General features: G+C 41.5%; 13 protein-coding genes across 26 annotated transcripts; 8 read left to right on the forward strand and 5 right to left on the reverse strand.

The window, feature by feature from the left end:
* The first annotated feature begins 926 nt into the window (after positions 1 to 926).
* On the forward strand, positions 927 to 21,457 carry SPTY2D1 (SPT2 chromatin protein domain containing 1). Its single transcript, XM_065636987.1, has 6 exons — positions 927 to 1,023; positions 10,968 to 11,082; positions 12,566 to 14,227; positions 15,020 to 15,173; positions 15,802 to 15,879; positions 17,928 to 21,457. Exons 1-6 carry the CDS (start codon positions 964 to 966, stop codon positions 18,022 to 18,024), a joined length of 2,166 nt encoding a protein of 721 aa, XP_065493059.1. The 5' UTR covers positions 927 to 963; the 3' UTR covers positions 18,025 to 21,457.
* Positions 21,458 to 34,994: 13,537 nt separating this feature from the next.
* Positions 34,995 to 50,030, forward strand: UEVLD (UEV and lactate/malate dehyrogenase domains). Of its 2 annotated transcripts, none has more exons than XM_065635044.1 (13): positions 34,995 to 35,063; positions 36,972 to 37,056; positions 37,523 to 37,585; positions 38,330 to 38,493; positions 39,225 to 39,360; positions 41,317 to 41,441; positions 42,054 to 42,159; positions 44,025 to 44,195; positions 45,121 to 45,294; positions 45,823 to 45,907; positions 46,552 to 46,675; positions 47,988 to 48,148; positions 48,462 to 50,030. In XM_065635044.1, the coding sequence occupies exons 1-13, from the start codon at positions 35,022 to 35,024 to the stop codon at positions 48,580 to 48,582; spliced, it is 1,557 nt and encodes a 518-aa protein (XP_065491116.1). In that variant the 5' UTR covers positions 34,995 to 35,021; the 3' UTR covers positions 48,583 to 50,030. The 2 variants fall into 2 exon arrangements, with proteins under 2 accessions (XP_065491116.1, XP_065491117.1); XM_065635045.1 differs by having other exon boundaries at positions 48,480 to 50,030.
* Positions 50,031 to 50,338: 308 nt separating this feature from the next.
* On the forward strand, positions 50,339 to 72,049 carry TSG101 (tumor susceptibility 101). Its single transcript, XM_065635046.1, has 10 exons — positions 50,339 to 50,438; positions 54,262 to 54,346; positions 56,223 to 56,288; positions 56,902 to 57,065; positions 58,410 to 58,536; positions 61,133 to 61,199; positions 62,890 to 62,981; positions 68,822 to 69,024; positions 70,475 to 70,714; positions 71,737 to 72,049. Exons 1-10 carry the CDS (start codon positions 50,397 to 50,399, stop codon positions 71,824 to 71,826), a joined length of 1,176 nt encoding a protein of 391 aa, XP_065491118.1. The 5' UTR covers positions 50,339 to 50,396; the 3' UTR covers positions 71,827 to 72,049.
* A 1,631-nt stretch (positions 72,050 to 73,680) lies between these two features.
* On the reverse strand, positions 73,681 to 80,312 carry LOC135988803 (L-lactate dehydrogenase A chain). The gene is made up of 8 exons (XM_065635047.1): positions 80,232 to 80,312; positions 78,587 to 78,721; positions 77,734 to 77,851; positions 76,839 to 77,012; positions 76,192 to 76,365; positions 75,226 to 75,343; positions 74,668 to 74,791; positions 73,681 to 74,499 (listed from the first exon to the last, which is right to left on the reverse strand). Exons 2-8 carry the CDS (start codon positions 78,710 to 78,712, stop codon positions 74,335 to 74,337), a joined length of 999 nt encoding a protein of 332 aa, XP_065491119.1. The 5' UTR covers positions 78,713 to 78,721; positions 80,232 to 80,312; the 3' UTR covers positions 73,681 to 74,334.
* A 24,583-nt stretch (positions 80,313 to 104,895) lies between these two features.
* Positions 104,896 to 127,797, reverse strand: GTF2H1 (general transcription factor IIH subunit 1). Its single transcript, XM_065635837.1, has 15 exons — positions 127,198 to 127,797; positions 123,004 to 123,172; positions 120,965 to 121,157; positions 118,375 to 118,537; positions 116,578 to 116,671; positions 115,711 to 115,860; positions 114,527 to 114,606; positions 113,087 to 113,217; positions 111,822 to 111,909; positions 110,423 to 110,511; positions 109,434 to 109,551; positions 108,476 to 108,566; positions 106,923 to 107,038; positions 105,925 to 106,017; positions 104,896 to 105,311 (listed from the first exon to the last, which is right to left on the reverse strand). The coding sequence occupies exons 2-15, from the start codon at positions 123,155 to 123,157 to the stop codon at positions 105,225 to 105,227; spliced, it is 1,647 nt and encodes a 548-aa protein (XP_065491909.1). The 5' UTR covers positions 123,158 to 123,172; positions 127,198 to 127,797; the 3' UTR covers positions 104,896 to 105,224.
* Positions 127,798 to 127,909: 112 nt separating this feature from the next.
* Positions 127,910 to 155,117, forward strand: HPS5 (HPS5 biogenesis of lysosomal organelles complex 2 subunit 2). Its single transcript, XM_065635843.1, has 23 exons — positions 127,910 to 127,952; positions 129,569 to 129,738; positions 130,149 to 130,259; positions 131,070 to 131,134; positions 131,751 to 131,943; positions 133,583 to 133,720; positions 137,590 to 137,801; positions 138,139 to 138,210; positions 138,441 to 138,529; positions 139,437 to 139,615; positions 139,842 to 140,000; positions 141,358 to 141,517; positions 143,967 to 144,090; positions 145,047 to 145,193; positions 145,935 to 146,009; positions 146,549 to 147,156; positions 148,474 to 148,597; positions 148,799 to 148,954; positions 149,476 to 149,595; positions 149,902 to 150,015; positions 150,353 to 150,459; positions 151,156 to 151,441; positions 151,919 to 155,117. The coding sequence occupies exons 2-23, from the start codon at positions 129,631 to 129,633 to the stop codon at positions 151,977 to 151,979; spliced, it is 3,408 nt and encodes a 1,135-aa protein (XP_065491915.1). The 5' UTR covers positions 127,910 to 127,952; positions 129,569 to 129,630; the 3' UTR covers positions 151,980 to 155,117.
* A 3,025-nt stretch (positions 155,118 to 158,142) lies between these two features.
* Positions 158,143 to 159,833, forward strand: LOC135989364 (serum amyloid A protein-like). The gene is made up of 4 exons (XM_065636145.1): positions 158,143 to 158,194; positions 158,447 to 158,567; positions 159,042 to 159,180; positions 159,614 to 159,833. The coding sequence occupies exons 2-4, from the start codon at positions 158,474 to 158,476 to the stop codon at positions 159,753 to 159,755; spliced, it is 375 nt and encodes a 124-aa protein (XP_065492217.1). The 5' UTR covers positions 158,143 to 158,194; positions 158,447 to 158,473; the 3' UTR covers positions 159,756 to 159,833.
* A 319-nt stretch (positions 159,834 to 160,152) lies between these two features.
* Positions 160,153 to 170,423, forward strand: SAAL1 (serum amyloid A like 1). The gene is made up of 12 exons (XM_065635938.1): positions 160,153 to 160,327; positions 160,556 to 160,669; positions 162,019 to 162,102; positions 163,446 to 163,525; positions 163,905 to 163,964; positions 164,221 to 164,336; positions 165,662 to 165,845; positions 166,105 to 166,187; positions 166,332 to 166,520; positions 167,313 to 167,509; positions 168,030 to 168,122; positions 168,793 to 170,423. The coding sequence occupies exons 1-12, from the start codon at positions 160,214 to 160,216 to the stop codon at positions 168,883 to 168,885; spliced, it is 1,407 nt and encodes a 468-aa protein (XP_065492010.1). The 5' UTR covers positions 160,153 to 160,213; the 3' UTR covers positions 168,886 to 170,423.
* A 15,976-nt stretch (positions 170,424 to 186,399) lies between these two features.
* Positions 186,400 to 199,289, forward strand: TPH1 (tryptophan hydroxylase 1). Of its 2 annotated transcripts, XM_065636080.1 has the most exons (12): positions 186,400 to 186,469; positions 187,184 to 187,288; positions 190,141 to 190,278; positions 191,289 to 191,472; positions 192,752 to 192,852; positions 193,557 to 193,624; positions 195,120 to 195,316; positions 195,799 to 195,934; positions 196,811 to 196,937; positions 198,056 to 198,151; positions 198,668 to 198,801; positions 199,115 to 199,289. In XM_065636080.1, the coding sequence occupies exons 2-12, from the start codon at positions 187,265 to 187,267 to the stop codon at positions 199,287 to 199,289; spliced, it is 1,380 nt and encodes a 459-aa protein (XP_065492152.1). In that variant the 5' UTR covers positions 186,400 to 186,469; positions 187,184 to 187,264. The 2 variants fall into 2 exon arrangements, with proteins under 2 accessions (XP_065492152.1, XP_065492153.1); XM_065636081.1 differs by lacking the exon at positions 187,184 to 187,288 and having other exon boundaries at positions 186,400 to 186,465.
* A 2,771-nt stretch (positions 199,290 to 202,060) lies between these two features.
* On the forward strand, positions 202,061 to 483,147 carry SERGEF (secretion regulating guanine nucleotide exchange factor). Of its 8 annotated transcripts, XR_010606276.1 has the most exons (18): positions 202,061 to 202,124; positions 204,010 to 204,148; positions 204,488 to 204,643; positions 204,974 to 205,068; positions 207,059 to 207,119; positions 208,500 to 208,613; positions 208,916 to 208,978; positions 212,207 to 212,365; positions 238,008 to 238,168; positions 291,555 to 291,591; positions 354,412 to 355,557; positions 373,121 to 373,238; positions 379,587 to 379,713; positions 379,958 to 380,032; positions 391,905 to 392,039; positions 470,807 to 470,888; positions 479,759 to 479,892; positions 482,780 to 483,147. XR_010606276.1 is itself a non-coding variant. In XM_065635838.1 (11 exons), exons 1-11 carry the CDS (start codon positions 202,101 to 202,103, stop codon positions 354,591 to 354,593), a joined length of 1,191 nt encoding a protein of 396 aa, XP_065491910.1. In that variant the 5' UTR covers positions 202,061 to 202,100; the 3' UTR covers positions 354,594 to 356,592. The 8 variants fall into 8 exon arrangements, 3 of the variants coding, with proteins under 3 accessions (XP_065491910.1, XP_065491911.1, XP_065491912.1); XR_010606275.1 differs by lacking the exon at positions 470,807 to 470,888; XR_010606278.1 differs by lacking the exons at positions 391,905 to 392,039; positions 470,807 to 470,888.
* KCNC1 (potassium voltage-gated channel subfamily C member 1) lies at positions 347,933 to 475,514 on the reverse strand. 5 transcript variants are annotated; one of them, XM_065635830.1, is made up of 4 exons: positions 474,514 to 475,514; positions 385,127 to 386,060; positions 369,815 to 370,003; positions 347,933 to 348,114 (listed from the first exon to the last, which is right to left on the reverse strand). In XM_065635830.1, the coding sequence occupies exons 1-4, from the start codon at positions 475,081 to 475,083 to the stop codon at positions 347,933 to 347,935; spliced, it is 1,875 nt and encodes a 624-aa protein (XP_065491902.1). In that variant the 5' UTR covers positions 475,084 to 475,514. The 5 variants fall into 5 exon arrangements, with proteins under 5 accessions (XP_065491902.1, XP_065491903.1, XP_065491906.1 ...); XM_065635831.1 differs by lacking the exon at positions 347,933 to 348,114 and adding an exon at positions 365,722 to 367,825 and having other exon boundaries at positions 474,514 to 475,513; XM_065635834.1 differs by lacking the exon at positions 347,933 to 348,114 and adding an exon at positions 365,722 to 367,007 and having other exon boundaries at positions 474,514 to 475,512.
* Positions 483,148 to 493,350: 10,203 nt separating the features above from the next.
* Positions 493,351 to 497,170, reverse strand: MYOD1 (myogenic differentiation 1). Its single transcript, XM_065635841.1, has 3 exons — positions 496,389 to 497,170; positions 494,836 to 494,914; positions 493,351 to 494,217 (listed from the first exon to the last, which is right to left on the reverse strand). The coding sequence occupies exons 1-3, from the start codon at positions 496,947 to 496,949 to the stop codon at positions 493,961 to 493,963; spliced, it is 897 nt and encodes a 298-aa protein (XP_065491913.1). The 5' UTR covers positions 496,950 to 497,170; the 3' UTR covers positions 493,351 to 493,960.
* A 4,761-nt stretch (positions 497,171 to 501,931) lies between these two features.
* LOC135989186 (ferritin light chain-like) lies at positions 501,932 to 507,677 on the reverse strand. The gene is made up of 3 exons (XM_065635845.1): positions 507,495 to 507,677; positions 504,995 to 505,141; positions 501,932 to 503,715 (listed from the first exon to the last, which is right to left on the reverse strand). The coding sequence occupies exons 1-3, from the start codon at positions 507,675 to 507,677 to the stop codon at positions 503,212 to 503,214; spliced, it is 834 nt and encodes a 277-aa protein (XP_065491917.1). The 3' UTR covers positions 501,932 to 503,211.
* Between the last annotated feature and the right edge of the window lie 47,536 nt (positions 507,678 to 555,213).

The following is a 555,213-nucleotide window of genomic DNA, read 5'->3' on the forward strand; positions in this document are numbered from 1 at the left end:
AAAAAATCACTGTTCTTCTGGCTTTGGCTGACGTTTCTATTATCTCCCCCATTCGGTCATCTTCTTGTCCTTCAGTCCACGATTTATCTGTTCCTGTTCCTGTGTTTCTCTACATCTGGTTTCCTCAAAATAGACTCAGAACATCCTTATCAATAACATGAGCCATCTGCCATCCCATTTAACTAGCAACAGGAATCACTAGGTCGCTCTAACACTTACTACACACTGCTGCTGGAACTGTGAACTCCCTGGAAGCCAAGCAGAGTTTTTCCAGCCTGGTAAGACGAAAGATTATTGCAGAAACTGAATCCAGACTCCTCCGTTGTTACATGATTTCCGTTTGGCCGGCGGGACCCGCGGGAGGGACGGGGGCAGGGGACGGGGGCGCCCCGAAGAGCTTGTCCCCTTCAAACCCCCACACGCCTCACCGCCACCCGAACGGCAAGAGTTGCTATTAAAAAAAAAAAAAAAAAAAAGGCAGTCTAAGTTGATTTATTGACACGTCCCTGCCAAGGCCGGGGCCAGGGAGTTCCGCTGGGTCAAACCGAGGTGCGCAACCGTGCGGCCGGGGGAGCCCGAGGGCCAGACCAGGCATCAGGCATTAGCCCCGCAGCGGCGCCAGCTGCGGGCGGGGCGGGGCGGCCCCGGAGGTCCTTATGAGGCCGCCCCGGCCGCAGCCCCGGGCCCCAGCACCCCCGGGGCTCCGGAGCGGCGCCGCTGCCCCGGCCCGGCCCTCCTCCCCCGGCAGACGCGTTTCCTGCGGCGGGGCGCACGTCACAGCAGAAGTGACGCGCGGGCGGTGTGACGCCGGCGCGAGGCGAGGTGATATAAAGGGTAGGCGGCGGCGGCCGGAAGCGAGCGGAGCCGAGCGGCGGGGCGGGCGGGGACGGGCGGCCGGGGTCGCTCTGCCGGGCGCGGGGGGGGGAGCGGGGCGGCTGCCTCACCGCCGTCCCCGAACCAGCCATGGATTTCCACAATATTCTCATGATGGCCTCGGAGCAGCAGGGGCTGAACTCGGTGCCGGTGAGCTCGGGGGTGGCTGGGGCTGGGGACGGGGAGCGCGAGGCCGGGGCACGGTGGCGGTTACAGCCGTTGGCACGGTGGCGGTTACAGCCGTTGGGGCGGCGCCCCCGCCTGCCCGCACCCTGGGGACCCGCGGGGGTCGGTTCCCGGCGGCTCGGGGCTGGGCCGGGTCGTGCGGGGGTCCCGCGTTCCTCTTGTTGGGCCATCGAGGGTCTAGTTTGGGCCTCGGCCCCCGCCCGGGAACCCGCCCGAGGGCGCCGGTTTGCGGGTCTGGCCGGCACTGCCGGAACCGGCCGGGCCTGTCGCCTCGCCGGCTGGAGGTGCTCGCGTTTGGGGGCCGGAGAGGCGTCTGTGTGCAGGGGGGCCCAGCGGGGCTGCTCCTGTCAACAGGTCTCGGCGTGGAGCTGGGACGCGGTTTGTGCCTTCGGGTCGCTGGAAATGCCGAGATCCCGAGAGCAAAAACGGTGGTGCAGGAGAAGGCAGTGGTTGTGGTTAAAAGTCGGAAAAGTCCTTTTGTTTGCTCTGAAAACAGAAGTCTGCCACGTCTCAAATGCGGGTCGGAGACAAAGAATGACAACTTTTGGACGAATGTACTGTGTTGTCCAAACCTTTGTATCCATCGCCAAGGAATATATATGTTACCCGACTATATGGAGATCGTTGGTGAAATACATTTGGTTTATTATGATTATTCTGATTATTATGATTATTTCAGCAGTTTGTATTTTAACTCGAGCTGTTATCAGTTTTATGTTGTTTCACTGTGAAGTAACCTACTTAGTTGGCTGAATGAAGTCTGGCAGTAGGAAGGGTCTGTGTGGTCTTTTGGTACATTAGAATACTGTGTTTCATTCCTTTGGCAGGACCCAAATTATAAGATGTGTGCTTATTTGGATAAAAAATATTTTCTCTTTGGTAACCATCAGCTAGGGGAACACTTTTCCTGTCCTTTAACTGAGTGCCAGAGTTCTATGTTTAGCTTGCTTAAACCAGTGTAAATGAGAGGGGTAGTTGTTTTTAGCATAAACTATTGGAAAAACAGAAAAAGCGTACTCTTTAGTTCTGACACTGCTAAAATGGAGACATTCAAGGATTGAGAGTATCTCAGTCTCTCTATATTACTAGTAAAACTTTGGTAATGTTCACTGATTTTGTGACCAGATGATAATATGGACCAACCATATGGTAGATACGTGTAATTCATCACATTCTATTGCGTTTTTAAAAAATCTTATAAAATATACTCTTTAATATGTAGCCTGTTTAGTTTGTCTATGACTCTACAGAGAAATATGGTTTGGAAATATGAAAATATCAAATATATAAATACTTAAAGATATTTAAATGCATGTAAATTGTCATTGAGTTGTTGTAGTTCTTACTACTTTTTACCTTGTTAGTTTTGTCAAGCAGCTTTAATGTCATATCCCACTATTTTTTGTCACAAATAGTTATAAACCGTGATGATGATTTGATGAAATATCTGCTGTGTTCTCTGTTGCAGGAGTGATGGTGGAGGGAGGCAATCCAACTCGTTGTGCAGTGCATGAGGGGTTTGTTACTCTTTTTAGAAAAGGCAGGATTAGGATTTGCTTACCTGATTAACTCATGCAGTGAGCGTACGATTCAATCCACAGCTGAAGCAGTTTGGTTTCCTGCTGTTCTAGCATATTAGTAGTGCAGCTTTTAGCTGTAGAGTTGGCCTTCGTCTCTGAGCAAAAGTGGAGCTGCACTTGGCACTGCTTGAGGTTGTCTGCAGCTGTTAGGCTTCAAAAGAGAGCTTGTGGGGGTTTTCTGACCAATGGAACTCCACTAGATTAAAGCTAGTACATGGAATATGTGTTCACATAGAGTATAATTAATCTTAAACGTTTTTATTAAAAATACCATGCAGACTAATTATTAACTTTACTGGTATGTAAAGTTAACAAGTTTCCAGAAAAGTTAGATCCTACATTAATCAGCATATCCCCTGAATTTCCCTTTGAGAAGTTTATTTTAAACTTTGCAGTACACTAAACTAAGTATTCCACACCTATTGTAATGAAAAATAGAGTAATGTGCACAATAGTATATATATCTCAAAAGTAGAAACTATAGAAAAACTCTACTTAAGAAATAATATGGTCTTGTACTGTAAAAGGAGGGACCTGTGTAAAGCGGGTATTGCATCATGTCCCTGTGAAAACAGACATGCTTGTTCATCTCCCTATGGAAATCCAGATTCAAAAGGAACACCACAAAAATCAGCCTTTCAGTGCCCTGTTAGTTGCATCAGGTTTTGTTTCAAAATGAAACAGTACATATATGAGCAAGTGTAGAAGCTATTAATGGTGTGTTGCTAATAATCTTTATAGCACTTGCTGAAAAGAGCCCCAGTTTTTATCTCGTAATGTTCCACAGGGGCTTCACTATTGTGTGTATATATCTTGTTACATGCATTCATATTAACAATTAATTAGATTTCCAGCGTGATCTCGCTTTGATTAGACATGATGCCAGTTATGAGATTTAATGTTTTCATTAAGATTTAAATACTTCTTATGTCACTCTTCTTTTTGGTGAAATTTGTGCACTCTGTTATACCACAAGTTATATGTGACATAATGGATGTGGTGAAACACTTTGAGATGTTTGTATGGAAGATATTCTTAAAAGTATAAAACTGAATTGCAGTTGTTTAAAAAACCAAACAAACAAAACCACTGAGCATAGTTGGAACCAAGTCATTATTTTATTTCACCTTGTTTCTATTGTCATTCATAAATTATTAGAAATGATCTCATATAGCTTCCTACTCCTTTTAACTGAGGTGTAATCTTTGGTGCACAGAAAATCTGATACAGAGTAGCATTTAACCACAGAGAGGTGGCCCAAAACTGAAACAACTTGTCATCCACGTCAGCACTTGCAAGTCTCATTTTAAGTTAGACTGATACAAAGCGAGTATGAATCATTACAAAATAGCCGCCTGTAAAGTTGACATCTACAGGTAGTTACTAGTTATTATTTGAGAAGTGAAACAGTAGCAAAATCCCAGAGTTTGTTCAGAGGACCCTGTGTGTGATGTGATATTGCAGTCTGCAAACTGTTTAGTGTTTACCCGTAGGCAAGAGAAGCTGTGCAAGAAAAACACGGAGAATTGCTGTGAAGGGCAGATAGCCAGTGCAGAATTGGACTCCTGCTTCATCAGTGTGTGTATTATGAGGTTAAAACTAGTCTCAAAACAGGACCTAGAAATGCTTTATATTACATCAGTGTCCACACCGGGAAGAACTGCAAGATACTCGGTGTAAAAAGCTGGCAAGGGGTGAGGAGGGCTTGTACTCTCAACTTGACTGAACTTGATAGTTAAGTTCCAGATGCTTGCAAACACTGACTACAATGTGTAAAACTTAGAGCTTTTCCTATCCCTGGCCTCTTTTGGCATAAGCAAATGAGAATGGGGACCACAATACCACTACATAAAGGAAAGCACGAAGTATGCTTTAATTTTTTTTTTTGTACTGTATGAAGCAACATTTAACAGAAGAAATTTCTTCATTTTTCCAGCTAACGGTTCAGCTTGGATGTTGTGACAGCAGTTGCAAAATCTTAAGAAAATTATTTTTGCATTTTTAGGAGTAAAATGTATGACCCGGTTAAATTGGTTGGGGGAGATGAGAACAGTATGAGCTGATAGTTAAAATGCTCTTATCACTAAAGCCTTTCTCTTGGTAGGGGTTGTTAGAACCTGAAGAGAATCAAATTTAAGCATGCTTGGTGACTACAATTTACCTTCTCCTGACTTGATATGGGTAACAGCAGTTGAGAAAGACTTTCTTAGAATACATACACATCATGCTATTTGCAGAGTGAGCTGCTGGTAACGCCAGCGTGGTGTCCGCATAGAGGGGATAGTGATAAGAATGTAACATAGGCCTTGGCAGTACAAACACGGGATGATAGCAGAGGCCATGGGCATTTTACACAAATGACCACTTAACAATTAGAAAGCTGCCTTTTGTGGAACTATTAGGGTATTGTGAGAGGGGTGGCACAAACAAGGATGTATGTGTGGCTTAACTGAGTGAATGCAGTGTTTGTGATAGTATCAGAAAGTTATACCCTGAAGAATACCCTGAAGAAGGTGGGAAAGAGGGATTTGTCATTGGAGAAGGCTACATGTCTCCATGGAGACATGTTCCTGGAGAACAGGAAAAGTGTTATAACGTTGTACAGTGGTCACAACTTGCTAGTGAAAAACAAGCAAACAAACAAAAAAACCTCTCAACCTGTGAGAACCTCTGCAAGTTGCCCATACCAAATAGTACCAGAGGAATTGTCTTTACACTGCATGTTCAAGTCCATAGCAAAAATTATTAATTGCGTGGGTGCTCTACTTGAGAATCAGGTTTGGCAGAATTGATCACTCACATCTTGCATTGCTACCTGTGTAAATATTGATCATTGTTGAAGGCAATACTACTTCTGTTGCTTGTGTCTCATTCTAGTATTTGGTCTAAACCTTTTGGTGCTTCATTTGGGTGCCACAAAGCTTACAACAATTTTATAAAATCTGTTTTACAGGCTGAGATTTGGCACTTGAATGCTGACATCAAGACAGCTGCGACTATATCAGGATCATGTGCCATGTTTTAAAGTCAATGATTTAAGAGTAAAATCATGGTTGCAGATTACACAGTTAAACTTGTGACCTGGAGCTTGCATGCTGGCCAAGGCTGCTTATAAAACACTGGCACTCTGCATTTAAGGGATGGATGTCTTATTTATATTTATATAAACTATATGTGATATATATCTCGCACGTCAGTATGCATGTGTGTGAATGTATAGGCATATACAGCCTGATGGGCTTTTTATTTACCATATTAATACCAATCTTTTTTAATTCGTCTTTTTGTTTTGAGGCATACTTTTCAGAAAAAAACCTGCTGCTTTGTCAGTCATGTAACTTTGTATGCTAGATAGCCCACTGAAACAGTTTATTCAGGCTGTAAGTGGAAAACAAATAAGTGTTTTGCCCTGTAGCGGACTTTCTACCATACTCTTAAAGTACCATTGCTCAGATTCAGGGAGAGCCACTTATTGGCAAGGTTTGCAGAGATGAAGGTAAAAAATGGGACACCTCAGGAGAAATACCACTCACTGGTAGGAAAAGACTTGTTATTTCTTAATGGTGCACAGTTGAAGCAGTGTACTTCCACAGCCTTTACTTTTTCCTCTGGGTGAAGCAATGCCCACTTTGGATCTCAGCAGTATTCACTTAAAACTGTCACTAGGTTCTGCCCAGAGAGATAATTGGTGTTTACAACTTGAGTAGCTCAGTGTTCTGGGAACAGCTTGACCTGCTGTCTCCTGAAGGCTAAACATTTCTGTTTCTCTGATTTAACCAACTTGGCAATAGCTATTAAAAAAAAAAAAAAAAAAAATAGTGCAGCTACTGCTTGGATGATTTAAGTAGTGACATGGCCCAGATTTTGCCTGGTTTACCTGGAATCTGATGCATGTTCATTTGCAGTGTAAGTAAAACACTTTATCAATGTTTGTGGAACATGTGCATGGTTCAGTGCTTTTAAAAAGACTAAACTTAAGCTGGATATTTTATGCTGTTTCTAAATGAAGGTGAACAAAACTTTTATCAACAATAGAAGTGATTCACAGTATAGAAAACGAGTATTCATTTATGAATAATTTAGCTGTGTTTTCAGTTGTTAGTCAATATCAAGAAATGCTACTGTTAGGAAAACTTTTATGTCTTGAATTCTGCACGATTTGCCATGTTACTGGCAGTGAGAAAACAGCATGTTTGTCAAGCCGTTTTACAAACCTGCTGCCGGATAGGACTGTTGGTTGTACAACAGCAAAACAAAGCCAGAAAACTGCTTCCCCATCACTTTAATTCTTTGATCTATCCTGCTAGGAAGCCTTATAATCTATATTTGTTCCTACTCTAGCAGTTTTGAGAGGTGCTCCTTAGGCCTAAAACTCTCTCAGAATCATTTAGGTTGGAAAAGACCTTAAGATCAAGTCCAACCATATCCTGTTTTGAAAATGCTGTGTGTTGTCTGTTTTTAAAAACTGTGTAGAAGTTGAATAATTAAACCAAGTTTTGCCAAATGAGGTTACCAATCACAAAACATGACATATTTAACTTCGGGAGCAAGATAATTTATGTAGACATTATACTAACCTCAAATTGTTCCTAAGGTACTAATGTGCTTCAACCTTTTTCTGAAAGGATTTTTACTGAATGTGTGGATTGCTTTGCTTCTCCATCTGTTCTGATTTAGATGGAGCATGCTGGATCACTTCGGGCCACTGAAGTTCATGGCCTACCTTTGAGCAAAAATTGAGAGTCAGTACTGCATCATGGTTCAGGTTTCCTGAAATACTTTTGGTGTAAACAACACAAAAGCTGGAGAGAGAAGGACTCAGCTTCCCAGAACAAAGGGGCCCAGCTCCAGCTATCATCTTATCCTTTAAACTGTCTGATCTATGATGGTCAATTCTAATAATTTCCATTGTAATTACCAAAAATTGTTCGGAGTTGGAGCTGCTTTAATTAATAAGGATTTAGAAAATCAGTTCTCAGGTTGTGGTAAACTCTCGGGCAGAGGTGAATCTTGGTAAATCAGCTTGACTGTAGTAGGTCTTTAATGTAATGAGGCAACATGTCAGGTTTTACTACTGCGATGTATGTGGATGGTGTATCCTTATAATTTTGCGTTGGTGATTTCAGAAAATACTAAAGGCAACTACAAATAGCTGGTTTTGTAGCTGCTCTTCTTGGAGCCCATTTTGGCTGCATTTTAGAAATTGGTCTCTGAACTTTGCTGCTTAGTGCATGTATATACAAGATAATTTATGGGTTTGCAGGTTAGTAATTTAAGTAATCCAAGGGTCTGTGCATGTGCTGCTTTTTCAATGAATTATAAATTAGAACAGAGGCTTCCATTGGGTGATATTGAAATCTATAGGGAGTTATGCTACTAGCTTGCCTGATTATTTCTTCTAAAACATTGGGATGTAGATATCTCTACCAGATTTTTTTTTTGTTAAGTTTCATAAGGCTATATGAGGATAGGAAGATATTTATGGGAATAGTGACTCGTGTGGCTTTTTAAGTTAGTGATGTTGTTTTTATGTGGGACTGTATTTCACAGCTCTTTCATTTGGTGAGGATTTGAACTTTCAATGTGGAAGATCTTGGTTTAGGTTATAATCTATTGGCTTACTACTGATATGGAAAAAAACCCCCACCACCAAAAAACAACAAACAAACAAAAAAAACCAAATGTCTCAAACCTCAAATAGAGTTGGTTGTGGGTTTTTGGGGTGTTTGTTTTCATTTTGTTTTTCCTAAATGTATTCTGCTTTCCATCTGCTTCTGGGTTTAACTGACTTCTATTGTATTTATCTTTGCAAATGTTTCTGTCCTTCTCATTGCTTTATCTTCTCTAGTCTGTGTGAGGAAGATCAAAAAAGTCTGTTTCTTTCCATTTTATCATTCAAAAGCCCAATCTGATAACTGGTATGTTTGTGAAAGGTAACGTCTGAACAGTTATAGCATACTAGTGCAAGTGTTTGTTATAGATCCCAGTATGAAAGGCACTTGGACTCTTGACATATTGATTAAAATAATATTTATTGAAGATAACAGGAGAAGGGAAAAAGGTAATCACGCAGATAACTTTACATCTGTTCACCTGCTGGAACCCTGAGTTGTACAGCACTGGACAGACATGTAGGCATGGCAAGCTGCAAATCCTGCCTGTGATGAGGATCTCTGGCATTGTGGTCTTTTATGTTTAGAGCTCTCTAGTAGAGCTTTAAGATGTTATTTGAAGTAAACAGATCTATTTGTCATTTCTACTGCCAAGCAAAAGGCTATTGTATGAAAACATGCTGCTTCACTTAAACATAGTGAGACAGAATGATAGAATAGTTTGGGTTGGGAGGGACCTTCAAAGGTCATCTAGTCTAACTGCCTTGCCATGAGCAGGGACATCTTCAACTGATCAGGTTGCTCAGAGCCCCATCCAGCCTGGCCTTGAATATCTCCAGGGATGGGGAATCTACCACCTCTCTTGGCAACCTCTTCCAGTGTTTCACCACCCTTATTGTAAAACTTTCCTTCCTTATATCTAGTCTGAATCTCCTGTCTTTTAGTTTAAATCCATTACCACTTGTCCTATTGTAACAGGCCCTACTAAAGAGTCTGTCTTCGTCTTATAAGCCCCCTTTGAGTACTGAAAGGTCACAAAGTCTCCCTGGAGCCTTCTCCAGGCAAATTACAGCACATGCAAGTGGTATAATTGCCAGATGCCAAGTAGGGGCTGGATACTCTGTCCCAATTACTGAGTTCATCCAGTTGTCTTGAGCAATAAGTACAGTAGAGTGCAGGCCTGCACCTGTTGAGGTCAACTGCTATGTGGATCACTAACTCCTTGATGTACAATACTCTTCTGTTTCAGATCACTGCAGCAGGAACTAAAATCAGTATCACTGGTTTTAGATCAGCCTACTAATTATGCTGGTGAAGTCAGTTCCAACCTTTGGAGTAATTCCATTTTTTTTGAGTTGATTTATGTTCACTGAATAAGATAACCTGAAACTGAAATGAGTGTCCACAAAAAAGGTGAAAGCCCTGATGGACATGTAAACCTGCAGTCTGGAATTACATGGACTCTGTCAGCTTGAGCTGCAGTCTGCTTTTGTTTCCTGCTTAGTCAAAGATTATGACTGAACTGAAATATTTTTATTTCATTGCGATGCAGCTGTTAAATTCCTTTTCAGTCTAGTGCATTTTACTAATTTCTCTAGATTTCCCTACCTGTCTTCTGGTTTTCTTCCTTTGGAAAGCTGAGTGTGTTCTTGTGGATGACTGGAATGTACCTCACTCAAAACAGTGAAGCAGCAATATATTTTATTGAGAAAATAATAATTTGACAGAGTTCAAGGAGTTTGAAATTTTATGAAGTTTTAACAGTAGTTTGACAAGGTTCAATAAACCTGATGGCAGGGGTCACCTTGTTAATAACTGCATGGAAGAAATGTTAAAAGGAAAATTGAGTTAGAATTGAGCTAGAATGATTCACACAGAGGCTAGAGATGCAAAGAGTAAGGAGGACCCTCCTATTGAGTCACAAGATTCAGAGTGGACCCCCCCTTGCTTTCTAAACTCTTTTTGGAGCCTAGGTGTGGCTGGATCCAAACTTAGTCTTGGACTCTTTCAGTGGTTTGTGTCTAATGGAATTATCCATATGATGTTTGTAATAATATTGAGTAGCTACATGGATTAGTAACTTTTCATAATATTAATTCAGCATGCTATCAGTCACTTACTGAGGATCTGTCACAGGTAAAAGATCTCTCCACGTTGGGTAGGGAAGGATCTTTTAGTCTCCGGTCATGAATCTCTAACCTTGAGAGGTGTCGCTGCTCAAGGGGAGAGTCACCTGGCGTGCAGTCCAGCTGCAATTCAGGGACAGCTCAAACTGGGCCTATACCATTGGTAATATTTATAGGGTGAAGTAGTTGGCTGCTAGTCAATAGTATAGACAAGATAGACGTTTTCCTTTTAGCTCTGGTGTCTTGTTCTGTACTTTGATTATCTTACACTTTTGGGTTCCAAAACTACCTTTCAAAGTATTTTTCAAGGCACCTTCAGTCCTTTGTATGTAAGGCAGGGGCTTTCTAGCTCACAAGTTCACTGCAAGGATGTGAGGCCTGTGGCTTTGTAGTCAGCCTGAACCAAAGTATGGCTAGGAGTCAAGTGTATCTGTCAAAACTCTTGGTGTCAGTAGGAATTCATTTTTTGTTTATTTTCAGCTGTCTCTATGCTTAAAGTCAATCACATAGCTGTTACATAACTTCTCAGTTTTAGAAACTCTAAGATTTTTCATTTCTTGACTTTTCTGACATTTTTTTGTTCTTTGCAGAAAAGGTACAGTTTGGCTGTTGGTCCTCCCAAAAAGGTTCCAAAAGTCAAGGGTGTAGAGTCTGCAGCAGTGCAAGCATTTCTCAGACGGCAAGAAGAAGAAAAAAGAAAAAAAGGTAACCGTTCTAATTATTTCCTGTAGGAGGCTTTCACTGACTTTTTGCGACTTTGTCATCTTATTCAAAGCTCTTGCAAATACAGCTACGCACGTGTTTCAGGAATTTTTGCACATAACTTATGCTGAGGCAAAGCCAGGACCAAGTAAGGACTAGGGATGTTTGCATGCTTTCCCAAGGAGTTAAACATTTATCAGCTGCAGTAGTGTTTACTGTTGGAGATCGAGAAGTAGTTAAGGTGAAGAGAGATTGCATGAAAACATCTGGACTTGTGGTAGCTTGACTTTGAAAAGCTTCATCTGTGTGGAAAAATTGTAAGAGTTTCTGTTGTTGTGTCTTAATCTAGTGTATCGAGTCTGAATTTTAACTTTTCATGGCAGGCTTTGTTTGAGTCACAGTTTTTCCACTGTATTAATATTTCCTCTAAATAATCTATAGAATAAATTAATACTGTGTTGCTTCTGATGTCAGTGTTTTGTTAAAGATAGCGAAGTCTGAAGGTCTGCATGGCCCAGGGTATTCCTCCTCTCCTGTGCCAGTCATGAGCCTGTTCCATATCCTTCCTGCCAGGTCCAGCCTGAAGCAAGACTGAACATGAATTCCACATAAGCATGCATGCATTCACCCTCTCGACAGTCACAGCTCTTGACAATAGAATAACACAAGCAGGGGATGGTACCTTTACAGACACCCACAGCACAAGTAGCACAACCTATTTTCTAGGAATTCATGCATTTCCTGAGTCTTTCTGGTATTTGGCTCCTACTCCTGTGGTATCTCCAGTTTCTGGTATTCAGACCTCTCATCCAATTTGCCAGCTCGTTCAGCCTGAACTTTGTCAACAGATCACACACAGACCCAAGATGGAGAGCATACTTATGCAGAAAATAGCTAAAACCAGTTCAGTAAGAATATAGAACAGAGTGTGGAGATAAGGCACAGGGTTCTACCAGGCAAATGTGGTGACCAGCAACTTGCTTATCTGTGGCTGGTGCTTCTGTCTCTTCCGTACACCCCTCTATGTACACACTCAGCCTGTTTTCCAATTCTTATCCCTGCAGTACTCTTTGATTCCCTCCCTTTCCTCATCTTCTCTTAAATATTTGATAGCAAATTCTGTACAGTCACAAAATTTTCTTGCTCAGCCTCGAAACTCTTTCCTTTACCCAGAGATCCCATAAATCCTGTACCTCCTCACACAGTAATTCTCAGTTTGCTTATCTTTCTGGACAGCTGCTTTGGTTGAATCACCTTAGTGGGTTTTGCAATAGCAGCATCTTACTTAGTTGTTCACATTTGTTGGAGTAGCTGGTTCAGGTGGGTTAGCTTGCCCTGTTGGCAGACCTCTGATCACTTGCTGCTCTAATTTGAATAGCTCTTAGACAGATCCTTAAACTACTGTCCTGAATGGTTTATCAGTTTGGAAGAAACTGAAATAAAAAGTATAGCTTCTGCATAACTGTCTCCTGGTTTTCTTTTGCAGCACTGGAAGAAAGAAGAAAGAAAGAAGAACTCTTGGCTAGACGTATCGAATTGAAACATGACAGAAAGGCAAGAGCTATGGCCTCACGAACAAAAGATAATTTTTATGGCTATAATGGAATTCCTGTTGAAGAGAAGCCTAAAAAGAGGAGGACTTGTGAGAATGTTGTTCAGGCCCCAGAGACTGAATATGCAACAGAAGATGAAACTGAGCAACTTGAATACAGTCAGACTGAATCTGAGCATGAGCAAGAAGAATACGAAGAGAAACCATCCAAAGTTGCAGTGAAACCAAAGGCGCCTCCCAAAAGTGCACCACCACCTCTGAACTTTGCAGAGCTCTTAAAGCTTGCTGCAAAAAAACAGTATGAACCAGTGGAAATAAAAGTAGTGAAAAAGGTAGAAGAGAGACCCAGGACAGCGGAAGAATTGAGAGAAAGGGAGTATTTGGTGCGCAAAAACAAAAGAGGAGACATGCATAAGAGAAGTGAGAAGGAGATTAAGAATACAGGGATATCTGGTTCTTCAAAAAAAGCGAATTCTCAGAAAGAATCTGTAAATGCCAAACTTAACAAAAGCTCAGTAGATAAATATTCCACACTAAAAGGCAGTCTGTCTTCTGTGAGTGGTACTGATAAGAAATCCAAAGCACCAGCATTGACTGAAAAACACTCACGGTCATTATCTTCCTCCAGATTTGATCAAATGGAAAAAAACTCAAAAACTAGCTCCTTAAAAAGTTCTACTGGTAGCAGTCATAATAAATTGCCTGTCAATGGTATTGGAAAGTCTGGCTCAAGCTCTCATGTGCCACCCTCAAAACCAGCAGCCAATGGTGCTCAGAGGTTGCCATCTGCTAAAGAGTCCAGCCTGAAGAAGTCTGCCCATACAAAATCAGGAAATGCTGCAGCCCTTCAGCATGGCATCAGCTCCAATGCAAAACGATCAGGAAGCAGCTTAGGAAAAGGAGGACCAGGGCATCCAGGTGGCGGTTCAAGTGCAGGACCTGGGCAATCAAGCAGCAATTCTGGAGTGGGACCTGGAAGGCCAGGAAGCTGTTTAAGCCCAGGACCTGGACGACTGGGCAGCGGTTCAGCTGCAAGACCTGGAAGACCAGGCAGCAGCTCAAGCCCACGACCTGGGCGACTGGGTGGTGGTGGCTCAGGCATGGGACCTGGAAGGCCAGCTGGTGGCTCAAGCACAGGACCTGGGCGACCAGGTAGCAGTTCAAGCATGGGACTTGGGCGACCAGGCAGCAGCTTGGGCACAGGACCAGGAAGGCCAGGCATCAGCACAAACACGGGACCTGGACGACCAGGGAGCAGCACGGGTACAGGACCAGGAAGGCCGGGAGTCAGTCCAAGCAGTGGACCTGGGCGATCCAGCAGCAGCTTGGGAACAGGACCAGGAAAGCCAGGAGTCAGTCCAAGCACAGGAGCCAAGCGACCAGGCGGCAGCTTGGGAACAGGACCAGGAAGGCCAGGTGTTCGCCCAAGCACAGGACCTGGGCAACCAGGCAATGGCTTGGGTATAGCTGTAAAACCCAAGTGTACTGTTGTATCGGAAACTATTTCTTCTAAAAACCTAGTCACGAGACCTAGCAATGGACAGATAAATGGGATGCGGTCTCTTCAAGGGCATAGACCTGTGCTTCATCCACAAGGTATGAAGTTCTAGAGAAAATATTTTTTTCACTTATTTGGTTTGTACTTTTAATATATGTCTGAGCTGTAGTCACTGAGGGTCTTTGACCATTATAGATGCAATTAGGAAGTCTTGAAAAAAACACTGTGGTGGCCTTTTAAAGAGTGCGTTTAACAGCAGAATTTTTCTTCTGTTTTGCAACTCTATTTTCATATATGCTCGTATTCCTTGAAATACAGGCCTGGGGCGTAAAGTATTACATGAAAGAAAACTAAGCAGCCTGTAATGGATGTTGATATATGAATGCTGTTAGAGGGAAAATAACTGAAGGATTCACTTCCTGCATTGTTTAGTTATGCTTAGTCTTTTAAAGTTTCGTAGTGTCTTAAATAACAGATGCTTAAAGTGGTATACGACAATTAAAACCACACAGCAAATCTGTGACTGATATTTTAGTGTTCTGGCAAATTCACCTTATCGGTAAGCAAGCAGTTCTAAAAAATTATTTCTGATCAGAAACAGACAGCATGGACTCTAGCAAATAAGTGCCTAGAAAAACATGAACATCGACTTCTCTCTGGTAGTTTCCTCAGGATGCGGTTGGTGATAATGATGTGTAATATTCTAAAGCACAAGTTAGAGTATGTATTTCCTTTGAGTTTCTGAGAACTGCTAGTTAACTTGAGGCAGAAGTTTTCCACCCTGAAGCCCAGAACTGTAAAATGTCTATGCCCAAGATTTAGCAGGGAGAAGTACTGTTAAATCAATGTTATATTAAAGTTATTATTTTTTTCACTCGCCCATCCTTTAGGTCTTGGAAGACCACCTATTAGTTACAAGAGACAAATAGAAGATGATGATGATGAATATGACTCTGAAATGGATGACTTCATTGAAGATGAAGGGGAATCCCAAGAAGAAATATCAAAACACATTCGGGAAATATTTGGCTATGACCGGAAAAGGTAAGAAAAATGTCAATTTTAAAATATTGCAGAACAAGCAACAAAAATTAATATAGTTCAACAAATAAGAATGGTTTAGAAATAGAGGAAGCCAGAAAAGGTTTTGCATTGCAGAAATTTAGCAGGCATTAGAGCTGCTTCTGTACAGAAGAGACCTTGAATTTTCACACTGCCTGCTGTGCTCTTCTGGGGAGCTATAAAATTTGATGCAAAGGACATAGTTGGAAAACAACACGGCTTCTTAAATGTATCACTCGTATAATTCACAGCAACTATTTCTTATTATTGGATGTTAAAATGCTTTCTATAGCAGTCTGCAGTATTTTGGAATTCATGAAACGAGGCTGCCTGATTATGAACTGCTAAACGCAATAGTATTAGCTGTTCTGTAACAGGATCTAACTTGGTATGCCTAGAAAATGCTGGACAATGAAGATACTTATTTAAATACTTCCCTTTGACAATAATGTATATAAGAAAGCAAGCATTTTAATGGCTTGTAACTTAAATTCTTTCAAAACATTAAAATCTGTGTATGACAAGGAATAATTTCAAAGAAGGGATGTGAATTCATAACTGTACATGATAATGTTTTTTAGTGTACTAAAAGCTAATATTTCATTTCCAGATACAAAGATGAAAGTGATTATGCCTTACGTTATATGGAGAGCAGCTGGAGAGAGCAACAGAAAGAAGAAGCTAGGAGGTATGAAACTCAAAGTTGGAAGTTTGTTTATTGCCCAAATCATGGGGCCAAGTTAGAGTGGGTATTTGCTGCTTTTTATAGCAGAGGTAAATAAGCGTTACCATTTTTTTTGTAAGAAAGCTTAGGTAATGATAAAACTCAGCCAGGAAGTTGTGGGTACAGTAGATAAATCTTGTATGTTCATTCTTACACATCACAAACTTTGCTGGGGGTAGGGGGAACCAACTTCCAATTTGACCCAAACATTACATTATTCTGCTAGTTAGAGGACTGGAAGGAGATTTTTATTATTCTTTTTATCTATATACATGTGTTTGTATCTATTTCTATGTATGTATATAAAGTATTCTAACAAACTCTTATAATCAGTGATTTCAAATATGAAGATTATATTTTCATATTGGTTTGACCATTGGTTTTGACCTCTAGACCTGCACAGTTCTTATGTTGCTATTATAAAACCAGGTGTTCACAAACTGATTTTCTTGTTTTTTTAATGGCTGGTGGAACAAGCTTTGTGAAACTTAAGAGGTTTTTATAGATAATGGAAAACATTGGAGTGTACGGAGTTACCAGATTTTTTTTTTGTTCTGTTGAAATTTTTATATTGTTATTCAGAAGGTGCCTTGAGCATTGGAAACTTGCATCTTTTTGAAGTTGTAGTCAGTGTCCTTATTCTTCCTTTCTCCTGGGGAATAGCTGCAGCTCATGCAAAGCTATAGTCTGTTAAATGGAGTTAGAAGAAACTACTGGAATTTTACAATTATATTGTTATTGACTGAATTCTCTGAAGACCTAGAGTGAGGTTTTGCAGAGTTGAATACCTGACTAACTTTTAACTATGCATGCTAGCATAAAGGAAGGGGAGATAAGAAGCTTGAATAAAACAGAGTTTAACTATTTTCAATGCTCAGCTACTTTTCACTGAGATTTCAGTTAAAAGCATTGTGACCCTTGAAATGAGGAACTTTTTCTAACCAGGCAAGTCTACTAAAATTATAGTGTTAAGTACTAAGTTGAAGTGAAAAATTGTGCTTCCAGCCAGAGTTCTACTACATAGATCCTTGATGTGTTTGTTTCTATTCTTAATGTGAATGGCTGCAGTTTCCTGCATTCAAGATGACTTTGCTATGCTTGTTTAGTTATAAAGTCCATTTTTAGAACCTGTACTAGAGCAGTTTGGCCCAGAACAGTTGAATCTTCATTGTCACATGGCTGAACCTTTTGCATCAAAGTGCATTCTGCGCTGCCTTGTGAGCTATGGGTGTACCAATCCACTTGGCAGGCCTGCAAATGAGGCAGTAGCTGATCAGAAAATGGTCACTTTGCTACACCCATTCCTAATATCAAACCAGCAAGAGTATCCGGCCCTTACTTATTGAAGAGAAGATCAGTGATTGCAGATACTGTTTTAAGTATCACTTTCAGTATCCTGATTTCTACAAAGCTGCAGAAATCATGCAGGGACATGGCTGGAACATGCTGTTTGAGCAGAGTCTCTTCCAAGAGCCTGTTCACCAGAGCCAGGGCAGGTGGATGGACTGAGGGTGGAGCAGTGTTGTGCTTGTAGCTGCCTGAATGGTGCCTCAAGCCTGGAAGTTGCAATAAGATCTTCTGCTTCACTACTGTTTGACACATACATTCCCTTGCCATTGTAAAAGGTTTAGGTAGTTCTCAGAAATTGAGTCAGTCCTGTTGTGATTTGTAAGATTTACATTGGCAAGAATTGATGGATGTGTTTTAGCAGCTTCTTTTCAGAAAAAAATGAACTTGATATTAAAATTGGGGTGGTTTTCAGTCTTGATTTTTTTTAAACAAAACTTTTAATTATTTTTCCCTCAAAACATTTTATTCTAATAGAATAAAAGCTTGATTTATTTTCTTAAGGCTGTATTCTTGCTATAATTAAAGAAAATTCACAATTGAACTGGTTTAACATTTTTGCTCAAATCAGCTGTAACTTTAGGATTGCTTTTCTTGGGGAAGGGATAGAAATAAAATTTCATGTTTGAGTAGCAGTGTGTAAAGGATTTCATCTTATTTGACAGCTTGAGACTCGGTGTTCAGGAGGACTTAGAAGAAATGAGACGGGAAGAAGAAGAATTAAAACGCAAGAGACAGTCTAAGAAACTGAGGACACGTTAACTGACTTATGGTGTTGACTTTGTTCATGTTTCTGCTACCCTCTGTCTCCATACATCTCTTATTCTACTTCAGTTCCATTTGCTTGTTAGAAGGCAAAAGAATATTTAAAGGGATTAAAGTACTGAAAAGCAAGGCTTTAGTTTGACCTAAATAAGATATTTATTTTTAATACTCACCAGGGTTGGTTTTTTATGAAGAAATTAATGCACTAATGCATATTATTAAGTGGAATAAAATTAATAGAAGTTTCTGTTGATTGAACCAGTTCAAGATGCCAGCAGAAATATTGACTAGCTATGCACTGACTTGGAACTGTGTGGGCCCATATACCAGTAAAACAATTTTGCATCCACTTGAAAGAAAGAGCATTCTTGTTCCCTGATGTTTCTTGAGACTTACAGAAATTACTTTATATCCTACTCTGTCTCCCAACTTGAGCCTCAAAGTATTGAAATGTCATCTCCTCTACAGAAGCAGCTTGGGTATAAATTCAGCCATTGCTACAGATGTTCAAAGCAGTATAGTACTGCATATTTTCTGATTTGAGGACACAAAAATAATTTGGACCTCTTTATTTCTAAACATAAAAGTGCATATTGTGTGCTAATTGTACAGTTATGGGCATGGCCAAAAGATTGTTTAGCTTTTGCTGTGTCTGGAATTCCAATGCCAGTCTAATTCAGTATGATAAATACACACCTTGAAAACAGGAGTTTCTAGTGTTTGTATGTAACTTGTGCTTTTGGGCTCAAGCATATGCTTGGGGATTCTTCTCCTGCCCTGTAAATCTTCACATTTGTTTAACAGCTTCTGCTGCTTCTACAAATCGTGTATGGTGCACATGTTTTTTCTTGCATTAAACATCTGATGGGTTAAATGATTTAAAATGTGAAGTCATTTATCTAATTAGGTTTACTATTTAGAAATCAGATCGGAATTAAGTTTTATTTGAATGTATTTGCAGCTTTTCAATATTAACTTCATGTTAACTAGTTAATAGCTGTGACTAATTTCATCAAACCAAAAATCTAAAATGTTACATATAGCAGGACAGCTAGTTCAGTTACTTACCTTAATGCCCATATTTGCACATTATTTCTAACTATGCACTTAAAGACTGTTTCTTTCAGTAACTGAATTTGTTTGCAACCAGCACAGGGTTAATGTAAGCCTACAGGAGTCTGAAGCTCAAATCTGGTGTTGCATCTACTTTGATTTCCCCAGGTTGCCCTTCAAAGCTTACCAGTCTCCCTCCTCAGCTCTGCCTCAAGCTCCAGCACTCCATTGATAGTACCTCTGGCTTCAGCTGCTGAGACTGTTATATTTTAGTGCTACAAGTACTTGGAAAAGTACTAAAAGGGCTTCGGGTGTTTAGATGGGGGAAAAATGTAAAGGAATAAAAAGGAAAAATTACCTTGCAGAAAAATGACCAAGGAACCTTTCCTATCAGGGGGCTGTTCGTAACTGTGCTGCTTCTAGAAAGCAATTCAGATAGCAACCTGTAGGGAACAATCTTGGAAGCTGCTCAACTTTAAACATCTGACTCTTAATGTAAGAAAAAACAGATTTGCCTTTTTAAGGTGTTTTCTGTCTGTGATGTAGCATTTCACTGCCTCAGTAAAACACTGACATTAGTAAGCTATCAGGATATAAACTAATTCAGTATTAGCTGACAGGGAGCCCAGATGAAGATGCCATTGTTGCTCCTCTGTGTTTTTAACCTTCTATATTAACTAACAAAAACTGTTTCTCAGTGTGTGCACTTGGGACTGTGCAAGATAGTGTAACCTCACTGCTTGTCTAGAAATGTGTTGTATTCACTCTGCCTCATTGGGACCATCTACAATTTTTTGTTGTAGTTCCTAGAACTATCTGTTCAAGACAATGAACAGTGGGACCATGATCAAGTTACTGGTTTGGGTGGGGGGGTTGTTTCTTTTTTTTTAACTTTTGAATTCTTTTTAGCTGGAAAAAGGCTCTAGGTCTGTCAACCTTGACAGCTATATCAGCTGTGAGCAACTTCCCACCTGGTGGTGAAAAGTATCTTTTATGAAGCAAGATAAATATATTCAATATATTCATTTAAAATTGGCTCAGTTTCTAATTAAATCTGCATTTCAGATAAATATAGGTTAGATAAAACCTAATTATTTAACCGTGAAAGATCAGTTAAAGTTCTTAATCTGTAAAGCACATGGTCATTTGTATTTCAGATGGTGACTGGAATGTACTCTGCTAGCCTCCCTAAGATGCTGTGGAACTGTTTCTTCACACAGTGATTGTGACTTAAATTTTGTCTTTCATATGAAAAATTATTCAAGAACACACTTGTAAATTTACAGTCAAGAAGTACTTTCTCATAATTGGCATGGGATGCTGATAGCTTTAAAACCCAAACATACGTACAAAATTTGAATCTGTTTGCTGCATATTTGTAAAGGAAGGAACTGATTTTTTTAAAAAAAATCCTGACCCTGTATCCAAAAACATATTTACTGCTTGCCAGATTAATAGTATTAATCTAATGAGAGTACTTCAGAACTTGTCCAAAGTGCATCTGAATTTGAGGTTAAGACAAACTGGAAGAATGCTTATATTGGTTTATGAGGACCTGATGTTAAGATAATGATTTAACTGTATTTAATGAAATTCTGGTTTGGTTTTTAGATTTTTAATTCACTGTTTGACAATGTGCCTTTTTCACTAAATTGTGTCAAAAAATAATGAATGTAGAAGTATAAAAAGGTTGGTTGGTTTCTGCTTTCTCACATTCTATATCCTTAAACTTGATAGTGTGAAGTTACGTACTTTTCCTGAAACCTTTCCAGGTCTGGCTTTGATTGCACAATTACAGTAGCTACTTCTTTACTGCTAATGCTAAATCAGATGAAGGGCACTTTCTATTGATGACTACTTTTTGAAAACATCTTGTATTTACACTTGAGCTGTATTTCATGTTACAGCAATGTCTTTTGGAGGCCAGGGTTTTGCATATCACAGGAAGCCTTAGTGTGCAACTCTGTGCTGTGCTTTAAAATAAAAGTCTTTCAAGAAGTATATGAGATCTCTATGGAAATCTGGATTTATTTTTGTGTAAAGCCCAAAATATTGTCCAGGAAAACTAATTTTCTAATTTTTTTGCATTTTGTAACATAATCTAGTAGCTGCATATTTCTAGATATAGCATATTTCTGGAGACCAAAACATGTCAAAGAAAATAAATATATGGAGAGCCTGGTGTTTAAATTGTGATGAATGTACTTCTATTTATTTTGGTGAGTGGGTGTGATGCAATATTAAAGTTTTAGTGTGTAAAGAAGAGTGCTTCTAGTTTTAGCTAATGATTTTTTTCTTTGGGGATATCATTTGTGCACAGTGTCTTTTCACACAATGTGGCAAATCAGGTTAAACTCATACATAGCTTAATTGTCTTCTGGTGCTGTCAAGAGTGTGTATACTTTTGCACACACCAAATGCGTATAAGTTTTGCAGAGTATGTATACAATAAATTCCAGGCATTGAACATTTTACTGCTATTTCTTCACTGGTTTACTTTATGGGAGATTTTTTTCAGAATTCCTTTCTGCTGGTTTCGTCTGAGCTGTCACATATAACAGTGTTGGGCCGAATGTTCTGCGACAATTGTTCTCTTGTCAAGCAGCCAGCAAGAATTATGAAACAATTAATGGAGTCACTTAAGCATTCAAAAGAGATCTGAAAATCCTTGGTGTCTCCTGTAGTTTAGGCTTATGGCATAATACATATTCGGAGGTATGTGTATTTTAGAATTATAATATACACAAGTGTGCCGTTGCTTTTAATCACTTCCGTTTGGAGACTGGTTTCATCCTGCAGTTTCAGAAGCAGCATCTTTCTTGGATTCTCTTATTCCTGTGTAAAGAATCTGAATCTCCTCAGTTGCTGCCTCCTATGGAACAGTTTACTGCTTTGACGGGGGGAGGTAAATACCAGTGACTGTTCTGATCAGCTAGTGCTGTGACCTGCTTCCAAACAGATAAATGAATATACATCAAAATGAGCCCACCTGCCTTTCCTTTGAAACAGCAACACTTGCATGCTCTTGTGCTTCAAACAAAAAAGCATATTGCAAATTAGCATTTAATCAGTGTCCTAAAAGTGCCTTGTTTTGAAGGCATGAAATGCTACCTTGTTTGGAACTAATTTCTATGGAATTCCCTTTTTTTTTTTTAATCCATCTTAATAACTGTAGTCAGTCACTATCAGTCACTATTTCAAAGTAAATATGTTATGTTCAGGTGGAGGGTGATTCTATATTATCTTAATCCAGCCAGTAAAGCTATACTTCTCTGGAAGCAATAAATTTTTACTCAGGTTTGGGGGAAAAAAAGACATGTTTGAGGGTGGGTTTTAGTTGTAACTTATTTTAAATAACAGTTCCACAAGACACAACTTCAGTTTAGTCATCCCATAGATAACCTTTTTTTACCACTTGAAATGCATACGGAAACATACATTTAGTTTTCCATGAGCCTTGGGATCGAAAATCCTTTGACATATCATGCTTGACATTGTGGGGTGAATTAAAGGTAGAAGAGGTTCCTGAAGTAATGAAATATGTCACCGGGTCCTAACTTCGCTGTCTACAACTGATGAATGGTTTTGTTTTCCCAAACCACCTGATGCTTAATTTACTTTGGGGATTTTCTCTGTTCAGTTGTTCATGAGAGTTTTGGTTTTCACCTATGTCCCTTTCCCTGCAGTGGCTCTTTTGGGGTTTTTTTGGATGCTGGATGCAACTTGTGCTCAGTTTCTCATCATTCCTCCATTGAGGAAAGGCAAGTATCTGATGCCATCTCCTGTCATACTGTGTGTGAAAGCTGTTAGCACTTGACAATTTAAAGAGAATCAAGAGCTTTTGGTGTTTTGGTGTTCTGTCATCTTTTTAAAGGAACAGGCTTCATTCTGACTTAAAAAGCACCTGAGTGTAGTGTTCCAGGTTTTGTAATGCACTCAGGATAACTATGAGAGCATGCTTATGCACACACTGAGTGTAAAAGGATGTTTTTGAGTGCTTTACATGTATTTCTCAATATTATTTAACCTCTTTTATGGACTACTTCATGAAAGGTAACTAGCTTCCACAAATGATACAACTAAAGATTTGTGATGTTTGTTATGGGTCTGTCCTCAACTCCCTATCACAATAATTCTCCTCTCTGCCAATTTCTTTGTGTTCTGGCCTTACCTGGGTACTTTGTGGTCCCTTGACACATCCAGCATGTCATGAGATCTGTCCAGACAAAGAAGTAGTGTGTATGTTAGAGTGCTACACTTGTCGATTGACCTGTTGCTCTGCAATTGATGAAGGACTCTGCTTATCATTATTTTTGCACAGGAGAGACTGTAACATGAGTCCATCCACTTTTTCTGGTTCCTGATCTCTATCGAATGCGCAGGGTCTGTTTTTTAGACCTCTACAGCAGTGTCAACTGACTGTAAACGTCTAGCCAGGCAGCCCGGTCATGTAAGGTGAATTTTCAGAGTTCACACAGAGTGATGTGCTGTCGTTAACAACCCTCTTCCCCCAGCCAAAATGAGTGAGCCAGCAATCCCTTTATTACCGTGGCTTCTGTTTGCCAGCTGCATGTACAAAGGGAATGTGGCAATGCAGCATACAGGGTGTGATGTGGCCTGGGGCTATGGGAAGCCGTATTTATGGGCGGTGTGAGAGAGGCTGAAACTTGCAGGAAAATGTAACTAGTTTGTGGAAGACTATTTGCTGCCGTATGCAGTTGGCAATGAGTTCTGATGTACCTCGAAACTGCTGGCTTAAATCCAGCCTTGGTTGGATGGTACTTTTAAACTGATAGCTGTTACGTATAAAACAGTCACAGTGTAGCTCACACACACAGGTGACTTGCTGGTTGTTCAGAACAAAGGTGAACACTGAGATAAATAATGCTCTTGCTTGTGATATTTCTAGAGCTTAAGCCAGTTTGGGTTTTGTGAGGAAATCTACTCCTGCCTCTTGTGTTGCAGTTGGTTTTCATTTATTCCCCAAACTTCAGTATGAGGGATGATCACTTGAGCATATTTCAGAAGTGGAAATTTTACCCATAGCATTTAATATTTATAAGTTCAACTTGTAATTTCCATTCCATTACTCTTAATGTGGACAACTCATAGCACTGCATGATTTTCTCCACTGGAGAAAATTCTTGGAAACACTTTCTAAATTGAAGTTTCACGTCATTGAGAACCCTTTCCCTTGGCTTTGCTCTAAGCTGGCATACCTAGAGATACAAGATGTCCACAGGTAAGCAGAAGAATGTGTCACAGTCCATTCGGTGATGGACTCGTGATGGTTCGTTTACCTTGATCTCGAAGCGCAAAATTAAGGCAACCAAAATGCCAAGGGGTTATAATTCAATCAAACAGCATTACTTTATTATTTTGCCCGTAAAGTGGCATGTGATATAGAGAGTAGAGAAAAAGGAAAGAAAAGGGGGGAAAAAAAGGTTGGCTTCCACCACAAGTTCCAAAGGCGTCCCTATGGTCTCAGGTACCGAAAGCAGAATCCTGCCAGTCCTCTGTCGCGATCTGTGATCCTTTGGTGGGGAGATATCAATGATGTCCTGTTGGGAATTGTCTTTGATGCTTCTTCACCCTCCCCCCACCCCCAAGGATTGAGGCCAATTTCTGCCTTTGTTTTGCAATACAGGCTTACCTGCGCAGGCCCGAAGAGTCCCCACTTCGCTTGCCAGAACCTGTCTGCGCCTGCATCGCTTTGGTTCAGGGGTCTCTTACTGGTCTGTTGGGTGACCTCAAGACCTTCGGCAAGCCTCTGCGCATGCTCTTCTTAGTTGGCCTTAGTAGCTGGGAGGAGGTGGGGGCAAGTTTGGCTGAGGCAACAGGTGAAAATCCGTCTTCTGGACAGCAGCTATTGTCCCCAGGTCGGAGAGACCCGTACAACACAATTCCTTTTAGGAGGTGGGGGTGAGTTTGGCTGAGGCAGCAGATGAAATCCATACAGCAGCCATTGTTACCTGTAGCCCCCGGGTCGGAGAGACATGCACAACACAATTATTTTCCTCAGGCCTCTCTCCAAGTCATTGTCCAATTCTTTCTATCAGGCCATCTGTTCTCCAAGTCCCTGATGGCAATGTTCAGGCAAATACTGTTCTTCGGACCAACTCTTACAGAATGAGACTAGTGTTTAGAGTATGAAGGTTTAAGACAGTAAAAATGATGCTGTTTTCCTCACGTGAAGCTGAATAAAATCAAAAGCCACATGCTGTAGAACTAGCTCTGTATTCTACAGGGCTGTGATTTTTATTTTGCCTTCTCTTAGCACCTGCAGCCTATTTTCTGTGTAATTAACCATCTTAACTTTTCTACCAAGTCTCAAAGAAAACATCTCGGTAAGAGGACCCATACTTCTGGCAAAATGCCATCTTTTTGAATACAGAGGATGAGGTTTTATGGAGCAAGGAGTTGTAATAAAATAAGAGTATTGCTCAATAAATGCCAGTTTGGGGAATTTTCTGTAGCTTGTTTGGTAAGTATATATGCAAATTCTGTGGCCTCATTTGAAAGAGCGCAGCATCACCAGTCATACTGGCTTTACCACATTATTTGTGTTGAAAGCTGATATGCATTTGAAAGCTTTCCTAGAGCAGAGATGGTGTTTTATAATACATTACTTGATGCTGAAAACTAAATTTCATATTTTTGCCTCTAGAAATCATGTAAATTTAGAATTCACACCAAATCAGAGAGATGTTAGTCAAAACTCTGACCAACACACAATCAAATAGAATAAAAGAACAACGCTTTTTGTAGCACATTAAAATTTAGTATGTCCAGTAAAGGACAGCTCATTACTGCCTCGCAGCCACCCATGGATGGTGTAAGGCGAGATGTGTTTATCTTCAAGACTGCATTTAACAGAAACCCTTGTTGCTCATGGAGCTATTGGTATCTCTCCATCTGGCCATTTTGAACTTCAGCTCCACCCTGAGTGCTTCTGGCCTGCCTCATACTGCTTTGCTTGATTGAAGTGGGTGTGTAAACACACACAGGTGAATAAATAACTGGCAGAAAATATCTTCAGAAACTATAATTGTACTGCTGGCTTCCTTCTTGCCTAATGCTTGGGAAGTGCTGGGCAAGGGAAGCTGAGAGCCAGCTTCAGAAACCGAAATATAGAGGGGAACATTAGTAATGAAAGGTAGAGATCAAGTGAAGGGGGAGGAGAGGAACTACTAGAGGACCAGTACAGGGTGGTACGTGGGGTATAAAGGCTGTGTTCTGCATGGGCAGAATGTTAGCCTGCTAGTAAGATATTTAATTACCATGAGATTAGTTGGCATTAGTATCTGTTAATTTAATATGGAGTTAGTCATTGCAAATGACACTTAGAACAGATTTTGAGGGCACAGACACAGCTCTGAATTTAAAGGAGAGTTTGAACAGTGAGTACTAAGAAATTTGGATCCGGAGTTTGGGTGCTGGCTTAGTCAAGTGTGACCTGTAAGCCTTGTACCAAAACAGTCTTACCACTCTTATTCTTGAGACAATAGTGGTGTGTCACTACCCAGGGTATGTTGTTACTGTTCTGGTTTCTATGATTATTGTGGTTATGTATGAATGTAGAGATTTTTTTAAAGTGTTTCCAAACACGTAACCTGCTAATAACCATAAATACCTATCAGATGTTCCTAGTTGTGTTTTACATTTTTAATTTTTCCCTATTTCACAGTAAGTGCTTGACATTAAAAACTTAAAAGGAATGCTATACTCTCAAACATTAGTCTGTGCTAGGACCTTAGTGAAACAATTATTTTCAAATTGTCTCTTTAAAGGGTTTAGATAAATGTTCATGCAGGGGATCAATATTGGGCCCAGCACTCTTTAATATCTTGTTGTGGTTTGATTGTGGGGAGACAATCAAAAACCATGGCAGATGTATTTTCCTTAACCCTCTTCCCCTCTCCTGTTTTCCACTCTCCCTCTCCTCCCCCTTTTTCACTAAAGACAGGCGATTTTGAGAGGAAAGGAAAAGAAGGACGGAGAGAAGAGCGCTGGAAAATTTGAAAACATTTTACTAATGCTACTAAATTAACGCAGAGAAAAATAAAGCGGAACAAATATTACAGAACCAGTCTTGCAATTGCCAGCAGCTAGTCTGGCAGGGTCCTGCAGCCAACCGGAACTAGATTCAGTCTGTCACGAGGCCTCAGCTTGTAGGGACAGCAGAAAAGAAGCAGCAAAACCAAGCAGCAGAACACCCAGCAGAAGAGAGAGAGAGTCCTTCTGGTCTCCACCTTTTTTATCCAGGAAGTCGTGAATGGAATGGAATACTCCAGTTGGTCAATTTGTGGTCACCTGACTCAGACCACCTCCTCTCGTTGCTCCCCTCAATGACCCAGGACATATCTCCATAAGTGATCTGGGATCAAGTGTGCCCTTAGGAACTTTGATACCAAATCAAGTGGGGAAGCGAACACTTTGGAATGGAGAACCACCCTGCAGGATGACCTGGACAGGCTGGAAGAGGCCTAAGAAGAACCTTATGAAGTTTCAACAAGCACAAGTGTAAGGTCTTGCACCTGGGTAAACATTCCAGAAGTGCAGCACAGGCTGGGATCTTATCTGGCTGGGGAGCAGCACTGTGGAAAGGAACCTGGGGGTGCTGGTGGACAAGAAGTGCAATATGAGTGAAGAGTGTGCTACTGTGGCACAGAGGATGCTGGGCTGCATCAATGAAGGCACTGCCAACAGAGACAAAGTCATCATGTTCTATGCAGTGCTTGTCAGGCCACACCTAGAATACTGTGTTCAGTTTTGGTCCCTGCTATACAAAAAAATAACTGGACAGGCTAGAGGAGGTTCAGAAATGAGCCATGAAGGTGATCAAAGGACTGGGAAGCTGCCATAGGAGGGAAGGATGAGAGACCTGGGCTTGTTCAGCCTTGAGAAGAAGGCTTAGGGGAGACCTCATCATCATGTTCAAGTATCTAAAGGGTGGCTATGAAGAAGACAGAGACTCCCTGTTTACAGTGAGTCATATGGAACAGATGAAGGGTAATGGGCACAAGTTATTCCTGGGGAGATTCTGACTAGACACAAGAGAAATTTTTCACAATGAGATCAGCCCTTGGAATAATCTCCCCAGAGAAGTGGTGGATTCCCCAACATGGGACACTTCTAAGATTTAGCTGGACAAGGTGCTGGTCCATCTTGTCTAGACCCTGCCTTTGCCAAGAAAGCTTGGACCAGATGCTCCTTGAGGTCCCTTCCAACCTGGTGTTCTGTGGTCATGGTCTTACGTTCATTCTGTAATGGCTTGTCATAGGGTTCTCTATGTTTCCACCCCCTAAAAAAGCACATATCCACAGAGTCTGTAGTAGCCTGGGGTGAAGGCAGATGCCATTGTATGTGTCCCAGACCAGAGCCTTTGGGTGGCCAGTAAAACTTCAATTTCCTGTTCCTCCTACCACAAACCCCAGGTTGCCCAGAATACTTCCCCCTGTTTACAGGTCTCTACCACAGCACCCACCATCCCAGGGAACACAGTGTGCAAGGTTATAACTGGTGACAGTCTCCAAGACAAACTCATTCCATCCATTCTTCATGGCAGAACCTTCTCTGGGCCAGTGGGGTTAGGGACACAGCACCTGGGAGGCTGCTGGCCTTGCTTGTGCAGTGCAGAGTAGGGCTGGGGTCTCGGAGCTGGGTGGCTGCTGCTGTCTCATGCATCCTGCCCTGCAGATACTCCCCTGGAGGTCAGCAGCTTCTTCATAAATGTGGGCCTCAAGGAAGGGTAGGACCAAGCACAGTGAGACCACCAGGAGTCCTCACTGCATCTCCTATTGACAGAGCCAGTCTGTGGTGAGTTTGGTACCCTACTCTAGCTCTCACCCCTTCAAGAGGTCCCTTTACCCTTTCCCCCTTGCCCAGGGATTCATGAAGCCCCAGCTGTCACTTGCTAGGGGCTGAGTGCCACCCTGGCTGTTAACACCCCTCCTACTGCTGGACCACTGCCTATGCCTACTGCCATGGACCACTGACCTCCTGAAGGCCAAGCTATGGTTTCTGCTTCTGGGTGAGCTTTAACAACCCTGGATACAAGACACTGTTGTGAATCCACCTAGCTGGGATTCTCAACTGCAAGAAAGACCAATATGTGATGGTCTTAGCATCATATAGTAGGAAAAGGTCAGTCTCTCTTTAAGCTGAGTTGTCTATTAATGTCTTCTTCCTGAAACTTAGGTGTATTGAATGCGGGCAGCTGGAAACTAAAGTATCCACTCTACGTTATAAATCAGCCTCTGATGTGGAGAAGATCATGTTTTAATAAGCAATATTTTAAAAGATGCTGATTCATTGCGAAAGCTCAAAGGACCAGAAAGCAGATCCTCAGTGTGTGTCACAACCTAGAGCAGGACAACAATAAACTGTGGCAGATGCTCTCTATTAACCCCTGCTCTCCCCACCAAAAAAAAGGGGAAAGGAGAAAGACAACTTACAGGGTTGGAAAATTAAAACAGCTTTACTAGCAGTAAGAGAAATAACACAAAACACACAAACCCAATGTTGAATCTCCTGCTGAAGAAGAATTGCACTCTGTGAGGCAGAGCCTGGCAAGTCCTGGACTGGATCCATAGCAGGCGGGAACTGGATTCAGGAGTGTGCAGATCAGAGACAGGAGGACAACAGGCTGGGTCCTCTTCAGATGCCGGCCATCAAGGAAGAAAGTGACACCCCCAATGCCCCCAGCTTTAAACTGTGTATCATGTGTATGGCACAGAATAACTTGTTGGTCAATTTGCATCACCTGCTCTGTCTGCCCCTCCCTGCAGGCATGATCCTTTTACCACCATTGCTACTGCTAGCTTGGCAAACCTGTAAACATCAAGTGCTATCAGTTCTGGAAGCAGGCACTGTATGAAAAACATGCAGCCAACTTCAGACAAGTGCAGTGACTTAAAAGAAACTTAACTGAAAGGAAAAATTACTGAAAGAGAACTGATCCTGTTTTAGCCAAAACCAGGATATTCCACCTATTTTCCCATACCGTTTACATCATGCTCAAATCATTACTACCTTTTCCCATCTTCATATATATATACATATGTATTACTAGTTAATGATTCATCTTTCTACACAAAAAGTTAGTTGAGTTCATTTAGTTCATGGCTGGGCTGTGTGTCTCCATCTGTCACAGCAGTCTCTCTGGGCAGGAGAGATGGTATGACATTTGGTGCAGTTCCTTCATCAATCTTGAGGATGCTACTTGATGAAGCTAGCTCACGTTCACCACTGCATTAACCTGAAAGGCACTTATCGAACACTGTTAGCATAGTGTAGCAATTAACATCATACAGTTCAAAGCTGAGTATTCTCACCAAGAATTAGAGCTCCTTGAACTTCAGCATCCTTCAGTATAACCTACCAAGTACAACCAGGTCCTTGAGCAAAAACAGTTCCACAAATGGGTTTGCCTTTGCCCAAAGCAGGAATAACCCAGACAGTTTTCCCCAACATATTCCTGTCAAGGACCGTGGGGACTTTATCCCCTTTGACCGTATGTAAAAGGGCTGAGTAGGGCTAGCTAAATCGATAGATTCCCCTAGTGTTAACTAACCAGGTGGCTTATGCCCAATGTTCATCCCAATTTTTTAAGGTTCCATCTCCCATATATTCTCCCTGGTCACACAGGAAAAAACACAGGTCACCTCATCTCATAAGTCTGTGCCATTTCTCTTGAGACAATCCAAGACAATCCTGCAGAAGGGCGTCTTCTAATGGCTGTGACATAGGCCTGTGTAGGTGCAGAGTAGGATGTACGCTTTACCTTGGACAATTAGTTTATTTGAAAAACTGTTTGACAATCTGATTTCACAGTCAGTTTTTCCATAGCCAAGACACAGGCCTGTAGGGAGGAAAGAGACTGTCTTAATACTGCTGCATTTTGTCAGCCACTTCACCCACAGTAGGTGCCTTTTCACTTGCTCTCAAGTCCAACGTTTCCAACAAGTTGGCATATGCTGGTGCACTCCACACAAACTTCTGCAGCATAGGTTGGGTGCATGGCACTTCATCAGGATCTACAATTGTCTGTGGGTCACTGTGAATCATCTCCTGCACAGCCAATTCTCTCAGGTACATAATACCTTTTCCATGGGGGTCCATTTTCTTGGGCTGCAGATGATATCATCTCTAAAGGCATACCTGTTCTTTACCACCACCAAGATTTGCCTCCAGAGGCTTTGAGGGTCTCTGTTTTTCCCAAGTGCCTTATCAATGCCACCTAATCTGGCCAGGGATCCCAACTGCTTGGCTTCTCTACCATCTAAGTCCAAGCTATTGGCCCCACCATCCCAGCATTGAAGTAACCGGGTGATGTGGCTCACTTTCATGATGGCTAAAGTCTTTATTCATGTCTCTCAACTTCTTCAGGGTAAAGGGGTGGACCTCTGATTCTGACTGTTCTGCTCCTGATGATGGGCCTAGATCAGATGAACCCTTTTTTCCCTGCTCGCTGTTCGTCTACTGATGTCAGAAGTAGTGCATCTTCATCATCACTTTCTTTCACTGTGCAAACTGATTTTCTTCTGTACTCCCTTCTGCTTTCAAGGGAAACTGACATTGCTGGAGTCTGAGTACCCACAGTGCATACCATGGAGGTCTGAGTAGCCACAGTGGCTGTTGCTGGGGTTGTCATAGCTGCAGTGCCTATTGTTGGGGTTGTAGTGGCTACAGTGTCTATCGTCACTGAGCAAGTAGCTGCAGTGGCTGCAGTGTCTGTTGTCTGGGTTGCAGTAGGTGCAGCAGGAGCTGGGGTCACATGAGTACATGTTAAGAAAGTTGTGCTGGCTTCACAGACCCAACACCTGCGCCAATGCTTAATCTCACACCACACATAAAAAACCATCACGGCAATCGCTAATAGAAGCATGATAATTTGATAGGCCCAAGAACATCCGAAATTCCCCAAATCTGGCCCAGTCGGGTCAGCATAAGGACTATTGCCCCAATTAAAGGTGTAATCACTAAAGAAGTCCGCCAGGTGGCGCCCGAGGCTCACAGCTGGAGTCTCACCCGCGGGTTCGCGTCCCGCGGCCGCCACTGCCGGGTGACAAGCAGTGACAGGAGCGGTAACGGCCCATTGTGCCAGGGCGCGGGCCAGCGCCACACAGCACAGCCATGCCTTTCACCCAGCGCCCAAAACTCATCAACCAGACACAAACACTGGCAAACAGCACATGCAGCAAGTACAGGAGTATTAAGGCACTCGGCTCTGAACAAATCTCTAAAAAGACATAATACTGAGCATAAAACCAAGAAAATTGGCATGATGAAAGCTGTCTATTTTAATTACCAAACCTCTAGAGCCTGTTAAAGAAAAAGTCCAATATTCTCTCGACTAAGCCCTCCCACGAGAGACAGGATTCGAACTCGCTTCCCTTAGAGCCGAGAGTTCAGTGGTCTCGTGGTTGCAACATGCAGGACACTGTCCAACCAATGTCTCAGAGCCCCTCTGTTACCCGCTCTCCAGACCCAGATCAGGTGCCACTAAATCTGTCACCGTTGAGACCTGGACAACAATAAACTGTGGCAGTTGTTCTCTATTAAACCCTGCCCTCTCCACCAAAAAAAAAAAACAAACACCACACACACCAAAAAAAACCCAAAAACAAACAAAAAAACCCAAACCAAAAAAAAAAAGGAAAAAGGAGGGAGACTTACAGAGCTCAAAAATTAAAACAGCTTTACATATAACACGAGAAACAATGCGAAGTATACGAAACCAATATTGAATCTCCGGCTGATGAGGAATTGCGCTCTATGGGGCAGAGCCTGGCAAGTCCTGGACTGGATCCACAGCAGACGGGAACGGGATTCTGGAGGGCGCAGATAAAATCAGAGACAGGAGAACAACAGGCTGGGTCCTCTTCAGATGCCGGCCATCAAGGAAGAAAGTGTGAATCCCCCCGATGCCTCCAGCTTTAAACTGTGTATCACGTGTATGGCACGGAATAACTCGTTGGTCAATTTGCATCACCTGCTCTGTCTGCCCCTCCCTGCAGGCACGACCCTTTTATCACCCCTCACTGGTGGAACATCACAGATCTGCTGTTGACCTTGGCTGCTACAGAAATAAGTATAAACGTGGAGCTTTTCTGCACACCATTGCTACTGCTAGCTTGGCAAACCTGTAAACATCAAGTGCTATCAGTTCTGGAAGCAGGCACTGTATGAAAAACATGCAGCCAACTTCAGACAAGTGCAGTGACTTAAAAGAAACTTAACTGAAAGGAAAAATTACTGAAAGAGAACTGGTCCTGTTTTAGCCAAAAGCAGGACAGCAAGTTATTTTAAGTCTGCTGAACTACAGCAACTTATTCTGGCAGAGGGCCTGTGCTGCTGCTTTAAAAAAAAGCCTATCTCAGGTTCTGCCTTGTTAGTGGAGCATGCAAAACCAGGTTAAAATCTAAAAATTTTGGTTTAGGAGTTCTGCTAGTGGTATTATGACCTTCTTCTGCATAAAACAGCTAAGACCTTTGCAGGGATGCAGATTTATTTTAAATTGCCTCACAGTACTACTCCTTCAGTATTATTCGCAAAACAAACAACATCCAAAAGTTAGTGACGATTGCACAATTGTTTGCAGAACTTCATCACTGAAGAAGTGCTGTACTTGCTGGGCAGATGATTTGTAGCATGTGCTGGAATCTGCAGTGCCAGTTCTTGATGAACTGATCTTGAGTGGTCTGGTTTTGTGGCTTTCCTTTGAGGCTGTGGTTCTCTCCAAACTGAACACTGAAATTGTAAGGTCACTCATTACATCACAGTTTCAGCACAGAAACAGAATGGCATCAGTAAGCAATGACGGAAAAACTTGGTAAGGGTTGCTGTAAACCTAATTATTTTTTGCTACGGCTTTACCAACAAAAAACTGTGCTCTTGGTTACTGTCTGCCTCAGGCCTCACATCAGCAAGGGAAGAAAAAATTGTAAAAGCTTTCTTAAGGAGATCTTACTCCTCGTAGTAACGTGCTACTATCATGTTTGGTCTGTTCTGATCTGGCAGTTTCCTGGTAGGTTATGGGGATAGCACTGGTATTTGTCTCCATTTACCTAGCTGAACCCACTCTGATTTTCACCAAATTTACCCTCAGACTTGCACAGCCCACTTTTCAAAAGGCAGTTTTCTGATACCTCTACTGTGTGGTAGGGAGGCTTAAAAATTAAGAGGTAGATAAATGTAGGGAGAAAAATTTCATTACGGGTTTTTATTTACATACTCCTAGCTCCGTAAAGTTGCAAATCAGTTGTGATACTGGCAACACAGTGGGAAGAAACCTCCAAATCCCTATAATACCTATGTATGGTCTTATACCTGTTATTGCACGCAGATTCCATTCAAAATTCCTGGTAGCTTAGTGAGAGAAAAAATAGAAAGGAGGACAGCAGGTGAGAGCTATCTGGCACTGCCATGCATTAGAAGTGATGTGCCGGAGGAGCATTTGTTCACCTTCCACAAGGGCTCTAATGTTTTTCTGCAGATTCTGTATTTCCAGCGCAGCTCAGGGCAGCCGAGCTCCAGGCCGTGCTCCTGCCAACGGGGTGCCCCTGCAGCACCGCTGTTCTGTACCTACGAGTGCCACACGTGGCATATCCTTGCCTGTCGTCTTGAAGAACACAACCTAGTAGCTCCCGGGTAGCTGCGAGGGCTTGTTGGTTTGTTTTTTTCCACAGATTTCAGCCTTTCTTAGAGGCTGCGGCCCGGCTGGCGGGATGGTGCACACCACGACGTGTGGAAACGGCACCCAGCCGACAGCATCCACCTGTCACAGTAATGTATTGAAGCGTTTATTTGAGCTCCTGCTCGCACCGTTAGAAGGGAAAATTTAAAAGGACATATTTTCCCCCACGGCTCCCCTGAGGGACGGCGGGGCGCCCCGCGCAGGGGCTGCTGGGAGGCGCCGCCCGGCCCCGCCCGCCGCCATGGCGCTCGCGGAGGAGGCGCTGAGGAAGCAGCTGGGCAAGGTGCGCGCGGGCCCGGCGGCCGTTCAACCGCCGGCGCGGGAGGGGAGGGGGCTGAGGGCCGGCGGGCGGAGGACGAGGAAGAAGAAGAAACGTTGTGGAAAATGCTGAGTTTTTGGGAGGCGTGGAGGGGACGGGGCGTGCGGCGAGGGAGATGCCGTGTCCGGCGGCCCCGGCCGGCGGAAGCTCCCGCGGGTGGGAAGGTGCGGCGTGGGAAGGGCGGCGCTGAGGGGCCGAGCGGCCCAGCCGCCCTCCCGGTGCCCGCAGGCAGCGCGGAGCCGCCTCTGGTGTCCGGGTCATCGCTTGTGGCAGACTTGAGTCCCACTCGGGGCGCAGGACGTACCTTTCCTCACTGCAGCTGCGTTTAGAGTTGCACCAAGTAGAATTTTATTCCTGTGGTCCAGGACACAGTAACTTGGGTGATGTGCTGCGTGCAATTAAAACCTTGCTCTGCCTGAAGAGTTACTCGTTTCCTTGGGGATTTTGTGTGACAGTCCCGTGCTTTAGAAACACTCATTTACTTTAATAGCATCCCTCTGAGGTAAAGGCATTTTAATGTCCGTATGAGAAACTGAGGCATGTGTATTTAAATTTTGGGCTTGCCAAATAACTTTAGGTGCAAAATGAGAAGGTCTGTATCTGACTCACCTCAAAAGCCTTCTGATCTTTAGAAAATAACAAAATATTTAATAGGAATGCTTCATTTTTTATTGTGAATAAGAAGGAGGTCAGCTGGAGAAAGATGGCTTTGACTTCCACAACCAGATGTATCAACACTTCTGAAATGCATTAAATTTGTGTCAACATTCCTAATTTAAGTACCTTTGATTTTTTTTTTTTTTTTTTTCCTTACTGCTTGTCTTTGCAGTATCCTCTAAGATTGAATGTGAAGAAGCTGACTAAACTGTGTTTCTTTTCGGCAGCTTTGTGTTTTCTTGTACAAAGTGGAATATAGTCGTACCATCCACGTAGCTGCTGCTGTTTCTAATGAGTGCCTTACTGAAGAGAGTGTAGATTTTAGCTACTACTTTGTGACAAGTATTCCAGTGCAGTGAGCAGCTCTTTAAGCCGTTGTCAGGCTATAGTTGCATTTGCTTAAGTGAGGCTTCCAGGACAACTCCAGACTTCCTAAAATGAGAAGCAGATGCTCTAATCTAGGAAATGGAAAATATTCTTCGTAATTTTAATATGTGCGAGAGTGCAAGTCTCTTGCAAGTTCAGATATTGGACTGGCTGGGGACAGTCTAAATGAAATAGCAGTGATTCATTCTTGCCGATAATTATTTTCAAATCACATTTCAAGCATCAGTACTTCTGTTAATCTGTGGGCAGATTTTCTGCAGGTAAGAAAGAGGGATGCGTTATTTTGCTTGAATTTTCTCAGCTCCCAAGGACAGCTTAAACATGGAAAAAAAATCTCAAAGGCTAATTACTTATACATTTAATATGTTTGTGGAAATTGACATTTATGAGACTCTTCTAAAATGTGCGCAGGTGGATCTGAGTTTTTAGTAGTAACTGTGTCAGTAATAAGATGACTTATTTCTGAGAGGTTTATATTTTTATATTGTTTTTAATTATGGTGTGCAGATGAGACTAAATTTAATTAAGCTGCTGCTCACACAGCTGTAAAGGAGAGGTAATAGTATATAAGGAGTGATGCTCAGAATTTGAGTTCTAATGTAACAACAGCAGACCTGCAATACCCTTCAAGCTTTTTTTTTTGTGGTATGAAATTTTTTTATAATATATTTCACACCAAAACTGTTTATAATACTACAAGTAATTATTACCTTACCCTTCTTGTGTTTCTGCTTTCTCTTGGTTCCTTTTCCCTGTCTCTGGTAATGAAAGAAGGAGCTTTTGAAATGAAACATTTTTTTCCTTTTTTTTTTTCTTTCCCCTTCCCAGTATAAGTTCAGAGATCTGACTATAGAAGAACTAAAGAATGTTAACAAGACGTACCCAAACTTCACATTCTCCATGAACACATACAGTAAGAAGTGATACAGTTACTTTGAACTAATTGTGATACTTACTTGCTGTAGATTCAGACTGTGTATAGTAGAATCTAAATAGTGTGTCTTTCAGTTGTGTTCCTATCTTTATTTTGACTTACGGTAAAATTTCTCATGCCATGTGACTAATTTTGAAAGCTCTTCCAAGAATGCATACATATGAAAACCTAAGTGACTTATTCACTAAATTTCATTTCATTTTAACTGGTCAGTAATAATAGAGATTGATGTTCCTTCAAATTCTTGACATGTAACGGCATTTTTCATGTATCCCATGCCTGTACTGAAAACATTTTGATGTCTTTATCATATCAAGTGTAACTTCTGGATCCCTCAGCCTGACTGAAAGTTTCTATAAGACCAGAATTAGACCCAGGACTGGGGATTTTCAGGCTAATGCTTTTGAAAGGATTTTTTTTTTTTAAATAACATTTTTAATTTCAGCCTTCAAGGATGGATCCCAGAAGGAACTCCTGAATTTTAGTGGTACTGTTCCAGTGAAATATGGTAAGATAAGTCAAGTATAATTTCCTTACCAGGTATGAATCTAATTGCAAAATGTATTGGGTACTTCCTCTTAACAATATACTGTGCAGCTTCTTTAAAGGTGGCTATAAAGGATTTTATATTAATTGGCAGGAGCTGCTACTGCTGCATAAACAAGTGCCTTCATGCACTCATAGATACTGGAATAAAGTGGTATTAGATAAGTCAATTAACTATTTAAAAAATCATATACTTTGAGACTGTGTAGGCAAACTCTTTGGTTCTAATAGAGGTTTGAATGAACTCTGCAAGGTCTATGCTTGTATAGGCAGTGTCTAAAAATAACTAGTAGGTAATTTTTTATTTTTAACTTAAAGCCTTTGAAGTCTGAGGTAAAGCTCTTATTAGATGCCTCTTTGCATCAGTTGTTGAGTCCTAAAATACATATGAAATGTGTGGCTGTAAGAGATTCTTTGCCTGGAAAAGGGGATACCTTGGCTGATAGAATATCCTGGGAAATAAAAAAACCAACAAAACTATATTAAGACAGACGCAATGGGTAGCACTTCAAGCTGATCCAGGCAAGTCTGCTTTTATTAGCAAGCCTAAGTAACATAAATACTTTCAGGTGTGAATCTGGAAAGTGGTCTGTCAGGCTTTTTTCCTTTGTTATTAAGAAGCGTGAATCATATGCACACACGCCTGGGTTTCAGTACCTCTTCTCCATGCAGAAGTTAGCAATGGCTTTTGTTTTGTGTTGAACAGGTAATTCCTATAACATACCTATTCGTCTGTGGATTCTGGATTCTCATCCCTTTGCTCCCCCCATTTGTTTCTTGAAGCCAACAGCGAACATGGGCATTTCAGTGGGAAAGCATGTTGATGCTCATGGCAGGATTTATTTGCCCTACCTGCAAAACTGGAGCCATGTAAGCGGTGGAGTGACTGATGGGAGGAATGTATTTGAAAAGAAAGCATGTTTGGATAAGAGTGAAAGGGTTTGGGGCTTTTTATTTTCTGCATTTTTTGTTAAATATGTAATGATTTTGTAAAAAGAAGCAGAATGTTATGTCTCTTGAAAGTACAGCTTTCAGACTGAAGCGATTGTAAAGGAAGTTATGAGTAATGGTAAGGAAAATTATTTTAAGCTGAAGAAAAAAGGGACTGACTTCATTATAAAGTAGTATAAGCCTCATGTGGGCACTTTGATGCTTTTCCTTTGTTGCTCTGAATAATGAATAATAATACTAGACCAATTGAGTATCCCTTAAGAAAGTTTAATGGAAATTCCTACCTTTTGGGTGTGTCTCAGCAGAACTCTGAAAAAGTAGCACAGAGATTCAAAAGCCAATGCTTTTGCTAAATGGTTCTCTGCACTGTGTTAAATAACTTACTTAAATATGTCTGCCAGGCGAGTAAAAGTGATTTATTGAATGCTAGCTTTTGGAAATGCTTGGAATGTATTTTTCATTATTGATATAGAAATTCCCAGGCTTTTCTTTACCTTAGGTGTTTGTGTAAGTGTTTAGCGTATCAATATTTATAATTCAATTAAAATTTTTATAGCTATGGTTCTTTATGAAATACTGCAGTTTACAGCTAATACTGCTACATGAAATAGCTATTCAACTCTTTTGTCTTCTGTATTGCTATATTTCAGCCTAAATCAACTGTCGTTGGATTAATCAAGGAAATGATTGCAAAATTTGAGGAAGAGCTCCCTCTGTATTCATTGTCATCTTCTGATGCAGCCAGGCAATCAGAACTTCTCTCCTACATTGCAAAGATTACTGAAGGTATGGATGTTTTCATATATTTGTTTGTGATGTTCCTACACAATATCTGCTTATTTATTTTTATTACTTGATATCACAAAGACGCCTACACAATTTTAATATCTGAATTTTTTGTGTTTGCATGTGTACAGTATTTGGTATTTGTGTAATCAAAAGTGCATCTTTTTGAACTGAGAGCTCAGATTCTCTTTATTTGAATAAGCAGTTCATTTTAGATGTTTGCATTTAAGCCTACTGAAAAATGCTGTAGACTTTGTAATACCCGCTTATTGGAAATTACTGCAGCAAAACTTTGAGATCGTTTGGAAGGGAAATGTGGTTTTATTATAAACAAGTTGATTTTACTCAATCACAGTCATTTGTTCTCTCAGGTCTCATTCACTCACACTCTCACATCCACAGTCACAAGCCCTGAGACCTGTATGAGCACAATCTCTTGTGTGCAACACTGAGGACAAGGAGCACTGGCTGTTGAGCCCATATTGTGTCTCTTGGGTGCTTCTTGTTCAGTGGCGACAAGCTGATTTTGGTCTTGTCTTTCACACCCTTCAGGAGTGGATGCTATTTGACATTTTTGTCTCATTACTTTATCTCAGCCATTCTAAGTTTTGGGCAAAATTCCTGAATTTCACAATTCTCGTGTTCTCCTTATCTCGGTATTTCGTGGCTTCGATTCTGTTGTTCTTCATCCTGACACATTTTTGTCAGTTCAGTCTTTACTACTTATTTCTTTTAGTGAAATCACAGGTCATGATCTGTGGCAACTGGACAAACCTTCCCCTTTTCTGCCGTTTCTTCTGATAATTGTGTACACATACATGCTTGTGAACACACGTGTATATGTGCATACAATACACATTTCTAGTAAATCAATGTTTCTGTTAGGAATCTCTCTGCATTATAGTCAGAATGCAATCTGTTTTATTACCAGTAGCACTGGCTAAACAACCTCACATCATTTTATTTTAATCAAATTCTGTTTTGCATGTCTTTTCAAAGCACCAATTTTATGACCATGGTATATATTCACATTTGTAACAGTAGCAAAGGGAGTATTGTTTGTATGGTCTTAGTGTTTAGCTTCTTGATACTGTTATGCCCAGAAGGCCAATTGTATCTTCGGCTGCATCAAAAGCAGTGTGACCAGCAGGTTGAGGGAGGTGATTCTGCCCCTCTGTTCTGCTCTGGTGAGACCCCACCTGGAGTCCTGTGTCTAGCTCTGGAGCCCTCAATACAGGAAAGACATGGACCTGTTGCAGAGGGGCCAGAGGAGGGACATGAAAATGATCAGAGGGATGGAACGCCTCTCCTGTGAGAACAGGCTGCGAGAGTTGGGGTTGTTCAGCCTGGAGAAGAGAAGAGTCCAGGAAGACCTTATTGCGGCCTTTCAGTACTTAAAAGGGGCCTATAAGAAAGATGGGGACAGACTTTTTAGCAGGGCCTGTTGTGATAGGACAAGGAGTAATGGTTTTAAACTAAATGAAGGGGGTATTTAGAGTAGACATGAGGAAGAATTATTTTAATATTAGGGTGGTAAAACACTGGAAGAGGTTGCCCAGAGACGTGGTAGATGCCCCATCCCTGGAGACATTCAAGGCCAGGCTGGACGGGGCTCTGAGCAACCTGATCTAGTTGAAAATGTCCCTGCTCATTGCAGGGAGATTGGGCTAGATGACCTTTGAAGGTCCCTTCCAACCCAAACTATTCCATGATTCTATGCTCATATTTTCTACCTAGTGAAAAAACATTCCTATCCAGAGAGGAGTATTTGTGTTCTACACCTTGCAAGTTGTGATGAATTTTCTGTGGTCAGGCTTGATAGCTCTTTTGAAGAAGCTGATATAATTTGGTTTAACTCTGGTATAACTGTGATCCTTTATGAAGCAACAATACTTGATTACAGTATTGATACAGTGTGGACCAGCACTTAATTTTGTGGTTTTCTTTTAATTGTAGGAGAAGCTGACATGAAATCAAAGAGTAAAATTGGTGGAGACAAAAATGAAGGATGTTTTAACAAAATTACTGTTGTTGGAGCTGGAGATCTTGGCATTGCATGTGTACTAGCAATTGCAGCAAAGGTAGGTAATTATTATAGATAGCAACAGACCTGATTAATAGAGAAACTTCCAACCTAGTTCTTAGTGTCTGGCACAGAAATAACTCAGCACTTGTAATACCCATGTCACTGCTTATGTCATTAGCCCCTTCAGCTGACTTATGGATACACACAAGTGTTAGTTTCTGCCTTGTTTTCTCAGTCAGCTTTTTAAATACAAAGGGTTGAATATTGAATTCACTTATTTTGAAAATCCTTAGTTAAAGTATTCTTGCCTAAGCGGTGGCTTCTTACAGTTGGGATCTCCTAGTCCCCTGGAAGAGGATGGTCTGTAGATGGTCTGTGCTTCACTGCAGCTGTATTCTCAGAGACAACAGTAACATCAGCATTTATAACTTCCCAGAGATGGTTTTGTGAGTTTGTTTGTTTGTTTTGTAATGAGTCATTTTCCAATTAAATTCAATGAAATATTTTTCTTGTGATTTGGTAGTAATTTTGGTCAGTAATTTAGTTTGTTTTATACTCAGTACAACAAAAAATGGAACTAGAGGAATACTGGTTTTTATTCTTCATCCCCTGAAGAGCAAGTTTTGGTGTGTTTTATCATTGATCTGCATTCTTTTTACACATACAGGGTGCTGCAGACAAGGTGGTTCTTTTGGATCTTTCTGAAGGGGCAGCAAAAGGAGGGACCATGGACTTGGAGATCTTTACTCTGCCAAATGTGGAGATCAGCAAAGGTATTGGATGTTGTTGCTGGAATAGGAGTGAGTACTGTACTGTGTGTGCTTGTGCTTGTTTTAATGAGAGCAGCACAGCTGGGGAAGTACAGAGGCTCTGGCATATGGGCCATCTTTTAAAAAATATGTTATCTTCTCATAGCTTCTTGCTTTTCTTCATTTTCTCAGGGCAAAATTGGGAAAGGAAGGCTCAGCAAAGCTTGTGTTGCTTTTATTTCAGGCTTTTTTCATTCTGTTTATAAAGGTAGAGGTATGTGAGCCTGTACTTCCAGGATAAGAGTCTAATGCTGAAATTGGACTTGCACAGAAATAGAGAGGAGCCAAGCTAGTACTTCAGTGTCATGGGGGAGAGAAGTAAGGCAAGAAAAAATATATTTATGTTAGAGAATTAAAGATGGTTGTGAGAGCAATGTTAAAAAGGCTGATAAATAAAAGTAAGTTTTGAAGTACTACGTTCCAAGATTGATGTTCATTAAAATGCACATGGCCAATAGTTCTTAATCATTGTCACTGCATATTCAAACAATTAGTTCTTAACAATCTTGTCCTCAATTAGCTGTGAGTGTACAACTCAACAGAGTCGATGCCATGTCTCCATAAGTAGTGGTAATGGCTACAGTCTTTGGTCTTAGCTGCAGAGATCGAGGTGATGCAGCTTAAAAGCTCCTCCACAGGGGAAGATGGAACTGAAGTGAGCAGCTTCCCCATTCTTCCTTGCTTGTCTGTGGTGGTTTTCTGTTCCTTGTGCCCTCTGCAAGATTAAATAGGAGACTTTCTTGTGCTTCTCATGTAATTTATCTTATTTTGGGGAAAGGGGCTCGTTCTGGTTCCACCAGGCATCTTATTTCCTTATTCTGCACCTGACATTGCCTGCATCTACATCCTTTGATCTTATCTTGCAGGTTTTACTGCTAGCACATTTTTTCCTGAACCCTGGTTGTGCAACTGTACCACAAATCTCTGTTGCCTTTGTGGTTACCTATTACGTATTTACATTTAGCTGTGGTACAAAAAGCCTGTATGTTGTTGCTGGCTGTGCTATTAGTAGTGTTACAATATTACAAAATGCTTATACACTGTCACCTCTTATTTTAGCATCTTTATATCTAAGTTTTGGGCAAGCTGATATTGATTGTATCCTCCTTAGTATGCTTCTGATTTGCCAGTGCACTAGGTCCCTGCTTTGGCTTCAGCTGGTTCCAGAAGTGATGTGACAGTCAAATTACCTTGTTTCTGTGTCCAAGCTGGTCACAGATGTGATATGGTACCGTACTCAAATATTCAGAGTTACCCACTTAAGGCTGTTCTGACTTTGGAATTTCTGCAGCAAATGTTCTTGGGCTAATAAATACTTGTCTTTTACTTCAGTTAATAAATAGTCTTTTGGAATACTTTTCATGGTTGTCTACATGTCCTTGATTAAGCTATTAGATCAAAAATTATAGAAGCCTCAGATAATGGAGGAAAAGTCCTTCCCCTTCTTTAAAAATCAGAATAAAAATGAAGGAGCCATTTCATGGATGTATTCTTTTTTCTCTGTTGCCAAGAAAACTTGAAAAAGCTTATCTGTCAACACATTCTAGATGTTTTGTGATCTCTGCTCTGTAACCTCAGACAAATTGCAGTCTGCCTTCTGTGTTTGCCAAGTATGAAATGGGAAAAGTAGTTTTGTGGGAGAGCTGTGTTCTACAGGTGTTGTGAAAGTGCCCCAGGTTCCATACTGGGGGATACGAAGGGTGACAGGAGGGGAAGAATCCCTAGCTAAGATGGATGCTGCAGTTAGCCTTTAGGACAGCTCTTTGTTTTGCATCCAAAACTTGATGGAATTATATAAATTTTAAAAATGCTTTTTTTTATATTTTCAGATTTTTCTGCTTCAGCTGATTCAAAAGTTGTGGTACTTACAGTTAATTCTCTGGGTAATGCTCAGACTTATCTCGATGTCGTACAAAGCAATGTGGATTTGTTCAGAGGAGTTATCCCAGCAATATCACACTACAGTCAAAACACTGTTCTCCTTGTTGCTTCTCATCCAGGTATGCTGGTACTTTGCCTAATATTCTGTCCCTCAGCTGGCTTTCTCTTTGGCCTGTTTTAAAAATATGTTACTGCCAAATACACCCACTTAGTCAAAAATTCTTGCTACTCTGAAAAATGTTTTCCTTTTCAGCTTTGAGCAGGACACTGTCTTTGGGCTTTTTTTCTTTACTGTTACCAAGATAAAAGAAAATAGTATACTTTGTTTTGTACAAAAGGTAGGTATTCCTGTATGTTTCTGTACGTAGTTTCGACCTGACTGTATCTACAAGATTAGCATCCGTTGGCTGTTGTCTTGTCAGTTGTGAGTTTTATGGATGTGTTTCTCCTGTGCAGTAAGCATAGATGTGTGTTTGTGTGTTACATCTATACTATCAGGCTCAGTGTATGTAATATAGAGTTGATAGTAAATATTCCAGCTATGTTTTCATGGGAAGTTTAAATCTCTTTGGTCAGTCGTACTGTGAACTAAGACAAAACAAAAACTCTACTGAAAAGGGAAAGAAAGAGGTGTGGACCTCTCTGTCCTGTAAACACGCTGAAGACAGGCCACTCAAGTGCTTCTTAGCTTTTGTATCATGTAGAGCTGTGGAATTGGAGAGAAGAGTGCTTGCCAAATGAAAAGAAATTAAACACTGGCTGACTTAAATTTAGAAGCATGTGAGGGTTTTGATAGGAGGAAGCACAGTGACTCATTCTGAAGTTTCACTTGACTTCTCTTGAGCTTTGAATTTTCTTCATCTCCTCCCCACCTGACTTGCTGGTTTAGATTGAAATAAACTACGGATATGTTCTTACATGCTTATACGTTTTCTAAAGTAAACAATTTTGTCTTGAGTTTTTCATAATAGTGATTCGTAGTTTGCACTTGCGTTGAATTTTGAGTGGTCCTTCATTGTCAACATATTTTTCTTTCACATGTAGTTGAAGTAATGACATATGTGTCATGGAAGCTGAGTGCATTTCCCAAAAGCAGAGTTATTGGAGTAGGTGCCAACACAGATACTGAGAGATTTCAGTTTATACTGACAAACCTTTTGAAAGAAGAGGTGCTGGCAAAAGATGCTTGGATTATTGGTGAACAAGGGGAAGACAAAGGTAAAGTGATACTTTATTATTAGACTACGAGTATATAATATCCTGGCAGTGCTTAAGTAATTGAGTAACAAAAGAATAATTGAGAGAAGTAATAAAGGTAGTCATAAGCAGGGTGGTAGATTTTCATATTAGTGGTTCTAAATAATACAATTTTGGTATGTGCCCAGGACTGTAGACCCGAAGTGGTAGCAAAGTATTTGACATTTGTCATAGTAAAAAAAAAAAGAGTAGAAACTCCAACCTCAAATGCTTTTTCGTTGATATAACAATATAGGTTAGAACTACAGAAAGATGAAGGAATTGTGGTATAATATATGGTAGGATACTGCTAATGTAAGAATTATTACATATTACTTCATTCTTAAGTGTCTCTGGCCAGGTGCTACTATAGAATTTATGGCAGCAGTCTGGGGAACCTTACGTCATCAGCTACATTTGGGTTGTTGTGGGGTAGTTGTTGTACCTTATCTGGTACCTATTTTAGTCACTGGTTAGATGTGTATTTAAATGCTGGTTGTTTCTATTTAGTACCATCATGGACCAGTTGCAATTTAGTTGCAAATCAAACAGAAGCAATGGCTGCTCGTAACTCAAGAGACAAGGTGGCTAACAGGTAATGTAATTATAATCTTAATTTTTTTTTTCTTCATGTTTAGGCACTTGATGTTTGCAGAGTTTTTCCTTTAACTCTTTATGAAGAGGAGGAAGTTTGCTTTAAAATCTTCATACATAGAGTTTATAGGAAATTGTAGGTCTGGGTGTCATTCAGTTTCATATATGTATGGGTATGTGCTTGCTGTTTTTCTGAAGTTCTCAGTAATGTTCTGCCTGTGATGACCTAAAGGCAATACAAGCTTTGTGGAATATACACTAGAATATTAGAGCTGCCAGTTTAATTGTTTGTTTTAAAAAAATAGTAGACAAGCCTTCTGGCACACTTTTCTCAGAGCTTGCGTGGAAGTAATTTACTTCAAAGCGCAGTACATGTTTGGATCAATATACCTGATTTAATTAGCCAGGTATCAGTCACACCTCTTGACAGAAAAGAGGATTGTTGCTAGTGTGGGTAAAATATACATAAGGAAGTTATTTAAAGCAATTCTTAATTTCCTTCTGTTGTTTTCCAAAAGAGAACCATGTTTTTATTGTACACTTCACCTGATACAGTACCTTTAACCTGTCTCTTGGGCTTTACATATAAACCAAAACAGGAAAAATCTAAAAATTGTGTTTCTCTCCTCTTGCTGGTATATATAGAGCTATGGAAGTTCTAAAGGGAAAAGGTCATAGATCTTGGTCTGTTGGGCTCTCAGTTGCTGATTTGACGGACAGTATACTGAAAGATAAAAGAAAGGTTCATTCTGTATCCACTCTGGCAAAGGTAAATGTGTTATTCATGTATTTTGGTTGGCACTGTAATTATATTATTTATACTGGATATGACCATTAATTTTAACAGCACAGACATCTCACTTAAAATTAAAGTAGCTGTTCTGAAGTAACACTACTTCTTTTACTTTCTTCCAAAACCAGCTTTCAATTCTACTCCAAAAATGAGCAAAAATAAACTGTTGTGTTAATCTGAAACCAGTATTAAAAGTGGATTATTTTCCCAAAAATACAAGAGTCCAGAGGGAAAATACATTCAAGGTGGCTGACTGGCTCCCCTGGAATAGCTGGATTTGGCCAATGAAGATGAATGTGTGTGTCGCAGTTTCCAAGTGCTCAGTGTTGAATGTAAATTTTTCCAGGGGCCAAAAGAGTTCAGTATATTTTATGAAAGTATAAAATACGTGTTCTGCCAATATTTTATTTGAGGAACTTTGAAATGTTGTTTTTTTACTCCTTCATACTTTACATTGAGAAGATTGTGAAGCTATATTTAATTTAAAATTGTAGACTGAACTTTACTTAAAGCTCATCCTAAGAGACTTCATAAAAGCATTAAGTCATCTCATGTAAGGAAAAAGAAAACATGTAGAAACATTTACTGGTCACTTGTATTTACAAGTTTCAGAAGGATGATTTGCATGTCCCAGTGCAGTGAAGCTGAGCAGACTGCTTATTGTATCAAGTACAGACACCTAATTTCATCATTATGTTTTCAAGTAAATTTTTTTTTAATCATTTATGAACTAAATTCAGATCTCTTAAACTGCAGGGTAACTACAGAATGTGAAATTTCTCATACAGATCTTAAACAAAATCTACAGTGTAAACCTGAATTATAGGTATATAAGTTTAATAAAGTCTCTCACAGAATGAATATGGGATCAATACTTGAAAAATATTCCCTGTCTAGCTCTCTTTGGCTGCATTTTTAAATTTCTTTTGTTCAGTCCTAAAAGAATTAATGATACTGTACTGTTAAGTGTCTCTTCTTGTTCTACCTGAGAAACTGTTTAAATGGTAGCTTTGTAGTACAAGCTTTGGCTGCATTACAGAGCTCTGATATATCGATCTTGGGAAACTTCCAAGTGTGAAATGGTTCAAGATTTTTTTTTATCTTTAATATTTTGAAGTTTCTGTATGGTAACCCATTTGCACAGGATCTAAAATAACTGGAATTTGAACTATACAAGACATGCCATATAATGGAATATCCTTAATTACAAGAAGTTATTTTGTATAGTTCCATGCTTCATAGCAGAAATAAGTAACTGTGTGACCATGTTCTTTGTGTGTTGTTTCAGGGATGTTGCAATATAAACAGTGAAGTATTCTTAAGTCTACCGTGTATTCTTGGAACCAGTGGAGTGATTGAAATGGTCAAACTAGAAGAAGATCCACTAGTGCGAGAGAAACTGCAAAGCAGTGCAGGATCAATCCATGACCTTCAGCAGCAACTGAAACTGTAAGCGAGCACAAGGGAAGCCACAGACTGCTCACAGTGTCGGAGATTTGCGAGGTGGAAAGGGTTGCTTGGTATATATGGATTTCTGTATAGAACAAGAAGCTTTTTTACTTTTATTCTCAAAAAGTGCTTTCTCAGTTTTGCTTTAGATCCTTTAATACTGCACTGCACAGTAATTTCTTATTTGAAAAGTGCACTTTTGGTAGCCAAAATGAGGAGGGTAACATGCAAGAACATTTTACCTAGATCCAGGGGACTTGTGCCTGTGGGTTTTTGGTTGCTAATTATAGCCTGATTCTTGGGTTATTCTTAGCACTTTGTACCTCATTAGGACAGAGTCTAGGAGACCAGCTTACTCAGCTCTGCGGAAACTCCAGTGTGCAGAGTCAACAAGAACTCCTGGTTTTCAAGTGCCGCATCAGGGGCTTGTCTAGAATACGGTCACGCTCCAGCTCTTCAGGGCACCAGGGGAGACAGCTCGATATTTCATACCTATTACAGATGTTCTTATGTCAATGGACTCCTGCTTATTACGAAGGGGAAAAAAAACCTGCTAATGTCACACTTTTAGCATCCTTCAAAACTCAAGTATTGGATATGAATTGCTGTTTCATGTTTACTGATGTTTGAGACTTTCTGGTCATGACTTGTTCACTCTTATTTTGTAAAGACAGAGCGCTGAAGTATCTGCATTTCTCAGTACGTACATGCAACTTTCCCACCCTGTGCGGCATCAGAACAGGTGCCCTTTCTGAAAGGGAAGAGCACAAAGTGAGCTTCAAATAGAGAATAAAATCTGACAGTTAAGTAATGCAGAAATATCTGTGAGTTCAGGCCTTGATGCAAAGCTGGCTGATGTCAGTAAGCTTTACATCAGCCTGAGGAGAACGCAGCTACGTGGAAGGCAACAGAACCTGTAACCTTTCTCAGGGGAGGCCAGGGATGTGGTGAAAAAGCAGGATGTGAATTTTTAGATAAATCAAAAAGCAGATTTTTTAAGGCAAACATGTTTTGGGGGCTTCTAAACTCTTGGTGCACAGCAATGGTATAAGACTCCATTCATCTCAATTATACCTCAGCATCACGATGCAGGCGGAGGAGACATGGGCTCCACTCCTGCTGTGTGCAGCCTAAGAACGGCATTCCACGTTTACGTTCTGAGGTGTGACTGGTTAAATATCAATGACGCTTTCTGAGGAAATTAGGATATGCATCAGAGTGAAAGATCTGTTCCTTTGTGCCTTCTGGTTATATCTCACGAAGAGCCAGGCTTAAAAGGAATTCTGACTTTATATTGATCTCAGAATTAAGATAAAAACAGAAAGAAAGAAAGAAAGCCTTCGGTAATTCAGTGTTGGTTGGTTTTGGGTTTGTTTTTTTTTTTTTTTCATGGACTACTCAAATTTCCTTCTTTGTGGTTGTCAGTGATAGGACAAAATTGGTGATGGCTGCAGGTGACTAACTTTCGTTACTGTATTAAAAAAATACACCAAACACTGTGGCTGGATTTTGGGGTGGCTTTTTCTTTTATGCTGTTTTTTTCCAAAGTAAGAAATTAATGGTTTTCTGTTGTTTTGCAAGGTGATGTATTTAATCTGTTGAGCATTTATTCTCATGGGAATAGTCTACGTGTTTTGTTTATTTAGGGTTTTTTATTAATAGCTTTAAAAAGCTGCAAAGTCTTCCAGGGATGCCTTTTAGATTGATGCTTATGTTTTAAAATAACTCATCTTGGCTATTTAGAAAAAATGTCGCTGTTTGTGCTGTATTCCTTGAAAAATAACCAAAGGACACCAGCTTGATCAGTGTGGTGGGAAATGGCACTTTACATTCTTATGGGAAATTAATTCCCGAACATACGTGTTAACAATAAACTGCACTACAAAGCATTTTCAGACACTTTGTGGTTTTGATACACACAGTCCTGCTGGGGCGCAGCGTCTGTGCGGGGTGTCTGGAGGCAGGGAAGCGGCTGCCAGCCGCTGTCTGTGGAGCTCCCGGCGGGGCTCAGCCCCGGGCTCCCCGCAGGGCTCAGCCCCGGGCTCCCCGCAGCTCCGGCCCTGCGCGCTGGGCCCCGCTTGCCGCTCTCGCCCCGGCGCCACGTGAGGGAAGTGTCGTCACGGCCGGGCGGAAGCGGGAGTTGCCGCCGGAAGCGGTCGCGGGGGGCTGGTTCCTGTGTTTATCCAGGGGCGGGAGGGGGCCGGGCCGGTGTGCAGCGGGAGCGGCGGTTGGCGGAGGAGGGGCCGCCATGGCGGTCACCGAGAGCCAGCTCAAGAAAATGCTCGCCAAGGTAATGGTGTGGCCGGGGCCACTGAAAGGCCCTTCCCCTACCTGCCGGCGGCCCCCGGGCCGAGGCGGTGCGGCCTCAGCGAGAGGCTGGGCGGCGGGGAGCGGGGTCCTGCCCGCGGCCTGGCGGGCCAGGGGCGGAGCGGGGCCTGTGTGTCCTGCAGCCTGGGAGCTGCCCCGGGAGCGGTCGGTTCCCCCTTCCCATCTCCCTCCTGAGGGGCGGGCACGGGTAGTCACCAGCCCGCGGCTTTGTCCTGGGCCGTAGCCTGCGGGGCTCCGGGGTGGTCGTGTCGGCGGCTGGGCGAAGCAGTGACAGAACGGCTGTGTGCGGCCGGAGGCTGTAGGTTGAGTTAGTTTGTGACGGGAAGAATGGCGCACCAAACCTGAAATATTTCCTTATTTGTAGTCCTGCCAAACTTTCGGTCCGGGTTCGGATATTGCCGGTAAAAACTGAATAGAAACCGGTTGCCCAGCTGAGGCTGCCGTGCATGGAAGTGGATCAGAGCTGCAGTGTGGGCTCTTGGGCTGTACGGCGTCGTTTCCAGTCACTGGTTAACTGAAGGTGGAAGGCAAGTTCCACTTCATTGAGCAGGATAAGGGTGGGATTTTTATCATCGTTGTTTAAGGAAATGAGAAAATCTCTTGGAAGGTAAATCATTAATCACCAGAGTCATGTGCGGTTGTGCCACTCTTCAGGTGAAAACTGGGCTTTGTCCAGCAGCTTGAAATGAAACCCCTAGGGCCGAATACTTTGGGGCAGTTATGGTTCTGTTTGGGTTAATTGTTTTAACAACATTTAATCATCATATTTGCGCAATTTTAAAATGAAATAAAATAGGCGATGATCTGATCAGAACTGAAGAAATCTTATTAAAGGGTCTTTCACCTGCATGGAATCATAACCAAATTTCTTTATTAGCTTGAAAATGAGGGCTGAATGCTAACTCTGTATCAGCAAATGAGATCATATATATTTGTATACTCCTTTCTTCTTTAAATGAGTTATTGCCATGCCACAGAAGAAACAGAGTTTAAGATAGTCCTGTATCCTCTTTCCCCCATGCTTGCCTATTTTGTACCCAAAATGCCATCTGACTTTCTGTAGGTAAGTACTTAATAACTGATGAAAAGTGAGGTTGCTGTTTCATGACTCCGTATTTATTTTTCAAAAATAGTTACACTTTCTGTCCTATAGAGGGAAGCTTAGTGATATTTCCCATATTGGATAGTTAAGTGTGTGAGATGACAAAAGATTTAAGCCATAGTTTGGGTGAACATAAGCACTTAATTTAACTTCGGGTATTTACCTGCTGTCTGATCTTGAAAAGCTTGATCTCTTTGTGGTCTGTTTCCTGATATGTATAATGAGGAGGATACATTTGCCATCTGACAATGGAGGAGGAAAAAAAAAAAGTTTGGAAATTAAAAATTCAAATTAAGACATTTTAGTTACCTTTGTAAAAACCACTAGGATCTTATGTTTTCCAGTAAGATTTTGACATTTCTTGGAAATGCTCAACTACTTACTCTATGAACACAGGAAAAGATTGTCTTGTAATATTCTAATATGACTCAGAATGGAAAAGAGAAATAAGCACAGAAGAGTATACTTTGTGATTTAAGTAATAAACAATATAGAAAAGCCATCATTCTCATAAGGAAAAAAATTTAATATGTAATTTTAATATACAGAAGTTCAGTCTTCAGTAGCTGTCTGGATCTAAGTACTGAAATTAATAGCTCATGTAGCACTTAATTTTTCTTGTGGCAGTAGCTGGAATCTTACAAGCTTACCTCCACTGCGTAAGTATTCATCACTCAGTGTAAAAACTATTTGCAGCCATACTCTTGCTCTTAGTTTTACAAGACATGAAAATATTTTTTTAATTTTCAGGTGTTGGACCTGAAAATAACCTGATACCAAATCTAGGTTTTATCAGCCCTGTCAGCCATTGTGTACCAGACTCCCAGAAGGTCTGCTGAGCAGTCGGGCTTTGGTTTATCTATTCTTTGACTAAACTGACCTGAGACTCTTGTGCCAAAAGCAAAGTTAAATCCCGACCCTGAATCCTTATGCTTGTTAGGAGCTTCTGTTAGTGGAAGCCAATTCTTTTTGTTAATAGTGATGAGGCCACTCTTCTTGAGTCTATATCCTGTACCATAAGGTAGCCTCCTATGAAAACACCCCCTCATGCTTTTTAAGGTAGCTGGGAACATGCTGTCATTCGTGCTGTGGTAACACATTCAGCAATGTGGGTATGTACTGCCAGTCCCTGGCTGGCCTAGCCCAAATTCCACAGACCTCTGTCTCCGTGTTGTACCAGTGCCCATGACCTGTTTCTCGCTTCCATTAGGTGTTGAGGAAGGAGGGAGTAATGTACTCAAATGGTAGCAAAGTTGTCTCTCCTGTGTCCCTCCTACATGCTCCAAATCCTGCACCCACTTCCCAGAGGAGGCCGAGATGCTTTGCTGCAGCCCCCCCATCCAAACAGCATCCAGGGGCTGCCCTGACCCTCAAGCTGACCAGCTTCTCTGCTGGTGCCTCCCAGTACAAGCAGCCATCCCTACTGGAGGGGCTGCTTTGCTTTCCCACAGACCTGTGTTTTGACACCTGACTGCATGGCTGTTTTGCCCATGGTCATTTCAGGAAGTCACAGCATCCCCCAAAGTGCAGGTGCTTTTTGTAGACCAAGGTGGCATTATGGGAAGTGGCATGATGTGTTCATCGCTACTCATTAAATAAGAGTTACCATGTGCAGGAGTAGCACCCTTGTAAATCTCTGTAGACAGTAAGAAGAAGAATTAGTTTCTAAGCTTCACAACTCATGAGTGTTGTTTGGAGCAAAGGTGATGTTTACCTCTGGCACCATGCTTTGCTCTCAGATAATGTCTGAATTAATTTGTTCAGATGTTTCTAACATCTGTGTGCTTTGGGTATCGGCCACATCATTGTGTTGGGCCTTTTTTTCCTCCTACCATGGTTGAATGAAAGGATGCTGTTTCTTTATGTTACTTAAGACATCTGAAGAGTGTAATTTTTTTAAGATTTTGTTACAATGAAAATACGGTCAAGAGACATAGTTAGCTGTATTTTTAATAGTAGTTATCAGGAGGAATGGCTATAAGGTTAAAGAACTGTGCCACACGGTGAGCTGGCTCTCTGTTGCCCAGGAGCATCTCCTTTGTTGTCTGTGGAATATAGTTCTGAGGCTGTTCAATTCAATAGTAGTGTATCTGTGTTTTACAGATTTGTGCTGCAAGTTACTCCCTGCTCCTCCTGATAATACTGGTTTCATCCCCTTCCTTTTCTTACTAATAATGTCATGCCTTGAAATGTCTGCTTTCTAGTTGGTAAAATACATGAAAATGCTGATCAATGATTGATAAATACTGTGATGCTTTGAAAAGTGCCATGAAAGATATCTGTGAGGCTCAGATCCTAGATAGCTGTGTGTCAGGAATGTTCAAAATGTCATTATATTTGTTCGGAGATGCATTTTTAAGATCCACATATATCACTCAGATACTGTTGGTTATAGTGGAATGTGAATTAAAACACAATAGTTTTCCCCAAATCACTTGATGTATGGACCCTTGTTTAAGACTAAAAGCATTTTAACACCTTGTTAAAATTTGGTAAGTTATATAGGCAGTGTTCAGTCAAGTAATATGGAGAGCTAAGTTCTTATTCCAAAATAAGAGTGGAGAAGAATGTCTGTATATCAATGTAAACTCTCATAAATGCAGTCCATTGGGTAAATTAAAGCCAAATTAACTAACACTAAAAATTTTGTCTCTAAAATCATTCTTTCTTTTTTGTTTTCCAGTATAAGTATAGAGACCTAACTGTACAGGAGACGACCAGTGTTATTACTCAGTACAAGGACCTCAAACCTGTCATGGATTCATATGGTTAGTCTGTGCATGAGAAATGGGTTTTTTTACTGAATTGTTGATGGGTTCGATATATTTGGTAGTTTTTGTTGGGAAAAAGGAAATTAAAGCTTGGAAACATAATTTGAGTTTCTCTTGTTGATCTTTGACATCAATACTTCCTTAGAAAAACAGACAGTTATTTTCTAAAATAACCTTTCTATATTACTGAATCTATCTAACCTGCCAAGAAGTGTTGCATTTTTCACAGCTTAACTTTTAGTTAATCACTCAGTGATGTCATTTCAGTTGGTGTCCTGAGATTGCTGATATCTTACAAATTCAGCTTTGCTGTCACATAAAGATATTTTTAGAGTTCTATTTAGAAAGAACTGTAAATCAATGAACAAATACTTCATTAAAAGTAATTTTGACAGTCTTTAAGAGTACGAAGAGACTAGTCAAGTGTAGAGAAAATTGGTATGAGGGGTTTTGTAATGTAAGTTAATTTTGACAATAACTGTTTGTTAGCTATTTTGAAGGCTCTGGAGTGCGTTAAATGAAGATGCTATTGAGTGTCAGCTCCAGAGGCTGAGGGCATGGTTTCATAAGACACAGTGAGCCAGCATAGCTGCTGAAGTCATCCTCTTTCTGATCACCTTTCTTTAACTGTCACCTGTGGGATTCCTCTATGAGCTAATTCATATTGCTAATACATCTTCAGAGACTCTATAGTCTTCTGCTTTCTAAATTCTACATCTGGACTGAGAAGTATTAAGAAGGGACATAGAGAAGTAAAAGATAAATTAGTTTTAGCTTGAATAGCTGCAAGGCAGCAGCTGTAACAGAAATAAATATTCATGCAGTGACTAGAGAACCAAAAACAATAGTGAAAGGACTGTGGTTGGAATAGCAAGTTTGCATAACGATAGTGATCAGAATTCCAGATAGCTCTGAGCTGTAGCAAGAAGCCCATTTGTGTTACTACCTCGGAAAGGCTGAGCACAGAACCACTTGCAGATAATTGATACTATTTGGAGCAGTGAAATAAGCAAGAAGAAAATGGTTACATTGCTGTTGAGATAATGTTCAAGTTTTATTAGTAATGAAATATATACACCCACTGAAGTCCCAATATGTTCCACTTGCCTTTGCAGAACATTTACACCAAAAGAATTGTACACAATAAAGTACATTTGAAGTATGACCAGGAACTTTCAGGTGAAATTAAGAAAATAAAAGCTTTATTACCAGAAGTTGATTTATTCAGCCACAAATAATCTATTGGATTGAAAGGATGGGAAAACTAAATACAGCAAGTCAGTAAATTGAGGTCAGGGTTCCTGTGCAGTTTGTGAACTAAGACATTACAGGGAGTCAAGTGCTACGCATTTCTTCCTCTTCAGTATATTATTTTGTGGTTAAATTACCTTTTACTGATTAGGTAATAAATACAAATGGCCCAGTGATTTTCAGTGTCCCTGCTGACCTTTTTGTTTGGAGAAAGCGTAAAGTATTCTTTGTAATCCTAAAGCAACAGTTGTTTTTTAAATTAAGTTTGAGTTCAGATTATCTTTGCAGCGATTTGTACAATTTGCAGTTTGTTTGGTTCCAGCATGTTTTACTTGGTCTCTGAATGAGAAAACAGTTTTATTTGCAGTGAAGATAGTTTGACAAAATATGATATTCCTAAGAAGTAGTAGTAGTCGTCATAGAAGCCGATTGTAGTCATAAGAAGTTACCTGCTTCTAGTCATTTGCTAGTCCTTAAGTGTGCAACAGCAGAATCTTTCAAGCTGAGTTTATATATGTGTAATATCTGAAAACTTATGCTAATAAATAGATGGGGTATAACCTGAACAGAGATGAACATAGCAAATATGTTTGTTTTAAAAGTACTGTTTGTTCCCTTTCAGTTTTTAACGATGGCACAGCTAGGGAGCTGATGAGCCTCAGTGGAACCATTCCTGTGCCTTACAGAGGTATATGTTTATTATTATTATTATCATCATCATCATCATCACCACCACCACCACCACCACCAGTATTTTCCCAAATTACATGAAAAATTATTAAGCTTTGTCCTAGTTCAGTTTCACTACTTGGATGACCACTATTTTCTTGAAATCCTTTACTTGTCCAAAGTGTAATGTTTTAAAGAAATTGTTCCATATTTCTGCTGTAGAATAAAATTTTAATGTTGAGTGTGGCTTCTTCAGTCTTGTACATCTCTGTAACATCTCTTTTTCCTTCAGTACTGCACATTTTTCAAGCTTCTCAATTGAACGAGGGTTGCAAACTGTTTATTGCTGCAGCTAATGATAATTCAGATTAGGGTCTAGTAGAACATTGTAGAACAAATGAGATAATGTATTAGTGGTAAATGGTAATTGTAAATCAAAGTTAAATTGTTATGAAAAATGTTGAGTTCATAGCCATGTTGTGAGCTCTTTGTTGAATGTTATTAGTCGATTTCAGCTTCAGTTGCTGACTCTGCAGTTGAGTTTACTGGGTTCAGGAGTTTTTTATAAATCTGGGTACAAGAGGACAGAGGGTTGGAGTAACTTTTAAAATCTTTCAACATATCTTTTCTAGGTAACACATACAATATCCCAATTTGTCTGTGGCTGCTGGACACCTACCCTTTCAACCCCCCGATTTGTTTTGTTAAACCCACTAGCTCTATGACAATAAAAACTGGGAAGCATGTTGATGCGAATGGAAAGATATACCTTCCCTATCTGCATGAGTGGAAATATGTAAGTATTGCTCTGTTATGAATTCCTTTAGAAAGTTGTATCGGTTTTTTACAAAAAACATAATCCTCTTTATTTGAGACCTTAAACCATTTTTTAATGAAAACAACTGCTTATTATTTGTAATGTCTTCAAGTTCACGATGTTGTATTCTGTTGCGTGGTTAAATGCATCTTTAATGTACAGTTTGTGTGATTAAACAGTGCAGCATAGGCGTCCTTCCCTGGCAGGACACTAATGTGAAGATCTGTGAGACAAGAATATTTATGGAAAGGAAATTATAAATGTTGTTAAACACCTCTGGGCTGAAATTATTTTCTGTGATTAAAATGGACTTGTATGAGCACTTGGACTTCTTTATGTAGGCATTACTGGAGCTTCGAGTACATGGATATATTTGCTTTACCAATAAATGAAAGCATTTAGCAGTGCAGGCCTCATAGAAGTTTTGACCAAAGCATGGACTTGTAAAGATGATAAACTGTGCTGACAAGGTCAGAAGAATGGTACAAGATACATAGTTCTCTAAAAAGTGATTAACAGGAATACATTTATTAAGCATAGGTGGTAGTTCAGCGCTTGCATGGTGACAGTGGGAGATGACTGCCCAGATCAGGATGCAGGTTTTCCACAGGCAAGAGGTTCATCTAAGATACAGGTGATACAGAATTCATTCCATTTGAGAGGCTGGTAAAAATAAGTAAGTGGATTATAGAGCTAAGAAAATTTGGAAATGGGATATTTAATCTGGTGCTGTATTTATGATGCTTGTCCTTATTTTGGTGAAATGAAATCATGCCTATATTAAATGTACTTATAATCTGAGAAGCCTAGTGTAGCTATATTTGAAGGAGGTTTGTGTCATTCCTTAGTGGGTTAGAAAATTTTTTCTTTCGAGCCGTTCTGAACCTGAGCAAAAGCTGTATGCTGTATGAAATTGAAATGTCTGAAAACTTAGTGATCTGTACTTTTATGTTGGAGAGTGGATTTAGGTTTTTAAAAAAGTGTTATAATCCATCACTGCACAGTCATCTTCAGTCATTTATTGCCATGCAGTTGATATGGATCCTTGTATTACCCAGTTTATTCTGGTTGTAAACACTACTGTAGCTATATTTTGCTGTACCAGTTTGAATACCAGCTGGCTGGTTTTGGAATCTGTAAAGAAATCGATAAAGGGAGTTAAATATGTACATGTATGTAAATATATATATGTATATTAAAAAAAAATACAGGTAAAAGGATGGCTTTTGAGGGCCAATGGTACCATCGGTACCATTTTGTTACTATAGTCAGTTAACTGTCTGATAACGATACCAACAACTTGCGATTTGCTTACCCTCACAGCCCCAGTCAGACTTGCTAGAACTGATCCAGGTCATGATTGTTGTGTTCGGTGAGGAACCTCCAGTCTTTTCTCGGCCTACAGCTTCATCAAGTTACCCACCATACCAGGCAACAGGCCCACCAACTAGTAAGTGGTCATGGCTACTAATGTCTATAAATAATCATAGTAATATTCCAAAGCGTATTGTTGCTCTGCATAGTTTGTGAACAAATGATGTGTTCTACTCTAGAATGGTTTTCTATATGGTTGGCTAATGAATTCACCTGTGCTGTACCTGACCTTTTGAACTATGTTGGAAGAATGTGTGTGTTTCTTTGAATTTTGGAAGGAAGGCAAAAATCAAGTTTGTATTTAGAAAAAGAAAAGGTGAGGGAGGGGGCAAACCCCTCTCCATGTCCCTCAAACCACCACCACCAAACAAACAAACAAAACACCACCCAAGCCCCTCAAAACAACAAGTAACCTGTCACCATTGTCAACATTCAGACTATTATTCAGATAACTGTCTTTGTATCTTGTCTTTTTTTTCATTCTGATAATACAAGTCCATCTGTTAAGTTTCCTGCAACCATTGATTTCATAAGCAAAAGCATACTGCTTGTGCTTTCTATGCCTACACTCCTGTTTTGTTTTTTATTTTTCAATGATTGCTGGATGAATATTAAAAAAAATAACAACTGCCTTGTGGTCTTTCTTTCTTCCTTGTTGATTTAGTACTCTGACATAGTATTCATTCTCATTTTCTTGCAAAAATTCTCAAGACTTTTTATTTAAACTTCTGGAGGTATCTTATTTTAAAGACTGGGGACAGGTGAGTGGGGGAAAAAGGGGAAGTGGGAAACAGAAAATCCCAGAGATTCTTCCAAAAGGAGACTCTGCATTGGGTGGAAAAAAACAAAACAAAACAGTAGAGGAGACCTACTCAAGGCAAGACTGAAGCAGGAGGGGATGGAGAGCAGATTAGCTGAAGGTTGTTTAATGGTATTATGACAATACTACATTAATTTATTGGTAGAGTAGCTGTATTTGGAGTTATATATTTCCTATTGCAATGCACGTAGTGTTACGCCTGAAAAGCTAAAGTACTATTCATTATGATTTCCAACTGAAACCGTTTTTAACAAAGTCTTAGCTTCCTAATGTGTGAGACGAGGGGTAGCAAACATAAATGATACCGTTAGAGATAGCTGGCTAAAGGTGAGTGTTCGGGACTTATCCAGCACCAGCCTACCTATGAGAGCACGAGGTGATTGTACTGTTCTGATTTTCCAAGAACAGCGGGTGTCAGTACAAGTGTAGTTTTAGTAGAGACTATGACCTATATTGTGCTTTAAGAAAGGATCATCAATTGAAACGCACTTGATTACTCAATGCTAGCATAGCTGAAGTAATTTTAGTGGAAACGTTTCAGGATTCTCACATTGTTAATAACTACTTAGTTTTAATAGTGTAGCCAGGTTTTCCTTATTTTACAGACATCTAGGTTTGGGTTTTTTAAGTTCTAGATACAGTGTTTAAGAAGAAATTAAGCCCTTTTTAAAAAATTGAATCATTTGAAAGCATTCAGGGATGAAAATAGCTCTGCTCTTTAAGAAAAGAAAAGCTATTTGATGTAATATTCCTCAAGTTACAAGAAATGTGGAATAAATATATCCAAACCATAATTTTTATAATAGAATTGTGAGATTTCCAAGAAGAAACTTAAAATTCTTAGGATTGTTAAAGCCTTAGACGTTTATATGTGCTGGTAAAAATTCTCAAAGTATAACTTCTAAGTGGCAGGAATTACTGGATAAGAACATGATTGGGTTGTTAAACAGCTAATCAACTGTTGTGAAATCTGGCTACTCTGAAGGTACTTAAATTATACACTCATTATTTAGTGAGTATAGAACAATGGGTTCATTGGAAGGGGTATTTTTTTTTTTAAGCAATTATATAAAAACAGAAACAGATCTTCAGGTGTGTAATTTTTAATAACACTACTGGTTTTTTTAATTTCCCTAGCCGCCCATAGTTTTTCTTATTCACACTTTACTTACTACAACTACTTGTTGTGGATTTTTAAATCTGTATCCATTTTTATCCATGCAGCAGTCAGTTTAATGATTAAGAAAACAAATAAATATGCAATGAAAGGTGTTCTGTCCTGTTGTTCTAAGGAGTGTGTAATTGGCCTCAATTACAATTCTCGTACTCTCCCTCCAAACAAAACACTCTTGAAAATATTTTAACCGAAGTTGATAGGTAGAGGTAGAGTCTTCAGAAATGCAAAATTTGCCTGCATTTTGTGAAAATGTGTTGGGATACAGAAAGGCAATTCTAACTGGTCAGTGCATGGATGGAAGGTCTGCTGCGGTTTAGTCCTTCACATGTTTCAATGGGAAGCAGCTGCCTTGGTCGGTTGGCACAGAGATCACTCCTGGCAAACAGGTGTCCTGCAGGTGTCCCACTTGCCAAGCTGCACGGGAGCGGCTTGGGAAACACCCTGGGGGGTGCTGTGAGAGGTGGTGGTGGAGGGTGCAGGGTACGCAGTGTTGGGGGCTTCGGCCATACAATGACTTATCTTAGTCTTGTTGTTTCATTGTGCTACACTGTAGTCGTTATTCAATAATATTTTGAAAAGCATCTAACTGCAGCATAAGTACAGCTCACTAGTGTGATATTAATATATATTGAACTTCTGAAAAGTAAAAATGTACAAAATCATTATTTTATTTAGCTTCCTATGTGCCGGGCATTCCAGGTGGAATATCTCCCTACCCAGCAGGCAGCACCTCTAACCCGAGGTAAGAACCCCTTTAAACCGTCATTGTTTGCGTAATAGACGGTTTCACTGAACAGTGTCTAGTTTTAGGTGTATTTTCCTAAGGTATACTTGTTGTATAATTTTTGCGTTAGCATTTTTTTTAAGTGAGGACTGAATTCTTGTCGATAGCCAAAAGAAAGTTTGAGAAAGCTTTAGCTCTCTTAGTGTCACTTGTTCAAATACAATATACTTGAGTGATAAATATATTTTGAAAATTATTACCTAACTTCCAGATGTTATCTTGCCTCACTCATGTATCAAATTAGTTTTTATAAGATTTATACCCTACAACTTGGGGGTTTTTGTTAGTGTTGTTAGTATGGTTTGGGGTAATTAGCAACTCAAAACATCGAACAAAACAATTGCTGGATTAATGCAAACCTTGACTCCAACATAAATGTGGATTTAATTCAGAGAACTCATAAGAGAATTTGAAGGGCACAAAATTATTTTTAAAGCTTTTTATTAATCTAAAGACTGTTTTTTAAAGTGTGTTGTATAATAGCTTGGAATAAAGCTTTTCCAGAAGACTTGCAGTTCTGTCTTAGCAAGTAGTAAGATGCTGATTGCTGCCTCCTAGTGTGTACCTACATTTTTTTCACATCACAATTAATTATTTTTATTATTAATATCCTTTTGTCATGATTTTATGTTAGGAGCATCTGAGGATTTCCTGTAGTATATAACATTTTTATTTTTAAAAAGAAAAAAAGTGTAAACCCTGTAAGCATTAGGAAGGTGGAGGGTTATGTTTTAAGAAGTGAAAAATGGGGATTTAGGTAAGTTCTTATGGCAAGTTTTTTGCTCCTAAATAGCTTAAATAAAGTATTCTTAATGTTTGTACAAAAATGAATGATAGAACTATTTTTAAAATAATACCATTTATGAGTGAACAGAAAGATTTTAAGAATTAATTAATTTGCCGTTATCTAAGAGGCACAGAATATGCTTATTTCATATTTTACGTGTTTTTCTTGGGCCATTTTGTTTACTTACAGCCATAGTTAATACTCTGCTATATGCAGGTATTTGTCAGTCTAGTACTGACTAATTTGAGTCCTTGTTTTAATTGAGAGTAAATGTATTTTAGAAAGATATTGTAGACCATTATGTTACATGTCATCTTGCCATTTTTTCCGTGAACACATGAATATTTTTGCTTTCCTTCATTATTCAGAGCAGGGCTGAGAATTTCTGGATGAGTTTCATCTTGCAACCATATTTTGCACAACATTTTTAGGCTTACATAAAGCGGTTCAGCCATCACATTGTTAACTATTCTCATTAAAAATTATTAAATTGAAATTGCTGTTTGTGTGTTTGTAGCTAGAATAATTTCTTTTGGATACTTTGAGGTTTTTGTATGGCACGTTGGAAATTGCACAGCAAGATGAAGAGATTGAAGAGCATTTGGAATGATCCAAATGCTTGACCAGGCAATAACTAGGTAGGGTTTCAGATGAAATGGTATCTTCTTAAATCATACCAGAAATACAAATTGTGAAAGATGTTAATGTGAACTAGAAAAAAGAAAAAGTATAACTTGGCCTGCAATTTAAACATTTCATTATGTAAACAAATGTTTAACATGGTGACATAAAGATAATCTATATAAATGATATTTTACTAATATTTACATAACATTAGTGTATCTTTCTTTGTCTAAGCAGCTTCCCAAACTATCCTTACCCGGGTGGTGTTCCATTTCCAGCAACCACTAGTGTTCAGTTCTACCCTTCTCAGCCTCCTGTGACTACTGTTGGTGAGTAGATTTGAAAGGATTTCTCTGAAAAGTGAAGCTTCCCTCTAGAGCTGATATGTAAGGAAAGAAGATTGAAAAAGCAAAAATGTATTGTTCTTAAGCTGACCTCTACAAAGTATTGATCTTCAATTTTAAAAGGAAATAATAAAATACATTTTATGTCCTTCGCTGTGTATTTTGTGTAGTCAGAAACTTGATAAATTCCTGGGTTTGTGCAATGCATTGTGTGCACTCTGTGAATATTTTTAAGAGCACCATGTGTAACTATCGCAAGTTGTTTGTTTTTTTTTTTTCTCACCCTTTAACTGTATGTGACTTTTGATTGTCTGCATTGCTCTGTTTGTGGTTTATAAAAATGGTTTTCTTCTTATTTAATCATCTATTAGATTCACTTTACTTACTCTTTATTTATAGTTTCTTTACTCCAAAATCATAGCTATCTAAAGCAGAGGTTTCCAATGCATTTGGAATGAGGTTCGTTTTTACTGAGTTTCTTCTCTAGCCCCATCACTGTTTCTTCTTAGTGGTCCCCACCTGATGCTTCTTTCTTCCCTTCAGCAGCAAGATCTAGGATATTAATGTGTATTTTTCCCAGTCTGCTGCTCCGTGGCCCTGTGCTGGCAAAATACATGAGCTCAGTTTTCGCCCTGCACGTCCTGTTTAGGATATGTGTAACAGGTTGGGAACCAGTGATGAAGGTCACCTAGTGCTGTAGGAAGTTGGTGCAGTAACTTTCCAGTGGGACGATAGTCCTTTTGGAGCAGTTAGATGATAAGGATGTAGACGCTTTTGTGACCTCATTAAGAGTATCAATCATTTGTAGTCTCTTGCACAGAACTTTAAAAGTTCATTCAGAGGTTCTTCATGTAATGTGTAAACTCCCAGTTATTTATACATATTCTTCCCTCCAGAACTGAGTGTATTTGGAAATTCTCATTCACACAAGTGGAGACAAGGCAAGTTTACAGCTTGGCAGAAGAAGATAGGTGTTTCTACTTTACTCTTAAAATACTTGAAGAGTTCTTTTGTTACAGTATTCCAAAACAACAATAAATTGTATTCTCCTTGTGCCTGATCCCATCCTTTGCATACGTGTTCTTTCAGTCTTTTGAATTAGAAGAGTCTTTTCTGGAAGTTGTTGGCTGTTTCAGTGGTCATCTCCACCCTGAGGTGACATGTGTCTACCACACATACTGCAAGAAAGCCACTGTCCTGCTTGAGTAGCTCTACCAGTGCTCAGTGTTGGGGGCTGTAGGTGGGTCCTTGAGAACTGATAGTCTCCACCGGCTCTCATGCAGGGAGCTGACTAGAACCTTTCTAGGGAACATCGGCTTTCTGCAGCATCTTTCTCAAACAGATCCATTTTGCTTTTATGTAGTAGAGAGAGAGTTAGTTTAAAATATAGATGTATCCTATTTTATTTCTTTCCTTCACTTTCATCCCCAGTGAGGGTGAACAAAGGTGGAATATCTGCCAAATGTCATAGAAGGCTCTTCAAGTCCTGAGTTAGATCATCTGATACCATGTTGTAAGGCCAAATTTTTCACTGTCGATTTAGCATTAGATGGATTCATTTGATGCAGCTAGGTAAAAGTCATACACCTGTTACACACGGTTTATCTCTTGTGCCAAATGAAATGAAAACATGTCTCATTAATCATCCACTGTATTTACAGTACTGTTTGGTTTTGTACAGTATTGTGTTTCTTTCTTGCAACTGCAAATGTTTATTTCCTGTACAGATTGTTTGGCTGTGGTTTATTGTGATAGTTTATTTGGGAGCGTAGCAGGTGCTACAACTATAGAGTTTTGTGTGGATGGTGGTGGGGTGTTTCCTATGGTGAGCTTAGTTTGGATCAAATGAAAATATTCAGAGTAGCTTAAGTTTTTAATAATAGCTGTTCTTTTTCAAATACTCCTTGAGGGTTTTTCTGTTCAATCACCTGCCATTTATTACCTTTCTGATGCAGTTACTAGTTTGCTGATTCTGTAAGGTCACTTCTGAAACCAGACTCTGCCTGCTAAAGGTTAAGGGTTTCAGTGCTCTGTGGATTTAATGGCTGTGTGCCATAAAATCTTCCCCAAGCTGGGCTAATTATGGAAGTGACAGAAAATGCTAAGGGTTCATGCTCTTTAAGAAGATACATAAAATCTAATTGACCTGTATTGAAATGATCTTTTATATGTTCAAAGACCTCTTACCTATCTGTTGGCACTTCTATGTGAACTTTCATTGTGTTAGATGTATTATGATTTTTTTTTCTCTATTCTACTTCACTGTTGAAGTGAACCTTGTGTAAAATATTCCAGAGTGAGGGATATCAGGGAAAAAAAAATTTAGAGCTGATAACTGGTTCTGACTTTGCATTAGAGAATGATCTGTTATGTAAACAGTAACTGAAATCATGCTAATGCTGTTCTTGAAGTGAAATTGGACTGTTCTGATTTGAAACTTGTATACTTATAATTGTCTGCCTCACACAGGAAGTCCTAAACAGTGAATAAACTCTTTGTCCCAGATAGTTTGAGTGACTTGGTTTAAGTTTTACTTCTCATTGTAGAAAGTACTGTTCTTTTCTCCTCTTCATAACAAGCAGCAATGGTGAATTCCTGGGTTTGTGTGTATGGTGCCATTTGACAGTTTCTGTTGCTAATTCTAATAGGTAGTTAACCAAATACTGAAAATTATCTTGTTAACTGGTAACAGGGTGCATTGCTTAAGCCAGAACTGTAAATCAGATCAAGTGTTGGGACATTTATATTTTCTTTGTACCAGTTGATTAATAATTTAATATCTTTTTTCCAGTAGTAATTGGTTTATTTTTTAAAATTTACACATATTCTGGTGCAATTTGTATGTCCGTAAAGCGCTCACATTAGTAATTATCAAAGTCTGATGTTTTCTTAATTTTAGAAGAATTTGGTGGGTTAGTAAACATGATGTGCACCTTCCGGTAGTTCATCTCATGTCATTTGCATAGCTTTACTTTTCCAGATATCTGGCTTGGTGTAGGTTTTCTGGACAGGAATAGGACAGGAAAAGTCATATGAGTTTATGCAGTCTTATTCTGTTAGCAGCAAAAGTCAAAAAAAATCCTCTGGATTTTTTAAGGATTCTGAAGCATGCAGTCTTGTCACCAACAGTTTGCATTTGTTAGTATAAGAATACCAACAGACACTCCAAATAGATTTTGTTGTTGTTGTTAAAAAAAAAAAGACTCTAACAGAAAATTGTTAATTTTTTAAAGTTTCTTCTTTTCTAAAGGCAGAGTTTAGATTTTTGAACTATATTCTGGATTGTTGCCGATTATCAGGGAGATATGCAGCCTACCCCAAGAATGCAGTAATGCTGAAATTTCAGTCCACCCTTTTTCTGAATAACCGTAGTAAAATTATTGTGATCTTATTTCTGGCTAATAGTAGTTTAGTTATTGAGTACTATCAATAACATATTCAAAAAATACATTTATTACTGTTTGTCTTAGTGTAATTTACTCTGAAAATACCAATCTTTGAACTACTGTGTTTAAATGGGAAAATTAATGTATGGTTTGAGTTGCTTGTTTGCTTTTTCTGAGTCCTGTGGTTATTAAGGAAGGTGAAGACATTGATTGGATTTCAGCTGGCTTGAGACACTTTTCTGAACCTTTGGGAAGGAATAACAGAAGTATGCTAATGGGTTTTTCTTGAGCTCTGTGAGATTCACAGGAGCCTGGATGGATATTTTTTCACTTTGTAATTTTTTGAGATCTGGGGTCCTGGCAAATCTGATGTACGTAACGTTGTAACAACTTCAGGGTTTCGATAATTGTGTCTCTGGATAAAAAGATTACTATGGTAAAAATGCTTTTTGGAAATTTTCTTTCCAGTTACAGAACTTCAAATCTCTACTTTTCATCCACAGAAGTTAGAATGTTTAGGCACAAAACCTGATATAATGCTTGCTTTATTAGTAGTTGTTACAATCCAATTGAAATTTCACTGATCTAGAAGGTGTGAGGCACAAGCGTGGGGAGACCGGGACACTCCAGTTTTTCTCATAGAAGAGTGGTTGAAGTGGTCTGTGATAAATACAGATACAATTCTGCGACCAGTAGCCTCTTGACATTCTCCAGAGCAATCCAAGTGTCCTGGGCTGCAGGTACACACCACTTCTGTAGCAGACATAAAGGATTTACCTTTCTATTTAAAAGCTGTTAGTGACAGATTCTTGAAATTAGGTGATCTCATTGAAAGGCTGATTTGTGAAAGCAATAATGATATTCATGCTTAAATGTGAAAGCCTCTGGTACTTCAGAGGGAGAGGGACTAATGAAATATATTAGATAATTTATTGTTATGTTTTCTAGTATTGCTGCATCAAAATATGATTTAATAAACTGAAATTACAAGTTGTATCTAGCAATCAAAACAATAAAAAAGAGGTAGTAACCTCAGTTGTTTTAACTCAGTCACATAGCAGCCTTGATTGCTGTTTAATTGTAATGTCAATCATTTATAGAGACTAGTGATATCATACTAGAACAGTATTGGTTAGTAGTTTGCTTTGCTACTGCTAAATCCCTACCCTGAGTTTGTGGGCACAATGGACCAAGTGGTGCTGGCAGATTAGTATACCTGCAATCAAATTGTATGTCATCATCTTCGTCTTACGCTTACCTAAAATAGCTATGTTTGCTTTTTTAGAATCAAATTGTATAAATAATTCCACAGAATCTCTGTATGCTTCACTAATACTCTTTATTCAACTAACATTAAAGAAGTATTTTATCCAGAGAGAATTTTTACAGGTTCTTCATGGGTGCCATTAACTAATTTTATAAACCACACTCTCCCCCCCGCCCCGCTCCAATTACAATACCATCCCGCAGAAGTTTAAAAAAAGAAATGGTAGGCCCAGTGTAACACTGAACATGTACCTAAGTCTGCCATCTGATTTTAATCTGCTAGTACATATCTATAAACTGTACGCTAATACAATTGATTAACATTTCTCTGTCTGCCTTACAATCTTTTAATGAATGTTGCTTGTTAAAGTGAGAATAATACAGAACATTCGTATTGAAGTAATGTTGATTGTTTGACTGCCCTCCCATACCTGCCCTAGGATGGCTGAATGATCATAGTTGTGGAACCAATTGGAAAGTCTAGGTCATATTTTAGCTTTTTAATCACTTTATATGCTCCAGTAATTTGTCACTTAACCAGACCCTGCTTTTAGGTCTTCATAAATATAAAAGGCAACAGTTAAGCCATTTTTCATTGAAATTATTTTTGTTAGCTTAGTGTTCGTTTATTTTTATTAATCTGAAACAAACAAACACCCCCCCCCAAAAAAACCCAAAACAAACAAAGAAAAAAACCCAAACACACAACAAAAGAAAACAGTAGTTGGCAAGCCTCAAGATAGAGAGTACCTATAGGCAAATTCACTATCTCAAGCCAGCTGTTGCATTAATTGCAGTTCAATATGTGTATCCATTAATTCCTATAGAGTTTACCAGAAATTCATTCTCGTTTTAAAGACTCAGACAGACAACATTTGTAGACTTCGGGGGAAATGGCCAGCCCATTTTTTAACTAAAGAAAGATTGCAGATATGGGAATAGTAAAGTGAATTAATAGATGTGTACCCCAGTTTACTTATGTACATCTTAATGTGTTTTATCTCACTGTGGTCTCTTCACTGCTTCTGAAAATTATTGCACAAAACAGTTTATTTTACTGTCTTTTTTGCTAAAGTACACACAGCAAATTAGCCACTTTGTTTTCAAACTGGCCTTATCCTGAAGCCAGTGCAGAGCAGCCTTAATGTTGTGGTTGTGAATTCTCTTGTGCAGGACCCAGTAGAGATGGAACTATCAGTGAGGATACCATTCGAGCTTCACTTATTTCGGCAGTCAGTGATAAACTGAGATGGCGGATGAAGGAAGAAATGGATCGTGCACAAGCTGAACTCAATGCCTTGAAACGGACAGAGGAGGACCTGAAGAAAGGACACCAGAAACTGGAAGAGATGGTAACTCGCCTGGATCAAGAAGTGGTAAGCTGAGATGAAACACTGCTCTGTATCCGAGTATTCCTAGCAGTGAACAGAAGCATGCAGTTAATTCATTATTATTTTAAAATATATATTCTCTTTCCAAATTGAGGCACATGTGTTCAGGCTGAAGCAAATCAGAAATAGCAATGACCATAAGATGCCCAGTCCCGTATGTATCTTACAAACGTCATTATTCAGTGGTAGAGGAACAGTGTTATTTTTTCCTCAGCCCCCCTGTGAAAGATACCAGTGGTATGAGATTATTTCGTAATTTTGTCTCAGTTTCTGGCTAATAATGTGTAACAGCAGCACTGGAGAACATTTCAGTGTCTAAGTGCAGGGACACTGATTTTAGTCACAGCCTCCTTACATAGCCTCCAGACTTTTTCTTTCCCAGACAAGAGTCTCTCCTACTCGGTATGGTCAAATTCCTACAATTTTCCGTTAAGTCCTGGCATCTTTTGCTTAGTCCATCTGCTCCTTGCATAACTGCTCGGGAATAATATTTTGGGATTGATGAGCAGTTTCTGAAATGAGCTCAATGCTCAGATATGGTTTCAAATAAATAATTAGGAATTATTAATAAGGACTAGAGAAGAGGGGAGATACCATTATGTCACCCTATGAGTCTATGATGTGCTCACTTTAAATGTAGTGTGTAATTCTAGTCTTTCCTGTCTTGGGAAAAAAAAGGACTTTAATAGAACTGCAGATGTTTGATGCAAAGACAAGAAGGATGATCATGCATATCAGACAGTTTCCATAAACAACATGACGAAGTGAGCTAGGACTTCAGTCTGGAAAAAAGACAGTGGGGACAGAGAGAGTGGAATGTGATAATTGTCTATATGGATTTGAGTGATATGAGGAAAAATATGGTGATGTGCAGCCTCTTCCAGTGTGTTAGCTGTGGGACATCGAAAATATCACGAGGCAAATTCAAAAGTAGCAAAAGGAGGTACTTCTCATAAAGATGCGGTTAAGTTGTGTATAATGTTAATGGGTAAAGTCAGCATATTTTCTTTCCTGCCCATACAGTTTAGTGTTTGTCTGATCCATGCTCAGCAAACTTGTATAGGAACTTACTCCAAAAGACACGTTTCCAAAGAAAATAATTATTTTGGCTTTGCTTTTATTATCTTTAGATAGTTTAAGTGGTTCTTTTTCCTTATGTGGCACCTTCAAAATACTTGAAGACTGTTAGCATGCCTTCTCCACAGTTAAAATTGGTAATGGGTTGACGTTGTCTAAAACAGCCTTTTCTTTTTTAAAATGAAAGAAACCAAAATCTATAGATTGGTAGCTCTTTCCTTTGTAAAAATCATACTAGACATGAGTAGAGAAGAATCAACTGGCATGTCTAAAAACCTTTTATCTTGACAATTGTATCACAAGAAGACATTCAGTTCTTGAGACCTAAGAAATAAATAAACATCTTAATTGTTTTTAGGCTGAAGTTGACAAGAACATTGAACTTCTCAAAAAGAAGGATGAAGAGCTCAGTTCTGCCCTAGAGAAAATGGAAAATCAGTCAGAAAATAATGACATAGATGAAGTTATTATTCCTACAGCACCACTTTACAAGCAGATCCTGAACTTATATGCAGAGGAAAATGCAATTGAAGACACCATCTTCTACCTTGGGGAAGCATTAAGACGTGGAGTGATAGATCTAGATGTCTTTTTAAAGGTAAGTTTCTTGGGATGTTTTTAAGATGTGCGTTTCAAATGTGTTTAAATACTTCAAACTCTTTTGTTCAGATTTTTAATGTGATTTCTTTGCTGAAGAGCATCTTGGAAGTTTTAAAAGACAAATTTCAGAATTAAGATAAAAGACCAATTTTATAAGCATCATAGATACGAAGTCATTTATTGTTAGACAGGTGCAACAGTGTCAACATAGGCTTTCCATTGGATTTGCAGTCTGTGGATGCCTAGAAAAAAAAAACTATCTAGTTTTGCATCTCTAGCAGAGACCTTCTTAGACAATTTGTTCCCTTTCTTTGCTGTCCTTAGTGCTAAAAGTTTTCATAATGTCCGATCTAATAACCTTCCTTTATTTTGAACCTTATGTGCATGGTGATGGCACACCAATTAAAAACAGATCTGTTGTTATTTTGAAAATATGGAATAAAACTACACAAAATATGTATGTCAGAGTAAGTACTGTTGCCACTGGGTCTGGAAGGGTTAGTGTGCAGATGTGTTAATAGTCTGTACTTGGGCCACTGGGTAACAGGAGTTACCAGTCCTTCTTTTTTCTAACAGTTGAGGTTCTCCCCAAATTACCACTTAAGCTTTGCTTTTAACATCCAGTGTACAATGCACTACATAGAGATGTATTATTTCCTCCTTATGTAGCTGGCTAGTTGTGTTTATCTACTGCTAGAAGAGCTGTTCTCTGCCTCATGGGAACTGCATTAGTCTGACTTCATCTTGAAGTATATATTACTACTTTCCTCTTTGATAAGAGTATGTGCAGTTAATAATTAAAATCACAAAAAAATATTAGAGTGATTACATTTGGTAGCCATCTGCAAGTCATTTTAAGCCAAGATGTTATTTAGTAGACTAATGCATTTAGTGTTTCCAAAAACCTAACATCTTGTTTGAATCATGACCTGTGTCTTGCTTTGAAGATGTGTATTGCAATATAATGATTATATCAAAATTTTCCCAATAGCCAGCTGTTCTAATTTTTTCTTTCTGCAGCATGTACGTCTTTTGTCTCGCAAGCAGTTCCAGCTGAGAGCATTAATGCAGAAAGCAAGGAAGACTGCTGGACTCAGTGATCTCTACTAAATTCTAAGACTTGAACTTGGAAGTTAGATTTCCTTATGAAGCAGCCATTCTCTTGGTGTTTCTCTTAATCAGTAGGTGCCCAGAATAAGTTATTACATCATTCAAGTGTAAGATATTTTGAATCAATAATATATTTTCTTTTTGGTAAAGACTAGCTTTTATTAATGCACTTTCTATCTCCTGTAACCTTTGTGCTGGTGGACTTATGCTGAATAAAACTTGTTGCATATTTTCTTCCTCTACAGAACTGTGTACAATGCGCTTTCTTTACAAACAGACCTGGCTTATGCAATGTCAGCTTAACCATACTTTCACTTTACTTCTGAGATTTGGAAGAATTTCAGTTTCCTGAGCTGGAAAAATTAGCATTTCAACAAAACTAACCTTTGTTATGACCAATGAAAGCTGGAAACTCAGAATTTCAAGTCCCTGCTGTTTGAAATCCAAATTATTGTGTATTCTACCATCAGATCATGGTCACAGCAGAGTATACCTCATGGTGCCGTAAGAAGCCTTGACAAATGTTGCATTTTTCCATTAGAAAATACTTGAGGAAAAGCTGCTGCATTTTTGGTTGTGCTCCCTGGCAGGCAGAAAACGCTACACGCCAGAACGGCACAGGAGCTGGGATGGAGCTCATATTGACCAGCCTGGTGGTTAAACACTGCGCTGTCTGCAAAAGAGGCTACAGGGTACAGGGCATCTCCCAGCGGGGAGTGCCGTAGGGATGCAGGGTGTTGCTCTTTTCGCCTCTCAGCAGCATCGTGCTGTCCTCCTCCACTTGCTTCTGTAGGCTGCCTCAGCAGAGCCAGCTTCAAAACCAGTTTGTTGGTCTCAATGCAGTAATCAGTGTGGCACAGAACTGAGTGTTTGGCTTAGGGCTTTTAATGTTACCATTGGATCTGGAGAGATTCAAGTTCATATTTCAAAGCTGGGTGGGAATTCATGTAGTAAAAAGTGGAAGTCCTGTGGATCTTCTGAAGCCTTTTGAAAGGGCTTCATACCATCTTCCTGTCATCTGCAGAAAGCACTATTGCTGTGTGCACTTTCCAGGTGCTGTTTTGGTCACGGGGATATGAGAGAATGTGGCTACAGCTTTCCCTTTGTTGCTGAAGTTGCTTCATGAGCACTTCAGCTTATTCTAAAACACTTTGTTCTGCAAGTGTCACCAGCTGTACTCCATATTAAAAAATCCACACTAGACTTAATCAGGTGATCTATTTCCCTTTTTAAGCTCCATGCTGTGTCCTAACCTTAGAAAAAGCTAAGAATAAAGCCTTTCTCTCTTTATTGTAATGAGGTATATTGTTTTAAAATATTAATGACAGAGAAGATAGTTAATTCTAACTTACTAGGGGCTTTGAGGAGTAACTTTGGTCATTGTTTCTATTCTTGGCTGCTGTTCCAGAGGACATGCTTTTCTGTGCTTGGCAGCAAGTTGACTTTTTATGAATGTTAAGTACTTGAATGTGGAGAGATTTCTTCCAACATATATTTTTGTGTGTACAGGTAAGGAAGACACTTCATTTGTTGCATTGTTTCTCTACTCCTCTTACATTATTTCAATAGAGCCTCTTTCATTGCATGAAGAGGGGAATCAAGTTTAACTTCTGAGTACTGAAATACTTCCATTAATATTTTTTCATTCCTGCTTTGAGACTGTTAGTTCACTATTATAAATATCTGGAGCCTACAACAGAGTAGCTGCACATTACACGGGGGTGGAGCTGTTATTACACAGCTGAGGTTTCAGTTAGCATGACTGAAGAAAGAGAATTGCTTGATTTAGATGAGTGCAAGTGCAGCTGCATTTTGGAGACAAAGCCCTATGAAGAAAAAGCAAGGAGACAGAAATAAGTTTGTGGTTTATTTGGTGTTGGAGCCGGTACTACAGTTGGACAGGCACTGTCTTGTTGCATACAGAAACCTCAACATTTTTTAAACATGCTCAGGATACAAACTTACAACTAGGCTCATATAGTACACAAAAATAAGGTTCTCTAAAAAAAAATTGTACACAAATTCCAAAGCAGTGTTAGGAAAATACATTTGGACCTACCAACAGTGAAATATTTAAGCTATTCAGCTGGCAGAGAAGGTTGGTCAATTTCTTTGACAATCCTTTAACTGCAAGAAGATAGTCTTTGGTTTCACATTGTATAATAATTAGTTACTTATTGTTCTGAACCAACATTAAACAAGATGAGGAAAAGGCAAAGGGTTTTCTAGGCAGTGCTGCTTTGAATGCTGGATTTTTGTCACACCACTTCACTGTACAAGACTGACTAGGTTTTCTAGCTCTGGCTAAGGACATGGGTGTCTGAACAGGGAAAACCCTGGACTAGTTTCCTAATGCTATCTTCAGGAAACTCATTTGTTCGGATTTGAGCTTTTTGTGTGTTTCTAGTTGAGACACGTACATTGAAAGATTTGACCTACCCGGAAAGTGCAACGTAAGACAAACCACTAAACCCATTAAAATGTAAAGAGTGAACTGCTTGGGCAGATTTAAAACTGTAGTTCCTTCTGGATTCCCCAGAGTGTATCTGCACTCTTCCTTAATTTGTCCTCTTCCTCAGGTTTTAGGATCATCTTCACTACATCAGTGATGCCACTACTGCCCAGTACACAAGGAACACTTAGGAAGACATCTTCTTTTATTCCATGCATGCCCTGAAAAGCAGGTAAGGATAGTTAGGCTAGAATTCATTCTGTAGAATGTCCTATCAAGAAAACTCAGAATTTAGTTGAAATTAAACTAGAAAGTTATGACTGTTCTTCAGAATTCCCAAGGTTTTTAGGTCTCAGTAAGACAAAAGTTAGCAAAAACAGGCCGCTCACCTTAACAACTGTAGAGATCGGGTGCACTCTTCTCAAATTCTTCATAATAGTTTCAGCTAGATCTGCCACAGAAAGGCCAATAGCCCATGATGTGTACCCCTTCAGTTTGATGACCTCATAGGCACTGTAGAGACAAAGGTATTCATTAAAAAACAAGTACCATCAACTGAAATATTTAAAGTTTAGAAGAAGGGCTTTTTGAGGTGCCTTAATCAATTTGGAGATATCAGAAACTGATTTGCTGACAGGACTGAAATGAACTCAGTAGTGAAGAATTCTACTTGCATTTTACACGACTCCCTGCAGTCACAGTGGAAGCTTGGAAGTTAAAAGCACTTCCCTAAGCTAAAAGTTCACTAAGCATGAAAAAATTAACTGTACCAAATATACATTACTCCTTAAAATATTAAAGTTCTATTGTGTCTGCATCTTGAGATTTGTTTTGGGCTACTATGGTATTTATGAAACCAGATATGGATCCTGCAGTTCAGAGGTACTATAGCTCTTCATCATTTGTTGTTGTGTTGAAAAAAAATAAAATAAAATATCTGTATTTACCTGTCTACCACCTGCTTATGGACCTCCTTCCAGTGTTCCTTGTCTGCATCAGTTCCCATGTCTGGATGAAGAGCCTTCAGGGAGACGCCAGCAACATTCACTCCGCTCCAGACAGGTACTGAGAGTTGCACATAGATTAATTATCTCACAAGAAAACTTAGTTCTGTCCTCCTCAAATTAACAGTTAACACAAAATCAAGCTCAATTAATCTGCAACACACATGTTGCTATGATTCAGATATGACTTTAAATATCGAATGACCTATGAGGAAGATCTAAATTGTGGGCTGAGAACCTAGGAGCATATAAACATCTTTATACATCATGTCACAACAACTGAATATACCTTTATTAAAGCAAAACACCCCCGCAACATGAACTAAAGTGACAGTAACTCTGTATTTTGCGAAGGTTTCTCAAGAATAGGAATTTATTCCAAGTGAGTCCTCCCGAGTGTCGGGAAGCAAATGAGATTGCTCTGGTGCTGCTAGAGAAAGTACAGGTTATGTAAGGAAAAAGTTGGTCTTTCTCCTGTCCTCTACACTTGTCTCTGCACTTCAATTTCTATATATAGTTCTTGAAGTAATCAAGAAATGCCAGTAAAGACAACTGAGTGACTACCAGTAAGTTTAGTGCAGACTTTGGTAGTCCCTTGCAGAGAACTTTACCCTCTTGCTTCTTCAGTTTGGTTTTTTTTTGGAGAGTTATGGGAACAACTTAGCCTCGAAATTTTTAGCCTCCTCAGGTTACAGTAATGACCTTTTCCAAGCAGAGTAACTCAGGTCAAATATAGATCATCTAGGGTTACTCTGTGCAGCAGAAGACCTAAAGCAGGACTTGCACTCTTAAGGTGCTGCAGTGGAAAGGTTTTTGAGCAATGTTTTGCTGTAGCTTTCGGAGATGTTTCTTGCAAACAAACTATAAGAAAAAGGTTCTATGTAACAGCCAGCCAGGTTTCACCCTTACCACTGGAATCTCCATGCTCTCCAACAATCCATCCGTGGCAGCTCAGAGGATGGATGCCCAGCCTTTCTCCCATGAGGTGGCGGAAACGGGCAGAGTCCAGATTGCAGCCGCTGCCGATAACACGGTGCTTAGGAAAGCCACTGATCTTCCAGGCCACATAAGTCAAAATATCCACTGTAAGTAGAACAAGGAGGATAAGAGGTGCCACTCATTGGCAGTTTGAAAACTAGGATAGTATCTTCTGGTCATCTGCATGGATTTTATCTGCACACTAGTTACGGGGAATAGAGCATAACATAATCCCCAAAGCCAGGCCCTGCGGTGGGCTCATATAATTACTGCTTTAAAGGCAGAATTGAGAGGCTGTTCATACTATGCATGCAATTATCAGTGCTCCTTATGTGTCCTCTGCTAAAGATCACTTAAAAGGCAATTGAAGACCCAAGTTGGAGGCAAGCTGGTTTATTTCTCAGAGTACCAGCTTGCTGAGTGTGGAGAGGGGAGAAGACACTTCTTGCTATGTGGTTATGTGTCATAAGTATTTTCTAAAATCTGTGCTTGGTCATATCAGTATACTAATGCCACCTTCCTGAAACAAACACTATTCTCTCAGCCAAATCCTCTTGTTAAACCAACACAAGACAAACCTGGGTTTGAGACAATAAGCAGCTTGCAGTCAGGACTGTATTTAACAACATTGGGAATGATGAACTTGAAGATATTCACGTTGCGCTGGACCAAGTTAAGGCGGCTCTCTCCTTCCTGCTGACGGGCACCAGCAGTGACAATGACCAGCTTGGAGTGTGCAGTCACACTGTAATCTGCAGACAAAAGGCTGTGTCAGACATGACCTCTTTCTACACATGGTTTAGAACAGTTCTTGGTTCCTTTTAGTATTAATATCTAAAATTCTTGAGTTTGAAGGTGCTGAAGTTCTGGTTATTGTTACCCTAGGCTTTGCTTCTAGATAAAGTTAAATTTTCTTTTAAGATTCTGGTTCATTGCCACAAGTGGCAACCTTAAGGGCATATCAAAATCTTAATGTAGAGTTGGGCAGTGGTTGGTATTACACACTTCTCAGGCACAGATGGGTGTGGGGTAGCTGTGCATCCAGTTCAAGTACTGTGTAGGAAAGGAAGAAGGCTCTGCCCGTGTAACCTGTGGCCACTGGAGGTGTGGGATGGCTAACATTGCCCTAGTCAGGTTGCTACTAAACTTACAGCTGTCAGATATTTGTAGCCAAGAAGTAAGCAGTAACACATTCAGGGGCCAACTGCCTGTGAAATAAAATTCTCAAAGGTGCATGAGTACTTAAGAAATTGATCTTTCTATACTGACTGATGAACTTTGGACCAGAGGATTCCTAGTTGGAGCACCTTAATGAGGTACATGAAACTTAATGTCAGCTGAGCAGAAATGAAGTGAGCTTTCCTCCTGACAATTAGAATGACAGGCTAAGTGCTAGACACGGATGGCCAGTTTGAGATCTGAAGTGGCTGTCTCCATTTCAAAATAACAAGCACATTAGAGCCAACTACTTGCCTTTGCCAGAGACAATCTTTGGTGTTCTAAGGAAGAGGCTGCCATGCTGGAGATCAAGCATCTCTCCTCTGAGCTTGTCCTCCACAACATCAACAAGGGCAAGTTCATCAGCTAAGTCCTACACAGACCAAGATTAAACAGTACATTTATTGTCTCAATTTGTAAACTGTGAAGTTACAATTATTTTAAAAGCAGGGTTCTATTTAAGCAATTTTGCCCATCTTCATCACCTTACTTGTTCCCAAGCAGAGCATTCAAATTAGTCTCCTAGGATATCCACTTTATTGAATTAGTTTTGTACTTTCCATATGCACATTCTGTGTGGAATAGTTGTACAATTTAGCATGAAAATGGTGAGTAATTTAATAGCTGTTCATAAACCACCTATTTTACAGTTAAGAAAAGCAAGCCTGATGTTGAACACAGCATTTTCAATATAATAATGCAATGCAGAGGACAAGCCTTTCAGAGTGTCTGGGCCCACTTTTTCCAGTCCACACTGCAAATAAATATTCCATCACACTCTCTGCTTCAGACAGAATGATGCCTCAGTTCTTAGAAGGGATTCTGGAAGTCGTTCAAAGGTAAATGCAGCTCTTTTAAGTCAAAATTATACATAGAGCATGTTCTGTCTGATACTGGAATAAACTTGGTTTACAAGAACTTATAGCTATTTTCTCTCTGCCAATAGCTTGAAGATTGCTGCAGTTTCAGGCCCAAAGAAAAGAATGACCAACCAAAAGTTCGTCTTGTGTGCTGCCCCAATTAGTCTAATAAGGGAGATTACTTTTTGCCCCTCTTTGAGGCCTCAGGTAGTCAAAACTGTGCTGCTTCATCCCAAGTTAAAACTTACCTTCATCAGGATGCTGATAGCACAGGCCATTCCAACTGCACCCACACCAACCACACTGATCTTATTGTGGGCATGACCGTGCTCCTCTTTGTGGACATTGTGGATGAGCTGATCCTTGAGAGACATGGTGCACTGCTGCAAGGAGAGCAACAGATTATTTCTCCAGGCATTGGAGCTTTTACTGACACCAGAATACTTGTATCAAGCAAGATGGACTTTATTCCAAGATGATAAGAAAACAGATATAAGTCACATGCCTAAAGCATCTGGCAGTGCTGCCTGCATGCAGCAAAATGATAAAAAACTAAATTATTGATGACAAGCTCGCAATAGCTTTCCCTCAAACACAGCCTGAGCACTGTTGATTATATAGCTGGGTGGCACTCCAGCAGCATTAGTAGAATGTTCTAAATGATCATCCATGTTACACTTAGGCAAAGGAAGCCATTTTAGTACTTCTGAGCACAGCATGGTCTGGCAACCTCCGTTCTACCACCCTGAAAAACTGGTATTCTATGCCCTGAAGCCTTTCCAGAGCTGAAGCTGTACAACACTTGGGCAAGCCCTTCTTAAGCACCGCGTGATCCTCAAAGTCAAATTTCTGGATTTGTTTTAAAGTGAAACTGCATAGCTTTGAATTAAGATGTATAGAGTCTGGTGTTACCATCTCTCCTACCCTCAATTTTTTTAGCTACGGCTGCACGGTTCCAATCTGACAGTCACAGCTATACTGAAATGCCATGATAATGATGGAATCCTGCGCTTTCACCCCAGGGTCTCCGCAGAAGCCGACACCATGCTTTACCGGCCTCACCGGGCGAGCCTGAGGCAGGGGCAGCCTTGCAGATGCATGCAAGTACAGATGTAACATGATTCTGAAGTTAGTGCTGAACAGGCAGCAACTTGTTCAGAGCAAGAAAGGCTGGAGAGCACTGGCAGAGCAGGTAGGGACTGCGAGGCTGGGGGGGGGTGGGGGAAGGACAGGAAACCAGTGCCCATATTTAGGAAAAGTTAACCAAGGTACTTCGGTCTTCATTTGCATCAGTCTCCTGAAGCGTGGCCCAGCATCGTGCACACGCCACGTGCCAAGTTCTCCCTTTGCACTGTAAGAACTTTAACGTGCAGGGCACCCGCTCAAGTATTTCTCAGTTACGTTTAATACTTCAAAATTTGGGGGTTTAGAGTGCTATTCCCCTGAAAGAAGCAGATTAGGGGAGAGCCAGTGGCCAAGGTGGTATATTTATGCTCTGTTTTAAACGCAGGGTCACTCCCAGCGCCCTTCCCAACAGGCAGCTCCCTGGGGCCACACGCACTTCCACCGCCGATTAGGGGAAGCGACTTAATTCCCGCAGGCTGAAGCGGGGGAGGGGGGATGGCGGGGGGACGCAATCTCAAGGCGGGGTGGAAATCACGCCGGTCGCGCAAGCCGCGGAGCAGGGCGGGGTGCCTCACCGCACCCAATGCGGCACCGGGCTGAAATCCAGGGCTGTGCCCGCTCCCTCCTCGGCCAGACCTGGGGTCCGCTGCGCGCCGCCTGCTCCACCGAGTCCCCCGCGGTGGGCTGGCGGCCAGCGGCGTCCGCATCCCCCTTCCTCCCTCTCCCCGCAGCAAGCACCCCCTAGCTCGCGAAGACGGTCGCACCTACCGAACGTCCTCACCCAAGCGCGGCGGTGGCGGTGGCAGCGGGGCGGGGAAGCGGCCGCCGCCTTAAGTAGGGGCCGGGCGGGTGACGTGCGGCGGGCGGGCTGCGGCGGTGGAGACGTGCCCGCCGACACGTCGGGGCGGAGGGGAGAGGAGGGGAGGGGGAAGTTGTGCCGGGCCGGCATGGGGAGCGGGGGTGGGGAAGAGGTAAGGTGGACGGTAGCGTTTGGCCCGTTGGTGGAACGTCGAGGGCGTAAAGGTCGCTCTGGAGCCTTCGGCCCGGACGGTCGGCACCGCGAGCGGAGCTGAGGCGGGCGAGCGGGATCTCCGTCCCGGCCCAGGGCGGTCAGACGGGCCCGCCCCCGGCCCGGGATGGAGGAGCTGCCGGGCCGGCCTCGCTGCGGCTCCGCGTCCCGCCGGTGGCCAGCCGGAGTCCTGGAACGGGGAGTCCCGTCGTCGGGGGAGATTTCCCTCTGTCCGTTATTAACCGGGATGGGTGAAGGTGATGTGAAACGTTAGCTCCGGAGGGCACGGAGGATGCCCAGTGCGTGCACAGCCAGTACACGGAGCAGCAAACGGTGCCGGCTCGGAAAGTTACGGGGAGTTCGGGGTGTCCGGGCCCTCCTTTGCCGGCCGCACCGCCAGCAGCCAGCCCTGTGCTCCTCAGCGCCCACACAACCCGACGGGGTTTATGGCCGTAGTTCCGGATGGAGCCTCTTGTCTGGTGGCTAGAAACCTGCTTCTAATTCCCATCTAAGTCTATAGATGTTTGCTTTCTTGTTACAGACATCCTTCTCTGGCGTTTACCTCTTCCCGTGTATTTACTTATCCAATTCCCACTCATTTGTGTGTGGTTTGGTTTTGTTTTTAAAGTTACAGAAGCTAAATCTTTCCTGTGTTGCATGATGCAAGCTGTGCACTGGGCATTGGGACGTCCTTGCTGCGGGTCTCTTTCGGTCTGAGTGCTCTTCTCTTGAGAGCGGCTGCCGTATGGAGCATTTTAGACAAGTCTTCTCAGTGGCGTTTCAGACGGAACACTAATGTTTTCCTGCCGTTACTGGAAATGCCATGACTGGACTCAGGCTTGGTTTTTTTCACAGTCATGCCACCCTGTCAGCTCCCTATCCCATTGTAGTTGGTTAGTAAAGCCAGGTCCTCCACTTCTTGCTAAGATACTAACAAAGAGGAAAAAAAAAATCCTGGATGGGTGAAATTTCAATTTTTTACTGTGCTACAGAGTTGCCCCACAAAACTGGCTTTCAGTACACTCATGATACCTTTTATCCCTTTGCTCAGCTGGCTATGTTCATTTATTACCTTGTATCCATTTTTCTCTTCCGCCCCTCCACTTATACATCCTCTCTGTGATCCTTTTTTCTCCATTTTTTAAAAATTTGTTTTTTATTTCTTGTAGGTGTGGTACCTTTGTGATGTTTGTTTTAGTTTCTCTTTGGGATTCTAACTATCTGATTTTTGGCAATATCTATTTGCAGCTTCTAGGATGTACTTGACTTCATTTTTGAGGTGATTACCTTGCTGCAGCGGAAGGCCTTCCTTACTAGTTAACCCATTTGTCTTCCTCTACCCGTGCTGGCCTTTCCATCTCTCTTTTATCTGGGATGGTTTTTCTCTCTTCTAAAAACCCTTTATGTAGTTTACCTCTTAGTCACCACAGTTAGCCACTTTGCAGATGAGGAGACTGTACCGTTGTCATGGAGGTCCTGATCACTTCATGACCTCATCCCACTCCGGTGCGCACAAGCTTAAAACGTGGCCCTCGGTCATGCTGGACCAGGGCAGGTGGTATGAAGATCACATGTAAGGCTTGTACTTGCCTGCCAAACTCTGCTTTACAACTGAAGGAATTTTCTACTGCTGTTCGAGGCACGCTAACATCCTCTCACAGACCATCCCAGTGACAATTCCCTTCTGCTGTGGTGATCTGATGGGAATAGTAGCCCAAAGCCTCATCATTTCTTTGACTGTCCGTTGGCAAAACAAAATAAACAAAAAATACAGGCGACAAAATATCTAAAAATGCTCAAAACATTAAGAATATAGAGAACTGCCTGAAACGAGCCAGAAAAATACCAAGTTTTGGTTCTTATTATAAAGATCAGCACTTCTGCCAAAGGAGGTTAAATATAGCAATCTATCAGTTGCAAAACTAGATGTGCTTTGTTCTTTGCTGCTGCTTGAGCAGTGAGTGATGCTTGTGAGATGTGTCATGTCAGAGGAGACTGGTAGTTGAGGAGGGAAAGCGCTGGTAGGTGCTGAGTAGGCCTAATGCCGCATGAATGCAGAACAAAGGAGACTGTACAGTGTAGTTATGTCACTCTGCGTTATGCTGGGTTCACTGAGCATCTTTTTCTAGCAGAAGTCTCAAGGACGGATTAGGAAGTTTAGTTCTGCATCCCAGGAATCTGTATTTACAGCGGCTTTGTATGAATGGGACTAAACATCTCATCCAGAGTTTGGGTTCCAGACATCCGGCAGGACGGAAAATGAACATTTGACAGGAATGAAGATCAAGAAGAAATATTTTCTCCATAGGGAGGATTTTTACTTCTGAAGAGTTTAAATGTAAGATAAGAGGCTTCTAACACAAGACTGGCTGGATAGATTAATGGGCATTTTAAAATATGTAACCAGTATAGAGCAAGTGGTATTTCACTACTGTCATGGTGAGACCAAGGCTCCTAAGAGAAGAATTTGAAGTATTTGAAGATTGTTCATACCCTGTGGCTTAGATAAAATAAAATTGGACATGGTTTTCAGAGTATCAGTTCCAATAAAGTCTTCACTTGCTTGTGTTTGTGTTGCTCATTACTGAGAACAGAACCAAGATGAAATCTCTGTTATTTGTAACATAGGGCATCAGGTTGTCCTTAGCTGTTGATGCCTATTCAGATACCAGAGGTCCTACCTTTAGCAGAGTAGGCCAAAGCAAGCTAGCCAGGATGTTTCAAAACCACCCTGGTCCCAATATGTCCTCAGCGATGACAAGCAGATCAGAAACTTGTTTCGTTAAAAAATACTGTCAGCTTTTGATATGCCAGTATTAATTCACCTGGGTGACAAAACTGAGAAGGTGCCTGTGACTGCCAAATTTTTCCTTTTATGTGTCCTTTGTGATCTTAGTGGCAGCAGTAGATGCTGAGGAGGAAAGCAGTCATCTGGCATGATTGACATTGATTTTCTTCCTCAGAGAGCTTCCATCAGACAAGGCTCACAACAACACAAACAGAATGGCGTGAGCAAATTAAGGGCATTTTTCTTGCACTTGGAAGATGGAGGCCAGATCAGTTTTGATTTCTTTTAAGTGATTGACTTGGATGGTAGGGATGGGGCCAACTTTCCTCCCTCGTATACATACGGAGTTTTGTTCTTCCTGTTCTTTTTCTGCTGCTGCCCTCCATCGCAGCAGTGGGAGGTGGTGTTGATAGAGTGGTAACAGAAGGAAACAATGCCACATTCTTATTAAACAATGTGTTTGTCTTTAAACTATGAGATACTGATTAAAATTTATCATAAAGTCCAGAAACAGTTAAACAAGGTGAGTTTAACGTGTGTGTCTTGCTATTTTCAATAAAACACAAAGTTTTAGTAAATTTTTCTCCATTTTGCTAATATGCAAGAGGTTTTACATGGTGATATTTAATTTCTACACTTGCCATTTGCTCAGGTCCTGGCTCATGACAGACTAAATCAAATCTGATAGCGTTGCTGGAGTGAATAATGACACCAAACCCTGACCTGCATGTATTTGCTGTGTGAGCTACAGCTCAGCTGGAAGGTCAGCAGTGACCCAAAGCCACCATAGATACTGTCTGGCCCTGGAAAGGTCAGTGGAATCTCTCCACCTGAGATGTGAGGTCTCATTTGCCCCGAAAAATCATAAGGGTTGCTCCCAGCATGATCAGCTCTGTATTTGTTCTGACATCATCAAGGGCTTTGCTTTCATATGATGTCAGTGTGTGAGGGAAAGACCTGGCACTGGACATAGCTACGTTGTGTTCCAGTCCTGTCATTCGCTTTGCTTTACTTTGAGGCCTGAGCAACTCCCTCCAGCTGTTCCCTTTGTAAAATGGGAAGGGTCTTTATCTACCAACCTGATGTTGGTGATACTGTAGGGATTAGTTCATTATGAAACACTTCAGCTTTGTAAAGCAAAATGAAAACGATGGAGCTTCTTTACCTAAACCAGAGAGGCCTGGACCGCAAAATGGAGTAGTTTGGCATGAAAAGTTTGGTACATTCTGCTAAATTGTCAACATCAGAAAAAATCTCCCAGAGCGAGAATTCTTGCGATTTCAAAATACTTATCAGAGTAAGATACAGGAAGTTGGTTCATATTCCTTAAAAATCCATATTTTTTGTTCTTCAAATTTGAACAGTATAGCTACATCAAACCGTTTGAACAGATCTCCCAAGAAAACTGAAAGCTAAAAGAGGAATTTCACCTCGGCTTGCACTAACGAGTATCTCTGCACTTAACTGATTAGCCACGGTCCATAGACCTCTGGTCCCTCTCCTTGTCTGCTTCCATGCGTGCCCGTTACCGTAAGGATGCTGGTATTATGAAGATCCAGTGGTTTTGCTGCTTCAGCCCCGTTTTTCCTTTGCACTGTCATGGAGGGGGAGGGGCAGCTGATGCAATCCTCATTTCCGGGTATTTATACATCTTTGTTTCTACAACGTATTTTTAAATGTGCACCAGGGTAATGTATATGGAGACCTGTGTAAATAATTGTCAATTTCTGAAGATCCCAGACTTCCATACTGCCCTTTTGTCAGATCTATGTTTTCGATTGCAAACTGTTTTCTAGCTGGCATGTTTCACTACAAAGAACTTCCAAGTTACACCAGTTTTTCTTTTCCCCTTAAAAGGCTTGTTATGTTTGCAAGTACAACAGCAATGGATTATGCATTCACTATAAAGGTAGATAAAACTGTATTTATTGCAATGATTTTCTCAACACAAAGCTAAAGAAAACTGTGTTTCTTGCAACATTTTCCTAAATCGTCACTCCAAGTAGCTGGACTAAGCAGAATGCCTGATTTTCTCTTGCTTCTGTAAGGAACTTAATATACTCATGGAAGCATGAGTCACCGTGCAGGATTCTCCAAGCCAAACCCACTCCCTTGATGTAACTCATTTACTTAGGAACCGCAGGAATGGGATGCCCAGCTGAACCACACGGTTCAGAGAGAGCCTTTCCAAGGCATGCCATGGGCAGGGGCCACCAGTCAGTCCTGGCCTAACAAACCTGCAAAGAGATCTCAGCCAGTTCAGTACCTGCCTCCTGTTCAGCGTCAAGAGGAGCGTAATCATCTGCATCTCTGCTGCTGCCTTCTGAACTGGCAGCAACAGAACTATTACTGTTACCTAACTTGTTCTCGAGTGCCTGGCAGGTTGCAGTAAGTGGACACTTTCTATAAATTACAGTAAGGAGCTGGAGGGATATGAGAGGAGTGCTGCGGGCTGCTGCCACTGCTGCTTGCCAGTTCCAGAGGGCAGGCAGGTTCAGCAGCAAAAGGTCAGAGACACGTCCCTGTACTTCGTCTGCAGCAGAGACCCCCTTGCCCTTATTTTAATATCCATGTTCATTCTGCAGCTGTCAGTTTTGATTTCCCCAAGATCCCTTCTCAGCATATCACATGCCAACAAAGCTAGTTAGCTCAGTAAAGAGCTACAGAGTCCTGCAAAGACAGATTTTTTACTGATTCGGGTGGTTTGGCACACAGTACATTTACTGACACGATATTGCCTCCCCTACAGAGGGAGGCACTTTAGCATTTCAGACCTTTCATATCCAGTTGACTTCCAGTGTATCTGGCAGGTTATGTATTCTCTCCCATCTAAAAATTACTGTGGCCAAACTTTAATTCCTATGAATCAAAATTCCAGGTTACATTGCTAGAAACTTGACATCCCATGGTTGACAAGTAACTGGGCCCTACAGTCACTGTCGAAAGCTGCGAGTACCTCTCACCATTACAGACACACAGAGGAGCCTCCTGCCCCGCCTGCTTTACAGAAACAGTGCACAAGAAAGATACGGATTCATCCTTTCCTCTCTTTGATCACTTTAGGAGACAGGAGCGTTACAGCTGAGACTCTGCAAAAGGAAGCACTCGCTTTAGCAGCATAAGGTTACAGGGTCAAGTCCCAGACATTGAAAATAGTTTGGTCTGTGTTTTCATGGAGGACACCTTTCAGCATGCAGGATACATCTCTGCAAAGCTTCCACCAAAGACATCAGTGCTATAAGGCACAACTTTTACAGCTCCTGACATTTTCTGGATTTTCTAACGTATGGGTTAGTTTCTGTAGCTCTACGGTCCTGGTGAATAAAACCCACTTCTGTGCATCGAGTGGAGTGCGAAAGCCAGAGGTCAAGAGGTAATCACGTTCTGGTTTTGCAGTCTCCTTTTAGAGCCTGGATGCCAAAACAGCCTCATGATCTATCCCATATATTGGTGTTCTCAGATAATACCCAGTGAATATGGAAAATGCGTGTGCTTACAGATAACTGTGTAATAAACGATTATCTGTTGCTTGGAGAGAAAGATGAAGCTTAACTTGCAGTTCAACAGACTTATTATAGCAATAGAATGTCAGTGGACAACCACCTGCTTTCATTTTAGTCCCCACACTCGGCCACACCTGAGGCTCTTTAAAAGAGCTGCAGCTGGGCTGGCTCGGCCCTAAGACACCGGTCCTGAGGGGTGACTTCAGCCTGCGTTACACAGTTGAACTCTTCTGCTATTCTCAGATGGGAAAACTTGACTGTTTCTGCACAAGGTACTCTTTTAGGCCTCTGTTTCTGTGGTGGTGATTGTTGGCAGCTCTGGGGGTGAATGCAGAGCCCTTGAGAGACAAATGACTGAGATGCATGTACTGTTCTGAGACACTACGAGGCAGAGCTTTATATACCATTTTTATCATATGTATTGCCAGCAGAACCTACTGCTGGAGTGGGTGTGGAGCTGTCCCCCAGGGGAAAGCTGTTGCCTTATCTCTGAAAATTCTGCTCCCTGAGCATTTTTAAATTTTGTTTGGTTTAATTTTATTTTATAAGCAGAAAGTAGCCAAGGGAAAGAAAGATATACACCATTTCCTTAATTACCAAGTTCTCCTGGCTTGTACACATCTAGATGTGCTGTATCTGTATGTTATCTGGCCACTGTGGAAATTCAGTGGCCTGCGCTCTCACCAGCTTGCGGGTTGGTGCTGGAGGTCTCATTCTACTCACAGCAAAGCTGGATGTGAGCCCTGAGGCCACATGTAGGTCCAAAGTGTGGCTTGGCAGGAAGATGGGGGTGATTTCTTATCCTTTTCAAGAAATAATTTTTTGTGGTCTTAATTTTCTTCCTTTCCTTTCATTTTAAGTGCCCGTGTTTCTTAATTGAAACATGATACATTGCACCATGACTCAGTACCAAAGGTCTGAACTGTGGCAGTTATTCCAGAGGAAAAGAAAAATCAGTAGAGAGAGGTGCAGCCTGCATTGCTAGCATGGAATACTCTTTTGACTCAGGTTCATTACACAGCCAAAGTGAAATCATTAACATACTTCAAGCAGGTATCAAACTGAACATCTCTGTCGGGAGCACAGCTTCATGGCACGGGCATCGTATGGACACACAGCAGTTTTCCTCAGCAGAGAGCTCATCAACTACCGGGGCAGAACAAAACAGGGAAGTGAAAGTGGAAGCAGCGTAAGGCAGAATTTATTGCCAAATATGGTGCTTGTCTTAGTATGCTGTGTTCTTCAACATTACACAAATACTGACCTTATCTCTATCAATTAATTCAGTTTTCATATTTACACTCAAATCTTAAACGGAAAAATGAAAGGTTGCTGCTTGTCTACAAACTACTAATGAATCATTTTCACAATGCTGTGCAAAGTGTGGAGTTTCTGCCCTGTGGACCCTCTGTTCCTGTATTCAAATGGAATTGCACAAATGTTTAGCAAACATCTGCAGGGCATGGCCTTGCTGTTTTGCAAACTATGGTGAGTCTTGTTTAAGGAGGTGGATGTTACCAAAGGGAACAAGCACCTGACTTTTAGCTCCTATGGGAGGAATCCTGATATTTGCAGAATCCGTTGATTGTCTAGCTTGGGCCTTGTACTAAGAGGAACAGCATGCTGTGTCCTGGGTGGTAAATGCAAGGTGTGCCTTTTTTCACTATCTCCAGCCTTGTGTTGTTTTTCTCATAATTTTATGCAGATTCAGTTGCATCCCTAGACCCTATGAAGTTCTGGCTTTGAGGCAATATCTCAGGGCAGGTACCCTTTTAAAAGATACTGGTAGGAAGAAAGTGTGAGGTGCTAGGAGATAGTGTCACGGATTCTGTGCGTGTGTGTGTGCACATGCACATGTGTGCACAAGAGCTGGATTTCTGGAGGCTGGGTTCCCTGAGCGCTGCACCCCTAATATATTCTCCATACCATTTTTGCTAGTTGTACCTCATTTCTGCTTTATGTATTTTATAGTCTATGCAGGAGTCACTGTATGTTTGTGGAAGATGTTTGATATTTAATGCTGTTATGTCAGAAGGGAGAAGATACTGTCATGCTTCGTCTTTTGCTCACTGTGTGAGGATGAACAGTTTTTGGAGGGGCAACAGGGATGTACAGTCCCCTTGGTCTGCGTTAACTTCTTGCCACATGAGAAGCCTTTGGGGCGGTGGGGCTTGCACATTGCTTCACTCCCAGCCTTTGGAGTCGAGCGTTTGCAGACAGGGCGGTGCCAGTTTGGTGGAAGAATGTCAGCGTTAGAGTTTGTGAGACACACGACAGAGCAGAGCCCGGGTCTGTGACTGCCAGCATGCGATGTGGTGTATTTACGTGTTCAGACAGTAGGAGCTGGGTCTGGTGCTTTCTGTATGGAGTATCATTCTGCGTGTGTGTTTGGCTGCTAACTCAGGGTTCCTTCATTTTCAATCTCATCAGCTGTTTGTGTTCCCAGAGCGGCACAATGAGGAAAAGAAATAATGTTTCACTTAGAAATACTACTTAGCTCCAGAAGTTTCAATCTCCACTTTTGGTCTTGAGAAGTGAAGGCAGTTGAAGGCTGAGGGTACTCAAATTTTGGAAAGTTCTGGATTCAGGATATGTCATTATTATTTTTCCTATTTGTATATGTTTAGCTGTAATGTTGAACATGTGTTCCTTGGGTAATAATATCAGCCTTGCATCCCCTTTTAAAATATGCTTCCTTGCAATGACATCTGGAGATTTGGAGTCAGTAGTGTGTTAGGTTATGGAGAGAATTAAAATAAAAATAATAAATGAATCTCTGTAACACTTCATATCTCTTTAGGCGATGGTTACTGAGGCCTGTAAGTTCAGTGCATGACCTCTGTGAGAGTTCTTAGGCGTATAAGAGCAGCCGAAAATAGCTCCTTGGAAGGTCAGGGAAGGCGTCTTTTCTTCATGTGGATAGTTTTGCCTTTCTGACCTGAAACATCTATAGGTCTACCTATGGTAATCAAGCAAGAATGGACGGAAAGAAAATAGAATAACAAAATGGACTCGGAGAGCAGCCAGAGCCTGTGTAACACGTTCCTTGTTCACAGGAGCCTGTACAAACTGCTGCCAGCCTCAGAGATTTTTGCATACGTGAAACGGAGGAAGCCTGCATTGACTTCTAAACCCTGCTTTGAAGGCAGCCCAGCCAAAAAAGGTTGGATTCAAATTGTCAATAGATGAATAGCAAGAGGGACCCTTATGTTTTGAAATGGAGCACTGGGCTCACATCCAAGTGATTTTAAGCTTCTGACTGATGCAGGAGTCTGAAATAAATTTCAGCTTGTCAGACCGAATGTTCTCTTTCTTCTGATATCTGCATGCTGAGACAGAGTTTACGAGAAGCTTTTATAGCAAATCTCTAAGAGTGACCACAAAACACTTAAATTATTGAATAGGCAAGAGCTAATGTGAGAGGGAAAGGTTCTGTGTTTCTCCACGTATTAATCTTGCCCCCGCCTCTTCCTGCCCAAATCTCCTTGGTTAATCAGGTTATGTTTGCCCTATTTATCTCAGGGAGCGAGCAGGATGCAGCGTTGCTAGAAACGGAGGAAGGGAAGGAGGAGAAGGGCACGGTGAAAGCAAGAGCGGGTTGCGGATGCTCCAGAAATGAAAGCTTGAATCTGGCAGGGTTCCCAAGATCACAGCAGGATGTCTTGGGGCTGCGGGATGTCTCTGTGACCTGTCACACTCGCTGACATGCACGATCTCCCACCCCGGGCCATGTGCCAAAGGACGGTGAAGGGAGCTTGCCTGTCTGCGCTCAAGCTGGAGGGATTGGTGGTCCCTGCAGCCAAAACCTTCCTCCCCAAACACCCTCTCCACAGCTTTTTTTTCAGCTAAGAGCCCCCAGGAGGGAGTCACTGACGTCCTTATGGGAACACACGCTGCCCATCATTTGCCTGAAGTGCAGTGGTTAATTCTGGGGGAGGCAGTGCGCCTGCGCACGCACATACACCCACACGCGTAGAGAGCTGTGCGTGCTGCAGGCTTTTGTGCAGTCGTACAGCCTTTAATTCTTGCTGCACTCATCCTCTTGGCCACCTGGCTGCAAGCCACAGAAAAATAGCACAGACAAACCCACCAAAGTAAAACGCAGCTTTGGGAAGCAGGGAGCCAGCACACGCACAGACAGCACTGCTGACCTGTGTGCTGGTGAATCTGGGTTTCCTTTAAGCCTGGTGATCCTGAAATTTAGCTCTGCATGTGCTGAGATCTGGGGGTTCTTCATGCGGGTGCATGCCTTGGAAATGATCTTCTCTCCAATTACAATGGGCAATACCAGACTGGGAGACTGAGGTCCAAAGCTCTTTGTGGTCGGCGTCTAAACCCGAAGCTTGCAGCTAAAACCATTCCTGATGTGTGAGAAATTGCTTGTTCTGAAGTCTGGCTCTGGGCAGGCTTAGGAGAATAGGGTCAGTATTGATGGGAGAATTAAGTGCAGTGACTTGGATGATTTTTGACAAGTAATTCAGAAGGATGTAGAGCTGCAGGTCTGCATTCTATGTTTTGGGGCTGAATTTATCCAAAAGCTCAAAACCAAACCTTTCTAGACCAGATCATGAAGCTTCAGGGAGTTTATACGTAGCCCTGCTTCTCTAACTCTGAGATCCTGGCTCAGGATCAATTGAATGTCAGCCTACGCTTGCATTTCAGTTTTGCCAGGAAGTGCCAAGCCACACAGGCATTGCCTAATTCTGTCTTGTGTGCCAGCTTCTTTGCTCGGATCAAGGAGCATTGTTCCTTTGAGACGCATGTATTAGGAGAGATTTTTAGCACCCCTCTTTGTTACCAGCATGGTTCAGAAACATTTTTGTAGCTCAAGGCTAGGTGAATGCTAAGACATTGTTTCAAAAGCGTAAGCATCAGCAAACGCAGACCTAAGCCGGGAAATCCTGGAGCCGTGACATGATTTCACACGTTCCCGAGCACAGAGCAGAGCTAACTGGGTGGCCGCAGATCCGTGTTCCCACAAGAATGAAGACAAGCAGGAAATGAACCAGCAGAAGCCGTTCCCTGGCAGGAGAGCGCTGCGGTGGAAGCAAGGTGTAGCGAGCTGCGGGCTGCTGCAGAGTCAGGCCTTGCAGGTGCCTACAAGCCACGGGGGTGTCCTGGATGCCGTGTTCCCCCTGCAGCGTGCCTGCTGGCAAGCACGTGTTGTGATGCATGTCCAGAGCTTGCCGGTGCCCCAGCACAGTGTGCTGCCGTGGCCTCGTTGCTGTAAGACGCCAGCCGGTGGTGTGCGTTACGGCGGCTTTGCCGTGCGTGGGCCTCCTGCGCAAGCCCTCTTTGCAGCGGCAAAGAGCAGGAAGGCTGAGCGCCTGACGAGCTGTGTGACGGGCGGCTTTGGCTCAGCTCTGCATGGGGTGTAGGAGCTTTCCACGGCGCGGGAGGGCTGTCAGAGCAGACGCTTGGCAGCGCGGTTGTGGCGGGGTTGGTCGTTTTGTGGGCAGCTGCCAGTGCCGTGCGGGCGGGGGTCACCCTGCCTGCCTGTGCAGGGGGCGAGCGGTGTGTGATGTGACAGCCCACGGGCCCACCTGAACACAGAGGGGTCTGTCTCGCTTGGAGGGCGAGCAACAGCACGATCCAAAGAGCAGATCTCATAAACTGTTTGCAGATTAAGAGGAAGCTTTTTTTTTTTTTTTCTATACCTGATACTGCCAGGTAAAAAATTGCACGAATATATACATAAATCTCCTCTCCAGCCTCCCCCAACGAGGCTTAGGCTCCTGGAGTTATGTGACAGGCTTAAAAATTCTGAATTTACCATCTGGTGCACTTCTAATTGTCTTTGTGTCTTCCAAACCCCTAATTCCTGTTTTCAAGCATTTTTCTAATAAGCCAGGAACTATGTTGTTTGTTTGTTAATGAAGTCCCAGCACTCCCGAAAGTGGAGCTCTAAGAAAAGTCGCAGCGGTTGTTCAGATCTAGCAGCACCGAACGGACACCGAGAGGCACAAACCGTAGCCACGACGGTGGGCCAGGAGGCAAGGCTGGAACAGCGGCTCCATTGTTGGGCTTCTGTAGCTGCTGGATGTGGCTGCGTGTCCCAGGGAGCTGCGTATTACAAATACATGGCTCATGGTGTGCACAGCAATCAAATCACGAGGTAATTACCGGACCAGTGGGAGAGGTGTGCAAGCAGAACGGGCTGTTAATTAAAAAAAAAAAAAAAAAAACTGGTTTTAGGTGGGAAAGACATAGGAAGTTTGGACATGAAGAATCTTGAGAATTTCTGCCTCAGTTTTAATTCCTGATCGTGATTTTCACAGGGGCGGCGGCTATACTGACTTCTGCTTCCAAACAGTTAATTTTTTTAACCATTTAGGATGTTAGGCATCTAATGTATTGAATATCTGATTCTGCAGAAAGTACTGGTACAAAACACTCATAAGGCACTAAAAAACAAAAATCTTTAGAAACACTGGTATGACAGCATGGGATGAATTTGGCAAAGATCCATAGGGCTGGAAGTCCTTCACTAACAGAAACAGGATAATTCTAGTCTAAAATCTCTCAACTTTTCCCATGCTGTTCTGCTGAAAACATGAATAGAAATTGGAGAATGAGGAATAAAATGTTAGGATTTTAAAATGTAACATATATTAAAATCTCAGTTCTTTTGTGCAGTTTGAGGTATCCTACAGAGACCAGGTTCTTGGAGGCTGGATACTTCATGTTTGGACAGTCAGTACTTTCCCTAAATACAGCCTTTTTAAGCCGTTGCACAGTGTTTCTTTGAAGTTTATTGTCCCTGGATTGACTTAAGCTGTTTGGAAACCTTGAGCAGAGAAACGAGTTGTTTATTTCATATGGAATCTTGAATGCAGGTGTGTGATAAAGTTGGTAGATACTTAATATTGGCTGATCCGTTAAATAGGTTTTTGCATTTCTGGTACTATCACAAGTGGCTTACTTGTGATAAAGCAGCTTTGAGAAATAATTTATGTGCCAACTGGAGCTAAATTGCTTTTCAAATGATTTGTATCCTTCCTTCTAGTTTCTCTGAAATAAGCATAACCACTGGTCTCTCCTTTGATAAAGAAATATGGAAAAGAAAACTTGTTCTACTGAAAGTGTTGATGGCCTGCCCAGGTTGCCTGAAAATGCCTGTAATCTCAGCCTTGCAACTGGACTAGAAAGGTCATTAAAGGCCTGCTGTAAAAATGGTTGCGCAAGGCCTTTAATAGGGAAATGAGTTTGAACTTTGTGCTGTCACCACTTCCTGATTCTCTGTAATTCGCTATTATTACATGCAAAGAAATAAAGGGGAGGAAAAAACAACATACCCCAAAGTAAGGTCAGCCATTGGACTCTGGACTGCTTGATGTAGTGGCTGCAAATCAGTGAAATATATTTCAGGGTTAAAAAAGATTCACCTTTGCAGTTCTATAAACTGTATAAACCTAATGAGTCTGAGGGATATTTTAGGAGATGCTTAGAAAGTTTACCATCCATTTCTCAGTGGCACTTCCACTTGGGCTTCTTCCATAGTCAGCTAAAATAAGTCGTTCCATGGGTTCATCCTATGGAAGGGCTGAAGTTGGTCTCTCCAACCATTTTGGTTTTGGAAATCCTTGGAGATGTGTGTGTGGATCCTTGCACTGCAAGTGGAAGATAACCCTGCCTTTCCTAAGCCTTCTCACACATCTCTGGACCTTCAGGGGTCACAAATATAAAAGCACAGCTGCAGAGGAGCCATCTTCATGAGGGAGAGAAGGAGCTCGGCTTCAACAAGCTGAAGTTGGCCTTTGTCAGTATCCTTCCTCCTCCTCATCTCATCCTCTCCATCTGCTGTTTGCTATACTGAAGTATGATGTTGGAAGACAGCAACAATGTAAAAAAAAAATTTTTTAAAAAGTAGTGAATCCCTCTGGGCCATCTTGCTGAAAAACAAACCACTGTGAGTGCCCTAGGTCCAGTGAAGTTTTGAATTATTTAGATCACATCTTGCAGATATTGCGGAAAACTTGTGTTTGGGAGAATGCTCTCAATTTTAAGTTGGATTAAGTAATCTTCTGTTTTCTTTAGAAAGTTTGATGCTGTCAAGGGACAGCTGAAGGTCTGTCTTTGACCTCTGGTACTGCCCTTTTGATTACATAATTGTTCTTAACACTTAATAGTAATCTTGGGAAATGACACATCTAAAATGTGTGGGGTTCTGGGTTTTTGTTTGGTTGGTTTTCGTTGTTGTTGTTGCTTGGTTGGTTTGTTTGTTTCCTTTATGCTGTTGTTTGGCAGATGCAGACTCCAAAACAGCTGAACAGGTTGAGTGTGCAGCTGGCAAGGTTTGGGCTCTGTGCTACCCAGTTAGGCTCTTGCCAAGGGAAATCAATAAGAGTCGCGGCCCCAGGGTTGGATTTTTAAAGAATTGGTGAGTATTTTAATCCTACTGCATCCAGTGGGAGGTAAATGCGCAAATACTTGACTATAAACCGTAGCAAATAGGTGGGGGAGCTGCCTACAGAGCTTGTGGCTCTGGCTCACAGCGCTGCTGTCTGTACATGCCATATGGCTCTTGCTGCCACCAGTATGTATAGTTCTGCTGCAGAGCATATGCTGCCGCTGCAGCATGGCACTTCCTTGCCCTAGTGCTTTAAAAAGGGTGCAGCTATTGTTGTGTTAGTGAGCTGAAACTGAGTAATGTGAAATATTTGTCCAGGTTATTAATGTGAGTTACTGCAGCTAGTCCAGTGCTTCCTGGTGCTGCTGTAGGAAAAAATTCAGGCAGGAGCTTGCCCTGTTGCTGCAAAGAGAAAGCAGAAATGAGGCTGAGTGGTGAAGCCTTGGAGTTTGGGGCCCGGGTTTTGTTTTGAGCTTGTCCTTGAAATGAATTAGACATTTCTTGGTCTGGTAGTAGTGCTTGGCATTGAGATTTGCACAGGATTGTAACCATCTGAGTCTGTGTTAATAAGCTGTGTGCAATAGATAGGGTCAGATATTGAGCACACAGTTGATGCTAAGGACCTAATATCTGCTTTGTATGTGTGCTGGAGGTTTTACTTTGGGCTAACTCTAGTCTAGTCCTGTGGGATGTCACCCACTAGTGACTGAAGTTCATCTCCGGTTTAGTTTCAGTCCAGGGAAATCCGTTTGCATACTCTGAGACTGCCTTGTCATCTGAACCAGAGCTCAGTAACCAAGAACACTTGAGACATTTGCTTTGAGACTTGCTTTAAGAGCAGATGTGAATAGAATGTTAAGATAGCTTCACCCAGAACCCAGGAGCTCTGAGCTGTGTTGTGTAACACAGTGATGTGTGCTTTAGGGGTATCTAATTATAGCATCAGATTCTGATTTCGGATAGCTCAATATTTATTATTTAAAAGGGAGGTATGTTTGGGGGAGAGTAGTAATGAAATAATCTGACTTCAGCCTGGGCAGTGGCACGAGTGCAGAAGCAGCACAGCCGCCTGCCAGCTGACTGTCCCTGCAGCCCGTGCACTGCCCTGGCAGGTTCTGTGCGGCGCTGAGCGACCGCCGCTGTGCGGGAGGGGGAACGGGGCTGCGCCGCGGGGAGAGACAGCTGGCAGTCAGGGCTGGCGGGGACAGGCGTTCTCGCAGGGCACAGCACTAAATGTCAGCGTTTGAGTGTAGAGTTTCTGGGCATGGCTCTGCTGTGTCCCTTAGGATTAAATAGGAGTCTGACTAGGACAGAAGCAAAACTGCTTGCTGCTTCTGTGCTTTTTTTATGCGAGCTTTTTCCCCCCCATTTCTGTGAGCTTTTCTGTAGTAGAAAAAGTACTGAGTAGTCCTACTTAGCGACATGAAGCGTGATCCTCCGTTCATCCCGCAAGCCACAGTTTTATCATGGATTGAAACAACTTGGCAGGAAATCGGCCCCTGAATTGTAACATGTGGCTTCTCTGTCTGATACTTCCAGTGGAAGATTTCCCGGTGGTGGTCAGGTTTAGTGCTGTTGAGGCTGCCACAGCCGACACTTCTGGTGGCAAAGGTTTCCATGAGCAGCAGGACAATCTGGAGCCCTCACACCTGCTGGCAGGGACCTGGTTCTGGCTGCCTGGGGCCAGCTGCAGTCTGTGTCTTGAGGAGAGCACCAAGCCTCCGAAGCCGCCCTTGCGGAGCCAAATCCAAATGGATAACAGGCTGGAAAAGGCACTGTTAGGTGCAGCGTTGCTCCGTGCCCAGGCAGCCCCCCCAGGGCTGCTCATGTGCGTGCTTGTGTCACAGAGCTGCGGCTGCGCCCGCGCCCGTCAGGTCAGCATCGCTCTCCCTTCCCGCTTGCGTGCCTGCGCCCGAGGAACACGCTGTTTCTGAATGTAGGCCAGTGCTTCATAAGCCTGTGTCATTCTTCGCTCGGGTACAGCAAACAGCTGTGGGGCGGAGGGGCCTGGTTTTGCGCTCGAATGGCGTGATGTGCTGAATTTCTTGAGGAGCGGTTCTGTGCAGTGGGAGGGGTTTTTTCCGTCTGGTCTCAAAGTGCAGTCAAACCCTTACTGACCCCCATGGAGACTGGACCGTGCCTTTAAGTCACTTCTGTTTCCATCCCAGGCAGCAGAGAAACTAGTTGCCTCTTTTGTGTCTCCTTCCAGGCTTTGCACATTGAGACATGGAGACAAAGATGTGGAGTCTGGGGCTGACGGTGCTTTGTCCCAGCTCTCATCCAGTTTGGGCACAACGGGGAGCTCTCAGGGAAGGGTCTTCTACAAAGCTGTGCAGGAAAGTGGCCTCGAGAACGAGGCAGCCTGCGCTTAATGGGGCTGGGGGTCAGGGACAGAGGTTGGGTTCTGCCAGCCATGCTGCCGGGGCACTGGCCTGGCCCCACAGTTCCCCCAGGGCTCGTAGCCCCTGGGCCGTGTTCCCATCCCAGTCCCACAAGAGGCAATGGCTTCTGCAGAAAGGCTGGAGGGGCAGAGAGACAGAGCAGCTATTTCCCTTTGTCTGCCGGTAGAGCAGAGTAAGAAGATGTTGCTACCTAGATGACTGTCACAGCACCTGCCCAAGCAGGGGCTGGGAATCTCCAGCACCAGTGAATTTGGAGCTCGTAAATGAATGAACTGCTTTTTGAGGGGATTGTTCGTTCATTTTGTACCCCCCACATGCTTCGGTGCAAAGGGTGCTTGGCAGCGAGTCAGCCTGTCAGTGGTGTGTCTGGGGAGTGAGGTTTGAACCTGCCGTCAATGGAGACCCTCCTCGTGAGAGAGATCAGCACCAGGGAAACTGCTGGCAATCTCTGCTGGCTTTCCTGCTGGGAAGTGCCTTGGGCTGGCTGTGACCTGGGATCATCCTCCTTTCTACAGCTGAATAGGGATTGTCTGTCTTCAGTGATATCACATCTAGAAATTGTGACTAAGTTTGAATGACATGAAATGCTTGGTGGTGGGGACCATGATGAACAGGAGGGTTTTTCCCTCTATCCACCCCCCCCCAAAAAAAAAGCCACCCCTGGGGAAAAGTGCCCCCCCCTGGGGCAAAATGGATCTTAAATCTCTGGGTAGAGATCCCCATTACTTTAGCTGAACATGGTCCCACTTAAAGACTGGATCACGGCTCTGACAGCTGGTTCTTGTTTTGGTTTATCATGCTAGCGTGTTGGTGTTTACTCAGTCTAAAGTACTGGTTATCACCTGAAAATGGTTATAACAAAATCTAGTAGTAACTCCTCTGTTCATCTTTGGACTATTTTATATGTTTGCTGTTGTTGAGATAAGTTGAGGAGCTGTGCCCAAGGGAGTGGCAAGCCATGAGGAAAGACTGTTCCATTTCTGCAGCACCCATGATCCCCGTCCAAGGCTGAGGTCCCTAAGGACCCCTCCACTGTCTGCTCTGAAACAGCACAAGCCAGTTTGGGAGTTAGCGATAGAATCTGGCACAGGGAAAGTGGCGTTTTAGTGGAGTTAGCCAGAGGGCTGGAGAGGAGAATATCTGAACTCTCCTAAGTTTTCAATGGCTCCCAATGTGCCTTTGATCCATGTAAATTTTAAATTATGTCAGGATGCCTAACTGAAGTGCATTTGGAGTCCAACTGAGCTTTCTTTCCTGTCCCTTTTTGAAGGGACTGCTCTCTTTCCCCATAACTGCCCCCTTGCTCTCCACATCTGTCTCATGGTGAACAGTGCCATACTCAGCCACTCAGCGTGTAAAATATAGAGATCCCCCTTTTCTTATTAACAGAAGACATGCTAATGAGACAAACAAGCCTTGAGAGTCTGAGTGAGCTCAGTTCTTATGGATGGTTTTTATCAGGTACTCTTTTAGTTTGGTAGTTGACCTTTGCTGCCACTCCTTAAACTACTACTGACATCCCTGACATCTTAATCCTATCATTTTCAACCAGTCAGCTGTCTCCTTGTGTTCCAGCTAAAATATGTGGTGTGTTTGGTGCCATGCTCATCTTAACAGCACCGACAAGCACGTTTCTGAAATTCTTGTTGTTTGGAATCATAGCAGGGTTGTGCACAAGCCAGGTTTTACAGAGTGATTTGTTCACCTGAAGGGTTAGGAAGGCAGAAAGCCTTTGAGGGTGGGATTTCCTCAGCTCAGCAGGGCAAAAGCAAGCATTCTGCTCGTGGTGACATAACATCTCCATACAGAGTATGTTGAGGGCACCCAGATGTCCATTCTGCGCTGCTGCTGCAAAGCATTTTTTTCATACCGACGTGCTTTGTGTGGCCTGTCCTTGCACAACAGGATGCTTGGTGCTTACCAGCTGTGATTATTTGCCGTCTGGTTCTGCAATCTTTGCCCCTGCTGAGTGCACACCCAGCAAAAGCAACCAGCCTGATGCCAGAGCCCCTCCTTGTCCCTCGCTGCTGCTGTTTCCCTCGATGATCAGCTCGTGGCTGGATGGGGAGGGCAGCACGGTGCCTACGCAGGCAGCAGGCAGGGAAACCGTGCCTGGGCTCGGGGGTTGTCAGTCAGGAAGCACATGGCTTTACAGCTCGTCACTTACCTCCTTAACATACCACCTGCAGAAGTAGGGCAAAGGTAGAAACAGGGGAGTGCCTACAGGGAAGTAGCTACTGCAGGGCCATTGCATCCGAGTTGTCTAATTCTGATCATGGGACAAGCCATCCGTCAAAGTTATTAACACTCTTTTATCTGGATCAGCCGGCGAGCTGTAGGTAGAGAGGGTGCAGGTGAGGTCAGGGAGAAAGTGAATGTGCTGCTGTGACTCATGTGACAGGCTGGAAGTGCCACCCGAGGCCAATGCTCTTTGTGCAATACCTGGAAAGAGGCAGCTCCTGCCCCACAAAGTCTGGTCATCTCTGGGCAATTCCCAAAGTGTTTGGATCTTGTCTTAACAGAAGCTTAAGCTTGAGTATGCTCAAATCCTTCCCTCTTGCCTCTGCAACTTGCAATTGGCGTCCTGTTGAGCTGATGCAGACTGGGAGTTGTAGGGTAGAGAAGGCAGGAGGTAAGTGTGGCCAAGAGCAGGACAACAGTTTCCCTTGTGGTTTGGGGGATGAAATGCACAGCTGTGGGTGCACGTGGATTGTGTTGGCAGCGGAGTCCCAGGGAAGTTATACAGAAGAGATCTGGGATTCTTGGGCTATGAGGTGCTTGAGTGTGGTGAAAACAGCACTGTGCCAAACTGATGACGGGCAGTCATGTGGGTGAGCCCAAAGGGCAGGAGCTGGCTCAAGGAGGGCAGAGCATAGAAGTGGGGGATGTCACCAACACTCGAGGATGGTTCTGCGGGGCATGGTAATTGTAATAAAGTGATGTTTTTGTCATGCTGCGCCCATGAATGAACTCGAATTGGAAGGGGATGGAGTGGGACTGTGCAGATGGTGACGCTCTAGAGAACAAAACTGTGTCCAGGCTTAGCTGGTGTTTAGAGAAGGGACTGGCTTTCAAAGCTTCAGATTTAATTTGTGGCTTGTGAGGGCGGTGGGCGAGATAATAACAAAGCAATCTCATTAAAGGGGATGTTAGCAGGCAGAGAAGACAGGGTCTGTGTAAGTCCGGGACATTATTTTCCCTGGAGATATGCTGATACATGAACTACTGGAGTAGGTTTGCCTTTACCACGATGAAGGGTGTGTGGACTTCTGTGGAAGGAGGAAGACCGAAGGGCTGTCAGGGTTTTGGAGGGGACAGGGATGTTCATTGTGTGGAAAATGCAGCAGCTGAGGGCACTGAGCTGGGGAAACGCCAGCAAAGAGCCCCAGCCTTGGCTGCATTCCTCAGGTTGTGCGTCATGTCACTGTGGTGGCACTCTGCCACCCAGCTGTGGAGCCTAAAGCTGCCTGGGGACAGAATAAAGGTGAGCGGCACTGTGTAGCCTGGCGGGAAGGAGGGGTGCAGGTGCTGCCTCCCTTGGTGAGGGAGCTGGGGCTGCCCACGGGGTGCACGCTGCCCACAGATCTGCTGCCATGGGGCCAGACACATGGAGGCGTTTGAGCTCTGGTCCATGTTCTCTGGTCCATGTTCTCTGGCCAAACTGCTGCTCCGGTCTGATCAACTGCTCTGGCTGCATCTTGTACCTTGGTGTCCTGTCTCTTCCACTGCAGACAGCACAAGAGTCCTGATACGTTATTTGATATGAATTCCCTTGATCAGCGTTGCAGACAAGGACTTGGATACCTTTTGGGGAGATGATGTATTCCTCAGGTAGCTGAGGGGAAATGCAGCGTCCTGAAAAAGGTCCAGCAGGTTGGGTTACGTAATTTAACGCTTCCCTAAGCTTTAAACTCTGCTGCAGGAGCACATCTGCCATTAGTTATCAGGGTTTATGGAGGATCAATGTTAGACCACCAGTGATGTCCGATCACTATTCAAACTGAAGTTGCTGCGTTCCTTTTGGATCAAGCTCCAGCTCTTGCTGCAAGGTAAGGGAGAGCTTGGAAACAGGTTCAGAACACGATGGCTCACACACTGAAACTGTGTTGCAATACAAAGGCTCCAAAGCCACTTAATACACTGCCTGCAGATAGCGGGAGTGCTTGGGTAGGTTCATAAGAAAGGGAAATGGGATGGATAATGAAAAACTGGATCTTAAGCTTTCTTGTCACCTCCCCTGCTTACACAAGTGACTTTCTTGATAAAAGTGGCTGTGCAATAGCAGTGCTGGCAAAGGATTTCTGGCTAATAACGATACCTCATGATGGAAGTTGCAAGGATGTAGTTACAGTGTAAGGGAAAATAGTTGTAGCTGTAAAAAAGCATCTTAAAGGGGTGGTGGGGAAATTCACCCAGCTGGGAAAGCACAGGGCCTGGTCTGTGCTCTGTCACACGGGATCTGAAGATCACAGTCCAGAGAGCTACGCTGTTGAGGGTGCAAGAAACTACTCGTAGGAAAGGTGGAAAGGTGTCACTTCCTGACACTGACTGGGGTAGAGATCTTGAGAGAGAAATAGCCCAGCCTTTTTCGTGGTGCATTGAAGTATTTTCATCTGCTGAAATTCACAGGCTATGAATAAGTTTAGCCAGACTTGTGTTAATACCTTCTTTAAGTCAGCCTTTCTGCATTGCTAGCAAAGCTTGGATCTGAACAGAGAACCTGTGCAGCTCTCTTGAACCAATAGCTGCTGGATCAATGCATGGAACCAGCAGAGTACTGATCTCTGGAGACCTAAACTGGCTTTTGTATGATCAGGAACAGTAGCACTAGTTAATGGTGTAGATTCCCTGCGTGGCAGAAAAAGTTCTCAACCCCCCAAAATGAAATAATTTGATAGTAACTGTATTGTAACCCTTTTGCTCCTGCTCTGTTCTACCAGCAAGAAGAGACAGCTGAGCTAGCGCTATACACAGCTCTCTCAATTCAGACCTGAATGGAGCCTGTTTGGGATTTAATTGAGCATCAGAAAACACAGCCTAAGCATTAGAGAAGACTTGACTTCAGAATTCAGTAGGGTTTATTCTACAAATCTTAGATCAATGCCAATGATACAAGTTTTATGAATTCTCATTAAAAATACAAGTCAGTATAAAGATTCCAATAGTAATATAATGCATGATGATTCAGTTTCAAAACTTAAGGAATGAATCTGGGTTTTGGACCATGCTACAGAAAAAGGGAACACAATGTAGAAGAAAGAATATTTAGTTTACCTCCCTTACTTGAGGAGGGGCCTGTGCCTTATTGCCACGATACCTGAAAAAGCAATATGAAGTGCATAGCAGCCTTGCCTGTACAGTCTCTAGGCAAAACTGTTGGATTTAGTATCATAGTCCTCTTCCCCCACAGTTCTGTTAATTAAGGTACATTTTGATAGCCTGATATCGCTATAATAACTTAAAGCTATTGCAACACCATCCCCCATAATGACTATAAACAACAGTCCTTGGAACTGTAAATGCTCTTGTGATGCACTGAAACCTCTCCATCATGCTAACCATTTTGCCCAGTCTTTCCAGGAACACCAAACACTGATTCAAATTGAGGGTGAATTAGTTCCATATTCAAAACTTTCCTATGATTTTTTTAAAATGAAGTCTCAGTGCAGTCTAATACTCAAATGTGTTGTTCATAGCTTCAGGCACAGTTAGAATATAAATCAGACGTATTTTCTTGAACCTAGCCCTCTGATATGATGAAAGGTGTTACAGCTTTCACTGAACAGTTGAAATTTGGCTGCAGAACTGCTGGATCAAATGCTTTGGAGTGGGGAAACTACCCTTTCTTTCTGGGAGCTGCCTGCACCTACAAGATTAGGCTTGATAAAGCCATAGCCTAAGCCTAAATTTTAGAGAAACAGCTTGTTTATCACAAGAGGTTAACTCTTGACAAGATGTGCACCTCATCCTGCCAACCATCTATTTATTCCTAGTAATATTTTCACCCTGTCAAAAATAATGGGCGTCTCTCTTGTTGAGCCCAGTCACTTCTTGTAGCAGAACCACATTAACATCACAGAGCAGGTATCATGCATCTCTCTGCAAAAGCAGACAGGGAAACTAGGCTTAACGATACGCATACATTTCCACACAGAATTTTGGTGCAGACAGTGACATGTAACTGAAACTCAGCTTTTACCAAAATATTAGCATAATACAAAAATTGCAAAACACTGGGTAAAAAGAAGCTGCTGACTTCCACGCATCAGTTAAAGATAAACCCCCTCTTGCATAAATGGAGCAGCAGCACAGAAAAAGCAGAGACTTGGCTATACAAATACATCTTTTCTTCTGTAGGAGTTTGCAAGAATTCTCCACCCAACATCATACTAGCATGTTCTAGCATCATACCAGTGGTGGCAAAACCTAGTCTTAAGCCATCATGCAGGCTGACGGGAATTTCTTCTGTCGTACTGAACACTGCTGTGCTTGCTTTGAATACGTATTGTCACTGATTTGTCTTTGTAGTAAATGTATCTTATACTCTAACAGTCACATCTAGTCAGAAGTAAAAAAATTCAGTAGCCCATACTGGGCTGTGGTACAGTCCAGATGACAACAAAATACAAGGATGTCATTAACTGCATATATTATAGAAAACAGGTTTACTTTGCATTTAAGTCACATTTAATACAGGACAAGTTGGTCTGAAACTGTGAACTGATTCTATTTGGAATAAAGTATGGCACAGATTCCCAATACCTATGGACATTGGGTAAATAACACATTTTTCTCTTTGTAATGATTATCAATTCGCCAAAAATAGTGTAACAGTCAAAAGGGAAGAGTGAAGGAAAACAGATTTAGGAGAAGAAATAAAAAATGTCTAAGAATTGAAAATAAATGACTTATTTTGTAAGAAACTTTATTTAACTTCATTTAAAAAAAAATGCATTCTCTCCTCAGAACAAATGCCGTAAAAAAAAAAAAAAAAAAAAAATTGCAGTAGCACACACTTGCACTCAAAGGAAAACATGCAAAACTGATGGCTGAAAAAATTCTGCGTAAAAATCCAAGACTTCAGGCAAAGGTTTGCCCCCATGTGCCTTTAGGGATCCCAGACCATAAACAGCTTTCAGTGCAATGTCTCTTGCTTCCAATTGGTGGGGAAACATATGGCAGAAGCTTGTCTTCTGACAGCTGCACTCTCCCAGATGTTTGAAGCAAAACCAGTCTCAGCTGTATTTTAAAATATCATTGTTAAACTGTTGCAGAAAGCACAAACAGAATTCAACGAAATGTCAGAATCCAGTGAAGAAAAACTTTTGAGTTCTACCCTGTGCCATACACTTCTTAAAAAAAATTAGACAGAAAACCAGATTTAATTAATACACCCTCTTTAAATTTTTTATTTCTGAAAGCAGCTCTTTATGCAACTCAAAAGCAGTTCCTGAGTAACTGCAGTAAACAGTGTCCTTTAAATATTTTTGCACCTCAGCTCTTCTGTTTTGGTTCTTCCTTGTTTTTCTCCCTAGTTTTCAAGTTTTGTCTCAGTTGTTTTTCAAAAATGTGCAAGTTCAGTTAGCATCGTTTCCAGAAGTCCACAGCTCACAGGTCTTCCTGCAACAACTATAAGATCTGCACATATGCTAGGTTGAACTCCTATACCTATTGCAGATTTTGCTCTCAAACCTGTACAGCATGCATTTTCACGTCTTCTTCAGCATACGCCGGGACTGCCACGTATGGAACTTATTGTAGGCCGTCTGCAGCATCTCTTCTATATGACTTACCAACTGAAACATTAAGAGGGAAAAAAAAATGTCCCAGCTACTGGAAAACAGATTCCTTCCCCTCCCTTTGATCAGATACTCAGTTGTATTCTTCCTTTTATTCACTCTAAGTAATCTCACTAAAATCAGAAGCGTGCCAGATAAAGAGAGAAAGGACCTTGAGGCTCTATTGCAAAGTGTCTGTAGAGGGAGCAGCTCAGAGAGCTACTAACCTGAGAGGGTCACAGGGAAATGACACTTGGTTGTGCTGTCTGCTCCAGTATTTAGTCTGTGCCCACTTCAAGTCTGACATGGTGGGAGACAGTTTTGAAGTTGCTGAAGTCCTACTTTATGGTGGAAGTGAAAAACGAAAAAAGACTTCCCCTCTCTGTTATCTCACTTGGGTAATTTCAAATTACAGGTCTTGACAGTTTCTGGTACTACTCAGCAAGTTACACAAGGAGAGATAGGGAGAGAAGACATACTTAACTGTCTGCCCAATTTCCCTCTGCCCATTTCCTAGTTAAAAAAACTTAAAACACCCTAGGATAAGAAGTAACAAAGCTACCATCATCTGATAATTACAATTCAAATTATTAATATGCACCCACATAATTAAAGAATATTTTCCCCTTACATTTGTGCTTAAATACTGTCTCCGAATCTTTTCTTGGAATGGGCAGAGCTTTGTAACCTGAAATCTTTCCAAGTTGCTCCTCATTTTCACAACCTGAGAAAGAGACAGAAACCAACATTGCAATCATTTGCACAAAAGTTTAATTTCCTTTAACAAATAGATCTCCTACAAAACACCTTCTATCTAATTCTGGGGGCTACTTTAAGTATGTATAGTTTGAGAATGATATTTTAATAAGTTTTCTGTCTCTAACAACGCTTGAGTGCATATTTATTTTTGAGGCAAGTGCAATATGGCTGAAAGTGCAGTGTGATGCTGTGATTGTTATTACTTCGTCAGTAAATACTATAGATATCCACAAACCCATGGTTCTTTTGTTCAAAGCAAAGACTGTATTATGGACCTTCAGGCCACATTTTGGAGCAGGATATCCAAAATATCTGAATGTAAACTTTTATCTTTGTGATCCATGTGAGGTCAAAAGAAAGAACAGCAACAAAATATAGTTACAATCACACACCTGGCTGTAGACAGACATCTCTTCTTGAAGGCAACTTTGTTCTACAAAGCAGTGTATATTTTGAAGCTATGACTGAGCCATTTTTGCAATGGATAGAAGAATAAGGAAAACTTTATTGTAACTGTCACTGTGGAGATTACATCTAAGAGTTGGGGATGAGGGGGGGTGCTTTCATTTGTGGGTTTTAAACTGGCAATGAGAAGTCTGCAGCTGGAATAGAGTTGAGCAGTCTGTCTGACGCTAGCTCACAGCAACTGCTTGGGAGGGAGGGTGAGAGACACGCAGCGACAAGGAGGATTTTCACCAACAGCAGAATTATTGAAAAGACTAATGTTTTACACTGCTTTGTGACCTTCAGTTCTAAGGATGAGTAAGTGCTGCATGTGTATTAGTTCTATACTTCGAGTTGATGTCAGTCATTCTAAACCATGATTTGGGCACACCATAACCAGGGCCACACTAGGATGCTCTGCCTTACCTTTTCTTCTAGGAATGGCGTGTTAACAGGAAAGCAGGACCAGAAGTGTCGTAGCAGTTCCCCGACTGCCACATACAAGTGTTTTAGTTCAGACTGAACGTCATTTGGCACCATCTCTGCAACAGGAAAATGATTGTCACATCACTCAAAACTATCATATGAAAAATGAGACTGTAGGGTTCATGAAGGAGTTCAGCAATATGCATTTTTACTGGAATCATGGAAAGGCTGGCTGGGAGGGAACACTGAGGTGCCTAACAACTAATTATGACCATCAGCAGTATTAGATGAGGTCAGCCACTATTTATGGCTATATACTTGGAAGCTTGTATATTACATAGGGAGATCTATACCAGGCAAAGGATGGACACCAAACTTAATCCAGGATTAGAAGCAGTGTATCTGTACTGCTCCAACAGTGTGGCAGTACTGCTTCTGGGACCAGCACCTTGTTCTCTTCATAGCACAGTGCTAAACACTGCGTGGTGGATACTGCAAACTTTTCCCTGTCTTACAGTGGCAATGAAAATATGGCACAGCATGGGGGAGGTGAAAAAGCCTGGCAGGAACAATGAACTGAATCCCAGATACTCTTGAAGAAGAAAGGGTGACAGGGTTCAAGAACAGGGAAGGAACCATGATCATAAAAACCAAAGACAAAAAGTGCAAGCAGTCATTGAGCATGACAGGAGCGTAGGAAACTGAATAGTGAATAACAAACTCTAGGATGCGGCTGGTTTTTGTTTGTTTTTTAAAAAGTGGTGGTCAGGCTCAAAGAAGTGGAGTATAGCACCCAGTACGGCAATGGGGATGGGTAAGAAAGCCTCACTACTGTTTGCTGACTTCTTTTCTTTCAGTACCATAAAGAACTCATATTTACTTTTTTAGCTGTCTGAACTAGTTCAGCTGCTCTTCAGACCAAGTAATGCAAGTTAAACTGGAAAACTCTTATAAACTCTGCCTTATGAGAATAGGGATTCATCCGCTGTGAGACTAAAGAGACGGGAAGTCAAACTGGCAGGAATGTGACAACAGGGAAAGGAGTGACTGAATGGAGATGTGAGGAGGAGGTGGTGTGTGTTTCCCCTTGCAGTCTACAAAAAAGTTGTCCTTTTTCACAGCAAGCTGTGGATCCTAAATGCAGGCTGCAAAAAATCTAGTTCCAGACAGTTATCTAGACCTTATCTCCTTAGAGCATTTCCAGAGTATGCCTTTATTTTCCAAAATCCAGAAAAAATCAGAGAAATGCTGAACAAGCAAAACCCATTATCTGTAAGAGGACTTAGTATCAAATGCATTGTTCATCACCTTGCTCTGCACAATTTTCTCTCATTCACTTGCCTCAGCCCTGGTGTAGCCAGTACCACCCTCACAGTGTGGCTGGGCTGTTGCTTTTCTTTTGTTGCTGTAACCCAGCATTAGTCCAGCTACATGCTTCCATAATTTCTTTTATCACTGTAAAGTGTTCTAAGAGGGAGCTGAAATGGCAAGCCAGGTACTGCCACGTAATGCAGTAAGATATGATTAAAGTATTATACATCCTAAATCCTTACGGTTTATGGCTTGCTGTGTTCCACCCTGCATAAGTGCTCCTCCAGGTGACAGGACTGCAATAGTGCTAGCAGCATCACCACTTGAAAGAACCTAAAAGGAGAGAGAACAAATACTTCATATCACCTTTTCCAGCAAAATATTTATAAAATAAGTTGTATTTGAACTCCAATGGCAAGGATACAGTTGAGCAGATAAAAATGGAAGTTCTGATGAAGAGTATGCTCTTCTCTAGAATGGGATACAGTACCTTTAAGCGCTATAGTGTACGTTTTCAGTTAAAGTTGTCCAATTAATTATAGACAAATACACCTTTACTTAGTACACGAACTGGCTGTGCAGCTACTTTGAAATGAGACAGAATTACTATATAGAAATGTGAAACATTCACAGTTGTGGCTGCTTTACTTGAGGCCCAGTCTAGGTTTACCAACAGAGGAAGTTCAGATGCTGGCTGGGGAGATGGGCTGTGTGGCTATGCTGCCCTCAGTTGCCAGAACAGAGCTTCTGTGCAGCCCATGGTGAGATCTACATCTTACCTAAGTGCATTTAGGAGCAAAAGACCCAGTCAGTTATAAACCTGATTACTATGACCTCTTAAGACCATTACATCCTACATTGCATAGGGTGGGATCAATAATATTTGCCCGTGCTTCATATTGCGTGACTGTCCTGCTTTACTACTTTATACCGTTACCATTTCCTCAAAACATGGTAACAGTAGAATATAACTCTGAATATCAGCAATGTCTCAGTTTCCTTCTGTTTACATTTTAAACATAATTGCTTAAAAGGTATCGCCTAAAATTGTAAAATAAATTTAATAATGTAAAACTATTGGAGATAATGAAGTTTACCATGAAAAATTAAAATTCCAGTAGACATGAGACACGAAACTATACAGAAAGCAAGATGCTAACATCAAGAAGGGATTTTATTTTTTTTACTATTCTTCCATACCTGAGTTAGTTTGGGTACATATGCTTCCATTTCTTGCCTAATACTATGAAAAGAATTAATTATATCCTGACTAGTTGCATATTGCTGTGATTGAACTGGAGTTGGACCATGATAATACCTGTGAGGTGAGAAAAGGAAAGAGAAAAGTGTATTAACAAGAGTGCTGGTAAAGCAGAGGCCAAACTCAGTGGACAGTTCTTCAAATGCTTCCAATTGTAGATGCTTTGCAACTGTTGATACTACTATCTAAATCTTATTTATTGACAAAGTGAAATACATTACCACATGGGAAGAGGTTGGGTTAGGGATACTATGGCAGCAAAATAAGGTAAGAGCTTCTATTGTTGAATCCGTGAGCATCATTTTGCTAATTAAAACTTCTTTGTGCCACCTAGTTCTGGAAATATCATCAGAATGGAGGAATTCCCACCACTTTGGATTGAAACCTAGATGAAGTTAGGTGCATGTGTGGAATTGCTCTCTCTCCTGTGGTATCGCTCCTTTTCTGAAATTGTATCTATAGTTCTCGAACTCCAAAGTCTAGAAAATAAGAGGACTATTACTATAAAAATAGTAGACCTGCGAGCAGTCCAAATGAACCCAACTGCACTTGTTTTGCCTGGGAGTGGATTTTCCTTGGAATCATATGTATTTTCACATGTAACACATACATTTTTCCACTGTAAGCTGCAACAAGGTGCCGGACTGTGAATACAGGTCTGTTAGATTTTTCACAGAAATTACCTGCCAAAGCCCTTCAAGTAGGCTTACGGAGACTTCAATTGCAGAAACTAGAGATGAAATCAAAATACAAATTTAAGTGGGAATTACTTGGCAGTTGGTTTATGTAGTAGTTCATATTAGATTTCTAAACTTAGCCTAAACACACTTGAGGGCACAGTAGAGATCAGTAGATTCTGTGCAGGCTGTAATGAGAGACCTGCCAGATCGATTATGCTGAAATGGCTGTGCATATTTTGTTAACTTACCTATCAGACTTCTTTAAGTTTAGTGCAATTGTTTTAATGCTATTATTCTTTGCTAAATCTTCATACTCAATGGCCTCCTGCAGTTTCACCTAAAATATAACCCAAATAATCACACATGTTACTAATGAGGTCACAATTTGATGCGTCTACTTCTTTTTTCCAGTTCACTGAGTTTGAGCAGAAGGGTTACTAAAACATTAAAGAAATAAAAGTGTGGAATGGTTCATATGTCTATCCTCTCCAGAGGGAGCAGTGTCTAATATTGTTTAAAGTGTAAAATTTGGAAGTCTTGGCACTACTGCTTTTTCTGCAGATTCTGGCTAAAACTTGCAGTCCCTGCCACTTCCAAGAAGTGGTCTGCTATACATAAATAATTCTTTGTTCTCCCTATGTCTATTTCCAGATTAGCAGAAATAGTAATGATTTGATGGCTGGTGTACAAGAGTGTAAGACTAAAACCTTAATAAATACCCAAGCTATTTGGTGACAGTAGAGCTAGAGCATCAGTGGTGAGAGGTAACAGCACAGTGATATCAGGCTTTGTACAACAGGAAAACTACTTTTGAAGTCTCCTACTCTCATGCTACTCTTACACTCTTTTTGTCACATTCATTCTAGTCCTGGTATATCATTTACCCCCCAGTTAAAACTGCAGCTTTTAGGAAAGTCAAAGATGTTGACTACCTCAACATTTAACAGTACATGTATCCTGCAGCCTTTTCTCACAATATATGCAGGTTTTCAGTACCCTTGGCATTTTCTATTTAGGCTGTCAACTCTAGCAAGAGTATTCAACTCAGTTTTGTAGCAATTACAGTACTCTCTTCTACTTGTGAGCTGCTATGGTTAGACCAAAACAGGCTGCTGCCCCGTATTTTATTCACTGCACCAGGTGTCACCACGCTTTCAGTTTAACCTCACTTCAGCTTCTGACCTGAAGATGAAGGCTGCCATGCGCCAGTTTAATCATCCTGTCTACCAACAATACACTTGATAGGTTAATGCTTGAACACCAATATCCGTTTCCGATGGAAGTTCTCTAGAAGTTTTCAAGCATTTTGAAAAAAAATAAAGGGGACACACACAGGGCAAGACCAGAATTGCACTGAATGGAAAGAACCAGATTTCTGGGTCTAATCATAAGTATGTTGGAAGGTTTTTACTTTCACTGGGCACTACCGAGGAGATAAACACAGCTATACTTCAAGATGTAATTTACTTCTGTTTATAAACAGTGGTACAAAGCTTCTAACAGGCCCTCAGGTTCTTATTCTACATACTTCAAAGCTAAATAAGGATCAATTTAGATGTATCATAAACAAGTAAAGAACCTTCAGCAGTCTTTTGAGAGACAGCTTCCAGTTCCATTAAATTAGAAATCCATCGACTAAATTTATACCTTTTTCATTGGTGGCTGAAAGAAATCTGAATCCCTGGAGTTTCCATCCGTACTGCTGGTCTCACTGTAATGGTCATTTTGTGCTTCTCTTAAAATAGAGAAACAGCATTAAGAAGAATTCACTTCACAGGAAATTTAAGATACAAGCTAGAGACAAAGTAAATACATCCGTTTCAAAATTTTATATGCATGTTCACATACTGTCTATCAATTTTTTCCCTCTTATGTCTTTATTCCTAGAAGTTCATCTAGATAGAAGGAACCAACTCCTCAAATAACCCTGTTTGTCAAGGGGGAAATTCAACAGCAGGGAAGAGTTCTCCTCCCTCTCTTCAGAAAGAGTAGCATGCCAACAATGCAAGTGGGACACAGCAAAATCATGACTAAATCAAAAACCCTTTGCATACACACTTAGGCCAACCAGGTATCAGCAGAGCTATGGCAGCCCTGAGATTCCACTGTTTGAGAATGAGAGCTATTGTTTTGTCTCTTTCTGAACTAAGAAACCAAAGCACACATTGCCCAGAAGAGATTGTTTGAGGTCCACTGTTCAATTTGTGCAAGACAGAAGAACATGAGGGAGCACAGCTACACAGAATAAAGTATTTAATTAAGATCTCCCACAGGTGAGGTCTGTAGGATTTGCATAGAGTAGTAATCTTTTGGTGGTTGTCTATAAACCAGTTGTAAAGCAGAATTCACATCAAACCCATTTCATCCCTCTTTTAAGAAGTTTCATTAGTGAAGTTCACTGTAAATACACATAACCAGCTGACAAAAGTTTTTTGGTCAGGGGCAGGGTACTGCCCTGGAGGAATCTTTCATCCAATCCACCCATGCCACACTGTTCTTTTGCTTCCTCACTTCCCTGTGTCCATGCACCCCACCACAGGAAGCCCAGCAGACCTGCTGCTAGAAGGCAGGCGACAGGAGCTCCCTGCACCAGACCTCTCCTCCACACAGCACACGGAATCAATCCTGCTTCTGCAGCCTTCACCAGGGATGGAGGACTACGACTTGAAACATCCTTTCCTTTTTTAGTCTGTTTAGTACGATAACTCAGCTAAACATAGCGTTTGTCATCTCAGACAGTTCTGAAGAACTTTTATAAATTAAAATAGAACCTAAAAGTATTTTCATTTCTAGAGCAAAATACTTCATTCATAAACATTAAAAGGTTGGCTGAGTAACTGAAGATGTATTTTTGTTTTGGAAAGTCCTTAAAATTTGTTACAAAAAAGCTTTTACACAACATTGAAACTTACTGTTTCCTGAGGCCAGCTGCGAGGACCATGGCACTATGATGGTTAAAGCGTTTTATAATGGCAGCATTGCTACTTTCTCTAGCAGATTTTGAGGCATTCGATGTAGAGGCCACGGAAGCAACACCATAGCCCTACAAAGAAAACAACATTAGCTGCCTCCTGCCCCCAAACCAGAAGGACGATTCTCTGTTTTCCAATGAGTCAGGAAGGCTGCATGCCAACTTTACTGAGTGATACTGCATCATTACTGAAGCAGTATTTTCCTACCTTGTCACGCTATAACCTTATGCACTTTGAAAAATCTCCATAGATTATTTTATTCTGCTAACACTTAGCAGTTTAGAGGTATCTGAGAGAAGAAAAAATATTCTTAAACAGATAGTTTCATAAGAATGTGATCTGCTATAAGTAGCTTAAAAAAAATTTAAGGATCACCTGTACAAAACAGGATTGATGGCAAGTAAAAGCTAGCAATTGTTTTACTGACCTCTTTTTAACATCTTGTGGGACACCAGCAGCCCACAGGCTAAATGACACCTGTCAGGAGGATGTGATACCACTAGGAATTCAAAAAAAATGAAGCCTTAATGTTGGCAGTGTTCCTCAGTTACCAGGTGGCTGAACGCAACTCACTCCACCCCATGCTTGGTTTCAGGCTTGCAATGAACCAGCTTCCAAAGCAAACCAGGGCAGTTTGCAGAGCACCACAAATATATCTATCCTCAACTAGGCCAGTTTCAGGCTGTCAGCTTGTACAACTCTTACACTCCCTGTCCCACCCCTCCAAAAAACAACCACCACCAAAACAACAACCACCTTAGAAATGCAGCATCGTTAATTACAACTCAAAAGTTTAAGTTAAATCAACTGCAGAAAAGTGCACCTTTAACTTATTTCACATTATGGTACACCATTTGTAACAACTGTTTTAATTTGTACTTGGAGGCAGGCAATAGTTCGTCATATTTTTAGCAAAACACAGTATTTAAAGCTAAACAAAGAAAATGGTATGAAGTGTCCTTAAAATTAAGCTGTATCAAAGAAACAGCAACATTTAAAGTAAGAACAAATGCAAAGACTTTTTACTGTTTCGTGCTATGCTTCTATACATTGTCACAGCTTCTAAAAGGTAGGAAGAAACCAGAGTCCACTTTAGACAAAAAAAGCCATCCAAGTGAAATAATAATTCTTTAAAAAATGGCAGTCCTGCTTCTATACCCAGCACACTAAGGCAGACATCAGATGCATACAGGTCCATGGGAACAGTCTCCAATTCTTTACACACATACAACTGTATAAATGTTGGCCACCCAACCACCGCAGCAGCCCAGTAAGTGATGTGGTTTAGAATTAGAATTTGTAGTTATTTTAACAGAAGGACCCACTCTCTTCTTAAATGAAACTAATGGGTGTTGTGGGGTTTTTTTCCCAATGACTTACTTCATCTAATGTTTTATCTTCCAAAGCTGTTAAATCTATCAGAGGGTTTTTTACTCCTTGAGACACCATTGCTTTTAACCCTGTATGAAACAAAGAAAAAACCATGAAAAAACTATATCTAAACAAATATGAATAATTGTGGGAATATTTGATTATATTTAACCTTTAAAAGGAGAAGACAAAAGTTCTGCAGATGTCCAAGTATCACTGTGACGAGAACTTTCAACCCTTTTCGAAGTTCCATTTAAAATAAGTGATAAACTTGGAAAACTATTGTAAAACATCATCCTACTAATTAGTGCAGTTTTCATCAGCTCCTATGCATCACTGAATACTGTTTGGTAAAAAAGAAATAATAAATTGGAGAGGCAGTTATATTAGTTGTATTAGTGGGAACTAGGAAGCCTTAATTGTGTGTTTCTTCTCATTTCAGCACTGATTTGCTACCCTGACTTGGGTAGAATGTTAACTTATATCTGGCGATAGCTTTTACTTGTGAAGTTTTGTGGATTCATAACAGAATGCTTTCATTAGTCAGAATACATATTAAGGAATGGTGGTGTGATCTCAACTCTCCACATTTTTGTATCATCACAAACCTACCTCAAAAGTTCAATAAAAACTTAAGTTAGATAATATGTTAAGATTTCACATTTAAAAAGCTGAGAGAGAACAGATATGACAACTCCTCTGGAAAATCTTAAACAGGATCCATATTTGTCTACTACTAAAAAACGATCTATAACAAATGCTATACCTGTTGCAAATTGTGTACGCAACACAAAATGAAGCCTTATGTAAACAAAATTATTCCACAGTAACTGATGGCAGAGCATAATCAATCTAGCATGATAGTATATTATGGAATTTATCACAGATTTACTGTTGCATGAGTTGTAATAAGGAATATTTCTAGTGCTACCACTTTCCAAAGGCTAATTTGTTTCAAGAGATGCAGCTATCAAACGTGCTAAGAATAGCAAAGCAATAGCTAACTTTCAATGACGATCTCCAGCTTTCACTTTACGGTTCAACAAACAGGATGCCCAATAAATGGACATAAGAAAACTCTTGATTTCAGCTTTGCTGGGTTTACTAGATGTACCTCTGGAGTGTTGTGCTCTGTGATATATTATAGCTAAGACTGTAGCAGCCTACTGGAGAAACAAAGTCAAAAATCTTACCTTTTTCATCCAGTTTGGCACATTCCGCAAAGAGGTCTTTTGAGCCCGTATTGAGCCTGTCCCGATGGAAATAATGAGATTGAAAAAATCGTGTCCAGAATTCTCGCTCAGTCATGTTATGTGGAACATTTTCTGCATATTTCATTTTTACTGTGAACAAAAATTGTAATGATTACAAACTGTTCTCCAAATCTTAACAGGCTATTTTATGTTAAAACTTCCTTGCTTTCTGTCTAATGCTGCCTTCATTTAGGCCAACCAAACATAAGGGAATGCAGTAGTTAAGCTTGAGCAAACAGGTACTCTTTGATGCCCTGCAAGACTAGCTAATGCTCTGAAAACAAATGCACTTTACAGTAGTCTGAATACTCTAATTTGAGTTGCACACATGTAAGAAGTCTAATTTGCCAGAGTTCTAGTTATTCTCAGAATAGATCTGGTCTTTTTAACCTAGGGCCAAATGAACCAGTGTCAGTCTTCAACATAGTGCAGGCAAATGATGGAAATCAGATTATTTTCCTCCCAAAGGTGATTTAATGAAAAACAAAAATTAATTGAAATGCTGACTAGGAGACTGTCATGGGAGCCAAATATCTACTCACAATTACAAAAAAAACCAAAACAAACCAAAAATGTCAGTGTAACAAGTTAAAATGTTTTCATTTAACAAAATCCAAGTTTTCATTTCAAAACCATGCTTTAACACACGCTTCTTCCTATCCCTACTCAAATGAAGCAGTGAAAATCATCCAGAAGACTGAAGAGATGGTTCTTTATACTTCCAGGCTCACACTAACATTCTAGTCTTCCCACAATAAGACAGTAAAAACCAAATGAATGTATTTGTATGTAAAGCACTATTCTTACCTGCAGGATATGTTCGAAATATGGATTCGATGATATCTGAAGTCAAATTGTACCTCAGACCATTGCAGCCATCTGTTTGAGGCCGTACATCAGCCTAAGAAAAAGCACACAGGAGGAAAAAGAGTCACACCTGAATGCCTTCTGTAACCGCAGAAGGGAAAAAAAACCTGGTATCTTGCAATCCAGTTCTGCTGCAGATAAAATAATCTTCTTCCTCCAAAAATCCATGGCATATTTGATCATAAATAGGTATTTTTAGAATAAGAAATTAAAGAACATGCATTAATGACTTTATTATACTTGTCATTTAAGACATGATTCAACAAGTAGACCATAAGCTTTAGAAGATGAAAAGCAATGACCACTCCATCAGTCAAAAGAAGTTATGCTTAGTTTAGTATATCCTTGTTTCAAAGTAAAAATAGGCATGTATACTGTAAATGTCTAATATTTTGTTGTTTGTTCAACAATTCAGCTTGTGAATAATCAGTGATGATAATGAAGAGACAAAAGGGATTTATGGCTGTTACACCTTATTTCCTTATGCACTAAGAGCATCTCACTATAACTGATAAATAATATTGAATTTAAACATTGAGGGTAAGCCTTAGTGAGAACTTACAAGTTAGATGTCTGTGATCTCTTTAAGAAGCTCTAGAACAACAAAGTGCTCAGTCCAGTTCTCAATAACAGGAAAAAGTACATGATTGCATATGCTGCTGCCTTTTCTTCCATTTCCTGTCTGCCTAAATCCTACCTTTTGTACCACGCTCTTCCTAGAGAAACACTCATTCTGAGCAGGGCCAAATAGTTATTTTAACTTGAACTAGGACACACAAATATCTGAAGTTTTCTTCTTCACAACTGCAGAGTACACAAACATAACCAGTTATATTAAGAAAGCTTCAGGTTTGAAAGTTTGGGTGCTTGGTGGGTTTTGTTTTGTTTTTTTTATTATTCATGTTAAGGTGTAAGAATAACGGAAGACAGGAAACCAGCGCAATCAAGTTAATTTGGTAACTGATTAAGGTATTTCTAAGGGGAAAAAACACATGTGTTTGTACAGCAGCGACGTCATAAAACAGCTCCCACCTCCTCTTTCCCTCCCAAACCCTTGATGTGTGCAGAGTCATTACAAAAGTAGAAATGGCATTCCAGCTAGAGAGTCATCCTCGGTGTGAATTTGTTGCAGAAGTAGAAACATGTCTCTGTGGGATGAATCTAAAGGTTGTATCCAGATTACTTTCAGGATGCATTGAGATTACTGAAGCATGGTTTCTACAAATGGGTAACATAACTGAAAGTTGGGGAAAGAGAGAGATAAAATGAGCTTTCAGATATACAAGTTGTTCTTCAAGTACCTGAAAGCATGTACTCGTTTAAAAAAATTCGTAAGGGAATAAAACCAAACCTTTTGTGTTTGAAGTCTTTGCAGCTTCGTTTATCCATGTCAGTCCTGCAACAGATCCTCTCTTTAACTTACGAGTTAGTGCACTGCAATCTAGTGGCTGCAAGTTCACCATTATTCCTGTTTTACGGAAGGCACAGCAGCGGTATAAAAAAACATCTGCCTCTTCTCAATCTAAAGTTCAAATTTTGAGGTTGCAGATTTGCACAAAACCTTTTTTTTTTTTTCCTCTTTTATACTTGCAATAGTCTAACTAGCATGTGGAGAGATGTTAATTTGAGGTACCAGGAAAGAACATTAAAGCATATGGGAATAAAGTACACGAGCAGAACTCTCACTTTCTCCAATTTGTTGGCTCTAAAATTCTTTACGTTAGAGGTTCGACGTACCAGAAACGCTGCAGAGATGCCCACATCCTGCTTACTTGGTGCTGCAGAATTATCCCCTGCATTCAGGCTTAAACGGTTGGCCCAGAATTCTTCAGCACTGATTACTTGACTCACAACAAGGTCTTTATAGAGCTGGAACAAAACAGGATCTTCTTGCAGCATTCTGGTAAAAGAATGTATTGAAAAAAATTGAAACGTTGCAGAATAAATCACTAAGATTTCCATAACTATAACATGAGTTCACCAAGGGAACAGAAACCAACTTTTCTTTCCAAATACTGTGCACGTCTTAACAAGATTGTGTAAACAACCAACCTCAATAGCTACATTTGTCTCAAAAGACTTAAAAAAGGACTAAAAAAACATTTAAGGAATAGCATTAAATGCTAGAAAACAGTAATGGCTAGGAAAAAGTTGATGTGAGATTAACATCTTGTCATAAAATGTTCTGTAGTGTTCTTCTGTCTTTGCATGGCCAGGACTACAGTCTCCTGAACCGTAAAAGCACAATAAATTTTCTTGAATTTCCATAACAAAGGTCTTGTGCGGGGAAAAAAGGAGATTTCAGCACTATCCAATTCTTGTTTAGGATCTTAAAATTCAGTAGTTACAGGTCTCTATTCTAGTGCAACAGGACAGATTACAAAATATGTCTGGGATAAGATACCTTAAAACACACACTACCCAGAGTTGTTTGTTCATTTATTTTTCTGTTGGTGACAGCAGGATCTTCATCACTTATCACATGCAGCACAAGCGCTCCAGAAACATTCAGTGTCACTACTTCCACCAGGGAATAATGTTTACAGAAGTTATCATCCAAATATCAGGTATCATCTTTACTATGTAAAATGCAAAGAATGTATGCACCTGAAACTTCAGTTAATTCATGTTTAAGCAGCTTTTCATACAGCTGTATACCTAATCTGAAACCCACTAGGCTATTTTCATGTTTATGCACGTTCACAATAACCTCGACAATCTTTAGTATGAACCTCAGGGTCTTGCATTTGCAAATTTAAAAAAATAGGAATCTTATTAATACATAGTATGTGGTCTAGGGAAGAACATGAAAAAACTGCAACCTGGACTGAATAAAAGTCTGTAGCTTCTCTAGGGATGAAGTAGCATGAGGCAGAAGTCAAAACTTTGTGGTAAGAAATCCCTACTATGTTTTAACGACCAAGGTTTTGTCTTGTTTTTCTTGTTGGTACAAATACGGTTTAGTGGCATTTCTTACAAATCAGTGCACCAGCAGGCACTCTGCTATTTTAATTATTTTGTTAAAATTTAGAATTTTCTATATACCTGACCTCCACATATCAATAAATGGAGGAAGCACCACAGGGATTCTAGAAATTGTATCCTTCCAGAACAGCTTGAAACTTTTTTGCCTGGTCTGTTGCAAATTAAGCCAATGAAGCTCCATCGCTAGACTTGGACTTCTAAACATCAAAAGAATAGGCTACAACTAAGTATGTGCAGAGATTCTGGCTTTTCTGTGACTAGAAAATCTCTTAAAGTTGCGTGGCATAATACTCTAAAACTTCCTTTAAGGATACAAAGATTCAGAGCTAAGACTGCCCATGTACTGAATATTAATATTGTTAGAAATAAAGCACGTAGCACAAAGAAACTAGTATGGTAATGGTGCCAAAGCAGTCTGCACAGCTGTAGACCCCAGTGGTTGCTTCAGTACTGGAACCAGTTAATATGGATGTGTCAGAGCTTCGGCACAAGGGCTTCTGCCTTTCTGCTGGGAAATCTCCTTGTAAAGATCTGATCTGCCCAATGAGGCAATGCTGCTATGTTTTGAAAAATCTAACCTTAACTTACCTGAGTTCAAAGCTAGAACAGTCGTTCGAAATGGAACCTAGTGGATATAAGATTCACAGCAGATGCTAGAATGAAGTGAAACTCATCTGGGGAGATGGCCCCAAAGACTGGTTTAACACAAATGTTTTAAAGGAACAGAAGCGTATCCTAAAAGTCCTTTTGGGAAAAGGACTTAGGTCCTGAACGTCTTCTCAAAACATATTTTTGAATAAACATCCTGTATGCCAAATAACAAACCACTGCATCTCAAGTGAGAGGCATGAAAATACCTAGCAATTTAGTAAAGTATATAAAACATCTGTAAAAAAGATCTGGGGCAGAGAAGGGGTTATGCAGGGAGAAAAAAAAATAATCACATAACAAGGAAGGTGAGAAATTCTGAAAAGAAAAACAATCTTTCAAGCAGCTTTTCTAACTGATATGGATATGCTTCAGAAGACTAAGGAGACAGACTGCCAGTTGAGTGCTTCATCTCATAGCCACGGGTAACAAAGACTGGGTGGTAGCCGGGCTGGCTGCCTTTACACCTCAAGAACGTGTCACTGAGAACACGAGTATAGTCGCCACATGTTACAGTTATGTAAGCCTAAAGGAACTGCCTCTAAATTGAAAGTGAAGAGATTTTTTACTAGGGAAAAAATGCAGCATCACTAACAATGTTGCAATAACAACTGCTAGCAGAAACACGCTATAGTTAGGTAACAATTAAAAACCAAAACAAAACCAAAAAACTTTAAAGTTCCTTTCCCTTTACCTGTTCTTCTCCTCAAGTTCTTTATTAGCTTTCCTTTTGAATTTGGGCAACAGTTGTTGAAGAAGGTCCTTTACTGCATCTCGCTCCTTCACTGCTGTGCTTTCGTTGGAGAAGTGAAAGTTGGTTGTGTCCCCTGCATGCAATACTAGCTGAAGCTGAATTTTAGCTTTACCTTCTGGACTGATTTTCTGGCCTAGATTACACAGAGAATATTAATTAGCAACGGACAGTAAGCTTATACAAGAAACTCTCTTCCCTAGAGTATTTGCTTATAAGCAGTTATCTTCATCAACCAATTAAATACTGTTATCCTGTGTGTGAATTCCAGCCATGGAAGTGGAACATACAGTCTTCCCCTTAAATTAGTTTGAACGCTGCACCTTGCTCTCTCTAAAAGACAAGACACAGACACCAAGCAGTCTATTGCTCAGTAACCTTCAACTACTGCTCAGGAGCCCTGATTCATCTTCACATTCCCCACATCCTCCATTACAAAACTGCTGCAAATTAGATTGTCATCACCTGGACACTTTAACCTGGTACCAACCCAGGCTGATGCTGAAAGGTGACAACCTCATTCCCCCTCTCCACTTCTTCCTGCTGCCTTTCTTGCACTAGTGTTTGCACTTGTGAAGCAAGCTGAATCGAGGAACTGATCCATTGAAAAGTAACCCCCTTTTGTTATTCCAGCTGGATTAGTTCCCACAGAAGAAAAGAGGCAGGAAAACAGATGCAGGGTGGGGTAACAGCATGTCTGTGACAGCAAAGGTATACTGGTTTCAAGTGGTGTGGTAAGCACATTTAGCCACTAGTACTCCCAAAGTCAATCACCAGTGCCTCCAAGGTACTATTATGTCCTCATGACTCTCAAGAAAAACCTGACTTCTACTTCCCTTCTCGTAACCAGAGGGAGCGGAGGTTAGAGCAGCTGCTTTTATGGACTGTTGTGCTATGCTGACTTCAGTGTAGCGCTGCAAATGCCACTAACCTAACTTTGAATCTTACCTCTTTCTCCAGTGCAAGTGGGAGACAGGAACCAGATGTCACTACTGTCATCACCTCTATTACAAATATCCCCTCTCCTTTTTTTTAAGTTTAGATGACAAAAAAAGAACATCCTTCATCTAAGTTAAAAATACTTCGATGTCTATACATGTAAATATTTAAAATATAAGCTGCTTAAGTGTAAGTAAATGGCTAAATAAAACTTTCACAAAGTTAATTATAGGTGAACAGAGCTTTTAAACTCCTTATCACATTTGTATTTAAGAAAACAGCATATTAGTTCTAATTCATCACCCACACTTTTGATCATGTATGTACTTGTATGTGACTTTAAACAGCAATAATCACTAAACCTTTACAAAGTGACACATACAGCATTCATTTTATTTCTTCTTTGGCATTACAGCACATGGAATATGAGCACTAATTGGAGCCAGAAAGGCAGCATGCTATAGATATTTACTGTTCAGTTTTGACTTGCAAGTACTCTGCTATTGCAACAGCAAATGCCTGTTTAGAATACTACCAGTTAGGCCAAACTCCAGAAGCTAGAACTTCTGAAACTGGTCTGTTGGATGATAATAAAACAGCAAGGTTCATTTTATATGAAAACTGAAACAGCTTTAGATGCATAGTTTAACAGATGACATGCCAGATAGTTTCTGTGTTAGACCCTGAAAATCCTATACTCTTCCTCAACCCTCCTCCCACCCTTCCCTCCACAAGCATATGGCGTTGATTATTTTTCTGTTCAATTTATTACAGAAGTTTATCAGAAGTTAACAGTAAATGCACTATAACTTAAACATCTGAACACTACAGAAGTTCTGCAGTAGTATCCTTAACAAACTGGTGATACTTCACCATGGTCCTGATCTCTGCTGCTACACAGAATAACCTTGTCAAAGCTCCAGACCCTTGCAACCTTCCTAACTTACCTACCAGTGTTTTATGGCAAATAAGCTTTGGGTTGTATTTAAATGTTTATTGAAATACTGATTGCTGAAGCTAGAATATGAAAAGTGTTCACTTACATTTTATATCTGCATACATATGGCTGACCGTGAATCGGTCTTTGCCTTCAGGTGCCCATGCTATCCTTTCAGCCATAAGGTAGAGAGCTCCATCCTGCTTCTTCTGACGTACCTTCTTTACAATCAGTAACACTTCTTCAGATGACGTTGCCATTGTGGCTATGAGGAGCTATTAAAAACATACAGTTAGAGCTGATTAGTATAATTATTTTGGTGTAACTCATTCACTATTCCTATCTATATCATAGTATTATGACCCAAATTTACTTGTTAATGCCTAGTTCATTTCTGAAATGTTCCAGATAGACATGATCTCTTCTGTCAGTGCAACCAGCAAATAATTTAAACAAAATACTGCCAGCTACCTAAATAATTCATCTGACTGTATTGCTGATACTGCTTGTGAGCCAATAGACGACCTGCAAATCTTACACTTAAACCAATAACCAAATTTTCCTGTTTTAGTATTAATTTACTGTTTTTTCAAGTTCAGAAGAATACTGAAGCTAAGCAAGAACATAAATTCCAAATCTTCTCTGGCATTTGGCAGCAATTCCCTCCTTCGGCATGAATGGCAGATGTTAAGTCATTTCAGAAAAGGGAAGGATACAAGGTATGTGAAAAATCACGAATTTTCAGTTCTCTGTGCTAAAGAAAGGTAGCCCAGTTACACTTCTGTTCTTATTGTGGTGGGTTTTGCCCAATGTTTGAACAATATTTTGTAGAGTTGATTCCAGGTGGCCAGTTTCCTACCCCTCTCCCCCAAAGGCCAAGGGACTAAGGTTATACCTACTTCAAAACAATGGTGAAATTTTGTCACCAGTTTCACGTCAACAAGCCTTTTGATACTTGTTGCATTCCTCTCCCAAGCAGTCACCATCATTCCTCTCTACAAGTTCACCCTACAGCCTTAAATTTCTCAACAGGTTAAGGACACTGCAAGAATGACTGGATTCTATTAACATACTGTCATGCACCTATCAAAAACTACATCTTTGGTATGTTTGCTGTATGTTTTTAGTCTGTCCAATTGTTGCATTTTGTGCATCATAAACTTTTCTACTGGTATGTAAAATAGTATTTTCAAATACTGATATGCATGTTTCACGTGTTTTAGAGCACTCGTAATACTTGCGGGGGCCTGCATGAAACTTCAAACAGCAACCTGCATCAGCTATCACACTACTAGTAGCTATCACAAAATGATAATTCTAAGCATTTAAATTCATATACCTTTTTTTCCTTTAAAAACCCACCATAGGATATTTTACTCTGACAATCCAGACAGCAGCATGGCATTCTCTTCTGCTAAAGTCTTACAAGCCCATCTCCAAAATGAGTTAAGTGAAATACTAAATGGAAAGACTTAATGGCAAAAGGGCTCTGCACTTAAGCTTTGCTCCTTCATTGTTTCATCCAAAGCTTTACCAAAGCCTTCAGCAATGCTGAGCTGAACGTGGGGCTTCACATGAGCACCCCTGCAGCAGTCACTGGAACACGCTGTGCCACATTCAGAGCAGCCCTGCTGGTACTTCTCTCTCAAAGAAAACTGCATGGCAGGATTTCAGGACCGTTTCCTAGCATAATCCATTACAGTCTCCCCAGCAGCATTATTCCCTTTCAGCACTATTCGCACATTCATTTTATGCAGAGTTTCCTGTTGCAGGTCTATGGTCTCTCATCAGTACCTGATCCTTACCGGAAAAAGGCAGCTGGCCACAGACTCTAACAGCCTAGAAACATCAACATATGCAAGACTAAGGATTTTTGACTTTTTTCTCCCTTTGTTACTTTACAGTCACTTAAGGTCATGATTATCCAATGCAGTAGAGACACAGCCACAGAATGCAAAAGAATTAAACCTGTACTGGACAGAAAGAAAAAAGAAAGCATTTCCATAGTCAGGCTTATTCTAACGCAAGTTGATTTGCTTTTCTACCATGCTATTTCACCCACCTACAACCAGTCTTTCAACAACAGAAGAAAACTACCAGCATCTAGCAACTTCTCCTTTACAAACACAGCATTTCTAGCACGGTACCCTGCAGTGTGCAATCTGTGAATGCACAATTATCACACGAGTGTCTCATTCTATGTTCTGGGAGGGTGAACACACTAGCTCACTGCTGTTCTTATTTATGTCATTGCTGTACTTCCCTTCTCATGCAGTAATTGCAGTGGCAGTAGAATGATATACCTCACAAGCACAGTAAGCATTACCCAAAATGGAGAAAATCCCAAGCTGCCTTTTGAATAGTACATCAGAAAGAATAATAAAAAATATATTAATAATCAGGATGTAGGAAAGTTAGCGTCTTTCACTAATTAAAACAAGATGGCTTCTTGTTACAAGAACTACAGGAAAAATTCTAAAATAGAAATCTCGCCTAGCTGCTAGAAAAGCATGAGGATGGTCTCCTGCTGATCGCAGAGAGAAAGGCTATGTCCTCCCTAAGCACACACAGTACACATTTGCTTTTCTTTTTGGACACTTAAGGCTTACTATGCAGAAGGGCTAGAGCCATCAATGATCTATTCATGCCTGCCCAAATCTCATAACCTCTATATTTAACAACTGAAGTTTCAAGGATGATGACACTGCTACTCAAAGGGGCAAGAACTGCAACATGCATGTGGAGAAATTCTGTTATTTTACAGCTCTAAGTGATAATTTTAATCTGCTGCTGCTAAAAGAAGCAGCATGAGAGCTGTTCAGCTGCAAATTTCGTATGACAGATCTCTCTCTGGTTTAAGTATCTTTCAGAATTGGAAGGTCAGACACAGTTTCTTTTAAATTCTCTAGCAGTAGAGCTTTTGAAGTAGTGATTAATAGTTCTGAAAAGCACTTGGATCAATCGGTAGCCCTAACCCATGGGGTATGACTTGTCATCAAGTCTCAAAGATGTCACTTTCAGCTGTGGTTTACAACTGACAAGGTCTATCAAGAAGCTTCAGCGTTGGCATAAAACAAAACAAAAGCTCCCGTTTGCTTATCCACCTATAACCTCTCCTCTTCTAGCTCTGTAGGAGTGAATGCAGCTTCTGGAAATACCATCAAATTCCAACAGCTATCCTTCCTCTAACACAGTGACACTTCCTAACCACTTATAAAACCAGGTACCTCTCTCTTCCTTTCAACACCTGTTCTGAACGCTCTCCACTACCAGCATTTCACTCCAGTCTCTTTCCATGTGTTTTCATCGAGTTCTGAGCAGAAATAAAAAAAACCTTTACACTTTAATATTCCTGACTTGGTCAGGGTAGGCATGGGCTGGCAGGCAAGCTCTGACAGATTTGATGCAGGCCTTGCTGCTTGGTTTCCACTCCCTGCAGGGGACAGCGGGATATCTACGCCAATGGCCAGGCTGAACCGCAGTGTCAGGGGTACACAGCCGGGCCCCCAGGGTTCGGTCACAGAGCCCAGGGGCCTCTGGGTGGGGCTGGGAGCTGGCAGAGCAGCCCCCGGGAGGCAGCAGCAGAGCTGTCAGACGAATACAGCTCAGCAGAATGGGGAGTGGTGACAAGTGCCATTTGTCCTGGACACCTGCAAGCACAGCAGCAGCTGAAGGAATCCACTGTCTGTGCCCCCAAGCCCACCTGAAGGGTCAGCCCGGCCTCCCGCCGCGATTCCCGTCACCTACGCTTCACGTGGCGCGTCTGCCGGCGGTGAAACGGGCCCGAGGTCACCCCGTGCGGGCAGCGGCGGGGGGTCGGCCCGACTTGCAGCGTCCCCGGCAGGAGGTGTGGGCGGCCCGGGCGGGCGGTGCGAGGGCACCTCTTTGTCTGTCGCCCGCGACCCGGCGCTCGGGTGCAGCCCAGGCCCCCCGCCCGCGATGCCGCCGGGGCAGCGCTGCCATCCTCCCGCTGCCCCCCTCCCGGGGACGCAGACCGGCGCGCCTCCGTCCGTTCCCTCACAGCACCCCGGCACCTCCAGCCACCGCCGCTAACCGGCCGCGAGCGCTGGCAGCGGGCAAAGGGAGCGCGGGAGGCCAAAGGCCGCCGCGGCACCACCGCGCCGCTCCCCGCCGAGGCGCCGGGCCCGCCGCAGCGCTCACGGCAGGCGCTGCCCCGCCGCACCCGGGGAGGGAACCGCCGGGGCCGCGAGGCGGATCGGGCCCCGCTGCCCCTCACGCACACACACGAAGAGTGCCCGGCGCCGCCACCTCCCCGTTCCCCGCGCCGGCGGCTCCTTACCGTGCGGGCGGTGGCGGGGACCTGCTCCGGGCCCGCGTGCTGGCTGCTGCCGGCGGGAGGGGCCCGGGGCGGGAGCGGGCGCTACGGGGGTCAGCCCGCCGCCGCCGGGGCCATGGGGCGGGCAGGGGCCGGGCACGTGACCGGAACGAGCCGCGGGGCGCTGCGAGGGCGGGGGAGGGAGCCCGCCTCACGTGACAGGGGAACGGGCCGCGACGGCGCGTCCCCGCGGTCACGTGGTGCGAGCCAGCTCCCTCTCCCGCCCCCCTCCCCGCTCACGTGACGACCCCTCCCCCGTCGCCATGACAGTAGCGGGCGGAGGGGGGAGTGACGGGGCGATTAGCAGCGCCGCCGTCGCCCCCCCCCTCCCCCTCCCCGCCGCGCCCGGCCGTCTCCGTCCCCCGCCGTCACCCGGCCCCGCGGGAGCGGGCCCCGCTCGTCCCCCACCGTCAGCCCCGGCGACCCGGCTGCTTCGCTCCCAGGTCGGCGGCGCCGCCACCACCGCGCTGCGGGGGAGGGGCCTCCCCTCGGCAACGGCCCGCGGCGGGAGGGGGCGCCGCGCGTCAGCGTCACGTGGCGGGGGGCTGGCGGGCGCGCGTGACGCAGCTTCCTCCCGCGCGGGCGCGCCCGGCGTGACGCAGCGCGGAGCGCCCACACGCGCCCGCCCCCCTCCCCCCGCGGGTCACGTGCCCCGCTGTTTGGGGGCGGAGCCGGCGTTGGTGTGAGGGACCGGGCGGGTGAGCAAGCGGCGGCCGCGGGTGAGGGCCCGGGAGGGAGCGGCGCCTCTGGGCTGCGCGGCTCCCCGGGCGGGGCGGTGCCTTCCCGCTGGCCGTGCTGCAGCCCCCGGCGGGGCTTGGCCGAGACCGGTGCCTGCCGGCGGTGGGTGCCTGCGGGCGGGGAGCCCGGGTCGGCCCCGGGCAGTCGCTGCCGTCCCCGCGAGTTCCCGGTTCCGGGCCGGCGGCCCGTCCAGCGGCAGTTTTGCTCTTGCAGTCGCCGCTGTCGGAGCGCTGGGGCGGGTGTTGCCTCACGCCGCGTGGGGAGCGTTCGCTCCCCAGCGCCGGCCCCGCTGGCTGTCCCGGCGGCGACCCCCGGAGACTTGGTCGGTCTGCGGGGCGTGGCCGGGCGGGCAGCGTCCCCTGCCCGCCTGCGCTCTGCGCGGAGCCGGGGCTTCCCCAGAGCTTTCGGGACACTTGGCTCCGTGTATCTCAGAATAAATGGCTCTGTCGTTTTGTTGTCAAGCTGGAAGCTGGCAGACGGCAGGCTGTGTTTAGGGGTAGGACGGGATTTAAAACCTCAGGCTGGCTTTGTTTGATCGAGATTACCTGCAGCCTTCCTTATGACAGAGTTTGTGAAACAGGCGTTAGGGTGTCTTTCTGGACGGAATACTCGAATTCAGAAGAAAACAGTCCTTTTTTAGTCATCAGAGATGTTCTGGTCTCTGATGCTGGGGTGGAGTCATTCTCAAATCCCATAATTTAAGATTTTTAAGACTTTTTTGAGAATTTTGAACAAATAACTATCAGTTTCTCTGCCTAGATGTATACCCTCCCTTTTCCTAGTGCCTGGTGAGAGTAAGTGTTCCCTTTTCTTGTGAGGAAATGAAGAGTTTCACATGATGGTGTTTCTGGGAGGATGTTATTTAATTTGTGGGATTGCATGCTAAATGTTATTTAGAAATTCAAAGGCTTGAGTATGAAGTGTAACAAGTGAGAGGTTTTTAAGCAACATATAGGTCGAAACTTTAAAAATTTCTCAACAAAAGATTCTTTTAAAGGATATGTTGTTCAGGAAAAATATATGAGGTTGCAGCTTTGATAATTATTTGATTCTTGCTTTTCACTCTGCGTTATCTATCTTGTATGCTGGAAAGGAGGTGCTGTGGAAAGCATAGTTTATACACAGTTTTGTGTAGTTACATTAAAAATTTTCAAAAGTTCTAAATTTGGTATCAGTTGAGGATAATACTTCTTAAATTTAGTTGTGGGGGAGAAGATGATACAGGTGGAAAGTGTAAATGCTAAAAGATTCACTTGAGAATGCTAGTTTAAGATCAAGGGTGTATGTTGAGGGGCGAGTGCATTTTACCATGGAACGAGGCTTTTTCCATGGATAGATGGAACTCGTTTCACAAGTCGATGTAAATATATCTTATAGCTACAACTTAAATATTTCTATGCTTGGTATCTGATTGGTTACGTTTTCTGAAATGAACTCAACAAAAACTTGCGATAAATGAAGCAGGGGTCTAATATTGCAGCCCTTGGGCCTTTTTTGCAAACTGAAACCTGATGCTGTTTGAACTGAAACTTGATGCTATTATGTTAGATGTAATACTAAAAAGTGAACTAGTCAAGAACTAAATTTATTTTGGCAGGTACAGCTAAAAGCTGAAGCTCTAACGCACCCATGAGCGAGTAGTGTTAGTTGTGCACATCAATGGCCTCTGTGGCAACGATTCCAGACTCTTACAACCATGTGTTGGCAGAGTTTGAATGTTTGGATCCGTTGCTTTCTGCACTCAGGCTGGATTCTAGTCGTCTGAAGGTGAGGTTGTGTTGTGTGTGGGGGGGTTTCTTTGTTTTGTTTTCTATATTATAATAATGACTTTATTTTATTTGGTTTGTTATCTGAGTAACCCACAGGATTCATGTCGTTCTTTTTGGATGTGTTCATGCTCACTTTGGGAAGAAGAAGATCATATTACTCTGTGTGGCTTTTTTAATGCAACCATGGGGTAAATAAAATAATACAGCCTTACACAGATTCTGTGTTCTACTGTTTGCTCCAGTTGCAGACAGAGCTATTCTAATGTCTTTGACAACTGTGCTGCCAGTGTTACACAAAGCTGGCAAACAATGAAGCCTTTTAAAAATAACATAATAATGCAAGAAAAGGATACTGTTGTTAGTACTTACTGGTAACCATATCGTGCATTGTGATTTTTGTTCTTTCAGTGCACATGTATAGCTGTGTCGAAGAGATGGCTAGCTCTAGGCAGTTCAGGAGGAGGGCTGAATCTTATACAGAAGGATGGTTGGAAGCAAAGACTCTTTCTTGCTCATAAGGTAAGGGTAAAGAATTATGTACAAAAATTTCCAGGGAAAATGGGACAGGGAAAGAGACATTGTTTCAAGTTAATCTTTATTGAAAGTCAACAGTCATTTTCAGATTGCTGAATTGTCCAAACAAGGTGAAGGTTGTAGTACTGGAGTGTATCCCCAGAGTGTGTGGTATAATGGATTTCATGAGGTGTGAAAGAAATTACTTGAGAGAGTCAGACCTTTGTTTTTCAAATTCTTACTTTTAACAGCAGCAACAAAATCACCTGAGTATTTAAGAATTAGAGGAAAACCTTGAATATGAAACCAGAGCAACTCACATGTAGATAACTGCTGATGATTTGATGTCCAAACTATGAACTACCCACATAAACCAAGAAAAGTTAGGTTGGCTTGCTTTTGCTGAAAGAGGTCATGGCACAGGGGTTGCTGTTTCTACAGCCAGATGCTATTTCCTGGGAGCCACTGCTGCTTCCACCATAGCTTGAATGCAGCCATTTTTTCTTAAGGTTTGGACTGTCTTGGGTAGTTCTGGCAAAACAACTTCCATAGGTGTGAGGACAGGAGGCTGGTTTCTGTGTTTTCCAAATCAGAGAATGAACTGCAGTCATTTCTCATGATGTTGTCATCTGTATGGCTTTAGAGTAAGTTCAGTGTTTGCAAACAAAACTGAAACAAACAAAAACCCCACATCACAGCGAAGTGGTAGGAGCTGTTGATATGAATCTGGTTATGTCTTAGAGATACAAGTTGCACAGTGGTAAAGGCAGTACAAGAACAGCTTTTACCTGCACTTACTCCCATACTTGCTTTCAGGAAGGTGCCATTTCCCGGGTTGCCTGTTGTTTACATGATGACGACCATGTTGCAGTTGCCACCAGGTGAGTGATTTACTTGCAAAACTGAATTCCAGATAAATATTTTTAAGTCGCTTCTAAGTTTCACACTTGGACAACTGCTGAGGGGGGCAAGGACTTAACTGGTAGTGGCCTCTAGAGAATAATTCTCTGCACAGAGTTTGCTTAATGTTTTTCTGTAATAATTATTCCAGAATAAGTATTATTTCTGTAACAGAGCATATATGGGAGAGCTAATGCTGGCGAAGTTATGATGATGAAGGTCTCCCTGAGGACTTTCAGCATCAAAAGAAATATCTTCATTAACCTGTCAGAGTGAAATTGATAGCTAACACAGTGTTTAAAATCCATTTAAATGCTTATTTTTCTGCATCCTCACTGACAATTCCAGTAAATGTGAGAGTAGCCTTCCAAACAAAGCTGCTGATGCATCATAGTGCAAGGAAGCACACTTATTCTTCTTCAGAATTAAGAATGTGACACTTCTTGAAAGCATGCAACCTGAAACACAACCAGTTCTGAGATATACTATAATACTTTGCTTAGCTTTGCTGTTTCTTTGGAATAACGGCATCCCTATCACTGATAAAACATTAGAAGACTTATTGTCAAATTGTATTTTATTTTTTAATTGTTATAGCCAAGGTCTTGTAGTAGTTTGGGAGCTGAATCAGGAACGTCGTGGGAAGCCAGAACGGATTTATGTTTCCTCTGAGCATAAAGGCAGAAAAGTCACAGCTCTGTGTTGGGATACAGCTGCCCTTCGTGTTTTCGTAGGAGATCATGTGGGAAAAGTATCAGCTATCAAGATTAACACATCGAAACAAGGGAAGGTAAAATGTCACATATTTTGAGATGAAGAGGTTCCCAGGGGTTGATGTGTGGAATCTTGTTTATTTTAGTAAAGTAGAACAGAGGAAGATTTGCCAGCTGCTGAAGTTCTGGTTGCTGTGACTGTTGGGATGAAGAACGAGTCTTTTGAGACAGCAATAGAAATCCTAACCTGCAAACTCCCCCCGCCGCACGCTCTTTTTACCTGTTTAAGTGATGTGACATAAAAACACTTTCAAATGTACGGAGTTAAAAATTGGTTGAGCTTCTTCCTTTTGAAATTTACAAGTATCCAAGCCCAGGATCTTGGTGTTTCTGAGTATGTTGGATTCCTCAGACTCCAGCTACAGGTTCAGCTGTGTGTTTTAGTCCTCAGCTCAGCTGTCAGTCTGAGAAAGGGCAATCCAGACTCTGATTTTGCTTGGTTCTGTCTGGATACTCTCATTCTTAAAGATGTAGATTAGTTTAAAAAAATGGTAGGTGGATGTTAAGCTTACATCCATTACATTTGGTGGATGGCATTAGGTTAAGTACAGGAAGTGAGAAGCGAGACAGTTTTTTAGCATGATCCTTGGAAAATTCTTATGCAAAAAGATGGATCTGATAATATGAACTAGGAGAATATACCACTTCTTTATTCTTACATCCATTACATTTTATGCAAATGGCACCGGATTGATTATACTAGCCTCATTTTTTAGCCCTTGAGTGTTACTCTAAGTTTTACCGTTACTAGGTCCTTCTGCTTTTAATCTGTGAGAAGGAGCATGACCTGGAATAGGTGTGGTTGTGTAGGTCCTTTCTAACTCTCATGAAAGAATTTGATAGAAAAATTGGTTTAGAAGTAGCAAGACTATTACATTTAAAGAAAGAGCAAAAAAATTCAACTGTGGAAAGAGGGAAAAGGAGAAAACCTGTGGAATATGTGTCTGCTCGTGCCTGTCAAAGGAATTGGACTGTTGAATCTCTCATGTAATGCACTGTTTTGAGTAGGGAATTGACAAAGAAAACAGCTCTAAGCTGTGAAAAATGGTGACTGTGCTGCAAAATGTGAGTGCAGTTCCTAGCAGTTTCTTATTCATAAGAAGTCTGTCTATGACTTTGTTCTGCTACCAATGCAAACTGAGACACTTGTATAATAAATAGTATTTAAGTAACTTGCTGCACGGTAATAGAGAGAGTTTATGTAAACCTAAATCCAATGTAAGTTTTTTTTGTGTCAAGTAATCCCTTAGGTTTGTCTCCATACAACTGTTTTCTGGCTGAAAGTACCTGTGGGAGAGAATTGTGAGAATTGCCAAAAGCACAAAGCCTACAAAAGCAAGAATAAAAACCTCTCTTAATGTTACAGATAACACAATCTTTATTAAGAAATGTCAGGGTGCTACAGGAATATAGCTTTTTTTCTTAAACGTTCAATAATGGGTTTGGGAAAAGGAGGATTCAGACTTATGCCTCTAAGCATTGATACGTGGCTTTGTAAAGGAGATAGAAGAAAGGAACTGTTCTGTCTTATGCTGTATATTTGTAGCATGCATGAGCCTTTTCTGAATTTTGCAATTGTAACATAATAGTCTTTATTTTGAACTGAGGCCCAGTATGTTTTCTTTTTTCTTTTTTTTTTTTTCTTTCTAACTGTAGGCTGCTGCTACTTTTGTGATGTTTCCTGTTCAGATTATAACCACTGTAGATTCTCGAGTTGTTCAGCTTGATTATTTGGATGGAAGACTGCTCATTTCCTCACTGACACGCACTTACTTGTGTGATACTGAGAGGCAAGTTATATTTTACTTGTAAAATGTTGGACTTCGTAGAGTTTCTGTAGTGACCTCTGGAGATCATCTGGTCAAATTTTCCTGCTCAAAGCAGAGTTGGGGAGAGTAGATTCTGCAGGTCTCTGTCCATTTAGGCTTTAAGCATTTCCAGTGATGGAGACTCAAAAAGCTCTCTGGGCAACCATGACCAGTGGTTTGCCACCCTCACAAGAACAGAGCTTTTCTTACGTAGAAATGTGATTTCCCGTATTTCCATTTCTGCCTGTTAGCTCTTGTCCTTTCACTGTACACCACTGAGTAGTTTGACTCTGTCTTCCTTACTCCCTCCTCAGTTACTTATACATGTGAGTGAGATCACAGAATCACAGAATGTTAGGGATTGGAAGGGACCTCAAAAGATCATCTAGTCCAATCCCCCTGCCACAGCAGGAACACCTAGGTGAGGTTACACAGGAAGGCGTCCAGGCGGGTTTTGAATGTCTCCAGAGAAGGAGAATCCACAACCTCCCTGGGCAGCCTGTTCCAGTGTTCTGTCACCCTCACTGAGAAGAAGTTTCTTCTCAAATTTAAGTGGAACCTCTTGTGTTCCAGCTTGAACCCATTACCCCTTGTCTTACTGTTGGTTGTCACCGAGAAGAGCCTGGCTCCATCCTTGTGACACCCACCCTTTATATATTTATAAACATTGATGAGGTTACCCCTCAGTCTCCTCTTCTCCAAGCTAAAGAGACCCAGCTCCCTCAGCCTTTCCTCATAAGGGAGATGCTCCACTCCCTTCATCATCTTTGTGGCCCTGCGCTGGACTCTCTCCAGCAGTTCCCTGTCCTTCTTGAACTGAGGGGCCCAGAACTGGACACAATATTCCAGATGAGGTCTCACCAGGGCAGAGTAGAGGGGAAGGAGAACCTCTCTCGACCTACTAACCACCCCCCTTCTAATACACCCCAGGATGCCATTGGCCTTCTTGGCCACAAGGGCACAGTGCTGGCTCATGGTCATCCTGCTGTCCACCAGGACCCCCAGGTCCCTTTCCCCTACACTGCTCTCTAATAGGTCATTCCCCAACCTGTACTGGAACCTGGGGTTGTTCCTGCCCAGATGCAAGACTCTACATTTTCCCTCGTTATATTTCATTAAATTTTTCCCCGCCCAACTCTCTAGCCTGTCCAGATCTCGCTGGATGGCAGCACAGCCCTCTGGCGTGTCAGCCACTCCTCCCAGCTTGGTGTCATCAGCAAACTTGCTGATAGTACACTCAATTCCCTCATCCAAGTCATTGATGAATATATTGAATAGTACTGGTCCCAGAACTGACCCTTGAGGCACTCCACTAGATACAGGCCTCCAACCAGACTCTGCCCCATTGATCACGACTCTCTGGCTTCTCTCCTTCAGCCAGTTTGCAGTCCACCTCACTACCCGATCATCCAGTCCACACTTCCTCAGTTTTGCCGTGAGGATGCTGTGGGAGACGGTGTCAAATGCTTTGCTGAAGTCAAGGTAGACCACATCCACCGCTCTGCCATCGTCAATCCACCTTGTTACGTCTTCATAAAAGGTTATGAGGTTGGTCAAACACGACTTCCCCTTGGTGAAGCCATGCTGACTGTCCCTGATGACCCTCTTATCCTTGATATGTCTTAAGATGGCACCAAGGATAAGGTGTTCCATCACTTTCCCAGGGATGGAGGTGAGGCTGACCGGTCTATAGTTGCCCGGGTCCTCCTTCTTGCCCTTTTTGAAGACCGGAGTGACATTTGCTTTCCTCCAGTCCTCAGGCACCTCTCCCGTTTCCCAAGACTTGGCAAAGATGATGGAGAGCGGTCCAGCAATGACTTCAGCCAGCTCCCTCAGCACCCGCGGGTGCATCCCATCTGGACCCATGGATTTATGGATGTCCAGATTGCTTAACTGGTCCCTAACCCAGTCCTCATCAACTGAGGCAAACTCCTCCATTGCCCTGCCTTCCTCTGGGGCCTCAAGGGTACGGGGCTCCTCAGGACAGCCTCCGGCAGAGTAGACAGAGACAAAGAAGGCATTCAGTAATTCTGCCTTCTCTGTATCTTCTGTCACCAGGGCACCCACCCCATTCATCAGTGGGCCTACATTGCCTCTGTTGTTAGTTTTATCTGCCATGTATTTGAAGAAGCTCTTCCTGTTGTCCTTGACCCCTCTCGCCAGGTTTAACTCTAAGGAGGCCTTAGCTTTCCTAGTTGCCTCCCTACATCCTCTGACAACAGCCTTATATTCTTCCCAAGTGGCCAGCCCCTCCTTCCATGATTTGTAAACCCTCCTCTTCCACTTGAGTTTGCCCAGCAGTTCCCTGTTTAACCACGCAGGTCTCCTGGCTCCCCTCCTTGACTTCCTGCGCGTCGGGATGCACTGATCTTGAGCTTGGTAGAAACAGTCCCTGAATGCTAACCAACTATCTTGGACCCCTTTACCTTCAAGCAGCCTTGCCCACAGAATTCCCTCCAGCAATTGTTTGAACAGGCCAAAGTCGGCCCTGCTGAAGTCCAGGGTTGCAATTCTGCTCGGTATTCTGCTCCCACCACAGGAGATTCTGAACTCCACCATCTCATGGTCACTGCAACCAAGGCAGCCCCCCACCTTTACTGCTTCAACCAGACCCTCCTTGTTAGCGAGGACAAGATCCAGCAGCGCACCTCTCCTAGTCGGCTCCTCCACCATTTGCATCAGAAAGTTATCGTCAATGCACTGGAGGAACCTCCTAGACTGAGGCTGGCTGGCTGAGTAGTCCTTCCAGCAAACATCAGGGTAGTTAAAATCCCCCATAACAACCAGAGCCTGTGACTGTGAGGCCACGCTCAGCTGCCCGTAGAAGGCCTCATCAACATCCTCACTCTGATCTGGTGGCCTGTAATAGACTCCCACAACAGTGTCACCCCTGCCAGCCTGCCCCTTAATTCTCACCCAAAGATCTGATTAGATCCCCCTGAGCCTTCTCTGTTCCCAACTGACCAGCCTAGTTCTCTCATCTCTTCTTACAAGACAGGTGCTGCAATCCCATAATCATCCTTGTGGCCCATTGCTGGACTTGCCCCAGTATGTCTCTATCTCTCTTGTACTGGGGAGCCCGGAACCAGGCCCAGCACTCCAGATGTGTCTCACCAGTGCCAAGAAGAGGAGAAGGATCACCTCCCTTGACCTGCTGGCAACACTTTCTAATGCCCAGGAGGCTTTTTGCCTTATTTCCCAAAAGGGCACGTTGCTGGCTCATGGTGAGCTTGTTCTTCACCAGGACCCTCAGGCTCTTCTCTACAAAGCTGCTTTCCAGCCCATTGGCCTGTACTGGTGCCCAGGGTTATTCCTCCCCCAGGGCAGGGCTTTGTCTTTCTCCATGTCTGTTTATCTAGCCCACACTTCCTCAGTTTGTCTGTGAAGATGTTAGGAGAGGCAGTGTCAAAAGCCTTACTGAAGTCAAGATAAACAACATCCACTGCTCTCCTTTCATCTATCTAACCAGTCATTCTGTCGTAGGGGGCTGTTAATGCGATTTCCCCTTCATAAATCCATGCTGACTATGCATAATCACCTTATCTTTTGTGTGATTGGAAGTGGTTTCTGGGATAATTTGCACGATCGTATTCCTCCCATCACCAGGTTGACTGACTGGTTCTGCAGAAGAAAAAAAGCTTCATAGTCTGTGGATTCGTTTCAACTAATATTTCTGCAGCCTGTCTTTTATAAACTTTGTATAGGCTTTATAATATTTATTACAGATTTTTTTTTAAAGCACCAAAACCCATTCAGCAATTAGGATTTAATAATTTGATTTTTCGAGAACGACATAAACCTAATTAGGGCCTTTATTAATGCTGCCTTAACAACTATGTTTTTTCCATTAGAGAGAAGTTCTGGAAAATTGGTAACAAAGAGAGAGATGGAGAATTTGGAGCATGTTTCTTCCCTGTTGGAAAAAACAGTGGGAATCAGCAGCCATTAATATATTGTGCTCGACCTGGCTCAAGGATGTGGGAGGTGGACTTTGATGGGGAAGTGCAGAGCACACATCAGTTCAAGCAGCTACTCTCATCACCGCCTCTCCCTGTTGTTACTCTCAGGTAGAAGCATGAGTGTCATCGGTGATAAACTTGCTTGGGGCTTCTAGACTAGCTGAAAAGAACTGCATTAGTGCTGAGAAGATTAAATAAACTCCCACTGCAGTCTAACGTTAATCCTAGGCGTTATCTTAATATGTTCTCCTGTAATAATGTTGAGTTATCAAAAATGCCAGAACCTCGATTATGCAGGTATGTCTGTGTGACTACCACAATGAATTTTGCTGTCATAAAACTATGTTTATTTAAGCCAGCCTTGTATTTACAGAGTTAAGAATATTATATTAAGAAAGTGATATTATTGTAGTTATGCTTGTAACAGGTAACCTTTACTTTACAGGCAGGATCCTCATTATACTACTTCCAGCTGCTCTCCACAATCTTTGTCTTTCCCCAAGCTACTGTATTTGATGTGAGTATTCGTCAGCATAGTTTCTTGTGACAAAGTAGAAGTAAAATAAGTTATGTATTTTCCTCGTTTATATTGTGAGTTTCATCTTTTTGCATAATAATTTTCCATGGATCATGCTAAACAACTATCTCACTTCTCACTTGCTGTACTTAAGCTAATGCCATCCCTGTGTATTTTACAGTGACTACCACAATTAACTGTTGCACCATTAATGTCTGCTTTGCTTGCAGTGAGCATTGTGTGATGACCTGGACAGAAAGAGGCATTTATATTTTTCTTCCCCAAAGTGTTCAAGTCTTGCTCTGGAGTGAAGTAAAAGGTAAACTTTAAGAATCTTAGCTTTGTAACATTACATTTGTCACTTCTGAAGTCCGTGCCTAACATGGAGCTTTTCAAGCTCAATTTCTGCAGCTGGATTGCAAAACATTATCAGAAAACTTTTTCCTTGTCATCTGTCAAGTATATGCTTGAATATTAACCCTCTCCCCACCTCGTCCAGCCAACCCCTGCAGCATCAGTGCGGTAAATCCTGTAGTATCCTTTGTTTGTTTATTCAGGTTTATTGTTAGGTGTCCCGTGAAGGGTAATCGGCCTGCTGAAAGCTTAAAACCTGTCTTTCCTAACACCTATCTAAATTGGAGCCAGGAAATGTACTTATTTGGCAGATGAGTGAACCCTCATAAATGGTTTTGTGTGTACGGTTATAGCCATAGTCCTAGAGCAGTTAGTCATTGCCAGTCAGTCTTCTCCCTTCTCCCGCTTTCGGTGTTAGGTTTCCAATGCCTTTGTCATGGAGTGTTTGCATGTAGCATAACTATTTCATTTGAAACTGTTGAAAGGTCAAAGTGTTTTTCTACTAGCAAATGTTTTTCCTTCTGTTTCAAAGCTAACAATGATGTATTTCTCATCTTTATCAGTCTTTAGTTTTTCATCTCCCTTCAGAGGAAAAGGATACTTTTCAGTAATTTAGTGTACTTTTTGAGTGCTTTCTAGAAATGCAACTCTGGAAAAGTTTGACACTTTAACTGTGCCTTCTAGTTGTTAGGGGATAGCTTAGCACTCTTCAGTGCTGGTTTTCCACGTGCTACTTGTGCTACAGTGTATTAGGCTTTTGCATGCATTTGCAGTCAGATGGGAAATATATTTTCACCTTCTTTCAGGAACAGTGAGGAATGTTGTTTAACGACTTCCGTCTTTTAGATGTTTCTGTGCATCTGGTTTTGCAGATATTCAGGATATTGCCGTTTACAAAAACGAGTTGTTTTGTCTGCATACAAATGGAAAAGTTGTGCACCTGTCCCTTCTCCTGGTAGACCGCTGTATAGAACGTCTGATAAGAAGAGGGTTCTGGACCCTTGCTGCCAGGGTCTCTTGTCTCTTCCAAAATTCAGTTATTTCTTGCAGAGTAAGTAAATATGTCTTTGTAAATGTGCAATGCAACTTCACTCTGTTTCCCGTCCCCCTCTTCCATTAAGTTCCATAGGTTTCTGAGATTCATATTCCTGGAGTTTTTAAAAAGCCTAAAAAGCATAATAATTTTAGGATGAAAATTAGACTGCATATATGGTACCTTTTACTTTTCACATGTGCATTAGAAATAGTAATGGTTCTGTTTCACTCTGTACTTTTAGGCAAGAAAAAATTTGCCCCTTGACAAGCTGGAACACTTGAAGTCTCAGCTGGATGCCTCAACCCAACAAGATCTCATCACGCAACTGGAAGAACTCATTTCAAAGTTAGAACCTTTAGATTCTGCATGCAGCAGTAGAAGGAGCAGTATTTCATCTCATGTAAGTGTATCGGTCGTGCCAAAAAAGTTACCAGCAGGTTTTATCTTTATGGCTTAAAATCACCTAGTTGCTTGCTTTGAAAATGAGGCTTTAATTTTCACTATGTCTACGACAGCTGATAATGCTACTTTCTAAAGTTAGGTGGGGTAGAATCATAGAATGATTTAGGTTGGAAAAGACTGAGTCCAACCGTAGACCTGACACTGCCAAGTCCACCACTAAACTGTATCCCTAAGCACCATGTCTACAGATCTTTTGAATACCTTCAGGGATAATGATTCAACCACTTCCCTGGGCAGCCTGTTCCAATGCCTGACAACCCTTTCCATGAAGAAATTTTTCCTAATATCCAATCTAAACATCCCCCAGCGCAATTTGAGGCCATTTGCCCTTGTTCTATCACTTGTTACTTGGAAGAGAGAGGTATGAAATACTACTATTGCATTCTTTAAGCTTTCAGACCTCTGCCTTTTTTCCGTATCATTTTATGGCAAATGGTTGAGATGTGAACAAAGATTGATAGGAAGAAGGTTTTTCTCCACGGCTGAGTTTAGTGTCTTAACATGCTTCAGTAAAGGTCATCCCGATTGTAACTGCAGTTTTTTGTGGTGAAAACTAAATCTCTGAATGCTCAAAACTATCCTAGCCCTATTTAAAAAAATTGTCTCACTCTATGAAGCTTAAGCTGAAAGCTGTAAGGAAAAAAATCAAAGCATATTTCTAATGTTCTTTTACACATACAGCTGCTTAGTATTTTCTTGACTTCCCAGGAGCTTTTCAAGAAGGGGGAATATTTCGTAGCTAATACAGTATCAGTTTTTGTTTTCACTCTAACAATATTTAAAGAGTAAAATTTAAAAAAACAAAGTAATATTAATTCCATCTTGATGTGGTAGACAAGTTTTTTTTTCGTTAGCAGATAAGAAAGTAAACTACAAAAACTGACCAAGAGCAAAAAGAATCAAATGGTTTTACAGGGTCTGTAAGTGTGCTAGCTGGGTATGGTTAACAAGCAAAAAGAATACGGACTCTTGGGCACACAGGTACAAAGGAGTGAAGTGACAGTGGATGCAGGACTGAAGCAGAGGTAGCTTTTTGTCTCCTGGTCTTGTACTAAGTACACCAACTGTAGCATATACATCTTTATAAAGTCACTGGACTACATACTTATTGGCATGTGTGTACTTTTCCATTCTCAGTATGTCAAAAATATGCTGTTATATAGGACTTTTCCAGGTGGTGATTTGTTAAGTGTCACAAGGCTATTTCTGTGGATATGGTTGGTTGAGATCATCGCAGGAAGTTTAACACGAAGTACAACTTGCACAACATCTAACTCCTCTCCCTTGTCGGACAGGAAAGCTTCAGTGTATTAGACTCTGGAATATATCGTGTTATCAGTCGAAGAGGCAGTCAGTCAGATGAAGATTCATGTTCTCTGCACAGTCAAACGTTTTCAGAAGATGAGAGACTTAAAGAATTTCCTGCACACCAGGAAGATGAGCAAGTAGAACTTGGTAATATTTCTTAATGAAAACATGTTTTTCAGATGCAATTTTTATTTCTTCCACAATGATTTGATTGGATTGATCCTGTGCTCTTATTTTCCACTGTCAAGTTATCCATGTCAGGTTGATCAATGGGAACACAGTTACCCACCTTCCATTCGAACTCCTCTCGAAACACTGAGGTGAAATGCTGACTTCACAGAAATCCAAGCTTAAAACCAAACACAACACAGAGAAACAAAAAAAAAGGTCCAGAGGGCTTTTGCCAAGCTAGGACTTCACTCAGTTTCTCCCCCTCTCCACTTAATGTGCAATTTAGCATTAATGCTAAGATTCTCTCAGCTGACTATGCTGGTGTTAATTGAGCTTCAAATTAGATTTGTTTGCTGCCACTAACCTTCCAGTAATATTAGTTCCAGGAAAGAGTTTCTTAATCTTGGCTCTGGCTTTGTTTCTTCAGGGAGAACAGCAGGTTTACGATAGTGTTCTTACCTTTCTTGCAGGATTTGATTTGTACAGGGGATCACCTCTTACATGTGTGTACATTAGCATAGCAATGATCAAATTGTTATTAACTAACACTTAGACCATCCAGGGAGCTTTTTAATTTCCTAAGAAATACCTGTCACCGGGTGAAAGCTACAGTGAGACAGTAATGGGTCTTGTTCTCTGCTCTGGTTGGGATTGGGAGGGGATGCAGAAACCTGGGATGATGAGGAGCTGGCTTAGTTCCAGGTATGGTAGAGAGGCTTTCCAATTAAAAGGCTGTTCTTTAGCTTTTGCAGAGAGTAGATGCCGATTGAGGATGGAGAGAATTTGGGCGCATTGTTGGGGAAACCCACAGTGAGAATGGAGAGCACAGAAATTAGTATTTACTCCCCTACTTGTCAGTAGTGTTGTTCTGCTGACTAAGCTACATGCTGTTTGTAGCACTTATGTTTACATTTGCTTCTTTCTCTACATCACCATCAAAACAACAAGTGAAAAAACTTGGAAGTGTATCATTTCCAATATTAAAACTCTAAAATGAACGGATGTAGTTTTTGAATGTCAGAAGATAGAAAAGTTCTGTCTGTTCAACAAGAGATAACAAATTTGCAGATTATTTCGAAGTAGAGAAGTTCTAGATGCTTATCGAAGCATGTCTAGTTAATTTGGTATTTAACAGAAGTGGACTTAGTGTTTCCATGCTCACATTTACATAAGATGTCATAAGTTTTTAGGTTTCTAATCTGCATAATGAAGAAAAGCAGCCTTATTTACAAGCAATCTTAAAATCACTTGCGACCTTTAAGCACCATCTGGAGAGACTGTGGATTCTGATGGTGGAATTTCTATATCAGTATAGCAGCTTTTCCTCTCAACAGTGCAGACAGTGCTGACTGTTGCAAAATGCAGTGTCATCCTTACTTGAAAGGATCCTTTTTTCTTATTTACATCGGTTTCCTCACAAGGAAAAGAGGAGGGACAGGCACTTATCTCTTCTCTCAGCAACCAATGTTAGGACCCAAGAGAATGACAGGAAGTTGTGCCAGGGGAGCTTTAGGTTGGACATCAGGAAAAGGTTCTTCACCCAGAGGGTCGTGGAGCCCTGGAACAGGCTCCCCAGGGAGGTGTCACAGCCCCAAGCCTGACAGTGTTCAAGAAGAGACTGGGCAACGCCCTCAGACACATGGCGTGAACTGTGGGCTTGTCATATGCAGGGACAGGAGTTGGACTCAATGATCCTTGTGGGTCCCTTCCAACTGAGGACATTCTATGATTTAAAGATACAGTGTGCGTTTGTATCAGGGAATGATTAATCAAAACACATTGTAGATACTGTTAGAGATAGGAGTGAAAAGGAAATAGTCAAATACAGTGTGTGTTTGTACCAGGAAATGATTAATCAAAACACATTGTAGATACTGTTAAGAGATGTAAGAGTGAAAAGGAAATGATCAGAGATTCTGTATTTCTTATGATTCTTATCAAAAGCCGGAGAGCTGTGGGTTCAATTATATTTTTAAGTCGATTCAAATAGAAGGGTGATTTATACCTTAGCCATGGCTTATGCATCTCTATCCATTCATGTGTGATTTAGGTTTTAGGAAATCATGCAATGTGAATTGACATATGCCACAATATTTAATTTTCCTAGATGTTTTAATAACAGTTAGTGGATTAAATCAAGGGGTTTGTCCCCTAAATGGGCTGTAAGTGTACTTTTAGAAGATAGTTTTCATACAATTGTTGCCTTGTTATAGATCCAAAAGACTATTAGCGAAATAGACCTGCCAGGTTCAAAGTCAGTAATAAAATGGTCCTTGAAGCCAAGTAGCACTTTTCTGAATATTAAGTATGAAAATATCCCATGCAGGTTATCCGTTAATGAATTCCTGACTTGCAGTTTGTTTCACTGTTCCATTTCTGCCAGGCCACTTGTTTCATGACTCTTTATTTCAATTCCATTTGTTAGACAACGTATCTCATGCATCTGTGACGGTTGAGGCTGACCGGAATGAGACATTTCTCCCATTCAGTATTCCTTTGTCATTTCGTTCCCCATCTCCTCTCGTCTCTCTCCAAGCTGTCAAAGAAAGGTAAAACCTGCAGCAGGTTCACTCATCCATTACATCTTTCTCTTTTCTGTCCTCTGAATTTCTGGCATTGTCTGGTTTAGTTCATACTCTGTTCTGCAAAAATGTAACACCTGAACTGAAACACTGGAAGTACAGTCACGTTTGCTAGACAATTTAAAGCCTCCTTCTTGACTGTAATGAAGATATGAAGAACTTCTGTTAACTTCACCGGAGCCAAGATTTCAATCTCAGTTTTTAAATGGCTAAGAATGTTTAAATATCTAAGAGTGTTTAACATTACTCTGTAAACTGTAGATATGGTTTCTATCCAAAGCAAACTTACTGAATATTGTTTTGGTGTTTTGCTTTCCTAGTACTTAGATTTCTGAAGAATGTGTGAAGACTTCCTGTGTTTCTTTCTTAGGGACAAACATTGAAATATTCAAAGCATGCTAGATATTGCTAAAACACACTGCAAAGTATACCATGTGGTCTGCCATCTCCCCACACACACCTTTCAGTGGATCTAATCAATTCTGCAAGTGTTCATGGAATAATGGTAGTTTATACCTGCTGCAAATAAATCTGGTAGTGTCTGTTTTAAGCAAAAATCAAATTGCTATTTTGAAACTCACTTTAAAAAACAGGGAGGATGGGATACAAATATAAAGGAGATGGTGTTAAATACACAACTTACACATCTGAAAAAAAAAAAAAGTTAGTTTCTTAGCTAAAATGTTGCTGGTCTGTAATGATGGTCTGAAAAATTCTGTAGCCCTCCCTTGGTCACTTATGTATGTGAGTTATGTACTGCAACAAAAAATTGTAGCTAATATCGATAGTGTGAGGATCTCAGAATAACCTTCAGAAGTACATGCAATGTTTTGAATTTTCTAAACCATAAGCATGAAAAGAAAGTGCTTGATTTGTTCAGTTTTGAACTTCCAGTTTTAAATGTTTGAACTTCTGACTTGCAGTGTTTCCAGCTTTGTACGCAAAACTACTGAAAAGATTGGTACACTTCATATAAGTCCTGATACTAGGGGGAGGCAAGAAGCAAAGGATGACGAGCAGCTACAGGAGCTGGCTGTTAATCTGGTAGCATCTCCCCAGGAAGAGAAAGAGTGAGTGCAAAATCATGTTTTCTTAGCAACTGCATTTGCTGGGTATTCTGAGGATAGCAACCTAAAGGAAAAACTACTGTTTCAAGCAGAACGGGGAGCTCCATGTTAGGTTTTTCCAGCTGTCTTCATTACAATGGGGAGTTTCATGGGTTCTCCCTGACACTGCTTTCCCAGAAGCTGATTAGGCAATAAGCAGTTCTGGGTGGTGGAGTGTGTAGTCTCCAGAGTGTTGTAATAACTGAAGAGCAAAAACATTGTGTACTACACCACATGAGAATTGCTGATCTGTGGTGCTTGTTATAGTTATGGACATGAGTCTAACAGTTTGTTTCCTGCCCTTTCTCAGTGGGGAGTAAACACTTTGATCTCCCTAAAAACTTTTTTTTAAATAATCGTAGCTATAAAACATTGAATTTCTTTAATGGTTGTTCAGTTAATACAGAGAAGTTATTTCATATTCCAATGATTTGCTAATTTACCACTTTGGACTAACTTTCCTATAGTGGCATGATACTGATTTTTATTCAGTACCATCAGAAATGTACTGTAGTTGGAGTAGAAGCCATCTAGAAGGCCACAAAAATAGTATTATTGGTTGTTCTTCATGCCCAATTCATCCATAATTTCTGTTGAGCTATTCCTTCTGTAGAAATGAAAGCTTTATTTTTTTTAATAAAGGCATTAAAATCTTCACTTAAAGATAATACTTCAGATGAGACTGAAGTTAATATGTTTTTCTAGGTTAGAACCACAGAGCTGCCAACTTCCAGAGGAGGACCATCTAAGAGATCTCAAGGTTGCAACAGCAGAAGCTATGTGAGCAAGGAAACATTTTAGTGTATAGATACCTTTGGCCTCGGTAGAAAAATGATTGATTTTTTTTTTAATTATTATTTTATTCATTGCATACATGTAACAGTAATGCTGTAAACCTCTATTAACATAATCTGAAAGGATCTCATTTGTTTAATTATTTGTTTCCCCTATTTAAAGCCAAGCAAAACCCTCAAAATGCTTATTTAGGTACGCTAGCATTATCCTTTTGTCCTAACTACAAGCATAGTTAAAAACCAAAACTACCTAACAAACAAAAATCCATTCTGAAAGAAATCTTGGGGAACTCAGAATGTAGTAGTATCAAATGTAGACAGCCTAAATTCTGTTTGATGCACTCAAAACCACAAAAAACCAACCAAAACCAAAACAAAACCTGAAACAAAACAACAAAAAAAACCAACAGCCAACACTACGTCAAGTTTAGGAATAAACTGAGTTAAACAAAGCATATATAATACTCCACTTGCGCATCTTGTAACTGTCAAGCAACTTAGCAAACTTCTTTTTTTATGCTGCAGAGCCAAACTCCAGGACCCCCTGGTTTTGTTAGAACCACAGTGTATGAGAAGGGTTTTACAGGAATGGCTTGTCTATCTGGAAGGGAAGTTCGGCAGCAAAGAGCATTCTGCTTCCCCTATGAAGCAAAGCAGGACTGTGGGTGCTGAAGAACAGAGGGCAGTCCTGGAGGAAAACCTACACCTGGATCCAACTGATGGAGACCCAGCAGACAAAGAGCAGAGTAGCATCTTGGAAGACTGCACTGGGAAGGAAAATACTGATGAAACCTGTGTAAGCAAAACCATGTGTGAAAATAGTGCTGATTTGAAGGGGCCTTTGGACTGCAGCTTTCAAGTGTCTCCTCCATGTGTCATAGAGCCAGATGTTCAGAAAGATCTCGTTGAGTTGACAACACTGTGCTTTGAGCTGTGTGTATTTTCTGGTGGAAATGGTGAGACTGCAGAAAGCTCTGATGGAACTCTGCCACTAGCAGCTTCATGGACCTTGGCTTGTAGATTTATGCAAAGCTACTTCTTTCTTTTGGATTTAAAAAGACTAAAGCAGTGTATTATAACCATGTATGCAACCAGTCCTAACGTATGGGAAACATACATCACAGGATTGAAAGGTAACTAATGAAAATTTTATGGCTGGTAAACTGAAAGTAAGACTGTTCGGGGGGACAAAACCTTGAAGACACTCCCATTTGCATCTGCAAATTTTCCTTCCGCAGGTGTAGTGTGGGAGGGGGAGGATGGTTGGTATGTGGGACTTCTTGTTCAGTTTTTGGGTTGGTTGTTTTAGGAAGAGCTGCTGGCTCCTTGGAGAGACTGTTCCTCCCCTCTCCCCACTTTGCAATTCCACAGAAATTACTTCTGAACCTTTAAATTTATATACAGTTTGTTGATTTAACACTGTAGTGATTACAGATCAGATCTGTTAAAAAACAAATATGTATGCTTCAAAGAGCAAAAGCATCTTAATTGTATGTCTGTAGAAGCAAAAGGAGAGCTAGAAGAGGAGTATTTGTGCAGAAAACTGAAGATTTGACTTGTAGAGAAATGCGGTTGATGTGAAACAAAACTGAATGGAGTAGATGGTTCCATGCAAATGAGTGGCTTGTGATCACTCAGGCTTGCTTTTTCCACAGAAATCCTTTCTGATCTCTTTGATGCCTCTTTAGCCTTACTGAACCAAAGCTTCCTGATTAGGTTGGAAAACAGAACTTCATCTGTTCTCTGCATTCAGCTTCTGCTTTATGCTTTTCTTTTATGAGTGAATTGAAGTCTTAGCATTGATTTGACACCAACAAAGAGCAGTCAAACAACAGAATCTTTCTTTGAGGGTTGGTATCTGATATTTGAGTTTCTGTTCTGTTCACTGTTTGGATTCTGAGAGCCTTATAAGTGAAAGTAATGTATACATTCCCAGTTTGTCCTGAGTTGGACAGCACTTGTGCCTGTAGATTAATATCTGCATTTCATCAGGATCGAGGTCTATGTTGAATTCTGCATTCTGTGGAGTCGGTGTCCAAGCTGAAGTTTTTATTAATAAAAGCAAATTATAATATATTATAACTGATGCAGATCTGCATTATATTCAACAAGACCCATATCCTGCGGCAGGTTATCTTTTTTCACAAGAGGAAAATTACCTCTTCAGAAGTCTAAAGAAAAGGAAAATATATCAAGAATATGATTTGATGCCTTAATTGTATCATTCTATAACTGTAATTTGCTTTAATCGCACATCAGTGATGTTGATTTTTTTTTTATGAAATGAAGTAGAATCTGTTCTCTTGTTACTCCTGTTAGCTAGAGAGTTCCATTAAAGCAGTGATAGCTTTTGTTCTTGTGCCTAACTACAGCTCTGTGTGTGTGTGTGTGTGTGTTAAGAGAAAAAAAACTTGCCCATATCTTGTAACTTGTGTGCTGATTAATTTCAGAACTAACTTGTCACAGTCCAGTGGCTTTAGCAATGGAAAATGAAGATATGTTGAAAATACTGAAACAGCTGCATGACCTGGGGCCTTGGGACGACAGCCCGTTCTTACTGATACATGCTCAGAGGTTTGTAGACAAGTCCTTTTTTTCTCGTCTTCAGTGTGTTAACTTGCTAGCAGGAATGGGTTCACCTAGCATTTCATGAAGCTTTCTGGGAATCTTTTAAAGAGAACAACTTCCAGTACTATCTTGAACTTGCAAGAGATCTCGGAAGAATGATAATTTTGCTGTTTGATACTTAAAAAAGCTTTTATCCTCTCTCTCCAGGCTTTATGAAAAATTTGGGGAAACAGCTCTCCGGCCCTTGATCAAGTTCCACCCCTCTATTTTGCCTTCTGATATCAAACAGCTTTGCAGGAATGATCCAGCTCACTTTTTGGCATATTTAGATAGTCTGGTGAAATCAAAGCCAGAGGATAAAAGGTAAAGGGAATACAGAATCTTTTTCATCTGTCTGCTCTCTTCATCACGTAGCTGTGTGGGAGTTTTTGGGGGCTTTTTTTACTGTTTCTGTATCTACTTGCTTGGTGTTCTTTAGCATTAGATTCCAATTCATTTTTGCCAGTTTTAGCTGGTCTCTCAGGCTGTGGTTTTTTTTCTAGGATTAGATGCTATTTTTGACAGTGTTTTTCTAAATAATATTTTCAAAGGAACTGACTGGTTTTGTTCCTGTGCCTGCAGTTCAGTATACCAAGGTTTGACTGCGTTAGGAAAAACAAAACAAAAACCCCACAAACCTGGGGGAACCCAACCTGCAAACTTGATGTTTTTCTGTAGCCCCTTCAGTTTCTAGGAACATAAACCATTCTAGGCTTTTCCATATTTAATTTAACATCCTTCTTTTCTTTTTTTTTTTTTTTTTTTTTTGGTCCCCACACAATGTCTGCTTCTCCATATCAGGTGTTTTTAAAACTGGTAGTTTTTTTCTCTGTTTTGTTTTCTAGGTCATCTCTCCTTAGATCTCTCCTGCATCCTGAATCTGTACGACTGGATTGGTTGTGCTTGGCAGTTTCTCGTGATGCACCACAAAGAGCAAATACTATGGATGTGGAAGGAAATCCCAGGTAAAGTAGGGTTCACCCAAGGTCCTGAGTGCAGCAAAAAAGCTTTAGTGGGCTTGCAGGCTTATGGTTTAGATTTTGTATTACAGTTTGGATGTCACTGAATCCTTGGAGCATTTTGCATATTGCAGAGTTTAGTAGAAGCAACCAAAAGATTAAATAATGCTTTTCAGAATGGCTGCTCTACTGAGATTACACACAGTGCTTCATTTGTTTTTCCTTCTTTCTTTTCATATATGCATGCCTATCTTGTAGAGAAAGCATAATGTTCTGAGGAAAAACATTAAGGCTGAATTTCTCATGTTCTAGGCCACGATCACATTTGTTTACTTGGGGTTACAGCCAGCTCATTCTGCTTTTGATTAAACTCCCAGCTGATTTTGTTACAAAGGAGAAGATGGCTGACATCTGTAAATCACATGGGTAAGAGGAAAACTTGGTAATTCTTGATACTTGGTTAGCTGGTATTCTGACCCCCAAAAGATACAAATGAAAACTTCCCATCTGCTCCTTACCTGGACAGGTTTCATTTAAAAACCTTTCCTGTTTTGAGGATGAATGTTGAGTGTCCCATTTAGTGTACCAAATACCCCTTTTGCTTAAGGAATATTCCCTGTGTCCCCACTCTGCAGTGATTTCTGGCATTCAAGAAATTCAGTTGCTTCTGTCTTCACTGATATTTAAATAAGCATTTAATTACTGTTGACTTTAGTTTAGAATGAATATTTGATTCCTGGACATCTTTACTCTCTTATTCAAGATTTTGGCCTGGATATCTTTTTCTCTGTCTGGAACTGGATAGAAGAACAGAAGCCTTTACTAGTATTGCTCATTTGGATGATTTGAGCCTGTTGAATGGAGAAGATGGTTAGTGAGTTTTAAGCTGTGTAAACAAACTTCTGTAATATAGAAACTGCCCTTATAATATACTGATTCAGATTGTCCAAAGTTGAGTTTGAACTTTTATTTTTTGAAGTGTTTTGGTAGCATTGCCTGTAGTGCAGCATATTTGAATTACATAAATGGGTGTTACACTCTCGTATCTTCACACTGTGCTTTGTGAAATCAGTTGTGCTAGAACGTGCTTATAAGTTCAAGAATGTAGAATTGTTGATCAGTTTGGAGTAAAAGCTAAACTTGGTGTTGTAAATAGAAGAATAGCTAGCATCCCTGCATAGCACACAACTCCCCCCCGTACCTGTGCACACACAAAGTTAGGGTGAGCAAAGCATTGTACCACATAGCACAACTTAAAAGAAAATTCCCAGTAGCCTTAAGGTGGACAAAAACAATTCTTTGTCTCTTGATTTAATCCAAAGCCGTAAATACTGAAATGTTGTCAAGCTTTGTGTGTAGTTCACCACTGACTCTTTACACCAAGTCAGTCAAGGCAGTATGTTTCTGTACACAATATCCTTGTTGATTATTCTTGGTTTTCTTAAATCTTCACAGAGGAAAATGGAATAGCTGGCTTCCATTTTTAAGTACAGAAATACTTCAAATAGCAGACTTAGAATAACCCTTGTTTGACAAATAACGTAACAAACTGATTTTTACATCTAGGTTCCATTCCAGAGACCATAGAAGAATGGAAGTTTCTTCTGCATCTTGCACAAAATCACAGCACAGCTTTCCACCAGCATGGCCCCCAGAACGGGAATGCTGTCAGCAATGGCAGCCCAAGCTCCCCAGACTGTGTCACCATGGAAAACGTAGCTCTCTTACTGGCAAAGGCCATCGGCCCAAATCGTGCCTTGCCTCTCTTGCAGGAGTGTGGCTTGACACTAGAATTGTCTGAGAGATTTACTAGCGTCTGTGAGATACTGAGAGTTGCTGAGAAAAGACAAAGGTAAGATGCCACATACCAGAAGATCCATGTATGCACAACATTCTTTTTGGATTTTCTTGGTGCTTTAAACTTTTTTTTTCAGTTAACAAAAAGATTAAATACTTCACATTTTTACCTTAGCTTTTAAACTCAGCTGAAAGCTTTCCTATTATTTAAGAGCTATGTATTGTGCAATATAGGCATTTCAAAATGGAAAATGAGGAAACAGGAAATCAAACATGACAGATGTATATGAAGGAAGTTCTCTGAAGGAGACATCTATCTTGCGGAGTCCTGCACGGACTCTGATCTTGCCTGTCCCTTCTAGAGAAGGCATGCATGGTGATGTCATGTTAACTCTGAAATATAATCACATTTTTGACAACTTTTATTTAAAAAGCAACCCAAAACTCTGTTGTTCTTTCTGTTGTGAGCTTTTTTTTTCTTTTGTTTTTTTTTACTGTTTGACCTTTTTTCCCCCCTTTGCCTTAATTGCAGAGCGCTGATTCAGTCCATGTTGGAAAGATGTGACCGGTTTTTGTGGTCTCAGCAAGCATAGAAAACAACTTGGAAAGCTTTGGAAACATTTTTTTACTGTAATGATTGTATATTAAAGTGCCTCTTATACTTCACTAGCTCTTAAGGAAATTAACTCCTCTCTAAAAATTCAATTACATTGAGCCAGTCTCCATCTGGCAGGTATCTGACCAGGAACTGTTGACAGTTCTTCCTTATTCCTTTTGAGATGAGTTTTGAACTCTAGAATTTAACTTAAAAAACCCCACAGTATTTATCCTCAAATTAAGCTCACAGATTTCTGAGATGAAAATTCCCAAATTTATTTTCTGAGTCTATATGACTTAAGTGTTACGGATATGAGCCCCATAGTATTAAATTATGGTGTATAAGATTGTTCTGCAAACATGAGAAGCCATTCCTCAGAAATATCTAATCATGTACTTGTTTAATTTTCCTGTAAATGACATTGACTTTTTCAAGTTACTGTAGAGTGCTTGTTATGATTTTTTTTTCTTAAATTATATGGACTGGTCTTGCCCATTTGAAATGTGTTAATTGAGCCAAGTCTTAAAATTGGAGGGAAATATTTTTCAGGAGTGGATTAATGAATAAGAATGCTGATTAACAGAAGAACTTGAATGAATTTACTGTTAAACTAGAAGCATGATATTTCTAAATTGCCCATATGACTACAGATACCAGTTGTGATATTTAAATGAAGCTCAGGACAGTGGAATTAGAATAATAGAATTACAGAATCATTTAGGTTGGAAATCCTTAAGATCTTTGAGTCCAGCTGTTAACCTGACTGTGCCAAGTCCACCACTAAACCATGTCCTTAAGAACTACGTCTACACCTTTTAAACACCTACAGGGACAGTGACTCCACCACTTCCCTGGGCAGCCTGTTCCACTACCTGACAATCCTTTCCGTGAAGAAATTTTTCCTAATGTCCAATCTAAACCTCCCTGGTGCAACATGAGGCCGTTTCCTCTCATCGTGTCACTTGTTACTTGGGAGAAGAGACTGACACACACCTCACTACAACCTCCTTTCAGGTAGTTGTAGAGGGCAAGAAGGTCTCCTCTCAGCCTCCTTTTCTCTAGGCTAAACAGCCTCAGGTCCCTCAGCTGCTCCTCATCAGACTTGTGCTCCAGGCCCCTCACCAGCTTTGTTGCCCTTCTCTGAATTCACTCCAGCAACTGAATGTCTGTCTCATAATATGGGGCCCAAAACTGAACACAGTATTTGAGCTGTGGCCTCACCAGTGCCAAGTACAGTGAACATCACTTCCCTAGTGCTGCTGGCCTCACTATTGCTGATACAAGCCAGGATGCTGTTGGCCTTTTTAGCTCATATTCAGCTGGCTGTCAATCAACACCCCCAGGTGCTTTTCTGCCAGGCGGCTTTCCAGCCACTTTTCCCGAGCCTGCGGTGCTGCCTGAGGTTGTTGTGACCCAAGTGCAGGACCTGCCACTTGGCCTTGTTAAACCTCATACAATTGGCCTCAGCCAGTCGGTCCAGATCCCTCTGTATGGCCATCCTGCCCTCCAGCAGATCAACGCTCCCAAACAATGTGCTGTCATCTGCAAACTTGCTGAGGGTGCACTTGATCCCTTTGTCCAGATGATTATTAAACAGAACTGGCCCCAATCCTGAGCCCTGGGGAACACCACTCATGACTGGCCACCAACTGGATTTGGCTCCATTCACTGCAATTCTTTATGCCTGGCCACCCAGCCAGTTCTTTACCTGGTAGAGAGTACACCCATCCAACCCATGAGTTGCCAGCTTCTCCAGGAGAATGCTGGAGGAAACAGTGTCTGTCAATGGTGTTACTGAAGTCTGTGTAAACCTTCCTGATTTCACAATGAATTTTGACATTTTGGAAAGTGGGAAAACTGCATGTCTTACTTTAACAATCTTTTTAAAAGCTGGAGGTTTAGGTAAGTATTTTTAGATGGATGCCATCAAGAAAGAAGACTTTAAAAAATCTGCTAAAATATGAAGAGTCATAAAATCACTTGGATTTTATTTCTCAATTATGGAATTATGCTTTGTACCAGCGCTCTTTTCTGCACTTAATACATCTTTGAACAAGTTTCCTTTTAGGCTTCTAGTTTTAACCCTTTTCACATTTTTAGCAGAAGACCATGGCATCTGGTTAGTATTTCTGACAAATGTCATTTAAACAAAAAATTCATGCATTGGAGCTAAATTTTATTCCTGCCAAAATCCATAATTTTGTCATGAAATGACTTGAAACAATTTCTTTATAAAGATCTAGAAAGCATCTTTTATGTAGTCTTGCAGCACTTACACTGCTGACAAATAATGTTTTTATTTTCATCAAAATAGAAGTTATTAATACAAGCTTCAGATATTTGAGAGGTGCAGTCCAACTGTGTAATCTCAATCACAGGAAAGACTTAATTGTGCCGGGTTGGTTACTTCAACAGAGGAAACAAAGTTACAGGGAGAAAATTAGCAGCAGGCTTTCATCTGTTACTGGTGTTTCTTGCGGAAAAGCCAATAAAGAACTATTTCTGGAAAATAAAACTTTAAGTATTTTGAGTTTTAGAATTTGACACTGGAAACAGCACAGATCCTTCTGTCAGAAACACCCTGTGCTCCTACAGTTAAGACTTGGAATAGGAGCCAGGCACCTGCAGTGTGTGGGGAGGTTACACGAATGGGAAGATGTTGGTGCCAGTTCTCTTACCTGCCAGATGAACATGCTGCTGCCTCCATGGCTGTTGCACTTGACCAGCTCTGTTTATACAGCGTGTCAGCACAGCTTTAGCCAAGTGCCAGGGTTGCCCCCTCAGAGGAAGCTGGCTGGCTTTCCGGGTATGCACCGGGTTTATCTCTGTAACTGTTCCGCTTTATTTGCTCTGTGTATTTTGTGTACACAGCAGTCTCTTTCTTACTTCTGTGGAGGTTTTGTACACTTGGTTAACTTTGGGTGACGGGGCTTTTTTACAATAAATCATAACTTTCCATTCGGTGGTTTTTTGTTTGTTTTTGGTTGGTTGGTTTTTTCATTATTTGTGTGTGTGTCAGGATTGTCCTCCAGCTAACATAATGGGAAACATTTTTTCAAATCTGATGTCTAAAGTGAGCTTGTATTGATTTCAACTATTTTGGTTGTCAATAAAGAATTTACGCTTTGAAGAACTGTTGGAAAATTGCTGTTTCCTGTTCTTCATACATGTGTTTTCATCTCACATGGGTAAGGTGAAGGGACTGTGAAATGAAATGGTCTTCTGTTCTGAAGTTGACAGTTGTACAGAGCAAAAGCTATGGCTCCTGCCAGCTCTTGTCAGGCAGCTGAGCATATACCACTGATGGGTTAAGCCTGTACTGGAGCAGATGAGCTGCAGCTCAGCTTGGGTTTTGGTGACTGACTTGGTGGAGGGGACCCTTGAAAAGCAGAGATGAATAAAGGAGGCTTTGCCTGGAGCAACTTTAAATAGAAACTAGGGAGTGGGTTTTGTTGCTTGGGGTTTTTTGTGTGTGTTGGTTTTTTTCCCACCAAAAAAAAATGTGAAAGCCTCATAGCTGCCTCAAAAACACAGTTAGACTCATCATCAAAACCTATGGGAAAATGAATTTTAAGATAAACATCTGTATATGCATTGTTTCCTGAAGAGGGGCCAAGTTTGCAGTTGTTTTACACATCGATAAGCCTGAGGCCAATGCTAGTAAATATTTCATAGAGCAGCTTGGCAAAACTCCTGAATCCTTGCCTGTGTAAACTTAGGGTGCTGCTACTTCCCGGAATAAGGAATAACTGCATTTGTTATTGGGCCTCAGCTGGGAATTCACCTCATCCTCTTTCTCAATCTGAGACTCACTTAGATTGCGAAATATATGTCTTCTGTTTAGCCAGGGTGCACGCACACTCTGTGTTTTAGTGCTGGGTCAGAAAGGAATATTCCATTCAAACCCTTCTGCATGCTCAGAGGCAGCTTGCCTGTTTCTGTTGCAAAAACAAGAGTTTTGGCTGCAACTTGTTTCTGTGGGCCAAGGGCTGAGAGCCAGAAAGCAGGTCAAGAGGATACGGGAAAGCAGTGCTTGGGCCGTTACCTGCTGGAGCATGAAGCTGGTGCTGTAGCTCAGTTACTGTAGCAAGCTCCTGCATTGTCACTGCTGCTGTCCTCCTTGTTAGAGACAAGTCAAGGGGATACAATCCGAGATCTAAAGATCTCATCCAGCACCTACGTTCTTGCAAGTACCCTTCTCTTTGTACTTTTTGCAGAAAATTTTGGTTTGGAGAGAATGTGAAACACATCAGACCACATCGAGAGACTCAGAAATATCCCCTATGGTCCAAAACATCAGAGCTCTTGTAGGGAAAAGTTCCTTAAGTCAGTTTTGAAGGCAATGCTCTGTTCTAGGTCCCTGGGCAAAACAGCACATGCGTTAGTGAGCCTGTAGTACAACTTACAGGAATAATTTTCCAGTCTTCTTTTTTTTAAAAAAAATCAAAACCATAAAGGTGACAGGCAAGGCCAGTGGAGAAGGCACTTGAGCTGATGCGTACTGTTAAGGGTTTAATAATCACTAGGATGTGAACAGAGTTGCAGCAAAACCCAACACTGTAGTCTCTGCAGTACCTGAGCTGTTATGCTGTTAAGCATCAGGTTCACAGGTAGCAGGGGACAAAATCATGCGTCTGGCCCCCTGCTTTTTGCAAAGTTTCCTTGTCTGTTGGTTAGGGTTTAGATTTCTCCTTGTCTCAAATTGTTCCATTCAGAGATAGGGTATTAGAGAATACCTGTCCTGCTGCTCTGGGCCTGTCTGTGGAAAACGTCTCCTCTTCTTCCCTCAAGCTAACCTCGTTTGAAGTCCAGTGATACCCAAGGAAGTGAGTGAGCTGCTTGCACTTTATTAGGTCCCTTTGTTCTTGCACCTCTTTCACCTCATGCCTCTGCCCTTCAGGTCCAGCTGCTAATTGTTTAAAGTGACAAGAGTTGTGAATGGGGCCATGCCACTTCTGCAGTGAACTTAAAGCAGCTCTCTTAGACTTGTTAAATCATGTATGAGACCACACAAGGAGGAGACATTCTGTACTTGCAGTCTGAAGTGCAACTGTGCTCAAACCCAGAGCTTTCTGCAGGGGAGCAGTTGTGTCAGTTGTTAACCAAGTGCAGCAAGCACCAAGCAGGCTCCCGAGCAGGGAGAGCACAGTGGGCACTCAAACTGCAAACCATGCTGATAAAGCCCGATGGTTAATATATTGATATTAAAATCTAGCAGAGTTGTGGCTGTATGGATCTGAATTTCCCATTAGGCAAATTGTTTACTACTGCATCAAAAACTCTCCTGCATTAAGCTCAAGCTGCGGTTGCAGCAGGATGGCTGAAGTCCCTTGAGAAGGACCCGTGAGAGCAAGCAAAGGCAGGACAAACCATTGCAGCCTGCCTTATGGTAGCGCGCGTGTGTGTGTGCTATCTTAAAGCACACTCGGCAAGGGCATAGGTGTATGCAGTTTGCTTTGCAATGGAGCTAAGAGCAACTCTTCACATTTTCCATTCCGTCAGCTCTGGGATCCATCCTGTCATCCCAGCATGCATGGAAATTTCACTTAGTAGATTTGGTAAGGCAGCTGACCGTTCCTTGTGCACAGACCCAGACCCAACCTTGTGCTTTAATGTACAGTGCAGACCGTCACAGAATCACACAGAATCACAGAATGTTAGGGATTGGAAGGGACCTCGAAAGATCATCTAGTCCAATCCCCCTGCTGGAGCAGGAACACCTAGATCAGGTTACAAAGGAATGTGTCCAGGCAGGTTTTGAATATCTCCAGAGGAGACTCCATACCCTCCCTGGGCAGCATCAGGAACCTTCTCCAAGCTCTGTTCACCACAAGAGCCAAACCAAAGTGTCACCCTTAAGCCAACCGCAACACTTCAAGCACACAGAACACTTCAAGCACAGAGAACACTTCAGTCTTTGAGGCAGTTTCTCATCCTGTTTGTTATGAGGAGCAAATAGTCCTGTGGAGAGCTGCAAAGCACCACATACTTTCTAAAAAAATTGTGTAACAGGAGCTATGAACTTTTGGTAAGGGCAAGGACAGGCTTACTGTAATTTCTGTTTTTGAAGTGGGAAAGGGGAATTCCCACCCATGAGGTTCCTTTCCAATTTCCTATTTTGAGGGGTTTGAACTGCTTATAAATACCCTCTCTGAGTCTGAGAGCACACAAGACAAGCTCCATCTCCTCTGGCTTTGGCCTTCTGCAGCGGTGAGTGATTTTCTAAATTTGTGAGCTGTACTATGTGATTTTAGCTGGTATTCTCATGTCCATCTGCCTCTGTTGTGGAGTCTTGAGCCCAGGTAGTGGTTGCACAGAGGGCATCAGCCCTCATGTGGGGAGCAGTGGGTCCCTGGGGTGGCCATCAGCGCTGGGGTGGCTGCCCAGGCACAGCTGTGGGTGCTATGTCTTCAGTCTTTCGAAGGTGCTCCAAAACCGCTCCTCTCTCTGATTGTCTCACAGCTCCGTGTCAAGGTTGAGCCGGGAACCATGAGGGTCTGTATCTGCCTCGTGTTGCTTTCCCTTATTCTATGTGCAAGTGCTGATATCCCAGGCAGACGATTTGTCGTGGATGCAATTGGAGGTAAGCTGCTGTTACCACGAGCCCTTCTCTCAGGAACCCCAACCCCAAGCACAGCTTACTGGCAGCCAGCGGACACAGTCCTCGGAGCAGGGAGGTCTGCAGCTCCACAAGAGGGACCCCACTGGTTTCTGCTGCTGGGAAGTGGCCCAGGGAAGTGGTGGAGTCACCATCCCTGGAGGTGTTTAAAAGGCATTTAGACGAGGTTCTTAGGGACATGGTTTAGTGCTAGAGGTAGGTTATGGTTGGACTCGATGATCCCGAGGATCTCTTCCAACTGAAATGATTCTCTAAGAGGGCCTTGATCAGCCCCCGCAGGCCCTGTCCATGGGCACACTCCTGTGCAAAGGCCCTTGTGGAGAAGTGCCTCTCTGTGTTACTGCTCCTTAGACCTTTCAGCTCCTGGCTGAAGTGGTACTTAACTGTTTCTGGGACTCTTTAAAGCCAACATAATCTCTGTTTCTCTGCTTTCTTCAGGAGCACGGGATATGTACAGAGCATACAAGGACATGCGTGAGGCAAATTATAAAGGTGCTGACAAATATTTCCATGCTCGTGGGAATTATGATGCTGCCCGAAGAGGACCTGGTGGTGCCTGGGCAGCCAAAGTGATCAGGTAATGGGGTGTATCTGGCTTGTCAACAGTGAGTTACTAGGGATCCAGGCATTCCAGCTGAAGTTCTTTTGGAGTTGTGCTCAGTTTTTGGCCTAGGACAGCGGAGGGGGAGCAGTTAATGTCTGAACAGCCAGTCTGTGTAGGAATGGTGTCCCTCCTCCCACATGAGCATGAACCTTTATTCTTGTCCTCCTGAGAAGGCAGATTCCTCACCTCTGCATTTCTGGTGCTAAGGAACTCTCTTTCCTTGCTGGTTCATCTTCTGACACAACAGTTACGGGTTCCACTGCGGTTCGCTGACAAGAACCGAAGACGTGCTTGTGTCTCGCTTTCAGAAGTCCCGTGGGAAAGCTGGTTTTACACGAGGGAGGAAATCAACGCGGAGCGGAGTTAAACGCTAGCTGGCTCAGGTGGCCTTTTTTCTTCCCGCTAGTGACGCCCGGGAGCTCTGGCAGAGCGGTGTGAGCGGCAGAGGCGCAGAGGACACCCGAGCGGACCAGGAGGCCAACCGGTGGGGCCGGAACGGCGGCGACCCCAACCGCTACAGGCCTAAAGGCCTTCCCAGCAAATACTAACGCGGCCCCCAGGAGGCCACCTCTGCTCCCGATACACCTCTTCCGTACAGCCAAATAAAGAATTTATTCTGAAAACTGCTCCCCTCGCCGCTGCCTTCCTTCTGGGGCGGGGACCCGCAGCCACGGCAGCTCCCGGGGCGCGCCCCCGCGGGGCCGTGTCGGGGCATCACGGGGCCAGCGGCGCGGCCAAGGGGCGGGGATCTCCCTCGGCCCTTAGGCTGCCCTGGGAGCCCGGGGGCCGCTTTCCGCGGTGGGGGCGGTCGCGTCCCGCCGTCACGGACCCGAATCGACTTGGCTCCGCCTCGGCCGCTGAGACCCCGCCAAGGCCCGCGGCGGCCTCCCGCCGGCCCGCCCCGGCAGGGGGCGCTGCGGGGCGCCTCCCGGGCGCCGCTCTGGCCGCCGCCACCGCCTCGTTGTCGCCGGCGCGGCTGTGGCGGTGCTGCCGGGGCCGGGCCGCCATGGACCGCAACCCCTCGCCGCCCTCCAGCGAGGCGGAGGAGGAGGGTGACGCGGTGGGGAACACGGTGTACAGCAAGCACTGGCTGTTCAGCATCCTCACCCGCCTCATCGAGGTGCGGGCCTGGGCGGGCGGGGGCGCCGCGGCGGGGAAGAGGCCGGCGGGCCCGGGCACGGCGGCGCCTCACGGGTGCGGCGCTTGCCGGGGCCGGGGAGACGCAGGACACGACACAGCGGTTCCCTCGCTGTGTGGGGCTTTTTAAACTGTGTCCGAAGCGATAGGTCGGCGTTAGTGTCCCACGGCGTTCCTTGGCCGTAGCTCATGTACCCCCGCGTTCCCTCAGGTGATCAGCCCCGAGAAGACGGAGCCCGCCGCCAGTCCCGAGGGAGTTCAGACAGAACTGGACGAAGAGATGGAGAATGACATTTGCAAAGTGTGGGACATGTCGATGGACGAGGTAGGGGCCAGACCTCGGGGGCGGGTCACAGCTCCTGCCCCGCGTCTGTTCCTGAGCCTGTCGGGTCAGGATCCCGCTGGCAGCGGGTGACACGGGGTCACACGGAGTTAGTTACGCGGGGACACACGGGCTCGGCCACCCTGCTGGTTTCGGTGGCATTGCTTCTCCCCTGGTGTGGCTGGCAGTGCCCCCTGAGTCATTAGGCAGGGCAGGTGTGGAGAACTGGCACCAAGCAGGCTCATTGCGGAGGCCGCTTTTCAAGATGAGCAAGTACTTTGTGTGCGCTCTTAGGCCCAGCGCTGGTTTGCAGCAGCAGGCCTTTGGCTGTGTCCGAGCTGCTGGGCCCTGTTCTGCTGTTTGAGGATGTAAAGCAGAGCTGTGTGTGAATGTAAAAGAAACAAGGTGCTCTGCCTGACCTGCTCTCCAGGTGCCTGGTGGATCATGCGGTGCTGTTGCTTGGGGTCAGCTGGCATAAATGGAGCCAAAGTCACACCTCTTGGTTTTCTGTATTATGTGGAGGAATTGAACTGAAGCTCAGAGTTATGAGAAGACAGTACCTTAGCTGTAGCTGAAATTAACTGAGGTGCATAGCCTGTATCTTCAGGAGCTTGATTATGGAGATAATATTGATGACATCTCTAAGTAGGTGTATTTTTCTGTAGCAAATGTAATACGTCCTGCTAGTAAGCATAGTTTGATAGATAAACAATTTTTAAACTTCAGCTACAGACTTGAAATGGCAATGTAACATAACTTTTTTGTATTTTTCTCAACATTCTGAAATGCTGGAACAAATTCTCAAGTAAGACATATATATATAAAAAATTATTATTATTTTATTACCGGCTCTTTGTTTAGATATTTTAAATAAACATGGAAGATGTGTCATTTACTCCCAAATAGAGAACTAATCTTGTGTTTTAATGTGCTAAAATAAGGAGGAAATTTCCTCTTTTGTATGCTCAGATCAAGTGCTAATGGTAATCCCTTCTCTTGTTTCTTTTTGTATGTCTGGGTGATGCCACTGTCTGCAGACATGGTATTTGCTGAATTCTGACTTAGAATCTCTGCCCCTCTTTTGAGACAGAGAGCAAAAGATACTAAGTGTGACTTTTTGGTTCATTGTATAGCACATCACTGGCAACCTGAATGCCCACAGGGACTCGCCGGTCTCTCATTGAAAAGCGAGGATGGTGGTATAGCACAATATTGTTAGTAACTGTTAGGAAATAACTAATCTCTTGTTATGAGTTTGACGTCTCGTTGATCCAGTCCCTGTTCTGTGAGACAAGGTTTGATCTATGTAAATTGTGAAAGTCCATTTACTTCTCCATTCACTTTCTCCACAGGACGTCGCTTTATTTCTTCAGGAGTTCAATGCCCCCGATATATTCATGGGAGTTTTTGCCAAGTCAAAATGCCCTCGCCTTACTGTAAGTATGGACTGTTAAAAACCTGTCCCATATTAATAGAAATAGTAGATAGCTCTGTACATGCATTTGCACTTATCTCCCTCCACCTCCCATTGCACCTTTGAATAGGTTAAGGAAACAAGGAGAAAACACAAAATCACATTTAAAAATGCTTTTTTGCAGTATTTTTAATATGGTCTAATCAGTAGGTATTTCAGTGATGCTATAGCTGATATGTCATTATTGATAAAGGACTAAGTTTATCAAACCTGGTTTTAAGGCTCATTGTAAAAAACAGTAAAGGCTGGCCTTTTCTCTCATGACTTGTTTCATGATTACTGAACAGGAATGGTCATGAATTTGTTTAGTCAGAGCTACAAAAGTAATCTTAGTGGTTAGGAACTGCTAGACGCCATTTTTTTCTTTCCTTTTTTTCGATGTCATTCTTTTTCAGCTTGTATTACACAGGATTCAATATAGGATTTTCAAACCTATTCAGTGTTGGTGTAACTCCTCTTTCTCTGGAGTTACCAGAAGCTTTACTTCAGAAGATGAAGTATAGATACATAGGGCTTTGAAAATACAACCAAAATTTGGAAGTCAGTGCAAATTGGCTGTCATGGGTAGTTTCTTGAAATAGTGGCTGCCAGAGTGTCTGCTGTAATTTAGCAGAGGTAGTAGAGTGTTAATAAAAAATATAACTTGCAGTGGTGAGGGTTGACTTCCAACTTAAAGTTGCTAAAAGCGAGCGATTCCCAGGACATTCTTTGTTAGCACCGGTCACCTGCAGATGTTTCACCGCTCTCACTGTCCACTTCATAGAAGTGTGTGTCTTTTAATGGTTGTCTAGGCATGAATATCCTCCTGCAATGCGCTGCTTTGGCATATGGGTTGGTTTCTTCTTGTTTCTTTTGGTTTTGTTTTTAATCTCTGCAATCAGAAAATGGGCTTTACTGGAAGCTGGTGTCAAGACCCCTTTCTTTTGTGAGGAAGTGAGTATCTGTGAGGGTTGCACTCAGATGGTGATATTTTTGTTCTTAGGACTCCTTACTGCTTTAATAATAGGGATGACAGATTAGTTTCAAAACAGTGTGCATAGAACATGCAAGTTGATTTCAAGATATATTTGCTTTTATGGAATGCCTTAACACCAAAATAAGTTAATAGTACTTGTCATATTTTAGGCTAGTTTAATGACACCCTGTAGAAAAATCTGTGTCTGCCTTGGAACTGGTGGATCATGAGAACTTGGAAATCAAACTAGAAAACATCTTTGAACCTTTCTTACTTTTGTCTTATGGCTGCGGAAATAAATTGTGAACTGTGCTGCAGTTGCTTCATTATACTGTGTTTTGACTTTTCAGGAAATCTGTGTGGGAATATTAGGAAATATGGCCTGTTTCCAAGACATATGCATGTCCATTAGTAAAGATGAGAGTCTTGGGTAAGTGTGTATGTGCTTTATACGTGTATGACTACTGCTTTTCTGGACTCATAATCATCAAATGTACGTTATAGAAGGAACCAAGTTTGCCTGCCATGCCTTGTGTTTATTCACACCTTTTTGGCTTACCTTATTTAAGTGGGAAGTGTTCAGTGAAGAAAAAAAAGGATACTATTTTTTCTTTGTTTTTAATCACAAGTCAGGTTCTTGAATCTTTAATTTCTGAGTTTGGCAATCTTGAAACACTGGTAATGCTGGCACAGTCAGGAAAATTTTTAATCTCAGAACATGGCTGCAGCTATGAAATTGACCTTTTTATAACTTTTTATTAAACAAAAATAGTTTTTATTAACTCTTATCTTGCATTTTCTCCTTAAAGCCAAGTGCTATTGCAACGTTTGTGTGATTCGGACTCTCCGACTCTTCTGGAAACAAGCAGGTAGGACATCTCAGAAATTAATGCATTATTAGTGTAGTTCTGCTGTGTTCTGAGGCCTGGGAAGATAATTGACATGTGGGCTCACTATTTTATTATCCTCTCTTGCTCTTGTCATTTCCGCATTGTTCTGGAATCGATTCACTGTGAGCTAGATTCCTGTTTCTGGCACATCATTCTTATTATTTTGGATTTATACTTGTACAGCTAAAATCAATGAATTTTCTTCTGATTTGTTAAATGGGCAATTCTTGTCTAGGTTGTTATTAACTTGCCTCTCCCAGCCTGAGGTGGCCAATGTCTGGGTTGAGAGAATACGAGAAAACCCATCTGTGTATGACTGTGTTTGCTTTATCATGTCCAGCTCTACAAATGGTGAGTTGCCGAAACAAGCTGGGAATTAGTGGGTGTTTGCAGAAAAAGATAACAACTGAAGTGTGCAATTTCAAAACAAATATTTTCAGCTGGGAGTACAGCATTTCTTTAAAATAAAACAAACCTCATTAATTTAAGGCACACCAAAATAAATTTGTCCTGCCTTTGCAAGTTTGAAAATATATATAAAACTAGAAAAGCACTGGTTGTGATAAGAAAACTCTGTGGGGGAATAAAAACAAGTCTAATAGATGGAAGTGTTATTTGGCACAGTCAAGGAAAGTACATAGTCCTCATTCAGGGATATGCATTTCATTTTTGATCCTTGAAAAAGGCCTCATTTACTTTTTTTTTTTTTCAAATCAGATACATATTTTCCATTTTAAAACTACCATACTTGAGCAATGTGAACTGGAGGAATAATTCAGTTACTCTGAAAGACAGCAGAGCACTGCACAGGCTTTGGGTGTGCGGTCAGTGGGACACAAATCCCTCTTCTGTGATAGCACTAATTTAGCAAAAAAACTAAGCACCTCATCATGGACATATTTTGAATAGCATTTTTTTTTCATGTCCAGCTGAATCGTAACAGCAGTTATTTAGCCTAAGTTTTATAATATTTATAATATTTATTTTATATTTATTTATATTTATATTTTTGTTTATATATATTTATATATAAATATATAAATATATCTATTTTATATAAATAATAAATATAAATAAAGATAAAATTTATTTATATTTTATATTTATTTATATTTATTATATTTATTTATAATAAAAATAATATTTATTATTATTTGCCTAAGTTTCCTAATAATTTAGCTATTTAATTTGAAGAACATTAGCTCTATGTTTGTGTGTTTGTTTTGTTTTGTTTTTTAAATGAAAATCCTCAGAAATCCTGCTCTGTGCAATTGAAATCACAGCTCTGCTTAAGCAAAATGCAGATTGGCAGATGTAACGGTAGCAGGAAACTGCGTACTTAAGGACAAATCTTGGAAAGTTTTACTTCAGAAGCAGAAGTTATGACTTTTCAGGAACCTCAAGTCTCTTTGCAGAATAAAGTTCCTGCTTTATAAATGGCATGATAAGGTGGAAGGTGACTGTGGGCTTTCCAGCAATCCCTATTTATCAAACTCTTCACCTGATCTGCGCCACAAAAAGGAAATGAACGTAGCAACCATTAGTAGGTCATGAACAAAACTATGACATTTCAGCCCTGCATTTACCCTGAATAATTTATATATTAGCATTTTGTGAGCTAATTTTTGTTCTTTGTTTTTAGTCTTGTTGAAATTTATACATTCTCTCTTGTGCAGTTGAATTGCTGGTAAAAGTGGGTGAAGTAGTGGACAAACTCTTCGATCTAGATGAAGAGCTGATGTTAAACTGGATTAAAAATGGCACGTGTCGGTCTGTGGGACCGTCTGTTGACGATTCCCCTGAAGAACTTCCAGACTTTAAAATTGTGCCTTGTATACTTGAAGCAGCCAAACAAGTCCGGTATGTGAGATTTGTTTTCCATTTCATGGCTGAGGAGATTCCTCATAACCTTGTTAAGCCCTGTGTCTGAACATCTTGATTTTGGTGGGAGCTGCATAGGTTGACAGATCACTAGATTGTATTTCCCTGTACTTACCAGTTGAAATGAGTCAACTAGTTCGTTAGCAAAGAGAATGGCAGTGATCGCTAATGGTCTTCTGTGTGTCCAAAACATACAGAGTATCTTTAATTTGTCTTTGTTTTTGTTTGTTCTGTGTAGGTCAGATAATCCGGAAGGACTTGATGTTTATATGCATATTTTGCAGCTCCTGACCACAGTGGATGAGGGTATTCAGGCTATCGGTAAGACACTTGAATTGCTACATATGGTAGGACCAAGAATGGCAGAAACTTCCACATCATCAGATATTTAATGGGGAGAAAAATAATTCACTTACCTAGATTAAATTTGATGGTTTGGTCGGTTCTCTTTCTTTCTTTCTCAAGTGCAGGCTCCTGATGGAGGAAAAGAGACTTGGACTTTGCTTTATGACCTTGTTTGCCATGAACTTTGCCAGCCAGATGATCCACCGATCATTGTGCAGGAGCAGAAGACTGTATTGGCCTCTATTTTGTCCGTGCTGTCTGCTATGTTTGCTTCACAGACAGAACAAGAATACACCAAGATGAGGAAAAGCAAGTTGTGCTTTTTTCTGGGTTTTTGTTTGTTTGTTTGGGCTTTTTTAAAGTTATTGTTAGGATTGACTTTATGTATGTGGGGTGAAAGGTGTTTAATTTATCACTGTTTACTAGAGATCAATTCAGAACACAACTCAGTTACATGTTTGAATACATGAGGGCTCTTTATTGGTGACTAAAAATAACAGCTATCGCAAAGTTCAGGTACTGGATATCTCTAAAGAGTTAAAGTGATGGAATCTACAAATCCTCTTCAGTCTTCTCCATTGGGTAAATTAATGAAAACTGCAGAATTCATCTTTGCTAAAATGTGAGGTCTTGATAGTAATTTTTGTTAGTAGTGGGAGATTCTGCACGTACTTAAATCCATCTTTATCACTTGTTTCTTTTCAATCCGTGGATAAGTCTTTAGAATTAAAAGGGAATGTGAGGCAGGGTCATCTGCAGTATCTGTCAGTGTGGTTTATAAATTAGGATTATCTGGATGCAAACTTAATGTACTAGTCTCTCTGAATTACTACTAGAGATATTTTGCTTCTCATATTCCTTCCGACTGGCATATACTTTTTATAGATACAGGTTAGCTTGCAGAAAAAATGGTTTGGGTTTTCTACTACATTTCCACTTGCCTTTTTAAAACAGCCTTTGATAAAACATAACACTGCCAGAATATACATTCTTGTGGGCTTTGTATCAAATCTTGCGGTGTGTTTCAAAATTCTAATGCCTTGAAAGGATGGGGAAAAATTTTCAGCATTAAACTTCCAGTTTCTTGTTACTTTATATTAGATATGCCTCTGATTGGGAGCTTGATTCGTATCTTACAATACATGGAGGGCTGTGGAAAGAGATCTGTTGATAAATCAAAAGAGTCTGAAGAACAAGAGACTGGAAAGGCTGATCTGAACGAGGAAGATTTCCATTTAAAAATTTTGAAGGATATTTGCTGTGAATTACTTTCCAATATGCTTCAAGAACTAACCAAGGTAAGAAAAACAAAATTCAGAAAGGGATTTCTGCAGGATACGTAAGGAAAAAAGCTGTTACTATTAATGTGGGCATTTTTCTGTGCAACTGAAATTGCGTATGGGAAATTCTTGAGAGAATCAATCAGAAGGTGAGCAGCAATATGTGTTAGATGGCAGGGACTCAGGTTTTCTGAACTGGATGCCTTCAGGCCAAGATTCAGTATGATAAATTCTCTAGGTGTATGTTACCGTTTCTTTTGAATGAAAGCAAATTTATTTAAGAAAAGGCAAGAGTATCAATATATAAGCTCACCTTCTCCACTGGATTTCTTTATTATGGGAGCTCTCAGATTAAGAGACTTGTGCTGTGTGAGCTTTCACACCTTGTTGTATTAGCTACCTTGGGCATTCTCTGAGAATGTTGTTTTACCCATTTTTGAGAATTAAGTGCACACTTGCAGACACTGCACGATTTTGAGTTTGCTCTTTCGACAGGTGTTCATGACATGCTAGTTGTATTTCTCATTTTATTTCCCAGGAAAATACGTTAGAAGGACTACACCAGGGACATTTAAATGAACAGACATGCTCCTGTGCATTTCAGAACCTCTTACCTCTGTATTTCACATCAGTGAGTACATTACAAGGTCTTTAACACAACTGAAAAAATACTAGTTGAGTGGCAAGACCTTTCAGAATCAGATGTAGAGGCAGGACAGAGTTACTCAGGCACAGGTAATATGCCCTTCTAGGCAGTGTTACCCTCCGTCTCTTCTGGCTTACTTCAGCCAGAGTTTTGCCTAGATCGGGGTGTCAACATCATTTTCACAGGAGGACACATCAGACTCGTGGTTGCCTTCAAAGGGCTGAATGTAATTTTAGGACTGTATAAATGTAGCTACTCCCGCTGGCCTAGATCATCAGCGGGTATAAGGGTCAAACTGTGCTGAAATGTGTGGATATCTGCAAATTTATGCTATCTGAAAATTTGTCTTGTACTTTTTATTAGAAAAATTATTGTAAATATTTTTCATAGGGAGCTTTTATTTATGTACTTTTAAACAATAAAATAAGAGTTTGGGGAAGATGATGATGTTTCAAAATTTAGACCAGCTGAAATTGTGGGATTTAGGAGGAAGGTATCTACTGTGGAGCGTTTTCCATTATTCTGGAATATGGCTGGTCCTGGCTATGGTTGGTGGGAAGGCACAGGAGTAGAAAGACCTCCTATACCAAGTATAAGAACTCTGTGTTCCATACAATTTTTTTTTTCTTTTTCTGTGTTTGCAATTTATTTCCAGGTGGAGAGTTTCCTTGAAGTTCTGCGTGAGGCTGATCAGACACTTGCTGACAATCTAGAAAAACGTTTCCCAAGCCTGAAGGTTAACACCTAAGAATGTACATGAAATATTTTCCTTCTTTGGAATGAAGATTTTTTTTTACTGTTTTATTACAGTGTTTCAGAAATCAAGTTTTCAGTAAATGCAGGAGAATGAGGCAAACTTCTTACCAACAAGTGGCTTTTAAGAAATGTTCCAGGTAGCCCTGCTTAACCTAGGGTTAATCTGGTCTGCATGGGGAAGGAAATTACTGTAAATTCAGTTCTACATCTTCCATCCTGTTTGCTCTAGTGATAAGAGACTGTTCATTTCTAACTGCTCCTCTGTAGCATAGTGTTCTTCGAATAACTCTTGATTCTGTGCTTTTTGACTTAAGTTGAAACAGCAAAATGAATGAAATGCACTGAGTAGTTTTTTAACATGATGCTGGCTTCTTCCATGTTGCTGTTGGCAAAAGGATGTTTGATTGATAGGAAATCCCAGATGTCCTCTGCCCAAGGACCTTCACGGACCTGATGAAAACAGAGTTAAATTACACAGCGTAGTTTGGGATTTTTTTCCTCTTTTAGATTATGTCAGTACTTTAAGCAGGTATTGTGGCAGAATTATTTCATCCCGCTCCTTTAAAATTTTCACACTTCTTAGATTGAAGCCTCTTCTGCACTGTAGCTCTGAGTTGTGGCATTTAGGTCCTCTGCAGTTTAAAGGATTTGAGAATTTGGTTACCAATGATCTGTGCTGCAGCTTCCAACCATTGCAGCCAGTTACTCAGAGTTGGAGTTGTGGGCAGGTTTGGTTTTAATCTGTGGCATACTTGCAAATTGTCTGCTTTTTTAAAGTAGTCTATACTTACACTTCAAGAATGTAACATGTATCAGCCAGTTCTTTCCTCGTTCATGTGTCTTATGAATTATCTGTGAATGACATTAGAAGTACCATATTAGCCACTGTTTTTCAGGGGAGTTTAAGGTGTTAGGTCACTTGCAGTAAATTCAGTCTACAGTCTTCTAAAAATCCCACTTTTAATTATATTATGTTTTAACTGCATTGCATTTTTAGGTCACTTGCCTGCATGCAGTGCAGCTAACGTTTTCTGTGTCTGAAAAGACAGTATAACAACAGGTCAGGTTCACTGTTCTATAAATAAGAGTGGAAGAGAATTGGTGTTTGTTGGGTTTGGAATGTAAAAGAAAATGGTAACCAGAGCACAGAGAATAACCTAATACCATATACAGACATTCCCTGGTTATATAGGTTTTTGTAGATTTAAGTATTGTGCTGCGTGGCGGTTTGTTTGCCTGAGTTACCTGTACATGTGGTAAAATACAGTGTGTGTATATGTACATAGCCTTTTCATGCAAACTTCCAGTTTTCAAAAATAGTGCAATTAAATCGTTCCCTTGGGCAGCCAGCAGCATCCTAGTTGTCAGCAGGGGATTTAAAATTACAATATCTGGCTTGTGTCACCAGAAAGAATTGCCATGGCTTCTGTTGATTTTTGTATGCTATGTTTATTGGAGAAAACTGGTAACTGTGAATAGAATGACAGCATTTTTCATACTACTTTGACAGTTTTTGGATATTTTCTTAAACCTACAGATTTGTAATAAAGTTTCTTTTTTAAAAAAAAAAGACCTGTATGCTTTCCTTCATTCTAAGTGTCAATTAAATTTGTTTTCTGAGCCACTGGAAATGTCTGTTACTATGTCATTTGTAAGAGGAAAATGGAACCTTGTTATAATGTCAATGTCCTGTAAAATACGTTGTCCTTCATTGAAACTCGTTTTATCTCTCTCTTTCTTGCTTTGCATAGTCATTTTTATGGTCTGGAAGTCAGTGTCTCTCATCCAGTTGTTAACATTTTTCTGAGCTTAGTTTGTCCCCAGGTGTATCATAAGTATGGTTGTTGACCGTAGTTAAGAATTATCTCTGGCTCATGTCTTGAAATTTGTTGTAGTTATTGATGTTTTGCAGTAGTTGTTTAATGCACAAAAAAGCTGAAACAAGATCTGGGGTTTGTTTGTTTGTTTGTTTTAAGTTTTATTCCTTCTTTTCAATAGACAAGTATCCAGTATTGACTGATTAATTGTTCAATGCGGTATCACTAATAACAAGTAGGTGAGATATGCATATCATTATTGTCTAAGTGGGATGATATCTAATGCCTGCCTGTGGTAGAAAAAATCACCCATGTCAGTAAGCGGGAAACCAAGCGGGTCCCGTCCTCCTGCTCTTCTGCAATAGAAGCAGCTGCAGAAATGGGTCCATCAGCCTTGCTTCATCAGAATGAGAATTCAAGTATGGCCAGAAATTTTTATGCTTCATAAACTTGGTGAAATGGAGACTGAATTCCCCCTTTGCCCTGCAGAACAGCTGCTCTTGTGCGGTCTGTGCTGCACGTGTCAGGCCACACTGGCTTTAGGAGTGAAAGGCTGGTGCCAAGTGGAATGTGAGGTAAACGTGCAGGGTTTTGGTATTCAGATGTGGAAGAAACTTTGTTGTACCAAGCGAATGATGTGTTTGGAAATGGTGTGTGTGTGTTTCATTGTCTTGCCAGCAGGGATCTCCTGTAGTCTGTGCTTCGTGATCATCATGTGTCTGGTTCTTTTGGTGGTGGTGGTTTCTTTTGTTGGGAGGGGTTTTGGTGTTTGTTGGTTTGTTTGTTTTTTTCGTTCGCTCTCCTAGCCATGCTTTGACACCGATTGGCAAGCCAGATTTCTCTGGGCAGCTTTCTTCCAGACCAAGGATCTGTTTACATCCATAACATCCTCCTCTGGCAAAAAAAGAGAAGCACTTGTCAGTGCTTTGTGCAGAGCTCTGAACAAAAAGCCGGTATCTGAAGCATTGAACTAATAAAAAGAAAAAGGAATGCAGTCCTGCTTGGACAGAGCAGGATGTGAATTGTGGCATAAGCACACCTAGAAAGCAGAGATAGAAATCAGACTGGAAGGCCTTAAATTAGACTTAATAGATCCATACAATAATTTCATTTAAAGATAGCATTCTAACGTTCTTTTGACTCACGATTTATGTACATTTGGCATCTTTATCCCACGTAGTAACTTTTTCCTAAGGCAAAGAAACATCAACCCAAAGAAATCTGGTATGTGGAGAAAAATCAATGATACTATAATGCTTCATCTGCTCCCTTGATGGTGTGAGGAGATCGTTGCTCTTCTTCATATCTGAATGCTTGTCCAGTGTTCATGTCACAAACCTGTCCTTTCTGGTAGACTAAACCATGAAACCTCATTTGCTTGGAAGTTCTTTTCAACACTTCTCCATATTCTGGTCACTCTGCTTTCTCAATTTTCTGTCAGTACATGTTTAGTTCATATTTTCTTATAACTGCTATGGTGACTCTCTTGTCTGTAAGATTATAACTACCTTTGGCTTTAACTAAGCTGAATGAAAAACAAACCCCCAATATTTATTTGTAATTCAACCGTCTTCATAGTTTATGATACTGGTATGGAAAGGTATGGATATGCTGCTGTGTTTTTGTTTTGAAAATCTATGCTGTTTCCCACTAGCCTTGGATTAGTTTGGCCATTACTGAGAGTTACAAGAGCAGCAGTATCTCTGTTACCTTTTTCACTTGAGCATTTGCTTTTGTTTCTAGTGCAGAATCTCTTCATCACAGCAGTTCCTTAGTGTATCCTTTATTTTCCCCTCAAAATTAAATGTTGCCCATTTTTTCACTTTTAATGCTTGCTGTTTACTTTTTGTTGTTGTTCTAGATAATAATGAAATTAATGTGCTCTGCCAAACTCAATGAGAAAGGAAGAACCTGCTACACCTGGGGCAAGGACCAGTCTGCTGTAATATTATACAATTTCTCAAAAATCCTTCATGTGAAGGCAAACAAAAGCAGCGAGCAGCTGTGTGTTTGCTCCCTGGTCGCGGTGGGTGCATCAGCCGGGCGGCGAGCATACCCCTTGGCCAGAGCCGACGAGGCGTGTGCTGAGTGAACCTGACATCACAAGGTTGGTAAAATAAACCAGATTTTTCCAATAGCTATGGACAGAGGTTTTGCTATGGGAAATATTGCTCCTGTTCCTCCTTTTATTTGCCTCCCTGATTTGATTATTTACCTCTTTTCAAAAAAAAAAAAAAAAAGGTTTTATAATGCAAGGAGCTGACATCTAAGATTGGTAAGAGAAAGGTTTGCTTCTGAGTAGTTATTGTAGAGAAAATGAACAGACCCAGGGAAAACCCACCGGGATTCTGTTTCCTCCCTTTCTCTCCCTCCCTTTCTCTCCCTCCCTTTCTCTCCCTCCCTTTCTCTCCCTCCCTTTCTCTCCCTCCCTTTCTCTCCCTCCCTTTCTCTCCCTCCCTTTCTCTCCCTCCCTTTCTCTCCCTCCCTTTCTCTCCCTCCCTTTCTCTCCCTCCCTTTCTCTCCCTCCCTTTCTCTCCCTCCCTTTCTCTCCCTCCCTTTCTCTCCCTCCCTTTCTCTCCCTCCCTTTCTCTCCCTCCCTTTTTCTCCCTCCCTTTTTCTCCCTCCCTTTTTCTCCCTCCCTTTCTCTCCCTCCCTTTCTCTCCCTCCCTTTCTCTCCCTCCCTTTCTCTCCCTCCCTCTATTTGGGGGTTAGCTGCATGTCTTAATGATGTCTCAGAAAAGTCTGAGAGCTGAATTTTATACAAACTTTGAATTTTGTTCAAAGGCTAATGCGAACAAAAGGGTAACAGTGGTAGGATGCTGTGAAGAGAAGTAAGGCAGTAATAGTAGAGAAAGAAAAGAAATTAAGAATGCATGCTGCAGTAAGAAAGAAAACAGGAAAAAAACCTGGGAGAATTGTGATAAAGGGGATAATTAGCGAGTAAGTGTTATGTTGAAGGAGAAAAGTGTAAAATATCAGTAACAAGTGTTGGCATTCTAGAATAGCTTATGTGCGGTGATCTATCAAAAAGGTATCTTGTTGATTACATTTTCTGTTTTCAAAATTGAATCTCCATTGTAGTTTTTCCTGCTCTCATGGAAATTAGACAAGTTTAAGGTGAGGGTAAGGCCTTAAAAACCACAGCAGGTGGGCAAACTAGTATTGCTTGATTTTTAATTTTTTAAAATTATTTTTAAAAAATTATTATTCCCCCCCTGCCTTCCTGTTTTTGCTGGCTGGCTGAGGCACCAGAGAGGCACTTCGTGATGGAGATGGCAGCAGCAGGTGCTGCAGGTCCCTGCCTTGCACAGGCTTTGCCCCTGGCAGAGGTGAGATGTGAGAGCACAGCCCTGCACGGCTGCTGCTTGTGTTGCATGTTGGTCTGAGGTGAGCACAGCAAACGGCAGCGTAATCCTGGCTTTGATAACTAGGTAGAATTGAGGGGAAGGGGCCTGCTTGGTACCCGCCTGTTTTGACTCAAGGAGAACAAAATCCTGCTCAGTCTACAACAGCAGCCAGTATGAGTACAAATCTACAGTTTTGAATTTGACTTCAGCATTTTCATATGCAAACATATTTACCCCAAGTTAAAAATTCTGTGTGATTAATATGTTCTGTTACTACTGGGATTGAAATCCAGGCCTTGAGGTAACATACTTGTACATCCATGGTAGTTTCTTCATACACGTGGTGCAAGCATGGTGACTGACTGCATATTTGTGCCTATAATAACTGAAGTCCCATGTTGTTGATGCTTCCCCAATTTATGTCCCTTTATCCAATTTCCAAGGAAACCTTAGAAAAGCAAATGCACCTTGATATTCTGTGTTGCAATGGTGGCAGCTATTTATTCTGTGCTTTAGGTTATGTAAACTCCATTTTAATTTTGCAGTGAGCTTATATCAATATTATTTTTGTTGTCTTGCACATCACTTTCAGTGACAGCTCTGTTTGAAGAAGTTGTAACTTTAACAAGCCATCTGTTAGCCTTTCCTAGAAAGGAAACGCTTTTGTCAATTACTCTAATGAAATCACAGAAATAATTTCCTAGTCTCCAGTTGTAGCCTCATCATCCTATCTTCTGTCAATAGGAGGATATTGAAACACACAGGAAAATACGTGCACACTTTTATCCTGCCCTGCAATATAGCCACAGTGTTGTATTTTAGAGCAACAAATTGTAATTAGCCAGTGATGTCAGAAGGTTTTATTTTCCATTAAAAAAATCTCTGTAGTGCACAACCTTGTCTATTCAACATCGGTTTCCTCGTTAGTCAGGTAGGAAGGCTGGGCACGGGAACCGCGGGAAAACATTTTGAGTTTATGCCAGCCTGATGAGTAAAGATTTTGATCTTACGAGTTAAGAGAGTAGAAAGGAAGGAGAAATACTTCTGCTTAGGTGGGAGTAAACAAAACAGCAAAATAACTTGTCATTTGGGATGAGACCACTAGAATGGCTGAAAGGCAGGAGAAGAAATAGTGCATAGAAAAGGCTGGAATAATGGGAAAGGAAAAAGTGAATGGTGAAGACATGGAAGAGCAAGGAAGGACTCCAGCTTTGTTAGCTCTTTAGGTGGAAAACATTTTTGAAGGGATAAATAGAAACATGGGAAATTCCCTATAAGCTGGTAAATTGCATAGGTCCAAGGAAAGTCTTTGAGGGACATAAATGTATTGGCACTGTGCAATGTGAGCTGTTCACGTGGGAAAGTCCCAAGCCCAAATGAAGGGAAGATGTGTCCTTTTCTTCCTCTTGGAGAGGATTTGACAGCTCCTAAAAGGAGGTGGGAGAAAGATGCAGAAGATACTGGCGTGGAGTTGCTCTGGAACGGGGCTGGAGCTTCCCAGGCTGATTCCTGCACAGTGCATACGTCTATGGGTACCAGGGACCAACCCAGCAAGAGCAACCAGGTGTAGCCCCAAGAGGCAAACTGCTTGCATCCCTCGTGCTTCCCCAGCCTTTCTGGCACCAGAGCTGGTGGGTAAGGAGCAGCATCCAGCACTGTGTTGGGGCAGCATCTGTGCAAATGCATCTCGGATCCCACCCTGCTTGCTTCCCTCTTGACCAGTGCTCTGAGCAACGAACTTAAGGATCAGAACCAGGTCTTTGATTGCAACGTTATCACTGACTTTCACCAATGGATCTAGAGCCAACCTTCAAGATGGAAGTGTTGAAAATAATCACAGCGCTACTCCACAGCTGCCAGCCTTTGCATTAAAAAAGCTCTTAATACTGCACTGCCCTCCGCTTGGTAGACTTATTTTTGGTCCATGGTGTAAAGGCTGAGCATGTTTTTTTGGAAGAACCTCCTGAACGCAACACTGCATGATGTGGTTGTCCTTACAGGGTAAAGGAACTACTTTCATGATTTAATTAACCAGTCGTTCTGATCCCTGAGTTTACTCAGACTTGAAAGAAGTAAACTTAATTAAATTAAACAAAGCTTTTTCCTTCCCCCACGTGCTCTGGGGCCTTTTGCTTCTTCTGACAGATAACAAAAAGCTTATGAATAATAACAGGCGCAGGCTTTGGTGTTGTCGTTGACCTGTTGCAGAAGGACAGCAGAAGAAAGATTATGCACAGGTGCAGTATGTGTATGGCATCAGAGGAAGAGGACACATAGGTGTTTGAAATGAGGGGTTTTTTAATTTAAATGGGTGTGTTAGGTTGTCAAAAGGATAAGACTGTCAAGGTTTCAGTATTGCCTGTTGCAGGTCGAGATAATTATGACAAAAAGTGGTAATGTTCAAGTTGAAACCTTATCAAAACAGAGGAAAGAGAGAAAAGAGGTTTGAATTCAGGTCTGGGCTTATCCAAAGGCTTTTTGTGTTTAACCACCTAAAGCTGGATAACCGCTTGGTGCCTCGCGATGTGATTCAGCAGCAAATCTGGATTACGTGTTTTCCCCCAGCCAGAAGTGACTGCCTGTTGGGTTGTGCTGCTCAAATGTCTACCCGTGTGTTTTTGAGAGCATGGACACAAATTTAAAGTGTTTTCTTTGTCTGGCCATGGATGGAGAGCTTTGTGGAAAAGCACATCCTTGTCCAATCGTGGACTTTCTGCTTCCTCTCAAATGGAGCTGTTCTTGACAGCAGCTTAGGCCTGCCCTAACACCACGGCTTTGTTTCTAGTCTGGTCTATGTGCTGGGGAGGTTTATGGAGGGAGATGTAGTCACAGGAAAGACAGTTCCCTTATATTCTACTACATGTGCTTACGTCATGTGTTTGTCATTTGCAAATGGCACAGCATGTGTCTGTGCAGATGTCATTTACAGTGTGCTATGCCAAATTTACCAGCAAATCTCTGATAATTACTTTTACCATGTGTTTTTTTAGGTGAATTTCCACCTTCCTATCAGGAAATTCATTCCAGACCATATTTTATTACTTGTTTGTACTAACAGGGCAAGACAAAGTGGTTGGGGTGAAAAAGCTCGATAAAACCAAGAAATACTGGAAATATTTAATCCCCTTTGTCCTCTGGAGAAATTCTCCCATCATTTAGAGCAAAGTTGATTAAACGCAATTTGTTCTTGACTAAAACCAGATTTAAAAATAAGCAAATATTTTGTCCAAGTAGTTTACCAGATATTAAAAATTAGTTTGACTCATCTAAAATGAACTTTTTTTCTGTCTTTTCTTTCTAAAAATTAGTACTCTCTTTTCCCATCCCTAAGTCTTTCCCATTTAATTCCTAAAAGCCTTGCGAAAAGATGCGAGATGTAGTGCTAGTTTACTAAACATACTGTTGTGAATTGTACCAAGCTCTACTTGCACAAACACGTCTTCATTAAATCTTTGTTAACCTGTTCTGGTCTATACTTGCAACCTCTTGTCAATATTCAGCTATATGTCTGTTGACAGTTTACCACTCTAGTCTTTTATCCATTATCCTGGTTACTATTTAGCTAATGCTTTTAGTCTTGAATATTCTAATAATGTTATATTTCTCTGAAACAAAATTTTGCACCAAGTGTTACTAAAAGCAAAGCCCTCTAATCGGGCAGATGAAACTCATTAGTGTCACATTTCAAGGAGCCTTTCTTTGATGCAAACTAATTAATTTTGCCCCATTGCAAAATTGTCCTAACTATAATGGGAGCTAAAATCTAATAAGATGAAAGAAACTCAGAGGGGAAAAAGCATCTGTCATGAGAACATAGCGAGATGAACAACTTTTGCTAATCTTGGAAATGATGATGTGTTTTACAGCTCCGAGGCTGAACATTTTGCAGTTGCTGGTGTCTTTAAAGTCCCTGCTGTGAATTGGTGGGTTTATGTAGTTTGCTGGTTTTCATCCTTACAGCAGAAAGTAACTGTGATTTAATTTACTTTGTTCATGCTGACCAGCGGTCAGTGTTAGTGCCTAGACCACAATTTGCCCTCTGAAGTCTGTTTTGCTGTGTGAATACCAGGGTTTCGGTGGATGGAGGGGGTTTCTAAACTTTACAGACTGGGAATGGTCCTCCAAGCTCATTTCACTTTGAAATGCTGATGGAACATAACTGATTGGCTAGGGATGAAAAATCTGGCCACAGCCTCTGTTTCAGAAAGGCTGATCATTTACAGCAAGGAGGTGAAACAAATACAAAAAACCTGCTTTAACAGGCAGACCCAACTGTGATTGTTTGGACCTTAGAGTCAGCTCTTGATTTCCCTTGGCCTTGCTGTTTTTAAGGTGTGTGAAATATATTGAATGCAGTCTTTCTACTTCCTACATTCAACAAATCTCATGTCAGATAAATTTCCTAAATGAATATGAATATGGTAGAGGCTGGTTACTGGCGCACACTCATGGTAAGGCTGTGTTGTCAGAAGTGCCTGAAGAGCTCTTGTTCTCTTTTCTGAGTGGATCAAAGTCTGCTGAATCGCTTTCTGAGCTGCACTTACTCATATCATTAGCCAGTACAAAGCTTTCTCCTTTGTTAGCTTGTTCCACCTCACTCTGAATGCAAAATATGCTGCTGTTATACTAATTAGGCCAACAGGCTGAGTTTAACAAACACTCAGTCACTTCTCTTATCAGCAGGATTATTTATGCATTTGACTATTTTGCTTTGTCTTTGCCTATGCTGGATAATTCTTACGGGTTTGAATAGAAATGATGATGCAGTAGAAATAGTGCTAACTGGATGGTGCCTCAATGAACAGAGCCTACTTCTACTACCCTTTCTGCTTAAGGGATGGAGAAGTATCTGGACCTGGTCAGAAGGGATCCCTGGCTTTGGGTCCCATGTTGCTCTGAGTGCTAAGAGTGGCTTTTTTCAGTGCTCGTGGCTGAGGTTGCCTATGGCTCTCAGACGTTGTTCTCCTCTCTTGGATGCTTCGTGTTTCATTTTCAGGAATAAGCATTTTGCACCCTGTACCCTGAGCTCTCTGCAGCTGCCAGCAATGGTAGCTTTGGTGCCAGAGCCTTCAGCACGAAGTGGCTGCTTAGCCTTTCTCCCCCTGCCCAGGCTGTGTAAGCCTGGCTCAGACTGCTGTGAGAACAGCTGTGTAAGCCTGGCTCAGACTGCTGTGAGAAGAGAACAGCTTGGCTTTCCCCACCCCTGGTTGATGGTTGTCACTGGACTAAGTCCTGTTTGCTGTCATAACACAGGGAATTTTTGCTTCCTGAAGATTTAACCTGAGATGACTTGGCCAATACTAAGATAAGGAGAAAAAAAAAAAAAAGAGTTGTAATTGGCACTTCTGTACCCACTAACCTAACTCCAGAGTATTTGAAGCAAAGAGCTCTTTCACGATTTTGGTTCCCAATCAGACAACAGTTTTGCTTGAAATGTAGCTGACATTAAATTAGTGTTAACATATTCACTGGTGAAAACAAATCAGAGCATAGCTTCTCCCTTGCCCCAGCAGCATCTTGACCAAGCTTTCATAAAGAGTTTGCGAAGATGTTTTTAGGAAAAACTACAACTTGTTTGCTCAGAGCGGCGTGTAACGCATGTCACCCATGATTTTATTTAACTTTTATGAAAAGTATTACCTGCCTCAGATGTAAAGGCTGATATTACTTCTTTAAACAGTCCAAAGCAAATATTCAAACAGTGAATAGTCTGTTGGCTAGATGTGCTTCAGTAGATTTACACAGCATCTCCGGCTTTTCAAAATAAGTGTGCTTAAAGGCTATTGATGCTACAGCTGGCTGAATCACGCCGAGTGGGTCATTTGCCTTATTGGTTCTTGCACTTTACATTGGAAAAATATATTTGTAAATGTTTTCAATAATTGCATAATTTAAAATCCTGATCTGTAAAACCTCTACTGGAAAACAAGCTGTTTCAAAGGACTGCATGATGTTCACCTTCACTCTTCCCTTCAACTTCCACGATGCTTGCCTAAGTGCCGTGCAATTCTTAAAGGCATAACTTGTCTGCAGTAGTTAATTAATGGAAAGGCAGAGGGCTGTGATTAGAATTTGCAGTAGTCTATTCTGGAGAAGGTAATTATGATTAGAGCAGACTTAGTATTAAGTCGTATTAAACCTGTTTTGTTCAGGGATTGAACACTTCATACCTTTTTCTGGAAAAGCTTTAAGTGGGCAGTGCTCCTGGTTGGAGAGGCAGATGGCTGGCCCAAATGAAGCCCAAGGGATGGCTGAGAAGGTTTATACCCCAGAAGTGATCTTGTGAAATTACCTCATTGGAGATTAGAGCACTTTCTCCTACCACATGGGGAGAAGGAGTAATTCACACTGATGACCTTGATGGGATTGAGAAGACTTTAGGGCTGACTGATTCTCTCCTTTAGTCTTGCCGTGCTCAGCTACATAATCTTCTCTTTCAGCAAAAGATTAATATCCCTGCAGATCATTCCCAACCTGCCTTTCCATGGTTCTTGCCTCATCAGTTGTCAGTAGTTGAATAAAATCACCCTCCAACTCTCCATCCCCCAGTGCTGGAGCACTTAAGAGCCCCTGTACTACACTGATTTTTCTTTTTCTCTCTTTTTTTTCCTCCCTGCCCCTGACCAGCTTCCTCAAAACTTGTGCTAAGTCTGGAAAGATGCACCAAGTTAATTGAGTCTCTCCATATTTCACCCATGGAGAGCAAACTTTCTCAGAGCAGAAGGAAGAGGAGACATAGGACAGAAGGTTTATGTTGTTCTGTTTCACAGAAAGTGAAAAGTGAGTCCCTTTACTTTGTGTCCCTCTACGGAGGGGAAGATCTGGAGGTGTGACAGTTTGTTTTTAATACTTTTCAGCCTAAAAATTTCCAGAGCACTTATCTGCAAATGTGTGCCCACAGTTGCCCGCACCGTCTGGTTGCAAACTCTGTTGTCAAGTTCTTGCTTTGAAGAACAAACCAGAAACCACTCAAAAACTAGAGGAGAAGAGTCACCTCTGAGTGAGCAGCTGGGAAACAGGGATAGAGTTGTGGCCTCTTCTGGAGTCACTTGATGTTCCTGGAGCTTCTCCGGCAAAGGGCCCAGAAAACACGGGACTTTTCAGCCTGACACCACCCCCTCACTTGGATCTGGAGGCTGCTGGGAAGAGGAGGATTCATTTAATGAGGAATTAAGAGGGAATCATGTAATTGAAAGCCAGCTCTCATAGCCTTGGTGGTGAGTGTTATCACAGTTGCTCAATGCCAATGGAACAGGTTTTGCAGCAGCCGCAAGTGGCAAAGCGCTGCCTTGCAAAATGTGTGATCAGCTTGACCCACTTTGGAGCAGGGTCAGACCTGTACTCGATCCTCAGGTGCTGATTATCTGTCTGGAGGGCTTTGTCTGTGTGAGAGGCTGTATGTGAGAAATCTCCTGTGGGCTTTAAAAAAAAATAATAAAAGGAAATCACTGCATTGCCTTATCTCTCAGGAGATAAGGAGTGGCCTGTTTCCCTATGGCGTTGATGCCCCAGGTTGTCTCTTTGTCCTTCACAACTTCCCACCTCAGGGTCTGCGTAGACTTCTGACATCCCACTGAAAACTTTTGGCCTCTCCTCTGCCTCAGTGTTCCTGCACACCAGCTCTGTGACAATTCAGAGATTTTCTGGGTCAGTTTTTGCTTGTGCTGCCTGCTCCCAGGATGAGCAGAGTAGCACCTGTGCACATTGCTGTTCTGTTTGCATTGCACTCTGTACCTGACTGCCAGTAGTTTTGCTGTGCCATATTGCTCTTGTCTGCAGTGAGGGGCTGAAGCCACCTCTCTTATATGGTAGGATACCCTGCCAGCTTTTGGGAGAAGGTAGAAGTGTCACAGTGTCAGTAAAACCCAAAGCAGCAGTTGTGCTCACAACAGAATGATGGTTTTCTGAAACCCTGCAACCCTAAAACCGAAGATTCAGCCTTTGGATGAAACCTTTTAAATAGTTCTCCTATAAAACCATCTGCAGATTCACAGGGGCTGGAAACCCTGCATGGAGAAGAGAGGAGCAGGCTCCAGCGAGCACCCAGTGAAAACAGGCTGTAATCGAGTCAGTTCATGCCTTGTGGTTCTGCTCTTTAAGACTAGAGGGCATTGGCTATGGTGAACAAGCACTTCTTACTAAACCAGTGAATTAGCTTTAATCTGTTCCCCAAAATTCTGGGCACCCCTGTTATTTCTTTATGTAACTAATTAATTCATATTAGGTTAAATTTCCTTGGCTGTTATTGCACTGCTCGCATTGTATCAGCAGTTACAGTCCAGGCTGACCACAGGCTCTGCAGCATTAGGTATGAGGGAGAGGGGCGACCAGTGTCCCAGAAAGCTCCTGCTCAAATTGGACATGACAGGACGAGGATGGGAGGCAGGAACACTCCTGTCTGTTTATCAGACTGGGGCCTCAGAGGTAGGAAGTGCCTTTAAATCTGGCATAGCTGGCAGCTCAGTTTATATCCCCTCCACAGCTCCTGTGTGCTGTGAGGCTCAGGTGCCCCCTTGGACTGTCCTGTGTCCTCCCCTGTGCTTTGGGTCTTCAGGTACCTGTAGATGCTAACCACACCACTGCTTCTGTTGCCTGCTGGGGAGAGAGGCTCCAAAGTGGGTTTTCAGAAGTGCTTGGGTGACTGAGGCTTTGCTGAGCATCTTTACAGCTCTGGGCTGTAGGGCAGGACCTCCATGTCCCTTAACACTGGAATAATCTACATGTGTACACCGAGAAGAAACTGGCTTTCCCAGGGCATCTTGTGAAAGCCTATAGCCTTTGAAGGAGAGGGAAAGGCAGATCCGAGTAAAAGTAAAAAAAATAAAAATAAAAATTAAAAAAAAAAAAAAAAAATCCTTCATTCATAGTTAAAGTGACCTGAGCTCATCTGTCTTCTGATGCCTGAGGACATGTGAGTGAGAACTGAATCTTGTGTTTTCTTACAAATTTTATCAAGGATGAGCACAATATTTGGCAGGAAAGAAAGCACAGGAATTTCAGCCTGGCTGCTATCAGGAAGTACTGGAACCCCAGCCTGAGCCCAGATTTCCAAATAAAAGATGCTTACCTCTAATGGAAGAGCTTCTAGAGGGCTACCTAGTGAGTAAGTAAAAAAAAAAAATGCAGAATGACGTGTTAGTTCTTATTATTGCTGCATTTGAGCTAGGGAAAACTGACAGATTAGTCATATTCTATCATAAATATCTTACTGTGCCCATGTTTGCAGATTCATTATTAATATCAGGCTCTCGTGTGCTTAAGGTTCTGGATAAATATCCTATGAATTGTTTGCTTTTTGAGTCAGCTTGTTTGGTGGGGAGATCTATTCTGCAAGAAGGAAGTTAAATGCCTGTTGTAGAGCTAAGACATAGTGAAGTACGTAGTGAGTTAGGTTAGGTTATGGTTGGACTTGATGATCCTGAGGGTCTCTTCCAATTGAAATGATCCTATGATTCTATGAATAAATACTGCATTTTCTTTATGAAGGGAAAATTGAAGCATCTGTTCACAAAATATATCCCATTAACAAACTGGAACCGTGGCTTTTCCAGCTATGTTATGATAGCCGTACTGTTTCAACCCTGTGCTGTGTCTGAAGGGCAGAGCTAGATACCCTCAGTTCTCTTAGAAACAGGATTGTTTGAAGTTCAGTGTCTTATAGGAAGATGGAAGACACTGACATCCTTGGACGTGTCGCCACAAGAGTGACTGTGTCTGCCTTGGTTAGATATTAGCCTGTCTATTGGCTTCACTGGTACATTTTATCCTTTCTGTTACACCAGTGTCTAAGATATCTATCTGGAATCAAGATTTCAATATTTTAGACACTGAAGAGAAAAATACTGGAGATTTTTGAAACAGTTGAATAAATTAGGGTAAAACTAGTTGTTGCTGATTTTGAGCATTTATTTGAAAGGCAGGTTTTTGTAAGGAACGTAACAAAAGACCAGAATCTCTGTATTTTGTACAGCCCCATGCCCAACACAAAACAATCAATCTCTCCTCCCCAGACCCCTGAAGCCTCCAAGGGATTATGTTCCTGGGGAACCTTTTGGCCGCTCCTTCCCTTGTCTTGATGTTGTTGCCAAGTCTGACCTGAGAAGAGACAGTGAGGACTGGGCTTATTGGAGTCTAAAAACCATGATTGTTTCTAAAATGTAAAAATATGGCTAGATGTGTACAGAAAATAAATGACACTATATATAAGATATAATATATATATATATATATTGTCCTGCTAATTGAAATGTAGTTATTCTTCCTGTAAGTGCAGTTGGTCAACGAGGCAGAGTCTGGTTGGAGGCCTGTATCTAGTGGAGTGCCTCAAGGGTCAGTACTGGGACCAGTATTATTCAATATATTCATCAATGACTTGGTTGAGGGAATTGAGTGTACTATCAGCAAGTTTGCTGATAACACCAAGCTGGGAGGAGTGGCTGACACACCAGAAGGCCGTGCTGCCATCCAGCGAGATCTGGACAGGCTGGAGAGTTGGGCGGGGAAAAATTTAATGAAATATAACAAGGGAAAGTGTAGAATCTTGCATCTGGGCAGGGACAACCCCAGGTTCCAGTATAGGTTGGGGAATGACCTATTAGAGAGCAGTGTAGGGGAAAGGGACCTGGGGGTCCTGGTGGACAGCAGGATGACCATGAGCCAGCACTGTGCCCTTGTGGCCAAGAAGGCCAATGGCATCCTGGGGTGTATTAGAAGGGGGGTGGTTAGTAGGTCAAGAGAGGTTCTCTTTCCCCTCTACTCTGCCTTGGTGAGACCTCATCTGGAATATTGTGTCCAGTTCTGGGCCCCTCAGTTCAGGAAGGACAGGGAACTGCTGGAGAGAGTCCAGCACAGGGCCACGAAGATGATTAAGGGAGTGGAGCATCTCCCTTATGAGGAAAGGCTGAGGGAGCTGGGTCTCTTTAGCTTGGAGGAGACTGAGGGGTGACCTCATTAATGTTTATAAATATATGAAGGGTGGGTGTCACGAGGATGGAGCCAGGCTCTTCTTGGTGACAACCAACAGTAAGACAAGGGGTAATGGGTTCAAGCTGGAACACAAGAGGTTCCACTTAAATTTGAGAAGAAACTTCTTCTCAGTGAGGGTGACAGAACACTGGAACAGGCTGCCCAGGGAGGTTGTGGATTCTCCTTCTCTGGAGACATTCAAAACCCGCCTGGACGCCTTCCTGTGTAACCTCATCTGGCTGTTCCTGCGCCAGCAGGGGGATTGGACTAGATGATCTTTTGAGGTCCCTTCCAATCCCTAACATTCTGTGATTTTTAGAAAATAAGTAATGTGCTGCAATTTATTTTCACAGCAACAAACACACTGTTATTTTTAGTGAAGAACTCAATACATCTACCCACTGTGCATCTCTGAAGCTGCAACACGAACTACGCACTTTTGCAGCAGCTTTGCGGGGCATTTGGTTGATGCCAAGTTGAACGTGAGCCAACAGTGTGCCCTGGCAGCCAAGAGGGCAACTGTGTCCTGGGTGCACCAAGCACAGCATCGCCAGCCGGGCAGGGAGGGGATTGTCCCGCTCTGCTCTGCACTGGTGCGGCCTCGCCTGGAGCTCTGTGTGCAGTTCTGGGCAACACAGGATAAAAAGGATATAAAGCTACTGGAGAGTGTCCAGAAGAGGGCTATGAAGTTAGTGAAGGGTTTGGAGAGGAAGCCGTATGAGGAGTGGCTAAAGTCACTTGGTTTGTTCAGCCTGGAGAAGAGGAGACTGAGAGGAGACCTCATTGTGGCTACAGGTTCCTCACAAGGGGAGGAGGGACAGGTGCAGAACTCTTCTCTTTAGTGACCAACGACAGATCTCGAGAGAATGGCAGGAAGATGTGCCAGAGGAGGTTTAGGTTGGACATCAGGAAAAGGTTCTTCACCCAGAGGGTGGTGGAGCCCTGGAGCAGGCTCCCCAGGGAGGTGTCACAGCCCCCAGCCTGACAGTGTTCAAGAAGAGACTGGACGGCACCCTTAGATACATGGTGTGAACTGTGGGGTTGTCCTACGCAGGGACAGGAGTTGGACTCGATGATCATTGTGGGTCCCTTCGAATTCAGGACATTCTATGACTCTATACATTTGTAATGTATCCACTGACGTCCATCTTTTGGTGACTACTTCCAAGCATCCCCACCCCGCAAACAGAACAAGCAGCTCTCGGCGGGGACTATTTCTTCAGAGAGTTAAGGAGCCCCTTCCCCAGCTGGGGCGGGCGGTGCTTCCTGCCGCCCCGCTCCCTCCCCCGCGGAGGGCGATTAGGGGCGGCTCTCGCCCCCTCCATAAAGCGGCCGCTGGTGCCGGGCGCCGCTGAGCGGGGCGGTCCCGGCCCGGCCATGCAGGCGGCGGCGCGGCGCGGGGGCTCGCTGGAGGCGCCCGGCCCGCGGGAGGCGGCCGGACAGGTGAGCGGCTGCGGGCTCGGCTGGGGGGACCGGCCCTGGGCAGCGCTGCGAGGCGGGGGTGGGTCTGGCTGGCGGGAAAGATGCTGCCTCGGTGAAGGTGCAGCTGTGCTGTCCCGCTGCTGCGGGTCTCGGAGCGGTGGTTCGGGGGAAAAGGGGAGCGGTAGCTGTCCTGAGATGCCGCTCCGCTGGCATCGGGGGGAGTGCTCAGTGCTGCTGGGGTTGGGATCGAGCTGCTTTGTGCTGCTGTGGGTTGGGATCGAGCTGCTTTGTGCTGCTGTTTCTGGACAGAAGGGGAAAAAAGTGGTAAAATTCAATTGCGAGCAAATGAAATGTAGAACAAAACTAACTTGTGGTGCGTCACTGTTGAGGAGCCCAGAAAAAAACATGCCCGGATTATTTCATGTTCCAGTGGGAATGTGCTCAGTGCATCAGAGAGGATCAGGTAAAATCAGTGCTTATGTGTTGGCTGCAGTTACTGATACTGTGCACTTTATAAAGTCAGTAAAATTCCTTGCGAAGACAAGGACGCTGAGTGTAATGGAGCAAAGTTTCATAAAAGATTGTTTTGCTGTATCCCTCAGATCTTTGGAAGCCAAACAAACTATTCAGCACAGCTTTCAGTTTGGTGTCTGTGATCTAAATCTAAGGAAGACCTTTGGTGAGGCTGAAAAATTTCCCTGTAATGTGACATCTAGTCGTGGTCACTCATAAGATCAAGTCTTCATCCTTCCCTGCTAAGAAGTGTGTCAAAAGGACAGTGAGAAAGTAGCAGCTACTTAAAGAGGGAGGAGGATATCAAATGCCTGTTGAGACTTTTTATCAAGTACGAGTAATGGCAATCTGTATCAAACACACTTTTAAAAGGTTTTTTTGGTCTTCAATTTATGGCTTTAAAATGTAATATCCCTTAGACAAGTATGTTTGGATAGTTTAAAATCTTGGCTATCCGTTAATATATAGAATTAATGCACAAAATATGCACCCTCAAATATCTAACTTGCAGAGAATATTGTTTGGAGAGGGGGAGAAAGGGAAGGTAATTGCTATGGGCTCCAAAAGGAGCAATCTTTAACCAGAAGACACCTAGATATCTATCTAAATAAGAGCTTTAGAGTATCCCTGTATTTGTGTATTTTTATTAAGACTTGAGTCAGGTTGACAGCAAATCAGTTAATGATTTACATCATTAATAACAAGTATCAATGCAATGTTAATTCCCCCTTCAGCCTCCAAAAAGCTCAAAACTGTTACCATGCAAAGGAAAGGTGTCGGATTTGATTAGAGCTAAATTACTGATACAGATTAAAGTGAAAGCGAAGGTGTTGGAAGAGAGGAATTGGTTTTGCATTACCATTTTGTCTTGCACCAAAATGGTTGTTGCATTAATGCAGGCCTATTTTCAGTCCATTTTTTAATGGAAAGCAAAAGATTAGTGTTGGTTTAGGGTTAAAGAGGTAAGTGATGTGTGTTTGGCACTGCAGGCATCTGAATTTCTCTTCTGCAGCTTTTTCAAATGCCTAAGTTAGAGGTAATTTTTAGAACTTATTGTAAGAACACACTGTGTTATGTTGTATTTTCTTCATTGGTCTCTTAAACATATTACTTTATAAATGTTGTCACCTGATGCCAAACACAGTGTTAGTTGAATTAACAAAATACAAAATACGAACATTAATTTTCAGTGCAGGTAGTTTGTCCTAGCTGTGCACCTTATAATATTGCATGCAACTACACCAGCTCTCGTAAGCTGATCTTATTTTAAGTCAATGATCCTGAATGTGGAATCAAGCCAAAATGCTGCATATAAGCCGTATATATGAAACAGCCCAATGGTTTTTGCCTTCAAAGACCACCATCTAACTCCATTTGTAATGGGCAGTTCTTTGCATCCAGCTTTTTCTACAGCATTTGGGTATCTGAGCGTCTGAGTAGGATTTGGCTCACACAAATTATGATCTCTGCACTTGAGAAAACAACCAACGACCTATATGTAATCGTGGCATTATTAGCTTTTCATTGTCTGCTTGGACTACTCGTGCTTGGTTCCTGATCTGACGCTTGCTGAGGCGGGCTGTGAAAGCTCTAGGCTGCTCAGTAGGACCTGTCACCAGCTTTCAGCAGAGAATTTGATGTCTGGACTCAGGCTGATGAAGATCAGAAACAGTGTGATGGACTGACACTGTTGTCCAGGCTCATTGTATAGTGACAACTCATTAGAGGTCGGGATCCAGTCAGAAATCCAGGTATTTCCATTAGCATCAGTGGGCTTGGAGCAAGACCTATTCCATGGGATACCACCTCTCTGCTCCAAAGAGCTCACAGCTAGTAACCTGCTCGAAACCTTTCTTAGAGCACCATCTAATATTGGCCTTATTATAAACCGCTCAATTTAAAATAAAAATAATTTTATTATTTTGTTAGGCAGATTGCCTTCTTAATTTGAAAGATAAATGCGTGCATTTTGATGAAAGATATATAAAATCCGTTGTGTTTTTTATTATTATTATTTTTAAACTTGCCTATTATGGATAGAAATACTTAGCTGTTCAGAATTATCCATTTAAAAGAGATTAAAGATGGAGAAACCATGGAAGTGAATCAACAGAACTGCTGTGTTTTTATTGCGTTGTTACTTTTGCTCTTTCCGTTCCCAAAAATGTCACCAGATAGTCATATCTTTAAAAGCTGTGTCAAATAAAAAAAATAATTCCAGACAGTGGTAATGTGCCTTCCTTGTTCCTCTTCTCTTTCTCACTGTCTGCTTCAGAAACCTCACCTTTTTTGTTTCTTTTTGCGAGGTTTCGAAGACACTAGACACAGCCCCTGCTTCTCAGCCTTGTATTTTTGCTTCACTTTTTCCACATTCTTAATTGTTTTTGTATTACCTCTATTTATGGCCTGCTCCATGTAGCTACGAATATGGTCTCTGATATCCACTGATTTCATCACCGTCACGAGCGTGATTGCTAGTAATGTACAAAACCATATGGTCCTGCAGTGGTGGATGTCTGAAAATTTTTAGTATGTGATTTGGGTGATTATTATAAGGGTTTGGCGTGTGAATTAGGGGACCTGACAGGTGGAACAGCTTGTTTTGGTTGATCAGAGTCTTTACAGTCAACACATTCTGGTCAGCACAATGTTTTAAGTCCTTAGGTTTTGTTTTATTTCTCTCTAAAAGCAGTGCTTTATGGTTATGTAGCAAGAGAGGCAACTATTTTTCAGTTCCAATCTACGAATTCCTGATCCATCTTTTCCTATCTATATCCTGTGGGGTTTGGATTATTCCCTTTACCAATGTTCATTGAATTTGCTGACAAGTATTTTGTTCAACTTATTATTTCTCCTGAAATTTTATAACTCCTTCCCCCTGAAATACCAGTGTTAATTATAAACTGTACTTTGAAAACATTTGCCGCATTCTAGAAAATGATTAAAGATGTCTATAACATCATTCAACTGAAAAAAAGAAATCTCTGTTTCATCCTCAGCTCTCACTGATTCTATGTGTGCCTAACTTTATGCTTGTTATTGTGTAATGATTTAATTGGCACCTTTCCTTTTGTGGCTGATCAGTAAAAGCACAATATTAGCTAAGACAAACTGAAATGTTAAACTTTACACTTTTTCACTATTAGCCATTCAAAAAAAAGTCTTTTTTTTGTTTGCATTTAGCTAAATAAGTCAAATTACATCATGATTGAAGATAATAAAGAGAATGAAGACCATGCGTCTGAACGAGGAAGAACAGCCATAATTTTTTCCTTGAAGAATGAAGTTGGAGGACTTGTAAAAGCATTAAAACTCTTTCAGGTGTGTAATAATCACATTGCTACAGCAGGTCCACATTTTTAAATTGTAGAGATAGTTTTGGAACACACTAGGATTAATTACATACATTAAGGATTTGAGTCCTAACCTAGCTCCCGCTTTGCACCCAAAATTACCCACGAAGTCAAATTTATGCCTTGGAAATTAGATGCTAGCTGGCTGAAAATCTTCACAAAATGTATTATATCAGCTGCACCAACCAAAGACTGAGAGAGTTTGTCTTCTCCCTGGGTGAAAAGAGGACTGGCACTCCATGTTTCTTCTGCATGTCAGAGGTGGGTCTGCAGCTCCTGCTGATGGCAGGTGGACACTTGGGGTGCTGACCTGCCCTGGGTTGAGTCCAGTGCCCTTGTCACCCTGTCTAGTGGACTGAAGGTGACAGAGGAACTGCAACTGCACAACCGCACTCCTTCGACTGCTGGGCAGCTATTGCACAAGGAATATGTGCGGTGCCACCCTGCTCTGTCCTCTGGCTCTGGATGTCTTAGCCTGGGATTTTCTCTGTGTTCCTCACATAAGACATATGATTAAACAATTTTTCAAATAAAAGAAAAGTGAAATTTATGCCCTGAAAACTACTGCTTTTAAATCCTTTGCTTGCTTGTGAGATAATTATATGGTGACTTGATTGGCATTTTGGTGAATTTTCCCAGACCCAGTTGCTAATCAGCTTCCTGTGGAAGAGATGAAAGAAACAGGTCTATGAATTTAAAGGTCCTGACTGTGTCTTTCTGTGCTTCCTGAATGTAAATGAAATTGAAAGAACACAGGTTCTCTTTCATTTTCTTCTGAATGGGAGGCTTTTTAAAATCAAACCATTTTACCCCCTTCCAATAAGCAAACTGCCATCAAGAGATCAAATTAACCAAAATAGCTTCACAAAGGTGGTGAATATTCGATGGCAGTAGAATATTCATTTGAAAAACAAATTTTAGTTTTTAGTCAATTGTCTTCAGTCAATCTGTTTGAAAACATTACTTCTTACAAAACAGGAGAAGCATGTAAATCTGGTACACATTGAGTCACGGAAGTCCAAGAGACGAAATTCTGAGTTTGAGATCTTTGTTGACTGTGACAGTAACAGGGAACAACTGAATGAGATTTTCCAGCTCCTGAAATCCCACGTCAACGTTGTCTCTATGAACTCAACAGAGCATTTCAATGTCCAGGAAGATGGTAAGTACAAAAGGCAGTCCTGATGAAAATGCACTTCTCGATGTGTTGGTTTGAAGTCTTTTTATGGTGTCCCCACCTGCATTTGTGTGGTGTTTTCAATCAGTAGCTACCAGGTTTATGCTTCTGTGTTGAGAATGAGTGTAGTTTGGTTGGTATGAGCAGAGCTGTGTTGGCCAGTGTGACCTAGGAATGCAGGCTGTTTTGGGATGGTTCAAATTGCATGTCCACTGTCTGCGCTCCCATCCCTTCTCAGCACAGCACAACTGGCATCAATGAGGTTCTGCAACTTTCTTATGTAGCTCCTGATTTAATTTTTTTTTCTTTACCAATTTTCATTGAAACAGGTTACTTATGCTAGTGTGAAAAAGGTGCCTTTTAACAGGATGCAAAGCATCCTAAAGCTTGCCTTTGCTTCTAGTAAAAGAGATGCCTGAAGTCCAGGGCAGCGAGAAGTTGGTCCCATGTATTTCTCAGCCACTCTGCTTGGTGCAGGATGGTAGGTAGGGGAAGGTGAGATTTGGTCTCTTGGATAAAAATAGCTTACTTTGGCCCTAAGTAAGGGCAATTTCAATCTAAACACTCCCCCTGCCCTTTGTAAGAAAACTGAAGAGCGTTGAGGCAGAAAAATAGTGTATTAACTGCTCTGCCAAGAGCTTGGTTATAAACTCTCTTGGGCTTAAAAAAAAAAAAAAAAAAGTTGGTAGCAAAACTGTAATGATGCATCTCTCTAAGGCTGCAGGGCCTCCTTCTCTTCCTCTGCCTCCACAAAGCCCTCAGCAGAGCTGGATGCTTCTGAGGTACCTAACCGCACAGCAGCGTTGTGTTTCCCATGGTCAGTAAAGCAGGACGGGAGGACCCAAACCTGCTCCCACCCTGCCCAGGGACCACAGGCAAATCACTTCTCTGCGCCTTTGCACACTTTGCTCCCCAGAAGCTTCACACAGCAGCGTGCCCAGGGGGCCTTGCCTCAGTGGGAGTCTCTACTGCTGTTAGAGCAGCATCTAACAGTTAAGGGCCACAGAAAACCCATGTTAACTGTTTCCTCCCCTGCACGCTTTGGAGCTGGCTGTCCTCCGTAGGCAGCCTGTGGCAGGGACAGAGGAGGAAGTCTGAGCTGTAGGCTGCTGCCAGATAGGCAGTGGACTCCCTTGTCTTATTCATGACCCTTTTAATTTATAGATTTCGCTTGTAACCGCCATAGCCAAACTTGAAAGTGGCATTTCCTCCCTCAGCATGCTTGGCGTTATTAATAACTTTGTGGATTCCATGTGTTCCCTAGACATGGAGAATGTTCCTTGGTTTCCGAAGAAGATCTCAGATTTGGATAAGTGCGCAAACCGAGTGCTGATGTACGGGTCCGATTTGGATGCTGACCATCCAGTAAGTATTTCCCCCTGCTATGCCCAATCCTTAGTGAAAACGTGCTTTGTGGAGCTTACTTAAAAAAAAAAAATTGCAGCTTTTCCTCCTCCCTCTCCTTCCCCTCAGTGGTGCCTCTGTGTGTCTGAGCACCTTTTCTGGGGGCTTCATGTCTTTTTCCTAGCTCAGGCAAGGCCGCCACGGAGTTCAGCTCCCATGGCTTTCTGCAAGGCTTTCTCGTGCGAGGGCTCCAGGTTTGGGCCCTGAGTGGTCGCATACAAGTTAAAAAAAAAAAAAAGAAAAAAAAAAGAAAAAAAAAGTGTTGTGAGACAGGCTTGTTTTCTCCTCTTTCTTTATTCCTTACTATAATTGGAGCAAACAAATTGGTACTTGAGCAGTGCAAATGGGCAATTTGTTCTGTAATTTAGAATAATCAAGCAAGTAACAAAGTTTGTATAAGTACTGATATGACTAAAATGAATCCTTGTCTACTGAATATTTAGTTGCATGTACAAAACCTCTGATCCTTACTCAAATTGGAGTATTTGCCTAGTTCAGTTCTTAAACATTTTAAATGAGAGCTATGAGATTCCTGCTCTGTCCTCTCATTCTTACACACCATACTTCTATATTTCCCAACTGAAGAAATTTCAAGTATCTTGATTAATTTACCTACTGCAGCTTGGAAACTCATTTAACTCTGTTTTTCTCCTTCCTCTCTCCAGGGTTTCAAAGACAATGTCTATCGCAAGAGGCGAAAGTATTTTGCAGACCTGGCTATGCACTACAAACAGTAAGCTCAACTTCTTCCAGGTTAAGGTTTCTGGGTGCCTAGAAACAATAGTGGAGTGGACTGGCAGGAGCTCACCTTCCCTGGGCTCAGATCTCGCCGAGACGTGCTTGGCTCGGCAATCAGAGCTGGAGGGGTAAAACAAAGGGAGATGTGAGACAAGATTAAAAGGTAGATCCAGGCCATCTTCCAGCTCCTGGTGCTCTGATCAGTCTGAGGATCAGCTCATGGTTGCTCGGCCGTTAATAGCACCTGCGGCAGCACTGATCCTCAGATGGGCAGCGATGCCAGTGTGGGCTTCCTGCAGCACGGTGCATTTGGACTCTGGTCCTTCCCCACTCCTCTGCAAATGGGTACAACAAAGGAAGAGGGTGAACAACAGGTTGCACAGCTGCCTGTGCCAGGACGTACTGTCTTGACTGGGTCAGATTGGTCTCCTTTGTGAAGGAGAGGGAGGGGAGGCAAAACCCAGTGTATTGACCACTGAGAGTAAACTCTCTGGGCAAATGTTAATGCTTGACACTTTTGGTTCAAACTACTGCATGTGATGTGTAGATAAGAAGTTTTCTGTGAAAAGAAACTTGAAGAGCTGCTGCTTCTAGAGAAGCTGCTTGGGGGAAGGAGCTCTTAAAGCAGTAAGAGTTTCATAGCCCAGTGCTGTAAATTCTTTCAAAACTTGATTTCATGTTGCTGTTGCCTACTTGAATTTAGATGCCAAGTTCCTCTGTTGGAAATGACCTAGAAATGGTGGGTTTCTAGAGCTCTGTTGCACTGTGTATTAATGCAACTGGTTACCACAGCACAGAACCGGTTATTGTTAATGTGCTGTTAACAGAGATTCCCTTGGGAAAGCATCTGCCATGCTGCTTACCTGGCTGGCAGTGGAAGCTCAGTGTAACACTCCCATTGTTTTCAGTGGGCTTTAGGTCACACTATAATCTACTTTAATCAAGATCCTAAGGGCTAAGTAGGAGATATAGACTACAATTAATAGGTTCAAACAGACGCTTGTCTCCTCTGCATAAAGTGTGGTTTTTACCTAATGTGTATATTTAGCTGATTCCATGCAATGTGTTGTTGATTTAGGGAATTCTCTTTTTCTAAAACAAATCAAAAAGGTAACGGGAAGTAATTGCAGACAGGGAAGTCCAACAGGGAAAAGGATGTGTTCTCAGTTCCTGAAGCTGTAAAGGTTATGCAGGTATTTTAAATGTTACTCTCAGCATTAAACACCTAAGAAACCGTTTACAGAACTGAAACTTTCAGGCTCTAGTGAGGCCAATGCAAAAGATTCCTGTCAGTTGATTTAGGTGGAGAAGAGGACAAGCCTGTGAGCTCTTCTGGGCACAGACCAGATCTCGCTCTGTATTTGACAGGGCCTAATGCGCTCTGACCAGGTGTCACAGCCGTATACATGTTAAATAATAATAGCAGGTAAATGAGTCATCTGTTGTTAGCCATTTACCAAGAATGTCCTTTCTTCTTCTCCTCCTTGTAGTGGTGACCCAATTCCTAAGATCGAATTCACTGAGGAGGAGATCAAGACTTGGGGGACTGTGTACCGAGAGCTTAACAAGCTTTACCCAACTCATGCCTGCAGAGAGTACCTTAAAAACTTACCCTTGCTCACCAAATACTGTGGGTACAGGGAAGACAATATCCCCCAGCTGGAAGATGTGTCTCGTTTTCTGAAAGGTAACATGCTAATTTTCTTATGCAAAAAGGAACTAAGGTCCATTGCAAATCACATTGCTATTTTGTGGGCACAAGAAAATATCCTTGGTCACTTTTGCTGGTATTCATTCCGGTCCTTTAAAAGGCCTTTTGGCCATCTCTGTTTTAATGTATTGTGTCTTGAATATATACAAAAAGTGACATTTGAGAGGCAATGCTACCTCTGAAGAGCCTGTTAGGACTGGCTAAAGAGATACCTAGCTGTATTGTGTCAGCTTTAGGCATGAAATCGTAGGAAATACATATATACAGACAGAGGTATTTTTACTAACTCTTAGTCATTCTCAAACTTAGGCCTCATTTTTCTAATTGTGTCTGATTTTTTCTTACATGCTCTTGAGCCAAGGTAGTGCTGTGGCTTTCACCCCAGTTGTAGCAGGAAAGGTGCGAACATTGTGCAATTCTACATTAAACTAATGTACAATTCCTCTGTTCCTTTTCAGAGCGCACAGGTTTTACCATTCGCCCTGTTGCTGGATATCTATCGCCCAGAGACTTCTTGGCAGGATTAGCATTCCGAGTTTTTCACTGCACTCAATATGTTAGGCACAGCTCGGACCCTCTCTATACACCAGAGCCGTGAGTCATTAAATCTTGGGGGTAGAATTTGAGAGAGTTTTGAATCTCACTGCTCAGAGCCTAGCTTAAAAGCTGCTTAAGCACACCAGCAAGAAAACTTATTTTTTTAAGGTGCTGAAGACTCAGGCTTCATGCTGAATGTAATGAAATTTTAGCATGCTCAGTTGCCACCTTCATAAGGGTGATATTTTCAGAAGTACAGCATGTTATTGGAGAGTTCTTGCTGATGACATTGTGGAGCTCATATGTTAATTTTAGACAGCTTTGTTTGAAAATCTGAGTTTATGTACCAATATAGAGCTGCTATGACCTGCTCAATTGCTTTCAACTAAGTGTGATTGATGCCTGTCTTTTGGATATTACATACTCTAATGCAAGTTAAAGACCAGAAGTCTTACAAGGAGCAGGTAAGGGAACTGGGGCTGTTTAGCCTGGAGAAAAGGAGACTCAGTGGAGACCTTATCACACTCTACAACTACCTGAAAGGAGGTTGTAGCATGGAGGGTGTTGGTCTCTTCTCTCAAGTAGCAACTGATACAACAAGAGGAAATGGCCTCAAGTTACACCAGGAGAGATTTAGGTTGGATATCAGGAAAAAATTCTTCCCAGAAAGGGTTGTCAGGCATTGGAACAGGCTGCCTAGGGAAGTGGTGGAGTCACCATCCCTGGAGGTGTTTAAAAGGTGTTCAGATGAGGTTCTTAGGGACATGGTTTAGTGCTAGAGTTAGGTTATGGTTGGACTCGATGATCTTGAGGGTCTCTTCCAACTGAAATGATTCTATGATTCTAAGACATCGTATCTGTTCTGTGGTGCTGCTTTTTGACTCTACCACAAAAACAGATAATAAGGTTTCTTGTTTTTGTTTCTTTTTCCAGTGACACCTGCCATGAGCTCCTAGGCCATGTCCCTCTTTTGGCTGAACCCAGTTTTGCTCAGTTCTCCCAGGAAATTGGACTTGCTTCACTTGGGGCATCAGATGAGGCTGTCCAAAAACTGGCAACAGTGAGTGTTTCAGTGTCTGGTGATCCACTGAAAGCTTCATGCTTTACTAGGCTGATCCCACACCATCAAATAAATTTGGAGCTTTGTATCAACATTAGCCACATCAGCTGCTAGACCTATGTGATTCACCGGTTCTTGTCTTTTAGGGCATATAACAATTTTCTACGCTAGAAAAAAATGCATTTTAAGGTTGATATGATTTGCTATTTTTCTGAACTTGGCTATCGAGTAAGGGTGCAACTTCTGGTGGTAGATCACTTCTTCCAGATAGAAATTCTATGGTCTGCTTCTTCCAAATGAAATCTTTTTACTTCAGGGAACATGATTCAATGATTTTAAAAGTAATCTATTTTTTTAATGTGTAGAATGAATTGAAATGATATGGTGTTTTCACTGAATGTGATGACCACTAGCATTAGATACTTTTCAGCTAGTTAACTAAAATAATATAAATTAACCTTATTTCCTGGATGTCAGTTTCTGGGTGCTTTGGCCAAAATATTTTAAGATTCAAGTTAAATTTAGATGGAAAATAGTTGATACCAGTTATGAAAGAATGGGTTTGCTGCTTTTTAATTTTTTTCCCCACCTAATATGTCTAGTGGTAAAATTCCTACTGCCTTCAGGGGAAGCAGAATTAAGCCATCTATGAAAGTAGTGTTTCTCTCCATATACCTGCAGAAATCCTGAAATCCAGCAAACTAATTGTCTTTAATTTTACAGGCCGCTAATCAAATGGGAAACAAGCTGTAGTGGGCTGATCTTTTCACTCAAAGATCCTCTCTAGCCAGTGTTTGTTTCAAGCTGACAATGTCAAGTCGTTACAGTATTTGTCAAAACAGATTTACATCTTGATGTTCCTACTGATATTAGCAGCTTCTATCCTAGCTAGATGATCTGTAATATCAATTTTTCTTATGAGAAACACGCAGTCCTGTGGTTCTTCACCCTTCCATTCTGGCTTCTCTCGTCTTTAAATATCTGAGAAGGATACCCAAGTGATAACTGTCTGATATTTGCAACTATTTGATACTTTTTACAAAAAGAAATGCCCCCATCTAGTTCACCATGGTATCTTTGCTGAAGGCTGAATTGTTCTACTCCATTCTCTGTTTCAGTGCTACTTCTTCACTGTAGAGTTTGGCTTGTGCAAGCAAGAGGGACAGCTACGAGTTTATGGGGCTGGCTTGCTCTCTTCAATTAGTGAGCTCAAGGTGAGAATATCTACTGCTTATTTACCTCTTTTATTTGTGTCTGATTATTATTCTCATTGTTTTTCCCTGTGTGTTTTTTTTAAGTATAATTTGAAAACTCCTAGATAACTAGTAGACTTTAAGCAAATGTACTGTCACAATAATTACCGAGCATCTCTCACGTCTTTTGCAGGAAGCATTAGATGACTGGTATTTCTTAACTTTAGGTTCCAAGTAACTAATTTCATAATAAAGCTTTGCTGTTTCAACCAGATTCTGAAAATATTGCTCTTGTTTACACATGAGCCTTGTGTCTGAGGAATCCCTTTTTCACCCAGACTAGAATATGACTTCAGAGTTATTCTGTTTGTTAAGCTTTAACCACTGTTCATCTGCAGATAAAATTTTTAAGAAGCAATGCACTAAATATGGTCTCACTTCATCTTTTTTTTATCCACTCTACCTCATGTCATCTTCCTTGTGGATTGTTTGGGTGGTGATGTTCCTCTGCCACATGGTAACACATTATGTCACCAGCACTCGCTCTCTGGCAGTGCCAAGGTCAAGCCTTTTGATCCAAAGGTCACCTGCAAGCAAGAATGCCTCATTACAACTTTCCAGGAGGTCTACTTTGTTTCTGAAAGTTTTGAAGAAGCAAAGGAGAAGATGAGGTATGGAATTTTTTCCCCCTGTTATATAAAAGCAGGTTTGACTTTGCCCAGCTCTCAGTAGCAGCACCAAACCCTTTTATTCTTACCACAGTTTTACGACTATCTTTCATGGTGTTGAAATGCCGAGATTACTATTTGCTTTGTCTTCTATGTACTGGGTGGGAAAGATGATGAACTATATAACAATTACAACTATTTTTAAGCAAGTAAGTAGTTCAGAAAAGTGGGTTTTGATACTGACTGCATAGGGAGGTTGCATTTGTGTTTTGTTTATAACTCCCTCTCTTTTTTATTTATTTTTTTTCTTGAACAGAGAGTTTGCAAAAACCATCAAGCGCCCATTTGGCGTGAAGTACAATCCGTATACTCAAAGCGTGCAGATCCTGAAAGACACAAAGAGCATTGCCAGCGTGGTGAATGAGCTGCGTCATGAGCTGGACATTGTCAGCGATGCTCTCAGCAAGATGGGCAAGCAGCTGGAAGTTTAACACCCCTGTCAGCAGTGTGGTGCACTCTTTCCTTTCCCTGCTGATTTCTTTCTAGGCATGTAATGTGTTGTATGCAGAACTCCCTCCTTTACAAATGGAAGAGTGAATGGCCCATAAGGATAATCACTTTATCTTGTTTCTCTGTGTGAAGTCCCTTAATGTATTCCTCCTTCCTGCTTGGATAAAAAAGGCCTGGAGTTGCCTTTGGGAAGCTGGTGGGGGAGTAGAGAATGCGCTAGACTGGAGCAAAAGTGTGGTCTGTGGATCAAGGCTGGGACCAGGTGCTGCAGAAGGTGGCTTGTGAGGCAATAGTGGAATAATTTGCCATAGGGAAATGTCTGTTTCTGACTCCAGGAGTCTATGCTACTAATCTTACAGCATTGCAGACTTCACAGTGTAGAAGCCATAGTAATCGGTGCTTCTAAGTCTATGCTACTAAGTTTAAAAGTAGAATGATTACAACATAGGCATCAGGACACAAGTAGCTGGAGGTTCATGATAAAATTGAGGAGGTCAAATCTTGCTTTCAAAGGGATCATTCTTGCCCCCAAAGAATTTCAAATGTGCTGTTTGGCTTGCTTCTAGTATAAGGCAGAGTCACAGAGCTGCTGCATGAAATCCTAATCCTGTTTATTTTAAGAGATTGCTGTTGGCTCAGAGAGGATTGTTGTTGCTGTCCTTGATATTGCACCTGGGGGAAGAACTTCCTTACAGAACTGCTATTTGCCTTTTTCCTGATTGAATTAATTTAGCAGAATTGTAGCAAGACATCAGGTACTAACTTAGCACAAAGCCTAAAACCATTTCAAAATTACAATTTAATATTCAAATAACTTGATTGGTTCTAAAATAACATGAAATTTTAAAATAGCAGCTGAAGTTCATAGTCTAGTCTGTCTTTTTTGTAACATTAAGTATCCTATTGATTGCTTGTTCAGGTTGACCTGCTCGGGCTGCAGAAAGGTACATTTTGTTTCTTCTTTACTAGGCCTGAACGCCTTCATTGTCCATCAAGCAAATGGTAACTGCAAGGCCCAAGCATTTAACTGGAATTCTGTGGCTGTGAATGCAACAAACTACCTTGTAGTATAAAGTATATGTAATTCCAGGGAGCACTGTACAAGTGGTGGGAAGCAGTGTCCTGCTGAATTGTTTGTATCACGCAGTAGCCAACTTCCCAGTTCTCAGGACTCCATAGTTTAAAGCATCCTGCATATCTGTATAAAGCTGTGTTGGCTGCTCTTTCTGCCGGCCCTGTCAATGAAATGAATATATGTACAAGATATACGAGAATATTTGAATGAAAGATCTGTGAGGTGCAGGGTGTTTTTAGTAGCATGCTGGGCACTGGTTCTTCATAGGCAGAGCTTATCAGGAAATTCAGAATTTGCCGCTGTGAAGGTTGTTTGAAAAATGGACTGAAAACTTAAATACACTGGAGATACCAGCCCAGGAGTTTGAGAACTTGAAAGGACTTTCATGAACCTCTGTGCTTGAAAATCAGTTTGAGTTTCATATGCTTTCTAGTAGGCCACATCTGCTCCATAAGCAATCTCTGCCCCAATCTTTCCAAATATATTCGTTTAAATCAAATATATTGACTCTTTCATTTTTTTTTTCCTGTGACTATTAGCCCACCATAACTTTTTAAAGAGCATTTAAGACATCGAAATATGGTCCACAACATTTACAGTTTGTGTTACACTTTAAAATAGACTTTAGGAGCTTTGTCTTTCTAAAGAAGAAACCTTATTATAAGTGAGTAGTAAGGGAGGATAAATTTTGTCTGCTTCTGTGATAACAGTTAATATTCGGCTCTATTTTAAACAACATTGGGATTATTATGTTGTTGAAATATGCATAAGTCTGTGTTACTTCAAATCTTTGTCTGAACTATGTATACATTTCAAGTAGGAAACTTTATACTTGATAAATTAGCACCTAGTTTAGAGTACTTTGGAAAAACAGCAATTGTTTATTTGCGCTTGCATAGCAAAAATTTAAGTAGACTGCTAAAAGTAATACAGAGAAGATGCATTTTCGCAGCATTAACAACATGTATGTTTGGCTTCACACATCCAAACCTTCTGGCTATGTAGAACAGTAATAATTTAAATATTTTGAACTACTGTGGAAGTTTTAAATGTCAATGAAATAAATTACTTGTTGGTTATTTTTGGAAGCAAAAAGCCCTTTAATTCAGCACTGTAGCAATAAACACAAAGCACTCACTTCTGACTTAGGGTTTATATGTTTTATACCGTGGTTCAGATATTTCACGCATGTGCCTTAATTCCCTTTGTAACCGTATAAATTTATTTGAGAAGTGATTTGTTTCCCCCTCATTTTTTCTAAAGGTTTAGTCTTTTTTTTTTTTTTTTTTTTTTGGTCCTGTTGGAACGGGTGGTGCTGAGCAGTTCCGCAGTGCCCCCCTGCCACCCGCGGGGCTCCCTCAGCGCCGGCGGGACCGGCCGCTCGGGCTTTGCGGGAGTTTCCGCCAAGGGGGCGGCCGGGGCCGGGGCCGTCCGGGGAACGGCAGCGCTGGGGACCAGGGGGGGCACCGGGACGGCCGCTGTCCGCCACAGCCGCTCCCGAGGGTGTTGAGAGGGTCAGACGGTCCTCCCAGCCCTGACAGGGCGCTCAACAGGCGAAGCCGTGACGGCGCGGCCCACAGCCACCCGACGGCCACACTGCCCACGGAGCCCCCGCAGCGCGGCGGCTCGGGGTGAGGCGGGGCCCCGCCGGAGCCCGCCCCCGCTCCGCCTCTTCCTCCCCGGCCTGCGGCGGGAAGGGCGAGGGGCCGCTGGCCCTATGGAGCAGCTGCTCTTCGCGTGGGTGAGCGGAGCCCGGCGCGGTGAGGGGAGGCTGTGGCGGGGAGCTGGGGCCGCCTCCTGCCCCGCGGCCGCGGGGTGGCGGCTCTGCCCGCGCAGCGGCGCGGCCCTCGGGGAGCGGCGGGCGGGACGCGCAGCCCAGTGCTCGCCCTCGCTGAGGCTGCTGCGGGCGAACGGGGCCGTGTGCGCTTCCCTGGGGGCGGGCGGGCCGAGGCTCCCCCCTTCCCCGAAAAATAAAATAGGCGCTGTGGTTCAGTGGCGCTGCGTCGCCCCGTCGCGGTTCACCGGCTCTTTGCCGCCTCGCGGGGAAGCTGCAGGTCCGTGGTGCCGCGGCTGCCCGGCCGGGCCGGGCTGCGCCTCGGCCGGTGCCTGCGGGGCCGGGGCACCGGCGGAACCGCCTTTCACTTCGGGTGTGTGGCCTGGGGTGACGTCCTGAGCTCTTCCAAAGAAATACCTTTTTTCTTTTTTTTTTTTTTTTTTTTTTTTTGTGCTGGTGGTGCGTCAGAACCATGATTTTACCTGATGAGCAAAGGGGTCTAAAAGCTATTAAATGGGTATCTATTTTCCTTGTTAGCTCCTTTTGCCTTGTAGTGATTGTATTTGGTAATAACCCATCGGTCTCAGAAAGGTGACTGAAGATGGGTATGTTAGCGTTAGGGTGCACACGTGTGGCTTGCAGTTCCCCAGGCACCTCTTTTCTTTCTGTACCTTATCCCAGCTTGCCTGTTTCTGAAGACTTGAAAATTCATCACGGGTTGTAGGCTAAAATGAGAGCTTATGACACGCCGTCTAAAAAGAATTATGTCGAAGTAGTAACGCACTCTAAAACTGTCTACCACTAGTGGTGACTGTGAGACAACAACTTGGTCTGCCTGTTGAGCTCAAATCCTGGCATTTCAGCCACCTGTAACTATTTGCCCCCCACATCCTGATGCAGCAGCCGGTGTATGTTAAAAGGATACATTTAGCAATGAACATTTTGTACCTACAGAAATGACAACGTTTTAGACAAGAGCATCGGGCTGTGAGTAGGTACCAAATGTTTTTCTAACGTGCACCAGGTGCTGTGTCAGGGTGCAAACAGCAGATGGGCAGGGGGAGCACAGATGAGGTAGGGAAAGGCCTCCTGGGCATCACCAGCGGGGGGCAATGTGGGTGCTGAGTGCTGCTGTCACCGCCACGTGTGGGCTGGGAAAATTTACCTTTGTGGGTGAGGGTTGCTGTTCAAACTGTTGGACACTTAACAGAGCTTACATTAGCTGAGGAACTCCTCGACGTGTTACCTCGTGGTTGCTTTATGTGATTTGTTTAGTGAATATAATTTTGTACTTATACATTTGTAATTATTACAACTGGTGTATTTTCATTTGGCCAATTTAAGCTAAACGACTTAGTTGATGAGGGATAAGTGTTTCTGTTTTACTTGTCTGGGTTCCAGAATAAGGTAACATGTCTTTCTGGTCTCATTTTGGAGGTGGACTGCCAGAAAGCCTTGGCAGGAGTAAGATCTTAGTGATGAATGGGAAGCATTAACATTAAAATTAAATGGGTGGTAATCATCCTGATAACAAAGCTTTCCTCTTTAGTAACTGTTAGCCTGCAGTTAAAGTCTTATCAGGATGTATTCCAGTATGTTTCTTAAAATACTGGGCTTGCAAGGGCAGCCTTAATGACAGCAAATATAGGACAGTCCTGGTCTGGAATTTTGGGAGTCCTGTGTGACAGCAGTAAGAATGAAGATTGCCATTTTGAGGGATTTTCAGGAGCAAATACTGGCAGGTTAACCTGTGACATTTCCCCAGTGAGCTTATTCACTCTTGGCAGCAGATATCTATCTCTTTTTGTTAACACATTTTTAATATGCGTTATTTTTCTGTGTGTATTTGAAGGGTGCGAACAGCTATGGACAACTTGGTCTTGGTCATAAAGAGGATGTGCTGGTACCTCAGTCACTGAAAGATGTTTCCTGCAAATGTCAAGACATTAAAAGCGTTACTGGAGGAGGGGGACATTCTGCACTTATCACTGGTAAAAACGTTGCACTTGTAAGGAGTGCGTGACTTCTAAACTTTTTTTTTTTCGTTTCCCTGTTGATTCGATGCTGCCACCTACCTGTGGGCTCTGTTCCTGAGCAAGTACCAATTCTTAGTTGCAAAACAGGTTTCTCCTGTGCCAAGTAACTTATATTTTGGGAAAATTGGGGAAATTCCTGTTTTGCTTATCTTCTGTGGTTACATTTTGACTATGTGAGGACTGTTTCTTAACCCATTTAATGTAACAGGTTAAGATAATGGATGTATGCTTGTCTTTTTAGTCTGTGAAGTGAAACATGGTGTTTTGTGTTTTTTTTTTTTTTCCTTCTTCTAGGTGCGGGAGAACTCTTTGTATGTGGCCATAACAGACATGGGCAGTTGGGATTGAATCACACAGATGATGTACTGCATTTTACTTTGTGCACTGCTGTGTCCGGCTTTGGTGTAAAACAAGTTGCCTGTGGCTGGGATTTTACAATCATGTTAGTAGGTAAATCTGTCTGAAGAAATTTGTTGATGTAAAGAACACTCTGAAAGTTCCACAGTCCTATTGCTTATGTGATGCAGAGGCACTTACAGGTTTTACGATACTTGCCTTGTGAACTAAATTACTCCATGTTTCTTGTATCCCAGTGAACTTCAGACCTTTACTGAAAATGGTGTTTAAGACCAGAAGCATGTGGCCTCAGGGACTTTGTAACAGGACATGTTGGGTCCTTTTTTGAGCTACTCAGCTATGATATTTTACTTGTTAGAATGTTACAGTGCTTTGCTTTTGCTCACAGATTTACTGATTGAGCTCTAACTCTTCATTTTGCAGGATCTGGTGAACTTCTGTCCTGTGGGTCTAACTCTTTCGGACAATTAGGAGTTCCTCAAATTTCAGGTCCGTGCTTGATTCCACGAAAGATTGAGGTAAACATTTAAAGGGAATTGTGCTTTAGAGCTCTGTACTTTATATTGATTCTGGCAACTTACAAAGGTTGTCTGACCTCAGTGGGCTTTGTGCCAGACTCTTCAACTGTTTTTTTAATAGAGTTACTACTTCTATAGAGTTACTGTTACAGTAACTTACAAAGTAAAGGACCAAAGATAGTAATTGACCCAGAAATAAGAAGCTAAGACTGCTTTTCTTGTATGAAGAAGTTGTCCACTCCTGACAGCGAGTTGTCTCTTTTCTCTAGGGCTTATAATGTTTCATAATGTGTTTTGATAACATCTGCAGAATGAATCAAATGCTCAAATGATGTAAAGTGATACTGAAGGTGTTGAAACTGTGCAAATTTATTCCAGCTGAAGTTTTGCCTCAAGTTTGTAAGATACTAGATATGTTTTGCTATGTGAAGGGTATTCACCTTCACTGTACCTTGTCGAAGATTTGTGCTTAACAGTTCAAAACAATGAACAATCCACCCCTGAAATAAACAAACTGCATGATGCAGTTCAACAAAGCTAGCTATGCCAGTTCTTTTGATCCATTGCTCTTGTGCTTCTTGTGCAACAGTTCTGGTTTTCAAGTATGTGTTGTTTTTTGAGTGTATTCGTAACTGTCAGAGTTCTCCCCAAATGGCTGTAAAAACAGATAAAAATAAGCTTGGTCACCCACAAAATAATAGTAGTGTGATAAAGTATGTAACTGCAGGAAAACTAGACCTGAGAGAATAGACTTTAATTTTATCACTTTTGAGATAAAAATGATTTTTACTTTTGCATGTAAAGAAACGGAAAGGTACATTTATTCACTTCTTATCTAACCCCCAATATTTACCAAACAATATCAGCTTCCAAGGAAATAGGTTGAAAAGTTAGGTAACAATTTCTGTGTTGTTGAGTATCTTCAGTTGTAAAGCTGAAGGCTGGACTCTGACAGCTTAGCTCATGTTGTTCCTGTAAGTCATGTGGGAGTCCATGGTGATACTTGTAGGTGATGCTTGTACTGCTGAGCATGAGTGAGGAGCTCGGAACGTAGCCTCGATTTCATTGCTTTGGAACATTTTAAGTAGTAGTTACTGAAACTTCTGTAACATCAGAAAAGCTTTCCTGTTGTTAGTTATAAGCCAATAAGTTTAAATAAGTTTCTGACTCGCCTGACATTTCTGTATCCTTGATGTTTCCTGAGAGCATCATTCTGGTATAGTGCCTTGAAAATGGTAGTACTGACAGTGCTAATCTGAATCTGTCTCCTACCTGACCATGGAGACCATTCATTCATCTAGAATATTTTCTCTCTTGGCTTTTATCCTGTTAAATGCTTGGGCTTGATGCCATCTATTAATATTTTAAACAGTGTTATGTCTGTGAGAAGAATAATGAATTTGCAGAGTGCTCAGAAGTGGAGAAGTGACAGAATTGAAGTACCTTGTGCAGCCTCAACTCACTAATGTTATACACTTATGACTTGGTATAGTTTTCTTTTGCATGATCAAATTGGGCAACCTTCAGTGGTGTAGGTGGTACTATCAGCAGTATTGTTTGTGATTGCAGGACTTGGTAAGGCTGAACAGCTTGATGAAACTCATTACTGCTTGTCACCGGGATTTTCTGTGGAAGTTTTGGTGTAATTCTTGAGGAACACTGTGTTAAAATTAAGAAATAAACATTTGTGTTGCTAAGGTTCCTTCTTTTGTGTGAAAACATTCACTGTGACTTTTATTTCTTGCCGCAGAACTATACATCCAGTTGCTTCAGTTGCCTTTATTTATTTTTTTTTAAGACGTTCCCACTAATTTTTGTTAGCCAAAATTTACTTCGTAATGTAAAATGTTAATATGCATCATGACATGCAGGCTGAAATTGAGAGAAATATTATATTTTCGTGGTGTTCTATTTGGTTTTGGTGTATTTTTCCTTTAGGGGCACTAAATGCAAAAAGCAACTAAAATAGATTTTTCTTTTATTTGAGTAGTCTCTCAAAGAGAAGGTGGTGGATGTTGCTGCAGGACTGAGACATGCCCTTGCTGCTACAGGTAAATGTCTTAATTTTAATATCATTTCCGTAACAAATAAAATGGAATTTTAATGACTTAGATGGGGAGAGGGAGGTAAGGAAGATTAAATTTATTTTAGCTTCTATTTATTTTAAATAGCATAGGGAAAATACTGCTGAAAGTCGTATACTAGATTTTGGTACAAATTAACATGAATAATAAACATACTGGAAACATCTTCCTGGAAATTTGTGGTGAAGAAGTGTTCTCCAAGAACTCAGAGTGAGGGTTTATTAACAAGTTAATTTTCTGATGGGTGTAAAACTTACTGATCTATTTTCTCCTATTCTGAAACAAAATGCAAAAGGAGGCTTTTTCTGGAAAAAATATTTCTGGTCAATCAAAATATCTTCTTAATATTTTGAGTTACTTATAACATGCAAAATGATAGATTTAGGTTTGTATAAGTTGTTTCAAAATTGAACTGCACGTGAAATGTGTCCTTTTTTAATGATGTAATTGAAATCAACACCTGGAAGAATCACAAGAATGAAATTTTTATTGGGATGGGGAGGGACAGGATCTACTTAGAGTTAATTTTAACCACATGCCTTTGAAAAATTTGTTCCTCTGGCTCTTTCTTCCACTGTCTGCTGTGTGTGTACTTGGGAGGGTCATAACATCTAAATATTTCTCGTGTTCTTACAGACTTTGAGTTTGTTTATGGAATAACTGTAGAAATCAAAACTTTCCGATTGGCATGGTTGTGTTAAAATTGAGAAACAATCAACCATAAGTGCTCTTTTGCTTGATTTGGTTTTGCATGAGCTGTGGTATAGATTCCAGGTAGTGGAGTCCAGCTGAAGATGCGAAGGAGATGCTTGAGAAGAGTGTGCTCTCTGGTGTGTGTATGAATACTGGGAATTAAGCCTCACTGAACTCTGCACTCAGTGAACATCTTGATTCAGAGCCAGGTGAAGTCTCTGGAAGCTCCTCAGGAGAACACAAGTGACTTCACTCCCTCGGTGTGCTGGACTGCACTAACAAATTGGCATGAAGAGAAGAACAGGGAAAAGAAAGTGCAAAGAACTTATAGTAATAAATTGTATCTGTTCCTGAGGTGCTACAGCTATGGTACGTCTGTTACTGAGTCCTCAGTAATGTCCTAATATAGTCCTCAGAGGTGAGACAGGTTGCTTAGTATCTTTTTAGTTTTCCTACCTATATAATGAGACTACAACTGTTTGTTGCTTTATATCTTCACCAGAGTTATCCATATGTTTTTGGCAAAAGGTATTTTAAAGTATAATTTGAATCAGTGAAAATGAAGTGAATGTACCTTTAAAACTGATTGAGATAGGTGATTTTGTTGATGGTTGATGTGTTTTAATCTCTTCTATCTGTGTTTCCCCTGGAAAGAGAGCGGTTTGGTGCTTCAGTGGGGAACTGGCATGGCAGCTCAGGCGAAGCGTGCAAACCCAGGGAAAACCCTCCCCCTGTTCTTGACAGCAAAGGAACCCTGTGAAGTAACAGGTAACCCAGGAATCTGACTCCTTTGTAAGGCTGATAAAGCAGAAGTATAATTTGGAGTGATACGTAGCATCCTTTTATTATGATGCAACTTGGTATTACAAACATGTAGTGGAGTATCTGAAGGATAGAACGGGTGTACAAGGTCATAATCTGTGGAGGAAAATGATAGTCTTGCAATGTGTGTGGCCCAAAAGCAGAGGCTTTTGTTATAAAATTCATCATCATCATGTTACACTTGTATGCGTGTCTGTGCATGAAATGACACCTGCTATACAAATTTGATGAGACTAATTTTTCTCTAGGCCTGGAAGATGTAAAGGTGAAGACAGTTGCTGCAAGCTCCTGTCATTCGGTGTCACTCACAGGTAGGCCTTAGGTACAGAAGTGAAAGTCCTCATCTCAGCCTATAAAGATTTTTGTGCTTTGGAAGCATTTGTCAATTTGTTAGACTGGAAAAATTTGATCTTGCTTAGTGCTGGTTAATTGTTTTGTAATTTGTGTTTTTTAATTTTTGCGGTTTTGTGTTTTTAAAGAGCTGGATTGATTCTCTCAATTCTATGTTCTTTTTCTTGGGGTCAGGTGTGACTTAGCTCTTATGAGTAAGTAAGGGTCTGGGCTCTTAATGGTTAGAAACTGTGAAAGGGTTTATGGAAGGACACGGTTGGGTAAGTCTCTGGAGCTGCAGCATGATGCTGCATTGGGAACTCTGGATGGGTGGGTGGTGGAACCAGTGCAACCCTTTTGTCCATGGGGAAAGGGTATGTTGGGGGGTGTCCCAAGAAAGTGCTGTGGCTGTCCTGCTTCTGCTACGTGAGCTGATGCTTCCTCATGGGTCTGCGCTGTGCAGGAACGTCAGATGGTCTGGAGCTATCTTGGCTGGCTCTAATATAAGTGTGCAGATCTGTGTGAGGTAACGCAGCAGCACGAGGCTTATTTAAAGCAGTAGGAAGTTGCTTTAATCGCTTAGGCACTTCCATAATGTCTGACATTTGTTCTTTGATCTTTGGGCAGTGCTCCCATGCTGGGGTATTAAGTATCCAGCAATGAAAGTCTAATAAAGACTTTTTTGGCAGACTGGGAGAAGGGGAAACGGAATAGCTTTTCAAGCCTGTAACCTTATGGTTTTGAAGTGTGGAAAATATATTGGACCTTATGAAGACAAGTCTTTGCCAAACTTTATAGGAACAAGTTCTTAGCAAATATGCAGCCATCTGGTACCTCTGTCATCATTAAAGGAGCACCTGGAGTATTTGCTTATTCAGATGTACAGAGATTTATTTGTATGGGGAAATGTTCCAACATGTAAATTATCTTGAATTCTGAGATGCAGAGTGTATGTGCAATTAGTGAAGAACTGTAAGGACAAATAGAGTCTACTTCAGCTAATTAGTACTCTGTATTTAGAGAGTGAGCAGATTATTCTTTCATGCTTCTGCTTTTTATTTAAGAGAGTGGTCTATTTGGCAGCAGGAGGACCAAGATTAACAAAGTGATGCCAAAGACTTTAATAATCTGATGCAATTGCTCCTCTTCATCCTGCAAAATACTCATTATTACTTAAAATACTTCTTATTTTAAAGATACTTGGTATATTAAATATACTACTGCAGAGTGTAGTATTTAAGTGGAGATGTTTTTCTAGGAATCTCTCACACTGTAATGCAGTTTTCTTTGGCTCTGTTTCATGGGCCACCTGCTGGTAGGATACCAAACACCTGCAATCAGGCAGGTTTTTGACACAACTGTTGAAGTGGGTTGTTGCTGACACGAATGGCAGTTCCTTTAAAAAAAGGATGGTAATCGACCTGTATCCAAACTGGCCTGAACCCTCCAGTGATGGGAATATGCCACTAAGTCTTAGTGTCTAAACTTTTGTTAAAACCTACTCAAGAAATGAGGGTCGAGCATATGACTTTTTCCAGGATAAAGCAAACTCGTCGTCTGGAGAAGAAAAGGAGGTGACAGAGGCAGTGCGCATTAGTTGTGGAAACATACATGACCATAATGTTTTTCTTTGTTGAAACAAGCTGTTTCTGTCACCTCTTTATTTTTCTCTCCAGAGGGGGTATGTACTTCACTCTAGGAAGGAATGTATCAGTTTTAGTGGAGAAATCAAATGAAACAATTGCTTGATTTGTTTTTCATTTCAGATGTGTTGCTTTAAAAGGAATGTGGGAAGTCCCACAGATGACTGTCAATAACGTGTAACTTGACAAGTACTGTCTCTCCCTCCCCCCTACTCCTCCTCTCTTGTTTTTTACAGTAGCAGTATAGTGGAATTTTCTTGGCTTATTCTTTCTGTTACTGTTACCAAACTGAGATCATTAAATATATTGTAGCCTAAGTAATGCTTTTCCCTCTGAAAGATTTACTTCTGTCATGCTGCTTGTAAAGAGTTCAGTGCTAAACTGAGTCTTGTGGATATGTGCTCTGAACAATTCCATTTTGGAAATGATATGGCTTCCAGGCTTTCTGGGCACATGATCGTGTATTTTATGTGTGCAAGATTTATTTCTTATGCTTACAGCTTGTACAGAATGGCAAAGGACTTCAGCAGGCTTGAGACAGCTCATGTTCTGTTAAGCATTTCTTGTAGATTTTTTTTTTTTAACATGAAAGCCTAGCCTAGAACCTGGGCGGAATGATTTTGTGCTGAAAAGATGGAACTAATGATATATAATATCTGCAGAGGGACTCATCTGAGCAGTCATCTTGTTACTGTCAATTGGTCCTTAGGCTGTGAGCAACTCCAACCTGCGCTGGTGAAACATATGAAGCAATGTGGATGTTTCTGTAAATATAATTATCCCTGTGGGTGGAATCCTGGAACGTGCACTTGCACAAATGCTTATTCTAGAAAAGGGGTGAGGGAGGACAAGTAATTACTTACAGAAGTCTCTCACTAGTTGTCTAGCATTGTTTTGAGGCATGATAATATTTTAATTTTGCCTTATGATGGGTGGTACCTGCTGTAGTTGTATGTTCGTAGGTGTATGTCTAGTTCTTTTAGGAGCGAACTGTGCAAGGTGAGACAAGGAGCATTAGGCTGTCCCTGCTTTGGCGATTTACTGAATTTGCTCAAGCTGAAGAGGGCAGGAGAGTTATGAGCAGAGCCAGGAGTCTGTAGCTCCTGTAGAGAGGCTGGGAGACTGTAATGCAGAGCAGGAGCAGCCAGCCAGGCTTTGAAGAGTCCCAGGTACTGGAGGGGAATTAAATTATTTGCTGCGATTCAGAAAGTTATTTACTGGACTGAATCAAAGCTTTGGGGTGGGAGTAAAAGGTAGCCTCTCAATCTTCTTTGAGGGACTCATGGTAGAAATGAGGTCTAGGCAGTTTGACATGAAAGCTCTGGTTGTTTCAGGGAATCAGTGTAGCCCTCAGAAAACAGGCTGGGTTGTTAATGCCCTTGCAAATATTTCTGATACAGTGTGCACACATGTGGTAAAGAATGGTAGGAAAAAGCATGCCAAGAAAACACAAATTGAATGAAACATTGTTCTTTCCTCAGCATCACAGAGTTGAGACAGAGCCTGTATCTCGTGGTGTTATATATATATCACTTTCAACAAATTTTACTTCTCTGTTGACTGTAGATGAAGGACACCTGTATGCCTGGGGTAGCAACAAACACGGGCAGCTAGTGAGCAAAGAGGTCTTTCTTGCTGAGCCCAAGAAGATTGAGACTCGGTTTTTCTCACATGAAAAGATTGGAGCAGCTTGGAGTGGCTGGACCCACTTGGTGGCACAAACAGGTAGGATATCTAAAAAGCAGTAACATATAGCAGCAAAACAGTATATTGTCTTTATTGCATGCTCACAGTGTTCTTTCTCACTGATTGTGATGCAGTGTTTTGCAGTTTCACCTGAGCAGTGGTTTTCTCTTGAAAATAATGAGGACAGACATCTTTTGGCTTCTGTCCCTGAAGTATTATTACGCTTATAGATCGGAGGGCCTAGCATCTTCATAAATGTAGTAGCACCTGCATGTACACATTAGAGGGATGCAGCCTCTCTGCATCATCATGTTACTAGTATACCAGAATATATATGAGATTCTAAAGATAATTCTGCTGGGTGAGTTATGACATGTTTGAGAGGAAAGAATTAGGTGGAAAACTTGCTTCAGAAAATAGAGAGGTAGGAAAATATGGCTGCAGCTTCCAAGATATGTGACTATATTGGGCAGGAAGACATTGGTAAAATTCTCAGGGCGCAGGAATTAGGGAGGCAGAAAGATAATCCCGAGCAAGTGTGTGTTTGACAGGTGTCGGGGCATAGCTGTGTACCATTGCTGGCTTACCTGAGCGTTAGTTGAGGAACTTAAGAACAGGCATAGCCGAGACCCTCTGCTTCTGCCATCCCGTTTGAGAATATGTGGTCGTGTTGCAGTAAGTGAGATAAGTTACATGGCTTTGCAAAACTGTACTAACATTTCTGTACTTCAAAATTGAGCTTGGCTTTTCATGCTGCTTTTCTTAAGTGGAGTGTTTTAAGGACAAAATCATGTGTTCAGAAGGAAGTTGATAAACTAAAATAAGCTGGCTCGTTTGTGTGTTTGTGGTCAAACTCAAAACATATTTAGAAAAGACAGGTAAAAAGAAGCATCATTAGACTTGAAGAGCATTCCCTAAAGATGAAACGAAGGAAGATTTAATGTTGAAGCTGGGAACTGTTCAAGTGAGGACGCTATGAAAGCTTGTCACATGGAGGGCTGTAGAGTTAGATTCTTTCCTTGGAAGAAATAAGAGGAAGATTATTTAGTAATGACGTTCATGTGTAAAAGGACGGTTGATGTGATGAAGGTAATTTGGATGCATTTGTATTGTTGCTTTGTTGTAAAATACAGAGGCAGAAGGGAATGGTAGGTGAGATGGAAAGGTAAGAGACATTGGAAACTACATTGTGGTGTTCACGTGTGAACAGTGTGCACTATTTGCTTTTCCTGTTGCACACTGTGTAGTGTGATAGTTAAGACTAACAAGACGATGAAAGTCTTCCATGGAATAAACAGAACAGCCGGAGTTATATTAGCAGGGGTAGCATACGTGCATTTCTGCTTTTGCCTTGTATAAACTGCCAGGTGAGGAAAAGACCAGATGAAAACATTTTTCCTAGAGTCACACTGGAGATTGAATAGCCTATTGATCTGTCAGGATACAACGTGTTTGTTAGGAACACTGCAGAAGGGGCCACAGATCTGTTATCGTTATTATTTACTGGGTTCTGTAATTATGGGTACTAGTTCAAGCCTTCAGCATGAGTAGTTTTATTTAAATGCAGTTCTTGGATGCCCAAAGGTCAGCATGTATTTAAGTGTTCTATTAAATTGGTGCTGTAAATCCTGAAACAGTCACGCAGTAGTGTCCTTTGCTCTGTGAAAAAACTGTTTTAATTACTGTATACTCTGAACTCGGTGCTAGAATTTGGAGGGATGTGATGCATGACTAGAAAAACAAATTGATGAAATGTTCTGTTTCATAGCATTCGTTGTTTGACATCAAAGTACACAAGAGAAATGCTGTGTAAAAAACCCGTGTTACTCTAGCTGCTCTTTTAGCTATTTAAGTGTTTGTGATTTTTAGAGGATGCTATATTGAAAATTTCAGAGCTGTGATCAGTGCTACATACTGCTTGAAAACTTTTCAGGTGGAATGAAGGATTTTATCTAAAAATGATTAATTCTTGAATAAAATGCTTAGTGTCATTCTCACGGGAACAGAAATGGTAGAAAAAAAGACGTTAGTCAAGATAACCTCATTTTTGAAAAGAACATCTTTTCAATGTGGTTTGCCTTGCTTCACTATTTCTTAGTAATGCATAACCACTGATGAAAACTTCCATGAAGTTTTGGTAACTTTAATGTTTCACTTAGTTGATACTTATCCATGGCCATTACAGAAATGAAGTGAATATTTTTAGTAGGTGATTTGAAGAAGAAAAAAATTGTCAAGTGATTAGCATGGATGTTATTTTTTGTGAACGTTTGAAAAGAATTTAAATAAAAATAGGCTGGCTTTTTACATCTGTATTAGAAAACTGACCAAGCGATGCAGTGGCATAAATTATTGCTGAAACTGAATTTTATGTATTTAGAATTTTAAATCTCTTGAAAAAGTCAATGGACCTGAACCTAAATCATCCTAAACAAGATTTTGGATGGCCTTTGGCAGCCTCTAGAAACCAATCAGAATCTCATGGGATTTTCAGAGGTTGCTCAACTACTAGACAGGGTGTGAGCTAAGTACTGACTGTTCTGAAAAATCACTCACTGCCTGTGATAAACTTGCAGCTAAGTGACTGAAAAATGCAGCCTGCTTGAAAACCTTTCCCTGCATGCAGTTCTTCCTCCATTATTTTTATGTCCTTCTAGCAAAGGAGGAAATGCTGCTTCAGTTTCCTGGTGCTGAAATCGCATAAACCAGTGGTCTCCAAACTTTATTGATTGTGCACGCACTCAGTAATACTTTTTTTTTGAGCACGCAGCCCCAGTATTTCTGTACTTATTTGTCAATTACAGACATGTGCTATTGTAATATATTATGTAAACTATAAAACATGCACAACAGAAATTTTAAAAAGGATGAGATAAAGATGAAATAAACACTACTTAAAATAATTTTATTAACTAAATTAAAACCATTATTACTTTTAAAATAATTTAAAATAGTAGTTAATTTCTTGGTTATTTTCTTCCTGCCCTCCAGTGGATTGTCTTGCGCACCCCCTGGGCTGCATGCACTCTGCTTTGGAGATTGTCAATATAAACAATTCCTGTACACTTTATTCTGGAGAGTTCCACAATTAGTGGAAAGGAAGCAAAACAGATTTTTTTGGGCATAGAAAAATGGAAGGAAGGGATATTGTAGTATGACGACTCTTTATTGTGGAAGGTAGGAACATACTTTGGAAATACATTGCAGTGTATAGGGACTTGATGATGGCAAAGCAGTGGATGTGGTCTTCCTTGACTTCAGTAAAGCATTTGACACAGTCTCCCACAGCATCCTCGCTGCTAAACTGAGGAAGTGTGGACTGGATGATCGGGTAGTGAGGTGGACTGTGAACTGGCTGAAGGAGAGAAGCCAGAGAGTCGTGGTCAATGGGACAGAGTCTGGTTGGAGGCCTGTATCTAGTGGAGTGCCTCAAGGGTCAGTACTGGGACTGGTATTGTTCAATATATTCATCAATGACTTGGATGAGGGAATTGAGTGTACTATCAGCAAGTTTGCTGATGACACCAAGCTGGGAGGAGTGGCTGACACACCAGAAGGCCGTGCTGCCATCCAGCGAGATCTGGACAGGCTGGAGAGTTGGGCGGGGAAAAATTTAATGAAATATAACAAGGGCAAGTGTAGAGTCTTGCATCTGGGCAGGAACAACCCCAGGTTCCAGTACAGGTTGGGGAATGACCTGTTAGAGAGCAGTGTAGGGGAAAGGGACCTGGGGGTCCTGGTGGACAGCAGGATGACCATGAGCCAGCACTGTGCCCTTGCGGCCAAGAAGGCCAATGGCATCCTGGGGTGTATTAGAAGGGGGGTGGTTAGTAGGTCAAGAGAGGTTCTCCTTCCCCTCTACTCTGCCCTGGTGAGACCTCATCTGGAATATTGTGTCCAGTTCTGGGCCCCTCAGTTCAGGAAGGACAGGGAACTGCTGGAGAGAGTCCAGCGCAGGGCCACAAAGATGATTAAGGGAGTGGAGCATCTCCCTTGTGAGGAAAGGCTGAGGGAGCTGGGGCTCTTTAGCTTGGAGGAGACTGAGGGGTGACCTCATCAATGTTTATAAATATATAAAGGGTGGGTGTCACGAGGATGGAGCCAGGCTCTTCTTGGTGACGACCAACAGTAAGACAAGGGGTAATGGGTTCAAGCTGGAACACAAGAGGTTCCACTTAAATTTGAGAAGAAACTTCTTCTCAGTGAGGGTGACAGAACACTGGAACAGGCTGCCCAGGGAGGTTGTGGATTCTCCTTCTCTGGAGACATTCAAAACCCGCCTGGACGCCTTCCTGTGTAACCTCACCTAGGTGTTCCTGCCCTGGCAGGGGGATTGGACTAGATGGTCTTTTGAGGTCCCTTCCAATCCCTAACATTCTGTGATTCTGTGAGTTTGCTGCATGAAAGAATGGGTAAGTTTTTTTCTAATTATTAGCCTCAGCACAATGCAAAATTTAATAACATTTATGTTACTGTATCTGAAGTCTAGTGTTGTGTTTTCAACAGAAGGTAGTGGAATTTTAAGAGGCCGTTACAAATCCTTAGAGTTCTGTTTGGATTTTTTTTTTCCCCCCCCAGAACATGAATCCTGGTCAGAGTAGTAATAGTAAAGCATTCATAATTGCAGCTATCTTGACAGTAAATTAAAACTTCTCTTTGGAAAGACACAGGAAGAAACTGGGTGGATAAAAGCTGGATACTCTGTGCATGCATAAATTCACAAATTTTGCCATTTCAAAATGACATTTTGATCTTTATGTGCCAGATAAGCACTGCTTGACTGCAGAACTAATGGAACATTGGAAAGTAAATGAGATGGTAATGTTAAAAGCAACCATCTGGAGGAATAGTGGGCAGTTTCATGGATGCAGTGGTTTGACACTTTGAAAGTGAGTCCAGGCAAGTTACCAACTTTATTATCAGAAAAGAAGGAATGTAACATAAATATCATTTCCCCTCTTGTGTAAACTAGCTGTTGAAAAAGACTCGCTTTTTTCCCTTCATGCTATTGGCAAAATTTTGCATTGTAACCTAAGGCCAAAAAAAAAAAACCCCGAAAACCCAAAAAACTCACAAAATCCTTCGAGACAGACAATTGCTTCTTTTTCTGCCTTGCTTACTGATTCCTACAGAAGACAGGCAAACAATTAGGCTTTGCAGCACTTTTGCAGTACTCCTTCAAAATAAGTTATATTAATCTGCTACTAGTGGTGATCCTAGTTGATGGCGGTTGGTACGGAATATTTAGGCTGAGAGACCCTGGTTGGTTTTTGATCAGGTCTCTGATAAGATAGGAACTTGTTAGTGTCTTTGCTTTAGTTGTTTTCTGCATGAATGCTTTTGTTCCGAGTGATTTCAAGGCACGCTTTGCAGTTATAACGGGGCATTACTGTTATGCTCTATGTGAAGGACAGAGCAGATGCGTTCTTCTGGCCTCAGGCTCCAAAGGCAAGTATTATTCTCCTCAGGCAACCACTCTGTGAAATGATCGTGTCCTTTCCAGCGCTCTGCTTGATGGCACAAGGAGCACCACTGCAGTACAGGTGATGTTTTTGAATAATAATGAGCAGCTATCTTGCATCACTGTGCTCAACAATGTCAACTTTAATTTGTGCTCCTTCTCAAGCTGATACAAACCCTTTGAGGGTAATGGCTGAAAGAGAGGTTATTGCTTAGATCATTTAAAAGAAAGCTAAGTTGTGGACTATAATGCTGAAGATGTAAATTAGGCTACTTTGGGAAAGGATAGAACCAATCTGACTTGAAGGCAAACCTAAATATAGCAAGAGAAGTCTTTTAAAGACTTGGAGGTGAATCATCAACTTCAATTCAAAACAAGTTATTTTCTTTTTAACTGGGATGCCTAATAAATAAGCTTTCTTAATCTGGCCTGTTCTATTATCTAAGTATTCTCCTGAATACATTCACTGATCTATTTTTCATGTACCATAACATGAAATTATGCCTGTTTGAGCTCAGATAAAGAATTCCAAACTCTTTCACCCTGAAGGAGTTACCTTAAAAATGCAGTTAAGATGGTATTTCTGCTGCCTGTGAAAAACTGCCTACAGCTAAAAAGTCTTGGAGGAACAAAATGCCTTGACATAGTCTGAATAGAGTTCTGAATTCTCATTCCAGATGTGCATCTGAATTTGTGCATCTTTGAATGTCCTCTGATGTCATGTCATTTAGGCCACATAAAACCACTCTGAAGTGGTCTGACATGTTATTGACATGGTAAAACAGAACCCATCTCGTGTTTCTTCTTCCGAAGCAAATGAAAATGTGTCCCTCCAAACACTGAGAGCAGACTGGGGAATATTTCCAATCAGCTGGTCTGAAAAGGAGCCTTATTGCTGTGTTTTCTTATGCCGATGCCAGTCACTGGGTGAAGCTCCAGCTGCGCTGGTGGGTGATGCAGCAGATGTGGTGTCACCGCAGCGAGGTGAAGGGCAAGGACATCGCTCTCTGGCACCCGAGCACTGCACTTTCAGCCCACTAGAGGTCCTTTCCAGTTTTCTTTTGAATCAAGACTTGGCAGCCTTCCTCATACTGGAAAGCATACTTTCTTTGCCTTGAGTTTTTCAGCAGCTCCCTAGGATAGCAAGCACTCAAGTACTGAAACCCCCTTTTTTTTTTTTTGCTTGTCTGTGATACCGTAAGGCATCTATTTTATGGGGACTCTCCTTTCCTGTTTTTAGCTGCTATATAGCTGACAGTCAAACAGTTTGAAACTGAAGCCTCTGACGTTCTTTATAATGTGAGGTAGCTGTATTTCATTTGACAGGATGCTGGGTGTTGGGAAAACAGATAAAATTGTAGAAATAACTAAATCAAAATCTGCAAATGGATAGGAATCCCTGAACCTGTTTGAAGCAGAACCTGTAAAAAGAGTGTTTAAGAGTTAAAAGCTTTTGTCCATCTGTCTCTGGCTAAGTAAACTCTAACTGAAATCTGGTAAATGCTTTTGCTTTCCGGTGGTGTTGGTTCTATGGTTTTATGGTGCATGGTTGTTCTCATGGCCTCCTTACAGTGCTGTAGCTCCATGTTATGAAGCAGTGGGATCTTATGCCTCAGAGCCTTCATGTTACATTCCTTGCTGTCATAATAAATACTGTAGTTGTTGTGCACTATAAGAGAAAGCAACAAAGAATGTCTATTGAAGATGTGTAGATTTTAAAACAGAAGTAGCTGCCACAGGGGAGATCATATGAGTTTTTCCAAAGTATGCTGTTAAATTCCACCTGTATGCCCCAGTGTTAAGCCACATAATTTTTGTTCGACAGAAATGTAACCTCTAGAAGACATTCACCTGATGGTGTGGGTTTTTTGTGGTGGTGTTTTTTTTTTTTTTGTTTTTTGGTTTTTTTTTAAGAGATGCTGGGCTGCAACTCCAGTGGCTGAATTAGTGTGCTGTAGTTGCCTGGTTTGCACTTACATTGGGGTTGGTGGGCCAGTATTATTTTGACTTGGGTCCAAGCAGATCCGGCAGCTCTGCTAGGATGGTTGGAGAGAGTGGAAGGTTTGCTTCTGCTGTTGATAGTTTGTTCCAATGCTGAGACTCCATCTTAAGACAAAAAAGAAAAATAGCCAAGTGAACAAGAAAGACAAGGTGAAGGCTGAATTCAGATCACAAATGGAATCTAACAGAAAATGTTGCCAGCGTTAAGCCCTTGTGGCACTTCTTGTATTTGTTCTAGGGCTTTTTAGGAGCACTTACAGGACCCGAGTGGGGAAGGTCTATTATGTACCAAAGTTTACCGTTTATTTTCTGTGAATATATCAATGTGGAGAGTTGATTTTTGTTAAGTAATTTTATGAAAGGAATCTTTCATTTTGGCATAAACTTCCTTTTCAGTCATGAATCATCCCATTAATGCAAAAACTTTGAGGCAGACACAGTAAAGCTAATGAATTGCTGCACAGATGTTTTTATTTTTTCTGAAGCACTACAGTTTGGGCAGCCCTTCAGGTTTTGGGAGGGAACGTCCTCACTAGAAGGAGCTCCTCTTTAGGTTAATTCTTCCCTTTTGAGAGCTGAGAAGACAGATGTTCAGATTCCTCACATGATCTTCAACCGTTTCTTTCAGTAATCCAGAATTCTGCACCAATGAGATTAGTTTGTTATTGCAATTTGGTCAGCAAGTCTGCTTTGCCTACAGGAACAATTGGTTTGAATCCTCTTTACTGTTCGCTGATGGGAACAAACCTTGATTTCCCCCTTCCTTCCACCCTGAGTTGGGGAAATTCCATATCATCAGTCTTTTATAGGTGCTTGGGAAAAATGGCCAAGAATGAAAAGCATGAGCGACTTAGGGAATTTCCATTTTCCTATTCCTGGCATCACTTTTCCTACTTTTTGTTCAAGCGTGGCCCAGTTTGTATCTATGTAGCCCCAACTTGGAGAGTTCTGTGAGGCCCACTGTATACAGATTCAGCCAGTCCTCAGGAAGGAACATTTTGTGGAAGGGAAGACTTTCGCAATTATCAACTTTGGTAATGTGCAATTCTGGAGCTGGGCTCCAACACCCTCCTTTTTCATATCTATCGATGTTTAACCTTCTTGCCTTCAGCAAGGTACAGTAAGATCCTTTGTCTCCTCTGCGATCTTGTGCTATTGGGCTACCTAGATTAAACACCTTCATTTTAATTGCAGGACCCGGTAGAATATGCTGTGCTTTCTTTTCCTTGGCAGTTGAGGCTGAGGTTGAGCAGATATCCCAGCCTGGAGCAAGTGTTAGTACTTTCTTTGTACTATGGAGGTTGAAGTTTGGTGTGTTTTCATGTAAGTAGATGTCCTTGATTCGCTTGCTTTGGACCTTATTTTGTTCATGGGATCAGGGCTATGGTCGGTCACGTAGATTAAATCAAGAATTAACTGAAGTAGAATATATTGGAGAGGAAAAACCAAGGAAACCCAGAAGACCTGAGCTAGTGATCTGAAGAGCCCTATTCTTCAGCACCTTATGAAGTTTATAGTGTTGTTATCTGTTCCCAGGGTTTTGATGGGAATTCTTTCCTTAAACAGTAAGGAACTGAAATTTACAGACAGTATTTATGGAAGGTTTCTGCAAATGGGGCTTAAGCAGCCAAATCCTACAACATCTTGTCTTTGGGGAAGATGGGGGGTGAGATCTTGCCAGGGCTGCCATAGAAGATTGTTCTTCAGACTGCCAAATTGCCACTGCATGTCAGGGAAGATTTTCTGCCAGAAGATGGATCTCAGTAAGTGGTAGATCTTCTGTGTGTGCTCTCTTGAGGCACAGCAGATTTTGTCTCCAGCAGCTATGGCTCACCAGCACAACAGGAGCCTTTTACATCCTACTCTGTGTGTCAGCACTTCTTGTTTAGTTCTGTCTTACAACACAAACATGTTTCTTGTATATTTTTTTTATTCCTTTAGCAAGAACTGAATAAACAAAACCTGTGGGCTGGCTCTGCCTTATACAGTCTTTTTTTCTTTACAGTATCAGATTTTGTTACCAAGTTAACAAATTTTTAGCTCACTGACCATTAAAGCGTCCTAGATTTTATTTTTAAAATTGTATGGATTTGAGTTTTAGATAGCTGTAAATAGCTAGAAGGAATTGGCATTTTCTTTGGCTTCATGGGCTGGCATCGTTCCTTGGCTTTATTTTTAAACTTACACAGTTAGAAAGTGTATGTGTCTGTCTATTGCTTTGTTATTCTACGCTCCTATTGCTGCTGCTCCCTGCTGGGAGTTACTTCCACATGACTTTGGTTAAAGTCTTGAAGAAATTCTTTCTATAGTTTGGTTACCGAGGAGGAGGGTAGGTTCAACGTGAACTGAAGGCACATTCTGAAAGGTGGGTATCAAGTGTTCAGAATTGTTCATGGATGGGCAAAGATTTTTCACAGAAGCTTGCTAACAACATCTTTTGAGTAATTGTGCTGTTCCTTTGGTCATCGTCCCTCTTTTGCCTCTCTTTGTTCTTAGTAACTATCAGTTGGTCAGTAAATAGTTGCACATGCCGTACCATGTTATATCTTTTGTATGTGAAGAGAGAGGTCTCAGGAAGACACTAAACTATCACTAATTTTGGTTAAAGCTATTCATTGTAAAATAGTTATTTCAGTGATTGGTGTTAAGGGCAAAGAAACTTATCTCAATATTTATTTGAAATTTGCCCTGTAGGCTATGCCGTGAGTATATTGGAAAATGGAGATTCAGATGGTCTGTGAACAGTAGAATTTAAATGGTTTTTTTTTGTTAAATTTAGCTCTTGATAAATGCTGAGTTTTCAGCAAGAATTGTAAAACAGGAGGAAAACAGCTATGACAAATTTTGCAGATCTTTTCTGCTCATCTTATGTGTGTGCCCGCCTACAGAATGCCTCTCCCACAGCAGGAAAGGAAGATGCAGTGCACAAGGCTGGTCTGACCAAGTCAAGTGGCCATGACTTCCTTTCATGCTTGCTTAGTCCTGTTCAGATGTATTTTAGTAAGTACTCCATGATTGCAGGAGCTTGGAGAATGACTCAGCCATCATTCAACATTACACTCTGGGGCATTTCTAACTTAGACCATGTATGTGGGAAGGGGGACTATATTATATTGAATTTATCTTTTTTTTTTTTTTTTTGTGTCATATCTTCTCTTTTGCTGTTGGAAATGGTGATTATTGTGGACCTAAATAATGTGAGTCGCTGTCCTAACTTGAAGGAACTTTGATCTTTAAAAAGCTTTCAGAAAAATGAACCTTAAAAATGTGGATGTGGTATAGATTTTGTTCAGGTCATTAGTGTGTGAGGTAAGGGATTCATTACCCTTTTTTTTTTTTTTCCCCCTTCTGTTTTCATTTATTTTCTTTGGTTTCTGTGGTTGTATTATTGCAGTTTATGGGTAGCCATATATATAGCAAATGTAATAAACAAGGTCAGATACATTAGCAAGTATGTTGAAGATTAGAAGATTATAGGAAAATTCTAATGGGACCTCACTGGCAGCACGTGGACCGTACTAAGCAGTGGAAGATACCAAGAACAACAGGCTGAGAACTGTAAATTAAGTTGAATTTATGAAAGAATGCAAAAGCTAAAAGGGAAACCCCTGATCCCTAGGCATGTGCAGACAGGATTTAGCTGATCACAAAAAGGTAATTATTGGTGTGACAGTGGCTCTTGTTGTCTGTATTTGGTACCGTTCCTACTGGAAAACAAAAAATCTCTTCCTGGCTGTGATGTGTGGGCCATATCTGAATTGTTTCTGCTGAACGGCTTTCACCTGGACTCTCAGCAGTGGTAGGTTCCTTTTTTATTATAAAACAATACCTTTTTACGGTGCTTGTATACAGGAAACATGTAAATGTGGTATTCGTGCTGTTTTCAATATTCTATACCACGAGAGCCAATTTGCAAGAAGAGTTGTAGTTTTGAGGGGCTGAGAAGGGCAGCTCGTGGACTATGAGCTATTTCTTGGGGTTTTACTTTCTCTTATTCTTTTTCCCTTAAAGCAAATTATAATGTTGCAGTTGGGATGATGATGATTCTCTTGGAAACACCTCCACTTTCACAGCTATTGTGTAACCAGGGTACAAAGCTGATACAATTTTCCTTTGAAGAGGAAGTCTTTGACCATAAGTGTTCTTGTCTTTCTGATTCTTCTGTGTACTTGTAGCTGGAACTGTTGGCATTATCTTTTGGTAAGCTGTTTCTGTGATTGTTTGGTGGTGGTGGGTTTTTTAGTTTGTTTGTTTGGGGTTTTTTTTAATGTTAAACCATTTCTCCTGAATCATACTGAAATCACTTCATTCATATTGTATTAGTGTTTCTGTCAATTCAACTGTTTTGAAGATGAAAAGAAGCAAAGGTAAAGGCAAGAGAAAATTCACAGCTCTGTTAACTTCTGTCGTAAGCTGCCTCCAAGTTGCATGTTCATAGGCATTACTAGAGAAGGATACAAATGTGTAACACACAAAACCACTGTTCTTTGGTTGCTGCTCTGACAGACTGGACCAGAGACTATATAACTTGAGTCAGCTCCTTTCCGCCTTGCAGCTTTTAATTCAACATCTAGGCTCCCATGTGTTGTGGGTCCCAGCAGCCATCCACAGTGATGCTTCTTTATCAGGCTGATATTCAGCAAAAAGCATGGACTTGAAGACTGGGTAAGGGAGTTCTTCCCTGCGCCCCCTTCCAGCTGAGAGATCTGGGGTGGATGAGGGCAAAAAAAAAAGACAATTTAATTTTGAATGTTATGTCACATGACATAGTTGCCTGTAGTGGCATGGCGATGGGATTGGTTGAAATTTTGGCTACTCAAAGCCCTTAGTAGTATAAAGAATTGATGTGGAGCAGACAAACAGTGAGAATTTGCACTTCAGAAATTCTGCAGTTACGCAAAGTGGATGTGCATGTTCTCAGACAAACAGTTCAAATACTTAGTAAGGTAGAAGTGCTTTGCCCTCACTTTGCATAGAGTAAAAAGCTGGAAGCTGAAACCAATCATTACTTAGTAGTTGAAGTAATCTGTATGGCAACTGATTGCCAAACACAATGTATATTTACTCTGCCCTCTTAGTTTTGTTGGTCTTTAGACACGTGTACAAGAGAAATGACTATTGCATTTTCAAGTAACTGCATTTACAGCTAAGCATTACTAAGCTCGGCTTTTGAAAGAAGCTGCCTGCGTGTACATGATCTGTGCTGCTGAATACTTGTTTTCATAACCTTTAAATGACATTCCCATTTAGTAATTAATTATTCAGGCTTAATGCTCACTAATGAATCTTACTATTTGAACATAGATAATGTGCTTAGTGACAGCTGATTGCTTCCGAAAAAGAATACCTTTTGGGACTTTTTTCTTAAGAAACAAAAAAACAACAAGGAAAAAAACCCAACAATGCAAAGCCTGTCTGGTTACCTTGAGGTACTTTTCAAATAGTGAATTTGAGGTAAGATACTACAGGATACAGGAGATATATCAACAGCTGTGGATTTTGCGTTCCAGATTGTAGTCTTGTAGGGCTTTTTCTCCTTTGATGCTTGGGAAGTATAACGAGATCTGCTAGGAGAGTGTATCTATTTGTTTTATTTGGTAGCTAGGCTGGTGGCTTTTTTTCTTTAAGTTATTCCAGTTGTGAGGAGCCATAAAACAACCTAGCACAAGTCTGTGATGAAAAATTTCATTTTGCCATATGTACTTGTTACATTGTCCGTGTGTGAGTGCCAGGAATGACTGTGCTATTGTAACATGCAGTTGTACCTCTGTCTCAACAAAGTATGTGCAATGGGCTATTTTCTGGTACGTGGGGGTTTAATGCATTTATGATTGTAAGCATTCAGCTGAATTAGCGAGGTTTTTGAGTGCCCTGAAAATACCGTGACTGACATCTATGTTTTAGCACTTGAGTCTAGTACATACAAAAGTGTGGTTAGCAGCTGATATCCTTTAACATTTGTTGTGTTCCTTAAGCAAAATCGGTTTTCTTTCTATTTTTTTTCCCTGTGCTGCTTTATGGCTTGATTTCATTAAATAAAAGATTAATGATTTTTTAAATACAACACATGAAAAATATTGCTTTGCTTATAAATATTGTTGAAATCCAAACCTTATGATTAATTCCTACTATGTAGTAGGAATGTATATTGGTTTTGTTTAACTTTGAGTTGTGTCGATGTTTATCTCCAGATAAGTTTTCATTTTGGCAGTATATTTTGGATACTCATTTTTTAATAATTGTATATGTAGAAGCACAGACTGTCAGGGCACCAACACCATGTAGCAAGATTAACCTGCTACCTTGAGAAGCTTGCAACCAAACGCTAGAGAGGGTCAAACCAACAAACCTGAAGTCTGGCGAAGAGGAGCAGCTGTCAGTGGGCACTGGATGACCCTGCAGCGGCTGGGCAGACACCTCTTGTTGGTGAGTGAGGCTCAGTCTCAATGACACTGTGGAACAAGCAAGCCATTCCTACCCCAAGGAGAATTTTAAAGGGGAGTTTGCAAGCTTTTTTGCACATTTGTTATTCAAGTCCTCTTTTCTGTAGGAGAGAAGGAGCTATTTCAAGACAAGTTTGTGGCGTGCTAGTTGAAACTCAGGTGCAACTCCCTCTGTTTTTTGTAGTTCTTATTCGAACTTCAGGGCAAGGACTGTCTCTCAGTGTAGGTACATATATTCTGTGTGGATCCTAAACAGCTGAGACTGAGATCTGCAGATAAAGGGGAATTACATTTATCTCGGTTCCTTAGGATGCACTTCAGGTTTTGGGAATGTTTTGCTGGATTTAAGAGCTTGTTTCGTTCAGGTCTGCTTTCTTCTCTGGCCAGTGTTATGAGGAACATAGAATGTAATGAGAATAAAGTAATCACAGTAATTATGTTTCCTTTTTTGAGACAAAGACCTGGACAATAAGAAAGTATTATCTGATTCGTGCAGAATAGAAACCCTGGGAGGGGTGGGGTTTCCTTACGTAACTAATTCTCACTTGTACTCAGTGTCATTAATTAAAAGAAAAATGACACAAAACATTGTGAAGACAAAGATCTTTTCAGGCACAGTGTTTTGTCAGTTTTGCTAAGATCTTTTTATCACGACTATAAGAAATCTTATTTTTCTACAGTTTCTAAAAACTCCTTTAAGAGTATGTCTTCCTACTTGTCCTTTCCCCCCCCAAACCAGTAAGCAAACTGAAAATCAGTTTGGTGTTTCTCATCTTGAGTTTTGGACCTTACAACAGCCAATGGTTGTTTTGCAGGAATTTGCTTGTACACAAATGTTTTCTTTCAGGCTCGTGTCTGCTAGTGATGCAGCTGATTAGAGCTGAAGCAGTTCATTTAAAAGAAAATGGACAATAAAACCACCAGAAGAGAAGGTGAGGCTATGGAGACAATATAAGGGCGACAGTGTGGATTTCTAGAAGTTCATCTGGTTTGAAGAATCATCCTGACAAGTCACACAGTACAAAGGAGGATGTTAAATCCTCTTGCGCTTGTCTCCTCTTGCTTGCTCACTTTGCTAGAGATTAAAAAGAAGGAAAAAAACGCAAAAAACCCCAAAAACCCTAACCAAACAAACTCAAAACACCTTGGGCATGCACAAAGGCAGAAGCTGATAGCTGAAACCTAACAAACTGCTGATGTGTCAGATTTAAAAATCTAGAGTAGTTATTTTAAGTTCAATCCACCAGAGCCACGTTGGAGCAGCGTTCATCAAAATCAGGTCGTCCCATGCTCTTGGGATTCAAATCTCTGCAGTGAATGAATCCTCTGTAGACACAAACTTGACATGTAAAATTGTTTTTTGAGTGTCTGATTTTTTTAAGCTTTTCACTTCAGAGCAGAGCAATGACTCCTCTCCACCTGGCCACCACTTTAGAGCAGGAGAAAGCTCATGGTACCTTTACAAGCTGTTCTATCTCACTGTATTCTGTGAAGAATGAATGGGAGGGTACTGCTTCTTTCAATCAACATCTTTTTTAATGTCAGGGAAGAAAAGGCCGTGAAGAGCCAAGAGCCTTTTGTTCTTATCTTCATTGTTGTTCCTTTTTTATTCCTAAGGAGAAAAGTTCTCTTCTTATTTTTCCCTTCTGTCACTTTCAAGCCAAAACCCCTTTTATTAACAGGCTGCATAGCACATCAATACTTATATTTTGACCCTGTTCATGTACATAGTTAAATAATCCTGAAATGTAGATGTGCTGGCACTGCAAGCATATACAGGTGCTATAGCTATATGGAGGTGGTTGTGGACACCTGTTGCTTCCTTTAGTAAACATCAGAGGTGTGTTTCATTAGTATAATTCCCTCTTCACAGGGAATTTCAGATTTCGTTACAGGAGGGACTTGCATTGTGTTTACATAAGTAATAACATTTCTAAAATGTTTCTAAATGTTTAGACTTCCAGACCTAAACTTCTGCCTCATGCTCTGTATATTATAGCTCTGAAATGCTAAAACCATCTCACAGTTAATCTCTTAGTATGTGAATTTTGATGAGTTAGAGGTCTGAGCTGGAAACAGAAGGCAGGAGTCAAAGGGAACTCTCCTAGCTGGATAGCATGCTGTTGTAGATGATGGAATTTTTTCAGAGCATAAGTGTCATTTAGATACTTTCACCATTATGCAACTATTTGCGCCTTTGTCCCCTCTCTTCCTGCAGTCTCCTTGATGTTAAGCTTCTTGCCTGTACGTAGTTCGAGGTGGAATCTTGTGGTGGGTTTTTTTGGGTTTGTTTTGTTTTTTCCTTCCCTTTCCCCGCCTCACCCCCATATTCTTTAACTCTCTCTTGGGGGTAGGGAAAAATGGGCATAATATTCCTGACAGAATACATCACCTTATTGCTCACTATTCACCTCTTGACTTCAAAGGGAATGGATTTTTCTTCCCATCCTCTTTTAGACTGTTTTGTTCCTCCTGTCAGTGAGAATGCCGCAGTTACAGCTGCTCCTTATTTGAGGTGAACAGCCCACTCTGTCGTAGTCAATTGTAGTTGCTGTTCTAATGATTCTGACTCTGAACAAGTGGGGTGGGTGATCTCCTGGGAGGCTCTGGAGGTGCCATCGTTGGTTTTGTGATCCTGTTCTGTTTCTGTACTTCATCTCTTAAGAACAGCACACAGTTAGGGTTCAACTCCATTGGATGTAGGACTCAGGTGCTCCTGGAACTGCTGAGAATGTTAAAGCCACTTAGCAAGTCCCAGGACTGGTCACCTAATGTTCTATTTTTAGAATGCTTCCTATTTCTTTGTGAATATTTGACTTCTACTATTCAGAATCATATATGTCTGAGGCTTGTTATCTAGGGAAGTCTCTGTGCAAATGGTCTGTGAATATTTGTTGTTGGGAATGCATCTCGTGGACAACAGCAAGAGAGCCCAGTTGTTCTTCAAACTGCCATTCCACAGCATTTCTTGTAATATTTCTGTATCCATCTTTCCACAACATGCCCTTGAGTCTTCTGACAAGGCAGATATTAACCCTAGGAACTTGATTACGTTTATTTATCTCTTGTAGACAGATGCCTGTTCCTTCTTAGATGGGCTCACATGGCCGTGGGATATTGAGAGTAGCAGGATCACTTGCTTTCTCCAAATTAGACAGATTCACAAGTGTTTGCAAGATTGAAGCTACAGGTGACGCTTTTCATAAAATGATCTAGAAAACATGGATATATTGTAATTTGTAATTTCTGAATAAGATTTTCTGTTAGCACTGTACTGTGTTAAGTCTAATGAAATAAGACCTGGACCTTGCCTCAGAGAGGATAAAAGCCTGAGCAGTCCATTTACAGAGAAAGGGGAAGGAAATAAGACAAAAGAAAGTAATTGTGAACAAAAAAACCCGTATGCCTTGTGTTATAGTAGTTCAAGGGTGTTACTTTTTCAAAATGGTGTCCACAAAGAATTGAATAGGTGCTTAGAAAGAAATATCTATTCAGTTTTCTGGGCAATGTTAGGGGAAGAGATGCGGAATTGCAGAAGAAAGGAAATTCCAGGTTAGGGAGGCCTATATGGAAGAAAGCATATAACAGTGCAGAAGGGCATGGAGATATAAATATAGAATGTCAGTAAAAGTGTATGACTCATACTGCTGTAGTAGCATAGTGCAGAATTTATTCGCAGAAGTACAGAACAAAAACCCTATGGTATACTATGATGCGTTTGCAGATAGTTTTCCATAGTTGGTTAATGTTTTATGCATCCTGCTTTTTTAAAGACATCACTGAATTGTGCTTTGATTTTCTTTTTTTTCTTCTTTTTTGTTAGGACTTTGTTTTTAGATGAAGAGTTAAGTCCTCTATTGAACCTTGAATGCAGCAGTTCTGTTTGCTGGGTAGAGATGAGTTAGATTTGGTTTTAATCATGTAACTAAATTTAGTCAGCAATCTGCATTTTAAGGCACTGCTATTAAAAGTCTAAAAGTGAGATATGTATCGTAGTTTGAATTTAAAATGAGCCAGAGGCACAGCTGGTGAGGCAGTCATGACTCTAATCGTGAGTGGAGAGAAATGAGAAGAGAATTTTCTCATTTTGCAAGATGAATGCAAAGTGCGATAGGTACTTTAACATGTCGTGCCCCGGCTTCCCCTTCCCCAGCTTTGTTTCTTGATTGCATGGACTTGATGACCGCATTTTCATTTTTGAGACTTCAAGATCATCTATTTGTTTGATATCAGCAGTATGAACGCAACTTTACAAGCATTTTACTTCTTACATTGTAATTTTTCTTTCAGTTTATTCAGAGCTTCGTGTAGTACTTCATGTTTCCAGTCTTTCTTCTAAAAGCAAAACAGCATTTATCCCATGTAAAACCCAAGCCCAGAGGCAGGACTTCCAAGGTATCTGGAGAGCCTTGGAATTTGCCATACTCAAAAGTGTTTTTGTTTTGTTTTTTTTTACAATCTTTCAAAGCAGTGAAGCAAGTCACTATTGAGTATGTGGATAATACCATTGACTCAACGTTGCCCATCTTGAGACGTAACTTGGTATAACTATGGAAGCAAAAAAGGGAAAGTTTACACTGTTTTTTAATGAATGAAAGTCAAAGCTGTTTAGCTGTTTAACGGTGCTGACAGTCCTGATAAAGATGTATCTGTTGGTAAAGTGCATGATCAACTTAGCACATCATGCAAAACTGCAAGTGATCTCTAGTCTATCGTATGGAATATTACATTGACTTCATACAGTGCTGCCTTTAGTGATGCTTGCTGTTGCCAAACTCCCATTTCCCAGGGCTGTTTTTCCACTAGATCAATTCCTTGGCTTGGTTTACTTTCCCTGTCACAAATAGTTCAAGCACAATGAAGGCTGGTGGCCTAGGGCTGAAAACAGCCATTTGGGTCCAAAGTTTCTTGAGCTGTCTTAGTGTAAACTGTTACCTAATGAATTCGCGGTCTGTGCTTCGAACCTTTTAGTCTGTCCTAAAAGGATGTCACAGGCCCAGTATCTTCTCTTGGAGAGTCTCCCACATTCTCGTAGCTTTACCTGCCGAGTCGAGTATTTTTGCTTACATTGCATTATCATACAAGTCATTGGATGTTTAATGTTTTGATATCTGCAGGAGGCTTTGCAGGGAGACTGGATGATGTTCCCTTATGTTGTATCTATTTATATTAATGCCATGCAACACAGTTCCTTCTGGTTGGATGAATTTTCTTTCATGATGCATAATTGTCTTCTAGGGTGATTTCTTAAATTTCCGTTTTTTTTTAGCAGTAGGAATGGGTCACAGTTGTCTGCTGAATCATGCATGAGCCACTGATTCTAGTGATGTGAAATCCCTTAGGTGTCTCATTGGTTTGTCTTGCCTATATGCTTATGGTTAAATTGGTCACCAGATTTGGGGACATCTGATGTAGCTCAGAATGGCAGAAATTGTTGATGCACTTGAAGAGTATAGGAGCTTTAACTGACAAATCCATAGCTATCGCAGGAGGACTGGTGATGCCCTTATGGTTCTCTTCCTGTGGCACTTGTAGCCTTTTGTTGCAGGTTTAAACCTTTTTATGGGGTGCTTGGAAGCCCTTGTGAACTGCAACATGTTGGGTAAATGCTCTGTGGATTATTCTGAACTAGACGTGTATTGCAGCCTGTGACTGCAGAAGGCTGAAAGTGGCAATTGAAATGATCTGTACTCTTCTATTGCCGACATCCTTGAAATGATTTTGCTGTTTAGTCTGAATTTTCCTGAAGAGGCATGACCTCAATACTATACATAGGTTTGTGTTTTAGTGATATGTTTTTAATAGCTATTATAAATGAATATGGAAAAAAATCAGGAGTATGTGCTGTTATATAAAGATACAGAAGTCTGTAAGGAGGGTATAGAAAGAAGATGAGTTAAGATGTGGGCAGCTCTGGTCCACTGAACTCCTGTGTAAGAGGATGAAGGGACCACTTAAACCTTTGTCAGAGCCCATAACCCTGCTTTGTACTGAAACCATGCACAGGTAAAGGTGTTCGACTGCAGGTGTGGTAGTGATGCCTGGTTTCCAGCTGCTGAATTAAAGCTGTCTTCAGCCAAGAAGGAATTAGGAATGCATAGATTAATGTTCATCTGTGAGGCTGCCCTGCACAGAGGCTGTTTCTAGGTAGGTGAGGAAGTTTCTCGGAATGGTTGAAGGACATTAGTGATTGTTCTGAAGGACAGCAGAGATCTGTAGTTGTGGGAAAGGTGTGTTGGTTTGCCTGTTGTAGGACAGGGAGGAGGCAAAGGCAACCTCTAAATTACAGTTTTTAATACCTGTTCCTGTGAATTTTCATGTGAAAGCAAGCATTACGAATTTAATATAGAACATCCTGTTTCGAAGTCTGAATGAGATTAGGCATTCCATGTGAATATCAAGACTTCATTTGAAAAGTAATTGTTAATGCAACCATGAATTGAGATAGCCTAGATGAACTCTTTCATCTAGGATTTATGAAAGGACGGTGCAAAGCTTGCCTGGATACCAAATAGAGACTTCAAGGAGATAAAGCTAGTGCAATCATTATATTATCTTAAAACAGGAAAATTGATATAAAGATGAATCTGAATCTAGTATAAATAAGTAAACTTTGATGTTCCTATCTGTCTGTTGTGTTTTACTGAGAAACCAACCTGGTTTTAGAACTAATTTTTTTTTTTTTTCTTTCCTGATTATCTCCAAATACTTATGTGGTTGAGCAGATTGATCAAGAAAGTGCTAAAAGGGAAAAATTATATGCTCCATAAAGCAGCACAGTGAGATCTATAGTATCAGGCAAGAAGCAACTAGAAGTGTTTTATGCAACGTTGCTGGATTTGCAATACCCTGAAGGTTGTAAACTTGTAATTTTGAGGCCATTCTCAACTGTCTGCACTTTATGATAACTTAAAGACAGGAGGATGATGTGAAGAAAATGCAGAGGAGCTTTTCTGATAGCAGAGTGCCCATTGTAGTGCTGCAAGCACTTGAATATGCACGTACCTTCATCCGTATTCTGCGAGGGACGTGAGCATGTGTTTCAGATGATTTGCTGCTGTACGTATACTGATGCAGACTGCTGTGTTTACAGTTCAAAGAGCAGGAGGAAACTAGATCTTTGTGACCATGCTGAATCTCAAATGATGTGCATACTGCTGTATGTGCTTTTTGCTTAAAGGGCTGTGTTAGGAAGATTTTCTTAAAAACCTTCTGACCTCTGTCCTTTTCTTCTAGCTCTCTGAACTCCTGTACTGTTTCATTCAAGCTGAACACTGGAATGACACAGGATGCATGAATTATGTCTATTATTCCTTAACTCTAACTGGTATTGAACCCTCTGGCCTTTATTTGATGTAGCATTTGCCTACTGGAAAAAGGAACAGTGGCAGTGAAGTCATCTGTGACAGTGTGGATGTTCACAGTTGAGGAGTTGAAGCGTGTTTTGGAATTGGAGCCTCCATGCTCAGCACATGGCAAGATCAAGGTCTTACGGAGCATTGTTACTGTCTTAGAAGAATTGGAAAAGCTTTCCAACATTGTAAGCTTCTTTCTTTCACACAAGTTGTAGAAATAACTCGTGCCTCTTGTGCCCTCTTACTCCATAAAGTCTGGTATGTAATATTTCATTTTCTGATGCCTCAGCCACTTCCATGGTTGATGTACTTTGTCCAGTTGACTCATCACTGTGTATGTTTTTGACTTCTAATTAAAATCTGTTCTATTCTAGTATTAGACCAACACTCCTTATTATATCGCCCTTCATTCTTAAGTAATTCATCCTGCTGCCTCCTTAGTCTTTATGACTGTCTTTTTCTCAAATATTCTTAGAACACTTAAAAATACCATCTATATTATAAGCAGCACAGTAGCAATACCTCTCATTATAATTGCTTAATGCTTTCTGTCATAACTCAGTGCTTTCTTTTGCTTAGGATTTTGATGAGACTTTAACCTTTTTGGCTGGAATTTTCCATGCACTGGTGTTTGCCTCAGCATGAAATTTTCACTTGAGACAGATTTTTTCTTTTTCTTTTTTTTTTTTTTCTGAAAATTTAGTCAGTATTTCATAGAAAAGACATTTCTAAATCAGCTTTTGTTAGTTTCTCTCACAGAAGAGACAGATTTATTTTTTTGTTAAGAGGATCCCTAGGCAGATATGTTTGACTGAAAATTAGGAATGATTGACCATTAGCAAGAGGCTGAGCATGTGAAGGGGAACACTCGCCAAACAGGAGCAAGCCTGGGGAGTGAATTTCTGCTGATTAGAAATGGGAGCTGAGTTGATGAGCACTGAGAAGAGACTGGTGGCTTACCTAATGTTTGGGCAATCAAGATCTTTCTAAAAGCAAAAAATTAGTTTGTGTTTAATTTTTTGGTGGATGTTCTCCATGTTTGCCTACCAATAACCACCTGAAACTTGTTTCCCTTATAGTGGCAAAAAGGAAAAACTTATTGACAATTATTTGTGTTTGTAAACAGAAACAGTTTACGTTCTTCTGAAGTCTCTGTTTAGTTTTGCATGTGTAAGTAATTCTGTGCTTGCTTGTCCAGTGAAAGAAAATAGACTCTGGATGGAAAGTGTTCTGTTGTAGCTAAGCATTATTGCTGTCTGGTTTTTAATCATTCAAATATGCTTGCATTCTTCAGTTCCACAGAATTTAGTGAATTAATTTGCAGTAATAGAGATGAGCATACTTCAAAGCCTTTGTAAGGCTGCATAAAACCACTGGGACCATACTGTTTCCTGTTCTATTACCTCCATTTCAACTTTGTGTTACTGTTGAAATTTCACTGTAGGGCCTCAAAATTTGATCCAATAACAGAAGTGCAGAGTGAACCGTAAGAAGAACAACATCCACAGTGTAGCAGAAAAAAAAAGACCAAACTTGTGTAGACCCTCGCACATGGAAAAGACACCAGGTAGTGGGGAGAGGGGCTTTTTCCAGTCATTGATAAAGACACAATAAGCAGCTGATGGCAACTGTAGTTACCCAAATGAATGCCGTTGAATACAGGGATGGTTTCTGAAAAGTTAAAACAGTTAAACGTGGAGACAGCAGCTTGAGATGGATGATGGATCCGATAGCCCTTAATTCATAAGGGGAAGTTAGGTATGCAGTTGAGTTTGACTTCAGACCAGGGGGTCATGGTGTTTTGCTCCAATCCTGCAGTCGGGCAGGCTGCGGATCTCTGCGCTTTTCTCCACCTTTCACAGGCCCTTGGCAGAGGGGAACAGGATTGTTTGCTTTGCCTAGAACTTGCTCTAGCAACTTGTCATCAAGGTGATTGTGTCAGCTGCTCCCTGATTTCTGCTGGTCATCAGCAGGGCAGGAAAAATATTTTGTTGGGGAGTAACAGGTCAGGTGTGTGTTAGGATTTCAGATTGCCTTCATCTGAGTCCTGACATCAGCAGCAGACAAGGCTTGAGACGAGGAGGAGCAGTCCCCTGATGTGATGATGCAAAGGATCAGCTTTGTTAAATGAGTGGCTGGTGTTTCTTGTTCATGTCTGGGTTCAGACAGAGCACCAGGTTTGGTTGGGGAAAGAATTTTTTGTTTTCCCCAAAAGTCAAACTTGAGAGGAATGTCTGCTGCCCCTGTGTACTGGGTAGTGCTATAGGCTGCGTATTAGGATCCGGGTCTGTGTTATCAAATACGCTACTTGCCGTTCCAGAGGCTTTGCTGGTTACTGACATTTTTGCCTGAGGCACTGAGTGCCTTTGGCTTCTGAGGGTTGAAATGCTTTAGTTAAACTATGGTCCTTGGCATCAATACAGCAGTGTATGGGTAGTGCTTGAGAGCCTGTGGTATATTAATGATCTGACTAGCTGTTACAGAAATTCTTTCAGACTTTCAATTTTATAAAACTCAGCTTCAGTTCCTGTAGTTGATACAAAGTGGAGCAGCCTGCCTGTCCTTTTCCAGCCCACTAACAGAGTTCTGGATAGGTGCAGTAGCCTGGTCTGATGTAAAAACCTGAAGGTTAGTTTACATTTAAATTTGCTACATAACATATTGGTGTAGGAGACTTCTTGCAACATTTTTGTAGCTGCAGATGTTTTTAGCAGAGATCTATAAAAATTGTGAAGGAAAGATATGCCTCCAAAACAAGCTTGTTTTTTAAACTGCAAACTGCTTTCCTAATCTCTGTAAGGTATACTGATAGTCCTCTTAATGAAACTTGTTTTAATGCTTTAACATAAAAAACCGAAACTACCATATTGGAAGACTTCAGTTGTATTGAAAGACTTCAGTTGTATTGAAAGTAGTATGTGACTGGTTTGAACTTTTCCCTGAACTAATAGGAAGCTCCAAAGGAAATCTTTGTGCCCTAACTAATTTTATCACTTAATTATTTCAGGGGAAGCATTAGTAGTAAACTGAAAGAATGCATCTGAAAAAATGTTGCAAAGATTGAAGTAAAAGATACCACTGCTAGCAGATTTCCAAGGAAAATGCATATACCTCTTGACTGTTTAAATACTGAGAGTTAGAGGTTTCCAGTTTATTCATGGGATACATTATCATCACAAATGCAAAAAAACCAGCAGTACCTACCTGTGTCCCCTTCAAGACATTTTAACAGCAGCCAAAGGAAAAGGGAGGTTTTTAGTTTTCCGAAGGTGTGTGTTAAGAAAACCCTCATTGTCCTGACACCTCTGTGGGATATGTCTGTACTGACTGACAAGGGCATTGTGTTCAAGCTGACTTGCTTGACTTGATTGTATTTTCCTCAAATCTGCATCATTTGGCTTATGACTTGATGACTTGAGTTCAATTCTGGAGAGGAGTTTCAGGCTTGGCTGAAGTGTGCACTTAAGTCAAGGTCATTGCAGGCTTCCTTCTGGGCTGGAATGCAGGTTGCTGCTTCTGGTCAAAACCAAGCTGAGAACATACTTTTTATATTGATACTATGACTATGTAACTTTTTTTAATTGGAAGCCCAGAAGGGACAGCTTTTCATGACTTACCTGCAGAGATCTAGTTACTTCATTAGGAGAATAAAGCTATCACTTAGTATGATTGTGTTTAGTGGTAGTGGTGGTTTTTTTGTTCTTTTTGGATGTTATCCATAGTGGAGAATGGACTTCTGTGTGTCAGTCCTGCAGCAGTGAACCTGGTACAATACATGGAGCGAAGGGTGATCCATATAGTGCTGATTTAATTTCAAGTTATCTTTCCTTGGCCAACGTGCGATTCCTATGCAAACAAACTTGTGTGTTTCCAATGCTCAGTGACACCTGTGGTGATGTTCCTGACTATCTGCTAGCTGTCCTGAGGGCAGCTAACAGAAGCTGTGACAGAAGGCAGCTTCTATCAGGGAAACTTAAACTGTATCTTATATATAGGATGTGTGGTGGATGTCTCCATAGCAAAGACTGGGAATAGAGAAAAACCTTTAATATTTCAGAATAAGCTGTTTCGTGTGTGCTTCTGTTAAGTTAAAAATACATCCTTTGTATAGCCCCAATGTGTATATTGTATGCAGAAAGTCTGGGTTATGCAGCTTTACCGAGATGGTTTTATTTGTAGCCTGGGCCACCCTACAGATGTTATTCTGCTAGAAAGCAAGTTCATGAAGTTTGAGCAACTGCATAGAAGTACATCGTAATACATCTTTAGCCCATTTTAATGTTTGTTTTTCTTCTGCTCCTGGAAGTAAGTTTTCACTAGGTTTTTGAAGCTTTAAATAAGATATGTGTAGAAGTGTTGTTCTAGTTTTGAATTGTTATCCAGATGTTGTGGAAACCCAGTGAAGTGTGTTTTGTGTTTAGAAACTGGCAAGGTATTCACCTGGGGGAGAGCGGACTACGGCCAACTTGGAAGGCATGCAATGGTTCCTGATGGGCAGGAGGCGTGCACAGTGTCTGAACAACCCTTGGAGCTGTTGTGTAACCTCCCTGTTTCAGTGCCTTGCCTAAATGGAGCATCTCAGGTAAAGAAAAAAAATAACCACATTTTTTCTAGGGTGTGTGGGTTTTTTTTTTTGTGTGTGTGTGTATTAAAATAATCAGAACAATTTCCTAATAGAGCCTTTTCAAATGCGACAGCACAAGCCCTTGCTGTTCTTCCTGTAAGCTCAGAAGTTAATACGATTAAATTATTTCAAATTTCTTAAAAGGCTTTTGCATTCAGGAACTGATTTTTTTTTTTTTTTTTCCACTTAGTGGAACCAGAGTTACCATTAGCAGAAGATGCAAAGTTCTCTCAGATATCAGTGTGTACAGGAGGTAGTTGTACCTGCAGTATAGCCTAGCAGGTGAGGTGGGAAGCCCTCTGTGACAATTTAGCCAATGGCATTTCTCTAGCTGATAAATAATAATGCCACAGCCATAGAATATTTCTGTACCTTATGACCTCCTTGAGTAACGTTGGAGGCTTTCTTTTCATATAGCTAATTTGATGCAAAAGGATTTGTCCTCAAGCATAAAGGTGATCAAAAACAAGACTTTACTCAAGCTGTTTGCTGTAGTCTGACCCAAAATGCAACCTGTACTGCCTACAAACCATTTTCTTGGCTTTTTGGTGGCTGAGAGTCAGCATATGGCAATTGGCCTTTTTGCAGGCAATGTGCAGGTCCCGTCTGGGCAGATAACCAGTCGAAAAGTTTGTATCTCCCTGTGGGGTAGCTGGCAGTCAAAATGCAAGGGGCAGGTACAGGTTGACAGCCTCAGATGCAGTGTACGCGCTGCATCTCCACCTCCTGGTAGTCTGCCATGGTGAGATTTCGGTTAGAAGGGTCAGCCGCTGCCTGTTCCTGTCATCAGTGTTCTGTGAGGAAATGTGAAGTGGAGCTTCAGAGCCCAGGATGCTGCAGAAATGAATAATTTGTTTAGTCAGTACTGAATCCACTGAGTCTCAAACAGCTTTCTTACCCATTTTGAGATGGGTGTCCCTGCTTTTGTCACTAGATATCTATAGATAGCACCATTGTTGAATCTGTTGAATGCTGCTTTTCATTTGTGCTTTGGGCAATGCCTCAAATATGTAGTTCTGTAGTTTTTCATACAATACAAAGCCAAAGCAGCCGTAGCTTTTGCACAGGGGAACTTATGCTTGGCAGTACGAGTGATCCATGAAGGTGAAGGAAAGGGATACATTCAGATATATTCCTTGAAAAGGACAAGAAAAACAATCTCATCTTCATTCTGCTGCCCTCAGCACTGTTTATTCTTATAGACCTATGAGAGACCTGATTTGAGTGATTAGCAATGGTAGCGTTCTGGAGCAGGCATCACTCTTTGCAGAGCTAACAGTGTGAAGATGATTTAAGAAGAGTGTGATCAAGAGCTAGCATCATTTGTTCCCTAAGAGGAGCTGTGTTGATGAGAAAAGGAAGGAAAAAGTAGATAATAAGAGCCTAAATTGCTTCACTTCAAGATTACAAAATAATGCCAGAGCTAGAATTTATACTCAGAAATGCATTAAATTGCAGTATGTAGGCTGCGTAGAGTGTGAGCTGGTTTTCGTTTACACACAAGCTGTCCTTTTCTCCATTTGTTGTCATGTGGAGACAAGGTCTGATTTAAGAGCTGAATTAAAAGGAATACAGAGAAGATGAGTTCTTTTCCATGTGTACCTTGAATTAACAATTCCGATTTGTGTGTTTAATGCAGAGAGCTAGTTTAACAGTTGAGGGTTACAACTAATGATTTTTATTCACGGTCTACTTTTATAAATCACTTTTAATGATTCCACTGAATTTTTGGCAAAGTTGTGGTCTGCTGATTGCCTCTGCACTTCAGTTAATATTGTTAAAACTAAAATGGACAAACTAATCCAAGGATTAGAGGGCAGTGTAAAAGGCACCGCAGTTTACCTCAAGGGCAGCCCAGTGGATTTAACCTCCTGTGCTGCTCCTTGTCCCCATGCCCATGGCTTACCTGCTTTCTCCACCAAAGATTCTCTGTTCTTTGTGCTGAAATTGATTGAATGTTTGTGTCTGTCTAGCACTCCAAAACCTGATTTTTGCAGTGTTGTGAGTGACCTATTCCATTGTGAGTCCGATCTGATGAATTCATTTGGAAGCACTGACCTTGAGAAATATGAGCACTTTTTTTTTTCTTTAACTGAAACAACAGAAGAACAAAAGCCTGAGTTTTAGATAATTCTGAATCTGAATATGTCCTTCTGGCAGCTTTAAAAGAATGTGTGGACATCGGGCTTCCTGGAGTCTCATGTGTTTAAACTTTTTGAATTATGTGACTGCAGGTCTATTTATTATTTTCTTCTCTGTGCTGTGGTGCATAACCACCATGGAATAGGATGAGGCACTGGAAAGAAACTTGGGGCTGTAGCCGAAGTCAGTTGTGCGAGACATTATGCATGCAGTGCTCCTGTGCTGTGGGACGTCCTTGATTGGACCTCTTCAGCACATCTGACTCATCTGCTGCCTGATGTGCATTCATATCCACCGCTCTTCAGATGAAAGGACAATTAAATACAAATGGCCTGAAATATGATGAGCGTCTGTATTTAGCAAATGCTACAAAGACCTGGTTTAATGTTTCCTCCTTGTCAAAATGCTTTTCCAGTCTGTTTCACATTTTTGGTTTAATAGCTATCGTTTTTCTGTTTGTGGTATGTTCAGCATGTCATTCACGTTGCAGCAAACATTTGCTGCAGCAGTAAACAAGTGAGAAGTCCCTGTGAGGCGCTGAACATTCCTTGCTTACCTGGATGGAAGGAAGGGCTATAGTCATTTTGGCTATGCAGCACTGTTCACATGGAGCTATGTTTTCATCATATCCTTCCTCTAATTAAAGCAAGCTGTGCTAGATTAGTTTTCTGTGGAGGGAGATCTAAAATTTCGGTTCAGAAATAAAAAAAAATTTCTGTGTTATACAGTCACTTTTGGGTATGTGTTTTCTTGGGCTTAATTCCCTCCTCAGTTTTACTATCACACAACTTAAGTGTTGGTGGTGGATGTAGGGGCAAGTTGTGTCAGGGAATGAAAATAACCCATGGACTTGTGGCAACTGGTACCTGCTGGGTTTATCCCGATCCTACTGTGGCCCATAATTCCGGTGTGTACGTTCGTCCCATGCAGTACAGGTTGGTATACATACCACCTCTGTATAGTTCTTTTCTTCAGGGAATGTCGTCATTAATACACACATTCTTATGACCTTTTGCAGTCAAAGTTTATTGCCGCTTGTTTCAGTTGCAGAAATGTGTTGTGTTTAAGTATTTGAAAGATAGCTTTTTTTGCAATATGTTCTTGTTTTTTGCTTTTTTCACCATTTGTTGCAAAATATTAAATATCTGCCTATAAGATAATTCTAAGATATCTGCTATGATGATAATTAATTGATTGATTCTTATATTACTGATAGGTTAGTGTATAAGCATCATTATTACCTTAACATACAGATGCGGTAATATTGAAAACAGAACCTTTTGGTTTACCAAAAATGACAGCTGTTGTTGTATTTTTTGCCTTCTCAGGGAAAATTGTCAGAGACCTCTTCATAAGTAAAGCTGTAGTTGAAACTTTAAAGGGTATTAAAAGAAATAACCTGGTAGGGTTACATATACATCATCTCTGTGCTGTGTGCATGGCTTCTGTATACTTAGTTGTTTGACTGGGTACTGTAAAGATTTGTGGCTAAGTTCTTTATTTTGAATGGTCAAGGCAAGAGGTTTGTATTTTTGTGGGACAGAAACAACAAACTGAAGTTTCCTAACCAGATTTTACTGCTCAGAGTTTGAGAATATATGTATAGTAACTGATCCAATAAGTTGCTTAAAAAAAAAACCACTTCAGGTGCTAGGAGTGGAGGTATATACAAACAAGTATGTCTAGTTTTCCAAGCTCAATAACTTTTAGATAATCCAAGGATATGTTCAACAGAAGTGGTTCTGTGAAAAACAAAATTTCAGTAAACTCTGTTCCTTGTTCTTTGATTTGCCAGCTTGCCTCAAAACTCCTGACTGTGTCCCAGAAACAGCTGTGGGTCCTGGCAAAATTCAGAGTAAAAGGTACATCGTACTTTGCAATAATTACACCTAATAATGAGAACAAGCAGGGGATAGGAGTGGAAGTAGAGAAATTACATGACTTAGGTGTGACAAAAAGTCAGCCAGGAAGCTGAGAAGAGAACCCAGGTACTACATATTCTACTCCAGCCCTTTACTCACTAAACTTTCTCTCTTGTGATATCATTAGAAGGGGGAGTTTGTTGATATCTGCATGCTCCAGACAGGTCAGACTGGTACTTGTGTTATTTTTCAGTTAGTATGTGTTGCTTTCCCTGGATGTTTGTTTAATGCTGTTAGATCTGTTCATCTAGTGATTCTTCGTAAGGAGAGACCGCCATAGGAAGAGAGACCGAGCCTGTCTTGTCTTTTCCTGAGGGGTTTGTGAGGTCCTTCTGGACCAATTAATTAAATTATCCTAATTCTTAAGTTGAAGTGATGTGCAATTTGTCACTTGGTAAGCAAGTAGCGTAATAGGTTTTATTTTTTATCGTGAATTGGTGTCTTTTACAAGGTTGGTCTTGGTCGGTGTCCTTTGAGAAACGACATTGTTGAATTTTCCTTGATTGGTGCAGGTTGGTTTTGTTATGCTGTTCCGGAAATGCAATGATAAAAATGGTAGCGCAGAGGTGGTCCCTTTAATATTCTTGCAAAAGTGGAAGTCAAGTTCTTGGCTTAGCAATTAATTTAAAGTGACAATAAAGGAAAATAATCACATGGAGAAGTAGATTCTGAGTACAACTCACTGTGCAAATGAGAAATTTCAGCTAAGGATGAAAATAGAGATGAAATTATTGAATTTATCATTAGGGGGGGAAAAAAACCCAAACAGGATGTATCAAAAGAGTGAAACTGCAGTCTGCATACAAAATACAAACACAGTGTTAGGTGAGGTGTGTTTGTGTGATCTGCATGCCCTGTGTAGGAGAATAACACTAATCTTGGCAATGCTGCGAGACTGAGAGGAGTTTACAGTTATATCAACAGGAAATGAGAAAACGGGATTTACTTCTTAGGTCACTTGGTTCTCCCTGTTGGTCTCCTCACAGGAAATTGAGAGCAATAACAAACTGCTGAAATTCAAATGTAATGTTTTATCTAGGTAGCCATCCCATTTATTCTGTGCTTTTAAAATCCCATTAAGACGTGACTGTGGTTTGTAAAGAGTATCTTATGGCCTGGGTAGAGAGACATTTAACACTCACAGCAAAGCCTTTTCTGGAAGTTAGGAATACCAGTGTGTTAGGCAGCAGAGGTTACTCTGGAAATATTAGTCTGCCCTATGAAAACCATAACCTAGTTGCAATTTTATTGTAAACAATTTGGTGAAGCTCAGCTATTTAACACTGGGTGAGAGGATGAAGAGCTTTGCTTTCCTCTACTCCTTGTGGGTAGAAGCAGAGCCTAGATCACCAGCTCTAGGTGTGTAATTTTTGGAAAGCAAAGGGGAGATGATATTTGTTCCCAGAACCGTGCTTACCATCACCCATACCAATTTCCGCAGCTGGTATTGCGGAAAGGGAGCTGGGAAATCAAATTCACACCAAGTGAATGGCAAAGGAGAACTCCCGCACTGCCTTTGCGTGCCAGAGAGCATATGCTGTGTGAATACAAACTAGAGGTTTTCCAGTTACCGCTTTTGCAGGTGAGAGTTGGTTTTAAATGACCGGAATTGCTCTGCAGGGGTTGTAGTGTAGCACTGAGCTGGCAGCCAGGGGTCAGGCTGCTTTGTAACCTGTGTGGGAGCCCATGAAGGGCTGATTTGCCTACAGTTTTGGTGAACTAGGGGATCGATATGGGATGAAGTCAGGAGTTGGAGACTCACACAGCATGTCGTGACCGAGGTGTTATAAATGTGAGTGCGGGTGAAGCCTTAATCCTCATAATTCATAAATTTGTTTTCCATTTGATAGTGCGTTGCAGTTACAATTCCAAATGAACATCTCACTTGGAGGTATTGAGGAAATGGAGAGAGACTAAAACTACTTGCAGCAGTAGCCGTGGCTTGTGCAGACACGCATGAGCTGTCAGTAGTGTGGCCCTAACAATGAGACCAAATTAGCAGCTGTATTTAATGAGCCTATCTATTAATAGCCAAATGACTAATCTAAGTTATCTTGTTTGTAACTCTGTGACCTATATATGCTCATACTCTATTTCTTAAATTAAAAATACTGACTAGGTCCCATCCTGCATGGATTGTTCTAACAACAGTGCACCATGACTGCGACTCGCTCTGAGCTCAGGGACAGCTCGTGGTCCAGCTTATTGCTTCTCTGAAGTATTTCTTTGCACCAACAAATGCCATGAACCTTCACTGGTGCCACTCACATGCATGATGCAGTTAATGTCTGCTAACCAACCATGGGGAGTGCTGCAAAATTGCTTTAAAAATGTACTTGGTGTTAAGACAAAGCCCCTGTGAGCAGCAGCCTTGGAAGGTGACAACTTAGTGCAGAAATCCAGTTCTGCCTCACTGATGGTGTCTCAGTTGCCTTGTTCATCCATGAGGAGCCTAAACAGAAAGGTTTCAATGTAAAAAGTTCCTATCCTAGTTGAGGTGAATCAGGTCTACACTAGGGTATGTGCATGGCCCTGTTCCAAATCCAAGTGAAAATATGGTTTGAAGCAAGAGGTTGGTGGAAAAGGCCCTAAAGCATGCCGTTTTTCATTCTCAATTTGTCATTAGAACTGTTACAGAGAAGGGCTTAACAAATCAATGCAGGCTAAACCGAGAGAAAATCAATAGGAAACTGTAGTGAACTGGAACGAAGCTATCAGTTTACAGCATCCTCTGCAAATAAATCTCATACTTCCTTGTATGGATGGAAAAATAATGCAAAAATGGCGATTTAGGGTTAGATTCTTTTTTACCTGGCTGAACCCAGAACTTCAGGTCAAGAAACTTCTGGCGTAAATGTTACTTATGTTTCCTTTTGTGTTGATGAATCTTATTGGCAGGTTCTATTATATAACAGTGGAATCTTAAGGAAGAAACTCAAGGAGAAATATATCATTCAGGTTACCCTCAGAGGAATTTGATGGAACACTCTCTTTAATTGTTTACTTTTTTGTATTAGTAGAAATGACTTCACCAGTTCATTGTTTTTCTGTCTCCTCTTCTTAAGAAGAGTGTTACTTCCAAAAAGTTACTCCTTAATAGGTAGCATGCATTATGTAGCTGGAAAATATGCTGGGCTGCTGGGTAGCATACTACAGATGAATGAAATGGGAGAGATCTTAGTGGTTCCAACTCTACCTGTTTATTGAGTTGTTCCATTAGTCCTTTCAAACTCATTTGTCACTGTGGGGCCATAACTCACTGAGGCATCAAGTGCTGTTCTGGCCAGCACACAGGCTGCTTCTCCCGGCTTTTAATTTAAGGATTTTTGGATTTGATTTGAACTTGGCTTGTGCTTTTACTTTTATGCCGATGATGGTGTTTTGTTTTCATTTGTCTGATGTTTCCAGCTTTCATTTATCAATGAGTCATTGAAGCTGTGAGCCCTGCCAGTCTTTCTGGCCTTCGTGCTTACGCTGTAAGTTACTCTAAAGCTACTGTCTAGCAAAAGATTCAGAAAAGAGAGAAACCTGTGTTTCTGCTGTGATGCTTAAAGCTGTTGCTGCGCCATGGCACACAGCAAGTTTCAAAGCCTGGTTTACTGGGTTGCCTGCTAAATGACAGGTACCTGTTTGTCCTCCCACCTGGTGGCTCATCTCCTTTGCCTTTTGGCTGCTTGTGCCTCTAGTTTAAACTGAAGATGCCAAAGGGAGAAGCCACCTCTCAACTCTGTGTGTGTTTTTTATGTGGTCCAGTATAGTCTGTGCCTTTGCTCCAGTGCCAGCATTCAACTAACAGAAATTGTTCGTGAAAGGAGGAAGAGGAAGGAGAAGAAAAAGTAAAAATGGTGCATCTAATCCTGTGAGGACCAAATTGTTAAACTGTCTCCTGTTTCAAAACCTGCCGAAGGTTTTATTCTTAGTCTCCTGGCAGTTGATTGCTGAGGTCTCTATAAATTCAGTGGATATCATATGTAATCAGGTACAAGCAAAGATCACTGAGACCTACGCTCCTGTTGATGCCTTGTGGGTTTTTTTTAATAATAGAAAAAGCAAATATAAACCTTACAATTTTTAAAAATTATTTCATTATCAGAGAGAAAAAAACCTTGATAGTCCCTTAGAGGTTTGGTTCCAAAAATGCTACTTCCTACATTTTACCACTTGAGCTCCTATTTTCCCACCCCTCCTTCTCTTCCCAGGTGTGGAGCTGATGTGAACAATCCCCTCCTTGGTGACAAGTGATTAGGGAGCCAGTAAGGGGTTCCTACAATGTGTTTGCTTTTCCAGAACATTGTTTGACATAATGTTTTTGCTCTTAAGTAAGCAAATCTGTTTCTCAGCATCTTCTATTTAGAGAAGTTGGCAAAAGGCAATCTCTTCACCTTAAGTGTCTCAAGTACTGGTATGAAACCTTTATTTCATGTTCTTGAGTGGATTGCTGGACAAGGAGAATGTTTATTAAAACAATTCTTATTCCCAACACTGATATGGGTATTTGAGAGCATAAGTCGTATTGTCAGTGATCTTATCTTGAGCTAGTAGGTGTCAGCTTGTGTTTTGAGCATTTGAATTTCTCATGTTTGAAAGGATTACTTTGAAACTGCATGCCAGTTTCTTAAGAACATGCAGATTTTTTTTTTTTTTTTTTTTTTTTTGCTTTGCAGTGAATCTAATGTTTTCATTGGGAATGCAAGTCACAGGTTGTGGTGGGAGGGGATGTTGCCAGTCTTCAGAAAATAAAAAATCAGTCTTTTCTTTTGCTGTTTCATGGCACCTGCTGTGGTTTGATTCTTAATTCTGTTTTAAAAGAATAAAAAATATTATTTTATGGTTATTATATCACGTGGAAATAGAAGTAACCTTAAACAAATGAGTAAATGGAAGTCTGTGATGACGGTCACTTTTTAAGTTTCATTGCATATCTCTAAGACTTCTTCCTCTTTGGTACTGCTGATTCTACTCAGTATTTGTATCTGGGACCTCTGTTACCCAGAATTGAGTAGACACTTGTAGAAATGCATTTACATGGGCAGGTGTAAAATTTTTTTTTTTTTTTGTTGGTTGTTTGGTTTGGTTTGGTTTTGTGTTCAGTTTAGATGTTAGACTGAAATCTCCTAAACAGAACGTAATGTTGAGATTTGCAGCTTCAGAAAATGAGGGAATACTTGGAACAGAGTAATAGAAGGCTCTCGTTTGGTTCAGCAGTTTGCATTAAGTCTTCGAGGATTAATTCACTGTCTGTTTTCCCTTGCCACAGCATGTCTGAGATACAGACTGCTTGGAGGCGCATGAAAAGCAAAATGCTTGTGTCTTTTTATTTAAAAAGATTAAGGTGGCATTTGTGAATTATGGTGATGCTATGTAATAATCTTAAGATTCAATTGTGTTAGCTTAGCTGAGAAGCTGTTCGGACACATGAAATGGGATATGACGTGAATGTAGTGTCTTTCATGTTTGAGAGAGAACGTGTCCTGCCCCCACCCGCTCAACAAATGAGGATGGTTTTGCTTTTTGGTGTGGTACATGGAGACATCTACAAAGTCTTGTAGCCAAATGAGTCAGGGGTGCACCAGGACTCAAAGTATTCAGGGTTTTCAAGGATGGCTGGTTTTGTGTGTGAGGTCTCCGTTTGCGGTCAGACTGGCAGAAAGCCAGTGAGAAAAGAGCATTTATTCATTTGTGTTGAGTTCGTGCTCAGCATGCCATGCCAGAGAGCATTCTAGTAAAGTCATTTTATCTGAGGACTTCAAATTTAGTAATGCTAAGTACGTGAGGGACTACTGATGTACCACTGCTGAAATTAAACATACATTCCAGGTTGCTCTCTTAACCTTTTTTGCCTGTACTTTCCACCTCACACTTTATTTACTGACAGCTTCTTTTAGATACCCGTGTTACTACAGGGATTTCAAATTATGCTGCTGCTTATCTTTTCGGCAACAGATAACATACTTCAGAACCATCTCTTTCCATTCATTGAGACTGCCTGTGCTTTCTCTGGGTCCTGGGACTGAAAGAGAAACATTTTGCTTTCTCTTCTTTTGTTATTACAGGGCCAAGCACTCAGTTTTGATAATTTGAGAAATCAGGACCAAATTCTGAAATCCTCTTATTAGTGTTAAATAAATGTGATTCATTGTGATGCACTTGTTTTGTATGCTTACACATTTGTTGAAAGAAATGTATTATATACAAAATAATGGATTCCATCTACCTTTCTTATTTTCTTTTGTATTCAATACTATATGTTGGCAGATATTCAGGGAGAAAATTCATAAAAAACATTAAAACACTTGGAATGGTGAATATGAATTAGTTTTATGTTTGAGCTAACAAAAATGAATCTATGAATTCTTGATTTGCTCTTCAGTGAGGCTATTTTAATGTCATTCACGTAGTAGTTTTTAATTAAATTCATGGTAAGACACAGATGTCAGAATTAGCAAAAAATACAGGTGGTGTGCTTGTGTTGTTATGTGTAATTTAGATATACCTAGGTATAATTGAAGAAGAATACTTTGATTTTAGAGAACTTGTATTAGAAAACCCACGGTTATTATATTTGTCTGAGTTGCACCTCCCAACGGTTCAGGCAATTTGCTTTCACTTGTAATTTATCTAACAGAGATCTCTCATGCCAGCCTGTAATCATTACAAATGCCTTAGCTGAAGCTGCTTTGTGAGATATTTTGCTTCTGTGTTTTTTCCCCTGTTTCTTTTTCTTGCTGTCTTGCCCAAGAGAATTGTTGCTGTGTAGACCTACCGCGAGCCATCTGGTGAGGCTGCTGGGCAGCCAGCGCCGCACACCTGAACAAGCCGGTCACACTGTTCACATTCGTCAAAGTGCTGGACCTGCACCTGTGAGAGATTGTCTGCAGACAGCTTTGTTACCTTGTTAAAAATGTGTGTTTGATCATCAACCTTGGGATACTTCAGTGCATTATTTCTCAGAGAAAAAACTTTCTCCAGACTTCGGGAAAAGGAGTGTTCCAGTGGCTATAAGAAGGTGTCCTTGGTATTCAAAAATTCTGTAAGGTCTGCAGTTTGTTTGGACCTTCTGGGCGACAGCATTCAGGCCTGCGAGTCACTATCTTAAGGACACTTTTTTCCTATATACTATACATCCTTCTGCTTTTGGAGAGAAGAAACTTCTGTACTGCAGAAACCTGAGGGTATGGCTTTTTAGTCACCATTTCTTCAGCTAAGGGCAATCCCTCAAGGTGAGATGCAGTAGCGCTTTATTTCCCCTGGATCAGTGTCAAACTTTTCAGCTGAATTTTAGAACTGGCCTGCCTGATGTTTAAATAATCTTTTCCTTTCTCTGGCAATGCAGCAGCACATTTCCCCCACTCCTCCCAGGCAGATTCTGCTACCAGAGTTGCAGAAATGAATAAAAGACTTAGTGGTCAATAGTTAACATTCTGCACCTCTTTCTCAAAGCATAAGCTCTGCTACATGTAGAAGAAATCCCAAATGTTTCTCTCCTATCTTTCCGTCTTTGTAAGGCATGTCAAGCCTGGCTTTACTGGATGGAGATGAGTGAAGAATTGAAGACGGGCACATTGCCAATCAAAGCAAGGCAAACTGCATGATCCTGGGAGGGCAGAAGGAATGCACCAGTGGTTTTAGATGACTATACAAGATTATTTTTTTAGCTGATTGTGCAGTAAGCCCAACTTCATCTTCCCATCTAGAAGTTGCAAAAAATCCATTGTTTGTACTGCTGCTCTTGTCTCCTTGCCATGCTAAAATCAGGAAGCATTGTGCACCTGCCGTCTGCCCTGAGTCCCATCCTGGTGGGCAGGATTCTGAAACAATCTTTGCAGGTGAGCCGTCTTGGAGCAGCTGCGCAGTTCGAAGTGTATCTTAACAAAAGAGCTGACAAAAGAGGGGTAAAACCCACATGTTTTAACAGCAGCAATGCTTAGGTCTCTGATCGGCAGACTATAATAAAAGGGACAAGGAAAAAGCCAGCAAATGTTCCTATGTGTAGTATAACTCTTCATAGTAAATCTCCTGTATAGAATCCTTTGACGTTTGTTTGTAGACAACACAGCTCTACAGAACTCTTGACCGGAGACCTGAAATGCAGCAGAAGTGTTTGGTCAAGTCCGGTGCTGCTGCAGAAAGGTGCTTGTGAGTCAGTGGAGCTCCACAATACCCAGTGTGAAGCCATATGGTTGCTCAGTTCCTAATGGCTGGCATTGATAACATGAGATATATGTCTGAGATTCATTTAAGGCAGTTATGGTAGTGATCATCTATGAGAGGCAGTGTACATGTGTTAAGGCAAGCTTTTCTTGCAAGTCTTGTGATAACTTTTTTTAATATTTCTTGAAACCTTGTTTTAAAAAAATCTCGAAAACCTCAAACTTCAGGTTTTAATACCAAAGTGAAATAGAAAGATTGCAGCCCTATGTTGTCTATTAAAAAAGCCCTCTTGTTTTTAAGCTAGCTTCACAACACTATTGTAGCTTCAACTGAGTTTCTAAAATGTTTATGGATAAAAATATTGTAGTTGTCATCTGAAAACATCCGATTTTACATTCAGCTCTGCAGAGTATGCTTGATTAGGCCTATTGATTTGAGAAGTAAGGTAAAGCTGAAGATGATTAAGTGAAACAGATTTGAGCTCAATGCAAATGTTTTTAAGGAATTAAACATTTACTTATGAGCAAGAATAAGCATACTGACTTTTGTCTCTTAGGGACAAGTGAATGAAATTGGCTAATAATGTGGTGAATGAAATGGTGAGAGAAGTAAACATTTGTTGTCAAGTCTTTTTTTTATGTAATTGAAGAGCACAAAAAAAATGAAGATGGTTTTAAAATATCCTGACGTATTGCTCTGTGTGTCTTGTTGCAGCTTACATGTGGTATGGTGAAGGTTATTAGTGGCTGCACAAGCTAACATGATTTTTTTTGTTGTATTGGATTTGAGAAATCTGGAATTGGGCCAGAGGGTTACGCGTTCCAGTAAACGACTAAAAGTGAAATTGTGTCTAAATGTCTCTTTCACTGATGTCTAAGCCACTGAAATATGTATTATCATAGTTGCTGAAAAATTACTTAATCATTTCAAAGAGCTTTATTTTAGTTAATGTAGCTCTCTTCTTCATTCTAATACTGATTTGGTCTCTGATCTATTGGATTCAGTAAGTATTTGAAGTTGGAATTTCCCATGGCCTATGTCATGTTAATGGGTCTTTAATGCCGGGAAAGCATAATTTATTCTTGTGAAGGTTGCAGAGTAATAGCACGTAGCTCCTTAGAGAAGAGTGAACTTTAACAGCAGTATTATGAACCTAACCCAGTATATGTTCATAGACAGCAGCCACAGCAACGTTAAGGCAGCATAGCATTTTCTGTTCCAGCTTTCTGTTTGGTTGCCCAAATTTGTTAAAGTAATTCACCACTCAGGAGAGAAACTTCCATGTTTGCCCTCTGTTCTGAATTGACTTTATTTCGAAACAGTGACCAGACCCAACCCCATTCATCCTTAAATTTTAGGAGACTTGTTCTACCCTTGAATAATATTGATGATGTTGGAAACATAAGATGGGTTGTTCTGAGTAAGTACTTACAGAAAAGAAAACTGACCTTGGAAAATAAGAGTTTAAAAGTCCCGTCACATTAGATGACTACAGTTTATTCGAAAACCACGTAGTTGTTTTAAGAGTTTTGAGGTTTTTTTGAGGTGGTCTCAGTACCTTGTTTACTGTTAACTGAAACCGATAGATTAAAATCTTGCAATTAAGATCTTTTTAGGCTTATTCAGCATGGAGAAGAGAAGGTTTCAAGGGCACATAGTAGCAGCCTGCCAATACCTACAAGGAAGTTCGTCAGGAAGATGGAGTTGCACAGGAGGACGAGAAACAAAGGACACAAATTAAAATGCAAGGTTCAGACTTAATCTAAGGAAATCCTTTTTCACCATGAGGACAATCAAGGAGTGGAACAAGCTGCCCAGGGAGGTTGTACCATTTCCATTCTTAGAGAATGGAAGAGACTCATCTGGATAAAGCCCAAGCAACCTGGTCAGATCTCGTAGCTGACTTGCCTGTGAGCAGGGCATTAGACTAGAAACTGCCTGAGGTCTTACTGAATATGAGTTATCCTGTGATCTTAAGATCTCATTTCTGTCCTTAAAACTGTTTCCATACATGCTCAAAATTCAGAATTAGGAAGCTTCAGTGCTGTAATATAACAAGCTGCAAGAAGGATGAGTTTTCAGGTTATTTGTTAAAATGCACTGGGCAAGGCTCAAATCAAGTTTGGTTTGCAGAAGTGATGCTTCTTACTAGGAAGACAACAAATGAGAGAGAAGGAAATTAAAGAAATCATGCCTTTTTTTCTTGTCGACTATAATACACGATTTGGATGCAGCAAAATGTATAGAAGCATTATGTAAGCTGTTCAGAGATCTCATGTGCCCCACTGGGTACAGTGAGGTGCTTGTGTCACTCCAATGGCGTAGAAGCTGGCATCTTCTTTCCAGCACTGGCTTGTGGAGAGGAGAGCTGTAACTGAAATAGCAACTTGGAAAAAACTGCTTCATGGTTCAGTGGTTCTGTGTTGTTATTTTGTTTTAGCCCAAAAGCACTAAAATTAGCTGTCCGCTCCTCTTTGTTCTTATTTTCTTTATGTTCCGAAGTTCGCAAAGGAGAAAATGTGCTGAAAAGCTACTCTGCAGTTGAATTATCCATACATTGAAAATCAGAGCCCTTGATCTGGATGCTTCAGATGATGATTTGATTTTTAGGATTTGTTCTGCTGTTTCTCTAGTTATGTGCCATTTTCTAGCATAAATTGCTCTCTGGTCATATAAAATTAAGGCATATTGATTTACGCTGACAGTTTTGTTTTAAATTTATAAGAATAATTTTAATTTTATGCCCTTCTCACTGTCCTCTGTTTTCTTTTGAGTAGTAATAGATGCACAGTCTCTGTGACAGATATGCTACTGAAATTAGTTCACTAAAAACAGAGCCTCTGCTCTTCAGAAAATTAGAAAACCTGATGTCTGCAATGTTGTGTTCTTCTGCAAGGGTAAACAGAAAACTGAAAGGAGACAGAGCTGTTTAGAGGTGACACAGATGTGACTTTGTCATCATTAAAATGTTTCCTGGAAAAGACTGTTGTGATTCATGAGAATAATTTTTATTTCAGTGTTTCTTCTGAGTTACAGGATTAGTCATCTGGAATCATGTACGCTGTCTTCTGCAGTTCTTTTTAAGGATCTTTGCTTGTCTGAAGAAGTTCCCATTATTTTTATTCTTTCTCAAAGTGGTATATGTGAACCTTTAAACCCAAAGCTAATTTTTTTACCTTAGTTACTCTTGACATGTTAAGTCAGCTTGATCCACAAATAACAGTGCTAGAAATAAGGCTTTTGGTTTTCATTTATTTGTTTTCTACTAATGCCTGGGTTGTCTATTTTGGGTTTGTATTAAAGCGCTCACAATCAGTTTTTTGGGGAAACAGCATATAGCCCAAGATTTTGCTTTTCTTTGAAAAATCTGCAAGACAGCTACAAGGAACCTTTTCCGTTCTTTGTAAGAGCAGCAATGCTGCTGTTCTGCTAAGCCATGTTACTTGTGGGACTGGCTTTGGCATGATGAAATCACTGGGATTTGAAGAGTTGTCTGTTTGCAAATCACCTAAAGCACCACTGTTTTCCTACAAGCTGACTTTGGTTTTCAAGGCTAACTGCATGGTTTGTAGCTGATATTTGCTTCCCGTGTAGTTTCTGCCTACAGAAGAGGATAAGGAATGGAAGTGCACTTGGTAGCTTTTCATGGCAGGTGAAGCACTTTTGTGGGGCTGCTTGGATACCTTCTGCAAATGGTGGTATGAAAATCTGGCTGGCATTGAATTAGTGCTGTGGAAGGTTACCAAATAAAGCCCAAGGAGCCCAAGTCTGGTAACTGATACAGATCATTGGTGTTGAATAGAAGAATCTCATTTTCTTGGAGTTTTCAGTCTGTAACAATTCAAAACAAGTTGTCTTTTATTTGTGTCTCCCGGTGGCTTGGGAGGTCTACAGTAAGATCTTAGACTTGGTAGTGCACAGATGCAAACAAAAAATAGTATTTCTTAAGGTCTTTACCGGCTAAGTATACAGAGATGCTTGCTGGCGGGACACAAGAAGGAAACAATCTCATTGTCATTTCGTGTGGTTTGCAGTTGACATGAAGTGTGTGTTGTTCCCAGTTTTTTTTTTCCTTGTTTGTTGGTATCGTAACAGTGGCAAAACTTTCAGAGAAGGATTTTGAGGTTTGAGCGTACGCGGAAAGCTTTGGAAAACAAAACCAGGTAGTGTTTTGGTTGAAATATGGGTGGATAGAAGAAGGGACTGACTACTGCGTGTGTAGAGCAAGTGGGCAAAGTACGGAGGTGGGTGGCCCACTGCTGGTGCAGATGCCATCCTGTGGTTTTCACTAGGGAGGCTGCTTTATTGAAGACTTTTGGGGAGTGACACAGCAGGGTCAGCACTACCGCCAGGTGTGGGAAGTCTTAGTTGTCGATTCTTCCGGTGGTGGTGGCACAGACGGTGACTGCTGGTGTTGGGTGCTTTGAAGCCAGGTAGAAATCTGAACAGCTCTAAGCACTAAAGCGATACGTCCAACATGTGTAGCTGGAAAGGTGCCTTACCAGTTTAGTTGAAGGCAGTGAAAGAGTGCCACAGTGGAGTAAGATTGTTTGAAAAAGTTCGAAATTGTTAAAAGGCAAAGGCAGTATAAAAGGACTTTTATGTATGCAGCTTGCCATTGGACCTGTAATTTTCCATGATACCTATTAATTTGAATTTCTGTATAAGAGCATTACACAGGTTTGGGGCAAGTGAGAAAGTGCAAAGTTGTTATCTTCTCATACATAAAATCTAGCACTACAAAGGATGTTTCTTGCAGGTTTGCAAACTTTCCAAAATTCTCTGTAGCGGTTGGAGCTTGAAAAGGTTAATTCAGTTAGTAGTCTCATTGTGCGTGTAAGAACTGTGGGACGGGCAAAGAAGAAACGTTAAAAAGAAATATAACACTTTTTAACACTTAAAAAGTACATTAGAAATCACATTAGTTATTTAAAAGCTTTAAAACCGGTAGTTATTCATGTAGAGACAGTCTTGGTGGCTACCAACATGAGCTGATTTCACGTGGAGTTCAAAGGATGTACATCTCTTTGCGGAGAGTTGTGGGTATCTCTGCAGTATATTTAAGGTACCTTTGATATACATAATATTGATACGTTTGGCAGGATTTATAAACTTTTCTGGTGCTGACAAAAGTCAATCTTTCCTGTTCCAAGGTGAAGTCCAAAAATAAGCACCTCAATTTGTGATAAATAGCCTGTGCATTAGATGTTGTCAAGGGCTCTTGAGTTAAACATGCTTGAAATTTTTAGACCAGGCTGGTTTTGAGATACAACGTGCCAAAATAGAGTTGGAAAATTTTGACAATGGTATTGCCCTTTTTCATTCTTTCAGCCACAGAACTGAACAGACCTGTATTCTCTTATCCTCCTGCCCCGGCTTTGAAACTACTGCCTGGTAAATGTAGATATAGAAGCTGTTTAAAGCACTGTTTTGTATCCCGTCCTCCTAAATGCTCGCATGTCGGAGTTAATTTTCCTGGTGTTGTAACAGTGGTACTGCAGCTCTGTGGGAGTGAGCTGTGGCTGGGAGCCTCTCTGGCAGCTTGCTTTCATGCCGGCAGCTTGGCTTGTTTAATGCACACTAAATTCTGCTGAAAATGATCTGGACACAAGGGTGTTGGCATTTTTGTTGCTGCTCTTCCAGAAAAGGAGCCACAAGCTAAGAAAAGTTTTCCAGTGGTAGATTTATTAGATGCTATGGCTATAAAAAAAGCCCCCAACTTCTCCAGAAGGATGTCGTTAGAAACCTGTAGAACTTTTCTGCTCAGTTGCATACCAAGCATGTGTTTTTATCAGGGAGTACTGGATGGCAAACTTTCACTCTGATGGTTTGATTGTCAGTGAGTCATGCTCACCTTTGTAAATCACTGACAGGGTAATAAAATTAGACAGTGTTTCACCACACTGTCCTCAAACGGAAACTGAGAAAAGAAATGGAAATGAAGCTCTAATAATAAGGCACCTTCACTTCTTGGTAAGTGATTTTACTTCCAAAGTCAGTGTTCAGAATTCTGACACCCCAATCAAGAATAGCTCTGTTGTGTTACACAAGTATGCTACAAGTCATAGAATCATTTTGGTTGGAAAAGACCTTTAAGATCATCAAGTCCAACAGTTAATCTAATGCTGCCAAGTCCACCAGTAAACCGTGTCCCTGAGAACCTCATCTATATGTCTTTTAAACACCTCGAGGGAGGGTGACTCAACCACTTCCCCAGGCAGTCTGTTCCAGTGCTTCACAACCCCTTCCATGATGAAATTTTTCCTAATATCCAATCTGAACCTCCCCTGGTGCAACTTGGGGCCATTTTCTCTTGTCCTATCACTTGCTACTTGGGAGAGAGACCAACAGGTAGTTGTAGAGAGCGATAAGGTCTCCCCTCAGCCTCCTTTTCTCCAGACTAAATAGCTCCAGTTCCCTCAGCCACTCCTCATCACACTTGTGCTCCAGACCCTTCACCAGCTTCGTTGCCCTCCTCTGCACTCTCTGTAGTATTTCAATGTCCTTATGAGGGGCCCAAAACTGAACACGGTATTCAAGGTGCGGCCCCACCAGTGCTGAGTACAGGGGGGCAATCACTTTTCTAGTCCTGCTGGCCATACTATTTCTGTTGTGTTCCTGGAGGGCTGCAAATTTTTTCTGTTATAGGAAGGCAGGTTGATAGCACTGCAGTTCTGAAATCAAAAGTAGGATGTAGGTCTGGGAGTCAAATCGAGGGCAGAGCATCAAGTCCTTCCTGAAAAGTTACAACCTCATCCACTGGATGAACCAAAAAGGCATATTTGAATAGGCAGTTTTTGATTTTGAAAACCAATGTCAACATCAAGTAACTTTTGTGGTTTGTGTTGTATCACTTATCAAATGGTATTGGTTATACAAGTAACATTCTAGTGCTCTGCTGTCCCTAGAAGAAAGAAAATTGGAGTTTAAGGTGTGTGTGAGTCGTCTTGTCTCATTACTAGTTTTCCTCGCTTCCTAAAAGAAAAGATGACTTGGCAAGCTACAAAAGCCCTTATTAGGGACTTGGATTTTTGAACTGTGTTCTTCTAAAGATGCTGTCACCTGTCCTCTGAAGTTTGAAACTACTGCACACTGCTCAAATCAGTAGCTGAACTGTTTGTGTGACATCCTCAGCTGTGCTGCAGTTTCCTTCGCCTTCTTTGGAAGAGCTGGAGTGCTTTAGAGCAGCCCCAAAAGCCCCGGCTCTGCCTGCAGGCTGGAGGGGACCCATGCGGTACAAGCCCTGGCTTCTGGGACACCCCTCACAGTCCCTGGGGTGCAGGGGAGGCCTCTGGCATGTGAAGGGACTGTAAGCTTGCCCTGGGCTATGTCTGCGTGGGCTGTGATCCTAGGAAAAGGATACGGAGAGGTGGCACAGATCAGTTTGTGCTGAGGTCCGTAGTTCCCAAGTGAGGGCTGTGCTGGTGTTGGAGCTGCTGAGGGTGACCCAGGGCTCTGCAAGTCTCCGGGGGCTTCTGGGCTCCAGTGCGAAGCTGCAGTAACGCACCACGAGTTTCCACGCCGGGTTTGGTTGGGCTGTGATCTGGGGAGCGTGAGTCAGTCTGCACCCCTGTGCTCCCAAACTGCGGCTGGAGCCCAAACCAGTCGGTTTAACAGCAGCCCGGCTATTCTGCATTGTGCCGTCACCCTTGTGACTGCAGTGCGGATATTTGCAGGGTTATGCTCTGGGGTTTGGCCTCTGCATCCAGGATTTGGAGGGTGCAGAAGTTGAATAAAGTTGTGCTTGGGCTGCAGTTTTTGCTCTGCACCTCTGAGAGAGCCAAAATAAAATCTCCTCGTATCCACAAAAAGCTACGGAGAACCAGAATTGGATGAGAAACAGAACAACCTAATGCATTCTGAGAAAGCAGATATTAAGACAACTGTTAGAAATAGTGTTTTATGTCTCTAAACTATTTATAGTGTAGTCATGATGTCTCCAAAGAGAGCAATACTATATCACCAACATTTGATAGTGGTGCTCTGAATAGAGAGCAGAATGCAAGACAGTACAGATGGCTGACAGACTGCAGCAAATTCCAGCTAATGAAGAAATGCAGTATGTTTGTTTATGTGCAAGTTGAAACAGTTGGCTGTTAAAATTGGTTTTAAATCCAGCTCTGAGCTGGGTAAACATAGATCACCCTTATGCAACTAATAATAAGATAAATTTTTGCATTTAAAAAAGTATGCTTTGCTGTCGATGATACTGCTGCAGTTTGATAGTTTGACTGTTCTGTATTCAATGATTTTCAGTCCATGTGCAAATTAATGCTGCAAGAAACAAAACCAGTTTACTGAGTGAATTTATAGCCTCAAATCATGAATCTGTATCCATGAGGTGTAGGTTTTATGATTAGGTTCTGGGGAAGAGATATGGTTTGGGTAAATTTTGCAATGCCCTGGACATATAATTCAAACAGAGGAAACATTGAAGAGCCTGGCATTCTGCTGAAATACTTCATCCAGTGGATCAGGATATAATTTTGCTAGTAGTTTACATTGTGAATCATTGATGGGGAAAAAAAAGAAGGATGATTCCTAAATTTTAACAGTGAATTTCTGATCGTGGTAGTTGTGCCCCTGCATCCTTTAAAAAGTGGCATTTTTGAGACGGCAAATCTGTTATTTAATATTACCACAGTGAGGCCATACAATAAGAATACTGCCATCTCTTGTGTATCAGGAAAAGAGACAGACATAGAAAAAATAAAATGAGGAATTATTACTACATGTGTTTCTGTAATATATTTCCAAAGTGCATGGTTTTCTTGTCAGAGTATTTCTGAGAATAAGTTCATTTTACTAGGGCAGCATTCATCTCATTTGCTATCATGTTTAGAAGTATTATCTGTATTATAGAGAGCTGTTAAAATTCTGGAGCATGTTTCAGGAAGATGTTTCAAACGTAACTTATTTGCTTCTCGTTTTCCTTGCTGATGGGCGTTTAGGATGCATTTGCTGGTTAAGCGTTATCAGAAAATGCAAATGCAGCTGGCTTCTCAGCAGCAGACAGGCAGTTGCTCTGCAGTTGACCACAGCGGAGTCGGCACCTGGAGTTGCCCATTGATGGGGAGAAAGCAGTAAATAGGATGGGTTGATGTTTTTGTTCTTTACTGTAACATTTAAAATCTTACGATGCAAATAAGGTGCTGCATTATCGAAGCATCGTGTGACTGCAGAAGGAGGGAGAAGTCACTTCGTTGTGTGGTTGGCTTTAAGGAATATGTACGTGCTTGTCTGTGCAAATGGCAATCCTCTTGTGTGGGCTATATATAGAGAGACCAAAAAGCCCTCTCTGATGTATACACATGTACATGCATATAGTTTATGCTGATGAGATGGGTTTTTTGCTTCACAGATTGTAGTGTGATGGACAGTTGCTGATTCATGGAGAAAAACAACCCTCCTGCCAGGAGCTGGAAATCTGCCACGGTGCTAAATGTCTGAGATCCCACTCCCATGGGCATGTGCAGATTTGCAAATCAACCAAGAATCAGCCTACTAAATGCAGTAACATTAAAAATAACCATTGAAACCAGTGTTTCTTTTTGTTGTTTTAGTCTTGACTCCATACTCTGGGACCAAGAAGCAATTTAATGATAGCATCTTAGATTATAGCCCCTAAAGTGCTTTCTTGATTTGCCAGGTTTCTATAAGTTATGTAGTTTTCTGTGTAAACCAGAATCTGTTTTACTTTTACAGCCAGAACTTTTTAAACAGATATTCAAGCACTAACAATTCAGATTGGAGCTTCAGATTCTTAGAGAGCTTTTGTTTGATTAAAGACCAAACCCAAACCCAACAGTAACAAATGCTTTTGAGAAGAAAATCCATCATAGCAGGGGTCAATGGATGTTTGGATGCTAATACTGAGAATTTCCAAGTTCACATAGAAAAGCAAACAAAAATCTCTCAAGTCTCTTGAAAGGATATAAACTTTTATAGACTCTAAAAACAGACTTCGTATTCTGTAACTTGTCTAGTGACGTTTTCTGTTATGTGCCTGTGAAACACCTGTCACTGGGGTGGGTTGATCCAGTATAGTAATTCATTTTTTCTTCCTAAACTCCCAGGCCTCTCTGTCTATTCTCTACTTCAATTGAACAAACATGAGGTTAGAGAAGTGACTTGCAAAGGTCTAGGTTTAGTTCTGTGGTCCATGGCTCAGTAAGCTAAAATTCAATGAGATGTAAGATTTAATCCTAGGGAAAAACTGTCAGGAGGATCTCTGGTTAGCTAGACTCTTTGCCCTGGGACTGCCCTGAGGGTGATCCTATCACCTCTTTAATAAATAACAAGGCGGAAAAATAATTGCTTAGTTTTGTCTGTAGGTGGCAACAAAGAAGTTACGTACCTCTAAACACCTTTGTTTGCCACGTGTCTGTGAGTTATGGTACATAAGTTACTAACAAATGTCCTGTGTCCTTCATGAAGAGTCCTGTTTGAATTCTGTCCACTCGTCTCCGGTTAAATGTGAAATACTTGGTGGGAGTGAAGAGTACATTAGATAAGGTTGAGGATTCTGGTTTAAGAGGTGGGCTGCTCATGGGTGGTGATGGTATAGGCCACTGGTGGGTTCAAGGTAAAGTCTGCAGAAGTTTTACGGTGTTGAGTTTCTTTGGTGTGTACACAGCTGCTACCTTAAGGGTGCTGCATGTAAGCTATGCTTCTTGCAGGGTTCCTTAGGCATAAAAATGCAAGTCTGAATTGCATCTTCCATCTGAAGATGAGAGGTCCTCCTCTGGTCGAGGTAATGAGTGATGAAATATAATTACCTTGTACATTATTATAATGGCTTATATATTTCTAAGTGCCTGTGGTATGAAATTCGGATGAATTGCACGTTCTGATGGATTTTTTTTTTTTTTTCTTGCCGTTGGCTGGTGTCACCCCACTTAATGGATAATCAGACTGCTTGTTGTGGAGATTTTACATAAGCACTTGGGGGTCCGTTTTTGGAAATCGTTAGTTGATTCAGTAAATTAGTGTGATTATGATAGTGTAAGTGCAGAAAACTGTCATTTTGTGTGGCATGTGGCAAGCTACAAGAATTTTTTGGTAAGACTTCTTGCTCGCCAGCAAAACCGGCCATATTGCACATGAATAAACGGCTGCAAAGGATCGAATTCGCGGTTCTCCATAGTGAGCAGTGGGACTGCTTTGTGAATAATGGTTCCTCGTGCTCTCTCTCTTACGTAATATTGTCTATAAATGATCCACAACTGTAAGGCATTCTGTCTCTTATGAACCATTTGATGTTGCCATGTGTATTTTCTGCTGCTGCTTTACTTATATTTATTGTCAATGCTAACCGTAAGTTTGCGCTTTTTTTAAAATGTTTCAAATTCAATGTTTCTAATCTTGAGTAATTTAAAATGTTTTGTTGTAACAATTCTGAATAACTCTCAAATCTTGTTCTTGACAAGGACCTGGGTTTTGCAAGTACAAAAATCTTCCACTGAATAGGAACAGTGTATTGCCAAAGAGAGAGTTGGTAACACCCTAATATTTCATATCTCAGTGCTTTGTACATGGAAAGTACTAGCAACACAATGTGCCTGTGGTGCACCTGCATTGGCTGTATTCGCTGCAGAACTCTGCAGTTAACTTCAGTGCCCAGGAAGGAAGTATAGATTTGTAGTATAGTGAATTAGTACTATATAACCTATGGGCTTTGCAATGGGATTTTTTTTTTTTTAACGGAGGCCCAGGTTATGGCCATTTGTAACTATATTTTCCTATAAATGAAGGGAGATGACTTTTTTTTTCTTTTTCCTGTAGATAAACGGAATATGATCAATCTTCAATTACTTGGTCTCAGAAATATCTAGATATTAGATCTTAACTTTGGAACCAGAACAGTCCTAGCTGTCTGGTATAGTGGTGAATGTCAAAAAGGAAATTTTACCCTCACATATGTATATGCAAGTAAGATCTGAAGTTAATTGCAGCTGGCTGTGTCTGAGGGAGAAATTTGGTTCTAGTGCATGTAAGAAGATAATTTTAATAGCGATAGTGAGATTAAGTTTACAGTTTAACTGGACATTAAGGTGTGGAGCCCCCTCTAGCAAGAAACAAGCAACAGTGGGAGAAATTGTAGCAGGTTTTAAGTGGCGCAAGTTATTACATTGATCAGATAATCCAGAGAAAAGGTACTAGCTCTAATAGCTTTTTCCTTTGCAGCCCTTGAGTAGAAAAGATCTTTTGGATTTACTTTATGCCTAGCATATTTAGTAGATTTAAAATAAAAAGGCATCTTTTAAATCTCTCGAACACCTTTTTCTTGTTGTCGGCATTTGATGCAAGTTTATAAAAATGACTTCAGCTTAATTAGGCTTCGTTGATACAGTACTTTTCCACTGAATTTACTAGGAGCTTGCGAGTGTGTTGTAACGAACTGCACTGCAGGCTGCAGTATCTGATTGTCATGCCAGGAGCATCACTAGCGTAGAGCTAAATAGATTTGTGAGGAAAGTGGGTCAAGAGAGACGCCTACTGTACCTGCAGAGCCTGCCGAGCATCCACAGCATGGCACTGTCTCACAGAACATAACCAGGAGATGGCTGAGGATGTGCTCAGGATAACTGGCGTGTCTAGGAGCTGAAGACGCTGCTGCTTTTCTTCTCCCTTCTCTCCTTCACTATATGCACTTGTTTTGCTGGGTGATTGTAGCAGTGCCCATTTTACTACTTCTTTCCCTGCACAAAAACGTCCACAATAAACCTTCTTTTACCCTCAGAGCTCAAAACCATCCTGTCCCGTAAAGACGGACGGCTAGAGACTTGCTGTTTCGTGTGAGACGGTGTTAAATGTTGCTGAGGAGTATTTCATACGCTTTTCAGATCTAGGAGAGAAAAAAGCATGTAGTATGCTACTCTGTAGACATTGGCGTGGTTGTTTAAAAAGGCTTTTCTGAGTGTATCTTGTTTCACTTGCAAATCTAGTCTCACTGGAGGTGACATTCAGAATAAAATTACAGTACAAACAGAAAAGGAGCAATAAAAAACCGAAACATCTCTAAGCAAGCAGTGGGACCTGCCAAAATTACCAGAAAAGCGGAAACTTCATAAATTGAATGATAAACACACAAGAAAGGGAGATTAAAAAAATCCCAAAAGAGCAGTTATAAGAATTCTTGCTCAATTGTAAGAGGGAATGGTGAAATGAACCAAAAAAGATAATTTAAAAGTTATTCTATTTCCTCTGCTGCCTGTCTTTGTCTCTGTGGAGCTTAATTACTGTGGCTCAAAATAGTCCATTTTAGAAGTCTTTTGGTATATTTTGTGCTCATCTATGTCCTGACCATAAGAGGAGATCTAAAGCAGGGGACATTAATTGAATAGAAAACCAAATGTGTATTTCATACTTAGGTGTAATTGTTTTCATTATTTTTGGTTTGTGTGGGAAGGAATACCTTTCATCTTGTTTTATTCTTGACACTTACTTGAGATATGAGACCTAAGAGTAGGAAGGAAAGCCAGAGAGGTAGTTATTTGTTTTTCAGTTGGGAAAGGTACATACTAAAAGGGAATGTTTTTCAGGAATCTTTCGGAGTATGAATCCTATCATTAATACAGAAAAAGGAAGAGGATTTAGTTCAGAGGCCTTCAGATTTCGGATGCCCAAACCTGTGAGGTTTGTACGTTCTCAGCTCTCCCTAGAGTTTCTGCTGCATTGGTGAAGGGTGTATATCCAAACACTTGTTGACTTAAGTGGAAGGGTTGCTATTGATTGGGTTAAAATCAAAACACAGAGGAGACAGAAGGTAGCTTATGACTTGCCACCCTGTATGTCTTAAGCTTTGGATCTGTAAGACATGATGAAAGAGGGAGGTGGGACACTTACAGCCATTCTGTCCCAAGAAAAGCAGAGCAATGCAGAAGGCATGATCATGTATCTTCAGTCTACTTCCATTAATCTTGGCTTGAATTGTTGTGCAGAAGTAATACATCCCCATTGGCACAGCATGAAGACAGGGCAAATGACTGTTCTGCCAATAACTCTTTCTCATTGTAACTAGGCAAATCAGTTGTGTGGGGCGCTCAGACCACTGAAGACTTTGTGCTTTATTTTGAGATGCACATAGAATGCTACTGAAAAATGCTTTGGAAAACAAGGCTTTGGTTTGTAAGCAACTGGGATACTCAAAAAAAGAGTCATCCTCAGTGCCGTAATTTCTAGTCTCTGTAACACATGAATGATAACATTAATAGCATTTCAAAGATAGGAGAATAAATGCCTCAGATTGAGACACCTTCAGTTACTGTAGTGGCATAGACAGTTTAGGGAACTGAATATATAAAAAAATCATGGACTCTAGCAGCATTAGTTTTTTGTTTAAATCTGAGAGCAGTTCTACTGTGATAGCTCAGTGGAGTAATCAAAATAAAAAAGAACTTCCTTCCCAACTGTGGTCATTGCAGATAAATCCTGTGAATTTCCCAGTGCAGATTACTGAAACAGGCAATGCTCTGTGTCACTGCGGCTTTTCAGAAACAGCTGCTCTGGGAATTGATAAAACATCTGATGGCTCACATTTTGCCCTGCTTTCATATATTGCATTAAACAGATTTTTCTAACCTATCCAATTCTGCATTTATCCAGTGCTGTAAGCTATTCCAGCTCACAAGCCTTGAAACAGTGAGCATAAACACGGAGGGGTAAGCAAGCGTGTGCTGACTGCAGCAAGAACAGCGTTACCTGGCTTTCACTCCAAAGGGAAATGACTTCACCTCCAGAAGACTGGAGGGTACTTAAAGAGCTGGCTGGTGTCAGGGCGAGACCTCACTCCATGATTTTTCAGCTCCCTTGGGAACCTGGAGAGGTCCTGAATGACTGGAAGTTGGCAAATGTTGTCCCAATTTCAAGAAGGGCAACAGGGATGACCCCGGCAACTACAGTCCTGTCAGTCCCACTTCTGTGCCTGGCAAAATCATGGAGAAGATTATTCTGGGAGTTATTGAAAAACATCTGAAATACAACATAGTTATTTGTCATAGCCAGCACAGGTTCATGAAGGGAAAGTCCTGCTTAACAAACTTAATTTCTTTCCATGACAAGGTTATCCACCTAGCTGACCAATGGAAGCTTGTCGATGTGATCTTTTTGGTTTTCAGTAAAGCCTTTGATACTTTCTCCCCCAATATCCTACTGCACAAAATGTCCAGCACACACCTGGATAAAGACATAATGCAGTGGGTGAGCAACTGGCTGACGGGCCGGGCTCAAAGGGTTCTAGTAAATGGGGTTCTGTCGGGCTGGCAGTCAGTCACTAGCGGGGGTCCGCAGTGATCCATCTTAGGGCCAGCACTCTTCGATGTCTTTATAAATGACTTGGATGCAGGACTTGATGGAATGCTAAGTAAGTTCACCGATGACACAAAACTGAGGGGAGCTGTTGACATGCTTGAGGGCAGAGAGGCCCTGCAGAGGGATCTGGATAAATTGGAGAACTGGGCAATCACCGACCGCATGAAGTTCAACAAGGGAAGTGCCGGATTTTGCACCTGGGACACGCAACCCTGGCTGTACATACAGACTGGGGGACAAGATGCTGGAGAGCAGCTCTGCAGAGAGGGATCTGGGGGTTCTGGTCGACGTCAAGTTGAACACGAGCCAACAGTGTCCCTGGCAGCCAAGAGGGCAACCGTGTCCTGGGTGCACCCAGCCCAGCATGGCCAGCCGGGCAGGGAGGGGATTGTCCCGCTCTGCTCTGCACTGGTGCAGCCTCACCTGGAGCACTGGGTGCAGTTCTGGGCAACACAGGATAAAGAAAGATATTAAGCTGCTAGAGAGTGTCCAGAAGAGGGCTACAAAGTTGGTGAAGGGTTTGGAGAGGAAGCCGTATGAGGAGCAGCTAAAGTCACTTGGTTTGTTCAGCCTGGAGAAGGGGAGAGCTCATCACAGTCTACAGCTTCCTCACGAGGCGGGGAGGAGGGACAGGCACCGAACTCTTCTCTCTGGTGACCAATGACAGAACCCAAGGGAATGGCAGGAAGATGTGCCAGGGGAGGTTTAGGTTGGACATCAGGAAAAGGTTCTTCACCCAGAGGGTGGTGGAGCCCTGGGACAGGCTCCCCAGGGAGGTGTCACAGCCCCCAGCCTGACAGTGTTCAAGAAGAGACAGGACAACGCCCTCAGACACATGGTGCGAACTGTGGGGTTGTCCTGTGCAGGGACAGGAGTTGGACTCGATGATCCTTGGGCATCCCTTCCAACTCAGGAAATTCTATGAAGACAATTTACAACGTGTACCACAGGCCATGGACAAGATCATATCGTGCTTTACGTGCTATTTATGCTTAAATACCAAGTAAAGGTGTCGCTAAGCACTCAAGGCTTTTCCTCTTAGTTCCTCTTCTGTTTTGCTTTTAATCATGGATATGGAGCTAATGTAACCAAAGGAGAAGGTGAGATGGCATGTGGTCTTTCCCCACTTTCTGGACTTGAGCTACTTGTTCTGCCTTTTTAAAACTCTGGCATAAACCATACTCCATTGCACTGTTTTAGACATCTAAAGAAGCTGATTTTTAAAGCTGCTGCTTGTCTTGCAGTTTCCACTTACTATCATTTTTAAAAGTAGGCTATTTGAGCTCCTAGATGTGTTATTTAACTGTGTTAAATTTTAATCAGACCTCATTAAAAAAAATCTTATTATTTGGCTCTTCCTCTGGAAAGACTAGATCCCTTGGCGATATCGCAGGCAGACCTGTAGAGGAGTTCTTTAGAAACCTGCATTTTTGAGGAGATGTGAGGATTTTTGTGGCTCTGTGTTTTTGTTTTGGTTTGTTTTTTAAGCTCTCCAGGCTTGCCATGCAGGCCAACAGTGTTTGCCCTGTTCAATCCTGACAGCTGGTGAGCGTCCCCCATAAGGAGAGAGACTGACCTATTCTCTGGCTTTCTTTTTGGCTACTCGCAGCAGGGTTGTCCTTCCCAAGCTGGGGCGTGAAGTTGCACGTCATTCTGCAGTCATGGCTGCTGGGTCTTCTAGGGCCCAGCCACCAGCTCTGATGAAAAGTCTGTCTGAAAGGTGCTGTGTGGGACTGGGGAGACACTGATTGCATGACACACATGTGAACCTAAGAATGAATCTGTGGATATGCCCTTCTGATTACTGAGAGAAGTGCTCTCAGTACTCTTTCATACATTAGAGTACCACTAGTAGTTCTTCAAGAACTTGCCTCTGAAAATAATTTTTCATGTTCATTTCATCTTAAAAAAAAAAAAGGTACTTTTAAAGACTGGGTTTGGAAATTCCTCTGCTAAATTCCCAAGTTTACAATTGGCTTTTGGCTTAAGGTTGTGCTCGCATGCTGTATTATGCAAATTCCTCCCTTATTTTTCTTATTGTAGTAAAAAATGTTGTTTCACAAAATTTATCTTATTTCTATTTTTTTAAATATGTATCAGCTTACTAATGGTTGTCTTTCTGATTAAAAATACAATACTGGTGACTTAAAGACCACAAATCAAAAACTTGAAAAATCCGTATTAAAACCAAGAATTTCCTCAGGAAACTGCATCAGTTTGAATTCAGAAATGCAAACTCTTGTTCTCAGCGAAAACTTGTAAGAACACTTACGATAACACCGTGTTGGGCAAGAATATCTTAAAATAATTTAACTTCAGTTACTAATGTTCTGTACTTGGTGTTTCTGACCTTGCAACTAAAACAGTCTGTTTGAAAAGTTGTATAGCAAATCACAAATTTTTCTAATGCAATCCCTAATTTCAGGCTCTGTGGACTTGGAATTTCTCCCATAACTAACGTACGACCCTTTCCCCTCCAATTTTGGATGCAAACTCTTACTCTTCAAAACTGCTGTATTAAGCTGTATCGGCAGTGCTGGATCATCACTTCGTTTGGACGCTTCATTAACACGTCGAAGGCTTTCAGAGACGGTGGGATAGTTGCATTGTTAGACTACAATTTCCCTGTGCCTAGTGTGCTACCACTTCTGATCACTTGACTTCAGAGTCCTTAATATCCTTATTGTTATTTTAAATTCTGCCACCCTTATGCTCAATCCTGGAGCTATAAATATGTGAGTAGGAGTGGCAGACTTCTGTTACAAGCTAACGTTTTTCTTCCTTGTATTTTGCTTTTAGGATGTGTGTTTGAGTGATGAGGAACACTGGCTTATTTAGGCTTGAGGTGAAAACTTTCCGGACAGTCGTAAACCTTGGTCAGAAGTTCAGTGAGGAGACGGGGAATCAAGCTACTTGTTCTCTTCTCTCAGAAGAAGAGAATTTTTGATATACCCAGATTTAAATGCAGTAGGTAACTTAATATGCAAATCCCTAGTTTCATGATTTTCCATTTACTGTTAATATTCTACAGTATTTGAACTAAGGTAAGGCTATTCCTGTTCTTCTAATTGGAAATCACAACAATTCTCCTTTCAAATTGAGTTTCTTCTGCAGAGGTGTTGATGATAAGAGATGATGAGTTTGGTTTTTTTGTACCCCGCAAATTTCATTTATATTTTTCTCATGCTCTCCATGTTAAGGCCACTGTAAATGTGCATAACAGAGGGCTACCTTCTTCCCTTCTCCGAGGCCTGCCAAGAGTTACCTTCTGCCTACATAGTTTTTGCTTTGTCTCCTTCCAGTTGTATTCATTAAAGATGTGTACCATTGTAAGAGGTAGGTTATCTTTTCCATAGTAAGCCTTAATTCAAAGTCTTGGTGTCTATGTTCTTAAAAACAGCAGCAGAAAAAAACCAACCTTAGTACTTAGTTGTGTTAAGCTTCTTTAACATCAGTTTCCTCTGGGACCTTTTGCTATCCTGAACCTTTGTATTTGATTTCATACTGAGCTTATTTTTGACAATTTCAGATGAGCAGGGAAGTGGAAACACAAAACTGGTCCTTTAATAAAGGGTTGTTAATAACCATGTTTCAATTTTTGATGTTGCAAATAGCTCATTTAAAATTCATTCAATGGTTTATGGGTTTTGGTTGCTTTTGTTTTTTCCTGGGTGGAACATCTTCAGTTGGGAATAGCTTGCGAGGTGGGTAAAGGTGGTGATCACAAGAAGGACAGCAAGAAAAGCAAAAAGCTACATCTCTTAAAAGAAAAAAGTAATTATTTCCTGAATTCCCCAGAAGGCCACCTCCAACTCGGTGAAGAGAGCCTTCTTAAAGCAGTTCTTTTGTGTGTCTTTTTCTAGTGTTGCTTCTGAGATTTGGTTCTGTCTTATGCTGCTGTGTATGTGAAGTTTTTAAGAGCACAGGGACAAGTGTGATTGCATAGTCATATTTTCTTAATTCAAGCTGGAGACCTTTACCCAATTTATTCCTGCAACAGGAACATTTTTTTAAGTGATGGCATCTCCCTTAGGATATCCAGTCATGACTTTGTATGGTGGAGGATTCAGCTTGCTCCTCTTTAAATTGTCGCAGTGTCTCCTTTTGTCTTATGCTTGTCTGTTCTCCCAGAGGTAAAGTTAATATCTATTTTGCAATATCCTTTATTAGCAGAGCACCAAGAAATCTGAAGGTTTTCCACAAATCATCAGAGCTAACATGATTCTTTTCCCCAAACTCTCAAGGTATGAATGTATAGTTTGGTCTCTGCAGCCCTCAGTAGCAGACGGTTTCTGAACTGCCTGTCTTCTAGCGGAGCCCAAAGTGTTCTTTTCTAATGAAGCTACGTGGTATGGTGTGACAGCCATTTGGTCGGAACTATATATACACAATTGGTGCTGAAATTATCTATTGTTTTTCATAGCAGTATGTTCTTGAAATACATCTTTTGTCTTTAAGATAGCAAGACATAAATTTAGAAACAGTCCTATTTAATCTGATTAGTGTTGATTCTTTGCCAACTTCTTCTCTTTTTGGATGTTTGTGTCTTGTGAGCAAGTTGTGAAACGGTTCTGTCTTGCCATTTGGTTATGCAGGGGGTTACTCTTGCAGCTCTCCAGTCAAAAGAGATTGCATGCCAAAAAAGTTGCAATGGGCAAGGTTTAAAACTTGTTCCTCCTTTAAGTAGAAGGAGCTGATGAGGAAGTGTGTTCTTGAGTGATGTTTGGTTTACGTTTTGAACAAGTCCTTGATTTTTATTTTTTGTTTGGGAGTGAGAGTTGATCACAGCTTAAATATTTGTGGGAAGAAAAGAATTAATGTGGTTTTCTTTATTTGAAAAACTGAGGGGACCAAATTAAACAAGGTAAAGTAACTCACTGGTGTCATTTAAGCTTGCAAATTATTCAAGTGATTATTTTTTGTGACCAATTTTTTTCAAGACGTGCTACACCACATACTTTCGCTGCCTGTTAACTGCATTAGTGAAGGGATAAAAGTATGCATAAAATAAGCAGCTTAGATGTTTTCTGGTTTTATTTTTCATTTTCTACTTGGGATATTTTTTTGTGGCGGTGATCAGTATTAGAAACTTAAGTCTCTTGTTGCAGAGAAGAATTGTGGCAGAAACATGCTGTCCATCTTTCTTTAAAGCTAGCAATTTTTAAGCTAACAAACCAAAGATTAAAGAACACTTGATTACAACAGATCAGTTTTATTCTGTTGCGAGGTGACAATCCATTAGCTCGCAGGCTGTTGCTGTCAGATGGTGTTGCTGGGTGGCTTAAGCGCCCAGTTCACTGGTGGACTTGTGGAGTGTCATGTTGTTCCCTGCGGTGCGGCCACCACATCATCTCATGCAGGCGTGTTCAAGACAGGTGCAAGATGCTGTCTGATCCATACAGGATCTCTGTGCTAAGCGGTAAGCTGAAAGTAACCTTAGTAGAAAGCGAGAAGCTTCACTGGAAAATTTCCCTGCGATGCTGTTGCCAGGGCAACCGTGTCTATTGTGTGCACCGTGCGCCTTTGTGGAGTCTGGCTCCTGTGTACCGCAGTGTGGGAAAGCATCGCCTTGAAAAGTGCTGCCCTCCCCCCATTTTTGGTAGGTTTGAAGGCAGCAAAGGCTGATAAGGCCTCCCTTATCAAACTCAGCCTTCCTATTTTGCCTTTAGTTTGCTGCTAGTTTGGGCATATTGCTTAGCAAGACAACCATGCTGAAGATGGGAGGGATGCTGATGTCTTGCTGCAGCTCAGTCTCTCTGCTCCATAGTGATAATCCAGGGTGATTTGCAGAGGCAGACAGCAACATAACAGTAGAGCAGGGCATGTCCTGTTTCTTGCTCTGCAGAGGGAGAGGAGCCTTTTTTTGATGGCAGTGAGGTGGCAGTGATGAGCAGTAGAAGACTGGAAAAGCTGCGTGCTGCACAGTGGAGGGGTGCTTGGAAAAGGAGCACACAAGGGATGCCAGAAAGGTGGGCTGAAAAGACAATTTGTCAGCAGAAGCCCTAATCCATGTCTCTGGGCAGTGAGCTGGCTATTCCTGATTTGTAACCAGAAAATGTCAGCATTCCCTTAAACCAAAGTAGTAATAATAATAAAGAATAAATAAATAAATACAATAATAATCTGCTTGATGATGCTGTTTCTGCTACTTTGGGGAGGAGGGGAAGTGTTCTGTCAACCAGAATCCCCTTCTGCAATTTCACCTAGATAAGGCTTGTTTTTCTTGTGGGTCCTTTCCCTTTCCCTTTCCCTTTCCCTTTCCCTTTCCCTTTCCCTTTCCCTTTCCCTTTCCCTTTCCCTTTCCCTTTCCCTTTCCCTTTCCCTTTCCCTTTCCCTTTCCCGTTCCCTTTCCCTTTCCCGTTCCCGTTCCCGTTCCCGTTCCCGTTCCCTTTCCCTCCCGTTTATATTCTGTGAAGCAGTTTGAGGTGTGTGCCCTCCTATTCTGTACTGGCCGTGTTTTAGTGGCAGATGACAGAAGGGGACCAATATTATGCGTTAAAGAGGCCTGAGAAGCAAAAATTTCATTGATGTGGAAGTGAAGTGGGAAATAATTTTCTCTAATTAGTCTAAAACGTATTAGGCTGATGAAATGAATTTCAAATTAAGCGTTCCCTTTCCTCCATCTCACCACGTCCCCATGGGAATGTGCAGATGCAGTAGGCTGGTAAGCCCCTCTCACAGTGGAGAAAGAACACGTCTTGCTTTGTAAGAGAACACGAAAGAGTCATATGCCTCATTTTGATGTAAGCTTTTACCCTCCCTACTCTCTGTAGTTCACAGAGGCTTTAAAAATTCTTTACGAATCAAGAAGGCCCCAGTTTTTGCTGCTGGCTACTGGGTTAATATTGCTGAATCCTAGAATAGGGCTCTGTATATTTTTATCTGTAGGTTATCTGAGTGAGAGAATGAAGGTGACATGAGGAGATGCAAGCGACATGCCAAACAATGAAGCTGTGCTTGGACAGCATCTGAATGGAAGCCAGGGAAATAATTTTAATGCATTGCCTCACTATTCTTTTTTTCCCCTCCGAAAGAGTCCTTTGTTATCCAAGTATATTTTTAGTCTTTTTTTTTTTCAATCTGGTCAACATTTCATTCATGTTTGTGTTGAATACATTGTTCCTTCAGTTTTCAAGAGACTGATGCCTGTAGAGATGGAAACAATTTCCTTAATTGCTGGGGCTGAGGTGAATGCTATTACCCTTCATGCTGACCTGGAAGAATCTTTTTCTTCAGGCAGTCTCATGGACAATTCAGCCTTTGATGTTTCTTAGCTCCCTTTTAGTCAAGAGGGGGAGCCTGTGTAGAAAAGCATATGGAAAATAATTCCTTTAAAAATGATTTTAAGAAGCATAATTTCTGCACTCTCTAGATCACAGTCATATACTGAATTAATTCTTTTTAAAGGTTGTCAAGGTTTAATTGCAAGGCAACAATAAACCATGGCAGATACTCTCTGTCACCCCTCACTCACCTTCCCCTTAAATAGGAAAAAGTGATAAGGAGGAAGGAAGAGAGTCTTCAAGTTGGAAAGATTTTAAAGGCTTTAGTAATGCTACTAATAATAGAGAAAATGATACAAAATATACAAACCCAATCTTGAATGTCCCGGGGTAGAGCAGCGTTTAACCCCTCCCGCACAGAGCTGACGTGGCTCCAGCAGCTGCAGGGCAGGCACCCCGAAGTCCTGCGTGGGACTTCACAGCAAACTGGAGCTGGATTCAAGGCTGCAGGTTCTCAGGCCTTGGATCACAGGCACGGGTGGCAGAGTTCTCTTCAGATGCCGGCCGTGGTCAAAGAGAGCAAGACCCTCGTGATCTCCCTCTTTTATAGGGTGTATGATGTGTATGGGATGGAATACTCAGTCAGTTTTAGTCACCTGTTCTGTCCACCCCTCCTTGCAAATACGTCCCGTTATCAGTTAACCTTGGTTACCATAGTGATAAATCTAAACATGAGCTACTTCTGCATTCCATTGGTCATCTTACCAGCTTTGGAGCACAGTGTCCAAAAAACATGCAGTTACTTAGAAGAAAAGTGGAGTTACTTAGAAGGTACTTAGGCGAACTTAGCTGAAAGGAAAGGAAAATTCACTAAAAGAGAACTGATCTTGTTTTTAACAAAACCGGGACAAAGGTGCAACATAGTTCTGAGCTTGTTCTTATTTCTGCTTGTTTTAAAATTAGCAGTGCATTTTGTAGTCAGGAAGGTCCAAAATAGAAACTTAGCTTCTAAATATGGGCTTATGTGTGTTCCTAATAATGATAAATTAAAGGATATGTTAGGTATGTTCTTCTATATGGGTAAATTAGCATTTCTAGTCTGGTTTCTCCTGCATACAAGATTTGTTGGTCTTTAATGAGGAATTGGGGGTGGGGGAGAAGAGAAAACAAAAATGGGGAAACAATATATGTGAAGTTTTAAAAAAAACTTGATAATTTTCCAAGGTACGAGGGGAAAAAGAGAGACTTTGCTCTCCCCTTTACCTTCAGTCCTTCTTCCCTTTTAGTTTTAGGATGTCTTTTCTACGCTTGCAGACTACAGAGTAAAGTCAACCAGGAAAATCTGCAGAATATTTTACTGCCTTATTTTCACTTACAAGTGATCTGAAACACACACAAACACACCATTTGGTCATTTATTAGATCTTTTTTCCACAATAGCTTAGCTTAGTATTTTTTACTTATGAGCTGCAGTCCTTGCCAAGGAATGGAAGATGTCCTTTATGTCAGAATGCCTGGGCGTGCACACGGAAAGAAGAGTAAGTAGGAGACTGCAGAGGTGAAAGGAGAAAATGAATGGAAAAAAGAAAAGTAGTTCAGAAAAAAAAAAAAAAAGAAAATACATGAATGCGTGTGGTAGAGATTATTTTGTCTGTGTGGAATTTGCAGATTCTCTGCTTCGCCTCACACAAGTGATGCGAAGAATTCAGCAATGAATGAATGGCCAGAATCTTCCAGCATGTATGTCGAGTGATGTTCAGCAGTTGAGTTACAGAATATTTTGATCCTCTGAGCTCTGGAATGGATTTCTTCCATCTCCACCAGCAGTCCTGCAAAATACTCTTGAGAAGTCGGAAAGACAGGCGAACTTTGAAGAAAAAGAAGAAGAAAAAAAAGATTTCAGACTTTCTGTACTAAAAATAGTTGTATGCTGTATGCAAAGAAGACAAAGGTGTAGTGATTCGAAAAGAAATGAATGTATTAAAATGTAATAGGAATTCACTCACAGATAAAAAGTCTTTTCTTGGATAATATAACATTAAAAATAAGAGTAAGCTATTTTATCCAAATATTTTTCACGTTGTGTGGTTCTAAAGGTATTGTGACTAACCAAGCTCTCATTTATCCAGTAAGTACCGCAGTGTTTCACCACTAGGTTGAAAAGGCAAGTTGCTTAAAACTGCCATTCCAGGGGGTTTTTTTTTTGCCAGGTAGTTGGGAGTGAAGTGATACTGTGTACTTTGGAACATGTCAGATATTTTTGAGGTGAAATCTGCTACAGAAGATGATATTCCACTATACTGAAATAGTTAGAAAATCAGATATTGTTATTTCTTTCTGCTCCCAGACTGCAGTGGTTAAATGCATTTGGCATCACTGGAAGCGACATGCTTCAATTCCCATTGTTATTTGAAATGGTAGTAGCAGGCCAGCTGTGCCATACAGATGCCACCTCCATTCAGAAGTAGCTTATCTGTAGAGCAGATACGGGAAACACTGGCCAAAGGAGTTGACGTTAGAGCCTGTGTGCACCGGTGGACGTTGAAGGAATGATGATCTCAAGCTAATGCTCTGTGTTCAGGAATGTACATTGGCCAGAGAGCACTCAAGTCAGAATGGCAAAAAGTTCAGCTACTGTGAAATTCCGATGCTTGTCGTATTTGCCAATGTGTAAGCATTGTGTATAGGCATGAGTACGTACACTTCACCTCCTTCTCGAGATGCTCGAGCTGTATCTCAATCTTACACACACAGTGACCTTCATTGTGAGAGTAAAGCGCTTCTGAAGCTGATGGCCCGAGAACTTAAGGCAGATGAAGTAGGTTTTAGCTGTCATGCAGTGATGCTTCAGTTTAATCAGGTTTGAGAATATGCCGGAAGGGGTTTCCTTATTGTTCTTAGCTGGGCCGCGTACGTCACTTTAGGTTAAATGAGTCCACCAGATTTCTGAAAGGTTCTGAAATAGGGAGAAGTGCTGCCTCTTGACCTTCATCTAAAGAGGGCTGCCACTTGGAATTACAAATGCATGAGAGGTGAGTGTGTTTTGTAATTAGGGGTGAAGTCTGGTGAGCTGCTGACTTTAACCTGTAGTAGTGTCCATCTGTTGCAAAAATGCTGCTGCTTTAGTAAAAGATGTTGAAACTTCATTCTCTGGAGTTCCCATCATTTTGTATTCTGTCTAGTGGCATAGACTGTTATATCAGATGAAGCTGGAATTATTTAAGCAATGTTTTATAAACTGAAAAGAAAACAGGTCTTGTAAAGGGATTTCTGATCAGTTTATTTCGCAGTGACTCTCTAGATATAGTAATTAAAGGATATGTTCCTGTCTTCAGGAGACTTTTTAAAAGTATTGATTCTTTTTTATAATAAATAAGTAGCACTGCTCATGAAATGTTATTTTAAAAATTGTGTTGTTTGTCTTGATGGTTCCTGTGTGCTGTTACAGAGCCATCCTGTGAGAATAAAAGGAAAAATGTGATCTAAGAGCAGAAGGATGGGAGCCTGACTTCTGTGCATGTGGGAATGTTGTAATCTTATTGAGTAGCAGGAAGAAAGATGAATTAATGCAGGAAGTCACTGGCAGCATCTCTGCCCTCCCCACCTTGTTTAGGTCAGCCAGCTCCCTTGTAGTCTGCGTCAAAGAACAAAATACTCTCCTTTAAGCCATGATGCAACAAAATATTTCAGTGTGAAACCTTATGGAAAAAGCTGTGTGGTTGCGATGTGAACATCTATGGCTACAGTTTATTTAGGAAGAATCAAGTAGACTTATAGGACTGAAAAGGGCATTTTATATTAAAAACTCCCCTGAAACAAAGCACAATGCACTGACTGCAGCTGCCACGAGCCACCGCATGGCAGGATAACCAGCTCCATCTAATAGGGATGGCAAAAGACCTGTGACAATGTGGGTGAGTTTGCTCTCAAAGACAAATAGAGGAGACTATGCACTGTCAATACTAAGACTTCTTAAATATGTCTATTGGCAAAACAACAAACCCTGACAAAGCAAATTTTAAATTAGTAATAATTTCTATTTTGCATTTGGGGAAAAAGCAGAAGTATCGTGCAGTGGTGAGATTCCCTTCTCTGTACTGGCACTTTTAAAAATCAAGGCTGAAACTTTTCCATACCAGAGTTTTAAGAGCGATGGCCAAAGCGCTCTCTAGGTTGTTGACGTTGATTTTTTTTTTTTTTTTTTTTTTTTTTTTTTTTTTTTTTTTTTTTTTTTTCTCCCCCCCCCCCTGTAATGTCAGGGGAGTTTCAGAGGGCTGGTTGAAAGACAATGCCCTGCCAATATTTTAAAAGGTTGAACAAGATGACTCAAATAATTATAGGCCTGTCAGCCTAGTATTTGTGTTGGCCGAAATAATGGCATGGCTGACATGAATTTTGATCAAGAAAGGTTTAAAGGATAACAATATAGTTGCTCGCAGTGAGTATGTGGGTATGGAAAATACATCTTGTCAAACTAATGTGATACCTAATTTTTATGAGATGAAAGTTTGATAAATGTATCAATGTCAAATGCATATGTAACAGTTATATTTTCAAATACAGCTGTAATATACTTGGATTTCTGTCAGGCAGTTGGCTAGACAGTGTATGCCATTCTGATCAGGAAATGATAATGATACAAAATGACAATAACGAACCCTACAAAATGAAAAAGCCATTAAAAAAATTACAAACTGGCTGCAAGACGTCCTATAAATATCACTGTAAATTGAAGTATTTATCAAATATGTGTGTTTCCAGTGGAGTCACTAGTATTAAAAAAAAAAAATAAAATCTGGACTGTTTGTCTAGTTTGGGAGGGCAGACAGCAGGCAGGTCAGCTTTGCCAAGTGTAGGGTCAGACATACTGGCAGGAGCAATGCAGGTCGGAGTGACAGGAGGAGGGATTTGCCTCTGGTCAGGCAGGAGCATCTTTGAAAGGTGTGAGGGCTGGGCTGGACGTTGTCAGAATTTGATTTGTGGCATTGTGGTGTGGCCCAAAGGGTTAATTTATTCTTGAGGTGAGTGCTCCTTAGGAAGGTATGCTGGGCATCAGCCTCTGCTTCTTTTATACTGCGTGCAGTGTGGGATTGATTTAAACAATTCAAGAACAGTAAGAAGAAACAGCTTGAAACCTATGAAAAAGATTAAAACACTGGAGAAAAAACAAAACCTTATGCTGAAATATGGAAGGAATGTAATCTAGCCTCTGATGAGACCTATTTTGATTTCTGTTGATTAAAGGAGGAATAGATATGATGGGCTCACAACATGAGTGAACGAGAAGATGAAGATATACAATGAGAGTAATCAAACTAATGGGAAGTTGTTCTGGGGTGCTTAAAGGCTTGGATTGTGTGGTGTTTGGGTTTTTTTTGTTTTGTTTGTTTGTGGGGTTTTTTGGTGTGTGTTTGTGGTTTTTTGTTTGTTTTAATAGCTGGAGTTATGTAAATCAAAATATCTTGTATAAAACAGCGTCAGTTCTAGAGAGATGTTTTCTTCACATTAGAAAACTAACAGACCTGCAATTGTCTCATCTTCATTTAGTGTCATAGTAGATTTTAATATTTCAGTAAGACTCGTAATGCTTCTTGTGCAAAGCAAATCAGCTCTTGTGTACTTCCTTTGGCAAAGTAGGATATCTTATAATGAAAGAGGTGAGTTTTGCTTTTTTTAAAAACAAACGAACAAAACAAAGTAATATAGATATAGATGTCATCCCTAGTAATGGCACATCATCCCCTTGCTGCTTATTCCACTCCAGAATACTCTGGAGTACAGCATTGGTTCAGGCACAGTGCTGTGGAGCCTTCTTAGCAGAATTTCCTCGGTTCTAGCAGTGTGCAAACAGGATGGGCATGGTGGAATTAGGCTGCTAGGTAGTGCTGTAGGGAGCTGAACTGAAAGGGTCTTCCTGAAATGAAGAGGAGTAATTTTGCTACTACTAGGGGTAGTCATATAAGCTGCTCCTAACTAGGACTTTGTACAAGGCTTGATTTTGAAATATTGATGCTCTGCTATTAGTTTCCTCTGTTTTGAGGAATAAATAATTTGGTCTTCAGCAAGATTTGGGCTCTTTTTTACATGTTCTTGTTGCTTTTGTTAGGTCAAGACTTTTGGTCTTTCTTTTGATGGGTACTTGTCCCTTTTTCCTGAGAGTATCAGCATGAAACTGTAAGATATAATTGGTCTGTGAAAAGATGACAATACCATCTCCCTCTCCAAACCAGTCTAATTCCTTGCTTTTTGGGTTGCTGTTACACATTGAACAGATATTTCTGGTGAGTCATCTGCAGTGATGCTGGATAGTTCCCCTGAGAGGTTCCAACTAATTTAGAATCTATCTGTATATGTGAACAGTCTAAATTATTATTTTTGGCATCCAGAAAGATTTATTATGCTGTACCTGACCACAGTAAATTTTATCTGTCTCAGTCTTGCCCATTTACCAAGTTTTATTAGCTTCTTCTGGAGGTTTGATTCATTCGCAATCCCTTAATTTCAAGAACTTTAAATGAATTCACATTGCAAGACTTCCACTATCCATCCTGCTTCCTTTGTGGGCAGTTTTCAATAATGTGTGTGATGTCTTTAACACAGATAGAGCAAGGGATTCCACTAGGTTGAAAATAAGACCTCTTCTCAAACAAACAAGCAAGAATTGCCGCATCATAAATTACGTGCATTTGCAGTTAGTGTGCAAGTGGATGTGAACAATGAAAGCTTTTCAAAATTTGTTCTATTATTTTTTTTTTAATTCCAGAAGGTATGGCTCTGTCTGTGGCAGTATTTGGAAATAAAAAGGAGAAATAATAATTGGGCATTAGTCTCTTGCAGCTAAATGTGATCCTTCTATAACTGTAGTAGGGAAACCAGAATAAGAATCTGGTGAGCCATAGTTAAAATATGAAAATATTTACTGTAGTTCATGCCAATCTGGCACCATTGTGCAATACTGGTATAATAGGATTATTCACTTAACTTTGAGAAAATGTAAAAATATGGATATTATGTGGACTTAAGCTTAAATTTGTAAGAACTTGTTGCCTTGTGAGTGTTGTTAGTGTCCCATACAGAAGAAAAATATTTACCAGTCCTTTTTTTGCCAAAATGCCATATTTGAATTTGGCTGTCATAACCACAGTTCTTCAGAAACTGAGCTTCACGTTTCTCGAACTGTTTGTGGAGTTTTATCCCCGTTAGTTCCTTGTGTCTTAGTGGAAATCTCATGAATTGTGGGAGTGTGCTCACTGCAGCAAGTGCATTCTCAGTTTGTTATGGTTCCAAGGCCATAGTCTGTTTATACTGTAACTGGTTAAAGCCTTTATACTTACAGTTGTTACAGCTACACCTCATCTGCTGGCTTCTTAAGCAAGGAAGTATTTGCTCCTGAGAAAGACAGACCTGTTTTTCAGCCTATGGAGGCATCAAAAAATTACTAGTGAGTGTTTAGTTCATCTCTGGCATGAACTGCAGATCACGGGATCACAGAATGTTAGGGATTGGAAGGGACCTCGAAAGATCATCTAGTCCAATCCCCCTGCCAGGGCAGGAACACCTAGGTGAGGTTACACAGGGAGGCGTCCAGGCGGGTTTTGAATGTCTCCAGAAAAGGAGACTCCACAACCTCCCTGGGCAGCCTGTTCCAGTGTTCTGTCACCCTCACTGAGAAGAAGTTTCTTCTCAAATGTAAGTGGAACCTCCTGTGTTCCAATTTGTACCCATTGCTCCTTGTCCTATCGTTGGTTGTCACCGAGAAGAGCCTGGCTCCATCCTCGTGACACCCACCCTTTATATATTTATAAACATTAATGGGGTCACCCCTCAGTCTCCTCCAAGCTAAAGAGACCCAGCTCCCTCAGCCTTTCCTCATAAGGGAGATGCTTCACTCCCTTAATCATCTTTGTGGCTCTGCGCTGGACTCTCCCAAGCAGTTCCTTGATGATTGATTTTGGATGATATCCACTCCCAGTCATGGATTACTAAGCAGAGAGTGTTATTGTGTGAGTTTTTGGGGAGAAAAGGTTGTACTCTTGTTTTCTTGCAGGCACATTCACAGCATGTATAGGCAAATTCTGTGGATAAATTAGTATGCATTTAGTTGGTCTTGTGAAACCACTCTTTTCACAGTTAGACTTGAATGGTATTGTAATGGTTATATTATGTGTCATTCTTTCAAACTGAAAAAAAGTTGTCATGTTTAAAAAAGGGTCGTAAGGAAAATTGTTCCACAGTGTGAATTAAATGACCGGTCAGTGCATCCTTTGGCACGTGAGGTGGGACACATCTCTCTGCTTACTCTGCCCCTGCAGCATTTGCTCTGCTGGCAAGACTGAAGGCCTTTGAAGTTGAGCAGCCTGACGTGTTCCTGGAGAAAAGAAGAAAAGGTTGTTTGAAACTGATGTGCTAGTACTAGTGTGAAAGAATTGTGCCTTGAAGGTAGTGAAGACTGAAAGGAGTGCATATTGTGCAAGAGAGATGGTGCATAAGAGAAATGCCTTGTAATTAGTCAGCTGCTAGGCCAACATAAACTGGAATGAATGTGTGGTTTTAAAGAAGAATCTAGCTGAGAGGAATGAATTTGTGGTTTTAAAGAAGAATCCAGCTGGGATGAATGAATGGTTCTCCTGAATGTGAATAGAGGGAGGTCCCTTGGTGGGCTGCCAGCTCGCCTGGCGTTGGCCGGCCCCGGTGCACGTTCTGGCCCCGGTGCACGATCCAGCCCCAGAGAGAGCAGATGTGCCCTGACCTCACTCCAGTGGAGCAGCACCCAGGCTCTGTGACTTTTCCTTCTGTCTGCTCTCGTCCTACAGTTGTTTTCTTGACTAATAGATGGTTTTCTGGGAGAATACACCCTGGCTATAATCTTATTCAAAAAAGTTCAAGTTAGAACTTTGAAGACTTTATGATAATTCTGCTTTTTAATAAAAATGCCTTTTTATTAGTTGTGTAGAGTCACTTCAGGCATATTTTTTTTCCTAATTCTTCCTTTGTGACTGGCATTAAGGCTGTCTCTGTTTGAGTCCTTACAAATGATATCCTTACTTATCCAAAAGAACTTTTCTATTCATCTTTGCATTGGACTCTTAGCAAGTTTACATTTTATTTATTTCCAGCGAACTTGCTGCAGGGTGCTGTACTGTTACCAAGTGCTGCAGAAAGAGAGAATCCGACACTGAAGAGCAGAGTTACATGACACCCTAAAGGCATAAGCACCATTTATTTGGAGAGGTAAAGGATAGGACAGTCAGCAAAATTCATGGCTTGGTGTTTTAATACAAGGCTAACCCTTAAGGAAGCTGCATGCCTGCAGCTCTGCTGGAAAGTAAATGAGCCAAGAAAATTCTGTCCTCAAGTTGAGGTCGTTAGTGTATGAAAAACATGTTTTTTTCCTCTGATGTTTGTTTTGTCATATTTTTAGGAGGCTTTCTTAATGTGCTAGTGTTCTTTTCAGTACAAATCAGGTCAATAACATTTTTGGTTTTAAGTTCACGTATGTGGGAGAGGGAGAGACAGTGAGGGTTGTGCTGGAAATGAGGCAAAGATTTGCATCCTTGAACAGCTAATAGTTATCTTGAATAATATTTCCCAAAGGCATTGGTTCCAATGAGGGATGCCTCAAATGATACTACACAGTAGTGGTTCTGCGCTTTCAGTAACCTGCTTATTTCTTTCAAAGGACATAAAATGTTTTGGAGATCAAGCAGTGTTTTTATTCTCTTCAGTGACAGTGTATTTATGAACTGCCAGTTTATGGAAGAGCAGCGCTTGCAGAGGTCAACAGGGCTAGCAATGAAGTGAAAGGTCGGTGCAGTTAGTGCATGAGAGCTTCCTTAAACATTGAGTAATTTCTCTGAAAATTAGTCTTCCCACATCCTAATGCTGGGCGAAGAAGAACTGAGACATTCAAAATTCTATCATAAACTTGGATGCATTGCTGGAAGAAGCAAAAAAAGCCTCTGCACTTTGCAATAGGAGTAGTATTCCTTAATGACACCATTGATAATATTCTTTTGACAATACTGCCAAGTGTTTTGGATGCAATTTTTAATGAAGGATAGTGGAGGTGAAAAGCATGTGAAAGAAGAAAATACCGTAAGAGGGTTCAAAAACAACACATGGTAGAAAAAGAAGGATTATAGAGAGTCAACAAAGTCAGAGCTCACACCGGTGGGGCCAGTTCCCTCTGGGACATGTGGCTGGGCAGGGCTCAGCAGGTGAAGGCTTCTGTCTTGAGGCAGCGCGGCCACGGGCACGCCATCAGCACTTACCTCCTTCAAGAGGATCCTTTAGGGACAGTGTCTGCCTTTTCACAGTATCCAAACAGAATAGCTAGACAGTCAACTGTTTGAGGGTATGACCTTTATAAGAAGTGCTGTTTTTCCTTCCAGTTCTACGAAAATGCAAGGCGTCGTGCTGTTGTAGAATGTTGTAGGCTGTGTACGCTGAGTTCTCTGTGTTATTTTTTTTTTATGTAGAAGAATTGTAGTGAGATTGCTTGCAATAACACCATGGTTAGGGGAGAGCCAAGTTCCCACAATATATACTTTTGATTAGTCTGATTCTCTCCAGCTTCACTGAATATTCTAGAAATTATTCCGAGTAGATTAAAAATGATGGACTGTTTTGCCACAAGGAAAGAGACATGAAGCCCAGATTCTTTTGAAAAACTTAAAACTGCAGTTATACATCCACAAAAGGACCTCGGGAATAGTTAAGTAGAATTTGATGTTTTGTTGCCAAATAATATGTGCTGTCATGACTTTTATTCTAAGCTTATAAAATGTTGGGTAATGATATGTACTTCAACAGAATGTTTGCCTGCAATCATTGTTTCATAGAAGCATTCATTTCATTAAGTTCACAGTACTAGAAATAAGCACTTTCAGATAGGTAATGATGACATTTTAATGCTATAATGAACATTTTGGTTTTGCTGTTTGCGTGTAAAATAGCATAGGAAGAAATTACAGGCACCCAAGATTTTTGACGTGCTACAAGCTACAATTCTTGATCTGAAAACATCAGAATAATCTGATGGTAAAGATTCGTGTGTTGATAGTAGTCAGATGAGTGTATAACGAGGTTTTGAAACTTTTGTTTCTGTGATCTTGGTTTCTTTCATTTCTTCTGTCCAAGTGGTGTTTGTCGCTGGCCTCAAATGAAGAGCAAACTAGTTGTAGTCTCCAAAGCCAGCCTAAATAGATTGGAAGGTTTTCATCTTACTGCTTCTAATTTAAGTTAGGAGAGAGAGGCACTGAGACTGTAAGGAGCTGGGAATTGTGGATGAAACAATCTAAATCAAAATCATTTTAAGAAAAATGGTGAAGAAGTTCCTTTGGGTAAAAACTGTGCATCTGCTGAAGTCCACGTTTACCTAGTTTGTATTTGGATGTGGATAGAGATGTCTGTAATGTTAACGAGGATTTTGGCCTTGTGGGATTTGCACTGCACAGACCTAGGTTTGGAGTACATACACATTAACAGTCAGGGCTTATGTTATTGAAAATTTCTTTATCAATCAGAAGGGATACTTTAATCTTAATTTTCACAAAATACTGAAGAAGGATCTTGTTACAGGAAACCAGCTGGGATTGAATGACCATGACTTGGTTCATTTTAAAAATGATGAAAGGATAATCAAAAATTGGTTTGTGGCTCAGGTCTTGATTGCAGAAATGGAAAATTTTGACAGGCTAGTGAGGCTGAGGGATATGAAAGTGACAGAGCGTGATTTTCCTGGAATGAAAGATGCTAACGCTTTCTGAATCCCAAGGAAGGGAAGGGAACTGAAGAAGGATATAAGAACTAATTGGAAAATCTTCAGGCAATGGAGAAGAGCCAGCTGAACTTGCTGACTTGTAAAGATTTTTATCACCCTTGTGTTGGCTACATTCTTGTCATTCTATACTCAAACCTAACCCCACTAGGTGTTCTTACTGGGATCTCAGCAACTTTTGTGCTGTGCTAGAGTCATCTGATGATGAGGATTTTTTGTTGGTGGACATGGATCTTACTTTGGCTTGACATCTCGAGCTAGCCAGTCAGCCTCAGTTTGAGGCAAACGGTACAAATCTAAGTTTTTCAATGTGACCACACTTGTCTTGCGAGTAGATTTTGTGGGTGCACATGGGCTGCTGTGATATAAACCTTCCATGGAAATGCTGACCGCTTTAAGAAGTAGCTTTTCTTTCCTCCTTTTATTTCCATCCCCTATGCCTGATCTCTTTAACGATAGTGTTATGTGGTTGTGGTACTTCCTACCTGATATTAAAAGACTGCTTGGTTTTTGGTATGTGGGGTTTTTTTGTTTGTTTGTGTGTTTTGGTTTTTTTTTTTTGGTTGGTTTGGGTTTTTTTGGTGGTGGTGTTTTTCTGGGGGAGGTTTCTTTTCGGTTTGGAATTACAACTGTTTCCATCTACTGCAAGCACCCGAGGCCCAGGCTGCACCAAATGAACTGGAGAAGTGCAACTGCACCCTGTCATCCACAAGAAGCCGCTCCTGAATTGTGCTGCTCGGAGAGTGGGTGGGTAGTGTAGCAGTTTCTCGTGTATGGTCACTGCCATAGAGAGGGAGTGCGTGCAGAGACTTATATATGTATTAGTTATGGCGCAGAGGGTGTAAAGGCAAGATCTTGGAGTTGGCCAGCTGGCTTTCTGGTGGCTGTAAGACAATTGGCAGGGCAGGATTTTGAACGATTGGAGAAGGGATGCTGAAATGGTGGGTGGAGAAGCGAGGGAGATGCTGCATGGGGAAAAAGCGTCTTGTGTCTTACGCTGCAAGTGAGGCAGACTTGGGGTTCTTTTAAGGCAGGGAGGGCATAGATCATAAGTCTGGAAGCTATAGAGAGCTGTAAAATCTCTCTTTTGGAAGCTTACTACATCCCGTCAATGTCTTAATGCTTCCTCTCCTTCTCCATGCTTGCACATACGTGACACATGAGCTTTTTGATCCAGTGTGTCTCAAAGGAGAAATGTTTATGTCCAGGCCTTAGTACACAGGCTTCAGTTTAAATTCTGTTGTGAATTTTTTTGCTATAGTGTAAAATAAAACTACGTACAAACTAAAAAGCCAATCACACAACAAAAAATCCACCTTCAGTAGAAGTTTAGATTATTAGATTGATGAAAAATGGAAATGTCCTGTGAGCTGTAGGGCACTGGGCCTCTCACTTTTCAACTGATGCAGCCAGTGGCTCAGAACAGATTCAATGTGCTGTTCTTGGTGAGGTTGTACTGGTTTGCTGCTAACATGTGTTGCTTTAAACTGTACTTAGGCTTGTGCTCGCCAAGCAATGTGACTAGGTTAGCAAGCTGCTTTCTTTTCAATCACGAGTCAAATGATCCAGAAGAGGAACAGAGAGTTCCTAGGGAAGGACCATTGGAAGCAGGACAGCTTTGCTAATTAAATTCCTTTTATTTTTATTTTATTTTTTTTGTTATCAGAAGAGTTCTGCATACAAATGTAGTTGGGCAGAGTGTGTTAAACAGTACAAATCATTGTTATGATACATTAATCAAGGGCATGGAAGAACAGCTCTAGGAGAGCAGATTCCTCTGTCTTACGTAAGCTTTGATCTGCAGTCTCTCAATCGCCTTGTCTCCTTCTCTTAGGACTTATGATCCCAGAAGGAATAAAATTTGCCGTCTTCTGGCCCTGGCAATCTCCTTACAGTGAATTTTGTCGAAAGACATGAGATGCTATGGCTAAAGGCAAATACAAAGTCCTGGGTAAAAGTACTTAAGTGCTCTAAGAAGTGATGGAGGCCTCTGTATCCTTGAATGTTTTGGAAAGTAATTGCACTGTAGGGAATTAACCCAAATCCGTAGTGCAGTAAACCAAAAAACCACATGGCGTTGAGGTCCTTTTGCTGCTCTAGCTAAGTACCCTGATGTTCGGATACTTATGAATTTTCATTCTGCAATCCCCCTCGTGAGTCCAGGTCTCCGTGCCTCTTCCTTGCAACCCCCCGTGCTGTCCTGTCCCCTCAGCACTGGGCTGCTTTGCCTCAGTTCTGACCCAGTCTTTTTCCTGATGGGTTGCACAACAGATCCTCAGTCTGAGCCCTGGGAGTACAGAAGGAAAAGAAAGAATAGCCTTGTGGTCAAGGTACTAGCCTAAAACTTGTATTTTTATACGCTTTGTCAGACTTCTTTTGTTATAGTGCTCGGAAGTCCCTTAGGGGATGGTTGGCAAAAGATATTCTGTCTCTTAATTACTTTTTGGAATCAATGGGAGATTGTATGTCTAAATATCCTCGTGAGTTTTATCCTGTATATGTTTGTTTACTGTCTACAAAGGAGAGAACAGCACTTTCTTACCTGATAGGACTGTGGGGGAGCAAGAGGAGGGATAGCTGTTCTTCAGAAAGATCTCTATCCCAGATGTCAGAGGGAGGTGCTCTGTATCTACCCTAACCTCTCCTCTGAACCTTCTTCCCTGATAACATCTTCTGATAACTTTCTCTTCCTAATACGCATACATATATTATGTAAGCACAGATTTTCTTATATATATATATACACACACACATATCTATGAACGGATATATAATACATATTAAACAGGTTTTTAATTTTTTTTCATACTTCACGTAATATTTTAAATATATAAAAATAGTTTAATCTTTATCTATTTTGTACAACCCACTGCTTTTACATTCAATCAATTAATTTTTGTTAGGTCTGGGCCACAGGCATATCTGCAGGCTGCAGAAAGATGTTAGTGTTTTGACCAGTGTTAGTGGTTGCTTTGCTAAAATCTTTCTTCACCATTCATGCAGCTTATGTCCTGACTATTTATGATTAATAAAATGCTGGGCCCTCGGCTGCTTCCCACCACATGTGTTAAACTTGGATGGATGGATCTGAACTGCAGCCGTTGCCAGGTAGAAAACAGCTTGCTAACACACAATTTAAGGGAAGAAACAAACAATTTATGTATGGTTGAAAGGACATGGATAATAAGGTAAATGAGTTCTGAGTAAAATGGTCCCTAAGCATTCTTTTCCTGTCTCACAGGCATTTGGAAAGCGCTTTGAGATCATTTATATAGAGATCACAATATCCTTGCAAAACTCTTCTCAAATTTTCCTCTAAATAGAGCAGAAACTTTAATATGAGTTGTTTCTGTGTAGGGGCTCATGTTTCTTTAGGCTCACAGAATACTTCACTCACTAGCAGTTGCTCTGATTTGTCTTTAAGATTAGTGATTTTTCTTTTTCAATTAAAACAATGTAAAAATATTGCCCCATTAGAGAGCGTTCTTGTGTGTTTATAAGTACCCTTGAACGTACTTATCCACTGGGAGCACGCAGATAGATGTCTGTCGGAATTTAATTTCTCTGCAGCACATTGGGGGTGGGGACAGAAGAGAAGTAGCCAGAAAATTATGGTTGCTGCAGTAAATACCAGGCTTCTCCCAGTGACCTGCACTGACTGCAGAGCTTATTACATCTAATGTAAGCATAAAACATCTGTTCAGCAATGCCGTTCTCTGCCTCGTCTGTAATTGTACCAGCAAATTATGTGTTCTTTGCTGATTGTTGCCTATTGTGGGGAGTCATGAAGAAAAGGAGGTGCCACATTTTGAAGCGTACTGTAATAATGGTGTTATGAAATACCTGCAAGGCAGCACTGCTTATGAAGCAGAGGCAACCTTGCTTCACCTCTGTGCTGTGGTCCCTTCTGAGCTCTGCAGTCAGAGGTGTGCAGGCCAGCAGGAACCCTGCGGATGGGTGGTGTAGCCTGTAGCAAGCAGCACAGATGCTGATTAAGGCTGTTGTTTCAGACTGCGAACTTCAGAGTCCCTTAAGGGCCTTTTTTATTTGGGGGTTCCTTCAAAGTCCGTGTTGTCAGGTGGTGACACGTGGCAATAAGGCAGAGGTGGTGAACCTCGTGCTCTCAATCCAGCAGATTCTTTGGAGCACAGAACTGCTGCTGGTACGTGGCGTGCGCCGTCCTTGCTCTGGGCCGTCGCAGGTGAATCCAGGGCATTGCCTTCAGCAGCTCGCTGTTTTGCTTGATTTCAGTCATTGTTGGCAAAGCTAACACTTCCACTGAGGTGGCTTTTACCCACCTTAAAGAGGTGCAGCAGCACTTGTGATTCGTGCTTTGCAGTAGCTTTTACCCCATCAGGCCCCAGAGCTGCAGTCAGTGGATCTGCACAACGAGTTGGCCACGAGTGGCTCCTGTGGGGGCAGCTCCCCAGAGCTGGTGGGTCTGTGTAATATGGCAAGTTCTGGTCTGGTTGTACCCACTGCCGTTTGACTGACGCCCTTACAACCGGATAAGCTGGCTAGTGGGTGGCTCTGCGCGGTGGGCAGAGTAACAGCTGTGTGAGTAGGGTGCAGAGCTTTTTGAGGTCACCAGTGTTCTTTTATCTGGTTTGCAGGCTCTGTAGCTGCTGCTATTAGATATAGGAAGAAAATGCTTCTTTGTCAGGAGATGTTTTACATTCTAAACAACACCTTGTTTGGGTGTGTGCTTTCTTTTTTTCTTTTTTAAATGTAGTGTTTCTGAGGGGGATCTTGGCAGTAAGTATGAGCCACCAGCCTGAGCAGTTCTTTTGTGCCAATGCTTTTGAATCGGTGCCTGTGTTACTGTATTTGCTAGGGAAGTAGCTGAGATAGGATTATTCACACCTCAGATAAAATTTATTTTATTAGCAGCAGCTTCAGTATCTCCAATTTTCAGCTCTTGGTGAAGATGCAGGATTTGCTTGTTGCTAGAAAGCCTTTGTGTGTGTTTCCTTGTGTGGATCTTGTTTCCATGGCGCCAACCTTTAAACTCGAGAAGCATTGCTGCGGAGTGTTAACCACTGAATTTGCATTAGTAACCAGCCCTGCTCCTGTGTAGGGCTCTGACGTGTGGCGAGGACAATGATACAGGTTATGGCGATGATTTATGCATTTGAGCAGTCAGGGCTTAAAGCTTTGCCTGTCTGCAATACTGTGGACTAGAACATGCAGCCGTGCCATTGCCCTTGCAAAGGTATTGCTTGCCCTGCTGCTTCATCTTGATTTTTGTGAAGATGAGTCCCTCCCGGAGTGGGCTGTGACTTGCATTATTTTTCTTGCCCCGTTTTCCTAAGTGCTTTAATGTCTTGGCAGAGCACTTCTGTCCTAAAGAGCCTGTTTTGTCTTCTTTGCCATTGTTGCATTAGGATGTCATTGACCGGATGTTTTCATGTCACAGTTGTGGTGCAGGTACATGGTGAGCAGTAGTGATTGCAGTGGTTATTTGTAACACAATTGCTCAAGCTGGTGTGTGCATCTGCCTTGGGTATCTCTTCTCTGGTAAATGCTCAAGCACAGTGAGCTGGGTACAAGGACTGTTTTGTAAGCTTCTATGGTTTTATGTTATGCAGATGTTGAGATGATTGCAGCCGTTTCTCTGTGAAAACTATAAAGTTATGCACGCACAAACCATATAAAATTTTGATGGTATGGACTTCTTTTTTTTTAAAATATACTTCTGGTTTATATGTTATCATTGCAAATGTACTTTTAAGAAGCAGAAGAATGTGCTTATTTTATCCAGCTCAGCAGTATGTGTAATTGGCAACTAGGTGTAAGACAATGAACTGCTTACAGGATTTTAAGGGGATTGCTTGCGTTTCAAATTTGAACTTTAGGGCACTCAGCAGAGTAACCTTGTGTAAGATGATGTGTGCATTACGTCAGACAATTAATTATGCCAGCAACGACATTGCAAAAGAATTCATTGGGAGAGACAAGCCCTTGCAGTAGAGCAGCAGGCTGCTGTCAGTGGTTGTGTTACCGTTGTTTCTGAAGAACTTGAGAAAGCTTACTGAGTGATACTAGGCGATATATGCCAAAGCAACTTAAACATCTGACGTGTTCAAAGCAGCTGCAAAGAAAAAAAAAATAGACTGACTATGGGTTTGCTTTGAAAAGAAATTCATAAGTGATTTCCATCACTAATGAGCATGTGAGAAAATGTTTGCATTTGTTTCTTTACTTCTGCAGCTTTTAAAAATTAAACCAGCCCAATGCTAATAGAAGAGTTGAGTCCTATGATATTTTTAATCCATTCTAGACAAATGACCATAGGGATCATATCACTTTAGGTTTATCACACTGGGCCTGTACACTTTGTGCAGTTCTTCAGGGATCATCTGGGAATACAGCAGAGATGAGAGAAATTTAGATCTTCATCGCTCTTTTGATTCCCAGCTGTCTCTATATGGCCTTGATCTTCCAAAGACTTAATCTGCATTTGCTCTGTGCCCATGAATAGTCTTGTTGGATCAAGTGGATCTTGTCAAGGGTGTGATTTTATTTTTTTTCAGAATTGTGGCCAGCCTTGCTCCTAAAAACGGAAATGTCAGGGGTGACTGCATTTTGAAAAGAAAATGCCTGTTTATTAACAAAACATACCCCCCCTGCCATCAAGCCCCTAAGTGAGACTACAAATGAAATTTCATTTAAAAGTCAGAGCACTTCAACCTTGATTTTGCATCCTACAAATTGCAGTTGTTTGTTTCAGGTTAATTTTTAATTTCCTGTCATAATTGTGGTTGTCTTCCTACTGGTAAGCGGGTTCTCTTTATTCATTCATATGTCTTTTTCAGATTGCATGTGGCTCGGAGCATAATCTGGCAGTAGTTGGTAAGTACTTAGATTTGGTATCAAATCCTCTCACCTTTTTTTATTTTTAAGTAGCACGAGATGAAAGAAAAATGTGCATATCAAACATACTTAGGGATTAAGGCCATTGTGTGCCGCTGAAAGGAGGAAAAGAACATATAGATCTAGGGGAAAGGAGAGGAGACACTGGTAGCATAAGTGATGATGTTGAAAAGGTGCCCTTGTTGACCAGCCCCTGTAAGCAGAGAGGGGTTGATGGATGTAACAGCAAAATACATTTGCAAAGTGCTACAGCCTGTTTTAGAATGGAGCTATTGCAACAATTCAAGCTGTAGATTCAGAGTAGCTTCTAAGCTTTGAAGCTGGTCGAAAGTATCTTTGTTTAACATGGAAATTTTCAATGGAAAAAAAAAAAATCCTGGGTCTTTTGTTGTTCCGAGCTTAGAGAATCTTCAAAATGTCAGTCAACGGTAGTCAGGTTCTTTAGTGCATCTTAGTATAATGCAGCTGTTGTTATAATGGTGAAAGTACTAGGATGCTAATGTCAGTGGAAAAATTGAATTTTGTGTATTAATTCCAGGAACAATTAGATTTTTGCTTTCATGTGATGAGTTGACAACGGGAGTTTGATACATGCTTACTATTATTTATAATGACATGTTTAAGAACATTTTTAACTGTAGATTTTCAGGTGCTTTATAAAGGAGGTCAGCATAATTATCCCCATTTAACAGACAAGGTGAAACAGATGAAGAAAGGAATTCGGTGCTAATCAGAGCTGGAAGTGAAACAGTCTTCTAAGTTTCAGTCCAGCACTCCATCCACATAGACATTTTTGATTGCCATGACTGATGCGTTGAGATGTTATGTGAAGAATTTCCTTGATTTTCTTGAGTGTGGTATGACAGGTGTGGAGAAAGCAGCTATTTGGTATCCAATCTGCATTTTTTGTCCTATTGGTTTCATTAAGTGGTCACAGAGATGGAGTTCTGTATATGTAGTGTATTTCCATATATGCTGTAGTATATTTTCTTATTATCCTTCGACAATTAAACTTTGTAGCAAACTTGTTAAGTTTTGCTTAGTTTATAGCTGGCTTTAAGAAAAGATTCTCCATTTACTTTCTCCCTACTTGTTCAGTGTTCACATACCTGTATTGTCAAGCTGGTCCTTCTGAATGTGGGCTGAAGAGCAATCTGAAGAATCACTTTGTGTTTCTTGCTGAACTGATGAAGTAAAAGTGTACTGCTAGCAGATTCCTCCAGTGTGCATGAAAGCAAAGCATTGGGTTTGAACAACCTTCTCACTCTTTCTGTCCTTTTAAGCCTTCTAGGCAGAAATCTTTGGAAAAAAAGATGAACAGGAGAAAGAAATTCTAGAAGTAAGTTACAGCAACCTAAGACCTTTGAATGTGTGATGTACATCATATGCTAGTCTAAGCTGTGTGCTACACTAATCGAGTTCAATGAGAAAATTATAATTGCTGGAAGCTAGTTGACTTTATTTTAAGGCAACAGAGATGTGATGTTACTTTTTTTTTTTTTGAACTAAAGAACTATGATACATTTTATGCCTGAAATTAATTTTTACATGTGCTTTTAAAGGTTGACTTTTTAGAACATTTTGTGGTAGGGTTTCTCCAGTTACTCTTCATTCGAAGCTGTCAACTGTTATACTCCTTAAAGATATCACACAGATTTCTGTAAATGTCTGATTGTGCAATTTTCTAATAACTTATCATTCAAGCAGAGTTTATTTAGGACAACTGTATCATCAGTTCTTTCTTAATTGGTAAATGCTTGAGTGATTGACTCTTCTATTGAGCTTGAGGTATTTCAGTCTGAAAGGTGAACAGAAAAGCAAGTATTTAACAATTCAATTTACCACTTCTGGTGCTATATACAAATGTATTTGTGCTTTTTTTTGTTGCACCATCTTTTAAATAGAAACATTTTAAAGACAGAGAGGCTAGATTTGTGAGTCATTTCACAAATGCTGAAGTTGTGTTCCAATCATCTTGCTGATGATACAAACTGATTTGTAGGGCTAGCAAGCAGTTTTTTCATGTTAGTTTATATAGTCTGCATCCATTTGTATGGTTCAGTTATTTGAATTCTCTTGTTTTCTTGTACTGAAGTCAGTGCAAAATTTGGCTGTTCACTGTGATGGCACAGACTCCTTTTGCATGGGTAAATTGGAAGAAATTCACTTTTCAGTTGATCATGAGGTAAATGTTTCATGTAAAGGAAAAGGATGTGTGAGATGTCTCCAAATATACCTACATTTCTAAACTTAAAGTAATAATTAGTACATGAAAAAGTTTAAACATCTTCACTTCTAGCTCTTGGTGAAAACACTTCTTTTTGTTGTGATTTGGGGTTGTCCTGTGATACTAATTCTAAAATTTGCAAGTATTATAATAATTTTCATGTTTGTATGACCTTTCACTTGAAAATGAAAATCCTTGCCTAATAAGAAAAAACCTTGCACTTTTCATCTCAATCAAAGATTAATTGTCATGGGAGGCAGCCTATTTTTGATGGAAAAAAAAGGAATGGTTATTTAATATAAATGTTGGATAACATCTCACATCTGAAAACCATCTTCCAACACTGAAAACTGTGTATGTTCATATTGAGAACAACCAAGGCTGGCTTTTTCAACCCAAGCGTGGTAGCTGTGCTGTGTAGCACTGAATTTGGTGATATTAAGACAGAATCTTTGAGTGACTGAAATACATAATTAAGCTAAATCACTGTGACAAAACTGAGCTTTTCCAGGCTTGGAGTCTATAGTGTTTTCAATGCTGAGAAAGTAAGGAGGTTTGATTCTTATCCTAAAAAGCATGTGATTTTAAATGGTATTTATGGAGAAGGCTCTTATCAAGTTCTTACCTGCTCCCCAGGTAGACTTTGATCCTCCTTTTTTAAAAAATAAAATAGTTATCCTTCAAGAGAACACTTAGCATGCCACATGCAGCTCATGCAATGTTACAACTTAAATAATCAAGCAATATTAACTATACAGAAGCAGAGTTGTTATAAAATGTTTGCATGTCTCGACTGTGCTGCAGCCACAGGACACTGGACATAATGCCTTGAAGAGCCTCCAAATGCAAATGGCTTATTTTAATAAAAGTTGAACCCAGAAATTTTATTCAAGCCTCCTTGAAGAAGTTTAAAAAAAATACAAATAAATCATTACAAGGTTGTCCCTTTTATAGTGTGGCTCCCCCAAACCTTGGAAAAGCATAATAACCCTTTTTGATCTTGATTTTAACCATTTTCTCAACCTGTATAAACCAATAAGGATCTTCTAAAAGAAAGATACTGCAGGATGTGTAGGGAGAAGTACTTGTTTTAAAAACAGTTTTAAAAGCTTATTAGCTTCAATTAAAGTCCATCTTTAAAGCAACCTTCAAAGGGGAATTTGGGTTCCCTTGGCTGCATGTCTACAAGCAGTTATTTCTTACCTGGTCTGTGCAAGCCTATAGTAGTGCAGTGGCTGATACAAAATCTAATTGGTGATTTATCTGCTTATGTGATGGGTAACTTGGACACTTCAAATGTTTTTGTGTACTTGGAAGAGAAAGACATAGACCTCTCAAGTAAACATCTTCTGGTATGGTGTTTTGAAGGGGAAAAGTGTTTGGACAAGTACTGCAAATGGCTTTTCCTTGCACCTTCATAGTCAGCATGGTGAGTTCTGACTTCTGCTCAGGGCTATGTTATGTTTTTGTGGTGAATTTAAAACCTCCTTCAGCGAGATGCTCCCCAAATCCCGGTTTTGATACCGCTGTGCAGTGACCCTCCCGCAGGGGCACTGTGGGTGCAGGTGAGGGTCGTGCAGCAGCGTTCACCAGACGTTGGGCTTCGTGTCACTGTCACTGTGCAGTTACTCCCCTGACACTTTTCTCTGTTTCTTCTGGACTTCTTCTCTTTTCAAGTTAGCTACTTAGCATTGCTTTTTGCCTGTGAGTAATGGTAGTGGAGAGGGCACTATGTAACAAAAAATAAACCAAACGAAAAAACAACCCACTGAAAAAAACCCCACAAACCCCAAGTGCCCAAGCTGGCCACCCAAGCATAAGCATCTTTTGCATGTGGAAGCACAAGTGACATATGAGGAGATAAGTCCCTGTCTTATCACATTGCGCTCCATTCAGTGTGTTCAATGCAACAGCATTTTCATACAACATTTAAAAAACCACTTTACGACTTTCTGCTAAATAATAGGCCCTTCCAGAAAAGGGTTAGATTTGTCTCCTGTTGCCTTTTTTGTTTGCTGTATTTTAGAACATGTGATATGTTTCAAGATTCTGTAGATATCACGACATGGGCATTCATATCCCTCTGAAGCTGCAATTCATCCAGTTGGAGAGCAAACAGCAATACTGAATTGAATGGCAGAAGAGTAGAGGAAATTGGGATAAAACATCTCCCCGCTCAAATGGCAGGTTGTGCTTCAAATGCTCTGAACTAAAGTATGCAGTAGAGGAGCAGTAAAAGAATTATTATTATTCCATCATCCGTTACAATTTGCTCATTATGTTCTTATGCTGATAGAACGTAGCAAGTGTGAGCTGAAAAATAAATGCGATCAAAGTGATCCCAAACTTAGGGAGCTGGTGATATGCATCCTAAAATGGTGGTGGTGTCAATGGCATCCCAAACCCTTTGTTTCCACATTTTGTAATAGGAAGCTGAAGGGTTCTTACGTGGCAACCACTACCTCTTAATTAACGAGGTCACGCTCATTTAGTGAAGTTCCATGATTCCAACTAAATTATTGTATAAAGCATGAGGTGAGGAAGCACGGTAACAGATTATGAAAGGCGTATTTCTCTGGCAGAGTGAGCACCAATGGGGAGAGGAGCCTCTGCGGGCTGACGGACGGATCTCTGCGTCACGCTGACAGCGTTATTTAGATGTTCACAGCAACCCCGTGGAGCTGCAGATGTAGTCATGTGTCTGACATTCGCTCCTGGGGGACTCAGCGGTCTGTCATAAAGAGAAAAATCATAAATTCTCGCTCTCGCTTTTCATATTGCTGTAGTATTTAGAGGAATCTTCAGCACATGCAGTGGAGGGCACTGGTGTTCAGGAAGGAGCTTCAGGCTGCTCCTCTGTTGCTTTATTTATTATGCATGAAAACTCCCCGCGCAGCCCGGGTCTCTATTGTAAAGCTTTCCTGGCAGAGCAGCAAGGAGTCGTGTTGCAGCACTAATCACATTCGCTGCTTATTAAAGGGCACCTGCAGGACTTCGAGAAACCATCCCTGTCGTCATTTCCATGGGGGTTATATGTCGGCCTTCTACATTTGTTCTGTGGCAGAGCCATTTTGTATTTTATTTAGCTCTTGTGTGCCTTTAACTGTTCAAATAGCTCCCTGAAATATAAACTGCTGTGGTTATATTAATTGTGAAAAAGCAGCCTTGCTCTCGTTGTTAACTGAGCACCTGAGTGCTGTCTGCATAGCTGGATACAGATCTGACACCACAGCTTTCCTGTCACCTTTAGATACCAGTGAGCCCTAACAGTGCCATTCAAGCGTCTTTTCGCTTTCTGTTTCTTTTCCGTAGCCTATTTCATGCTCTGGGCAAACGAATTGTTCCTCTGACAGAAGCTGAAAATTAATTTCAAACATCTGATTTTTTGTTGTTGTTGGTTTTTTTTGTTGTTTTGTTTTGTTATTTTCATCAGTTACCCTCACAAAATCTGATCCTCTGATCTCTTTGAGCTTCTTTTCCAAGGGCTAATGGAAAGCCAAGCTGCCAACTATTTCATGAATTTGTGGGTGTAAGGTAATGAGGAGAGAAATGAGGAAATGACAATTTGAGCATTTGGAAAAGCCTTCTGATGGGGCTAAAAAAAAAGTTTTGTATCAAACAACTTGCCTAAAGTCAGCGGCTGCTGGTTATAGGAAAGGAAGGGTATTTTGCTGTGAAAAGCTGATTAGATTCACAAGAAAAAAATGGGATCGCCTTGACCCCTTGAAAGAAACTCCAGAGTTTATGGTAAGATCTGGCTTTACTGCATCTTCTGTGACTGGAACGAGGTCTAGACCGTCTCTTCCAGGCTTTTTCACTGTATTGATGCATGTTTTGAGTGATTTGACTCTGCAAGACGCTTTGGTCTTCCTCTTCTCTCTGTGTGGGTTGTCAATTTAGGTTGTGAAATCTTTGCAATAAAAAATGCCTCTTAGTGTATTTTAGTACTGCCTAGCATAATGGGACCTGATTTTTGTTGGTTTTTTTTTTTTAATACTGCATTGCCGCTAACAATAGTTGCAATCACTTTCCTTCCCCTCAGAGAGGCAATTTTAAAATACAATTAATTTTTGTATGTGTGTGTCTCTATCCTAATTTGGCATGTAAACAGGTAATAATGCAGTCCTTGTCACGTTGTTCACAGTGTGGTTTCCTGTCCTTAGCAGATACAGAGCTGCTTAGGCTCTGAAGATAAAAGCTGTTATTTTTCTGTATAAAAAGCTCACGGTTCTTGTAAAATTTTTAATTGAACTTTACATATCACCGTGGTGTCAGCTTATAGTTGTCTAGAGTTAAGCTTTTGCGCACCAACCGTCGTTGTTTCCTGCGAGATACCGTATCACATCCGCAGGGATAATTCTGCAGAACCCTGCAGAAGATGGGCAAGAGGCAAGCGTGCAATATTAACCTCTGGTGACAGCTAAAACCATCGAGCAGGAAATATGAGTGGCAGTTAGAGGAGATAAATGTCATAGGCATCTAGCAAACAACCAGCAAATTCTACCAAGCAAGAATTTCACATGAAGCAGAATGAGAGCTCTTGCTTGCAGGTATTGGTGAAAAGGAAAAGTCATTCCAGCTGGTTTTAGAAAATTATGGAGGGTGGGAAGACTTAAGAGCAGGAGCTGCAGTCCAGATGCATGCGGTCCTTTCTCAGAGGGTTCACTGGATGGATACTAAGTATTTAGAAAACAGATTAGATTTCATTGTATTTGTTTACTCACAGGCTCTAAGTGGAACAATTACTTTAAAGTAGAAGAAAAATATATCCAATATATCTAAGGCAGATTTGTCTTAATTTTCAAGGAAGCAAATAGGAGTAAAAGAAAAAGTCACCCTTGCTCACCAAAGAAAGATTACGTGCTTGTTTGCTATGAAATGAAATAAAAGGAAGGATAAATGTCTGGCTTCAGGGAGTCATCTCGAGCACGTAGGAGAGATGCTCACCAAAGTAAAAGCACAAGGCCAGCAAAGCAGCTGAAGGCGCTTGGAAGCGCAACAAGTTAAGGCTTCAGGGCTGTCCTACTGAGCAACACCTAAGTAAGCTGTGCTGATCATTCTGGGCTTTGTACATGTAACAGCCTCAACGCTTAAACTTCTAAGTGTATCGTTGAGTAGAAATTTTGCAGCTCAAGGTTTGACAGGAGGGAAAGGGGGTTTGTACCTGGAAAGCTGGCGTGAGCAGTGCCCGAGCTGTGCTGGGGGGTTGTGGCTCTCCAGGGGTGAACATCTTGCTGTGCAGCCTTGGGTTGACACCCCCATGTTTGTGTGTATTCAGCCTCCAGCTCCTTTACGGAGCACTAAGAAATATTTCTGTCAGCGCACAAATATGTGGGACCTAGCTTGGTTTGTTACCCGCTATCAGTGAATAATCTCTGAAGCTTTTTTCTTTTGATTTTTTGTGTGTGTGTGTGTCTGACACCATCTTAAATACTCTAGGTAGCTTTCTGCTTAATAAAAATATCTGAAGTAGGGATTTTTCGAACTTCTGAGATTGGCTTGACCATGAGCTGGGGATTTTCACAACTGCACGTTTCAAAGTCGTCTTTGCTGCCCTGTTTTTGGATTTTACAATGCATTTTTGTTGCATTCTCCAACCACTCTCTTTTAGTTATGGAGGACATAAAAATCTTTTAAAAACTAAAGCTGAAGGCAGGGATGCTGACATAGGCCTGAGAGGTGATGCTGTAAGGATACATATGAAAATATTGCAAGGCTGGTGATGAAACGGGGACACTTCTGGGACAATACACATATCCTTTGCATGCCTGTAATTGCACAGGACTAAATGGGTTCATCAAAGCAGGTTTCTTGAAGCTTTTGTAAACCAAGGTGGATGGGGAATTGTTTCCCCAGTTTTCCAATAGGGCAGATCCTGTTTCCCCACTTTATGAATTAGGACTTTGACCTTGAAGGTAGTAGAAATTGTAGTGTAGAAAATCCAGAGATATTACTTACTACTAATAAAGAAGAAGCCATGGAGCTTGCTTGCCTGGAGCTTGCAAGGCTTGCCAGGCTTGCAAGCCTGGAGCAAGCTTTCAGGGTAAAAATAAAGCGTTTTATTAAAAACCACTGGCTTTGGAGAGGTATTTTAAAAAAATAGGAAAACAAAGCAAAACCAGATATTAAAAGTCGGCATATTTGTAAAAATTACCCTTTACTTGTCTTTGCTTTCTGAACTTGTTTCACTCAAACACTTCTTTATGGAAGGGAGGTAAAAAAGTAATTAAAATTAAAAAAAATATTTTGAGACTCTTTTCACTATTGTGCTTTTTCCTGTGTTTCTTGCAGAGTCTCTGAGGAGCAACCAGGCTAAACCAGGACTTTTATTATTTCTGAGAAATGTCTGCCTCATTTTATTTTTAGATTTTTGGACTTATTTGAACAGTGAGAAAGTGAGAAGGACTGAAAGATATACTGAACAGGGTTTTAAGAGGCACTTCACACAGCATACTTAACATTTGTGGAGCAGCGAGAAGGGTTGATATATTCATGCTGATCAAGTAAATCAAAGAGGCACTGGGTCAAGCACGTATACGGCACGGTTTCAAACATACCTGTAGTTAGCAGGAAGCTGAATGAAGTGAGAGATTACTGCTATGTATAAAGGTCTTGTCTTTGAGGAGCAAAATGCCTGTAATTACTGATGTATTTGATTGTAGTAGCTCTAAACTTGCTAATGATGGTGGCACACCTGTCAGAGTTCTTAAGAAACCCAACCAGCAACAACTGCAACAAAACTCCCCCCAAACTGTAGTGATTTAAGAAATCAAAAACAACAGTGTGCTGAGTCGTTTTTAGATTTGATAGATTTCCTACCCCCAGCCCCCAATTTAGATGAGATAGTGACATTGTCCCTAGCTTAATAAGTGTTCTGGCCTAAATACTCTTCACCTCTATAAATCTAATGGAATAATTACCTTGAGAATATAATACATGATGTATTGATTCGGGCGTAAATATTGCTTATATATACTACAGCACTGATTTGAAACTGTTGGGCTGTTCTGTGAGTGTGAGGTTACAGCCATTGTTTGCCTCTTTTTGAAATACCTTCAGCCAGCTCATGTGATGCTGAACCACCATGGAATTTCCGATGCTTATAGCAGCTGTGAGAGTGACCGCCAGTGTTCTCTGTGGCCATTCCTTTGACCTTCCCAGACCTGGGTTCCTCTGGGGAACATTGCAGAATATAGCAGATTTTCAGAGTTTTGATATTATGTGACCTGCAGTGCTAGTGACTTAGAAATCTATAAGCTGTTCTCAAATCTCCTCTTACCTTGTAAAAGAGAATCAGGCTGTTCTGTATCCCCCAGAGTACCACTGCCAATGAGATGCAATCGTTTTCTGGTGAGTGAAGGACAAACATGGCTACAAGACTTTAGTTTCCATTTCTCTCTGTAGGAAAGAATTTTTGTCACTCAAGAACTTCAAATAGACAGGATTCTGAACCTGATGAGTTGTTTTGTTGTGGGGTTTTTTTGTTTGTGTGGGTTTTTTTTTTGTTTGTGGATGATGCTCAGAACAACAACTTAATAAAACATTGGGAAATTCTTCTATTAGGATACTTCATTAATCATCTTCCTTTCCCCTTCTTTAGGTATTTTGCTATTGTTTAAAAAAAATATTTAACCCATCATGACCTTGGTGACAAATCTGAGTTGCCTTGCTGTAAGTGTCGAAGATACTAAACTGGAGTTTGTCTTCTCTATGCCTTTGATTTTCAGTGACACCAGCTGCTGTCTTGCCAAGTTGAGAAATCTCAGATAATGGGCAGGATGACAAGCAACACAAATCCATAGAATAGTTTAATTCTGAGTAGGGAGTTCACTTGGCTTGAAAGGTATGTTTGCTTTGGCTTTAAAACTTCCTATTTTATTCCCCTGAACTGTTTGCTCCTGTGTGCTTCCCATTGTACTGTTTTTTTCAGTTCCGAGCATTTCAAGGTGGTCTTAAATTAAATGAGACTAAAGGCATGTCTCTTAAAGCCCTGCAACATTTTGTACTTCTCAATGAACACGTGGGGTGCTTGGTGTGTGATGTGTCAGTGGTGAAAGGTGTATGTATGCTCAAGGCGTAAGGGCTGTTGAACAGTGTAGCACACTGAATTCTGTTGTTTTAACAGAAACTTGGTAACTGTTACATTTGCCATGTATTTTTTTTGTGATATTGATTTTAAAAATGCTTACTCGCAACTCCTGTAAAATAAAATGGTCCGTATTTTTGATTGGAATATTTAATAATTTGTTAGTGTTCCCTGCTGAGGTAACATAGTTGATCAAATGTGTGACTTCTACTTCAAGGGGAGTTCTGTAACTGAGCCCTCCAAATGGGATTATAGCAGAAATCACAGTTGCATATGAATTAATCATGTTAATGTGTGCTTCACGTTGAACGTGCAGGATGATGTGTTGTGTGGTCAATTTGTAGCACTCACTGGTTCTCTATGATATAAACCAAATGCATGGGTAATTCTGGCCTTTTCCTAGAAGTGGATGTTTGCTTAGGTAAGAAAAGCAAGTACTTTATTTATGTTACTTTCGTACAGGGAGGGGGACAAGTCTTGCTAGTCTCTGTGTCCTACCATGAGTTACTGGACAGTCCTCTCACCATCTGATTTGTGGTCACTGAATGTGACTTTAGTCTCATCTATTATAGTACTTTTTGGTGGGCGATGAAAGGATTCGTGCTGGAGGCAACTTTTAGACATGCTTATTTAACCTGGAGTCTTCCTATGGTCGCAGTAGCGCAGTTCTCCTGCTCCTCCCTGCAGAGGAATGCCAGGCAAGTCTCCCTGTCTGCCTGTGCCGGAATGCAGACATAAGCAGAGCTGTTAGTCCGTGCTGATTTTTTGGGTGCATCTGGCCAGTCATAACCTTAGTGCTCATGTGATTTTTTTTTTTTTTTTCCATAGGCCCAAAAGAGGAAAAACATTAAAGGTATCAGGATTTTATATCCTTGCTGTTCTAAGACCACTCATCCTATTTTTAAGCTGCTCCCCCCAATCATATTGCCACCTACTAATAAAGGAGGCAGGGATCAAAATGTATTCTGCTTACATCCAAGCCTTGTGTTGCCTGCCATTTACAGCAAGAGTAGTATAATGTTTTGCTGTCACTCAGATGTTACTTGGATTCTTTCAGTCTTACTAGTACGCTGTTGATCAACTTAACTGCCAGGCAAGATTCTTCCTAGTTAAATTCTGGATACTCTAAAATAAAAAAGCCTGAATGCTACTCTATAGCCCTTGTAGGTTTGTTGAATAAAGAAGCAGCCACTTTAATTATTTTTAAGCACTGTAGTACAGAAACCTTGTTCTTTTGACAAGTTCAGCATGAGTCTTGTGTACTACTTCTCTGTCTGCTTGGATCCTCCTTCTCCCATCTGCCACCTTCTCACTCTGAGGAAAGGAAACTCCGTTCTGTCAAAGCAAAGTGCCAATGAAAAATGGGGAAAGACTTTTAAGAGCAGCTTTTGGATGAGACCATTCACTGAAATAAAACCAAATATAATCACAGCTCACTATAGTTTTGCCTGTACAATAGTCTACTGAGCTGCATTAGTGTTCGATAGAAGAATCAAGCTTGAAGTCAAGTTTGAGTCACGTTGTGAGCTGTTAAACACTTGGCCATGGCAGCAAAATGTTGATGATGCCGCAGTACTGCAAAGCTGTGACTTGATGAATAAATGCCTTCTATAGCATAACACACCTCCATTTGGTATTCTGTACATAATGTGCAAAAATGAAGGGCATCTCTAGATGCAGAAATTCAAAAAAAGCTTTTATTCCCTTAATTAAAGCAAGCAGATGTTTAGCAGAAATTGCTTCCATCTAATTAAATTTTTCCCCTCAGCTCGAGGTAGATCCAATAGGTACGTTCTCTGTCCCTAAATATAGAGAGGCTATGCTGAAGGAAATTGCTGACAAAACAGTGCAAAAACATGTGATATGTTAGTATAGAGTGGAAAAGTTAAGTCTGGATTGCGTGGTGCAATGATCTGTCAGTGGGGTTTTGTGTGTGTGTGTGTGTGTGTGTCACTCATCTATAATCTAGTCAGCTGCCACCAACAGTTTATAACTAAGTATAACTTTAGGCCTTGATCTCTTTCAGAACTAGTCGACGTGTGTCTGGCAGCTTTAAAACATGGGTGGTGTGTGCTTGTTGCCTCACTGATCTGGAATGTCTCAGGTGTACACTCTCATGGTAAATGAGATGTGTGACACTTGCATGGAATCTGAGGGGTTTCAGCCAAGATTTTTTAGAGTTATTTTAAGATTATTCATTTTTTTATTACACACAAGTCTTTGGGGGTCCAACTTGAGTTCTTAAGGCAGTCTGAATTCCATCACAGTGGATGATAATCAGGGTCCTTATTGTGTATTAGACTGATCGCTGGCTTTGGATGTTCCTTTTCAAATTTTTACTGTTTTCATATTTTGGTGATGCAGGATGATTATGTGTTAATACTCCTTCAATTGCTTCTTACTTTCCATCCAGATTGCAGCCCCTTCATTACATAATTGTAAACTATTTATGCCAATTCTAATGTCAGAACCAGGCATAGCTAGGCAGTTGCTTTATTACTTTAACCCTCAGAGGAAGCATCTAGATCATTTTGTAGATGTATGTGATGTACTGTGATGTAGATGTATGTGATGTCCAGATTTGTGGACCATTTACATATCTATTGTATGCTTACAGAGATGTGAAAACAGATATACAGGAATAACTTTTGGATGTCATTTCTCTCTTTTTCATGAATGTTGCAGGACTACAGTGCAATAACTTAGATGGATCACTTCCAAACAGTAGATTTCTCTGTGGGGCACTATGGAACAATCCGAGGTTCTGGTTAAGACGGGTGATGGCCTTTATGAAGGACATAAGATGGCTTATTTAATTTTTTTGGTAAAAGTACAGCTGAACTTTTGATCTGGATGTTAAGCCATTAAGTTCTCTACTGTTACTTCACAAAAATATTAATCAAGCATTTCTTTATAACTCACCTGGTCTGACTCCATCAAGCTGGTGAGGGGCACAAGTCTTATGAGGAGTGGCTGAGGGAACTGGGACTGTTTAGCCTGGAGAAAAGGAGGCTGAGGGGAGACCTTATCACTGTCTACAACTACTTGAAAGGAGATTGTAGCATGGAGGGTGTTGATCTCTTCTCCCAAGTAGCAAGTGACAGGACCAGAGGAAATGGCCTCAGGTTGTGCCAGGGAAGGTCCAGATTGGATATTAGGAAAAAATTCTTCCCGGAAAGGGTTGTCAGGCATTGGAACAGGCTGCCCAGGGAAGTGGTGGAGTTACCATCCCTGGAGTTGTTTAAACAGCATTTAGACGAGGTTCTTAGGGATTGGACTCGATGATTTGAGGGTTTCTTCCAACTGAAATGATTCTATGACCCTTGGGAACTTGGTGTCTTCTTCTCGTTGTCTTTATTTGTGTTTTCCCAAAACTGTTTTAGTCTTATATTAATGTTGCCTGGATGCCTTCTTAAAGCTGAGTGTCTCTTGCTGTTCAGGATCATCTGTGGTTTCTCTTCCAGACTTAAACTGGAACTTTGCTTAGAATATTTAGCCATGGTTGTTATTTTGGTAAAACGAAGTCATCTTAAGAATAGCCTCGGCTTTCCCATCATGCATTATTACTGCTGCTTTTCATGGTAATCAAACTGGAATGACTGGCTGTCTTCTGCAAGTCATTGCACAAAAGGAGCAGTGGTCTGTAAATAAGTAAAGACTTTGGCCTCCAGCATGCGTAAATCCTCTGTCTTCATCAGTGGGTTGGTCCAGAACAGCAGCAAAAAAAGGAGAAGGGGGAAATAGGCTTGTGAAAAGCACAAAAGGTGCTTTACTTTCTTGATAAACCAGCAAAGCATTTCTCCTCTGGGAATGATGTACCAAATTTGCTCTGCCTTTTATCTTTATCATGTGAGGTTGAAATGAGCATCATAAAGATGACCAAGAAGAGAGAAATATACTGGCTTTGTATCTGAAACATGTAGAAATTTTGTGTAAATGTGATAGCTGAAAACACAGCACTTTCTTCTGGGTAGAGAGGTGGAATATGTAATTTCCAAGAGTCGAATACTTTGTGTATCTTTGACAAATTGAAGACCAATAGCTGGAGTGACACAGCGAGGATTCCAGTGTGCATTTTATAATCCTGAGAATGGGGAACATTTGCATGAACACTTAAGCAGTGTATGCAAATCTAGGTTATTCTCCATAAAGCTGTTACAATTCATTCTTACACAGCTGCTTGCTTCTGGAACAGTCATACCTGAATGTAACTTAACAAATGAGTGACACGAACTAGGCCAAAAGTCTAGCAGTTTAAAGGACCTCTCTGCTTAAACTAAAGTTCTCCTTCAATTCTGAATGCATAGTAAGTGAATCTCAGTGATGATTCTGCTTATTTTTGACCTGTTTCAGAAGTATTTCTACTCTTCAAATGCAATATTTAAGTGCAGTGATGAAACTAAAAAGGTGAAATATATTACAGTGGTCAGAACATCCTCTCAGCTTCAGTGGCAAGTTTTTATTTAATCATCTGTGTTATGCTATGGTCCAAATGCCAGTCCTGCATTATTGTGGGATGTAGCAGTGTCTGAAAAACAGTGTAGTCCTATGTAATCCCAGTGATGAGCTGTGTTAATATGATTTCATTTTTAGGGTTTATATTTACAGTTTCTGTTTAGATGGAGGCAAACCTTGCAGGGCAGCAGGAGAATCTCTCCTCTGCAATCCATAGGCATATCTGTCTCTGGGCTCTTTACAGGCTTTGCAGGGGCACATTGTGAATGGCCACTCCTCAGCTATGTCTGAACATTCAAGTCTTTGCTTGGGTGTAATGCCTCATAAGATAATTAAATGTACCTTCGAGTGTGTAGATCAACTTAAATTATGCCTGATGCTTTTCTGTTTAGCAGCATTTAATTCTGTATGTTTTAGAAGCATGTTTATCCAAAGGTCTCCAGGGATGCTTTTCATGGTTGGATGTAGGCAACTGAAATCTGGATGTTTTCCTGTTCCTGGATGTCAGGTAGCGTTTCAGTGAACCTGGACATTTCAGGGGTATTTCTTCCCTGTGGCACAGTGGTGGGAAGCTGTAGCTCAGAAACGATTTGGACATTTCAGTCACACTGATGGCTCTTTACCATGCCAAGGATTTAAGAAACCTGGATTGCGGCCCCAAGAGGCAGGATTCACCTTGGATTACCCAAGGTTCGACTACATGGCTAATTAGTAACAGAGGAAATCTGACAAATATGTGACTAATGCACAGGGATTCACCTAATGAAAATAACACCTCTCCTTCCCAAATAGCTACCTTGCAACATGTAGGTACAGAGCAACTACTGCTATTTTATGAATGAAGCAAGTGGATTCCATAGCAGGCTTTGTGCACACTCCCCACCCTGTGTTCGGCTCACAAAATGAGAACTGTATTTTAGTATTTTATAGACAACATAACAGGAAAAATACACATGCTACATAGATAATATTGCTGCTACACTAGCTAAAATGTAACTTGTTATTCTTGCAGAAGGCTCCTTTCCTGTGAACTGAAAGTGTCTTGTAAGATGAGGGCCACAAAGTTGATCAGAGGGCTGGAACACCTCTGCTATGAGGACAGGCTGAGAGAGTTGGTGTTGTTCAGCCTGGAGAAGAGAAGGCTCCAGAAAAACCTTATAGCAGCCTTCCGGTACCTAAAGGGGGCCTACAGGAAAGCTGGAGAGGGACTTTTTACAGGGGCATGTAGTGATGGGACAAGGGGTAATGGCTTTGAACTAAAAGAGGGTAGATTTAGATTAGATATAATGAAGAAATTCTTCACCATGAGGATGGTGAGACACTGGAACAGGCTGCCCAGAGAAGCTGCGGATGCCCCATCCCTGGCAGTGTTCAGGGCCAGGCTGGATGGGGCTTTGAGCAACCTGGTCTACTGGAAGGTGTCTCTGCCCATGGCAGGGGTTGGAACTAGATGATCTTTAAGGTCCCTTCCAACCCAAACCGTTCTATGATTCTATGAAATGTCAGAATTTGCCAGGAAGTGACCCAAAGCAGGAGAGCATATTCTGCAGTAATGCTGTTCCATTTGTTATTCACCACGTCTTTTTCAAGTCATGAGGAGGCAATGATGGCATATGATTTTGATACCTGATAAAAAAGTCTCATTTGGTCAGGGTGAGAGAGTTTTTTTTCAGAGCTGCAAATGCTACTTTAAATGATTGCTCTGCTGTGATTATCAGGAATTCATCCTAAAGAGACAAATAAGCATATTATTTTGTCATGGCTAGTCAGATTTTCCATGAAAATTTAAAAGGAGGGTAATTTTTGCATTCCTATTTTAGAATGTTCCCTATTCTGCCTTTATAATTTTGTCCGTTTCCTCATTAGTGCTCCTTTCAGAGCCCAAACATGTCAACAGTGACACCATTATCAGCCTGAAATAAATGAACATTCTCATCTTCAGTCGTGGTTTGCCTATGACAGCTATTTTTAATTTTGCAGCTGCTGGAGACTAAGGCAGATGAGATGGATTTGCAACTGATGATTTGGCACCTGTATCATGCAGCTTAGTTTACAAGTGTTCTCAGAGGTGTTAGGAAATGTGGAGGTTTCCAAAGGGTCTCTTCACTCAAGTAGCGCTTCTGGAGAGAGGGAGAGCAAGCATGAGGCAAACTGCTGATAGCAGGAGGAGGTATCCTGCTGGCTTAGCATTTGTTTGCAGGTGTTCAAAATGGAGTGTGAGATGGCAGCTAATTCTTTTTTGACCAAGTGTGAATATAAGCTGACAGCCTCATGCACTCGCCTGTATATTCTAAGCAGTGCTAGTTCCAGGGCGTCCTCAACCTCGAGGATTTTTCCTTCCTAGAAGAGTAGGTGGTGTCACTTTTTGGCCACAAGGAACAGCTTCTGTTCTTCCCGGCCTTGACCCCCGTTTCAAAACCAGCTTCACAACTCAGAGGTGAAGATTGAAGTGCAGAATATTCAAGTGCTGCAGTGACCTGTGCCTGGCTTTCCACAGGCATTCCAGCGGGCGAGCTGAGGTGCCTGCCACTTGCATAAGTGACCAAGCATGGAAGGCACCATGGGGTGTGGATGTAAAAATATCGTATTGAGTTAGGTACCCACATGCCACTTCACCTAATTTGAGTGCTTGTTCAGGTCTCCAAAGTGCCTCTTTTGTCTTTGTACTAATATTTATTTGATTTATAATTTGCTGTGATAGAAGTTGATAGGGCAGTTCATTTCATTCGTACCTCTGTGTGGTGCGGGCTTAACACAGGTAACAGTCCTGAACTTTCTTAGATGCTGAAACACAGAAGACTTGATTGTGCAGCTCCCCTCAGTCAGAAGACAGTGATGTGCAGAAGCCATCCTAAATGATGAAATTTTTGAAGTTTTAAATGGTAAATTGCATGGTTCGGGACTGAAATATATTTTGAAAAATCTTATTTAGTTTCATTTTTCTCTTTGACGTTTAGCCCAAAATGAATTACATCTGTCCTACTCTTTCCCAAAAATTCAGTAGCAGTGGTGCATGTGTGTTTGCTCTGCACTTCTAAATCCATGTTAGTGGATCCAGGCACTTGGAAAGCCACACAGATTTTACCTTAATGCTCCATAAAGAACAGTTTAGCTAGGTCTTGGAAGACTTTAGAGCTCCATAAACCATTATTCTGTTTTTTGTTTTGTCAAGTACTCAGTCAGTATGCAAACTTTTACTAAATTTTGAGTTGCAAAGTGTGATATTAACTATAGTTGAGAAGGTTCACATACTTCCACTCTGCTGACCATACTGTTAATTAGGTAGTTAAATACTTATGCAAATGATGTCTTAGTTTCATGTGCTATGATTGTAGAAAAGCAGCACAAGTAGTCTATTTTCACTTGTATTGAGAGCATCATTGCTTAACTACTGTTGCTATTTATCTTGCTAATACTAATTTAGCTGACTTTGCTCTTAGTTATCCAACGTGTTAAATAACGTATCATATGACCTCAGAGTGTTTTGATCATAACTTTCTGAGAATAGTCTTGTTTCTGTAAATGGGATTTCTAGTAGAGGAAGATGCTATACAGCAGAAGTATTACTGGGAGAGTTCAAAAAGAATTAAGTGATGCATCTTCGAAGTGCCGTGACTGCATTAAAAGTGTTCCAACTTAACTCTCTTTCAATCTCATAAGAAATAAATAGCAGTTAGTGCTCTAGCATCTCAGAAACTAAAGGTCTAAAAGAACATCCTGTTGAGAAAAGTCATTAGTTACGCAGGCTGAAACTGTAAAAACATGCTTATTCTCATAAAAAGTAATGAGGACTCCATGTCTCGATTCTGTAAATAACTTAATACCCATCTCTCTTGCATTGTGGTAAGTAACAGGTCTTTCAGAAAAGAACATGTTCATTTAAGAACAACTGTCCACATATGTCAGGCACCTCTGGTGTGTCACCTGTACCCCATGACTTGATGATACTGAAGTAGGTAATATACCTTTGAAAAATGTATATCAACAGACCAACTTCACCTTGACCTACTAGCTAGAAAAAAGAAAAGGGGGGGGGGGTGTCTTTGTTTGGTTGGGTTTTTTTTAATCCATAGTCAAGCCCTAGGAAGACATTGAAAATCTGGAGCTCAGGATTACCGGAGCCACAGACCCAGGCTGCTTTGCAGCGTTTTCTGTGACTTTTCAAACAATGGGACATTGCACCTTGGCTGGTGAGGCTGGTTCCCTCTTTCTTCTCTGAGCAGACCTCATAGATCCTTAACAAGAGGCTGTGTGGTTCTCCTTGTTGGGATGGGCTTGCATGTATTTCAGCTCATCTTTATCAGCTGGGGAGGACATGGGTTTCTCACACAAGTTGTGACCCACGGTGCCTTGGGCATCTCAGTAAATCACACCAGCTGAAACTCAGGCAGAGCTGAAACTGTTTTGTCCCCTGAAGACATTGGATTTTCTCTCTGACAAGAAAGCCCAGATTTGGCAGAAGTTATCTTTAGAACAGCAGGAAGTGAGAAACTTGGTTTCATAACTAAGTAACAATAAAGTTAGGTTAATGAGGCCACAAATCATTTGAATGGTTCTTCTCTGTGTGCATCTGCTGCATACTAAGAAATTCCCAACAGAATTTGCAGTGATTTAAGCAAAAAGCTGACAGGAAGTAAGTCAATTGTCTTTGATCTTTGTGTTTGGTTTTTGGGTGTGTTTGTTTAAGATTGGGAAGTTATTGAAGTAATGAAATGAAGATGTGATAATAGCCCAGGGAAAGATGCTTATGCTAGTCTTATTCTGTCTAACTCAAATGAAATAGCAAGGACATAACATATATTCTATATGTTTGTTCAGTATTAAGCATGAAGTGGTTGATAATACCTATTTCAGTCTCCTGCTTAGGATCCTGCAATAAGTTCTTGCTGTGTCACATCCATGCCTTCCTCTTCCTCTCTCTGAGTAGTGTTTTGTCTGTTGGATCAAAATTTGCCAGCTCGCTTCGTAGTGTGATAATTATGAGATGCTTTGGATTGAGAATTACAAATAGAGAGTCTTGGCCTTTTGAAAGAAGGTGCTTTCTTTTTAACGTGGAACATTTTGATTTATTCCCTCTTGTTTTGTGCCTTCCTACACTTACCTTTGTGAGGAGGCTTGGTGAGAAAGACTTGGCTGTTGTTTTTTGTTAGAGTTTTTGGATATTAGAGGTCATTAGGGCTGCTGTTCCATCAATTGTAACACTGAATGCCTTTGAAAACATATTTTGCAAGAAAAATACTGGAAAGCATATTGCAAATGTGGGCAAGTGGAAAGCCAAGGATTTATGTGTTTATATTCACAACGCAATATAAATAATTTGGATTGGACTTCCACTGCATTGCAGGAAACGTTTAAAACATTTTAGGCAAAATGATTTGTGTCTTTCTTTTCATCCCTATGAGAAGACTGGCTGCATCCCTGGCAGTGAATAAGTTAACCTACTTAGTGTTTTGTGTGTAGGCAGCATGCAGTTCCGTGAGATTGCAGTGGGCAATGAAGCAGCAGAATTCAATTTGCAGCAGTGACCTAAGAGGGACTATTTTTAGTAATAAAATAGGTCAGGGGATGTGGTAGTACAGACTGATAAATGAACAGTCTTCCCCTTCACTTGTGGGGCTTGTTTTTTCCTCCCGTATAGAAACTCTGTGATGGGGGAAATAAGATTCAATACTATCACGTGATTAGTGTTAGAATTTTTTTTTTTATTGTGAAGCAATTGCAGCAAAAGCACTAAGTTTCATTTTAGTGAAGGAAGAATATAAGTAACTGCTTTGCTTAGGGGTCTGTGGAAGGCAAAACCAACTAAGGAGCAGGGTGTTTTGAAGCCACTGCTCAAAGCTGGTTTTAGCACTGCTGGAGATGTCATGTTGCGGTGCTGTCCATGTGACAAGCAGTTCTTGCTCTCTTTTTCTTTCCACTCTTCTAGCTGTTCTTATGCGCTTTTTTAGCTCACTTTTCTTACCAGTTTGCTTTCTCAGTGATTTATGCAGACGAGTGCTAGCGTCTTCCTCTCAGGGTGTCAAAGATGAAGCATGGCTTTCTTCTGTTCCTTGGAGTTTATGGGCTCTTGGAGGAAGCTTGTGAAGGATCTGTTCAGCCAGCTCTTGTGGCACAGAGCAGTCCAAGTATCTTTCTAGTATTATGTTACTTGACCTTTGCATTTCCACACCCCTTTGGTTTCTCTGAAATTATATTTCAGAGCAAACTTGGAAAGCACCTCTTGCCTCTATAAGCTCTAGTCACAGAGCAGTGCATGTTGATGCCCTATAAACAGCAGAAAAACAGTAGCTTTGGATCTAAAGTATTTTTTTTTTTTTTACCCTGGAAAAAAGAATGCTTAGCAGGAAGCAAATGATCTCCACTCTTGGCTGTAGCCGAATCGGTATCAGTGTGTCACACCACGTAATGAAGTACAGTTGCAAGATGCTCAGGCTGTTGCTGAAGCTCTCTCCAGGAGTTAATGAGCCCTAATGAGCCCTGGTGAGAGGCACTGGGATGCCCAGTTCTCCTGCTTTGGAAGTAAGCAGATATCTCCCTGGGGGCTGCTTAATGTTGTGTGAATGTAGGCGCCTGTGCTGGTGTTCATTTGTCCATTCTTGCCTCATGCTGTGCTGTGAAGCACAGAAATGGTTGTATGACGTGGGGGAGAGATGCCCTTAAACTTTCCCTGACTTTCATCTCCTGTCCTAGCAAAACATGTTTAATAAATATTTCAACCTGTCTAGTTGGGACTGTGGTGAAGTACCATCTAGCAGAGTTTTCATAGTGCTTCAAAATCCTTGGATAATAACACTTTGATATCATATTTATAAGGAAAGTAAGCTCTAGCACTGACCACTGGCATAAAAACTGTAAGCTCAGACTGTCCTGTGCGCTTTTTTTTTAAAGATTGAAAGTTAGTTGTGTGTTTTTCTCTGGAACAAAAAAGGTTAACAAACAGCTAAGTAATGTGCATTTCTAAGTTCTGTATTTTTCTACAGAGAAGATATGTTTCTGTATTGTAAAAAAGCACTGCAGACCTCAAATAACCAATAAAAAGCCATGTTATTTGATATTTTAAATTCATTTAAAAAACACTATCTCCAGTGGGATCAATACATTGGAGGTATTCTCAGCAACACTATGAAATTTGAGGGGGCTTTTGATCACATTCCATAATTACTGTAATGTAAGGTGCTTCTAAGAGACATCTTTTACTAAGATTACGCTATCCTGCACTTTCTACAGAAGAAGACAGTGATTTTGTTGTTGTTATTAACCTGGTTTTGCAAAAGAAAGCTTGACAATATCATTGAATATAAACTCGGTCGTTTGGTCTTTCTGTCCACCCTACTTACCATGGGAGCTGGGAGTTCATGACAGTTCACGGTCTCTTCACAGCACACGTGAGCTGAGTCAGGTGAGCAGGGCACACTGAGCCACCAGCTCATTTATTAGGTGTGCAAGGGGAGAAATCCATCAAGACTTGCAGCTTCTCTTCTTAAGTGCTCGTAACACTGCAGTCCACCCTGCCTGTCTTCTCTCACTCTATAGATGATGGGCCTGCCCAGTATCTGTGGTGTGCTATGCTCTCTTCCTTAAACACTATAAAATGGAAAGCTTGCACCCACAAGGTAACTGCGTCCATCCTTTTGTTATTAGCTTTTAATGGTGGTTTTAAATATAGAGAATGATTTAGACTTTTACTTTCCCTTAGGAACTATTTTATTTCAATTAATTTTCGAGAACTCTTGTTTGTCTTAATTTCCTTGTGTTTTCTCAGCGTGACTGAATCAAAACCCAATTTGTACCAAAATAATAAGCTGGGAAGATTTTTTTTTTTTTCTTTCCTCTAGTGTGAAATCATGTTTAGTGTAGGTATCACTAGTCTGATTGTGTCCGGTGTGTTACGGTGCCTTGCGCTGGAATTTATTTTCTGCTTATTGGATATGGAGGCCGGCGGGGAGAAATGAACTGCAGTATTGGACAAAATGACAGCAGAAGGTCTGGCGAGAAAGTCAGTGGTTCTGTGACGATGCTCAGTGTCTCTTCAGATCATGAGTAATTAATTCCGGCTTCTTTCTGCTTTATATAAAGGTGTTAAGTAGAGCTTTAAATTTAAACATGTCCTTGGCCTTGCGGATCGCCGTTTTGTGCCCGGTGGAAAAGGGACGGCGTTTGACAGAGGTGCTGGGTTTTGCTCACCGCAGCTCCCTCCCGCGGCGCCGCTGCCCGGGGGGCGCAGGGCGGGCGCCGCGGGGCCGCTGCCGCCACAACGGCCCCTCCCGCGCTCCCTCCTCCTCACAGCCCGGGCGGCGGGACCGAGCTGCCCCCGCCCTCCTCCCCTCCGGCGGGGCCGTCCCGCACACCGTTCCCCTCGCTCCTCGCTGCCCGGGTGACACTGGGCTCTCTCTGGAGAACGTTTTCCCCGAGCAGCCCCCAGCTCCGCTGCCCGCGCTGGCGGGGCCGTGTGGAACCGGCTGGAACCGGCCGGAACCGGCCGGAACCGGCCGCCCCGCTCCTCACAGCGGCGGCCCCGCTGCCAAACCCGGGGCACACGGGGCGGCTCTGCTGAGCTCTGAGGCACCAGTAACCGAAAGAGGTAAGGGAGGTCGTGTCTGAAGCAGCAGTGGGGTTAGGTGGATCTTTAGAACCGTAGTTTAAAAAGCCAGATCAAAACAAAACCCACTTGGGTCAACACCAGGCTGAGATACCGGAGAAGTAGATCCTGTTCCTGGTGTTTCAATTGACAGGAGGCAAGTGACCTCTGTCATCCGTTCCTCCCTTTGTCGTTTGAAAAATGGAGATAACGATACGTCATCTCCTTTGGGGGCTTCAGAGGGAAGGATATAGATTAATCAACTCTGAACTTTAATCTTCCCAAAGTAAGGTTTTCATGGGAAATCTCTGGACTGGCCTTGGCCTAGAGGTGTGTAAAAAGAAGCCATGTGGTTTGGTCTGACTGCGCTGTTCAAAAGGAAAATCCTGGCTTTCTGTATTCTAGGTGTCTTTCAGCCAAAAAGCTAAGAGTGGAAATATGACTTGTCATCACTCTGAAAATCCCAGGCCTTTTTTAGCTTAAAGACTTTGCAGAACAAGTAGCTCCAAAGTTTGCTTGAACAATGTTATTGTAATCCAGAGGTGGAAAACATAGGATTTTCACACTATGTATGTCCAAAGCCAGTTTGTTCTTTAAAAGTCTTTTTTTTCCCCTCTTGTTTTATGTGCATGCACATGCATTTGAGCAATGGGGAAGCTGAGGCACTGAAAGAGGATGAGATCTGCCGATGTTACCTACTAGTAGTTCAGCAGGAATGCCCTGAATAGAAACCACATCTCTGAGTTTCAGATCAAGTCACAGATGAAACTTGCCCTTCTACCTCTCTCTCTTAATTGATACTTTTTCAGCTCTTTTGTGTAGTGACTGGCTGTGTTCACTGAGATGCCCCTGTCCCAGCCCTCTCCATCATATGGTCATAAAGGGTGGGTTGTTAGAAGTGGGTGGAAGCCCAGCTCCACAATACGGTGTAAGCAATGGATTCTGAGCATTGCTGGTAGCGTGTCAGGGCTTACAAAATTAATACGCTAGCTGGAAAATACAAAGTGTATCTCTGTTCTTCCTTTAGACTCTGATTGTTCTTGGGGCAAAGCGGTGCCTGCAAGTAAGTGTTTCTGGTGTTGCATGTGTATTGCCTAAAGGAGGCGGCTTGTCTAAGAAACAGATGAATGGCGTTGTGTGGCTGCAAGGGGTAGCAGCCTATGTCCTCCCAGCAAAGTCACCATGTCCTGAGGGGACCCTTACAACTGTTATTTTTTTGCTATGCCTAAGCTAAGAAATTCTGTGCTGAACTCCAAGGCAGATGTAGGTGGATATACTCATACTTTAAGTAATTTTGGAGAACGTCTGCACCCAGGTTAAGGGCAGCTGTCTCTACGTGCTACCTGGGGAGCAGAGTGTCGTTAACGGTGCAACCATTGCTAGAGTCAAAAAATACAGGGCAAATCCTACTGGAGCAGCAAGCTTACTGACTTGCCTAACATAAAGTGTTTTACAAAGTAATAATTGTTAGGGTTTTCCATCCCCCCTCATTATATTTTATTGCTTTAAATTCCTCCTACTGTTCTGGTATGGAGCCAGTTGAATTGAGGATGTTAGGGCTTTTTGAGTGAAAGCAGTACTTGTGCTTTAGTTGACTCTTCCTGCTCTCCTGCCTATTGCTCTGCCGATCTTGGGGCCAAACACAACCAGCAGCAGCCAGGCACAGCGCTCTAAGCTGCCATTCACCATCCTCCTAGGAGAAGTTTGAATTAGAAAAAGGAGAAGCTATTTTTGTGCTTCATCTTAATTGATGAGTATCAGGGGTTTGTCCAGTGTATGCAAAGTTGCCTTGCTGCTAGTTAATGTGTGTAGTTAAATTCTGGTTTTTGTTGTGGGTCTGTTGACTTATCTGTTTTAAGACACCTGGAAAAATTTTTGTTTCAAAATCTGCATATACATCTTCAGGCCAAAAATCCATGTCGGTAATACCACAGGCAAGATGTTTAAAGAAGCACAAGGGTGCTGTGTTTGCATTTAGACCTCATTTTGCTCTCTTGGTGCTCAGATTCACATATCTGAGTGTATCTGCTACACACGATTTTATGCTCAGCTATAGACATGTCCCCTTTCTAGTTGAGTTCTTATTTGTGGGCTTCTTGGGGCAGAGAGCAGGCATTCATTTTCCCGTATTTGTACAGGGCCTAATGTGGCATGGTCCTGGTTCATGTTTGGATTTCTAGGTGCTGGCATGTGATACTGGTAAGTGTTGGGTAAGTGTGGACTAAAGACTTGGTCGCAGCAGGGTATGCATGAAGGTGCAATCTACCTTTTGAAAATTTGGCTTAGAAATGGTATATCAATTACGAATGAGAGTACATGAGCGTTTTGCAGCATGCAGGGAGGGTTTTGGCTATTGTTGGAACTGTTCGGGAGGAGGAAAATTGGTTTTATTCCCAGGTTTGGAGGTGACTTGAAAGGATTTGTGTCAAAGATCTTGCTGTGCAGAGTCTTCGATTAATAAGTTCACTCAGGAATCCTAGCTGCAGTAATTGTAATTGGAGGCAGGGTTTTGATCATGAGTCACCTTGTAGGGGCTCTCCTCACTGCCCTCCTCGAGAAAGTGGAAATCTGAAAGGGAGGAATACGTGTGGCCTTTCATTACCAAGCTGGCGCAAGTAATTGGCACTAGCTAGACCCTGCTGTTGGAACAAGCCCAGAGAATGAGCACAGTCCTTTGTGCTCAGTTGGTGCTAGTTTAGGTCACAGGTGTGTAGAAGCTGTATCCAAAGGGAAAAAAACCCAAAACAGTAAACATGATTTCAGCACGGAGTGTGGTAGAAACAAGAAGTTCAGGGAGTGTCAGGCAGCTTCATCCTTTAGAGGCCCTCTAGATTTCAAAGTTTTGAGTGGGACCGTCGTTTGGAACTTGCAGAAGATCCAGTCTTACTAGAACCGTCTTGTTTTTTTTCTCTACTACCTAAATTTGATGATGGGTTTCTACAAAGAGCACACATAGGTCCTGCATTGAAGGATGTGGTTGCAGAGTTCAACAGAAGCAGTATCTGGATGTCTCTAATTTTTTTGTGAAAACTGGAGAAAGATGAGGGAACGATTGGGTGATAGCAGATGAGCTTTCGGGGAAAAAAAACCACTTGCAATTGAAAGGCAAAGAGGTTTGGCTCGGTTTTTCAGCCTTCAGTCAGGCAGCTGTTTCTTTTCCAAATAGTCTCTTGCTTTGAGCTTCTCCAGAGTTACTGTTTCTTTTAATTTAGCCTGTTGTTGCACACAATATTGAATAGCAAGTGAAAATTTTCAAAACATCTTTGAAAAAATTTTAAGAACTTATCCTTGAGTCTGTAACACAAGGGCCCCATGGGTCCCTGTTGGAAAGAAAATGTGAGAGCTTCAGGCAGTGATAACTTCTGAATATCTGATCTCTGTTTGTACCATGTTTGTCCCACAAACGGAAGATCTAGGACCCTTTCTGGAAAGCTGAAGTTATGCGTACACTAATAACTTGCTGAGTACTCACAGGCTTTTTTGACACATAAAGTAAATCTGATATTAATTTCATTCAGAATTAGAAACCTGGAAAGAGCAGTATGTTCCTAAACAGTAAGATTGAATGACACTTAAATTTTAAATAATGTTAAACTATATTGTAAATGTTTAAGAATTAAAGAAACAACCAATTGGTAAGGTCGGCCTTGAGCAAAGTACAATATAAGAAGCATTGAAAAAATGTTTCTCTGCATGATTAAGAGAGTCTGGTTTGCTAGTTTGATTTATTGGCTGGCTGAATGAATTCATTGTGTATGACTACTTTTACTTCTGGGTGGTCATTTTTCATTTCAGATTTCATTACTGGATGAGCTTTTCTTAGGGATGTTCTTATCATTCAAAATTAAATACATAAAAATGTTAGGGAGGCTCAGCCCTCCCTTTTCATGCATATGTTTTTCATACTATGGTTTTACAAACTACAGAAAAATCCAGTTAGGCTGCAATAACCTAGGTTTTGTCTGCATGTTCTTATTACTTGAACACAAAAAGCTTTATTTTTATTGCAATATAGGCAGTGTTCCGTGTTATGTTCAAAATAGCGGTGTGGACCTAGAAAATATTTTTTTTTTAAATTAGATTATGAAGAATGAAGCAAACGCTTGTTTCTGAAACACTTTAGATGTAGGTTGAGTGTTGAGTGCTTTATATACATTTGTAGAATGGCTTGTAGTTTAAACATTGTTTTTTGTAGGAAAGACTCATTTCCTGGACAGCTTGTAAACAGTATGGTCTGCAAATATTCCTTTCTTCAAGGATCTTTATGCTTTCAGCTACATGGAGAAGCAGCACTTAAGGATTTAATACCACTGTTGTCTGCAGCTGAAGATGCTGTTCCAGGGTCCAGCCCCTCTCCTCTGTGGCATTGCTGGTCCTTCTGGCCAGAGGGCAGCAGTCCCTGTGTGGGCCCTGGGTCCCTGCGAACAGTGATGTGGATATAGGTATTAGGAGTTTCATTCTAAAATTTCATTCTAAAAAAAAAAAAAAAAAATTAATTCTAAAATATGCCTCTGAAAGTGAGAAGAAAAGAAAGTGTAGGGGAATTCTCATGTGATTCCCCTTCTTTCTTAGCCCACATCGTTGGGTTGTGTGTCTGCAAGTGGAAGGCAGAGCTGTTAAAGGCTGTGGAGTGAGAACTATGTCATCCCTTCTCTCCCCCTCAGTTTTGGCTTATGCTGACGCCCAGTCCTGTAATGGTGTAGCAGGTGGGGTGAGTGAATCCCCACTTCAGCTTGGTGGCAGAAGAGGCTACTGTGATATTTTGACAAATCTGGTTTTGCCTGTGGGCTCTGACACTTCCATTATTACTTCATGTATTTTCTGTGAGAACCGTCTCTGCCTGTGTAATACAAAAAAAGGTCTTGTGAGGAAAGAAGGTGAATGATGTAACTTTTAACCTCCCATAAACATATGGATATGATGGGCAGGAGCTTGGGTAGGAAGCGTTGATCCTGCTAGCTGGCCTGGTTCCAGTCAGTGTCAGCAAGCTGTAATTATTAATCTCTTGTGATCCCTCTTACACAGTTTATTTTTTCTCTACTTTCATCCAACTGATACATATCTGCAATGTCAAACTCTCATTTATACCTACTGTCCAAAATTGGAATAATGGTCCATGTTTCTCTTTGTCAGTTACTCTGTGGATATTGAGTGAAGAGAGAGGTCTATAGTGAAATATGAGTATTGTTGTATATATGTGTCTGTGGATAGTTTGTTATGTAGAATAGGGTTTATGGTATAGCAGAAAAGGTGATATATGTATATTGCTTTGTTTCTAAAGTCTTCATGTGATGATTTGTAGTATTTATAAACTTTTTCAGGTAGATTAAATAAGCTTTATCTTAGTAAACATATACTTAGGTAGCAAAACATAGCAAAGACATGGAGGATGAAACTGATCTGAATCTAGCTGGTAAATAACGTGACAGTGCCATCCTATTTTTATCCAGAGTTTCATCCCATTCCAGGATGTGTTAAGTGACCTTCACTCCATAATTTAAGAGGCATCATACTAATTTGGACAAAGGCAGGAATGACTTTCACTGGCGTAGGGCTGATCAGAGTGAGTTTGCGTCAAACCAGTATTGTCCTCCTGGGAAACAGACATATCAGGAAAAGTTAGTTTCAGCAGATAAGCTTAGCAGTTGGTCTTGAAGAGCACGAAACTTGGTCTGTTCTGGGTGGGAGGACTAAGGCTGGAAATGTAAAAGCTTATTTTGAGGAACCTATTTAGCATGTATGTGAGTCTATATGTGTGCATGCATTTAATTTACAAACACAGATGCATACATGCACATACTATAAAGAAGGCTCAGATTCATGAGATCTAGGATATGGTGGTGGGGTTTTTTTGGTTAATATTCATTTGTCTTCATTATAGCTGCAAATACTTTGCTTTTACTGACTGTCTTTTCTCTGTCTGACCTGAAATGAGATCTTACTTGCAACATGAGAGGCCTCTGTTGCCCCTTGATGCCTCTGGCTTGGAGCAGCAAGGGGCAGATGTCTCTGCTGTTCCCCAGCTGCAGCCTCTGTCACCCAAGCCCCTGGCTGTTTGTTTGCTGAGAAGAGTTTGATCGCTGATTTGGGGTAAAGGAGAAGGATAATACTAAGAGAATTGGCTTTCAGTCCGGGAAAGACAGAAGATGAGAATGCTGGTCAAATTCATCACTTTCTGCAGCTCAGTCTTGATATGACCTCGCTTGCCCTTAGCAACAAAAAGCCCTGTTTAATGCCTGTTATTTTCCACTCTTCTTCCAATAGCTGTCTTGACCCCCTGAAGGGTATCAGCCACCTCCTTAAGGACTCAAGAACACAGGTTTTTATCTCAGTTCTAGGTGACATGTTTGTGCAGGGAGGCGCTTGACTATATTAGAGACATCTCCAGGAACTTGAGCATCTTTAGGGATATCAGATCCTGCAGCCAGAATGTGGTGAGTCAGCACTAAGGGTAGCAGAAGTTTTGTTATTTCCTGCTCTTCCTCACAACTGCAGCATGTCACTACATACATTTCCCTCCTGTTGAGTAGGTTTTGATGTTGGTTTCTTTTTAAAATATTTATTCAGTTGGGAGCTGTCTATAATTTTGGACTGCTTATGAGGCTTTTTTCTTAATATCGTCATACTAGGGTAACTGCAGAAATGGTAAAGATGTAGGCCTTGGCATAATGCCTTGACTTCCAGGGTGTGTAATGATGTCAGGAGAGCTGCACCCCCTCAAAGTCAGTGTACTGTGAGGAAAAAGATGATATGGAAAAATGAGACAGATTCTTCTCAAAACTGCCAAAATCAGTGGCAGAATGGAGCTTTCAAAAATATCTGCCATATAAGGAATAGTTTTGGAGCTTTTTTGGATTGTTTCTGGCTAACTTATCACCTAATCCAGTGTGAAAAAAGGAGAGAGACTGGGCTCAACTTCAATTCTTATGCATAGAGGGATAACTTAATGACAGTTTGCTTTGTGTTTGTGGGAGGTAAGCCAGGTTTATCATGTGGGGTTTTTTGTTCGTTTGTTTGTTTTTTCTAATTTAAGTTTCTGCTACAGTCTCTCTTTTTACACTGCAAAATAAGTTAGTACCCTTTATTTAAAAACAAAACAAACTTAGAAAAAAATCCTCTATTTTATGTCAAAGGTGACAGGTTTTAGAAAGAACTCGTATTTCTACTCCTCTTTCTGTTCCTTTGTTCCAGTATTCCGTTTATTCAAATATAAGGAAGCTCATGGGCGAGTCACGCATTATAATGGCTTTGTGCTGCTGTGACTGGGTTTCTCTCCAGGAACACTGCTGACATGAGGATCTATCCCTTCTGTAGGCAAGTAGGAACACCTAAGCCCCATCCCAACTGTTCCAGGAGGGCTGTATTGCAGCCAGTGCTGCTCAGTGGTGAGTCCAGGATGGTGACAGCCTAGAGGACAAGATGAGAATGAGCTCTGATCTTGTGTTCCCAAAGCTCAGGGCAGAGCTTGCTTCATCTTGGGAACTTGAGCAGAGTGACAGGAGGACCAAAGGGAGGAGGAACAAGAAGGAGTTGAGACCATTACCTAAAATTACCTTAGATTTTTAATTGTTAAAATTGTAGGGTGGCAAGAAGAAAATGTACCGTGAAAAATGAGACTGTACTATTAAACGTTCTCTATGTACTGACCACTTGTGGGAGTCTCTGCATGTGTACAGACAAGTATAAAATCTTAAAGAAATTTCTTTGCAAACTTCAAGTAAGGCCAAACAATGGTGTGTCCCCAGTGTGGAAGCCCCCTCATTCTATGCTCATTTTGGATTTCAGATATTCTTTATTGTCTTGAATCTCCAGTGTGTAACAGTTAGAGGTCTGTCCTCCAGCATGCTTGTAATTTTTAAATTGGGTCTGCAGGACACTTTCAAATGCCTGAGTTATGGGTTCCCATGTAATTTTCATTAAGAATCCTGTCAACACAACACTGTTCAGGGTGCTGCAGGCTAAGTTAGCAGCAGTCAGCCAGTACTAACAAAGTTCTGTTTGGGAGCACAACGCTGCAGCATCTGCAGATGCTAAAGCAGCAATTGATACCACTCATGTGTTAGAACAGTCAAATAGCTCTTTTAAGAACAGGAGCTGATCCCTCCACTATGCAATTGATTTTCTTTACGTGAACCTAAATATTTTAACTATCACTTCATTTTTCTATCAGTCTTGAATCTGAAACTACACAGCATTTCCTACTCTTACACAAAGCCTCTTCGGTGATTAAGTGCCACAGCATATTGATCATCACCATTGATCATCATTGGGACTTGCCTCTTCTCTCTTGTGCTGCTCCTTCTTGGGCAGCTTCTGTCATGTTCATCCAGCAAGTTAAGGGTCCCAAGAACTTGGTGCAAGTTTCTAGAGAAACCTCCTAGGTTCTTAAATATCTCAAGCTGTTATCTAATATGACTGAGTGTTGCTCTATCTTCAAGACCAAATATGCCTCCTTAATTGAAGATAATGACTTTGACTGGGTGAGAATAAGAAGAAAACAAAATAATAATAATGACTCACGCTAACGTTACAAGTGTCTCCCTGTTTACAAGCTGTATTTGGCTTGCTTTATTCTTTCATCAGGTGGTTGTTCCTGGAAGCAACTAACAGTTTTGGGAATCCTCATTTTTTGCTTACAAGAGTCAGTAGCGGGCAATGAAGGTGCCTGATTTCAGAGGGCAGGAGGGGCCTGTCCTAAAGCTGTAATCCTTCAGTGAGTCTCAAATTAAGCACCAAGAATAGCTAGTTAATTCTTAAAATGTTCACTTGATCCTGGCTGCATCTAATTCTGAATTCAAATTAGGCATTTATTTGTGTACTGTCTTTCATGCACACGTGTGTATCAACACAAGTTGTATCTCTGCAAGCACATAGTTCAATGCACTGAACCTTCACTTCCTCACAGAGATGAACTTTTTTATTAAGCATTTCTGGCATACTGTATACTGTTCCCTTTCCTGTGTTTAGTTATGGTATTTCTGTTTACAAAGACACTAGAAGTTTGTCCTTATAAATTGGTTTCGACTCCCAATGTGGCTTGCTTACTAAAATAGTACACTTGGAGGACAATAGTGTTTCTTCCTTTCAGTTTCAGTTAGTTTAATAGACTAATGTAATTGGTGTATTTACAGGTAAGGTAATATTTTAAATGGCCTATAAAGATATTAATGATTTTTCCAGCAAATGAATCCCCCTTTTCTGGTTTTCATTTTGGAATGGTACTTGTGTTTACAAACCCTTACATGCCAGCTTTGGTTGCTGGATTTGTGTAAATGTGAAGTGGGCTTCTTTGAGTACTTCAGTGTGAAGTCTAACTTTTTCTAGCTCAGATTCAAAACAGTTTATCCAAGGAAAAAAATATGTCCCTTGTTATCTTGCGCACTGTCTATGGGCCTCATCACAGTTCTGTGTGTAGCAGCTGTGAGTTGGTAAGATGTTCCTGAGTGACCGGTTTGAAAAATATGGAGTATTGTAGAATTATTTTTTGTAGAATTATTTTTGTCTACATTCAAGGAACAGTTTTTCCATTTGTGTATGTAAAGAAATACTTTCCTTAAAATCTAAAGACAAACTCAGACCCGTCTAAAATGAGAATAAAGAAGTTAGCAAACAAGATTGACAAAAAGCTCGGAGAGTGTGGAGGTCGCCAACGCCAGATCTTACTTTTGTAAAGACTCTTCTGTACTGCCAAAGGGAAAAAGTGGGAGCATGATTGTTTTTATTGAATCTCTTTTTAAAAGAGACTTCTTTTTGGTGACTGATTCTGACACACATTGAAAGTGAAGCTTGCCATCTCAAGCTCATGGCAGAACAAAGGCCAACAGAAATAATTACTAAATTTTTGACATTCAAGTCTTGGAGAAATTACGCAAGTTAGCAAAGGCAGTAGATTTAATTGCTTTCAAAGGTCATAGGTGCACTTGCTTCTCTGATTGGAAGGCTGGAATTCAGTTTAGAGTGATGCAGGATGTTACCTTGCAAAACAGTGTGGATTACTGAGAGGCATGTGAGGACATGGGGTCTTCCTAGCTCTGCTTAGAAGGAATCGAGCCCATGAACAGCCTACCTGCCTGTAAACGGGAAGTCAAAGCTTGGCACGTTGGTTGCAAAATGTAGATATTCAGGTAGAAATCAGCCTGCCAGGAAGAGGGCAGTGTGGTTGTATTTTACCACACTTTATCGTAATTGGTGATAATCACTCTAGCTAAGTCCTTCGGATATAAAAGATGAAAGATCCCTGAATTTTAAGGGACTCATGCAGGAAACAAATGGGAATAGTGATGGAGGAGTATGGAAGTCTTTCCCACTCCTGCCTGTTGGCTGCTGGGAGGGCAGTGTGAGGCCTGGAGCGGGGGAGTGTATTGCGGTGTAGGGGTCAGGATAGTTGAGCAGATGATATTACCTTTTCAGCCAGCCTTGATTACATGCTATCTCCAGAACAGTGCTACTCACGTACTACTACTACTGCTACTTCTGAGTGTGGTACCGGCTTCACTGCAAGGCAGGGGAGGGTGTGATCCCAAGCAGGTCTTGTTCTCTGCTGTGCAGCGTGGTGAGTATGAAGGTCGCAGGGCAGAGCCCATGTTCTGAGTGCTGTCTGATGAACAGGTGTGGGTGGAAAGCAGCCCCAATATGCCCCATACCAGGGATTTAAAGGCATTGTCAGGATGGATTATAGAATAACAAAAGAGATGCCTGTTAACACCAAACACTGTCAATGCCATTTCTTCCTGTGGTGTTTTTTTTCTTTTCCAGATGTTCCCAGAGTTCTGGTTTGTGCCCCAGAATACCAGAGCAGATCCCAGCTGTTGGTAGGGTGGGGTGAAGCTTGAAGGGTCAGAACAAGTGGCTCTCACTGTTCAGATTCTGAGATGATAGCATCTGCATTTAGTAGACTTCTCTCTATTCAGTTACAGCCAGAGCTATACCTCCTGCTTAACAAGTTACAGCTGTAATTTCTGGTTTTCAGTTTTCCTCTGTGCTGTTCTTATTTAATTTCCCTTGTCCTTGAGGAAACAAGAAACAATTTCTTAAATGGCTAGGTAGTTTTTTTTCTTCCTTCTTTGGAAAGGTGTCACTCCCCATTAACTCTCTCAAGCTGGCTTCTGGCTTGTGTGCATGGCACCTTGCTAGATAGCTATAAATTTTTTTACAAGACCACCACTGTTATCTGTGAGCCAGAAAAGTGTAAATAACTATGGACACAGCAGGACTCTTCAAAGGTTCTCTGTTAATCTCTGACTTGACAGGTTGGTGGTTGTTGTGCTTTTTCGTGTTTTTGGTTTGTTTTGTTTTGTTTTTTTTTTCTCTTACCATCAGTTTTACCTTTTGTGTTTTGCTTATCTACTTTCAAAGTTTGTTTGGAGACCTTCCCATTTTACCCTTAGAAATCTGCTTCACCTAGACAACCCTAAACAAGGAAACACCTGAGCTGTAATTGCCTGTATTTAGAAGTACGGTTGCATTAATCAAATTCAACTCACCCTACTTTCTCTGGTATTTTTCCTTTCCTTCCTCTGTCTCTTCAGATTGCTATCATCAAGAGTTTTAAAAATATATTCACATTTCAAGGCTTAAATATAACTTAGATTAACTACCATTTAATTAAGATAACATCATCAGGATAATTAAACTTCCTAAGATGGAACAACTAAGCCCTCGTGATTTACAGCCTGTGCCTTGTGATTTTCTGTTCTGCGCTGGATACCCATGCGTGAGTGACATCAGCGTTGAGAGGAAGCACCACCACATGCCACATCTGATCACAGCGTGGCCACCAGCCTGGCTTAGTGGCGGGAGAGACCTGGGGCTGGCTGAGGCCTCACAAGGCAGACGTGATGCTGGCAGAGGCAAAGATCCTGAAGAGTCTTACAGACTCCTTTTATTAAGAGCATGCCCCAAGAGCTGACCAGGGCTTTGGTGTGTAATGAGCTGTTTCGGAGTTCCTTGTGGATGCAATGTTTTTGCCTAGGAGCACCTAGGAACAGCATCCTCTGAGCACCCCAGCTGGCTTGGAGACTGCCCTGCCATGGATGTCCCTGTCACCTTTCAGCTGTAACACAAGTGGTGGGACACAGCAGGGTGTGGAACTGGCCACGCACAGGATCTGCTGGCTGCCCACACCGTAACACAGCCCTTCCAGGGCAGCTCACCAGGGTCACCCGCTGCTCTCCGCATTGCTGTCCTGCAGCATCTTGAAGTGGATTTGAGTAGTTAAATGTTATCTTCAGGCCTGTTTGTGTGTAAGGGGTGATTTAGAACATAGGAATGGGGGTTGGGGGTGAGCACCTCTGTCTCTCTGATCAAGAGAATTTTCTGTAGCTGGGGTAAAAACTTGACTGCGTGGGAAACACTGCTTTTCAGGGGCTACTGTAAGCTCTGAGCTAAAGACTCATAAGTGCCATTATTTTCCACTCTGGTTGTCAAAAAAAAACCCCCAAAGTGCCGTGTATTTTAGCTGTGTTGCTTCCTAAGCTCCTGAAAGGCTCTTTGGATACCTTCGTTTTGAGTTCATTAAGGTAACCTAAGCAGAAGAAAATAGAACAACTTTGTATGCATTGCACAGACGTTTGCTCCTTGCAATCTTTGAAACTACTTATTAAAAGAAATATTTCCACATTTGAAAGTAATTGTATAGCAAACAAGCTTTGGTTAGCAAATGTGGCTTTATGAGGACAAGCTGATTGATACTTTTCTTTCTACTTAATCTATGCAGATGAAAATTACTCTTATCCTTTCTATGAAGCTCTTTTAGAAATATTTTCTAGTCAGAGAAAGTAAATTTTTTCAAAAGTAAGAGTCAGTGCCTTAAAAATTAATATTTTATTCTTGAATAAAATGTTGCATAAGGAAATGAGAAAACAAGATTCATAAATTTTTTTTTTACTAATAAATAAAGTTGGCTAAGGATTGGCTGATAGAAAATTTCTGTATTTTAAATCCAAAATATTCATTCAACCACATTAACCATAGAAAAAATTGTTCGATGGATGTTTATTGTATGTGGATCAGATTTTTCTGGAGTTCTTGATTCAGCAGATGTAAAGTTGAAGTCTGTAAGATAATTGTGCTAAGGCAAGGCGAAGTTGCTGAGTACAGTGATTTAAAAAACCCAACAACTTATGACTCATTAAGATGAGGGTGAATCTAAGCTACAACCATGTTTAATATTAACATGAAATTCAAAAATGGCTTTCATGGCAAACACTGGAAATATGTCTTTGGATAAAACATGCTTTTCTTTCCTCTTCATAGTTCTCTGGACATTCAAATAAAGTAACATTTTGTAGTGCAAGGGAAGCTTTAAACAAACAAAATTGGCATAGTGTACCATATTTTGGCATGGTTTTATGTGATCAACAACTTTCTGTATTTGGTCTGTTGGCATCATCATGCCCACTTCCCACCAGTTCTTCAGTGTTCAGTGCCAGTTAGGAGTTTTAGCTCGCGTTTCCAAACCCTCAACGTGCTTTTTTGTTCTTCCACTGGACGAAAGTCTCCCTGCTTAGGTGCTGCATAATCGCTTCTCTCCGCTGACGTGTCCTCAGCAGCCTGCAATGCCATACCCTGAGAGACGCTAAATACATGAGAGTTGCCTTGTTTGCACTACTGCTACCCGTCTAGCTATTTGTAAAGCACTCCTAGCTGAGTACAGACAGTGCTACTCTGTGTTCAGCTGTGTTTGTTTTAGATAACTGGAATACTGCTGCGTGCTTGTTCTTTGCAGGAAAAGAGTAGAAATCCCCATCAGCAGATCATCAGGTTAACTGAGTAGTACCTGGACTGAGCAGTAATAATTCCGAGTAGCCTTTTCTGCTCCAGCTCTTTATGTTACTGGAGAAGTAAGATAGAGCAGGGTGTAATGGAAGATTTGTTGTTTTATTAAGATTCTTGTTTCCAGCTAGCGTGTAAAGATGCAGTTTTAGCTGTTTGGAATAATTAACTACCAAAACATAGCTGTGATATTTGTTGTTAAGGAACTGTGACTTGATAACGTTTTTTTTTTAGTCTTCTTCCATGAGAAAGCTAATCTCAGCAGCTAAGCTAAGCCAAGGCCAGGACTGAAACCCTAGCTGTTCTACAGCTTTTTCAGTACGATCCATTCACCCAAAACTTGATGAGCATCTTAAATAATCCTGGTGCATTCTGGAATTTGCCGTGCAGGCTCCATAGGTGCCTTTGAGGAAGAGATGAGGTCTATAGTGTTTCCAGAGCTCCGCCAATGCAGTCAGCGTAATGGCTTTATTGAAGTCACTTGGGTACCTAAGCTGAGCCATTTCCAAGCAGGTATAAGCAGACTTCAAGGACAGGACATGAACGTATCCTGAACCCTTGTAAACAGTGACTTGAGCTGGGAACTACTGAACAGCAAGTTTTTGGGTTTGTTTTTGTGGTGTGGTGGGGGTTTTTTGTTTTCTATTTTTTTTTTTTTCAGCAAAAGGCTGCAACTTCCTCCATCCCCGAGTCCTGTGAGAAGAGCTGGGAGGTACTGGTGCCTTCCTGCAGTCCCTGCAAAAGGCAGCAGCGGGGAAGCTTCCGCTGTGAGCACCTCAGGCTGCTGCAAGGTGTGTTTTGTGCCTGATGCATTTGGCATTACCTAAGAGCAGGGAACATGTGTAAGTGCCACGGTTTGCTTCACACCAAGGGTTGGTTCTGAGGCAGAGAGGTATAAGGAGAAGAGAGAGCTTTCTGTGAAGATGCTTCCTCAGGCTAAACAAATGCTATCCTGTGTACTTCACAGCTGAGGCTTAAAATAGAGCTAATAAATCAATACACGTTGTGTTTTGGTTTTAAGCTGGTCTTCAGTCTCCAGATTGGCTTTTAAGTATCTTGTTGCTATGGAGAAGGAACAACTCCCCTATGCAGTGGGTGCGGAGAGCAGCACTCCTCACGGCATGGTGCTGTGCTGCCTCTTCATCCTGCAGCTTTTTTTCCCAAGGAAATACGGCTGTTACTGGTATGCTGCCATTTGATCTTGTCTGTAGTTGTGATTGATTTCCTCCCCCCTTTTCCCTCTTGCTCATTATGAATGACTTTTCAGCATCTGATCTTATCTTTATCTCCTCTGCCTTTTTTCTCAATGAGGGCTCCCTTCACTTCCTAATGAAAATTAGACTGTTAGCAAAGCCTTATCTTCTCTCTCCCAGATACTTTATTTTCTGTATTTGTGGTCAGCGAGAGATACCAGATTTGCAATAGGCACAGGAAAATATTTTTCTACCAATACATCCGTTTCTCTCCATTATTTTTTTAAAGTAAATGAACCTGGACTCTGGTACTACTTATACAGCAGAGACAAAGGGTGTTTCTGGAGATTACAGCAACGTTATGCATCTGCTGGTGAGTCCTCAGTGCAGCAGAGTATATGCCTTGATATCGAGGCATGTCAAGAGCTGTACAAGTCTGTTGTTCGTGTAGCTCTGTTACATGTTGTTTCCCTCACCTTGGGCTCAGTTCCCAGCCAGTGCAGGCTGCAATGCGGTTTGCTCACAGGTCATCTCTCCGATGATGAGATGATGTCTGTGCTTGGGGGAGCAGGGAGAAAGGCCAGGCTGATGCAGTAGCAGGGAATACAGATGCACAGACCAATGTACCCCACTGTCCTTGAGCATCAAGGGAAGCAGCAGGCTTTTTCAGTGCTGCTGTGTCAGAGCCCTGGAGCTGCAGATTCAGATGGCTGAACTACTGAGTGCTTTTGTCTGTAATCTTTTCCTCCCCTGCTGCTAACTGCAAGACCAGTTAGGAAAAAAAGAATGGTATTTTAATTGAAGATAAACAAATGAGCAGGGAAACCTTGGGATGAACCAGAGGAAATGCTATGAAAGCAAATTCACCTCTTTCACTGGTGGTTACTTGATAGCTAGAGACTGTTCCAGTTATTTTGAAAGGGCTCAGCTCCTACTGGGGCTCTGAAGTGAACAGGACGTTTTTTCAAGGCCATCTGTTGAGCTCCTGGGTGCTGCTCATTTCTGGAGACCTCCGAAATGTAAGAATCTTGTTGTCTACTTATTTGTCAATGAGAACGCCATGTGCATCCCGGATTGACCCCAATTTTTCTCTTGGTTTCCCTTTAATTTACTATATTAAACTGAATCTGCCTCTGTTTTCTGAATAATCTCTGATCCCCTGCAGTGTGAAGAAAGTCTGCTCATCTGCTGTTGCTCTTGGCTGATATTATGTGGTTAAACTTCTGCTTGCTCATTGTTTGTCCTGTGCCTGTCTGTCCCCAGCCAGGGAGGTCTGACTGTGAACCTGCTCTGGCTGCCCCTAATCCTTCAGTGCCTCTATTTGTCTGCCTGCCCTTGGGTTGTTTTATCTTCTTTGGGTGTGGCCATGTCAGATTATGTTTCTTTGTGCTCTCTATGTTGCCTCAAAAGTGGTTCCAAGATCAAGGCTCAGATTAGCTTTAGAGAGGAAAGTTAGGAGAATGGCAGCAATGCCTGGAGGGCAGGCCAGTGCACAAGGCAGTGAAAGATCTCACACAACCCGACACTGTTCCCATGGTGGTCTCTGCCTGGTCTGAGCCAGCAACCCAGCCCTTGTGCCACTGTGAAGTGCAGCAGATTTCTTGCTGTACTAACATGAAAGTGGATTCTGAATTACTAATGATCAGCTTTTGCCATTGTTATTCAGTTACATTCTGCTGATGAGTTTTGGGAACACAGGGCAGGATGGTGTCTGGTATTTCTGGCAGGGGTCCTTTTGAGAAATGGTATCAGTACTATTCTGGTATGATCTTTAGGTCACAATAAAGTGAGACTGCATGAGCCGTCTGCTCTCTTGGTCTGCTTAGGAGCTTAGAGCTCAGTGATCGAAAAGTAAAACTTGGCAGAACAATCTCGGAGGCTTTTCCAGGATTCTCTGCTTATGTCTCCATGCTGACACCTCTGCAAGTTGCTGGGCTACTTTTTTGGGAAACAAGGTTCTCGCTAGTGAAACAGTTACGTTCAGTGATACCTCCAATGAGCAGGGTCCCCTACATGGCTCTTTTTACAAGGCTGGAAAGGGAGAAGGGAAGACTTCACAGTTCAGCTATTGAATAGTAGTTGCTAGAAAAGGAACTGCATGCCTAGGAAAATTTTCATTCTACATTTCTGAGCAGATTTAAGTGCTCCAGAACTAGCCTTAGGAAAAAGGCATTTGTATACATAGCATAAAAATAATTGGTGTGTTTCTGTGAAAACAAATCTGTGTATTTGCCAAAGGGAATTATGGAATGCAAACACTATATCATCATCGTGCCACTGTACTCAGCACTGGTGAGGCTGCACCTTGAATACTGTGTTCAGTTTTGGGCCCCTCACTACAGGAAAGACATTGAGGTGCTGGAGAGAGTGCAGAGGAGGGTGATGAGGCTGGTGAAGGGTCTGGAGCACAAGCCTGATGAGGAGCAGCTGAGGGAACTGGGGCTGTTTAGCCTGGAGAAAAGGAGGCTGAGGGGAGACGTTACCGCTGTCTACAGCTTCCTGAAAGGAGGTTGTAGCATGGGGGGGGTTGGTCTCTTCTCCCAAGTAGCAAGTGATAGGACAAGAGGAAATGGCCTTAAGGTGCACCAGGGAAGGTTCAGATTGAATATTAGGAAAAAATTCTTCCTGGAAAGGGTTGTCAGGCATTGGAACAGGCTGCCCAGGGAAGTGGTGGAGTTACCATCCCTGGAGGTGTTTAAATGGCATTTAGACGAGGTTCTTAGGGACATGGTTTAGTGCTAGAGTTAGGTTATGGTTGGACTTGATGATCTTGAGGGTCTCTTCCAACCAAAATGATTCTATGATTCTGCGATCTCTGCTGGCAAGACCAACCCAAGCACGAGGCTGGAGGTTGTCAGGCCCTCTTTTTCCTGTGAAACAAATTTATATTATAAGATCTCCAAGTAAAAGCTTAAAATGTCAGAAATAATGCAGACGTGAATAATTTCTGGTTTCATTTAAGGCAAATAAGATGCTATGCCGAGGAATAATGGCTTGATAAATCTATAGTTTTATTTACATCTATATTTTTTGTTTGTTTTTTGGTGTATGTGGGTATGTATAGAGGAATGGGCAGGTTATCCCTTTAGAGCTTCTTCCTTTTCCCATTTGAGATTACAGAACTTTTGTTACTGTATTTCACAGATGCCATTCCCAGGTCCTTCACTGGGACTGCATATGTTGTGATCATGTGCAGGCAGTTTGGTCATCAGAGATATTTTTTTCTTGGGATCAGAGCTTGAGCAATATGGTTATAAAGGGCCCACTGTGTTGTTTAAGCCCTTATGGATGGACAGGTTACAAAGGCCAGAGCTCCCCCATACACATGTACATAGGCCAGTTAAGTTGAAGAAAGCAAACTGCATCCTACCACACAGCAAAGTTTTGGATTGTTCCTCCATAAGACCCTGGGAGACATACTTTTGGCCATTCAGAATGATTCCCAAGTCCCATTTGACTCACTTAACAATTATTCACTGTACGGAATAAAGGGCATATTATTTATTTTGGCAAGGACTTGAGCTTTTGTCCCTATGGTGTTTGGGTTTGGGCGTTTTGTAGGATTTTTTTCTTTTTTTTTTTTTTTTTCCCTCAACATAAACTTGTTCTTGCAAACACATGCAGTTAAGAGGTATTTGTGGACTGGCAAGTTTGTAAAATTGCAGTTGTTTAGCAAATTTATACAACATAAGCTGCAGCAGTTTCATCATCAGTGGAAAGCCTGTAATTGCAAAAAGCAAGAGAAGGAAAAGACCTTGAAGGACTATGCTTTAGTGGTTCTTCGCTGGTACATTTTGAGGCCGTAACCTGATGGCTCAGCAGCTGGCGGGCTTGGTCCCTCACTCTATGGTCCCTGTGTCAGCAGGGTGTTGATATGACAGTGCTTTTTGTGATACGAGCTGCTGACTTCTGGGACTACCAAACAGATGGTGACTATGTGAGAACACATGTAAGTGGCTGACACTGTAGATCTTGTTTTCCCTGGTTGTCACACTGTTAAGGATGCAGTGTTTAAGATCAGAATCAGCATAAAGGTTTCTTGCCTTAAGAAGGAAGAATACCAACCGCCAAACCATACCCAAATACATTGAGGCCTTGTGGTTCCGATGCCCTGACCTACAGGGAGCTTATCAAATCTCCCTGTTTGCCAGGTCTGCCAGATTTTAGAGAAGGCAAAAATAGTACTGCAGAGTAAATTTTCTGGGTGGAGTTAAGTGTTACGGCGCTATTGCAAAATTCACTGTACTGTTGGATTCCTCTTTGGCAACCTTTTCTTACGCAAGTGACTGAAATCTGTCAAATTCCAGTAGACGGAAACAGAACCTCATTTCAAGGTGCGTTGTCAACTGTCTTTTGAGATGGATCTTGGAATAGATAGACCTTCTGATGTTTGTTCTTATATTGGCATAGCTGTAGCTTGTGGAAATTTAAATATTAAAGCATAATGTCTGAATCATAGCAATCTTTCAGTGTACAATGAGAAAGCCAATATGCCTGGTTCACGCGGTACATTTTACTCCATCCACAGAAACTATTCCTATGTGCTTTTCAATTTAAAAAAAAAAAAAAAAAAAAGACTGAAAACCCAACCCTCTTTGAAAATGATACAATTTGGGAGCTCGCTAGTGCATAGGATTTTTTGCAGAGTCACATTGAGTTTCTCAGCAAAGAAAGAGGATTATTTTCTGCAGAGAAGCACTAGCAGAGGAAAAGCAAGATCCTATGAGTTTGGAAAAATGGGAAATTTAGTTGAGAGAAGCAAACATTAAGCTGCCTCAGATTACCTGGTTGCATCCAGCAGTTTCCCTGCATCCAGTGCCTTGTGCAAAGTGTGTCCCAGCAGTGCAGGAATTTGAAGGCACCAGCAGTAAGCACTCAAGCAGAGGGCTGGAGCAGGTCATCTCCAGAGGTCCAGCCCTAAATTATTCCACATCCTGAGGCTGTTTGTGTCTGGGATCCATGAAAGTTCTGAACAAAAAGTTGGGTTTAAAATACAGGCATGGAGAAAAGGAGAACCGTGAAGCCACACGCTGGCTTTTAGGCAGTAAAAGCTGCATGAAATAGCTAAAGCATTATGACTAAAAGGAAGCCTTCCCAAGGAAGGGAGGCTGGGGGCACTGTACTCCGAATGTCACTGTGTCTTTCTCCGTTTTCCGTAAGCTGTTTGTCTCCCAGATTTTCTGTTGAAAGCCAGAGCTAGTGCTGTTGCATCTGAAGCATGCGTTTTGTGATTCATAACTGTGACTGATGCTCAGGAGAGATGTGCCTGGATGGAAGGACATTTGAAAATAGTTCAGTAGCCAGTGCAGATCCCGGAGAGCAACCAAGCCCTTAACAGCTAACAGGGATGAAACACTGCCCTATTAACCCTCTGAGCCAAGGGGAACTATATTGCTGAGATCCTGTTTTTTATTGCTGAAGGGGTAAATTAATGTACTTATTTAGCAAAACACTCAGAGATTTGGCTGTATTTTACCCTGTGGATGAAAATGTATAATGATTGTTTTTACTTTTTGTGTGTGTGGTTGGAGAAGGAACAACATGTGTGTACTGTGTGTGAGCCTTTACAGACAGCTTCCGACTGTCCCGACCTGCTGTCCTCAGTGTATAATGTCTCCTAAGAGAAGGTGGTTGCATAATGCCAGTGATGTGTGACAGGAGTTTTGTAATGTGAGTACGTATCATCTGTTTAGGTGTAAGCAAATAAATCCTTTTAAATATCACAGCGGATACCTTAAGAGAAGAAAAGTGCATTGAAAATCAAAGCAATTGGAAAATATTGTAGCCTAAAAAAAAAAAAAACACAGCCAAGATTTCCTTAACTTTTTGGTCGTTTTTGTCTTCTCTTGAAAAAAATGCTGACTTTTCAGTGATATATCAAAAATAAGTCTGCATTCAAAACCAGAACCATTTAAGATGGAAAATCAAAACTATTTTAGTTCCTTTAGTTTCTGGATAAGTATATTCCATCAAGAACTGAATGTTTATTCTTGAAGAGTTTTGATGGAATACATTTTATAAGCCTTGGTTAAGTAAGATTTATAAAGGTAAATTGTCCTAACTTACTGTTGATCTGATATTGTATGTTCTGTTGTAAAAACAAAACAGAATTTCAAAATGGATATCTGAATGTGCTAAGCATTCCCGAGGTGGGCAGTTACGTATATTTTTGGAAATGCTGGTCCTAAAAAAAGGTTTTGGATTTTTTAAAATACTTCAGTGGTCTCATGGAAAATGGAAACGTCTCCAGGTTCAGCTGAAAGCTGACGCTATGTGTGTAGCTAATGCGTAATGCCTGTGCTGGTTTGAAGGAGGATTGTGCCTGCAGTTATCATGTCTTCATAATAATTACAAAGCCAGGAAAAGGAAATGGAAGAGTTATTCCTCTTCTTTGAGGAAGTTGGTGCATTTCAAATTTAATTTAAAAAATAACAAACACCTTAATCTTGTAAAGTTGAACAGGAGATTAGTGTCAAGGTTTTTCTAGAAGACTTAAAGCCCAAATATACCAGCAGGTAGAGAGGCGGCCATATTCTTGGAAGTGCCGGTGTATTCTGGGAGCAGAGTGTGGAAAATCACCCCTACTCTAAATCTCTGAAACTGAAACCAGTAAATTGTGTCCCCCTTAAAGGACGTATTGCTCCTGTTGTCACTCGTATATCTTCTGACATTGGCATTTCTAATATTCTGGTTCAAGATCTCAGTGCAGTAAAGATTCACGGTTGGTAGCTATGGGAGTTGGTTTTCTTCCTGTCAGAAGAGTCCTTCACCTGGAATACCAAAATGGGGAAATACTGTATACACTAAGGGAAATTAGTTGAAATTTAAAAGAAACACTTATAATGTATGACTACATTTTTAAAAAATCTGCTCTGCACCTCTTTTGTTCACAGTATGGATTTCTTGTCTTTTCAGCTTTGCTTTACTGTTTTATGATCCATAATACAAAGCTTGTTAACTGTTTATTAGCATCTTCTGATATTCTTAACATTGTACTTATTTATGAAGAATGATTTAATAGATTAACAAATTACATTAACAAAGTCTTGTTTATTAATTTCCCAATCTAATAACAAATAGGTGTACCAATGTTAACTGTACAGGTAATTAATGGCTGCATGTTTGGAGCCAGAATCTCTGCTATTATAATGATGAAACAAGGGGAGTTTTGCCAGCAAATAACTTGGCCTGTTTTCTGTTTGGCTGTCTGGAAATGCATTTTTACTTTGTAATCCCTAGTGTTTTGGACGATCTGTCTGCAGGTAAATCACGGGAAGATGGAAACTATAGTTTCTAGGAAACAGCAGATGTTTAGGGGAGTTGGTGAGTGATAAGTCCAGGACTGGGGTAGTTGTCACATTCTCAATGGGCATATCCCTGGTCAATGGCCATAAGCCGGTAATGACTGAAGCATTGATTCTTTCATTTATTTTTTTAAATTTTTTTTTTTTGGGGGGGGGGAAGGTATAGCACATGAATTAATAAATGAAAAAGCACATTCTTACATGCACAAGATTTTAAATTTGGAAGCTGGTATCTATTGCTGGGTGGAATAATCATCTTAGGTAGCTGAACTAGATAAGCACATGTTGACATTTTTGTTTGCATAAATTTGTTCATAATGTTGTAGGGCATAGTTGGATGCAGGAAACATTAAAAGAGCTTGATGACGTCTGAACCAAGATTCTGGTGTCAAACAGGAGGTGAAATTCACTTGGTTCTAATTATTGATTAAAATTTTATTAGCAGGCTTCAAAAGATTTTGCTGGGACAGCCCGTCAGGGATGAGCAACTTAAACATGTGCTTTCCTGTTTCCATAGCAACACATCATTTTCATCCTTTTCGGGCAGCCTAAATTGCATTGTACACTGCAATAATATTAGATTTGGAAGCACTATATTAACAGCTCAGTAGTTTTCCTTAAACCTTGTTATTAAATATTTTTGTGTTGAAGGATCATTGGAATAAAAAAGTCATTGAATGGAATAAAAAAGTCCTTTTTTTTAGAGAAATAAATCGTGGCATCAGAGCTTAAAATTGGAAATAACTGTCAACTGGGGTGAAGCGTTTTGGTCTGATTTGTTGACTGCAAAAGTGGCTATTCCTATGACCATGCAAATGCACTTCGTCAATAAGGTCAAGATTCCAGCAGGAATAGTTCTCAGTCTGGTGGTTATTGTTAAAATCTTTGCAAGTGTTTTTGATTCATATTGTGTGAGCTGTTGGAGAAGACAGAAGTAACATAGTAAAGATTAAGGCTATGAATGGTGGCCATTAGCAAGGACCAACTTTCCAGCACTGCAGATCATGGCCTTGGAAGCACATTTAGAGGTGACATTTTCAAGCTCAACATAAGTGATTTGGTAGTTTTCCAGGATAATTGAGGCCATTTCAGACTTTGACATATGTGAGTTTGACACTGTTTCATTGGACTTGCAATGTCGAACTTGTCTGTCGAGTCATAGTTTTCTAAGACTGGGGCAGAGCATCTCAGTATCGTTTTCACATAGTTCTCAGCTGCTGAGAGCACAGGAAACTCCCTTTAAAAGTGTATCCTTTTGATCAAGAGAAATATCTTTTAGAAAGGTGCATCTTTTGTCTTGTCTGTAAGAGATGAATAATTCAGTATATCCCTATGCAAATGTTTATTACTACCTATGAAAAAATGCACTTTATTTCTTCTCTCCATTTGTGTAGCGTCAGTTTCCCAGTGATGAATCTTTGTCAAATACAGGAATGTGCTACGGTGTTTTTGTGAGCTGATTGCATGCATATCTTCTGTTTCGGCATTGTGGAGGCTTAAATTACTGTTTAAACTGTGAATTTTAAAATGCTATTTTAATGTTACCACTATCCAGTAAAAGAAGCAAATTACCATGGGGAAAACGTTAAGGAATGCATAAAGATGCAGATCACCATGGTATTTTCCTTTGGCCTTCGGGATTTTGAATTTTGTTTCTCCATTTGTATAAATTTTTCCATGAGGTTATGTGAGGCGTGTCAATAAAAGAAAGCTTTCACAGTAGTTGTTGCTATAGTTACACAGTACGGCTCTTAGCCTCCTGCCCAGAAAGTAAACCACCTGCAATTCCATAAAATCCTTTATTGGCAGAGAAAGACTGAAAGAGACAGTACTGGTGTGCAGGTATATAGCAAATTCTAGGTTGCTCTGATATCCTTGCGGCTAATGCTGTCTTTATGCAGGGGTCTGCCGAAATGTTTTGTGGGTGAGGACAGCATGGAAAGGGGACAAAGGACATGTTTTGTCGGGGGAAAAGGTGCTGTATGCAGAAAATGCAAGATAAGAAATAAGTATTAAAGTGAACTAAAAAGAATCTCGGTTCATAGCATATATAAGCATATATCAGCTCCAGGGAAAGAGGGACTAAGCTGTCTTTTAAAGCTGAGTCGTACCCCTCCATACAGATAGAAAAGTCACGCTCGCAGAATGCTGCTGTTTTTCTGACTCCAGAATTCAGTGCTTTACTTACTCCTCAGATCTGTACAGCACAAGCGTTGAAATCAACACTGACTCTTAGAAATAGCATTTTGTTTCGACAGATCTTACATGCATTCAGAAACCCTAAAATGGCTTTTAACATGGCTTCTCTGTACTGAACTTAGAACTGAGTTCTACATTCACTATGTATTTTCTTATCTCTTTTCTATATGGCCATTTATTTAAGGATTTCGTATGAATTATTGCTATAAACTGTAGACTTTTAAAATCTTCCTTGGGATAGACAAATGTCCCTGATCTGTAGATGGAGAAACAAAAGCAGAGGAGCTTTTTTCTATGGAATTTCTCTGTAAAGCAGGCCTATAAAGTTTTTACCTTCATGATTCCCTTCCTTGAGTTCTTTTTATGACTGAATAAAGTAGGATGGGTTTATTTCATATCAGTCACCATGTGAGAAAGGACAGTTAAGTAAGTGCATGATGTCTCATGTTAAATTTGAATGTTCATTTTTCAAGTATGTTCTAAATATACAGATGAGCCAAGATTCCAGGACCCAATAACGCCTTCACTGCATGGTTTTTACTCTTTTCTTAAGTTCTAGGTTTACAGAGCAATGTGAATCTAATCCTGTGGATGATTAAATAAAACAGAGATTTTCTTTTTCATTATTTTTGTTATACAACATCCATAGGCTAAAGGTGAGGTCAGACCATGTGGTAGAGGAGGCGGTGAAAGATGTTCCCTGGCCTAAAGAGATAACTGTATAAATGACTAAAATAGTCAAGATGAGGTGAGGAAACGTAGAAACATCAGGATTGGTCCAGTAATGCAGGCAGCTCTCCGAGGTTGGGTACCCTGCTGTCTGCTGCTGCTTATGATGGTTTCTGCCTTTTGTCGGGAGAGCAGGTCTGACCAGATCCTTTCAGAGCTCTGGAAGGAGGATTATATTTTTGCTTTGTGCGGGGTAATTCTCCCTCTATAATGAGAAGCTTTAGAGTCACAGAGCTAAGAGGAGCAAAGTGTTAGTAGTGGAAACTGATAGCTGGAAGTGAAGGAATTAGTCATGACTCAGGTTTTTGCTCTCAACTACAATCACACTTTTTTCCTCATAGCTTCTTTTCTCATTTCAAAGGGAAGCAATTGGTCCCATTGCCATGCCCATCAAGGCTTGCCTTCACTGCTTAAGTCCCATTAAGACATTTTCTGATTACCAGTTCGAGAAGCAGCTTTTAATCCATGCCTGTGGTCAGCCTGAAGGAGAACTGGTTCCTTCACCACACTGTCAGCTAAGTAATTTTTGCCCCTCTTGGGTCTAGCCAGTGCACGCTGACATGAGGCTGAACTTGACTTACATTGGCTTGTGGATGAAAAGTTGTGGTCAGCATCATGTTAGTCAAACAAAATCTTCAAAAGTAGAATTATGCTTTGGAATGAATACAAAGTTGTTATTGCTTAATTGTGCTCTGGAGAGACAAAAAGCATCTCTTGCAGAGAGAGCAAGAATCATTTCTGCCTGAAAGAGCTTTGGGATCTTTCTGAAACAAACAAAAAAACCCAACTAAACAAAAACCTCCGCAACCTAATTAAAAAAAAAGCATGAGATAAAGTGGTGTGGGAACCGTAGACTGATTAATTAGAAGGATCTCTTGAGAAATTTCTGAAAAGGGTAGCCTTTCATGCTGGGAAGTAAACACTTAGCTCTATCAGCAACCTTTCAGCAAGACACTTGGCTAGGAGAGGTGTTGAAAATCAGAACTGCTGAAATTAGTAGAACCATATTTTAACACAGTGATTTAAAGACAGTTCTAAACAATAAAGGACTGCCACTTAGACAAAAATAATTTCTGTTTCCTAAGAAATTACTGAATTGTAATGGTTTTCCTCCATAGTAATAGGCACTCATGCAGAAATTGGATACAAACTTAATCCATAAGTGGCTGAATAAACTTATGAGGTCCCTTTTAGATTTAATCATACACACCTTAACTGCCTTTGAATCGAAACTTTGCTTCTTTTATTTTTCTATAGTGTATATTTGAACCAACTAGATACAAAAGATGTAGTTAAAGTGTAAACACAGAGCATGGTGTTTACTGAAGCGGCACATTAATGCAGTGCTGATCATCATGCTATAGAAGGTTTTGTTAACTGGACAGCATTTTGAGTTGTCAGTGTATATGTGGCAGTTTGGAAGATTAGTTTACATCTGAATTCTCAAAATTGTTTAGATTTTGGGTGCACTTGAAATCTCAGTGGGTTTCTGATTTTGCCTTTGAAGTATCTGATTTTTCAGAAAGCCCAATGTCTTCTGAAAACAAGTTTGTAAAGCAGCTTGGGCTGGACAGCTTGGGCAAGATTTGTCATCTTTAAACTATGTCTGTGCTAGTCAGATACCTATAGGCAGTGCAGAGGAAAAGATGCGTAAAAAGGTGGTATAAGGATTTTTTTGACTTCAGGTATTTGCCTTGGATCAGATGCACCCCACTCTAAAAGTGCGTTTGTCTCTTGAGCATGAAATGAGTTAGATGCCTAAGTGAAGGATGGATACATGCATAAATATGTACATATATGTAAGTTGACACACCATAGATGTTTTAGGCTTAGGCAAATTGAATCCCACTGCCAGAAACAGAGGTAATCCAGATCAGTAGTGACCATCTGCAGAGGGATGTGTGCAGAAAAAGAAATTGTGTTGTGCATTGCTACTAATGCAAGGTCTGAAAGCATGAAACCTGGTAAGCAAAGAGTTCCACAAAAGATGGCTGGGCCTGGGGCGGGTGTTACAGGCCATGAAGGGTGATGGAGTGAGGTGTGAGCAGGTAACGAAGTGGTGGCAAATGGGTAGTGCGTCTTTCAGTTTCAAAGTTTTGTCACTTCACTGTTGAAAATGGTTTTTTTACAATTTGGACTTCAGTCTCCCTGACATATGTCTCCTCTATTTGCCTATGCAAGATCCATAATTATATGTATGTTTTCTGTATAATACATGTCTGCATGTATGTATATGTGCATAAAATACTTTACAAACACAAATGTGAAGTGTAGTATTGCCAGTTGTGTTGTATTTCTTTTTACTCTCTTTTTTTTGGACAGTAAATTTATTAAGACAATGGATGACTGTGGTCATCCTAAAATACCTTGACCTGGTTGGTTCTTGTATCCATTGTAGTATTTTAAAATGAAGGTTATTGTCTTTCTTTTTAATTTTCTATGTCAAAAGATACGTGGAGAGCTTTAAAATGCTGATAATTCACCCCCCCCCAAAAAAAAAAATTTTTAAAGGCTTTTATTTGGGGAAAGATAGCATTTTAATTCACTTCTGCAAAGTTGATTGGACACTTAAAATTCGTATTCTTGCTTTGCCTGTTCCTCGGTAGATTTAAGAAGTCTCTAGAGTAAAAAGAAGCATTTTGGTTCACCCATGAATATAGTTCTGTTAGTAAGTGATCTTGAAGATCAAAGATCTCTTGGTGTACTGCACAAGAAATATTTTCATTATTGGTATTCAGCAGGCTTTAAGTAATCACAGGACCTTTGAAGCAGAGTCAGAGAAAAACAGTTGTAAAGTTTTTAAGGAGACATCTCAACGTCGTCTGTCTTTGTTATCTTCATATTTGGTTGTTTGTTTTCCCAGCAGTTTAAGGAATAAATTCAACTTATCTCGTATTCATATTGAAGGTTAGTGAGAACTAGTTTGTATAACATTCATTTGTTTGTATGTTACATATGTAGAATCATAGAATAGTTTGAGTTGGAAGAGACCTTCAAAGGTCATCTAGTCCAACCCCTCTGCAATGAGCAGGGACATCTCCAACTAGAGCAGATTGCTCAGAGCCCCAAGTCCTGTGGACACAGATGCGTATCATGGATTGCTTTCCTTGCTGCAAACTGAAGCTTGCTGTTTCACCAGAAGTTTGGACTGATTTGGTTTTAGTCTTTTACATTATTTTCTCATTAATATTGTCCTCCATAACTTAAAAGCCTTTCATGCTATTACTTTTTCTTTGAGAGTAATGATAAATATTTGCCATAGTGCAAATGTGGCCTGAAATTCTAACTAATTTTTTTCTGTCTAGGTTGCTTTCTATAGTTGCTCCTACTCTGTGATTAGCCTAGTGCCAACTATAAGATGGAAGAAACTGACTTTATGCATGTACACAGGAAAAGAACAGTGAGGCCAATGCAAGAAGGAGGCCCCATATTTCCAGTGTTTCTGTGTCCTCCAAAGTGAGGAGAACAAATCTCTTGAATTGTTAATTTGCCCAAATATTCTTTCAGAGATAGAATTGTTTGGTTTTGTGCCTTTTTTTTTTTTTTTCCTGAAGAATACTTTGTTATCCTGGGTATCTGGCAGATATAGGCCTTCCCAAATAGTGCCAAATATTCCTGTCTTTATTCCAGCTAGTTTCCTCTTCTCCCTGAGGTTATGCAGAGGATCAGATGAGATAGCGCCAAATGGCATCTCAGGGACCCAGCTTGCATTGTCCATTTTGGTCCTCTGACCTTCTGGAGCTGGCATGGTGCCTCTGAATCCCTCTTTCCATCAGCTGTTCCTCCTGTCACTGTGCCAAAGACAGATTTTACTTTCCAGCCTCAGATCCCTGCACCTGATGCATGAATGCTGTTTGCACTGTGGCTATTTTGCTATGGTCCGGAAAAATGTACTAGAGCAGAAACTTTCAGAAAACATCTCTGCATTATTAATTGCAAGAGATTTTTGTCTTGGGACAATCTTTTGTGGTTTCCTTCTTCCAAGGACTGACCTGATACATTCTCCCTACTAAAGGAGCTGTCCCCAATTCAGAATTTAGGTGCATCTTACACTGATAGAGGCAAAACGGTGAGTGTCCCTAAAATGTTCCTTGAACCCTCTGCAGCCATTCCTAATCAGAACAACTCACGTGGTGCTACTTGGTACCCAATGGCATCCCAAATTCTGCTTGCATTTCTTTCCCAGTTTTACACATTTCTAGGGAAGATTAGGGAGGAGTGGTGGGAAGAATAGGTGTACAGACTTCTGACCACAGAGAAGGCTGAAGGTAGAAATGTGGGGAAGCCGTGCTGCAGCAGGGTCATTCCCCAACTAAGTGGCCTGAGTTTGTGAAAGGTATGTTTGCACACCTAGATGTGCTCCATTCCACTTCATGGCTGGAGTCTCTTTAGCCCTGTGTGTTGCTTGAAATGCTTGGGTTTTGCAAGCTCAGTATTGAAACTCAACAACTTCTTTTACAACAAGAATTAGGGGGTTGTAATTCAATAGGTAATTGAATACAATTAAAGAAGAATAGAGTGAATTTTGTCCATGCAGATATAAAAAAGTAAAAGTTACTAAGCTGTGCTTTACATCTTGCCCAAAAATCTCTGTTCTGTACCAGAGAAGTAATAAGTATGTCAAAATCTGTCTTCATCTGAGCAAACTAGTCTTTACTTTTAACAGATATTGATGGCAGAACTCTTCCTTTGCTTAATATCAACAACCAATTCCTCCAGACTTCACTCAACAGTCATGTATGATTTTGAACTGATGTTTGGAGAACCAGATCCGATCCTGCCTTCTGGGTGCTTTTTTGAAGCTGTCTACTTTGATTCTCTTCCTGACCATTTCTAATTCTTATGGTATGTTGCGTACTTTTTAATTATGCATGACAAAGTCTGTTCTCCCACTACTACTTCTATATCCAGTGTTGACCATTTGCTCATTTTTTTCCAGAACTCTTACTAAAATATAAAATATTGCTTTAAATGTGCAGCTAAAAAAAATGGAGGTGTTATTCCTAAGGTCCTGGTCTTCCTGGCTATTGGTTACCTGGGAAAGAAAATTTGCGTCTCCTCTCTGGTAAACATTATTTGGCTCCTTACTTTGTATAAGTTTATTGACTGAGAGATATGGCTAAAGTTTCTGATCTTTTCCTAACCCTTAAGAAATGGGAAGAACTAGAATGCTTGTGTTCTGCTTTACACTAGACCCTGAAAACCTTCTCTGAAATCAGAGAAATGGCTTAGCCACGTAGATGGGAGTGAGGGTGTAATTTGTGATGTTTGTTACTTTGCAGTTTGTTTAGGAATTATTTTAAGTCTTTTTCTTTAGTATTCACATACTGGTTTACTTACAATTAAAATCTAATACAAGCCCAGCCCTGTAGAGTCAACCTCGAGTAAAAACATTGTGTTTCATCTGCCCCTTTGAGCAAATGTGACTTGCCTTTGGTGCACACACTTGAAGGAAATCTCTTTAAGGTCTGTGTTTGAAGTCTGAATTGTGGGATTTTTTTTTTTTTTTGCTTGCTTTCATCTTCTGTCACAGCTCTGTCAACCATCTTTCTGTTTTCTTCTTTGAAAGGGATGCTGTTAGTCCACAGAACTATGTTATAAGAATTAGAGGGGAATGATGGTTTTAAGAGGCAGCAACATTAACGTGGGGAAGTTACCAAGTCATTTACTTTTTGTTATTTCTTTTAGGTTGGGTCTGTTCAAGCAACCCAACCATCATTGTATCTGAGCAGATCTTGAGTTACCCTTTTAGACCCCAACACAGTGGTGAGCACAAGGATCCCCGTAACAACAGGCACAAAAATCAAGGCAGCCAAGGCACATGATCCACAGGAGTTTTATTAGATGTGCACTTGCACTACAGTACAGTGTGGTATAGGCACACTTGAACCAGATACAAATAGATTAACTCAAGTACAACAGTTGCAGCACAGAGGAAATGTAATCTGTAAATCCTGCCCAGAAAGGAGGGTTAGTTCATCCTGAACTCTCTCCGACTACAACTATGCTATAGCTTGTACCAAGCTAGGTGTTTTAAAGCTCTCATGGGTACACATGTACTACAGTGCTGTCACTGTTAAAACTACACTGTGACACTTGCAGGGGAGCCGTCATCTGAGCCACTGCGTTACGCTAAGAGTACAACTTGAAAATTTGCAAAGTAAGGCATCCTAATAACGTCACTGCTGAGTTGCAACTACTTTTGTTCTGAGGCAATGTTTGTGGAGCTGTGAGAAAATCTACCAGTTCAGTCGGAAAGAAGGAAACTGAGAAACTCAGTGACCACTTGTTTCCTTGATTTTTCTCTTTGCATTTCTGCCACTTTAGCTTATGTGACTTCTGGACTTCACCTCAGAGTACTTGTTAAGCATGGGGAAAAAGCCCCAACTTGTTTAATAACAAGCAGTTCTTCTAGACTTCACTCAACAGTAATGCACATCCATATCACGTGTCTTGAAACTTGACCAAAATGCAGCCTTGCAATTGATAAAGGGAATGAAAGAGGAAAAGGCCAAAGTAAAGCCCATTTAAACACAAAGCTGTTTTACAGATGAACTCCATATGGAAGGTTTACACATTTCACTTCTTGATTCTGAATTAGAGAATTGTGTTCTGCAGAAAAGGACACCTTCGGAAACAAGCCCCAGAACAAAACACTTAGTTTTGTTCAGGGTAAAGAGCCCTTCAGGGGAAGAGAAGAGCGGTCAGATAGGACAAAATTGTAGGTAAATGTGACTACATGGAATATCTTTTTACCTTTTGTTGTAAGTATTTTTGATAAGCTGCCGAAGGCTGACAGCTTTATATAGCCTGGTCTGCATGATCACCATAAAACTGCGCACTGGTAAATACACCAATGTATGATACATAGAGTTGCTGTATAAAATGTGTTAAGCACCAAAGCATTACCAAAATATTCTTTTCCAACCCAGCTGCTCTTTCTTGAGGAGAGGGTTCCTGAGAGCCCAGTGGGGTCTTTTGTTTCTGACTTAAGCCAACAAAGTAGGAGGAAGCACCATTTCACCTGCATGCTGCTGCTCATCTTGCTGTCTGTACCTTCTCCTGCTCTATGATTTGTTTAGTGCTTTGAGAGCTACATGTGGTACTGTAATGCAATTTGAGGCGTTTGTCAGATTCTTGGTTCTACTTTCATCGCTAAACTTTTTATCACCTATTACGTTTCCTTGGCCTGTGCTGAAGATGCCCTTCAATTCCAGGTCTTGGATGTAATGTTCTAGGTCAGAATGAATCTCAGTTGTCCCCTCCTTTTCTTTGTATAATCATTTCCATCAATTTAAAGTGTGTGTAAATTTGAAATGGTAATGCTTTATACCCAGAATAGAAGGGTGCAAATGACCATGGCACCATATGGTCCCCTGGGACACTTGAATAACTCGCACCCTTCTAGATGTGCTTTGACATACTGCTTCATCCATTTTTATTTTGCATGGACAACCTCTTACTAAGCACCTAGTAGAAGGTATTTTCTGTATGTTCTGTTTCACATTATACAGGTTGTCATGAGACTGTGGTCTCTGGCTCTGTGATGAGACCACGATTGTCTCATTCTGGCCAAACAAAGTTAAAGCACTGTGACATATTTAATGCCTGTCATTTTGTGAGGCAGTCATTTAAGTCCTGAATGAATGTCACTCTCTGCCATGACTGATATTCTGATGGAGCAGACATTAGTGCCACATTCAGAGCCTCAAGAAAAATCTCTCCATTAACTAATTTCTGTCAGATGTTTTTGTCCTGTCCTTAAGACAGCAAAATTTAAAGATTTTCTTGTCTTCTGCAGGTGTAAAAAAAAGCATCTTTAATGCTTAATCCTCTCTGCACTGCAGCTGCTTCATGTATGATATAATCCTCATGTACTGTCAGTGGACCAGATACGTTCAGTCTTGCACAAAGTCGTGAGCCCAGAGTTTGTTCTGTGTTGAGTTGGAGATGCTTTCCTGTTGGGGAGGAATTGACATTTTTTGAGTAAAACCAAAAGGAAAACCTTGTGCAGCACCCGTGAGTTTTAGTAATGAAAGTACCATTTGTGTTTCCCTGTGAAAACAGAAATGCAAACAGTTAATCCTTCCAATAGGTTTCTCTCCTTGCTACCTATTCACAGCAAAGCAAACATCTCCATCTTACAGGAGTCCAGTTTCACCAAGGAAACTGTCATGGTGCAATGGCTTAAGAAATCTGTAGTTGCAAGTATGTTGTTTTTAAATGCTAGGATATAGTTTTGTGAATTTCTTCCTCATGTTTTTATCTTCAAAATGGCAATGTATAACTGAGAAGAAAAAAGCAAAATCTGTCATAAACTAGCCTGAATGGTAACCTAAACTGTGGTTTGTTTGATGTAATGTGGAGTGATTATTTTAAATAGATACATATTAATTTGTGTGGTGAGCCATTCAGCTCCTGCTTTGAAGTGCGCTATGAGAACAGAACAAGATTTCTATTGTCATTGTATATTATCAAGGTAGCACTACCTCTAATGAACGGGCTCAGTGCTGGTGCTTAAAACAGTGCATAGGAGAATGCACAATATGTTTGTATGAAACTGCTAAGGCTTTTTTTTTAAGTGCCATTCTTAATGTATCTTTCCTTATTTCTCTGCATTGCTGTATGCTGGACTCTGTCCTCATATACAGTTTTCAGGCTGTGCCAGAGGTGCTACATTGCCCTTCACTGCGCACTCAGAATTTATATTATCATAAACATGATTCTTTCCTCTTCCTGTTTTATAACTCGCTATTTGTATGCTATGGAAATGAGGTTAGAAAAGATTAGATATGCTGCTCTTCTGTTTGCCATTCATAGGATACATACTGATATTGAAAGATAAACTAGAAATTACACTTTCCCAAATGAAATTAATTTCAAGGGAGATGTGTAGCCTTATTGTTCCATTTTACAGTACTCCATGTAGCACCATGGCTCCTTAAGCCATACCAGGCATCTTGCATGCTCAAGTTGATTTTCTGACTCCCTTCAGTAGTTAGTTGTGTGCTGTAATTGGGTATATTGACACTCGGCCTTGAGGCCCTGACCCACTTCGAAGACCCCGCTGTACTACACAATATGAGTATAGGCAGAGAGAAAGTCCAACTAGCAAGACAGTGCTGCTTCTGTAAAAAATAATTATTCACATGACATATTAGTTTAGAGCACCAAGTCAGAGAAGTCCATATTACGCAGGCTTCATGCATTAGTTATGAGCAGCTGTTTGAAGCCATTGGAAGTTGTTCTTTCCAGGTACCAGGATGAACCACAGACACATAACCCAAAGCCATCTAATTTTTTGCTTGTGTAAGACCCCTTCAGGGGAGGGGACTGAGTGCTGAGTCTGCTGCCTGGGGAGAGCTACTAATGATATAAAGGTGGAGTGAGGACAGGTTGTTGACTGGAGGCTAACTTTGAAATCAGCTTGTCTTTAGCATCATGACTTTGTACTTAGTATAAAAAAAGTATCTTGTTTCCTATCTGTATGTTATATTAGCACTGCAATGCCTGTGATTTTTATCTGGCTTACTCACTATAAAGTCAGACGCACATTTCTGAGGGTTGTGGTCCAGCAGCAATTGGATGGGCTGCCTGCCGGGCACAACAGCTTCCTCCTTGAAAATGTGAGTATAAATGTAGTTCCATAATAAAACTGGCACTATATCAACCTCTTAGTTGTTTTCTACTTTTGAAGATTCCATATAATGTTTTGGGATCATGTCATCTTACATCCCACTTACCAAACTTAGTCTTTAATAAGATTTTGCAGAATGCTTAGACTTCCCTTTTAGTTACCAATATGTTTCCATGTTTTTCTACAGAAAACAATTGGTATCAACCCTATTTCTTATAATCTAAAATTACAAATCTTTTGCACTAATGACAGAATTGTTGCTAACAAAAGTTTAGAAGGATATTTATTTCATTTTATTTTACATGACACCCTGGATTGCTAGATGTCCTGAAAAAAATAGGAAGGCTTATTCACTTGCGGTTTTCTAACTCCTTGGGAGAAACATGGTCTAAATCTCCTTCTGTATAGTGTTAAATTGTTCCTTGTGAGGTTTTGAATGCTTTCAACTCGTCAAGGGGAGATGACTGAAACACCTGAATTTTGTTCGTCGTCCAGCCCTGATGCTGTTTAAAGTCATTTGATTTGCCCTAAGCTGATCTCTTGCCTACTGTAACTTTATCTATAACCATATGTATAGTAGCACTAATTTAAGGTTGTTTTGTTTGTTTGTTTGTTTTTAAAAGAGATATTGTGGAGTATTTCTAAGACCACAGAGCCTATACAGTAGAGCTGTTCTAAAACATTTTAATGGATTCTTAAATGTGAAGCTGTCTGATTAATAGTTCAGCTTCAAGATACTTGGATTGCCTTTTAAAGCCAACTTTCTTTGTGTGCTTGGAAGAGTGGGAGAGGAGAAGCAGAAAGGAGACAAGCTTTTAAAGACAGCAGTTCATGAGCCTCCAGGGCACAGGCTGGTTTAGAAGCAAACTGTCTGTAGCCTCAAACTAGGCTGCAGTGATATTTGTAGCTTTCTTGTTTACAGTTTTCCTTGCTTTACCTTCAGACTGATTGTGCGGGTGTGATTTATCATAACCTGTCTTCAGCTGTTTAAAAGTGATATGCCTAGACTAAGACAATCACTTGGTCTCCCTCTATAGTGACTAGAGTGAGATAGATTTGCTTTTGACTCCAGTGGATAAGATGAATTGCATGTTGGAGAGATGTAGATGACTCCATTGGCTCTTGAGGAAAACTAGATGATCTATAGCTGAGTAACTTGATTTTTCGGAGGCTGAAATTAAATGCAGTGAATCTTACCCAGAGTATCTTATTTGCTAACAATGATTCTTCTCATTGGAAGAACAGAGTACTCAGCAATGAAGACCAATCCTAAATCTTCTTTCCCCAGAAACCTGTCCTCTGTCCAATATGCTGCAGCTTTGTTTTCCCTAGAAGTACTTTAGTTCAGTTTAATCAACCAGTGCATTGCAGTTGTCACTTCGGTTACTTTGAAAAAAGCTTATATAGTTACCGCAAATAGGAGGGCAGCAGCCAAACCAGATGGATTTGTTAAGGTTTTTGTTCCTTCATTTTTTGTATATTTAATGATGAAATTCCATTGAGATTATTCTGTGTTGCCATATGAGTTTTGTGGTTTTGTTTGTACTTTGAGTATCTACATTTTAAAAGGGAAAAAGTGAATGTGATGTATTATGCTGTTTCATTTAACCAGTGACATGGAGCAGGTTTCCCTCTTCACCTCACCAAACACAAATAATTTGTTTTGAGAACATGCTAAAATGCTTGTTTTAAATGTAGTTGGAAGCAATTTGTAGCTGAATTTCTACACATAATTCTAATGGTCTCTCATCCTGGGAAGGTCTGGTACAGGCATAAAAATTGAATTTTCTTCTGAAAGCATGTAGGGCTACTGGGGTTGTGTTGAGGTGTTTATCAGCAATAAACTGTGAATTGAAGCAATCGAAAAGAAAACAAGGGAAAAAAAAAAAAGGAAGGGGGATGTGTGGGAAGGAAAAAGAAATGAAATGAAATGGTGCCCTTCGTCCAGAGGCTAGCCGTTAGTTTGCTTTAATGAAGGGCCTTCCTGAACTCTGCAGATATTCCTTCTATGTAATTTTTTAATAAGTGTTTCATTATCTTCGATCTTTATTCTTCATTGACTTCAGCTTCTGTGCCAGTGATTCACATTGCTGCTTGTTCCCTCCTGGGCAGTGTCACCGCAGTCATTTTGCCCAGCCCTCCTCCAAGTTTTGTTAATATGTTATTATGAAAAAATGTACTCAGTGTGTTTTCAGCAAATTCTGTTTTCTCTGACACAAATCTAGCAGCTGGCTTTTTACATGTACAAACCTTTCTCTAAATCTTCTACAGGCAGATATGGTACAGTGTACCTTTTATTTTCGCAACAATAGTTCTCTGCCTTTTAGTTTTGGCTTCTGACTTGATGGTGATGACAACAGTTTTTGTGGGCTGTCATTCTGTATCTGTCAGCTGCCCTTTCATCCTTTCAGATTTCTTCCTGGCTCTCCATATATGCACAGACATTTTTTTTAGAAGACCATTCATAAATCCTAGTTACTCTATTTTTCCTTTACCAGTTTTCACTCTTGGCCTATTTCAGTAGCCTCAGACCTCACTTGAGTCATGTAGAAAGATCTCTTTGGTGGCTTTTCTACATGCTTGGAGAAGTAAAGGCTGGAAAATACTCAGCGATCCATATTTTAGGGGAGATGTTCTTGTCTGGGAGTTTCCTAGCTTGTAAATTTTTCTGTAATGTTTTTTCAAAAGATGTTTGACTAGATATATTTCTGAATTTGAAAGGTTAATATCCTACTGCACTGTTTCTTTGAATATTTATTATGTCATTTGTGTTCCATTGAGCAGTTTGTAATTCAAGGTGACCAAAAAACTTCCTGGTTTCCTCTGTCTTGTCCTGATGGAACAAGATGAAAAAAAAAATCCTTTATTCCAATGTAGTGAGTCTCTATACAAACATGGAAGTTGTTGTACTAATTGTTCGTGGTCTAGTAACAAAAAGCTTACCACAGTCATCTTATTAATGTTATAGTCCCCTTTCATTAAACTTGGTAGTTTTCCCGCTCTAAGTAGGCTTATTCTGCAGGTTCCACGTGTTAACTGTGGGAAAGAATGCCTTTCTTAGGTGCAGCTGTTCTTCTTTCTTTGAGTTTTTTCCCTGAATAATTGTTCTGTGATGTATCTTTAGTCTTGGTTTGCAATGTCTTTTTTTCCGGCTTGTTGATATTTGCATAAATATTTTTACCAGGAACCTTACAAAAAATTTCCAGTTAACCTCCTAGATGTTCTGATCTGTTCATATTTAAATGGGATATATTGCACATTTACTTTCTAGTACTTTTCTGCAGCACATGTATGTGTATTTGTGATGTAGGTTGGGCTGTCAATATTGTGCATGCATAGGCATAAGAAAACCTGGTGCCTTCCAAGATAAGAATAACAGAACTGCTGTATTAGGTGAGACTTATCTACCCTACTGTGACATTCTAGTGGCACTTCGTTGTCAAGAAAATTAAGTCATTGTTTAATTACATCTGACTTAAGTAATGTTTACACTTAATTACAGAAGAGGAAAAATGTAATACACTAATATGAAAAGAAAACAGAAGACAGTGAAATGTTACTGGATTTGCAGGAGAGAAAGACAGTCCTGCTTGCTTTGCAATAATCTGTTTCTGAATTTTGAAAAGTAAAATTATTTTAGAATTATGATTGGGATTGGATTTTGTGAATTTTGGCATTTTTCTTCTCATTACTTGGACTCCAGAATGGTGCTTCATGCTGTCAGTACCGGCTGCTTTTCAAAAATAACAATGGCATCAGAAACATGACTATATTGTAGGATGACTTTCTTTTTATTGCAGAAATTCAGAGGCACAGTCTGTGACTGTCAAGTAAAAAAAAGAAAATAGGGATGAAATATCTCTTGTAGTGCAGAATAAGAGGGGGGTTTGATGGATTTTTTTATTATGTCAGCCATTTATAGAACAAAATTTACATATTGTGCTTCAAGGAGGAATACTATAGGGTAATAATAATAATACAGGGATCACAATTTGCGATATAAAAGAGTAGATGTTACAAAATAAATAATAGTGATGGGAAAATAAGGATAATAAAAACAGTGAAATGGTGTCAAAGCAAGCAGAAGAGGTAGGATGATTAAGAGTAAGTTGCCAGAGACTTGTTTTTTAAGGAAAAAGGTGAGATGTGAATTTGAAAATCGGAATGAAATGGGATTTGGCTGCTCTGTGATTCTGTGTTCCCCAGTCCTACAGATCATGCTGTGAATGATTAGAGTGACTGAGCTTGGTTTGTGATATTATAGTTTTGCTTACTAGGAGACCCTGAAAGACAGGGATTCCACATAATTTCAGGGAAGGACCTGAAATTGCAGAGAAATTTCTGTGGGCTCTGTATAAATACTGAACCAGGTATTTACTAAATGATTTTCAACTGTCTTCATTATTTTAATCTCTCTTACGTTGTTAACAATATGGAACAAGACAGAGAATAATTCATTTGGATTTATTTACATTTTCAAGAGAACTAGAAGATTTTTCCTTAGCAGAATTTCTTAGAACCTAATTAGAAGATGACTTGACAGATCTGCTCCCCAAAACTAACCAAAGCTGTTGTCTTTCTGTGGTCTTTATTCTGTATTTTGTATCCTCTCTTTTAGGTGAACGATGCTTCTCTTGGGGATGGAACGAACATGGGATGTGTGGTGATGGCACAGAAGCAAATGTTCACGTCCCGAAGCCAGTCAAAGCTCTTGGCTACGCAAAACAAATCTTAATTGGATGCGGGGCAGGACACTCTATGGCTCTTTGTCAAACTCCACATCAGACTCAGCACACCTGAAATCGTAGCATCATGGATGGGGATGGACATTTTTGGATTGCGTAGCTCAGATGTGCTACAAGAGGATTGCCCATGATTCACACATTAGTTGGAAAGTGCAGAAGAGATTTTTTCTAAGACTGAAAGGAAAGAATATGCATAAAACCCTATAATATTATAAAAATGGTTTCATGGGCCCTATTCACAGGAATTGACTTTCTTACCCACAGATAGAATGACATTTTGCCTTGATGCAATACCATTGAAGAAAGAATGACTTTTACTTGTTCTTCTCAGAAGTCTTTGAGGAAGAAACTAACGGCATAATCGCTTATTGATGTATAAATTCGGCCTGAGGAAATGGTCTGAGAAGGCGGAGGCACAGGGCCCCTTCTGGTCTTTTATTATTGTATCTTTTTCATGATGAGCATTTGTTATGCCTGCCAACTTCTACTGGAGTTGTGAGCTCCAGCATCTCAGAAAATCCAGTTTGCATCACAGAGAAATGCTAGTGAACATAAATAGATGCATACACGCATTTTAAACAGAAGATTAGGATAAAAAAAATAAAAGGAGATATAATTTAGAAGGTTGGCAAAAAAATGAGGCCCTTCTGAACTAGCTATATCTTGATTAAACTCTGAAAGGAGCATTATTTCTGAGAAATTATCTTCTGTGCCAGACATCAGTTTATTACAGATTTACAGGGATGCAGATCCACATGAATTATCATTAACTTGCAAACCAAACCTGAAGTTTCCGCAAGTACTGCTTAGGGAAGAAAAGCTTCTAAGGGCTCTTGGAAACAGTAGAGAAGTTCTTGACAAAAGTCCTAAGTCCAGTTGTAGCTGTTGAGGACAGTTTGGTGTGACATAGCTCCTGTGTTCGCAGCTGCCTTTGAATAGGAAGACATCAAAATCTAACCAGAAAGTTTTTACAAGTTCTCCAGCTAAGATGCAGACCAGAATGCTCCTGATAATTTCAGGTTAGTTCTCACATCTGTTTCACAGCCCAGCTGAGTTACTGTTCAGAGCGTGCCCACAGTACTTGTTCCGGGTGAGTGCTCGGCAGAGAACATAGGCCTAACACTTGTTTTTGTAGGAGAAATGAAAAAGTGTATATTATCTTTAGATATTATTAGCTGCCTATGTTGAGCAGAATTTTGAAAGCTATTTACAAAACTGTTTTTCACACAAATACAGCGGATGCCATTAAACTGGATGTTTACCTCCCACGATTGTTACATTTGCTTTGGTATTTGATGTATTTCAAGTTCTAAATATAGAGAATACTACTGTGTGGTAAATCCACCTTTTAATGAGACCTACTGTTGCTTAACAGTGCTTTCATTTTTAAAGCAAGCTCGCCAGTGAAGAAGCCTTACAGAATTACAAAAATCCTCAGAGAAGGGCTCTTAGGAAACTGGACAGGAAGACTTTCTAATGATGTATCAGTATATGCTTGAGGGGGAAGGAACTAAGGTGGCAATATGGGCTGTGAGGGTTTCCTCCCCTTGACTCTACAGCAGTTATAGCTCATGGCCCAATTTTCATTGGCATTTTCTTTTTCTATTCAATGGATGAGAAAGTTGAACTGACTATGACACTGATTGTAACAACTGTATTATGCATACTGAAAGAATCTGTAATAATCATCAAATGGGTCCTCTGCAAAAAGTGCAGAATTGAGACTTGTATTGTAAAGTTCCATTTTCTAGATACCACAGCCCCTTATATGCACTGAACAGCTTGTCATGCTTTTTTTGGCAGTTCTATCTGAGGTTTCTACCTTTGTTTTCCTCCAAAATCTGTGTACCAAATGAACATGTTATCTTGTTTCAGCAATCATACCTTTTAAATAATTCTGTTCTTGACGAAACACAGCTAGTATTTCTGCCCTGGGACACAGGGGTTACTGTACTGAGTGTATTTTGACTGTGTATGCTGTTGCTGCAGTTCATTTCAGAGGAATTCAACAAATTGTGTAACAAATAAACGCGACTTGGTTATTTGAAATGTTACATCTGTAACAAGAACACACTTTTGGAAAAGCAAAGAATGACTCGGGGGGATAAGGAGGAAAGAAAGGAATACTTTGGTTTATTCCTGGTCCTGATCTTGTGTTTCATGGCTGCATCTGATCTTCATCTTTGAAAGGGCAAGAACTGCATTTTCTCTCCTTCGCCTTGCCTATATAGATTGAAAAATTTGGGAAGTAATGACTTGTCTTGAGAGCTTGATGTACTAAATGCTTTGTTGTTGGTCAGGACTTCCAGATGCTGCTGTAGTATGAAAAGCAAATAATAATGCATTGTAGATGGTACATGGTTGAATGTCAAAAACAAGTTGTTGTTCATTCACTCAGAAATGAACGCCCTGTTTTGAATGTCAGTACGCTTTGTTTGCGGACTAAAGCGTTGTACAAAGTCAGCTAAGGCTTTCTACTGGAAGGAAGTGAGCACACAGTGGAAAGTTCCTCATCAAGTGGAGAAACTCCCTTCCTTGCTGGTGTCCAGAGCTTAGTGGTGGTTCCCTGCTGATGTCCTGATGGAGAATGTCAGTCTCTGCAAGGCAAAATGCAGAGCCAGTGGGCTATGGCAATGCTTCTGTGGAGCATGCAGAGGCAGACTTCTTGATGCAGGTCTTCAGTACTTAAACAAAGCAAGTCTTTTATGTAAGCATTCTGTGTTCACATTCACATGAAAATAAACAGACAAGGTTTGTAATATATATCTAATACTGGAGCAATGTAAGCAGGTGTCTGGGCAGCTGCTCTCTCCTCCCATTTTCTGAAAACAAGCAAACCTGCCAATGAGCTGACGTGAGGAGGGAGAGGGGAACTTAATATCACAGCTTTGCTGGAGAAGAAGTTGTGAGCTGTTGGCCTTCAGACCAGAGAGCTTCCAGGCTCTTGGGTGGAAGGGGAGAAAGAAGCTGTTGTGTGTACTTCTGTTGTTTGAAATCCTAGGGAATCTCCAGTTGTTACTTATGCAACCTCCATGTGCACCTGTGCAAGACTCTCCTGTGCCATTTTTAAGAATGTTGGTAGGAAGATGAGTGTGTTGTGTCAGAAGTTCCTGTCTCTTGGATAATTTGTTTAGGCTGCTTGCCAGTCACTGATGTTATTTGACTTTGTGTTGCATTCCTGAGTGACTGTTAATAGATGCTTTTCTGCTTAGAATGCCGGACCCTGTATCTGAAGTGTGTTCATTTGAAAGAGAAATTCAGTTCTGACTTTCTTCTCGTTTGCACAGTCACCATTTCTTACATGTCACTGGCTTCCTTCCCCTATCTGTGTGTTGTCAGTCCTGTTGGTGACTAACTGGTTCTTGCCATCTGCATCTGCCATAAAGGTCACTTCTGCATGAGTGACAGGAGGTTTTGCTGGGCTACATGGCTGAGCACAGAGAAGTTGAGGGAGAGGGGAAGAATTGGATTTGATTTTGCTTTATATGACATTTTTTGAGTCATAAGACTTAAAGATGAGGATGGAAAACAGACAAGGAGATCAGTTTGAATGTACAGGAGAAAGGTGACCATAGAAAAATACTTAAATGAATGGCAGTAGAGAGCCTGACATTGTCAGCTAAAACAGAGAAGAAAAGAAGGGCTGAGGGAGAAGACAGATTCAAGATACAGGTCCTGAAGACTGAATAATCACACAGGGATAGCAGCATTCCAGCCTACTGGTATGGTGGAAGTGAGGTGAGGGACAAGCTATTCTATTTCTTGGATGTTATTGTTCCCCCCATCCCACCGTTTATTATGAACAACATGAATTACTGAGCTGCAGTGGGTTCTCTTTCTCATTCATAGCACATCTTGAAATTTCCAGTTCTCTTCAGTTGGAACAGCAACATCTGTCTTCACCTTCCAGTCTCAGAAATCTTTAGATCAGGCCTGTGACCTAGTCCAGCACTTAATCAAATACTTACTATTTTTTCCATTAAATTCCATGAAATCTGAATCTAATTTAAACAAGAATTAAGTAATTTCGGGACTTCCACTTCCTTTCCCCCTCTTTTAGAAATCAAGATGATGATGGATCTTTGTAAGTGAAATTGCTATGTTTTCACCAAAAAGTCGCTTGTGTTCTCTTAGCAATTTTGGTATTTTTACAGCATATGGCAAGTCTTTTCGTTTTCTTCTAGCTAGAGATTTTCCTAAAAAAAGGCTCCAGAATTTTTCATCAGTATTTGAGTCGTGCTTGTGGTATTTACTACCAGCGTATAGTTCAGAGCAGCTGAAAATTCTGTAAAGGGGAGAAGAAAATACTGAAGCGGAAAACGTAAGTCTTGCTTCCCAAAGGCTGGAAATGGATGCGATCTGTGGTACAGAATCATCTTGTGTGGTTGGATTGCACTTAAAAATGCACACAGTAGAAAAGTGGAGCTTAGAGGGAATTTGCTGAAAACTCTAGCTGACACAAAAATAACTAGACAGTTGAACTTTTGACATACCAGTATCTTGATTTATGTGCAAAAAAACGGGTAGTACATGCTTTGTTATTTTCTTTTAGCTTTTGTGCTTTTCTTAATTCCTGATAAACGATGGTCTTTGATGTTTTGCTCCAGGTTAGAAAGAATGATTTAATAGCCTTGAATTAAAGTGCTTTGGTTGTATGGAAATGGCCTTCTGTTGGATGAATGTCCCAAAAAATAACTGTAAAGGGGGCTATTTACCAAATGTGTCTCTGAAGTTAGTTGTTTGAAACTGCATGTCTAAAGCCATTGCTGTTTTGTAACTCAGATTGAAGGGGCTGAAGTAAGGAACATTCTTCAGCTGTTTGTGCATTTCATTCAGATTCATCTGTCGCTTGTCTCTGCATTCACCTGGTTTTAATGCAGAAGCAGTTTTTACTCATCAATGCCTCATTTTAACTTCTTTTTAATATATATTTAGAAGTGGGGCCAAGAATTTGGGAGATTTTTAATGTTCTGACATGATTTTAGTTTTTTGCTGCAAATATCAAACGAGTTTAGCTTTTCTTTTGTTTTTACTGATTTGAAAGCATGAAGACATGGTACCCAAATTAGGGCAGCAGAGGAGTTGCCAATCAGTAATGAAGATGCTCTGTCATTTTAACTGTGTGGGTGCTTAATAGTTTTCCATAATAATCCTCTGCTTTAATGTACAGAAGAAAAGGGATTCCTATAGGGGCATTGTGCTCTTTTGCAGACAAGGAGACATGGCATCTTTTAAATAATGGAGAGATGCTTCTCCTTTGGTCCCGTAATTCCAAGTAGATAGATTATAATAACTTTTTCTACTCAAGTGCCGCTTTTCCTCTTTTGATCTCAGAAGAGTTTAAAAAGGGATAATGTCACAGAAACAAAAGATGAGGCACAAAAAATAGAAACGCCCCAAGCCCTGTAACCCAGCATGTCCACAGTGGAGCCAAGAATAAAATTCCCATATCCTGAATTCCAGGCCAAGGCTCTACCTTCTAGGCTATAGTGGTTCCTGATGAGTGGTTCCTGATGTTTTTTTCAGGTAAGCCTCACTGCTACTACTTCCTTCTCTCCTTGCTCTTCTTTTCCCCTCACGACTAATTGCTGTTTCCTCATATACTCCTCTCCCTCCTGCTTGTGTAACGCATTTTCCAGAGCCATCTTAGAATCATAGAATCATTTCAGTTGGAAGAGACCCTCAAGAACATCGAGTCCAACCATAACCTAACTCTAGCACTAAACCATGTCCCTAAGAACCTCATCTAAACGCCTTTTAAACACCTTCAGGGATGTGACTCTACCACTTCCCTGGGTAGCCTGTTCCAATGCCTGACAACCCTTTCCAGGAAGAATTTTTTCCTAATATCCAATCTGAACATTTCCTGGCACAACTTGAGGCCATTTCCTCTTGTCCTATCACTAGCTACTTGGGAGAAGAGATCAACCCCCTCCATGCTACAACCTCCTTTCAGGAAGCTGTAGACAGCGATAAGGTCTCCCCTCAGCCTCCTTTTCTCCAGGCTAAACAGCCCCGGTTCCCTCCACTGCTCCTCGTAAGACTTGTGCTCCAGGCCCCTCACCAGCTTTGTCACCCTCTTCTTCACTCTCTCTAGTACCTCAATGTCTTTCTTATGATGAAGGGCCCAAAACTGAACACGGTATTCCAGGTGGGGCCTCACCAGTGCCGAGTACAGTTGCACAATCACTTCTCTAGTCCTTCTGGCCACACTATTCCTGATACAAGCCAGGATGCTGTTGGCCTTTTTGGCCACTTGGGCACACTGCTGGCTCATATTCAGCTGGCTGTCAATCAACACCCCCAGATCCCCCTCTGCCAGGCAGCTTTTCAGCCACTCTTCCCTGAGCCTGTAGCACTGCCTGGGGTTGTTGTGACCCAAGTGCAGGACCCAGCACTTGGCCTTGTTGAAACTCATACAATTGACTTCAGCCCGATGATCTAGGCCATCCAGATCCCCCTGTATGGCCATCCTGCCCTCCAGCAGGTCAACACTCCCACCCAATTTGGTGTCATCTGCAAACTTGCTAAGGGTGCACTCAATCCCTTCATCCAGATCATTGATAAAGAGATTAAACAGAACTGGCCCCAATACTGAGCCCTGGGGAACACCACTTGTGACTGGCGACCAACTGATTTGGCTCTGTTCACCACAAGTCTTTGGGCCCAGCCATCCAGCCAATTCTTTATCCATCGCAGAGTACACCCATCTAGGCCATGAGCTGCCAGCTTCTCCAGGAGAATGCTGTGGGATATGATGTCAGAGGCTTTACTGAAGTCTAAGTACACAACATTCACAGCCTTTCCCTCATCTCATCTACTAGTTGGGTCACCTTGTCGTAGGAGATCATGTTGATCAAGCAGGACCTGCCTTTCATAAACCCATGTTGACTGGGCCTGATCACTTGGTTGTCTTGTATGTACTGCATGATGACATTCAGGATGATCTGCTCCATGACCTTCCCCAGCACTGAGGTCAGACTGACAGGTCTGTAGTTCCCTGGATCTTCCTTCTGGCCCTTCTTGTAGATGGGCATCACATTAGCCAACTTCCAGTCAACTGGGACCTCCCCAGTTAGCCAGGATTGCTGATAGGTAATGGAAAATGGCTTAGTGATCATCTCCACCAGCTCCTTCAGCACCCTTGGGTGTATCTCATCTGGCCCCATAGACTCGTGGTGTCCAAGTGGTGTAGCAGGTCACTAACCATTTCCCCTTGAATTATTGTGGCTTCATTCTGTTCCCCCTCCCTGTCTTCTGGCTCAGGGGCCTGGATACCTGGAGCACAACGGTCTGACTATTAAAGACTGAGGCAAAGAAGGCGTTTAGTACATCAGCCTTTCCCTCATCTTCTGTCACTATGTTTCCCCCGGCATCCATCGGGATGGAGATTCTCCTTAGCCCTCCTCTTGTTGCTGATATATTTATAGAAACATTTCTTGTTGCCTTTCACAGTGGTGGCCAGTCTCAGCTCTAGTTAGGCTTTGGCCATTCTGATTTTCTCCCTGCATAACCTCACAGAGTTCTTGTATTCCTCTTGAGTGGCCTGCCCCTCCTTCCAAAGGTTATAAATTCTCCTTTTATTCTGAACTTCCAGCTGCAGGTCTCTATTCAGCCAGGCCGGTCTTCTTCCCTGCCGGCTCGCCTTCCAGCACACGGGGACAGCCTGCTCCTACGCCTCTAAGATTACCTTCTTGAAGAGAGACCAGCCTTCTTGGACTCCTTTGTCCTTCAGCACTGCCTCCCAAGAGACTCTGCCAACCAGCCTCCTAAACAGATCAAAGTCTGCCCTTCAGAAGTCAAAAGTAGCAGTTCTCACCGCCCTCCGTACTTCCCCAAGAATAGAAAACTCAATCATTTTATGATCACTATGCCCAAGGCGACCTCCAACTGACACGTTACCCACAAGTTCTTCTCTGTTTACAAACAACAGGTCCAGTGAGGCTTCTTCCCTGGTAGGCTCACTAACCAGCTGCGTTAGCGAGTTGCCTTCCATGCGCTACAGGACTGCAGGAAAGCTTCCTCTCTGCTGTGTTCTATTTCCAGCAGGCATCTGGTAGGTTGAAGTCCCCCACAAGAACAAGGGCTAGTGATCAGGAGACTTCTCCCAGCTGCCTGCAGAATATTTCATCTGCCTCTTCATCTTGTGTCCTCCTCCACATTTCTGACTTCTTGTGCTACTGCCACCCTTTGTCCAGTCACTCACTTGTGTTGACGCCACCACCGTAAAGCATGGTTCCTACTGAGCTTATCTGCTTGGGCTCAAGCCGTGTGTCTCCTCATCATTCTGGTATGACTCATGGTAAGGAGCCCCTGTATAGGCTGTGTTGTCCCTGCTAAGCCCTTTGGGTCCAGAAGGTGTGTGGGTACCCTAGAGTGATATCTAGACTAGATGATCTCCAGACGTCCCTTCCAACTAAATGTAACCGTTCTGTGATCTGAGCTACAACAACTGCAATACTTTGCCTTTTGCTGACTAAGGAATCTCTAACCTGCTCCATGGGCAGCAGAGAAACCAGTGGAAGTCTTTGATACCTGAAGATGTTTGGACCTACGTACTTGCGTAAAAGCTCAAGTGAATGCTGAGGGTTGAAAACCTGGCTTGGTCAGCCTGAATCGAGGAATATGTCTCTCCATGGGGGCAGATGACTGTCCTTAGTTTTAAAGCATGTGCTCTGTCAGATAAGGAAAGTCAAAAGTTGCAGTTCTGGATCCATTTTCTAACTTGAAGTTCAATTTGAATTCGAATATTGTTCTTGATTGCAAATAAGCATTTGTATTCCCCTAAGAGATGTTGCACCTACAGTCCTAGATGAATGCAGAGGCTTTGGGATTTCTGAGCAGACAGGTATTTTATGCCCAAACTCAAATAAGTGATTGACTTGAAAATAGTCTGCATAATTTAAGCACATTTTCATGAAGTGAAGTTAGTTTGTCTGTGAGCTCAGAGACCAAGTCGTTTCTAGGATATACATGGAAAGCAGAGAGGTAGGTTGCCTTATTTTGAAACCATAAAAAGCATATGCAAAGTGGCAAGTTAAAAACTGCAGTTGTTTTTTCTTCAGGATATCTTTTTTGGAAGCAGCTCTCTGCTCAGTTCCTTTCTGAATGCCCTTGTCTTAGCCCTGCTTGCTCTTTTCTGTATTTCAGTCTGCTCATTTGTCCTAGCAGCCATTCGTTTCAGTGATGTATTTTCTTTTTGAGCCTGAAACTTTGATGAGAGAGAAGGCAATTTATGTGAAAAATCACTTTAGCCAGATTAATGACTACTGCGCTTGACTGTTATCACAGCGGTATTAGCTAGACTTTTTTTTGTTGGAGTGAGAGAACAGAAACCACTTCTCAGATCCTTGCTGTCTGAAATTGTAGTTGTGGAGACACATCAGGCTGGTCCAGAAAAAACTAGTACCTTCATGCAGCCAGAGGAAAAGCTGTATGTGTAGAAGGTGTGCTTGAGGTGTGCTTTTAATGTTAGCAATTAGTAAACCACTAATTGCCAGTGGGTTCAGATGAAGGACCAGCATCGCGTCCTGTAGCTGGGGGTCCATTGCCAAAAGCTGAGTTTGCAGAGGTGGAAACCCAGATGTTCATCTCCAGCCAGAAACAGGCAGAGCGTGACTGAACTACACAATGTGCTTCTGCTCTTACTTACAAGAGTGGGAAGTCAAAAGTAGTCAGTGGCATTATTGCAAGTCTCAGGTCAGAAGCTACCCGTGTGTATAGCTTTAGTGCTTTAATCAAGATGTATACCTCCTGTGGTGGGAATGGGCAGGCTTGAAGGAATTAATGTTTTAATCATAATACCCTGGCAAAAGCTCCTTAAATGTAAGGCAGCTGGGATGATGGGGTGAATTTCTCTTAGGATTCAGTGTCGGGATTCAGCGCAACAGGTCTTGAAATTTTCCAGTTGTCTCCTTCTTTCCCTGTGTTGTCAGAGCTGCCACTGTTGTGCAAGGGGAGCTGTGGGGTCAGATGGTCCTTAAGCTTTAGAGCATCTCCTGAAGGGCTGTGGATGGGAAACCTTGTTCTGTTCCTGAAGGGTTTATAGAAGTCACCCAAAGACATGTTACCTCAAATCAGAATAAGCTGAGAGGTGTACCTAAATGAAAATGGGACTGGTAGATGTAAAAAGTAGCACAGAACGACAATTGCTTTAGGGCACATGTATCCAACCTGTTAAGGCTCATATGTATGCAAAGCGCAATGGAAGGCAAAGACTTACGTAGGGTTTACACGGCTGAACTGTTAGTATTCCTTATGGTAATGGAGAATTTGAGCAGCCTTCATGCTGGGCCCTTGAGTTACTGTTAAATAAAAAATGGAAGAGATAAATCTATTTCTGGATTCTTAATACATTGAAAGAGGAAAAGTTGTTCGTTAGACAACTTTTGGATCCTGGATTAACCTGGATATTGCCTCTGGAGGTAGGAAATTGCTCATTTATCAGCCGAGAATAACAGCATAGAAACAGTGTGAGGAAAATAGTTCTTGGGAGAATGGATAGTCAACTCAAGTAGAAATCAAGTACATAATGCTTCATCAGGGACTACAAAGGAGTTTTCTAATTACGTACAAATTCAGATGATCAGCTTTTCTTCTCTTCCTAAAACACAGCTTGAGGTTTTCCTTGATTTTCCTTTTGGAGTAGAGTTTTGTGGAGACAAGGTCCAGCTGCAGTTGGGTTTTTTTTGGTTGTTTATAATTTAGCACTTACCAGAGCCATGAGTGTGTTTCTTCTGTTTTGGGGGGCTTGATCTCTACTTCCTCTAGACGATAGGAAAAATATTCTTTTACAGTTCCATGTATATCAGCAGTCGCAGGTGCCATAGCATCCTTGGAAGGTCGACAGCTCTTTTGAAGTTTCTCATGTAAGGATAAAGCTGTATCCTTCCTTATAAAAGTACTTTACCAAAAATGCTCAAGCAAGTAGAATGCTGTCCATAGTTGTCATTTGTGGCATCTAAAATGAAATTTAATCCCGGTTGTGTTTCTCGGTTCTTATAGCTGCATGTTTTGTGTGGCAAATGAAGCATGACTGGGACACCTGGATTTCTTTCAGAGTTTCACATGAGGTGGGCTGCTGTGACTTAGTGAAGAACAAGTGAAGGATGGGGCCCAAAGAAGTAAGAAAAACTGAATTCATTTAATCAGCTAAAAAGATAAACTTTTATTATTGTTGGGGAAGGAAAAGGAAGATACGTAGATCATTGTAGGGCTTTTTAATCTTCCCTTGTAAAATTACTAATGGTGTGAATTCTTGAGACATCGTTTGTATCAAGTGTTTGCAGGCTTCATTTATTATCTACTAACCAAAATTAGCATTGTAGAACCAAAGCAATACCAAGCTTTTCTCCTACATTTCTCTTGAGAACACTGTATTTATTCAAGATTTTAGAAGCAAGTCTCTGGAAACCCCTGATCGCTTCAGAAAAGGATTCCCCTTTACACTATACAGCAGGCACTGAAACCATGATACAAAATTTATTTCATGCTAGAATTGTTTTGCATAACATTGTGCATGCATTTTACTCAGTACTAAATTGCATACAATTCTGTTGTCTTGTTTCTTAAACTTTGAGACCATTTATACTTGAGTATTTTCCTGATTTTGTACTATAAGTCCCAGTTTTAAAATAACACCTCTTTTGTTTAAAATTCATACTGATTACTTAATATGAACAATTTATGAAGGGTCTTTACGTTGGATCTATACATCAATAAAATACAACATAACGAGAGCTGGAAAATTAAATCTAGACCAGCTGTTACTGTCAGGTCCGAAGGAAGGTCCCATGTGTCACAAGCATGCCAACAAAAACAGACAGGAAAAAGTTTCTCTTATTTTTATACACTTCTAATTGGATTAAAAGTTCTTGATTTCCATGTTGGTGTGATGAACTGTGAAGGCATGGTCAATATGACCGATGACTGCCTGATTGCACTTTTTAAAACCATTACTCTGTATCTTGTATACAAAAAGAAGCGATCCATAGCAAAGAAATGTACAATTTTATAATGTTTTACATTTTGGCTACAACAATGTATGTAAAAGTAAAGAGCTTTGAAAGAAAATATATAACTTTGCTTTTTCTTCTTTTTGTTTTCTGTTTTTTGTTTGTGGTTTTTATCTTTTTTTTTCTTTTTTCTTTTTTGTCTTCATGCAATTCATGCTATGGAACAAAAAAAAAAAAGATTTAAAAAAAAAAAAAGGATCTTCTACAGTTTTGTTACATTTTGGCCGTAGAAAAAGCCTGCATCTCTGGTACAACTCCGAAACCACGAAGAATCGTCCATAAAACCTGCATGGAGCGAGTTAACTTTGTCCAAATGAGAAGGTCTTCTGTGCCTGCACAGTTCCACACAGATGTTTATTAGCCATCAATGTTCATCTCCATCTTGCCTTGTCAGGTCACTCTGACTGCCTCTGTTGGCATATATTTAGCAATGACTGGACTTTCTTTGCAAAGATCTGCATGTAAAGAATACAATCAGTACTTGAGCTTCTTCCCTGTGCTTTTCACATCAAGCTTGGCATCTTAGTTTTAAAGTAAGGAGGAAAAGGTGAAATAGCTACATGCAGAGGCAGCCATATTCTTCTTCAACAGGATTGATTTTCCATGCAGTCAGCCAGACTGAGACCTCTCTACAGTGTGTCTGAGTATTGCTTTCAGCTTAAAATAGGCGCCCATGCAAAGTTTCATCCTACTGTGCTTGTTTCCTCAAACTCCTGCAGGGTTCCTATGGCTCAAAAATATCCTGAGAAAAGCAAAATCTTCCATCGTTGGCATGTTTCAGCATCAACTAAATGCCCAACCCACTTCATACAGAGCCAGTAGATCCACCATTAGCCAAAATAAGCATAGACTAGCAGGATGCACGAGGAAGGAAACTCTCTGGTGCATCTACCCTTCATCCTATGTACTGATACCATGCAGCACGTATGGCCCACCAGTACTACGCGAGTGCCTGCCTATTGTCATCTGAGTGCTATTTAGGAGTGTTGTCACCTAGCATCAGTAGTAACACCATTCCCAGCAGGTGCTACTGTGAGACATTGCATCTTCAGACTTAGTCACCTGGATTATATGCAACATAGCATAGGCTAATTGAAAATAAAGCTTTTTAGACCATTCTCTGCTACTGATCCATGCTACAAAATAGATGGGATGGGAGACCAAGAACGTCTCACTGGACTAGGAGAGCTGTAGGGCGCAGACACTGAGGATAATCCTATCGCTTTTCCACTTATGCCAGCTATGCTGTTAAGGCTCCGTGACATTTCGTAACCTTCATTTGAAAGAAAAATGCAAAGTACAGCATTGGATCAATGACAGAATGGACTAAGAATGAGGTCAACATTGTAGCCAGTTCAATAGCATCCGCATGCACAGACATGCCGAGAGTAGTATCGCTTGCAACGTGACTCAGAAGGCCACTAGAACAAGTTTTAAAAATATATATATTTTTTAAAAAATCATAATTTCTCAAGGATGGTCAGGCTATGTAATTGATCCTACAGGCAGCAACATAGTTGTACCCTAAAAAAAAAAAAAGAGTCAGTGGGAGGGATTTTCTCTGTCTCCATCATACACTCACACATACCTCTCCCTTCCACTTAATGCATTTTGACCCCAAGCAAGATTAAGGTTTCTGGTATCTTTGGGGGCAGGAGGGGGAAAAGGCAGCAAAATCCATAGAATTTATTGTGTTGCTATAGAGATACTACTCATTTGTTCTCAGCATTTAAAAAACAAAACAAAAAAAACCCCAACAAACCAAAATTGCATGCATTTGGTTTCCCTCCGTTCCCCCCCCCGCTTCTTTTTCAGACATGCACATAAACAGCTCAGCAAGTGTACAGAGAGTTGCACAAACTATGGATGAAATTCTGTTGGAACAACAATTAAGATGCTCTCAACGTGTTTCAAACAGGCCAACAATATGCTGACGTATATTACTCTTTAGCCAACCAGCCTCTGTTCCATTCAGTAACGAGAGGCGGTTGCAGTGCATCGTGAAAACCATACATTCCTCATCCCAAAGGATGTGCCATTTGGAGTGTTCCCCTGATCCACTGAAACCACCCGAACTCGCCCAGGCTGAATGAACGTGGCCAATGCTTATCCAATACAGAATCAAGTAAAATACTTTGCTACAAAGGTAAATTTTAGAGAATATACTTTCATATGAAAGTCTTGTGGTCCAACTATATCTTTGTTGATGATAAGCTCTAAACTTATAAATACATACACTATCTATAACTTGCACTTACTATAACTATTGCCCATCGTACAATGGCACATGGGAATTCTATGCTCCATACACAGTGTATGGTTACATGATACAATCTTCGCAGTTTTAAAATATTGACTATATCATATACTATATACAGTACACCAGTGAGAAACACTGATTTGAAGAGATTTCTTTTCCAGTTTTCCTATTCCTTGTCAACTCTGATGCATATATATGCAACTCTAATTTTGGTTTGTATGGTTTCCTCATGTTAAATTATTTAAACAAAACAGTTTATTTCAAGAAGGGAAGGTTTTTTTCGTTTGATTTGATTTGATTTCTGTTGTTAAATACATTATTCTGACCATTAGCAAACTAAAATGCAGTTACTTCTGAGAGATCTGAAGCTGTCAGAAGTCTGAGAAACTAACTAGTAATGATTTATTTATGAAAGTGATTTTAGATGGATTATTTTCCAATTGTAAGGCACCTGTGCTAACAGATGTTTTGTATGCTTCTCTTTCTTTGTTGAACTGAACAGCTATGAATATCCAAATAATTTGGTTTAGTGCTCTGTTAAGGTAGCCGAATAATTATTTCATAATTCTTGAGGATGTTTTGCTTTTGTGTTTTGCCTTTTCTGTCTGCCACCTCCAGTCTGTGCTCCTCAGAGTCTGGTAAGAACTGTGAGCTTTCCAAGTGGCAAACCTTCATTGCTATGAAATGATAATTGGCCTCTCCTTCGAGGACGGGCTAATTTAAGGACACTGTAGAGTATCCTCCACTAAAGCATACTGCACCAGCTGGGGTGGAAGACTTGACTGCCTAGCATAGCTGTGTGGCGTAGTTACAGCTCCTCAGGCTTTTCTTTCTGAAAGAAATAGGTTAGAAACTCCAAATGCAGACATCAGGTGGTGGTTTCCAGCCCAAACGTGCATCTCTACAGCAAGCGCACTATTGCGTGCTACAACTACGGCTGACTTTCTCTTACTTATTTAAAACTGTTACTAACTACATGGTTACAGGACCCCAGCTACATACCCTTTCTTATTCCTCCATCAGGCGGGCAGGGATATTCCCCGGTTGATAAGAGGAAGCAGGGTCCATATCTCTCCCGAGTGCCAGAGCGGGTAAAGGGCAGGCCCTCATCAGGCGTAATAGCCTGGTCTATGTGGGGACAGTCTTCGTTTGCCAGCGCCGCCTTGGCCACCTCCCCATTCAGTTTCGAATCTTCAAACATATAAGCAGAAGGCTATTGAAACACTATGCACTGTTTATTAGAGTTCCAGCTGTAAATTAAGGGTTCACAGCTAAAGAGTTCTATAGCGACACTATAAAAGGTAGCACATCTGTCCTAGACACTGCGTTCACGTGCACTGCACCAAAATAAAATAAAGTCTGTTAAGTGGGAGGAGAAACAAAACGTGATCGCGTTAGGTGTAACAGCAGCCACCTGTACTTCCACATGGAGGGGCAGTTTCAGAAACGGGCGTGCATTGGTTCCTAGTCCTGCGAGCAGAAGACCGCGGTTAGAAGTCGGATTATGTTTTTGCATGACATTGGATGGCACATGAATGACTTGTTTGTCATGAAGCCTACTGTCACTCAGAGCTTTGGAGAGGCAGTGGACTGTGAGTTGTGTATTAGTATTTGAGTATATTCTGTTTGTGTTGATTTATACCTGTGTGTAATATCACCGAGGGGAAAATTCCTGCTCTTCCCCTCCCCAAAATTTACACACATTATTTTATGGCATTTCCAGTACCAGTCATGCAGAATGGCTGTACATGTCTTAGACACACAGAGTATATTACATATGGAAATATGACAGCAGAATGTGGATTTTTTAAAAGCAATCCATTTTCTGGTGTTCTCTGAAACACATACAGTACTTGCAATGCCAGCATGGGACACTACATACAGAAAGCACTACAGCAGGCCATGAGTTTGAAAAGTGGAGTAAATAATGAAAATAGGTTGTCAGATTTGCCCATTTTGCTCCACAAATTCCCATGAGGATAGACTGAGAATAGTATTTTTTCTCTGTGTGACTTGTTTGATATTTATAAAACAATTTACAGTGCTGTTTAGTGTGGAATTTATTTTAGAGTTTTAAAGTGCAAATTAGAGTATTGAGAATATACTCGAAATATGGCACAGCTCGATATGAGTATTTTGGTTGAAGGGAGGAAAAAACAGTCAAACGTGCTTTCTGAAGTTTCACAAATGCTGAGATATGTTAACTGAGTGGTATTGGCAGCATCCTACACCTCGGTTGCACAATGCTTATAACCTAGATGCTCTAAGGCAATGGGTGGTCCTGCAAGTCTTTAAGGAAAGACAAACTCAATGGATAGACTTAATTTCAATGCCTCTTCCAGATTCGTGTACTAGCTTGTTCTGAACGCTACATGATGCTGTCATTTATTTTGCAATAGTTTTGAAGCCAAGTAATAAAACAAGCCCAAAACAAAAAATACATTAGGTAGAGTTTGGAGATATGATTCTGATCCTCTGGTTTCAGACAGACAACAATGACGAACAGTAGGTAAAAGCCTTTTCAAGTTGCGTTTGTTGCTTTGCGCATACACACACATATGTATGTGACATATTATGCATCTGTCCATGCGGCAGTAGTTGCATTCTATGCCTTTTACTTAGATTTCACTGGTTTGTCACAACATAAACAATCTTTTCTGCAGATCTAACCTCTGCCTCTTTTCTTCTCCATGCAGAATTAGCCAATTGTTTCCCCAAAGAGGGAGGTAGTAATGTTTTGTTTTGTGAGCAACGCAGTAATTAGGTCTCTCAATGCATTTTTTAAAAAAAATGCAAAAGCTATAGGTGCATTATAATACTTGTGGACACTAATTTCATTAGGATTCCAAAGTTTTAAGGTTACACTGGGCTGCAATTCTTTTCTGTTCATAATACTCACTGCTGTTTAATACTACTCTTTGCACAAAAACCTGGCACAGCTGCCATAGTAACGACATTGCAGATACTGAGCTGTTGATTTGAAAATCACTTAACTGCTTGGGGAGAGCTGCTGTTCTCATGAGGATGAGCAAAGAACTGGGCTTCTTCCTAAGCCTCTACTGCTACAAGCTGATGATTCTAATCCTGAAATGCAGGAGGCAGCTGTGTCAGCAGAGCTCTGCATTGAAATCTCTGAGACTCCCACTGCTACACCTGAGCCTGGGTTTGTAAAATAAACTGGTAGTGATGGAGGGACACTGGTCCATTTCTGGAGCTTAAAACACCTCTGGGCAGAGTGATTGTGGGCAGGCTGCTCACTGGTAACAACCATTCATCATTTTGGAAGCAGCTTGCAGACTGTTGTGCTTGGATGACAAGAAAATGGACCTTCTTGGAAATAGTTTCTTAAATTGCATTATACATCGCTAGCAACTGGAGCTGGAACTTGTTTGTGCAGCCTGCTCAGCATCCCATAGCACTGAACAATTTTTCTCTATACTTGTTGAAAATCCACAACCTGGTTATTTCTATTCAACAGCAAGAGAACAGAGTAGCTGGAAACATGGACAAATCACTGAACTGTCCTAATAATGTCCCTTGAATATTCCATGCGTGGGCCATGCCTTAGGGATCACATTCTGGATAGCAATGCTAATCTACAATGACAGTTTTGCTAAATGTTTAGGAAGCAGAGAAATTACGAGGACAGAAGACTGTATCTATTGCTGGTCTATATAAGTAAGCGTTAAGTAGAGTAGTTGTGTTCCAAACCACTGTCTGCAGCACCTAATTCTCTGAAGGCAGGACTTGACAATCATGTGATATTAAATATGTGATTGGCCTGTTATGGGAATAAAGAAAACATGACTGAGGTCATCAGCCCACAGTTGAAACTCCCCACTGTTTTCATTAGCAGATCTACATGCTAAACAATTCCAGGAATGGTGTCTGAAGATGGAATGAAGCAATGTTATTTTAGGTCGATTTTGCAAGTTTCAATTTGCATGTTTGCTTTTTCTAAGATTGACTTTGGTTTGAGAGAACTCCAGATAAAGCAAAACGACTGAAACCATTACTGTCTGGTGACTACCGGTCTAGTTATACCAATGACAACTACTTCTAGCTTCTTAAAACTTCTAAGGCTTGATTCTGGCTGAACAAATTCACATGTGTGTCTCCTTTCCTGCTAGCAGAATTTGAATTAGGCTCATGCTGCATGTTTTGTTCTTTAGGTTCTGTTTCATGAAAAAAAAAAGTCAATGTTATCATCTCTGTTTTACAGATGGGTAAAACTACCATGCCGTGAAGTGAGTTGCCCACTACTACAGAAGGGGTTATTAACAACAAAATCTTCTGACTCTCTGCTAGGCACCTTATCTCCATAATTGTCCTGTCTGTGCATACCCAGTTAACTGCACCAGCTTTAAACATTCTCCTGCAGAGATTTTGCTGAGAAGCTAAAGAAGGTATTCAGCAGATCTCCCAGGTGAGTAGTTAGTTTCACAACTACCTCATTTATGTGCTTTCCACTTTCTTTTTCTCTCATCTCATCTGTCTCCATTTGCAGAAAAGTACTATTAAAATGCCTCAGGTGTTTCCAAGCAAACACTGAATTTCTAAATGGGGGGGCTGGGGGGGAAGGGACGGATTCTGAAAAAAGAAAAAAAACCCAACAAACCTTAGGAGAACTGCTGGATTTTGCGTTAGTATACTCTGCTTATTGCGGAGGAGCACATTAGAGACTGCCTATGTGTATGTGTCTCACCTCTTTTGTCATAGCGAATGGTTGCACACTGTCACAGTGACTTCACCAGTGCTGCTGGTTTTGATTATTTTGGTTATAACCTAGAGTCTGACACTGAATCTCCACCTGCTTGAACAGCATCTTATGTTCAGAGTATCAGTGGACATAATTGTATAATATATTAATTGACCTCAGTCTATGCTCGGAAATGTGGCACTTGTACAGAAGTGGTTCGTGCTCTGGGAAAGTCACGCCTGTCCTCTTTCCTTAAGCAAACACTGCCATTCTCCAACACCTGCCAAGAAACAAGTTCCTGGTTTACCCTTCTTACCTTGGATGTCTTCAGCGATTATGCGCAAGCCAGGGATAGTCCCATCTCACACTGTTTCCACTTGGGGTTGTAGCTGTCCCCTCTCTTTCGTTTCCCATGTGTCTACAGAGCTGTGAAGTGGTCACTTACCCCAAAGACTGGATGAGTTGAAAAGCACTTCCAGTGTGGACCATTTTCAGTCCTCACAGGGCTGGATATCCAGTGCCATTCCAGTCCTTATAGGAACATCTGTAGGTTGTAACCACTTTGACTGAAACAGGGCTGAGAGCAACTCCACAATTCATAGCATGTATTCATGCATATTTACTCACGAGTCAGTATCTGGATACCTGAACCATGCCAGGTTCTTTGATACTGTGTTAAAGAAGTTGGGGTTTTCTCAGCCCTAGATCAGAAACACAGCAATTGAGAGACATAGCGCTGTTGCCTTTGGTCGCATCAGGTCACTGGCAGTCTCTTCCAGAAGAACACAGGCTGTCTTCCTCCTGGCTACCCTTGCTTAAGGATTGAAAGAGACAAGGACCCAGCTTGAGTACCTACAACCTCCCTGAACAGACATTCGCCAATCCACAAAGGCTCAGGGAATTTCAGGGCTCTGCAGCCCTCTTATAAGGGAAGGGGTTGACAAGCAGGAAGGAGGTAGAGCAGCTGAATGCATAACCAGGCCAGAACTGAGAAAGGGAGCTGCTTGAAAGATGAAGATCTTTCTACTGGCGAGACTTTGTCTGACTAAAATTACATTCCACACCACCACCCCATGTACACCTAAAAATGAATCTACAGCTTGTCTAGATCTCAACTGTGCTCATACAGCCCCGACCCCAAACCTGGGATTGCCATTATTATGATCTGTGGATAGCCCCACTCCTGACCAATGGAGACTGTCCTTTGGTTCTCATTCAGAGCTTGAGGGTAATTTTCATTTGCCTATTTTAAACTCATGAAGTAATGATACATTGTCCATCAAGTTAATTACTCTTCTGGTTTTCATCTCTCTCACACTTTTCTAGTGATATAAAAGGGCTGTAAATGCGACAAACATCAGTTGTGTCATACTATGCTGGCAATGGGAAACTCTCTTGCTGGTTTTCACTGGCTCTTGGGCAAGTGACAGACTGGTACAGGAACAGAGGTGGTATGGCCCAGGTGACAGTGGACAACTGCTGTGCTCTAGCTTGTCTGAGCTACAAGCCTGTTAGGGGGAAGCTCAGCAGCTGTGAGGCTGCTGTAGTTTCTGCTGCAGGACAGAATTTCCCAGCTGTCTTTATTCTAGAGAAAATGCAAAGATTTTACATTCCTTTTTGCATCCTATTTTTACAGCATCACTTTTGCCTGATACTTCTTGTGCTAGGCAAATGCTTATGAAGAAGTTAAGAGCATGAATCCAAGTATTCAAAGACATTTACTCTGATTTGTGGAGGGTTAAGAGCTGCTCAGCATTTGAAAATACTCATTGACTTTATATCCCTAAATTTCTCTCTGAGAGTTTGCATGGAAAGGAAATATTTACAGTTCAATTCCCCACTCTCTTGAGTCTCTTTAATTCAAATTTCACTCCTGTTAGCAAGCTGTTTCTGTTTTAGTTGACTGGATAGTGTTTACTGTCCATTAATATTCATTGGCCACTCATCAATTGCACCAGTATAGATCACTTTATTTTTTTATACTAGACTCCATCTAAACTCTGCTGTGCTTCTTCACTGATTGAGAGAGGGTCAGAGCATAATAGTGAACCAGGAACCAAAGGAACTGCGCACTGAGAAAAATATGCTTTTCTTGAGTTAGTACATGGCTATGGCGATTTCTGAGTTAACACAATTTACTGACAAGAATAAGAGTAGCAATGAAGTGCATGCTGTCTCTCTAGAAAATTATCAGAAATGTCTATCAGGTATTTTTTATCATTCTTTCAGAGTAGTGTTTGGGGGTAGTTGGGGGACATTGTAAACAAAATGCTTTCTTCAGGACCTGATTCAGCAAAACAACAATTATGCTTCTGTGCCAGACCATCTTCAGCCACAGAAATCAATTTTTTTATGGGCTCCAGAGCCTCATTCAGGATTAAGAAATGTGGATCCCATGGGCAGGGCCTCGTTTTTGTTGGTGTTAAATCAGGTCCTTGGAGTGAAAGGGATATAACTATCTTAAATTAGAAAAAAAGATTTATAGAGAAGATACATTAAACCACAGACGAAGGATGATGAAATGATGAAATGAAGGCTTGGAGAGTATGGAAGGAAGTATTACATAGAGAAGAACAGCATAGAAAATGTGGGTTTAAACCTTTGAAAATGAGTAATGATGCATCAGCATGGGCATCACTGGTTTTCAAAATGGCAGTGAAAAAATCCTAAATTGGTAGGTTTGGGAATTTTTTCTGCTGGAGAGTAATGAAAATTAATTTTTCCCATGCAGACTATCTGAAAAAAAAAAAGAAGGTAATTTAACTAAGTAGTTCTATTGTCATACCAAGTACTTACTCTTTGCATTAATACCTCGCATCAGGTTTTGTGTGACAACCTCATTGAAGTTACCTATAGCCTGTGACATTCCTTGTTCTTTTGCACTAAAGAACTGTACTGTAATCTCCTCGGCTGCCCAACATGGAGCTCAGGTTGATGGGAATTGGAGAAAAACTTCACAGAATAAAATGTGACAGTCTGTAACATACACAAGTTGCAAGCAACGTACAGTAATAACAAGTAAATGTTAACAAACAGAGCGAAAGAGAGAAAGAGAAAAAGAGAGAGAAAATGTGAGGAACATGTAAAAGAATTAAGATTCCTATACAACAACTTAGTTTTAGTTACCCAAATATTCTAAGGCCATTAAAATAAAAATCTTTATTCGTTCTAGGTATCTTTATTAAAGTTTCCTGATCTTTATATTACTGCATATTTTGAAAGTTGCTATGAAGCTCTTCTAAGTAGATATCACACTGATGGACTTTACACTGGCACGAGAGCAGAATTTAGTATGCTACGTGAATACACGGAATCCTTCCGACCCAACCTACCTCTTCAGCATTTACTCACCACCGTGTTGACCTGGGTCCCTCCAGGAAGCCGTGTCCCCCAGTAAAGGCACTTCAGTGACGGTGGTGACCACCTCTCCCAGTACTAACTGGCCAACATAGTAACGTCACTCCCAGAGAATATCACCTTTGAGAGGTACTACTTCTTGAAGTGAGGTGACAGTATGTTGGCTGCCTACCTATTGGTACCGCTAGAGGAAATCCAGGAGCTCTAGTTAAGTAGATCCAGTGCATCTTGCTATTACGGGTATTATTGGATATGTGCTTAATGCAGCACTGAGAACCGTTGCTCCCGGAATTGTTGCACTGCAAAAAGGTCTAGAAGATTCTTCCTAGTTTTATCCTGACACTTCTGGGGTTTCACTTATACCCATCCTGGACTTCCAAGAGTCTCACTAACGCCATATTCTGTAGAACGCCACAGGTTGTTGACAGATCAGGTAGAGGTTGCAGGAAAATGCAGTCAGGTGAGTCATGCTACAATCTGACATTACTGCTCTGACTGAGGAATACAGTATGATGATCTGTACAGTATGGAAGGTGTCTGAGACATGGAGCATGGATGAATACAAAGATCAATGACAGCAGGAATGGTAGATTGCTTGTTATTTTGGCTTTGTGCTAGAGGGATATAAGCAAGTGGACTGGGCACAGAACTGGGACCTCACGCTCTAAAGGCTTTTGTCCCTGGCCTATTGTAATAACAGGCAGGTCATCCCAGCTGTCTAGTTCTACTGCAGCAGAGATGTACTTCTTGCACAGAGGTGCCTTTTTCTTGTATCTGTCCTGCAAACACCAGTCATGCTCAGTACAGCAGAAGGGAGAGATGCCAAGAGTACCAATTTTGTATCCAAGGAATGTGTTCTGCTCCGGATGGCATGGGAGCTGTAGTGGCAGGCATGTGTTTGAAAAAAAGGATTTACCATATTTACATCTGCCTTGTGCTGGAGGATTGGCACAGGTTGGCCTTGTCTGGCTGGAGTGCTTGTATCTATGTTTTCCCATCACTAAAAGTGCGTTGTGCTCATTAAGTTATTACGGTATGAAAAGTCCTAAGATTTGTTATTTAGTTCTACAATTCTTTTTCAGCTTAGTGCAGTCCTGCCCCTAAACACACTCATCCCTGGCTGTGGCCAGACCACAGAGGGCTGCATGGGGAGATTTATTTTCTTTTTTTTTTTCTTTTTTTTTGACATCTCACATAGTGCCAGAGAAAAGCATGAAACCCAGAGCACTGTGCTTGAATTCATAGCTCCTCCTGTTTGTTTTCAAATGACTTGGTTTAGAGGATGTTATTTTTTACTCAAATCCTAAAGTAAACATGCACCGTAGTACAAGTGACACCCACCAGTTGTATCTCTACAGGAAATGACAAATGAATAATCATACAATGAAGTATAACATTATATTAGTTATAAATTCTGCTTTGCGTGTGATTCACAGCTATGAGATTGCAGATATGCCACATAGGGCAGGGGGCAAGGAATAGATCCAAATTGCTTCCACCTAACTTCAGGCATTTAATTGAGCATCTTAAGCAAGAGCTGCAGAAAGCCACCCCCAGAGGGCAATTCAGATCATAGATGAGTGAATTATTCTCTGAGATAGCCTGACTTTTCTTCCGATATAAGGAGGACCTCAGGCAAATGCATCTTAAGTTAGATGAGAAGAACTGAGCATTATTCCTTTTATTTTGAGCTGTTACGATTTCTACATTAGATCGAGAGGACTCAATCTCCAGTGATATTAAGATGTGATCATTATCTCATTGGCTATTTTGGAGTGATGCATTTTGGATTTTCAAAGGCTAGAAAGGCTAAATAATGGGAGGAAAGAAAAAACACCTCCCTGTTACCTTTTCCACTGCCTTTTTAGTATGTCTTACATCCAACACATTTAAATGTGAAAGTCTTGAGCTGAAACAGACCTAAACTCTTTGCAGTTACATTGCTGTCTACTGTCCATCTTACAGAGAGGATCAAAGGTTTTACGACACTAAAATTAGATGAGACTTTTTTTTTTTTTGATGTTCAAAGTCATTTGGTCAGAGAATTTGCTTCCCCGTGGACTGAAGGACCACCACCATGACTAGATACCTACGGCTTTCACAATGCTTTGCTATCCATAAAAGCCACTGAAGTTCACAAACTACAATGAAATGTTAGGCAGCATAATGGGCCTGTAACAAGAACTGCCAAGAGTCCCCAGTTCCCACTGAGCTGTGGCACTTGAATTACAGTGCTCAGCACACTTCTGACATTAGAACCGGTGTGTTGCACAAGGAATACAGGTTATTTAGGTTATGGTGACAGAAATGATGAAAAATGAAGCCCTGAGAAAAGAGCAGCTCCTTCAGAAAGCATGAGTAATAAAACTGAGGTGGGTAATTCCACATTATTTCTAAAAGGAGATCAGCTCTCTCTCAGGAAATTACATTGAAATAATAGGTTCCTAATGTCACAGTTTACTCCAGTTCATCTGACCATGGAGTACACTGGAGTCACTATAACTATGTAGTTCCCATCTGCCAGTGACAGACTGAGATTGCTTTAACTATTCAGACTAGGGATAGTCGGGGAGTGGGTTATCGAAAATTGTTCTTTGGGCAGGTAAGTAAAAGAACCACAGAAATTTTTCTGAAGCTAAACTGTATTAGTAATGACAGACATTTTCCCTCTCCTCTTAGGTGTCTGAATTCTAGTAATATATCTTCCATATTTTTCAGCTATGCAATGAATAGAGGGTTTTGCCATCAGTACACTGTGAAAAAGTTTGCACAATACAATTGTGTGAAGATATGATATCCTTGGGGTATAGCTTCAGTGAAGCTGCATGCAGAGAGGATCAGACAGGTGAGAAATTCTTTTTTTGGCCATATTAAAATCAATATAAACACTGTGTGTGCTGGTATTTTAATACATATATGAAAACAAGAAAAGGTTGGGGTAGATCTCTGAACAAACCCAAAATAACCCATCACCTGTGCTTTATGTATTATAGATGCATTCTTAAGACCACAGCTCTGTGGCACCAGATAGTACCGTAGACATAAAATGAAGTTATGAATTCCGTTCATATTCTAAATTTCTTTTACAGGGTTGGAAAACGACATTCACAGCTTCATCCTATGGCAACTTTAGATTATAACCATACAGTCAACCTGTCCTTCAGGTAAGCACACTACCTCATAGTACAGTGGGACTGAAGAGTTGAGTAACACTTTCAAATCAAAACTGAGAGCTTTCAAGATTTGTTTTGCATGTTTTGAGGTTTTCGTACAAACTTGTACCTTAAAGTATTTCACTATGTGTACTGAGATTTTACAATAATTGGGGTTTGGGACAGAAATAGCTAAGTTTAAGTGGTTGAAGCCGGCTGCTTCTGGTTTGCTTCCGTTTGACGAAAATTTTGCTTTTCCTTTTTTTTTTTTTCCTGTTTTGCTTCTGTTATGATACTGACTGTCTGGAATACTCAAAGTCTTTAGAAAAAAGACACTGCAGCACAGCAGACTGTGGTTGATTGATGCTTATTTACTTACGTTCAACTAGTGGCTTTGCCACAGACCTTTCAAGTGACCTTGTTCAATTAAATTAAGCCCTGTGTCAAATGAAAATACTTGAGATTGCTTCCATTTTCTCTTTGCTGTCTACTTGGCCTGTTGGGTATGTGATTGTAATATAGTAGTTGCCACATACACAACAATGGCAAAATGAAGCCCTGATCTTGAATGGGGCATGTAAACAACACTGTAACATGACCAAGTTAATAGTTTGGCACAGTGATGCTAGAACTTGGTGGGTATATTTTAAGTGAAGGGACACCTGGTTCTCTATATTCTGAGATATCCCCAAGTCAAGGAGTTTTAGTCAAACTGGTCAGGTGAGATCTGCTCCTTTGTATCAGGCCCAGTTCCTCCAGGCACTATATAGGCTGTATCTTGAGAATTTACAGACATCAGAAACTGCCTTGAAGAAGATTTTTTGTATGGAGGAAATCTCTACTTTCTCAATGCTGCTGGTGAAGGCCTGCCTGCAATAGGAGCTCTGTCATCCTCTACTCTGACGTGTCCTTCCTCACCTCCTGCTGGTTTTCTGGCCACCCATTGACAGGATCAGACAGGATAGAGAGCAGGAAAGGTTGCTGCAGAAAAGGGGAGGCATGATAGAATCAAACTCTGACATTCTTTACATCAAATTAAAATCAAGTGCTGTTATTTAAAGATACCCTCCTGCCAGGTGTAGATTAGTGCAGGACTGAGCTGCTGAGAGTTCTGGGGACAATTTAAAAATTCAGTTCAGACCTACCACAATTTAAATGCAAACCATCTTTAGTTTGCCTGCAAATGACCACAGCATCATTGGCAGCAGCTGTGCACCCTGTGGGTGAAATTCTGCTGTTCGCATGTCCGTGCCAGGAAAGTGCTCCTTGGCCTGAGCGGAGGCACCGTGCCGTGGCTGTGCAGAGCTCTCCCTGCAGCCCCCTTGGCCCTGCGTGGGTGGGCTGAGACCAGCTGTAAACTGCTGCCTTGGTGCATGCGGGGGCTATAGAGAGGTAGTCACATGTGGAACTATTTCATACTCATCACGGTTTTGTGAAGTGTTAAATCATTCCACCACATGGAATATATGGAATTAATAAATTAATGTCATGTCCTCTATAGCTGAGCAGCCAAACAGGCTTTTTTTAGGATAACATATTAGATATATCCCAGGTTCCAGTACAGGTTGGGGAATGACCTATTAGAGAGCAGTGTAGGGGAAAGAGACCTGGGGGTCCTGGTGGACAGCAGGATGACCATGAGCCAGCACTGTGCCCTTGTGGCCAAGAAGGCCAATGGCATCCTGGGGTGTATTAGAAGGGGGGTGGTTAGTAGGTCCAGAGAGGTTCTCCTTCCCCTCTACTCTGCCCTGGTGAGACCTCATCTGGAATATTGTGTCCAGTTCTGGGCCCCTCAGTTCAAGAAGGACAGGGAACTGCTGGAGAGAGTCCAGCGCAGGGCCACAAAGATGATTAAGGGAGTGGAGCATCTCCCTTATGAGGAAAGGCTGAGGGAGCTGGGTCTCTTTAGCTTGGAGAAGAGGAGACTGAGGGGTGACCTCATCAATGTTTATAAATATATAAAGGGTGGGTGTCACGAGGATGGAGCCAGGCTCTTCTCGGTGACAACCAACAGTAAGACAAGGGGTAATGGGTCCAAGCTGGAACACAAGAGGTTCCACTTAAATGTGAGAAGAAACTTCTTCTCAGTGAGGGTGACAGAACACTGGAACAGGCTGCCCAGGGGGGTTGTGGATTCTCCTTCTCTGGAGACATTCAAAACCCGCCTGGACGCCTTCCTTTGTAACCTCACCTAAGTTTTCCTGCTCTGGCAGGGGGATTGGACTAGATGATCTTTTGAGGTCCCTTCCAATCCCTAACATTCTGTGATTCTGTGATTCTGTGATATACGTCATATTACCTTATATCACCTAGACACCGTCACACTGAAGCTTTACAGTTAAAAATGACAAGAAATGTCTTGGACAACTTGGGCATTATTTTAGAAATGTTAGGCACCCATTCTGTGTTCCTAGTGCATTGTTCCCTAGTTATTTAGAGTTAGGTGCTGTTAACCAATCAAAATATTTTACAGTATGAGAAACATTCACTGCTTGTGAGTCTCCGTTTTCGTAGAATGTGCAGGATTTCGTTTCAGGAACAAATCAATGCCTTCGAATACTTCATATTACATAAGTGAACCTCAACATCCAAGGCAATGCAGATCTTGTTTTAAGAGTTTGGTTCTGATCTTACTTATTATTTTTTACTTTTCTCTTGCACACATATAGATCTTTCGCTTGGAAGCTTTGGAAGCTAAGAGATCCAGGCAATATTTTTTGCTGTTTGTGGTGCATAATAATTATCAGATACAGAACTCCAGCAAGTGAGTCCATTTTGTTAGCTGAAGTATGTGTGCTTTTTTACTTCTTAAAATATATATGCTTCTATACATATATAAAAATAGTCTCTCTTAATTATTGCAGAAATAGATAAGTTGCTGTTACTATCAATACTTCATGGATATTGTGGTAACAGCTGATTTTAGAGCACTGATGATGGCAAAACAGTTCCACATTGAACCAAAATTACACGTATTCTCAGGATACCAGTGTGGAATTGCACTGAACTCGTAGAGTTCTTAGTCCTCTAGTTCCCAAAGAGGACCAGGGTAGGTAATGGAAGGAACTTTATAAAGCAAGGGATTTCTGAGAAAAAAAGTCATTCTGTAGCTGACTGCTAAAGTACTCAAGAGTCTGGCATCTCTTGCGCATTACAATTGGGTAGTTGGCATATTGCTCACAGTAGGAGACACGCAATATGGTTTGTGCCCTCTTTCCCTCTTGATATGTGATGCCACAAAGACATCTACTTACAAGGAAGTTTGCTGCTTGGACATGAGTTGTGATAAGCATTTGCAACCTGAGGGAATGGATGATAAAACCATACGCTTATGCGCCAAATATACAAGAGGAAAGAGACAGTCTATCAGTCACGTGAATTGTGATTGGCCTGTTGCAATGGAATAGCCTTTAACAAAAAAAAAAATGAAAGCTATTTACCTTCTGAATGGATTTTACATAGTTGCACAGAAGGGAAAAGAAATAAGAAAAGAAGAGAGAAGAGAATAGAAAAGAAGAGAAAGGTTCCCACCAGCTCTTCCCCTCCAAAATTAGCATTGGCATTGGTGAAGTCACACACAAAGGAAAGTCTCGCTTTCTTTGTGCCTCTCACAATGACATCAACATGCATGGCTATGAGATGACGAGAGAATACCTCACTCACAATGAGTAACAAATTTGAATTTTCTTCAAAGTAAAAAAATGATAACACAAGACCATCATAGGTATATGCTAGCTCTTTCAAAACATTTCTTTTTGACTAGATATTAATTAAAATCACTTGACTGGCAATCTCTCTAATACAACACAGGGGAATATTCTGAATAGGCTGAAAAAAAGTCTAGTATGCAACTTGGCTGGAACATCTGCCAAAAATGAAGTTGGCTTTGTTTTCAACGTGAGTATCTACTTTGAAATTACTCCATAGAATAAATAATGATATTCCATGGGTAGAGGTAGATTATGGGGTTTAAATAATCAAATTGGAGCCCCGTAACTTTATGTGCTATAGGAGGATTCTCATAAAACTGAGATATTCCCATAATTAACCACTAGCCATGGGATATTATAATATATTCCACGGTGACTAGTATTTTTTTTCCATTTCCCTCCCCCCTCCCAACAGAATTAGGATGATTGATTTTCTTCCGGTTTTATCTATTGCTAACATGAATCAGTGTAATTAAAAATAAGAATACCATATTAAGAGGCGATCACCATTTAGGCCAAACTGACCAGTAATGACCAGTCAGACCTTTTCCAGTTGGCCTTTGCTGCTAGGGGTTGAAAGAGCTGTAACTCACCAACCCATACTTGCAAAAGGAGCATGGTTTAGAAAATGTGGTTCAAAACTCTTTATAGTTCTAAATGCTAAATTCTAGTGGAATATTATAGAATAGATTGATTTGCATGCCATGGAATAAACATCCTTACATCTAGTCTTGTCTCAGAGTGAGTCATTTTGCATTAGTGTCAAGAATTTGAGCTGTTGTTCTACTTTGCAGTTAATCATCAGAAAGAGACGGGATTGTCTCATGAATATGCATGGTGGTATAGTTGTCCCTTCAACTTACTAGGCACCTAGTTTCTGTAATGAGATGTACAATATCTGCCATTTAAAACAGCTGGAAGGTCCCAAATGGGAACAAATGAGAAAGCATCTGGCTGTTTCAAATTCCAGCCCTGTTTTGTCAGAAAACTCTGTAATTGCTGAGTACTTGGCTCCTACTCTGCTCTATGAAGCATTCAGCTCTCAGGAGCCTCTGAGATGCATTACACAGTCCAGCAACATAGCTGTAGAACTCTCAAAATTCTTCCACTAGATGTAACAGCTCTTCAAAAATCTTGAGACTTGTATGCCCTTAACCAGGACCAAAGTTTGGGCTCCTAGAGCGTGCTCTTATCCTTAGTTTTGCTGATCAGCCTCCACTGTACCATTTGTCCCTGCAACCTAGACTTCACACATATTATTCACTGTGTGATGGTGGGACTAGAATGGTTAAATGTGCTACCCATTGCTCTAAGAAAGCAGTCTGGCTGAATCTTAAATCACTACGCGGGATGGAGGTTAACGGTCAGATGGACATTCCTCTAAGAGGTTTCCTACCTGCTCTGTTAATTTCTAAAATTTCTTCTTGGGCCAGTGGGCAAGTGTCGCTCTGAGTACTGTGGTGTGGAGAGTTTACGACAGATTTACAATAATTGGGGGATCCCAGCTGGGGTGGCCTCGGGATATGCTTCTTTTTTTTCTTTGGTAGCTTCTGCTTAGCCATAGCTAAGGAGTAATACATTCCGAAATTGTTCACAATGACAGGGACAGGCATGGCAATGGTCAGCACACCAGCGAGAGCACAGAGGGCCCCCACCAGCATGCCTGACCAAGTCTGAGGATACATGTCTCCGTAGCCCAGGGTCGTCATGGTGACAACAGCCCACCAAAAGCCGATGGGGATATTTTTAAAGTGTGTGTGTTCACTGGCACTAGGGTCATTTGGTTTAGCACCTATTCTCTCAGCATAATAGATCATCGTGGCAAAGATTAAGACGCCCAATGCCAAAAATATGATGAGCAGCAAGAATTCGTTTGTGCTGGCGCGGAGAGTGTGTCCCAAGACCCGCAACCCAACGAAGTGGCGGGTCAGCTTGAAAATTCGCAGGATTCGCACAAAACGGACTACGCGGAGGAAGCCCAGGACATCCTTAGCAGCTTTGGAAGACAGGCCACTGAGTCCAACCTCTAGATAGAAAGGCAGTATGGCCACAAAGTCAATGATGTTCAAAGAGTTTTTGATAAATTCCACCTTGTTTGGGCAGAAAGTGACTCTCATCAAGAACTCAAATGTAAACCAGACCACACAGACGCCTTCGATGTAGGTGAGAAAGGCTTCAGTCTCTGCTTCCCTGTAGTGCCGCACCTGGGTGTCATTCCCAATGAATTCAGTTTCTGTCTTGTTCACAATGGGGTTAAATCTCTCATGGGTCTCGAGGCAGAAGGTGGTGATGGAGACCAGAATGAAGAAGAGAGAAGCAAATGCCACATACTGTGGAAAGAAAGATATGAGAGAAAGGTTAAACAGTAGGTTAAGTATAGGGACTTTGATTCTGAAACATCAGGGAGAGACAAGAGCTGTATTAAAACTAAAGATAATGCCAGGCCTTCTTCCTGTGGGATTAAGATGCCAGGTCTCACCTGCAAAGACACCCTAACATTCAAACTTGGAGGGAGAGCAGTATATAAGTACATGCTAACGTCCATTACTGTACAGATAGCACTTTTGTGTGAGTGTAAATTTATGCAATCATTTAAATCTCAGAGCTTTTGGTGGGATTTAAGGTTAAGGATGTGTTGAAATTGTACCTTGCTGAACTTGGTCCCGTTACTTCCTGCTCTTAAAGACTGAGCGCACCTTCTAGGACAATTGTCACGTAAGAGTCTTTGTGCAGCATTATGTCAGTGGTATGGTGGCTGACTCCTGCTCCCAGGTTAGTGACAGTTGTGGTATTTCAGATCTCAGTAAGGTGCTGGTAAATACTGGTGGCAGTCTTAGGTGGGCTTTACAGCAAGGAGCAGAGTCCTGCTTGACATCGTCGGACTTTTTGCCAAATCCCTGGGGCAGGTTGAGGAACAGCCACATATCAAACTGAGCTCTCCTAGGGTAAAAGTGTTCTCTGTTCTCAGTTCCCTTCTCCAGATCTTTTGGGGGTGGGAGACAGGGAAGGGAAGAAAGAGGTTTCAAGTGAGCCTGTCAGCTGATCCAAAAGGAGATAGATCTATGGGACTTTACCAGACAAAGTTTTCTTGAAGTTTTCTCATTACAGTGTAAGACTTGTACCGGAACTAGATGAATCTTTTTTAAGGCTGTTGGTTTACAATTCGGTTAATCAAGTTACAGTGAAGGTGGTGGCAGCCCCTAAGTCAATGAGTGGTTATCTTAGGAGTATTTGTCTTTTCTGCTTCAGTTCTTGCTTTTCATAGAATGGTTTTGATTGGAAGGGATCTTTAAAGCTCATCTAGCCCAACCCCCTGCAATGAGCAGGGGCATCTCCAACTAGATCAGGTTGCTCAGAGCCTCATCCAGCCTGGACTTGAATGTTTCAGGGATGGGGCATCTACCACCACTCTGGGCAACCTCTTCCAGTGTTTCACCACCCTCATCATAAAAAGAGTCTTCCTTATATTTAGTATGAATCTCCCCTCTTCTAGTTTAAAACCACTACCTCTTGTCCTACCACTACAAGCCCTACTAAAAAGTCTGTCCTCATCTTTCTTATAAGCCCCTTTTACATACTGAATGGCTGCAATAAGGTCTCCCTGGAGCTTTCTTGTCTCCACACTCAACAACTCCAACTCTCTCAGCTTTTCTCAAGCTTTCCTCAGCCTAAAGGAGATCTCTTGGTTGTATTCCAGGATAATTGAAGGGTACAGTCAGGCCAAAATTGACAACTCTTGTAACCATAGTTCCTCTGCTCAATCCTCCTTTAATCAATTAAGTAGTTTGCATATATCTAAGAAGTCTCTTTGTGTGTTGGAATGGTACAGTAATGGTAGTACCTCTTTCCATTTCATTCCCTACATCTGTTATCTTCTTGTTTGTCTTGTGTGTCACCTTGACAAGAGTCGTTGCATAAGGTATTATTTCACTGTCTTCATGAGTGTGAGAAACTGTGATAATGAAAATATTATTCAAATATTTTTATAGTGTTGTGTTACTCGTAATGTCCATTTTTCAGCACTGTAGCCAGAAAGGAGGTTAACAATAAATAGTTTCTTCTAATTGTCTGTTGACAGTAAATGCAGTGCAATAATCTAAAAGAAATTCCTGCCAAAGGAACAGACCAGTTAAAAATAACCTATGCTTCAAGGTAGCAAAGCTTGCCTGCAATCAAGAAGTTCCTCCTGTCTGCTTTTCTGGGTACACCTACTGCAGACTTATGCTTGAACTTCCATGTTAGCAAACCAAGTCAAAAGCAAGGATTTGCCACAGTTTTGAGGTGAACCTTTTAACAGGTTACAGAGAAACTGGCACAGAATAAAATCACATAATCGTTTAGGTTGGAAGGGTCCTCTGGAGGTCATTTGGTACAGCTTCAAAGTCGGACCAGGTTGCTCAGGCTCTTGTCCAGTCCAGATGTGATATCTCCAAGGCTGGAGATCCCACAGCCTCTCTGGGCATTCTGTTCTAGCATTTGGTCAGTAAGAGCAAATAAGCTTCTGAGGATATAGATGCAAACAGGCTCTTCTGCTTTTCAAATCCAACTTTGTTGCCAAAGAGATCAGAGCCTAGCCATCGTCACAGATTTTAAAAAGCCCAGTACCTCCCCCTAAATGCTTCAAGCTATCAACCCGTTGTTATGTGATGATCTAATATATGTGCTGATATGTGCTAAAATGAATGTCTAATATAAATAGTTGTCTGGAAGATGAACAATCTGGAGGTTAGGGAAATTGAGAAGTAGGACTGCTTTTTATCAGATTCTCTTGTTAAACAGGAAAATTTCCCCATGCACAGTTTCTCCATCTGTAAAATAGTTAAAAAAACCCCCAGCTGGTGTTTGTCATGAGTTTTGTGATCCTAGATAAATGTGTACAGGTTCTATATGCTTTCATTTTAATGTTACTGACTTAAGTATATTGGCAGTCTCCCTGAAAAATAAGTTGAAGAGTGGTCAAAGTCAGTTTGTGTATGATATTGTTAACACTCAGAGCTTAATTAAGTAAAGGTTAATACCCCAATTGTCTGAGTATAATTAAAACAAAAAACAAAAAGCATCTTGCACCAAGAGCTCACAAAAATGTTCCTAGCAGCCTCAGCATGTCTGCTCTATTTCAGCCTGGAGCAGATTTCTACCATAGATTCATGGAGCCCTGAGAATTCAAGCTATAGAAGGAAATGCTGACACTTCATTAAGTCAGGTAGAACTCACAGATAAGAAGCAGAGGGGAACAGAACCATTTTGCATTTTAAGACGTCTATGAAAAAGGCCCCTTTCTTTATGCTGACTCAAAACGCAATTCTCCTCATGGTGTACATGAATATCTCTCCTGAGTGTTTTTCCTGATTAGGACAACCTTCAGGCTGACCTTGCACAGCAAATATCTTGAAAAGTGATTTTTTTTCTGTATTAAAGGGAAGAAATAACCGGTTCTAACAGGACATTTAAGTTCTCTGCAGTGGTACATGCTAGTGTTGTTATCAGTAGAGAACATCACACCTATGATTTCTCATCCTGTTAGCCCTCCTGTGTGCACATCTTGGCTTCAGAGGAGAGTTGAGAACTTTTAGTCCCCAGTTCAGTAGGGCAGGAAGCACCTGCTAAAGGAATGTGAAGCATTTCCTTCCTTCTTTCTGTATTTAACAACATCCAACGCCCTTTCCCAGGGACGGGCATGTTCTTGAATGCTTTGCAGCTATGGAATTGTGGGTCTGCTTTCAAGAATTCAAAAAACCATGTCTGAGCAATGGTATTGACAGGAAGAATCCCAGTACTTCTTCCCAAATGTCATTATTTTTCTCTCTTGAATTACTATCTAATCCTAAACCCTGGTTTATATTTGGGAAGTAAAATTTTCCTTAGTCATTCTGTGTTTCAATATTCAAAGGCCTTTGTTTTCTGTTTTAGGAGAAACTCTGCACGGGCTGAAAGGAGAAAACAATGGAGCACAGCCTTTTAAGAAAGGTCCTATTACAGTTCCCCAGTCCCTTGGCTGATCCAAAGTGCAGAAATGTCTGAGAATCAGGCCTGACAATTCATTCACTGGCACCCATCTCTGATGGGTTTATCACCTGCAGCTGCTTGGGACGCAGAAATTTAGCATCTTGCTGCAAATGAACGTGTAATATATCGTTGGCATAAATTTATATTTATGACCTCCAATTCATATTGCCCCCACCCCTTTTTTCTTCTGAATATTTTTCTTTGTTAATTATCTGATATAAGATCTAGCAAGCTGTAAGCAAAATCCAATAGCACCAAATGCAGTGAGTATGTTTTTCTAAGGAGACCAGCATTCATTCATGTCAAAGGGGTTGAAAAAAGAGGTCTCTCTAGCCCACCATCAGAGGCCAACAGAGATCAGCCGTCATGCCTAATGTGATAGCTTGCCAAGTCCAGAGATGAACAATGCTGGTAAAATCTAGTGAAGAAAATGGGACTCATACATGTTCTAACATCTTTGAAAATAGGGCTATCTCTTTTTATTTCACTAATAATGGCCTGAACACTAATCAAACCAATGGATTGCTCTTGCATTATTTAGTGGTTCTTAATCTTCTTCCTCCTTACATCTCTTCTTCCTAGTGTGTGAAAGAGCTCGGGGAAAGGAGTGAGGATTTTATGAAGCAATGTCATGTGCTGTAGAATTACATAATGGCAGCTAAAATTTTCTATGATTAAAGAAAATACCTAGGTAAAGTGTTTGAAGTGACCAAAACTCTTTTATCTGCTTTGACACATGTGAATGGTTCCTATTTCACTAGAGATGCTGTTGCCATTGCTTTTTTTCTGGCTCTAATACCAACAAAAAAAATTCTCAGATTGTCCAAAACTGCAGAAGCCATAAGGGAAGGCAGAGAGGAGATTTTAAAAGTTACATTAAAATGTCTTCATTCTGGAGAGAGAAGAAATTACACTCCTGAATAATTTCTGTTAATAGTGGATATGTTTTAATAAGCTTATTTTGGAAGAGTCTGAAAGACATCATGCCCAGAAGTGGAGAATTTAAAAATCCAATTTATATTGCCTCTGATTAAATCTATCTATCATGTGTCTGTCTATCTCAAAGGCCTGCTTCTCCCTGTGTCTCCACTACCCTGTGTCTAACCTAGCCATTTTTGCCAGTACAGTGTGAATATGAAGTGCCAATTAATGCAGAATAGTAGCGTTTCACATTAGCTTTGCAGAGCTGTAAAGGAGCAAGGTAACAGAATTAGACCTAGTCTCTCATGAATAATGGAAAGAAAACAGAAGTCCAACAACCTTAAAAACACAAATTAACCTTCTAATACATGATGATTAGGAGGATAGGCTCACTCAGAAAAAAGGTCTGAGGATTGGACGAGACAGTATTAAATACATAGGTGTGTCTGTTTACTTCTGGGAATCAGTTTTTAAACAACACTTTACCTTACATTTCTGAGATAGTTCTGGACTTGGAGATAAGAAACCTTTTTTATTCTTTGTCTTAAACAAATAAGCCCAGTAACCCACTAGAATTCGTTGATATAGCGCCTGGAATTACCAGGCTTCAATGCAGATGGGCAGTGAAGGCTGGTGATGAAAGCACTGGGACAGAAATCAGATGACTGAGGCTCTTTTCCAACCTCTACTATTGACACATTCTTAGTCTTCAGGCATGTGTGCCTGCATCTTTTGCACCATCTTTTGTCCACTTCCTAAAAACTGAGATAGTAAACTCTTTGGGGCTTGGGATTGTCTGCAATTCATGTCTGCCCAGTGTCCAGCCCAATGTATGCCTGGAGTGAGGACTTGGAAAGGGAGACCTTGGCTGAGTCTTAGATAAGAGAGGCACCATTCTTGGACCATAGATAACAAGAAAAGTAGGTGGTAGCAGTGGAAGCAAGCACGGCTTTTGCAAGTCAAGTTTCAGTAACTCCAGAGTTTGTTTTCTAAGAAATAGAGGTCTACACAACACACCATTCATAACTCATTCAAGATCACACATTCAGAGTGAGTTAGTAGAAGCTGCATGCCATAGATGGGTGATCTTCTCCTTTAATGCTGCCCAGAATCATTTAACAATCCTGACTCAAGCTAGATGGGAGAAAAGAAACAGGTCATACTCAGAGAAGATTTGGCAGCCTCTCCCTTTGCAGCTGCTAACAGAAGTATTTTAAAAGGGATCCTTAATCCCCATCCTTTTGCAGGGGAAATCAGGAAATTCTACCCTTCCCTGAACCCGTGGATGTAAGGCAGAGGAAGATTGCATTCTGTTTGAACTACATCTGTTGGAGCATCAGGAAATTTTCTATAGAAGTGGCACTCTCTACTGATCTATTCTGGTGAGTTTTGGTTTAATGACAAAAATATTTAAATAACTACATCTTCACTCTCCTGGTCCTGTTGAACCAACAAAACACAGGAGTAAGCAGTTGTTGTCTTAGCCTGTGTGAGCAGGGCCTCTGAGCAGCATGAGATTTGCTGCCTCTCTCATAGGTGAACCCACATCTTGCCAAAACCAAAATGGGAGATGAGAGCACTCTCACCATACATCCTTGTCTCTGAAGGAGAAATGATAGAGCTATTAGTGCTGTGGGGCTTCTGGAAAAGTATGTTATGAGTTTAGTGAGATCTAGTATGTTGGGGTTGAGGGTTTTTTTGGCGGGGAGAGGAAGGGGAGTGGGGGAGCGGGCAGGGAGTATAATAAAAAAGTCCCAAGTCTAGTAATTTTTCAGTAAGTCTATGTCTGGTAAATGCTGTACATCTTGCAGGAACAAGTTAGGCTCAGAAGAGTTTCAGATCAGTACTGGCAACCCATGAGTCGGTTTTCTACAAAGCATCAGTAATTCAAATATACTCAGAGCGCTGTGCTTTTTGCTAGACCTGCGTAAAACCCTGTGGCTTCCAATCGCAGGGCATCTCTTCCAATACCAGCTTTCTTTTACAGTAGTTCATCTGCTTGAGGTTTGTCTCTGAAAACTATTACATCTGCATGAAGCTGCCGACATTTGCCTATCCATGACTTGAATCACAAAGCTTTGTGTAGTTTTTATTTTAATCTGACGACTGTACTTTAACCAGTCTTCATTTAAAAGTTAGTCCATGTATCACCAAAACGTTTAGCATTAGAGACAAATCTTTTTGCTGCACCTCAGCCAAAGTATGGGTTAAAAGAAAGCTGCTTTAAAATACTTAGCTTTATAACCACTTAATTATCTGTCAAGACCGATATTCCAGGCTTTCTTAGGGATATGGACACTGATTCAAACAAATGACTCATTTTGAATGCTTAAGTTATTCTGCTGAATTTTTGAAAGAAATATTGTGTGTGTATGACTGATCAAATGACTAAATGTAGGCACATGACTCTAGCAACCAGATAATGCTGCGGAAGTGGGCAAAAGCTAGGAATCTGTCAAAAAGCAACCTCTGCAATATTTCATTCAGAATCCTAAAGTAAGATGTTTCAAGATCCTCTGAGCAATGATTATGAAACCAAAATTATTTGCAAGGGGAAAAATCCAGTTTTGCTTTTGTAGGTGTGACATAAGTATATGAGGGCTCAATCAGATGTTACCAGCAAGCTCTTCTCTGTGAAGGGTGAAATGACTGCCTTGGAAATCTGTCTTCTTTAAGTGAGGTGGTAAGACAATCCATACAGAACCTCAAATCAGCAAACATACTGGTTCACTCACAAGATTATTCACGTTTCTTAGCTGAGACAAATGGAAGAAGTAGGCTTGCAGATAGACAAAGCTTGCTCCAGAGTCAGACAAAAAGTCCACTAGCAGCTCATGGATGAAATGGTTATGTAATGCCAAAAAATATATGACAGCTTGCAAAAAAATCTTGGAATGCTTAGTGGCACACAGACATGAAACAGGGTGTTAAAAAAATGTGCAGTCATTTGTGGAAAATATGGTTAAGTTATTCGGTGTTGACATTGCAATAAATAAATTAGAAGCAGATCTCTCAAATGTTAGTCCTAGCAGGCAGCCATGTGCTTTGACAAGGTAGTTACTGGGATAAGCAAGACTGCATCAGAACTTAAGTGTGGTATGTGCAGTATTTCTCTGTGACCACATGGCCACCCAGCTGGTCACCAGGCAAAGGGTGGAATGGTTCTTTGTAGGTCACAGGCAAGTTTTCCAGTTTCATCTAGGCTAGATTAAATCTTGTGATTTACTAGGAACATTGTCACAGAAGAGATGTGAATTTATTTTGCAAGCTTCCTTGCTAGCTCCCTAGTCTGGCTTGGTACTGAGAACTGTATGAAGACAGTATGGTGGGAGTAAGAAATGTTTCATATTGCTGAGCAACAGCTCAATGAGAAATTCTTATCATTCATAGACTCCTGATCCAAAAGGGCCCTAAGGCTTCTGCAGCGAGGTATATGGGACACTGCAGAAGGAGCTGTAAGTGTTGAGTCTCCTGTCTCTTCGAGGGACTGCAGAAACGTACATTTGGTAGGGACCTCCAAATGTCATTCTCCTGTTCCAAAGCACCGTCTTCGATCATTCCTGAAAGGCAGCTATATTGGCTGTTATTAAGGACCTCCAATGGTGAATATTGTAGAAATTCTGCAGAAAATTTATGCCAGTGCTTCACCATATTTTTTTTCTGTATTTTTTTCTTCCTAATGCCTAATCTAAGTCATCTTTGCTACATTTTAAGGTTATTTACTTTTATCCTATCCATCATATACGGCTAAGCATTTAGAAATCTGCAGATGTTTTCCTTCTTTTGTAAGCTAATGACCACTAAACATTCAAATGTTCCATGAGTCCTAGACTCCGGTTTTCATATGCTCATGCGTTTGCTGCATGAATTCAATATAATTATTAATTTTATTTTCAGATGGTGCCACACACTTTCATGCTGTCAGTTCTGTCAAATGCTCTAGAATCAAAGAAACTGAGAAAGTCATATAACATCTTATACACTGGAACATAAACCTAACACATGGCAAATGAAACCAGGGATCTTTAATTGCCCATTATTCCTAGGTTTTTCAGTCTTTTTCTGTTAGGCAGAAGGTAACATTTTTTGGCCTCTGTGCAGTTACTGTTCTAAACTGAAGAGGAGAGTTTTGTAGCAATGACTGGTGGTAGTGTCATGCGTTAGGATTTTGAGGATCTCGCCTCACCACCTTCATTCTGGATGCTATTTTATCTCCTGAGAAAACCACACTTCTTCTCTAACTTGCTGCCAGTCCTTCCTCGTGGGAAAAGGCATTTCTTACGCAATTCCTTGACAAAGAGGAATTCCTGACTAGAGTTAGGCAGAATCCCACTGGGAAAGCACAAAGACTTGCAAAATCTGATTAGTCCGGAGGCTTCCTGTGGTTTAGAAGTAATTTTTCTTTTTCTCCTTACAAACAACAAAAAAATTACACACGCGCTCATGGTTAGGATCAAGTGCAGCCAGATGAAGGTAGGTAAGTATCTCTGACCAAACCTCACATTTCGATTTTGGAAATGTGAAACTACAAAGATAATTGGTTGACAGGTTTTACTCTCCTGCATGCATACATGCGCGCGTGTGCACACACACACATATTCTGTCTTTCTCTTACAGTTGCTGAGGCATTCCTTTGACTTGAATTTAGCTGTATGCTACATGTGTCCTGGGATTCTTTGTGGAGGAGCAAGGCTCTTTTTTTTTTCTCTTTTTGTTACAGCTTCTGCAGTGTGACTTGCCTAAAGGTATCTCGATTCACATGCTCATGCTTATAAGGAGTACAGCCTCTCTCAAACCTACTTTTTGAGTGGTGCTAGAAGCCTTTCACAGAGCAGGAGACGTATTTCTGTAGCCTGTCAGGGTCCACCCTCAGTGGGGTTTGATCCACCAGCCTCAGCTGTGCACCAGCACCCGAAGAATGACATGGTTACAAGTATGAAGCAGGCAGAGGATGCTCCATGGTCTCCAGCTCCATTAGAATGAGCTTGCTTATTTTTTGCAAGAGGAAACACTCCAATGTGTGGAAGTATTGAGTACAAAACTCCACAAGGAAACACCTGAAATCCACAGCAAGGCTTTGTCCTGAACACAGAACTCCCTAACCTAACATACAAGACTTACTTTTCTTGCTGTGGTTTTTAAGCCAAGATATTTGGAGTGTGTTCCAGATCACATTTGTATTCGGACAATAATGCTTCTGCTTCAGGACAAATTAAAATAACTGGCTGTCAAATCTTTAGTGGTTTAAAATGTGGGTAGGCTGGCTACATAACCACCCTTGGACAGGATGCTGGCAGCTCCTGCACAGGGCTAAGGGGAAGATCCAGAAGGCATCAGCCCCCAGAGGTGAGCAGTTTGGGTCTGCAGTGCCTGCCATGGGGGGGCCCTTAATCCAGCTTCTCTCCCACAGCACTATTGTAGCAAAAGTAATTGTGACAGGATTCGTCTTTGGAGGCAGAAACCAACCTTTTTTATATTCAACTGTGGATTTTTGAAACCTCAGTTTCTGACTGCTCTGTGAGAGATGTTCCAAAGAGCCTTAAATTTTGGGAGCAGCTCAGTGTTTACCCTCTGACACAACTGAGGCACTCAAAGTAACGGCAAAATAACTTTATCACTCTGAAAAACTGGAAGTCCTGGGATCCCTTTGGTGCCACTATATGTTGAGCTCTCCATTTCCCGTTTTCACTGCAGTTCATGTGGATAGATGTCACAGATGGTGGAGTCCCTGAAAAGCCAGGCTTTTTAACCAGGTGGCTGAAGAGGAGGTGTTAAACCCCAGACATTTCAATGACTGCTTCATTTTAGACAATTTCACCTTATTCAGTGAAAACACTTTTTCATTAACCTTTTTGTTTTGCAGAATATGACTAGCAGTGTGTTGTAGACACTTTTCCTCTCATAGTGGTCACTGAGCTTAAGACGTAGCTACCAGTTTGTGCTTTTAAAGCATTGTGGCCACAATTCCTTCCTTACTATTGTGCAGTGTGTAGCAGAAAATCCCTCTTAAACTCCTGAATGGCCTAAATATGTTACAGAATATTGAGACTTTTGTATCTTTGCTCTACAAAACCTAAATATCAAATATCTAAATTATCCAGTCCCATCACATTAGTCAGTTGCTATAAAACATTAAGAAACTCCAACAACTATTAAAGCAAATATTTTGGAAAGCAAAGAATGTTTTAATTCCCCAGTTAGGCAGAGTCTATTGCACAGCTTAATTTTTGCAAGGATAATGCACAGGATGGGAGCATCCTTGCTTACACAAAATCTCCACTGACAAAAATCTTTGCCAATACTAGGTTTTGACTGGCTAGGAGCCATTTTAGGTATCCAAATTAGTGACCAAATAACTTAGAAAACTGTGGTGGTAGTTTTTTTTGGAGGCAACTTCCAAAATAGCCTTTGTCATATAGTCTGTCTTAGCTCAGACCAACAAGATTGAAGGTATTGGACCCAGTGACTGCTGGCTGTTTTTTTCAAGAGCAAGTTATCAGTAAGGTGTTATGTTGCTCACAACACAGGATCTCTTGTCCTAGGAATGTATTCATAGTAATGCCTCCAAAATACATGATTCTTCCCCAATGCTAGTCCCACAAGCAGCTGAAGAGTTTCAAAATTCACTTGCTGTGGCACAGTGTCTGCAGATTTCCACTCAATTATAAAATCCTAAATGTATATGAAGATGTGTGTCACTGATGGTGGAATAAAGAGAATCAATCTTTTGTATATATATCTGTAGAGAGTCAGATTAATATATAAATATAATTATAAATACAGACACACATATATATTTGCACGTGTATTAGTTATACTGTATTCTATTACAATACTATATGCTATATATTGCATATAATGTCCTACATCATATTTATAATACAGGTACAATAAGACATCATGCTATGGTATAATATATATAAAAAACTATAATATTCTAAATCACACATAGAAATCCGTTAAATATAAATACATGTTTATATATTAGGTATCTAATACCTGTCTCAAGGGCTGTAGGGGTGCCTGGCTGTAGCATGCAGAGCTGGCAAAGGGAGCTGTTCTCTTCCCTTGTGCACAGCCCTGCCAGGGCAGCTACCTGCTAGGGGTGGCCTTGGATTAAGAAGAACCCCCTGAACCGGAGGGGTGTGCCACCCAAGGGAAGACAGAGGCTGCTTGTGGGGACTAGTGGCCTTACAGAAATGGCCTCAGTGTCATGGGATCTCTGCAGCCACAAATCCCTCCTGTAACTCTTTCCACAGCACTGTGTTTCCATGGCTTTTCCTCTTATAAACAAGGAGAGGAAGGGCTTTTCCTAGCTCTTGACTCTTGTTCTGTGTTGCCTTTCCTTCTGCTAGCCACAGCCTGACTCCTGTATTCCAGGTCTGCCAGGGCTGATCCTCCCAGGCAGAGAGGCATCACGCTAGGGACACCATTCTCTGGAAGGAGGCTTTGCCAGGAACACAGAGTTGGGGCCAGCTAAGAGGCTCACCTGCCTCACTCCCAGCACTAGGGGTGCAGTGTGGGCTTCCAGGTATTTTGTCCTGTAAAATAATCATGCCATTGATCTCCTGGGCAGTGCTGTTGCACAAGACATACGCTGATTCCTATTAAAGAAACCTGAACACAAGCCCTCTGCAGCACAAATTCTTGACTCCACTTTTACTGCTAATAAATTCCGTTTGTGGAGTTCTGCTTCACTCGTTCCCAGGTACAAGATGTATACTTGCTGTAGTCTCCTAACTACAGATCCCTCCTCTGCTGTGTTTCCACATTTACCATACCATTGAACAAAGGGGCTATGGTGGTGATGTCTGGCATTGTATCACTCCCTTTGTCAACATCAGTTCTACTGTCTCTCTGAAGAGGAGGGTGTTTATGCCTCTGCTTCCATGGCTTGACTCTTAAATGTGCCAGCAGTAAACAAGTGCAGACATATGGTAGCCACTTTGTGCCAGCCCCAGCCTCCTGTTCAGGTGGTCATGTACTTTACTTCACCAATAAATCTTTTTTTTTCCTTATGTTTCAGGGAAAATGGCCCGTTTTCTTCGTGGTGAGCTTCCACTGTTTTGTGGTCAAATTTATAAATGATATTTAGGGAAAGGTATTTTTTTCTCTATAGTGAGCACCTTAGTCTGTTGTAAGTATCTTAAGGTGTCTTCTTAAACTCTTTGAATATTGTCTATATCTTTGCCTTAAGAAATTGTTGCTCCCATCTGTGATAACCAAGGAAAACGTTCTTTTGCTGTGGAGCTTGATAACACTAGTTAGGTTTCCTGTTTTCTAGGATGTTCTGTTAAATCTTTTAAACTTAGGCAGCACTTTACATTTCAAAGAGGCCTTCCATAGTTTGAGTTTGCCTACATAAAAATAATCACTTTGGGCTTGGCATAGAAGCTCTAGCTCTTTTTTTATCCGTGAAGGTACCTCTGAAATACTGTAGCAAATCATGTCCCAGTCCAGGACTTCCAGTCATCACAAGGCATACTGTGACCATAGAAAACCTTCAGAAGAGACAGGACAGCTACAGCCCAAAGTGGCGAGGGCACCTGCCAACCCATGAGCACCTATCAGGGTATGGACAGTCAGTGCCTGTTCCCACTCCCCTTGCTAACAGCACTATCTTGATTTAGAGGAGAGGGTTGTATCATCCTTTCTTTCCCTGGTAAAATATTTTCTCCTACTGTGTGTGTTCAGTGTACCCAAATTATACCTATAGACATGCAAAAACTCTGTGTTTATATTCAGGAGAGTGACTAAAAAAAATTGTCCTTATTCTGATGTATTTAAGGCTAAATTGATGAGTCACATGTAACACCTGTGGTACTAACCTGACTGCTGGTTAGGTGTAGTGACCACCCCGCCCATATGCCAATTCAACGTTAGCAGCTGTGACATTCTTGCAGGAGAAGCTTTCCAGGGCTGATTGCACAGCATTGTCCTCTTGACACAGCAGTTCAAAAGGTCTCCCAAGAGCCCTTTGCAGGTAGCTACTGTGGGAGCCACCATCTCATCTGGTGCTGGGGAGCTGCACCAAGTACCTCTCTCTGTTAACCTCCTTCAGGTGGGTTTAAAGGAGACCTTTAAACACCTGCTGTGAAGTATATTGCATAAGTAACAAGCACTTCTAAAAACAATCTCTCATGCAGTCAAGGTTAAAAGAAAGATGGAAAAATCAGAAAAGGAACACAAGGTAAGTTATAGACAGGACCTAGAGGAAAATTGTTTTCTATATAAGATGAAAGCAATTTACAGTATTTCAAGAGGTGTGATAGCAATATTATGCCACTGTGTTTAGCTTGCATCCTGCAGTACACTCAACATCTTGTGGGATAATAGGATCCTCTCATCTTTTATTGTTTGATGCTTGCTGCCTGTATTGTCCATGGTGTATTTGCATGTCTTTAGTTTATTCAAGTGCACATGCAGGTATGACGTGAACTGTGGTTGAAGAACCAACTTAGTTTCTGAATTCTATCCTCCAATATAAAGGAAATACCCTTCATTTGACATAGTTTTGTTTGAATATTATGTATCTACCTGTGCTACAAAGAACCTAAAATGTTGCATAGCATTTAACAGTGTGGAACTCCTTATGCCTTCAAAGTGCTATTGAAATGTTAATATAGGTATCGAATCTGCAACTTTTTCTTAAGTCAAAACATGTAGATACAACTTCTGTTGCATAGACTGTGAGGCTGTGAGGCTCAAAGCTTAGAGCCTGTATTTCTCAGGTATGTGGTTTTAAGTTTGACTACACAGCTACTAGTATTGAGGTCTTAGATTGGGGCAAAATTAGGGGATGTTGTTCAGAGCATGTGTCTTCTTAATAATACCCAGACTTCCCCAGGGATGAATTTTGAGATTCTGGGTGATGACCTGTTGTTAGGATACTATGTCTGTCGGCCAAGATACAGTCCTCCTGAGCTTGTGTTTGCAGAGTTCAAAGCCACAGAGTCATGAAATTTCAGCTGAGTCGCTTTTCCTTTTAACCTTGCAGTGCAGTGAATCTCAGCACAGAGCAGAAGTGGTGGGGAGGGGTGTGGGTGTGTAAAGGATGGTGGGCAGTGCTGTAGATTTATGTAGGCTCTCAGAGTTTTGTTCTTTTTTGTGCAACTCTGCTACATCAATATCTCTAGAAATGGCCACTCTGGATTAGAGAAGGGTGAGAACTTTTCCACTACCAGTTTTAGTGACTTCAGTATTTTGTCACAAGACTCTGAAGTCCTCAGCCCTGTGATTTCTTATCAGATATTTTTAACAGGATCAGACTGCCAGCTTATAAAAATCTGGCCCTTAAGGAGATTTTTGTTTGGAGACTCATTAACTGTGAATCACCAGGAATCACTAATCACTTTTGGAAATATTTCCTAGCAACTATTGCTATATAATAGGCACAAAACCGCATTAAAAAAATAAGGGAAAATGGATGAAATGAACTGACATTAGATGTGCATCGATTCCAAGAATGTAATTTCTCTCTGGGAACATCTAGATGAGTTGTATTTTTCCCTCCTGAATATGAGACAGACTGCTGTCCCATGTCCTTTCTGCAGCATGCCCTTCTTTGCTTAGAGAAGAGCTTGCGCAAATGGTTACATGCAAAAGTCTATTTATGAATAACATCTTTTAAAAATAAAGAATGGTCCATAATGCTGACTTTTTTTGAAAAAAAGCAATTCATAGACTTTTGGATAGTAAGTAAGGTGAATACAGTCAGCTACAGAAAACAGAGTTGGGAGAGGGGGCTGGAGGTGAAGTCAAAGAACAGAGGAGGAAGCCGGGACTTGCGTTCAAGCTAGATATTCTGTCAGCCAGCAAGGATGGAAAACAGCATTCACCCCAGAGGGGTTAGTTTCACCCACTCAGTTTTTAATCCTTGAGTGATTTGTGGCAATTGTGTGTTGCCACAGGCCTGCTTAGTGCACGAATTATGTGCAAGTGAATGTTGCAGGAGAGCACAAGAAACTGCTTCCCAGGCAGGAAAAATTAAAGATTATTTTAAAATGTAGAGCTAGTTGGGTAACTAAAAGTTACCAAAATCAAAAAAAAAGTTACCAAAATCAAAAAAAAAGTTGCCAAAATCAAAGTTTGTGATTATTCTTTAAAGATTATTATTTAGTGATTAGTCAGAGCTTGAAGTATTTTTATGTTTAACTTACAGCATAACCTCAGTGAGGAGAAAGAGGCAGCTTCCCATTGTGACCTCTTCCTTGAATGCCCTGTGCTTCAGATCAAGGTGCACAATTTTCCAGAAAGGTGGAAAAGCCTTTTTCTCATCTTGATGCATTAGGTGCAAGCAACTTCCCTAAACGCATTACTTGCAACTTAGCAATATAAATGCCCCTCTAACCTCAGGATAATTCAGAGGACCCTGATTTGAGTGTAGTAAATTGTTTCCTGCGTAAAGCTGTCCTTTCTGGGCTGTACAGGAAGCCTGTCTTGGCTACTAACTGGAGTCAGGGGAGGTGAATGTGCTCCCTGTTGCCACCTCCTTTGCCTCAGAAACAAGAACCTAGGATTTCTGACTCTCTCTTTTTTTTTTTCTTTTTTTTTTTTTTTTTTCTTCCCATGTTTCGTTAATCAATCCAGGCAGCTGCCCTGTTGTGGGAAACCTTGATACACAGAGAAATTGCAATGAGGTAGGAGTCCATTTCTGCACTGTTTCTTCCAGTGAGCAGCAGAGCTGTGTTTTGATGTGAAGCGTTGCACTGAATATGTGATGATCAAGCTCTTCATGACACAGTCTCTCAGTGAAAGATTTGCAGCAGAAAAATTAGCTTATTCTTAACCTGGCCTTGTGGGCTGAGAAAACTTGCATTTTGCAGAGCTTTTGTCTCAGTGCCAGTGTTGACATAGTACTAGGATTTTTTTTTTTTCCTTTTCAAAATAGTCACAAAAGTTGGGGAGTGAGGAATTGCCAACCGTGTTTTAAAGGAGCTGTAGCCATGGCAACTGAGGTACCTTCAGTTACCATGGTAACAAATGCAGTTCAACTGCCTTGCTTTAAAGCCAGACAAATTTACTCATGATCTGTTGATTTTAAGATGCTTTATAAATTGTTGAGCTATTTTAGGCACTTAAATCCATAAATCAAAATGTCTGTTAAAACAAGTAATACACTATACTATTTATGAATTATTCACCCCATTCTTATTTCACCAACTGGATTTTTTTTCCCCCATCAATGTATCTAGGCTTTCTTCTCTCCTAGTTTTTCTCATTTATTGTTTAGAAAGTGGTTCTTCTATCAGAAACAGATGATTCATATTACTGCTGGTTGTAAATCTTATTCATTAGAGAAACCCTTGCACCCTCCCAATACCCCTCCCTTCAGTCCTGCAGTCTCTAAATGGAGCTTTATGTACTTCTGCCCTGAAACCACAAAATATGTTTTGCTAAAAATTTCCTAATGAATTAAATCAATACAATTTGGAATGAGTTCTATCTCAAACAATCAATACAGGGCCAGTGATGTACAACAGGCAGGCAGGTAAATTGGTCTAAATAAATTTACAATTGATTTTACTTTTAAAACCAAATTAGGACATTTGTAGTCTTACCAAATCAGATCAACTGCAACTTATGCAAACAAGCGTATTCCTAGGTTTGTCTTTTCTAATATTACTAGTGGAACTGTTACTATTTATAGTTTAGTAACTTTTAATCCTGGGATAATATGCTTTATTTCTTGGCCCGAAAGCATGGTTTGCCTGTTATTAAAACACATCATGTTTTATCAGGATTTCCTCTTTTTTTTTTTTCCTAATAATTTGTGATGGCCTCTGCTCAATAACAAACACTTGAGGATTGCAGAGTTCAGTGTAAGTTCTGAAACAGGTTTACATACCTATGTCCTGGTATGGATGTGCCACAAAGGCCAGGACTTGCCTGAGTTACTGAAAACCTGAGTTGTAGAAAGTTCCCTCAGATCTGTTTATTTTGAGTCGTGGTGTCAGCAATGCTGCAAGACTGGCAAGACTAAGAAACTGCCTTTAAAAACACGTAGATATTTAGGCAGATGTCATGGGATTTAACGCAGCCATTGGATTTTGAAGGTGCTTGGCTTATCTTCTCTGGACAACATATGCTTGCTCATGAACGTAATGCTACAGTCCTCTTGGTGTTCCTGTGTAATGACCATTAGCATGAGTCATTCTCTTTGCTGCTTGCTCAGAAAATCCTATTAATTCTTCACATGCATAGACAGCTCCCATTAGTATTAAAGATGAGCAAATCAGTTAATAGGTGTTGCTTTAAGCCTGGGTTTTTGGCATATCAGGTGAGACATCATTCTTACAAATCTTGGAAGTGAGAAATGTTAAAAGGTATATTTTATACATCTTGCTGCAACTGGGAGCCCTTTCCAGGGCCTTTCAGGGGATTATAAGGAATGACCTTCTCTTCATTGAAGGGAGGATTCCAGACTGGAATTTTTTTTTTTTTTTTTTTTTAAGACCCATCATACTCCTTCATCCCGTTATTCCTACTTACATGCTGCTTTATTTTGCTTAGCTTTTCCCTCCTTCGTCAAAGTGCCCTTCAGATGATTGCAAAGTACTTTTTTACCTCTTTCATCAGTTGGTTAGCAAAGATGGATATATTGACTTGGTTCAACCTGTCGTCTTAGTTTCAGTTATTCCAGCCTGCAGAACTGTCTCTTGGTTTTAGTGGTGATTGCCTAAAAAATAAGGATGGAGGATGGTGGGATCTCTTCAAAGCTCAGTTCAGATCAGAGTATTTTTAATTTGAATATTAACCCTTTCTCTAATATTTGAGTGGAAGCTGAAATGTTATTGTTGTTATTAACGGGAACAATTTGGTATTGTGCACAGACATGTAAATTGATAGCGACTTATAATGATTTTACTTCTCAATACCACGGTTTAAAAAAATCTAATTAGTCTGCTGGTTTATCTGCCTTTCAAACCTAGTCAACAAGCAGCTCAAGTACAAGATGTTCTTGTCTGCTGCAACTGGCAGCCACGCTGCACTTCCCCAGCCCTCCCCACCACCTGCCAGACAGGGAACTGCAGCGAGATGGTGGAGCTGTTTGAACATAAAGAATATCTAGACTGATTTAGTGTCTCATGAATGCAAGAAGTATCATGCAATGTGTTTATTACAGTGTCATGCTCTTCTAAATGCACTTGAATTTCTGACTTGCTCTCGGGGATTAAATGTTTTCAACATGGACTAGAGGCTTTCTCTTCCCAGCTCTCATTTAAGTTTAATGGTAGCCACGTGGCTGAACATTCCTCTCTAGGCTTTGAAAATGCCAGCAGGCTTTGCTACTTGGGAGGCATTTGGGAAGTGACCTGGTTGTGTTAATCCTGTGGGTCAGGGACCCTGGATGTGACAAGGTCCTTAAGGCTAGGGCTAGGATAGCAGGTAATTGGGTTGAAGATGGGGAAGCAGAAAGGTATTGCTTTGTAATACCTGCCTTTGTATTTTTCCAAAAAAGCTCCTGTAGTGGAAGGTGGTAAATCAGCAATTGTGAAAAAGAGAGATTAACTGCTGGTCTCCTGCTGAAGGGCAACACTGGAGTTTCCTTCCACTCCTGACACAATGAATTTCATAACTGTGTGTTTTTCTAGGTTATAAATAGTTGTTGGGTTGATTCTTTAGGCCACAGTCTTGTAAGCAGAAATTCAGATAAAGCCTCTGGTTTATCATAACTTTTTAGCATTTGACGAAAGTGCTAGGGGTGGAAAACAAGGTGGAGAATTAGAGTCTCTTGGCTAATGGTGAAGAATGGTGGCCGTGGGAGCTGGAACGACACCTTTCTTGATGTGCTGTAACTAGACATAACCGTCTCCAACGCAGTCAGTCTCTGCTTGGCATTGTCATGGCTGCCTTATATTGACCCTCTAAACCCCTTCTCTTTATTTGATTTGTATGTGCAGTCGGTTTCTGCATTCAGGGATCCCTTTCTCATCTGTGCATGTGTATGTGAAAGGGGAAGAGTATTTGTTCTTAGGTCCTTCCGCTATTTCAAATACAGAAATAGACTGGAGCCTGGCAGTAAAGTCTTCTTACAGTATCAGGGACATGTATCACTGGGCTAAAAAAGAGTGCTCATGCAAAACTAGTCTGTATACTGGAAGACAAAATCTTTTTGGTCTCCACCACTCTGAAAAAGATTACTATCGAGAGGAAGCAAAGAAACACAAAAAAGGGAGAAAGTGCTGTGTCTAAATGGTTTATAGTGGGTCGCTTTAAAATAACACATCTCTTTCATTCTAGCAAATAAATTGATGGGAGCTTTTGTTAGGTTTTTCTGACAGCCTTTTTTCCTATGTGCACTGCAGCACAAACACTAAATTCTCTAAATTGCCCTCAACAGGAGCTTCAGCAGTACTGCAGTGGCTATATCTCCTGTGGGACAGAAAACCTGCTGCAGCTTTCGCTGGCTGCTGTGGCGGGCAGGCCTGCAGCACAGCCCCAGCCTGCCAGCTGCTCGGCCAGAGGTTCTCACGTGTGTTCTGTGCCCAAAGCTTAAGGAGTGATTTTTTACTAATAAGTGCAAGTGCTTTGAGGGAGAGGGTGTTTCTATAAGTTAAGTGCAAGCTATGCTTTCAATTCTCCTGTTTCTTGCAGCCAATTTCCCTTTCTCTTTGTTCTGGGATTTCATCCTGTACAGCTGCGTTGAGGAGCAGTGTGCATATAAGTGGGAAGGAGCAAGTGATGAAAACAAGGAAACATGACATTGCACTAATTAGCTCTCTGCTGCTTGGCAACAGATAAATACTACTTGGGGGTAACAGGAGTAAGACAAAGGAAAAGCAGTAGCTGAACTGAGTTAGGATTTGACACATTTCTTTTTAATATATCCTGTGCTCCTTATTATTTTTTTAAACTCATAAATGGAAGAATAACAAACTGAGATTATCCCCTAGCCTGGCATGTTTTCTTTGGCAACATATAACTTCTAGAGAATGTATGTTCAATAGTATACTAAGCCTCGTGCATCGAGCAAGGACTGCACACAAGTGGAAGTTTGAGATGTGGTTTTCCTTTCCAGAACAATGAAGATGTCTAGATACAGATTACTTCATTAGTGTGACAGAGCTTTGCTTGTCTTTGGCTATCCAACCTTATTTGTTTGCTTGCTTTCATTTTTCCAGTAAAGCGTCTTAGATAAATCTGTATTCTTATGTACCTTGCTCAGAGAGCGCTATCTGCAGAGCTTTCAGCTAAGCTTCGCTGGCTGGAATGGCCTGAGCTGATCCTCAGCCCACCTCCCCCGTGCTGTCCCAGTGAAGGATGCGCCTGACCCCCCCTTCACACCCCTCGCTCTCTGCTGCTCCAGTTGTTCCTTGCTCCGTGGAATTAGATTAGTCACTTTTATGCCCTTACTATTTGCAAGTGACATTTTAATTTTCAGTTTGTTAAAAACCTACTGCACAAGGTATGTTTCTGGTAGTGTTTGATATTAATGCTTTGTAGAATCTCAGATACGTAAGGCTGTCTACTAGATGTCAGAAAATAGTGGCTTTTTTCATCCATGGTGATGGGCTTTGTTGCTTTAAATAAAATAAGTGTTGGGGTGGGGATATGTTTGTGTGAAAAAGAGCATCAAATGCAACCAAACTATACTGAGGTTAAAGAAAAACTCTTAGTTGTTGGAAAACAATGCATTAGTGAGGAAAACAAAGCATTCCTGAAAGCTTTGTAGACTGGTGTTATGTTTTGGTATTCATTGAGCTCTAGAAACCAGTTTTTGAGTTGCAAGGCCATATTGACCGCATGTGTAGTAGAAGCAACTCTACTGGATTTGATGCTTCTGGACCCTTTTCCCACTGGCACTGAATGTCACGCTCTAGCTGTTGGTCTCTGTACCTGGAGCAAAGTGTAATGAGGCAGCAGGATTCCTGAATACAAGCCCAACTTGAGACACCATGTCTGAAAGTTCAGTAGTAGTGCATATTGCTTTATATTAATGAGGCCTATTACTTTGTCTCTTGTGTTAGCTAGGTTCTGATCTGCTCACACAAACATCAGTCCTGTGGAACTTATTTTGAATTGCAGAACTGGCCTCTCAGTTTCAACTAATAACTTTTCGTACTTGACTACTCGTAGGTCTTTGGCTTAATTTAAGGTGGAGAAGGGCAGATAGTTGGAGAGGGGAGAAGAGTAAGAGTATTCTGCTCCTGCTTCCCTAGAAATCAGTGGCAAAGATTAATAGTTTTGTGTTAAACAACTCTTCCCATGAGCGTATCGTAAAATGGTTTACAAAAGAGATAGGCTAGCATTAATTCCCCATTTGTGGATGGGGAGAACTGAGCCGCAGAAGTGGAATTGTGTACATGCTTCTAGGAAATGGTATAACCCAGAACTTAGTGTGGAACATAGATACGGCAAAAATACTCTTTGAGAGCAGGTATTGCTTTTAAGCTGCAATGTCAGTAGCATTCAGGCATGACTAAACATGATTCATGAAGTCTGTATCTTTGAAAATTCTGTTAAGACAGAAGTTGTAAATGGGGTAGGATCCAGGCAACTTCGGCACAGCAGAGCACTGTGGCTTATGATGCTTCTATTAATTTGCTGCATTAATGGTACAGTAAAGAGAAAACACAGTCTTTAGTAGCTTTAGCCTGTTAGACATGGAAGTTCTGTAGTCCATTTCATGCTGGTTTTAAATTAGAACAAGAACATTCTTATGGATATCCAAGGATGTCGTGTCTCCAAAAAAGCTTACGGCTTGTTAGGGCTTCCTGGCTTATTTTTCCCTGACTCATTGTTTGAAGAACTGGTGAGACTGGTAAAACATACAAGCTTCATGTCGGAATTTCATTTGTAGGGTTGTAACTTATTTAAAAGAATACAGTTGTCCAATGAAGTTGGTCAAGACATAGCTTTGGTTTTCTGTCCTCATTGTGATCCTAAATCCAGCAGATTCAAGGAAAGCACTTCGTGTTTAAGGCTGTATTCAGGGTGCAGCTCTCAACTGTGTGCTTAAAATTATGTACATTGTGCATGTTTTATCTGCCCTATGTGCACATCAGACCAAATTATGGTGACAAAGGAGGTTGGTGAGATAACAGGAATATCACAATTGAAGGTAATTTAGCCCTGCAGGAAATAAATTCCCAAGTAGCTATTGGTGAACAGTGAGATTGGTGGGAGAGCAAGGACAAACTGTACATGCATATGCTGTGTTTGTGAGTCTGCTCACTGGCTTTCTTCTGGAAAAATTCAAGTTGTGCTGCTGTGCAGAATACATCTTATGGAAATAGTTGAAGACTTTGCAAACTGGATGATAAAAATTTTTCTTGGCAGGCTGTCCTTTTAACTTGGGCATCAAGATATTCATAATAGACTTCTTTGTCATAGATGGTTATATTTACAAAACAGTGCACATACTTTTTTTTTTTAACCTGGAAAAAGAAGTTGTTACTTCTAAAGGGGCCTAAGAAAAAATATTATGGAGTTTGTAGGCTCATTGCACAGGCCTGCGTGTTTAGAAACATACAAAGACAATTTAAGGAATGCTTTATTTTGTGGTCAATTTATTCCTAGTCACATGGGAGAGTAAGAAACCCATGCATGTCATTACTTTTGCAATTTATCAGTATATAATTTTTTAATTGCACCCTAAGGGAGATGATTTTACTCTGAAGTGACTTGCTTGGGTTAAACAAGAAGTTTCTTGCTGAGTCAGGAGCTACATGCAAAGCCTTGTAGTTCAGTCCTTTAGCTGCAAGGCTGTTATTCGTGCCATATCTTCCTCCTTTCAGAGGAAACATCTACCTAGGCCAGAATCATGCTGTTATTGAAACTGGTAGATATTTTGTGGCTTGTTTCAGTGTGTAGAAAATTCAGCTTCTGGTGTCCATGGAGCAGTGAACTGTGTGCTCTGTCCACAGCTGCTTGTGGTCACTAGGATAATTGTGAACCTCTCACTGTTGAGCCAGACTCACTCCTAAAAACTCAGTCTATAGCTTTACCCTTTCTCAGTTTCTCACTGTCATGTGTTTGACATTGAGTTTGCAGTGCATGGGAAGTTTATCCTTTCTACCTGTAATTGATTAACTATGTTTTATAGCAGCTGCTGAAGTGATACCAAAAATGCAAATCGATGAGGAGACATCTTTGTGTAATGTGTTGGGTGCATGTTGCTGATGAATGAAAAGGATGGGCGATTCATTTGAGATAAACTTCTATAATACAGCCAAAGGTCTTGCATCTGCAAATGTGGCAGAGAACTCTGGAGACCCCTTGTCTATCTCTTGAAATGGAAATTTGCTATACTATCAGAAGGGAACTAGTGGATGCCATTTGTCATTCTTTTGGGTAGGACAGCAAGAGATTACAGAGGTATCCTTGTAAACCGCTATGTAAACCAAGCAGTTTGGTCTGTTCCCTCCCTTCTGAAAAGCAGCTGTCAAATATTTGGTTTTACCAGGCCTGAGGACTGGAACATCAAATAAGTCCTGTTTTCATCCCCTCTCCGCTGTCTTATTTTGCCAGAGAATATGCACTTAAATACAGACAGGCAGCCAGAAATACTGGCCCTTCATGGTAGGGAATACCTATTCTTTTAAACAAGGTTCCTGACTCTCATGCTGTGGGTCTCCTGAGGGCAGAACATGATGTCCCATATTTATGAGGGACTGCCAAGAAATACCACCAGGGAGGCAGGCAGTGCAATTCCTGGGCACGCTCAGGACTGGGTAATGCCAGGGATGGGGGAAAGCAGCCAGATCCTGGCGGGAGGGAGGTGGGGAATTGGCAGTTGCTGATTTTTGCAGGTGAAGAGAGAGGCAAAGTTAAAGCAAAGATACATATACAACATGTGCTAACCAATTCCCACTTCACAACCAATGTAGCAAGTTGGCATTGTTGGCTTCAGCTTCAAAATACTGGATTTAACGTGTTTGCATCTCTGTTTTCCATTTTATGCTGAACTATATACTCTTGAGAGAACAAATGCTGCAGCAGCAGGTTTATAGTGTCATTCAGACAGGTTTTGGTTATGCATGTGAAGTCCAAGGCTTTTTAAAAATTATTATTAGGTTACAGCTGGCATTGGTTTTTCACTAGCCAAACTAGGGCATTTGTCAGCAGGTAGCAGAAGGCACAAACTTCATAGCTAATACTTTGCCTGTGTACCGATCATCTCAATAAACTGGGAGAAATATCTAAGCTTAGTAACTTTACCTGAGCTCGTGTATCTCTTCTCACAAATGAAGCATCAGAAGAACAGTCTGCACTGATCTTCACTGATTGTAAAGCAAGTCAGTGCCCCTAGCTGTTACCTGGAGAAGTCCTGTGTTTCCCCAGCATGCTGTAGCCTTTTTAATCCTTGTTAAATTGAAATTGGTGATGGTGTGGGGAGGAGGGGGGTCATTGAAACAGGACCAGAACTGCTACAATTGCATGGACTAAAGTGAATATTTGACAGTGGAAGCAGCAACCCCTCAGCAGTCCTCAGACCTCCTAGACCCCATCTCTCAACATGGGGGTTCAACCACCTACCCCTGATCCACAACTTCTCAGTTTGAATGCCTTCTGCCTGACACCATCTGCCTTCTCCCAGCATCCTGCATATTTGCAGACATTGTCACAGCAAATTGATGTCACACGATGATGTGAGAAGTTCTGCATTGGATAAATTGTGGTGTGACTCCATTTGACAAAAAAATTCTCTCTTTATTTTTCCTTGAAGCCGCGGCAGAATTCCTAGCAATGTGGAGTTCAGTGTGGGAGTGACGAAGAGCCAGAGGGGCTCAGTGTGGCGCGGAAGGGGAGCTGCAGAGAAAGGCGTGCTAGCCGAGTGTACTCTGGAGCAGCGTGGATGCACAAATGAATTGGAGTGTAAATAAGTGGTGGGACATATCCTATTTGCTTGTTTGTTTTTATTGTAGCTAGAAAAGCTGCATTATCTTTGTATGCAAGTCTCTTGTTTGTTCTCACTTCAGCTTCCTGACAGAAAAACAAACTGTGGCTGGACTGTGTTTTGCTCAGGGCAGTGTAATTCTGAACAAAGACATACACATTCAAGCGCTGTGGTATGTACACCTGGTGGCCTGTGTAGCAGGCTCGTGGTGTTCTTTGAAAAGCTGATCTCTGCTGCTAAAGCAATAGCGTGTGTAGCAGTACGAAAACAAAACAAACCCTCTTCATGTGTAATAAAGCAGTTAGCAGGCCAATTAAAACGGGAAGCTCATGAAATAGTGGAGTAATTAAAAATAATCTAGCTTGCAAGAGAAATCTACAGTAAAGAAACTGCCACCTGGTAACTCTGGAGAGAGGTCTTGTGTATGCACTAATTTTCTCTTTCTCCTCACTTTCCTGTGTTTGATTATGATGGGGAGCACCCACAGCAGACCATTTATGTACTATGGAGCACTTAGTTTTATTTGAAGACATTTATGGATAGAGACTTTATTTTTCCAAGAGCTTTTGTAATGCAAGACATTGTAAGGATCCAATTGGGTATCATAGCAGTGAACCTGCTCAGCATCTTAGTGCTTCCTATGCTCAAAGCAATTTACATGGATTTAAGTGAGTGTTAACAAACTGATCCTTACAATTTACTTCTGTGATTCTTGGATAGGAATGTTACCCTATGTGGCAGATCAGGAAAAAGAAACAGATGAAGCACAACTGAACCCTGGATTAAGGGAACACCAAGAGAATCCAGCTGTTGCTTCAGCCTTGCATTTAATTTCAGTTCCTGGTTTTAACACCACAGAGCTGCACTTAGAGTCTAAGCATAGACAACCATCTTTGGACCAGCCGAAATCACCAAAAAATGGCAAAACAGGCTCTCAGAAGAAGTAAACATCCTAAAAATCAGTAAGCACAAAAATCACAGAAAGTGATTAATCCGTGTGCTTTACAGGATCTGCAATAAAACCACTCTGAGCTCTCTGTTAAAGTCATGCCCTGTAAAACTAGATGCTCTGAAAGACCCACCACAGGCATTTTGTGGCTTGGCCTGATCAAGTTGCACTGTCTCTGTAATTACACTGTTTCTCCCTCCAAATCGGATGCTTTGAACACGTATTAAGTGTGCTACCAAAGTGCAAACTGTGACCTGTTTGTAAATTATTTTCTGGCTTGCTAAAGGAGTAGTCTTAGCAGGAGCTTGTAAGTGTTGCTTATCCTGTTGAGATTCCATTTCCTGGACCCTTGCAGTTGGAATTGCTTTTACAAACCAGCCATTTTCCTTAGCTAGCACTGCTGCATTATTAATGTGCTTGCCTTGCTGCAGGAAGATATTTTTCCAGTGTAAAATGAAGTTTAGGTGACAGGCTTTCATGACCTTCCCCCACCCCCTCACTGTAAGCTGCTGCTATTAGCTGGCATTTTAAGCTTTTATTTTTCATCATTAAATTTGCATCATCTGTTAGAACATAAGTCTTGATGAATGGGCTACTGCAAGTACTCTATTGGCCAGGCTGCTCAAGCATGTTACCATCTACATACATACTGCGAGGTGCTGCACTCCACACATGCCTCCTTGGATTTAAATTAAACTTGCCCTCCAGTTGTTTTTATTTCAGAAAAGCAATGAACACAAACTATATTAAGGCTATGGCTAAGATCAACAGCAAATTTCCTTTGTTATCGACAAAATAACTGTTACTACATAGTAAATGCACATGGTGACAAACCCTGACAGGAAGAACATCTCTAGAGAGAGCAGTTGGAAGAAAAGCTCAGAAAAGCAAAAAGATGTGCTGTGCTCATGCAGCAGGAGGTTGATGACAGAACCTGCTGGTCTCTTGACCTGGCAGGACAAGAAAATTAGGATGTCTGGAATGGATTCAGTTAACAGAAGTTGCACTATTTTTTTTTTAACTTTGCTGTCATTAAAATAGGATATAATCCGAGGTAATGTAGCTTTTTTTTTTTTTCCCCAGAAGGGAGGGAGAGTTATAAATAACAATTCCTAGCATTATGCTGCACATTCTCTACATGGATATTGAAGCACTTGACAGATTAATGAAGACACACGACTCTCATAGGAGATCCATAGAGCATCAAAAGCTGTCGAGTTACCAAAACCCTAATGACTTTTGCATGTCATCCGAGCAGCTCTAGGTGACTGGGAGTGCCCTTAACCCACCACAAATGCAAAGAAGGGTTCATGGGTATAAATCCACTTGAGTATATTTAAATCATAAAGGTGGTTAGTAATGACTTGACTTGCAAGTGATGACACACTAAGCCGTGGTAATATTACAGTTTGGAGGCATGTTCAGATAATCACGTTGCAACAAGTGCCCCTTTTCCAGAGGGGAACGGTGAATGCCAAGCAACTAAAAGCCATATTCCAAAATGAGCTTGTCTCTGGTTTCAGAATCCACCCAAATTTTAAGATTGTGCCCAGAACAGAGGGTACTCTTAGATGTTCTGCAATGGAAGCTAAGTTTTTGCTGCTCCCAGTTTTTAGGGATGAGTCATTCAGAAAATTCTGGCTTTGTCCAAATTTACAGGTGGTGACAGCCCCAGAAATAGGATAAAAGATTTGAAGGTGTTAGATGCAGGAGCTGGAATTTTTCTAAGTGAGCCAAAGTGATTTAGGAACCTAGAACTCTTTCCAGCTGAACCAGATTGGCATAGGATTTCTGAAGATTCCTAGCAAAATCTGACTCTGTATAACTTTGCAAGATGCAATTGGATGCATTCAGGTGTTTTAAAGTAATGACTGAAATCTAACCTGAGAAACCAGTCATGCATTTTATTCCTATAAATCTGCACTTGCCTTCTGTGGCAGACTATGAAGAGCTATTTCTTGGATGTCATTTTTCTAAAGGTTCTGTGAGAAACCTGGGCCAGGAATAGCACCGGCAGACAGAAACATCAGACATCCTCTCTAGCACGTAGTGAAAGACTGAGTGACTTACCAACATGGTATTGCAGTTTCCCATGAAAGGATACCTGCTGTGGTCCAAAAAAAGAGAAGAGGGTGGAGGGGAAGCGTGATTCGTCTGGGTAGCTGATGATCAGCATTACTGGGAGTTTGTGTGTGCGTTAGAGGGAGGGCATGTCCTAAGGTCTCCAGAGCTGTCACAAAGGAAGTGTCAGGGTGCCCAGGCAAGCAGAATGCACAGAAGGGGATCTGCAGGGTTGCCGCTCTGGCATAACGGTTGACTGGAGTTGTCAGTTTGGAGTAATGTGATGTATGCATTAAAAAAAAGAAAAAAGCCACAGCGAAAAACCTCCATAAAACCCCTGTCAGCAGCAAACATTTTTGAGCCTTGTACGCAATATGCGACACAATGATTTATCTTTTTAATGCCAGTATGCCCTCCCCTCTCCCCCTTGCTCATGCCCCCTTCTCTCCTGTCCTCTTGGCCATGTCCATGGAGAACAGCACTCTCAACTGACTTGCATCTGTCAGATTTTCCTGTCCTGGGCTGCCCCTTCCCTTTCTGCCATTTGTTTGAGTTGTGATCCAGGGCAGTTGGAAGCCTTGCCCCTCACATGCCGTTTCAAAGTGCCAGGGACATATGATATGCTGCAGGCTTAGGGTATGATCCAAAGCCATTTGGGCTTTTGGATCAAATCTTTTTGTTTTAAAAACTGGCAGCAAGGCTGGGCCCTCTGTACTGAGCAAGCTTGGCTTCAGGTCATCGATTTGTTTTTATGAAGTACTAGTTCATGTAGCTGTGATGGCAGCAATCTCGCAGGCATGTTGACTTTCTCAAGGAGAATGCAGACAGCAGGCTTTCTAAACAAAACAATTTCTCCCTTTTCCTTAACAAATTGTGTGTTGGAGGGAGGAAAAAACATTATCATCCACGTTAGAGCGAGGCCAGTGTGGCTGCTTTTGAAGGATGAAGAAAACAAGGAGCAAGAGCCAGGAGCCTTGGGGCTCTGAGACTTCTGAAAGCTCCCTCTGAGCTTGTTGTTCCCTTGTCTTCCTCCAGGTCCTTCCTTATCACAGTCTTCTTTTCCTCTCAACTCCTTGCACTTTTACTTATTAGGAAATGGTTCTTGCTTCTGTTATTTCAAAATATGGCTGGTGACCTTCCTCAGGCTTTTCTAGGCATTTCCCAAAGAGGAGAGGTCTCATTGCTGTGGTATGTGAAGCCAAAACCCAGAGCTCAGATTAGCAGCCTCTGGGGCAGCTTGTGTGTCCTCGTCACTGTGAAGTGGGACCGGGTGCACCTAATCTCTTCTTTTAATTCCAACAACTATCTTAGCAAAGACCTCCAAATCTGGGGTTCCTGAAGCAGTGTCGAAATAAGGCAGTTATATAGTTTCTTATGTAGTAAGGCTGTTTAGTTTTCTTCATTTTTCCATTAGCTGAAGCCCCAAAATAGACCAAATAAATTAAAATAAATAAATAAACCTTACATTGAATCATAAAAGTATCATGGCTAGGTATTTGGCATAGACTATGCACATCAAACAAAGATAACAAATCAGAATAAAGAGGAGAAAGTAATTGCTGTCATTTGTCTGTGCTATTCATATGAATGTCACAGATTAATACATTTTACAGGATTTGGAAGGTTTTCAAAAGCCAGTATTGCAGTGGGATCGTCCCTATAGCAGTATCTCAAAACAGCTGTTACTAGAGAGTGGATGAATAATGTGAAGCCTGTTTTCTAATTAGCTCCAAGTTTATCTGTGTTCTACCTAACCACCTCTGACATTCCACCCCAGCATTATATGCTTCCTCAGATGGATAAGGGCAGAAGAACTGAGCAATTGCTTATCTACTGAACACATTTTGGACTTACACTCTTCTTCTTTCCTATATTTATAGTAACTCTTCACATAATTAGCAGATCTTTCTCATTTTAGGAATGGATTTTATACTGAGTTGCCTAAAGCTCTTGCAGGGGAATACGAATATTCAGTTGCTTTCCCAAAACTGACATCTGCTCAGGCAACGCAAGGACTTGAATGTTCAGCTATCCTTTTGCATTCTCAGCTCCAAAGCAAGCCGAGATACTATTTTTACATGTAAAAATGAGTCTGATGTATTAAAACAATAAAGACACATTAAAGCAAAGCACCAAAACCTATTTTCTTTAAGAGACGTTGCTGACCATATGGATGTCATTGAAAATTGAGCAGTAATGTTACATGACAGCCCCTTCTACTCCCAATAAAATGATCATGAAGTAGAAACCCATTGATAAAACTGCTGCAGTATGCATAAAAGATCAAGACCTCTGAACTGGATTTTATATACATCGAGGTGAGGCATCCATCTGACAGAAAGAATATGTGTGGCACTTACAAAAATTTGTGCTTCACATTGCTCTGGATTGTCATGCTGGGCCTATACAATGAATAAGAACTGTTGTACCTTTTGGCCAAAAGGTTTCTGCCATTAATAAGGTGGAAGTATTGCGCCTCACTTCAATATGCAAATTAGAGGCCAGTGCAAGTCATTTCAGATATGATTACTTTTTAGTGGATGTTTAAATTCACAATTCATATTGAGAAGCTATCCTCCCTAGTAGTGTGGTGTCTATCTCCATGATATTAATAAATGCACAGATATATTCTAGTGTATTAAACCAAGAATAGACTTTTTTTTAAAAAAAGCAGACTCCATTCTGAAAATTCAAGCTCTTTTTAAACTTTAATAAACTTACTTGTTTTTAAGCTTTTTAAAAATTGAAACATATATTGAAGGTAAATGTGCTACTTACGTAGAAAATTAGGATTGTTCTCTTGGTATGAAACCAAATATGGAAAAGTCAGGATTTATTCTTGTAGGTTTTCTGACAAAAGCCATTCCTCTTATTATGTTTTCCCAATATTTTAGGCTGTTTTGAATGTCACTTTTAACATTGACAGAGTGCATGGCACATCTCAAGTGACACCAAGGTACCTTCATAATGAAATTTCTCAGACAGCAAAGATTTTGAAATGGATTTGAGGAGTTCATAATCCAAGCTGGGGGCAGGGGGTGCTGGGAGTGGGTTATTTGTGGTGATTTTGGGGTTTTGTGTGAGTGGAGCTCCACTGCATTGACCTATACTGGCTGATGATTTAAGTCAGTACATTTGAAGATTTACTTCTGATAAAATCTCATCCTCAGCCAAATTCTCCTATTTTTGCAGTGTTCAGTGAGCAGGGTAGAAATTATTGTTCTGCCTCCCTGCTGCCTCTTTCTATTCTAGAATTTGGGCTTTTGCTAAATATATGGTGGTCAGAATATCTTACCCAGTATTTTTTATGCTCTTTCCTTCCTTACACTTTCTCGGGTTCTTGTCTGGTCTTTTGTGCCAGTCCCCTGGGTCTGCAAATCATAGCGTTGCTTTCCCTCGGTGTTCCCAGTCAGACTTTCCTGCCCTCCACCTGCTTTGGGATAGAACTGCGACAAAAGCCGTCCCTGCTGCTTTATACAAGGTTTGGTGGTGCTGTGATTTCACCTGGCTTACAGCACATAGTTAACAGTCTGCTAAACGTTTCTGAACACATAATGTGAAACTGGTGCTGGCAATATCTAAATGCCTTTCTAATTAGGAGCTAGGGGCTACATTGGGCAGTCTAGGTGACAACAGAGAATGAGTTTGAAAGTAAGTATGTAATCTTCAAATTTTAGATGATGTCTTGTATTCTACAGGAATATTAAGAATTCAAGCTAGCATTGATAGCTCTCATCCTAACTGTCAGGTTTAATTCTTATGGTTCAGACTATATTTTCAAGTCCTTACACAAATGCCATTTATATATATATATATATATATACACACACTATATATAACGGTAGGTTGTGTTTTGAAATGTTATTGTTGTCAAGCCATTTTGCCAGGGTGAGAACACAATTTCAATGACTTGTCTCCAGAACGCCTATAATGACCTTGGTCCTGAACCTCTCTAGAACAATGGAAATGAGTTCTTTAAATAAGGAAACAATCTTGAAGTCATCCATCCCCTCCCCTTCTTCCCATGAATTATTTGCTACTCAAGGAAGAAACTGAGGCACAAGGAAGGTACCATTTCCAGAAGGTGATTTTAAATATTGGAAGTTTAAGGAGAGCAGTAAGTAAATGAACTGAAATGAATGTGGTTCATCTATTTAGAGGTGCTGAAGTGCAAGATGAAGTGGAAGCAGATACAGATTTTCTCATTCGTGGTCTTGTGATTTAATGACAAGATCTTGTTTCCTTGAAGTATGTAGAAATTTATTGACATTTATGTCTGCATATCCGCTTCTATGTACCTTAGGAATAAAGATAAATTCCAAATGCAACCATGTCTAGAATGTGAACCTGTGCTTCTACCTTGAGGTCATCTGGGTCTGAAAAATGTTTGAGGTGCTCAAATCACTAGGTTGTGTTTGAGGGGGGCGCAGGGTGTGTGTGGTTGTTTTGGTTTTGTTTGTTTGTTTTTTCTCTAAACTCTCCATCCATTCCCACACATGAAGTGTTTGAGCTTTTAAGACAGATGCTCTTGCAAATTAAAACCAGTTGAAGAGAAAACCTTAGGTCTGCTCTTGGCAACAAGATTTCAGAAAGAACTCAAGCACTCCTTCTAGCAAAAAGAGAACTATAGCCGAGACTTGCAACTGGGCTGTCATCAGTGTTTATATGCAGACAGTTCCTATAACACTCGTAGTTCCTTCCCGTTCACCATAGGGGGGAATCAATAATAAGCAATATGTATTAGTGTTTGCAAGCATTCTAAGGTTTTTTTTGCATACTGAATGACTAGCAAAGAAGGCTGTTATAACAAAGAATAACAAACATCACCATGAAACTGCCCATTTTGGTAGTTTCTTGGGCTGCTTCTAGGAGTTCTGTTAAAAAACCCCACAATATGGGTCTGACAGTGACCTGTGATTTTTCCATCAACGTGACACTCTTATGAAATAATATGTCCATAAGAAGTAGATCCAACAGACAAACATGGCGGCATTGAAGAACAGCTACTTTGGTCTTGCATCTTACATTAAGATGACCTATCACAGGTGGACTTGAGGTCCACCCAGTATTTATACCCAAAGGATTCTACCTGATGGAGTGTGAAGCATCTTTTGGAGATGTCTGTTCTCACATTTCATTGGAAATCAATTCCTTCCAAAGAGACTGTGGCATTGTTAAATTCAAGACACACAGGCTTTTTGCTGAAAAGCTAAGAAAGGGTTTCTGAGAAGATTTTAAAGAACTGTTTTGAAGAAAGAAAAAATGGGAGTGCCTCTTAACCAAGAAAATACAAGCTGTTCTAGTTTAAAGGAAAGGTGAAAGACAGAAGTAGAAAAAAAGACTTATGGAGTGTCAGGAGCAAAGATAAGGAGCTTAGGAGGAACTGAGGACAGGCAAAGGTCTGAGCCACAGCCAGGGAAGCCTCTGCAGAGGGTGTGCAGGCTCAAAAGCAGGGTCAAAATAAGAGACTCTAGAAAGAAAAGTAAGCTCGAATTTAATATTTCTAGTTGCCAGTGGAAAACAAAGGTCGTTTAATGTGCAGGGCAGAGGTAAGGGGACTGAAGCAATACAACAAGACTTCTTAAAGAAACTAAGAATTGAGAGTGGAAGAGTGAAGTGAAAATGACAGCAAGACAAGAGCAGAACTCAGTGAGAGACCGAGGAGATGAAGGGTAAGAGGCAAGAGATAATATCCAGGTTGTGGCAGATTCAAAGTAAGAGCACTGGAGGGGTGTTTGGAATAAAATGAAAATTGAGAAGTTGGCCAACACAGCAGGATATGTCTCAGGCATGGTTGGAGATAAATGGGGCATGCTGATACACAGATTTGGGGGAAAAATCCAAAATAATAGGTTTAGGAAGCAAACCTAATATGTTTGCCTCACTTTTTGTGAGGTTTATGCTTAAGATTCTTTGAAAATTTCTGTGTATTATCCTAATCATTTGCATAAAGGTATAGTTATGCGTAAAAAAGAGGAGAATGTAGAGAGTGGAGAAGACTAAGACTCTCAAAAAGTTAAAACAGAGTGGGAGAGGAGAAGGTGAGGATACAGAAGAACAAAAATGAAAATAAATAACATAGCGCAGTTATTGATATAGAGATAGAAGCCTTTACAGTTGCACCTCTTTTCCAGGTGTAATCATTTTCATATAGATGTGAGTTGGCAAGGTACAAAATTATTGTAAATGACTCTAAATTGTGATTAACTTGACAGACTGATTATATTTGATTGTGTTGATTATGGCTATTAAAATAATTTTTCTCTGATGAAAAAATATATCCTCACAGTTTAATTGCAAGTATCTAAAATGTAGATTTAACAAATTGTGTATGCCTTGTGCTTAAAAGTTCTCTTTTAAGTGTGAGAGAGAAAAACAAACAGATGCAAAATATGATTATTTGTTATAGGGTGCTTTGAAGGAACTGTTTTCTGGAGAAATCGTGTTCTTCCTTGCTCATCCCTGAGGTAGTGTAGGCTACATATCACTCAGATGAAATATTCTGCTGTCATTTTGAATTAAATGCTTACGTAGTTCAGGTGAACCTTTTAAGTAGTTTTACCAGAAAAAAAGAAATGTTATGTTGTGTTGTGGTAAACGTGGGAAAAGTGATTAAGCTCACCTCTCATGTGAGGAAAGGCTGAGAGAGCTGGGACCATTTAGCTTGGAGAGGAGTGGGCTTGAGGGGGCGTTATTAATGTATATGAATACCTGAAGGGAGGGTGCAAAGGTGGAACCAGGCTCTTTTCTCTTTTCAGTGGTGCACAGTGACAGGACAAGTGGGCACACACTGAAACACAGGAGAAATTCCTCTGTACATGAAGAAACACTTTTTTACTTCAAGGGTGACTGAGCACTGGATCAGGTTGCTAATAGAGGTTGTAGAGTCTCCCACATTGGAGATACTCAAAATCTGTCTGGATATGTTCCTGGGGAACTGGCTCTAGGTGGTCCTGCTTGGGCAGGAGAGTTGAACCAGATGGTCTCCAGCGGTCCCTTCCAACCTCAGCCGCTCTTGAACTGTGATTTGTGTATTCTGGTCTCTTCCTTGCTGCAGAAGTTCTAGTGACAATCTGTGAGCTGCATGGTTCGTCCCTAGGTGGGAATTTGCTGATTCCCGACGTGAGAAGCCTTAAATTAATTATTTGACTGGCTCGTTGTGTGCTAAGGGAAAATCTCCTTCTTTTTTTCAAGTCTGGAGCCTTGTTTTGCTAGGAACCATCCAAATACTGTATCCAGATGTAATTCCTGCCCTAAAGAAGTTTCAGCTAAAGAACTGAGATGATGATTGGGAAGGAATGATCTAGAGATGCTAAAAATCAAGATAGCTGCTAAGATCACAGCTGAGATTTCCTCTAAAAATAAAAAGGGTAATTTTATATCACTTATCTGCACTCAAATCTTGAAAATTCTTGTTTGCAGCCTTTTTTTCAAGCATGGCTACACGTGCTATTGCACTTACAAATTTGGTGGGCTTCTATGATGGGGTTACAGCATTGGTGGATAAGGCAAGAATGACTGACATCATCTACCTGGATTGTGCAGAGCATTTGATACTGTCCTAAACAACATCCTTGTGTCTAAGATGGAGAGAGATGGATTTGACAGGTGGACTGCTTGGTGGATAAGGAATTGGCTGGATGGTCACGCTCAGAGTTGCGGTCAATGGCTCGATGTCTGTGTGGAGAGCGGTGATGAGTGTTGTCCCTCTGGGGTCCGTATCAGGACCAGTATTATTTAACATCTTCGGCCGGGACACGGACTGTGGGATTGAGTGCTCCCTCAGCAAATTTCTGGATGACACCAAGCTGTGTGGTGTGGTTGACATGGCTGAGGGATGGCATGCCATCCAGAGGTACCTTGACAGGCTGGAGAGGTGGGTCCACACAAACCTCCTGAAGTTCAACAAGGTCCTGCACATGGGTCAGGGCAATTTCAAACATGGGTACAGGCTGGGTGATGAGTGGATTGAGAGCAGCCCTGAGGAGAAGGACTTGGGGATATTGGTGAATGAAAAACTGAGTATGAGGCAGCAATGTGCATTGGCAGCCCAGAAAGGCAGTTGTATCCTGGGCTGCATCAAAAGGAACTTGACCAGCAGGTCGAGGGAGGTGATTCTGCCCCTCTGCTCTGCTTTGGTGAGACCCCACCTGGAGTCCTGTGTCCAGCTCTAGGGCCCTCTGCATAGGAAAGACTTGGACCTGTTGGAGAGGGACCAGAGGAGGGACATGAATATGATGGGAGGGATGAAACCCTTCTCCTGTGAGGAAAGGCTGAGAGGGCTGGGGTTGCTCAGCCTGCAGGAGGGAAGGCTCCAGGGAGACCTTACAGTGGCCTTCCAGGCCTGAAAGGAGGCCTACAGGAAAGATGGGGAGGGACTCTTTATCAGGGGTGTAGTGACAGGACAAGGGGTAATGGCTTTAAACTGAAAGAGGGCAGATTTAGATTAGCTATTAGGAAGAAATTCTTCACCATGAGGGTGGTGAGCATTGGAACAGGCTGTCCACAGAAGTTGTGGATGCCCCATCCCTGGAAGTGTTCAGGGCCAGGCTGGATGGTGCTTTGAGCAACCTGGTCTAGTGGAAGGTGTCTCAGCCCATGGCAGGGTTTGGAACGAGATGATCTTTAAGGTCACTTCCAACCCAAGCCACTCTACAATTCTGAGTCCTGAAGTGTAAGTTTGGTCAGAGAGATCAAGTTAAATCCTTATTATGAAGTATTCAATATAATTAAGTATACATTTTTTAAACTCAAATAAAATATTAATCCTAAAACTTTAAGCACATGGGTAGTTATCAGCTAAGGAGCCATTAATTAGCATCCTGTAAGAGGCCTGGATCTTTGCCATGCCTGGGACTCTGTTTATCAAAACACTGCACTTATTTATTTTTTTAAGGTAAAGACACGTAGGCCTATATTTGGAGATATCCAGAATCAGAATCCTTAAATCAATCCTAGCTATATGCATAGTACAGCAGTTTTTTCTCCCAGAAAAAATATACAGTAGAGTTCATTTGTCATACACAGAATAAAATTTCACACAAGTCACCGCAATTTTCCTGTATGAATCACGAGCTTGAGTATTATAAAGGTAATCCTTGATGGAAGCTACTGCCTTCTAACCCTTCTAACTTTTTCTCCCAGGCTTATTATTTTCTAACAGTGAATGTACATTTTTTTATTTAACAGCTTCTCTTTTTACGTGAGGCTGTGTGTGATTGTAACCAAGATTAAAGAAGCGTCTGGGATTTATTGTGGGACTGGGATTTGTGTTGCATGTGTCTTGAGCTCTTTGCTAGCAAATGAATTTTTTTTCAGAGAGTTTGAAAATCAGTGCTATTTTGCAGTGGTATCCTATGCATTCCTTCAGACTGAGCTACAGATCTGTCATTTTGAAAGGCTGTTTGCCTTCTAAACCACTTGTATAAAATTAAAGATTCTTTCATTATATGTAGGTGTGCCTTAGTGCTGGAAATCATGGTGCCAGTTCATTCTGCTAAAATTTGTACCCTATATGTTGTCTCAGTGTCCCCCTTTGGAATGGTAATTGGAGATAAAGAACTCCCTCAAATTTGACAGCGGAAGAAATGTTGGGAAAGGGAGAGGGAAGAGAAAGAATTTGCAGTTAAGCGTCTAAAATCTAGTACCAAGCCTCAAGAAGCTAGTAGCATTTCCAGCTGGTTCGATTCTGACTTCAAAAACTTCAACAACTCCAGTTGTTGGAGTCAGCATTTGCACATAGCAGCTGTGGAAGTCACCCGTATTATAGATCAGGGGTGTCAAACCCATTTTCACTGGGGGCCACATCAGCCTCACGGTTGCCTTTAAAGGGCTGAATATAATTTTAGTTACATTACATGTAACTCCTATATTTATACAGTCCTAAAATTATGGGGTTATACTGTTATAGATGGTCTTTGTCCCTTGGCTTTGAAAGTCTTTTTCTTTTGGTAGGAAGAGCTAAAAGTAGAAAAACGAGAAAAGAGAGGAAAATGAAAAAAGGCAGAGAAAATGATGACTTAAAAGGGGTAAAAGTGGTGATAGGTATTTCTTTGAAAGAAAAATAAATGGCCTGTGGACTAAAGATGAAAATGTAGAATTTTCGTGAATTAGATGCTATATGACAATGCTGACAGGAGATGGGAGAGAGCAGACAGAATTCCTGAGTGTTTCTGTTGTTCTTCTTCATTCATGAATGTTTCTCCCTGTGATTTTTGAAGGTCTAGACTATTGTTTGTGTATCCACTTTTAAAATGTTAAATGGGCCCAAGTGACTTAGGAGTCTAAGAGCAACTTCAAGAAGACTTAAGTTATATTTCTCTGAACACCTGTGGGATTAGAGGTCTGTCACATTTGACAATTGGATTGACTCTTCCATTATTTCAGTGCTTCTAGAAAACATTCTAAATCTTCACGGAACTGTTTACTTTTCTGTTTACCAAATTGCCATAATTTCCTCACAAATTTATTTAAGAAATTAAATAAAGGTTTTCTCCAAATATGGGTGGAGTTTTCTAGGACCTGGAAATGACTGGATTATGTAGAAGTTATGTTTTATTTGGGTGAATCTGTTTTCATTCAGAAATGATCCTGGGCAGCAGGCACTGAGTGGATTTCTGTCCCCTCAGTTGCTGCCCTGGGAATCAGCTCTAGTTGGACTTCTGGAGTGTGAGAGCCTAATTAAGAAGTACCTCGGTGATTTCTTTAAATATTTCTTATCCTTTTCTGCATAGAGCACTAATCCTTACTAAGTGATACAGCTAGCTTGATGAACTCCTTTGAGCTATAATTTAGTAACTTAGTATGTGTAGGGGATTATCAAACCCCATAAGCTACCTAGATCTATATTTTCTTTGGGGCTTGTATTCCTCTTTTTCCTCTTATGTGGGTTTCGATGCATTTGGTGCATGTAATGGCACTTTCAAGGCCATGGACCAATGCGTTTTCACTACGTTTGTTACCAAAGGATGCTTTTGAAAAATATTTATTTGACTTCAAGACAAAATGTATGACTAATTTCACTTTTTTCTTAAGCTGTTGAATTGAGCAGAGGGCTGGAGGTACTATAGTTATCATCAACACTTTCCAGTCATTGCTGTCTAGAGAGCTGCTTGCATAACCTTGTTTAGTAGGAAGTGCTGACAATCCATGACTCTACCTGGAATCAACGGTAGCAAAAAATGTGTGGCAGCTCTGCTACTCAAACTCAGGTATCTTCAATATATGTCCTTTTGCAGATGTTGTCAAAATGTTTCATTTACAGTATTTTTTGCTTAGCTGCTAAACTATGTGAAGTGAGAGGGTGAAGGGCGCCACATATACCTGCTTAGATCCATGTTAGTTTGCATAGTGTCGTTTTACTGAGGACAATTGACGTAATAGTCTCATTTTTTAATAATTAAGGTGCTCCCAGCCAGAGTTGCAGGCTACAAGGGAAATTGTCCAAGCTTCTAAACAATTAGGACTTCCATGGGCAGCTAACTCCCTCCCACAAATTCATCAGTCCTAAAGATGAATACTAATTAGAAGAAAGTATGTGCCAGACACTCAGCGGGTGGAAAAGGAAATAATTCTCTTCCCTGCAGCGCTGCCAGGTTCACTTACATCAGATGAGAGTCTGACCAAATGTCCCGGAAGACAGTGCAATGCATATAGAAAATCAGTATAGGAGAGCCTAAACCTTGGGACCATAAGCGAATACTAAATCTGGCAAGAAAGCTGCCTTCAGAACTTCATCAGAAATGGCTTTATCACTGTAATTACATATCTGAACTGTCCGGGACACATCACTGTGTGTAATAAATGACTGTCATCAGTGGTAGTAGGCAAGGGAGAAGTGATTAGTGGTGCTGAGTACATGGTTAAATAGCTCTTTCTTTTCTCCTCTACCTATTGGTTCAAGTTAATATTATATGTGTATCTTCTAAGATCAAATTACCTGAACTAAGTAGGTAATGCTTTCCCAATCAGCATTCATGAGCAGACTGTTGTTCTAAGGCAGACCTGAGGCCGTCAAATGTTTGCTAATAGAAAAGTTAATTTTGGAATAAGTGTAGGTGTTTGTGACATCTGTGCATTCCCCTGACTAATGTCTTGTTGTCAGATGATTCTCCATAGACTTTGCCAATCATATCTGTGTCCTAAAGAACCAGCTGAGCAGACATACCCCAGCAGAAAACAGAACTTGGCTGCCTCTTTTGCAATTTCTCTTTTGTTGTATTGAAGTATTCTTAGAAGGCAGTCACTGTATGTATCATCTTGTCCTTCTTACACTGGAATTCTGTGCCATCTACACAGTGAAGGAAGGCTGCCGCTTCAGTCAGGCAGACCTTAATCCCGTAGCAGTTTTGCCTGAGAGAAGTTCCCTTTGATTAGAGGATTCGGTCTGAAACACTGTGGTTTACTATTTTAAACACCACAAGCTACCCCTTTGCAGTGTAGAGGACCTCAAGCTCTACGGCTTGTTACCAGCTGTGGGGAGCTTTGTATCTGCAGATCATGCTGGTCCTCTTTCTGTACTGAGATTTGTGAGCTTGAGTTCAGAAATCTGTCTGGAAATACTTGACATAAAATATGAAGGGGAGTTACAGGCAACGATCACTTAAAGTCTAGCTATGTATTATTTCATTGGCTGTCTGATTATAAAGCGGTTATTTCCATACCTTTCACTAGGTATTTTATGTGAGAGGTGGAGTGAAAGATGGTCAGCTCTGGGCATTGCTGTGTGAACTCTAATCCCTTGGGTTTATGTATTCTACCATGGGTTTCTGCAGTTTAACAGTGTTGTCATTTGACCTTTGCACCTTTGAACAGGAAAATCTACTTCCTCTCTAACAGGTTCCCTTCCGGCAGATCAGTCAATAATTTAATGGAAAATTTTGCTGCATTTCAGTGGACAAAGCAGCACTGCATAGGCTCTACAAACAACAGTCTATTTCTGACGCATTTCTTCTGGGCTTTGTGTGTGTGACTTATTGACATCCACAAGAGCAGTTTTCTTCTGCAGCACACACTGTTAATCCTGGAGACAGAAGTGGTTTGGGCTGTACAGTAATGTGGTGGAATGGCATTAGGAAATGGCTTTGAATCATGGAGTTAAAGCTTCCTCTTTATTCCTTTCCCTTTCCTATTCAAGCCTCTCCTCCCGTGCTCTCAGACATTTGGAGATGTATCAGTCCCTGAGGGTCTGTGTCATGTGCAGAGGAGCGCTCGCTTCTGCACCCATTTTTAGGGAGGTGCAAGGTGTCCAGCTGGCTGTGGGAGAGCTGCCCTCTCCTCTGCTGTGTGCGATACCCTTGCCAGGAGGCAGTAGTGGGAGCTATTAATATTTCCTTCTTGTCTAATTGCAGAAACTGCAGTCACTGCTGAATTATGAGTTGAATGGTTCCCAGGGAAGAAATTTTCAGTCCCAGCTGGGACCTTACTGTCTAATGGTGAAACTTGGTTTCTGTCTTAAGACTATTAAGTTTTGTAATAGCCAGCTTTTCTATTCAATCGCTGCTTTACATTGCCTGGAAGTTGTAGTACTGGAAGTATCATGCTCTTGAGCAGCTTTACGATTGCAAGGTAATTGTGCTATCCAGCCAGTGCATGTGTTTGGGGGTATCACCTGCCCTAGAATGCATATGTATTTGTTCTAGCTCTCCATGGTCACTGAACAACTGGTCTTGTAAATAAACTTATCAATAGATATCATGATCATATATTTCTTCTAGTGCTGTTTTAAGGGAAAACTGTGTTGGCTAAAGTAAAAAAAAAAAAAATTCTTAAGAAATTATTCTTTTTAAAGTAATCAGGTTTTTTTACTCATTTTCATGAACAGCTAAATCTCATATAGGTTCAGGTTGAGTTTACTTGAAAGACTCTGTACAAGTAAGCACTGGTCAGGAATTAGAAGGAAAGCCTGGCCTGAGCTCTTTGAGGGGTTGCAGGCTTTGATTCATGTGCTTTCCACTGCAAATAAGGTGAAGTTGTTATACTCCTTGCAGTGCTTGGAAAACCTTGCCTTGAAATTCTGCTCCAGAGTGATAGAAAAGCTTTCAGACAGCAGAAAGCCTGAATTCGCTATCCATATGCCACTGGATTATTAGGAGTGTGGAAAATTGTTTGCCTGGCTATAGTGGCGATGTACAGTCAACAGGGAATTTGGAAACAGGTGATAGGCTTTGATGTAGAAAAATAAGTTGTGTTTCTTTGCTTTTGTTACAGTTGGTGTTGAAAGCGCTTCACACACACAGACACCCCCATTTTCAGACAATGCAGAAACGACACAAGCCTCTTTGGGGGGTAAATTGGGCCTGGTAAAAGTTGCTGGTGTTGCAGGAAGGGTGACTTGAGAGGTCTGTTTAATTCCTCACTGGTCTCATCTGACGGGTCATCTCTGTTCTGCTCCACTTTTTGTCTTTTGTCTGTCAGTTTACAAATGTGACGACTGCTGGTAATGACCACTTCTAGCTGGTATTTGCACAGAGTCTATCACAAAGGGTTGCCAGCCTTGCTCTTGGGGCCTGTAGACATTTCTATGCTGAAAATAATAGTCTTGACATTTTTGTTGTTCTGAGTAGTTGCATTTCTGCATTGAGAAAAGAAAGACTCCAATTGTCTTTTTTTAATGAGCTTCATGACTGCTGATGATGGTACCCTGCATGTATGACTATTTTATATTCTGAAGAGTACACTAAACGGTAAAACTTCTCTCTGCAGAAAGATGCCCAATTTAGAGCATAAAAATTGGCTTTAATGTACAGGTCATTTATCAGACAGCTCTATGACACTTGTAGACCCCAGTGTTTCTGTTAAGGGCATGCAGAGAGGACTGTTTTTAGACTTCCTTGGTGGGATTTCATTCAAATCTTAATGGAACTATGAATTACACTAAAAATTTGAAATATTCACTGTGAAATAAAAATAAGAATGCAGTGAGAATGTCTTTTTCTTTTTCCAGTTTTCAGAACTTCTAAAGAAAGACAAAACCACTTTAAAATTATTTGCACTTGCAAATATTGTGTAGAATGAACTCCGGGATTTTAATGCTGTCATGCCATTAGAGGAAATACAGCAGTAATTCATTATGTGCCCTCGTGATTTGATATGGATTGGTTAGACTGTAGGTTTATACAATCTCTCTTCCAAATAGGTCTATACAATCTTGTGGCCTTGAGAGGATAAAAGAAAGTTTCTGAATGGAAGAGACACTGATACCAGCACCCTTTTAAGACACTGAACAGAGCAACCTCAAAAAAATTGAGAATCTGCTGAGTAAAGGCCATTTGGGAAATAGGGGCCTCCACAGTTTACTTAATCATTAGAACTCTTATTTTTCTTCAACTGAGATACTAAAAATTTACTTTTTACATAACGTGAATGTTCCCAAATGTAGTCTACTACTGGCTTTCATATGACTTTGCTATGGCTTTTTTATACAGCTTTGCTTTTGCTGTAGGAATTATTTTATTCAGATTTCAAACTAGCATAGCAGCAAAGTGGGGCTGTGTTTACTCTGTGTAAAATATCCTTATTCAAATGGTAGCAAAAGAGTCTGGAAGCTTTTTAAAAAATCCACACACTTAGTAGTTCTAGCAGTACAATATTTAAAGGAAAACCAAACACCACTGCAGAGTGATGAATTCTGAAAATGCAAGTCTTAGACTCATAAGCTCAAACTTAAGAAATAAAGTGAAACTTTGATTTCCTTCTCCCTATCCAAAGCTCTTGAATCCAGCAGTTCCCACGGAAGCCTCTTAAAATTGTTTCCACTCATTCACTGAGTGCCGAACACTTCAGAAAATCAGGTCATTTCCTTAGGTTTTCAAATACAGATTTAGGATCCTAAATATAAGTGTGTTATTCAAAAAGAAATTGGCTTCTCTTTATATAAATTGTAAAGCTGCAATTAGATCCACTTGACTTATTCTATATCCAGCTCTTATGGAGGTCAACAACAATTCTATTTAGTTCCTGCTCTATGTATAAAATTGTCCTCCCTTGCAGGTGAGTAGATGTGATTCTCTAAGCCCCTCTGGTTACTTGCCTTTCCCTGTTAATATAATAGGCTATTTTTCTTCACTCCCACCAATCTGGGAAGAGTACTTGAATTTCCTCAGCTCTGCTTGCGTGCAGAAGGCTGTATCTTCTTTCCAGATCAAACTTTATCAACGTTCTTTCTTTGGGTTTTTTTCTATCTGGGATGCCATAGGAGGAGTATGCATTTCTTACCCTTCCATCCAAGTTACCTTAACTAAACCCAAAGTTAAACAGCAGGGTTGGCAGCGCCTTTCCACTGCTCCAAAAGCAGCTCTCTGCTTTGTCTCTATCCCAGCTCCAACCCCAAGCATCCACTTGGGCTGACACTGAGCCCAGGAACCCCAGAGGTGGTCCGCATGAAAAACTTCTCCAGAGGCAATGTTTTCGGCATCCTACCTGCTTTGTGGTCAGCCCCTGTCCAGCCCCACTCATACTGCAGCCCTTGGCTTTGTCTCTCTGATTCATAACTGAGAGGAAAATTGCAATTCCCATTAAGTGTGATATACCTCCAGCAGTTTATTTTAATTCTTGAAGTAACCCTGTTTTCTCTTGGGTGAGGTTCCCAGGAAGAGCTTTGTCCTAAATAGACAAAGTGACCGTGAATTGCACAGTAGGCTCTGCAAGAACACACAGAGAGTATGTAGTTAATAGTATATGTAATCCCTAGCACTTACTATTAAAGCAGTGTTTTCTCCTAAATTGCTTCCACATCATTGAATTTTTTGTTTACGTAGGAGGGCTAAAACGGATACTAATAAGAATGCCAGTCCTTTCTGTACTGCCTTTTATCCTGAAGCCTCTATCTGGAAGAATTCTTTTGCCGTAAATAGGAGCATTTCTAAACCTACTCTGGTTTATCTCAACTGAGAATCCTACCCTGATAAATATAAAACCCATATACAACATATGGTATAAAATAGATACACAAGCGAGTTGTCTCACCTCTGGAATCAAATGGAGTGAACACGGCATATGCTTAGCCACTGTAATTAAGGCGTGAAAATTAACTGTGCTCCACATCTGAACAAAGCTGCTGGAAGAGCTGAAGGGAGCATGGTATGGTCACAGTTCCCCTATAAGAATCTGGCGCGAGTGCAGAATCTGTGCTCTGAGCCTTTGGAAGTCTACAAGTCAGATAGCCGGGTGCTAATGGCCATCTGGGAATGCAGTTGGCACAAAGGAGTCGAGTGCTGGCACAGAGCTTGTGGAGCTGTTTAGTGCACGAGCTGTCCCGCTGCTTCTCTGTGTAGAGTCGACCAAGGGTGCGTGCAATGATAATTCTCCGTCAGTACAGAGAGCGTGCTGCGGAGCTTCATGCTGCAGAAGCTCCTCCTGAGAGCGGTCAGCCCTCACAATCAGAGGCACACACGTCCCTCTCCCCTGTGACTGCAGGAGAGCCAATACAGCTGCACTGAGAAAGCCGCCATGAGGTCTTTATCAACAGCAAATGACTGTTCACTCCCTCATCAGTTCCAAAACAGCGCACCTTGTAGAGAGGCAAGCTCCAAACTGAATGAACCAGAGCTGAAGGCCAGGTGTGAAGTTGAACCTTTGGAAGACACAGTGCAGTGGCAAAGCGATGCAGTGAAATCCATCACTGGGCCAAACTTCTGACAATGAAAATTTCATTGTAACGGACCATTGATTCATCTCTTAATCTTCCAAATAGGAAGTTTCTAAAAAAAATTGAATTTCTCTCCTTGCTGTCTGTTGCATAAGTGGGTCTGGAAAATTTAAAACCAGATTAATCATTTTCAAATTGTTGAACCCAGTGAGTGCAAGTCAGTAGCTTCCCTTTAACTATTTTATAAAGACATATGCCTCTTGAGATCACTTAACAAGGAACAACTTTTTCTTTTTTTTTTTAAAGTTTGCTTAAGGCAAATTTATCCCAATTTGAATCTGTCCAGATGTAACTGAAAAAATAAATGAAATCCTGACTACCAAGTTAAAATACTTCAACCAATGCATGTAGAGAAGAGTGGATCAGTATTTACCAAAAGCAAGGGGTCCATTTCTTCAATTAAGCTTGCACGCCTACTTTTCTTGTTTTTCTAAGACAACTTCTGGCTTTTCATTAGTGAGAGGGAAAGAAGGACTGGAATCAATGAGTCAGATCCTTAATCACCATAAATTGCCAAAGCTTCCTAGTTTTTCTCTTTGAATTTTCAGCTGGCTGTGCTGTATCGACCCCAGCCCTAGATGTCTTAAGCGTCTGGTACGAAAGTGATTTGTGAAGCTTCAAGTTTGTATCTTGATCCCTATTTGCTCCACTCCAGCAATGGCAAGGGAGGCTTGGTTTCTAAGGGGCATGTTGATGTTTAATTTCAGCTAGCTTAAAAACAAAGCTGGTTTCTTGATGTGGGTCAATTTGCAATGTAAATGTGAAATTCCATTTATTATACCTTTCTTGAAAAGTGAATGCATTTGTCTGTTGACTCATGCTATTCCTACTAATGGAGGAATAAACATAGTATTTTTGACAGGGAGAATATAGATTAGCAGTTTTAGAAGTAGGGATCTGGTGTTGCTTAGGACCGTCGGTTGAGTGTTAGTTGACTATTTCATCTCCTGCTCCACGGTCCTACCCTGAGGTGCAGTGTGGGAGAGGGGAAGAAGGGTCTGGCTGTCGGCATCCGAGCCCTGGCGCCAGCGCGGGGCAGCGAAGGCAGAGCCCGCCGGGACCCCGGCTCCCGGCACCCCTGTGCTCACAGCCTGGCTGGCAGGAGCACAACAGTGGCAGCGGTGGAGGGTTTGTTTGTGTCTGTCCTTCCAGACCAGGTGGCAACACTCAGGAATTTTCCATTGAAGTAGATTTCAGTTAATTAAATTTGCATGTTCTGGAAAATCTGATTTTTATTCCCTTTGTATTACTCCAGAAAATTTCAATTCCATCGAAATATTTTAATCTTCTCTCAGAGAAACAGCAATTGAAGTAAAGCACTTCTGATCTATTCAAAATGAATTAGATTTTACACGGTAGAAGTTCAGTGCTTGGTGATATTGTACTGGTACTTCTTTTGACTCTTGCTTTTACAGTCTACTTAGAGAGGTCACATTGTCTCCCACAATACACAACAGTCCCTCTTTAACCAAGCTGTTCCATGAGTTGATGTAACCCATGTTAGCACACGCGTGCTCTCTCTCCGCTGTCTGGGGTAGAGAAAGATTGCTGTGTTCCAGCTTTACCAGATCCCTCCTCTTTGGATTCTGGGAAAGGGTGACATGCCTCAAATCCTCCCCACTTTCCTTGGTGTGTCTCTTCCTTTAGACCTTAAGCGTCAGACTAAAGAATACATCTGCTTGCTGCCTTCTCTCAGGGTGTGAGTAGACATGACCCAAGAATGCCCATTTGGTTGTGGCTTGCCTTATGTTGCATTGCATTCATTTTCACCAGCGTTCACCACAGCACCCCTGGACAGCAGGCGGAGAACTGAACGCTGATGAAAAGGAGAAAGCAAAGAGGAGCACTGAGAGCGGGAACGTTTTGCTGCCAGAGGTGTTTCCTTCCTCTGGTGTTTTATTCAGTGCTGTATAATGATGCCCTTTGTACTGGCACGGGTGGTGGTGGCAGAGGGACTGGTCGTGGCAGCACAGGAGCTGCAGCTGTTGGTGTGTGACAAGCAGGTTTGCTGCCATACATTATGACACAGCCAACAACCAGCCTGCAAATAGCTGGAGGTTGAGATTCTGCATAAGCTGTTCTGAAAAGACCGCGTTGAAAACTTTAGAGAAGTGGGTAATTAGTGAGCAAGTTTGTCGGGTTTTGTTTGTTTTAAAAGATCAGTAGAATTATTTCTGTAGTATTTTAATGTTACTTTCAATTTGCAGTTTTCCATTATTTACACTGTTTATTTCCACTTTTCTCTTTGCTGTGTTTGTGTTCCCAGCTTGAGCCACAAAGTGGGTATTGCACAAGGTGTTGAGAATGAATTAGATCCACTCAGCTGGCATCAAGAAAATTCAGTTAAAAGCCAGTGTTAACAGCACACAATATATCCCCAGCTTCTCAGTGAAGGGTGCCTAATAAAATCCTCAGAAATAGCTGTATTTTATTGGGTTAGAAGCTCTATTAGTGTCCCCCAAATCTAGCAGTTTCAGCATTCTTATGCTGCTAACAATGCAGGAGCTGAGCTGCAGAAGTGTCACTGTAAATGCAGGACTTAAACCATTTCACAGGAATAGATAATGTATCTATTTCCCCTACAAATTTCTGCCTTTTTCCACTTGGATAAGTGTATAACCTCTTCTCAGCTTACTGTTCTTTCTCTGACTTCAATGCTTTTGCCCCATCCTTGTTTTGTGTAGTGAACTTTTGCAACTCGCATGGATTAAGATTGGCCTCCACCCTCTGACTGTTAAAACTGCTTCTTGATTGTAACCACAGGATTTTATTCAAAGGCAAATATAGACTGTTTGGGGGGTGGTAGTGTTAAAATTTTGTGAATATGATAAAGTTACACTCAAGAATGAAAAGAGGTTCTTTTGAACTTTTAGGACAGAAATTTGTAATTCCTACAAGGGATATCTCATTACTGGTGAAAATGAGAATTGGGGATAGGTAAAAGAGGTAAAAAATGCAGCATGACTTAGAAATTATCTGATCTGGAAAACAGAATGAGACTAGCTCTGAGACATTTCTCCTATCCCAAAGGAAGATTAAAGCTAGATGTTGTTGAGAAACCAGTGATTTTTACCAGTTCCCCTGTTCCAAAGAGAGGTTCTCCCTCTAATCTCAATTCCGCCATTGAGTTTCAACCAAGTTGTATATTCCCTTTAGTAAAATTGGCGTAATATCTCTTATTAGTCTCCCGGGCTCCAATAACTTACATAAATGTTTGAAAACAATTTAAGAGTTTCAGATGAATAATTTTACATAAATTGAATTTTATCAAAGATTGTGTTCATACAAGCAATACTTCTCCCTCTCTCTCCCTCCTTCCTCTTCTCTTTTTACAGCACTAGCATTTTTAGGGGACAGGAAAGTCACTGTGAAAGTATCTAAATGAAAAGAATCACTTAACTAAAGCCCAGATAAAGAAATCAACCAAAATACAAGTCGTGTGCACTGATCTATCAGTTTGTGTTTCTAACCCAAGTTACCTTCTCCCTTGTCAACTCCATCTAGGTCGGTTCGAAAGCAATGTTATGTTCTCCTCTTTTGTAGTGTTTGATCTGTGGATTCCTTTTGCATATTACAACTGCTCCTAATTTCAGCTTCAAGTTTATGATGTTATTAATGACAAGTGCTCTGTGCAGGGTACATCTGTAAGGATTGTCTTTCAAAGGATCTTTTCACTTGTATCAGAAACTGTCTTTGACGTCTTAATTTTTTTTTTTTTTTTTTTAAAGAATTGTTTCCAGTTGGAGAATGGCTCTGAATGTTAGATGAAAGGAGAAACTGCTTGAAGGACAAAGCAAACCACTTTTTCCTGCACATTAGTTAAGGATCAATCATCAAAAGATCTTCTCCATTACAAATCTGCGTCATAAGAAAGTAAATTAGGATAGTAATAGTAATTGTATTAGATTCTTTGAAGTGATAATATTCCACAGCAGCTTTGCAACCAGTTGAGTCACAGTAGCATTGATCTGTCAGAAATGACTGGCTCTAATTCAGCAGGGATCTCCACTCAGACAGGAGCAATGATGTTACGAACAGCACAAAACATACCCAACTTCCTTATCTGGTATCTTTTCTCAGTGCACGGCACTGAGGAAGCAATTGTCTTAAGATCAATGGTATTTGTGGAAGAACAACAGCTATTGATCATTCGATCATGTTGATTTGAAGCTCATCTATTGCCATAGAAATGGGGGAAGAATGTTCTCTCTGCTAGAATGCTGATCTGTGCAAACAGCCCCGAGTCTGGGCAGCTGTGTCTCCCTAAGCAGAGCTGAGAAAGAAACTGATCCTTAGACACTCATGTTTTCCCCAAAGCCATACCATGCCCATGTCCCCTCACTGTGTCCTAGCTATCTAAATGAAAAAACAAAACCAAAAACCAACAATCAAACAAAAAATCTCAACCAACCACCTTCGGATTTCCAAAATGCTGAGGCTGTATATGTTGAAAAGACTGAGTGCATCTCCAGAATAGCAAAACTATTGAGCCTTTTAACTACATATACCTGCAGAAGAGCTACCTGCTGCTTTCTTTGACCATCAGTTGCAAATCTTTATGCCAGCTTATTTGTACTGTCCTTCTCGCTATATTTATATGTGGGGCGATAGTGACACTCGTCCTTGTCCTCATATGTGAATGTCAAGATGGGGAAAGCAGGGAGGATCTTCTCTATTGCTCGTGTGCCTGTGCCAACATATTGGACTGGTCCATGATTTTCTGATTTTAATGAGACTGGAACTCAGCCCAGACTCAGTCACTGCAGTGAATTCAAATGAGGTTTCTTTCCTGCACATATTTTATTTTCTGTAACCTAGGAAAGTAGTTTAAATCACATCCAGAATAATTTTATTGATGTGAAGACTTTCTCAGTTAGGGATGGATGTGGAGACACCAAGCCTGATTTGTCATTCTTTCCATTTAGATCTTTAAAACAGGAAATTTGGATACTGTGCCCCATACCTGCCTTTCGTATGGGTCCTAATCTAAGCCTTCATATCTGAACGCTGCTGAATTTCAGCAGTCCAAAACTGGAACTCAGGTTTCCGACAGAAACTCTTCTCCGGCAACATCCTCTTGAAGAAACGTAACAGATCTTCAACTATTCCTGAGAGCAGTGGACAGTATATTGTCTTAGTATAAAACAAAACGGTTCCTGTCAGTTTTAGGATCATTAAAAAATGACTAACAATAGCAGTGCAGAACACTTTTTCCCTTACAGTGCCGATGTGAACTTCCACTATTAAAACTTGGGCTCCTGCTGTTTTCCATTCAGGTTGGGTCCCATGAGCAGCGTTAGGAACACAGCGCGAAAGCAAGTAATGACTTGACACCAGTGGCTTCATGCCAAATTGAAATACCAAAGCATAAACTAAGAGCCTCGTGTTAGCTCGTGCAATGTCGAACTTCAGTGAGCTAGTACAATGTAGGAGAGTGAGGAGGAAAAGCAATTTTTTTTTTTCCTAATTAAAAAGAAATGCATTGAAAACACTGAAAGCATAAGGCCACATCAAGAAACTGCAAGATATTTCTTGAATAATGGTTTTGTTTGATTATGTTGGCAGGGTTTTGAAATCAAATTTCAAGTCACTTTGTTGTTACTGGTTTTATCAAGGTATTCTTAGCTGTCCTGGAGCTTGTGATGGGCCATTATTAGATAATCCTGTGCTCATACCGAGACTTTCTCCCAGAGTGAAAACCAACTATTTCTCACCATGAAAATCACAAGGCTGGTAATCTTGCTTCTGCTTTCCTTTTTTTTTTTTTTTTTTCTTGAAATTACACAGGGTTTTCACTGTCTTTTGGAGACGGGGGGGTGCGTGGAGAGCACACCTTTCTCATGGTGGTGTTGCTCATAGCAATGTGTAGCTGCTACTTTCCTGCACTCTGCCGTAGATGCAACAGAGCTGTACTGGTAAAATCCTGAAGTCTGGGTTAGTTTCAGTCCTATTTCAATGTACTTTGCCATTGTTTAAATTCATTGAAAACTTCTAATATTTAAAGTGCCTAAAAGCCTTAGCTCTTCTTATAATGGGGAAGTTATGGGGATTATTTATCCCTGTTTTGTAGCAAGGAAATCAAAGAACAGAAATGAAAATGTCTTGTATTTCTGATTTGGATTACTTCTAAGTGATTTGCTTAAGAGAGCTGAAGGCAGTCACAGGATTATAGCTGCTACCTCCCGACTAAGAGCTCATGCAAAACTACATGTGCCAATAGTTGCGGGGTTTTTGTGGTGGTGGTGGAGTTTGTTGGTTTGTTTGGGTTTTGTTTTGTATATTTTTTTTTAAACCTGTTACCAGTTATTCTTTTGTAAACACATATAAGAAGGTACTTCATTAATCTCTAGACTTGGAATACAATCCCTGAATTCTTGGTTGAGCAGGACATCATATGCTTGTCCTGCTCATTCTGTTGAAATTAGAAGGAAGACTGTACATACTCTTATGGCTGACAAGCAGCTGCCATTAAGATTAATGGAAGATTTGTGTAAAGTCTAGCTTCACTGATGTTTAATAGATTGAGACTTTTTAAATTTTAACTTATCCAAGCCTTTCGCAAACCTCGTGTCCTTAGTAATATACTTGTTGTTGATTGGTCAGTTGTTATCCTAATTTCCTCTAGCTAATTTATCTTACACTCACCAGCAACACAAACTATGTTAATTCGCTAATTTTGTATTTTATACTGAACTCAGAATAAATATATTTATATTTTAAACTCTATTTAGAAACACTTTCTTTGACCTGGTTTTCTCATTCTTATTAAACATAGAATTCCTTTGGCAGTAAATGGGAACTTCATGAGGAGACTATTTATTGGATCTGGCTATTGGGTAACCAGGTTTCAGGGCTGCAGATAGGCTTACACAGTGGGTTTTTTTTAATTTTAGGGACAACACAATAATATTTCTTCATTATCCTTTACATGGGCTATTTGGTTGAAATTCTCTGTGTGAATTTTCCTTTTGCAAAGGCCAATGAGATGAGATCCACAGTGTCTAGATATCAAAATATTTATTTTTCTTTTTCCCCCCACAGTGAGGTAAGGTTTTTTTGTATTCAGAGACATTAGAAGAAATGAGTATGTTTAATTCTTACTGCTTCATTTTTTTTTCCTACAACTTTCTCTCCTTTATAAGTTGGGAATACAAAATTTTTGGAAAATCTCACCAGAGAGAGTACCCAGAGTAGAAGATACAAGTGTTATAATGTATTAAGACATGAGAAACAGGAATTGCTGCCTGCTTTATTAAGTTTTTTCCAGTTAGATCATTTTATCTTTTTTAATGGTTCTTTCTGCCAGGTTCTAAGCTGTCAGGTTCTGGTCATCTTCTCTAACTTCTTATGACTAGCAATAGAAGCATTTACTCTGAAAGGACTTTATAGGCAATTAAGTTGAGCATGTGTTTAAAGGCATTGTTGGTTTAAGATGAAAATCCTCAGCAGCTGTTAGAAACAAGTCCTTAAGCCTTTATTAGAATGCATAATTAATTTTCAGACTTGATGAAAAGGGAAATATTAATTGGGTTATTTTCTGCCACGTCTTAAGTGGCTTCATTTCATCTAAATCAAAGTAATTAAAAGAGACTAAAAATGTAAAGTTTATGCAGCAGAGAACTGCATCTAGGCAATTCTGGTCTGCCAAGCGAATGGATTTCAGGCAGGAAGAGCATTCTCTTTGAAAGCCAAGAAAATATTACTGGTAGGATATTTTTTCTAATGTTTTTGGAATTTAGTGGATTTTTTTTCTTACCTTTTGAATGGCAGATTTTTCAAGTTTCCTACCAGATGCTGCTGTTATTTTAGAGTCCTGATTGAGTTCACAGTAGGCCTTGGTACTGATGCTAGATGAGGCTGGAAGGATTCACTGCAATTTGAGTTTGATAGAAATTAAAATCCTGCCAGCTATGTTTTGTGTGTAAGGGCGCTGCATAAATACGCATAAATCTGTTAGATTCTTCAATAAAAGTAGGTATGCTTCCTTGAAGTTTTAAATCTGGAACCTGGAAGCAAAATTATATGGGTTATGGATTTGAATTTGGAAATAAATGTCAAGCTGCTTTGAAAATTAAATGATTTGGACATGAGGTTCTATTCCTTTTCTTTTCTTTTTTTTATTAAAGTGATGAAGTAAAAATACCTTATAAGGAAAAGATGATTGCTTGGGACAATCCAGTTAATGCACAGTTAATGTAACATTAGAATTAACGTAACGCTGTAGATTTAAAGTGGATTTAAAGTCCTCATCTCATCCCTCCTCTGGGGGTATCTAGAAAATCTCAGATCTTCTTCCTCCATAACAGTCTTGTCTCTAAGTCCTTAAGGCCAAGCAAAAAGGATTACTTTGGTTGTGCTTGGGAAGTAATTGACTAAAGATACGAAGTAATGATGGTGTATTAAAACATGTATCATATTTAAATAGCACTTGTATGACTCCAATGGGAAAGAATGGAGATGTAGAGTCATTCAAAGCCTATCTAGGGTTTATGATATCCTGTGCACTGTTTAGAAAGTTTTACATCTAATGGTTTGGCAAGCTAGGAGCGTTTTGCAAATAACACTTTGTGGAGTGAGAGTTGGCTTTGTCCCAAAACCAATGGAGAGAAACAAAGCTTACATTTTGGGTTTTATAGTAGGTTAAAAGCAATAAACGTGCCACAATGTTATTATATTTCAGTGTTTTTTTTAATGGTGTTATAATATATAGAAATAACCTTGTATGCACAGCCAAGAACACCGATATTCTTGTGTCTAAGAACAAGCAGATAAGTGGCACTGGCCATACTTCTGTGCCAGAGGTGAGAATGAAGTCTGAATTTCGGATGAAAAATATTGACCAGGGCACAATCGGAGTATCAGACCTACCACTAGCCTTGAATTTTCACATTCTTATAAAGGAGCCACACCATCATACAACCCTTGTGCATATTTAGAAATTAGCCTCAAGAAAACAGGTGAGTTGAAATACTGACCCAGCTTCAAATCATTGAGTGTTGTCATTGATTTCAGTGAAACCTGTCTCTTACTGTAGGCCTTCTGAAAGGGAGGAAGTAGTTGATAAAATGAATATATTGTGAAAAATCCTCTCTTAATTGCTAAATGACAAAGGAATTCAGTGAACTATAGGATACTGAATACCTGCCTTTGAAATCAAGAGTGTAGAATAGGATGCTACACCAGGAAATGTTTCCTTTAATTTGGCTTTTAAGGCTCTTAGGGATGCAAGCTGGTATCTGGATAAAACTGCCCAGCTTTGAAAAACCTTTGAATATCTTTCCTTCTTACTGGGATCAGAAAATAATCTTAAATGCCTATCACTGGCTCTTTAATGGGGAGAAGGGCCCCATCCCAGGCTTTTGCCCTATAACTAAAGTTACGGTGCCTGAGGAGAACAGCCAGAAGCTACAAAAAAGGTTGGTTGTAAGAGAGAACTTGAGGGAAGGGGTTGTGTTGCTGTGGCACTGGCCAGGCAGGTGGGCACGGCTGGGCAGACCCCACTGGGGTGAGGCGGGGAGGACAGACACCCCTCAGCCTGGCCAGGTGTGCTCCTGCCAGAGGTGAGCTAAAACCCTCCGGAGTTTTGTGTGCCTGTCGGTGAGGGTGAGGGACAGGCTGAGGCCTTGAAGCAGCCTCAGATCCGGGGGGTGGAGGCGGGTGCCGAGAGCCTGCAGAGCCGTCCCGTGCCACCCGCGGCACCCGGGCCATCAACGCTGGCAGGTACCTGCTGTAATGGTTTGCACGATGGGTCTGAAACTGGGCAGACTGAGAACTGCAAAACTCATAGGCTGTTTCCAAACAGCTGAGGATTAATCCTTACTTGGATCACCAACATATAATTAAAGCAGTTTTCAAAATGAAAGGGAGAGATATGTTATGTCTCCTTTTTCTGGGCCCTGGTCCAGCTAAGTAAGAAGTACATGTTTAATTCTGAAGAGTGAATAACTTTGATACACAGTTCATGTGGGTTTAAGTTACTTGAGCCCTTTGCTAAATTGGGGTCTCTTTTTTTTTTTTTTTTGCCTCTCTCTAATTAGTGCAACCGCTTAGCAAAGATATTTCCCATGACTTACTGGTAAGTCGCCACTTTATATTTCCCTTTTAACATTTCCAAACTGATTTCTTTTCAAAGATCACTGCCAATTAGCACTAATCTTCCTGTGGACATTGGCAGACTTTCAATATTTTCTGATACTTATGGACCACATTGAACTTAAGTTAGTTTTAGAACTGCAAGACAAGGGACACGGGGTTAGGGTTTTTTGTAATATCGAAGTTATGTATCTTTAATAATGATTCTTTGGTACTGAAGTAATTTCATAGGGTCAGAGAGCTCCAGTTATTTCATTAGAATGAAATGGAGAGTGCAGATAAGTCATTAAGTAGCCTGTAAATCCCCACTCTTGCGTGCAGACTTTTTTCCATAGTGATTTACACTAAGCTTAGAATAATCTCTTTAGAACTTTAAGTACAGTAAACAAGACCAAATTTCACATTACAGTAGAGCTTTCAGATTGAACTTAGTAGAATTATGGTAGGGCTAAATCTGACCAGCTCTGTTATGGATTCTCTGGCAGTAAGATATAAGAAGGGAAGGAGCAGGGAGATCAGTGGTTTGGTTTTGATCTCTTGGGACTCCCTGTAAATCAATAAGGCAATAATCTAAAATTATTGCAGTGACCATGGTGATAGTGGTGTGAGAACATACTCAGATGCATTAACTCCTAATTCTGGCCGCTATGGAGACTATAGCGTTTGCTCAAAACACTGAAAGGCATTGTTGCATTTTCAGTTGCGGTTCATACCCAGCTGGTCCAGCCAATGCCATCAGTACTCCCTCCTGCATACTTGTCTGCCTGCCTGGCTTTCCCCCTGCTTTAGGTATTCAGAGGATCCAAGCAATACTGTGGAGTGGCAAATTGTAAAATAAACATGATATGCTGATGGCAGTGGAATTACTTTCTACTTCTTTTCCTCCCCTCCCTCACAAAGCATCAATTCCTGTTAGATTCAAATGAAAGGTCTCACTCCTAATTAATTCCTTCTCCTTTTGTGTCAAAAAATCATCACTAACATATTTTCAGGATTTTGCCCCTTCACAAAACAAGCTCTGAAAAAAAATTGTTCTATGATCTTTGAGGTAAAATGCTTAACACTGAGCCCAGTAGCACAGCCCCTGATTTAGATGTACTCTGCAACATACGCAGGACTAAGAAATGTTTTGTTGCTGCTATTTTTTGTAAGATGATCCTAGTGAGAATTAATCCGATTTTAGCATCCTGTTTATCCTCGTGGCTGGAAAATATAGTATCATGTTTTCCCATCCTATCCCAGCAATGTAGTTGTTCTGGGGAGACAGACATGTTAGAAGTGCCAAAGATGGTAGAAAAGCTGGATTTACAGGGGTGGAAGGGAAGACTTATTTCAGATACGCCTAATAGTTTTGTCCTTACTAGCTTAGAAGTCCTTTTAGTTTTCTGTCTTCTGTGGAAAACCATCAGGGTTTCCGTGGAAAACCATCTGTTTTCTGTCTTCTGTGGAAAACCATCAGGGTCTGCGATTTTTCTGTCAACTGGAGCCAATCAGGAGCTGTTGGGTGAGCAAGCCCTAACCATATGGGTATGATAGTGATCATGAGCAAGTCTCACTCTTGGTCATTGGAGCACTCATCCAGTGTAGGGTGTGATCTGTCAGCTCCACAGCTGGACAACCATGCCCACTTGCTGTGGTTGCCTCATGCCTGCTTCTGGAGTGTGGTTGTCCACCACCAGGCCATGGCTCTGGATTCTAAGCCAATTTATCCTGTGGTCCCAGGTGTCTGCTAGACTCATCCTTTGGGTTTATATTCATCCTCCCTTCTTGACATCTCCCAGACCCAGGATCCATAGCCCCTCAGTGGCTGTGAAGATGAGACTTGATGGCTTTCTATTATACCTTAGTTTTTGATATTTTAGAGATGCTTTAGAAGAGGAAAAGTTACCTTACTCTTTGTGCAGTATTTCTCTCCTTCCCAGCCAGGAGGAATCAGGAATGGGATTTCCATTCTGCAAGAAAGTGCTTTCCATTTTGCATCTTGGGGGAGGATCAGCAGAGTTTAGAGTATCTCCAGATACCTCTGATACGGCATTTTTGGCACATTCGACTATCCATCCCCTTTGTTTGGCACGTGCTGGATGCTGAACACCTACCTCCACATCAGGCAGTCCCTGAGCTGCCTATGTCTGTGTACATCTGCAACAGAGGCTGTTGTTGTCACCATGTGCAAAAGGACTTTTCCTCTCTCTCCTTCTCTACCCGTCACCCAAGCTGGGTTGCAGGGGCTGTCTGAAGCAAAGCCAATACAAATGTGATCTTTCTGGATAGTTGTTGCCTCTGGAGGCAGTAATGACTTTGAGGCCTAAGGGCCAGACCCAAGGCAGGGGCACTTTGTGGCGATGTTCCAGGTTAGCGTCCCTCTGAAAGCGCTTGGCTTAGAAAGGAATATCCTAAGAGGGGAGAGGCTGCAAGATTCTTCCATTCCTCTCCTGCTATTCAGAGGAGATTTGTGTAAACGAATTGGGAGGGTTGGACTAGATGATCTCCAGAGGCCACTTCCAACCCCAACCATTCTGTGAACTGGTTCTTGGAAGCAGCGTGCTTGCACTGTTTCTCACTGCTTTTGTTTTTTCCTAAGGAAGTCGGATAATTGTGAAACAAAGCAGCCTCATTAAATCAGAATGAGATTAAACTAGCCTGGTTTATTCTGACTATGTTTTATTTGTTAGCTGGCTTTTTTCATTTTGGTTGTGTGCAGTGCGTTTTGCTAGCATTATTTTTGTTTGGTGAAAGGGTAAGCAGGAGGGAAAAAAGAACTCTCACTGTAAATATCTGGAAAGAAGGAAAATAGGCTGTGTGAGAGAGGGCAATATTTAAGCTATGTGCTTTTGAATGTTGCTGTTACATCTGGCTGTGTTTTACCTTACATACCACAACCCAAGAGAAAACTGTTAGGATTCTCCTTGCTAGTAAATGAAAGGTTTCCTGCTTCCCTACAGGCTACCTCATTTTCTCCCAGCAGTTCATAAAACTGTGGCATGTCAAAAAAAGCCCTTGATATATTTACTTGATTTTTTTCATTAAAAATTAATTGCTTTTTGTTTGATGAATGATGATAAATAATGACCTTTGAAGTGTGCTGTGGTCTCAAGTATACTGAGAGCTCTTAGCCTTTGGTTCAATGAACTTTGCAAGTATCTGCAAGTCTTGGTGTCACAGAGGTGACACAGGGAAGAAAGCTTTCTGTTGTAAAGCACCACGTAGACATGGTCTGACTCTAACCATAAGTTTGAGTGACTTTAGCTAACAGGCTGTGTATACAAAAGCACTGTTGTTGTCCTACTCGAGTTAGTGTCACACCAAGATCTGACATCCGTTTTATTTTCTTCCATCCTAGAAAATCTGAATTCAGTGTATTAAAAAAACCCCAAACAAACATGTGTCTAGTCTGGAAATTATTCTATGGGCAAATTAAAATGCTGTCCAACCAATTTCATTCAGTTAATTGGGGGTGCACATATGTGTGACTTGAACTGAAAAGTTTGCATGCAATATTTGGGCAATTCTGTGACCACCCTGTTTAAAATAACAGACTCATGGTTTCCTATTACTGTCAACTGCAGGAAAATTATAAACTTATTCAGCTGTGTCCTCTTCTTATATTAACATTTGGCATGTTGCAAATTGTCTCATGTTTTACTCCAACCTGTCCAGCAAATTCTGGCTGCATCCATGCCTGTTCTGTTGTCCTAAAATGGACTTAAATCTCAGCTGTTCCACATCATTCATTGCTATCAGCTCCTGCAGCTCCTGTCATTTCTATCCTCTTCTATGTATTTACTGATTTTTTTTTTTTTGAATTTCAGATTGTATTCAAACTAATACTTATGTTGAATTGATGTATCTTTGTACTCCTCAATTTCTTTATTTTTTCATATTATTTTCAAACACTGCAAAGCCCTTTATAAAATATTAATTAAAGAGTCCATGCAAGATAAATTGATTTATTTTCTTAACTGGGCAATGTGTTCAAAAGGCAAAAAACTCTACTTTGTTAACCAGTTTAGCATTTCTCAGTTCTCTCCTCCCTGTCTGGCTCTTTGTCTAGTTTTGCTGAAAGCTCTGCATGCAGGTGAAGCAGAGAATGTCAATGGGGAGTGTGGTGTATCCCTAAGGAGACAATTGTCTTTAAGTGTCATAGTAGTGATGTCTTTTTTTCCCCCCTCAATTTCTTGTGTCTCTGGATGGCATTCAAGAAAGTCAAACCTCTTCTGTCTGAAAGCAAAGCAGCATTTCTTACGTAGAGAAACTGCATAGTGGGTCCCTACACAATTTGCAGTAAGACTCTGGGTGTACGCATGTGACTGCAGTGGGAAGACAGAGGAAAATCTGCATGTAGCACTTCAAATTATTATTTAAATAGTTCTGGCAGAATCCGTCAAGGAAAGTAACATAAATCAGAGTGAAGGCAAAAAACAATTGTGTAAGGTAGTTTATACAAAGCAGTTGCCATCATAAATAATAAAGCAAAAAGGCATCCCTTGGAAACTTTCCAATTCATTTTTACCAGTTCTGTCTTAAATAACTGACAATTTTGTAGTACTTTGTGTTCTCATTGCTCTTCCTTTGCTATGGGAATCTCCGCAAGTGCTCTTGGCTTCTTGGTTTGGCCATAAATCCAGATCTTTGTTTCTTGCTCTTGTTTGTTTTTGTTTTGCATCCCACGTCCTAGAACCTAATCACTAAGGTTACGTTCTTTATATAGATATCTTGGCATCCAAGGCTTGCTTCTAGCCAGAACCCTCCTGGCTAAACAGAAATGTGAAACCTTGGTCATTAATATAGTGTTCTACTGAACATCTTTGTTCCCAGAAGGAAACAGTTGCCTAAGCCAGAAGCACATGGTTAAGACTGCACTCTGGCCATCCACGTGGGAGGAACAGGCAGATGATACGTCAGTAGTACACCTGAGGTGTTTGTTTATCATTGACCTGCCCACAAGAGCACGGGGTGTCCCCGTGTGCCCCACCATTGCTCCATGACGGAGTGTGGTCAGCAGCAGCCTGAAGCAGTCTCCTTTTCTGATGGTGACATCTGAATATGTGAGAAAGGGACCATCAGCTACACAAATGATGGTAGTTGTGGCAGCTGTTCCTAGCTGGCATTCATCTGAGGGCCTTTCTTCCTTACAGCACTCCGATAATATGAAGGAGGGGAGGCCAGGGACGTTGTCTTGAAAGACTTTGGGGATGTTACGCCAATAGCATGTCGTCTTCATAAATCACAGGAAACTCTGAAGGACATCTACATTTTAACGAAAAGTTAGACTGCTGAGGGATTCTGAACAAGACTGTAAGAAAACATTGGCACCAACTTGTCATTCAGCTTAGAAGCATGCAAATTATTATTACAGGCTTTAAAATCCTGGGCAAAATACTCAAGGAAATAATTCTTCCTGTCAGGAGTAGTTACAGAAATGTTGTCTCTGATGGCCTAAATTCACTTGGCAAGGGAGAATGCTGCCAATAGCTGTATTTAGCATCAGTGCAGCATAAAAGTCCTGCTGTCCCAGACATCTGTCAATACCAGATGAATTGTTTGGTTAAGTATGGAGAACAGAATACAGGTGAGGTTCTGTTCCCATTGCAGTCAATAATGAAATGCTTGCTGGTCTCCAAGGGCAGTGTAATTAATACCTGGGGTAATTTTTAAACCCACGACATCTAGAAATTTAATTAGTATCTTGAAATGCCTGATTATTTTGCACATACCTTGCTTCTCCTTTCTGTTTGTATTGGGGTAGTGGTCTGATTATTTAAGTCTGAGGAATGGCATGGATATGATAACTGTTTTAATTCTGGGATGACTATTAGCCAATCATAATTTAAAAAATTTATCTCCTAAACCAAAGCGTAGGTAATGGTTTATGTACTCAAGCAGTGAGATATGTTTCCCCTTTAACTGGATAAAAACAGGGAACAGTGTTTCTCTTGATCTAGTGAAATGCTGGCCAAATAATTTGCAAATTTGTAGTTAACCTGCAAATTACATTACTTTATATTTGAAAAAGTTAACTTTAGTACAATCAAAGTTAGCAATTTGTAAAAGAATGGATGTTCATCTCTGTCCTTTGTTTAGAAAATATCAAGTAGTAAAGTTGTTCTGCAGTTTAAAAACTTGACCATAGTATAATTTCTCAAAAGGACAAATCCACAATGGGGTTTCTTAATTTAGGTACCAGTTCCTCTTGAAATCATTCTTTATTATTTAAATTGGGGGAACTTAAGCACTGAGTACTTTTAGGATGCTTTAAAACTCTCAATATCCACCAGGTGCCTTACGCATTGCCTTTGAGCACCCACCAGGTAACACATTTCATGGAAACAGATGCCTGAATTGAGCACTGACTTCATTCAAAATCAGGCCTCTGGATAGACAAGCTGCTGACCATCCTTTTCCAAGACATGAATTGGATGCTGGTTGCCTTCAAACACGGGGTTATCTAAAAATCTTGGGTAGGAACAGTCCCAAAATGAAAGTGGAGAGGGCACAGACTTCTCCCTCTGAACTGCCTGAGATTATGTGCTAAGTACTGAGATATGAAGGAGAAGCTACAGTGAGGAGAAATGAAGGCTGTGTTGACACATGGCAGATGTGTCATTTTAATTGGTTAAAACAAAGCTAATCCATAGGGGACATCTTTAGTGTGGCCTTTGGGACTTTGCTCTTTCTTCCTTCTTGCCTGCGCCCTAGTACTGGGCAGCCTGGGTGACCTGGGGCTGTCCCCAGCGGAGCAGCTGTCGAGCTGGAAGAGCAGGGCTGCTGCCTGCCTCTCGAGGGCCGTCGCCCTCGCTGACTGCAATATGCATACAGCCCTGTAGCCATCCTGGTGGTGACAGCCTGATATGATGGAAAGCAACGACAAACAGCCAGGAGGTGATGGCAGTAGCTCTTGCCTGTTGTGAAAGGAGATACTAAGAGCCAAAGAGCAGCACTGCCTAGGAGGACTCCCCTGTGAAAAGCAACTCAAGGTCCACCTCAGGTTGGAAATTGAAGTAATGTAATATTAAAGAATGTGCTGTACCAGCTGGAAATGCAGTTGTAGCACCGCTGAGTTGGAGTGCTGCAGGACGAGCTGGAAACCTCCTTTATAGTGCCCAGCTCATGGGTACCACAGACAAGTGATGTCAGCTTTGCCACGGTGAGATCTAACAGCAGAACAACCAGGGTTTTCAAGCGAAATGTATTGTTCTGGGGCTGTTTGTTTTCGGCCATGTAACCAGTACATCAAGCAATTTCCATAAATAGCTCAATCTTGCTTCTGCTACCGTAAATCTGTTACTGACTGCAGTAGGATTTGGGCTGTAAAGTGGTTGGTATATGTCAACGTATTTCTATGGGATGTTTGGTATTGCTATTACCCTTCAGGTAACAAAATAATTTAGTTGCAAATGCTGTGGTTATGGCAGCCTGAAATCTCTGTGTTAAAGAGCGCTCTTCAGAGCAGGACTGAGAGAAATGAATGACTGTGCCCTGTGTTTTAAGCAGCTAGTCCTGTCTCCTAGCCAACACAAACACATTTCATAAAACATATGTGCATTGTGAGAAGCTGGTAGAAAACTACTTCGGGAGTTTCCATCCTTGCAACTTGTTTGTCTTCCATTCTTCTGTTATTTTTATGACTAAACAAATTGGTTTGGATGCCTTAGTTTCTACTCAATGAAACTGCAGTAGTCTGCAGGAATTCAGTAAAGCAGAAAGCTTAGTGCTTGAGAAGTTGCTTCCATTTTGAGAATGTGTTTCTAGAGAAGTAGGGTGCGAGTAGATGTGGGTAGTGAAAGAAATGGCACCAACCATTGCAGTCTTCATTTCTGAAGGCATTTCCTGAGTTATTTTAAAGGTTTTGTGTATGGTTACTGAAACTGTAACTCTGAATATGAACTGTCTTTCAAAATGGAAGCTTCATCACGTCATTTCAGTCTCCTCAAGTGCTTACACAGCTTTAGTGTTCTCATTTGAGTTTGGTCCCTGAGATTAAAACACATCAACTTCTTCCATGAAAATGGAATAGAAAAAAGCTTTATCTGCTCTTTCATGTCATGTTATCTTTTATTTGCTTTGGTTTACTTGTATATATTTTACACTTCTATATTGTATGCTTTTATATTTTCTGTTTTGTGATTTTCATTGAGAGTTTACACCTGATTTTCTAGGCTGGACTAAAAAATGCATTTTCCCTGTATGGACAAAAATCAAGTGGGTTTTATCCTAAATTAGAAGTTGTGTTTGCGTATTAGGAAAGTATGACATATAAAGTATGTCACATAGGACATTTACTCAACGGCTTCCAACGTACAAGTAATAAATACTGTAGACACTAACAATTACCTTCCAGAAATTGAACGTAAACCAAGTAAAAAAAGTACGTATGTAAAACAGACCCCAAGGTAGCTGTTGTTCACATGCTAGCAATTTACACTGACTTCTGTGCCACCGCTTCTTTCTCTGTGCAGTCAGTTGTTACCACAGAAACTGCAACAACACATGGCACTAGGAGAGATAAAGCTCCTTCATTAAGGAAGACAATCACTAGCATAAAAATTCTCTTCATCTTAACCCTGCCATTTGAAGGGTGTAAAATGCCGGTCTCATTGCAAATAACATAAATTCAGCCTTTCGTAGGTAAATGCTTTTAGTTATGCCCACTTGAACACCTTGGACAACAGAGGTTTTACTGAAAGCTTGTCTTTGTGTTGCTGTTGGATTGGAAACAGCCCCAAGATGTGGAGCTTGAATGGAGCATGGAAGAATTGGGACAGAATTTGCCACCACCTCCAGGTATTCTTTCATGAATTAAGGGGAACGTGTTTTGATTTTTCCACAGGAGCTAAATAAATATGCATTCAGAAGCTTTTGTGCAGGTCAGTCCTGAACAGAGAGTTTGAAACTGTCTGGACTGTTTCCACTGGAGTGCCTAATTGACCTTTATCTTTTTCCTTAAGGTAGAGCAAGAGGTTGGCTATGGACTGAAAACCCATTGGATTGAGGGAATTTGTGGTTGTAGTCAGGTTGTGTCTCCATGGCAATACAAGGGTGGACAGGGACACTTCTGCCATCACTGTTCCTAGAACCAGCTGGGCTTAAGAAAAGTGGGCACGAATTATTAATGTCATGCTCGAGGCCCATACGAAAGGAAAGAAACAGATCTTCCTGCTCCCTAAACTCAGTGCAGTCCCCTTTGCCTTTACATGAAACCTTGCCTGTTAGGCTTTGACTGGAGGCTCATCAAGAATGGACTTTTCATGGCATTCCCTGTGGGATCCCGTCTGTCCTTCTGGGATCTCCAAGCAGGAGTGTCATGAAGAAAAAGAGAGGCAAAGTCTTTCCCAAGCTGTGATTATGGGTATTAATACAGAGGGACCACTCTCTACAGGAACACCTCTGTATTTCTATCTGTGCTTTTGGTGCTTCCTGGCTTCCCTTGTCTATTTGATGGACACCAAATTTGCTTGAAAGGGTCTGTCTGATTCCCACTCACATGATATGCAGGATGGAGTTGTGACACCGAGCAGAGGCAATGTTGGTGCGTGTCTGTGCTTCTTGTCAGCGCTAGTTTTGCTGCGAAGGCATTCGTGATCACAGCTAATATACAGGCAGCTTCAAGAGGCCAGTACTCTTTTTGGTTACCAAAAGGTAGTGGAGAAGCAGATTCTCACTGTGAAGAGGAAGAAATGATTATTCTCGCCATAATCTCACTGTTAAGTAGCCCATGTGATGCTGATGCTCTTTGCTTTAAGAAAAGGGTTTGAAGTAGCTCAACTTCCTTTTAGGAAAATGATTTAGTAGATTGTACTTGTCAGACTTTGGCATGATAAACTTGCATGGATACCAACAAATTTAGGCAGAGCTCTGCGCCTGAGCTGGTCTAGACCTCTGCCTGGTGTTGTTGTATAGCTTTAAATGAAGACATTGCCATCAATCAGCCTGTCACCTACCTCACTACCCACTTGTATTAAATGATTTCACTATCAGCTAAGATGGAGCACAGCGGCGAGTGGCATATTATAAGTGTCTAGAGAGATTAGATACTGAAATTAGATGGATAACATCCAGGCTGCTGCGCTGGATCTGAGCTCCCAACGCTGCGGTTGCCAGCATGTCCTGTTTCGGTCAGAACCCAAAGCTGCGCTTCCTCGCTCGCTTCCCCTAACAGAGGGTGCAAACCAGAGGTGTGTAAAGTCAGTCTCCTGAGAAAGGCACAGTAACTGTGTGCACTATATGAGCAACATGGCATCTAATTCTTCTATAGAAATAGTGTAGCACATTCTAGTATATGCTGGAATTCATCAGATGCCTTAGAGAGCTCTAGCTCCTTCTGTTTTCAGTTTCTCAAACCAGTAGATTCTCAATCTATTTTTCCTTGGTGTGGTCCTTGACAAAAGATGATTTAAAAAAAATAGTAATTGGACTATCAGTAAAAACTGATCAGCTAAGAGATCTGAAAGCTGACAAGGCCCAAGATGACAACCATCCTTGGGGAAAGCATCCTTCTCCCTGGGAAAATTGATTTTAATATGTTGGAGTAGCATGGGATTTAAAATCGGATACATGGGCATTAACGTACTGCCTTAGTTTCTCTCATCTTACGATAGGAAAACATTCTGCTGAGAAAAAGGTACAGTAGATAAGCAATAAAAGAAAATATAGCTAGAGATATTGATAAATAGCATTTAGATGCCTGTTTCCACTGATGTTATCCTTTTCTTACAGAGGGGCACGAACTTTGGAATATGCAACTAGTTTGACTGGTGGATTCTGATATAGGAGGGTGGAGGCCTTTCTACAGAGGGCTGTCTGTGGAGTATGTTAGACAACTATTTTATGAATGCTTTCGAAATATTCAGAAATGTGTAGGAATTAATTATTCATAAGTCACACCTATAGAAACAAATAAATGGCTCATCTTTTCAAGTTTCAAGAAGAGTACGAAAACTTAATAAAAATCCCAGTACCTCCGGGTCCCAATGATTAATGATGGGAGAGGATCTCTGCTCTATTTTATGTAGAAAAACATCTTTTATAGTTTCCAGCTACACTTCACATTTGTAGAAAATATGGAAATGTTTCTCAGAGTTTAAATGTATATATGGATGTATGTATCTACATAAATTAAGGTGCTTTTACTTATATTAATTACCATTGAAAACAATCTCAGTCTCCCTAGTTAAATGAGCTAACATAGCATGGTCTTGTTCTTTACTGGGCATCTGGATGTTCCTTCAAGAAAATACTGAATAACATCCAGGGTGATAAAGTGATAAAGGCTGTAGTATGCTTTTTAAATAATTTGGGGTTTTTTTGTGAGAATTTTTTTTTCATGGCAGAAAAGTTATTTTTGGAAAATCTATATCTATTCCTGAGCAGCAGCATTTGGCAGTCTTGAAACAGAATTTAGGTTTATGCTGATGGTGCCCTTAATTCATATGTTATCTTAAAATAATTCCCTGTAACTTGTGTTACAACAAATTAGGAAAATTCTCCTTTCTCTGAATTTCAGCTCAGTTATACCAGTAAGTATGGGGTGGCAGGGGTCAGCTATCAAACAAAATACAACTACTCAAGAACTCCAGAAGAGCTGAGTGGTGCTTCATTTAACAGAGACTTACCTCAGGAGCTTAAGGTAGTCAGAAAGTCATTGCCCAGACTTCTGTTTAGCAAGGAGACTAAACTTGAGTGCTCCATGTGTGACAGCTGATCTCAGCTGATTAACTGAAGTATTGCTATAAGCAGAAATGGGAACGAGAAGGGATAAATTCCACACCTGTGGGATTTAAAATGGGACCCTTAGGCAATCCCATGCTGAAGGAAGGGGAAGGTGTTCTGGTACTATTTAGTATCTTTTGTTACGGGAGATGCCTGACTATGGAAATTCTGCCAAGTGCCCCTGAGGTTCAGAGTAGAAATGCGAATTTCAGTTTAATGGCGATAGTTTTCAACTGAGCGCCTTGCAGGCCCGTAGGGCCAAGTCACGAAGGGCAGCACCTGCAGGGGATGGGGAGGGCAGGAGCTCTGCTGCTGCCAAGAAGAGGAGTGAAATGTTTCTGTGCTCCCCTCCCTTCTTGAAGGATTCCTCTCTCATTCCTGTCCTCAAGCATTGCCAGCTCTGACTGACATGCTGCAGCTTTTATTTTCATCGCAACAGCAAAGTATCCCATCTCTCCCCTCCCAAAGGGTGGGTCTGGCTCACCTTGCCTGGTCCTCCTCCCCGAGTGTGGTCAGGAGGGGACGGGGTCCAGCCTAGGTCCCTGCCTGCATCTTGATGGCACTCAGTGAGTCTAAGACATTTGTTTGTTTTCTAGAGAGCAAAGATTGGCATTCAGGGAAGAAGACAAAGACGTGACAGATGCCAGTCTGCCTGGAAAATATGGAGACTTTGCTACCATTCTCAGGGAGAAGAAATACTAGGTTTTAGAGCAGCATCCATTGGAACCAAGCATGGCACAGGTACTCCTGGATTTAGTATTACTGCTTTTGACCTGTTTAGACCTATTTACAATGGTGAGTTTAGTGAAATCTCAGGTTTTTTAAGCAGTAGGAGGCAGGATTCCTTTCTCATTTCTGTTAGTGTTTTCTTTTAAATAGCTCAAGGAGAAAAGTGGGATCTTTCTGTGCCTCAGTTTGCACATTTTGTGAGAAAACTGGAAGACTACTTGCATATCTCACTAGAGGTACTGAAAGGATTAAGTCCTTTTTGGGAAGCATTTGGAATTTCTGGCAAAAGAGGTGTTATGGACAAACAAAATATTATTCTATTTGCATAAATACTAAATGTAGTAGTTAAATAGTGATACCTAGCAATCTAAAATTCATCTGAAACATTTATAAATCCTCCTCTTTTTTAGCTATTCTTATAGGTCCCATTTCCGAAGATGCCCACTGTTGGCAACTTGTAGGCAAATCACTGGAATTTAGTGATTCTCAGCACTCATGCTGATTATTTTTCTTTATCACAATTCAGAATATTTTCTTTGAGCTCCATGTAGAAGGCCAAGTTCTCAACTGGAGTCAGTGCATTTAGCTCTGTTCAGCTGGACATCTCTATGCCTATTTCTATTAGCTAAAGGTCATGCCCTTATCCTGACATACAAATGTCTTTGTTTGCAGTATGAAAGCTATTGCTTTCTATTTTCCCAGTAGTAAAGATACTGCAGAAGAGACAGGCTTCAAAATCCAGCTGGTCATCTGTAAAATGGTTTAGAGTTCATTCTGTTCTGCTAATATATGGCATTTGTAGTGCAGGGTCTGGTGAGGGAAGTTATTAACAGGAATAAACTGGAACAACCTCATCCAGAGGCAACTGGATGCTACTGAAGGGCTTACCTGGTATCACTTCAGAATAACATCCTTGCTTTAGCGCTTTAACTCCTGCTGACTGTCTGAAATACAGCTGCTGAACTGTCTGAAAAATCCCATCATGTGGATAATTTCAGGCTGTCGGCAGTAAAAACAATAGCAGGCAAGGAGACTACAAAGAATGGGTTAAATCACAGACTTCCTACCTCTTCAGTATTCCTGGATAATAATCCACCTACAATGACTCTATGCTGTGGGTAGAAAATGCCTACCTCTTTTTAAACATAATTTATGCACTCCTTTGCCTTTTGAAAATGATAGACACCAGCCAGATAGAAGACTGCTCTGCTGCATTACAGCTTAAAATTAACCATCAAAATGTGTGCCTGATGTGCAAGTCAATCTGCCAAGTCATAAATGTTACAAACAGACATTTGATTACAGTGTGTATTTTTAAAATATGCTTTTTGGCTATGTATCTTTAGCAAATACAGTTTCTTCCAGTCTCTGCTAAGAGGACAGAGATGCCTATGCTGTTAACCTGGCACAATACGAAATCTGCCATAAACTGATTTTCCAGGAGGATTTCCTTCTGCAGGGGCTGTGTGCTATGAGGCAGTGTCTCCTGGATGATTCAAAGTGCCCTTGACTTGATCTGCAGTAAGCAAGAAGGAAGGTGCCTGATAGTTTCTTCTGTGATGCAGTAGTGGTGTCTGAGGAGGCTGAAAGTGTGAAGATTTAAAAGGAAGCTCATTCTTTTCTTTTTTTTTTTCCCCCTTATGAGAAAAAAGTTCTTAGGCTTGGACCTGAAGGGGTTGGTTGGTGAGAAGTTTCTGCTTTTGAAGTAAAATTCAGACCTAGAAAATTCTATGGTGGTTGCATAAGTATTGAAATTACAGCATTGCTAAAGCCTGAAAAGCAAGCAATCAACTGGGGAACATATTTCTAATAAATTGCTTTCCGGCCTTTTTTTTTGGTTTTGCTTTGAGTTTTGATTCATTTCACATTGATTATAATCAGTGAACACTGGAGAAGAAAGGTGTTTTTCTTGTGAAAATTCCAGCAGCTTTCCCTTGTTCTTCCTTCAGGAGTCACTCCAGGAAAAAAAAACAACCAAACAAAAACCACCACCAACAACAAAACAAACAAAAGACAAAAAAACCCCAAACAAACAAACAAAAACAAAACAGGGAGGTCAAATTTGACACTTCCAAACCTTTGAATTAGACAACCAGGATATAAGCAATTTCAGGCCATCCCTTTATGTCATAAAGAAGCAAAGCCATGGTAAATATGAGTTAGAATTAATTCTTCAAAAGCAGTGCATTTTTTTTTTTGAGGAACACAGTGGCCACTGAGCAACATCAAAGGCACCTAGCTGTTTTCTGCTCGTCTATAGCAAGAATTACCAGACTATAACAGTGGAAGGAGGCACCAGCAAGTGGGTCTTGTGCTGTTCACACATCTCCACCTCACTCTGTGGTCTGCATCCTAGTCAAAGGGTATTTTCAAAGAGATTGGTATCTACGAAGCAGCAACTCTTGTATCATCTGCCTCACTCCTTGAGTCTTCAGGGGAATAAGGAGGATACTCCCTGTCCCAACAGGCTGCCAGTGACAGAAGAAGTCCAAGTGTCATTCTGCTGTGTCTGTCCTGACTCCTTTGCCTCTCATCCTGATCTGTAGCAGCGCCTCTGCCACGTCTGGCTGGATGTTTCCTCAGGAACTGAACAGCTTATCTTCAGTATCTCTCTGATGCCTTTTTGTCGATGGTCTCAATACAAAGATGATCCTAGAGATAAAGCCCACCCAGCCAAGAAAAAGGTGACTGCTCCCAGTATGCTTTGTGCCTTTCTGTGATTGCTCAGGTTGCTTCAGCATATGTCAGGCTTCAGCATACACAGCATCGCTGTTGGTCTTCTTGGAAGAGACCCACCTTTCTAGACACAGCGCTCATCTCCTACTTAGCCTGCTTGTTCTGGGAAGGCAACGTGTTTTCTGACAACAGCCAAGATAAAAATCAAGGTTCATTCTATTGCCACTTCAGGGCTGATGAATAACTTGCTCCTTCAATTTGAGATCTCTATTCAGACTACACAGATTATGGAGACAATGGGTTAATTCACTTAGACTGTTTCTGGCTTTATGAGGTTGCTGCAAACTGAGACCAGTTAAAATGCAGGGTATTATTAACTCGGGTAGTGCTTTAATTTTGTATATTTTGCTTTAAAATGTCTATTTGGGAATACGTGTATTCCATTTCTAAACTTCATCATTATTTAATTAAAAGTTATTTGGTAGATCTGTCAATAATCTGTTATGCACATTCCACTGGGTGTGTCTCATGTTAATTTTTCATCTGAAAGATCAAAAAAGAATCTTCTGAATTTTTAACTATTGTTTAGAAAGGTTTTGTAGATACAGTGTTAAATATTCCTAAATTTTACCTCCCTGATCCATGAAAGCTTTGCTTTCTCATTTCCTGTCAATCTTGTTGAAGAATGCTGAATAATCAGAATGAAGCAAAGATAAGATTGCCTTCTGATCCCTCTGATTTATTTTGAGAACAACTTTAGTTCTTTCTGTGTCTAAAAGATGTCCTCACTTCACCTGCTTAAAGCAAACATGATACTGGAAATTCATGTGGTATCTCCAATTTATCTCCAAATTACTGTGCAAACATTAATTAGTCTCCACAATACCCAGAAGAGGCAGATAAATAATGTTCTGTTACCCTGACTATAGATGTAAATCACTATCAAGAAGTTGTGACTTGCCAGAGGTCACATTTGAAGTCAGATCAAGTGTTGGTGCTTCCTACACAAGATCCTACTGCTTCTTTCTGCTGCCTCGTCTTTCTTGTTGCTTCAGCTCTATCACTGTATCTGTCACTGAATCTTAAACATATATTCACATTGGAGTCCTCAGTGAACAGAATACATTAACAAGCCACATCTTCATTAGACAGCATATAGTCTCAATTAAAGATTGTCCACTTATTCTAGACTTTTTTTTTTTTTTTTTTTACTGGATATGATTGAATAAGGGTGAAGGGGTGCATTTAACACACCATGAGAATCATGCCCAGGATAATATGTACAGGGACTGCCACACAACATCTTTTAGTCTGACAGAGCAAGAGCCTGTGGCTCACTCTCATTTCCACAAGTTCCCTGAAGTTTCTCCTGAAATTGCATTTAGTCTTGAATCACAGCTGAAAGGAGCGTGTGTGTGTGGTCAAGGCCACAATTCTCGTGCAGGACTCCTAAGAGGAAAAGCTGATTTGGCTGGGTTGGAACACTGAAGTCTCTGCCCTAGACCTCTTAAAGAGATGAAGTTGGCCTTTTTTTTTTTTTTTTCCTCCTTTCCTGCCAAGCTCTTGTTCCAGCCATCGAGGTGTTTAACCTTCACAGGCCACAGAAAAAAAGAAGGGCATCAGAACATGCCATCCAAAATCCTCACGTGTCCTTACAGCAGTCTTCTCCAGTGCTAGCACTGCTGATAGTACGTGAGGCTTTTCACTGTGGAGCCTAACTCTTTTTTTTTTTTATTCTTTGTCAAGCTCACAACAGCAAAATGTGCTCTTTTGACCACAAAATTACTGCAAATTCCCTTCTTCCTAGGCTCTTGTGAGGGCTGCTTTCTTGCTTGTGCCACACACAGAATGTGCTGGCATATTGCTAACTCATTTGAATTATTCTGATTAGGTTGTTCTCACCTTGCTGGAAAAGGATTTGCTCTGAGTTGCACAGTCTGAGATTTCAAGCTCTTGACAGTCTTGTTTCTCCACTAGTAGGCTGGTGATTTGTCATCCTGCATTGCCTTTCCAGGGTCCCAACACTATTTGTTTCTTCAATGTCTAGCAAACATTGAATGGTGAGACTTCTCTCTCCCCACAGTGATTTGTTCTTCTAATTCTGAAGCCTCCTCCCATCCAACAGTAACTAGTTACTGTTGCTACATCCTACTCCAGGCATCTTCCTTCTCATTGCTTACATTGGAACCACTATTTTCTGAAGGTCCACTTCAACAGCGTCCTTCTAATGTCAGACGATGACTGCAGTTCCTGCACTGCATAGCATCCCATGCTCTGTGAGCAGATCAGCTATCCAACAAGAATTAAAGTGTTTAAAAAACAGAATTGGTGCCACAGCCTCTGGGTGAAAGAGGGGCAATCAGAAGGGCAAGATGACTTTGATCCTTCTAAAAGGAAAAGTGGTTTCATCTCCAGAAAGGCTTAGAGAAACACAGAGCCACACTGAGAATCATTTGAAGAAAAAATAATGAGCAAGCCTGTATTTTCCTGATCTACATATAACCCATTTTTATTTTCAAATGATTTAAAACCAAACAAACCAACCCCACCTCAAACAAGCTAAAGGACTGCAAGTGGAAGGTGTGTATTTGTAAATAACTCAGTGGAAATTAAAGAAGCAATTTGGGAAAAAAGAGATCCTTTTCCCCTTGAAAATATTCAACAATATTTGCTGTATTTGTCTTGCAGAGTTCAAACTGGCAAGGCTTTTTCCTCATCCAAATATTTTAGCAACATTTTTGTGTAGACAACTAATTGCTTTTTATCATTGTCATTTCCTTTTAAACTTTGCTGGTTTGTTCTTTCTTTCTGACAACCATTTTATTTTTTCACTTTTTAATTAAGTGTGAGGGGGAAAAAAACTTTGGTATTTTTCTCATGGAGAAAAGGGAGAAACTTTGAACAAACCTTCCTTGAGAGAAGGGGGAGGAATGGGAGAAAAAATATTTTCTCACCAAAAAGAAAATGTATCTAGATATATTTGACTAACTGTGGATCTGAAACTGCAGAATGCGTATAATACTGTTGGTACTCCAAAACCTGTTTCTTAGCCAAAAAGTCTGTGTGTTGTGAGAAGGCTCCCTAAACATCATCTGCAAAGTTTCCAAAACCACAAACCCCAAAAAATTCACGAACCTTTTCCCTCCCTTGCAACCATTATGAGTAGCTGGATTTGGAAGACAAATAAGGCTGTGGAATAAATGCTGAAGAGAGGCTGGTGACATGCAGGGTGACTTTGGGCTCATCTCTTTCTATGTGTGTTTAAAAACCAAAATCACTTCCTCAGGGTAATGGGAGATTCAGAACCACGTGTGACTACTTAGCTTTTTAATGAAGGTAGATGTATTTTAAGAAAAAAATGTATTCTACCCTAAGCTGCAAGCCTATGGTGAGTTTTGTTAACTAGAAGAATTTGTAATTTGGGCTACTGAGTTGGACTAAGAACGCTTTTGTGGCCTGTGGGCATTTTAAGAGCAGGACTGTGGTCAGCACTTGCAATGAGCCCTAGCAGGAATTATGCAGCTTGATAGCTTCATGTCATCTTGAGATTTTTCTTGATTACAGATAGTACCATATGCAGTGCAGGCAGTGAATGAGAAGTTATTTTTTTCCCTTTTTGTCCAAATGTTTATTATCGATGTGCTTCTTGAAATGCAGCTTCTGGTCTCTCAGTAAACATGGTACAGGGCTTGTGAACCGAGTTTCTGCACATAAATTGTCTACTGCGTTTTTCTGAATGTATTTCTGAGCCCTTTGCCATCTGTGTACGTTACAGCTCTTATAGGAAGATCTCTAGACCAAACTGCTGCTGTATCTGGACAGTCATGTACAAGCTCATAGGAGAAATCTCTTCTATTTTGTTCTTTGCTAAAGGTGTCAAAGTGAGGAGCAAGGGATGCCACAGAGAGGGATTTCTACTATAAGTTTTGTAGTTACTGGAATTAATGATGTGCCCACACCTACAATAAGTGGAAATTACATCTGTCAGACTGGCATTGTCAAATAAAACCTGGTTGACTATTGGGATGAACAATGTGATCAGATATTCTTGTGGTAACAAAAAAAAACAAAAAAAAAAAAGAGCTTTTGTTCCTAACGTTCAAACCTAGGATCTCGGCTTAAATTTACCACTATTCTCACACCTGTAAACATGTACATCTTACATCTAAAATAAATTTAGGACAATCAGGATAAAAAGAGATTAGATGAAATTTCTCACTGGTCTGAATTAGACCTTGCTGCTGAAGCCAAGAGCAGGAAAAGCTTATATTTACAAGAGATGTCATAAAAATCAAAGAGCGGTTGTGTGTGGTGTTCTCAGCAGACATACAGCTACTTCAAAACCCTACCTGGATGAAGAGCGCACAAAAAAAGTACTTCACGTTGGTGTTGATAAAAATGGTACTCGAATGATCAAACCAAAGGCCTCTGGATGCATCGTCCCCCTGGGTAGTATTCCATAACCACGCAGACCCAGGACAGAGCAGTTGCTTGTTTTATCCAGCTTTAATTCCTGTCTGGTGGAGGATGCGCAATGTCTTTGCATTAAGGAACAAATAGCTGTAATTGCTTTATAGCAGAGTTTTGCCACATGCTAGCAGAATGACAATAAGGATGAGGTCCCCAGATTTCTACATGTGAAAGATAACTTTCCCCTATTTGCAAGAACCCTGCAGAAGTTTTGTGGATGTGCCCCCTTCCTTTGAATTTTCTTACAAGGTGATTTTCATCGTAATTGTCCTGAGTATTTCGCGCTTCAATACGGAATACTTGTTTAAAATTCTATTTTGTTTATATCTTGTCCTTTCTGCAGAAGTTTTTTAAAGTATTTTCATAAATGGTTAAGACTCGCAAGAACCTTCATGATGCCGGCAGATATTAGTACTGGCAGTCTCCTTATCAGATTATGATAAATAGACGCACCAAGCTATCACAACAGACATTTTCAAAGGTTTTCAATGCCTAGCTCAAGAGCCTTTGGGGATCAACAGCTACTGTTGACTTCAAGGGGAGCTATGAAAATCAGGATCTGATGCTGAAATTCCTATTGTGACCTTCTTTGTAAGGTCCATGTTGATATCTAAAGGGGAATTGTGCTGCTGCGGGATGTCCAAGGTTTAGCGAGACCACTGACACAGGAGTTAACCCAGTGTCTGAAGCCTGCTTGTCATCAGCTTGTTTTCAGCATTTTTTCAGATGTGGCAGTGGGCCTTTTGGATGCCAAACACAGAGTCTTGAAAACACCATTCCTCTTGTTGCAAGAGAGTAGTTTAAAAATGTGCATATTGAATGAACATAGAGAGAACAAGAGGCCTACGAATACAGCTCCAAACTTCCTGGCTTTTGCTCATATTCCTGCCACAGTTCCCAGTAAGATTTCTCTTTCATCTGTAATTGCCGTAGTTCCTCTTTTCTCCCTTTCTAATAATTTAAGAGACAAGACGACAGAACAGATTAGAAAAATACCTATAAATAATACCGTACGTAAAGAGGCATTTACCCACTGAGTCTTAAAACTCATTTCCCTGATTTGGTTCTATTTTTATAAGCTTCATCTTACTTGACACTGACAATAATTCATATAAATATTAAGTATTCATTTTTAGTCCATTGCACATAAGTGAAGCTAAACTGTAGTGTTCTTTGGAGCTTTTACCCTGCAGGTCCTTACTTAGGGTGGAAAGAAGGACACGAGGATTAAGTTCCTGAGTACTTTACAATTTGGTCCGATGGTCCTATATTAAATAGCATAGATGTAGCATTTTAAAAATTTTCAATGCCAATTATATTTCAAAGTGGGTTTTTGTAGATTTTTTTTTCTGCAGGGTATAAAAATAGGACATGTTACCCTGAATTAAAATCTAAATCTGAAAGCTGTGGAATATAACATGACTTCTTATTTATACCTCTTTATTGTGTTGTAGTTATGTAGGACAACTCTATCATTCTTCTTTTTCTATATCTTGGTTTTTAATTAAATCAGTTTTTAAAGTGTTTATTGTCCAAGCATTTTGTTCTTTAGACGGCACAGCAAAGCTATTTAAACAATGAAAAAAAAATTTTTTCAATATTTGTCAGTTCTAAATTCTAATACAATTTTGTTTCTGTTATAGCAGGAGTATATTTGATAACAGATGGTAAAACTGCAAAAACTGTCTCTGCTTCATTAGAGCCCCTGGCAAGACTGCTATATAAGGTAAATTACACTAGAGAGGGATATTTAGCAATATACCCTTCACAGTTTTCACTAGGATTTTGAACTAGCATTATGTGTATCATGAAGGCAGTGAATGTAATAGCTAGAATGTTTATTGATCACTTCTGTATTGGTTGTCAATGCCAGAGATAAAGCATACATGCTATAAAAGGCCCTAATCTTGCAGAGACTTGTTCTAGGGCTTCTCCAAGTTAAATTTATCCTGGCAATAGTTTAATTTAGATAAGTTTCCTTTAATAGTGACAATGCACTTTAAAATATTAAAAAGTAATAAAATGTAAGTGATCAATTTCCATTTAAATGAAAAGAATGTTTATGTTAAAATATTGATGAAAAGGCAGCCTTCAGAGATTTTTAAGAATCCTTGTATTTACATGGTGTGACTGAGAAGTGACAGATTGATAGCCCTGGGAAACGCAGGTCTTTTCAAAACAAATTACGTGATGTGTCCTTACACTGACTTGGGAGCTCACATTCCAGTGTGGCAGAACTGCTCAGACTCTGAGCTGAAAAAGTTTTCTCGACTTCTGCATTTACTTTTCCGTATTGTCTCCTAAGTTTGTGGGTGTTTTGTATGTGCCTTCTCCATAGGGGCTGCATTAAATCATTGCACGTGGCTCATTATGGAGTCAACCACGTGATGACAACATATGGTTACTTCCTAACAGGAACTGTCTTCGAACTAGTGAGTGATAGAAAATAAAAAAAAACAGTGTTGTCACACACTAAAGTCACGCTGTCTCTGATAATATCACTACATGTATTCGTTTTCTGCTATTAATCTTGCTGAATTCAATACCCGAGAAGTACCATACTGGAACAGCTTCTTTGTTCCACATTACTGGGAAATGCTGCTTTGCCACATACCCAGTGTATTGGTTTGTGAATTCCTCATGCCATGCAGACTGGATCAACTTCATTAACTGCCTGGATTATGCAGCTGTCTGAAGTTGGAAAGTCTCTTGAGCATAGACAGATGAAAATTTGAAATCCTGTGGCTGGAGGAAGATATTAAACCTGAAATTTCACATTCGAAGCAAAAACACGTACCCACTGAATTATTGCATCCAGTGAACGATTTCACGCTACCAATATCTCCCGTTTTCATTGGAGCGTGTTTTTGAAAACAGCTTATATTCAGGACTGTGCCTGCTAGTGAAGAAAAATTATGGGCATTAACAAGGTTTTGATATAAGGCAGTTGCCAACTACAGCAGTTCTGGGCACAGGCAGAAACAATACTGTAGGCACTGGGAAATTTTAATATGCACTTTAAAAAAAATACACCTGCAGGGTTGGTGTTTTGGGAATTGTAAGTTTGAACTCACATGGCTACATCCTTTCGTGAGTCTGGCATTGGAAGCGAAAATTTGGAACTGAGTGCTGGATTTCCATGATGCTGGAGAGACGGTGGGTGCCCACCCCTCCTGCCATTGCACTGGCTGGCACAGCTTGTATGCATACCACACCTTTTGAAGAATTGGAGCTTTTGGGTGATCTGCTTCATTCCAGGTTGGTCTGGGAAACAGTACATCTGAGTATAGTGTAAATTCTTCCCAGAGATGCTTACTGTTAACTTGCTGGTTTTAAGGCAATTTAGAGGTGTCAATAGAGATTATAACCTTACTGTGCTAGTTTCTGCAAAGAACACAGAGTAAGGGAGAGCTGAAAAAATGCAAAGCAAGTAACCTGAGAAGAGTTGTTTTTCTGTTTTGAAAATGACGTACTAAGATTAAATGTCTTGTATGTTTCCCAACACAGTAAAATTTGTAGAAAATGAGAAGGGCTGAAGCATACCCAAATGATGTGGCTTAATGAGCTAATATAATGTGCTGTTTGCGTGCTTGTGCCACTGTAAATGTTCATTTGCTGAGCTATACGAATATGGTCTGCCTTTGTGTTGCTAGTATGCTGTGGATGAAACCCCTGAGAGGATTCTTCAGAACTAACACATGCAAGCAAGTAGGGTGCACAAATAATAATCTGCTAGCAAATGCTCGCTTGATAAGCTGCATTAATTCAGTTGCTTGCAATTACCTGTCCAAATCTTAGGTTTGGGGTCTTTTTTAGTTGTGGGATTTGTTTGCTTGGGTTTGTTTTGTTTTGTTTTGTTGTTGGTTTTTGGTTTTGGTTTTTTGCTTTCTAGTAAACTCACACCATGTAGGTCTGTGGACATGTGTGGACTGTGCTGAATTAAAGATCACCTAATAAGAACAAAGACTTACCCTGCTGTCCTAGCCAAGATAGCCTTTGAGGACAATAAATTGTGTGGCTCTAGGAGTTGCTGTAGCTGATGGTAGTACATATGTGAAGATAAATTTAGGTTTTGAAGATGCTGTAGAATTGCTATTGAACTTCAAACTTTTTATTTGCCTTTAGTCCCTGTCACTGACACATACAAGGAAAAATGAGCTGCTTTTCTTAGTGGAACAGGTTCTCCAAAAGATGTTTTCTTTAAAACAGTGAATGCACTTTTGCACTATTGATTTCCTGCTGCTTAGACATAACTGACATTTCAAGTAATCTATACAGTTTTGAAATTTACATTAGATCTTTTAATAAAATCACTAGCACCTTTGGGACTTCTTGGTAGGATAAACACTGAACTCCTCTCAGCTGAACACTGAATTTCAATATTGCTTAAGCAAAATTCAGATATAAGCTGATCTGCTACAGCCCCCAAAAAAGAAAATCGAACACCACCACCCCCCAGCAATTGACTCAGTCTGGTATTGGTTGAGCTATGCTTAGGTTGTTCTTGGTTTCTCCTTACAGGCGCTTTACTGAAAAAGCCCGAGTGAAAATCGGTTCCGCAGTATGCGGGACACATTCCCAAGAAGTGCTAAGACGTAATGTCACTAGATTTCTTGCAAAACTCCACACTATAAGCACTGGGGAGATCCATGCTAAAAAAAAAAAGAATCAGGAATAGCACAATGTAGCTGACATCATGTTGTGTTGTTTTTAGAGAACAGAGGCTGCTGTGCAGGCAAGCCCTTTTGCATTGCGCGTTCTGGCAATTACACAGTTGTCCGTGTCCTGAAAAAATTTGTCTGAAATAGGGCTGCATGGGTCTCTGGCTGGATCCCACTAAAACCAGTGGTAGCTGTGGCAGTGGCCCTAGAAGGTGAGGTGGGATTTTACTGACCGTCTCACAACTCCTTGCCGTGTCCTTTTCTGCCATAAGTCACGATCTCTCTTCCGCTGGAGGGTGGAGGTGCTCAGCATTTCTACAGGTTTCTCCCTATTCATTTTTTTCAAGTCTGTTATCAAATTAGAAGCCTTCTGATTGAAAATTTTCATTTAATTAACAACTGGAAAAATCACAAAACTAGTCTCCACCATCTATACCTGTCAATTGATCTGGCATAATGAAGACTGCAAGAATCCAAACTGAAAAATAGAACAGGGTTATTGGAATGAATTTTCAAAGTGAAACCTGCATGCCAAATAATAAGCAACCTGAACTGAGCATATCTTTCTGTATTTGAATAGGGTAGTGTATTAAATGTGGGGTTTTTTGAGGGCAAAAGTGGGCAGGAATAGAGATTCTGATGCAGTTTAAACAAGGAGCTATTATTCTGTTGGTGCATTTCTGTGGACGTTTCTCTTTTTTTTTTTTTTTTTGTGAATGCTGAGTAGATGATCCAGGAGCTTTAGGAAAGAAGATGGACTCAGTTTGGTCGTGAGGATAAAAATGCCTATTTTAACTCATATTTGTCTCCGGGAAATTATAAGACTCAGTAGGAATAGTTTTTGCATTTGCTATTTAACACCAAATAATCCATTTTACTGCTTCCTAAAAGGAACATTCTTTCCCAGGTTTTCAAGTAAAAAGCAGTAGGATATTTTAAACTGTTTCATGCACCACAGTGGTCTTGACTGAACATTTTCTCAAAGTAAATCTAGCAGTGCTAAGATTCAGTGCTGCTCCTGAAGTATCAACATAATTACGTAAGCGTGTGCCAGCAGCGTGTGCCTGTGTTGGGAGCTCGTGTGCAGCACACACATCGCTGCCTGTCTGCAGTGCACTGAAGCCGGAGATTTATTGCATTTACAAAGGGCCGTTACAATACAATTTTAACTTACTATCATTAAAGGGTCTTATATCATAAGCAATCACTGCAAAAAGCCTCGGACTGAAATTTATTCATAATTTTTATTGCATGATTTATTAGAACCCCCATTATAGCTTATAAATCACATCTGAAATAAATGAAAATCAGTTAGGGCCTGCTCCTTTCACCTTCACTTGTGTTGGGTAGTACCTTGTTCTCAGCCCGAAGGAAAGGGGGATATTCCTGGAGTAAGTTATCACTACGAGAGTAGGAGTGAAGATAGCAAAATCTGGGTCCTTACTGAGCACAGGAGATGTAAAAATTATTCTAGAAATGACAGCATTCGGTTTATATTCCAGGGGGAGGGGGTGGTTCTCCATAGATTCATAGATCTCTCTGATTTCATCCGATCCTAACACTCCTGTGTACCATTTGGAGTGAATCACGTATTTATGTAATGCAATATTCAGCAGAGAAAGCCAACTCAGCCTTCTAATACTGTTCTTTCCTCAGATCAAATTCAGCATGTAATAACTGAGAAGCTAATTGTAATGCAATTGCAAAGGTCTCAAAATAGCTGTTCTATTGTCTTATCTCCCAAGAATCCCCTGAAATTTCATAAAATCAAGCCTATACAAAATGGAATCTCAGTTTTGCCATCTGCATTTGCATGAGAAAGAATTACACACTTCATTATCAATTAGGGCCCAATTTTTCAATCTGAATACTCCTGCTTGCCCTTTTTATTATGAAATAGAGCGCTTGGATATGATTTGGCTGAACATTAATTGAAGTCATGTGGTTTGAATGGGGATGTATTCTATAGTCCTTTGCAGTAAAAAATGCTAGTGAGATCATGAAGAGCTTTGTCAGTATTAGAGCTCTGTGTTTTGATGCAATATGCTAAAGATGCTCATGTCTTTAAACGATTATGAAACTATATATTTGAATATGACTATTCCTAATAAATTACTGAGATCTATTGTGCTTCAGTGCTTTGGAATGGAAATGTGCAGTGGATCTATTAAAAAAGCAGTACACTGCAATTAATTTGTAATCCTGAACCATACTGCAGGAAAATTCATTTCTATCCTTGAAGTCGGTGGTAATTTTGGCACTGAATTTCAATAACAGTAAGGCTGGGCCCTCTGTTGCTGATTTGCTGACATCTCTCCTTATGTTAGAAGAAAAGCAATATGTATAGATTTTACTAAAGTACTACCATAAATATACACAGATCAGTCACGTATTTTTACAAATAAGATAGATGAATACCATTGAATACTAGACTGCACAGCAGAAAGAAAAACAAGATGGAAAAACAGTTTTTCTAGGTGTAGTCTAATATATCACATTTTTGTGAGCAGTTCTAAAATAGAAATACTATAATTGATCCACAGATCTTCTTATCCTTTGTCTCATGATAACCCAACAGAGAATACCAGTATTTTGTTGCCTTTTTTTTCCTAACCAAAACCAAAATAGCAAATGTCAGAAGAAGGGCAAAGAAAATAGTTGAAGGCACATAGGGATAGATTAAAGAGAGAAGGGACCAAATATGATACTGAAACCAGTCACTAAATTCATATTGATTTCAGTGGCACCACAGTTACATTTTCAGAAGTATTTTGAGATTGTTTAATTTTGAAGTCCTTCCTCATATGGAAATCCCACTCAGCATCGTAGGAGGTGGCAGTGATAGGAAGGCATATATATGTGTATGCATATGATTGTATGATCCATACAGTCACAGCCTTGGCTAAGTCAAGTAAATTTTGTAACCTAGAAACATTAAAATTAAGTAAGATTTAAAAAATGGCAACAGATGCTGTCCTTTTTTTAGGTTTTAGAATAATAGGAATAAAATTGGAAATAGGCAAATGGATTTTAAAAACCTTCCTTGAATTAAAACTGCTAAGTCCGCACTAGCTACCCATAGATTTGTGAGGTGGATAACATCATTTCTATCATTCCCTTATGAGTTTGTGACATCAAAGAGATTGTAAGATGTTCTGGGCAGACATCCTATCTTTCTATGTGATTCTGAACAACTCAGACCAATGAAGTCCTGATTCTGCATGGCTGCTACAATTTTTTTTTTTTTTTTTTTTTTTTTTTTGTGGGGGGTGGTGGTAGTTTTAAAATGTATTACTTCCAAAGTCAGAGGGACAATTTGGACAATTTTCAGGAGTTATTTGTGAATGTGCCTGCTCCCACCTTGGCTAATTCAATAAGGACTTGGTGTGAGCAGTGAACACTTTCTAGCTGGCATTACAAAGGCTTCTTTGGACAGGATGCAGAGAAGAATACACTATGCTTACTAACGGGTTATATAAGGATTTGCAGTAACATGTCCCTTGATGAGAGAAAATAGGAATAAAATGAGATTTTTAGGAACTATATTAATAATGAATGACAGAATGGTAGTTAATAGATGTCTATCTGTAATTCCATTATACTACGAGTGCAGGGGAAACTTCACGTAATGTGGAAAGATTCTCATTTTTCCAGAGCTGTAATGCAGCGTGCAGTTAAAATTAGGCTGTCTCGTTAATTGTCAAAGTATATGGTGAGAATGACTGCAGGCAGCTTCAGAGCAGCATTAGACATGCCTCTGCAGGGAAGACCTTGCAGGAAGGCCCAAGGTGGGGGAGCAGCTCCGCCAGCACCCCTTGGATGAATCCCTCCCCAGGGAGAGAGGAAAGCACGTGGGGTGGTTCTGCTCCTTCCTCTCCCTCTCTGCTCCTTCCTCTCCCTCTCTGCTCCAGCTCCGTGGGACCCCCAGAGCACTGTCCATGGAGCACTTCTGTGCGAAGTGTGTCCTGTCTCAGATGGCAGCAGAATAAGCTCCCCTTGTGAAGGGTTATGAGTATCTATTCCCGCTTCCTGATACTTTCCCCGCTCCCTAAGCGTAGCTGGACCGGAGCAGGGTAAAGGGTGAGCAGAAATCACCCCAGCCTCTAAGCCTCCAGACAGCAAGGTTAGTCAGGAGCTAGGATCCTATAAGCCTTCTTGTACCTATGGGATCTAGTTTATATAGAGAAAAATCGGTTTAAATGAACACAGCAAGGTTGAGATGCTCTTGAATGTACAGAAGAAAACTGGAAGAAATCCCTGGGGAATACCTTCTTCTCATGTCTTCCCTACTACCCTTTTTCCTGTCTCCTTCTCAGTGTCAGAAACTTGTCCTTCAAAAGTCACCCACTGAGGAAAGCAGCTCCTCTGCAGGATGTGAAGGGAGAACATGAGGAATGGGTGAGTGAGGGTTCTGCCATCAGCCTTTCTTCTTCCAGAGCAGAGCATATGCCAGGATGGCAAGTCAAGCTGTTGAGGACTTTCCATAGGACCCCAAGCAGCTTTTATTTAAAAACAGTAAAAATGTTTATTTGGAAGGACTACAAAGTCTTTCCTGAGGGTTTACTAATGAAGCTTAACTGTCTGATTTGAATGTGAGCATTACCGCAGAATCTCAGCTGAGAGCTCCTGGTTCCCAAACACTGACTAACCTAACGACTGCGAATTAACACAAACACAACCTTATCCTGCTGGGGAGGAGGAGAAGGAAGGGGGCAAAGGTGTCAGATACCTGCAGGTCAAACTCCCCAGGAAGTCAGTGGGAGCTTCGCTAGTGCAGGAACACCATCACCAGACATAGAAAGAACTACCTTATTTAAGAAATTAGTGTTTAGAAAACCAGTATTTAAACTCAGCCACTGTTGGTTTAACAAGGAAGTGTTGACTATGTTGCACCTAAAGACTTATTAACTGGGAGCTTATGGTTTATCAAAGTTTAGAAATAGACAAAATTTGCAGAGTTAGCTGATTTTGCCTGACATACACAAATGCTCTTCCAGTCTCCCCTGGCTGTCTACAATGAGATCAGATGTAATTCAGTATCAGCTAGGTGCCGGTGAAGCAAAACAGTCAAATGTACTTGTCTTTGTAAGCAGTGTACATCAAAATGCTCCAAGAATGGCTAGATTTGGATAAATGCTGAGCTTTCTAGAGATGGTTCCTAAACATTCACTGAATTAGTGTGTACCAGAGACAGTCCAGAAAAATCTTGCTTTATTCAGATATGCAGGTTTTGATTTAATCTTAATATTCATATACTGTATTCCTTTTACTTGCCCATGTGTAACAGTATAATGGTTATGTAAACGGATGCTTATATTAAGATGTTATTTTGACATACATTTTGGTGCCATATGTAAACACCAAACCTGCATATAATAATCGCCATTAGTACAAGTCTCAGACCCACTTAGGATAACAAATTTTTGTGATTTATTTTTTTGACAAAATGGCAATGCAAATTTAAATTTTTGCATGACTGAAATACAGTTTGTAATTGAAAGTAGCATAGGCAATTCAAAGTGAGGTAACAGTGGATTTATTGCCTGATTGTACTCACGATTGCTTTAATATACCATTCACTTGTTAATGATGCTATCAATTATTTTATTGTAAATTAGTTATTGTGAGTTTGAGGTCTTTTGACAATGTCTGTGTTAGGTTACAGGAGCATAAATCAAACTCCTATCTCTTTTTACATCCATAACCATAACATATGGCTTTTATTAGAAAATGTTAAGTGTCTTATAATGTCTTCTTAATGGACAGTGTGTGCATGTGTTGATGATGAAAGCCATCTTCCTTCTTGCAAAATATTAATCCATATGGCCTATGTCTCCATAGATACAAGTTAAAGAATCATATTTAACCCATGAAATATTCAGTATACACTTTAACTTTGCCTAGAATTCATACTTCTCTAGTATAACAATCCTTTAAGGAAAGAAAAAGCTAGAGGTAAATCAGGGGTTGAATTCTACACATGTAATTGTGAATAAACAGTATAACATCCACTGGAAAAAACAAACAAACAAACAACATCAACCAAAAACACAACAAAAAGAGCCCACCACCAAACCCAAATCACTTTATAAAATGCCTGTTCCTAAATGAAAATACCTGCGGAGAATTAGAAAATGGAATTTATATCCTCCTAGAATTCCAGCTTGTACATCACAAAGACTCTTAATATTGGTTATAGATTTTGTCCTCTGACCTAAAATATCATAATGCCTCTAAGAAAAAGGGTTGTTTAGTCTCTGTTTGCATCCTTTTCATTGGGACAGCATTATCCATTTGGCTTTTGGACCATTCCACAAAATCTTGGACAAGCACACTGTCTCTACTTAACACGTGTTTTACCAAGAGATTCCTGGGCACCAGAGAGATCTGCTATTCAAATCAACGCCTGCTAACACTCGGCTTGATTAAAGGAAGCTAACTAAGCCTTTTGAAGGATACCCTCCAGCCTTCCCTCTTCGTTTCCATGTTCCCTTGGCAGAAATCAGGGATTTGAAAGCTGCAATTCAACAGCATCATCCTTTCATCTTGTGGTAAATATTTTATTATTCCTTTATCCTCCATGCTGTTTAAAGGAATTCATTTAAAATATTAACTTCTTTGTTCAGAGAGGAAATCTCCAAAGGGTATGCAAACAAGAATCTTTAGAAATGCACCAAGATATAACTCCAGGCTGCGCTCCAGCTTTCTCCATTCATTCAGGCTGCAGACCTGGAGGCTCCTGGCTGGAGATCTCTGCTCAGACCAAAAGCCTCCAGCAGCTGCTGTTCCACCACCCATTCATACACAACCAGCTCCCCTGTCCCTGCTCCCTGCATTTCCACTTCTCTTTCCTTCATCCGTCTGATTTGCACCCTAATCTGATCTCCCTTCTTTGATCCACCTCAGGAACACCGGTCATCCTCCCACACCAAAGCACCACTCGTCCCTGCTGAGGGCTGGCAGGAATTATGCTGTAACAAAGGTACACTTAAGAGAGGAGTAGAACCTATCCAGACAAATTTCTTTGCAAAGGCACTATTCGTCATCCGTTTTCCTTCTTATCATTATGGGTACCTTGGGGGCTAATCCTGCTGCTGCTTCTGAATAAATATTTTCTTTATTTTTGACTTCAGGAGCAGAATCAGGCCCTAATTAATGTATTTATCCTCATATGTAATAGCATGAAAGGTACCTGCTTAGAGGAGTTGTGTGACTGCTTAAGACCATCTTTATCCACAGCTATGCTGTGAACTGCACCAGTGTGTGTTCCCTTTCCAAAACAAGCGCAGACACCAGGAGGGGAGGAGTTGTCCTTCAGTAGCCAGGCAAGAAACCTGTCAAACACAGCGTCCCTTCTACGTGAATGAGCCCTCTCTTCTGATTAATACTTTGCATTTCCCACAAGGGAAAAGACAAAGTGAGGAGGTAAGTGAGGAGGTGAACTACCCATTCTCAGAGAAGTATGATCTTTAACATGGTACATATGAGAAAAGAGAAAGGAACAGACTCTCTTTCTAGTCCAGGCTGAGAAACTCTCCAAACCCCTTGGTCTCCCAGGGGCTGTCTGCTCCCATGATCCTTTCTCCACCTCCGAAAGGGGGGAGAGCTGTTAGCTCATAAGAAGGCTGGACAAGGTGTCTCTCTTTATTGGAGGATGACCAACTGTAAAAAATCTGTGCATGTAAGGAAATTACCTTGGTATAATGGAGATCTCCCTGGCCTGTGAATGAGACCCTGCCCCAGGCTGTGGGTTTTTAGGACCCTGTTGGGAAATAAGGGTTTCTGGGAGCCCACATATTGAGTACCTGAGCTCATGCCTTGGGTGTCCACTTGTGCACCATTCATGGGGCCTGCTTGAGAGCGTGGGTTATGTCCCTATAGCCTTGTGCATGATTTTTGTATGGCCACACACATGGATGGCTGCTCTGCTGTGACAGTGGAGATTACCCTGCTGATGCTGGGAGGAAGCGGGACTGAAGGGAGGTTCAAATGTTTTGATGAGAGTGCTGATTGCATGGCTTACCCGTGCATATCTGGAGGAGTAGGGATCCTCAAAGAGTGCCCAGATGCGGGGCTGCCACCGTCTCCAGAAGCCCCCAGACCTGCCATCTGGGGAGTCACTAAGTGCTAGGCGTTTTGTCATCTCCAGCTCCTCTTCACCATCACCAGAGTCTCCAGTGCCATCTATGTCTCCATCCTCGGCACTGCTATCCAGGGGAGCCCCACCAAAGCTGTCCAGAGCCTCTTCGGCGTCGCGGTGCTGCCGGTAGGTCATCCAACAGCAGGGCTCCACATCGGTCTCATCAATGCCCCAGAAGGCCAGCTCCTCCTCATACAGGGGCCCGCACACGTCCGCGGGGCAGTGCAGCTTGCCAGTGCGGTAGTAATTCAGGATGTGGGCAAAGACGCCCGGGTGCCGGTCAAAGAAAAACTCATCCGTACGGGGGTCATAGTCGAAGTGGCTGTGGGCGTCGGGTTCGGCGATCCAGGCCAGCCGAGTGCCGGGCAGGGTGCGTAGGGTGCTGCGGTAAGTCTGGTGCCTAGTCCCTCCCACGTTGATCACAATGCGGTCGCTCTCGTCGCCCTGGCCCATCTCGTCTCTTATTAGGCATGTCGCAGACTCATCCAGGCAAGCACGGCAGGCAGCGAGCCCGTAAGGGGACGGCTGCTCGGCGGCAGTGGGTGCCTAACCCGAGCCCCGATCCAGGCCCGTGGGGGCGAAGGGCCCCGGCCAGCTCTGCTCCCCGGGGGCCGCTCGGCGGGGAAGCGGTGCCGCTGGCTCCCGGCGCTGCAGCGCCTTCGTCTGAAGTCAGACACTCGGAGGCAGTGGAAGCTGCAGCCGCGGCGGAGGGGCAGGGGCAGGGGGGGCCATGCTCCGGGAGCGCGGGCGCTGCGGTGCCGGGGCGCAGGGACGTGCCGGAGGGGGAGGGCCCTTCCCTGGTTGGACGTGGCCAAAAGCACAAAAAAAAAAAAAATTTTAAAAAAGGAGGAAAAAAAAAAAGGGGGGGGGAGGAAATCGCAGCACCAGCGCTGCCCACAGGTGCTCCGGGCGCTGCGGGGCGCCGGGCTGTAGGCGGAGGTGGGCGCCGGTGCCGGCTGCAGCCCCCGCGGGGTCCGGCGGGGCTGTGCCCGCGCTCTCCCGGCGGTGCTGAAGGGACAGCGCCGCGCAGCGCCCGCCGCCGCGCCGCCTCCGCCCCTGCGGCCGGGCCGGGTCGAGCGCGCTGCCGGTGCGGGCGGCGGGGACCGCGGCGCTGCCGCTGCTCCTCCCGCTGCCGCCGCCGCTGCCGGGCGGCTCGGTGCAGCCCGCTGCTCACCGGACCGCGCCGCGCAGGCGCGCTGCGCCCGCCCCGCCGCCGCTCGCCGGGTCCTAGCGCCGGCCGCGCCTCGGGGGCGCCGTCCCCGGCTCCTGCCGCCGCCCCGACCCCTCGTTTCCTCGGCCGCCACGTCGTAGTTATGTACCGGTGCCAGGATAGGGCTCTCTGCTCCGGTACCCCTGGAGGGAGGAAGATTGCCCTCACCCTCCTCTCACGTCCCGAGTAACCGGCCACTTTCGCTCAGCGGCCCGATAGTCGCACTGGGGATCCCCTTGGGGAAGCGTTGGGTTTTCTGGTGCTGCCCCGCACTCGGCTCGGAGTGACCCTCTCCAGCACTATTGACATAGGTCACAGCGGTTCTCGTCTTTCGTGGACGTTGACTCACTGAAGGGCAAAGACGCAAAAGCCAAGATCTCCCCAGGCATAAATTTCTCATATTATGCGCAGGGATGTGCAGGGGTTGGATTTCCTACTGCAACGCACCTTTACATGGTCCCGCATACCTGCTCTATTTCTTCATATTTTCTTCTATTCTTCTGCTGTTTGCTTGTTTCTCCCCTAAAGCCTATGTTGGTAGGAGGCTGTAATTTGGGTTCGTGTTGTTTATTCTGTTTTTATTCTTATTAATTTACAAAGAATGCCAAGGGAAGTTTCAGATCTACAAAAAGAGCGGTTCCCACCCTGTGAGGAGCCTGCAGAGCAGCAGGGAGATGGTTGTGTGGAAGGGAAGTAGCAGGGGTATGTAGACACGTTCTGTATTCTGTTTTACTTACTGCCAATACCCCAGGAGGAGTGGGCTTACGAGAGAGCCTGGAAAGCTGAGCCGTTGTGGATGAATCATGGGAGGTTGTGTCACGATGAGTGGATGAGATGGAGAAACTACGACTGAAGTGTGTGTGGTTGAGGAATGCTGTTGGAGTGCAGACACTTGGGGTCGGGACAACACGGTGCTCAACAGAAGAGGATAGACTGGAGAAGTGCAGTTAGGCTAAGCTTTAAAGGAGGACAGATTCAGAGGTGTGGGAACAGGAGGTGAAGGACAAGCGGAGGGCTGCTGAGGAGTGAGTGGTGTGGTCAGGTTTGTGAGAGGGGAGGTGTTCGGCCGTCCACAGCTTCCTTGGGTTGCAAAGGAGCATTACGCGTTCGGGATGCAGAGAAGTGGTAGGATGGTAGTTGCAGTAGAACATACCAAAGAGGCCTAAACAGCAGATTGGTCTGTGAAAATGGTAACAAATTGGTCTTGAAGCTGGTGGGGTAGAAGGAAGGCCCAGGAGCTGGGTGCTGTTTGTGCGTCACTTGTGGGAAAAGGGAGGGAAGATTGGAAATGGGGATTATGTTACTGCTACAGGCAGTGAAAGAGAAAAGGGAAAGTGAGGCTAAATCAAGGCAAGCTTGTATTTCAGCTGGTGTAAACTGGTAACAAAATCTCCCGGAAGAGATGCCAGATAGTCACTTGAGCATTGGGATTGACCAGAGAGAGAAATGTTGATGACAGAGGGAGAAATCTGAGCATCACATACTATTTAAAATCCTTGAGAACTGCCAGACAGAGGACACAGAGGGAGACGGGGGCAGGTCTGTGAACCCAAGCCTGGCATTAAGAAAGAGGATGATGACTCATTGACAGAAATAATACAGGTAACAGTTATTTTTTAATCACAGTCACTAATTTTGATAATAATAGATCAGGGGATCAATGGGAAAGCACCGTAAGGTAGATTCTGAGAGTTACAAAGGCTGAGGAAAATAGGTGACCCAGGAACAAGGTTTAAGGATCTGTGAATCCCAGGCTACTTCTGGTCACATCCACAACTGTAGAGGCTCTTTCCCAGCTCGTTAGCTCCTGCCTTCCATGTTACCTTACCCCACATCAGTGATTCCTCTTTAGGAGTTTCAGGGTTGAGATCTAAGCTGACTGTGGGGATGAAAGGAATATCTTGCAGCTTCTGCTGCTGCAGTTTCCCTTCTTGTCTGGGTATCTGCAGGAGGGTGGTACAGGACTTTAGAAGTCATCTGAAAGTATACATTAAAAAAAATGGAAAGTTTGTTTAAAGGTGGTTTTTATGGACTCAAGTGGGGAGGACACACTTAAGTGACCTGTGCGGTTTCTTTGAAGATAGTAAGGCTGTAATTGATAAATGAGCATTGGTAGACATGGAAAGAAGAGTTGGATATTTCAAAAGATGTGTGAGAGGGCCCCAAATCACAGATTGATGGGCAGGGGGAAGCTGTGAAATCTGCAGTGAGGTGGCTGCTGAAATGGCAAACTTAGAAATATAAATTGGAAAATGAAGTTTATACATTATTTTGATGTGGAAAATGAAAGATAACATTGCATTTGAAGCTTGTATTGAAGCTTGTGAGGCAAATTATTAAAAAACAACATCTTTGTTAAACAAGGATTGTGGCACAAAATAACCGCATATTAATACCGAAGTATTTCACTTTACACTGTAGATTATAGCATGATTTGTATTTGTTTAATTAGTGATAGTTGATACCACCAGATAAGTATTTGCTAATTTACACAAAATGAACATTTTAAGTCAGCCTAGCAGGCGCTCTGTATCACCAAAGTTTTGCTTTAAGCCTGCCATATAGTGATATAAAATTCTGGTTTAATTTAAAAACCAATTTTCTATAATTGGAAATGTTCGGGCTTTGACAGACAAAAAAACCCAAGTCATTTTCAAATATCTAATTTGTGGACAAAAATTTTCCATAGAGGTTTGGTTAATCCCAAACTGTATAGTAGCATTTCTGCCCCCATAATCCCACTGAAAATAACAATATTATAACTATTTTTTATTTTGGTTTATATTTGACAACTTTAAGATTCTTTTTGGCTGCAGAGTAACTGCTTATGCAGACTTGATAGCTCAAACTAGAAGTCTCTATCTCCAGGTGCTGGGATGCTGAAGGATCTCCCCTCACTCTGCAAAGATTCCCAAGGCCGTAATGAGATCCTATAATCCCATGTGTACATGAGGTGAACATATGAATGAATTTACCACAGTTAGACACACCCACATTCAGTCTTGTAGGTTTCAAAATAGCTGTGTGTCTCCTCTGTGCCTTTAGATTTGCCTTAGAGACAACACAGTAATTTGCAGAAGCAGGATCATGCATTTGGTCACTTATATAATGCCATTGACTTCAGTGGAGTTGAAGAATGAATGAAATTAATGAACCAGTGAAAATTTAGGTCCCTTGTCAATGGACTGAGAGCAGTCCTCTCTGTAATGCCCTGCTGGGTGTCTTCTCTACACTGAAAAGAGAGGTTAGGCAAGGAGGACTTAATATGATGGTGGATGTGTACGTCCAGGAACTATCTAGTTTTTCTGTGATATATTTTGTCATTTTAGGCAATTAGCTTAGTAATTAGCCTTACTAAGTTTTACTTCCTAAAGAGAACTAAACTTTAATAGTATTGGGAGACTTCTGTGGGAGGCGTGGAGTTGGTAGGTTGTCCAAATAGTTCACGATCTCTTTGAAAAAGGATTCTGATACAGCAGCAGCAGGTAATGTTATCAGAAATTCTCAAAATGCATCAAAAGACATTAGCCTTGGAATTACGTATTGTTTCCTGGGCTGATTCTCACAACTGGTGAGGGGTTTTGATGGTCATCTACCTTGAGCTGGGGCTGACCAAAACCTGGCACAAGTGGGGAAAATAAGCTGTAGAGTTTAGAAAGGCCTTTCTAAAGGCCTCCCTTTTGGGAGCTTTCTGAGAGGCCAGACTTATACAACCACTACCCAGGATAGTACATATGTGCTTTAAGGAATCCTGTTAAAGTATTTGGATCTGCTTTATACCTTAGCTGTTCTAAATCGACATTTGTAATGGTGACGGTGGAAGAATAACTTCAAGCCATAGATCTATTTCAGTTTTTAAACAACTGTGTAACAGAAAAAGAGAGTGACTCCTCTTACTGATCTTTTCACTTGTGTTAGGTCACCGCACCTTCTCCTGTGTTCTGATGACACGGGGATAGTAAGTCCTTCTTTCACCTCAGTATCTGGTGTCCCGGGATCGCCTTTGCTGCCCCATGTTTCAGCATCCCCAGGATAATAATATACAATGAAAGGTAGGTTGTTTTTTAGACAGAAGTCTAAATTTTGTCTACAAAGAAAAAATTAGCTTGTGTGTTCACATGCTGTGCATTTGTTAATCCCCCTGCTCTCTACTTAGTGCTTTAGCTGAGAACTGTGGTGATTTCTAATCTGACTCCAAAGGAGCTTTCTTCTCAGTGTGAGGCATGACTGAGCACATATCCTCTAATATTCCCAACTTAGTAACTCATAACTTTGGATTGAAATTTTAACTTTTTTTCCCCCATTTTTTATTTTTGTATGAAGACATTTGACCACTTATGGAAGGTGCTGGGTTCACAGATCAAAACCACAGTGTTGTGAAGGCACAGAAAGCACATAGGGAAGCTTTGCTGTGTGCTTTGGTGCTTCACTAGTATAACAAGAGTATCTCATTCTGCACACCTCCTCAGCCTCTTCACTCATTGAGGTTCCTAGTGAGGATACCAACAATAGTGACAGCTAACAAAGCACTTTCTCCTGACTGTTAACCTACCTAGTCTGAGTTCATCAGACAGTTTATAGTCAAAGAAAACTGTTATTATGAAAAACTTGTTGACCAATTCTAACAAATGCAACAATATAGAAAGGGAAAAGAGATGTTCAGAGAACCTGCGACTTTGTGTGTAACTATGAATACAACTGGAGAGCACATTCAAAATGTTTTACAGCTGGAGGAAGCTGAGAGAGAGATTTATCTGTAAGAGTTATAATCTCAAAACAAAAGGCAGCCAGGGCCGGAACATCAGTTTTGCAATGCTTGAATGCTATAATTCAGTCTGTGTTCTCATGTATTAAATTCCTGACAACTCAAAAGTATTTCAATGCAGTTCTCTGTCAGCTTTAGATTACGTCATGCTGTGAATTGCTCTATCTGTTAATATTGATCCTTGTAAATCATTTGGTCTGAGGTCTTCAAATGGAAAGCGGTGGTGCATTTCAGCATGCAATGTACTCGCTTTGTCCTTGAAACTCATTTAAAAACAAAGCAAGCTGTAATTGCATAGATGATATTACTTTTCTGAAAGGTTAGATTTACCCCTTTGAACTGTCAACAGTTGGACGAAAGCCTTGCATGGAAAAAATGAGAACGGAGGAGGAAATAGTTGTTTGGTGCTTGATGTTGACTGAGGGAGTCATAGAGGTGCTGCCTGTCTGAAGAGCTGTGTAGCCCAAAGCCTGATTCAAAGAAGTCATGCTGCTCTTAATGAAAGTAGCCAGAGCAGCAGAAATTATGATTGAATGCCAGTTCCTTTACTTTTATCTAGCTAGATTTTTTTTTTCTTAATTACCTACATTTTGCTTGAATACGTACTTCATTTTCAACCATGTTCTTCAACTATTGCGTGACTTCGCTGTGAGCTGAGAAACATCTACTACACTCTGCCTGCTGGGTTGCGTTTTGTTCTTCACCCATTCACACTGGGCTGCATTTGATTGTGAGTGACAGTTCTTTTTGTTTTGCAAATCCCTTCTGGATCCTTCAGAAAGAGTGCTAGTGTAGAAACATCAGTGTTGCACGGATGTATGTCAAACTGTGAGATAAACGGAGGTTTCTCTGGAAAAAAAAATGAGGTAATACTGGAGTATGTCAGAGATCATCATGGGTCTTTGTTCACTCCATTAACTAAGAGAAACTCCTGCCTGAATCTGTTTGGTTTCACTGAAAATTTATGGGAGAGGAACTGAGTGAATATGACAACTGGGATGGCTGGTGTGCACGAGTGAGGTGAGGTGTTGGAAGCCGTGTTCTGCTGCTCTCTAAAGGACTAGGGAGGTTTCCAAACTGTCTTTCCTGCAGAGAAAGAGAAAACAGCTCCTTCCTGGCAACAGGGACCGTAAGGGCTGCAAACAGCTCTTGAGTTGCTTGAGTTACACCCAGCACCTGCTTGAATCCAGCACGTGGCTGGTCTGGATCGGTACCGCGCTTCTCTGGGAGCACGTATATTGACCTGAAACAGTGTGAGTTTCTAGACATGCTTTAGTTAAGGCGCTAGAAAAAGTGTCAGGACTTCTCTTCAATGAAGCATTCCCTAAAAGAGAAATAATTTTTGCTCAAGAAATCACAGGGCTAAACCACAGCAAAATCTACTTTAAGTAACTGGAATTATTGGGCCTACAGCTTGGCAATGGGCCACTTTGTTACAATGTATAGTTATAGGAAGGGTATAGATTTATTTCTTGTCTTCATGCTGATTGAGACGTGATCCAGCAAAACAAGCGGCTGGTGACAAGGAAAATTCAATTTATACAGTTGGAAGATTCATGTATAACAAAAACATGCTTATGGAAGCTGCTAAATATGTGTTACTATGAGCTGAGTGCAGTCATCTTGAAGTCTCTAAATGCACATTTCTAAAAGGGTAAACAAGCTCATGTAGATCTGAACTATTTAACTCCTACCATGTACTATAACTAGAGTTTAAGAAATGGCTAGTGATTTGGCTTTATTTTACTAGACGATTTGTTTTGCAGAGTCCTAAAACGTCCTTGACTTTCTGAGACTGGCCTAGTCAGCTTTTTCTGGAAGCAAAACTATACTAATGCTGTCACTACATTTTTAAAATCTCAGCCAATTTGCAGGTGCATGAACATAGCAACAGACACAAACACATAGATACAGACATATGTATTTCACATATACCATATACAGAATACAGAACAGGAGGTGCTAGTCTTTTCTTGAACAGGGCATGCAGTTCTCGGTGCCTCAGTATGTCTTTTTGATTTAACCATTAAAAAAAAATTAGGGTCAATTTCTGAGTATAGAGCATGCTCCATTTTATACAACAGGTATGTTTGCCTATCAGCTGACTGTTTCTCTAATACATTAAAACAATTAGAACATTTATTTCTTCTCTCTCTCTTTTCTTTTTTTTTTAGCTGAAGTGAGAACTTTGTTTTTATTGAATGATTCACTTTCCACAACTGTTATTTCTTCTCCAGCCCACTCTGAGTTTGCAGTAGTGACTGAAATGTTCTCAGACAAGCAGATGGGAAAATGGCCTGTAAATCGTTATTGTTATAAACGGTTTGTAAAACTTTGGGTGCTGAAAGGTAAGAGAAGTGCAAATAAATCTCAACAATGCTGACTCAAAGGTTGATAGCATTGCTTAAATCCCTCGATTAAACCAGCTTCTCAATATTTGACGTGAATCGATAACTCTGAGATGTCTTTGCTGTTCTCTAGCTTTGTAAATATTTACACAGCCAGTTCCGTGAAATATGACATATAATCCTGTTGAAGTAATTCTTTGTATGCTATATAAGAAGTAGTATAAAGCTTAATGGTTCCAGTGATGCTAGTTAAATAACTGGCAGTAAGGACGAAATCTGCTGCGTTTCTTCTGCAAATAAGCAAGGTTTATACAATGTAAGTGTGAGTGAATGGAAAGCAAAATCCACCTTCTGTCACAGATCTTGGGCTGGCTGCTGGGAATGCAAATTTCCTGATCCTGCTTTGTGCCTGAGCATGTGGCTCAGCATTAACAGCAGCCTTTTATTCCAGTCAGAGATCCAGTTAGAGAGCTAGATCAGGGCAAATAGTGAGAAGATGGCACCTCTATTATCTTGTCCTCAGCCTTCTTTTTCTGGGATGTACTCAAGGGAACAGAAAGATGCTCCACCCAGTTTCTAGGAGCTAGTAAAGACTTCTGCAGGAATCTCAGTGCAAAAGGGTTCTATCAGCCCTCCAGATCACGGCTGGGATTCCTCCTAACACACAAGACTTGCAGCGGTTTATATTTAAATGGTTTATCTTACGAAGCACGGGGATATGCTTGTTCCTAAGACACCACACTTTTAGTCATTGTTTACTGGTTCAGTCTGATTCATCTGTGGATTCTGCCAGGTTTTGCAGTTGTGCTGCTTGCCTCTAGGTATTCCAGAAGTAGAAAGGTTTAGGGAATAACGAGGAAGCAGAGAAAGATCAAAGTGGCACAAGATATTCAGAGATGGCCAACAAGAAATCAGAATTGGGTCTTCTCTCAGATATGCTCCGTTCTCGTGCAAAATTGGACCTTTCTGTGCTTCTAGGATGCATTCCTATCCTATAAGAGAGCCTACAATAGCATTTTTATTGGCTTTCCTATGAAGGGATGAGAGAAAAGGGCTGCCCACTTCTCAAATCCACAACAAAGGCCTTCTTTCTATGGACTTTTTCAGCCTGTAATCAGAAATAAAATACATTTCTACCGGTTCTTTAAAAATGATTCTCTAGCTTATGGGCATCCTGCCTGTTAAAAAGTGGAGAAAAAGATAGCATTCTCTGTTATAGATTTAGAAGTATTTTAGCTTCTTATTTGCTTTATCACACCAAACTCCTTAAGGACCCCTCAGGATATGAAAAGGTCTTCACGCAGTGGCGTTGCACTTCTATAGCCCAGTTTGACCACTGCATAATCCAAGCAGAGAGATGTATGCTCCAAAGAACAGTGCACCACAGAAAAGGTGATGTAGGAAGTCAGTGAAATTGCTGACAGTTTTCCTGACTCTTAGGTTATACAGTCCTTAGGGCATGTTTTTGCTTGTGTTTTTACCTATATATCTACAAATATTAATGCATGTAATTCTGGTTGGGACAAAAGCCAGATGATTGCATTTGGATTGCTAATAGATTATTTTTCAGCTTTGTTTTCATGTTGTGTTATACTGCTTGTCTTATTGACTATTTCTGCCCTCCCAAGCTAAGACTGAGTAGGATCTGCAGAATGTCTCTTATAGTTAGGGATGTCCTTTGAAAGAAAAAAAAATTATGTCTATGCACAAAAGTTTGCATTTTCCACCACACCTGTTTGAAGGCCCAGGAGATTTGAAGAGGGTTTGGTCCAGCTAGAAATCAGGCTAGAGATGATATATCAAAACATGAATTAAAACTTTCAGAGCTGAAAATATAAAACTAATTATCTTGCTTAAGAAAAAGGAAAATCTTTTAATTCGCCCTGGCCAATTAATATTAGTCTTTAGATAGCAAGTTAACAGTATATAAATAGCAATGGGAGAAATTAATAGAGAAGCCTTATGTGCACAGACATCTGCTCAGCCAACCAAAGTTCCTAAAGGTTCAGCTGCAAGTCTGGAAACGTAACCGCTGGTGTCTAAAATAGAAGACATGGAAATAGATGTTGTGATTTTTTTTTCCCCCCATTTCTACGTTTTGTGATTTACCAAAAAAAAAACAAACCAAAAAAAGGCCACATGTAATAGTCATGGTCATGGAGTGTTTGAAGGACCTACATCTTCACTCACCACAAAGCAAAGACATGTCAAAGATGTGTTGCTTCAGCTACAAAATATACATACAGGAAACACTACATACCTAGCGGCTGTGAGGATTATGTGATCTGATCAACCTTTTCTGTATCTCTTTCTAATAATAATTACTCGTACTTAAAAGAGGGAATAACGTTTTGTCATCCACACCTGAGAAATAGCTTTTTGCCTTTGATGCACGGCAGAACTCAGAATTCTTATTGCAAAAGGAGGCCAGAGAGCAGATGAGGCAAAATGACAGATTCAGGTAAAACATGAGCAGCCAGCTCACAACAAGCAAGTTCAGTGCGTGACAATCTCCCTGCTCTTCCCTTGGGACCAGGCAGAGCCGTTCAAGAAGCAACAGATGGAAACAGCTGCCAACAGGTGAGAACCGGAGAGGATTCAAGCCATGATACTTGCTGGAACTTGGGAGTTTTTGATAGCCTGATCTTACCTAATGACAGGTATCTAAGATTTTGAACCAGACAGCTATCAGTCAGTTCTTAGCTATGAAAACTAGACAAAAACTATTGTGGAACAAAATATATGTACAGGACATCCTCTGAACAAGCCACCAGAGCTTATTTCTCAAAGAAGTCCTCTGGAGAGAGGAAATTTTAAGCTGTGGTTGCTCATAGTACTACACATAAAAGAACGCTGCTAATGTATTTTTCGTTAATGTGTCTATCCCATAACTCATTCACTCAAAACAGTGGTTTTTCTTAACTTTGAGCTAAAATTTAACAGGCAGGGAAAAGACAAATTTAGGAAATCCAGTGATTCAATGCTGATACTTTTATGTCTTCTTGCATATTTTCTAGCATATTATGAAGAATAATAAGTGGCAGAAGCTAAAGTGTCCTTGGCAAACAAACAAACAAAATAGCACCCTGTGATATTTTTACCTTTGCTTTCCCTCACTGCACACACTGTTTACTCCCACAGAGCTTGAAATATTAACCCAGCATGTTAATTTATTTCTTCCAGAGTTGCCCTGGCTGTTGGATTTAACATCTCTCTTGGAAGTACTTCAAACCAAATGGCTGGCTCCATCTCTAGTTTTGTTAATTAGGCACATTACTTTGTTGCTTTTTTTCATATTGTTTAATATAATTGGCATTTGTGAAGCATTTGAAAGGCATGTTCGGGACTACATCTCGTGCAGCTGGCTTTAAACTGCAAGCTGCTTCAAGTGTGTAGCTCTGTAGAGGACAACCCTGGGGAGCACAGGGCCTGTGTGCTCAGCACATACCGTGCTTCCTTTCCAAAAGGAACCAAGTGACCAGTGTGAAACGTGTTTCTCCCTGCATACATTTGTATTTCTATGGTAATCTATTTGTAAGGGAGCGTTAAGTGCCGCGTTTGAAGAACAGGACTCCCTCTAGAAGATGTTGTATAAATGCTTTGCTCTGAGATGGTCTTTCACCCTAACCAGCTTTCAGCAACTCGCTGGGATACCTTGACATATAAGCACAAAAGCCTGTGGTTTTTCACATAGAAGTGCATCTTCACAAGCCATGTATTTGGACTTGCTGTGATAATTCGAACTGATAAAGGTGCCAATACTGTGTCAACTACCAACAAGATTGGTGAATTTACACTACACAGGAATTCAGTTAATTAATGTTAGTCGTCTTGGTGTGAAATGATACTCTCTACCTCAACTGAGGAAGAGTTAGATATAAAAGTTTAGGGAAAAAAAATGTAGGCACTAAAGAAATTATGGCCAAGTCTTCTTTTTCATAGAAATGCTGCCCTCCAGTGGTCTGAGAAAAAGCATACACATCATTGATTGCAGTAAGATGGTTTCCACTTAACACTGCACCAAGTAGCAATCAAACGTACCTCTTAGTATGACAGACAAATGGATTGTCTGGGATCCAGCCTCAGAAAATCCACAGGTGGCATAAGACCAAGTAGAGACATTTGTAACAAAAAGGTATTGCTTTACTAGGACAGGCCTCCTGACTCTGTTCTGTAAACAATTGAATAAAAATTAAAACTCTTCTTGCAAACAGCAGGATTGTAATAGTCTGACCCACAGTGACCGTCGAAGCCCCTGACTTCATACAGAACCACATGTAAGAAAATGGTCATGAGTTGGATGAATGAGTGTCACAGGCCGTTTGTTGGATTGCCACTGAAAAATACCCAACAGTTCTGCACGGTGGTTAGTGGACCATGAGGATCCTTCTGTCCTCACAGAACAGGAATCCCAAGCCACAGATAAAATATAAGTTCTCCAGGTTTTGTCTTTCAGTCATGGCAGCCAAGTGTGTTTGATTTAGGATTCAGAAGTAAAGCATCAGTGTGAAAGAAAGGAATGTTGTATGGCCAAAGTATAAAGTAGGTATCTTTAGGTGTGTCCTCTCTCCACTTGCTTACCTTTCCCTTGCATGGCTTCTAATGGTCTTTCCAAATGTGCAAGACTGTTTCTCAGCTTGTCCTGTTCTATACCTGCATGTTAGGTGGGGGTTACCATGCATGCTGAGATGATTTGTGCCCCACTGAGGGACTTTGCCACCAGCAAATCACATCATGGTCCTGCTGTCATCTCTTGTTCCAGCGCATGTGCCCCATCTGCCTCTGGTAGGCAACCTGTCTCCCCCTGGACCATTGCTCACAAAACAGGCCACACGATGCTTTCAAAGACCTTCCATTTTCTCTGTCCTTTTGTCTGTCTTTTTTACTTAAACATTTTGGTACCCTAAAGTTTTGCAGTAATAACAAAACTCCATACTATTCCTGCAATTTTTCTCTCTGTTTCTTGGCTTTTTCCAATATATTTCTCCTGCTCTTCCTAGTGTATGGGGCTCCAGATGCTGACTGAAGACCATGAATATTTTTAATGTTCCCCACCAAGAAATTTTCTATTCTGGTAAGATGAGAAAGCAGAACATTGGATTCACCAAGAGACAATTTCAGAGAGAACTGTAATTTGCATCTTATCCAGCAGATGTTGTTGTTGGACCAAAAAACAGCTCAAGGTCAGTTCAGGTGGGTTAGGGAAGCCTGTATTTCAGAGGGTTTCAACAGTTCCAGGACTTTATCCAGCATCTGCAGATCTGGTCCCCTTAGACTGGGAGACCTTCTACAGTCATGGACTTGCAACAGTAGGTGACTGTGCTGAGACAGACCTCTGAGTGAATCTGATTCCAAGGAAAAAAACAACACCACCCCAACCACAAACACAACCTCAATATTCTGATTAAGTGAGTATTGTCTGTCAGAGGTTTTAATATTTTTTTAATAAATAGTGGAAAGCTTCACTTCATATACAATATTTGCCTCCCTGTTGATGAATGTGGGGTTATTCATCGAGTCTTACATAAAATAGCACACTTGTTGATGTTACTCAGATGCATGTAGAAGACAAAAGTGATTGATGTTTTAGAAAGAAAATGTGAGCTCAATGCCATGTCAACTGTTTTATTGGGGAAACCCTGAGGTCTTCTATCACTCTGTGGTTACAGGATAGATGGGTTTTCACTATTAAGCTTACAATGTTAAGGTCTTCATTCAGAAGTGACTGTGTATGCGATAGGTAGATTTCTGGGTCCATAGGGAAATTTCTGTGTTCCTTCTACTGGCCCAGTGGCTTTATGCCAAACATGTTCCTAATTCCTGGTGGGAAAGGACTATCTGGGGGCTCTTTTGTTTCACACTGGGGAGCATTCTCTTCTTCATTAGCCCTGAAATCTCAAATATTGAAAGACGAGCTGTTGGTCTCCACTTAATGACATTCCCAGTTGTGCAACAAACCGTTGGAGAAGGAAGCGTGCTGCATAGATCAAGGAGAGAGAGTAATGGCTGTTCAACACATTTACTGGAAAACAAGCGATTTGAAAGGCAGAGGAAGGGCGAGCTGAGAAGCATTAGTAAGTAGTGCTTAATAAGGTACTCAGGTACACCTCCCGAGATCATCTCTGGGATGTCTGGCATGTGGGCCTATTATCTCCTTCCCACGCTCTCTCACGCATGCTGAATGCAGATCGTGTTGTCAAAGATTTGCACTCTGACTGTACAAAGAACATTTTATCTACTGTTAGCAAAGCTGAGATTGCCATATGCAAGTTATGCAAAATGGCCTTCACACCATCTCCTGCTATCGCAGGCTCCGTGTCAGCCACACATTTTGGAAATGTTGTAGACTTCCAGCATTATTATGGGGATAGCTTCTGGTTCGTCTTTTCAAGATGAGGGGAGCTGTAAAGCCTGCCAGCTCGTTCAGTGCCATTGTGCCCGGGGGATGCGCAGATCCGAAGGGGTTGTGGTAGAAATGTGTCCGTGAGCAGAGCACAAGCAAAGGGGCACGACAGGGAGTTTATGTCATGGCTTTGCACCACTATGTGAATGCTGTCCCAGACAGCATTACATGCAGTAGCTTGAAACTGTTCCCACTGAAACTGGAAGTTTTGCCACTGATTTCAAGGAACAAATTAATAATTTTTAACCAAAATATTAATTTCTTCTCATTAACATTTGGATGGTATGAGGTACAAATGTTTGCTTGTCTGTTCAGTTTTGGACGTAGTTCTTCTGAAGGTGTTAATATCATTTTTATGAGTAAAATGAGCAGGTTTGCCCTTTGTACAATCTGACCCTTTCAAAAATCTCTGCAAAATACAAGCTGTAAAATGAAAACTATTTTTTCTTCCACATTCAGTGGGGTTTTGTAATGTCTTTTTCTTGTGTTTAAAATGATAAGTCATTTTAAAAGAGCAACGTCTGGTGCAAAGCAACTGCCAACTTAATATTTCTTTAATATTTTTGGGTACAGATGATAAAATATTTTAAAAGGAAAAAATACACCAGGAATAGTTGCTGTATTTCTCTTACTTAAAATTGAATTTTCAGTATGTGAAAAATTTCTCTAGTAGCTTCACTGCTAATGTGGGAAATGGTGTATAACATAGTTATTTTTAAAAAACAGCAACTTTATTGCACTTTTTGTTGTGAAATATTGAAAGTAGAAAAAGGATCCTCTTCATTCTCATATTGGAAAATACCTGATGAAATTTAAAATCAAAGCACTTAGCCTATATAAGTGAGGTATAAATTTATTCCTCCTCACTTTTTCCATAGCAATAGTTTGAATAAGATAAACCAATAATACTGGTTTTGTCGTGCAGCCCCAGTAGGGCTCTTGAGTTATCAAATCAAACATTTCTAAGACACACATTTATTTTTATTTTCAAAGACAGCTACTTTCCTTTAATTATTTGTAGTTGTATGACTTTCCTTTTAGAGGCAGCATTCTAAGGGAAACATCAGACAATTCTAATATATTTAGTGCAAAGCTCCAAACCCGCATTCACGCAGGCTCTGTAGGGTCCTGCCGAGGCAGCTTGGGGAAAGGAGGGGTCTGGTTTGCAGTCACCCCCAGTGTATCCCAGGCTCTGCATGTCAGTGCAATTTGCAGGACTGAGATTTTTTTAAAATTGGATGATGTTTCCTTGAGTGCCCCACCCTGCAAAATATTGAACTGCAACCTGGGTGGTATTAACATGAATGGATGATTTCAGGCTACTGGTGTGTGTTTGTAGCCCATGCTGGAGTGTTTCCACAGACCAAGCCAGACTGCAGTCTTGTAGGATCAGCTCTAAATGCCTAGATACACCTTCAGGAGCCAAATTTAAGAACCAAAGTTTGTAAATGTTGGATGAGTTGTGTATCTGTTCCTCAGCTCGGCTTATGTTCCCTGCCACTGTTGGAACTAAACTAAAGCTCTGAATCCAAGTATTTCCAGCTTTGAAATGTGTGCACATAGGCTGGGATATACTGCTGTCAGTAACATGCTGTCCTCTTGGTGCAAGGAGAGTAGAGTAACTTCAGGCATTTGTTTTAAATATATTACCTTAGAAACAGACAAGAAGAAATTGCACAGGGAACACATTTTCCGTATTCAAGTTCAAAAATAAATATAGCTGTAACCCAAATGTGTATTTATCAGCACTGACACCCTTTGGCTTTACTCCAGTGGACTTTTCTCACTGACATCAATGGGAAAAAGATGGGCTCTGTATAGGAAATCTGTGAATGTTTTTTTTCTTCTTCATCCATCCATCTATCTATTTTGGGATGTGCTAAATGCCTGTTCTCTGTTGTAACATTAACATCAGTATGTAGAAGCTTGAGTTGCTAAAATAAATCAGTGAAATGCAATATACATGACTTCACATGGAACTGCATGTACATTGTTGAGCACAAGCGCCCTGTGGCCACTTGCTGCGCCAGGTTGGCAGCCAGGTACAACCCACCGTGTCCTGCAGAAGTGGGCTGCTGTAGCGAGGCAGGCATGAACTCTGAGCTGGCAAAATATTCCTTGGTCGTCATGTACATGACAGTAAAATTAATACTTTTACGAGCCTCAGAATAAGGGGATGACAAGGTCTATAGTACTTCACAAAAGCATCTTCTGATCTTTTGCATTGTGGGCCTGATCGAGTGTTTGAGGGAGGCAATGAAAATTTTATTGTTGATGTGTGAGACATTGCTTGGTGAGGCTCTGTCTCTTTTTAGTTTTTGTAAGTTAGCGATACAGGCTTCAAACTAATCCAGGGCATTTTTCCGACCTTAGTAGAGATCCTCCTGATTCAAGCTAGAATGAATTATCACATTCTCAAGTTCATTTAATTTTTATTTTTAGTGGAAAAATGAAAGGGGTAAGCATAACCTTTATACGCTGGACTGTTTTCTGCCCACAGTGAAATCAATGGGAGACCATTACAAAGCTGGGCTTTGATGAAGTTGTTGAGGAGCAAGTGCTGCCTTGGAGTCCCCTCTGATCCCTGGGAGCCTGGCCTGCTCCGCAGGGTGGTCCTGGGCCTCGACGCCGATTTATCATCCACTGTGGTCACAAGCACACGGATGAAGAAGGAATCCCTGTGGCTGCTGCCTTCTCTGCCCCTCTGGCTTCGGATGAGAGCGAGCTTGGAGCACGCCTGTGCCCCAGGGGGAAGGAGAAGCAAGTACGGTGCTCTGCTGGAGACAACGCCACTTATTCCTCTCCACAGAGCACTGACCTTCAAGGCCTCCATCACTGAAGGAGTGGGAGACATTCCCATGGAATTAGCTGTTCCCTTTTCCTTTTTCCTGCTTAAGAGGTAAGAGCTGTACAAATGCCCTTTTTAATAGTCACCTAAGAGAGAATATGAGCACTGATCTGTCATCGAAGTATTTAGAGCTGATGACAATATCTGGGTTGATTTTTGGGTTTTGGATTGTGTTGGTTTTGTTTTGGTTGTTGTTGTTCGTGTGGTTTTGGTTTTGTATCACACCCCGCTCCCCCCCGCCCCCCGTGGTGTTTAAACAAAATCCAGAAATCACAGGGCTTTGACAAGAGATGGGTTGTTTCACATTGGCTGTAGCTGCTCGTTATTCTTGTCCAAATGTAAAGAGATGTCCTGATGGTTACTTACCAATGACAACCTGCTCAGGGCTTAACATTTTTCAGTTTCATGGCAAGCTTGCAAGGTTACACATATATACTGAACGAAATATAGCCCACCCGTTATTTTTAGAGTGGCTCTAAACAAGTAGTAAATCCCTGGAGTAGTGCTGCCAGGATGTGTAAAGTTCAAATCCAAATTAAAACTGCCTATCTTTGGCCTAAATTCCAACCTGAACTTGAGGAAAACCGTGATCTGTACCTTGTACTTTATGACAAAAAATCCTTTGCAATTAGTTTCCAATACCTGAGAATATATGAATGTGGTACAAACACTTGAATGGTAGAACTTGGATGAAAAGTCTGAACTTTTGTCCGACAATGTAGTACCTGATCTTGTGAGATACTGTTGTATAAGTCTTAGTATCTGCACCGGAATTTGGAGAGTCTAATTTATTGTGATTTCTACTTCTAACACATCTTTGTAAGACCAAGTCCTATAATGTAATCGTAAACTTTGTGGGGAGGAAAAGAAACATGCTTATTTACCTTACAGATCTCTTTAATAATGACCTGGTATGTGCAAGACTTGGTTTAGAAATCACCAAAACACAATACAAAGAAAGTAGACCCCTTTTCAGCAACGTATTTATGCAAAGTAGTTGAAAGTAGTGCAACTGAATCACGTTCTTAATTCCTTTGCTGAATCAGAGCCTGTATCTTCTTCCTGCCAAGGCAGCGATCTTAATACCACTCCCAAATGCACTAGTAATTCTAGAAGCCCTAATGAAAGTCAAGATAACACCACGGATTTTATAAATAAGGGTCTTTATTTAGAATACTGTTGAAAACATTCTTGGCAACCACATCGTATAAATATATAAAGTTAAAGTTTGACACAACAAACCAAGCAATATTAAATATTTTTAATTTTTTTCCCTTTTTGATTTGCTTTTAATTTTTTTTCTTTCTTTTCCTCTTCCCCCCCACTTTTTTTCTGCAAAGCAACTCTTATTTACAATTATACAAAAAGTTTTATAAAAAATGGTCCACAACCTTATTTTGGCCAGAACAGGAGTAATATGTTGGATCTGTCATGCCACTACTGTTGTAGATTTCTATTCTTCTCTGCATTCAAGAGCCAGGTTTCTATTCCCCAAAGCCCAGATTAAAACTTGGCCATTTCATGGTATACAATTTTATCTCTAGACATATTAAATAATTTTAGTTTAACAACCAATAAATAACTAGGTGTATTTTGAAGTAATACAGGTTTGAAAAGTTATATATTTGAAGGAATTTTGAGTGATATTTTAAAACTGGAACAAGTCTTGAGAAGTTTTTTCAGTCTTACAAGGCAGGTCTTGGAGCGTGGCTGAATGGAGCAATTATTTTTTGGTGCAGTCCAGCTGGACCTGCCTTTATAGCACTTGGTAGATAGGGTTGCTGCTGCTGCTGCCATTATCCTGGGGTAGGGGGGTGCAGTTGGTGGGAGAAGGAATTTGGGCTCCGCTGTCATTCAGACTCCCTCCTTCTGGGGGGGAACAGGGACTGCCTTCAGCAATGGTTTCCACCGGCGGCAGTACAGGACATGTGGAGTTATCTGTGGAAATCCTCTCTACAATGCTTGAGAGGCAATCAAGGCTGGAAACAACAGAACTCTTCCCGTGCTTTGGATCTAAAAAACAGACAAAAAGGTGATCAGTTTATCCAATAGGTACTTAACGTCAGGAAGACGTAGTCCTTTCATAAAGCCCCAGTGAGTGGCTTACAGTATGCATCTGTGAGCATGTAAAAACTCAGAGGAAATGAATGTCGGTGAAGGATGCCAATTATCAGAAAACAGAGATTGTAATTTGCAAAATGGAAGACAGACCTAACCAAAGTATGCTCTGTTTGGGGCAGGGTCAATCCAGGGCTTCACTTCAGTCCAGAGAAAGGGAAGGGAAGATCTGAAATCAATTGGCAGTTTCTCCAGTACGGGTAAATGATAAGATAGAGTTAGAAGAGTCTCAAGGCAAAACATGGTTAAACACTGAAAATTAGTTGAAGAGAAGAATATATTTTTATCCAGATGTTATAGTTGCAAAATAGGAAGTGCAGGTATAATATAACCCCATATTTGCAAATACATCTAGAGGAATCTAATGCTTCTATTAGCACCAACAGCTCGCTGGTTCCTCTTTCAGCTGAGCTGGGGTCAGCTATGACTGGGGACGGAGAAGGCACGGGGAAGTCTGCTGCATTGACTGCCTCTGTCTCCATGTTTCACACAGCCATTACAGCACATACTCACCGTTTGGTGATTCTGTGTAGTAGCTGCTGTCATAGCTGTTTCTTCTGCGAGAGCTGCAAGGAGGCCCGCTGTACTCCATCTGGAAAGGAGAGCAATCTGAGTGAGGTCACTGCTTGGGGACAGCATTTACTGAAATCCTGGTAACCATTCAATTTCATATTTCAGTCCCTAACCCGTGCCATCATTCCTGTCCTGGCTGAAATGCCATCAACTTCTAGGTTTTTTGGATGAGGTAGAACTTAACTTGGTTAGAAGATTACTTACCCCAGAATACTCTATGTGGCACAGCTCTTCCAATGGAAAACTACCATTCTTGTTGCATCGAATGCTGTAACTTTACAAATGAGATGAAGTTTTCCAGCATTCTGATCAGATGCTGCCCTTCGCGTATCTTCAATTTACAACAGGAAGGCCAAGAGTCTTATGATTTAATTTTTGAAGGTTTTTCCAAACATGAGTTCCTGCTAAAAAGCCTCTAGTCTACCTTTGGCCCTTTTAATTTCCTTTAGTTTCTCTTCCCATTTATATTTTGTGCAGAAAAAGCCTCAGTGTATTTGTTTCCAACACTTTAATCCACAATGAAATCACTCTTTCTGACAAAAGAAAATGGCTGCATTTTGAGGAGGGATCATTTGTGTAAATCTTCTCTCCAATCTGCCAGCTATCTCATAATCTCAGATATTCAACTCAGTAATAATTATCCCCACCAGAGCACTGAAAAAAATCTCAGGTCTTAAAGTGCTGTCAAGATCCTGTCCCAGACAGCTGTCCTGCACTGCCGTCACCGTGTTCCTCCACCCCAGAGTCAGACCAGAGTCCGAGCCTATAGTCCCAGTGAAAAGATGCGGTGATGAGACACCCTCTGGCACCCAACCTTCTTCTCCCCTCCCTGTAACATACAAGCAGGACTGAAAGCCTGGGGTCTCCTGCCTATTGCTGGTAAATGTCTACAGAGGGGATGAAGTGAGAGGCGAAATGGAGAACCTTTTTCTTAAGGGTCAAGAAAAACAACTCCTGTTGCTTAGATCCTCCTCCTGTTATCACGACGAATGGCAGAAAACAAAACTGACTCTCATCAGTTCCCCTGTAACTGCCATGACCAAGCGGGACCTTCCTCTCTGCTGTCCTTAGAAGATTCAAAGGTAATGATACAGCAGAAGATGGAAAGAGATGTCCCAGGAGCTATGGGAACACAGGGCAGGGCTCGGACCTCAGCATGCTCCCAGGTACCCATCCCAGGCAGCTTCCCAAAGTGCTCCCCTAGCAGCTCTCTCCTTGCTCCTCGTGGACACAGGGAGACCTGCCTAACTTCTCAACCCAGGGAAAAAGTGTAAGAGATTTTTCTTCTTTCCCATAGATCCTGGCATGCAGGCACCCCACCTCCCTCTGCTGCTGGAGCTCAAGGCACAAGAAAAGACTTTGTCTTCTGCCTGGGGAGGTATGGAAGGCAGCTGCTATAAGAAACGCAGGAGGAGGTGACTCCCCCTGCACGGGTTTGGACCAACAGCATCTGGGGCCCCCTGGTGGCAGGGTGTCCTCCCTGGGGCACTCACCATGCCGTCAGAGCAGTTGGAGCGGGGGCTGGAGGCATCTGATTCCCCGCTGTAGTGCTCCAGCACCGGGTAGTAAGTGTCCTCCTGCTCCCGCAGCAGCGCCTGCAGGCTCTCGATGTAGCGGATGGCGTTGCGCAGGATCTCCACCTTGGGCAGGCGCTGGTTGGGGTTGGTGGACGTGCAGCGCTTGAGGGTCTCAAAGGCTTCATTGACCTTGCTGAGCCGCCGCCGCTCCCTCATGGTGGCAGCCTTGCGGCGGTCAGCGTTGGTGGTCTTCCTCTTACAAGCCTTGCAGGCCCACAGCAGGCAGCGGCCAGCCTGGTGGTGCCCGCTGGGCGCCCGGACGTGCTCCTCCTCGTGCGGGTGCCCGTGGTGGTGCCCGTGGTGGTGTGGATGCTCCTCGGGCTTCAGCAGCCCCCCCACGTGCACCAGCCGGGGGTCCAGGTCCTCAAAGAAGTGCATGTCCGACGTGTTGAAGCACGGGTCATCGTAGAAGTCATCAGCAGCCGTGAAGGAGCAGAGGGAGCCCTCCGTCATGTCCATGGGGCCCAGTAAGTCCATGGGGGCGGTGGAGGAGACAGTGGCTGGGCCAGAGAGGGTGAGTGAGGGGATCAGAAGAGAGGGGGCTTCGATCGGGCTGTTCAGCGGCAGCCACTGGCCAGGCGGGTGCGCAGAGCAGAGGCCCTCACACCCTCTCCCAGGCGAGGCCACCAGCGCTGGCTGCTGCTCCTGCTGCTGCTCCTGCTGCTGCCGCCGCTGCCACCCCCTCCCCAGCCGCGCCGCTCGGGAGCGCTACTCGGGGCCGTATTTATGCCGGAGCCCCCGCTGCGCGGCGGGTCGGGACGGGGCGGGGCGCGGCGGGGCGGGGGCCGCGGCCGCCGGAGCCCCCGGAGCAGCGGGGGAGGGAAGGGGGGCGGCGGGGTGCGGTGTCCCGCGGGCGCGGGGCCCCGTCGGGGCGGTGTTGCGGGCGCTCGGGCTGTTGCAGAGCTGTCGCCAGCCGCTACCGGCGCTCCGCTGCACAGTTGTCTTTCTCCCCCCCCCCGCCTCTTTTTTCGCTTTAAGCAGCTCGCCCTGCCCAGCCAGCCCGGGAAAGCAAAGGTCCCCGCGGCCGCCGGCCGCTCGCCCCGGGGGCGGCGCTGCTCCCGCTCCTGCCGCCCGCCCCGGCGGGGCCGCGCGCTCCCGCCCGGCGGCGCGAGGCGTTTTGCAGCGCGTTTCCCTGCGCGCCCCGGCCGGCGGCGATGGGCGCTGTGCCCGGGCAGGGCAGCGGCTCGGCTGGTTTCTCCCAGGGAAGAAAAGACCCCGGCCCCGGGACAGGTTTCTCCGCGCCGGCCGCGGCTGTGCGGCTGTGCGGCCACAGGGTAACTACTTCGGCGGCGTTCGTGAGGGCGGACGGTGCGGGCGGCACCTCAGGGCGCCAGCGAGGCGCCGGGGCCAGGACGCGGCCGCGCAGCGCGGCGGACGCGGCTGGGAGCCGGGGCTGTGCCCGCCCCGCGGAGGCGGCGGGTGCGGCGGGGCAGGCGGGACGGAAAGGTCGCGGCCGCGGGAGCCGGCGGGGCGGCCGCGCTCACAGCGGCGGCCGCCTGGTGGCGCTGCGCTGGGCGGGAGGCGGCGGGAGACACGGCCGCCTCTAGGGGGCGGTAGCGCCGCGCCGCGCTCCGCCGCCCGGGCCACGGGTTCGATTCCCCCGCTCCGCGCCGGGAGCTGGACCGGGCTGGGGAGGGCACAGGGGCACGGCTCCCATTGGAGGGCGAGGGGCCGCCAGGTCCCCGGGACAGGGAGGCTGGGAGGGAGCTCGTCCCAGAGAGCCGTGACTCTGGAGCCAAGGCTCCCTGTTCTCACCTAGCGAAAAAAAAAGTTCACAGCAGAAAAAGCAGATGTGTCTGGGGCCCATTGAAGTGTGTTAGTGTTTTTCTCGAGAATCAGGGTGTTTCTGCCCACGTCTGACCCAGGTACAGTTCAGAGATACATAGTGAGCATGGAACATGTTCAGCAAGACTCAAGCGCGGTTATTGAAAGTATTTGACCTCAGAGCAAAAAGAAGTTGGATGGGAGGGTGAGGCCTGGAGCGGCTGAGACATCCAGCTAGGGCCTGAGCAAACTGCAACCATCTTTATCCCAGGAAGTATTTGATTCCTCCAATAAAGCAATGCAGGAATGGTTTAGTAATGACGTACCGGAGGAGAGCTGAGGCCTGAGTTACATTCAGCTACCACTTCAGCAGATGACTCTTTTCATATGAGCTATGATGTATAAATTGACTTTTCAGGTTCCTCTTTCAACTCCAGCCTCTGTTTACCTTTATTCTTTGAAGAGATAGGCTTCACCTTGTGGAGTAGCATTTTGCTGCACATGTAGTTGCACTGCGGCTGGATTGCTTGTGCAACAAGAGTTTGTTATTTCAGGTAACAAGCAGTGACAGAGTTTGGACCTTGGAGAAATGGCATGCGTTTTGGTAACGTCTCTCAAGGGCGTAGAGTTTTTACTGTGTTTCTAGAATATTATTTGAGATGAGAAATCAGGTTATTTTTTCCAGTATAGAAGCACTTCAGCAATTCCAATGTGTGATTTCATTGACTTCATTTTTAAAATAGTTATGGGTATTTTTGATGTACCATGAGCTAAAATTTATCTCAGTTCTACAGTTATAAATGTTGGTGAAATTTCAACTCATTCAAAATCAAAGGGAAAGTCTTTACTGAGGCAAAGGGCTGACTGAGCAAATCTGAAAAGGCAGAAAACATCCAGCACTGATCTAGTCCCCAGTCCCAGTGCCTATGACTTTTCAGAGGGACTATCATGATGGTGGCTTCTTTTGTTGTTATATGATTTGGTTTTTGCAGAAATTCCTAATCTGCAGTCCCCATTTTCTACTTACTTAAATGTCTTTGAGTACAGACAAAAAGAACTGTTAGTCACATTCTGTCATCCCCAAAAGATAAAATTTTTATTTTAAGAAAAAAATGTATGTTTTGGACTCTGTACAAGTTTGTTCTTTCACTGTATCCAATGCTGAAAAGCGATATGTCCCAAGGAGATCAGCTATTGACCACCCTTACACATTTAGAAGTGTATCTCCCAGCTGTTTCTGAGAGGCAGAGTAGCAGACTTGTGGAAACACTCACAGTTACTACAGACTTTTTTTTTAATCTTTATTGAACAGTTTAAAAAGTAAAAATAATTTATATTCAAAATAGTCCTAGGTATACAATAATGCATAGTAAGTATATGTGAGAAAATAATTGTATGCTGTAACAACTGAACATGAAAATTGGGATATCAGGGCTTGGTGCTGGCTGCGTGACCCACTCAAGACACTTAAACTCTCTCCAGATCATTGTTTCATTTGTAGAAAAGGTAATTTTACCTCTTATTTAGCCAGTGTTGTAGTATATTCTGCCACTGTGTGTTTCTAGGTTATATTTGACCTCAGGAAAAGGCACTCTGGGGCTTGCACACATAGTGGTTACCTTGGGCAGAGTGGTAACAAATGGTGGGACTTGGATAAGCAATACAAGGAGACTGCCAGTAACTGCCCATGAACGTGCTTAAGTGCATGAATTCACCTAAGTGAAAAAGTCAGGAGAAGGCTGTGACCAGATCGTGAATTCTGCTCGGATTTGTCTTCCAGTGAAGGTGCCCTTGAGGGCTCCTTCCCTTCTGCTGCCACCAGAACTAACGTTCACTTTCCAGTATTGTTCCCAAAGATGGGTTTGTCCAGAAAGATGTTGCCTTATACAGTGGAGTCTGGAAAAAGAAGCCTTTGTAAAGAACAAATCCTGAAGTGCTCTTCTCAGTTTTGTGTGGCCATAGTGGAGAGGATGAAGGGCAGCATCATCTCTACCTGAAGACTTTAAGCGAATTCCTCACTCTGCCAGTATGAAGCAGCAAGGGCCCTTTCTGGGCAACCACAGGTAGTGCTTATGGCAAGCATTTAGAAGTATGACATGGTTAATACCTGTTAGGAAGCCTCTGTGGCTGTAACTCATAATTTCAGTAAAGATTAGGTCCCTCCGGAGCTTCCAGTTTGGATGCTGTCCTTAGGGTACTGGTGCTGCTGTAGCCTTTCTGAGCTGCCCCAGATTGTGTATTTGGATGGTCTACGCATTGCTTTGGAAGTACAGATACAGAATGTGTGTATGAACAGGCATTCAGCAGAGAATTTGTAATGTTTCTTTAAGTGTTGCTACCTTTATACCTGTTCCACATTCATCCTTCATCTCCTTTTTTTCAGGATGTCATTGAAAAGGAAGCTGGGAAGGCGGAGGCAGATTGTGCTTCCTGTGCTGAGCAGCACAGACAGACTCATCCTATACACAGTATAGACAGGTATCGTTAACAAACTTTGAGGTCATATTCACAAGAATATGTGGCCGCTCAGCAGAAGCAGCATGTGGACAAGAACAGCTTGTTATCTACAATAATTGACTGATTTTTCTTTTTCGGAGGATAGAGACTGGGAAAATAGTTGATTGTGAGTTTATCTGAAATTAACAGAATCGTTTCTTCAGGCAGAGGGCCCAGTACCTCTTTTGGAAAAGGGAGAAAGACCTAAAAGGTGCGGATACATTTGGCTACGAAGATGAATATGAAAAGAGTTTCTGAGAAACAGACATGGCAGTATTTCGGGGCGGGGGGGGGGGAAGAGGTAAGTCAGTCTTGCTTTGAAAAATTTAAATGTTGGGCTCTTTTGTTATCTTGGAATTCATTTAAGGTAAACGACACTCTTAAGTGCTGGTAACTGTGTAAGGGGCCGTACTTGTATTTCAGAAGGTCACCGACTCTTAAAGGAGAAAACTGTTGCAGGTCAAACATTATCAGTAGTATTTGAAGTGGGTTTATATGGTACTGGTTTGTAATTCAGTTAGTATCTTTGCTCTAACCATACTTAGCTATATTTTAATACTGAGAGGGATGGATTCCATTGCTCTTATTCATGTTGACTTGCAGTCAGTGGAACTAATTGTTGAATAAGGTATGCTCAGCATGAGGATGGGTGATGGAATCTAGCCCAGATGGAAATATCTTTTAAACTACTGCTGTATTAGAGAGTAGCCATCTCAACACAGGCAAATCCAGCATGTTGCTAAAAGTACTTCAAGCCATTCTTGGGGCACACTGCAGTATTTTTACAGATGAATACAGGGGTTGTTTTAAAGTGATCTCCCAGTCCCTCTCCCTAAGTTGAATCATATTAACAGAAAGATTGGGAAAGCATCTGCATTGTACGTGTGTGTCCTGTGTTACGACACCGACAGGAAGTAGGTGGGATATTGCAGTTTTGTAGAAATGGCTACTTAACTGCAGCTGTGTATAAAAGTCAGAGTTTACTGAAAATGTTCCATTTGTGCAGTGTTCTTAATGCAGTTTTTGGACATTTGTTTTCGTTCTGTGGTCTACTCTTCCATGTTGTGCAAGTTTCTTAGTAGTAGAGAAGTACTAGTGCAGTTTTGTATACATATGCAAAATCTGTTGCAGGATACCTACATGGTAAATTGAGGAATACAATGTAGATGCAAAGTGCTGTTTTTAATATTGAACTGAATTTATTTTTAAGCATAATAAGAGTATCACTTATAGTATTACATAAAAGTGAGAGACAATCTTTCATTAAAGCAAACCCCAACTGCATAAAAGATGTTGTATATAACAAAAAACGTAACTGCAGGCAGCTGATCTAGCCAGTTGCTCTTTTTAGGTGACCTTGGTAGCCTGTCTACAGAAAGAGAGGCTCTCCTGGAGGAGATGAATGGAAGGAATTTGGACACCTCTGAACTTTAACCAAGCTGGCTGAAGTTAAGGCCTTAGCTGTGGTGGTGCTAACAGCCTCCCTAATTGAAATGTAAAACTAATGACTGGCCCCTCTTTATGATGCAGTTCTAGTTAAGCATGCTGCATTTTCACTAGGATCTTATTCTTCTACTGAGGACCAAGATGAGGAGTACAAGAAATAACAGTAGTACCATAGTAATGCCATAATTTAGCCAGCTGAAATAGGAGTCTGTACGGTAATTAAAGCAACAGTCCAGGGTTAGGTCTGGACAGAGCCCTAAGGCTAGTGTCTTCAGAGACACTTGCAAAATACACACTAGAACCTGCGAAGATCACATCTAATAAGAACCCCTAATTTATCTCTCATCTGCTTTCTGAGGATGAGAAAAGCCAACTAGGTAAATAACTATAGAGAAGACAAGCACATTATCTTATTCCTACTGTTGAGGGAATGTTTGTATCCTTCATCTTGGAGAAGTATACCGCTAGAAATAGCTGGATGATAAGTATATGAATTAGACTACTTATTTAAATTGCTACTATGATAGAAATGAGTCAAGAAAACTTTGTTTTAAAACAAGTATTTTTAAAAAGTTCATTATGTTAGTATACTTGTTAGTAAGGTAAAATATCTGTTTGTAATATAAAATATTTAATAGTATAAAACTAAATCTTTGGATTTTCTGCCTCATAGAAGTTTCCTTGCACTAAAGTTGCGGGTTTTTTTAAGAAAAGTTATATATTCTGTTAAAATAATTTGTACTAACTAATCCTAATAATCATTTAAGACAGAAAAGAGGCTTAATAGCTTTTGCTTTCTAGGAGGAATTGCATAGATAAAAGTGTGACTATTGCCGACAACCTAGGTAACTAGCAACCTTGCTATCATTTAACCAAAACAATAGTGTGGGTTAGATTTTGAGCTGTGGCCCAACAGAAGATGAGGAGACAGAGCGTAAAGCCAGAGTAACGATACAGCATGACGTCTCCCGAGTTCTGATCTCAAGGCCGCCCTGTGTACAGGTCTGGCTTAGGAGCTGCAGCAGCCACAGCACTAAAGTCCCTCCCTGCCCTGCTTCACTTTTGCTCCTGTCCCATCGTTACCCTGTGGCAGTGGGGTGGTGCAGTGTATGGTTGCATATATCGGCCCTATGCCATTCCTGTGCTGGGAAGGTTCTCTCTGGGGTCGCTTCAGACCCTCTGCAGCTCCTGTACACTGCTGGAGAGGCGGGCAGGGACTGCAGTGCTGACTCGACTCTAGCTCTATGCCTGTTCTGAACTCTTTCTGCAACCGGTCCATAAAGTAATCCCCAAGGCTACTTCTGCCATCTTGGGAACAGTCAAGCCTGCGAGCATTGGTCAGTAGATCTCCCATCAGCTTGATCTTCTGGATTTTGGGCCCAATAAATTGTTTCTTGATAGTGCTTGCGCTATGAGGGTCTGCGTTTTCAATACTCAGTGCATAAAGCTCTTCAAAATACCGTATCATAGTTTTCCAGTGCACCATGGCTACTTCCAGGGCTTTCATCAGACCGACCGCATACTCATAGTTTGGTTTCTAAAAACAAAGACAGAATTATATTTATTCAGAAGAACAGCTCATCTTACTGTATTCATTCATAGTTTCCAGCAACTTACCCGGTGCTCTAAACAAGGTGTGCTAGGATTTTGCAACAACTCCGTCTAGTTTGGAGCATCTGTTGTTTTTTGCAGGGTTAGATGGCTGTAATCATACAGAAGTGGCAGAACCCAAGCACTTTTTCAAGGAACAGAAATTTAGATAGCAGCAGCTATGCCTGAGGAGTGTTCTTACACCAGGAAACCTTATTACAGAGTCATAGAATGGTTTGGGTGGGAAGAGACCTTAGAGATCATCTAGTTCCAACCCCCTGCCATGGGCAGGGACACCTTCCGCTAGACCAGGTTGCTCAAAGCCCCATCCAACCTGGCTTTGAACACTTCAAAGGATGGGGCATCCACAACTTATCTGGACAACCTGTTCCAGTGCCTCACCACCCTCAAAGTAAATAATTTCTTCCTAATATCTAGTCCTACCCTCTTTTAGTTTAAAACCATTACCCTGTCCTGTCACTAGACATCTTTCCTTTAAGTACTGGAAGGCTGCTATAAGGTCTTCCCTAATTCAAACTGAATATTTAGAAAGCTTTTCAAGACAGCCTTTTTATTGTTATTTTCCACAGCTTAACAACTGCTATGATAGGCCAAAGAAGAGCATTCTGTATTAACTGTCTACAGAACACTAGTTTGGTAGAGGAGAATCAGCCCCTTGGTCTTTAACAAATGAGGTAGGTTTTTTTCCTGATACTTTGAGTTATTCCTTTTACCTGTGCAAGCCTGAGTCAATCTCTAGTTCAAATTCTATTGTGAGCTGTGCTCCAACAGATCAACTACTGCCCCAGGCTGGGTGTTTCTCCTACCTCCTTCACTACCACATTTCTTAGGTACTAATAGCTTCTAGGCTTCTATTTAGTTTCACACAGGAGACAAGTGGGCTATTTCAGCACATTTTAAGGAGAGTCTCATAATCCATTACAAGACACGGGAGACAGCAGCCTCCAGTTGAGTGAAAGAAAAAGGGGACCATTGTTCATATTTTTGGGGGGCTAGAAAGCAACCACATAGAGCTAGGACTCTGACAGTTTCTAGACAAGTATAATCAAGAACAAAATCACGTACACTGGTATGACAGGGAAATTATATTTGGAAATCTAATAGTGGATGAATGCAGTAATCTGAAGTACCAAGAATATGATGCAAGAAGTTAGAGTAATTACTGCGGATTGCAACTGCTTGAAAGCTTGTTGTCTGCTACCCACCTGGATGGTTCTAGAACAGTAATGTCCTCCTCTTTCTTGCTGATACTTCATCAAAGCCTCTGCAGCTTTTCTCTCTTCCAGAGCTTGATGCAAGAAGAACTTCGAAACATTTGGTAGAGCCACCTGCGACTGATCAAAATATTCACCCTAAGCACACAAGAAGAGAGTGTTAAGATTTGCTGGAAATGGGACTTAGAGCAGAACATGGCTTTATCAGAACTCAGGACACCCTTCCAATGGAAGCTGTTCTACCAGCACAATAACTTTGAAGACCTTAATTCAAATTTCTATAATAAATGAAGTAAGTAGTTATGGCCTTAAATGAAAAATCTCTATACTTCTACTAGAACACCTTCTGTCCTTTAATACCAGACAGGTAACTGTAGTACTGATGTTCTCTTTCAGTAGCACTCAGAGATCCTCAGAATATTTTACTTAAAAGCGGTTGGGGCAGGGGGGGTGGGTGTTAGGTGTTTCCTTGTTGGTGTGTTTTGTGTGAGTTTTTTTGTTTGAGTTGTTTTGTATTATAAACATAGTGTCAGCACAGGGAACATAAGATTTATCCCTTCAGGTCAGCATTCCAGTAAAAACAATTAGCTTTTAAAGGTATGAGAAAGATGAGGCAAATACCAAAAGGGAACAAGCACAACTTTGCATCTATTTATCAGCTTTGTTATTGATAAAGTTATTCCAAAATAAAGAACACTGCTACTGAACTACATACACCTTTAATATTGTATGTAGCTCATGCCTAGGAATACTTCAGAAGTATTAAAATCCTAAACCCACTGCAGGCCTTGTTCTGTTCTATATAGGAAAGTAACAACTTCAACCACAGCAATATTTAACTATTCTAACAGATCTATCAGCTCTCACATTAGAATAATTTTATCCATGGTATTACTGTCCCATAAAGAGAAGGTATTAGAGACAGGTAGTGAAGGAGAGCCACCAGGTTACACTAGTTTCAACACTGACTATGCACGGCTCTGATGTTGAACAGAATGAGAGGCAGCAGCTGGGAATATGCCAAGAACCAAATTGAGGGAGCTACAGTGTCTTGATCTGCTGGTTCCCCAGACATGCATATGCAACACAGCACAGCTTTTGTCTCAGGAACATACTCTGGATTGCAGTACTGCACATCAAGCTGTTAGTTGCCTAGGAGGGGTAAGGAACAAGTATGTGCATTTCATAAGGTTTTCTGCTTCTTATTGTCTTCCCCGCTTTCATCTATTACCCAGTTTAAATACGAAATACTTGTGTTTCATCTATGTTGATCTGTTTAGAAAAAAAATGCAGAAAAGTTATATACACAATACAAGTTTGTGTTCTTCTATTATATTTTTATGACCATCTGGGATACCCCAAACCTCTGACACATGCACAGCTGAAGAGAAACCATTCAAAAGAAAGTACACACTGGAATGTTTTATTAAGAATATGCATTGCAATATTTGAATAATCCTTTTCCTGAAGTCATTCATTCATGTTTCTGTTGACAGAAGAGTCAAGATTCAGTGTCTTATAACCAGTTCCTCAGTGCAAGTGTGCTGCGTGACTTCAAGTTGAACACAAGTTACCACGCCTGCTTAACTGTTAAGGTAAATCCTTTCTGTCAATCATGAACCATTTAAGATATTCACATTTCTATGTTTGATTTACCTACAGTCAATTTGCAATTGAGCTTTCTCCATCCCGCCCAGCTACCAATCACTAGTATTACTTTAATCCACATGCCTAACAAGCAGAGGCTTTACTGCATACTTAAATTTTTACTGGACTAATACTTGACACCTAGCTTGATCAAAGGATCTTGGGGATATACTGAATATAGTTTGTGTTGCTTCTCAGGGGATGCTTGGCATCAGAAGGGACAGCATAAATAATTTTGGGTTTTTTATTTTAATGGCTTTGTTAAACTATATCTTGCCTTAATATTTGACATGTAGCCAGACAGAATTTTGGTATGCATGTTACAAGATATCAGAGATAACTTTTTTAGTCCATGTCCAACGTTCCTGCTGCAAAGCGAAAAATCCCCAAGACGGCAGCGATGTTCACAGACTCTTCTTTCACCAGTTAACCACACATGACTATTTTACGTACAAAGTTTGGAAAAAAAAACCAACCCCAGAGTTATATTCCAAAGCTGTTGGCGTTCTCTGTTCCTGTCCCTCTTTCCACAGGCAGAACTCTCACTGTGAGTTACCCAAAATACACGAGTGCCAGTTCCACCACCTACTAGCTCCAGACCCTGGCCGCCGTTTCCCAGCCCTACCAGCGGCCACCCGGGTAAGAGACCCCCCTCAAGTCCCGCTGGGCCACGGAACGGGGCAGGCACCGCTCTTCTGTCCGTGCCCGACTGCGGAACCGTCCTGCGCCGCCGACAGCGGGCCCTGCCCCGGCCGCGGCCGCCTCCTCACCGCGCCTCCCGCTGCCCGAGCGGGGCGGGCTGCGCCCCGGGCCGCCCCCCGGCTCTCCCCGCTCGCCGCCTTACCAGCGACTGCAGGCAGTAGGCGAGCTCCAGCAGGGCGCCGGTGACCCCGCACAGGCCTTCCTCCACGGCGGGCGGGAAGCTCTGCCTGACGCGGCTGCCGGGCAGCGGGCGGTGCGCCGGGCAGGCGGGCAGCGTGATGCGGGGCCGCTTGGAGCGCGGCTCGGCCGCGGCCGGCGCCGCCATGGGGCAGCCGCGCCGCCCCGCCGCGCCGCCTGATATAGCGCGGGCACCTGCGGCACACCTTGCCGCGCACGGCGGCGCCGGGCCGCCCCTTCCCCGCCTCCCTGCCGGCCCGCTGGGGCGTGGGGCCGCCCGCCCGCGCCGGGGGAAGGGGGGGCCGTGGCGGCCGGGCGAGCGCCGCCATTCGGTGCGTGGCCGTGGGACGTGGGCGCTTGCTGTGGCCGGGCAGCCTCTTCGCTCGGCGGCGCACGGGTCGGCAGGGGCCGGGCAGCCGCAGCCCGCGGAGCGGTGCGGAACCTCGGCCCGCAGCCACGGGCGTGGGCTGCCGGGGCGAGAAGGGCCGAGCGGTGACTCGGTGTTTCGGAGCGCGTTTGAGGGCCGGTAGCCAAGGACGCCCGCACTGAACCGTGTCTTGCAATAGCGAGCGGAGTGCGGACGAGCAGCGCGGCAGGGCCCGGGCCGGCGCGGCTGGGGGGCCCTCGTGGTGGTGGGAGGGAGCGGTCTGTGGAACAGGTCCTGGGAACTGAACAGTGTACCTAGAGATGTCTTGACTGCAGGAGTACATTCTTTATCGTTGCTTTACTGTAAAAAAACATTTGCGTCGAACTGGCCCTATCTAGGTAGATTAAGCCACGTTCAGTATTTTAGTGATTTATAATCCTTGGTTTGTACAGTAATTTCAAAATACAGGTTTCTGACTTTTTCGACTGGTTTACCGGATGGAGCTCTGCATGTTATTGCTTGAGCATTTATTTGCCTTTAATAGATTCAAACCAGTGGAGTACAATTATGAGTAATCTCTTGAGGGTACTGGTAGATGAAAGATTGGACACGAGCCAGCAATGTGCGCTGGCGGCCCAGAAAGCCAGTTGTATCCCGGACTGCATCAAGAGGAGTGTGGCCAGCAGGTCAAGGGAGGTGATTCTGCCCCTCTGCTCTGCTCCGGTGAGACCCCACCTGCAGTGCTGCATCCAGCTTGGGAGCCCTCAGTACGGGAAAGACATGGCCCTGTTGGAGAGGCTCCAGAGGAGGGACACGAAAACGAGCAGAGAAACGGAACACCTCTGCTATGAGGACGGGCTGGGAGAGTTGGGTTTGTTCAGGCTGGAGAAGAGAAGGCTCCAGGGAGACCTTATTGCGGCCTTTCAGTGTGTAAAAGGGGCCTATAAGAAAGATGGGGACAGACTTTTTAGTAGTGGCCTGTAGTGATAGGGCAAGGGGTAATGGTTTTAAACTAAAGGAGAGGAGATTCAGGCTGGACATGAGGAAGAAATTTTTTACAATGGGGACGGTGAAACACTGGAAGAGGTTTCCCAGAGAGGTGGTAGATGCCCCATCCCTGGAAACATTCAAGGCCAGGCTGGACGGGGCTCTGAGCAACCTGATCTAGTTGAAGGTGTCCCTGCTCATTGCAGGGAGGTTGGACTAGATGACCTTTGAAGGTCCCTTCCAACCCAGTCTATTCTGTGATTCTGTGATTCAACACCCTTGGCATTTGATAATTTTCTGTTCAGTGACTTTCTGTTTAATACCCTTCATGTTATGTGCCGTTCTGTGGAATATTTTTCTAGCAGATCACCCCACTCTCTGACAAACCCAGGATGCTACCGGCATAATCATTATTCCATTGCGCGATTTAATTGTTATTGGATCTGACTACCTAGAGCTGAGCACACCTCGTCTGAGAGTATCCACGTAAAGATGTGAGAAAATTGCTCATGAGAAACTTATGTACTTCTAGTTCGGTGCCTCCATCTCTTATGCTTTGTTTACTGTAATTGTCCATTTTTCCATTCTCCTGATTCTTCATGCTGTAGTTAAATTAGAAGTTTCAGCAAATAAAGTGTAGAACAGTGTGCTAAGTACCCATGTAAAAAATAAGCATATGCTTATTTTAAGTGTTTGAGTAAAACTGCATGTGAGTAAAGTATGCCTGTAATGTTTGCAAAGCTAAAGTCAGTACTTAAATTCATAAGTTACAAAATATTAATTGCCAAGACAGTTCCACAATACATGACCTTGTTCTGAATTTCTCAGTAAGGTGCCTCTTTTTCCCTGGGCACTAGGAACTTTTGCTGGAAGATTTGCATCTTGACAGTTACCTTTTAGCTCCTTCCTTTCCAACTGTCTTCATTTTAGCCAGTAAAATAGTTGCCAGTGTTTTATTATTCCAGAGTAATCCTTTGAGTGCCTCAGAAGAGGAAGAGCAAGTGTGGTGTCTGTCTGTGTGCATGCCTTGACATCTTAATCTGAATAAAATACTTAAAGACCTCATTTCTGTGGACAGTCCAAATAATGTGGTGTGAAATTGCAATATAAAGGAAGTTAACTAGTCTTTCTGTGGAAAAGTTTATAGTTGTATTTTGTTAGGTGGGTGTTCATGAGAAAAATTTGTGAGCATATCAGCTCATAGATACTTATATCTGTATTAGTGGACTTCTGGTCCCTTGGAAGTCAGCATCAAGTTGTCCTGTTTCAGTGATGGAGAAGTAAGATACAAAGACATTTCTTAAGGCCACCTGTGATGTATGGGTCTGATCTGAAAACTAACTCTTAAATTTCCTTAATCTCTGTATGTTCTTTAATCCCTCTTTTTTGTGAGAACACTGATTTATTTTGCTTTGTGTGTCATAGAACTAAAGGAAATACATGTCATTTGCACTGTAAGCAAACATAATGTGGAAAAATTCCATTATGAAGTAATGTTGGGATTCTTGCTACATAGGATGAGGTGGTGTCACGTGCTGGTCATATCTGGACCAAGAAAAGTATCATCTGTTCCAAAAACTTGTGATCTCAAATCTCAGTTTTCAAGAAATGCTGTGTCCCGGGGAACAAGCTCTTTGTTCAGTTTCTTAGTTAACAACATTTCAACATGGCATGGAGCAAGTGCAGCTGCCTGCTTTCAGGTAGGGCTGCCTTTAAGATAGATTGCTTTTTCGCATCTGCCCTAAGCTAAGTCTTGTATCTCTCTCCCAAACTGTATACCTTAGAAAAGTTGTTACCCTCTTGGGGTAACAGTATCTGTAGATGATTTTGATACAAGTCAATCAGGATTAGATCCTATTCTCACTAAATCCTGAAGTATGAAGGCACTTTACAGATTTCCTCAATGAACTGACGTTGGGGTGGAGAGGGTTGGACACTGAGTGATCTTGACTGAGGTTACGCAAGAGCACAGAGTTATGTGCAAGTCATTGCAAAAAGGGTTGGTGACATCTCTAAATAGGGTTGGTGACAGGATTGACCCTGTTTATTCCCATAATCTAGGATTATTTAAATGCATAATGTTAGTCCCATGCCTTGAAAAGTTACGTCTGTATTAATTTTTATGATTTGTCATGGTTTTGGTCCAACGCATTTTAGAGAGTGTTGAAAGTGGTATGGCAGAGTGGGAAGCCAAATAACCACAGTGTGTTATACAGAACTACAATTAAAATTCCAGCAAAATAAGGTCTCTTACACACACATCCACACCACACCCACCCCTCCCACACACACGCACTTGCCCTCCTTTCATTTATTGTTTGGCAGAGTGCAGCAGAGAGACTGTAGTTGTCAATGGGCTTTAGCAATCGTCTGAAAATACCCTTTCTGCTGAGACTACTTTGCAAACATTTAGTTGTATCTGACTGTTTTCTACCTTGATTCTCTCTCATTTAAAGCTAGGCTCTTTCAGCTGCACTTTTTAATCTGGAGTTGATATTGTTTGTTATTTAACGGCAGGTAGGAAGAGTTGTGGCTGTTGCTTCTATCCAGCCACCATCTGTTAGCTTCTTTCTAGCTGTCACAGATTTTTCATGTGCTTTGCAAATAGTGTATCTAATGCTGCCAGACTTTGTTCTTATGTGATCATTCAGTGCCCATCAATAGCTATGATGAAAATGGAGGGCTATGTGAGGAAAAGGTAATAAATAAGTAAATAAATAAATGTATGATATGTATGCCTGTGAATTAGCCTTCTTCATTCATGATTTTGTTTCATAATTAAGTGAAACCTAAGCTCTCTGGCAGGAAATGGAGAATGATTCATGTGAACACCCATGAATTCACAATTGCTTGTATTGGTCTTGAAGTCACTTAACCCATTTATCTGTGTGCTTTTCTGTTCTCAACAGGTGCTTCATTTCACTATTTTACCTAGTCCTACTCTTTTTTATTTCCTTTATCCATGGTGGGAAAGCAGCAAGGCTTCCGAGTTGGTTTGTTGCCTTTTTGCACTGTATGACTCATAAAGTTAAAAAAGCATCCTGAAATTTGGGAGATTACTACTTAAGCATATTTTAAACTGTCTTACAGTAAAAGTAGTCATCAGCGAAACATGAGATGGCCCTGGGGTGACAACAGCACTGTGACTGGGCTGTGAGGTGGACATTCTGGAAAATGGTTCATGTCTGTATGTCACTGAGAAAATGGAAAGGTCCACTTTGTTGTAGTACTGTGAAATCAGCATGTGTTAGCAATACAAGACAAGGATTTCCCAAAAGTGAGAGCCTAGTCCCTTTGAAGTCTGAGTCTTGATCTCTTGTTGGTATCAAACAGAGCAGCCAAGAGCCTATTTTGGGGGCGTATAGGTACTAAGAATTACCATGCAGTGCCATATCTACATGTATTTTACATATAGTCAATTCACTAAAATGAGGTTTCACAATGAAATCCGTTGGCAAAATACTTGGATTAGTTGTGATTTTGGAAGTAATTTTTGAAGTGCTTTTTTTGACATTTGCCTCAAATACTCTAAAGCTTAGTTTTCCATTGCTTTCATTTTCTGTAGAGGCAAAGATTTTCCTCTGCTCATTGATATTTTTGTATTTACAAAACATCCATTACTACAGTGTTGAAAGCCAGTTGAGATGGCTGAGGTTCTTCAGTTGTACGGGAAACAAACATATCTTTTTTGCCTTCAGTTTTCCCCCTTTGCACCAGGAGCCTGATAAAGTTGTGACACTTCGTCGTGACCATGCCGTGTCTAAAACAGACATAGAACACAAGCTCCTAAGAGTTCTTGAAATACAAGCAAAGCTTCTCTGTAAGAGAAGGCTGAGAGAGGATCTCATCAATGTTTATAAATATCTGAAGGGTGGGTGTCAAGAGAATGGGACCAGACTCCTTTCTGTGGCGCCCAACAACAGAATGAGGGGCAATGGGCACAGACTGAAGCACAGGAGGTTCCTTCTGAATATGAGGCGAAACTTCTTTACTTTGGGGGTGCCAGAGCCCTGGAACAGGCTGCCCAGAGAGATTGTGGAGTCTCCTTCTCTGGAGACATTCAAAACCCACCTGGACACATTCCTGTGTGATCTGCTCTGGGTGAACCTGCTTTAGCAGATGAGTTGGACTAGATCATCTTGAGGTCCCTTCCAACCCCAACCATCCTGTGATTCTGTAGCCTTGCATTACAGAACAGGTACAGAGGGGTTTCTTAATTCAGGCTATTTTCTTCTCTGCAGTGCTTAAATTAGATTATCTGTAATTAATGTTTGCTTTTACCATGGGACCCTTCCAGTAGCAGAGAGTTTGCTTCAGGTAGTGTCATGAGGACAGGTGGCCTCGGCTCCTTTTTGGCAGGGTGCTGTGGGGCCTGGGGAGCCCAGCATTTGCGGTGAGGCTCCGTGGCCGCTGTGGCTGATGCGCAGAGCTGCACCGTGACCTCGGTGTGCAGGGACAGCCTGCCCACACAGCGCCTGCCCTCAACCCCCATCAGGTTTGGGCTCTGTGTGTGCGAGCTCTGCAGCCCAGCCTAGAAGAAGTAACTGCATCCCAGCTAGCTGCCTAGATAGACTCTTGGCTGTGGCTCGTCCTGCCTCAACCTGGTTTATGTTTGGCACCTTCAGCTACCGTGTTGCATCTCAAGTCAAGCTGCATGTGGCCGTGTTTGAGTGCGTGTGACAGTGTGCATGTGCGTAGACTTGTTAATGCTGGGCCTGCAGGTAAAACTGCGCTGTGGCCACTACTAACTTGTGTCTGGGAGCCATATATTGCTATTTTCTCTTACACACATATCGCTCTTTCCAATGCAATTTTAAATGTTGATGATACACCTACGCTGACTTATTCTCCCCTAGTCTTTTCTCCTTATATTTACAAAATGAAATGTGCCGACTAAGCTTCCCAGCTCATCCTTGTGGTTGAGCACTCTGCGTCTGCCAGTGCTGAGGGGGCCGCCGATTTGGCTTGGGCAGAGGGGGCAAGGGGAGCGGGATCCGAGGGCTGTCTGTGCCCAGCCTCTGCCCGCGGGCTGGCGGCCAGGCTGAGCCAGCCTCAGCCTCCTCAGCAGCCTGATACTTGGCTCTTCAATCTCCATTTCTTCTCTTATAAATACACTTAAGATGTAAGTGGACTATGAATTTCAAGTGTTACTGGCTGATACTACCTGTTTGATTTTTTCAAAGAGTATGTTAGAATAAATCGGCAGGGTTCATCTGCCCTGGAGATTTTGTGATTGTTATTTCAATCCACTTTTTTAAAAGCATAGGGCAGCAAACTTAGGGCTCATCCTTGCAATCTGTCCATGGCACATCATAAGTCCAATCACTTACTGCAGGTTGAAGCCACTGGGTCTCAGCACTGGAGCAAATTTAGGAGGATTCTGTGGAATTTCTGAAAACATGTGGCACACCCCAGGCAACGTGCTGCATGAGGGTGTTGTGCAATCCCAAACTGCCTGAAGTCTGTCATAATTTGTATACCTTGCTTTTCTGCTCTACCTTCCTTTCCACAGCTGTGAATAAGAATCTGTACGTACTTTTGGACAAATGAGAAAACAAAACTTGACATGTTGAAAAAGGCAGTGCCTTCTTTTGGACAGTGTGTGCCATCGGAAATCAGTGACTGCAGGTAATGCCTGGCGGGCAGCGTAAGCTTTGGCAGATGTGCTCTGTGCTTGAGATGGTCCTCGAGGGAGCATCAGACTGACCTCTTCGAGGTGAGCATGAGCAGGTGCACTCTGTACATACCCAGAATATTTGGACTGGCAGAAGTAAACTACAAGCAAGGGATGAAGGTCCAGAAACTGTTTATTGTCTTGCTGCTTTATGCTGCTGGCAATCAATGTTCATAGAGTCCTTGCTAGTACCAAGAGCACCTGCTTCTGAAGGACAGGTACTCCTGGGAGTTAAATGGTTTGGCTGATGCCATTTGCTGCTTGGCTTGAGAGATAAGAAGTTAAAGCTACAGATGGGGTGAGAAGTGTGCAAAATGTTTGCAGGTGAAGAGAAAATTATTCTAAATGTTTTAACTTTCATATTCACAAAAAAATAATGAGTGAACCCTTTTCACAGTTTTGTTTTTCTTTTGAAAAAGAATAATTTCAAAGTTTAAATGAAACTGCTTGAGAAAAAAAATACTAAACGGTTCTTTATTTGAAACCTTAATGTGAACATTCATCAACTAAATATTTGGTTTAAATTTTGTATTAATATGGGTTCAGTGGTGGTGAAACAGACAAAACAGAAGTGGATAATTTCACTCAAACATCATAGACCTTAAAGGCTACACTAAATTCCAATGAAGTAATTCCTTTTCTAGTTTCAGTCACAAACAACCCTTTATTGCTGCTTTATGCTCAAAACACCTCTTTTAGGCCGTGTCCATATTATCCTTCATAGTGTAAGTGTCGTGATTCCCCAGAGTATCTCTTTCCCTATAATTTTCTGCCTAGTTTCATTTTAATGGTTTTAAATACATTCTAAAAATCTTACAATAGTATATGCTAGATTGTAGTCTGTTTGTGGCAGTGTGTCCCAGGCAAAGTCTTTTGTGGCAACTCGCAAGGATCAAACAAATTGTTTTCAATTTCAGAGTCTTTATGCAGACCACTTGTTGAATAAGGCATTGTCCTGATTTCATTGGAATTAGGAGGTGTAATTTGGAGTGTGTTTGGCTCCTATCACTTAAGGTAGTCAGCACCATTAATTGATAATCTTGGGAAGTTATTTATTCTGGTCTTTAGGACACAGTGGCATTACAGTGATCCAATAAAATGCTTTACTTTTTAATTTTTAAACCACTGGCTCCTGTTGCTATCTTTTTTACAATTTAGAAATTACTGTGCTGAGTATTTATAAATTTCACAGAACATTTTGTTCTCTGGTTTAAATCCTGCATACCACGCGCCTGCCTGGGGCAAAGACAAAAAAAGTTTAGCTTTGATACTCCAGAACTGGTTGAATAAATCCCGTGCAGCTGGCCCGCTTGAAGCGTGCCCAGTGACAGCAAGCCGCAGAGCGGATTCAGAGGGTTAGGAAGAGCTCTGTGCCTGTCAGATGCCAGGAGTGTTTTATTGCTTTTGCTGTGAAGGGCAGTAACATATAGGTATCCATACTGCTCAGCATTAAGTGTGCAAAGTGGTGATTGCCACGTGGTTCCCTCAGGCATATATGTGGACAAAACTGATGCCTAAGTGTGCAACGTTGCCTTCTTTGTATGTTTATGCATGCTTTGATGTTTTCCAACTTTGGAACTGTGGTTAAAGCCTCAAAGGGCATCCGTGAGTCTGCAGCAGCTGAGAAGATGTTTCCAGCACTGGAGGCTCCTGTGTGGTTGCGTGAATGTCTCTGCATCGGTCAGGTCATGGCATTGGCTGGCCTGCGCTGCAGTGTTTGTCCAGGGAAATTCTCGGAGGCTTACGGAGACAGGCAAGCCAACACAGCACCATCTACACTTGTGTGTGTTTGTGGATGAGATGCCAGTAACTGTTACGGATTGGAGACAACTTTTTCTGCCTGTGCTGTCCTTGCCACCAGCTCAGCTCCTTCAACTGTCTCTGCTTTGCCTCTCTTTGTAACATAACCCAGCTGAGACGTGGTCCCAAGGGGAAACTGACTTAAACAAATGTAAATCTTGGAAAGTCATGAATTAAAAGATGCACAGTTAAGAAAAATAAATTTTGGAATACAAGGTTGTGAAGGCTGTGACCAGTTCACGTGAGCAGCTTGTAGCAAGGTCATTATTTCCTCCAATAGTGCATCAACAGGAATTTGGAGAGCCTGGTTTTGCTGGTGGTGTGTGACTGGAGTGCTTTTGGCAGTGCTCTGCGGTGCTGCCTTTGGGAATCCAGCTCCATTCTCAGACTCCAGAGAGCTTCCAGGTTCTCTGGAAACAGGCACAAGAGCAAAGATTTGCAGAACTGACCTTTGGAGCTCAGAGTGGCAGGACTCAGAAAAGAAAAAAACATAGAAGCTTTCATTAATACAAACATTTATCAGTAGTACACCAAGAGGGACTTTAAAAAAGAGATTCCTGTGCATTGGTCATAAACCAACTTCTAGCAAAATGTGATAAGAAGAAAATTTTCCTTGGAGCCAATTTGGCCATCAGCTGTTTCTGGCAGGGGTTTTTTGTAATGGCCATACACTGAAATAGTGCACTGGGCTATGTGGGCCACTGGCCCGAGCAAGTGCGTGGCAATTCTTATGATGCGTGTACTGAAAGACTTCTCTTACGGGACCGTGACGGGGTTTGATTTGATTTGTTCCAGAATGGGATTGTCCTTGTTCCTGTTGATGCAAGTTCATGATTTAGACTGCAAGACTCGAGCAGGATGGAGGGACACATCTTGTCAAGCAACGGTAAGATTGTGTTACCTATGTAGAGGAGGATGTTGAAGATGAGTGTATGTAGCTCGTGACTTTCACTTGCTTGGTCTGAAGCAAGGGACAGGAAGGTTTCTTTTATTTTTTCTTCTTTATGTTTCTTTCTTTCTTTCTTTCTTTTTTTTTTTTTTTTTTTTTTAAAGGAGGATCAGTGCAGAGCAAAGAGAGGAGGTGAAAAATCCTTAGGATAACCAAAAAGAGAAGAGAAGCAGCACAGAGAGCAGGCCAAATCTTTTACTGGTGGATATAAGCATTACTCATATAACTTCGAGAGAGTACATGCTTTAGCTGAGCATGTACGAGCTAAGGACTTGGCCCATAATGTCCTTTATAAAGCTCTGATTCCTCCCCAAATAGTTTTTCCCTCCCTCTTCAAAGAGACACCTGTTGTTGGTAGAGTTGGTGATGATACTGGATTAGTGCACATGCGGTCAGCCTGCTTGGCCTCGGCCCTTTGGACCCAAAATGAACTCCAGCTGCTGTTGCCCAGAGCAGGTGCTTCATCCAGCCCCAGCAGCTGTTTGAATGTACACTGCCATGGCCAAGAGGAGGGGGTGGGTCCCCTGAAGTACCCAGAGGCAGAGCGGATCAGCAGGAAGCAAGGAAAAGGGAGTGTGTCACAGAGACCTGATTTTTATACCCAGCATTTAGCAGACAAAAGTTATTCTAGCATTTCCTTGTGGAAATGGGGAGTAGTGGCTGTCACTCTGCATGCACGGAGCCTGCACAGCACCGAGATGGATAATGGTCCCCAAAACGAGGCTGAGGCACCACTGAAGACCAGCAGGGCCATGACAAATGGTTGATCTCTAAACTGCCAAACCTGTATTGTCAGCTGAAGATATGATACAGGTACATAGCCATGTCTGAGAAATTTTGAGGGCTGGCAGTGTTTCACAGTTCTTCAGTGTTTGGAGTTGTTGGTTTGAAGCTCCAGTGAGCACCCCAGCGAAAATGAGATTAAGTGCAGAGCACTGTACAGGCAATAGTCTGCTCCAAATGATAGTGTGGGCTTCACACTCACACTGCCAAGCCAGCAGCAAGGGCAGAAAACAAAAGCAGAAGTAATCTGGGGTTATGCAGCACCCACAGGGGACAGTTTCAGGGAAATGGAGGGTGAGGAGACAATGTGGGGGCACACAGATGTGGATGGTTGGGAGGTGGCAGAGTCTGAGGAGGGGGCACAGATAGCCCATGTCAGGGGTAAAGCAGCAGCAGCCCAGGGTTTGAGTGAAGAGGACAGAGCAAGGATGCAGGGTTCTTGGGCTAAAGGAATCACAGCCTTCGAAGAGAAGAAGCAGCTTAGAGTATGGGCAACGCAGACCCAGAACTTACTCTGGGAGCATCCTGCAGAGCAGAGAGTCTTATGGTATGAGCCATTCAAAGTTGCTCCCATTGCTGTCCCCAAAACTGGCCCCTTGCAAGTCCCTTCCGGCATGCCTTCAACTTGCTCTCTTTGGACTGTTCTTACTGACCCAGGAGAGGTCTCTGTGCAGTCCTGTGCTCTCTGATTATTCACATGCCGCCAGGGACAGCCCTTCTGGCCTCTGTTTTCATGAGCATGCGCTCTTTTGGCTGTGGCTGCTTATGTCACTGTCAGCATTAACACTGAATTCAATGTGACTCCTTAGGTTCCTCTCTCCTTATCTATATTTACTGAAGTTACCCGAGTCCCTCCAGTTTCTCTGACAACCCGCATGTCGACTTTGTATCCCTATGCTGTGCATGGTTTCAGCCACATCCCATCAGCCAGACTTTTCATTCTGTGCATCTTTGCTGATTGCTTAACCAAGTTCCCACTGAGCCTCCATAAGGAGAAGTAAGTGCCAAGCAAGGACATTACCCTGTGTAGCTGTAAAAGGATTATTCAGACCATATTTCATTACAACATGGCCTCAGAGCAGGAGAAAAACATGCATATTGGACCCCGCTCTTTGTTGGGAAATGGGATTTCCGCAGGTGCTCAGTTGCAGATGCTCTGCATGCCTCTAAGACTTGGCACATGACATTGCTGAATCCTCATTCAGGATGCAAGAATGTCTCATGGTCCCTGCCATATAAACTGGTGTCTGGCCATGTTTGGAAATCAGCCGTCAATGATGACAGTAGATGAGTATGGGTCAAATGAGCAGCTTGGCTTCAGCACTAAGCAGGTCTTGTTGAACATTGTAAATACAGATGTCCAATTCATATTTTGAATAATGAAAAATATGACCTTTTCCGTAGCAAGTGGTATGAAACTGGATCGTCTTTCTTCATCTCCTCACTGCCTTCCCAGGATTTGAAAGTGTGACAAAGTATTTCATCCGTTTACAAGATTAGGTAAGGTTGGTAACCGTAATTCTTGTATCGATTTACATAGAGATACTCTAGACAGCCAAATATATTGATTTAAGATCATCTGTGTGGTGGCAGGGTGATTGTTTCCATTTTAGTTTATCCACTTCTTGGACTGGTCAGATTATATAGCTGACTTCAGTTGTTTGTTCTTTCGGATGAAAAACTACTCCTGCTGGCACAGGCACATGCAATTTCTGTCCCAGTGTAGCTCTTCCATCAGGTATTCCTCCTACTTGTACTGCTTCTACATTAAAATTAAGAATTAGAGAAATAGTGTCAGAAACTGTACATGAATGATATTCTCAAGGCTGTAAGGAAACAGATGCATTGGAAATAAGTGGCTTCTGTGCTCACATCTCTTGGACAAGTCGCTGTTAATCATGGAAAGAAATGTCACACATAACTATTACAAATGTGTGATGTGCATCTGTGCGATGGGAAGACATCCTCTGACGTGCTCCTGGTTACTGTCCCTGTGTTTTTGCCACTTTCAGTAAATTACAGTTGTCTCATGCTGCTGTAGGTTTGTCAGCAGTAGTCGCCCACTGTCTCCTTATCTCTCCGGTGGCATAGCTGAGTGATACACACACCCATTGCTGCTTCACTCTTGATGAAGTGACAGGTGTTGTGCTGCCTTCTTCCTCTATACTTTCCTTCCTCGGCTTCCTTGTAGTGTAGCATGACTCAAAAAAATGGAAATGCAACTTTCTAATCCTTTAGTTTCTGGGGTTTTTTTATAACAAACCAAATGCCATTCTCAGAGTGGCCTGAGATCTGTATTTATGTGTGGCAGCACATTTAATTTTGTTTTCCAGAGACTTTTAACCACCTACATGTGGATAAGAGTTTCTTGAAGTGTCTGTCTCTTGCTGATCTAAATGTAATTAGGTACCAAGGAGCTTTATGGATTTAAGCTATTCCCAAAAGGTATGTGGAAATGTCCAATGTGGTGTCTGGCGAGGAAAAACAGAGTGGAGCACTTTAGGTGTAGTAAGTCATAATTTACTAATTGCTGGATTAAGATTAAGGAAATAAAGAACTTTTTAACAGGCCTCCATGTTTTGGGGATCTGGAGAACAGAGGGTTTTCCTTTGTATGAGGCCCATGTTATGTTGTGCAGGAACTCGCAATTGAGGGGCAAAAATACTGAAAGTGCCCTTTTACCATACAGCTGACAATTAGCTTGCTGCCAGTAGGAAAAACAACCATTAAGTGGTGAGTGAAAGTAGTGTCAGAAATGGACCTTGACAGAGTGGTAACACACAGTTAGACCAAGTGACATTCTTCACACCTGCTGTGGTGCATAACAGTAGCTGGCGGACTTAACCCGCAGCTCTACAAGCAGAGCATTGTGCTGTGGCACAGCCTGGACAGCGATTGAATTACACACCGATTAGGTCTTCGGCTTCTCTCTGTCAGTGTGGACAATGAAGAATCAGAGAAGTGGACACGAGAGCTTTAGCAGGCCTTGTGCTCTCGAACGGAGGAGGATTAGTTTGTAAATGGTAAATTGTGTTGGGGCCAAGAGTCGTAAAACTGAGCTCTTGCCCTTCTGCTGCCTCAAAGGCACAGGCTTTGCAGAAAACCCCTGCTCCCCGCTACTTCTACCCACTGCTGTGATCAGGGAAGGGGCAGACATGTGGAATCTGCTCCTCCTTTTCTCTGCCAAAGAAGGAAGAAGACACTGGTATGTTTGTACAAATTTTGCCCCGCACTATCTCCTAGCTATCTTTTCTTAGAAAGGGCATGGGGTTAAATTAATCAACCTTCTGCCATTTCCACAGGGATGCAGATTTGCCTCTCACTGAAGTGCTGCTGGCTGGTTCACTGCCTGTTAGAGCGTGTCTCTAAGGCTTGATTTAACCTGGAGCATGCACTTTTTCAGGAGGTCTGCAACAGGGCTGAAGAATTGCAGATGTTGCATCCTTTCCCTCATGTCCTCTGCCTCCACGCAGCTGCAGTGCCTGTGCTGTGCTCTGCCGCTTACCCTGAAACGCTCCTTGTGATGGAGGTTTGTACTGAGCTGGTGCAGAGCAGACTTTGCATTTGGTGGCAGTATCCCTTGTGCTGTGTCGTTCACAGAAATGCTGGGTTTATCCTTGCCTTTATTCCAGTGGGACCAGCTCCTCTATACACAGGAACCAAAAGTGGCAAATCTTCTCTATCCTCTTTCAGTTTTCAATTGAAGGTCTACATCACATGAACTTCTTGAGGTTTTTGAAGAGGTAGAGCTTTCGGGTTTTTTTTAAAAAAAACATGTTGAACCCAAGTTGGAGAAACAACTGCATCGTGTGGCTGATACAGTGCATGGGAGTTCAGTGCGTTCTCATTCCATCTGGTGTTGCACATCCACTCCCTGCACATATTAAATGTGATAGCTGGTAGTCATGAGCATAGACCCAGAGATGGGCAGGACTAGTGTGCCATGCAAACATTTATCTGGTAGCCCCATTCTGTTTTCTAGAACCAAATACTTCACTGTGATAAACTGGACATCTTAAAGCATTGTAGGAGTTGGAGGGATGTGATGACATTTAACCTGAGCTTGGATTAGGCATATCTCATATCTTGGAGTTTGCCAGTAAATAACAAAGTATATGATCAACAGAAATATGACCTTCTTAATCTAACTACAAAAAAGAAAAGGATGGTTCTGAAAATCCAGCAGTCTTTCAAATCATCTTATGGTATATTGACCCTGAATAGTCACAGTGAAATTCAACCGGGGTGTTCCTACTGGCGATCTAAGAATATAGATGCGGTTGGATACATGGAAAACTGTATCTTGTTCCAGTTGTCTTTATTACTGTAATAAATGATACTAACTCACCCTACAGACTTTATCTCATCTGTTTATAGTGTTGGCATTTATTTTATTTTGAGCTGAGAAGCAATGCATACCGAGAGACTGTAAGATTGTAAGAGGCTTTATGAATATACCATTTAAAAAGAATTGCTTGTGCTCTGGTTACTAGTTTGAACTGAGAAAAATTAACTTACATTTCATACTCCTGAAAGCAGTAGCAGATTTGCTATAATACACCAGTTTGGAGTAATTTGTTCATAAACTATCAGTTCCAGAAAACTCCCAAATCGCTTGCACCTATTTTCTCTAATAAGTGGAAAATCCTTAGTACCTCCCAAAAGCTGTTCATGAGTTTGTGGGGTATGAAGGCTTTGCTTTGGTTCATTTTTTCAAAGTTTGATAAAAAATTATGAACAACAGAAATTCAGCTGTTGTTCTATGTAATCTCTGCTGATAACTGATTGCTTGTTTTCAAAATTGGAAAAGAAGAGCTGTTCTAAATTGCCGCTATTGGCTTTAACACTGTGGAGTATTTCAAAGATAAATTTTAAAGACAAAAAAAGAAAAGCAGTCATTCAGTAGTGCTGATACAGGAATGACAGAGGTTAATACCGCTGACATCATGCTGGAACTGTATAGCATTTTGTTAATGGTTATTAATGCCCCGCTGCTGGGAGACAGACAGTGCCAGCTGCCGGTTCGGGTGGTGCCTCTCGGCGGGTGCGCCTGGGCCTCTGCTCGGAGAGGAGAGGGGCACGAGGAGGGCTCGAATCTGCTCCCTACTTAGTCATCCCTCCGCTGAAACAGGAGGAGAGGAGATGCTGAGAGAAGGTAGTTGCAGCGCATTGCTCCTGTCTCTGCTGGCTTCAGAACGGGTCTCGGAGACTGAAGCAGGAGCAGCAAATGCCTCCAGAGCCACATCCAGAAGGCACTGAGGACTTGTATTCATGTCAGATCTTCAAGACTAAACTCAAGGTACACATCCTTTGGAAGAGAATGGCAAGAAATTCAGACAAACATGCATGGAAATGGTTCCAGTAGGCCTGGGGAAGAAGCCTAGGTTCATGTGAGAAAGCCTTAGAGCTTTGGACGTCAGTGGAAAGAAGTCAGAAATGCTATAGAGTAAAGGAAAAAAGCCCTTGAGAGGAAGGGGAAGGAACTTTGTAATGGCAGAATGATGATGGATATAAAGCAATTAATTAGCTTTGACTAAATCATGTTCATCGTACATCCAGATTTGTAGGTTTAGCCGCCTCACTGGGGGCTAGCTATTACTTTGTGTAATATCTTTGAACTTCATCCACCATAAGGGAGTGAAACAGATACAGAAAGGTGCAATACATCAGTGTAGCGTATCAAATTGAGAAAGGCATTTTTAGCGGTCTGTACTGAACATAGTTTTAAGCCAGCATTAGATTGTTCCTTAAGTGTATTGTTGTTATGACAAATCTGAAAGGAGCTAAAAGCATTTCAGTAGATGAAGAAAGTAAACTTTTATTTCTTTTCCCACAGCCTGCACCCAAAATGGGATTGCCAGCCAGGTTTGCACAACCACACGAGCACCCTGTGGTGAATGTGAGAGGAAGACGTAGAGATCAGCTGTGAGTCCTGCGGGAGGAACCGGCTCACCAGGCCTCTCCAAATCATTCAGCTCCTAGATCTCTTAAAATGCTGGTGTAACGTAACCCGAATAATACACTGAGATTGTTTAGCAGAGAAATGCTGGATGGCCCAAGGACATTTTGATGATAAGTGTTATCTAATGTGCCACACAGACTATTGCATTCTCTTTCATGCTAGGAAAAAATAGTATATCACTACTTACGAATGTTTTCTAAAAGGGAAGATGAGTGTTCGATTGCATGAGCCTCAGATCTGGGGACACAATTTCACTTCAAAAAACATTAATTTTGCACACCTGTAATTATTAGAAATAAACCGAAACGTCCATGTAATATTGTACATGTACTCTCCAATTATGTAGCCTAATACTTGAACACAGTGATTTGTACAGACATTTTATTTTCTCTGGCCACTTTTACAGATGGAGTTGCCCATACAAATAGTTTTCAGTCAGCTGCCTTATCTTCAGTGCACCGTCCTGGGCTGAACTACCTGGAGCAGCAGACCAAGGGCAGTGGTTATTCCTCTCTGCACAGCATCATGAGAGGTGGCATCTGAACCACTGTGTCCAGTTTTGGTCTGTACAAGGAAGTCATTGTCATACTGGAATGGGCTACGAAGGTGAGGGGCTGCAGCCCGTGGTGCACCAGAAGAGACGTGGGCTTGTTCAGCCTGGAGAAGTCCTGTCTCTCACTGTCCACAGATAACTGCTGGGAGGGTGCGTGGAAAACAGAGTCAGACTTGTCTTGGACAGGCTGAGAGGCAAGAGGCCGCAGTTGGAGCAAAGGAAATTCCACGTAAATGCTAGAAAAAATATTCCAAAAGAGCGCGCTAGGCTTTAGAGCAGGGCCCCAGAGTGGAGGCGGCATCTCTGTCCTTGGAGATGCTCAGAATTTGACTGTACCAGCCCTGAACAACTTGGTCGAGCATGACTCTAATCACTAGACTACAGATCACTGGAGGTCCATTGCAACCAGTGTGTGTCTGTGGTTCTGTGGTACTGTGGTAGTACTTTGCAAATAAAAAGATAAATGGAACTATTTGCACTGGCATGAAACAACAATTGCAAAGCCAATAATGCAACTCTGTGTAGTTAACAGTCCTTTCACTTTTTTAAGTCTGTTTCAGCTACAGGCATCTTCCATAGTAACTTTTCAGTGCTGTCGTAACTGCAGTTAAATGTTTGTTTGATTTTAAGAATTTTCTTTAAGGGTAGCTAATTAAAATAGTTCACGTTGTTCTTTCCAGTAGCTCAGACTTCTCCTCTAATTATTACTAAAATTTGAAAAGAAAAAGTTATGTAATTCCAAACATGACTCTTTTGAATGTCTTCAGAATGAAAGTAGCATTGGAATTCTGTATTTTTTCAAGAAAATAGACTCTTACTCGTAAACCTCTAATCTTTAATTACTCTTTTACTCTGTTAGTAAATAACATTTAGAAGATTTCAGTTGCAGGGCGACTTTTCGACTTTTCATTTGCATTTCAGATCTCTGCAAATCAAACAAAAGCTGAATGAGTGTAGGGAAGCCTCCACTCATCCAGCATTATCAGCATAGTGCACTTTGGTGCAGGGCAGCTCCCCACCCCCAATATATTTCTCGGTTTTGCCTCTCTTGACATTTTTCTTTTTTTGGGGGAGAAACAGGAGAGTTTGGCTTTGACAGTTAATCTGTTCCAATAGAATATTTTGGGGTAATCACCAAACTTGTATGTTGCACATTTACCTTTTCTTAGTCATTCAAATAACTGTTGTATCACAGATAGTACTCGCACAAAAAAAGTAGCGAGGTCAAAGGACACTAGTAGCAAAACTGGAGCATAATTATCCTTGAGCTTATTGCTTAAAAAAACAGGAGCAACTTTATGTAGACTCACATTTTCTTTGCTAATGTGCAAAGTCCTAAGCAGACTAAAAAAACCCTCAAACCCAACAAACTATGTTATTGGCTTTTCCATTATCTATGGTCGTTGTGCATTTAGCAAAGACAGCAGAAACAGTCAATTAGTCCAGTCCTGTCCCATAGTAGGGGGCATTACAATTAATGCAGCTACAGGTGACTCCTTTTATTTTCTTCTCCCGAAGGTCTCACAAATTAGGTGCACCTGAACCTTCTCCACCTGGAAATCAGTCTGAGGCAGTTCTCTGACCTGGGATATCTCAATTAGTTCTAAGTCTGGGACTATAACTGTAAAGGACAACAGATCAGGGAACAGAGGTTTGGTGGAGTGCTCTTTGCAAAGGGGTGAGTCAGAGCTGCTCCACGAGGTGTGTTTGTGCAGAACGAGAGCTGCAGCTGAGTGCCCTGGCCCCGCTGGCCGCAGGTCTGGGCACTGGGGCAGGATTGCTGCCAGGGGACAAGGCGGTGGCGGGAGGCAGAGGTACCCCAGCCCTCTGCAAGAGCCCTGGGGGAGACTGAGGTTTGTGGAGCATGTGCTAGCTGAAGGGAGCTCCGCTGATGTGGAGTTTTTCACAGAGCAACAATCAGCCTCTAAAAGGTACTTTAATTGTAAAGTGATAATGAGCACAAGGTCACTTCCAAAGGATAAAACGACGGTATGGCTGTGGTGGGGGTTATTTTGGGGGGTTGTGGGTTTGGGGGTTTTTTGAGTGTAAGAAAATATGGTAGCAGATTCTGATGAATTTTATTATGCTTATAATGCATGTAACTGACCCTTGAATCTTGATTTATTGTTCTGGAGTTGTAGGTTGTGAAAGGGAAGTTAAAAGTAATACCCAAAATCTGCTCTGTAGCAGATTTAGGTCTTGCAGAGCAATCAGGTATGCTCCAATGCACTGAGGCTTTGGTTCTTCTCCTGGGTCTGGCATTATGAGTGTGTTTGAAGTATTTAGTTTCTGTCAGGTTTTGACTGTGTTTGCATTTCTCTCTGTTGCCAGAGTGGTATCTGTCTGGAAGTTAATAATCTTTTGTTAGTGTGAACATGAACTGCTTGTCTGAAAACCTGGCTGGAATGGCTGAAGTTATGTGCCCCAGGCTCGTTATCAGCATATGTAACTGCTATGGACAGAACTGTACATCAAGCTATTTCTTGCTGGGCCTTCTGAGTGTTTTGAGCTGAATTCTGTTTATGGACCTAATGTGTGTGGGGGAGGTTCTGCCTCCATTGAAAGAGAATAGGGTTTTGAGTTGGTCAAGACAGAAGACACTAGTGAAGACTTCTTTGTGATGTGTTCTATCACTAGTATGCTCCCTGTAGAGCTGAGTAACTCCCTAACTTGAAATCATGCATGCCAAGGTAGCCTCTTCACTAGTTCTACGAGAGCAGCAGCATAAAGCTCGCTTAATTATTAAACAGACTTTTCGGAGTAAGTCATTATACCTTTCTCCTAGAAAGAGAGATAGAGAGAAAGATATACCTTTCTCCTATCTCAAATGGCTTCACTTAAGCAACTCCAGGAGTTTTAGTATGAGAAATGCTGAGGAGAACTTGTTTTCCTGCTTTTCTTCTCTCCTTCTCACAAAACTGTGAAGGACTTGCACTCCTGTTGCTTCATGGGAGCTGTCTTAATTCAGCATAGGCTTTTATATGAGGGCAGGTTTACAGAGCTGTGTTGGCAAATTTATAATATCAGAGGAAGGTATAACAGCATAAGGGAAAAATAAAGTTCAACACCCCTTAATTAAAAGTGCAAGTTGCAGATGTGAACAAGCTGCAAAGCTATTCCCACTGGGAAGGAAATGGGGGGCAACTTATTTCATTGAGAGCTGGAGACGTTAAATAAACACCTTGCGTAGAAAGGATCCAGCCAAACCCTGGGCATGGGGCTTGTCTGCTGAGGAAGCAGGTGGTGCTCCAAAGCTTGTTTTCTGTATAAGGGCACAGTATAGAGTGAATGGGCTTATAAATATTAAGACTTCAGTCACATGCCTCTAAAGAACCTCTCTTCAGCTTGTACCCATTATAAATAGAGTGGATTAAAATAGGAGGAGTTGAAGGACTTTCTTCAAGTAGCTATCTGAATATCTGGAAACAATCAAGTGAATCAGAGTTGTCTCATGAAAATAATGATGTAAAGCCAAACGTGTAGGCCAGCATAAGCATCTATCTCTGAATCTGCACACATGCCATCATCAAATTGCAGAAGAGGATTCATAAGAATGGTGCAAGATTCTGGTTAGTAAGGCTTGAAGAGGAGGGCAGCTCCTTGTCTTCAGAGACTGCTTGCTTTTTAAAAATAGAGGGCTTAGATTCCACTGCCACAACCCTGTGGTGATCAGCAGTGCTTCAGCCTGATCTATGAACTTAAAACACATTTGATCTGTATGATGGTGCTTACCGCCAGGTCCTGCCACTCCACCTGAATAACTATCACATGCTCATAAATCAGGGGAGAGCATTCCTCTGTGACACCATCCCAAATGCCCTACTGAGCCGAAGCCTGTGTTAGCCATCAACGCCTCTTGCATAAACATGTCATACCTTAAAGCAGAGTCTTGCAAAAAGCACAAACAATGTACTGGCATAGAGGGGCCACACAAAGTCAAGAGCTGTTAAGTGGGGGGAAGAGGAGGAGGAAGATCTCTTGATGATAAATACATCTCCACCAGATACATGTGGAAAGAATATAGCTAAGCCTAGGTTACATTCCATTCTAAGTGAAGGAGTCCAATGTGGAAATGCTTGTCTTACTCCTTGTAAAACTTTGAAATTAGGAGTCACCAGCAAAATAATGGTGCAGGCAACTGTCTTCTGCTGCGTTCACTTCAGCCCAGTCAGTGACTCTACCCCAAGCCTCACGCATCACTGTTTCTTGCTTTGCAAGACCTGCAAGTTGGATCTTCGTGCAAGATTAATTGTTCTTCCAATCTTAAAATGACGTAGTTAAGAAGGATGAAGGATTTCTTTACAGGACCACTTGAAACCCTTTGTGATGTGCCATGAGGTTGTGTATCTAGATCTTGAAGTAGTTTGTGTATCTGATTAGGTAGTAAAAAATGCTGGTTTGCATTTGGTCCATGCTAGAAAGCTGAGTAAGAACTATGGCTCGGTCCTGTATGTGCATTCAAAACTACTTACTAAGTCTTGCTTAAAGTCACCTCATCCTCTGGTGCCAACATTGTGGCTGGTAGCTCCTGTCTACCTGGTCTTAATCCTTGCACAACCTGATGCCAGTTTTAGGCACGGTGAGAGGATTGTTAAGGAGCACACCTTGGTTATAGTGCACAGCTGAGTGACTTGTAAAACTCATGTGTTTGTGTGGCCTTTGATCTGAATCAGCAAGGAAAGTGCTCCCAACAACAGCAGCTGGAACACACACAGCCAAAAGTGACACCGGGCTGTAAACAGTGTCTCCAGCCGTCCTTGTCAGAGGGGTCACAAATCACGGGGGCTGACAGGTGCCTGTGCTGGTGTCCTGCATGCAAGGCGTGCCTTGGTGTGGAGCAGCAGGTAGGAAACCTGCGTGGTGGGTGGCCAGCTTGTGGCTTCAGTGCGAATAACTCAAGTTCTCTGCTCAGGAGCAGCCTGTTGCACAACTTGGTGCAGAAATACAAACATTTGCCTTTCTTTAAAGTGGGCTGACTACTGCTTGTGCTCTGACTTCAGAGTGGGTTGGCAGCACCGTGGAGCTGCGCTGCAAAGGAGGGATTTATTCTGCATCTCAGAGCTGCTCAAACAAGGCCAGCAGCCTTGGTCAAACTAGAATTTCTGTATAAACCACGAACTGCTGTTTTACTATTTCCACCAGCACTTCCCTCGAATGTGTTTGTCTTTAAACTTCTGCCACTAAAAAACTGGTATTAATAGCTTTTAAATTAATAACAAACTGTTACTTTAAAACCAGTTCTACACTCTGTAACAGTCGTGATAGGCTTAAAGTTAAGTCGCAGTGTTAAGGCAAGTGCTTTTTGTGGAACACCTGAGCCTGCGGTTCCTCAGTTGCTCATACTGGAATTCTGTCTTCAGCACTCAGGTTTCTTTCCTAAGGAGGGGAATCCAGCATGCAAGAGGGAGGCATGTGGGCATCATCCCAGAAGGGCTTCAGGGCATTTGGACTTTTCTTAAGGATATGTAATCTATCACTAGGAGTAATTTTTTTCTAAATATATTAATAGTTGGATGAATTGATGAGTATTACTCTGCGGTGGGAGCCTGAACCATAGTTAATACTTGACTGTGATGACCTTCCAAAAACGCATGTGGGACATGTGGCACAATCTCTTTCCACTGCCTGCAAAGAATTGGTTTTTACTGCCTTACCTTCTGCCTGTGTACGCTCATTTCTGTGCTGCTCTTATCCCCTCATCACCTCCTTCTGTATACAATTTAAGGTCTTTAGGGCCTTATCCAAAGCAACCAACCTGGAGTAGATGGCTGTTTTCATCCTAACACCTTGTTCATCTTAACTGGAAGCAACTTGTGTAGGCAGAGTAGTGCCTCGTGGCAGCTCTGCGCTTTCCCATGCTACCCTTCCGTGAAGCACGCAAGCTTTTGTTCAGAGCGAATAGCTCCTGCGTAACTTTTTTTAGAACCACAGGCGCAGACTGAAACAGCAGCTCTAAACACGCGCTGCCCCGGGAGAGGCTCCGTGCTGCTGTGCAGCTGTTGTGGGAGCCGGGAGGACGTGGGGCTCCAGAGGGGACGGCCACATGTGCTTGGGCAGCTCTTGGCAGTCAGCAGTCCCTCCTCAGGTCAACTTCTGTTTAGGTGGTAGTTTGGGTTTTTTTGGTGGTTTTTGGTTTGTTGTTTTTTTTTTTTTTTCCTTACCAGAAAGTCACTTGATAGGGTGTAATCCTGTAAGATGCTCAGCAAAGAAGCTGATACAGTAAAGTATTTCTGCAGATGCTTAATTTTCAGTGAATAAGTAGTCCTTTTATGTGGGTGGGAGCACTCATGTGCTTAAAGTTAAGCACGTGCTTAAGTGCTTTCTTGGATCAGGGCCAAAATGCTAATGTGCCAGAGGTTCCATTGCTTTCTCAAGTAACGGGCAGTGTTCAAGACCTCTGTATGGACCCCTGGGCCTGCAGGATTACTGAAATACACCCATGACTGACACGTATTAGACACTTAGGTTCTTAAACTCTTCGTTTTCAGCAAAAAATTCGTAAGTTTTTGCCATATTGTGACTTTTATACTTTGTGTACAAGAATAGTTCTTAACCAGGTCTGTGGCAGACTTGAAGAAAAGTCTATTTGCTGACTTCAAAATGGTTTTATTTAATAGGATATTTTATTTTTCTGTGTGAGAACAAAAAAGCTTCCTGCAGCATCTTCTGCTCTGATTCCACCACCTTATCTTTAAACTCTTCCTGCTGCACTTCTGGAAGAAAATACGCCTTTGATGGGCACCACTAAGATGTTAAATTCAGACTGCTGGGAGTCTCTTGTGTGATGTTGCACTAACTGATAATAGTCTGCTTTGATGACAATGCTGGTAACAAGCCCAAGGACACATGTCGGGGATGTGACAGGGGTGTGCACCTGTGTCGGGAAGGGGCACGAGGTCTTCCCCTGTGGCAGCCCCCTTGGTGGCTGTGCTAATCACCACGAGTGACACTCGCCATGCCCGGCAGGCTGAGGAACGTCGCACGGTGTGGTGAGTCTAAATACACAGCTGCTTCTCAAATTATAATGCAAAGCTTCAGAGGTCAGTGCAGTAAAAGCAGATAAAATTATGCTTTCCACCATGCCACATCAAAATGGTAAATTGTTTGTTTTATAGTGGATCTGTCAAGCTATTTGCCTCTACTATAGCAAACACATTATTTTTTTCAGATCAGTTGTAGTGCTTTAAAAATAAAGGGGTTTGTTTTCCAGATATCATGTTAGAAATTTCTTTCTATCCACTGTTATTCCGCCGCTGCTGGAAAATAGGTCTAAAAGACTTTAAAGTGTTTGCTCTGTGGCCAGCCTGGAGTGAGGTGGCCAAGCTTGGAGGCTTGGCAGCAGCGGGGGTTGCGGGGTCGGCAGTGCTGCAGGATCTGTCTGCTCCAGCCCTGCTCTCTGTGGACACGGCAGCCTCTGGGCTCTCCCTGATACCTGGGGCTCAAGGCTGAGCTGTGGGCAGATGGCTGTACACATGATGAGCCGTCTAGGTTAATAACCTGGACAATGATGCTGTCGGACATTCTGTGCATTGCTACTGCTTCTATTTCTGTTTAGCAAATAGGGCAGATCTTCATCCTGCATGCAGCATCCGTTCACTTTTCTCAAAGCTGAGTGATTCTGTTTCCAGTCACACCTTCTGTCAGTCTTTTGCCATCAGCAATGGTTTTCAAAGGACCTGTGTAAGTGTTGCTGTCCTCTCTTCCAGACTGTGGAGTGTGACTCTCAGATGCTTTCCTCCAGAATGGATGGTGCCAAGGAAACTGGGTGTTGCTCCTTGTTGATTTGCGGTGGTGCCCTCTGTCAGGGCTCAGAATACTTCTGAACCTCTTGATCTTAAGGGTTTGTCCAAGGTGGCCCTGTTCAAGCATGTGAATTCTGGGACAGTCCTCTGCCAAGCTGGTGCCTGGACCCTGTGTTGTTATTCATGTAAGCAGCTAGCGCTCAGTATGAGCTCAGACTGTCTGCTGCTCCCCCTTGGCCCTCAGAGGAGTTTAGCGGGGTAATACTTCTCAAGCTGTCATCCCCCATCACCATAGGGCAGATAGGAATATTTGGGGGGAACACAAAGTGCCCGGGGTGCTTTAAGCCCTGGGACCACTGAGACTTCCCATGGGCAGTGGTGCCCACCATAAAGCTGCTCATGAGCATGTTTCACTAGGTCAGATGGCGAGGATGGCTGTTTATTGCTGGCTGGTCCTGGGGCAACGTAGGTACAGCCAGAAAAACAGTTTGACATGAACTGGGTAAATATCTCTAAAACTACTTGTTTGGTCACTCCATATTTCTTGGGAGGCTGAAAGGAAGAGCCTCTCTGCTGTCCTTTCCACTGTGGAATTTGTATTGAACAAGGCATGAGGCTTATAAGAAATTTGCTGAACTAAGAGTGAGAACGAGGCTGGAAAAAAACCCAAAAACCAACATAAAAATTCAAACATGTAGAGTATGGGATGCTTTCTATAGCTTTGACTTGGTTTGTTTTGTTGGGTTTGGGTTTTTTTTTTTCAGTTCCTTTTTATTTTGAATTGCTTGTTAATTTTTTGTTAAATTTTTCGACCATAACTGTGACCAAAGAGAGGAATGCATTTGACAAGTGCAATAAAGCAACTGTTCCATGTTTATGGCAAGTGCTATACTTCTATGCTATTAATTCAAATTGCCTGGATTCTTATAAAACTGGGACAGTGTAGGATTACCTGCCTTGCTGGAACACAGTTGAAATGGATCATACTACAAAGTAGTACACATCTCCCTATCAAATTTTAGAGGAAATAATCTTGGAGTCATAGGGTAGGCGTATGTCTCTGGAGGACAACTTGTTTTAGATGCATTTTTGTATCCACTTGGAAGTCTTTAATAGAAAGAATAGAAAAATTACATTAAGTAAAATAGAATAGTTCAGTGTAAAAAGAATAACAGTTGCACTGCCTGTGAGGCAATGACACTTCAAAAACGCAGTTTGGTGCACTGCTGTACATAAGCAGAGGAGGCACTGGCTACGTGACTTCAGTAGGGACTCATCTCTGAAAAGTGTTGAGAAGTGTATGGGGGAAGCTCTCTTAGCACTGAGAAAACACTAGCACTGAAGGCTACATGGTTAAGGTTCCTTTGAACAGATTTCTGCTGAAAACCAGAGATGTGTGAATGTTTAGTTGTTTTTCTTCAGTTTGGTGGCTGGACAAGCAAGGAAAAATTATTTGGGGCCAGACAAACATTTTAGAGATTGAAGGAAAACATTAGTGTGTTCTAAGAACAAAGCACTGCTTCAGTTTCAGGGATTTTTAAACTTTTTTTCTGAGTAAAAGCAATAAATCATTTTTTTACAGTGTAGAATTCAGAAGTTATGTACAGCTTCAAGATACCTGTGGGAGGGAGCGTGGAGGTCTCCACCTCTTTACATGTGGCCTGTGGGGTAAGCATGTGTGTTCCAAAGCTGCTGACACTGTCCTGTGAGCCTGGCAGGGCAGAAAAAGAGTCAGAGTTCAAGTTTCTGTATCTAAAAATAGTTCTGACCACTGAATGAAGGATATTAATTGGAAAAGCTAACAATGGCCACAGTGAACAGTACCCGAGTTCCCATGCAGATGTAACTTCAAAATATGGTGTTTTCTGTGACACCGTGGGGGGAGGAATGGGGACAGGGCAGGTTGGACAGCCCCAGACCGAATGGGAAGGCTCTCCTAGCTAAACCTTGCCCAACACTACTTGCGTTTAGGGTCAGTTCATAGAAGTAACTAAATACTGGCTTTTGAATTGAAACACATTTAAGTACGTTTACAGTTTCTTTGAAGCCTGGTGCTAAAGATTTTTGCTACTGAAGGAAAGATAAGCTGCTCTGCTGTCAGTGTGCTCTACTTGGTCTCGGTGTCCGTGGCGCTCTTGGTCACTTCTGGTCGATGACTGCAACCTAATAGCCAGGGCTAAATCTTCAGCATCTTATTGAAGTGACTCTACTGAAAGGCACTGGGCTAGTCACCGTGACAAGAATAGCTTCTACTTATATTAGGATCTGAGTGGGACCAAGGCACATGGATTTCAGAGGTGGCTGCTTGTGTGGCAAAATGGCTAAATCCCTCTTTTTGTCAGCTCCCCATCTTTAAGGGAAACTTCTCTCCTTTGCTGAATTAATTTCCTTGTGATGGCTGTGGAGGGGAAACCGGCTGCCTGCAGTGTCTAGTGTGTTAGTCTAAGCTCTAAGTACCCACTAAAGGAGTTACTGTGCAAATGTATGGGTGGCTTCTTGAACTTCACTATTTGAGTCTTAAATGTCACTTGACCTTGAAGTCAGTGGACCTCACTGTTCATCTTGGACAGGTTCTTTTTTTATTGTCAGACTTCTGTTCTGGAAATGCAGATGTGCTCCTCGCTGTCACCCTCACCAGTGACAAATATAAGGCAAACGAAAGGGATTTATCACTAATCCTGCAAAATTAACTTCATGACAGAGTTGATCACTGAACAAGCAAATATAGCTGTGAAGACAGTGTAAGATATCCTCATGTGATTTGAGGCAACTTTGTTCTACTGACAAATGCCAAATATTTTCACCTATACTGTTCTTGAACTCCTGCATTTTATACCACTGTCTTAATCACTTCAGTGCTGTGGTGCTCACTCAGGTCTTTAAGGTGACTTTTAACACTAGTGGCAGAAAGAACAATCCATAGATGCTTTGTAAATATAAACTTGAAGTCTGTGGTAAATGTCAGCATCAACCAGAGCAGGTCATTCCCTGCCTGTCATGTTGTTGTTGTTGTTGTTGTTGTTGTTGTTGTTGTTGTGCACGAGAATCAGGGTTGTATTTGGGCTTTTACCTTACACCTGTGTCCTCTCTTCTGAAAATCATGTTCCTACTAGTATTTAGCAATTCTGTTCATCCAAGCAGTTCCTAAAGGAACTTTTCTGCAAAGATTGCTGCTTGGGCAGGCTTCCTTCCATATGTGCCTTTCTTGGAGTCCACTGTTAGATGCACTGTGGAGCCTGGGACGAGTAGGTCATCACATGCTATATGTTATTCTATAGCCAATGCCAACTGTAATTTCAAGTGCTCCACACTAATCTCTTCCCTTCATGCATTATTTCCTTGTGCAGCATTAGCAAACCACATGCTGATCCACTGTTGCTTCATGGATTTAGAAAATAATCTACAGGCCCACAATGATGTAAAACATTAAATATTGTTTTAAGTATTGGAGGCGCCATCCTGCCTACACGGTACTTAGGGTGGGCAGCATGCCAGCATGTTTGCTGGCATGTGGCTGAGAAATGGAGCATGCCCGCTCACAGCAAACAAAGCAAAGCCCAGGACAATAAGGCAAGAATGATGACAGACAGAAAAGAGCTGGTTTATGGGTTGCGCTATTTGACCATAATATCAGCTTTGGAGACTATACTGTCTAGAGGGCTAAGAGTTTCTTTCTACACTCCTGCCTTACTGCCTGCACCTGCCCATCTGAGGGCAGGCAAGGATGAAAGGAGACTTGATAGGTCTTCCAGGAGCTTGTCAGTTGGTTTTGTATAGCGCGTTCGCACTAGCTGCTTAATACTTATTAGCTCACTCTCAGCATTGCCAAATAACGCTGGGCTGAATGCATTTTTTCTGGATTCGCTTCCCTCTTTCTCTTTGTGACAGCAAAAAGCCTGTATGTACACGTGTGGAGAGAGCTGGGGAAGCCTGTGTGCTGCATGTGGGACTGACGGGATGGGAGTCACTGGCTGGTAGGAGCCGTGAACCCAAGCGTGGGAGCTGGGAATAGCACTTTGACCTGCATCTTGGGGAATGCTGCTTCAAGGCTCCTGTGTGTGTGTGCAGGGAGCACACGTGGGGTACTGTCTGCTGCACCATTTTGGGAATGGTCTGCAGAGAACCTGTGTGCAGACACCTCTGATCTGTGCCTTTTCTTTCTGCTCCAGAGGAGTTAATTGCCTCTCCAGCCCTTCCTGTGGAGTGGCTCATCTTCACGCTCTACTAGTTGTTCTAGCTGATGTGTAAGGAGTCCTGATGGGCTGCTCATCAGCCCCTGGCTTTCAGCAATGAGTCTGTGCCTAGGCTCACCTTACAGCCAGGACCAGTTAGGAGAGAGGATGTTTTTTTTCTTTTCCTTCTGTTGACTTGGACCAAAGGGGTATGAGTAACCACAGGGAGTCATCCTGTTTCCATATTGAAAAGCTGCAGTTGCGTGATGTCAACCTAAAAGCTGCAGAACCTCTGCTGGTGGCAAGTGTGGTGTGTGCAACTGCTCAACCCTCCGTCCCCAGCCGGCCCAGCTGTGTGCATCTGCCAGGCATAAACTGTGCTGTGTCCACTGCCTAAGGACTGGTGACATTGTTCTTGCCCGGTGTGTTTCAGATGTTGGGAAACCAGCAGTCACCTTGAACTTACTCATCACCACATCAGCTCTGGTCTTTGCTCTCAGATTCCTTGGGAATCTGAGCACGCATCTTTTGCAAGGTGGTTCTGCACATCTGAACTCATGGCACAGTGAGTCGGGTTTCGGAAGGGAAAAGTTTGAAGTACTGTTGGAAGCATCTACCCATGAACTACATAATTTTAGTACAGTTCAGTATATTACAGTGTCTGTATGGAAGAGATAAGAAAAAAGGTTTTCCCATGAATACTGTTGGTACTAATGAACATGGCATTAATGCAGCCAAAAGTATGGTTTATTTATATACCCACCCTTTAATGCATGTGAATGTGCTAATTCTGTGAGAACTTGCAAAGCCACAAGCTAGGTGAACTTGGATGCCACACACTTCTTAATGCATTATTTCTCCTTTTGTCTGTAGATCCTTCTGACACCAAATGGCGCAAGAGCTTCAAAGACATACCACAACTTAAATCTGTCCTTCATGCTTTCGCTTCCTTTGTCATCTTGCTGTGGTAAAGCCAGCTTGTCACTGGCTCTAGATTCAAGCTTTTAAATATAAGTAGATTATAACAGATCATGCTACCTGGCCCAGCTGTGCTGGAAGTAGGCCCCTTGTCTCATTAGAAAAGCAGGCATCTCTCTTACACTGGACTCAGACTCCTCATTAGCCTTGAAATATTTCTCACTGTTCCCACCTCCCAAGTTACAGCTTATTTGGCCAGATCCGTTAGTTCTTATTTCCAAAAACTCCTATATCTCAGAGGGCATATAAACAGATTACAAGTGTGACTGTAATATAGGTAAGGTACCTGACCTAATTTTCATGTGATTGGCACAGATTATTTGCTGAAATTGCTTTCTTTTCTAAGAGATGAAAAAAAGCCTTGCAGAGTATTGGTGTGCTGTCCTGGGGCTTTTACAGGGCACAGATGAGACTCCTGAATTTTTCTCCTTAGATGCTTGTCTGTGTTTGCTCAGATTCTCTTTTGGAGAGTTGCCGTACTCCCCCGTTTAACTGCCCAGTATACATTGTTTCAGCCTGAGCATCTGTATTTTGCTTCTGGCGTATTGGAAAAATGTGATAATGTGTAAAACTGAAAGTTATGTGGGAAAGTCGTGAAGATGCACAAAATGATGAAATTCCATGGACAGAAGGATTTTGTTAAGTGGACTTAAGAAATTCTCATCAATATAATTTTAATGTGGTTTAGGTTTTGGGTTTTTTTTCCCTTTAATGACTTGTTCATATGATAATAAGATGTTTTGTTCCACCAATAAAATGGAGCATTAACTTGGAGTACTGGATTACTCACAGCAGAAACATGGCTGTTATGTGCAAAGTTTCTATGTTCTGCCAAGGTCAGTTTGTGGGGGTTGAGACAAAACTGTTTCCTCAACTGTGAAAGTGATCCTGGGTACCCAGCCTCCTGGAATGCCTGGAGGTTTTATGGATTCCTCCTCCTTTAAGCCTGCTCGCGGGGTATCTGCTAGCGCAGGCTCCCTCGTCCTGCTTGCACCACTCACATGAGGCTGATTTTTAAGAAAAGAAAGCACTGCTTTGTTTTGACTCTCAGTTTTGTTTTCTGACTCCTTGTTTGCTTCCAGAAGGAGCACTTACAGCAGCCTTTTCTGTAGATAACTAAGGCAAAAAGGACTTCAGGTACTGGACAAGATGAATGTGTACAGACTCACATTTGAATATGACAGCAAACCCACAACAGGATTTGGAGGATGTTGGCTTATACTCAAATCTAGTGTCATGACAGCTAAGAAAAGGTGTTACCTGCTGTCAGGTGTTCAGTGACAGTCCTGCTGCTGACGGGCTGGGCACCGCACGTGCTGTTGTGCAGGTACAGCCCGCGGTGTTTCGCAGCCCACGGGGAGGTGCAGTGACCAGGCGCAGCGTGTCCCAGGGACCCTCGCTGCCTGTGACCAGGCTTGGGGACTGACAGCCTCACGTGAGTAGCTACTTGAAGCCAAGCCAAGAGGCAGAGTTAAACCCAGGTAGCTGTAAGTGTCTCTAATCTGGCTCACTCCTTAGCTGAGGACCCTAATTTGGGAAGGGCTGATAAAAGGTCTCGTGTCTTTCAGGTGGTGGAAACAAAAGATCACAAAATAGGTTTTGACCTGGGGCTGAGGATCTGCAGTGGGCTTGTTCTTCTCACCAGTTTAGAGGAGAGGTGTGATTTCTGGTCCTATGACCAGGCAGGTCTTAGTGGTGCCTGAGGCTTACTGGAAAGATCACTCCGGAGGGCATCTTCCAAAGCACCAGATGTTGCCCCTGTGTCAGGCTGACTTTGCACTTCCCCGCTGCGGTTCATGAACTGCTGCTGGCCTGGCCCTGCTTGCCCGGCAGGTGACCACAGCCTCAGCCACGGCTTCCAAGTTCTGATGGCCCAGAACAGAGCATGCTCTGGGAAAGCTTGCTGTGAGATGCATGCACCAAAGTGAAGGTGGCAGAGCGGTTTCTTTACCTGCTTGAAGTGGTGTGTTTACGAACCAGGTCCGTTTATGAACGTGCTTTATAGAAGAGTGTGGAAGGCTAGTAGGATTAAGCTGATTAGCAGCTTTATCTTTCTAGGTGCTGCTTATGTGCTGTTTTTCTCTATGTAATGTGACCCCTAAGGTGGTTTAATGCATCTCCTTGCTGCTGTCTGGGAACTAGTCTGACTTAAATTCAGGGCTTGTATGCGACTATAGAGAGTTTGATGCATGTTTTACAACACCAAACCAGTCCTTGCCTCTGCAGAAGCAAAGAGCTGTGCTGACTGCACAAAGGTGGCCACGCTGGTCTGGCACTAGAGTAAGCCTTGATGATGGAAATAATGGTCCTTCAAGGACAGGACTCACCAGAGCTGTCTTAAATAGATGGTAGTCTTTGATATGAACCCATTCTCTGTCTGTGAGGCAGATGAAGTTGGAAATATGGACTCAGGGTGAAGTGGGGGAATCCCACTTGATGAATCAGACCTAGATTATATTCCTAAATCTTCATTTATCTGCCTTCTGATATTTGAAATCATTCACGTTTTGTCTGTGCTATACAGGATGTTCATTCAGGGCTTAAAACCCAAGGGACATCTGGCTCTGCTGGGATTTCCAGGCTTTCACAATGTAGCTGTCAGGTGGGTCCTGGGAAGCTCTGCCTTAGGGCAGGACCTGAAGGTGAGGGTTCTGTGTTAAGTACCAGAAATAGTACCAAATTTCAATGAGACCTAGAAGGAAACAGCAGTGAACAGAAAGATGTCTTCCCTCAGCTGAAGTAGTTGCTCTTTTCAGAGCTGTGAAGATGATGTTGCCTAAACTCCCTGAACTTGCTTTAAAGTACAGCTGAGATCTCAAGTAGATCTCAGGTCTAGTGTATTTACTGTCTGAACAGAAACACAATGCAGTACAGCCTCACCCTAATTTTATCTGGATCAGCTGGGGCAGAAGCAAGAAAAAACAAAATTAATATGTGAATAAACAGCCCATTAACTTGATGACAACTGTTGTTCTCCATTTCAGGGTCCAAAAAGCAGCCCGGGCAGTGAGCTAATGAGAACACCAGAGCTGTGCGGACTTGGGGGAGGTGGGGGTAGAGAAGAAAACAGAACAAACACTCTTTTTGTAGCTTGGAGCTGAGGGGATTCAGCCAAAGGTTAATTGCTTTCTACCCTAAAATGCTGTGAAGTGTTGCTGCATGGTGTCATACAGCTGCTTCATTCCAGCCCAGGGGTGTCTGTTTCAGTGGTGGGTGGCATAAGCCAATATCCTTTTCTTAACCGCACGGGGGTGTTGCGAGGTCTCTTTGGTTAAGACTTCCAAAAATCTGGTAGACCTTGGCTGATATTGTTTAGAATGTCGCTGCACCATGGAAGCAGTGAGCAAAAATACCAAATGAGCAGCCTCTCTGTCTCCTTGCCTCTCCCTCACTGGCAAAAATGTGGAGAGGGAGTGAGTGGTAAATTCTTGATGGATGAGCCCAGAGGAGCTGGGTACTCAAGGAAGGGGGCAGACTCTATCACTCTATGGTCACCTGCTTGTGCAACAAGCATGTTTGCTGCCTTCACTGCCAGTGGCCAGCCAATTGCTCAATTCTGGGTGCTTGCTCAGAAGTGGAGGTGCTGAGCTCTCGTGCAAGCCATCTTCTCCCTACCAACATCCTTCCATTGCAGGCTTGAGGCCCTGCAGTGGATAGCTAGTCATGGTCAGCCCCGAGGAAATGGTGAAAATATCAAAGCATTTTGAGCAAAATGATCAGGGGCAATAACAGGCTGTGGCTGAGACCTGAGAGCCAACAACCCAGGCCTGCAGCCACGTGGTACACAGGGAAGGGGAATGGAGCTTTTGTGCTCATCGTATCTGCCTTGCAACTGCTTCTTGGCTCATCATCTCCTAACAACATGGAAAGGAAGTCTGTATGCAAGACCTCCATTCTGACTGTATGGCCACCTTTGTAATGAAAGGGAGAGTCCTTTTGTTTCCCACTTGCACTTAACTTGGTTCCAGTAACTTGCTGCTTGCTCTTCAGTAGGAATTTTTTTTAGGGGTTGTAAGTTCGTTGTTTTCTCTGTCTCATCTTTAGACTATAGAACAAAAGATGCTACAGGAATCAAACAATAAGTACAGAAAGGAAGTCTGGAAGAGACTTCAGAATTAGAGGGATATAAAGTCATTCACAGAAGTCCTGGCCATCTCGGGATGGTGACAGCAAGTGTTAGATTCAGACACTGAACTGCAGGTCTGTGAAGTGGGAGCCTTTAGGGTCGCATCATGGTCAGCTTGCTGTACAGCAGCCTAGGAGCATTTACTGCATTTGTATGTTCTCATCTTTACTGGAGCTCTGCTTCTGGTGCGTATATCTGGAATAACAAATCCTGAAAGTTTCCAAGTACTTTCAGGTTGAGACTCTTAGACACTTGGTGTAGATCTCCAGTTGTGTGGAGAGCACTGAACCTGCCATCTGTTGTTGTTCTTCCTAAACCCCGCTGGTTGCTCTTGCTTGTCACCCAGTATGGTCAAGACACCCAGATCTAGAAGAGTCCAATAATAAACTTCATCTTAATGTCACCTTTGTCTGTTAGCCAGTGTTTCTTGTGTGAACTTTAATTTTAGCGATACAATCTGTTATTCCTCAGACTTTTTTTCCATGCACAGTTCTGTCATGCAGCTTCCCCACTGTGCACGACTTAAAGCAATAAAATAACGTTCTACTAGATTGTGGCTGTTATGACAGCTTGGAAGTCTCCTGCTGGTTGGTGGGAAACCAAAATTCTTGAAAAAGCAGGAAGGGGGAAAAATTGCCCTGTACAGTTGTGCAGTCCTGTAGCACTGACCGGGTTTCCCTGTCTGGAGATCATAATGGTAGAAGAGAATTAGAATAGAATATTTCAGTTAGAAGGGGCCTACAACAATCATCTAGTCCAACTCCAGTTGATACTTGCATGATTAGATGGAAGTAAATGGAAATTATTCTTTCTGTAGAGCGGATAAATTTCTGGCTTTAGTGTTTGAAGGGGAAGTCCCAATATTGCAAATGATTCTGCTAATATTACTTCTGTGACCTACTTGTCACTGTTTCTCCTGCCTGGTTATTCTGCTGGTTTCCTTGTGAACATTTTTTCCTTGTGCTTTCAACAGCTATTTTACTTCATGACCCCACATCTTAAGTTTATCATATATAGGGTTTAAATTCATTACCTGTTTATACTAGCTAGTTTTAAGACCTTCTCTAATTGGATTCTGATGATTCCACAGTGGCTGATCAGGATGCAGGATGAGAAAAGCTTACAGGTTGGGTCCACGCTGAAATCTGCCTGTACATGGAAGCAAAGAAATCAGAGGAATAATGATTTGATTACTAAAACAAATGTTTGTAACTCAGAACTATATGCCTGAACCTCAATGAAGCTACAAAGCTGCATGAGTGGAGAGGATGTGTTGTGTGATGCCCTTGTGTGAAAGGATTTTAACTTCCACTGCCCTTGCTGAGTAGGCGTGAGCACGATGCTTCCCACCGTGGTGTTTGCTGTGGCGGTTGCAAAGAGCAGCAATAGAAACTCTCTTCCTTGGGAAGGCTGAGAGCCTTGACCTGCTGCAGCAGCACCAGCTTCCTGGCACCGTGCGCAGTGGTGGGTTTTTCCTTGAATGTGTGGGTGTGCGGAAAGAACTTTCTCTAAAAATCTATGAAATCTTAGTGTTCTCTCCTGGCTCCTGTGTAGTCAGGACAGCATGGCTGAAAACTGGCTGGTTTGAATCTCAATGCAGGCATACTATTCACTTGTGTTTCTGATAATGTCATGGACTACCATATCTAATTGTCTAGATATTACAACTTCTAACTCTGTCTTATGAGTATTTTGTAGGAAGGGCTCAGATTATTCATAAGGCTGTTGTCACTGGCAACAGGTGTTGCCCTCAAGAATAAGCTTTCTGCCATGGAAAACCTGTCTTTGGTGCCTCTCTGTTGAAATTCTACCTTGAACAAAGGAGTACTATAGCCAAATCCTCCTTAAACTCTGTCCTGGTCACTATAAAACATGACTATCTTCTCTTGATCTTGCTAGTGTTTTCTGACTGAAACTGAGTGCTAATATAAAAACCACCTAGCCTATTCCTGTACTACTAACTTGTGCTTGAGCAAGTGTGCGCTCATTTAATGCTGGAGCTTGACTATTTTCAATGCTCGGCTTGGGTAAGGCGGAGATGTTTCCTCTGTGATTTTTATACTGAATGACAGGATGCCCTGAGAAAGCCCTGGAGGTTTTGTTAGTGCCTCTTCCTATCTCGGTCATGTGTGCATGGCTCACCCTGCAGGGCTGTGCGCCCAGGCTGGTTCCACCCAGCTGCAAAAAGGCAAAATGTAGGATCACAGCACTGTTCAGATAATCGAGGTTTTTTCCAGACTTAATCCCCCTCAGGAAGGAGAAGATGCAGGAAATAGGGGAACTGGGCATGGGTGTGCTTTGGGCCCTCATTCGCCCTCCACGTAGATCCCTTCCCCTCTGTTTCTGACAATGAAAGAACAAGCCCCAGTTGGACTGCTTCTAGAGAATAATCTTAACCTGTGTGATGCTCAGGCAGCTGATAATCAAAATTGGAACACAAACAACCCTTGGTGTTTGGTAGGCTGGATAAATGGCCACTGAGAAACCTGCAGAATGCCTGCAAGCCAGTGGTACAGCCGTCTTCTTAGAGCACAGAGCTGCTGTTCCTACTGCCCGGTGTCTGTAACGCTGGCAAACCCTCCCAGGAGCTGCCTGGTGAGGGCTGGCTCCTCCTGGCTGATGCGCAGGCAAGGTGGGTAAGCAGGTGCCGGGTTCAGGTGGGAGTGCTCCTCAGCCCTGGGTGAGTGGAGGAGCTATCCTGGGCTTACTGCAAGGGCCAGGATCCTCCAAGCTTTCTGTCCTCAGGGTAGTGCTTGCACCCCTCCCTACCTCTGTTTCGAAGTGCAAACGATGTGAATAGGCCTTGGCAGTTTTGCCGTATGTAGAGTGGTTTAAGCACATTTTCAACAAGGTTTTAATATGTGTTCTGCTTTTGAAGTCTATTGCAAACAGGGTGATGTACTCTCTGCTTGTGTTGGAGCCGAGAGATGAGGCTCTCCCTGCATGTCAATACAATAGAAAACTGTAAGTTTTTCTAGAAGAAACTTGTCTGAGTCTGCAGGATTGCCTACAATTTTAGGGAAAACTGCAGCCCATGCTACCAATAGTAGAGTTGCATGGTATCACTCTCCTGTTTTCTTTTCCCTACTTGCCTTCTGGCCTAACTGAAGGTGCTGAAGCTGACTTGTTAGTTTGCAAGGTGCATGGTCACTGAACCTGTAGTAGGACTGGGGAAAGGGTTTGTAATAGTACTTTCATGGCTCTATTAGCAATACTATGTATGAGTGAGTTGGTAGAATAGTGTTGTTATGAGCCATCTGCCTGCATCTGCAGTTGCTCAGTAGCCTCAAAATACACTTTGAAGTCAGCTCTAATAGAGCTGACCCTGGTAAGTTCTTGGCTTTTATTCACAGAACTATTGCACAAACTTAACATCAAGTGCTATCTTGGAGTCCCGGATCTTGTCAATGAAGCACGTGGGAAGCCTGAAAGATTTTGCAGGGTCTAAGAAATCTCCAAAGTAGCTTTAGACTTTTGTGACTATTTCGTGGGAAACAAATCTTTCCTTGTTTCTTTTTTCCACTTGATAATACCACTAAATTCATTTTCTGCAAACCTGCTTTCAACTGTCTGCCTAATTTATACTGGAAGTAATTGGACACACCTAATGAAAAGCATAGTGGAATTTTGCTGTGAACTGCAATGTTCTCTTCAAGTCACTGGTCCCTCCCATTTGATAATTGTCATAACAGCAGTTAAGTAACCTGACTTCTCCCCCTCTCCCCCCACTGCCAGTGATGGAAGCTTAAAATGAGTCTTCAGGACAGTAACTCTTCTCTAAAGTTTCCTTAACACAACAGCATTTATTACTCTCTTAATGTCTTGCTATCTGACATTAGACTGCTGCTCAGCCTTCAGAGAGCTCTCACTGGAATAGTTAACCATGGCAAGGGCTTTAGGCACTTCAGGGCTACTGCTCATCTTGTTCAGGAGTCCAAGGGGATCATGGTGATCCTATCTGTTTAACTGCAGTCTTCTTGTATAGAGACAATGTTCATCTACTCTCAAATCCATAGTATATTCATATTGTGTACTTATCTACTCATTCCATAATGGGATCCTGGTCCATACCCAGAACTGTAGCATTTCTGGGCAACAGAAGTACTTATTCTGGTTGCAGCTCTTCCTCACAGCCCCTGGCATGGCAAGTGCCACATGTAATGTGTGTTGAGTTCTCCTCCCTCTTCCACAGAGTTCACCGAATACTGACTTTCTTGTGTTTTGTGAAGGAATCTCAATCATGTAGACTTCTTCAGCCTTTTGAAATGTTATGCTGATGTGTAAATGCCCATGAGTGGCTTTTGAGCACAGAAGGCACAACAGAGCTGTTGGTGGTGAGCGTGTTGCTGCCATCTACCAGCTAGCGTAGTGGTGGGTGCTCTGAGCTTTGCCCTGGCTCTATGTACATGTGTCTCTGCCTGGGCCTGTTCTCTGCACTTGGGTCCTTCTTGCAACTTCTTGCAAGAGATCTGCTGACAGAAGAAAGTGTGTGTCCTGGTTACATCATGAAGGCTCACGAGCCTAAAGCATCTGACTGATCAACTCAGAGATGTCTGCTATGGCTGTGTCCAAAACAACCTTTGCACTACTTCTTTCTCTAAGACCTTGGTGTGTCTCAAACATCTATCAGGTCTTTCAAGCAGATGGAATAATCTGAAGCACCAAGGGATTGCAGCTGGGTCTAACAGGGGCTTGCCAGGCAGCAAGGCCAGGTCACTCCGCCATCTGCAAGAGTAACTGCAATGAGTCTGTTTGGGGAAGGTCAAGAGCTGAGCAGCAGACGTGCAAATGCTCGGCAGCCTGTGTTAGGCTGCGAACCCCACTACTCCTTCCAACACAAAAGCTGTAGGGCAGGCCCACCTCTGAGGGACTGCTCATAGCACCAGCTCTTCAAAGACTTAGTAAGTGGCGTTGCTTGTCGTTTAGCTCAGCAGGCTGCATCCTTCACCTCCTATGGCTGTCCTCTCTCTGCCAGAAACAGTGTCGTGATAATGCTCCCAAAGAAAAACTGGATTTGTCCCTTCAGAGGTGTGAAGTTGGGCCTTGATAGTCCTTTTCCATGTGGTTGGTGTATCCCTGAATGGTGCAGGTGTTGCTGGCCCCCCAGTTCTTGAGGCAGCTGAAGGAGGGCTGAGAGCTTGGCCAAGGGGCCTTCTTGTCTCCAGAATCAAACTCTTGATGGAACAGATGCCTTGTCTCATCTCCTAAGACAAACCAACTTTGCCTGTAGGTGTGTTAAAATGACAACAAAAACCAAACACCACCAAAACCAATGTGATTCTAAGGTTTTTAAACAGTCACCAACTGGTATAAACTTATATGGGGCAGACTTATGCTAAAAGGTCTGGTCCCAGAAGGCTTTTTAAGCCATCAAGAGGACTGGAAGGCATTTGGTCTGCTATAGTAAAGCCTGCTCTCTGCAAGAGCTTCTGCTCCATATTCAGTCCAGCAAGGCTCTTATCCTGTCTATAAGAGAATAGCTGTAATGCTATGAATTATTATCTTTAGCTATTCTGCTTAGTGGGTTTACAGGAGCTTTTTGAGTCTGCTTTTAATGTTGGTGAGGATTCTGAGTGGAATTACGTGCCCAGGCTTTCAGATAACTGCTGTAAATACACAGATCCACTCTAGTCTCTTACTTCACAGTAGCAGCTGCTGCAGTATTACAGGAACTTCACAGCTTTGACTGCATCTTATTAGTTCAGCACACTATTAATACCCCAGCAGCCTTTTGTATTAGTTTCCACACTTAATATTGGTTCTCCTTCCTTCTTCCCTGCCTTCCTCCCCCTTTCACACTCAGTGACTAAACTAAATTCATCTTGGGGCTGTTTCATTTAAGATGCCCTTGCTGCCCACACCAAAGAGGGGAATGAGGCTGGAAGCAAAACAATTGTGCTAACAGTCACCAGGTATATTTAGTGGCAGTGTCATCTGACATGCATTTATTGCTCAGAACTAGCATCTTTCTGCTTCCATATGGAGCAAAATCTTTCCAGAGAAACAGCTGCTGATTGGCTCTTCTTGTCTATTTGGGGAAGGATCTGCCCTTAAATACTTAAGTTATTCCAGTTGCTATAAATGTCGTCAAGCACTTGGCACTATCAGGATGGACTCAAAACTTCACTGAAATGTGTTGGTCGCGTTGCACCAAGACCTGGTGAATCCTTGTCTCCCCCAGAGAAATGACTGCACAAGTACAAGCAAGAAAACTAGTGGGTGTAGGTACATCTTGGGCAAGTCACTGCATGAGACTCTAAAATGCAGATTACAATCTTCCCCTGGAAGTTTTTAGAACCAAATATCACATTATTATGGTTAAGTGGCTCTGCTGAAAAGGGTACAAGATTGAGGTGCATCTTGGCTAATATTTTTTCTTAATGTAAAGAATTTCTATCCCAAATAGAAGCAATGCCTCTTTGTGTATCTCAGTAAGGTGGAGAATACAGGTTGTCTTCTGAGTAGAGATAGGGAGCCAGCTTGCCTTTGCCAGTCTAAAGAAGTCTCCATCAAGCATTTGGCATGACTCCCCCAGCCCCCAGCTGACTGAACATGGGGCTGACAGCTAATTCTCAGTGAGACACAGGTCCTAGGTTGGGCAGTTCACCAAGGAGAAAATGTTTTTACTCTTTTGGTTGAGAGTAAAGGCTCGCTAGTTGTTCCCAGAGCTCGCAAGGTCAGAAAAACATGACATCCAGACAGCTGGCAGAGTACCGAGGGATGGCCTGCACCCCAGAGCCTGGGGAGTTTGCTCCCCTCTGAGCTCTGGCTGTGACACCACACACAACTGAGAGCAGCGAGTGGATTCATGTGATATCACCTTGAAACAGGCTGACTTAGGGCAGTCCAAGGGTCTAGGATGTTGAAATACCCTCCTGCCTGAAATAGTTTGAATTGATCTATACAGCATGCTGCCAGCCTTCAAGGAGAACTGGGGAGGCCTGGCTACTGGTCAGCAGGCTAGGCCATAGGAAGTTATTAATAGCTGCTCTTCCGTGGAAAGAATGAGTTTGGCTTAGATGTACTAGCTAGCAGCTTCACATCACAGCAAGCACATGCTGGATGTCTTGTTTGTCAACATTTGTATGAGCAAGTTATCCCCTATGGAGAACTTTGAGCCTCATGGCCTGAGGTCTCCTGGCATTGGCCTTTGAATCCAGGCTGTGTGGTCGGGCTGTGCGGGAGCAGGTCTGAAGAAAGGAAGCTGCCAACTCTTGGTCAGCCTCAGGGTGCGGTGTGTGTTTTTTCTGTTCCTTGGTAAACGTAGGTTGCCTCAGGTTGCCTTATGTGCCATTTCTCACCTATAAGAGTGAGCTCTCTGTCTATGAAGCAGCTCGATTTAAGGACAGAGAAGTAAGGAAGATGCTTTTCCACAAACTAAAATTTTAGTAAAGGAAGATTATCTAAAAAACTAAACTCAAACATGACCAGTGCAGAACAGGGTGAAGGAGATTTGGAGCAGTAAACAAATAAAAGTTCCCTTCTTGAGTAGAATGGCAGTGAGGAACTCCTTACGGAGGATTTAGCTGGATCAAAGGATACAGTAAAGCACACAAGTTTAATAGATTAGCTTTTCCAAGAGTCATGCATATCAGTGCAGTATGAGCACATTTACCTTTTATGAATTTCCTTAACTCACTGAAAGAACGTTAAAACTTAACACCCTTCAAGGTCTCGAAAAGCCACTCAACTGGATGGGAGCCCAGTTTTCTAGTAGCTTTGGACATGGTTTGTCTACAACTTCACTTGGGGTATGATGAGGAAAATGCCGTCAAGTCTCTGTGCGGATAAAAATCCACCTCTGAAAGCATGTGGTTGTGACAGCCTCTTGCTCAGCTTTGGAGACAGCTGAAGGCAGGTGAAGGTTTCTGGTGTGCAGGAGCTATAGCACACCCCACTCTTCTGGGATGAGGCTGGCTCCTGTTGGAAGAAGAGGAGGCGGCACAGCATGTCATGGAAGGTGCTTGGTGAGTGGCTTGGTCGTAAACTATACCAACAGGTCCTCTCCTTTATATGGCTTTTGGGCAAACTATGATCAGTGTTGCTATAATGATGTTATTGCAGGTATCTATTTGGTTTGTTCTTGTGCCTTTGATTGGAGTTTGACACTGTTTTTTGAGGGGTGTGCTTGTGGTTTGTTGTTTTGGGGTTTTTTTGTGTTTGTTTTGGGTTTTTTGCTAGTTGATTGGTTTGGTTTGTTGTTGTTATTGGGTTTTTTGTTTGTTTTGTTTGGTAAGGCGATGGCTAGGAAAATACAGTGGTATTGCCTTCTGTCTTCTTATATTTCCCTTTGTATCCCTCAGTTCCCTTTAGGGACAGCTACTACTTGCAGGAAACTAACACAAGGCTCTGTCTTAATACCAAGAGGTCTCCAAGCTAAGCCCTGGTTTAGTGGGACTGGGGTTATACAACCCTTGTAACAACTGATGCTTCTTAAGAGAGCTGCTATCTCCCAGAATAACTCAGTGGATCAAGTTTTGTCCTCTGTCTTAAAGTTCACACTTCTGATTGTCCTGCTTACAAAAAGAGTTGCCGACAGAAAAAGAGGGACAATAAGCAGGAGCTGATGGAATATCCTTTTCCTATTATTAATAATGGTTCTAATGAAAGTAGTCCTTCTCCTGACTCCTGCAGAGGAACTCTGTTTCCTTGGTGGTTGTTGCTAATCTATGTTCTTGTCTGTTTGACTTCCGCCCTGGAAAACAGGTGTAGAGATGCTATAAGTAGCAAGGAGTCTAACGCATGCAGCGAGTTCCTTGCAGACTCTAAATTACACTTTTCCTTCCTGTGCCACAACCTCAGGTCCATGACCTGCAACTGCAGCATATTTTCTGTGACTAACAGCTGTAATTCCCTAATTATCATGCTCTGTTCTCCTGCTGTGCTGTAGATTTTGTTACCAAGGAAGCAAACCAAGTTTCCTCATTCCTGCTCTTGCTCTGTCTACTTCCAACTGTTTTAAACCCACCATTTGATGCAGCCCATAAAGACAAATGACTATCTCTTATTTCAAATACTCAGAGTCTCCAGGACATATTATGTATCTACATGCTGGGAGGAAGAGGGCAAAAAAAAGTCTTTTTGGCCTTTCTTTCAGTGAGGGCAGCTGGTCCAAAGCTATTCCTAAGTGAGAAAAAGTACCTTTATTAGCTGTAACCATCCTCTGTGGAGCACTGGACTGAAAGTCTTCTCAGAGAGTGGGTCCAAGTAAACGGTACTTCTATGAAGTGACTAGCAAAACTCCATAAAACCCTGGAAAATGAAGGTGTGCATCAAACTTCAATGGCAGGCTGTATGTGTGTGGTGTAACAGGGATACAAGCCTCATTATTCGAGAATGACTGACCTGGTAATGGGGCCAATGAGTCACTTTCTTTTTGTACTCTCCATTATTGAGGTTGGGGACAAATGACTGCGTGCCAGATAGACATGAGAATAAACCTGTGCTAATCTACATAATTAGAGCAATACAACTAGACTGTATTGTGACAGATAAGTAACTGATTAAAATATCACAGAAACATGTTAAGCAGCAGGAAAACCTCCTACTTTCTACAAAAAGCACAGCTAAATATTAACCTACTGCAAAGTATACTTGTCTACTGCATGCACCTTAGGCTTTATTGGATGATGCCCACAGGTAAGTCTAATGCTCTAGAAAATTGTCAGTTTGGACATCAGTCTAACGTGGCTGTGTCCAAGACATTTGTGTAAAGCCCCCCGTTACCCGTTGGTGGGAGTCTGATAAACAAGAATGCTTCCCATGGGCCTAGCCTCCAGTAATTAATATTTCACATCTCACCCCAGAAATAACCAAGTTGCAACATGAATGATGTCTCCTAGGTCACAGGATAAAAATCACTGACTCCAGGGGGATTTGCTGCTTGGCTCTTCTTGCCATTAAGAAGTTCCTTCCTCTGGATGACTGGAGTTAAATCCATAACAACTGGGTCTAGCAAACATGACACCCCAGGGGATCAATAGAGGAAATTATCTGTTTGGCCTCAACTGGAGGAGAAAGAAAGATGAAATACAGCTGCCAAAGAAAAGGAGTAAGTTTAGACAATACAGCAGATCCATCCATAAGTAAGACTGTCCAGCACTGCTTTATCTGCAGACTTCACAAAGGTCTTTGTGAAGTGCATTAAGTAGCTGGCGAGTGTGACTGGTATGGATGCACACAAATCTGTGGGGCCTGATGTAGTTGTGTCTGCACTACAGAATAACGGTGGGAAGAACTAGATGACCTCTGAAGATGCTTTTCTTCAGATACCGCAACTCTGGTGTTTAAATGTTAAGTATTGTACACTTTAGCCTATACTTGTCAGAATATTTCAGTGTAACATAGAAATTTGCTTTAAGATGCACTGAACTCAAGGTTAGAGGCAATAGAGTCAAAATTTGTACTTCATAGGAACTCAAGTTATGGTGGCGATAGCTCAGTAGATGCTTTGACTTCATGGCACTATGGCACAGCATTATGCTATAATATGCTTTTCTAGACTGTTAACAATGCCTAATCTGTGCTAGCATGCAAAGTCTGAATAAAATGTAAAGGTGTTGGTGGATTTTTTTTTTTTTTTTCCTTGTGAGAACTGTAGAAAACCACTGGGTTTGCCAGCTCTTTTGGATGAATACAGTTGTACTTTGATCACAGCAAATGTTTGGAGTGCCACTTGCATGAGCTCTGTGCAGCAGTGGGATGTAATGAACTTGGAAGAAAAAATCTTGGTCTCTGTGCCTGTGGGATAATCAGTCCACACCTCTGCCCTGGCAGAAGAGCTGTTGAATAAGGGTGTCAAGAGTTCTTGGCTTTGACAGATGCACCAGTTGTACTAATATCTTATCCAACACATCTTTATGTAAGAGAACTTACTGTTTGATGTAACTGGTTTAGGCTTCTCTGGCTGCTTACTGCGTGTACCTCTCCACACCTGGGAGGTTTCCTGGGCTGGCTGGCAGATTGTAGTGGGCAAGTCCCCAGCACGTTGTGTCACCTGTCCATTTTCCTTGTGTGACCCTTCACCAGCGAGGTGTGCATGTCCCCCCCTACCAGCAATGTCATTCTCTTTCAGTAGTATCAAAAGCTCTTCTAAACCAGGTGTGTAGCCTAAAGCCTTTTGTCAGGTACAACAAAGAATCCGAGGTGTCTTTTCCCTTCAACATGGCCTATGAGACATCACCTTGTACTGCTCTACTGCTAATTCTCATTAAATTGGTAACTACCCCTCTGAGGCAGAGTGGGACATAGTCTCATGCAGTGAAGAAGCTTAATAGTCTTGGGGTTTGGGCTGGGTTTGGTTTTGTCTGTGTGTAGTGGTTTTGGGGGTTATTGGTTGGTTTGTTTGAAGTGCAGGCTTCACCGCAGCAATCCAGGTGTGTTACTCTATCTGAGCTCAATAAAAATAGGGCTTTTGGTCCTGGCTTGGCTCATTAACACCACCAGGAGCAGTGAGGATGTGAGAAAGCTGGGTGTACAGAGCACCTGCCTACTGTGCACACAAATGCCCAGAGGGAGCAGGAAGATGTGTGACCAGACCCTGAATCCCAGCTATGCTCAGCAGCCAGGAGCGCTGTCCTGCAGCATTGCTGCTCGGGCACGCTCACAGCTGAGACACTCGGGCTGGGGCACTGGGGTTGCACAGAGATGTGAGCTGCCCCTCACGGCTGAGCATCTGCTGTGCCACAGCACGAGCGCAGCCCGAGCTGCCTGGGTGCTGCCTCTGCCTTGCTGCTGTAGAGGTGGCCTTAGCTGGGGGTGGTGGACTGTGGCTCTGGGCCTCCTGAAAGGAGAGCGAGGGTGCGTTGAGAACCACCTTGCTTTGATTAAATGCTCTACCTGATGTAAAGTACATAAAGATCTAGCAAATAAAATGGAGCGCTGTGACTAAAGTCAGCCAAACTGAAGCTGAAACTGCAGAGAGATGGTTGCTGTATCATAATACTGAGTTATAAAAGCTTATGGTCTTTGCTGGGTTTTGTTTTGTTCAAACATGAAGCAAAGCAGATACTTTATAGTCATGGACATTAACCCTTGTTGGGGGGCGGGGAGGAATGAGCCTCAGTATCCACCTGCTACAGCTACTGTGCTATCCAGCTGTGTTTGTAGCACTGCACGTGGCTTACATACCCGTGTGCCAGCTACAGCATTGCCTCAAGCAAGGCATGAAAGCAAGCTGGCGTGGACATAAAGGCCTTGGGAAAGGTACAGGCCATAACATTTGTCTCTGACCAGCTCAGGCTGTTATTTGGTTGTGTAGCTAAAGGTGACAGGCAGAGGGAAGGACTACAGCTGAGTGGGCTGGACAGATGGTGCCGTCTCCTCAGCTCTATGACTAGGGGTGATGTGCTTTGCTTTTGCTGCTTGTCCATCCCGCCAGTGTAAGAAGGTGAGTAGATGGGAAACCTGAACTGTAGAAGAATCCCCTAATGTGCAGGGGGTGGTTGACAGGTAAGTTGCAGGGTGGGCTGCTGTCGGGACAGACTGAGGGTGTGTGCCATGTGCAGGCATGTTGTTGAAGTCTCTGATGTGAGTAAATGGTCCAAATATATAATAATAAGGCAAACATGTCTTAAAAAAAAAAAAAAAAAAACCACAAAACCAAAACACCAACCTCCTGTGGTTATGTTGTAAGACTTTATTGAGCTTGAGTTATGGAACAGCGTCTTCCTTGCATAGTAAGTACCCAGGAAAGGGGACACAATGATGACGGGGCGGGGGGGGTGGTGTAGTGTGGTGGGGTGGAGGGAACCACGTGTGACAGGAGATGTGTGTGTGAGTTACGATGTGCGTGTGGGGCACAGGAGTGCTGTGTGCAGGTGCAGTGGGTGAATGTTGGCATATGTGGTGTGTGGTTTGTGTCATGCATAGCGTGTGTATATGTTGGCACATGTCGTGTGGTGTGTCATGGGTGTGGTATGTCATGCATGTGGGGTGTGACGCATGTGCAGCACACCTGTGTGGCACCACAGGTATGGTGCTTTGTGGATGTGGTGTCATGTGGGGGTCTGATGTGCAGCATCATACATGTGGGGTGTAATGTGTGTGGCATCACATATGGGATGCCACAGGTGAGTGGCAAACATGGTGTTACACATGTGCTGCACAGGTGTGGGGTGTCCTGGATGGTGTGATTCCAGTGGCACATGAGTGTTGTGTGCGGTGCTCACCAGTGTGTTGTGCTGTAAGTGTGCCTGCTCTGCAGTGCACAGGTGTGCAGGGAGCACAGACATGCTGGAGCACACACAGCACACTGCCTCGCTGCTTTGTGACTCACCTGTGCGTTGTACAAGTAGCACAGTGGGTATCACCAGTGTGGTTTGGATCCCACGTGTGCAGCGTATACCTATTCTGTTTTCCATGGGTGCAGTGCATAAGCTCTGTGCATGAGTGTGTTTTGTCACTAGTGGGTGTTGCGTGTTTTACACGTGGAGGGGTGTGTTTTGTGTCTCGAGTGTGGTGTGCATGTGCAGCATGCACAAGTGGTTGGTGACTCACATCTGCAGCGAGGGGTTTGTACAGTGCATGAAGATGCCCCATTGGGCACCACTGAGGTCCCCCCCGCCCAGCTACCCTCCAGCCTGCTCCGACT

Source organism: Caloenas nicobarica, chromosome 5 (assembly GCF_036013445.1).
Source record: "Caloenas nicobarica isolate bCalNic1 chromosome 5, bCalNic1.hap1, whole genome shotgun sequence".
Taxonomy (NCBI): domain Eukaryota; kingdom Metazoa; phylum Chordata; class Aves; order Columbiformes; family Columbidae; genus Caloenas; species Caloenas nicobarica.

Bases quoted from the DNA above. Each gene is read 5' to 3' on its own strand.
- GTF2H1 (XM_065635837.1), bottom strand. From the start codon at position 123,157: ATGGCAACGTCATCTGAAGAAGTGTTACTGATTGTAAAGAAGGTACGT. The intron at 114,607-115,710 runs GTAAGATTTTTG...TGTTTCATACAG, and splicing joins TGCCAAACTGGATGAAAAAG to GGTTAAAAGCAATGGTGTCT. The intron at 108,567-109,433 runs GTATGGAAGAAT...CTCTCCTTTTAG, and splicing joins ATGTACCCAAACTAACTCAG to GTTCTTTCAAGTGGTGATGC.
- SERGEF (XM_065635838.1), top strand. From the start codon at position 202,101: ATGGAGCAGCTGCTCTTCGCGTGG. The intron at 202,125-204,009 runs GTGAGCGGAGCC...GTGTATTTGAAG, and splicing joins AGCAGCTGCTCTTCGCGTGG to GGTGCGAACAGCTATGGACA. The intron at 238,169-291,554 runs GTAAAGAAAAAA...TGTCTTTTTCAG, and splicing joins GCCTAAATGGAGCATCTCAG to ATTGCATGTGGCTCGGAGCA.
- KCNC1 (XM_065635830.1), bottom strand. From the start codon at position 475,083: ATGGGCCAGGGCGACGAGAGCGACCGCATTGTGATCAACGTGGGAGGG. The intron at 370,004-385,126 runs GTAGGAAACCTC...ATATGTTTGAAG, and splicing joins TTTAGAAATTAACAGAGCAG to ATTCGAAACTGAATGGGGAG. The intron at 348,115-369,814 runs GTATGTAGCTGG...CCTCCCCAACAG, and splicing joins TGATGGAGGAATAAGAAAGG to GAAAGCATCTCCAACTCAAC.
- LOC135989364 (XM_065636145.1), top strand. From the start codon at position 158,474: ATGAGGGTCTGTATCTGCCTCGTGTTGCTTTCCCTTATTCTATGTGCA. The intron at 158,568-159,041 runs GTAAGCTGCTGT...TGCTTTCTTCAG, and splicing joins TGTCGTGGATGCAATTGGAG to GAGCACGGGATATGTACAGA. The intron at 159,181-159,613 runs GTAATGGGGTGT...TCTTCCCGCTAG, and splicing joins TGGGCAGCCAAAGTGATCAG to TGACGCCCGGGAGCTCTGGC.
- MYOD1 (XM_065635841.1), bottom strand. From the start codon at position 496,949: ATGGACTTACTGGGCCCCATGGACATGACGGAGGGCTCCCTCTGCTCC. The intron at 494,915-496,388 runs GTGAGTGCCCCA...TCTCCTTTCCAG, and splicing joins CCAACTGCTCTGACGGCATG to ATGGAGTACAGCGGGCCTCC. The intron at 494,218-494,835 runs GTGAGTATGTGC...TCTGTTTTTTAG, and splicing joins CTACACAGAATCACCAAACG to ATCCAAAGCACGGGAAGAGT.
- HPS5 (XM_065635843.1), top strand. From the start codon at position 129,631: ATGGCCTCTGTGGCAACGATTCCAGACTCTTACAACCATGTGTTGGCA. The intron at 138,211-138,440 runs GTGAGTATTCGT...CTTTGCTTGCAG, and splicing joins CCCAAGCTACTGTATTTGAT to TGAGCATTGTGTGATGACCT. The intron at 145,194-145,934 runs GTGAGTGCAAAA...ATGTTTTTCTAG, and splicing joins TCTCCCCAGGAAGAGAAAGA to GTTAGAACCACAGAGCTGCC.
- UEVLD (XM_065635044.1), top strand. From the start codon at position 35,022: ATGGCGCTCGCGGAGGAGGCGCTGAGGAAGCAGCTGGGCAAG. The intron at 35,064-36,971 runs GTGCGCGCGGGC...TCCCCTTCCCAG, and splicing joins TGAGGAAGCAGCTGGGCAAG to TATAAGTTCAGAGATCTGAC. The intron at 44,196-45,120 runs GTATGCTGGTAC...TTTCACATGTAG, and splicing joins CCTTGTTGCTTCTCATCCAG to TTGAAGTAATGACATATGTG.
- TSG101 (XM_065635046.1), top strand. From the start codon at position 50,397: ATGGCGGTCACCGAGAGCCAGCTCAAGAAAATGCTCGCCAAG. The intron at 62,982-68,821 runs GTGAGTAGATTT...TCTCTTGTGCAG, and splicing joins GCCTCCTGTGACTACTGTTG to GACCCAGTAGAGATGGAACT. The intron at 69,025-70,474 runs GTAAGCTGAGAT...AATTGTTTTTAG, and splicing joins CTCGCCTGGATCAAGAAGTG to GCTGAAGTTGACAAGAACAT.
- SAAL1 (XM_065635938.1), top strand. From the start codon at position 160,214: ATGGACCGCAACCCCTCGCCGCCCTCCAGCGAGGCGGAGGAGGAGGGT. The intron at 163,965-164,220 runs GTAGGACATCTC...ATTCTTGTCTAG, and splicing joins ACTCTTCTGGAAACAAGCAG to GTTGTTATTAACTTGCCTCT. The intron at 164,337-165,661 runs GTGAGTTGCCGA...TCTCTTGTGCAG, and splicing joins CATGTCCAGCTCTACAAATG to TTGAATTGCTGGTAAAAGTG.
- SPTY2D1 (XM_065636987.1), top strand. From the start codon at position 964: ATGGATTTCCACAATATTCTCATGATGGCCTCGGAGCAGCAGGGGCTG. The intron at 11,083-12,565 runs GTAACCGTTCTA...TTTCTTTTGCAG, and splicing joins AGAAGAAAAAAGAAAAAAAG to CACTGGAAGAAAGAAGAAAG. The intron at 15,174-15,801 runs GTAAGAAAAATG...TTTCATTTCCAG, and splicing joins TTTGGCTATGACCGGAAAAG to ATACAAAGATGAAAGTGATT.
- LOC135989186 (XM_065635845.1), bottom strand. From the start codon at position 507,677: ATGGCGGCGCCGGCCGCGGCCGAGCCGCGCTCCAAGCGGCCCCGCATC. The intron at 505,142-507,494 runs GTAAGGCGGCGA...TTGTGTGCTTAG, and splicing joins CCTACTGCCTGCAGTCGCTG to GGTGAATATTTTGATCAGTC. The intron at 503,716-504,994 runs GTGGGTAGCAGA...CTTTGTTTTTAG, and splicing joins ACTGTTCTAGAACCATCCAG to AAACCAAACTATGAGTATGC.
- LOC135988803 (XM_065635047.1), bottom strand. From the start codon at position 78,712: ATGTCTCTCAAGGATCAGCTCATCCACAATGTCCACAAAGAGGAGCAC. The intron at 74,792-75,225 runs GTAAATACAGAT...TTGTCTCTACAG, and splicing joins CATAAGCAGGTGGTAGACAG to TGCCTATGAGGTCATCAAAC. The intron at 74,500-74,667 runs GTGAGCGGCCTG...CCTGCTTTTCAG, and splicing joins CGATCTCTACAGTTGTTAAG to GGCATGCATGGAATAAAAGA.
- TPH1 (XM_065636081.1), top strand. From the start codon at position 186,400: ATGCAGGCGGCGGCGCGGCGCGGGGGCTCGCTGGAGGCGCCCGGCCCG. The intron at 190,279-191,288 runs GTGTGTAATAAT...CTTACAAAACAG, and splicing joins AAGCATTAAAACTCTTTCAG to GAGAAGCATGTAAATCTGGT. The intron at 191,473-192,751 runs GTAAGTACAAAA...TGTGTTCCCTAG, and splicing joins TTTCAATGTCCAGGAAGATG to ACATGGAGAATGTTCCTTGG.